This window comes from Mastigoproctus giganteus, chromosome 6, assembly GCF_048544385.1.
Source record: "Mastigoproctus giganteus isolate SK-2022 chromosome 6, ASM4854438v1, whole genome shotgun sequence".
Classification (NCBI taxonomy): domain Eukaryota; kingdom Metazoa; phylum Arthropoda; class Arachnida; order Uropygi; family Thelyphonidae; genus Mastigoproctus; species Mastigoproctus giganteus.
The window spans coordinates 42885256-43461971 of NC_143580.1; the positions used below are offsets into that span (position 1 = coordinate 42885256).

Here is a 576716-nt window from a genome sequence, read left to right on the forward strand (position 1 = left end):
CTTCGTGGACTAATGTTATTAGTGGTGTCCCACAGGGTTCGGTGTTAGGTCCACTGTTGTTTTGTATATTTATCAATGATATTGATGAAGGTATATCAGGCTTAATGTCGAAGTTTGCAGATGATACAAAGGTTGGCAGGGTTGTTAATGACAGTAATGGCAGTGTGCTACTGCAACAGGATCTAGAAAATTTGGGCAGATGGGCTAAGAAGTGGCAACTGAAGTTTAACCTTGACAAATGCAAAGTACTGCATTTGGCTAGAAGTAACCCCAGAGAAACGTACCAACTGTGTGGTACTACACTTAAGGTGGAAGAAAATGAAAAAGACCTGGGAGTAATTGTGCAGTCAGATATGAAGTTTTCTGAGCAATGCAGACAGGCAGCCAGGGCAGGTCATGGGGTTTTGTCAATGATATATAGGAATTTTGCTAGCAGGGAAAAGGAGGTGATTGTCACTCTGTATAAGGCAATGGTCAGGCCACGCCTTGAGTACTGCGTACAGGTCTGGAGGCCTCATTTTAGGAAGGATGTAGATTTACTTGAGCGTGTACAGAGAGGGCAACAAGATTGGTGAGGTGGAATGAAGGGATCCTCTTACCAAGAGAGGCTTAAGTTCTGCAAATTGCAGTGGCTGGAGACTAGGCACCTGCACGGTGATCTGATTGAGGTATATAAGGCCTTGAATGGGTTGAGCACGCTGAATTCTGATGGGATCCTTCCACATGTTCAGATTACGAACCCCAGGGGGCATAAATTCAAATTAAGAAAAGACAGATGTAGAATAGATATGCGGAAATTTGCCTTTAGCCAGCGGGTGGTTAATTGCTGGAACAAACTTCCATCTATCATTGTGGAAGTTGATAGGTTGAATAAATTTAAGGAGGAACTGGACAAGCATTTGGATGGAATGGTGTGATTTTTTTTTTTTTAGCTGGTGCTGCATAAGCTCATGCACTTGCTTTCTTGCATCACATGCCACTACTACTACAAATAATCTTTCTGTACCATAAATTAATTCATATCATGGAAAATAAAAACTTCCATGACATGACTTGCTTTGAGAAGTTAAGCATATTATTGACTACATCTCAAAGCAGTTTTTCCACTAGCATGATAAAATATTGATAAGTTTAATAGCAAAATGGTTCTCAGGTATCCATGAAAGCCAGGCAACTTTACTGATTGGGCGCTAGCAGTAGCACGTGTAATTATAGCTGAGCTAATTAGGTTTTCTCTGAATCCTGTTTTAAAACTAGGAAATTTTTTACAGGCCGGACTGGTATAAAATTGGGTTAGCAATTATATTGTTCGTATTAGAAATGAACAGGATGTACAAAATGAAAAATATATGAGTGATTAAAAAAAAAAAAAAGTTAAAAACTTTTATTCACACAATAATACAACATATGTCAATCTGTAATCATTGAGAGAAAAAATATTTCAGCTGTTCTTGGTGCAATTAAGAACATTGAAAGGTGAGAAGTGGTGCCCCCCCAAAGTACAAAGTACCTCTTCCGGTTGCTGGAAAATCTGAAAATTACTTGGCACTCTCTGATGAACATGGAAGGTTTCTTCAATTGAGTTGGGTTGGGTTTTTTTTTTTTTAGGAGCATTAGCAACTAAGGCCATATTGCTCCGGTGCGGTGGTCATTCCCTGACCTTTCCGCATGCTTCGTATTTGGTGGTGACGGGCTCGAACCCCGGTCTAATCAAGAAGCATGTACTACGCACTGCTGCTCCTTCCCACCTGGCTACGGAGGCGCCCCTTTTCAATTGAGAAGAGTCAATGTAGTCTGACTGTGTACTTCTGCACCTGCTTTCTGCTGTGATATAATGCACCAGGATTCATCATAAATCAGCACATCTTACAAATGGGCTTCTCTTTCCTGCTCGCATCATTCTAGAACAGAATGTGCTCTGCTTGTTATTGCTTCAGTTCTGGTGTTAACATTGAGGAACCTTCCAGGTTCCTCAATGTCTCTCGTAAATTTTTCAATAATTTCACAGCGTGGAATAAACAACTTATTATCCCCCCCCCCACACACACACACAATATCCATAATCTTAAAAGAAAAATGCAGTTGTAAAATCAAATTTCCTTAATTTATAAACAAGTAATAAGTAATAGCATTATGGTTAATCTTCAAACAGCTGTGAATTCTTTCATCATTAATCAGAATTCATATTGTATGAAAAAGTGTTACAACAGGCCAGAAATTTTCAGAAGGAGCATTCACTGTGTGCCTTTGCTTTTTTTTTATATATGCATATTTACACTGAGTGGACAGAAATCATGGGATACCTACCTAGTAACGGGTAGGCCCACCTTTCACCCGTATAAGGGCAGTCACAGGCGAGGTATTGAGTCCACCAGTTCATGAAAATGTTCCACAGGTATTTCCATCCATGCCTGCTGCACCACTGTCCATAATTCTGTCGCATTCCTGGGTGGAGGATCCAAAGCTTGAACAGACCTTTCACAGCATCTCAAAGATGCTCCAGAGAGTTCATTTCCGGTGAATGAGGAGGCCATTCCATGGTGGTAAAATCTGCAGAATGCTCTTAGAACCATATTCTAGTCACCATGGGGGGTGCATTGCCCTGTGGGTGCATGATGACCATGAAGGGATGCGATGGTCTGAAGGGATGGACATGTAACCTGGACCATTTAGAGATGCATCTAGACATACCAGAGGTCCCAACATGTGCCAGTTGAACATGCCCCAGACCAATACTGACCATCCACCTGCCTGAACAGTTCCTTGTTGATATGTCAGATGCATCGTGTTGCAACAGGGTGACAGTGTCGCATTGCCCCAGAACCGAGTATCCCTTAAATTCTGTCCTTTAAGTGTATATAAACACATATATATAAAAAAAACAAACTATTTTTGAAAATCATCTGTAATGCACCAGTTCCTTCCCCTTCTTTAAGCCTTTTTTTTAAGGAAACTTAATCTTATATGAACAGCAAAACCAAGTTGGCTCATGTGGCATATGTGCCAAATATGAATAATTATTCTGCCTAAGTTTTATTGGATTATCTCCATAATAATGAAGTTCCCACACATGATTCATCAACCAGAAGTCTTCATCTAAATTTCTAAAATAAAATAAAATAAAATATTAGGAGAAAGCAAAATATTAGAAATAAAGCCTAAAATTTTACTGTCCAGAAAAATTCTTTGTGGAATACAAAACAGAAAGTAAGGCAATACAGATAAAAAAAAAAAAAGTATGCAGAATTAACTTATATTATTCTGAACTTACTTATAGTTTATGTCACTAGTGTCAAAGAAACAACTGCCTTTACTTTGGGACAAGACGTCTGTTTTACAAAATCTTCAACTCCTAATTACTTAAGATGGAAAAAAAATTTTTTGGGGTCGACTCCCACTACCTGAAAGCATCTTCTACTCCTCCATTTTCTTAAGATGAAACTTTTTCTTGAGAAGTTCCTCTCCTGTTATAATCTTCAATTTCCACATTTCATGAGATGAAAATAATACTTTTTAGGACAGAGTTCTTCTGTATGATGGATTTTCCATAAAAAATTTTAAGCTGCAAACTACTTGAGAAAAAGATCCTCTCACTTGAACGGGATCTTTTACTCTTCCCATTTCTTAAGAAAGAACTTGTTCTCTATGGTGGACTCTTCCAATACTCAGTTTCATAATATAGAAAAAATTAGGTCTCATTGACAGGATGCCATTTCTTGAAAAATCTTCCACTCCTTTCTTCTGTTTCCTTTTTCCTTCACAGGACAGTATTTCTTGTAGAGTAGTTTCACCCTTTAAAGGCATCTTCCTCTTCCCCTTTATCAGGTAAGAATTCATTTTCTTGGTGGAATCTTCCACTCCTCCATGTATTTTAATAAATGAGGGAGTGGAAGAAATTAATTATTAACTCCTCTGACCACATGTTCGTCCCAGAGTATAAACAGAAAATTTATTTATTTATTTAATTCCCCTTTTCTTAAAATGCAAACTTTTACTTCTGGGAAGAATCTGTCTTTGATGGGATCTTCCATTCCTTGTGCTTATTAAGATGGGAACGGATTTTCTTGGGTAGGAGTCTCCCTATTTGAAAATGTCTTCCACTTCAGGTATTCTTAGATGCAAATTCTTTTTCCCCACAGCTCCCCATTTCTTGAGATGAAAATGTTTTTGAGAATCTCATTGTCTGAAAGTGTCTTCCACGAACTCTTCTCTTTGAGGCAAAATTTTTCTTGGGGGAAAGTCTCTCTGTTACAAGGGTCTTGCTGTTGGAAGATGTCTTTTCACCTTTTTGTACCTGCACACTTTTTCTCAGATATCTACCAATTTCTTAGTTGGGAAAAACTGCTTGGGGAGGTGTCTTCCACTTCCCATCCTTGATTCAATCTCTTTTTCTTGCATTCTTCCGCTTTTCCTAAGAGGGGAACAATATTTATTGGGGAAGAACCTCTCCTTTAAAGTGTCTTTCACATTACCTCCTTCCTTGGTACACACTTTTTCTTCCACTTCCTATTTCTTATAATGGAAACTGTTTCTTGGAGAGGAACTCACTGTTTGAGAGTTCCTTCTGCTTCTTTTCTAAGGTGCAAACTCCTTTCTACCATTCCCTATTTTCTTAAGATGACACAGTATTTTAGGTGACAAGTATCTCTTTAGAGGTTTCTTCCATTTCTATGTTTCTTAGACTGTTTTTCTGCATTCCCCATTTCTTAAGATGGGAATATTCTTTCATGGGAAATAGTCTGCCTGCAGCAACCTACCACTTTCTTTCTTATATGAATCTTGTTTTCTTTCATCCCTCACTGTTTCTTAGGAAGGGAACAATATTTCTTTTGGAGGAGATTTCCTCTTTTCTTAGATACAAGCTGTTCTTCCAGTCCTCTCTTTTGCTTAAGATCAGAATTTTATCTTTGGGGAGAAAAAGTCAAAAATCTGCATCTAAAATTTTACTCTTTCGCTCTTGGCATTTCTTTTCAGTTTATCGTTTCATGAACTTAGGCTCTTTTCGCAATGTGTATGCAGGAACAGCAACAATATCCACTCCCTACTGCAAGGGCCAGGATCCTCTTAAAACACCATTTTTACGAATGAGGAAAATAAATTATATTTTCTCTTGGAGAGCCAACAGATGAATGATCACAGGAAGCTAGAATGATACATCCAGGTGTTATTGTGCCTCATTGTGAATATTTCAAAATTGCACTCTTTAAAGTTTTTTCTTTCTCTGGACCACTAATACCAGATTCAATTTGACTATTTTCCTATAACTACTCTTTTGTTTTAAGGTAACTGCTTACTCTGAGTGTTTTTTTTTTTTTTTAATTTCATGTTGAAAAAACTAGTTAAATAAAAATATTTTGAAGCTACACATTAAAAAGTAAAAAAAAATAAGATCTCTGTGTATGCATTATCAAACAGACTCATAGTATTATATTTATTGTGTTGTGATGATAACATTGATTATTTATGTTGCTACCTTCCAGAAAGTATCCAGACACCCCTGTTGTTTTTAGTCCACTGAACCTGTCCACATACACAGGCTAGTTCTTATCGTACCACTGTTTAGTCAAGCTGACTGATGTCGGGGGGATATTGTTGATGTGCAACTCATGCAACTGCTGACAATCTACATCATCCATGGTCGACCATCGGTGGTGATATCATGAAATAGAAGCGTAGCAATACCACGATGGTTCAGCAATGCACTGAAAAAGTAATCAGTGCAAAATGTGTTGGCATTGAAATAATCAGTACTAACCCGAAACTCATGTACCCAGAGAGCACTTGGAAGTATAGCACTGCACTCTCATCAGACGTCCTTGCAAACATCAACCAGTAGTTTAAGAGCTCTTGGTTGATGGAAGAATGGCAGTGCACAAGCTGAACATCACCACCCACAATCAGCATTCTCACCTATACTGTATTGTCTTGTCTTGTCGTGAATATGCATGCACGACAAGACAATATAATTGGTGCATAGAGCAGTGAAAATCGGTTTTTTGGAGTGACAAATATTTCTACATCCTATTCTGATACTAGGTGTGTATAGAACGTCTGCTGCTTGAGTGTATTGCGCTAACAATGAAATTTGGATGAGCTGGAAATATAGTGTTGGCTGCTTCTCATGATATTAACTGGGTCGATCTTTGGTGGGTGTGCAGGCAATCATGAATGCTGATGCCATTTTGTACAGTTCCATGCAATGTGGCAGCTTGGTATAGATCCATGTTTGCTTTAACAGGATAGTGTTTCAAGCCACACTGCACCAGCAGTATGACATGAGACATCTGAGATGTATGGGACGACATTATCCGAAATGTTCAATGATGGTTTGTGGACATGAATATGCAAAAATTGGAATGGCCAGCATACAGTCTGTGAACCCTATAGAACACCAGTGGGATGAAATGGAATGTCGGATGATGGCCAGAACAATATGTCCCACTTCAGTAACCCGGTTTATCACTGTTCTGCTGCAGTATATCATTCATTGGAAAGCCTACTCAGGATGATAGAGCATGTTGTAGGGAACAAAGTGCAAAACTGACACGTTACAAAAGTCAGTGGCAGTGGTGTTAATGTGGGTGTGTTTGGATACTTTTTTTGAGGTTAGTGTGTGTCTGTTTATTTCCTTGTTTATAACTAGATGTTATTTCATATCATGTCACAATACATGTTGGAGGACAGCTTAAATAAACCCGTTTGGTATTTCACTTGAAATTGACTGCAGTTCTCATAACTGCATATTCTGGTTTCTCAAAAGAAGAGTAGCATCTGTAAAAGAAATATTGATTATGGTCTCTTTGCTATTTTATTAGTTCAATATTTAGTAATAGAAATTTGCCTAAATCCTTTTCTTTCTTTTTTTTGGCTGATGCTGTATAAGCTTGGTTTCTTGCATTTGCCGCTACCAGTACTAATAACAGTTTTTTAAAAAATATATTGAAAGGGCAATTTTTGGTATCACTTTTTCAGCAAATAAATATAAAGAAATGTGATTAAGAAATAAGACACGTGTTCACATATCGCGTTTGCAAATCTATTTTAATTCACTGTAAGATTTCGGTTTAGAAAGTACACATATATATATATTTTTTTTTTTTTCTAGTAAAAAAAATAGTGGTTACACTGATACAACCAGCTACAGTAAAAGCATATTACAGTTGCATTATTAACTGTTGAAACTCACTGTTCACACATATTTCAAACGATTTAAGTCGTTACTCCTTTTTACTAGGTTTGCAGGGTTTATAATGTTTAATATAGTATTGGCTGTCACCAACTCTCTCTTGCACCGCCTTTTCCACGCTCTTTCGGTACCTCTCATAACCTTTCTCACCATTACATGCTACCAAAGCTCCATGACCTAAAGCAAACAAACAAAAAATTATATACTGTATAAATAAAAAATTAGTACAACTTCAGTAAGCATTGAGCAAATCCATATTGTATTTTATCGCCAAAGCTAAGCCGATAAAACACTTGGATGTAACAGCAACCAAAAATTATAAATCATTTAGTTAATGTACGCAGTGCATTACATTTCAAGCAAATTTGATGATATATATAGATTTTTTTTTCTGTGATTAGTAGAAGAAAGTCTTTGCTCTGTATATATACAGGATGTCTCAAATTGTAGGTAAAACTTTAGGAGTAAATAGAGCTCATCAAAACAAGCAAAAAAAGTCTTAAGAAACATAAGTAATAGAGGAATGTGATGCAAGAAAGCAAGCGTTTGAGCTTATGCAGCATCAGCCAAAAAAAAATTTACACAACCATTCCCTCTAAAAGTTTCTCCAGTTCCTCCTTGAATTTATTTAAGCTATTAAATTCCACAACGACAGATGGAAGTTTGTTCCAGCAATTAACCAACCGCTGGCTAAAGGCAAATTTCCGCACAACTATTGTACAACTGTCTTTCCTCAATTTCAATTTATACCGCCTTAGCTTCGTAATCTGAGCAAGTGGACAAATCCTATCAGAATTCAGCATGCTCAACCCATTCAAGGCCTAATACACCTCAATCAGAAAACCTCGCAGGTGCCTAGCTAGTCTCCAGCCACAGCAATTTGCAGAACTAAAGCCTCTATTGGTAAGAGGATTCCTTCATTCCCCTCACCAATCTTGTTGCCCTTCTCTGTACACCCTCAAGCAAATCTACATCCTTCCTAAAATGAGGCCTCCAGACCTGTTCGCAGTACTCAAGGTATGGCCTGACCATTGCCTTATACAAAGAGATAATCACCTCCTTTTCCCTGCTAGCAAAATTCATGTATATCATTGACAAAACCCCATGACCCGCCCTAGCAGCCTGTCTGCACTGCTCAGAAAACTTCATATCTGACTGCACAATTACCTTAAGTGTAGTACCACACAGTTAGTACGTTTCTCTGGGGTTACTTCTACCCATATGCAGTACTTTGCATTTGTCAAGGTTGAACTTCAATTGCCACTTCTTAGCCCATCTGCCCAAATTATCTAGATCCTGTTGCATTAGCACACTGCCATTACTGTCATTAACAACCCTGCCAACCTTTGTGTCATCTGCAAACTTCGACATTAAGCCTGATAAACCTTCATCAATATCATTGATAAATACACAAAACAACAGTGGACCCAACACCGAACCCTGTGGGACTCCACTAATAACATTAGTCCACGAAGAGCAGCACCCATTGATTACCACCCTCTGTCTTCTCCCACTTAACCATCCTTTTATCCATTGTAGCAACTTACCCTTAATACCATTCTGCTCCAATTTGTACAGTAGTCTTCCATGCGCAACAGTGTCAAAAGCTTTCCTGAAATCCAAGTATATGATATCAAAATTATTTTTTGCATCCAGTTCCTTTGTGACCACATCATAATAACCAATCAAATTTGTCAGACAACACTTTCCCTTAACAAACCCATGCTGTGTTTGAATTATTGCTGCAGTCTTGTCTAGATGATCCTGCAATGTATCTTTAACCAGCGACTCCATTATTTTACCCGGAACAGAAGTTAAACTAACTGGTCTGTAATTACTCGTGTCACCCTTCGATCCATCTTTGTGAATTGGGGACACATTTGCACATCTCCAGTCCGTGGGAACCTCCCCTGAGTCCAAGGATGCTCTCATAATTATGGCTAAGGGTTTGCTTAGTTGCTTTGGCGCCTCCTTTAAAATAACTGGATAGATCCCATCCACCCCAGGTGCCTTTCTTGTGTTTAACTTCAACAATTTCTACTCCACTTTGCTCTCAGTATTACACAATCATTAAGCACACTGCTACAATTTGATAACCTTCCATTTTCAAATTGTAATAATTCCTCACGTGTGAATGTAGATGCAAAATACTCATTCAGTTTGTTTGCTATCTGAGCAGGATCATCAACAGTCGAACCATCGATGTCAAGTGGACCAATCATATTCATCCCCTTCCTTTTAGAGTTTATATAAGTAAAGAAATCCTTGCTGTTTTTCTTAGCATCTTTTGCCAAAGATTTCTCGTAATCCGCCTTCGCCTGCCGAACCTCCTTTGTGACCTGATTACAGACTAGCTTATATCTGCCACAGGCTTCTGCGTCACCTGATAATTTATATGCATCCCATGCATTTTTCTTCTCTGTCACGAGTCTCATTAGTTCATTTGATAACCATTTAGGCCTAAACCTTGAACGATATTTCTTAATCGGTATATAAAGTCTAGTAGCTTCCACGATTAATTCTTTGAATGCTTCCCACTTAGAATTTACTGTTTGTAACATCGTCAGTTGATCCCACTATACAGAACTTAAAAACTGTCTGAGACCACTGTACTCCCCTTTAAGGAAGCAAAAACCCTTTCCTTTACCCCTGACGGTAGTTACCTCTTTGAGTAAATCCCACTTCAGCACACTGTGATCACTGCCACCTAGTGGTTCCTTTATCTGCAAATTCTTAATACACGAATGATCACTGCTGATAACCAGATCAAGAGTGTTACTTTCTCTGGTTGCCTCTCGAACATGCTGCTGCAGAAAACAATCATCCAATAAATCCACAAAAGTCTGACTAGTGTGTGAGTGACCAACCCACAAGTTCCAGTCAATATCTGGGAAGTTAAAATCCCCCATTATAAGACATTCTGATTTACTGGCCCACTCTATTTCTCTGTACAATTGTTCATTGTACTCATTCAAGTCATTAGGCCTATAACACACTTCTACTCTTATTTTTCCTTTCGCAGTGCTTATCTCACACCAAATTGACTCAACAGAGCACTGTTCATCTATATTAACTGGGTGCACTTCCTTTGATTTTATGTTTTTCTTAATTAACAGCATAACACCCCCTCCCTTTCTGTCCTGTCTATCCTTTCTGTACACATTGTACTCCCCAAATTCCAGTTCTGCATTCCTTATATCTTTGTGACACCACGTCTCTGCTATCCCAACAATATCCGCCTTTGATGTCTTGACCAACACTTCAAATTCATCAAATTTATTTACTATACTTCTAGCATTGGTATACATGCTCCTATGCCTGTTCCTTGTTACCCTAACACATCCCATATACCCAACTATTCCATGATGACTGCCATCCGTCCCTGAAACCCCCAACACCCCTCGCTCCAGGTCGCTTCTTATTCTAATAGAAATTGTGCAAGAATCACCTTCACCTCTGCCTGCAGTTACTGTTAAACTATTAGTCTTTGTATCCCCCCCCCAAACTAGCAGTTTTCCGACCCACCTAACACTGCCTCGATAGCATCAGCAAATATTCTTGCACCCTTTCTATTTAAGTGTATCCCATACCTGTAGAAGCAATCTCTCCTGTTAACAAGTACAGTCCAGGCTGAAAAAAATTCTACCCCTTGAGCCTTGCACAATCTTTCCAGGTCCGAATTGATCGACAAGGCTCTCATCATGTACTCCCTCCTATCGTGTCTGGGCAGAATTGCAGACACTTTCAAATTCAACCCTATTTCACGGCTTTTTTTCAACAGTGACCTGTACTTGTTGAGTAATTCCGCCGGTCTCCTACTCTTAATATCACCTTTTGTGCCCTTGAAAGATGATATCCGCTCTACAACGTCATCAACCTTTGCCCCTGGCAGACATACCCTGGTCCTGTTCCACCTATCCTTTTCACAAAGCATGTTCCCCGTTTGATTGGATTAGAAATATCACGTGAGTCTCATCAGACATCATCACTTAACCGACGTATTACTGTGCACTACGACAACAAACTGTGCTGGTACATCATCGAAACATTCGCGAACATTTTGCTCAGCTTTATGCTTGATCATGATTTATTATCGATTTTCTTGATTTTTTTTTTTTTTTTTTTTGTAATGTACTAACTCAACCTTTTCTCAAATTCTGTGTTCCTGTGTAGCTTCATCTTAATGACTTCTTTCATGGCTCCTCACACTTTCTTAAATGAAAAGATGACTGATATTCACTTTATGTACGGATGTGCAAAGTTCGCGATATAATTGCTGTGCAATTATATCGCGAACCTTTCCCAACAGAAGGCATCCAGATAGTCTATTCTTGAAAATTCATTAATGTTTAAGAGAAATTGGTGTATTTTCAACATTTATGCGACCCACTGGGAGGCCTAAAACACCTACTCCATAATTGGAAGGGTCGTAAGAAGGATTGCAAAGAATCCAGGCACGACTACCAGAAGAATCTCGTTAATTTCTATTAGGAGAAAACATTAATCATAAATAAAAAAATAACAGTTTTGACGGATTATACGTGAAAAAGTTTTAAATACCTATCGTGCAAAACGTGTGCAATCTCTGACCACTGATGACTTTGCATCATGAGTTGTTTAATCAATGGATCCTGCAGAAGTATTCCGAAAATCCACAGATCTTCAGTTAGTTTTCATTCACCGATGAAGCGAGCTTCATTCCAGATGGCATTATGAACTGAAATAACCCTCATGTTTGGGCCCCAGAAAATCCTTATGCCAGCATTGAATCAACACGTCAGGGAAAATTCTCCATCAATGTGTGGGCAGGTATCCTATGAGATTGATTGTTTTCATGTTTTCTCTGGCAGACTGATCAGTCTCATGTATTTCCATTTTTTGCATCGTGAGCAATCAGATGAATGGACATCCTTTTGGAGGATGTACCTCTTCTTGAAATTCAGCGTATGTGGTTCATGCACAATGGACACTGCCTTGGTTTCTTCGGAATGTTAGGCAATTCTTGAATGAACGATTCAATGACAGGTGGATGGGAAAGATTCAACAAGAGGTGGTGCACCCATAGCGTGACCTTCTAGTTCACCATACTTTAACCCTATGGATTTCTTTCTTTGAGGTTGCTTAAATATTTTGGTGTATTTAACTCCTGTTGATAATATCAAACAACTCAGGGAACATGTTGAAAATGGTTGTTAAGGAATCCGAGAAATCCGAAGTACGAATCGTGCTTTAAGAATTTTCAGATAAAGGAACCACTAGATGACAATGACCATAGTGAACTGATGTGGGATTTACTTAAGATGTAACTACCATAAATGGTAAAGGGAAGGATTTTTGTTTTTGTAAAGGTGATCTTAGAATACAGTGATCTCAGAAAGTTATTTTATATACTACACAGCAAGATCAACTGATGACGTTTACAATAGCGAATTCTAAATGGGAAGCATTCAAGGAATTATCTTGGAAGCTACTAGGCTTTTCATACCAACTAAGAAATACTGTTCAAGACTTAGACCTAAATGGATGTCACATGAACTAATGAGGCTCCGGGCAGAGGAGAAAAATGTGAGATGCATATAAATTATCAGTGACACAGAAGCCTATGGCAGATATAAGCTAGTCTGTAATCAAGTCACAAAAGAGGTTAGGCAAACAAAGGCTGATTACATTACAAGAAATCCTTGGCAAAGGATGCAAAGAAAAACAGCAAAGACTTCTTTGTTTATGTAAACTCTAGAAGGAAGGGGATGAATCAGATTGGTCCCCATGATGTTGGTTCGACTGTTGATAATGCTCAGATAGTTGACAAACTGAATGAGTATTTTGCATCCACATTCACACAAGAATTTCTGTATGGAAGGGGAGGACAGAAGTTACTAAACTCTAACAGGGAGCTAAATGATTTTGTAATAACTGAGACCAAAGTGGAGGAGAAACTATTGAAATTAAACATAAAAAAGGCACCCTTACATCGATAGAATCTACCCAGTTATATCGAAGGAGACAGCGAGGGAAGTTATCAAACCCTTAGCCATAATTATGAGAGCATCTTTAGATTCAGGGGAGGTCCTCATGCACTGGAGATGTGCAAGTGTATCCCCAATTCACAAATGGGGTTCAAGGATGACAAATGATTATAGTCCTGTTAGTTTAACTTCTGTTCGGAGAAAAATAATGGAATCAATGGATAAAGAAGTGATGCAGGATCACCTAGACAAGACTGCAGTAATAGTTCAGACCCAGCATGGGTTTCTTAAAGGGAAGTCTTGTCTGGCCAATTTGAATGGATACTACGATGTGGTCACAAAGGAACTGTATGCAAAAAAAATAATTTTTATATCATATATAGGATTTCAGGAAAGCTTTTGATACTGTTGCACATGGAAGACTGTTTTACAAATTGGAGCAGTATGGCATTAAGGGCAAGTTGCTGCAATGGATAAGGTGATGGTTGTATGGAAGACGGCAGAATGCTAATAAATGGACACTGCTCTATGTGGACTAATGTTATTAGTGGAGTCCCCCAGGATTCGGTGCCTGGCCCATTGTTGTTTGTGTATTTATCAATGATACAAAGGGTTTGTTAATGACAGTATGCTACTGCAACAGGATATAGAAAAGTTAGGCAGATGGGCTGAGAAAGGAAACTAAAGTTTATCATTGACAAATGCAAAGTACTGCATATGGGTAGCAGTAACCGAAGAGAAACATACCAAATGTGTGGTACTACACTCAAGGAAGTATAGAATGAAAAAGAACCCGGGGATAATTGTGCAGACAGGCTGTCAGAGCAGGTTATGGAGTCATCAATGATATATAGGAATTTTGCTACCAGAGACAAGGATGTGATTGTCCCCTTGTATAAGGCAATGGTCAGGCCACACCTTGAGTACTGCGTACAGGTCTGGAAGCCTCATTTTAGGAATGATGTTGCTACTACGAGTACAGAGAAGGACAACAAGATTGGTGAGAGGAACAAAGGGGTGCTCTTACCAAGAGCGGCTTAAGTTCTGCAAGTTGCAGCATCTGCGAGGTGATCTGATTGAGGTGTATAAGGCCTTGAATGGTTTGAAGGGGCACAGATTCAAATTGAGGAAAGTTGTTTTGTTATTTGGTTTTTAGGAGCATTAGCAACTAAGGCCATAATGCTCCGTGAATATGCGGTGATCATTCCTGACCTTTCCGCATCCTCCGTATTTGGTGGTGACGGGCTCGAACCCCAAATTAAGAAAAGACAGTTGTAGAATAGATGTGCAGAAGTTAGCCTTTAGCGAGCGGGTAGTTGATTGCCGGAACAGACTTTCATCTGTTGTTGTGGAAATTGATAGCTTAAATAAATTTAAGACAGAACTAGACAAACATATGGAATGAACAGATCAGTGAAATGGGAAGGTTTTTTTTTTTTTTGGCTGATGCTATATAATCTTGCTTTCTTGCATCATATGCCTCAACTAATGCTAATCTCGTTGAGAAAACGTATCATCATTTTGAACACCTGTTATAAAAATCCGACTACGTGATGTAAATGTGACTCATACATCAGAGAACTTGAGGCTTACCGGCTACTAAAATATATATATATATATATTTTTTTTTTTTTTTTTTTTTATGAAGTTTGTTCTCCTGAAGTGTGTGTACCAATAGTTTGGGACATCCTATATGTGTATTTCTTTCCAAGTGACACCACGTTCATGAGTTACATAACAATACACACGAAGCGTGCATGGACTGTTTAAAGCTAACAATGCTTTAAAACTACATTTAATCTATGAATTTCTTCTTTCCATACAATTTGTAGAAAAATAATAATAATAATTGCCGGATTTCTTCTTGTCGAATTTAGCCAAATTTGAAATGGCCTGACAAACATGTCTAAAAGTACTAAATATAAAATTTCATCAAAATCCGTTTACCGGGAATCGAGTTATTACATGTGATTGGGTGGAATTTGGGTGGATTTGGGTGCGAACACGCTTAACAAAACCATCAAAGCCTTAGAAATATCAGGAGAAACTGCTTGAGTTTTTCCGAACTTTTCCATGGAATTTGTCCACAGGCAAGTAACATAAGCCAAGACGTCAAAAGTGAATCGATATTGGCGGAATCCACATAAGAAATTAATCGGAAGTTCCAAAAGAGTAAGAGTTAGCGGTTGAAGGATTTTCTTTGACCTTGGCAGTTCCCTGCGTTTCCTACATACTACTCGGAGTACCTCGGGTCATGGTTGATAGAGCAGAAGCGGCAAGATTATATATTAGATGATCTAAATTCCTTAAAAAATGCTAATAATTTCTGTTTGGTGGACTTTCTAACGGCTGGCCTACAAAAACTTTTAAAGCTGTGCTTTCGAAATGTAAGGAATATTGGATCTTATGAAATCCGACATAATTTCAAAAGCGTAATCCATACTGCATGAGAGAAGAGATGCTAGAGCTATTCACGCGAGACAAGGTATGGTTTATGTTACTTCAAACTTCCATTGATGAAAGTCACTACCATCCACTTGTTACTGTCTTGTGATACATAGTGAGCTATTCCTCTGTGTGTAGGTGCCATACCTTGACCTCTGCTTGCTTTGGTTCACACCTGGGTAGTCATCTCTAGGAATGGTATTCTTAGACCTGGCTTATGAGAGATTTATCTAGGATTACTAACAGTTCTTCCACAAACCTGAAGGTGTAAGCAATGGATTTGATTGTCGCAAAACTACTGCACTCTGCCGAAGTTCGATGCACTTGACCCACAAGTGGGATGTGAATGTAAGCCCAAAACAGTGTTTAACGTTCTCTCGTGTGACAGCTATTATCATTGAAAGAACATTTACAATAAACATTCAAAATATAAATCTATGTAATAATACGATACTAAATATTTATAAGAGGCTTCAATATGATACTTAATTATATATACACAAGCCTACTTGGAATACAGCAAAGTCATATTAAATAAGAATAAAAGATGAAGATCGCCTTACCCCAGTATGTAGACCCTAACTGATGGCAGTACCACAACAAGTATATATTCTCGCTATAGGCTTCCACTACTGACAAGTATACATCTTGCGATTCATCTGCAAATATATTAAAAAAAAAAAAAGTAAATTGCTTAGATGAGTAATTTCAAAATCTTTGTGTTTGTTGCTGAATGTAATTTCTGTCTCTATTAGACCTAGCAGCGGGATATGTTTCAATTAACTTATTGACTGTTTACGTTATATAATAAACTTTCCCTAACCAGTAGTAATTTATTTTTGAATTTATATAAATTTCAGTAAATATATTAAATCCTTAACATTTTAACCAAAACATTTTGAATATTAAGAATTTTTGATGTGTATACAACGTTTAATATATACCACATACATATTAATTATTTAATGTTCCACCCTTTAAGAGGAATATTATTTCACTTAGAGACAGCACTTCAAAATGAATAGGTGAAGTACAAATAAAATTTTAGTGTATTTTTGGAGACTTCCCTTGGACTCTGCCTTTTTTTCCCTTATGTAGGGACAAGCCTCCCGTAGTCTAAAGTGCCTCTCTCTGACTTATATTTAAACAATAACTTTTATTAGTTTTTTTCCTACTATTTTTTGCATTAAATTTACTTAAGTGTAGAAAATATGAACGCAAGAAAACATATTGAGAAAGTATTGTATACATTTCTTCTTCTTCTTCTTTGGTCCTTAGCTGGCAGCTGGGGGAGGCGGTTGGCCACGCAACCAGTATGCTGCTGTAGGTGCCGCAGGGTTTCGGACTTGCTCTGTGATGTTCTTCCATACCTTACGATCCATGGCGTCAGTCCTGGCCTGGTTAAGGTCGAGACGTCGGCTCTTCAAGTCATTTTCCACTTGCTTGGCCCACGTTTTCCTAGGCGCGGTCCGTTGGATGCTCCATTGGGTGGGTCGTTGTCTCCAAAGGAGTCTGGATGGTATTCTGTTCGTGCCCATTCTACATACGTGGCCAAACCATCTAAGCCTTCGCTTCTGGATTTGGTCGGCAATGGTTGGTTGCTGTTGGCATCTGGCGCGGATGGTATCATTAGTGATGCGGTCGCGAAGAGAGATGCCCAAGATCTGCCGCAGGCATCGCATTTGGAATACCTCAAGTTTGTTCAAATCTAACTTGAGACAAATCCATGTTTCCGATCCGTAAAGAAGAATGGGCAGGATCAAAGTCCGGAAGAGTCGCATTTTAGTCTTTGTGGAAATGTTGGTCCTCTTCCACAGACACCATTTGAGCGAGGCGAACGCAGTGGCCGCCTATCCAATTCTGCTGTGGATTTCCATGGTGGATGCAACTTTCTTCTCCTGAACCAGCGACCCAAGGTATTTAAAGTCCTGCACTTGCTCGATCTGGACGCCTTCGAGATAGATGGTGGCTTGCGACCCATCTGTTATCAGGGCCTTTGTCTTACCAGCATTGATCTTCAAATCATATGGCCGGGCAATGCGGGCAATGTCGTAGAGGATGTCCGTGGCTTCAGCGTCGTTACCGGCAAGGATAGCACTATCATCAGCAAACATCAGGTCAGTCACGTAGTGATCCTTGTCATATTGTATGCCCTGTCTGTTTCTGAATGTTTGCCTCATAATGGCGTCGACCACGATGTTGAAAAGCAACGGGGAGGCTACATCCCCTTGGCGGACTCCAGTTTGGATGGTAAATTCCTCAGATAAATCGTTCTGGATGCGCACCTGGCTGGTTAAACCGTTGTATGCAGTTTGGAGGAGTGTGATGACTTTTCGAGGGACATGTTCAACCTCTAGTAGTTTCCATAAGGTAGGCCGGTGGACACAGTCGAAAGCAGACTTAAAGTCAATGAAAACAATGACGGTTCGCTGTCCACACCGGATCCTCTCCTCCATCAGCTGACGAATGGCAAAGATTTGATCACAGCATCCTCGCCATACAACACTTTATGTATACATTTATGTTTAAATGTATACATAAAGTGTTATGTATACATTTAAACATAACACTTTAAAATAATAGACTTAAAGCTGCATGGAAACTAATTAAATTAAAAAAAAGGGAAATTATAAACATTTAAAACTTACAATAGCCCATTCTTAACAAAAAAATAATTCAAGGTGTTCATAAATTCTCTGGCAACTTAATCCAATGATCCTTCACAAGAAATATCACCTTTCAGGGAATAAACCTTAAGCTTACATGGTAACTGAAATATGTTGGCTAGTTGAGCCAATTGAAATTTATTATAGGCCTTGCATACCCTACCACTATTATTTCATGGTTTTATACTGACTTGAAAATACACGGTGTAAAGGTTCACCAAAATAAACCTTTTCTTACACTAATGTTCCTATATTGGTTTAGAGAATTTTAATTTTATTTTGCCATGCCCCACTTACAAATGTTATTGTAAAGACGTATCATCAGATAACAACAAAAAGAGTACTTACATGAAGAACAGATGTAGTATTTGGTAGGATCACAATGTAGCTGGAAGGCTTTACCGCTATTAACCTCACCACTGCAAAGGAAGTACGTATAAATTATATTAATTATTATTATACACAAATAGACGTACCTTCTTTCATGGACAGAATTTAAAATTATATTATCGAGCAACCGAATGAATATTATCGGGTAATCTTAAACGCTCAGTATGGACCAGAACATTTAGAACTTGATACTATGATAATATTAATTATAAAAATAGGAGTTAGGAAGTATTCAAAGGGGTTTTTTTGTGTGTGTGTGTGTGTGTGTGTGTGTGCGCGCGCGCGCGCGCAGGAGATATGTACTTTCCATTTATAAGGTCGGTCCACATAGATGTTCAGCACCCACCATCGCCATTTGAAATCTAATTTGTAGTACTTGGTTTTTTGAATGAGTTAAGAAATTAAGAGATTCCTGCAAATCGTAGCTTAATTAGAGAATTGTGTATCCCATATAAAATAAAAATGTATAACAAAGCTTTATTCTTCAAATTATTGAACCTTTTTTTTTGCCGCATATGAAAAAAGAATTTAAAAGTTTAATTAAAATATATTAAGAAACTCCATTAATCCTTGAACGTGGAAAGATTCCGGATGCGGGGTTTATAGTGATAATCACAAAGCTGGTTATTTATATAAGCTGGATAATCATCAATGGCTGATTATCACGAATGGTCGGTAGCATTCATTTTTAATATGTGATTTCGCACGAAATGTGAAGTTCTGAAATGTTTAATTTGCTTTCAAATACTTTAATTTGAATATGTTGCTGTTTTAGGGATTTATGCCGTATATGTCATGTCTGTAAATTGTCTATCTTTGGTCTGCTTGTTGGGCGAAAAGGTCACTGAATAAACGGTGGCCCAGCAAGCTACTAGCCTCTGGTCTTCACAGAGACCAGGTTTATAACGACCTATACATATCAGCATATTCAGTTTTCCAGACTGAGATGATCCTTTGATGTGCCAATGCTTTTGATACCAATTCTGAATTTGCGCAAACTGCTTGATTCATAGTAACCAAGGAAGTAGGAAAACTTATGTACATTTGCCAACCAAAACTCATGGATACAGGTCCGGTTGCAGGAAATTATGAGCTCAAAATATATGCAAATATTTTGACCTATTAAGGTAATAAACAAATTTGTCCAGAATTAATTTCGAACAGCAAAAGCGAACAGAGTTACAGAGGAGAATGAAGCACATGGCTTATACAACTGGCATGGCAGTGGTGGAGTAGTAGTAGAGGCATGTGATGCAAGAGAGCCAGACGAAAGAAATGGAAAAAAGCTCTGAAATCCAAGTACTGTATATGATATCAAAATTATTTTTTTCATCCAGTTCCTTTGTGACCACATCATAGTATCCAGTCAAATTGGTCGTACAAGACGTTCCCTTAACAAACCCATATTGTGTCTGAATTATTACTGCAGCCTTGTCTAGATGATCCTGCAATGCATCTTTAACCAGTTACCCCATTATTTTCCCCGCAGCAGAAGTTAAACTAACTGGTCTGTAATTACTCGTGTCACTCTTTCACCTTTCTTAACTAACAGCATAACCCCTCCTCCCTTCCTGTACACAGTGTACTCAAATTCCAATTCTCCCCAAATTGCAATTCTGCACTGCTTATATCTGTGTGACACCACGTCTCTGATATCCCAACAACATCCGCCTTTGATGTCTTGACCAACACTTCTAATTCATCAAATTTATTCACTATAATCCTAGCATTGGTGTACATGCAAATATACATGCACCTGTTCTTGATCTTAGTTACCCTAACACAGCCCGTGTATTTATTTGTTCCGCGATGACTCCCACCATTCCTGAAAACCCCAGGACTCCGCCCTCCATTCTAATAGAAACAGTGCACGAATCACTTTCACCTCTGCCTGCGGCTACAGTTAATCTTTTAGTCTGTGAATCCCCCCCCCTCCAAAAAATTAGCAGTTTTCCGACACACTTAAACTCTGCCACGATAGCAACAAATATTCTTGCACCCCTTCTATTTAAGTGTGTCCCATCCCTGTAGAAGCAGTCTCTCCTGTTAACATGGTATTAAGCTTGAACTGTGAATCAATTGAAATTTGACCCATGAAGCAACGAGTCACACTACATTCACTTGCAGTCTGGTGGACGTAAATGAGATTGGAAAATTCTTGGAGTATATTGTCCCACCTATGAAACTGGAAGGTAGAGTTGTCGTGAACTGAAGATATCTCTAGTAGCATGGAGACTAGATCCACTGCTCATGGTGCAGGAAACTGAATAAGACAAGCTTTCTAGCACTTGATAGGTACACACATTGGCCAGAAAAATACGAACCTTCATTCGATATCCAATCGGGCTGCCTTTGTTTAGAATAACAGCAAGCGTGCAGCGCGGCATCGATTCTATAAGGTATTTTACAATTAGACAAAAATTGTAACCATTCCGGAAAAATATCGCAGCTGCGCGATATTTCTTTTGCACAAATGGTAAGCAGAGTGTGTCGACACTCTGCTCACCATTCCAAATGGAAACAACGCACTTTGTTTTGCACCAATGGTGGGCAGATTCTGTTGACAACCTCACGAAGTGTTTTGTGATTCATCTGACCACATGACTCTTCCATTGTTCCACTATCCAATCATGGCGTTCTCGGCATCACTGCAAGCGGAATTTTCTTATTTTACCTGAAACAAGTGGCTTCCGAATAGACAAGTGACTGCCAATGCCAAATTTATTGAATTCCCTGCTCATGGTACTGGTTAAAATAGGGCAGTTCTGGGCTAGGTTGAATTCAGACATTAATTACTGCACACTGAATGTCTTATTTTTCTGTACAGTATGGCGGCTTCGCTCTCGAACTATTGTCCTTCCATTTTTTCGCCTTTGAAATCTGAAGAGCCGCTTACTATACATTAATGAAAAACCTTTGAGGTATATGCTTTTGAGAAAATAGTTATGTCTTTCTTTTCTTGAATCTGGGTTTCTCTCAAACGTGTACCCGCGATAAAACCTTTTTCAAAGTCTGATGTATCACGCGTTTTCACCCATTCTGGCTTCAAATTGCTGCAGTCTGTATTCAACGAGTCAACCCACGTCATGGCTTGCATTGCATTTATTCACATTCATTTTCATTTCTTCTATCTGTGACTGTCTTAATACAGTGGTTCGTTTTTTTTTTTTTTTTTTTCCGAGTATGTGTGTATTTTAATAATCATATGGACAGTATATCACAATTATAATAGGTATATTTATCTTCGGAGTAAATATTTTGGGATGAGTGTGCTCTCTACATGAGAATTAATGCATACATTTTATGAGAATAAGATATATTTCAGTTCAGAGAAAGACAATCTCATAATTCTCATAATCGTTTTACTTACTTTACATTCAGCGAAACATCGATGTAATCTTCGGCATGATTGAAAGTGAGTTGTATGCACAATTTTTCATCAGTAATCGGCTCTCCAGAAATAAGTTCAACGACATTACAGGTCCCATTCAGCTGAAAGAAAACAAACTGTCTATTTAAGGTTATATAATTAATACAGATAATAAATATTATTATTTTATATCCTACCTTACTTATGTGCTGTAGGCCTCGTGGGTAGCACATTGGGCAGAATCACTATCCTCTATACACCGGGTGGAAAAGACCTAAGTTGGAATGCCACCCTGAGAGAGAGAGAGAGAAGGTGATTCCCTTCTACTTCTCTCTCTCTCTCTCTCTCTCTCTCTCTCTCTCTCTCTCTCTCTCTCTCTCTCTCTCTCTCTCAGGGTAACTCAGAATTTTTTTTAGCTAGTGCAGCAGAAGCCTCAGGCTTCCTTGCATCACATAGCTAATAATATGGTGAAACATGGGGTAAATTGCTGAGGCGCCTAAAACCCTACAACAGCAAGTGAGATTCCTTTTCATTGGTGAAGGGAACGAAAGGTTAAGACTATCCTGTCATTCCCTTCACCGATCTCTTTGCCTTTCTCTGCACCCGTGCCAGCAAATCTATACCCTTCCTAAAAGGCCTTCCAGACCTGTGTGCAGAACCAAAGGACAATTTCTGGCGTAGGAATAAGCTTTGAAACGTTGGGTGAATGGAATTCATCCAATGTTTCACCTCACGCCAAACTGACTAAAACCTACTTACATCACAGATTTTACTCCTAATTAAATACGTTTGCTCTGTCTGGATAATCAATTCACATAGTTTAACATATAAATCAGAAAAGTACAGGTTCGAATAGTAAAATATTATCTGAATCAAGATCACGTTCAGCACAGCACAATGTACCAAACATAATTGTCAAAGTACAAAATGAAACCTGTATACATCAGAAGACAACCTCAAGGATTAAAATGAATATATAAATGATGCAAGAAAACAAGCTTATACAGCACAGCCAAAGAAATCCCTATCATGTGTTTATGCCATCTAATAGTTTGTTTAGTTCTTCCTTGAATTTATTCACAAAACTTACTGCAAAAACACCAGATGGAAGTTTATACCAACAACCCACTGGGAGAAGACAAATTTTCGTAAATCTCTCATACAACCATTCCTCCTCAGTTTGAATTTATGCTCGCTAATTTAAATTCTATTATTCTATCTGACATAAGTTTGAACGTTCCCATGAGAATCACCTTCAGACTAACTAGGGAAAAAATAACCGCTCAGCCCTCATCTGGTGAGTATGGGCTTGCCACACCCAGGGTCCTGAGCTGGATATCATCATTCTTCTCTTTCTTGGTGATTCCCTTCTCTCTCTCTCTCTCTCTCTCTGGTAATTCAGAATTTTTATTTTATTTTATTTTTTTTTTTGGCCTGGTGTAGCATAAGCCTCAGGCTTCCTTGCACCATATGGCTAATAATAATAATAATTACTAGATCGATAGAAACTCGATTCATGTACATATCCTTTGTTTTTATATTAGTTAAAAAATATTTATTTAATCATAGAGTAACTTCTCAACATGTTTTTATGGCTAATCTCGAATTGTGCTTCGACATTGAGTGTTCTAATTCTATTCATTTATTGTATTTAATGATCATATATTTTTTAAATACTTTAAATTTATACGTTAGGCTGCTGACAGTTATTATGAATTTTATATTTGACACTATTTTTTAATTAATTAATGCTTTATTAATTTATGCTTTAATTATCTTATTTCGTAAAAATTGTTTGCACTTGGTAAGGTTTTCAACATGAAGAAGAAACGTATTCTCAAAGTCACTAATTCCTATCAGTGATTTTACTTTTGTAAAATGTGTACATTGGCGATTCACAGCTTTTTCTTTTAAACGTATCGTTTCTCAAGGCATGAGTAGTCCACAAGGTTTTAAACATATTTAAGTAAAAGAAAAATGTTTATAAATAAATTAGTTAAATAAATAAAAAATAAATTAGTTAAAAATACATTTATCATTTATATTACATTTCATTTCCATTTTATTTTAGATTTTGTTGGTTATTCATTCCCTTACCGCCAACCGGGCTAGCCAGGTGGGTAAAGTGCCCGCCTGGCAACCCAAAGGTCGCGGGCTCGGATCCCGCCTCGGGCTTGGATCAGATAAAATGCAAAAACTTTGGGAGGTGCATAATGGCCACAGAAGCCGATGTGCCAACAACTAAAAAAAATAAATTCCCTTACCTGAGATGGATCTGTAAACGTGCCAGTAGTCTCTACATCTGTACATCGTCCTTCTCCACTAAATTGTCCAAGAGCTGAATTCACAAGCAAACAGGCTAGCAGCAATGGAAACATGGCTGAAGTTAGGCACTGACAATGCGAATGTTTGGCTTCAGGTATGAACGCTACCGACACCTTCTCAGGAAGTACCTTTTGGAAGAATGCTTTAAGTACAATTTTTAGAAGTGCAAAAATGCTTATTTCTACAAAACAAAAGAATAAAATCGGATGACATAGTCATGAAAATATAGATTCCTGATCTTGCATACATTTAATGACAATGAATGAATGACGATGCTGGATTTAAAATCCAGCATAGTCATTCATTTTTCATTAATGCATATTTGAGTCGTGACAGAGAAATCCAATGAACCGATTTATTTTGATTCTGTCACCTTGCAATTTTTAAGCAGTTTTTTGTTTTAATTCACTTACGTAGGCATGACCCAAATTGAAGCTTTCAAGCAACTCATTAAAAACTACTTTCTTCAGATTTATTTTATTAACACCGAATTTTAAAAAAAAGCAGTAATAGTTACCCAACACAAGCCATAGTTCATGCTTAACACACACGGGAAGTCGCCCACTGCTGTACTATCACCCAATAGCAATGGTGGCAGTAGGGTACAGTATGGGGTTCTTTCAAGGCACACTTTGAAATTGGAGCACTTCGAAATAACACAATTTAAAATAAATTTCTTGGTGGCTTAATTGTCACGATCTTGCACAAATCTGTGATGATCAGCAAATAACACCTTCGCGGGTAGCAGAGTTGGTAGGATCGCCATCCTCCCCATGTCCGGGTGGGAAAGACCTGAATTCAACTCCCATCGATAACGTGAGGAATTTTTATGGACATTTTTCACAACGTGTTAATCGGTCTCAGGTGAGGGTAGCATGGTTTTTTCTCTGGGAAACTCGGGTTTTTCTTCTAACAAAACAGAAAATCGACCTAAGAACACGCAATGTGCAGATAATATACACAGAACACTATGGCTTTAGTCGTTTATGCTCCTAAAACCCACCACAACAGCAAATAACATCGTCCTGTCAAATTTCACAGAAAAATCTTTGTCATTGTGCAAGATGCGCAAATAGGAAGATTGAGTGTAGGCCCTTTTGGGTAGCACAGTTGGTATAATCATCTTCCTACCCACACCTGATGGAAAAGACCTGAGTTAGAATCCCGTCAATGATGCAAGCAATTTTATGGGTCTTTTTCACAACATGGCTGAGTTAGCCCGTCTCAGGCGATGTGGCACGGTCTTTATAAGGTAAGGTGTAAGGTATATTGTTGTCATGCGGCCCCAGGGGTTTCCCCAATCTCTGCGTTGCTTTCTTTGTGGGTGTACCAGTTTCCTGGGAATGCCAGAGGTTTAAAAGTGTGTGGGTATTGTACCTGTGTAATGTTGTGTACCGTTGTTCATCTGGTCATTTAGCCGCTGTACCCCTGCTGGAGCCCAGCGTTGCCCCACCTTCGCCCCGTGGAGGCAGACCAGGAAACACCAGTAGACTAAGATTTACTCTGGCAGGTCCTGCCGCTTAATTTCCTGAGATTTCGGCAGCTAGGACCTAAAAAAAAAAAAAAAAACTTATGTACACATACACATATATGCACATATACACAACAGTGATACATAATATATACGCATCCATGCAATCGTAATTACTTTGGATGTTTGCATACAGCACGTGTGCATGCATTCATATGGCAGGAGTAGGGCATTGCGTAGGATAATTAGGCCGAGACTGGGCGAAGATTATTTTTCGGCTAGATTAAATTTAGTGTGTAGGGCGCTCGCGTTGTGTATAGATAGAGTGGGGGAGGGGAGGAAGAAGGTTGGGGGGAAGGCAGAAGTATGGGGGACACAGAAGAGATTCCCCCAGGTGGTCAGTGAGGCATGCCTATGCCTCACCAGAAGGAAAGGTGGGGTAGCAGGGGGCGAGGCGACTGGTCATCTCGTCCTCCTGCCAGGAAAGGGTATTAAAGGAGAGCCAGGCTAGTGCTTGGCTCAGGCCGCCAGAACAGCTGCTATTCGTCCTTCATTCAGATTTTTTGTCTATCTTCATGGTTGCTTAGTAGTCCATCTTTGGTGTTATGCACATTTTGGCTTCTAGCCATTATGTGGCTAATGTGCATTCAGGTCCCGTCTTCTTCTGTACAGAGCTTCAGCGAACTTTGAGAAGGCAATATATTCCTGTCTCCCGTCCAGGAGGTGTTGTTCTCTATCTCTGGGCAAAAAAGTGATCCGAGTGATGAGTTGGCAGCGGAGGTCATCATAAAGCTGGCATTCATGCATGAGGTGGTGCCAGCTCTCCAGCTCTCCACAGCAGCAAGTAGGATCATCTGTAATGCCCAGGGCTGTAAGTTTAGCCTTAAAGGCACCATGTCCTGTTAGCAGGAAGGTCGCGTGGAGTCCCGGCGTGAACCATGCTGGAGCCATTGGATAGAGTTTTCCAACGTTGGGGAAGAATCGTTTGGTAACTTCTCCCTTTGGGGAATTCTCCCATCTGGTTTGCCAGGTTTGCATGAGATGATTTGCAAGTCTCTTTTTCTCAGTCAAACGATTTGTGGTAGGATCTGCGTCGAAGCCGGCGAAGGTGCAGGCTCTTCCCTTGGAGAGTTCATATAATACTCCACATTTAGCTACTTCGAGGTCTAAAGGTAGGGTTCCCGCCAGCACCTGCAGCGCGTGGGTGCTAACTGTTCTGCAGGCCCGGGTTATAGCGAGCAGCAAACCAGAAACTCGGATTTTTCAAACAACAAATCACCTTGGAACACTGAATTTGCAGAACATATACATGGCGCAAATGGCCTAAGTCGCTGAGCTAAACTATTTAGCGATGATTTTGCATTATTGGGTCATAATTTACCGTATGATAACAGTTACATTACGTTTGTTGACTTGTATTTTACAGTGAATCAGGATTTACCTGACACACACTAATTTGGATAAATGATGAAGATGATCATTTAAGCGATATCTCAAACTACTGCTAGTGAATCAAGAATGTGCAAGGATTTTAGATGAGAAATCAGATCTGTCTGAACAAAATCTCTGTCAGATTTTATACAGCATTGAGGAATAATCTCAGTCATCTGAAACTCCCAAATATGTCAATGAAAAAACAAGAATTGAAATGGTGCAATGCGCAATCCTAGAACTGTAAAAATGAGTTTTAATTATGCATCTTAGTGAGGTAGAATAGATTACAAAAGAGGCGAAGTTAATACTGAACTAGGAAGAAGTTCAATTGTTTCGATCTTGCATTGCGATATTGAACATTTATTGCGGAAGTTTTGTGCTTTCATTGCAAGAACAAAATGAGCCTGTGTAGGTTATTTTTAGGAGCGGCTTAATATTGTCAATATGGGGTATAGCACCATCCCGTCCTGCATAAAACTTACATCGTTTTATGCATGATCTTATGCAAGGCGGGTTTATTGATCTCTGGTTTACTTTTGCTCTGCCATAGGCTAAGATATCGCATGGCGGTAATTGTTCAAGTTCAAAATTGCCGATAATTCAGCCATATTGAAACCTTCAATAGAATGATTCTTCAACGTGCTCATGTGGGTTTGTTTGTCCCAAATTCGACAATTTAGCTTGACTTGTTCTACGGAAAATAATGGGCTCACTGGTTAAAAAAGTAATGCTTTTTTAAGAAAAATAATAATCGCTTGTTAAAAAAGTAAAGGTTTCCCTGTAGGTACGACTTCTCTACCGGGAAAGCTTTACTTATTCGAGGTATAATGAGATAGGCAACTCGTTGTGAAGGAATTCACGCTACGAGATGTTATGTAATGATGTCACGGCACCACTTCGGTTGGTTTACTGTGTATAGAAATGATGCGATTGCACTAATTTGTGAGATTAAACTCTTCTCGCAGTGCGAGGCTTTTGAGCCCTAAATCCCATATGTATTGAACTAACGCAATGCTTGACTCAGTCCTAGTTGGTGCAGTTTGGCCTTTATGCTACCATGTCCCATCATAAGGAATGTTGCATGTAGGCCTGGTGCCATCCATAGCTTTCTTTCTTAGTCAATTCTCTTGCTTCCAGGATGTAGCACCTAGTCATACTCCCACTTCAGCCGTGGACCAGATTTCCTGCCATCTCTCCTTCAGTTTATTTCTTATCCTTGTTAGTTCCCCTTTCTTTTCTGCTTGTAGGTTGATGTTGATGACATGCAAGGTGGTGGGTATATTCTTTCTTAGCCTGTATTTAAGATACCGATATTGTATTTCCAGACGGGCTGGCACCTTCCGAAACAGTGCCTGTAGGGCCATAGTAGAAGTTGTCCGGGAAGCTCTGGACATGGTTAGTAGAGCTAGCCGTTGCGCTTGATTCAGCAGCTTAGTCAGAGCCACCTTGTTCACTCTAAAACCCCAAGCCCGGCACTGTAGGAGATAGTTGTGAGAAAAATGCATTTGTAATAGAGCCTTAGTGTGTGAGCTTTAAGTCCCCACTCTGGTTATCTGTTTTATAGCGAACAAGAAAGTTTTGGTTTTTTCTTTTATATATTTCACGCGATGGAGGAAGCTGAGTATCTCATCTACTATTATTCCCAAGTATCTGTTTGTTTGGGTATACTTGATCCTTTGATCCATATATTTAATTGCTGGCAGTCGCTCCCTGTCAAGCTTTCCTTTGACGAGCATTTGTGCTGTCTTCTTTGTCGACACCTTTAGTTTGTTGTTTTCTGTCCATGAAAAATTAAGTTTTTTCTGAGGAGTTGCCGGTAGACTTCACCAATGAAATGTTCATCCATGCACATCAGGAATTCTAGTTCTTGCTTGCAAAACATGCTTCATATTAAGCAACCACCGCCACCTGCCTGGACAGTGGACACCATGCATGATGGATCTGTGGACTCGTGTTGCTTGTGCCACACATGAAAGCGTCCGTCGAGATGTTGCAAAAAAAAAAAAAAAAAAAAAAACTAAACCAAACTATTATTTTTAGGCCACCCGAATAATTAAATTCATCTGCCGTGCTGTGTACCATATGTCTGTTAATTGCGTGTGTTTTTTTATGGTCGATTTGTCTGTTTTGCTGGACGAAAAACCCCAGATTCTCGGGGGAAAACCTTGCTATCTACGCCTGAGACCAACTAAATCAGCCACGGAGTGAAAAAAGCCCATTAAAGCTCCTCGCGTCACGGACGGGATTCGAACCCAGGCCTTTTTCACCCGGTGTGGGAAGGCGGCATATTGCACCAAGTATTCGGACTCATCGGACTATCACACTCATTTACAGACCTCCAGTGTCCAGCCAGTATGTTGTTGACAAGTAACAAAAAGATTTCTACCAGACCTCCAGAAAATATACCCAAAGCAGCCACCGTGGTACTTCCCAGGGTACCATATGACAACACTATTAACCGGACACGGACCCTACAAGGAGAAGCTGTTTGGCTTCCGACTCGTTGAGGACCCCAACTGCATATGTGGAGAAAGTGAAAGCTGGAGCCACATAGTCTATGATTGTCAACACTATGAAGACCTCAGAGGGCTACTAATAACAAGGTTAAGATACTTCCCAAAAGGACTGGAGCACCACTTCCTGGACACTGAGGATGAATATAGGGCACTCTCCCAGTATGCGCAAGACTTATTCACCAGGAGAAAAACACTAATAGCTATCTACAGCAACGTACACAGAGATTGACAAAAATCGGCGCCAAATGTGACAAAAAACTGAAACCTTGCAGAGGACCAGTACTTGGAAAAGAAGAGTGCTGATCACACGGAAGAGAAAAGCAAGGACGGGGGAATGCAGCACAGACAGTAGAGAACAGACTAAACGCAGCACAGTTGCAAACAGCTTGATGGCGATCTGAAGAGGACACCCTCGCCCTCTTCACCTATTATTCCCACTTCCTTGGGGGGAGGGGACATTTTTTGTTCCTTCTCCTCCACCCCCAAACTTCTACTCTGGTGGGGCATGGGCATGCCCCACTGAAAACTGGGGCTATCTACTCTATTGGCCCCATATTTCTGTCTTTTCCCCCCAATCTTCGGTCTCCCTCCCCTCTCTACCTTCATCATAGCGAAAGCCCCACACGTCAAAAACTAAATATGATAAAATTACCTTACGCCCAAAACTCGGCCTAGCAAACCAAAGCGACATTACCCCAGCGCAGATTTTTTATTTACTTATATATTTATTTTTATTATTATTTTTTTTTTTTTTTTATTTATTTTTATTTTATTTTTTTTTATTTTATTTATTTTTTTTTTTTTTTTTTTTAAGGTCCTAGCCGCCGAAATCCCAGGAAATTAAGCGGCAGGACCTGCCAGAGTGAATCTACAGCTACTGGGTTCCTGGTCTGCCTCCACGGGGCGTAAGTGGGACAACGTTGGGCCTCAATAGGGGTCCAACGGCTAAATGACCAGATGAACAACGGTACAGAACACAACACATGAACAATTCCCACACACTTTTAAATCTCTGGCATTTCCCAGTGAACTGGTTCACCACAATGAAAGCAACGCGGAGATGGGGGAAACCCCTGGTGCCGTAAGACAACAACACACACTTACACTTACACTTACCATAGCATTCGCTGTTGATGATGATCAGCGATGAGGAGAGATCTCTTTGGTCGTCTGCTGTGAAATGCTTTACACCTGCGTGTGCGGCGCATCGTCGTATGGAATATTGTTCTTGCATTCCCCATATCGTAATGCGATATCAACTGTCGCATTACGGTCGTACAACGACCGTAATGCGACAGTTGAGGTCGTACAACGCATTACTACCTTCTCTCATCACGAATAGCCATCTTGCGTAATCCTTTGCAGTTCTGTCAGCAGGAGGTGGACCCTTTCGACAGCATTCTTTGTACACCTTAACCACAGTGGACAACAGACAAAGCATGCCGTTTTCGATATGGAAGCATCCTACCCACGAGCTCCCACAATACTTCCCCCTTTAAAACTCCATGATATCTTTACTATGTCTCAAAACTGCTACTTCATTATTTTGACTTGCACGACCAGATGCAAATTACCACTTCTTTATCATACGAAGCTACGCTAAAGAAGTGTAATTTGCATCTGGTGCAACATGTCGACGGACGTCTTCATGTGTGGCACAAGCAACACGAGTCCGTAGACCCATCATGCATGGAAGCTGTTTGGCTTATTATTATTAAATCCGTTTATTATTGTAGCAAGTGTTTGCATTCACCCCTTTTACACAGCCGATCGTCTAGAAGGGTGTGAAAAAAATGCAAGAGTTGTAATTATTTAAAACTTTTACACAAATGCATATACAGTATTTACAAAATGCAATTATTGACAAAATTAAAAGGGGAAATAGACTGTAAATAATAGTCTCATACAAAAGTGGATGTTGGTCATTCCATCTTTTTTATCCGAGTAGTTTCCTCACGGGGGGCGTTTTTCCGTTCTAGTAAGCTCCCGTTGAAGTAAGCTGTGAACTTCAGAGAGGCTCTTTACTCTGTATTTCTTGCTCTCGGAGTATTTAACAGGTTCTATTGCCACTGAATTGAAAAAGTTGACTGCGTTATTTGGGAATAAATTCGTCAGACAGCACAGGTTGAACAGTGTAGAATGTAACGGTAGGTAGGGGTTGCCATTACTGGGTCCAGCACGTGGAACAGAGATTAGCTCTGGAAGACTGGGGGCGTCAATCACACCGGTAAACTGCGAGCCACAAGGCGTAGTTCTTTACAAATAGGGTGGTCAATGAGTGTATGTATGAATGGCGATGTTTATGCGATATGAATAGGGATGACTACCTTTGCAGTAGTGACTTTTTCGAACATCAATTTATAACTTCAAATTAAAAGCTCAGATTACCTATATGCAGTGTGATTACATTTATTGCAACCTATCAGTGCAATTTTTTTTTAAAACATAAGCATTTTGTATTTGCTTTTACGTTCCTTTTTCCAGATCCCTATTATTGAGAAAAAGGAAGGAAAATACCAATAATTTAATTTTACTAAGAGAAATTGAAATATTCTGTCTAAACATATTTTAATCGATTTACAAATTGAGTTGTTATTCCTGTACGGATAAACTCGTATTGTAAACTTTACTGCTTCTAGCTGAGATCGCAAATCACAGTCTCGACTGAAGAGGACGTTAAAAATTCTTTCGGGTTGTAAGGGAACTGGAGCCCAGAGTGATAAATGCCAAAACCATTATTCTCTCTCGGAGGATCATTGGTATTTTTAAATAATATGTTAACGTATCAAAGCAGCTGGTATTTTAACTGAAAGTTTGTATTAGTAACATTCAATCGTCTAGTACATTGAAATGCGCTTTTTTTTTTTTCTTTTTTTTTTACGAAATATCGATGCTAGTGCTGAGAAAGTAATGTTTTATTAATATGTTCTCAGTAAGTATTACATTTTATTCATTCTGGTAATACTAGATGTGCATTGAATACATAAATGTTTTAAATCTCAGAAAAAAAAAATAATTCATGGACAGCTGGGTCAAAAAATTGCTGTAATTCACAATTTTAATTTTGAAAGTTAAAAAAAAAACCTATTAAATACATTTTTGGTAATATCAGATTCTACCTCCTCTTGGAATACTTTCGTTTCCCTAAACAGCATAAACATTTCTCATAAACATACAGCTTCATACATTATAGTTATAGTTGGTTTTCATAAAAACTAAAATAACAACGACTTGGCATATTTCCTGTCAAGTATTTTTCGAAATGCTTCAGTATCATGAATAGAAGAATGAAAAACCACATGTACACTAATTAGAACCATTGGATTTTTGTATTTTAAATTATCTACCACAGCGAAGACATTGGCATCGGTTTCAGTACCGATCCAGGGTCTGCCTTTTCGCGAACTATTGCATATTCTACTCATTACCTTAAAGTTGTTTGTTAAATTTTATTTATAAATTTGCAATTTTACTCTTTCTAAGGTATTCCATAAACCTGTTTAAAAATGAAGTTAAATGCTTCAGTTGATATCTTGTTGACCGGTGTTTAATAATGTTTTCCCTTGTGATAAACTTTTCTTTGTAAATATGGGTTTTTCATCCAGTGAACAAGTACATTGACTTTTTTTTTTTTTTTGCGATAACGCTATGAGATACCAATGTATTGGTTCAGAAAAATAAACTGACTAGTGTCGTTCAGAAAAATAAACTGACTAGAATTCACACGATTGTCAGTTGACATATATGGGTGCTAATTTTGGGCTATTATTAATTTAATATTTAAACAAGTAATGTTAGAAATTAGAACAGCTTTTATTTGTTTTGTTGTGTTTCAATTTTCAAAATTCGTACTGTACTTGTTAGTTGGGGGAAAGTGAGTTCTAGTTATTTTATATCTAATTTTAAGAATTATAAATAATTTTTGTGCTTATTTATAGTAACTCCGCTGACAACATTTCTAAACTGTATTCTCTCATAATAATTATTTCTTCAACCGTAAATAGCTGGTTGAATAAATTTACTCGTTGGTAAATCTTTAGAACTGAACCACGATATACAAGGGTCAACGTGAAATAATATAATTTACAAGCATTAATTCGAAAAATTGATGCCATTTGGCAGTAATTTTATATCAGTTAAAAATGATGTAATAGTGTTTACTTTCAGCGAATAAGTTACAAAATTAATTAGCGCTGTGCCATTTCATACAAATTACGAATAAGTGGAAGCGATATATTCAAGTAATGGACTGGGCAAGCTCAATGCTGATGGGATTTTTTTTTTGTTTTTATATTATTATATTTAGCCATATGTTGCGAGGAAGCTTGAGGGTTTTGCTGCACCAGCCAAAAAAAAAGAGAAAAAAATTCTGAGTTACCCTGAGAGAGAAACAAGAGTAAAAGGGAATCGTCAAGGATGGTGATATCCAGCTCAGGATCCTAGGTGCACCAAGCCCATACTCACATCTGGTGAATTCAAACTTGTTCAAACTACATGCATGAGGGGAAATAAATTCAAATGGAGGAATTATGGAAGCAGAATAGATGGGCAGTGCTTGTAGCCATCTTGTGGTTGATTGCTGGAACAAACTTTCACCCGTTGTGGAAGTGTATAGCTTGAATAAATTCAAAGAACTAGGGAAACTGTTGGAAAGGATGGACAGGTGAAATAGAAAGTTGTTTTTTTTTTTTTTTTCCATTTTGTAGGAGGCGGAAATTGGTTACATCGACAATATTTTGTCGATGTAACCTTTGAATATTTAAAAATTAAAACATTTTTATAAATAACATTAACAAAAGTTTCTGAATAATATTCTTTTATGATGTTCAGTCTTTTATTTTTATAAATATTAGTTTATTTTTTGCACTTGAACCATTCAGGGTATGTTGCAAGGTCTGTGTATCTTTGTAAATTTTGTATAAACCTTCATTGCTATATCTTTGCTCATGATATTGTTTTCTCAGTTTTATTCTTTATGTGTTTGTACAATTTCAGTTTTATTAGGTGTAACATAGTAATTTTTCTGGTTTATTCCAATCTCATATTTTATGTTGGTGCATGATCCACTAACAGGCTGTTCAACTTGGTTGTTTCTCCATATTTTATCTCTCCGTTCTCCATATATGTTGCACAGTTTTTTGCCTTGCTGCTTGATCTTTTTTATCTTTTATTTTTCATCATATTCAAAAATATTGCTGATGGTTCCTTCTTTCAAAATAATATTGTTTCATTTTATTTATTACATTTAACCAAAGCAAGCAATAAATAATTTTGTTTTGGTTAATTTAATATAAATTACTCACTTGACAAACTATCTTTTATATTTGAGGTTTGAAATAAAATTATTAGATGTTCTATTCCTGCTGAGGCACTGCCGTCCATGGATATATATATTCGTATTCATTCATTTTTAGTTCAATTTTACATCTTTGCTTGCCTTGCCCTTTTACATCTTTGCTTAACCTTTAGTATAAATTTATGTCCCCCCCCCCTTTCTTACTGCAGTAGTGCAGGGGCTACAGCTGCTTATCTTAGAAATTTCTGAGTTGAGGATTGTCAAAACACTAAGTTCTTCCTTTGCTTACTGGAGTGCCTTATAGCTTTCCTCAAAGAGATGGGGCATTGGCAGCCAAATCTTTCCTTCATTTTTTCCAAAGTGTGTTTTTGCCATCCTTTCTCCATATACGTTGCACAACCTCTTTTTCCGCTCTATTAGTTTATTTCTTTTCTAAATTCATTTCAATTTGTGAGAGCTTTAATCCAGTAAGGCAGACATATCATCTTACTGTTTTTCCCAGAGTTTTTCATTTCTGGAAGTTCTTTTCTGGTATGTTATATAATTTCTTTAGAATAAATTTATGTCTGAAAGGAAACTTACCTTCTCGCTGACATTTTGTAATTTTCATTATTTTTTTCCGATTCATTCACTTTATGTAAGTTGGACTTTATCTCTTTAAAATTTTATTAAAATTGTCAGGTCCCCACCCCATTTGGTCGGTGGCTATAAGAATATTATATATACAAAATGGGATATGTTATGCTCAGTATTGGTTCTTTGTTGATATTGAATGTCTGGCTTCCAAGCACTGCAATTTTCAGAGCTGAAGTCTTTTGTGGTAAGAATGCTCCTTTGTATTTTGACTAATCTTTTTGCTCTTCTCTGTACCCATTCCAAGAGATCCGTATATTTTTTAAAATGAGGCTTCAAGTCTTGTATGCAGCACTCAAGGTGTGGTCTAACTGTTGCCTTATGCAATGGGATAATCACTGCCTTGTCCCTGTTGACAGAATTCCTATATATCATTGATAGAACTCTGAGCTGTGCTAGTAGCCAGTCTGCTCTTCTCAGAGAACTTTGTTCTATGAGATTACAATTACCCTTAGGTCTCTTTCTTTACTGCCACCTTGAATGTTATACCACCTAACTGGTACATTATTCTGGAATTATGCTGCAACAATCTGCACATCTGCCCTGCAACCATCTTTGTAGGCCGCCGTAGCCTAGTGGTCAGGTGTGCGGGTGCATAAGAACACGTGCCTTGAGTGACTGGGGTTCAAGCCCATGACTGCTGAATACGGTGCTGTTTCTTGTAATCTGTCTATCTTGTGAACTCCTCTGACCGTTTGGTCGTCCCGGAGTATAAACAGAAAATTTATTTATTTATCTTTCCTCAATTTGAATTTATGCCCACTCATGTATGTAGTCTGAGCAACAGGAAGAATACCATCAGCACCGAGCTTGCTCAATCCATTCAAAACCTTAAAAACCTCGATCAGATTACCTTGCAGGTGCCTAGCCAAGAGACCAATTTTCAGAACTTAAGCCTTTCTTGGTCAGCACAACCCTTTGTTCCCCTTACTTACCAGTCTCGTTGCCCTTCTCTGTACTTGTTCCAGCAGCTCTACATCCTTCCTAAAATGAGGCTGTCCAGACCTGTATGCAGTACTGAAGGTGTGGCCTGACCATTGCCTTATACAAGAGGACAATCACCTCCTTATCCCTGCTAGCAAAATTCCTGTATATCATTGAGAAGACCCCCATGAGCCATCCTGGCAGCCTATCTGCACTGCTCAGAGAACATCATATCTGACTATCCCAGTTCTTTTTCATTTTCCACTACTTTGAGTAGTAGTAGCACACAGTTGGTACGTTAATCTGGGATTACTGTTACCCGTATACAGTACCTTGCATTTGTCAATGTTAAACTTCAACGACCATTTCTCAGCCCATCTACTTAATTTTTCTAGATCTTATTGCAGTAGCTTATCTTGATTACTCTTATTAACTGTTCTGCCAACCTTTGTATCATCTGCACTTTGGTATTCAGCCCTGATATACCTTCATCAATATCGTTAATAAATAGAAAGAAACAACGATGGGTCCAGTACTGAACACCCAAAACTCCACTAATAACATTAGTCTGCAAAGAGCAGTGTCCATTAATAACCACTCTGTCTTCTCCCACTCAACCATCCCTTTATCCTTAGCAGAACTTGCCCTTAATGCCATACTTCCAAATTTATGCAGCAGTCTTATGTTCAACAGTATAAAAAGCTTTCCTGAAATCCAAGTACTGTTTATGATATAAAAATTATTTTTTGCATTCATTTCCTTGGAACAACCATCTGTTGTTGTGAAAGTGGATAATTTGAATAAATTTAAGGAAGAACTGAACAAATTATTAGAGGGAAGAGATGAACAGGTGATATGGGAAGATTTTTTTTTTTTTTTTTTTTTTTTTGCTGATGCTTTATAAGCCTGCTTTCTTGCATCATTTGCTAATACTAACATGCAGTACTTTGCATGTTAGTATTAGCAAATTAAATCTCAATTGCCACTTCTCACCCCATCTACCTAATTTTTCTAGGTCTTGTTGCATTATATGTCTTGATTCCTGTCATTAACCAACTATCATATCATCTATAAACTTAGACAATAAGCTTAATATATGCCTTCATCAATATCGTTACTAAACATTGTAAACAGTAAGGGGTCCATCACCAAAAACCCTGAGGGGCTCCATTAATAATGTTAGTCCAAGGAGAGTAGTGCTCATTGATAACTTCCTTCTTGTTTCTTATCCCATTATCAATAAAAGTAAATTGCCCTTAATGCTACACTTCTCCAGTGTGCACAGCAGTCTTTCATTTCAAACAGTGTTAAAGCTTTACTGAAATCTAAATATATGATGTCAAAATTATTGTTTAGACAACGAGATTCGTCAGACAGGCATCCCCTCCTCCTTTAACAAACCCATGCTTTTATATTCACATATGGTCTTGTTAAAGGGTATTGCAAGACCATATTCACATATGGTCTTGCAATACCCTTTAACCACTGGTTCCATTATTTTCCCTGGAACAGAAGTCAAGCTTACAGCTCTATAATTCATTCCCCTTTGTGAATAGTAGACATTTGCAACCTGTAATCTATAGGAATATCTTCCCCAAATCCAAGAGTGCTCTCATAATTATAGCCAAGGCTTACATCTTTTGCTACTGCTTTTTAATATAACTTGATAGATCCCATCAACCTTAGATGCCTTATTTACTTTTAGCTTCAGCATTTATAAGACATTATGCTCTACTGGCCCACTCTGACCTGTCTATATAGTTGTTCATTATACTTGTGACAGTCATTTTGGCCTATAGTAGACTCCTACTCTCATTTTAGTTTTCCCAATGCTTATGTCATGCCAAACTGACTTGCCTTGCACTAGTCACCCAGACACACTGCCCTAGATTCTGTGTGCTTCTGAACAGAGTATTATTTATTCCCTCCCATGTCTTTTCTGTTCACTGTATTGAAATTGCACAACCCTTGTCTGTATGGCACTGTTTCCATTATCCATACTATGCCAGTACTCAAAATCATCAGATTTGTTTACTGTCCTCCTAGCATTAGCAAGTGTATGTGTACCTGTTTTTACTTTTAGTAACCCTAACACAATCTTGTGAAGATCCCCAACAAGCCTAATAATTTCTGACACCTTGCTTTACAGGCTGATGTATGTCCCAATATAATAAGCAGTGCAAGAATCACTTTCCCCTCTATTGGTGACTGTTTTTAATCTATTATTCATGCAGTCATTTGGCATTTAAACACAGTATTTTATTTAAAGAAGAAAAAACAACACAGTGGTTGTAGTATGTTGTTTTATGCAACACAAACTGTCATGTGGCCCTGAACTGAAAAGAGAGCATCACATATGACTACTGTGTTTTGTTTTCCTTTTTCTTCAATAAAATTGGTGCATGTTAATTTCAGAAGTATAGTGATGACATTTTTAGATTAAACTGGGAATGGAGACCAACATTCCCATTTGAGAAAAAAAATAGTTGATCAGGCAAAATTTGAATTTAGAAATTGTAACTTCTTAAGAAGTAATACTTAATCCAACCTTTACAACAAATTCAAAAATTTCAGAACAAATGTGACAAAAAAGGTCCAGGAGACAAATTGCCTAAACTTAATAATAAGGTAGATGGATATTGCCTTTTAATCGAAACACTATATTATACATGATTTTGTATGACTACAGGTAGAGTACGTGAGCTTTGTATATGCTATTTAAGCCAACTAGGTTATTGACCTGTTAAAAGAAAAGTTAAAATATATATGTTATAATGTTTAAAAATTGATTGCATACCATGCATCCAAAATATTAATGCTATTTAATCTGATTCCTTTGGGTAGTCATTCTTGAGGCACTTAATTTCAACTTCTCAGTTTGAGTAAACAGTGAGAAAGTATTTGAATGCAGTAATATGTTGGGTTGTTTTCATTTGTTGAGCTAGTGAATTGATAGTATTTTGTGGCTGCCTCATCTAATTCTTTTAATTTCTCGACTAATTTAAAAAGATATTAACAACTTAGGTAGAACTGTGGATGATAGTATTTGTTTTTAAGTTGGACATAAGACTAAGCTTAAAACCAAGTGCTTGGAATTTTGAGAGAGTAGATGAAGTATTGGGCTTCAAATTTAATTCCTTTGGTTCTGGGATTTTAAAGAAATTTATATGAACTCATGGATGAGTGCACCATTGTTTTGAACACTTATCATTGGTTTAATGTTATCACCTTTATGGAAGTCCCGATCAAATATATATTAATACATAGAAAAAACATTGTTTGTTGTAATCACCGCTTCGGGTTTATGTTATCACTTTTGCATTATCATGGCAATGGAAGCGATTACATAACTTTCTAATTATTTCTTTAACTCCGACATGTTGCTTGGCTGGTTACTGATGTTGCTTCATACATTTTATATCGCATGTTGGACAGACTACTTGTGTGATTGAAACTTGCTAATGTTATCTGGTCTCAATCACACAAGTTGTCTGTCCAACATGTCTATTAAAGTTTCAAGACAACAGGATACCCATAATGTTTTATTCATACACATTTTATATGGTTGTCACTGTCGTTACTTTGTGAAAGAAAGTGCTGTCTATATTTCTACCAATATGACTTTTACAATAGAGCATTAACTCTTTTCTAATTGTTGGTTTTAATATTTTCTTTATTTGTTTTTAATGGTTTTTATGGATTTCCAGAAATATTATAACAGTTGGATTTTTATTGATGACTGTTTTGAAGAAATAGTGTAGTCAAATTTAAATTGCTTATTTTAAAGTTTTTCTTTTTTTCTGTCCTCTTCCCCCTTTTTATGTACACATTTCTGTTCTGCTTTAATAAACAGCATTGAACACCTGCATTCTTGTTTCTTCGGTTATTGTTATCTAGCTGAGTACCAAAGTGATCACAATAAGTGACTTCTGCTATATATATATATATGTGAATATGAGTTAAGTTTATAGTGGTAAGAGTTTTTAAAGCTAAAATATGATATACTAGCTTATCAGGTAAACCAAAAACCATGGCGGGTACCCAAAGTGACCTGGAAAAAATCAATATATGCCATGACATAAGCAATAAATTATAAACATATATAAAAATACCATTAAAATGTTAATTATGGCAATAAGATACTTTGAAAGGGACTTTTTCGAGGGCTAACCCTTTCAATGTATCAACCATAATTAACGAGCTATCCGTTTCTGTAGTCATCGTCCAGCATAACTATGTCCAAATATATGTAAAATAGTAGTAAGCTAGAGCCAAAAGGTAGTGACGAGAATAAAATTTTGTTAATTAATCCCAAATTTAGCAGTAAGCTGGCAAGATGACTGTTAGCCCGACGGATAGCCAAAATTTAAAATATATATATATATATATATTAGAATGATATCAATGTCAGTTGTATTATTCCTCAATGTTTTTAATTTTAATCTACATTGTTAATTGTGCTGGAATTGAAGTGGTTTTGCTTGTGAACATATTGATAAAACAGCAGAAATGGGTTAGCAAAGGTTGCATAGTGATCACATCCACCACTTCATGCAGCGAAACTAGGACCGTTATGAGAATGTTGATGTGCCATTGTATAAAGTATGCTAGTTGGCATCTACATTTTAAAAAAATTTAAATATACATTTTTAATATTAAAAAATGCCTTATTCACTGTAGTGTTGAAATAAAGGATGGCATAAAAAAGTCAACAATTTTGAATTATTTCTCGTTTGTTTTTAGGTTATAAAATGACACAATTTATATTGGGGTGTGCACGAGAAGGAAATTGGCATCAAAGGGTTAAGAGTTAAAACATTAGAAGTTGCATTAGAGATTACAAACCACTCTGGAATATTGCTACCATACTGCTGTATGGTAGCAGAATTCCAGAGGGTTTGTGATCTCCATTTTTCAAAACATATTTTAATCAGATTTATATGGCTTTCATAGAGTAGAAATGCTAATAATTTATATTCTTAACACAATTTTTAAATTTGTGTAACTCAGCAAGACCCCCCCCCCCCCCCCCCGCAGTGGAGTTTGTTTGCTAAACTTAAAAAATTTGAAAGAAATTTTCTCCGTAAATAAAACATTCCTAAAAATAGTGTATACATGTTATGAATTGTGTACAATTCCCTAAAATTTCTCCTCAAATATGTTACTGCTAATAAGTGACTCCATCCAATTCATGTCTCTTAAGTTGATAGTTACACCTTATCAGTTAGTTCCTTTGTGAAAATTTTTTTTTATAAGTTAATTTCTTATGCTGCTAACTAAAATTACTTGGAATTTCAATTATATGGATGTGGTAATCAGAAATTATTTTCTTAAGAGAAAGTTATTGTTACTACAAGATAGACAGAATGTCTGTTATCCTTTGTAGAAATGGTAACCTTATTAATTATAATACTCCTTTTACACACAATATAACTTGACACAACATAGACATAAACCTTAATTTTCCAGAGAATCTATTTGTGCTCTGTCATTCTCATGACAGAGAAAAATTGCGCATCATGTTCTGTGTGTATTTTCCAATGTATGTGTGGAGTGACATGATTAAAAACAAGCCTCACTGCTTGTTTAAGGTTAACAGTGGTTTTAGTGTTGCTGTATAACAATCTCCGTTATGAAGCCAGAAGAAATTATCACATGTTGACAGGCCCGGGTTTCAGTGAAGCACCCATTATTCCATGATGTAATTGCTTGTATTACTCATTGTTATGTTTACCTAATCTACAAAAGGAAAATGAGATTAGATGCTGCACACACTCATTTCAAGAGCTGACAGGACATTGTGGGTAACAAGGCTCTTTTTTGTCATGTCATATCTACAAGGGGTACTGTAACGTAACCTGCCCACTCTGTAGATAATTTTAAAAATGGTTGCATTGAGGAAGCCTTATAACAGTAATATATGTTGATGTACATTTAATGCATTAGTGATAGTGTAGTTAGAATATTATTCTGATCATAAACTGATCACATGGGCAATTAACATTTTTTTTTTTTGTTATTGACTCTTAATGATAATATTTAGTTTTTTGAATAAACCTGAATTGGATGTTGGTATTAATTAGGCTTAAAAACACAGTTATACATTAAACATAACTCATTTTAATTTTGTACTTACAGTGGACCGCAGTTTGATCCGGACACTTGCAGCCAGTGAAATTCTACACAGAAAAGTAGCACTACAGAAATCTAAATTAGCTTTGCCTAGGGCTGCTATTAACCTAGTCCTTTCATTAGTTCTGTATGCAGATATGTAAGTAACACTTGGTTTTTTTTTTTTTTTTTTTTTATTTGTGATTTATATTATTAAAAAAAAAGGATACCTTAACCATGTTAATTTTTTTTTTTAAGTATAATTCCATACCTGATTAAAAAGTACAGTTTTTAAAATGGAAAAGTATAGCTATACAAAAAATTCTTTAAAGCTCTGTTTATGCAAAAAGTTAATTTTAATTGTTATAATTTTCTTAAGTGTACGAGTAATTATGGTCCACCCACCCAAGATAGTCCCCTCCTCTGAAACTTTTCAGGAATAGTCTATTTGTCTAGCATGTGGAATCCATTATGGCACAAGACCCAACTTGCAGTATACAGTGTGCACGCAGTTTATAAAAATATACAAATAGATGGACTCGCATTGGCATTACAGAGAAAAAATATTTGTGTAAATTTTTCTATACTATTTATTTTATCTAGCTGTTATTTTATGCCATGAAATAATAAAAATATATAAAATTATAAGGGTCACTTTATTTTTGAAATTAACTATACAAAGTCAGAACTTCAAAATTATAAAATAGATGATGCTATTTGATCTTGTTGAAATTTATTAATAATAATAATCCTTTATTTGCAAATGTGATGTTAGTTACATAAATATGAATATATAGTATATAACAAGAATATTTGCATGTTGAGGCAAGAATGGTTTATAAAGACCAAAAGCTCCAGCTAAAAATTATTTCATATGTTGCAATTTTTGGTTTACACTTTAAAGTGTATACCATAAGCATAGAAAAATAAGCCAACGGGAATTAAATTGCATAGTTAATGCAGTCATTTTAGCTCCCATCAGAATACACTTACCTTCACAATAAGTTGCTGTGGTATTGTACTGCTTTCATGCATAGCATTGCCAAAAGATTAATCTGACATTTATTTAAAAGATGAAATACTGTTATCATAGCTTGTTTCAGGAGTGGCAGGTCCATCATCATTAGTAGGTTTGTTTTGCCAAAACATATGATAGTCCTCACAGCTTCACATAAATGGATTTGTAATTAAAGCATAATAATTAAGCCAAAAAAAAAAAAAAAACATATTCACTTTATTTGTTCAGCCCTTATAATTTGTCTAATCCTTGTTTAAATTTATTCAAACTATTCACTTACACAACACCAGATGGAAGTTTTGTAAGGGAGCAATTTGAACAAATTGAAAGGAATAGACAGATTATTAGAGGTGATGGATAAATGAAGTGAGTAGTTTTTTGGCTGATGCTGTAAGCTTGTTTCTTTTCTTGCATCACTTTACCCTTACTAATGCTAATATTAATACTAATTATTACACCTTAATTGCGAGTTTTAAGAAACATAAATATCTTTTATTTTTAGGTTCATTTATATGCTTAAGTGCTTCTCTTCACCATGTCTGTCTGTCCATCCATTTACATGTAACAACTTGAATTCCAATGGATGGATTTTCATGGAATTTTATATTTAGCTCTTTTAGAAAGATTTGTCAGGCCAACCCAAATTTCATATGATAAATAGAAATCTGGCGATTATTTCTTTTTTTTATATATACAGTAAACCCCCGCTATTCGCGGGAGTTACATTCCTGAGAAATGTCGCGAATACTGAGTTATGGCTACCATAGTAATAAAGGGGTTCCGTTCCAAAGTATGAAATATATAAGAAAAACTAGTCTAAAATTTTGTCTATGTATGTATTATATGTACCTTCATAATATGACTATGTACATAGACAGTATATAGTGAAATGCAAGCATATGGCATCGAAATGAAAATAAGAAACAATTTAATATTAAATGTAATATTTATTAGAAATTTCAAACCAGCGCCTTTGCTAGCAAAAAAACTTATCCCGCCAGTGCTATCACCAGTTTCGCTAAAGTGTTGATAAAGGAGTTTTGCTTTTTCACGAATGATGAGTGAACTTAATGGAATTTTATTTTGAGTTCAGTCTTCTATCCACAGATTTAAAGCCTTTTCCATTTTTTTCTAATTTAACATCACGAGTTAGAGTAAATTTTTGAAGCAATTAGCGCGTTTTCACGGACACTACGGCGAATTTTTTCTTCCGATTTTTTGATTGATCGTACCGTTGACTCATTGATTTTATAATGCTTTGCCACTGAGGAGACACTTTCACCATTAGAAATTTTGTCTAATAACTCAATTTTATTCGCCAATGTCATCACCTTTGATCTTTTCACATTTCCCTTGTTATTCTTAGCAATATTTTTGTACGAGTAAAAAAGAACTTGTCCACAATAAAGTCACTTTCTTCCGTTAACACACTCGAAAAAGTCTGTTTTAAACTGCAAAACAGTAGATTTATCACTTTTGTAAGCATATCAATTTATAAATTGATAAATTTATTCAATTTATAAGCATATAAATTAAAAGCAAACGACGAAACCTTCCATGACAAGCGCATAACACATACTGAACAAGGATTAGCGAGAAACATCCAAGCTCGCGATTTTGTTGCCCCCCACCCCCACCCACTGAGCGCTGTTTTGACTGGGAAAGATAATTTTAGCCACACCCATGCTTTTTTATGGCAGAAAATATTCACGGCACTTTAAAATTCACATTTTTTTTAGGTTTCACTTTATATTAAATCAGCGATCGCGAAACCGCGAATAGCGGGGTTTACTGTATATATATATATGTATATATAAAAAAACAAACAAAAAACATGCATTGAACTTCTGTTTCATATAGTGGATACATCTAATTTGGTCATGTGCAGAGAGGACCAGTTCACTCAAGTTTGTCTTACTTGGGTGGGCTATAATGATACTGTATTTTAGTAAATATTTGCATCAAAAAGAAAACCAAAGCATTAAAATGCTAATGCACATGATACGTATGAGAAAATTGATTTCCAATCAATAAATCTTATACATACAAATCAGGAAAGTGAATGAGGAACATAACAAATATCTCTATGTTATAATTTTTTTAATATGTGAGCGACTAATGCATGGGCATGGCTTCAGCAATACAAGCCAAAAATATCTTAAGTTTATTTGTTGACAAGCAATCGGGGATGAGACAGACAATAATGGAATCATATTGCACTATCAACCCAAACACATGGCCTCATTTACATTTTGGCTTACAGCTACAAAGACTGATATTGAAGATAGGAGTTATTGTGACATTGATACAAAATATCAGTATTAACATAAGCTTTTATAATGGAACCTAGTTGATTATGAGAAGTCAACAGATCAATGGTTTATTGTTCAATCTTAACTGGTGAGAAATGGAGTAACACATTACTATTCCTTGTGGCCACATTTTTACCTTTTGTTTTCAATAGATAAGTTCCCCCCCCCACATGGTTGACTTTTGCTGTGATGAGCAGTGTCACGGACAACTATTCAGTTGTGTTGTTCTTCACACAGATCAGAATAAGCTAATCTTTGGGTGTGGCATCTGTACATAGCTCCACCCTATTTACTGGTATGATTTTTATTTAAGCTAGAGATACACTTAAAAAAAATTGATAGTTTAATCTCAAGATCTTCTATATTTTTAAAATGTGATTGCCATCCTCCAATTGATTGTGGCACTTCACAAATAAGTAATACTAGCTCTTCTCAGCAGGGAAATGTTTATTGTTGCTATACAGGCAACTTATTGATGGTGTTGCATATATGAGATATGTTCCAATATAGCAAATTTGTGATGTGTAATCATGGTAAACCTTGTGCCATCCACTAGTTGGCATTGACTTTTGATCTTATGCAGATACAAAGAGCAGGATATAACATTAGGATTTTGTTCAGCCTAGTGATTGTTATACTGATGTTCATATTTTTATTTATTTTTTTATTTTTTCAGAGGGCAAGGATCATGTTCCCGATTTTTTGATGATTCCTATTCTTCTTTTGTGTTTTATTCAGGTATGAATATTTTTACTCATTCATCTTTATTTTCAATAATTCTTTAAAATATGAGATTTTCTTTTAATGTGAAGCTGCTATATGCTATATAATAAATATTTATTATAAATAGTATAATGTTTATATATGATTTCATGTGCACTTTGTCAATCTGTTTAAAATCTTCAGCCCTGGGTTGAACTTTGAGTGGTTTATAATTATGAGAAGTTTAAATCAGAGCAATTATTGAGATTGACCAAGTACTTTGTCCCCGTCTTCAGTGGTAATGAAATAATCCCCATGAAAAAAAAAATCAAACACTGTAATAGTACTATAGAATTATATGGGACTATTTCAAAGCAGAAGTTGAAATCAAATAAAATTTATACATTTTACTGCATATGATTCTCAATCATGGGGATCATTTTGCCCTTCATCATCATCAGCCATTTTCAATCCACTGCAGGATGAAGGCCTCTCCAGCAACTTTCCAGTTCCTTTTGTTTTGTGCAATGGCCATCCATTTACTACCCACAAACTCATGAATTTCATCTGTCCATCTCCGTTGTTCTCTTCCAGGTTTTCTCTTAGCTTCTCTTGGGTACCATTCTGTTATTTTCTTAGTCCATCATGTCTTCAAGCTATGTGTCCTGCCCAAGACCATTTTAGTTCTTTAGTTTTGATAAGAATGTCCTTTACTTGAGTTTGCTGCCTAATCCATGTGTTTCTGTTATCTAACAGTGATTCCCAATATAGTTCATTCCATTCTTCACTATGTAGTTCTCAGCTTCTCTTCCATTCTTTTGGTGAGTGCCCAAGTTTCACTTCCATAAGTAATGGTCGAGAGTATACATTGGTTCATTATTTTACGTTTCAGACAAACTGGGATATTGCTCCTCAGTATGTGACTATATTTCCTGAATGCTATCTATCCAAAATTTATTCTTCTCTTGACTCCCAGCCATTTATCATTAATACAGCTAATGACTTGTCCCAGATAAGTATGACTCCACCTTTTCAATTACTGCTCCTTCAATCATTATATCCCTTTCTGTGGCATACTTGTTCATCATTACTTTTGTTTTAGCCATATTCATCTTTAGTCCAAAATTCTTACTAACTGTGCATAACTGATTAAGATTTTCCTCCAATTCTTTGGGATCTTGGCTTATGACTACAATATCATCTGCAAATCGTAAATGGTTTAGGTACTCTCCATTCACATTAACTCCTTTCTGCGACCAGTGTAATCTTCTGAAAGCTTCCTCAAGGGCAGCAGTAAACAACTTCGGAGATATTGTGTCTCCTTGTTGAACTCCTTTCTCTCTCAATTTTAAATTCATTACTGTCTTTGTCTAGTCTAATAAAAGAGGTAGCATTCTCATATATTTTCTTCAAAATCATAATTAGATAGTATGAATCAGAGCTGTAATACTCAATATGTTCTACGTTGATAATAATATTAGTAAATTAATAAGAGGAGTTTACCTCAATATAGTACGTGGAACACTTCCGTATGATACCCTCCAGAAATTAAAACGGAAAAAACGAAAAAATCGACAACTTACCGGTACATTAAAGTAAAATATAAATAATTAAATAATCAATTTAACACAATTCAAAATCAATTCAAAACAATTAAAATTCAAATTAACGCAATTAAGGAAGGAAAATCGTTTTGAATATTTTTGTTAGATTCTTTTAATTGCGTTAATTTGAATTTTAATTGTTTTGAATTGATTTTGAATTGTGTTAAATTGATTATTTAATTATTTATATTTTACTTTAATGTACCGGTAAGTTGTCGATTTTTTCGTTTTTTCCGTTTTAATTTCTGGAGGGTATCATACGGAAGTGTTCCATGTACTATATTGAGGTAAACGCCTCTTATTAATTTACTAATCAAAATCATAATATATGGGGTATCTATGCCTTGTCTTTCCAGTGCCCGAAACATTGCCTTAAGCTATATGGAGTCAAATGCCTTTTCATAATGGTGTTTTGTATTAATTTGCCTTCTCCATTAGCTGTGACATTACATGAAGGTGGTCCATAGTTGAGAATCCTGTCCTAAGGCTAGTGTGCTCTTTTGGTTGATTCTCATCAAGTATTCTTTCTAATCTGTTAGTAATGACCCTTGTGAACAACTTGTAGATGTTGGATAACAAGCTAATTGGTCTATAATTTCCAATTTCTGATTTATCTCCTTTCTTATGCAGCAAAACTATGATTGCATTATTCCACTCCTTAGGTGCCACACCTTTTCTAATGTATTTTGTGAAGAGACTTGCCAGTTTTTGTGTTATGTCTCTTCCTCCCAATTTTAACAACTCTACAGTAACTTCATCTTCCCCTGGAACTTTCTGATTTTTCATTTTCTTCAATGCATGTTCTACTTCATCAGGAAGGATATCGGGTATGTTGTATGTGTTACTAATTTGCGATTCATCTTCTCCACTGCTGGCATCATTCCCTAGCTCCTTGTATAACTCTTTATAGTAGTCTTCTGCTATTTGAATTATGCCTTCTCTGCTGTTCATAAGTACACCATCGCTATTCTTCAGTTTCAGTATCATTTGTCTTTCTGTATTACTGCTAATGACTGCTGATTTAAATCCTTTGTTTTCCCTTAATGCTTGTTCTACTTTTCTTGTGTTAAATTTTCTTATGTTCTCTCTGAGTCTCTTTCTAATGGCTTTGCATAACTCAGTATACTCAATTTTCTCCCTGTCAGTGTTTTTCTTGCTCTTCATTTGTCGTCTTTGATTCGTCATGACAAGAGTTTCATGACTGATTTTTTTCTTCTTTGGATTTCTTTTTACCTATAGGTGTCTTGGGCTTTATCACTTTCAGAAAGTTGTAATATTCCTCGTCGATATCTTGGTCCTGAACAGTCTGCAGAAGCTCAAACTTGTTCTTAAGTTCTAGTACATACTGCTTTTTCTCCTCTTCTGTTATCCCAAAGACCTTTGTATTATTTACTCCATTCATTAATTTTTTTCCTTTCTTTTCTTACATCTATATCAAGTGTGTATCTTACTATTCTGTGATCACTTCCAACATTTACCTTGTTCAGGACAGTAACATCATTCACGATATATCTTCTGTTAGTGAGGATGAAGTCGATTTCATTAGTTGTTAATCCATTTGGGCTCTTCCATGTCCACTTTCTGTTCACCCTTTTCTTGAAAAAGGTGTTCATTACTGACATTCCTCTAGATTCTGTAAATTCCACAAGTCTTTCACCTCTTTTAATTTCTTTCACCAATTCCAAAATTTCCTATAGTTCCCCTTTCTTCGCTGTTTTGTCTCTTTCCACCCTTAGCATTGAAGTCCCCCATAATGATAGTGTAGTGAGTTTTCTGTTATCTAGAAGACTCAATTTCGGTGTACATTTCTTCAACCTCTTCATCATCATGGCTCGATGTTGGTGCATAAATCATTATAACCTTTAGCTTATACCTCTTAGAAATCCTGAGTAGTAGTCTTGACACCCTTGGTGATGTACTTTTGAATTCCAAAATGTTGTTTTTTTATATCTTTATGCCCTTTGTCCTTACTAAAGGCAAATACTTGGCACTAAATCTTGTGCTATGTTCAACTTAGAAACCAGTACCATTATGCACATTTTCTGCCTAAATTGCTAATATCTTTTTAAAGCGCACAGCATCACCTAAACAAGCAAATCCCCTATCCATTTAAAAATGAGACCACACAGCCAGGCACCAGTTTCTAATCTGTGGGCTTCTCGTCAGCTGGTAGATAGCTTCTATTGGTGAATGTACATTGAACTATAAATAAGCATTCTAAGCGAACAGCCAAGTTACATTATGGTAGTAATAAAATACATAATTACAATGGTATAGGACTATATGGAGAATATTTCAATGTAGTGGTTGAAATCAAATATATTCATACACTTTACTCATTTGAATGAGTTTAAATTCATATTAGAATTATTAGTAGCAAATGATGTAATGAAGCAAGCTTATACATCACCAAAAAAAAAAAAAAAACCAACACTTTCCATGTCACCTGTCTATCCCCTCTAATTACACTAACCAACAAAAAATATTTTTTGTCATACCTCTGCAATGAAAATATATGATTTTGGAGGAAATAAATGCACTGATTCCGAAAATCACCATAAAAATCTCTATCACGTCTACATCAAAAGATGTACCAACATTTTAATATTAAAATAAAGGGATATATACATATAATTCAAGTTTGTAATACATGTGTAAAAAAAATATTATACGTTCTCTAACTCATTTAACTTCGGAAAAAATATCATAAATTATAATGAAATAGTTATATTTCAATAATATATAGTCAGCATACCTGTAATTGTCCTTAAAAAATGTTTGCTACTAAGGGATTTTCTCTTGTATTCTTGCTTACTCTCCCTCACAAAGAACCAGCAGTAATCCCCCATCATTACAGGATCCCAGCGACCTTGGTACCACTTTTGGTTTCATCAAAATATTTCCTTCGTGGAAATATCTTGATGAAACCACTCCCCTTGTTCATCACTCGCATCTCCCAGACTTTCGGAGAAAAATTCGAGATGGGAATGAAGGAAATTAATTTTCAATGACATTCGACAGCCCATGTTTTTGTAGTGCTCGAGTAAATTAGACACCAACATTTCATAATTTTCTTCTTTCCTATTGCCCAAAAAACCATGTACTACTGCCCTAAATGATTGCCAAGCTGCCAATTCAGCCTCCTTTAACTGGTTCCAAACACATCATCTTTCAGGAGTTTCCTAATTTGGGGTCCTACGAAAATTCCTTCCTTAAGTTTGGCATATGTTAAATTAGAAAACACACTTCTCAAGTATGCAAATCCATTACCTTCTTTATCTCTAGTCCCTTCACAAAATTTTTCATCAATCCAAGTTTGATGTGCAGGGGTGGAAGAAGAACCTTGTTTGATTGCACTAAAGGAATATATTTTTCATTACATTGTCCTGGTATGAACTTGTCCCAGTGTTGCACAACATAATGTTCTTTGGTTGCACGGCTGTTCCACAAGCACAAAAAAACAATATTTATGAAAGCATACCAACAAGCAAACCAATAACCTTAAGATCACTGCATATGTTCCTACCATAATTCTGATATTTTATAGCATGTAGAATCTTAGACGTGCTTTCATGACTTTTTTTAAGTCCAACTGAATGAAACACAGGAACTGATGAAAATTTGCCATTATGAAGCAAAACTGCGTTTAAACTTAATGAGGCATCTACAAATAACACCATTCATCTGACTTATGCATGACACCTAGTTCTTTCAGAAGTCCAATAATGTCTCTGCAAAAACACATACAGGAATACCTCGCATAGCGCGGTTAATTCGTGCCAAAAAAATACTGCACTATGCGAAACCACGCTGATCGAGGTATTATTAGTATGTATTTTAATGTAATGCATTCCGACAATTTGATTATATGGGTCGAGTTGCAAAAATATATCGGTGTTTGTTTACTATAAATTTAAGTACAGTTGAAATGATTTTTATTGCAGTATGTACATACCAAAAAAATATAAGTGAAGTATGTACTGTATTTTTATTTTGAAAAATAACTGATCAGCTTAGTTTGCACAGTTTTTTTTTTTTCTTCTTTTTATCTGCATACATCTCTTTATAACATCGAATGTCAGTTTGCAACGCCTACCTTACTTTCATACCTCATTCGATGTTTGGATCTAGAACAACTCTCAGCGCCATTACATTTCTTCTTTCCACTCATATTTGTGTATAAAGGTGTAACGTTTTTAAAAAATAATCTTTAATAAAAATACACAGCGAAAAATATTTGTACAGCTTACACACAATCAATGACCTCACCGCTCGGAATCTAGAGTGTTTACTAATGTATGAATGCTAGCAGAGTCCGTGTATAATGGGAGTTTCGACAACAGTCAGAATGGCCTTGAATCCATAATGCATTGGCCTACGTACTGGCATTATAATACATACATACATATCAAATGTAGTTGTGCGTAACGCGATTAATTTTTTTTTTCAATTTGTAAACCGCGCTATAGCGAAACCCGCACTGTTCGAAACCGCGCTATGCAAGGTATTCCTGTACTGTCCTCCATAGCAAAATATTTCAAACTTTTCGTGTATTTTTCAAAACACTGAAATCTTTGTTCCTGCTGTTAGTATATTCCACTGCTGTAACCTAGAACCTACAGTTCAGCTTGTTCTTTTGGCAAATGTAAGGCTCGAACCAAATCATTCAACTCATCTTGTTTGATTGAATGTACCTCACTTCCTGAACTTACTGACTGATAGTTGACTTGTGAAATGGATGCTTCTGGGAAATTCCCAACTTGAACTTGATCACTATCATCTTCCTCACTACTGTTAAGTTTATGTTTGGAGGATAGATTTACAACCCTGAGAACATGTTGTGATCAGTTAATACTTGGAAAACGTTTGCACAGCCTACAAAAACCCTCACCAAAAATTCTAACTGTGCTCTCTTCAAATTGTAAATTGTTGCGGAATTTGAACCTAAGAACCATAGGTAGAAAACCGAAAAATGAAAAACAAGAAAACAGAGGCCAGAATCGGGATTGCTAAAATTAAGAGAATTAGCTTATATATTAAAATAAATCATTATATACACCTAATTCTGTTTTTGCACGAACTTTTTTTACACGAATTTGATTTAACACGAATTCAAAATAAATATTTCATTCTCTTTTTACACGAGTCATTTTGATTTAACACGATTTCTATGAATTTTTTTTGCCTAAATTGTAAGAATTTTTTTTTATTTGTGGCATATTAGTATCATTTCTATATTACACGCGCCAATAGATTGGATAACAGCTAGTGTGTGCGTTTTGAAACGCGTGCTTTTGCTTACCAATGTGTACGTCTAGGTATCTATGAATCATCAACGTTTTTATTGAATTTGGTGCACATTTACGGTATTCGTGCATTGTACCTTCGGAAGACATGTAGTAGTAAGCTCTATTTCAAAGTGAAAGAATCTTTAGTGAAATTTGTGCACATATAAATTTATTAATTTTGCCAATAGTCAATAAATTGTAAGTTTACAAATTTTTCATACCTTTTTTTATTAATTATAACTGAGATATTTTTCGGTAGCCCTTATATAATGTCGAATAATTCGCCTATTACCAAAATGAAAAGGAAAGCGATTTCTTTGGAACTTAAAATTCAAATTTTAGATCGTCTTGCAACTGGACAAGGGGCTACGTCTGTAGGAAAGCATTTTGGTGTACATGAAGCTACCGTAAGAACTATTAAGAAAAATGAAGCTGCAATTAGGAAGTCGGTATGTTCTGGAACAAAAGTAAGTGTTAATTCATCATCATATACAAGAGATATTGTCAAGGAAAAAATGGAAAGGGCTCTGGTAATATGGATAGAAGATCAGTCACAAAAAAGAGTACCAGTAGATGGAAATACCATCAAGCAAACAGCACTAAGAATTTACAGACAGATTAAAGAAAAGGAGCCAAGCATTTCATCTCAGTTAAACAGAAAGTATGAATTTTCTGCGAGTACAGGTTGGATGACAGGGTTTCTTAAAAGGAATGCTCTTCATAATATAAAAATTAAAGGTGAAACTGCATCTGCAGATGAATCGGCTGCTAAAGTATTCCCGCAGGAACTTGCAAAAATTATTGAAGATGGAGGATACACTCCTGATCAAGTGTGGAATGCAGATGAAACTGGTTTCTTCTGGAAACGAATGCAATAGAACGTATGTAGCCAAATCGCAGAAAACTGCTTTTTTAAGGTAGCTAAGGATCGCGTGACCTTATTATTTTCCTCCAACGCTTCAGGAGATCGTATGTTGAAACCACTGCTGGTAAATCGAGCCCTAAACCCACGTTCAATGAAAGGTGTAGATATCAATAAACTGCCTGTTCACTGGATGGCAAACAAGAAGGCCTGGGTGACCACTACTATTTTTACAGAATGGTTCAACAAATGTTTCGTCCCAGAAGTCAGACGTTATATGAATTTGAAAGGTCTCGAATTTAAAGTTCTTCTGATTCTTGACAATGCACCCGGCCATCCTGTCTTGGAACACCCAAACGTAAAAATTTTATTTCTGCCACCTAATACTACATCTTTGATACAACCGCTAGACCAAGGTATAATTGCGACAATTAAAACATACTACGTAAAACGAACATTCCAACAAGTTTTGGACAAACTGAATGATGAAACACTAACAGTCATTGATGTGTGGAAGAAATTCTCAATTATGGATTGTATCAATCAAGTTGGATTAGCGTTAATTGAATTAAAACCAGCAACTTTAAATGAGTGTTGGAAAGCGGTTTGGCGACAATGTGCAAAAAGCAAAGATCCCATCATCCCTAATACGACCGAATTTCCCAACATTATTACAATGGCACACAAAATTGGTGGAGAAGGATTCGATGATCTATCGTTTGAAGATATTGATGAATTGTTAACCGACAAAGCCCTAAGCGAAGATGAAATATTAGAGGTTGTCCTTGGGACTCCTTATCCCACAGAACGTAGTGATAATGAAGAAAATGATCCTGTTCTAAATGCAGATTTAATAAAAGATGGTCTGGAACTGGCCAGAAAATTAGGTAATCATTTTGTCAAAAATGACCCTAATGAGGAACGCGCTGGGAAGTTTAAAAGTGAACTGAAGTTGTTGACAGCCTCTTACAGAGAATTATATAACGGCCTAACCAAAACACGAACACAACGATTAATAACTGAATTCGTTCGTAAAACCGGTGAAACATCAGCACCAGAGGAGACTCGTGCTGATTTTGCTCAAGAGATCACAGAAAGAATTTCATTAATAGAGGAAGAAGACGATGTCCACAACATTTCTAGTGATGGCAGTGATATTCCAGTCGTACGCAAACATATGTGCCGTTTATTATCAGAAAGTGAAAATGAATAAAATCTTGTTATGTGTAAAACAGATTTTTTTTGTTCATGAAGAATTTTTTTTCATTTCATATGCATACAAATTTATTTTAATACATTTTAATTACATATTATTACATGTGTATTTTGTTTAAATAAAATAATAAGCTTAAAACGAATATTTTTATGTGTTTTTTTTTAATTATTTTTACTGATTTTTTTAGATCCGGAACCAATCTTCTTTTCTTCCATAAATACAATGTCTTTTTTTACACGAATTTTTTTTACACGTATTTTTCAGGAACGTATCTATCGTGTAAAAACAGAATTAGGTGTACATACATTACTGGCTAGATTATGTGAAATTGGCATATTTTGGTAAAATGTAACTCCCTATATATATATAATAACTGTGACATGATGTGAAACTATCATGGTAATTTTTGAAATCTATGCATAAAAATTGGTTAAAAACAGTGTTTACATTTTTGGCTAATGTTATTTGCCTGGCTGTTCCTTAAATTTATTCAAACTGCTATTTCCCCAACAACAGAGGGGAGTTTATTTTAATAATCAACTATCTGCTGTGAATGAATGTATGAATGTGATTTTCCACATCTATCTTGCAACCATCTTTCTTCAATTTAAATTTATGCCCTTTGTGTGCATTGACTGAGAAAGAGTAAGGATGCCATCAGCATTTAGCTTAGTTAATCCATTCATAACCTTAAACACCTCAATCACATCTCTTTGCAGAGCATAGTTTTTAGATGCTACCTTTGCAGAACTAGTTTTTCTTGGCAAGAGTAGCCTTTTGTATCTCTCACTAATCTCATTGCCCTTCTCTGCACCCATTCCAGCAGATCCACATCTTTCCTAAAATTGGGCATAGGCATCTGCAGTACTCAAGATGTAGCCTAACCAAACGCTTTATACAATGGAATAATCACTTTCTTATCCCTGCTGGAAAAATTCCTGGATATCATTGATAAAATCCCATGAGCTATCCAGCAGTCCATCTGCACTGTTCAGAGAATTTCATGTCTGACTGCACGATTTTCCCCGTGTTTTTCTTCTTCTTCATTCAGAGTAGTGAAGAACGAAATGGTATATTATTCTGGGATTACTGCTGCCTGTGCAGTACCTTGCATTTGTCAATGTTAAACTTCATTTGCCATTTCTCAGCCCATCTGCATAATTATTCTAGGCCTTGCTGTGCTTTCATTAACTACCCTGCCATCTTAGACATTAAGCTCCTCTGTACCATTAGTAAGGCACCTCCGTAGCCAGGTGGGAAGGAGCAGCAGTGCGTAGTACACGCTTCTTGATTAGACTGGGGTTCGAGCCCGTCACCACCAAATACGGAGGATGCGGAAAGGTCAGGGAATGACCACCGCATATCCCGGAGCAATATGGCCTTAGTTGCTAATGCTCCTAAAAATCAAATAACAACAAACACAACCATTAGTAAATATTGAAAACAACAATGGGCCCAGCACTGAACACTGGGGGGGGGGACTCCGTTAATAATATTAGTACAAGAAGAGCAGTTCCCATTGATAATCATTCTCCATCTTCTATTCAGCTGCCCTTTTATCTGTAGCAGTAACTTGCTCCTAATGCCACACTGTTCCAATTTGTACAGTAGCTTTTGATGTACAACAGTATCAAAAGAAAGCTTTTCTGAAATCTAAGTATATAATATCAAAATAATTTTTTGCATGCATTGCTATGTATATAGCAATATAGAATATTGAACGTAGCTTTACTATGTTCAATATTCAATCATGGGATCATTCTGCTCTCACTGACTGAAGACTGAGACAAAGTACCCTGCACTAAGGCTTAGGCTTATGTTCAGCTTAGAGACCAATACCATTATCCTCAGATATGCCTAAGTTGCTATATCTTTTTGAATTTTATATCGTCACCTAAACAGATGAATCTGCTATGCATTTACAAATCTGAGACACGGCCAGTGAAATTGTTTCAAAGCTACTGGCTTCTCATCAGCTGGCAGATGGCTTCTGTTAGCAAACATATGTTGAACTGTGAATAATGTATTTTGTCTAAGTGAATTTGAAGAAAGGAAATTTGCTTATGTGTACCAGGTTGTATCGATAACAATTAAGATTACACAGGAGTTGCATATTTGCAAAAAACATATTCATGAAATGTTTTATATTTACATGTACTTCCCTAATTGACAGTACATTAATAACACTTATTATGATATTCTTGTTATTGCACTCCTGGAATAATGGAATTTCACTGGTTTAAAAACTTTGTTATAGCTTTACCTTATAACTTTGTAATTTCAAATCCTAATAAGTGCACCCTCATTTACTTTATTCGGTGAGTTGTATTCTCTTAATAATTGTATACTTTTGTACTGGTGTGCCAGTTGTGTATCATACTCATTTTAATTTTGTGGGATCAGCCTGGGAAATTTGCCTCTTTTCTTTTCCCTTGATAAAGTCAAGATAGCCTTTTTTCATCTTAAAAAAACATGTTAAAAATTTGGCAATTTATGAATATATTTTTGCAGTAAATTTGAAACAATTAGATAATTAGCACCTGATATTTGCTAATATTTATGATTTTATTTACAGTTGATTGTCATCATTGTTGTTGCTTTAATATTTGAATAAATGTTGGTATTTAAATAATAACAACCACTAAAAGTTTGAAAATAATTATTGTGATGATATACTATAGCAGTTTGTCAGAATTGTGTTTTTGACTATGCAACATATACAGAATAGGCATTGAAGTTTTGATTTTCATTATTTTTATAGAATTCATTGTTGCTGTGATATTTACCTTAAATGCACTTGTGAATATCTGGACTTACTTGTATCCATTTTTTGGAGTATCTCCATTAGAAGTTACACCCACACAGAAAAGGTTATTTGGTCTTGCAGATAACGGTGAGTAGGTATTTATCATAACCGAATATGTTATAACCGTAAATTAAAAAAGAAAGTTTGTATCTTAACAACTTTGTTATTACCTTACCTTATAATTTTGATAAGGAGGTTGCTGTTTCACATTTGAATAACATTGTTGAGTGGTAATGGAATGACTATTACCGCTCATCAATGGCTTTTTAAAAAAATTGAAGATAATTAATGGATCATTTTGTGCAGTGATTCTCAAAATCTTTGTTACAACAAAATACTATTTTAAATGTAATTTCATCATAGTGTTTTAGTTTTTTTTTTTTTTTTTTTATGAAAACCCCAAACACGAAAGGTATCAAAACCTATAGTACTTAGTACCGTGCATGGGTTGAAGGAGAAGTATGGGGGGGGGGATGCCAGAAACTTTGCTCTAGAGACTAAACGTGGGTTTCACCACTTCTAGCCTCCAATAAGCAAAGTGGTGGTATTTCACCAGTCGATGAAAGTCATCTACCACCGGAAAGTAATTATATTTTGAATAAATGAGCTTTATCTTAGATGTTATCTTAAAAATTACCTTTGATGGAATATTATCAAACATTGTGCTTTTCTAAGGTACACAGTTCACTCCTCAGCAAACATATCCACAGTTACTCATTGGTGGGCAAGTAACTGTGGATGTTTTAAATCCCACAAAACACCATCTATTTAATGAAGATCTTATGTAAAAGTTAATTTTCATAATTTAATTGATTATTTTGCATGAAGCATGGGACTATGCTTAAGATTCACTATTGAACAGGTCAGTGCCTTTGCTCCATGTTTTGTTCATAGTAAACTGTCCAAGTCAATAATTAGCATCATTTTAATTGTATCTCATATTGTGAATACTTTCACAACAAGTGGCCGAGGTATTGCACGCTTTGAATAAATAACGCTTCACCAGTGAAGAAGACTAATGTTGCTTATTATCAGCAGATACCACCACCAGATGGCACTGGTTCAAAGCTGACTGGCTTCTCATTGGTGTTGCAATAGTGACAACCCAGTTATGAAGTTAAGTCCAAAATATGAGAGATGCTTGATGGTATGTAATAGTATAAACTAGGGCAATTATTTTGCTCATATCCACTGGTGAAGCGTTACTTATTCAAAGTAGTGCAATACCTTAGCCTCTCGTTGTGAAGATATTCACAATATGAGATACAATTAAAAATGTTGCCAAGACTTGGACAGTTCACTACAAACAAAACATGGTGCAAAGGCACTGACCCCTTCAATAGTGAATCTTAAGATGGTTCCATGCTTCAGTCAAAATAATCGCCTTAGTTTATACTATTACACACCATCAGGCATCTCTCGTATTGTGGACTTATACTTCACAACTGGGTTGTCACTATTGCAACACCAGGGTACCTGCCCACCCACCCACTGAGGACAAGCCAATCAGCTTTGAAACGGTGCCGTCTGGGTGGTGGTATCTGCCAAGAATAAGTAACGTTAGTCTTCTCTACTGGTGAAGCATTGCTTATTCAAATCAGTGCAATACCTTGGCCACTCGTTGTGAAGGTATTCACAATATGAGATACAATTAAAATGATGTCAATTATTGACTTGGACAGTTCACTACGTAACTCGTTTTCTTAACCTTAAATATTTGTATGGACTGTGGTGTAGCCCCAAGCATAAGTGCTTTAAGTATAGCATATCATTTTCATGTTTGTGATTAATTAAAAAAAAAATATATATATATATATATATAAATTGTTAATCTAAGTTGGCTGTTTTGGTGCACTTTTTGGTGTACATTTTTAAGTGCCATAGCACAGCTGGAAGTAGTCCTCCACCCCTTTCTGGTAAATAATACGATGAAATAACATATTCATAACAATAATAGATTTTTTTTTTTTACAAAATAAGTTTAAATGTTGATAATGTAGCTACATTTTTCTAAAATTATTCCAAGAATTATTTCATGTTTGTAGTTACTATTCTTTTTTTTTTTTTAAACAATATTTTGTGAAATCATCCCATTTTAGTTTTTAGAAAAAATTTATCATAATTCTACAGAACTGACTCTGAAGGCTGGGATGTTAATGTAAACAATGACTTCTCTTGCTTGTTTTTGTTAATATTCTGTCTCAGTCTCAGTGGGAAACAGGGTGCAGAAGATTCAAGTTTGTGTAAACAATCGGTCAGCATATGCCAGTTGGTATATGTACATCACAACAAACAGTTTTTGTGATGTTTCTTGCATCACTGCTTACATATTAGTTCCAGGAATTATTGCAATAATTCATGACTGAAAAGTGAAAGGTGGTGAGCCTGAAAAAAAAAAAAACAGTGTAATTTTTATTTTGATTGTTTTTAACTCTCCAATGTGACAGTAGGAAAAAATATTGTGTAGTGGGAAAAAAAAAAACAGTATGTTTACTTTAAGGTATATACTAGGGTGGACTGTTATTTCTATATGCAAAATGCTTGATGACAAATGGCACTATGATGTTGTCCCATACTTTTCAAAAGTGTTAAGGGCACTCAGCTAAATTTCAAGTTCAAGATACCGTGCTATGTTTGTTTCAGTAAATGGGTTTGAAGTATTCAAACAAGATAAGTATATGTTAGTATTAATCAACGGAAATTTTCAATTATTCTTATTATACTGGATAGAATTTTTGCAGTTCTTTAATTTAAAAAATGTTAGCAATCATTTTTTATTGTGGTGGATATTTGTAAATCATAATCAGTTAACACAATAATTTAGTCACTATGAGAAACATTTGTACTGGCAAAATTCTGTCATTTTCTTGCACATAATAAAGATTGCCAAGTTTCGTTTTTGCCTCCGTAATAGTCATGCAGCTTGATCTATAATGAGCTGTACATTAAAAGAATGCTATTTTGTTTAATATGTATAATTATACATACTTGCTAACATGTTTTGGGATATGATTTTCTGTTTAATATTTGATATCCTTCCAAAAACGTGTTACATTTCTCCCTTTTAGTGTGTCCTATTCTTGAAAATTACAGCTATTCAAGCTGGTCATAAGGTTGCTTGTGTGAACTGGTGAACAAATTTGGCATTAGTTTAAAACTCTTGAGAATAAACAGTTTTAAGAATAAAGAGGAAAAATGCCCACAACTGGAGGGGGGGGGATGTACATTTGATGATATTTCACACTGGTTGTGTGGAATTAAATCTTTTTTTTTTTTTTTTTATGTATGTATAAATAATTTTCTATATAAAGAAAAGATTAACCATTGAAGCAAGCTTCTTGAAAGGAAAAAGGAAAAGATTATATGCAACTGTACATTATATAAATAAAGCATATAAAAAAATATATATATGTACACCAATTTGCAGGATGTTAGAATTTTTCAATTCGAACATGGAAGTATGGGATGAAAATTATATACCTTTCATCTTTTAACTTGGCTTGGGAGAGTAGAAAATGAGAGGAAAACTCCTGAAGCAGCCTCCATGGTTAGTCTCTTCCATAAATAGTGACTTAATTTAACTGCCTAAAAAATGGATTCAGATCCAGTAAAATGTACATTTTTTTTTTTTTTTTTTTTTTTCAGTTTTACCCACACACTGAACATTTTCTATCTCTCTTCACTCACAGCTATTCTATAGTAATGCCAAATTTGTTATCACAGTTCATTCAAGTATCATGTGATCACCATACCTTGTATTTTTCAAGAGCAGTTTGCCCTAAGTTATGAAGTTTAGTGATTAAAAATCATAGTGTTAAAAGAAGAAATATCACCTTTTTGCATGGGTTATAAGTAAAAAATGGCAAATAATATCACAAAATATGGATATTCTTTCTTCAGCAGGTATGGGTAGCTCATATAGATAGTGCTGCATGACTGTTGTGGAAAACTGAGAGACTATACATGTCTCATTATGAATTCCTTAAGAAGAATAGTTATTTATTATGTGTTTTTTTTTTTTTTTTAATTTACTAATTTGAAAGTATTTTTTTCTCTAAATCACATTTATTCTCTCTCATATTGAGCACATGTTCTGTATTGTTGGCAATTGCACTATATTTCACTTTTAGTAGTGTGAACAAATTGAATTACACGTGCACTCTTAGTGTGAGAGGTATGTTAATTCTCTGTGATTCTGCATAGTTTTAAGGAAAGTGAGTAGAAATATAAAATTTAAAGGCTGTACAGTATCATATTTTCATTATAATTGTACAGTAGCATAATTTCATTATAATGATGATTGTGGTTGGTTTTGGTAGTCTTTTTGAATTAGACAAAGTATTCACAAGTTGCAGGATCAAATTCTGCTTTGGATTTTGTTGTAGACATTTCAGATTATCCATATTAAAATACACAAAAAACCCTATATTGTTAATTGAGAATAAAACTCTATATGTGTTAATTGAGAAATAGAGCAACTTTGAAATATGTCATATTTTGAATAATCTCATTGAGTTAGTATTTTTGTATTAGTAGTGGCATATGATGCAAGAAAGCAAGTCAGCCAAAAAATAAAATAAAAAATTTCCCACATCACTTGTCCAACCCCTTCAATAATTAGTCTATTTCTTCGTTGAAGTTATTCAAACTATCCACTTCCACAATAACAGATAGAAGTTCGTTCTAACAATCAACCACCCACTGGCTGAAAATAAGTCTCTACACATCTATCCCACAACCATCCTTCTTCAATTTGAATTTATGCCCCCTCATGCGTAGTCTGAGCAAGGAGTAGGATGCCATCAGCATTGAACTTGCTCAATCCATTCAAAACCTTAAACATCTCAGTCAGAACTCGTCACAGGTGCTTAGTCTCTCCATGCTACAATTTGCAGAACTGAAGCCTCTCTTAGTAAGACCACCCTTTCGTTCCGTTTACTAATCTCATTGCCCTTGTCCGAACCCGTTCCAGCAGATCTACGTCCTTCCTAAAATGAGGTCTCCAGACCTGTATGCAGCACTCAAGATGCAGCCTAACCATTGCCTTATACAGTGAGCTAGATAGTCACCTCCCTTAGCCCTGCTAGCAAAGTTCTTGTATTTAATAGACAAAACCCCATGAGCTGTCCTGGCAACCTTTGCCATTGCTCAGAGAATTTCATATCTGACTGTACAGTTGCCCCAGGTCTTTCCATTTTCCACTACCCTGAGTGTAGTACCATGCGGTTGGTACATTAATCTGGGATTAATGCTACCTTGCATGCAGCACCAAATATGCAGTACCTTGCATTTGTCAATGTTAAACGTCAACTGCCATTTTTCGTCCATCTTCCTAATTTTTCTAGATTTTTTTGCAATAGCATACCTTGATCACTGCCATTAACCACCCCTGCCTACCTTTATATCATCTGAAAACTTAGACATTAAACCTGATATACCTTCATAAATATCATTAATAAATATAGAAAACAACAATGGACCCACCACCGAACCCTGAAAGACTCCACTAATGACATTAATCCATGAAGTGCGGTGAGCTGCAGCATTATCGTGATGGAGGTACCAGGTGTCCATTCTTGACTTTGGCCGCAGGTTCTTCATAGATCCAATGACTTTAGGCAGGCATTGTTCAGTAGACCACTTAGCTGTGACTGTCTTCTGCGTGTCCAAAACGACACGTTCCACAATTCCACTCGATTTGAAAAATACAGCTATCATTTTCTTCTTTACAGATCGGGATTTTCTGACAATTACGGGTGTGTCGTCATCATCAAAGACCCAAACTTTGTTTTGAGCCTTGGTCGGCAGATCGTAATAGTACAGCCAAGTCTCGTCACCTGTCACGATGTTGTTCACATACCGAGATTGTCCCTTATCAAACTTTTTTAACATCTCCCGGCACCAAGTCACACGTCGTGTCATCTGCTCTTCAGTCAGTTGATGCGGCACCCAGAGAGAACAAAGTTTCTTCACGTGCAAATGATCTTGCAGAATCGAACGAATTGCTGGTGCATTTAGGCCCAAAGTATCCTCTATCTGTTGGTAGGTCACTCGCCTGTTTTCGTCAAGCATTTTCCTCACAGCAGTAAAGTTTTCCTCCGTAACTGACGTTCGTGGCCTTCCCGGCCTCTCAGAATCCTCCAGAGTGAAATTTCCCCTTTGGAATTCTCTATACCACCTGAATATCGTTGTACGATGTGGACAATCATCATCTAGTGCAAGAGTCATTTCTTCTAAGCACTGGTCTATGGTTAAACCACGCACGAAATTATACCGCAAAACTGTCCTTATCTCATTTCGTGACCACGATGCCATCGCACGCACTTTACACTCTCACTACTAATGAATAACTGAGCCCATCGACTTGGCGCGGCGGCTACTATGCACGTATGAACATGTCTCAACATGCAGCAACAAGCAGCTTCCTGTGATTCATTGTTGCGTCATATTGCAAAACTTTCCTAGTGCCCTTTGTACTTGCATAAAATTATTGCCAATACATTTGATACTGTGTTATTGGCAGTTTTATTGCACGTATGTATGTATGTAAAGATTCACATTAAATTTGCACCTTCCATTTTATCCAGTCTTTATAAACGTTCTGAAACATCCTGAGTGATTGGTATAAATCTAACAAGGTTGAATAAATCAGATCCTATCTGGGATATTTTATTGTCCTGTTCTATTCTATTGTCAAGTATTCTAACTAAATTAATGTACTTATTCTGATTAAAGGATGCACCGTACATTAAATGTATCGCAGACATCTGTGATTTAAATAATGGGTGATAATAATAACGATAATAATTGCCAATGTATCTCTAATACATAAGGGCAGTTCTAAAAGTGAAGTGGAAAATTACTGGCTGGTTAGTCTAACTTCAGTAGTTAGAGAAAATTATGGAGACAATGATCAAAGTTGGAATTCAGGATCATTTAGATAGAAATGGAATTCTGAAGGATACTCAGCATGGTTTTGTAAAGGGAAAATCATGTTTAACTAATCCGGTTAGCTATTTTGACATTGTTTATTTGGATTTCAGCAAAGCATTTGACTCAGTCCCACATGAGTGGTTACTTTATAAGCTGGAACAGGTTGGAATCACAGGGAAAATCCTTAGATGGATGGCTTCAGGGCAGGAGGCAGAGGGTTGTGATAAATGGTTATTCCTCAGATTGGGTTGATGTAAGAAGTGGGGTTCCTCAAGGATCAGTATTAGGACCACTGTTTTTGATTTTCATGAATGACATCAATGAAGGGATAGAGGGTGTGATGTCTAAATTTGCAGATGATGTAAAGATTGGTAGAGTAGTTAATGATCGCCTCCAAGCAGAGCTTCTTCAGAATGACCTAGATAGACTTCAGGGATGGTCAGAAAAGTGGCAACTATGCTTTAATTCAGCAAAATGCAAGGTCTTACACCTTGGGAACAGTAACCCTACAACAACTTATACACATGGTGGAGTTGAACTAAAGTCAGTAGTGGAAAAAAGGAACTTGGGAGTTACGATACAGTCAGACTTTAAGTTCTCTGAGCATTGTAGACAGGTTGCAAGGAAGGCCCATGGTGTCCTATTGATGATGTATTGAACAATTGCTAGTAGAGATAAGGACATCATAATCCCATTGTATAAGACTATTGTCAGACCACACTTGGAATACTATGTTCAGGTAGACCGCACCTAACGAAAGACATTGGTCTTCTTGAAAAGGTCCAGAGATGGGTAACTCATCTGGTGAAATCGGCAAAAGGGTGTCCATATGAGGAAAGACTTCAAATATGTGGGTTGCAGAGCTTGGAAATTAGGCACCTTAGAGGAGACTTGATTGAGGTGTTTAAGGTTCTGAGGCATAAGCAAAATGAATGAGGATGAAATTTTCACGATTATAAATGATTCTAGAACTAGGGGCCATAATTTCAAGTTATGGAGGGAGATGTTTAGACTGGATTGCAGGAAGTTTTATTTGAGCCAGCGAGTTATAAATTACTGAAATAAGTTACCTACATGGATGGTAGAGGCTGACAGTTTGGGGAAATTCAAAGGACAGCTGGATAATTACCTACTGGAGGAGGGAAATGCTTAGGTTGTCCATTTCCGTTTCTCTTATTTATTAATTATTTATTTTTTTTTTTATTTTTTTTCTTATTATTATTTTATTTATTTATTTTTATTATTTTTATTTTTTATTTATTTATTTTTTGGCTGGTGCAGCATAAGCCATAGGCGTCCTTGCACTATGTGGCCATTGTTAATACTAATACTAATAATGGTATAAGGTATAATTTTTATACCTTATGCTACCTTATATTCATTTATACCTTAGCTTGCTGTCCTACCTTTGTACATTACTTTGTACATTGGGATTCTTCCTCTAGCTCAGAAAAATCACCTGAGAGGGCATAAATTCAAATTGAGGAAAGACAGATGTAGGATAGACGTGCGGAAATTTGCCTTTAGCCAGCGGGTGGTTGGTTGGTGGAACAGACTGCCATCCCTTGTGGTGGAGGTTGATAGCCTAAATAAGTTTAAGGCTCAGCTGGACAGGTATTTTGAACGAACAGAGGGGTGAAGTGGAAGTGGGTTTTTTTTTTTTTTTTTTTTTTTGGCTGATGCTGCATAAGCTTGCTTTCTTGCATCAAATGCCTCTACTAATGCTAATGCTAAAAGTTACAGATCTTGCTACTTTCATGCATTTTTGTAATATAAGCTCAAGATATTTTCAGATTCTTATAATTTTTGTTGAAATATTTTATTTGTTTTACAGGTTAATTTTTATTTGTTCACTAATTTTAGATACAGGTTTTACAGTGTTAACTCCTTCACCATCACTTAGTCCACTTTCCCCAGCACCAGCCAGTCCTTTCATGATACCATCTCTACATTCTAGTCTTAGTGTTTCCACGCTGCCATCATCATCATCATATCCATTCACATCATTAGATTCATCTGGTCTAAGTTGGTCACCAAAGTAAGATAATTTTATAATTGATATTATTAGCTTTTATATGAACAATATGCAGATTACAAAAGCACTTTAGTTAACTATTATTTACTTTGACTTTCATATTTTCAAATTTTGCATGACTACTTTAGAAAAAGAAAAAAGAGAAAAGATCTTTTCGCAGATAAGCTTTCTCTATTAGTTTGACAATTCATGGTGTATTCAATAGTAAGAAAAAGTGGGTGGGACATGCTGTATGAAGTAATGAAAATTTTGATATGGCATACACATGGTAAGAATATACCCAGATCCTTGACATAACATTGCCTCGACAATGCTCCACACATACACACTACTCGGACTCCCTCCAGTCACTATCTGGCAGAGTAGAGGTAGCAAGATTATACACTAGCTGATCCGGAAGCCTCCTAGAGAGTTACCAATAGGTTTGGTCCGGTGTACTAACTAGCGGCCGGCCTGCGAACACAGTTTTAGAGCTGTACCCTCAAAATGTAAGGAATATTGGATCTTACCATGATGTTCATCATAATCTCAAAAGTCATCAATCATACTGCATGAATGAAGAGATAGGGAAGGGTTGACCAGAACTTAGCTCTAGAGACTAAACATAGGTTCCACCACTTCAAGCCTCCAATAAGCAAAGTAAGTGGTGGTGTTGCACCACCGGTTGATGAGATAGCTTCAAGTTACCCTACAGCTTTGGTTTTTATAAATTTTAACCAATGAGATATGCACTCTTCTGTCTAATGGGTAAATTTTCAAGCACTGACTGACTGAAGTAATACCCATAAAAAAAAAATGGACTTCTGTTGAATAACATACAACTTTTATCAGTTCCATAAAAAGTTTGTTTATGATTTTATAACAAGCTTTCTATGTTAATGAATTTCGTTCAAATTAATGCTTCATTTTTCAAATACACACATCTATAGTTTTTTCAATACAGATCTCGTGAATACTAAAGTTAACGGTGTAATTGTTCTTATACGAGGAGGTATTCAAAAAGTTCGTACCCTGACCTTGATAAAACATCAGTAGGAAGATGCCATTTTTAATATACGTTGTATACATATTCAGTAACTAACGTGTGAAATTTCATTCCCGTAGGTGATTGTACACCAGAGGTGGAGTCCGGAATCTGAGTAAGTATTGATCAGTGATCATGTTCCTGCATTTGCAGGGCAAGAAATCTCAGGAAATTGACAAAGAAATGAAAGCTGTGTATGGGCAGAATTGTCCATCCTATGACACTGTAAAAAAAGTAGAAATGGGAGTTTGGTTGTACAAATGTATTTGATGAGCCAAGAGAAGGAAGGCCATCAACATCCATAGACATCATAGTTAAAACATTTCACTGTTAAAATATTCAAATTTTAAATGTTTTCTTAGTGTTCTGTATTCATTTTTAAAACAGACTAAGTCAATGGGTACATTAATTTCATCAAAACTATGATGAACCATATAGCACATTGAGTAATATGAAATAAAACATGAGCTTTGTGATTGCATGTGCTTAGTAAATTATTGAACATATTGTTATATAGATGTTTCGAATGAATTGAGACAGTTGCAAAGGTTGAGCAGCTGGTGCTGAGTGACAATTCATTTCATCGCAGATGCAGTGGGAATTAGTTATGGGTCTGCCCACAGCCTTTTACTTGACCATCTGCACATGTCTAAGGTCTCCGCACAGTGGGTTCCAAGATTGCTGATGCCTTTGCAGAAGCAATGGCAATGTTCTCGCCAACTGTTGGATTTGTGTAATGTGGATGTTGAGAACTTTTTTTGATCAGTTGGTGACAAATGACGAATGCTGGGTGTACCAGTATGATCCGGAGACTAAAGACATGTCAAAACAGTGGAAGCACACCTCCTCCCCAACTCCGAAAAAGGCAAAGACCACTCCATCTGTGAAGGTGATTTTGTCCATGTTTTTTGACAGAAAAGGGGTTATCTTGACGGATTACCTATCTCATGGTTCCACAGTTACCATAGAATACTACAGAAATCCTTTGAAAAAGTTAACGCGATGCTTTGAAGGTGAAAAGGCGTGGAATGTTAACCAATGGTGTCTGCCTTCTGTCAGACAGTGCACCGGCTCACACAGCCGTAGCCACCACCTACTTTGTTGCCCAGTGCAGCTTCGAACTTCTGCGGCAATTCTCACCCTATTCTTCCGATCTAGCACCGTCAGACTTCTTGTTTTGAGAAATGAAGAAACCATTGTGTGGATGCCGCTTTGATTCGTCTCAGGAAGTCATCGATGAAGTGGAATCGTGGTTTCAGTCAAAAAGTGCGGACTTCTATGATCAAGGCATTAAACAACTGATCCATAGATGGGAGAAATGTGTTACTATACATGGAGAGTACATATAAAAGGATTGAAGTTTCTCTGAAGTTTCACCTTTCTAGGACTATTATTTCTAGGTAAGGGTACAACCTTTTGATACCCCCCCCCCCTCATAAGTAACATCCATAAAATAAATAAATCTGCATATTAACTTACACATATTGATGTCTTTCCTGGTATTTTTTCTGCAATGAAGAGTTGAAGGAAACTTAAAATATGAGAAACATTAATGTGAACAGAAATGTTAAAACTTTGCTTTTTAGATGTGAAATTTTTGTTTAAGAAAACTAAAATTGAAACCAGCAGCAATCTCATTTGCTCTGCACATGTGATTGCTTGTCTTCCTGTATAGACACATGGAGAAAATGTGTATTCTGACTCTTCTGTTTCAAGTATAGAAAAGTTTCAAAGCAATTCTGATGGATGATATTTCTGCCATTATCATACCTTCCAACTCTGTGGATTTATGACAGAGAAGCGGATTTTTTTTTTTCTCAATTTAATTCTCCCTCTCATCATCGTAATATAAAATATAATTGGTGACAAAGAATTTGTCTTTTTTGCAAAATCTCATTTTGCAAATTTTGTTTATTTTTATTAATGAATTGGCTGCCCGGTATACTAGTCTGAATTGCAAAATAGGAATGCAGAATAATAGCATTTTCTCTAATGTGCGATATTGTATTGAACTTGTGTGATGCAAAACTAATTAACATCTTTCAGTAAGATGCCAAAAAATTAAGATGTAAAATTTCAGAAGACATGTAATCCAAATTTTCTATGTATTGTAAAATCTGAAAAAGGTAACACGGTTGCCTTATGTACTGTATGTAGATGTGATTTTTCAGTTTCAAGTGGTGGGATCTTTTGTTGTAGAATGTAATCTTCTTCTGAGTTGTGCTGAACATGCTGGTGCATTGTTCAGAAATATGTTATCTGATAGTGAAATAGCAAAAAAAATAGGGTTGTAGAAGAAACAAAAAAACAACAGCCATTTAGTGAAGTTACATGAATAGGGAAAGAAGAGGCAAATGTCTCTACTGAGTGGGCCATTTTTGATTGCTACAGATGACAGTAATCAGAGCTATTCCAAGCTTATATCCTATTGTGGTGACCTTTTGTAATTTAAAATTTTTTTTATTCGTGTGTGTTCTTTTGCAAAGAACACACTTACACTCTTCATCATTCTTCAATATGGTTAGCCCTACTCTTTAGTTTATCAAGTTAATTTCTTTTTTTTTTTTTTTTTTTTTTTGTTTGTTTTAGTTATTTTTCTAATTTGGTAATTTAATTTTTCTCTTTTTAAATTTGGTTTTATTATGTTGCATGTTTGCATTTCTATTAGGCCCGTTCATTAGTATTAAAATTTCATTGCATCATATCTCGTTTCTATTTGTTTGAGTTGTTTCGTGATTATTTGTTAACCGTGTTTAAAATGTTTTCTGCCAAACCTACCGTTTTTGCTCGCAGCGAGGCATCCATGGTCTTTTTTTACTGAAACCATGACAGAAATGCATGTTTGGGCCACACTGGAAGAAGACAAGTTGTTTTGGGCCACACATAAAATACACTAACACTAACGATAGCTGATGAGCAAAAAACATAAATATATAGTTAACATATATAAGTAATTTAAACTTCATTAGTTCATGAATTTTTTATTATAAAAGTAAAAGACAAGACAACATGAAATTAGTGAGATGTTTGACATTGTTTTTGAGACACTAATGCTTCGATATTTGGTTCGATGGAAGTAGTTGTAATTCTCAATGAGTTCTCAAGGTGCTAATCAGATATTTTGGTTCTAGTTTTATTCTTCGTGTGCTTCATCCTTGAAAATAGCTGCTTACAAATGTAGGTGCTTCCAAATAGTGATGACATGAATAAAGCATGATTGTGAAGCAAGGGATATTTTTCTCTGGGTAGATATATCTTATAGAAGTCCAGTAAAGAGACATGATCAAATTTTTCTTTAAGTTGAATGTCAGATTGTAGCTCTATGCATTCCATTTGAAAATTGTAATGATATTTCATCATATGCGTGGTGAAAATGGAGTCGCAAATATACCAAAAGATTGATAATTTTTCCGGAAATCTTGAAACTTGTTCTCAAATTCCTGTATCAAATCGAAAAGCAAGGCTGCATATTTTTCGTTGTTCACAGGACCGTGTTTAGCCAACGTGTCGAAATGCATAAAATTGTTTGCCTTAATTTGAGATTGCCATAGTTTCAGTTTCATTTCGAACACTGTTATAGTTTGAAACATTGTATTGATCAGTTGGTTTTCACCTTGAAGACGCATGTTTAATTCATTTAAATGAGCAGTCAAGTCTACTAAAAATGCCAAATCTGTGAGCCAGTTTTCATCATCAAGTTCTGGCACAAATTTTGTTTTTGATTCCATAAACGACTTGATTTCATTTCTCAAATAATGAAATCTTTTCAACATTTTACCTTGACTTAACCATTTTACTTCTGAAAAGTAAATGATGTCTCCATAGTCAGCATCCATAAATTTAAGGAATTCCTGAAATTGGCGATGATTCAATCCCTTGGCCCTTATGAAATTTACAGCCCTGATGACAATGCACGACGTTATCCATCTTTAAAGCTTTTGCACATAAATTTTCTTGGTGTGCTATGCAATGATATTTCATCATATGTAAATTTTGGGAGTCAATTGCATAGTCTTCTATTAATTTTACAAGTCTATCTCTTTTAACTATCATCGCCGGGGCACCATCAGTAGCTATACCAGATATGTTCACAATGCACAAAGAAAATTGCTTTAACGTATTTTTCACTGCTTCGTATAAATCTCTTGATTTAGTGGGGGTCTTTTAATGGCACTAAAGAAGCCATTTCTTCAGTGATATTATATTCGTCATCAATACCTCTAATAAAAATTGCCAGTTGAGCTGTAACATCAGTACTTTCTTCTATTGCCAAAGCATAAAATTTAAAATTAGCGGCTCTACTCTCCAAACCTTTTTCGATAGATTTTCCTATTTCATCAGTTCGCCTGGCTATAGTCTGGTGAGACAAACTGATTTTAGAAAAATCCCCTTTTTTATCAGGGCAAATTATATCTGCCACGCTTTCCATACATTGCTTAATAAACTTACCATCGGCATACAGTTTTGATTTTTTTGCTATCAGGTTTCAACCACATAACTAGCTTTTACAATAGAATCCGTTTGAGTTGTTATTTTTTTAAAAAAAACTTTGTTGAGATGATAGACTTTTTTTTCAGTTCCGCTATTTTGTCTTTATGACACGTTCCTTGATATGCACTAAATTTTGCAGCATGTTTTTGCGTGTAATACCTTTTCAAATTGTAGTCTTTGAAAACTGGCACAAATTCCCTACAAATTAAGCAGATTGCCTTAGTATTTGCCTCGACAAAAATGTAGTCATCTGTCCACTTTTCATTGAACAATCTTCCTTTTATAATTTTTTTTTTTGGTTCAGTTTTCTTTTGAGACACTGTGGAAGCCATGCTGGAATTTAAAAAAAAAATAGATTGAAAATTAGAAAGCAAGGTTTAATAATCAAATAAAAATACTTACATGTCTTCTAAATAACCAAAAATGTCTGTTGTTTACAAAGGTAGGTAGGAAGAAATATTATCAATAATCACTGCGATTTACTCGCCAAATCGCCACAAATACATGTAACATCTGCACCTTTCAACTCGACTGTTTCCAGTTGCACATTGAAAGCCGTACCAGTGTACCCATGGCGCACATAGAGAGACATCTATTGCGTGGTAAAAGTAGGAAGCAAGAGCGCTAGCGCATTATTTATTATGTCGAGAAGTAACTACTCGCATGGGCAGCAATTTTGAATAAATACAATTATTTGAGAATGATTTTATCAATCTCTCATTGCTAAAAAACGTGTTAAATTCAAAAATTCATCGCTTATAAATTAATAGCATGTTAAAATTGTATTTGTAATATTATTAATGGTATTTTTAGTCGCAATCTCATAAAGTTTGTAAGTTTACAATTTTTTGTTGGGCTGTATTCATAGCCGTCCTGGGCTGCACGCGGACCGCGGGTTGGACAAGCCTATAGTAGATAATAATTGCACAATTTGCTGCAATTATTATCTACTAAGAGATGTTTTGGGAAACAATATGATATTGCAAATGATTTTTACAGATCCTTAAAGTCAACTTCAGGTATTCAGAGAAACTTACCTCAGGGGTGGGGGGATGACTGCTTAGTTAATACCTCATGTTTATATTGGTTATATTGGTGGTTTTTATTTTGTTTGGTTATGTTGATGGTTTTTATTTCTCTCCTTTGAGAGAGGACAGTGATGGTGGTTTTAAGGCATTACAAATCAGTTCTATTGGTGGGAGTTTGGTCAAAGTTAATAAATATATCACATTATATAATTTCTAAAAGCACAAATAAAATTGCTGTAGTGAAACCTATAATTAAGAATAATAAAATTGTCCTGTTTACCATCTAATAAGCACCCTGGTCTCCTGGCTACACCAAAAAAGTAATAAATAAAAATTTAAATATCTATTAGAATTACATTAGTGAGAATTTAGTATTTCTCTAGTAAAATTATTTTTTAATTGGAAAAGTATAGTTATAAAAAAAATTTTGTGGTACCATGTTTGTTTGCAAAGTGTACTGTATGGCACTGTTAATTTCCTGTGGAACTTTGATTGCGGCTTTGTTTTTGCTCATCTAATGCCACCAAGCATTAGAAAACAGTTGCTAGCATGCAATTTGCAGAGGTAGTTGGGAAATAATTTTTTTTTGGATAATAAGACTGTTACTAAAGATATTATTTGTTCTTGTCATCAGAGAGTATACTGCTAAATTGGAGTACAACTTTTAAATTTTAACTCTTTTGGATTTATATAAGATAAATTTGACTTCAAGAATATCTGCAGGCTGCTAACAAAAAAGGTTGTTAATCATATGCTTGGAGCCAGTTATATTCCACATTTAGAATTTAAGGTTTTGTGAGTTACAGCTGGAAAGTAATGTGGTTGAAGAGTGGGCAAGTGTTACTACAAGCCTATCTGACCTTTTCGCAACTGGTGGGTTACTATTTTCATTTCCATAACATTTATTATGGGTTTATCATTTACTGCTATGCAGCTGTATTAGTATTAATATCAATCAAATAATTATGTTGCATGATAGAATTATTGTAGCCACTCATTTTTGTTTAGATAATGAACAAATTTAGATCATAAAGTCAGATTTGTTGTATTTAACTGTTAAATTATACTAATGTGTATTCTGTATAATTTTACTGTTAAAATATTCAAATTTTAAATGTTTTACTTTGTATTCTGTATTCATTTTTGAAACAGACTAAGCCAATGGATACCTTAACCATATAGCACATTGAGTAATATGAAATAAAACATCTTATGAGCTTTGTGATTGCATGTGCTTAGTAAATTATTGAACATATAATATTATAATGTTATATAGATGTTATATAATGTTATATAGATGTTTCGAATGAATTGCGTATTGTCCTAGTTTATAGAAACCCTTTATGACATTATACAATAGTTATGGTTATTATGTTTGTAATATGGATTTTTCCTACAGCTTCTCCTCCAGTTTTTCATCTGGTTTTTCATCTAGTCCCAATCATAGCCTCTCAAGCCCATCTTGGATTTATATGCCAGGAACTTCGGTATGTACATCATGTATTGTAATATAATGATTTTTTTTTTTTTTTAAAGCTGTTTCAGTCAGGACTGTAGTTAGCGACTCTCAGGTGAAGTGAATAAGGTTTATTCACTTCTATGAGTTATTCCAGGCCACAGAATTTGCAAATTGGCCTGTGAATATGAACATGATACCCATATGGTTGCCAGTGTCCAGTTTTGACCCATTAGGACATTTGAGCTTGCTATCCAGTAAACAGATTGATCTGTTGAGAAAACACTGGACACATAAATCTTGCAGTATTTTATAATTAAAATAGTATAACTTAATTAGAATAAAACTTATGAAATGTAATAAAGTCTGTCAGTTTAATTTTATATTAAGTTTTTTTGAGTTTTAATGAAGTTTGCATCCATTGTTGCTGTTTAGGTTGAACTGTACTCTTAAATCTTTATTATTTGCACATAGCCAGAATAATAAAATTTCACGTTGAGTTGCAGTTTAATATTTCTTATTATAATTTACACCCTTTCCATGAGAACCTCTCTTCTCTCATGCGTCCCCCTCCCAACTTTTTCTTCTGTCTCTTCAGTATTTTTTTATAGTAACCATTCAGCTACCCTATTCATGAAACTGGAAGTTGTGGATGTGTGAAACATGAAAAATTGGATGGTAGCCATCCAGTTTTTCCTGAAAAGGTCACCTGCCAACATAAGATACATGATGGTGCAATATGATCTAAGTCACTGATGCACCCAAAACTCAACAACAGTTTAAAAAAAGTATCACATTTATTCTAATCCCCCTCCATCATAATCAGATTTCATGGGTTGGTAAGAATTTTGATAACCTCAAAGAATCATAAGCAATTTTAAAAAATTGCTATGAATTCTCAGTTCAGATGGTAAGTACAGTTGCAGATTCACATTAACTCTAAATATGTTACATTATATATAGGCTTTTTATGCATTAAGACACATAAGGTAAAAACGAATATTTTTTAATTATGTTATTCTAGCAGAGCTTGATGTCATATGCTGTATCAATTATCTCATTACAGTGAAATTGTGCAACCTGGTTGTATAAGAAGCACCATTTTTTAAATGTATATACAATGGATTCCGGTTATTTGGGCCACCGGTTAATCAGGGCAGCCATTTATTTGCGGCAAATCTTAAAAAACAGAACCCAATCGAGAAAATAGCCAGGATTTACTTTGCTTAATTGGGGCAGGAGACTGCAGCACTGAAGATTACCCTACGATTGTCTCCGACCGTACCATGTAGTTCGGTCAGATTTCTGGAGGTCACAACCATAAAACAATAAAAACAATTAGCAGTCACCTATTTATTGGGCTTTTCTGTTAGTGGAATCTATCATAAACTGATAGTAAACTCGATCTTATTGAATTTGCGATAATACTGACAGCTGGAATTCTGTGGATTATTATGGTGAAATGTGTTTACACTTCCATGGAATATTCAATCATATAAAAAAAATAATTTTCAGAATCTTCTCTTCATTCCTATTTTTCAAGCTTCATAACTAGTTACTCCATTCTCACTTGCACGTATCATGTTACTTGCAATTTGTGTGTGCCGTGTTTTTTGTTATTGATTGCTTATCTTTTTACTGTTTTAAATTTTAACCCCCACCCACAAACGCAGAGTGAACAGAAATGTCAACTAGTTAGTATGTACGTATTACAGTACGTATTAATTATTCCGATTTTCACGTATCATTTAATTTTTTAATTGGTAAGGTAATAAAGGGTAAATTTGTGCTTAATATATCTTTAGTTTTATAGCCTGTGAATAATATTCCTCCTATTTTCGCTAATTAGAATCGCTGTTTAATAGAATTAAAATTCAATTCACAAACGTGATCACAATGACCGGCGCTTACTACACATCATATAGTGAATGGTACTTTACTATGGTTAGTCCATCGTAACGTGATTTGATTGTACAGTGAACCAATTGTAAAGCGGGGGTCCACTGTATTTTTAACTATTTACGTGAAACTTCGGATAATTGGGACAGTCGCTTAATCGGGCCAAAATGCACTAGTCCCGATGTGTCCCAAATAACCAGAATCGCCTGTGTATATATATATGTGTGTGTGTATATATATATATATGTATATATCATCAAAATGTAGCAGTATATCAAACATTTTGGCAGAGGTAGGAAAATCCTTTTTTGTAAGTACTAGAAATATTTGATCTCCATTGAGAAATAGTGTTGTAGGGATTGGATAAGATGCTGTGTGAAGATACAGTAGAGCCTCTATCAACACTGGTGCCTAGCACCTTTGCTAAGCATAACATTTAAGCCCAAGTTTGAAAAATCAGTAAAAATGTGGAAGGGGACAATTGCTTCAATCTCAGTTGTAAATTAAATATGACCACAGGATGCTGTAGAGTCTCGAACTCATGCAGTGACATGATTAGACAGCTTTTTGATAATCATAGTTCGTGTTGTATGCCTTATTTGTTGCTTCCAATCATGATTTACATTGAGTTACTGTTATTCATGCTGTACTTTTTTTTTTTTTTTTTAATTTAAGTAGTATTCTACTATTACCACGCTTTAAATCGAGAATTGTATGCACAGTAAAGTTAGCAGAGTGATTTCCAGCACCATATTCTAATCCTTAAGGTAAAAAAATAAATAAACAATTTAAAAAACAAAAAAAATACCAGCTTGCTTTTCAAGTTTGTGACATACAGTTTGAATAACAGTAGTTTTACCATATATTACAGAATTTAATTGATGTCAGAAAACACATGCTTTTCAAAGCAGCATTTCTTGATGCCATTTTTAATTCACATTTACATATAGATTATGAATTACAAAAGTTACTCCTGAAGTCCTGTTTCTTTATGGCACCGTAACGAAACACAAGACTTGAGTAACTTTTAGATTATCAGGATTTTTTTTTTTTTTTTTTTGCAAAATTTTAAAAATGTGTTAGATTTATGAGGTTTTACTTGTACTGCCTTTTAAGTTATAGTTAGTTAGCAGTACAAGATCAGTGAAATCATTGATGGGGAATGAGCTTCATCAGGATGGGATTAGCTAGACAGTATAGTGACCAGCTGATATGGCTGAAGTTGACAGTTTTGTGATTGCTGAAAAGGATCTGGAAAAGAACTTTTCCTGATTAAAAGTTTATCCATCCAAAGGAAGCAATAAAAAAAATAATAATAATAAAAAAAAACAAAAAACATAGCCTTTAGGTATAATAATAATGAGAGCATCCTTGAATTCAGGTGAAGTACCTGTGGATGTACAAACATTGCTCCAATTTACAAAGATGCCTTGAAGGACAAAATATATAACTTCAGACCTTTAGGTTTGACTATTTGTGATGTGAATAATTATGAGTCTATAGTTAAAGTTGCATTGTGGGATCTGAACAGGAACAGAATTGTAAGAGAGTCACATTGATGCTTTGTAAAGTGGTCATTGTGTGAACAGTCTGATATGCTACTATGAAGTTGTTATAAAAGATATATATGCAAAGAATAATTTGACATTTTATTTAGACTTTAGTAAAATGTTTGATGTGGACCCATGTAAATGACTGGAAAAAGAATAGGGGGAGTTATGTTTAAGGAAAAAGTTCTGTAAATTTGACTGTTTGGAAATGAGGTATCTGTGTGATGACCTGACTGAGATATATAAGGCTTTAAACAGTTAAGTAAACTGAATACTGGATGGAGATATTTACTTTGAAATGTGTAAGAGGACAGGTTTAAATAATAAGGAAAGATGATTGTAGACTAGACATCTTGAGCTTGTTTGATTGTTGTTTAGCAGGTTATTATATATTATGCAATTAAATTTTATTAAATGCAATTCTCTCAAAGAACAGTAACTTTTTTTATATACTAATACTGATGTTTCTGAAAATAGTATAGAGAAAGCTCTTCTGTAGTAATCAAGTGTTAGCTCTTTTCTATATAGGCTTTGTATAGTAGTTGAAATTTAACATCTAATTTGTCATTCATACTTTAAATACCCAAATCATGCATGAGATAAGAATTCCGCAACTAATTATTACATTTTTAAAATTTCACATATTTCTGGCTTATGTTTTAGCCCTTTCATTTTAATTGAGTTCTTGTATGATTTTTATTTCAGCGATATCTTCCAAGGACTCCATTATCATCTAGTTTTCTAGAAGGCAGTGAAACAAGTGGGCTTAAGAGGAGATCATTGACTCCAGCCTTTAAAACTAGTCCTACAAGTGAGTCTAATTTCTCTTTATTTGTGTATATATACATACATATGTGCACACATACTTGTGAGTAATAATTTTCGGAATTTTATTTTAAAAATTTTTAATTTTTTCAGTGTTTGTAGTAGCAGTATGTTTTAGTATGTTATTCCATTCTTCTTCAGTTAACATTTAATTGTTGAGCTGTGGAAAGTTCGATGATCTAGGTTTTCAGGCTAGGATTTTTATCATGTAACTGAAATATTTTTGTCAAAATGAAGGTTTCTCATCCACAATTTTCATGTTAATCACTTTAAGCTTTAATATTTCAAAATCCACCCTGAAAAATTGCAGTTATTTTACTACTTACTGACTTGATTAATAATATTATTTTTGAAAATATACTATTAAACAGGGGCCTGCTTTCTAAATTTGCCTTCTCTGATGCAGATACTTCCATAAGTGATTTATATATGAGCTGTAAGTCATGATTTGATAAATATAGATAGGTAACATGTTAATTGAGAGCGATTAAAGTATTATTTAAAAACATTTAATGCAGAATCTAATAAAGTAAAACCACTCTAAATTTGAACTTCATGAACAATACAGTTTTTGAAAAATATTTTTGTGGGAAAATATGGCATAGTTTCTAAATTGAAAGTAATCTAAGCAGATAAGTTAGTTAACGTACTCAGTGTGTTACATTTCAGGCACAATAGCAAATAGTAATAATCCATAATTTCTACCTGTGAATGCCTTCAAATCGTGAATAATAAAAACTATGCCATTTCACCTACTTCAATGATTCACTACCTACTCACATGATGCTAAGTACTAACTTGTTTGATTAGTGAATTTTCCATAGTTTGAGGCTTTAGCCTAAAAAATTTTTTTAGTCTGTACTGTTGCACAACGTCTGGCGTCTCATATTGTGAAGTTATACTTCATAATTGGGTTGTCACTTATTGTAACGCCAGGAAAGGCCAGAAAGCCTTGAAATGGCCATCTGAGTTGTGGTATCCACCAAGAATAAGTAACAATAGTCTTCTTCTCCACTGATGAAGCGTTACTTATTCGAGGTCGTGCAATATCAGTGCAACTTGTTGTGAAGGCATTCACAATATGAGATATAACAGAAGCGATGCCATTTCACCTACTTCAGGTGATTCATCATCATCATCAGCCATTTTCAATCCACTGCAGAATGACGGCCTCTCCAGCAACTTTCCAGTTCCTTCTGTTTTGTGCAATGGCCATCCATTTACTACCCACAAACTTGTGAATTTCATCTGTCCATCTCTGTTGTTGTCTTCCAGGTTTTCTTCTAGCTCCTCTTGGGTACCATTCTGTTATTTTCTTAGTCCATCTGTCATGTCTTCGAGCTGTGTGTTCTGCCCAAGACCATTTTAGTTCTTCAGGTGATTCACTACATACTAAGATGATGCTAAGAACTAACTTGTTCAGTTGGTGAATTTTCCGTAGTTTGAGGCTTTAGCCCAAAAAACCTTTTTAATTCGTGATTTGTAACAAAATAAGCTGACCCATTGACATGAAAAATTTTACAAAGATTTTTAAGTTATTCTAAGTAAGCAATGATATTTTGAATAGATCAGAGCTCTTGTTCCAAATTATAGTAATATTTCTGTAGATGAAATTGGAGAGCTAATACTATGAAATCATAATTGAATTTAGAACCATCCCAGAGACCAACAGGAAAATTTGGTAGCAATCCACCTTTTTTCTTGTTCAATTAATGCAAAAACATTTTCATTTATGCTGATTTTTCTGTGGGAGGGGTTGAAATTTTAACTGGACCTGAAATTTTCCAAAGGACCAGCAGAACATGGGTTGAATTGGCCTTGATCCAACTTTTCATTCAAGAGTAATACATAAAAATTTTCCGGACATCTATTCTACAACTGTCTTTGTGCCTCAATTTGTGGCGCCTCCATAACCAGATGGGCAGGAGCAGCAGTGTGTAGCACATGCTTCTTGATTAGACCAGGGTTCGAGCCTGTGCGCACCAAATGTGGAGGATGCTGAAAGATCAGGGAATGACCACCGCATATCCCCGGAGCAATATGGCCTTAGTTGCTAATGCTCTTAAAAACCAAATAACAAACAAACAAACAAGCCTCAATTTGAATCTGTGCTGCCTCAGGTTCTTAATCTGAGCAAGAGGAAGAATCCCATCAGCATTCAGCTTGCTCAACCCATTCAAGGCCTTATACGCCTCAATCAGATCACCTCACAGGTGCCTACTCTCCAGGCGCTACAATATGCTGAACTTAAGCCTTTCTTAGAAAGAGCACCCCTTAGTTCCCCTCACCAACCTTGTTGCCCTTCTTTTGTACTCGTTCTAGCAACTCTACATCCTTCCTAAAATGAGTCCTCCAGACTTGCACACAGTACTCTAGGTGTGGCCTGACCATTGCCTTGTATAACAGGATAATCACCTCCCTGTCCTTGCTAGCAAAATTCCTATCTATCATTGACAAGACTCCATAACCTGCCTTGGCAACCCGTCTGCACTGCTCAGCGAACTTCATATTTGACTGCACAATTACCCCTAGGTCTTTTTCACTTTCTACTTCCCTGAGTGTAGTAGATATTCTTGCTTGCTTGCTACAAAGAAATCTACAATGAAAAGAAAAAAGCCACCGTCCACTCATCCATTAGTATGTTCTTTCGTAAGGTTGAGGGGCCGACCCCTTCTAAATGTCCACAGCCCTCAACTTCTGCAGCGGGGTACTGATTAGCTGAAGACGTAGATTCTGACAACAATGCTCGAGAGGTAAAACTTACTGACGTTATACCTATCTCCTCTTCTTTTTTTGTAATTTTCTAATTTTGAAATTTTTTAAATTGCAAGCTTTTATAATTTTCTTGCACATGAGATAAAAAATTGAATAAATACAATAAATAATTCTGTTTACATGTTCGTTGAACATTTATTTTTTGATTCAATCAATTCAGCGAGCACAGTTGCAAGTGCTGCTCAAGCATGGGGGAAATTCCCCAACTTACTTAGTGTTCCGCAGAACGTAACCCTTACGTAAGTCGAGGAGTTACTGTGTGTGTGTGTGTATATATATATATATATATATATATATATATATATGGTGCAGAATGGTCTAAGTTGCTGATATGCCTAAAATCCTACCGCATATCAGCAATAACTATTCCAAAAGTTTTGTACAGAAGAATAGTTTAATCGTTGGTTATACTGTCATTATCTCACTCCATTTCCAATCACGTTTTTAACATATGCATTATTTTCTAAAAAATATTTCTTTTGGCATTGTTACTATTGCAATATTATAGGATCAAAGGGTAATTTAAACACAGTAGTTGAAGTGAAATCAAAATTCGTGTGCTTTACATGCACTCGATTTTGATCTTGAAAAGATGAACTGCTCTCACAACTGGTGTCACATTTTTAAATGTGTATTGGATTCATCTATTCTGGTAATGCTATGCATTTTAAAGTGATATTAGCAACTTTGGCAGAATTGTGGATAAAATATTTGTCTCCAGGTTGAATTGTAAACCCAAACCTTAGCACCAATTTTCAGTTCTAGGTCTTCGTTAGGAGCTGAAAGTCTGTCAGTGGTCAAAATCTGATGTAGGTAAAGCATGTGAATTTTAATTTGATTGTTTTTATATTTTTGACATCTCTAATTCTGTTACTTTTTTCTAATTCATTAAATAGAATGCTTCAGGTAGCTAACCCTGCATTAATTATAATTCAACTTTAAAGTGGCCAGACTAGTGTTTTTTTTTTTTTTTTTTTTTGAGGTGTCAACAACTTAACCATTTTGGATCACCATTTTTAAAAAAAAGTGCACGTTACAACTTCTCAATCCTCTTGATTTTTTTGAAGACTCTGCATTGACTATAGTATAACTGTAAAGTATTTTAAATTAAAATATAATTTAAATTATTTTAATTTAATAAAGATATAATTTAAAGCACAGGACTTCTCCTATCTGTATATATTCAATTATAGTGAAAATTTGATTCTACGATACTTAATTTTAAATTTTTTATAATTTATGCACATGTTTTTATGAGTAGATGAAAATCTAAAACAATGTTAGATTTTCCTTGTGCTTGCATTTTTGGTTACTTTCTGGGTCCTTAGTTTTGCATTCATTTGCCATTTATCCTCGCTGATGTAAAAATAAGCGGCAGTTAAGCACTTTTGATTTTTTTCCACCATACATTAAGTACAAGGTTCTGATTATTTATTAACATCAATATTTTATTGAAAATGTAGCCAAATGGTTGTGGTATCAATGTGTTACATTCAGATCCAGTAATCTTCAACTGCCCAGAATTTTTCTCATCTGTAGTGATTAAAGTCCATTTCATTGTGTTTGCTTTCTTCACACATGCCAGTAACTTGGAGTTCCACAAAGTTAAATGTATTCCTCTCTTTTTCATTAAAACAAAGCACAATGGTTATTTCTGTATCATATTTATTTTGAATTACATAGATACTAAAGGACATACTGCAAAATTTTAAAATAATGCTTCTTATTGCATTTTAGTTTGGTTTATTTTTCTTTTTAGAACAGAATTGTTATTTTCTCAATTTTACATTACTATCAAAAATGTAAATTTTAAGTTTTAATGTGCAATATGAACATTTACAAACTAAAACTAATTGTTATTTTAGTAGTACCATATGAAGATAATATACGAAATGAGAAACAGCTTGATTCTTATCTGAAGGATTATGAAGAGAAGGAGCATTGGCTGCAAATGAGTAAGTTTTCTGTATAATGTCTGAATGGCATGTTGCACAGTCTTGATCAAAATGCTTGAAATGAAAGCACTTAATGTATGTAAAGTTTAGAATTTGTTTATTACTAATGAAATCTAACAATTGTACATTTCACGGACGTTTTTTCTTCCCCTTCTTCAGCGACTGCAAAATTAAAAATAAGATGGCTTAACTTATTAATTATCTTAATCTTTAATTCTTAATTTAATATAATCCAAACAGGTGTCATAAAATATCTGATATTTTAATAGACTTAATACTAAGGTAAACTTGTGATCAGCCTTCCACAAAAATGCCAAAAGGCAAAATAGTAATAAAGAAATTCTGAAACACACAGAATGCACATTTCAAGTTTTTTGGAGTGTGTATTTTATGGACAGGTTTCAAAAGAATTATGCCCATCAAAAAGTTCAGACCTTAGGCCCTACCTGAGTTCTCTTTATGTGAGTTTTTAAAGGCTACTATGTGTTGTTCAAATTGCTATTGATCACTGGAAGAGCTAAAGATCACAATTCAGAAAGAAGTTAATGCCATAGTGACCCCAACAGTCATTTTGGTAGATATAAGCTAGTCTGTAATCAAGTCACAAAGGAGGTTAGGCAAGCAAAGGCAGAATATGAGAAATCTTTGGCAAAGGATTCAAAGAAAAACAGCAAAGACTTCTTTACTAATATAAACTCTAGAAGGAAAGAGATGAATCAGATTGGTCTGCTTGATATTGATGGTCCTGCTGAGGTAGCTGACAAACTGAATGAGCATTTTGCATCTACATTCGCACATGAGGAAGTCTGTATGGAAGTGGAGGCCAGAAGCTTATCAAACTCTAGCGGGGAGCTAAATGATTTTGTAGTAACTGAGAGCAAAGTGGAGGAGAAATTGTTGAAGTTGAACGTAAGAAAGGCACTTGGGGTGGAAGGGATCTATTATCCATTTATATTAAAGGAGGCAGCAAAGGAAGTAAGCAAACCCTTGGCCATAATTATGAAAGCTTCCTTGGGCTCAGGGGAGGTCCCCACTGACTAGAGATGTACAAATGTGTCCCCAATTCACAAAGGTGATCAAAGGGTAACACGAGTAATTACAGACCTGTTGGTTTAACTTCTGTTCCAGGAAAAATAATAGAGTCACTGGTTAAAGAAGTACTGCAGAGTCATCTAGACAAAACAGCAGTTATAGTTCAGACACAGCATGGGTTCGTTAAGGGGAAGTCTCATCTGACAAATTTGATTGGATACTATGATGTGTTCAGAAAGGAACTGGAAGCAAAAAATAATTTTGATACCGTATACTTGGATTTTAAGAAAGCTTTTGATACCATTGCACATGGAAGACTATTGTACAAATTGGAGCAGTATGGCATTAAAGGCAAGTTGCTGCTGTGGATAAAGAGTTAGTTGAGTGGGAAAAGACAGAGTGGTAATCATCGGACACTGCTCTTCGTGGAATAATGTTATTAGTGGAGTCCCCCATGGTTTGGTGTTGAGCCCATTGTTGTTTTCTCTGTTTATCAGGGTTAATCACACTTCTTGATTAGACTGTGGTTCTAGCCCGTGCCCACCAAATTTGAGGATGCGGAAAGGTCAGGGAATGACCACCACATATCCCCGGAGCAATATGGCCTTAGTTGCTAATGCTCCTAAAAACCAAATAACAAATAAACATAGCATCAGGGTTAATGTCCAAGTTTGCAGATAATACAAAGGTTGACAGGATTGTTAACGACAGTAATGACAATACACTACTGCAAAAGCATCTGTAAAAGTTGAGCAGATGGGCTGAGAGGTGGCAACTGAAGTTTAACATTGAAAAATGTAAAGTAATGCATATGGGTAGCAGTAACTCCAGAGTAACATACCAACTGTGTGGTACTACACTCAGGGTAGTGGAGAATGAAAAGAACCTGGGGGAATTGTGCAGTGAGATATGAAGTTTTCCAAGCAGTGCAGATAAAGAGTAGCTCATTGTATATTGTTAATGATATACAGGAATTTTGCTAGCAGGGATAAAGGAGGTGATTATCCCTTTGTATAAGGCAATGGTCAGGCCACACTTTTGAGTACTGCATACAAGTCTCGGGGCCTCATTTTAGGAAGGATGTAGAGCTGCTGGAATGAGTACAGAGAAGGGAAAGAGACTGGTGAATGAACAAAGAGAACACAATAGAACAAAGATGGTAAAGAAAAGAAACTACACAGAAGTTTTTTTTTTATTTATTTATTTTTTATTTCAATATATAGTATGCTGTGTTTGAATTGCTGGAATGAGTAGAGAAGGACAGTGAGATTGGTGAGTGGAACAAAGGGTTGCTGTTATCAGGAAAGACTTAAGTTCTGCAAATTTCAGCATCTGTAGAACAGGCACTTGCAAGGTGATCTGATTGAGGTGTATAAGGTCTTGAATGATTTGAGCAAGCTTAATGCTGATGAGATTCTTCCTCTTGTTTGGATTACTCACCTGAGGGAATATAAATTCAAATTGAGGAAATTTACCTTTAGCCAGCAGGTGGTTGATAGTTGGAACAAATTTCCATCTGTCATAGTGGAGATCGACAACTTAAATAAGTTCAAGGCAGAACTAGACAAGCATTTGCAGTGAATGGATGGGTGAAATGTGAATGGTGTTTTTTTTTTTTTTTTTTTTATTTGGTTGATGCTAACTTGCTTTCTTGCATCATATGCCTCTACTAATGCTAATACTTTGTAAGAACGTTTTTGGTCTTTTATGTACTTCATCTGATTTTTTGTACTTAAGAATATAGTATTAACTAATTATAAGCCATGCATGTCTATTTAAGTATTATTAGGCATAATGCTCTTAATCCTTGTTTTTGTGTTTTCTTATATTGTTCTGACTAGAACTAAAAGTTTTGATTACAGAATAGATACTGTGCACTAGTTGTAGCGAAATCATCAGTTGGACATCTCTGCTATAACACGTTGGTTGTTTAATTGCTTTCTAATCTTGCCCCCGAAACTGTGTGTGTGTGTGTGTGTGTGTGTGTGTGTGTGTGTGTGTGTGTGTGTGTGTGTGTGTGTGTGTGTGTGTGTTATGAAAATCAGTATTTCCTCCCTTCTGAATACAGAAAGAACTGATAATTTAAACTGTTGTTTTGCAGCTATAATTCTAAACCACATCCTCAGAGTGAAACTGCTATTCCAAATTTCCACAAAACTACAACACTTGCAACACTTGCTGTAGGTTTGTGAAAAGTCAGCTGAACAGCAGTTTCCACTTATGGAGAATTATGCCTTTGAAATATCATAATTTATCAGTTTCTCCTTTTTTCTTTTTGTACTGAGAAGAGATACTGATTTTCCTAATGCACAGGGTAGAGTAGTAGTAGTGTGATTAGAGCCTGATTTATAAGTTTTTAGTTTGGAACCTGATAATCAAAATAACAATATTCTTATTGTCAATAATAGTGACTTCTGAAAACCAAGGTGCAGGAGGTTCCAGTTTATGGAACTATCATCAGAGAACGGCTGCCAGTCTTTCACCTTTATTAAAGAAGCAGCAGTACCTTCCTTCTACTCGATCTTCACAATCTGTTACCGCTCTTAGTGATGATTCTCCAGCTACCCATTCTGGAGATGGGGTAAGGATGCTTAAATCTATTGCATCTTTTTTTTTTTTTTTTTTTTTTTTTTGTTAGGATGAAAGATTAATTTTGTTAAATACTAATTTAAACATATCAGATGGGCAAAATTAAACAACTGAGCCAAATTAAGGCCTCCTTCATCCATGCAAAACAAAGCAGTGTGCAAAAAAGCTTTGCATAACTGCTGCTGATATCAGTATACCAATATTTTTCTCTCGCACCCACCCACCCACCTACCCATCCCGTTTGCTAAATTACTGAAGTGAGTATTAAAGAATTTGCTCATTCAGTACAGAAACACAAATATATACTGCATATGATAGAAGCTGTACTGTATCTTATTGCTACACAACACATTATCACACCCAACAATTGCTACCAGCAAATCTGGATATGTGCATCATTTTGCACTATAATGTGCTGAATACGTGAAATTATTATTATTATTATTAATATCCATAATATGCAAGGAAGCCTGAGGCTTATGCTGCACCAGGAAAAAAAAAAAAAAAAAAAGTTCCCCAGTAACCTAGAGAGAGAGAGAGAGAGAGAGAGTCAAAAGTAGAAGGGAATGGAATCACCAAGAAAGAGAAGAATGATGATATCCAGCTAATATTGTGGGATGCATGCTCACCAGAGAATGTGAAACAAAATATTTTTGCGTGTCCTTTGCACTTTACTAAAGGAACTGTAGTTAGGCTTCAAGACAGTCATCAAAAGCTTGTGTTTTTAAGAAACATTGCCAATATGCCAATGAAGTTGATATTCAGTCGAACAATGATATTGTGTTTTTTTTTTTTTTTTTATGAAAACCCCAAATACGAGAGGTATTAGAACCTATAGTACTTAGTACCATGCTTGGATTGGAGGTTGAGAAGACGAGAGAAGATATTTGTTGACATTAGACTTGAATTTCTGTAGACTGTAATTTTCAGGAAATACATATGAAGAAAGGTTGTTTCAGAAAGTGGCAGTTGAATGAATAAACGAGGAAGATGAAAAGTTGGTTCTGTGAGTTTGAAGTTGGACAGTAAATGGATGTTGAATGGTGGAGGCATGTGTTTGGACTGTTTTGAAAGAGAGAGCAGAAATTATAGAAGCCAAATCAGAAGAACAGTGCCCATGGAAGCATCTATGGAAGAGGCATGCAGCAGAAACAGTGTCTATGAGAGCGAGTGGAGAGACTCTGTTAGAGATGAGTCATTAATTAACCTACTTGCCCTCTTCTGAATAGAATCTAGAAGCCTGAGAGAGGTTTTGGGGGCACTGCCCCAGATGTGGGAACAATATTCCATGGTAGGGTGGATTTGAGATTTGTACAGAGTGAACGGCTGTTTGGAAGAAAAGTAATGCCTAGAGCGAAAGAGAAAACCAAGTTTTTTAGATGCAAAGAAAGCAATATTTGACTTGTGCTTGTGCCAAGAGAGATTAGAAGTCAGGGTAATCCCCAAAAGAGAGATACATCAACTTGCCTAGAAATCGGAGCATCACCAAAGATAAGCATGGGAGCAGAAGAACCCTTTTTGCGAGATATAAGACAAGACCGAGTTTTAGAAGGATTGAAATCAACTAAGTTGTCTTTGCCCCACTGGAGAATTACCTGGAGATCGGCATTTAAGGAATTGGTAGCGGATATTCAAGAAGTTGAAGCTGATTGAGCAGGGCAAGGTTTCTCAAAATGGAAAGTGGGATGCAATGTGCTATCATCGGCAAAACTATGGATAAGATTTCCAGTCATGGAAGAAGGTCATTAATATACAAGAGGAAAAGAGTGGGGAAAAGAACTGAACTTTAGCGAAGAAGTTAGAAGACACAGAGCCATCTACCATCACATTCAGTGAGTGATCAAAGAGAAAACTGGATAACCGATTACAAAAAACAGTTGGCAAACCATAAGATGGAAGCTTGTTTAGAAGACCTTTATGCCAAACACAATCGAAAGCCTTTGAGATGTCAAGACCAACTGCTTGTGTTTCACCGAACTTTTCCATTGAATTTGTCCATAAATGGGTAACATAAGCCAGAATATCACCAGTGGATCGACACTGTCAGAATCCATGCTGGCGATCATTGATCAGACAAAAGGTTTCTAGGTAGTTTTAAGAGTTGGCGGTTAATTGATTTCTCCATTACTTTAGAAAGAGTAGAAGTAATTGCAATGGGATGGGAGGGATTTGTCACCCTTTTTAGGAACTGGCTGGATATGAGCAAATGTCCCAGCTGTAATTTCAGGGGCACAGATTTTGAGAACAAATGGAGAAATACCATTAGGATCTGGAGCTTTCTGAGCATCAAGATTCATCAAAATCCTTCTGACATCCTTTTGATGGAAGACCACAGGAGCCATTGAATGGAGCATGTTGGGAATGGTGGGAGGTGTTTTACCAAGATCATTAATACATGAGTTGGAAAAAAAATGGGATGCTAGCAGAACAGCTTTATTCTTGGCTGAAGGACAACAGAACCATCTAGTTTTGACAGAGGTGGGAGCAGAGATGGACAAAAGTTGCGGCCAATAGCTTTGGCAAGAGACCAGAATGCTCAGCTACCATTAGGGAAAGAAGCAAGTTTTCTACTCTTAGCCTGTTCAAAATCTAGTTTGGGCTGATTAATAAATGTTGCAAGTTTTGGTGTAGGCAGAAAATGAAACTGAAGAATTGGAAACAAACCAATTACGATATGCAACATTCTTCTCTTGAACAGCCTTAGCTTAATGGACAAGAGTAGAGTGTGGAATAAAGGATTCCATTCCTACAAGAATAATTTGACTGACACAATCTGAGCAAACGTTGACATTAGAAGTTTTGAAACAGTAATCCGACCAAGGAAAAGAAGAAAAGAAATCTCACAGGTCATCCCATTTTGCATTCTTGTAATGCCAAACAACACGAGGTTGGGAATAGCCATGAGATAAAGGCTCCATTGGAGAAGAGACATTCACCATGTTGTGATCCGAGGTTCCTAAGGGACCATTCACTTCGACCGTGTACTTAGAAGGGTTGTTTGTGGAAAAAGATCAAGTGTGTTGGCCGTATGGTTAGGATTGTCTGATATTCTGGTAGGTAAATGAACAATCTGTGCGAGGTCATTAGTAATTGCAAAAGCCTCAGCACCTCGACCAGCTGAAATAGTGTGACTAGAAAACGCTTAGCTTAGCATTTAGGCATCTAAATAATCTACATTATCTTGCCTTCTAAGTGCTCTCTCAGCAACAGAAAGACCTGGCAGCCTCTTAGAGCTGATATCAGGGATTTTTTTCCATAGGAGATCACAGTGGCAACAGGCATTAATTTTACTGTCTTGTCTAGTAAATTAATATGAATAACACCTTTGGCATTCCAGAAACACTGAATGTCATTTTGTTTTCTAAAGACAAGACCAGTTTTTTTCAGTAGGGCTGAATTTGTGTGTCTCTACTCAGTACCAACACCTTGCTTTGTGGTATAAAGCAATGGACCCATGTCTCAACACTCGTTACACTGCAATTCAAAAAGATCTCCTTACCCATAAAAATTGTTCATTCAGATCCGGTGAAGTGTAAAAAAAAAATCAGTTCATTCACCTTTCGTTCTAGCTGTTTTAAAACACAGTGTGCACTGATTTTATGAAATCCCAGGTCATTACCAATTAGGTAGGCTTTGATCAGTATGTGCAGCCACAAGCAAGAAAGTTGCAACTCCTGCTTGTACACTACCACCAAAAATGCATGGCTCATTATGAACTGTGGAGGTGAAAATTCATCTGCCTTTGATTCAGTATTTATATAGTTACAATAAATGTGTAAACTCTTCAGGCCTTGTCCATCTCAAGAATAAATAGAATTTTATTTATTTACTATTGTGGTACTAATGCTTCCAACACTGATATTAAGCTTTAATGCTAGTCAGCTCACTTTTATTCTTTTTTATACTGCACAGCTTTATCAACCTACACAAGATTGATTGTTGTTGTTGGCTTCGCTTTGTGTTTTTATTCTCCATGCATTCACAACTTCTCATTGAATAATTTGCACTATTCAAATGTTGAAGGCTGTTACAGGCAAAATTCCATATACTAGTGAATTTTAAAGTCCTTTATACGTTTCTTGCAGAAATCTGTGGCACACTATAGCCTCAGTTGCTTTTGCACCAGAAAAACAGAAACCAACCAACAAAATCCTTGCAGAGGAATTGAATAATAATTTTCTTTTCCACTGAGCTAGAAATGCAGATGTCATCTTATTTTATTCTATGAGTGGCCATGACAACTAAACAGGTTGCTTTTCATAGAGCTACATATTAGTGATAATTATACGTGCAGTTTGTTAAAACTGTGTCAACTATATGATTTAAAAAAAAAAAAATTGTATGTCCTGGTATATTCGAACCCTCCCTTATAAAATTTTTTTATGTTTTTACTACTTGGTTTGTAATTTTTTTCCTGATCATTAAGTCAACTCCATTACTTAGTATTAAAATTATATACTGATATCTGTTAACTATTATGAAATTCCTGAAAATTACTTGTAATTGTCCTTAACATTTTAATTAGATGATAATTGCAACTGCATTCTCTCTCTCTCTCTCACACACACATGCACACACACACACACATGCACACACACACACACACATGCACACACACACACACACATGCACACACACACACATGCACACACACACACACATGCGCACACACACACACACATGCACACACACACACACATGCACACATGCACACACACACACATGCACACACACACATGCACACACACACATGCACACACACACATGCACACACACACACACACACACACACACACACACACACACACACACACACACACACACACACACACACACACACACACACCTCGATCCACTTTGATTTGTATACCACGAGATGGTGAAATATTACCTGAGGTAATGGTTGTTATGCCATTTTCACAACATCCAGTAGCTATAGTATGGTGGGTAGCAGTGAATGCATGTCATGAATGGTCCTTTTGACTTCAGTTCATTAATGTTTGATTGAATTGAGATTCAAAGAATAGGGCAAATTTTATTCTTCTTTTATACTGCACAACTTTATCAACCTACATGATTGCCACAGAATTGATTGTTGTTACTGACCTCGCTTTGTGTTTTTATTCTCCATGCATTCACAAAATTGGGCAAATTCTTCTAGACATATCTTGAATCATGTTTGCATATTTCAGACCTGGTACATTACTTTACTGTGAAACAGTAGGAGTTTCACAGTAAATAATGCACCAGGTGATCCACAGCCAACATGTATATGCATATTAAGATCCCATGCACTTCAACAAAACATCCCTCAGTTTATGACATTACTGCAGCTGACCTGTGTTATCTACACTACACACAAAGGGTCTTCTGACTTGGTTGGTTTTTGCTATGTGCATACTACCCTACTTCTGTTAATTAATCAAAAGTGGTTCGTTCATGGTGTTCCTGACATTGTCATTATTTCCTGTGATATTGAATTAAGTGGAAATTCTTTGTAATTATCTATTATTGTACCTCAAACAATGGGGAATTTGATCCTTTGTTTCTAGAATGGGCACCAGCAGTGCCACTATATATTGCATGATGAACTGTTCCACTGTGACCCTTTCTGGTCCAAATAATATGCTCCCCCTTTCTCCCTTTAGACCAATCAGTATCTCTTATACTGCAGATTTAAATAATCTGTTTTGCCACATGCTGTACTGTAGTGTTGGTCTACCTCTGAAGAGATGGCAATGCTGCAGAAATACTGTAAGGGAGATGATTACAGTTAACTCTTTCACTGCTGCCTTTTCCAGTGATGGTTTCAATCCAGGGTTGAAAACCACAGGAATGAGTCAATCTGATTGGAAAGCGCAGGAGCATTTGTGGGCTTTCTTCACAATATGACTGAATTAATCAGCTCCTGGTTGAAGATTGCTTGACAAAAGTATCTGGTTTTCCTTTTGTCAAATTGGAAGAAAAAAGTTCTAAAGGTAGGATGGTTTCCCTCCAAGTGGATTGAAATCCAAAGCTGCATATTTGTGTTCAAGAAGCAGTGCCAAGACAACTCTTAAAATTTGATGAGAATGGCAGGAGTTGGCAGCCACCTTTTTTGAATGAAGAACCATTTTTGAACTCTCCCCCCCCTAAAATGTGAAGAGCCATTTTTGAACCCCCTCTCCCAGCTTTCCATTTCTTAAAAAACTTCCCGGGTTTTTTAAGAAATGGAATAGGGTGGGAAGGTTTTTTTTATTAAAATATATATATATATATATATATATATATATTAATAAATATTTTGAAATATTATTTATTAATGCTTGCGATGCTCAGGCAAACTAAACTGAGAAGTGTTTTCGGCTTGCACTGAAACTAATGCTATATTCATGTCGCAGCCCACTGCCACTCCCACTGTGCGCCGCGCTTGTCGTACATGTTGGCTACAAGTTAAAGGGCTGTAGTTACATGTTCAAAGATCCGCAGGTTGCCAACCCCTGCAGTATGGCAATAATGCTCTGTTTTTCTTATGCTAAGTTTGGTTTAAAAATTCATTTTTAGTAAATGGATAAAATTCCTGCTATTTATATAGTAATAGTAGTAATAGTTTTCACCATAGTGCAAGGAAGCCACAGGCTTTTGCTGCCCTGGCAAAAAAAAAAAAAAAAAACACCAAGTAGATAAGAAAATATAAATTATATGCTTCCCTCCTCATACAGGTAACTATTCAGTTGATCTTTAAATTTATTCAAACTGCTAGCCTCAACTACCTGCAAGGGCAATTTGTTCCAGCAATCAACAACCTACTGGCTAAAAGAAAACTTCTTGCAATGTAATGTAAACCTCAACCCCTGTAATTCGAATTTATGACCCCTAGTTCTAGAATAACAGTGAAAATTTCACCTTCATTCATTTTACTAATCCATCTCAGTGCCTTATAAACCCCATTCGGTTCACCTCTGAGATGCCTGGTTGCCAAGCTGTGTAGACCACATAATCGGAGTCTTTCCTCATACGGCCATCATTTTTTCAATCTCAGTGGCTACTGTATGGCTAGTAATCTCTTATGGGTATGTAAAACTGTTCATAATTGTCAACAGCTTTTATATGAGAATACAGCAAACCCCCGCTATTCGCGGTATCTGTATTCGCGGTTTCGCGTATTCGCGATCGCCGATTTAATATAAAATGAAACCTGAAAAAATGTGAATTTTAAAGCGCCGTGAATATTTTCCGCCATAAAAAACATGGGCGTGGCTAAAATTATCTTTCCTGGTCAAAACAGCGCTCAGTGGGTGGGGGGAGAGGGGTGAAAAAATCGCGAGCGTGGATGTTTCTCGGTAATCTTTGTTCAGTATGTGTTAGTCATGGAAGGTTTCGTCGTTTGCTTTTAATTTATATGCTTATAAACTGAATAAATTTATCAATTTATAAATTGATATGCTTACAAAAATGATAAATCTACCGTTTTGCAGTGTAAAACAGACTTTTTCGAGTGTGTTAATGGAAGAAAGTGACTTTATTGTGGACAAGTTCTTTCTAACCCCTACAAAAATATGGCTACGAATAAAAAGAGAAATGTGAAAATATCAAAGAAGGTGATAACATTAGCGAATAAAATTGAGTTATTAGACAAAATTTCTAATGGTGAAAGTGTCTCCTCAGTGGCAAAATATTATAAAATCAATGAGTCAACAGTACGATCAATCAAGAAATCGGAAGAAAAAATCCGCCGTAGTGTCCGTGAAAACGCGCTAATTGCTTCAAAAATTTGCTCTGTAACTCGTGATGTTAAATTAGAAAAAATGGAAAAGGCTTTAAATCTGTGGATAGAAGACCGAACTCGAAATAAAATTCCGTTAAGTTCACTCATCATTCGCGAAAAGGCAAAGCTCCTCTATCAACACTTTAGCGAAACTGGTGATAGCACTGGCGGGATGTTTTTTTTTTGCTAGCAAAGGCGCTGGTTTGAAATTTCTAATAAATATTACATTTAATATTAAATTGTTTGTTATTTTCATTTCGATGCCATATGCTTGCATTTCACTATGTACTGTCTATGTACATGTCATATTATGACGGTACATATAATACATACATAGACAAAATTTTAGACTAGTTTTTCTTATATATTTCATACTTTGGAACGGAACCCCTTTATTACCATGGGAGCCATAACTCAGTATTCGCGTTTTCGGTATTCGCGAATTTGTCAGGAATGTAACCCCCGCGAATAGCGGGGGTTTACTGTAATACAATTTAAGGCAGTAATTCTTATTCTGAAACTTTTGGCATTTGGTTAGTTATACCTTCCTTTAATTTATTGAAAAAATTTCAGACCTCAAGGAGGAGAACTGTTAACCATAGTAACTATTTTGTCAACCATCTTCCTGATATAAGTATTGTAGTATAAAAAAAAAAAAAAAGACTATCACTGCATTTTCAGATTTAGCACTAGGAATTTATTGTAGATTGGAAAATTTCACATTCGCTCTTCTTTAAAATGTTGATCATACATTTTGGATGGAGCCCAAAAAAACTCCATACTAAAGAAAGCAATTGATTATTCAATTTCCCCCTTTTGCTTTTCATCACACAGACCATTAATTTTATTGCACTGTATAATTGATTAAAATAAATTTTCTGTCTATTATTAAACATGTTTTTCTATCAGCCAGCATTCTTTCATTATTCCTAATAAATTCAAACTGAATTCTGCCTCTTCTGTCTTCATTCCTACTTCTGTTCTGTGTCTGTAGGTGCCTCCTTAGCCAGGTGGGAAGGAGCAGCAGTGCGTAGCACACGCTTCTTGAATTGACTGGGGTTTGAGCCTGTCACCACCAAATACAGAATGTGGAAAGGTCAGGGAATGACCACCACATATCCCGGAGCAATATGGCCTTAGTTGCTAATGCTCCTAAAAAACCAAATAACAAAACAAAACAAAAAAACTTCTGTTCTGTGGAAAGTGTAATGCTCAAATTTTAAATGTAACACTAATGAGTTCCTTCTTTCTTGACATTGAGCTCTGATGACTTCATCAGTTCTGTACTTATATTCATTCTATCTCTGCTTTTAACTCACTGGTATCGTTTTATTTTGGGTAGACCTTTTACTTTAAATCTTGAGGGTGGTAGAGTAAGTTCCTTAAAAAAAGCAATGAAGTAATAAGAAAATGTAATTGCACTATTTCTTGATTGCAAATAATAATAAAAAATCAAACGAATTTCAGAAACCTGGCAAATTTACATTATTCTGCATAAAGTTTCAAAATAAAAATGTTTTAAATTTGTTTATTTTTGAACAGTCACTTACCTTATTTCAGTTGTTTTTATGTAAATATTTATTTTTCCCTTGTAACCAATTAATATTATAATTGTAATTCTGTAAATATCATTTAATGGTAATTTTTTTCCAGATCTGGAGCAAACTGAAATTAAAAGATGAAATTTTGAATCTTTGGTTAGAAAATCTTCGAAAGGTAAATATTAAAAAATAAAACAAGTTAGTAATGTATGCAGTGCATTACATTTTAGATGTGTGTGATTTTTTTCCTCTTAGATTAATTGAATTTTTTTTTTCTTTTACTGTGATTTATTTAGAACTGAAAATTAAATATAGTTATCTCCTTATCAATTAATTAAATTTAAATGAAGATTATAACTTTATAGAATACTTAATAAAAACTATTTTGTTTTAAGTTTCTTTACTCTACATATACATGTATAGAGTAAGCTCCATATATATGTATATAATATTGTAAGTAGAATGTGTAAAGTAGATTTAATTGGTTTAAGTCTAATGAAAATACGGTATACACTGGGAGTGATATATGGAATGCAAAAGGGGAAGAAATGGACTGGAGATTAAAATAAAGATAAGAAGTGAAAAAGCGACCAAAATGAAATAACACTGCGGTGTCTTTCACAATTTCAGTGTCATCATCAGAGGTCATCCACCGAAATTATGAAAAAGACAGCAATGTTCTTGCTTCTGTTTCCGACATGATCTGTATGCTTGGGTGCACGTGTGTAGTTGCCTTCACAACTGCAGGGTACTTTTTGCTAATGCAGTGTCCCTGATCCATAAGCTATATTACTATTATTATTATTATCCTTTTCATACAGGCACTTTCCCCCCTATATTAATTAGCTTCTTAGTACCATTATTTTTTACTATATATATATATATTAAATGTTACAGTGGATAAAAAAAGGTTTTCAGTTGAAATAATTTCAGTTAGTGAAAGGTTAATAAGTCGGGTATGACAGATGCATCTAAAAGTGCAAAGCAGCATTAAAGAATGCAAGAGTATATATAAGTTTGTATTAATATATTGAATAAAGTATGTATAAATGGATGTGAAAATTACACAGACTGCCAGAAACTAGAAGGGTGAGGATAGTAGAAAAGGAAGTGTAGTAGATATGTTAAAGGTGAAAGAATGTTAATATCCTAAAATTTATGATGAATTAATTAAGAAAATTATGGGCTGAATTACATAGCCAGTAGAAGGTGGGTGAACTGTAAAGTAAAATTAGTACAGTAAAATACAAATAAAATAAAAATAAAAAGTGGTACAGCTGTCATCAGATGTGGGGAGGAAACATATTTGGATAATGGTCGAATATAGGTAAGGCAAATGTGCAGAATCTGATGTCAGCTGAAGCAAATATTGATACATGATCAGGTAATTTCATCAGGGGACTACACCTGACCATGATCAGGAAACACTATGGGCAGGAAACGCAGTTCCTGATACATGACAATTCATGGTCATATGTAGTCCCCGGATGAAATTATGGCACTGTAATTTGCATCCATTTATGCATACTTTATTCAATATACTAATACAAACTTATATATATATATATATATGTGTGTGTGTTTGCGTGTGGTTTGTAGAATAAATAAAGTGTCTGTGAAAATGGAAATGAAAAGTATACAAGGTGCTAGGACTAAGAAGTTTAAGAGATAGTAGAAAGTGGAAGTGAAGTAGTGGTTAAACAGGTGAAAGAATTTGAAAAACTTAGTCTAAAAACGAACTGGGGGGGAAGGAATATACAAGTAAATAAATAAAGTTATTTATAATTTATTTATTTATATATAATGTTACTTATTTATTTATTTACTTGTATATTCTCTTTTTCACATATATTCTTCCGAATTTCACGTATCATTTAATTTTTTAATTGGTAAGGTAATAAAGGGTAAATTTGTGGTTAATATATCTTTACTTTTATAGCCTGTGGATAATATTCCTCCTATTTTCACTAATTAGAATCGCTATTTAATAGAATTAAAATTCAATTCACAAACATGATCACAATGACTGGCGCTCACTGCACATCGTATAGTGAACAGTACTTTACTGTGGTGAGTTCGTCGTAACGTAATTTGATTGTACAGTGAACTAATTGTAAAGGGGGGGGGTACATTGTATTTTTAACTATTTACATGAAACTTCGGATAATTGGAGCAACCGCTTAATCGGGCCAAAACGCACTACTCCCGATGTGTCCCAAATAACCGGAATCGACTGTATATACATATATAGAGTAAGTTGCTCTTCACAAGCAACACTACATTTACAACTCTTATATAACTATACAAGCAAAGTGTGGATATACTGTCTAAAGCTAATAATACTGAATTAAAAATATTTTTACTCTATGAATTTGCTTAGAAACTGGGGAAATTCGGACACTCCATCATGTGTCTACCTGCAGCTTCATTCAGCACACCGAACTGAATATTCCGACTTCGCGCCAGTCTACACAGACGGTTCGAAGTCAGAATCATATGTGGGATCTGCTGCTGTCTTTACAGACAGCACTATATCAGAGCAGATTCCCTCTGAATGCAGCATATTTACTGCAGATCTGCACACTTTAGAATTAGCCTTGGATCACATTAGTAAATGCCAATACCAACGGTTCATTTTATATTCCGACTCTCTTAGCATGTTACAGGCTTTAATATCTGTGAGATATAATCCTCATCCAGTTCTATCTAGTATTCAGCAGAAGATTCACTTCCTCCGTGGACGTGAATATGATATCCGCTTCTGCTGGATTCCCAGCCACATTGGGATTAGGGGAAATGATTTGGCTGACGCCGCAGCCAAATCAGCAATTCCCAATAATAACCGCTGCCTGTCAGTCCCCTATACAGACTACAGGCAAATAATACACGAGAAGATACACTCCCAATGGCAGGATTCGTGGAATAGACAGACTGTGAATAAATTATATCATATAAAGCCTGTAATTGAACCGTGGCAGTCTAGTCTGCGCAGGAATCTTAAGGAAGAAGTTGTTCTTGCCCGGACCCGCATAGGACACAGTAATTTAACTCATTCGTTTCTGCTGAGGGCTGATGACCCTCCTATGTGTGAGTCCTGTGGCACAATTTTAACAATAAGACACATTTTAGTTGAATATCCAGATTTTAGCAATATCCGTTTTACCGCTTTTAATCATCTGACTGAGCCGTATACACTCAGTCAGATTTTATCTGACAGTGACCATGTGTCTGCTATTTTTAGCTTTTTGAAATCAGTAAACCATTTTACCCTTATTTAAAATATCTACTTTGTTATTGTTACTCGTTTACTGATATTTGTCTTTTACTGTTTATATTTGTTTTTTTATACTTTGACTTGGTGACCTAATTCTTTAGGCCACTGAAAAAAAAAAAAAAATTTATTTTTTTTAATGACCAGATTTTGGCGCATTATAGCCTTAGTTGCTAATGCGCCAATAAAACCCAACAACAAACAAACAAACTCTATGAATTTCTTTTTTACATACAAATTATATGGAAAAAAAAGAAATAATAATTGCCCGATTTCTGTTTTTCTAATTTTAACAAAACTTGGAATGGCTTGACAAATCCTAAAAGAATTAAATATAAAATTTCATGAAAATCCATCCACTGAGAGTGGGACATTACACATGGATGGATGGACATGGTGAAGACAATAGGTGCTTTTGCATATATATGCAAATATGCCTGAAGAGTGTGATCTGTTAGTCTGAAACACGATAATTATAAATAAAGCGACATTAATACTTATTGTAAGGAACTAATACAAATTTACACTGTGCCTCTGAAAAGTGAGACAAATTTAAAAAAGTGGGGGGGGGGATAAATGATCAAAAGGAAAAATTGTTCAAAGATCATTCAAAAGCTTAAAAATGATAGCATGTTTTTTATTTTTTCAAAAATTTATTTCAAAGGGAAAATGGTCTCCATGGGGACTCTGTACACTTGTTACGTGTCCTTTTAATCATCTGAAAGTATTTCTTGAAATTCCTCCAAAGTTCTCCCTAAAATGATCAGTCATATTCTTTTGGATGTTTTGACAGTGTGAAATTGTTTTCCTTTCATGTCATTTTTAACATCAGAAAGAGAAAAAAAAGTCAGCGGAAGCTGAATGGAGGTTGATCTCCATAACCCCTCTTTGCAAAAGAAATATTCAAATAGTTCTTTCTTTGCTGCAAATTACATCATTATAAGAATAAATTTTTGTCCCTTTTCAGCAGTTACATTGTATATCTATCTGTGGGCTTTAGCATTAGTAGAGGCACATGAAGCAAGAAAGCAAGCATATACAGCATCAGCCAAAAAAAAAAAAAAAAAGTACCCATTTCACTGATCTGTTCATTCCATATGGTTGTTTAGTTCTGCCTTAAATTTATTTAAGCTATCAACTTCCACAATAACAGATGGAAGTTTGTGCCAGAAATCTACTACCCGCTGGCTAAAGGCAAACTTCCGCACATCTATTCTACAACTATCTTTCCTCAGTTTGAATCTATACCCCCTCAGGTTCTTACTATGAGCAAGGGAAAGTATCCTGTCAGCATTGAGCCTGCTCAAACCATTCAAGGCCTTATACACTTCAATCAGATCACCTTGCAGGTGCCTAGTCTCGAGAAGCTGCAATTTTCCACAACTTAAGCCTTTCTTCATAAGAGCACCCCCTTTGTTCCCTTCACCAGTATTGTTGCCCTTCTCTGTACTCGTTCTAGCAACTCTACATCCTTCCTAAAATGAGGCTTCCAGACCTGTACGCAGTACTAGGTGTGGTCTGACCATTGCCTTATACAAGGGGATAATCACTTCCTTATCCCTATTCACAAAATTCCTGTGTATCATTGACAAGACCTCAAGACCTACTCTGGCAGCCTATCTGCACTGCTCAGAAAAATTCATATCTGACTGCACAGTTATCCCAGGTCTCTTTCATTCTCCACTACCCTGAGTGTAACGCCACATAAAAAAAACTGCAGCCATTATCAACCCAACTGCGGGATGGAAGCCTCCTCAACAATTCATGTTGATGGAAATGGACCATAATCTGCCACGCTGGTCCAGTGCAGGTTGGCAGATCAACCATATTTAGCAGTCAGGGGCTTGAACCCTGGTCTACTCAATACTCAAGGAGCGTGTGCTACTGCACTCCCGCTCCTGACCACTCGGCTACGGAGGCCACTCATATAGTTTGTATATTTCTCTGGGGTTACTGCTACCCATAAGCAGTACTTTGCATTTGTTAATGTTAAACTTCAGTTGCCACTTCTCAGCCCATCTACCCAACTTTCCAGATCCTGTTGCAGCAACATACTGTCATTACTATGATGCTCATCGATCAATACTCATCGATCACTACTTTATCTTCTCCCACTCAACCATCCTTTTATTCATTGTAGCAATTTATTCATTGTCATTACTGTTTTTAAGAACCCTGCCAACCTTTGTATCATCTGCATACTTTGACATTAAGCTTGATATACCTTCATCAATATCATTGATAAATATACAAAACAACAGTGAGCCCAACACCAAACCCTGAGGGACACCACTAATAACATTAGTCCGTGCAGAGCAGTACTCATCGATCACTACTCTATCTTCTCCCACTCAACCATCCTTTTATTTTCATTGTAGCAACTTGCCCTTAATGCCATACTGCTCCAATTTGTATAGTAGTCTTCCATGTGCAACAGTATCAAAAGCTTTCCTGAAATCCAAGTATATGATATCAAAATTATTTTTTGCATCCAGTTCCTTTTTGACCACATCATAGTATCCAGTCAAATTGGTCAGACAAGACTTTCCTTGACAAATCCATGCTGTGTCTGAATTATTACAGCTGCCTTGTCTAAATGATCCTGCAATGCTTCTTTAACCAGTAACTCCATTATTTTCCCTGGAACAGAAGTCGAACTAACAGATCTGTAATTACTCGTTTCGCCCTTTGATTCCCCCTTTGTGAATTGGAGATACATTTGCACATCTCTAGTCAGTGGAGACTTCCCCTGAGTCCAAGGATGCTCTCATAATTATAGCTAAGGGTTTTCTTACTTCCCTTGCTGCCTCCGTTTATATAACTGGATAGATCCCATCCACCCCAAGTGCCTTTCTTATGTTTAAGTTCAACAATTGCTTCTCCACTTTGCTCTGAGTTATTACAAAATCATTTAACTCCGTGTTAGAGTTTGATAAACATCTGGCCCTCTCCTCCTTGAATAACTCCTCGTGTGTGCATGTAGATGCAAAATACTCATTTAGTTCGGCAGCAATCTGAGAATGATCATCTACAGTCAAATCGTTGATATCAAGTGGACCAATCTGATTCATCTTTGACAAGAGACCTTCTTTGACTAGAGACTGGTTCAGTATTACTGTTCAGTCTTGTAACCTTACTGGTTACTGTATGTATCTAACTTATTCTGTTTTTACTGTTTATCGTATGTATTTAACATTAAACCTAGTTTAACTACATCACGTCATTTTATTTTACTTTCCATTCCACTCTGTGCTACATAATTGAGAATATAGAACTTTATTTTGGTTGTTACTATCTGTCATATTTTGTGTCAAAACTTGCTATCGTCAGGATCATCTCTTCCATGAATTTTAGGACCATTAACAGTGCTGCAGAATCTTTATCCATGGTGATACCAGCCTGTATATGAGTTAAAGTAATTTCTCTCTCTTTCTCAATTGATGGAGTTAATCTTAGTAGTTCAAAAAGCTTTCCATTAGAAATGGAGAACAATTTTTTCCTTTCCCAAGGAACTTTCTGAGATTGTCAACATTAGCTACTTGAAACTTATAAAGATTTTTGATCTGAGTAATTCTGAAGTTTATCTCTGTTGATTTGTCAGTTATAGTGAATGGTTCTCTAGCAATGACATGCAATTTCTCTGCTAGTCTTCTCCTTAAAGTATTCTTCAGTAGAACCAAATGACCTACCATGATGGATTTATACTGTTGAAAGTTCAATCAAAAATGCAGATTATAATGAAAGCAATTTTAATATACATGTCTAAATGCACCCTTTGTGTTTACAATTGACAAGTGGCCATTTCTTTGACCAGCCTGATTTTCCACTTGGGAGTTCAGTTGCCAGTTTGACCATTAACTCTTGCTTCCTTCGTGTATCGTGGCTGGGATATCCAACCAACCGGTTGGTTCGGCACCATCGTGATATCCAGCCCGAGGCGGGAATCGAACCAGCGACCTTTGGGTTGCCAGGCAGGCACTTTACCTACCCGGCTAGCCCGGTCGGCATTTCTAATTAAAATGGTTGTTGCTCTGCTGTTGGCATGTACACAATGATACTGCCATCTGTGATCAAAGCTTGAGTTTTCTCTGCACTACTTGTTCCTTATCTCACAGCATAGAATACTTACTTACATTCAGTTATGCAGATATGAAAATTGTAAGTTAAATATAACTTGTCTTTTAATTTTTTGGAGGGTTCCCTGTTATTTATTGTTATTTGTTTTAAAGCATTAATTGTAACGCATTCATGAATCCACACTCCACTTCCTCAACTAGATATGTAAATATTTTTATCCCCTGTCCAGACTTTGTAGTATAATATTAATTCGAGAGAGAGAGAGAGAGAGAGAGAGAGAGAGAGAGAGAGAGAGAGAGAGAGAGAGAGAGGATATCATATCATTGGACCAGTAGACATCCAGTTATTTAATTTATTGGCTAATTAATTCTCTCACTTAAACATCTGCAATTATGATATACTCTATGCATAGAGTTTTGTATGAAATTAAATACTGGCACTTTCATGCATATGTCAAAACATGAAGACAATTTACATTGAGTAGGCACTCTCCTGTAAACAAATGTCATAAGTCACATATTTAAAGTTAACTTCACATATTTTGAAATAATTAAGAGTGACTATTTTATTGACTAGTTATTCTTGGTTAGCAGAGAATGGGAAGATGATAAAATCAAGATGGTTCAAAAGATGAATGCAGATTATAACAAATAATTGGCTTCTCTTTTGAATTTTGCTATAACAACTTATCTATGTATTTTATTAAATCTGAATAAATTTTTTAAAAAAATTATCCATATTTCATTTTCAGTGGATATGTCAAACCATCTTGGGAAAACTAGTTTCAGAAATTGACACCATTAATGAAACTTTACGTAGGCTGGGTTCTGCTGATCTTCAGATTGGAGGTAAACATTTATTTTAGTCTATGTATGTATGTACAGACAGCTATTCCCAGTTATTATGCACTTCACCTTAGTGCTGTTTCTTTATACAGTAAAAACATATACACAGTAAAAATAAATGTATACTGGCATGGACAGGTTATTGCTGCCCCATATGACACTGATAATATTCTTGGCAAAATTTTTCAGGCCCTATCAGCAACATTGTCATATAAGTCTTACTTTCAAAACTACAAAGAACAAACTGAAAATTATAAAATAAACTTTAGTACCACAAACTAATCGTTGTACAATCAACTACGAACTATGGTTGAACTACCAAATAGCCTTACACAATCAAAATTTGTGTGGGTCTATTGAGCAGTCAGTTCTGCAGCAGGTGGAATAGAATTTGGTATGTAATAATCAGGCATCTAAACAAAGAATCCTTTCAAGTTCTTCTACACCTTTACAACAGAATATACAAAACTGACAGACTTCACCGAAATTTGGTTCATTTGTTATTTGAGTATTTTAGACTCCAAGCTAGTAAGTCCTAGCTTGCCATAACTGAGATGTCTGTCACAAGCCTCCAGAACCAATACAGGGTGTTTCAGTTAAATATGAAGGTACCAGGGTCTGTTTTGCTTATTTTTAGTTTTAGGCTATTAGCCATCTGGACACTTTCAGTCATGGGCTAAGTATTACCTTTATGTTTTGAAATTTCTAAATTAAAATTTTGCATAATTAACTGCTCTTTTTCTCAGTGAAAAAAAAGTTGGTTCCTTTCTTCAATTTAAGTTTAAATACCATCTCTGTACTTCAGAAACAATTGTAAACAGATTTTATTTAAAACAAATACAGTGCTTGTAGTGTGAGGTAATGTTGCACGATCACACTCATAAACAGCCTTTTGCAGCAAACATCACATAACATTGTTTTGTGTTTTCATCAAATCTTCATTTCAGAAGTATAGACATGACATTTTTAGATTAAACCAAGACAGGGAACAACTTTCCCATTTAGAAAAACAGTAAATTAGGCAAATTTTTAATTTAGAAAAAATTGTAAAATCTAAGCAGTAATACTTAGTCTGTTTTTAACATCGGATTCAAAAATTTTAGCAAAGAATTAAAGCCTAAACTTAAAAATAAGTAGACCACAGTGCATTTTAATTTGAACATCCTCTGTGCACACGCACACACACACACACACACACTTGTTTTTGTATGCATACTGTAAATGTGAATATTGTTTTGTTCCTCCCGACTATAACTAAAAATATAAGTAAACTCTATTAACAGAATTATTGGGATTATAAGAAGTACAGGATAGCACTGATTTGTTGTTTCTAATGGGTTTTTTAGTTAACTTTTGCAGCAGTAATAGCACAAATCGTATCAAGCCTTTGGACAAAAATTATTAGTTTTGTCCAAATTAATTAATGAAGTTAACCTGTAATTAATTTCCTCTAATAAGAATTAATTACAAGTGATTAATTTCTTCATTAGAAGTGGATTTCCACTATAATCAAAAAAAAAATTAAGGCTCTTGTGCACAGAATCTCCTCAGCCTAAAATGCCAAACAAATCAGACCTGCTGGGAAAATTATGTTAATTTTTTTCTTTGATGCAAAGGAAATTATGAGGAATGCATGTCCTGGTGATATTCTCAACACTTGAAATTTCAAGAAAACTTTTTAAGAACACATTTATAAAAAAACACTGTACAATCTGCAAAATCTGCAGATTTTGCATCATGACACTGACAGAGTTTACTTCACATATGCTTTCAGTAATAGTTTTATGACAGATTAACAGTTTTGACTACTCTCTTTCCTGAAAGTTTCAGGGAGGGGGAAACTTTGATTTGGTATGGAGTTGATTAAAGCCTTGGAAACAGTGCCACAAGACTACAGAAGATCTTTAGACTACAGAAAGCATTTAAAGAAACAGTACAATAAGTATTTTAGAGTAAATGCACTGTAAAACATCTAGATCTGATTTGAACTGGTACATATTTTATCTTATTAAATTCACTTTTAATTATTCTGGGGTAGCCCTTTCATTATTACTGATGAAAATTGATATGTCTTTTTATGAATACTCTGCAAATAGTTATAATATATTTTATTATGTGTGTGTGTGTCTCTTCTCTGCAGAAGTTAGCCAGTCCACCCTAAGGCAGATAGCACTTACCAAAGGACAGCACATCCCTACCTTAAGTGCTCTTCTTCCATACTTGGACATCACTTTAAATCAAGAATATTTGGTTCAAAGGCTGAGAGGTAAGATTTTCACATTTTAAATTATGTCAAATGTGTTATTGAAACAAAGCACTTTGTTGTCTTGAACCTGTTTAATTTAAAATTTACTTTACAATTAAAATAAAATTTTACAGATAGCTGTACCATTTCAGAAGTGGAGAAGAAGAAAAACAACACTATGATACCACAAAACTAATGCAGAATTCGGGGTTTTACTTGGCAAGTTGCAATTTTGCTACCTGATCACCAAGGTACCCTGACAATGAAATTAAAATAGAAGCAGACTATAGGTGAAACACCTCTAGCAGTACACATGCACAGCTCCTCACTCAAGGAGATACACTCCCTTGTGAATGTGGCATCCCCACAAAAGGAAATTCCACATCTACAATAAATTGAATAAAATAAAATTAGAGAATTGACAAGCATCACTTCTTTTGGGAACATCAGTTCTTATGAATTCCAAATGGTTACATTTCAGTTGTAGCCTGCTTTCCTACAAAACATCAACAGACATCCCTAATATAATCTAGATACAGAATGGAACGTAGAAAATAAAAACTCAGGGATAGAGAGGGGAAGAAGCTCTCAGTATCTCTTTCAATCTCCTGTTATCTGAATAGTACATTTGGACAATGGTTCTTCTCTCTCTCACTTTCAGTGAGAGAGAGAGAGAGAGAGGAGAGAAGAACCACGCGCACATTCTGGCTATTTCCTCTTTGGTTATGATGGTAAGTGAATGCAGAGGAAAATATTCAGGTGGCCCTCCCTACCCTACCCTGTTCAGGATGGAAGGAGTGCAGAATTCAGCACTCCTTCCACCCCAAACACAACATAATCCCTTCAAAAATAATTTTGAGGAGTAACTGTTCTTACTTAAAACATGTTTGTGGTAGATAATTTGCTTCTAGTAGGTAATTGATGTAAATCCAAAGGGCTTTTTGAAGAACAAATGTTTTACTGTTCTGACTTTTGCAGTGTTAGGACAATTGGAATTGAAATGCAAGATTGCAGGTATCATTTATACTTTGTAGATTTGATAGTGCTGTTGCATTGAAATTGGTTGTTTAGACTTACACAAGGAGATGGAACAGCAGGCTTCCTATGCTTTGATGTGGTCTTTAGAAACTTGTCAGTAATAATGTGTATAGTGATTGAGGTTGTGAAAATAGTTATTTTTTAAAAATTACTTTGTACTTGACTTGTTTATTTTAAAGAATTGTTATTATCACTTGACTTACATTTTTACAAAATCTTATTAAGGTTTTGTTTGATTAAATTCAGTTTTTTTATTGAATTCACTTTTCTGAATTTTTTTTAAATTCAGAAAGGTGAATTCAGATTATTTTATTATTTTTTCTTACTTTCTGTTTTCTGATACTGGATTTTTCATTCTTTCTTTCTCTTTCTCCCTTTTATTTTATTTTTTACTTAATAAGATCTGGCTAAAGGAGGATGCATGAGCGAGTTTAAATGGGATGGTGGAGGTAGCTATAAATCAAAACCATGGGGTGATGATCTGCCCACGGACTGCACGGTAAGTTCCATGATAAAAATATTTAGTTTAGTTCTACCATGGTAAGGTCACTTTCTGTCCACTTGAAATAATAAAAACAACTAGAATGAATAATCTTTTAAGATAACAGATTAATAATCAAAAATTATGATTTTTTATTACTAGTATTAAAATAGGAAGTGAAGCAAGGAAGCTTAGACATTCATTGCACGACGCCTCCGTAGCCAGGTGGGCGGGAGCAGCAGTGTGTAGCACACGCTTCTTGATTAGACCTGGGTTCGAGCCCGTGACCACCAAATACGGAGGATGCAGAAAGGTCAGGGAATGACCACCACATATCCCCGGAGCAATATGGCCTTAGTTGCTAATGCTCCTAAAAACCAAATAACAAACATTCATTGCATCTGGAGAAATTCTCCTTTCTGTTCATTCTCTATCCAGTTTCAATAAATAGCCATCCAATTCCTCCTTGGTTTTTTTTTTTTTTTTGATTTGGTAGTTGTTGGCGCATCGGCTTCTGTGGCCATATTGCACCTCCCAAGGTTTTGGCAGTACTTTTATCCAAGCCCGAGGCGGGAATCGAACCCGCGACCTTTGGGTTGCCAGGCAAGTGCTTCACCCACCTGGCTAGCCCGGTCGGCATTCCTCCTTGAATTTCTACAAGCCTTAACCTCAGTGATTCTGGCAGTTAATTTATTCAAGTGGTCACCCATTCATTGGCTGATCAGGCTGCTAGTTTAGTATTTCCCCTTTCTCCCTTAACAGAGAATATGTTACTCATCCATTTTACTTGTTCACAGGATCTCAAATACCTCGATCTAGTCTTTCCTGTCAGTTGTGCAGTTTCCAGTCTCTGCATAACAAGCCTTTCCTCATACGGATATCCTTTTGCACTACTAACCACTCCAGTTGCCCTTCTTCGAATTCATTCAAGAAGTTTATTTTATTTTTTCAGATGCAACTTCTAGACCACATTGAAATAACAATTGGAATACAATGTTCCAATTGTTATCTCACACTCAATTTATATAATGGAACTATAATCTCCTTTTCTCTATCATAAGTCATTATTGTTGATAAGATACAACAATACTGACTTGTGTTTGGCATAATTCTTGTAAGATAAGCATTTTTCTCATTTGAGGTATTCAAACTCTATTATGGTTCTTTGGTTTATGCTTCTGCTAGAGGTAGTGTACTTCAGTGGTTAGATCAAGTCCACTGCCACTGGAGCATTTCAGACATCTGTCCAGGGGAGAAGAACATCTGTTCATCATAGAAGAGGAAAACTATAAATACAACCTTCACATAGAAAGCATTTGAAATGTGCAGAATTATCAAAAGGACAATTCAGCACCCTAACATTAAGTCATCATCTGTCACATTGTGACATGATGATGACTTAAAAACTGTCAGGATAGCAGTATTCTGCACCCTAACAGAAACCTGATTGACACGGGTACTCCCCCAGTACTACCCTGCCACATGTAGGAACGTGGGGCACACCAAATAAGCAACCATATAGGGGAGGGAGATGTACAGGTAGCCAGGGAACAGATTAGCTGAAAAATATTAGTAAGCTAGTAGCAAGGGGGTGCAATGTAGAATGAATGAGAATGAAAGACAGAATGAATAGGCTGGGCACTGAGTGAATTGGGAATTATGATAAAAGGGAATAAATGTCAGTTTTGGTGAAAGAAAGAGTGACCCAGCACGAGGGAAAGAGAGAGAGTGAATGAGTGTTGTGGTGAGTGGAAGAGCAAATGTAATTGGCCGAAAGAATACAAAGTTAATAATAACTTACATTACTTTAACAGCCTCCGTAGCCAAGTAGGAAGGAGCGGGAATGCAGTAGCACACGCTCTTTGAGTAGACCGGGGTTCAAGCCCCTGACTGCTGAATACGGTCAATCTGCCAACCCGCACTGGACCAGCGTGGCAGGTTAAGGTCCATTTCCCTCAGCATGAATTGTTGAGGAGGCTTCCATCCTGCAGTGGGTTGATAATGGCTGCACTACATTACTTTATCTATACTAACAGCACAAATAATATCACTGCATTCTCCCCTGGCCTGCAAAAAACTTGCGGCTAAGCCTGCATCACACAGTAAGCTAGGGTGCGCAGAGAGTGCAGTACAGAAAGCAAGAGTCAAACAAAAAGTGAAATGAAAGCCAGAACGAATGAGAGTGTGTGCGAAAAAGAACACAAACCATAAATGTTACACTTAAGTAGACACTAACCCTAGTTTTAATTTTTTATATTCTTGCTTATTTAGCTTAACTATTATGCATTAGTATTTAAATTTACATTATACACCATTGCATCCCCCCCTGTGTGTGAGAAAAAGATGAATGAGTGAGGGGATGAAATAATATATATATATATATATATATATACAGTGGAACTTCTCTATTACGAACTTCTGTTTAACGAATTTCTCTATATTACGAATTTTTTTTGCGAAACATTGCACCTTCAAACGAAATTAAATGTAAAATTAATCCCATATAACAGTGTTAGTCTCTCTATAACGAATTTTTAAAAAAATTTGTAAAAGCATTTTTGAAGCTTTTCAAGCATTTACTGCTAAACAGCTGCTCAAATATACTGCCTCCTTCCCTCCGAAATTTCGCATTAGCATCTGGAATTAATCATCCTTTTAGTGAACACTTGTGGCTGTTGTTGCCCGTAAGAGGGTCTTTGTTTCATTTTTGTTACAGTTATTAAACCAAATGGGTTTTCTTAAAAGTGGTCATAAACTTTACAATAAATAGGGTAGATTTTTCAATTCGAAAATTGTAGATCTCTTAAAGTACCATTTATAACTGACACAATATAATAGCGTAGCTTAATTTAATTTATTATGATACTCACCTTTTTATAATCTGCATTGATGTTGGAATAAATTGGATGATAATTTTAAATTTAAGTTAGCATGAATGAGTTAGGATTTAAAAACAGAATTAAAATGTGCGCAAGGAAGTAGAAGTGCACGTCTTCGTCCTTGGTTGTCAATGTTGAAACGATTTAAGTTATACAGTTGGAAACAGAAGGCCAATAGCCATTACAAGTGGCTTTCGTGTTACACATCTTCAGTTAGCAATGGTAGAATGAGAGTAAACGCGTGTATTTAAGAAGACTAAGTTCCCGTGATGCTCCTGGATACACGTGGGAATCTCAGGTGCATGAGATTCCAGACCGGTGCTATGTTATAGGGTAGTTTGGAATTTAATACTTCAAGAGTGGAATGGCGGCAAAATAGGGTAGATTTGTAAATTGATGTTGGCTCAGAGGAAAGCGGAATTTGCTGTGGTAAACCTTTAGCATGCTGCAGCGGCAATACATAGAATGCTACCACAGTCGGTTTTTAGTAACGCCTACTGAGTGACATTAACTTCTCACCTCAACTGTACCACCGTGACCTTTGTGTCAATCATTATATGATATGTCCATTCTCGTCTAACTGGACCCCCAGTAGATGGTTTTCATGAAATTTTTTTTTTTTTTTTGTTCGTCATCAATCACATAGGCTATATGCTCTTGTGTTTTTTTTTTTTTTTTTTCTGAAAAGTAACAAACATCATACATTAATCATAAATTTTCTTTCGTGTATATATGAATGAAAGTGGAATAAAAGAAATTCACAAAGTTGTATATTTCTTCAAAGTGAGTGATACTGTTGAATTGGCAAGCGTTGAGTAGGCGGTACCTGTACTAACAATTCACTATATGGCCAGCGCAGTGAAGTTTCCGGTGTATCGGCAAGAGCTGCAGTCCAGTAATTTTTACAATTGCGAAAACAATGTCAAAGAGAAAGTGATTAAGTATTAATGATAAAGCAAAGATTGTTATGATATTGACCAGGGTTTTAAGAAAAAAGATGTTGCGGAGAAATATGGTATATCTGCAAGCAGTCTATCTACAATTTTAAAAAAATCGAGAATCAATTTTAAATGCAATTGAAGGAGGAGCAGACAAGAAGCGAATTAAGTTGTGTATATACGAAGATGTTGATTCTTATAAAATGGGTGCAAATGATACATGAAAAGAATATCCCAATATCAGGTCTAATAATTAAGCAACAAGCTCTGAAATTTTCACAGTCTCTTGGACATACAGAATTTAATGCGAGCACTGGATATCTAGATAAATTTAAGAAGCGCCACAGAATTGTGGAAAAGGTTATTTGTGGAGAAAGTGTTAATGTAAGTGAAGAAGATTGCAACAGTTGGAGGAACAATACCTTAAAGAAGATTTTGGAAGAATATGAGCATAAGGATGTTTCTAATGCTGATGAAATGGGTTTATTCTTTAAATGTTTACCGAATAGAACACTTGCTTTTAAGGATGATAAATGTTTTGGCGGAAAACAAAGCAAAGAAAGAATCACTGTGCTAGTTGGAGCAAATATGACAGGAAGTGAAAAATTAAGACTTTTGTCGTCGAAATATCAAAAAACCCAAGATGTTTTAGAGGCACAAAATCTTTGGAAGTTGACTACACCTTTTAATAAAAAAAGCATGGATGACAAGTGATATTTTTGAAGAATGGATATTAAAACTAGACAAGCGTATAACAAAAGAAAAAAAGGAAAATCGTGTTGGTAACTGACAACTGTCCAGCACATCTTGCCCGTATTTCTGCCAAACTTAAAAGTGCGAAGTTGTTTTTACCACCAAACGTAACGTCAAAACTCCAGCCAATGGACCAAGGCATTATTAAAAATTTTAAATTTCATTATCAAAAGAGAATAATAATGAAGATTGTCAATGCGTTATCAGAAAATAGAAACCTGGAGGTTACAATTAACCTTAGAGATTGCATCTCTGAACTGGCAAAAGTTTGGCCAAACGATGTCATTGAATACAGAAGTCGAACAACGACTGGACAAACAAAATGAACTGCCCCTTTCACAACTGAAAAACTTTTGGACATTATTAGAATCGTCTGGAAACATCGAAAATGAAATAACAATGGATAGTTATGTTTATGTAGATCACAGCAGAACATCCAAATGAAGATGAAGTACTGCTGAACAGTGTTAGACACGACCGTGATCACGAAGAAATTAACGATGACGCTAAAGACGCTTTTAAAACGATTCGTATGGGTCTACAGTTTTGTGAAAATGTTCCTGATAATGTTTTTAATGCTCTGAACAAATGTGAGGTTTTCTTTGAGAATCAGACAATTTTTTAATTGTACTGTGCAAATGAAAATTACAGATTTTTTTAATTTATGATATTTGCAGGCGAAAATTGTGTAAACGTAATTTAAATAAGTATGTTTTTGAAATAAAATACATTAAAAATAAATGTATATTCATTTTCATTTTCTAATTAGATAACAATTTCTAATATAAAAAAATATATATTCTCTGTATAACGAAATTTCTCTATGACGAATTTTTTCGCCGGATTTATTGAATTCGTTATAGGGAAGTTCGACTGTATATATAACCCAGTGTTTCTCAACCCGTGTGCCGCTAGTATGCTTTAGGTGTGCTGCAGAAAATGAAAATAAAAAAAAATAATAATAAATCTAAGAACACTTGCTTTTAAGTTTTATAATAAAAATTGTTTATTTATGCTGCACCAATCCCAGCCCCTTCCAGCTGTCAATGTGACGTCACGTTTTGATTCCTAGTGCTAGAAAGTTTATTCACCTTTATTCAGCCATTCTTATCATTTGAGAAACTTCTAAGCACCCTGCAGTTGTACAAGTGCAACTTGTAAGCAGCATAATAAGAAATTTCCTTTGTGTTTTAAAAGTACTTTTTGTGTTTTTATATCTCTAAAATGTCATATTCAGTTAATTCTTATAGAACAGCTATTTTCAATTAACTGTATTAGTACATTCTAGAAGTAACTTTAATTTTTTTAGAAAGTATTAGCAATGGATAAATTTTTAGTGGAAGTAAATCAGAAGATGCAACTTGATAACAGCGAGCTTGGAGAAGATGACAAAAACAAAAGCGAGCAACCATCAACATCAAAAAAGAAAACATGTTGTTGTAAATATGATGATTATTTGACGATGGGATTTTCATATGCTGGTATCAAAGATTGTCCTCTACTTTGTGTGTATGTGGTTTAAAATTGTGGAATGGATCAATGGTGCCGATTAAATTGCAGCGTCTTTTTTCTACGAAGCACAAGAATTTATTGTCCTAAACTATGGAATATTAAGACTGCTGGCCTCTACTAGAAAAAAAGGTATAGAATTTTATAGTATGGCTAAAATATCTGATAAAGCTCAAGAAGCCTGCTATTTAGTAGTCCAACTGGTGGCAAAAAAAAAACAAAGAAAAGAAAAGAAAAAAAGAAATCTCACCTGATTGCAGAAAGTTTGATTTTACCAGCATGTCAGGTAATCCTGAAAAGTATTTTGGGAGAGGAAGCTGGAAAAAAAAAAATGACAGTACCACTTTCGAACAGCACAATTGGCAGGTGCATAAAAGAAATGTCTGATGATATTGAAGAACAAGTTGTTCAATATGTTAATAAATTTGGGTGACTGTTTGCATTGCAGGTAGATGATTCTACAGATATTGGGGAAAGAGCCCAATTAATAGCATTTGTCAGGTTTATCAAAAATGGCACAATTATTAATCTTTTTTTGTTGTTGTAAAGAACTTACCGAAAGAACAACCGGCCAAGATTTTTTCGAAGTAATGAATAATTATTTACAAAAGTGCGGTATTTTGTGGAAGTCATGCGTTGGCATTTGTACTCCCCCAATGACAGGAGCACTAAAAGGATTTGTAAACTTAGTAAAATGATGCAATTCAAATATTATTCAACACACTGTTTTATACACAGAAGTTCTAGTAGCGAAAACAGTTGTACCCAGTTTAAAACTTGTACTTAATCAAGTGGTTAAAATGGCCACTTATATCAAAACTAGACCACAAAAAATACGTATTTTCGGAAAATTATGCGAGGAACTGGAGTCTGAACATTTCTATTTAAAATAATGCATACTGAGGACATGCTCATATTTTTTTTTTTTCACTGGAGCAATCAGAATTTTGTGATTATTTAAGTGATGAAATTTGGAGCTGTAAATTAGCTTTTCTAGCAGGTTTATTTGTGCAGCTTAATTAATTAAATATCAGTATGCAAAGTCCATAGGAAAATTTATTCACTTCTACTGACAAGTTGTTCACCTTTAAAGAAAAGTTGAGTATATGGAAAAAATGTGTAAATGAAAAAAAATTAGAAATATTTCTCTTGCTGCCAAAACGAATTTATACTAAAATAATGAATGTAATAAGTGAAACCTTAGAGCTGTTAAAGACAAAAATTGAGCATTACTTTCCATCCCTTGATACCAAAAAATATTTGTGGGTAGAAAACTATTTGCAACAAGAAACATTCCGACTTAATCTGCAAGAGGAAGAAGAATTGGCTGAGATCTGTGGTGACCAGTCAATGGAAATTCACTTTGATAACACTAATATTAGCAAATTTTGAATCAAAATGAATATCCACCAATTTCCGAAACGGCAATTAGAATTTTATTGCCATTTTCCACTTCCTACTTTTGCGAAACAGGGTTTTCCGCTTTAAATGAGATTAAACAAAAAAAAAGAGAGAGACTAAAGTTGGTAGAAGAGGAGCTGAGAGTAATCCTATCCACAATAAATCCTCGTATCAAAAAACTGTGCCTCCCATCAAACCCGACCGTCTCACTGATTAAAATGTTATAATTATATATTTTTTTTAAAAATTATGTTAATTTTTTAAATAATTTCTTTTAAATTTCATGCAATTCATATATGTTCAAAAAAGAACATTAAAGCATTTAAAACAAATAATAAATCTATTATTAAATATACCCAACAGAAATAACTTCCAGTTTGTGAATATATATAATTTTTATTTATAGATATTTATAATAGATGTTTTAAATATATATTATATACAGCAATACCCCGCATAGCACTGATAATTGGTACCGAAACTATTCCGTGTTATGCGAAACCGTGCTGATTGAGGTATAATTATAATTGGGTTTTAATTGACTGCATATCAGAGAAAGTCTATAAACAAATTATAATAAATCTATAAACAACTTTCACTTGATAGCCAATTAAAGAGATTTGAAATAAAAAAATATATTGCAAAAATTTTTTTAATGAAAAGGTAACATGAGAAGGTAACATGAGAGATGAGAAAAAAAACTTTAAAAAAGCGGTTGTTTATTTAGGTATTTCAATAATGAAAGCTGGTGAAGTCATCTCTTCTTTTTCTCAGCGTTCAAGTCTTTGTAGCATCAAATCCCATCTTGTAAAATTTTCTGTATCTTGATGCCATGTTCAACATTCGGATCTCCATTCATAATCGCCTCACAGGCCATGTCAACCTCCTGAAAAACTTTCTCCAGTTCTTCTGTTGAAAATACTTTTGGTGCCACTTCAGGTCCTCTTCTTCATATGCGGTTTGCTTATCTAAGTCACTTGCATGTGAGTCAGTGCAGTTACATACACTGACAGTGTCCAAATTTCCAAATCTCGGGTCTTTTCTGACCTTCACAATGTCTTCAGCAGTTGTCTGAACTTGACTCAAAACCAGTGAAATCATTTACCAAATGGGGCAAAACATGCTGCCAAACAAGAATGCAGGTTGTTGGCAGTGATTTCTAACCAAGATACGGATATATTTTTGATCATATTTAAAAGGGTAAAAAATAAATTGTGAAATGAAAAGTTTGAAAAGCTGTCACGTCTTCTCGTTAAGATGAAATTGAGAATACTGAACACTGTTGCATGTTGCAGCTGACTGCGTGAAGGGAGCTATCGTCACATGTGCATGTGAGACAATAGAGTTGGCACTGCAGCATATATGTACTGTACCTAGGCTACAACAATGCAGAATATATGTAGAGTACGTATCTAGGCTATTGAATGAGTTTTAATATGTGAAGTAAATTTTCGACTTAAACTTAATTGAAAACAGTGTTATAGTGAAACCCATGCTGTTTGAAGCTGTGCTAAATGAGGTATTACTGTATACGTATATATTATATGAGTATAATAGTGATTTTAGTGTGCTGCAAAATTTTAGCTTCTTTAAAAGTGTGCTGCAACAACGAAAAGGTTGAGAAAGACATATAACCTAACAGGAAAAAAAAAAAAAAAATATATATATATATATATATATATTATAAAATATAAGAAAAAAGTATAAAAATAGAATGCAAGTAGAGTGAGAATGCAGATTATGAATGAAGTAAATTTGTCTCTCCCACTGCCAGCTAACAATGCTACACCCGGAGCAGGGTGGGCAGATTGACCAACCTACCGGAATCGACACAACACAGCATTTGGCAATCTGAATTTGCTACTCAAACCCGGTTCCCTTTAAAACCCCATCCCCAGGCAGGGGAGGGAGGAGATGGGTTTCTGTCTCTTCCCCTCCCTGCCTCCCTCATACTTTGCCTGGTGGGGCTCATCCCCACTGACCTCTTTTGGGATGCCTACTGTATCGTCCCCCATCCTTCTACCTCCCCCCCATCTTCAGTCTAACTAACCCAACCAGATATGCCCCTAACAATGCACCAAATTCTAATCAACGTCTAAATCCTACCGCTTTCTATAAATATCTTTTGACCTTTCCAAATTCTAGTGTTCGCCCCTATTTTTTTTATATACATATATATATATAGGCCTTGCCACTGAAATCCTCGGAAATTAGGTGGCCAGGCCTGCCAGAGTACTTAAATAATTGCTGGGTGCTTGACCTGCCTCCTCATGGCAAAGTGTGGGCAACAGTGGATCCCAATAGGGGCCCAACAGCTAAATGATCAGAGAAACAACAGAACATAACACTACACAACAAATCACTCCCCACACACACACTTTTTAAATCTCTGGCCTCCACAGAGTTCTGTGTCATATGCACAAAGAATATAACGTGGAGATGGGGAGAAACCCCTGGTGCTGTCAGACAACTAACACACTTTACATCTGTCCAAAGCTTTTACATTGATGCAAACAAACCATTTCTGTCTCTTCAACAGCAGTTATCCTTACAGTATGCTTTTAAATTGAAATCTTTGCCTGACAACCCCTACATCGGCATCAATTTTTGAGCCGTGATGGGAAAATCTGTATATCACCCATCAGACTGCCAACTGATCTTTTGGTATTTGAATCTAAGGGCTGTTAAATGAACTAAACATTACAGTAGGCAGTGTTGCCCCCCCTCCATCACCAAGGTAATTCCTTCCGCCCTGCCATGTCTAACAACTTCCAACTTGTGACCTCTACCAGCAACTCTCTGCGTCACATTGAGTGTAGTATTCTGATTTCCTGCCAGTCTACACAGATGGCTTGAATTAAAAATTGTGTGGGATCAGCTGTTGTCCTCCCAAACCAAACAGCTTCCAACAAGATTCCACAAGAAACTAGAATATATATAATATACTACAGCATTGCATGCAATATAAATAGCCCTTGCTCACATTAAAGATGGCAATTACCAAAGGTATATGATAAATACTGATTTGTCAAGTGTGTTACAGGTTTTATTATCAGTGAGGTATAACCCCCACCCTGTCCTGTCCTGGATTTGGCAGACGTTTTATGTTCTTACTGAGTTAGAATTTGACATCTGCTTCTGCTGGATTCCAAGCCACATTGGGACCAGGGGAAGTGAATTAGCTGATACTGCCGCCAAATCAGCCATTCCCCTGCCTGTCAGTCCCACTAATACACACCAAATTACATTGACTTTCAAGAACTACATCAGATTAAGCCTGTAATCCCACAAATAAACTACATCAAATTAAGCCTGTAATCAAGAGGTGGCAGTCCAGCTTATGCAAGGTTCAAAGAGAGGAAGTTGTTCTTTTGCTGGGCTCCATATACACTGGTGTTCAAAGAAAGTGCATCACCCATTAAAATTGTAATTTTCATCCAAATAATGTAAGTATATGGCAATATTTCTTACAGAATGCATCAGATAAGATTTACACGCATAGGTGATGACGTAATATTGCATCAGCTGTTACTTTCAGCTATATAAGCACACTCTGCAAGAGTTGCAGTTATTCCTTGCTTGTGTCAGGATGGAGAGTTACATGCAGTTCATGCCATGAAGAAAGAGTGCTATTGTTGCTTCAAAAATGGACTTGTAGCCCTTTGTCCTAAGAAGAAGCTCCGCCTCACACAAAAAATGAAAAAGGCCCGATTAATTTGGTGTAAGGAGTATGTCAAATGGACCCCCAAACAATGGACGTCAGTTATTTTCTCGGATGAGAAGAAATTCAACCTACATGGCTCTGGTGGGAGACAAACGATTCACTGTAGACGTGTTGAAGAATACCATTCAGACTATGTCTACATTGAAATTCCCTACCAGCCAAATGATATGGGCGCGCATTTCATATCACGGAGTAGGTCACCTGCAGTTTATAAAAGGTTCCGTAAATGCCAATGGATACCTGGCTATATTGGAAGGCAAATTACTGCCAACTATTAGAGACCATTTCAACCTGCCAAGTAACTGCATCTTTCAGGACGACTCTGTTCCTTATTGGGCAAAAAGTGTAAGTAGGCACTTCTGTAGTTACTTTAGCTTCATTTCTGCATTGGAAGTTCGACAATAATGTGTTTACATTTGCTACAGGTGAAAAAATGGTTGGAAGAACTGTGCATTACAACTCCTAGCTGGCGAGGAAACAGCATAGACCTGAATCTTATAGAGAACTGTTGGCATTGTGTGGAATCTGCAGTTGCCAGAAAGAAACCAAAGACCCTTTGTGAACTTCAGGAAGCCATAATTCGTGTTTGTAACCACAAACTATCAGTTGATTATCTTCAGAAATTGATCTTGTCAATGCCTCGATGGCGTGCTGCTGTCATCAGGGCCAGAGGCAGTTCAACTAAATATTAGTTTGCACCTGGTGACCTTTTCATTTTGTTTTCCATTTAAAAAATAAAATTTAGCAAATTGAGGACTAATGACAACATTTCAGCCATAATTGTTGTGTTTACCAAAACTGTTGTTAAAATTACTTTTTTCATGTACCTTACTACTCGAAGTCTAAGATACAAATGAACCGTACTGCCACTCTTTATTTTGTTACGGTGATGTTCTATATCATTGTCCGTGTCGTGAATACGCCTTAATTTGCTGTCTGGCTGTGAACACATAACAGAAAGCAGCTGATTAGTACAACTTCTTGGTATGTATAAATACTTTTCAGTACAGTTGCAGAATGGTAATCCCTTTAGCTCTTAATTCGTGTTTCCTACAGCACAAATTCTCAAATTCCTTATATTGCCTAAAGGCCAGAGGTGCGAATATGCTGTGGCAGTAAATATTTTATATAGCAAGTCTGTTGCACTTTAAATAACATTAGTGTCCAAAATTTGGACACTAATGTTATTTAAAGTGTAGTGCAATCACTGGTTTCTGGTAGAGAGCTATCATATTCAAAATCAAAAGGAATGAAAAAGAATAGAAAATATCAAAAGGAATTTATGAACTATAGCTTCACTTCCAGTGTTGTTGATGATGAGCGTCCTGTGTACGTAATATGTTACGAAAAACTGCCTAACTAAAGCATGAAACCTATTAAATTAAGAAAACACATACAAAACATCCAGAGCTAATGGAAAAAACTGAATCGTTTTTTCAAAAGACACTCTGATGCCATACAAGGTTTAAAAACTTTCATGAAGAAACATACTGCAGTTCTTCTTAAAGCTTTAAGAGCATTGTTGGATTTTCATATTTAATAGGAAAAAATTTGTAATCACACACTATTGCTGAATCTCTTGTTCTCCTTGCGAAGTTTGAAAGATGCAGTAAATGTGATCAGCTTTATTAAAAGTAGAAGCTTAAATAGCAGACTTTTCACTATATTTCGCAACGAAATGCAATCCACTTATGAAATGCTTCTTTTATATACAAAAGAGGTGGTTGTCTGGTGGTAAAGTGTTGCAACATCTTTTTGAGCTCAAACATGAAGTTTTATTGTTTTTATTGGATAAAATTAGAATCTTGCTCAATTGTTTATAAATCAAAAATGGCTAGGAAAACTTAGTTACCTTGTTGATATTTGAAAAACTTAATGATTTAAATTTAAGTCTTCAAGGACAGGGAACAAATATATTAATACTCAGTGATAAAATAGAAGCCTTCAAAAAGAAGCTTAATCTTTGGAAAACTGAATATGAGCATAATAATACTGAAATGTTTCAGTGTTTTTCCGATTTTGCTAATAATATTGACATTTTACAATTTAAGGATATCATTGCCACCAACCTAACACTCCTAATTAAGAATTTTTCCAAATGATTTAATGTATCTCCAAAAAAAAAAAAAGTTGAATTGGATTCTTGTGATCCCTTTGCTTTTAATATTTCTTCATGCCCCAAAATTAACATTCAGCAAAAGGAAGCTCTTTATCGACTTGTTGTCTGGCGAAGCATTACGTGCTCGTTTGAAGACTACAACTTATGAAAAATTTTGGCTTTCTCTTTGAGACGCGTATCCAGAATTATTGAAAATGGCGGTACTGACATTGCTACCTTTCGGGTCTACATATTTATGAGAGGTTGGCTTCTCAAAATTAGCAGCTATAAAAACAAAACAGCATTCCAGAAGATGAGATGAGATTAGCAATATCAAATATTATCAGTTATCCAGGCTCATCCTCATTGTTTTGTAATCGTTCATTTTTTTAATTGTTTTGTAATCGTTCATTTTTTTAATTGTTTTGTAATCTTAATTGAAGGATAAGAATATGATTTGTTGGTTTTGCTGTATTCAATTAAAATATTAAACATTATTTTAATGTGTAAATTAAAATGGAAACAATTTTTTTTATTCCTTTCTCAGTAGTCGAATAAAATTTTCTACTACATATTTTATAAAATGCTATTTTTCCTTGCTAAAAATCTGGTAATCCTATCTCGGGTTTTACATTGAGGTTTTGCGTCAGTGTTATTTAATAAAGGGGGTCGCAAGCGAAATGAGTTTGTGCGCCACTGCCTTAGTACATCATATTGATACTTGGTAGCCTCTTTATAAGCTACCAAACATATTTAGAACTATTTTTATTTTGACTTTATGCATTATGGTCCAAGCTGCCAATGTGCCATTAAACATCATCCAAATCATTTTAAGTGTTTTATTTGTCAATAGCAATATCAAGGTTTTCATATAATTTGTGAAGGAAAGTGTTGGTGTCTAAGAGCTGTGTAATGTATAACATTTAATTATGGCCATATGCAAAAATAGAGTTGCTTTACAAAATCATTCAGCTCTCTCTCTACAGATAAACAATACCTCTTATAAAAGAAATATGATACATCTAGCAGTCCTGACAATTTAAGTTGCAAGATGAACAATGCTGCATGATGCTCTTATAACTTCTTTCATTGGTTTGGTCTTCCAAGAAAAGCATAGAAAGCAATTCATTTATTTTCTAAAGACCCTCCTTAGGTGGGGAGAGGGAGAGGGAGGGTTATCATGCAAGGATGACTAATGTCACCTGGTCACTTCACTTCACTCCACTACTTAGACAAACTCAACTTCCCATTTTTACATTTCAGTTGTTTTATGGTTTAAGGTGTTTATTTAATATTATACGTCATTTCATTGGAAGGTAAGATACTTTGGTAATGAATTCAGCAGCATCTAGATGAAAATTATTTTTAATTTGCACAGGATGACATTCAGGTTGGGGGGGGGGGGTAAAGAACCCACATCTACTTCATTAATTGGTTGGATCAAGAAGCACTACCACTTCTTTCCCCCCCCAGAAGAGTGTGTGTGTGTGTGTGTGTGTGTGTGTGTGTGTGTGTGTGTGTGTGTGTGTGTGTGTGTGTGTGTGTGTGTGTGTGTGTGTGTGTGTGTTTTCTAATGCAAAAATCAGTGAAGAAACTCAGTACCACATGAAACAAACTAAGTAAGCCCCAAGTGAAAAATCTGCTAGGAGTTGCTCTGATGAGAGGGAACTTCTAACTGCCCAAGCCTTGCTTTGGATTAACATGCTTTATGGTTGCATTGTTAATTTCATATATTAAACAAACATCATTAAAAATAGTACATAAGATTGCTCATCTTTGTCCAAATTTAATTTCTTTATCTGTTTATTTTCTTATAGGAATTTATCTAATGTCAACTGCATTAGATTAAATGTCAGGTATTATGAAACATAAGTGATCCTATTGTTTTGGTTCTTTGTAGGTATGAGTCATGATATCATTTGAATATCTATAGCAGTTTACACTGAATATTTTAAAGTTTAATTCATATAAGAAATTATGTAAGACAGCAGCAAACTAAAATTTTTTGACACCCGTGGATCATTATTTATTGAAAGCTAATTACTGTCATATACCTTCATTTCTTATACCTTCTGTGCCAGTTTAACTAATCCTTTTACATCACCCAAATTGTTTTTATTTTTTACTATTTATCATTAGTTTATTGACAATTGCAGTACTTTCCATTTTAAATTGTTAGTTTTTTCTTTCTTTTAGCCATATTTTAGTATGATGCCTGTAAATAATTAACATTGTGATTATTTACAGGCACTTCTAACTATATATATATCATTATTATTATAGATTGTGATGCATGTTTTCTGTTCCTATATGGATTCACGCTTACCTCCTGATCCTCATTATCCTGACGGAAAAACATTTACTTCTCAGTATTTCAGAAAAACTCCTGACAAACCAAGTAAGCCACATTTTATTTGGTAGTAAATAAATAAGTTTTATTCTTACTGATCATTCTTTATAAGAATGGTTAGGCTGAAATGGAGTTCCTTTTTTAAGTCCTATTAAAAGAGTAATCAGATTTGATTTTGATTTTTTCTTAATTGTTTTGAAAACATTGAAGAATTTAACATTTAACAAATAAGGATAAAAAACTGTACAGAGAACATTTTGTTGCAGATATTGAATTTATTCCGATCAAATAAAGATTTTCAAGTAATTTAAAAGCAAAATGAAATAATGAAATCTGTTCTCCACAAGAATCCACTTTTAGCTGATTAGAAAAGGAGTCTTCAGCATGAATTTAAGTTTGTATCATTTTAAGCAGAAGATTTCTCAAAATTGAAATCAATAGTTAAATGGATTCTCTCTCAGAGATCCTTTAAATTTGGAATTCAAAAACCTAAAACATGCCAGTACAAGTGAAAAGACCATAATTTGTTTGAGCGAATGGTTTCCAAACTGACATAAAAAAATTGCATTTCATAATAACCATCAAAACAGGCAAAACAAAGATAGATTATATTAAAGGACTGAATAATGGATGCATTTATTGTACTAAAACTTTGATGCTGAAATCAGGTTGGCTTTGAAACTTCAAGGTAAGCCAAAATTTTTATCTGGTAATCAGAAGGAAAGATAAACTCCTATCATCAGTTTTGGTTGCATGGCTGAACAAAAACTCTTTATCTAACATATAGCTAAAACACCAGAAGATTTAACTTAGAAATTGCTGACATGTGGGCTGTACTTTCAGGATCGATTCAGACCCTTAAAACAATGAAAAAGGTAAGAATAAGTAAACATGTACCTGATATGAATAAATGTTTTGTTATATACGTGTCTGCATATTCTTATTTATTATTTTTGGTCATGGTTTGTGATTACGAGGGTATTATTGCAACAGATCATGTGGCACTTGGAAGATCAGTTACTGGAACTACTATGCAACATTTCTTCATTAGAAATTACGCCCAAAAATTCATCAGAAGTGGCCACGGATATTGGAGGCTGGTGTGCTCGTACTCCACGACAACACTAGGCCTTATATTACACAGTCTGTACAGCTTGTTTTCACCGATTGACCCCCTTCCCCATGAGTCCCTGCAGTTATGATCTATTCCCCAAGCTCAAGGAACAGTTGCATGGAAAAAGGTTTCTGTCTTAGAAGTGTTGAGTGCAGCTGTAACCCAATGCATCAGACAGCTTAACTTCAGCAAACAGTTAAATGGCATTCAGAAATTACCCGAACATTGGAAAGCAGGCATAAGACATGGAGACTACATTGAAAGTTTTTAATGCAGATTATGTTAATTTTTAATTAACTGGAGCATTCTGGCTAGTTATCCTCAGTAATGTGGTTGCAGTGGATAAGAAAAATCTTTCTGCTATTGATACCAAGAAATAAATAAGCCAATGATTGTAGTAGCCAAGCATTTACACCACTCAGCTGATTTTAATTGGTTAAGCATGACATTAGCACCACTACCTTTGGGTAGAAAATAAAGGGTTTTTTTTTTTTTTTTTTCCCTGAATAATTTGTGCAATACATTTTCTGATGCAAACATGCTGATAATAAGTGACATCTTTTTTACAATCATGAAAATTCCTGTTAGAGAATATTATGTGTGAATGGCAGCTCTTTATCCTTAGTAATCAGTTGAAATCATTCTAAATTAATGCTTAAACTTAATTTATTATGTTTTATTTTGTTCATGACTATACGCACTGAGTGGCCACTTATTGGGTACATCTACCCTTTTCGTGAAATACAACATACACATCACTTGTTGGTACTATGTGATATAAAGCAAGTGGGCAGATATGTAGGGATACCCTGTGGGCAAGACAGACAATTGAAATTATCTTGAACATGGCACAATGGTGTCTCAGGTAAGATTAGTCCAGTAACTAAATAACATCTGGCCAGTGGTGATCCTGTGGCTGGCAACAGCTCTTTGATGCAAGAGACCAACAGAAGCTGACAAGACTTGTGCAGGGTAACAGGAAATTTAGTCAGTCAGTCAGAATAACTGACTGACTGTAATCAGAATAACATTACAACAGTGGTAACCAAAGAGCATTTCAGCAGTCAATCATACAGCTTTCTGCTCCTAAGTCCATGGACCCATCCTGCCAGGTGTCAATAATGTATCCTGGTGATGGCAGTGTAATGGTGTAGTGGGGGGAAGCGCTCATGGTGTATATTGGACCCCTTGATATCAGTGGAGCAACATTTGGATGCCACAAGTTATCCAGAAATTGATTCCAACCATGTGCATCCCTCATGGTTGGAATGTCTCCATGTGTGAATGGGTTCTTACAACAGAATAATGTACCATGTCACAAGGCCAGAATTATACAGAATTGATTCCAGAAACACGAGAGTGAATTTCTCTCTAGTCACCAGATCTCAGTCCAGTTTGAGCACCTATGGGATGGATCAAGCTCTTCAGGGTAAAGTTCCTCGACCATCCAGTTGGAAACAGATATGGGAAGCATTTGAGGCAACATGGACTGGCATTCCTGTGGTGTACTTTCAACACTTCATCCATGCCACAATGAATCCAGCCTGTTCTGAGAGCTAAAGGGAGACACACTTGACATTAGGTAGGTCTTCCTAAGGAAATGGTTCCTTAGTGTTAAAAATATGTGCATTTTATGCAAATATTGTGGCATTGAATTCATTGATTACGAACATGGAGAGGTAGTGGGATCCTATAGGGCAGGTTCCCACTACCTATCCTTAGTGTATGATGAAATTTGAAGCTTCTTAGAATTGCTAAAAACTTCATCTGGAACAATATATGCAAGTGGAAGTCAGTCAGCCATACCACATTTAAACAGCCACCAGGGAGGGAGACCATATGTTTTGAAAATAAAAGATTTCTAGACAACATGGCCAAAAATCTCCTACGTCCAGAAAAGTTGCATGAAAATTAGAAAAAAAAGACTGTCAGGACTCATATCATTATAATAAAATATTGTTAATAAAATTTTTGCATTTTGCTGTTCAGTCACTTGGTACTGTAATAAATTGTTCCAATAATTTACCACATTGAAAAGTAGCAGTGTATGTACTATACACTGATGAATCAAAACATTATGACCAGCTAGTCATTATGCAAATTGAAGCAACTGCAGGTGAATTACGGCACGGGTTGGAACACAGTATAAAAAAACACCTGATATTGAGCTCCGTTCATCAGTGTTGCTCTTGTTCTTTGGATGGGAAAGGCAGCGGACTTAAGCAAGTTTGACAAAAGCCAAATTGTAATGGCCAGACTGGGTCAGAGCATATCCGAAACGGCATGGCTGGTAGGATACTCGTGGTCAGCCGTGGTTAGTCTTGGCGTTCCTTTATGAGGGCAGCAGTATCCAAAATGCAAGCGACCAATTCATCTCTTGTATTCACCTTTTCTTTGTATACTGTGCTTTTTGTCCATCACCACAAACAAAAATCTAACGGAATGAGGTCTGTAGTCCTTGGTGGCCAATGGGGCCACCCCCGCCTATCCATTGTCCAGGGAAAGTTCAATTTAGCTATTGTACCACAGACGGGTATAATGTGTAGGAGCTCCGTCATGCTGAAAGTACATACCAATCCTTGTAGCAAAGGGAACATCCTCCAATACTAGTGGAAGTTTGCTTTTCAGAAATCCTAGGTAAATGGGCCCTGTAAGATGATTTTGTAACACAACAGTGTTGAAAATTTGTTTCTACAGTGGCATGTGGATTTTAATCTGACCACCTATTAGAGTTACGGGTATTGTTGATATCACCACGATGAAAGCTTCATTGCTGAACAGTATTAATGGAATTAATCGGCGATTAGCATTTACCAACCAACAACATTCCAATCACTGGGTCTCCTGGTTTAAGGGCTGCACCTGCTGTATGTGAAATGGATACAAGCTGTAATGTTCTCCATACTCTCTTGTCTGTGGAACACCGATACGCATAGAAATTCTTTGTGTGCTAATAGTAGGACTATGTTCTACCGACTGAAGAATGTGTTCTATTTCATCCACATTTTGTTCATTTGCTCATTCAAAAGAAATATGAGTGCCGGGAACTGTGCCAGTCTCATGCAGTTTGGTATAAATGCTCTTGAATCCAGTATGCTGTGGTTAGGAAACTGATGACAGTATTCAATAAAAACAGCAGTAGCACTTCCACCACAAAAACAGTAGACAAACACCATATCGGCATATTCAGCATGTGTGAAAATGTGCGGTATTCTTAACAACACTTCTAACACCAAACAACATCAGGTTATAACTGCTTCTTGGTCACGTCTGATTCAGGGAGCTGTGCACACCAGTTTCAAACAGCTGTATCTCTATATCCATTGAGAATTGGACACATTTATATGAACTTTTTTGCTCAGAATAATCTATACTATAACCTCCCAAAATATTTACTATTCCTCCTGACTCACCCTGTTATATATATATATATATATATATATATATATATATATATATATATATATATATATAGATAGATAGATTTTTTTTTTTTTTTTTTTTATTATTATTATTTTTTCTTTAAATATGGTGCTAGTGTGATTTTTCATTCAGATAAGAAATACTTAATTTTGGAATGATATATAAATTGCTAAACCTAACTGAATTTGTTTTTTATTTCATAACAGTAATAGTTGTATTTTTTCATTCCCTTACAAACATGAAAAAAAAATTAATCTTTGAGTCTAAAAAAAATTAATCTTTTTTCTGAAAAACAATTTTTCTTAACTCAAATAAAAACAGCAATCTAAAGCTGCAGTTCCTGTAATGTTCTATTTGCACACCAGTGGTATGAATGAACACCAACTGTCATTAGGTTGCACCTCCTACATAGCTGACTTGCATTTGGATCTTCTTTTTCCACTTTTCTTAACAGCAGCTGTTTCATTGCATGTATATGCACTTATAAGCACATATGCCAGTACAAGTGGTTTCAGCACAACAGCAAATTACATGTCTTTTTCCCATAGTGCTGGATAAAGCAAAATAAACCAATGAGATGGCCTGTCATATTTATTTAGCAGTCTATACAGTTGAGAAAAGACGTTAAAACCATTAGAAACACTAGCGTATTGCTTTTAAGGTTTAATTTATATTAAAATGAAATTGGACTGCCTTTTTATATTCTACTTAGAAGTTTTCTTGAAACAAAATTCAAAACTCAATGATGTTTGCAGTCTTAAACTTTGTATGGCGGACAAAATCTCTAGTGCTGCCCTTTTAACTTAAAAGCTTGAAAAAAGGTTTTTCTTTTAAATATCTGTGTCAAGCTATAACTGGTTTCCATCTTGTATTAAACAGAGGTTCAGTCACCTAAATGAGCTGTGATTGAATTTCTTGTATAATTAATTATAATATTTTGTATTTTCTTGTATAGTTTAAAAAAAAAAAAAAAAACTCAGTAGGAGTATATTTTTTCATAGACAATTTGTATATGTTTGGAATACATAAAAGATCTTTACAAAGGTACTTGGAATCTAAAGTCATTAATATGGCAAGACAGTGTATTTTTAAAACTTTACTATAAAAGATTTGGTAACCACCTATTTAATTCTAAAAAACTAGGCATTATTTTTAATGTTTCAAAACTGATAAATAATGATATTTACTGACATGAAACATTCCTTTGATGTGCAGTTTCCTTAAAAGCAGTGATGTTAATGCCATGAATCGTATTTACAACCTTTATGAGAATAATTGTCTTTATGGCCTTTTTAGATATTAAAATCTTTGATCCTTGAAAGATAGGACAGATTTTATTATAATTTTCCAACACAATCCTTGTAGGAATATTAGAATAAAGTCTGTCCTACCTTATTCTTGACTAATCAGCAAACCTTCATATTTGAAAAAAAAAAAAAAAAAAAATTCAAAAATTTATTAAACAGCTGCAAAACTTTGAAACCAGAACTTTCAACTTGAAATTCTGTCTTTCTCATAATGTTGTTTAATCCTGCATTCAAAAAATGGCTGCTTATCCTATTAATTACAATAAACATCAATTTGGAAATTCCTTTCACACCCAGGATAATGGAGAATGAAAAAGACATGGGAATAACTGAGCAGTGCAGATGGGCTGCTAGGACATTCTTGTGGTTTTGTCAATGATGTGCTGAAATTTGCCAGTGGGATAAGGAAGTGATTATCGCAGTGGATAAAGTGATGGTCAAGTCACATCTTGAGTTCTGCATACAGGTCTGGAAGCCTCATTCTAAGAAGATGTGGATCTGTTGTAACAGATGCAGAGAAAAGCAATGAAATTAGTGAGAGGAACAAAAGGGTACTCTTACCAAGAAAGACTAGGTCTGTAAATTCCACCTCTTGGAAATTAAGCACCTGTAAGGAGATGTGATTAAAGTGTTTAAGGCAATCTGAATGGATTGAGTAAACTAAATGCAGATAGAATCCTTACTCTTCTTGGAAACATAAGGAAGATATAAAAACTTAATTGTGAAAGGGTGATTGTAGGGCAGATATGAAAAAATTTGCTTTCAGAGTAAACATCAATTGTAGGAACAAACTTCAATTGTTTGTTCCTTCAATTGTAGGAACAAACTTCATCTAGCATTTGTGTAAAATGGTAGTTTGGAATAAACAAATTATTACGGGGAGGTACAGAAGAGGCATATAGGGTTTTTTTTTTTTTTTTCCTTCTTCTTGGCTGATACTGTATAGACTTGCTTTCTTGCATCATTTGCCACTACTAAATTGGTAAAATAAAGAATATAGAATTAAGAACATATAAGCACATCTATATGTACAATTATTTTAATACACTAAATGCAGAAAAAATGCATTACAGAGCTTTTGAGTGTTGCCTGCTTGCAGCACTCAAAAGCTCTGTCTTTCAGTGTATTCGTAAATTAAAACAGTTGTATGATAAGTCTTACAACTTATCATACAACTGTTGTAGTATGATAAGTCTTAATCATATGTTCTTTAAACTGTTTCTTTTGAAACTGAGCTGCAGAAATAGACTGAAAACTATTAAGTATAAAACCACATATAATTCTTAAATAATTATAGAATTTGCAGTTGTGTTATTTCAGTTTTTAAATGGGGGATTACTCTTCAGCAACACTGCTCATTGTTATTTGTTTATTTTTATTATTATTATTATATATATATATATATATATTTTTTTTTTTTTTTTTTTTTTTCAGATATTACTAAACAGACCCCATGTATATATCAATCCAGAATATCACCTCCTCATTACAGGCTTGTTATTGGAGAGGATGTTTGGGATCTACCAAAGGTTTGTACATTTTTTGTTGCTGTTGTAGTCTTCCCCCCCCCTCCCCCCAAAAACACATGATATTTAGAGAAGTCAAAAATAACTTTCAGGGAAATTCATGAATAAATGTTTTTTGCTTAAATGACAAGCAAATTATGTAATAAAAATAAGATTTGTTGCATATTTTTAAATTATTTTTATGATTTATATTTTGAATTCCACTGCATGCTCTGATGCTTCATCTTTGGATTGTACTGAAACACCTAACTCTCATATCCAGTGACAATACAGTTGAGGAAATTAGGATTGTCTCGACGAGTATGTATGAAATCTTCGCATAATGATACCCTTCATTGCTTCTGCTCCTCTGTGAGGCTGTGCAGCTAAATTTTGCACAGACCTTCCTTTTCTCTAAATCTTCATGTAGAATTTGATGATTTGTCTCATCAGCCATCATTCTAAGGGTCAAACGACAATCTCTTGCCACAATTTCCCAAACCTTTGCAACTCTATCTTCCTCATTTTAAGAGGTTGACAGACACCCACTTCTTGGGTCATTGCAAACGTTCTCACATCAGTCTTTGAACACACTGGTATGACTCCACATTTCATTACCATAAACAGTTTTTAACATTTCATATGTTTCTGTTGCAGATTTTCCCAGTTAAAAGCAAAATTTGATATACATTTGTTACTCCACTGCAAAATCATGACATGGAATGTTAAAGCTACTAACAAACTGATTATTTGAAACCTGTCAGCCTACTGGAAAATCTCTGTACCATCATCTGTTAGAAGAAGTTTGAACAACAACAACAACAACATAGCACTTCAGTTTATTTTGAAACTCACTGAGCATGACTGCAATAGCACCACTCTGGGAACTTTATTGCTACACCTCTTAAATTCTGAAAAAGCATATCCCCAGGGGCTCGCATCTGGTGAGTATGGACTTGGCACACCTAGGGTCCTGAGCTGGATATCCTCATTCTTCTCTTTCTTGGTGATTCCCTTCTACTTCCAAGTCTCTCTCTCTCTCTCTCTCTCTCTCTCTCTCTCTCTCTCTCTCTCTCTCTCTCTCTCTCTCTGGGTAACTCGGGAATTTTTTGGCTGGTGCAGCAAAAGCCTCAGGCTTTCTTGCACCTTATAGCTAATGATGATGATAATAATAATGGAATAATATCACATTCACCTCCTCAAAACTAAATGGAAATTTTAATTTTTCTCTGCCATTTCACAACCTGCAAACATCTTTTAAATAGCACAAAAAAAAAAAAAAAAACACTGCATGGTTTATATCTGGATTTAACTCTCCATAGATTTTAAACTTTCAGTTTTGAATTTAAATTGCTGTCACGGTTCCTAAACTCCTTGTTCTTTTTCACATTACAAAATCTTGTAGTCCATGAGAATTATGTGATGTATGATCCTGTAGGTGTGGACAAGTGATGAGTATTCTTAGTTGGCAGCAGTTCAGATGAAACAGACATTTAGAATAAACAATTGAGATAGATATGCATAGAACAAACTATTGATTTAGTTGCAAAACAGATAATAATGGCCTCTAGAAAAGCTATATAAGAATAGGTGTTGGATACTAAGTACAAGGCAGGAATGGGTGCTGTAAGCACAGAGGATGAAACCAGTGAGCATTTATAGCTGTGTGATAATGGTGTATTGGGTGAACTGTATGAAATTTACTCAGGGATAGCAGTCTATCCAAGACTTCTCATGCACACAGGTGATGAGTCAGCAATAGAAGCTCTCTGCTCATCCATAAAAACACACAACAAAGAAAATATTTTCTTCATACCCAACACACGAAGGTGTTGTTACCATTCTATTTTTGGCCACCAGCATATTACTGATAGCCTGCTGCCTCATGGTATCATAGTTAAATAAACACTTATGGTGGACCCTATAGTTCTCTTCACAACACTCCAAATTTCTATTCGAACATGCAGCAGCCCGGAAAACAAGGTGCTGGGGATTTCAAAACCTGCAGCGAGTCGTAATGAAACAGGTAAATATATGGGCTGTGTTAGGGCAACTAAGATAATAACAGGATATACTTGCATGTACACCAATGCTAAAATTTATTTACAATGCTAGGAGCATAGTAAATAAATTTGTTGAATTTGAAGTGTAGAAGTTGTCAATCAAATGCAGACATTGTGGGGATATCAAAGATGTGGTGTCACTCAAATATAACGTATGGTGAGTACAAATGTACAAAGTATTCAAAGTATTTTATTATTTTCTGCGGACTCCAGGGTTTCCCCTATCCGCCGCTGAAGAGTAACTGTAGAATATTTACAATTTGTGGTTTTACAAAACATCTTGATCCACCAACTTTACAGGAATTATTACAAACAATAAGTCTCTTGCCTGAGACCAATGTAGTATAGCCGCACATTTGACCATACTGTATATCCATAACACTTGCAACTCAGTTATTACAATTTGTTGAAGGCACCAATTTCTACATTAACCTTCACAACTTATACAACTATACAGATAGTTAGAACCTTCCAGTTTGGTTACAGTGAGGTCCAATATCTTACAATTTATACAATTTAAAATTTACAATTTATGCACCTTATTAGAGGCCGAAGTCCCGGGACACTGCCTACCCAACAGTGAACATGGCACATCGACTTATATATTCTAAACGCTAATATTGCCTTCCAGCAATAAACACAAATAAATTTCCTCGTCAGAGGTCCTGTAACAATTCGATTAATATCAAGGCAATATATACAGTGGTAGTACACTTATTACATAATTATTCTCAATCGGCCAGCCCTTTCCTTCTGTGGAAAGCCCTGTCTGCAAAGTTAGCCAGTGCTTGATAATTTTCTTTACATTCTAAAAACTTGGTGAAGTTATTTACATCATAAACTTCAGTCAATGCCTGAAGTTCAAATCGAATGTCTACATAATAACAACATTCTAAGATTATATGTTGGACTGTCTCCTCTGAGCCACATTTACAAAGAGGAGACACAGCCAAACCCAGAGTAAATAACTTTGAGTTTAGGCTGTCATGCCCAGATAGAAGGAAAGAACAAAAAACATTGGCCCTATGTTAAACCAGGACCAATGTTTTTTGTCAAATTCGGCAACTTGAGGTATAAAAAGGGTAGTAATTCATCCAGTGTTGTCATTAATCCATTCATTTTGCCATTCCTGGAGGAACTGGTTTCGTAATTTAGTGTTGTCTTCTTTCACTGGCACGTCCAGGTTAACAAAAAACTGGTTGAACTGTGCTGCAATACCCTTCTTTCTACAATACTGAAAGTAATTGTACAGCACTTCGTATTAAATGGTAATTTACCGTTGATTACCTGTAGTGCCGACGTTGAAATTGTGCGACAAGCTCTTGAAGTTGCAATCAGGAAGAAGCGCTGGGCTTGAGTCGATTTTTTTCCACCACGACTCTGTGTATACTGGGGCCCCAAGTGCCCACAGCATAACAGACAATAGGAATAAATATACATTTGTAGTACAGCTTGAGAGTGGAGGGTTTCAGACCCCAAGAACCTTTGGTAATTCTGATTATTTTGCCTGTCAAAGTCTTGATTTTGCTTAGTACATATTTAGCATGGGTAATGAATTGAAGGTTGTTATCTAACATAATTCCTAGGTATTTGTACGAGTTAACTAATTTTATTGATTGTTCTTTAATCTTAATACTTGGAGGTTTTTTTGGATCTAATTTTCCTTTGAGAAGAATTTGTTTTGTTTGGGGAACAGTAATAGTTAATTTATGTGTAGTACACCACTCATCTAGGTCTGATAGGACTTCATTAGCACGAATTTCAAGTTGCACTCTGGAGTTTCCAGAAACAAGGATTAATTAAATCGTCTGCATAAGTGATCTTAGTAGTGCAATTATGTTCGGTAGACAGCCACCCATCAAGGACCACTTTCCAGCATACTGGTCTGAGAACTGATCCCTGAGGGCAACCGCGAGTCACAGGTCTCGCAACAGAGCAGGATCCACTGGAGACCACAAGTGAGCAATTCTGGAAATAATCTGTGATGAGACGATATTTTTTTTTTTTTTTTTTTAGTTGTTGGCACATCGACTTCTGTGGCCATAATGCACCTCCCAAGGTTTTTGCAGTACTTTGATCCAAGCCCGAGGTGGGATTCGAACCCGTGACCTTTGGGTTGCTAGGCAGGCACTTTACCTGCCCGGCTAGCCCGGTCGGCGATGAGACGATAAATAGGCACGGAGATCCCGGCCTCTTGGAACCTCTCCAGGATACTTTGCCACAAAGGTGTCAAAAGCCCCTTTGAAGTCCACAAGGAGGCCGAGGACATACTTTTCATTTGAGGCTGAAACGGTATTAATAACTAGGTTAATGGCATCCACTGTAGACATCCCAGCAGTGAAGTCAAACTGATATCTGTAGTTTAGTTTTCTTTCTTTATAGTGCTTTTGGAATCTTGCTACAATCAGCGTCTCTATTATTTTTCCGAAGACTGGAAGTAGAGCGATTGGTCGGTATGAATTTGCCTGATTTGCTGTTTTGTTGGAATTCTTAATGAGTAATTTAAGATTTGCTTTTTTCCAAGGAGAGGGGGAAGGGGACAGGTGCTCCAGATTCTTTTAACTATAGTAACTTCTAATAGGTCCAGTCCAGGGCATTTGCCATCACGCAAAGTTGCAAAAACAGCAAGACCTACATTGTGTCTGTCAGAATCATCTTTGTGACTTTGGCCTACGTAGGAAAGATGTTCTAAACGAATGCCTGTTTGTACCGGACTTTCTGGTACAGTTTCATCCAAAATTGTTTCCAGTCTCGGCCCATGTCAGAGTTTCAGAGTAATCAGGTCTAAGTACAGAGGAGAATATTTCCCCCGGATGAATTTTGTCTAGAGTCAGCTTGTAGATCAAACCCCAGGGCTCCTGGTCCATAGTTTGTTTAACCAAGCGTTCCCAAACGGAGAGTTTTTCTTTGTAAATATTGTTGACATATGTCCTCGCATTTTTGTATATTTCATTCACTCGGCTTGTCTCATCTTCAGGTCTACTAGCTCTCTGAACATTTTGTCTTGTGCTCTTTGTATGATTCCTTAGAGTAGAAAGGTTCTGGGACCACCAAGGAACCGAATTTTGTCTTCTCTGTTTCTTCTTAATTGTCTCGTCGCATATTTTGGTGATGATTGCCATCAATTCTTTTAGATGTTGGTCCAAAGTAAAATTTGTCAGTTTTTCATCCGTAAATTTTTCCTTAAGTAGTTTCTCAAAAGGATTCCAATTGATTTGTCGAGTTTTGTATCTGGGGGAGTCATGAGTGCCTCTCAAAGCTACTGCGTTTTCATTAGATATGTCAAAGGTTATTACATTGTGGTCGCTTACCAACCAAGAGGAGTGAACAGTCCAGTTTTCTATGCATCTCCCGAATGTTGCATTCGACAGAGTGACATCTATGTAAGACTGACCAGAAGGGGATGAATAAGTGGGCAAATGCCCAGGGAAGTTCCAGACAATCAATTCATTAGTTATTATGAATTCCTCCAGTAATTCACTTTTATTATTCGTTATGGGGCTGTTCCCCATGGTGGAAGAAGCATTTGCGTTGGTCATAATAACTATCTTTTTGCATTCTTATCAAAACTAAAGAACTAAAATGATCTTGGGCAGGACACAGCTCGAAGACATGATGACAGATGGACTAAGAAAATAACAGAATGGTACCCAAGAGGAGCTAGAAGAAAACCTGGAAGACAACGGTGGAGATGGATAGATGAAATTCATGAGTTTGTTGGTAGTAAATGGATGCCCATTGTACAAAACAGAAGGAACTGGAAAGTTACTGGAGAGGCCTCCATCCTGCAGTGCATTGAAAATGGCTGATGATGATGATGACAAAGGTTGAAGGGTGGGTAATGACTGTTGAAATATAGCTTGTATGCTACTGCAACAGGATCTAGATAAATTAGGCAGCTGGGGTTTAACACTGATATGGGTAACGTTAATCTGGGATTACCATACCGACTGTGTGGCACACTACACTCAGAGTATTGGAAAATGAAAAAGACCTGGGGTTAATTGTAACAGTCAGATACAAGGCTCTCTGAGCAGTATAGACAGGCTGCCAGGACAGCTAATTGGGTTTTCTCAATGATATACAGGAATTTTGCTATCATGCCCCTCGACGTGGGCACCTGTACGTGGTGAGGGGACCTCCCAGTGACGCTGCTGGACTTCCAGACTAGCATCACTGGGATCCAACGCCCACAGCCCAGGTTCCAGGCTTACATCAATGGAATCCGGTGTGTTTGTCATGCGCTGCGACCCGTGGAAATTCGGAAAGGGGGAATCCTGGTGGTTGAGGGGCCCAGCTTCAATACACCGGTCCTGGAAGGCCCGGCTAGGATCAATCGGCTAGTAGGCTCACCTGCGAGGGTCAACCGTGTCAATGCCACGCCCCTACCCTCATGGTCCGAGGGACAGGATTCAGGCTGGCGGCGGTGCGGGTATAGTGTCTGGGTAGCCCTGGCATTCCACTCCCGAGCGCATTTATTGCATGCCGGATAGTGGGCGTCCCTTTGGGCTCCGTGGTGGGTGGGGAGCCCGGGCACTGAACCACTTCAAAACTTCATGAATCCTGATAAACATATTCCTTCAGGGGCCCCAACCCGGTCCCTATCTGAAAATATTGACGGAGAGGCAGATAGCATTATTGCCACAAAGAGGCAGCGAACCGAACTACCATCAGGGCCTGTCCCAAGGTTCTTAATAATGCATTCCACCAACGAAACACCGAGTGGTAAAATGTCACCCTTTTTTATACAAAAAGGGTTGGATGGGTTAGCAGGTACACCCAAGTCAGTTAAGAGGCTCCGTTCTGGGGACCTCTTGATTGAAACAAAAAATGACAGGCAGTCTGAACATCTACTCTGATAACATCAATCGGAGGAATACCCATAACAGTGACACCACACATAACACTAAATTCATCGAGAGGTGTCATTTCGGAGTGGGACCTTCTCGACGTCACCGAGGAGGAAATCTGCTCCGAATTAAAACCACAGGGAGTTACTGCCGTCAAGAGAATTACTGCGCGAAGGGATGGAAAAATTGTTAAAACCAGGAGTGTTATCCTGACTTTTAACTCTCCCAAACCTCCTGATGAGATTAAAGCTGGCTACATCAACTGTCCAGTGCGTCCATATGTTCCAAACCCTTTACGGTGTTTTAAATGCCAGAAATATGGACATTCTCAAATGGCCTGCCATGGAGTCCTTGCATGCGCTCGATGTGGTGCAAAGGACCACGAAACAACAGCATGTTCCGCCACGAAACCCACCTGCATTAACTGTGAGGGAGAACATCCAGCCTATTCACGAGCATGTCAGAGGTGGAAAGAAGAAAAAGAAATTCAACGGCTGAAGGCAGAGCTAAACATATCGTACCAGGAGGCAAGGAAAGCGGTGAAACCTCTCAACATCAAAAAACCTACCTGCGCCCAGAAGGTAGCAGGGAGGTGTTCAATTGGGACTCGGACATGTCCGTCCCTCCAAAAGAAACATTTACTCCCATCGCACGTTATCTTTTAAGCTCCCAAAAACCTGCACAGAAGGACCAATCAGCTGCACTCCTATATCGGTACCTCCTAATGCTCCACAAATAACAAAAGCAAATGCAAAAGAAAAGAATAAGAAAGGTGAAATACCACCTAGTACCCAAGAAAACATGGATGTCGAGCAGAAGGAGGTACAAGAAGACTCAGTTTTGGAGCTCTTTGCTGAGGAGGAAATGGACACTGGACAGCGTCCATACTTCCCCAGGAAGGAGAAAGCCAGAACTGAAAAAGGTAAGCCCTCAGCACCTCGGAAGCCGCCTGATGGACACACCAAGCCAAAATAATGGCTAAATTCCTAAGTGGAACTGTCGTGGATTCCGGCAAAATACTGATGATATCAAGGCACTCCTGCAAAAGCACAAACCAGCTTGCTTTTGCATACAGGAGACGTATTTAAAGGCAAATGACGACCCCTCTATGCATAACATTACCATCATTCGTAAGGATAGAATTGTGGATGGTCCTGCTCACGGAGGAGTCGCAATCCTCATCGGCAACCAGATCCCATTTCAGCCTTTGCAGCTTACAACTAGCATTGAGGCTGTAGCAATTCGCCTTTCAGTGGGGTTCTTATTAACTGTCTGCTCCGTTTATTTGCCACCTGGGATTGACATCTCCTAGAAAGGCCTTGATGATCTTATCATGCAATTGCCTTCCCCTTGTTTAATTCTTGGGGATTTCAATGGACATAATTCTCTGTGGGGTGGTGCTAACATCAATCGAAGGGGGCAAGTCATAGAGCGTATGCTCACTGACAATGACCTCTCCCTCTTAAATGTGGGAACAAACACCTTCTTCCACATGCCTACCCGTACATTCTCTGCCATTGATCTTTCTATCTGCTCCCCTTCTCTCCTTCCTTCACTTACTTGGGAGGTAGAAGAAAATCCATATGGAAGCGATCACTTCCCAGTGATAACAACCCTAACTAGTGATAGACCCTGTCTGCCATTTAATTTACTGCAGTGGAAGATTGATCAGGCTGACTGGAATGCCTTTCAATATCTGGCAAACTTTGACATTGCTACAGTCAGTCAGGAGCCAATCAATGAAGCAGTCATGTATGTCACAGAAACGATTGTCCAAGCAGCTGCAATTGCAATCCAAAATCATCCAGCCGGTTCCCACTATTTCCCAAACCTTGGTGGAATTCAGAATGCACGGCAGCAAAAAAAAGCACAAAACAAAGCGTGGGGGATATTCCGCCGATATCCCACGACTGAAAATTTAATATCATTCAAACGTGCACGTGCGAAAGCGCGTTCTGTACGACGTCAGAGCCAAAGGAAATCTTGGATTCGTTTTACATCTTCCATAACTCAGGCTGCTAGCTCAAAAGTAGTCTGGGATAAGATCTGGAAAATGAAGGGAAAATATTCACCATGCCCTTCAGCGATCCTCAAGCACAACGGATATCCAATTGCAGATCGAACTGCAGTTGCAAATACTTTAGGGGAAACATTTGCAAAAATCTCTGCAGCAACATCTTTTCCCGTAGAGTTTTTGGCCCTGAAAAAGAAAATTGAGAAAAACCCACCGAACTTCTCTTCAAAAGGGCTTGAATCGTATAACAAGCCCTTTTTACAGGAAGAGTTAAATACAGCACTCTCTCTCACGCATGCAAGTGCTGTGGGGCCCAATGACATCCACTACAAAATGCTAAAACACCTCTCACCACAATCTAAGGATCGCCTTTTAATTCTGTTTAACAGAATTTTTATTCACAAACAATTTCCGGATTCCTGGCAAAGGGCTATCGTCCTTGCTTTCCCAAAACCAGGAAAAGACCCTAGCAATCCAAGTAACTATCGTCCTATTGCTCTGACAAGCTGTTTGTGCAAAGTCCTGGAAAGAATGGTTAATGCACGCCTCGTATAGTATTTAGAAACAAATGGTCTGCTTTCCAGGACACATTGCGGCTTCCGAAGAAATCGATCCACTCTGGATCATTTAATCCGATTGGAAACGTCCATTCGTGATGCTTTTATTAAATCCGAGCATTTGGTAGCAGTTTTCTTTGATATTGAAAAAGCGTACGACACAGCCTGGCAATTTGGGATTTTAAAAGACCTCTATAACTTTGGTCTTAGAGGTAACCTTCCTCTTTTTATTAAAAACTTTCTTTCGAAGGAAGAGGGAGTCACACAAGGATCCGTTCTAAGTGTCACGCTTTTCGCAATCAAAATAAACTCTATCGCAGAACAACTTCCACTCACTGTAAACAATGCCCTCTATGTTGATGACTTTGCTTTTTTTTTTTTTTTTTGTCATTCGTGCAATATGAGGGTCATTGAAAGGCAACTGCAGAAAACCATTGACCATCTTACAGCTTGGTCTTTGGCTAATGGGTTCAGATTTTCATCACAGAAGACTGTGTACACTTCTGTCGCAAACGTAATCTTCATCCTGACCCAGAATTAAGGCTTGGGCAAAATAACATCCCAGTTGTAGCAGAATTCAAATTCCTTGGACTTATTTTCGACAAAAAAGCTGACATTTTTACAACATATTCGTCAGCTGAGGACAAGATTTGTCAAAGGGCTTAACATCCCTCGTGCCCTTTCGTCAACTTCACGGGGCGCAGATCGTTCTACCCTTCTTCGTCTCTACCGAGCACTTGTCCGCTCCAAACTCGACTATGGGTCTCAGGTTTATGGTTCTGCTAGAGATAGTGCACTTCAGTGGTTATATCCAATCCACCATCAAGCCATCCGGACAGCCACTGGAGCATTTCGCACATCTCCTGTCCAAAGCCTTTACGTTGAAGCAAATGAACCATCTCTGTCTCTTCGACGTAAGCAGTTGTCCTTACAGTACGCCTTCAAATTAAAATCCCTGCCCGATCATCCCACGTGGCCATTCGTTTTTGAGCAGCGCTGGGAAAGCCTCTACAACACCCGTCGGACTGCCAACAAACCTTTTGGTATTCGCATTCAAGGGCTGCTGAATGAGCTGAACTTGACGGTAGACAACGTTGCCCGGTCACCAAGGCAGTTCTTTCCACCCTGGCATGCTTATTTTCCAACTTGCGACTTCTCCCTTAAGATCTGGGAGAAGGCTACTACACCGCCATCTGTCTACCAGCAACTCTTTGCATCACATAGACAGCAGTATTCTGACTTTCTGCCAATCTATACAGATGGCTCAAGGTTAGAATGTCATGTTGGATCTGCTGTTGTGTTCCCTCACAAAACATTATCCTATAAGATCACACAAGAAACTAATATATATACTGCAGAGTTGCATGCAATACAAACAGCCCTAGATCACATTAAAAATCGCGACTACCAGAGGTATATGATTTATTGCGATTCATCGAGCGTGTTACAGGCTCTGGTATCGGTGAGTTTTAACCCTCATCCGATCCTGTCCAGGATCCTGCAGATTCTTTTTTCTCTCATAGAATTGGAATATGATATTCGCTTTTGCTGGATCCCAAGCCACATTGGGATCCGGGGAAATGAATCAGCTGATGCCGCTGCCAAATCAGCCATTTCCCTGGATAATCATTGTCTGTCAGTCCCCTATACAGACTACAGGCAAATAATACGTTCTAAATTACTCTCCCAATGGCAAGATTCTTGGCACGGACAGGCCACAAATAAATTACATCGCATTAAGCCTGTAATTGCGCAATGGCAGTCCAGTCTACGCAGGGTCCGAAGAGAGGAAGTTGTTCTTGCTCGGCTCTGCATAGGTCATAGTCATCTAACACATTCCTATTTGCTGAGGCCGGATGACCCACCTGTGTGCGAGTTGTGTAATATTATTTTAACTGTCAGTCATCTTTTTGTAGAATGTCCTGTTTTTATTGAAGCACGACGCTTGTGTTTTACTGATTTTAATAATTTGACTGAGCCATTTACACTCAGTCAGATAATAGGTGACAGAGACAATATGTCTGACGTTTTTAACTTTTTACAATTTATTAATATTTATACAAAGATCTAAGTTTTATGCTTTTACTTTTATACCTTTTTAACATAATAATTAATTGTTTGACGTGGTAGCCTTTGCTACCAAAATGTTTAATAACATTTTAAATTTGTCTTGGTGCATTATGGCCTTAGCTGCCAATGCGCCATTAAAAAACCAAACCAACCAACCAACATTTGCTATCATGGATAAGGAGGTGATTGACTCTTTGTATAAAACAATGGTCAGGCCACAGCTTGAATACTTCATATGGGCCTGGAGGTCTCATTTTAGTTAAGATGTAGTGCTATCTGGTGGGGGGGGGTACTCTTACCAAGAAAGGCTTGTTCTGCAATTTGCAACATTGGAAGACTAGACTCCTGCAATGTGATCTGATTGAGGTGTTTAAGGCTTTGAATGGATTGAACAACGGCAATGCTGTGAGGACGTTTGCCTTCGTCCAGCAGGTGGTTGATTGCTGAAACAAACTTCCGTCTGGTGTTGTTGAAATATAGCTTGAATAAATTCAAGGAAGAACTAGACTAACTGTTGGGGAAAATATATAGGTAAAATGGGAAGGTTTTTTTGGCTGATGCTATATAAGCTTGCTTTCTTGCATCATTTGCTGCTACTAATACTAAAGGTAGAGAAGTTAGGCATCAGTGCAGGACAAAACATTGCTACTCAAAAATTCAAAACTTCACATAGCCCTTGACATCAAGGCTCAGGAAACCATAATATATGGTTTCCTGATTATGGTTTCCATAATCAGGTTTCACTAGCAGCCAATGGAATTCTGTACCAAGGGTGTCTTGTGTGATGACGTGATAGAACTAATATTTCAATGTCAAAGGTACTTATATATAATTTCCATTTGTATTCATAGCAGCTGTCCACTTCTAGTAGCAGCCTATGGGCTGTCTTATGTGCAAATTTCATACATTAAAAAATTTTTCATGCGTGCATTACCTCAGGACCAGTTAAACAGGTGTCTCCCTAAACTTTCATTTGAATGATATTCATATTACCACTTTGGACAAAAGTTTGTGTGTGTGTGCATGCGCATTCCTTCCTAATGTTTTAGCACTCATTGTCTTGAGCATCACTCTTTTGTTAAACTGTCAAGGATAATTTCTTATTTTACTTTATTTTCAGGGTAGAAATAACTTATTCTTTACTGTCTTGCTGTTTCTTTACCACATCAAAACAAGAAATTATGGAATGTTGGGGTAAGTAATAACTGAGTTATGTTAATAGCAGCAGTACATAATTTTGCTTTACCTATTTATCTCTTTGTGAACCCCTTTTAAGATTAATAATTTTTTAAAAATAAAATAACATTTTGAATTTATTAAAAACACAACATAACACAAAATTTAAATTTTGATATTGTCACTGGTTGTAGTTAAGTACACGTTATCCTAATTAATTTTATAACAGATTATTCAAAATACAATACACTAGTTGCACCTGTGGCATAACATATGCCATCTTTTGATTATGGTGTAAATAGTTTAATCTAGATCCTTCAATCTTCACCGTTCTTGTTTAGCGGTGATATAATTCTACAGCAGTCACCTGTGGGATATATGCATATGTCTCTATTTGCAGGTGGTTCCCAATCTTCTCCAACAAATATTGCAGCATCCTCCGTTTTGGATGTAGGTGCATTATATCGTCTCTTAACCATCTCATACAATTGTTGCATTACTTCGGCCATACACCTTTGGTTTGATTGTTTTATAAGCTGTTTTGTTGTTGCTTCAGCAGAATCGAAAATATAAAGTTGTTCATATCCTGGCTTATTTGCCTCGTTTGGATATAGTGGTGAGACCAAATGGTAAATCTGGCTGAGTATTCTAAAACAGTATGGACCATATCCAGGTGGTGATTTAAATACTGCACCCATTAATGCAAATGCCATTGATGAGCTGTACTCTCATATATGTTCTCTGTAGTTATTTGCTTCATGTGTATCCCCTGTAAACAGCTCTTGTAATAGAGTAGGTGTCTCAGATAGTGGGTCAAATAAAACCTTTCCATCATGACAGCATTTAGTGTATTCATTCCATGTGTTTAACTCATGTCCCCAATATCTTGCATTGCAATACTCACAGTTGTAACACATTTCTTATGTCATGCTCTTCCACATTAATTACAGCTTTTTGATTATTCACATCCGTTACTTCTATTTAATTAGTCCTATGGTGTTTCGCCTGTCTTATTTCCAATCTTGCTTCTCTTTCTTCAATGTTTTTTCTCAGTCTTCAGAGAGTCTCATTTTGGTCTGTTAGATCTCTACTCTGTTTCATTAGCATTTCTTCTACAATTTTTCAAAGTTCTTACACACACTGTTCAGCCATTTTTACACTTCTTAAAACTTAGAACGGTTTATTAAAATTTAAGACAGTTAAAATAAACTTACGTCAATAGCTTTCAGGCATAGGTTGCCTTTCTTCGGTCGAAAAATGTTAGTACAAAAATTAATAAAGAATGCCCAGTGTGGTGGTCAAGCAAGGTGAACGGGCGCTGGCAACAATTAGCAGTTGGAAAATTTGGGCAGCATACTTGGGCATTTTATATATATATATATATAGATAAATATATAGATTACAAAACTACTACCATTTCCTGATCAGCAAATATAGGCTTTTATATATATTTCAATATGGATTATTTGAAAAGACTTCCAAAACCACCACAGAAAAACACTGTTTTAATGATTTGCTAGTGTACTGCATATAGTATCATTATACAATATGTGGCAATTTTAAATTTTGCAATTCTAACTCGCTTGCCTAAGAATTGTAGAATCAGAGAATTCACATGAACTGTAACTCGCATTTTGTATGCGTATGTAGTTCATTTTTCTTACACCAATGAAAAAAAAAACTTTTAAAAATACACTGAACACTAATGAAACAAACATTTCCCAATGCAACTGCTCTGTTGCATTGGGAAATAAATACAAAAATATTTTATCACTGAACGTGATAAAATATTTTTGAATTGGAGGAGTTAAAATCAGTTATTCTTCTTGAGGAATTCATGAGATAATGATTATCTCATGAATTAAAAAGATTATCTTTTTAAATTTTGGACATGTAATAACAAAGAACACTGGGTTTTTTTTTTTTTTTTTTCTTTTTTTTTTCATGTGGCTACGAGCTGTGCATTAAAATAAGCAGTGTTTTAATGTCCCTTTCAGTGAATTTTAATGCTTAAGAATAGGCATATAAATCTGTGATGTATTTACACAATTCATACCTTACCTACAATACCTTTTTCCTTCCCTCACATTCTTCAGTACTCTATGTTAATTGGAGGTATGAATTCTAAGTGCACACTTTTTTGTTAGTGAAACTAGGAAGGATAGCTTCCTAGTTTCACTAACAAAAAAGAATGTCCAGTATTGTTCAATGAGAATTTGCCATCCACCATTTTCTTTGCCTTTTCATCCTAAAATATCCACATTTCAGCCCCTTTCCATGTTATCCAGAAAATTTGGTTCTGACCAAAATATTAATGCATATCAGTCATGATTTCTTCAAATAGGCCTCTGGGGTTGGGTATATTCATACTATAATTTTTAGTGTTTCTCACCAACCATTGAAGTAAAAATGAAAACCAAAATCTTAAAAGGTTTGTTTAAATTTACAATAAATTTACAGTACATCAAACAAAATACGATTATACAAAATGTTACTGATAATAAAATACTGAATTAGGATAGAATAAAACAAATGTAATTTACAGTGAATGTACAAATAAAATGATAATAAAATATTGAATTAAAATGCAATAAAATATACTAGATTAAAAGCGATAAAATAACTGAAGCTTTCAAAGGCTTCTGCCTTCTTCCTCAACAGTGTACATTCATTATTTTGAATGTACACTGTTGAGGAAGAAGGTACAAATAACAATTGTACATTCAGTACAATTGTTATTTGTACATTCACTGTAAATTACATTTGTTTTATTCTGTCCTAATTCAGTATTTTACTATCAGTAACATTTTGTATAATCATATTTTGTTTGATCTACTGTAAATTTATTGTAAATTTAAACATAAACTTTTTAAGATTTTGGTTTTCGTTTTTATTTCAATGATTGGTGAGAAACACTAAAAATTATAGTATCAGTCATGAATAAGTTTTTTTTTTTTTTTTTTGGCATCAACTTTGTCTTCTTTGTGTCAAGATTAATGGATGAAATATGACAAACATGTTCAACTTTTCATGTATTTTTGCTCTTGCTGAACCAAGAATTATCATCATGGATGCTTACCTCTGTGCCACAAAAAGACTTGTTCCTTTGACATAGCAGACTCTCTGTAACCACATTTGCAACTCTCAGTGGGAGTTTTCCTCGGTTTAACCTGAAGTTTTGGGTTTCCATGTTGTTCCATAAATTTTTCAGACTTTTTGCCAAATATCACTAATTTAATATTGTGAGAGACAACTTATGACCACTGTAATAATAGATAAAGAAACATGATCTGGTATGCACTGACAGTTATGTTATTGGTTGTAACAGCAGTATGCTAGCATGGCTTTTCTAGAACATTTCTAACACACCTCACAGAAATTAAATGGTCATGGTTGGCTTAATCAAAATTTGTTTTCTTTTACAGTCGTGTCAACCTGGGACCCTCTGGAGTAAATATCATGTGGGTAATCAGAAATGATCTTGAACCTGAACCTGAGCTTGTTACACCACCACCTCCAAGAATTAGATATGAACTTGATATGGCTTAATGTGTAATGCTTGTATGTTGCCATTTTTGCATACAAATAAAAACAGCTGCAAGTAACTGCACAGGAAATAGATTTGTATGTACAATTTTTCCTGGTGTAAGATGGATCCTTTTTGACAGAAAACTGTTTTTAAACAAAAAGAACTTTTTGACAAACTGTCGTAATATGATCAGTGCCACATTCTTGAATTTAATAATTTTGCAATATGCTTATATTCAGAAGAGTTTTTTAAACAAAAGTTATATTTGGTATATATTGATTTTTTATTTCCATATTTATACAACATACCACAGACAATTTCTATTACCAGACTGTTGTAATGAACTACCAGCCCCTGGATTTTGTATATTAGATATACACTGATGAGCCAAAACATTATGATCACCTACCTAATATAATATTGGTCCTCCACATGCAGTTAAAAGAGCTCGTGCCCGGCGAGGCATGGACGGTACAAGATTTCTAAATGTGTCTTGTGGTATCAGGTACCAATACGTAACCAGCAGATCCTTTAACTCCTGTAAGGTCCATGGTTGAGACGCTGCAGATCGGAGTTACTGTTCCAACACAAACCACACTTGCTCGATGGGATTGATGTTTGGGGAATTTGGAGGCCAGGGGAGACCTGTATGTCTTCCTCATGTTCCGCAAACCAGTTTTGAACAATCCAGGCAGTGTGGCATGGCACATTATCCTGCTGAAAGACGGCACCGTCAGAGGTGAAGACCATTTCCATGAAAGAGTGTACCTGGCCAGCAGTGTTTAGGTAGGTGGTAGACATCAGAGTGCCCGGCCCATGGATGACTGGACCCAGGGTACCCCGGCAGAACATCACCCAAAGCAAGCAAACTGGTGGTGCCATCACTTCCCCGGGTAAACAACACACATGTACCCAGCCATCCACATGGTGCAACAGGAAACTTGATTCGTCCGATCAGACGACCTTCTTCCAATCACCCAAGGTTAAGTTTTGTGCCGTTGTAGGGCTGTTGCTGATGAACCGTGGTTAGCACGGGCACTATGAGTGGCCTGCGGCTACACAGCCCCATTTTCAGTAGGGTTCGATGTACTGTGTGTTGTGACACATTACTCCTGTCACCAACATTCCAATTACCATCAAGTTGCACCACAGTCACCCTTCTGTCTCCATGTACCATCCGGGAGAGTCTTCGCTCACCTCAAGCATCGATGAGCTGTGGTCGTCCAATACCTCACCAGCGGTTCATGAGTTTTCCCTCCTCAGACCAGTTTTGGTAGGTACTAACCACGGCTGACCGTGTGCATCCCACCAGGCGTGCTGTTTTGGATATACTCTGACCATGTCATCTGACCATTACAGTTTGGCCTTTGTCAAACTCACTTAACTCTGCTGCCTTTTCCATCGGAAGAACAAGAGTAACACTGATTAACAGAGCTCACTATCAGGTGTTTTTATACCATGTCCCGACCTGCGCATGCACTGTAGTTCACCTGCAGTTGCTTCGATTTGCATAACAACTCGCTAGTCATAATGTTTTGGCTCATCGGTGTATTACTGTTTAAAGCTGGAAACCCCATTGTAATAAAGTATCACAACAACAATATATATCTCAACTTATTTTGATATTAGATCAGAGAATTGCAGTGATATATATAAAAAAAATTAACTGTCACTCCAATCCTGCTTTCGTTAAAACGATTCAGTCAAAACATTTACACAGGCCATAAATCAATTAGAACAAGATATATATCAAGGCAGTGTTAAGTGGGTTGGAAAACTGCTAGCTTGGGTGATACACAGAGTGATAGATTAACAGTAGCGGCTTCAAGAGGTGAAAGTGATTCTTGCACTGCTTCTATTGGAATCAGCAGCAGCCTGCGGATTTCAATCTTGTTGCTGGGGATTTCAGGGACTGCTAAGAATCATCGCTGAACAAGTAAATACATGGACTGTGGCAGATGCACATACTCCAATGCCAAGAGTTTAGTAAATAAATAAATTTGAAGTGGTCAAGAAAGGCAGATATTGTTGGGATATCAGAGACATGTCACACAGATATAAGCAGTGCAGAATTGTAATTTGGGAGTATAGTGTGTACAGAAAGAGGATAGGAAGGAAGGAAGGAGAGATTATGCTGTTAGTTAAGAAACAAAATCTACGGAAGTGCATCCAGTGGACATGGGTGGAGAGTGCAACGTTGAGTTAGTTTGGTGTGACATAAACAATGGGAAAGCAAAGTTGAGAGTAGGAGCGTGTTATAGGGCTAATAACCCAGATGACTACAACGAACAATTGTGCAGAGAAATAGAGTGGGCCAGTAAATCAGATTGTCTTATAACAGGGAATTTTAACTTCCCAGATATTGACTGGGACTTGTTGGTTGATCACTCATGCACTTACAAGACTTTTGTGGATGATTGTTTTCAACAGCAGCATGTTCAAGATGCAACCAGAGGGAGTAATACTCTTGATCTGATTATCAGTAGTGATTCTTATTGCATTAATTGTAATAAGTGATTCTTATTTGGTCCTTGAGGTTGTCACAGACATTCTCTCAGATATGCCAGACAAGCTGTTCTTGCTACCTGGGAGTCTAAAACGCTGATGGAACTGATATTCGGGTGACACTCAAGTCAAAGGGGACCCAATTTCGGTGAAGTCCGGACGGTCTATGACAGCCAAATCCTCTGCTTGCACCTTCACGATGGTGGGACTGTTAGTAATCCTGTGTATAACCTTCATGCACAAGTACATGGTGGGTGACCACCCAGGTGTGAACCAACGTAAGCAGGGGTCGAGGTGTGGCGCCCACACCACATGGAGGAACGCCGCCCATCTATGTTACCAGGCAGTACTAGGTGGTAGATGACTCCCATCAACCGGTGAAATACCACCACTTTGCTTATTGGAGGCTTGAAGTGGTGGAACCCATGTTTAGTCTCTAGAGCTAAGTTCCGGCCAACCCTTCCCTATCTCTTCCATCATGCAGTATGATTGATGATTTTTGAGGTTATGATGAATGTCGTGGTGAGATCCAATATTCCTTACATTTCGAGGGTACAGCTCTAAAACGGTGTTCGCAGGCCGGCCGCTAGTTAGTACACCGGACTGAACCTATTAACTCTCTAGGAAGCTTCCGGATCAGCTAGTGTATAATCTTAGTGTGTATGCGGGGAGCATTGTCAAGGCCACGTTATGTCAAGGATCTGGGTATATTCTTACCACATGTACGCTATATCCAAAAATTTCATTACTTCATACAGCATGTCCCACCCACTTTTTCTTAATATTGAATACACCATGAATTGTCAATATAATAGAGCAAGCTTATCTGCGAAAACGGCCTCCGTAGCCGAGTGGGCAAGAGCGGGAGTGCAGTAGCACACGCCCTTTGAGTAGACCGGGGTTCAAGCCCCTGACTGCTGAATACGGTCGATCTGCCAACCCGCACTGGACCAGCGTGGCAGATTATGGTCCATTTCCCTCAGCATGAATTGTTGAGGAGGCTTCCATCCTGCAGTGGGTTGATAATGGCTGCACTTTACTTTTTACTTTTTTTTATCTGCGAAAAGATCTAAACCTCCCAAGGACTTCCTAATTCATTTCACAAATATACGTGGTCTCAATTCTAATCTCAACGATGTCCATTTCCACTTGCAGTCTTCCAAACCCCATGTACTTTTTCTGACTGAATCTCAGTTATCAGTTGATTCAACTACTGCTCATCTCAGATGTCCAAATTATTTGCTGTATGATTCCTTTCGTCTCAAAGGTGGTACTTGTGCATATGTCCGTTCTGATATTCCCTGTCAGAGACTTGGCAATTTGGAATCTCCTCTCTTTGATCTTCTCTGGCTTAAAATCTCTCTACCTCATTGTGTAAAATTCATCTGTTGTCTCTACCCCGTTCTCCCAACTCCACTAATCACTTGGAGCTCTTTGACTTCCTCTCTTTGCAACTTGACTTTCTCCAGTCCAACTTTCCTAACAGTGAGGTAATTTTCCTTGGTGATTTTAACGTTCACAACTCCATTCATTTCACAAATATACGTGGTCTCAATTGTAATCGCAACGATGTCCATTTCCACTTGCAGTCTTCCAAACCCCATGTACTTTTTCTGACTGAATCTCAGTTATCAGTTGATTCAACTACTGCTCATCTCAGATGTCCAAATTATTTGCTGTATGATTCCTTTCGTCTCAAAGGTTGTACTTGTGCATATGTCCGTTCTGATATTCCCTGTCAGAGACTTGGCAATTTGGAATCTCCTCTCTTTGATCTTCTCTGGCTTAAAATCTCTCTACCTCATTGTGTAAAATTCATCTGTTGTCTCTACCGTTCTCCCAACTCCACTAATCACTTGGAGCTCTTTGACTTCCTCTCTTTGCAACTTGACTTTCTCCAGTCCAACTTTCCTAACAGTGAGGTAATTTTCCTTGGTGATTTTAACGTTCACAACTCCAGCTGGCTTCCGTTTTCTAGTCACACCGACCCAGCAGGTCGAGATGCTGAGGCTTTTGCAATTACTAATGACCTAGCACAGATTGTTCATTTACCTACAAGAATACCGGACAATCCTAATCATACAGCCAATACGCTTGATCTTTTTCTCACAAACAACCCTTCTAAGTACAAGGTTGAAGTGAGAGGTCCTTTAGGCACTTCAGATCACAACTTGGTGATTGTCTCTTCTCCAATGGAACCTTTATCTCATGCCTATTCCCAACCTCGTATTGTTTGGCATTACAAGAATGCAAAATGGGATGACCTGCGAGACTTCTTTTCTTCTTTTCCTTGGTCTGATTACTGTTCAAAACTTCTGATGTCAAAGTTTGCTCAGATCGTGTCAGTGAAATTATTCTTGCAGGAATGGAATCCTTTATCCCACACTCCACTTTAAAATCTCGTCCTTTATCTAAACCTTGGTTTTCCAATAAATGTGCTAAGGCTGTCCAAGAGAAGAACGTTGCATATCGTAATTGGCTTGTTTCTAATTCTTCAGTTTCATTTTCTGCCTACACCAAAGCTCGCAACAATTGTAAAGCAGTTATTAATCAGTCCAAACTAGAGTTTGAACAGGCTAAGAGTAGAAAACTTGCTTCTTGCCCTAATGGTAGCCGAGCATTCTGGTCTCTTGCCAAAGCTATTGGCCGCAACTTTTGCCCATCTCTGCTCCCACCTCTGTCCAAACCAGATGGTTCTGTTGTCACTTCAGCCAAGGATAAAGCTGACCTGCTAGCATCCTATTTTTCTTCGAGCTCATGTATTAATGATCTTGGTAAAACACCTCCCACCATTCCTAACACGCTCCATTCAATGCCTCCTGTGGTCTTCCGTCAAAAGGATATCAGAAGGATTTTGATGAATCTTGATGCTAAGAAAGCCCCAGGTCCTGATGGTATTTCTCCACTTGTTCCCAAAACCTGTGCTCCTGAACTTACTCCTATTCTTTGCCACCTTTTTTCACTTTCTTATTCCAAAGGTGTTTTTCCTTCTGCTTGGAAATTTGCTCATATCCAGCCAGTTCCTAAAAAGGGTGACAAATCCCTCCCATCCAATTATCATCCCATTGCAATTACTTCTACTCTTTCTAAAGTAATGGAGAAATCAATTAACCGCCAACTCTTAAACTACCTAGAAACCTTCCGTCTGATCAACGATCGCCAGTATGGATTCCGTCAGTGTCGATCCACTGGTGATATTCTGGCTTATGTTACCCATTTATGGACTAATTCAATGGAAAGGTTCGGTGAAACACAAGTAGTTGCTCTTGACATCTCAAAGGCTTTTGATCGTGTTTGGCATAAAGGTCTTCTAAACAAGCTTCCATCTTATGGAGCCGACCGGGCTAGCCGAGTGGGTAAAGTACCTGCCCGGGCAACCCAAAGGTCGCGGGTTCGATTCCCGCCTCGGGCTTGGATCAAAGTACTGCAAAAACCTTGGGAGGTGCAATATATGGCCACAGAAGCCGATGCACCAACAACTACCAAATCAAAAAAAAAAAAAAAAAAAAAACCATCTTATGGTTTGCCAACTGTTTTTAGTAATTGGTTATCCAGTTTTCTCTCTGATCGCTCACTGAGGGTGATGGTAGATGGCTCTCTGTCTTCTAACTTCTCCACTAATGCCGGTGTCCCCCAAGGTTCAGTTCTTTCCCCCACTCTTTTCCTCTTGTATATCAATGACCTTCTTCCATTGACTGGAAATCCTATCCATAGTTTTGCCGATGATAGCACATTGCATTCAACTTTCCATTTTGAGAAACCTTGTCCAGCTCAATCAGCTTCAAGTTCTCGAAAATCTGCTGCCAATTCCTTAAATGCCGATCTTCAGGTAATTGTCCAGTGGGACAAAGACAACTTAGTTGATTTCAACCCTTCTAAAACTCAATCTTGTCTTATATCTCGCAAAAAGGATTCTTCTGCTCCTATGCTTATCTTTAGTGACACTCCGATTTCTAGGCAAAATGATATATCTCTTTTGGGGATTACCCTGACTTCTAATCTCTCTTGGCACAAGCACATTACAAATATTGCTTCCTCTGCATCTAAAAAACTTGGTTTTCTCTTTCGCTCTCGGCGTTACTTTTCTCCCAAACAGCTGCTCACTCTGTATAAATCGCAAATCCGCCCTGCCATGGAATATTGTTCCCACATCTGGGGTGGTGCCCCCAAAACCTCTCTCAGGCTTCTTGATTCCATTCAGAAGAGGGCAGTTAGGTTAATTAATGATTCATCTCTAACAGAGTCTCTCCACTCGCTTTCTCATAGACGCACTGTTTCTGCTGCATGCCTCTTCTACAGATACTTCCATGGGCACTGTTCTTCTGAATTGGCTTCTATAATTCCCGCTCTCTCTTTCAAAACAGTCCGAACACGTGCCGCCACCAGCCAACATCCATTTACTGTCCAACTTCAAACCCACAGAACCAACTTTTCATCTTCCTCATTTATTCATTCAACTGCCGTTTTCTGGAACAACCTTCCTTCATACGTATTTCCTGAAAATTACAATCTACAGAAGTTCAAGTCCAGTATCAACAAATATCTTCTTTCGTCTTCTCAACCTCCAACCCAAGCACGGTACTAATTGACTATAGATTATAATACCTCTCGTGTTTGGGGTTCTCATAAAAAAAAAAAAAAAATTAAGAATCTGCAGATAAAAGAACTACTAGGTAGCAATGATCACAGTGTGCTGATGTGGGATTTACTCGAAGATGTAACTACCATCAGGAGTAAAGGGAAGGGTATTTGCTTTCGAACAGGTGATTATTTATTTTGTATGATATGATCAAGACACGAAGGAACCAGTTTTTTTCTTGCTTCCTTCGTGTATCATGGCCGGGGATACCCAACCAACTGGTTGGTTCGGCACCATTGTGATATCCAGCCCGAGGCGGGAATCGAACCCGCAACCTTTGGGTTGCCAGGCAGGCACTTTACCTACCCGGCTAGCTCAGTCGGCAAGGTGATTATGATGGTCTGAGACAGTTTTTAGTCTATACAGTGGGACCAACTGACGATGTTATCAATAGCAAATTCTAAATGAGAAGCATTCAAAGAAGTAATCTTGGAAGCTACTAGAATTTTTGTCCCAACTAAAAAATACTGTTCAAGGTTTAGACCTAAATGGATGTCAGATGAAATAAGACTCGTGGCAGAGAAGAAAAATGCATTGGATGCATATAAATTATCAGGTGATACAAGAGCCTATGCTATGTAGATGTAAGCTGATGTTTAATCAAGTCACAACAGAGGTTAGGTAAGTGAAGACAGATTACAAGAAATCTTTGGCAAAGGATGCAAAGAAGAACAGCAAAGAGTTCTTTACTTATGTAAACTTTAGAAGGAAGGGGACGAATAAGATTGGTCCATTTGATATCGATGGTTCAACTGTTGAGGACTCTGCTGATTTAGCTGACAAACTGAATCAGTATTTTGCATCTACATTGACACAAGGAGTTATTCAGGGAGGGAAATTCCAGAAATTAATCAAACTGATGTGTAATCAAGTCACAAAAGAGGTTAGGTAAGTGAAGGCAGATTACAAGGAATCTTTGGCAGGGAGCTAAATGATTTTTTAATAACAGAGCAAAGTGGAGGAGAAATTGTTGAAGTTAAACCTAAGAAAGGCACCTGGGGTTGGTGGGATCTATCCTGTTATATTAAAGGAGGCAGCAAATGTTAAGCAAACCCTTAGCCATAATTATGACAGCTTCCTTGGATTCATCCCCACGGACTGAAGATGGGAAAAAGTGCCCCGAGTTCACAAAGGGCGACATGAGTAATTACAGACCTGTTAGTTTAACTTCTGTTTCAGAGAAATTAATGGAGGCACTGGTTAAAGAAGCACTGCAAGATCGTCTAAAAAAGACTGCAGTAATACCTCAGACACAGCATGGGTTTGTCAAGGAGAAGTCTTGTCTGACCAATTTGATTGGATACTATGTGGTCACAAAGGAACTGGATGCAAAAAATAATTTTGATATCATATACTTGGATGTTAGGAAAGTTTTTGATACTGTTGCACATGGAAACTACCGTACAAGTTGGAGCAGTATGGCATTAAGGGCAAGTTGCTGCAATGGATAAAGGGATTATGCTATTAAAGATGGCAGAGAGTGATAATAAACAGACATTGCTCTATATGGACTAATGTTATTAGTGGAGTCCTCCAGGGTTCGGTGCTGGCCCACATTGTTGTTTTGTGTATTTATCAATGAAAGTATATCAGGCTTAATGCCAAAGTTTACAGATGATACAAAGGTTGGTAAGGATTGTTAATGACAGTATGCTATTGCAGGATCTAGAAAAGTTGAGCAGAGGGGTTGAGAGGTGGCAATTGAAGTTTAACTTTGACAAATGCAAAGTCGTGTATTGGTAAGAAGTAACCCCAGAGTAACATATCAACTGTGTGGTACTACACTCAGGGTGTAGAGAATGAAAAGACCTGAGGGTAATTGTGCAGTCAGATATGAAGTTTTCTGACCAGTGCAGATAGTTCACAAGAGTAGCTCATGGTGTCTTAGGGATAAGGAGATAATTATCCTCTTGTATAAGGCAGTGGTCAGGCCACACCTTGAGTACTGGGTGGAGGCCTCATTTACGGAAGGATGTAAAGCTGCTTGAACAAGTACAGAGAAGGGCAATGAGATTGTTTAATGGAACAAAGGGTTTCTCTTACAAAGAAAGACTTAAGTTCTTCAAATTGCAGCGTCTGGAGACTGGGCACCTGCAAAGTGATATGATTGAGGTGTATAATGCCTTGAATGGTTTGAGCAAGCTCAATAGTGATGGGATTCCTCCTATTGCCCAGATTGCCCGAGGGGACATTCAAATTGAGGAAAGATGGTTGTAGAACAGATTGTGCGGAAATTTGGACTTTATCCAGCAGGTGGTTAATTAGTGGAACAATCTTCGATCTGTTGTTGTAGAAATTGACAGCTTGAGGTTGTTGCAGACATTCTTTCAGATATGCTATATAAGCTTTGTCTAAAATGCTGATGGAACTGATATTTGGATAACGCTCAAATCAAGTGAATCCAATTTTGGCAAAGTCCGAATGGTCTGCGACAGCCAAATCCTCTGCTTGCACCTTCACAGTGGTGACTGTTAGTAATCCTGTGGGTGACCACGCAGGTGTGAACCAATGTAAGCAGGGGTCGAGGTGTGGCTGCCACATTACCAGGTAACACAGAGGAATGCCACCCCTTTGTGTTACCCAGTAATACTAGGTGGTAGATGACTCATCAACCAGTGCAGTATCACTACTTTGCCTTGAAGTGTTTAATCTCCAGAACTAAGTTCCGGTTATGATGATATAAAATGGCGTGATCCAAACTTCCTTACATTTCAAGAGTACAGCTCTAAAACAGTGTTCTCAGACCTTCCGCTAGTTGGTACACCAGACCGAACCTATCGGTAACTTTCTAGGAGGCCTCCGGATCAGCTAGTTTATAATCTTGCTACCTCTACTCTACCAGATAGTGACTGGAGGGAGTCAGAGTACTGTGCATGCAGAGGACACTGTCGAGGCCACGTTATGTCAAGGATCTGGGTATATTCTTACCATGTGTACGCCATCTCCAAAAATTTCATTGCTTCATACAGCATGTCCTCCTCCCCGACTTTTTCTTACTATAGAGTACACCATGAATTCTCAAACTAGTAGAGCAAACTTATCTGGAAAAAAAATCTAAACTTCCCAAGCACTTCCTAGTTAATTTCATAAATATACGCGGTCTCATTTCTAATCTCATTGATGTACATTTCCACTTAGTCTGCCAAACCCCATGTACCTTTTCTGACAGAATCTCGGTTATTGGTTGACTCAACTACTGCTCATCTTAGTTTCCCAAATTATTCGCTTTGATTCCTTTCACCTCAAAGGTAGTACTTGTGAATATGTCCATTCCGATATTCCCTGTCAGAGACTTGGTGATTTGGAATCTCCTCTTTTCAATCTTCTCTGGCTTAAAATCTCTCTGCCTCATTCTGTAAAATTCACATGGTGTCTCTATCGTTCTCCCAACTCCACTAATCACTTGGAACTTTTGACTTTCTCCAGTCAAACTTTCCTAACAGTGAGGTAATTTTCCTTGGTGATTTTAATGTTCACAACTCCAGCTGGCTTCCATTTTCTATTCACACAGACCCAGCTGGTAGAGATGCTGTTGCAATTACTAATGACCTTGCACAGATTTACCTACCAGAATACCGGACAATCCTAAACATACAGCCAACACACTTGATCTTTTTCTCACAAAAAAACCTAAGTTTTTTTTTTTTATGAAAATCCCAAACACGAAAGGTATCAAAACCTATAGTACTTAGTACCGTGCATGGGTTGAAGGAAAAGTATGGGGGGAGGGGGGATGCCGGAAACTTTGCTCTAGAGACTAAACATGGGTTTCACCACTTCAAGCCTCCAATAAGCAAAGTGGTGGTATTTCACCGGTTGATGAAAGTACACTTTCAAAGCGAATAGTCCTTTAGGCACCTTAGATCACAACTTGGTGATTGCCTCTTCTCCAAAGGAGCCGTTATCTCGTGGCTATTCCCAACCGTGTGTTGTTTAGCATTACAAGAATTCCAAATGGGATGACCTGCCAGATTTCTTTTCCTTGGTTGGATTACTGTTTCAAAACTTCTGTTGTCAACGTTTGCTCAGATCGTGTCAGTGAAATCATTCTTGTAGGAATGGAATCCTTTATTCCACACTCCACTTTAAAATCTCAACCTTTATCTAAACCTTGGTTTTCCAATAAATGTGCTAAGGCTGTTCAAGAGAGGAATGTTGCATATTGAAATTGACTTGTTTCCAATTCTTCAGTCTAATTTTCTGCCTACACCAAAGCTTGCAACAATTGTAAAGCAGTTATTAATCAGTCCAACTAGATTTAATGGTAACCAAGCATTCTGGTCTCTCCGCCAAAGCTATTGGCTGCAACTTTTGCCCATCTCTGCTTCCACCTCGGTCAAAACCAGATGGTTCTAGTTTCACTTCAGCCAAGGATAAAGCTGACCTCCTGGCATCCCTTTTTCTTGCAACTTATGTATTAATGATCTTGGTAAAACACCTCCCACCATGCTCCATTCCTGTGGTCTTCTGTCAAAAGGATGTCAGAAGGATTTTGATGAATCTTGATGCTAAGAAAGCTCCCGATCCTGATGGTATTTCTTTGCTTGTTCTCAAAACCTGTGCTCCAGAACTTACTCCTGTTCTTTTCTGCCTTTTTTTCACCTTCTTATTCAAAGGTGTTTTTCCTCCTTCTTGGAAATTTGCTCAGATCCACCCAGTTCCTAAAAAGAGTGACAAATCCCTCCCGTCCAATTATCAACCCTTTGCAATTTCGTCGTAACAGAGAAGAAAAATGCATGGGATGAATATAAATTATCAAGCGACTCAGAAGCCTAAGGCAGATATAAGCTAGTCTGTAATCAGGTCACAAAGGAGGTTAGGCAGGCAAAGGCCTGCCTAAAAAGATTATGAGAAAATCTCATAATTTCAGGATTTCTCATAATCTCAGGATTTCTCATAATCTCAAAGATTATGAGAAATCCTTGGCAAAAGATGCTAAGAAAAACAGCAAGGATTTCTTTACTTATATAAACTCTAAAAGGAAGGGGATGAATCTGATTGGTCCACTTGACATCGATGGTTCGACTGTTGATCCTGCTCAGAAAGCAAACAAACTGAATGAGTATTTTGCATCTACATTCACACATGAGGAATTGTTAAGGTCTGAAAATGGCAGAAGGTTGTCAAATTGTAGCAGGATACTTAATGATTTTGTAATAACTGAGAGCAAAGTGGAGGAGAAATTGTTGAAGTTAAACATAAGAAAAGCACCTGGGGTGGATGGGATCTATCCAGTTATATTAGAGGCGGCGGGAAAGCAACTAAGCAAACCCTTAGCCATAATTATGAGAGCATCCTTGGACTCAGGGAAGGTTCCCATGGACTGGAGATGTGCAAATGTATCCCCAATTCACAATGAGGGATCGAAGGGTGACACGAGTAATTACAGACTAGTTAAACTTCTGTTCCGGGTAAAATAATGGAGTCACTGGTTAAAGATGCATTGCATGATCATCTAGACAAGATTGCAGCAATAATTCAGACACAGCATGGGTTTGTTAAGGGAAAGTCTTGTCTGACAAATTTGATAGGATATTATGATGTGGTTACAAAGGAACTGGATGCAAAAAAAGCTTTTGACACTGTTGCACATGGATGACTATTGTACAAATTGGAGCAGAATGGTATTAAGGGTAAGTTGCTACAATGGATAAAAGGATGGTTAAGTGGGAGAAGACAGGGTGGTAATCAATGGGTGCTGCTCTTCGTGGACTAATGTTATTAGTGGAGTCCCACAGGGTTCGGTCCACTGTTTTGTATATTTATCAGTGGTATTGATGAAGGTATATCGGGTTTAATGTCGAAGTTTGCAGATGATACAAAGGTTTGCAGGGTTGTTAATGACAGCAATGGCAGTGTGCTACTGCAATAGGATCTAGAAAATTTGGGTAGATGGGCTACGAAGTGGCAACTGAAGTTTAACCTTGACAAATGCAAAGTACTGCATATGGGTAGAAGTAACCCCAGAGAAACGTACCGTGTGGTACAAAATGAAAAAGACCCGGGAGTAATTGTGCAGTCAGATATGAAGTTTTCTGAGCAATGCAGACAGGCTGCCAAGGGCAGGTCATGGGGTTTTGTCAATGATATATAGGAATTTTGCTAGCAGGGAAAAGGAGGTGATTGTCCCTCTGTATAAGGCAATGGTCAGGCCACGCCTTGAGTACTGCATACAGGTCTGGAGGCCTCATTTTAGGAAGGATGTAGATTTGCTTGAGTGTGTACAGAGAAGGGCAACAAGACTGGTGAGGGGAATGAAGGGATCCTCTTAACGAGAGAGGCTTAAGTTCTGCAAATTGCAGTGGCTGGAGTAGACACTTGCGGTGATCTGATTGAGGTGTATAAAGGTTTTAATGGGTTGAGCACGCTGAATTCTGATGGGATCCTTCCACTTGTTCAGATTACGAACCTAAGGGGGCATAAATTCAAATTAAGAAAGGACAGATGTAGAATAGATGTGCGGAAATTTGCCTTTAGCCAGCGGGTGGTTAATTGCTGGAACAAACTTCCATCTGTCGTGAAAGTTGATAGGTTGAATAAATTTGAGGAGGAACTGGACAGGCATTTGGAGGGAATGGTGCGATTTTTTTTTTGGCTGGTGCTGCATAAGCTCATACACTTGCTTTGTTGCATCACATGCCACTACTACTCTTTCTAAAGTAATGGAGAAATCAATTAACCGCCAACTCTTATAAACTACCTGGAAACCTTCTGTCTGATCAATGATCGCCAGCATGGATTCCGACAGTGTCGATCCACTGGTGATATTCTGGCTTATCACCAGTGGATCGACTTATTTACTCATTTATGGACAAATTCAATGGAAAAGTTCGGTGAAACATAAGCAGTTGCTCATGACATCTCAAAAGCTTTCGATCGTGTTTGGCATAAAGGTCTTCTAAACAAGCTTCCATCTTATCGTTTGTCAACTGTCTTTTGTAATTGGTTATCCAGTTTTCTCTCTTACTGCTCACTGAGGGTATTCGTATATTGCTCTGCCTTCTAACTTCTCCACTAATGCTGGTGTCCCCCAAGGTTCAGTTCTTTCCCTCTTGTATATTAATGACCTTCGATTGACCAGAAATCCTATCCATGGTTTTGCTGATGATAGTGCATTTGAGTTCCACTTTGAGAAATGTCGCCCTGCTCAATCAGCTTCAACTTCTCAAATATCTGCTACCAATTCCTTAAATGCCTATCTCTGGGTAATTTTCCAGTGCGGCAAAGACAACTTAGTTGATTTCGATCCTTCTAAAACTGTCTTGTCTTACATCTCGCAAAAAGGAATCTTTGTGCTTATCTTTGGTGACACTGATTTCTAGGCAAGATGATACATCTCTTTTGGGGATTACCCTGACTTCTAATCTCTCTTGACACAAGCATATTACAAATATTGCTTCCTCTGCATCTAAAAAACTTGGTTTTCTCTTTCACTCTGAGTTACTTCTTCCAAATAGCTGTTCACTCTGTATAAATTGCAAATCCTCCCTACCATGGAATATTGTTCCCATATCTGGGGCATTGCCCCCAAAAACTCTCTTAGGCTTCTAGATTCCATTCAGACATGAGCAGTTAGGTTAATCAATGACTCATCACTAACAGAATCTCTCCACTCACTGTCTTAGACATACTGTTTCTGCTGCATGCCTTTTCTACAGATACTTCCATGGACACTGTTCTTCTGAATTGGCTTCTATTATTCCCACTCTCTTTCAAAACGGTCCTAACATGTGCCGCCACCAGCCAACATTCGTTTACTGTCCAACTTCAAACTCACAGAACCAACTTTTCATCTTTTTCGTTTATTCATTCAACTGCCATTTTCTGGAACAACCTTCCTTCATACGTATTTCCTGAAAATTACAGTCTACAAAAGTTCAAGTCTAATGTGAACAACTATATTCTTTCACCTTCTCAGTACCTGTGTGTTTGGAGTTTTCATAAAAAAAAAAAAACAAAACAAGCCTGAATTAGACAAGCATTTGGAGTGAATGAAGGGATTTTTTTTTTTTTTTTGTTGTTGACTCTATATAAGCTTGCTTTCTTGCATCATATGTCTCTACTAACTCCCAAAAAATTCACTATGTCGAATTGTATTCCTGTATTTGAGAGTCAATAAGCAGAAGAATCCCTATTCTAATGAATTAGACTGTGTGTCAGTTTAAATATCCTTTATAATGCCAAATTGTTTAGTTCACAAATGTTATAAATAAAAAGCCAATAATGGAGCTTCCCACAGATGCATTTGATATTAAGTGAAAACTAAACCTTGTTTTTTTTTTCTTTACTGCAAGTTTTAAAATATAATTATTATTCATTATAAGCCCCAGCAATAATTATATTGAAATTAATAGTATTTCATTTTCCCCAGATAAAAATCTAAATCTGGGATCTTAAGGAATTTGTTTAATAGGATTTTAATAGAGCATTGTGAAAATAGCATTGAAAATCAGATGAGGACATGGACATTGCAACTGTCACTCGTTGTGGCTTACAAAAGCTGAAATTTTATGGAATTATATCCAGAAGCTGATAAAATCAAGTTAAATGATACAAACTGATTTAGAAGATATTTCTTAAGAGATAAATTGTTTTGTTTTTAATTGTGGTTTAATTTTTGAAAATTATGTTAATGATAGTTTTAATGTTAATTTAGACAATCAAGTAAAATAAGAAAATTTAAAAGCATTTATGTACAAAGTTTTATTTTTACAAAACCATCAAAATTTTAAACTTGTTACACAAAGCACCCTTATCGGAAACTCCCTTTCATAAGGGAGTTTCCGATAAGGGGTGGGCTTTTTCATGTTACTCACAAATGCTGAAAGTTATCTTGCATAGTTTTTTTTTTTTTAGTAATTATTGCTTTCTTCATGGGTGAAAACTAAAATTAGGTCATATTGTAGAGGATACTGGTAGAAGGATACACAGGTGTTTCCTACAGCCTTCATACTACATTTAAGTTCATTATGACTGAAATCTTCACTGACATGCAAATCTATGAGGGTCCAAGAGGTGAGCTCTCCTTACATGTACCACAAGTGAGTTAGAGCAAAATGGATACGAACTAATTCTGAGAGGCAAGGTCTTGACTTTTTTTTTGCTAAAATTTCTGGATGCCAAGGTATAAGTAATTATGCATCAAGCAGACAGATTTTTAATTTTACTTTTTAAATGTGGAAGACCAAATTCTGAAGGCAAGGTTTTGTTTGTCAATTACAGCTTTATTACAAATAATAAAATAAAATATTTTATTTTGGGGATAAGACTAGTAAGGGATCTGTGGGCTACAAAGTTTGCATAACACTAAGGATATTTATTTCAGCACTATTTAAGTAACAGAGTTTGAGCAAGTGTTACGAGGGCTTTTTAATAAAGAATAATTTTTTTATTAACAACCGTACTGCTCACTTGTTCTAGCTGAGCTACAGAATTTAAGACCAAATCAAACTGCGGCACATAGCAACTGCACAGCTGACTCATGCACACAGTGTGACTTTGGTGGTCAGTCAAGTTTACACCTGTTCAGTTTGGCCTAAGGAACAATGGACATGACATGCAAGAAACAGTGCTGCTCTCAAATTGTTTTTCCATCAAGAAAACATCAGCTGAAATGTTAAAGAGGCTTATGGTGAATCTATGCTTCCATATAGTACAGCTTACAGATGATTCAATCACAAAAAAAAATTGGCTGTCCTGGAGTTCCAACTACTGCTGTGACCAGAAATCATAAACACTGTTTCTGTAATCATGAGAAAAGATTGTCGTATTGGGAATATCAGTAGGAAGTATGCAAGGTATTATGCATGACCATTTGCATATGACATGTTTGTGCATGCTTGGTTCCAAGACTACTTGCACCTGAGCAACAGCAAGTCTGAAGGGTAGATGAAACAGTTTCATCATTTTGACTAGAGCACAAGAGACAAAGCTTTGTTTGGAAGTCTACGTCATTGCCAACACACAAAAGAAAAAAAAACCAAAGATCGTGGCTTCTGCAGGAAAGGTTATGGTCATCACTTTTTTTTTTTTTTTTTTACATTTCATTTGTTGTGTCAAGTCATAACTGTTACAAGACCTTACTATAGAATTGTGCTGCATACTTTGTGTGCAGTACAGTTCTGTAGTGCTTTCAGTGCAAATAACCACATGGATGCTGCATCACAATAATGCAAGACCTCACGTTTCTCATATAAAGTACTGATCCAGCAATAATGTTGAATGTATTCTTCATCTACCCTATAGCTCTGACCTTTTACCCAGAGTGTTTTTTTTTTTTTTTTTTAATTTCCAAAGTTAAAAGGGGCTGCAAGGAAAGAAAGTTTCCAGTTGTCAGAAGCTGTAAAGACATTGCAGGTGTTTCAAACCCATGTCAAAAAATGGCTTTCACCATGTTTTTGACGAATTGCAGAAACAAAGTGCATTTCATCAAATGAGGACTACTTTGAAAAGGACCATAAAAACATGGATGAAAGGTGTATTGTGAAAAAAAAAAAAAAAAAAAAAAAAAAGATCATTCTTTATTTAACAACCCTTGTTTATTTAAAGGTGTATAATATAGGACTAAATCAGTTTTTTTTTTTTATATATGTGAATAACTTATGGAAAATAATGGACAATTGAAAGCCCTGAAATCAATATTTATTGTGTACATTAAAATATATATTTAAAGCTTCAATATATATATATACTTCTAAAATATATTTTACACTGTTATCGAACAATAACTAGAACTGTCTCGCAAAAAATATTAAAAATCAATTTTCTTTGTACTAATATAGTTCACATGCACAGAAAATACTTGATGCTCCTATGTCTGCTTAAATCCCAGAAGTTATTGAATTGAAATACATTCATATTTCATTTTATACACAAACACCTTCTACAAAAGTAGACATTGATTAGGTTAAAAACTGCCAAATGTCAGTTTCAGAAATATAATTACGAACAATACTGCTGCAAACAGACACTTGTAATGATCAACAAGCTACACTACTTTGCTTCTATTAAAAAATGGAAGTACACAAACAACCAGCAACACGAAACCCAGTTTTTAAAGTTTAATAATAAAATTGTAGATATCAAAAAGAGCAAGTTTAGTTTCATAAACTAACATACAAATATGTAAGGCATTGATTTATTGCAGTTTTGCAAATAAAAGTAAAAATACTAAAAACAAACTGCTTTATTATGCTACTTAACTAAAACAGTAATGAAAATTCTAAGTGGTTTGGGTAAGATTCAAATTCATATCACAACATAATTTAAAAATGGGGTAATTTCAATGCAGGTTTACTGCAAAAATTAAAATAGCTTCTTAAATACAGTGAGGCATCATTTTAATAATGCTGTTTCAATTAAGGGCTTTCATATATTTAAAATAAATAGGTGTCTCACATATCTCAAAACAGTTACAGCAAGGGAAAAATATCAATATCATATATGATTGCAAAAACAAAAGTACAAATGAAAGTTTTAAAAAGTGTTTAATGTTTCCTTATTACATAATTTTATCTTGGCTTATTAAGGTGATTTGATTGCTGAAATTATATCTCACTATTTATACTTCATATTTAAAAACTATCAGATAATTGCAACAACCATACTGGAGGTAGCATTTGAACCCATAACTTTTAATTCTTAGGAAAATATATTATCCAGAAGCATGGGTTAATATTTTTGCCTAATTCTGCATGCACACACAGAAAACAAAAGCCAACCTAACCCACTTATAATTTTTCAGATTAACAAAAGTTTCTTGTAGCTCATCTTCTGTACTATCAGTCCAGAGGGGGGAAAAAAGAGAAAGAGAGTGACAATCTGTTCAGTGAAGCTACTCAATTAAGGAAATTCATCTGTATTTCTATGTAATTATAAATCTGGAGGGGGAAAAATTCACCATTCAAAATAAGAATGGTCAGCACCAAGACTTGCAGCATCCTTTAAAGGACACTAAAGGTAGATTTAGAAGGAATAAAATATTTTTACAACTAATGACAACAATCAGAAGGTCTCAGGCTACTATCCCCAGCACTCACTCTTGCAACTTTGCTTGTTAGACCCAGTGATACTTCCATGACATTTCTGTGGATTCTAGCACTTAAAACAATTGTTTTCATATAAAATTATAAAGCTAAACTAAGTGGTGAACCAAGCTAAAACATGGAAGAAAGCATTCAGGGGAAAATCTGTTATGGCTTTCTATTTACCTAGGGAGTGAATAGGGAACCATAACTTTATTTACTTTCTAATATTTAGACCTTATTAAATAAGGTTTGGATAAAGACAAATTTAATGAATGAAATTTTATAAAGACATTTAATGTTTATATTTCAGATACAGAAAAATTAAGAAATAGTGATTATTCTGGAATTTGCAGATGGTAAAGATTGTATTGTTTTATGATACAATGAAATCTGATAAACATATAATTTAGTAGCTGCTTCATTTTCTAGTTTGCTAATTAGTTTCTAAATCTAAAGAAACCTGGACATTCATTTAAGTTACAGTTCAATTAAATATTCAAAAAAAAAAAAAAGACACTTCATTACAGATTGTGTGAGGAAAATTCATAAAGTAGGTACACACTAATGTAATTTCATGTTTAAAGTGTTTTTCAAAATTGTTAGGAAATAGCAAAATGACAAACTAATGATAAAAAATGTATTAGAGGGAAAATTTTTAAAATCAAATTCTGAACAAGCTAACAGTCACAATAATTATTTGTACACATCTTTTAGATTTGAAAGTTTGTGTAAAACAAGGAAACACTTTTTTTTTTTTTATTGCAAACATGACTAAATAAGAAATCAGCTATTATAGAAATGTTGAGAGACTTGGAAAAAAAAAAAAGTGGCTAAAGAACAGCAACTCAAGTGCTATGCTCCTTTTAAACTGAAAAAGTACTGTTAAATATGCATTTATGGTTACCCTGCCTTTAAAAGGCAATTATCCTTATCTAATTTTAGCCATTCTTTAATTAATCCATTAAGTTTACATGTGCTAGTACTCCACCAGTAGTACTGATGTAAAACAGCATAAGCATGAAAAAATACAAAATGTAAACAAATGCAATAAATATGAGCACTATAGTAATTGTTAAAATTACATATACGTGAAGAAGAGAGACCGGATGTTGTTTGTCCTAGATAAAGGAGCATTTTGCAAGTTTCTGAGACAGTTCTGTCACAGGTGGAAATGAGTTAGAGATAAGGGATTTTTCTATCAAGAATGCTGCCAAACATTTCCTACTGAAGTAACAAATAACTTGTCATCCCTTAAAATATAGAGATTTTAACATCTTGTTCTCACTAAATTACCTCTGAATAACCTAAAAAAAAGTCAAGGCTGGCAAAAGACAGCAGCTCTAATGGAAAATATATAATGAACAAGTTAGGATAGAGAAGGATATACAGATATCCTTTACCATTTCTGGTTTTGCTAATTTGAGAGAGAATTATATTTTTGCACTTAGTTGAACAGGATGAAATGCAAACAGATAACTGCTAATAAAAATGAAAGGAGAAAGTAAAATCAAGTATAGTAGATGAAAATTATATATACACACAATTTTTCATAGAACCAATAAAGGAAACAAGAGAATTGTTGTTGGCATAAAATATTTGATAAGAATTACTGAATATCAAATCAAAATACTTTAGTCATATGTGCAATAAAAGAATAAGAAAGCAGCAAAGAGTAAATCCACACACCTATCTAATTTTGCACCTAATAATTACTAGTTATATAGCAATCCAAAGCATTTTTCAAAGATAGCCAACCAATGGGAAACAGTAAGAAAGTCTATTACAATGTTTATAGTAACAAGCATAGTTCTTCAAATAAAATTTAACACATGGAAGACTGCTAGTGTCTCACCAAAAGGGAAAAAATTAGTAAAATTTTAATTGTGTATTCAAACTGAGTGATAAGATAAACAAAATCAAAAATAGTGGTCGGTTCAACTCTCACCTTCAGCCATGAACTACTTCCCAATAATGTGAACTGATTTGATTTCAGATATATCTCACATACAACACTGTCAAACACATGGAAGAAGCTTCTAATTTTGGTATTAAGTAAAAAAAGAAAATTAGAAAGATTTTTTTCAACAACATGACTAAAACACAATAGTGCAAAAGTGTTATAAGTGCCCATGTTAGTAGTAGAATAAAGTATATAAATCATTTATAGATCAAAGCACTTCTTATACAAGTTTGTTTATTAAAAGATAAGTGTATATATAAAAAATATCAAATATTTGAATGAAAAACAATTTTTTTGTTTTATCAAATAGGAAAAAATTTTCTTGATAAAAATGAAAAGCAATTATTTAAATTTTAAAAAAAAGGATGCTGCCTTATTCAGACAATTCTAGCTGTCACCAATTAAAGCAGAATAATTAACTTATATCACAACACACAAAATTTACACAATCTTAAATTATGCTGTCTCTAATGGTAAATAGAATTTTCTAAGATATATCAGTACAGAAATTCTATTGTAACATTTAATAATTTAGATCAAATAAATTTTGAGGAAACACATTACTGAAAAATACTTGATGACAGGTATCACGGAAGGTAAAATGGAACTTAATTAAGACAAAAGACCATGAGGAAGGAAAGATGATCTTAAGAATCATGTATCAGTGATTGCCTGTGGTCATACCACAGGAAATCACTGATAACATCTCGGATATCAACTTCCAGAGACAAATTTACACAAAACTAATGTACAAGACCAAAGCAAGCAGAAGGTAGCAGTAATTATCTAACAATTCACACCTTGATGACTGCAATTACAGTTCAGCACCTTAGTTAAATTACCCAGCTGTCCACTCAGTGAAGCTTGCCTTTACTGTGCCGACTAATTAACTATAATTTAAACAAATATTCAATATTTAAGGAGTCAGGAAGTTAAAGTGAATGCCTACTCCACCTTTCTGACCTATTGCCCTAAATGTTTGTAGTCATTCTTTCTCAACAGTATTTACACTAAGCATGTTCTTTTGTACATTAATGCAATTAGAGTTACAAAACTTTATAATTAAAACTAGTACTTCCAAAAGAATTAACCAAATTTCCCCAACCTAGTGTAAGAAATCTGTCTACTCTTCTGTAATAGGAAATCCATCAAGTGAAATAAACCTAATCTATTTTAAATATTTCCCATAAAACATTAATGTGACCTGCAATTTCTAAACAAATATGTAAATTGCAGAAATGACTGGGGAAGGGAATAAACTGACTGAAATGGAATGGCAAATCCAAACTATATACAGAAAATGTAATTCAATACTGTTTTAGCAGTTTTTCACACATAATTATCCCACAAAAATTTGGAGTGAAATAACTTGCTACACTGAAGTTCCACTTTTGGTCCCGGTCCCATTAATGGCTTCATCGAGTTTACGTTGAATATTTTCAAATGCATCTATACCTAGATAGTCCACCTGACCACATTCCCATGCAAACTGTCTTGCAAGTCCCCCTGTTAATCCTTTGTCATTTGAAGCTTCAGGTGTAAAAGGAACTGAACTAATATTCATTTCAGCTATTTCTTCAGTCACACTTTCCTGCAATTAAAAATCAATAACTATTACTTCACTAACAGACTGATAATTCTTCAGAGAATAAATGAATTAATTTTCTCTTAACTTTCTTTCAATTAATAATAAAAAATTCACTGCCAAAATAATCTAGTTTTGTCATAATCCAATGTTTCTAGTATCCAAAAAAAAAAAAAAAAAAAAATTAAGTTTACCCTCAAATTTACTACAATTGTAATTTAAGCCATGTTGGATTTTTGAAACAATGCTGTTATGGCTCTGTAGTAAAGTGTATAAGTCAACTACTATAGAAAAATTATGCAACATTCTGCTGGAATAGAGAAGTCATGTTACTACAGTAACTATTTAAGAAAAAAAAACTTGGTGGAACTGTCTTAACTGCGTAGACATTACCACTGAAAACTGCCTATCAAACTTGTGCTATGATGGTTCTTTTCTTTTGCATGCCAGGACTAATAACATCACAGTAATATTCAAAGATTAATATTTCATAGTCTTGCTCCCACCAGCACCTATGGAAGCACTAATTCATGAGTATTTACTAAACTTCATTAAATTATTCAACATATCCAGAGTTAGTCAAGATCCAGATATATTCATTATAAATAAAAGGGAAAAAAATTTTTTTTTACAAAATGAAAGTGAAATTTTTCACAGAAATTAGGAATTCTTGAACACTTTCAAGGTTAGTTCTAAATTAAACCAAAACTGTTATTAAAATATAAGCAGGAGTAATTGCAAAGGAAGTAAATACTGCTATAAATATATGGAGAAATACATTTCAGAAAGGAAATGCAGTGTACTATTATAATTAACAATGGTCTAAAATATTTAAAGTAATAATGAGCTGCATATTATTTCATTTACAAAACAGTGATGCTATAAGATTAGGGATTTGACTATACGCAAAGTAAGCCACTGAAGGACAAACAAATTAAAAGTGAGTAATAAATATAAAACAAGTTTTATATCTAAATTCATATGGTATAAAACCTCTCATCAAAAAAATAAAACTTTGCTTGATAAATCCAAATGATTAAAATGTAAGAAATTATAATACTTTAAATAGTAGAGAAGAAAGTATATTTTTGAGAATTTTGTGCCACTTCACTAATAATTTATTCAATTCCTACTATTGTTGTTGTTGTTATTTGGTTTTTAGGAGCATTAGCAACTAAGGCCATATTGCTCCGGTGCGGTGGTCATTCCCTGACCTTTCCGCATGCTCCGTATTTGGTGGTGACGGGCTCGAACCCCAGTCTAATCAAGAAGTGTGTGCTACGCACTGCTGCTCCTTCCCACCTGGCTACGGAGGCGCCCAATTCCTACTATTAGTTCACACTCTCCCTATATATATTTATATATCTTGTTCAAATTTTCAATCGTTAATAAAATACTTTTTATTCATCCACTCACGTTCAAATAAATTTTTTTAAACTTGTAGTGGATGACACTTGATGTTAATACAATTTTTTCAAATATTAATTCATTAATTAAATTTAATTAATTTTAGTTTTATATGGGAGGAAAAAATTTCTCTTATATAAGATATTTAGCAGGATATAAATTTAGGAATAAAATTGAAATCAACAGGCAGTAGCTCAATCAGCAAAATGCAAGGATTTCGGTATTTTTCACGTGAAGGTGAAGAATGTGAGTTCAATTCTTGCGAAAATCAATAATTTTTTGATAAATTTTTGTTATTCATCCACTCAAGTTCAAATACATTTTTTTAAACTTGTAGTGGATGACACTTGATGTTAATACAGTTTTTTGAAATATTAATTCATTAATTAAATTTAATTTTAGTTTTATATGGGAGAAAAAAATTTCTCATATATAAGATATTTAGCAGGATATAAATTTAGGAATAAATACCGTCAGTGGCAAAGCGTGTAGATCGCTGGAAAAAAAATTTCTTTTTCGGATTCTTTTTTCATTCTGGGTTCTAGTCTGAGTCAAGGAGGGAACAAAATGGAAAATGAAACATGTGAATAAAAATAATAGTCCAACACCATATATAGAAAGGAAAATGGAAAATTGCAAGGAAATTCGCTTTCTATTTTGCCACTTAATATTGTGATTCTGTCATATGTATATACATATTTATATTAATTGTAATTATTTAATAAAAAGTAATTAAAATAAAATTTTTCTTTGTTGACCTAAGTAGGAATTGACTTTAAATTTTTTTTTATATTACTTGTTTTATTTTTAACAGTTGAAGTTGTTTAAGAAACATTGTGCTTATATTTTATAGTCATAATTGAAGTGTTAGCCCTTTCAAGTTTATATGCTGTTTAAAGTTTCAGAGGATATTACAACCAAACCCAATGCAGGCAGGCAGGAGTCGGTCGTAGACTGCCTTGATATTAACTAACACATGCATGCAGGCCGTAATTCATATGATATGAGCATTCACAGAATAAAACATATGTTCATTTTTGAAGATGCCAGAAATGCTTAATAGGATTTAGATATTCTTGTGTTATTCAAACATCTTTTACACATTTGTTGTGGAGGGGTAAATATGCAACATTACCAGGTATACCTTATCTGCAAAAATGTTCAGATAAGTTGTGGAGTTCAGGAATGCTCTGCAGTGGATCGGGGGACCAAAAGTATAAGGTGAAAATATACCCCACAAATGTTCAGATAAGTTGTGGAGTACATTTCTGCAAAAATGTTCAGATAAGTTGTGGAGTTCAGGAATGCTCTGCAGTGGATCGGGGGACCAAAAGTATAAGGTGAAAATATACCCCACACTGCACTGTTACACCATCCCCACAGCCTGTACACAACAGGAGAGCATCAGTGCTTTTTGTAGTTTCCCTCCATGCATGTATTCTTCCATCAGTGCTAAAAACAAAGGACTTTCCTCCAGTCTTCCTGCAACTGGTCTTTGCATTCCTGACACCAGTCCAGCCATATTTTTTGGTTGGCATCTAAGATCCTCCATGAGGAGCTACCTCCTGTGGTGCATTGCTTGTAGTTCTTTGCATGGCACAGGTGCTGATGCTTTGTAAATGTTCCAACATTACATGCAGAGATTGGTTGTTTGGTGATGACCATACTTGATAATCTGCTCCTGACATCCAGTATCATGCTCCATCACCATGAATTTTCAGCTGCAATTGCAACTGTTCACAGGATTTTTTCCTAGAGGCTTTTCCACTCATTAAAGAATCAAATGACAGTAGCTAGGTCACGCAGCTTTATAGTGTTTTCCTGCATATGCCACATGACAAATTTATGCATTCAATTTACAATTTTAGCACAGTTTCTGTATATGGTCCAAACCTTTGTGGTCCTAATAAAGTGGACAGGTAGTGTGCACTCATTATTTTTTTATGCTTAAATAATGAGGTAATGGTATATTAAATTGAGAAGTATCAGCTTATTAAGATTTTATTTTTCTTATTTGTTCAAAAACTATACACATAATAGGTCAGTAATATCTTTCCAGGTATGAGACTAGTTTGTGAGATATTACAATCATGCCCTCTAGCTTTGTTACAACAAAACCCATCCCAGCTAGCTATGGTAAAAGGAACATGGATTACAATCAGATGATCTAAGCCAATTTAAATGCAATGAGATACTTATTTTAAATATGTTTTATTCATACAGGAAACTATGAAACTGACCTCAAAAGATCAACCTGAGTTGGGGGGGGGAAATTGCTTGTGTTGGCAGGAAACAAGCTATACTAGTTTTCCTTCCCTCCTTTTGTGTCCTCTTTGAAGAAGGGAAAACAGTGCATCGTGGATACTGTAGAAAAAGAACTATGCTTGCATAACAGATTTTGTTGCTTTAGCATCTATTACAACTAAACCTTATTATTTCCATACACTGTTACTCAAGTCACACATGCACATTTACTTGGAGATACAATTTTTGGGTGATCAATAATATGCCAAATGTACAAACACACACACACACACACACACACACACACACACACACACACACACACACACACACACACACACACACACACACACACACACACACACACACACACACACACACACCAGAAATAGAATCACTGTTGTTTCTGAATGACTGTCACTGATCACTGCTAAAGAAAGTATGAAGTAAGTGAAAATTTTCTAACAAATGACATGGAAAATAATCTGTCCAAACTGCCAAAGACACAAAAAGCCTTTTGGAGTGTTGGCATTCTAGAACGTAGTATATCCTTGTTGATTGATATCATATTATTCAAAATGATGCAATTTGATGTTGCTATCATTCCCCAAACAATATGGGATTATATATGCATTTCAGGATGCATTAATTGAAATCATCTTACAGTGAAATTCAGTCTGAACTGGGTCTTAAAAATTTGTGATTTGAAAAGACTACCAAAAACTGATAGGAAAACTGTTATGATGAATGTAATGATACTGTATTGCATACAGTATCATTATGCAGTATATTTCTATTTACTTCACTAAGAAGCGTGTGTAAATCATCAAGAATTCATGTATTATTTAACTTGTATTATGAATGCACAATGTAATCCATTTTGTTTTTGGGTGGGGGAGATGCACACAGAGAGATCACTAAAAAATACAAAACACATGATTTCCCGAAACAGGTGCAAAGCACTTTCAAGTGTTTGAATACTTGCATTCAAATTTGAGAGACCATTAATAAATGTACTTCATGGAAGGGAAGAAGAGAGAAAGAAAAAAAAAAAAAAAAAACTTTCCATTAGAGTATTTAAAAAAAATTTACCATTTCTCAAGGAATTCACAATGAAGTATATATGTATTAGTAGTGGTAATTATGCAAGGAAGCAAGCTTATATACAGCATTAGCAGGAAAAGAATTAATATACCAGTTGGTATATTATTCTGAGATTACTCCTACCTATATGCAGTACTGTAAATTTATCAAAGTTAAATGACAACTGCCACTCTCAGCCCTTCTACCTAATTTTTCTAGGTTTGTTGCAGTAGTATGCTTTGATTTCTGTCAAACTATCTTGACAATATCCATATTGTCTGAAAATTTAAAGAATAAGCTTGATATGCCTTCATTAATAAATACTGAAAACAGTTAGCGGTCCAGGTGCTGAATCTCTAACAGTCCAAGAAGAACAATGACAATTAATAACCACCTTGTCTTCTGCCACTTGCCCACCTTTTTATCCATAGCAGTAACTTTCCTTAAATGCAACATTACTCCAATTTGTACAACAGTATTTTTATGCACAACAGTATCAAAATCTTTCATAAAATTCAAGTATATGATATCAAAATTATTTTATTATTATATAATATATTTATTAATATATAAAATTATTATATGCCTGCTATAACAGAATGGATGAATGGGCAATGTGCCCATACTTAATGGGAAAATTTTAAAACTGAATTACGAGTGGTTAATTTAAATGGAATTCTTGTGCTCTACCTATATATCTATAATTACAACCATATTGACATTCCATCATATAAACAAATGTTATTTAATGCCTTCATGTATATGCTTTCTTAAAAATTCCTCCCTAAGTGGATAAAGTCAGCTTTATGTATGTTTTATGAAATACCTATTTTAAATTCTTCAAACAGGCCTCTGGGGTTGGGTAAATTCATATTGTGATTTTAAATGTTTCTCACCAACCAAGTATTAAAATAAGACACGGAAACTAGAATTTTAAAAAACTAGTTTTTTAAAATTCCAGTTTCCGTGTCTTATTTTAATACGTGGTTGGTGAGAAACATTTAAAATAACAATACATATTTTAAAACTCTTATTTGCATAAGGTTGAGACCGTCCCATATATACACTTCACACACAGGAAATTATAATTCTAGTGCAAGGAGATACTGGTTATCTTCAAGAAAAAAAATCATCATGTTTTAATAAAAATGTAATATTGCTACAATGGAGAAAGACTAAAATGTTAGTATAATTTTTCATAGATACCATTATTTCATAAAAACCAGTCCCTGAAGAAGCCATACATTAAAAGAAATCCCATTATTTGCCTGCACCCTAAAATTCAAGTATATGATATCAAAATTATTTTATTATTGTATAATATATTTATTAATATATAAAATTTTATTATATGCCTGCTATAACAGCATGGATGAATGTTTCCTTAAATGCAACATTACTCCAATCCCTGACAACCCAGTTGTGAAATTAAGTCCACAATATGAGAGATACCAAATGGTGTTTAGTTTAATACTATAAAATTTACTATTAAATTACACACACACACCACAGTTTATAAGCTGGCATATATGTATAACTAGTGCTAGTATGCATGTTACATGAAGGTAAGATGGCAGGAGATGTCTTTAGGGCAGGTCCTTGAAAGTATTATGGTTTTGGCACTTGCCATTCATTTTGTATTAGTCTGGATTCAAAACCCCTCTGACAGAGTTCTTAAAGGACTCTTCAATCAGAGCTACAGTAAGCCAATCTCAAGAGTAGGAACAACACATCTACCCACCAAGGCATCTGCCTGAACTACCCATGTCGGCAACTTAAACCAATGATTAACAACTTACTGTCTAAAGGAAAACTTACTCTATGGCCTGAATCCAGTCTAACTATTCCCCTATAATTTGAATTTATGGTCTATTTTCAGCATTGTTTATAACTGTGAAGATTTAACCATAATTCATTTTACTGCCCTCTCTTAGAGCCTTATACACCCCAATCAGATCCACTTTAAAATATCTAGTTATCAAATGCTGTAGCCCATTAATATAACATTGTTCCTCATATGTGTGCCCCTTTTTTCTCCCAGTTTCATCTTATTTCAGTTTTTGATTATTCAGTCTGCATTCTAAATTTTTCCATGTCTCTCCCAGCTTTATAACTTTTGTTTTTATGTAATTAATTCTCATAGCAAGTTCTATACAGCCTTTATCCAGAGATTCTTGAAGATCTTGTAAGCTACCATTTAACAACAATATAATCTGCATATAAATGATCCAATTTTAACATTTCCCATACTAAACTTTGTCAGTAACTTTCATTCTTTTATTAAGTGGTTCACAAAAATCTTAAGTAGGAATAAGTGCAACCGATTCTCAATCTAAAATTAAATTAACTTTAAACTATTTCCCAATGCCCCATCAATTGTCATTGAATTTTCAATTTTTACAAAAACTTTATTCCCCTTAAAAGGTTATCCTTGATTCTGTATTATTCTAAAATTTTAAATAGCAGATTTATGGGTACTTTGTTGTGAGCTTTTCCAAGATTAACATTTGTTAGGGTCCCATGACTTTTCTATAAATTGTTATAGTACCAATACTTGTTCCTGGAATCCTGTTTTACCTACAGCTTTGACTACTCTTCCCCAACTTTACATTCAAAAATACAAATCTTCTTCTTTGAAATACTTAATCACTAAGGAATACACAAAAGTTTAAAACTTTCTATTTTCCTTACAACTGTAATTTCCACATTCAGCTTTCCCACATCACATATTGACACAAATAATACTGTGCTTCAACCATCTGGAACTTCCTTTGAAAAATGACCTCCAGATAATGATGTACCTACCTACATCGTATCCAGGGGGTGCATGACGACCAGGTTTTTGAGTGTTTTTTTAGATAGACCTGGGAACACATATGCATGGTTAAGGGGGGAATATTCCCCTTCATGAAATAAAATCCTATCATTGTTTTATTTTATATACAGATTAAAATTTAATTAAAAGTAAGTAATTTTTATTTCTTGCCCACCTAAACCAAAGGAAATCATTAGTTTCATTCATGTGGGGGGGCAAGAATGTTCTATACTTAACAGCTGTCAGCAAATCTGGGAACTTTGATTTTTAGTTGTTTTAATATCTCCTATATTTGTCACTAAATATTCCATTTAATTTGCTCAATACAAATTGATGATCATTTCCCATTTCGAATTCTTTATACAAGAAAATAGAAAATGGGAAGTGACCATCTCATACTCTATATATGCTTGTATATTTAAGTATGAGATGGTTGTTTAAGTTCCTTTTAAGATAGTCTATGGCAGTGGTTTTCAACTGAGCTGCAGCAACAACATTCCAGGGGTGCCACGTAATTTGGGTTTAAGTTAAAGTTATTTATTTATTTTTAATTTATATATTTATTTCATTATAAAAAAGGTAAAACCTTATTATTGTGTTCCATAAACAGCAATGACAGTATTTTTACACATGTCAACTGATCATTCTATTTACAATTCCAAAATTCAAAACCTCAAATTATAAAAGATAACAGTTTCATTACATACAATATTATGTTATGGTTAACCTTTTCTGCTCCCTTGCTGAGTGGGACTTGGCATGATACAAATGTGTGCCCCAGGACTTACATTTTTGATTCTTTATATAGAGGTACTAAATTTTAATGACTCATATAATAATTTTATTCTTTATATAAAGTATATATAATTTGTATTATGAATTATAATTTTGTTTATAATTATATTATAATAATAACAACTATCATATAATATCTTTTTTGATATTACACACACACTATACAGAGAGATAATCTGATCTAACAAACAGGGGTGCCACAAAATAAAATAAATGACTTAAGTGTGCCATTATTAAAAAAAAGGATCAAAAACCACTGGGACTTTCTTGTTTCTATTATGCTCCCTCCATGTAAACCTGTGGCTATCTTGATGTGGAAATACTGTGTTTGTAATTAGAATGCATAAAGCCTTTTACTGTCACCGTTAGGTTAGGTTTACCTTTCCTTCCAAAATATCTCTGTATGTGTAATTGTCATTTTCTACCCTGCTATTTAAATTTCCCACCAATACTAATTTTTTTTTTTTTTTTTTTAATTAGCTTCTACTCTTTCTAAAATATTAAAGAACTCTTATATTTAATCTTTTTCAAGTCTTCAACTTGGCAATATGCACTGTAATGAATACATGAAGAGTTCCTGGTGATCTTTTAGTTTGCTTTTAATGTAGATGAACCAAAAATGTATACATTTAGGGGAAACTGGATTTAGCTGTTTAAATTTCAGTTATATTAATCTTTAAATTTTCAAAAACTTAACTAGTATGTGTAATGTTGTCCCACATAAGTTATGATATCAAAATAAGATTAACTACATAATAGTTATTTCAGAACTATGAAACTGTTTTTATTCTTATATATACAGGGTGTCTCAAAAATATTGGTAAAAACGTTTAGGGGAGGTAGGTAACTAGAAGTAGAGGGGAGGTAGGTAATTAGAAGGAATGTGAATAGGAACCCATAACCGGAATCGTCACCGTAAGTCGGTACACGGTGCTGTTCATCAGTTCACGAGAGGGAAAATTTCTGGTTTACTCATTCAAGCAGTAGTCGCTGCACGAAGAGCATGCATCGATATACGAACTGTGAACTGGCAGACATGCACCTAGTGTATGGATTAGCAGAGGCAATGGACGAGCCGCCTCAACGAATTTATGGAGAACGCTTCCCAGACAGACATGTACCGGACCACCGTTTGTTTGCACGTGTGCATCAAAATTTGTGCAATTATGGGTCATTTAGAGGCAATAGGAGTAGTGTGGGCACACCACGTTTGACACGAACTCCCGCCATGGTAGAAAGTGTGTTGAATGCCGTCCGGAATAATCCTACTAGCAGCACACATGCCATTGCCTCTGCTTTAGGAGTGTCTCGTTGCAGTGTACAGCGTGTCTGGCATGCCTTACGCGACGATGCCTTACACCCCTTTCATCTCCAAAGGGTTCAATTACTGCTCCCCCAAGATCATCCTGCACGTATGGCTTTTGCGCAATGGTTTCTCCAAGAAAGTGTTCAAGACTTGAATTTTCCAGCCTATGTTTTGTTCACGGACAAGGCTTATTTCACTCAGGAAGGCTTATTCAATCAGCACAATGTTCATGTGTGGGCTCACGACAACCTACAGTGTGCGCCCCCATGCGGCACAACGTCGCTTCGCAATATGTGTGGGCAGGTATGGTTGGTGACTGCTTAGTCGACCGATACCTGTTACCATCCCGCATGAACTCCGCTAAATATCGGATCTTTCTTGAACAAGTTCTACCAGGGTTACTTGACGATGTTCCAGCAAATGTGAGACGCAACACTTGGTTTCAACATAACGGGGCGCCTGCCCATTATGGAAGGTATGTTCGTGACCATTTGAACAGGTGTTTTGGGCATCAATGGATTGGCCATGGTGGACCCGTTGCCTGGCCCCCACACTCACCTGATTTATCGAGCCTTGATTTCTTTCTGTGGGGAGCCTCAAATCTATCTTGTATGAATCGACTGTGGAGACGGAAATGGATCTCGTGGCGAGACTCGTCTGCGCTGCTGCTACTATCAAAGAAACTCCAGGTGTGTTCGACCGTGTCCGCCAATCCATGCTGCGTCGGTGTCACGCATGCATCGTGCCTCATGGTGGAACCTTTGAGCATCTGTTGTAACATCATGAAATGCATCCATCTCTTACTCCATTGTTAATATTATGTCAAATAAATGTTTGCCACTAATTACTGTCTTGTGTCATTTCTGCTTCTTGTGCCTCTGCTACTACTTTCCCGTGACGTTTCCGGTTATGGGTTCCTATGCAATTCACATTCCTTTAGATGTTATCTACCTCCCCTAAACATTTGTACCAATATTTTTGAGACACCCTGTATATGGATCACTAATTAGAAGTTGGTCTTTGCATAAACAAAATCATTAACAGCATTTTTTTTTTTTCTTTAATTATTTAATTTTTTTTTCTAATGAAAATCTTGAACATATATTAAACAATGTAACACATGAAAATTAATACTTGAAGGATGGCAATCAAATGTACTCCAAAATTCACTGAACAGTGACAGACTTTACTAACTTAGAGAAAATCTCAATATTTCATAAAGTTCTAATAAATATACTTACTTGCACTGTCTTCAGTTTAGGTTTCACATTCTTGATATATATATTCCACCAGAGCTGCAAGTGTTCCATAAGATGATGGCAGTCATCACGTGATTCCACTTGGCCTGTTGTTTCATTATATTTTAACATCCATGGTTTTACTGCTCCAAGGAAATGAACTATCTTTATCCCTGATCCAAACCTAGCAATGAAAAGTACAGAAACAAGGTGGGAGAGAAAGAAAGTAAAGGAAACAATTTTGTCAATGAAAACCAAATATTATATCGCACTAGAGAAGAAAGAGAATCTTTATTGCAACAACATTTGATTGTAACTGGTTACAAAGTTAAATAGTGTTGCACTTTCCCTTCATAGCCAAAAGGCCAGGGGATTACAGATATGAGATAAAGAACTCAACTGAGAATGTCAACTGCTAAAAAAAAAGTAGCAGCAAATAATTAACTTACTACTTTAGTAATGTTTTGCTAGCAATCTCCTTATTGTGCCATCAGACCTGATGGCACAGTAAGGAGAATTTGCAGACAATGCTTTTAAGCTTGAGGAATACTGTTTTGGAGTCTACATGGATTAAAAATAACATTTAATTCATAATCCACAGGAATAACTCTATTTGGGAAATCAGAAATGTTAAGTAGTATATAACATTACAAGTTTAAATAATAAAATTGTAGTCCTTGACATTGTGCTGCATATATAATAATATCAAGGACTCGTAAAGTGAGAACTTGCTCCAATTATGCCAGATACTACTGTGATATATAAATGGAATATTTACAACCATTAAAAATGTGTAGGAAGAAATAAATCCAATGTTTAGCCTTTTGTAAAGACAACCCCTTCAGAATCACATACTGATGCAGACTACCACTTTTTTATTTCATATTCACTGTCATATTTTTGTATATCAAGTTTTCACTGTTGTTTAAAATATATTATCTTCAGATTTCTATTTCTTTTTTTTATGATCACCTGATCATTTTTTCTAACAGTGGTGAATTTGGCTGACATTCTGTAAGCAAGAGAGTACTCTACTGAGCAGTTGTTTTTTTGAGCAAAAAGATTTATAAAACTGGCAATATTGTTACAGCATAGTGTGAGTTTATGTAACTGATAACAAGAAGTACTTTGTTAGCAGAGGATGCCTAAAAAAAAAAAAAAAAAAAAAAAAAAAAAATTATGTATACAGGAAGTGATTATTTGCAGACTTAGCAAACCTGTTAAATAACTGTCAACATCTGTGTTTAAAACAAACATCCACTTTTAACCCAGCAGCACCTCACTCTAATTTATAACAAACACAGTCACATGGAACATGATAGCTGCCCAACTTTGTTTTTTTTTTTTTTATTTCTGGATAATTTTTTTAATTTTCCTGTCATTTTTTTCTTAATGGATGTCAGAGTACTTATTGTATCCGATTTTGAATTTTTAATAAAAAATTTAAATGCTTAATTTTTTTTACAATGTTTTTTTTTTTTTTTTTTTTTTTTTTAATAATATTAATTCTACTGAACATGAAGAGAAAGTTCCAATCATAAAATAGGTCATTTCCATTTTCCAGTTCAGCAAACATTAAGAGCATGAAATTCAAGCTAACATTTACACACACTTTTTTTTTTTTTTATCAAAAAATAAATAATAATCAAAGCAAGGAACCATTTTACAACAATCATAATATTTAAGGCAAAAAAAAAAAGCCATTTTGTACAACAATTAAACATAAATCAATGGACTACTTTCCCTAGCATATGCCTCTGCCACACATTAACCAATTCACCAATTTCAAACTACAGATGTGAGCAACACGCGTACAAGATGCTGAAAAGTGAAACTAGCACAATGAAAGGAGAGGCAAAAACAGTAAATATCTGTATGGGACCTGGATAAGTTCTATGCATTTTAATTCCAAGTAAACAACAATAAAATTTGAGTGTATTTAGGAAAGTATATGAAAAAAAAAAATTCAGATTAATCATTAACAATTAATGCACAACAGATATTTGCAAAAGGTAAGGTCCTAACATGAATGCTGATGGATTAAGCATTGTACTACCAGAAATAAAACATTTTCTTAAAAAATGGAAAAGCAACAATCCCTTGCCAACAGGCAAGTCACCTTTAGTGTTTCATTTTGTTAATATCTAGAAAACTGCAATAGTTATTCAGCACATATGAGCCATTAATCAAACGTATCTTTACCTTAGCTATGTCAATAAACAGAATTGTGTGTGTGTGTGTGTGTGTGTGTGTGTGTGTGTGTGTGTGTGTGTGTGTGTGTGTGTGTGTGTGTGTGTGTGTGTGTGTGTGTGTGTGCGCGCGCACATGCATGGAGGAAGGGAACAAGAAAAAATGCAGTCAAACTACCTTTGCATCCTGGAAAAAAAAATACACAATTTCTGATAAAATTATGTGCAATATATGCATGCAAAATGTCTTTCTGGATGACAGAGTTAACATGAAACAGTACCCATAACCCTTTCAAGACTACTTGGTTCTAACTCTAAAGCACGAGAGTGAAGATGAAAGAAATATTTATCAAAGATGAGGCAAGACCACACACAATGCAGTTCATTTCCTAGAGGAAGATTTGAATGACAGGTTCACCTCTAACCAATATCCTGAATGATATTGGATTGGAAGACCTCGTCAGTGTACTTGCCAAATCTGAATCCATATATTCATCTCCCTGTGGGAATTCCCAAAAGACAATGGCTACAGGAATAAACCACTTATCACCAAAGGAATGTTAGGAGAAATCCCAGATGTGTGGAAGTTATTTCTGAAGAAACACTGGTTGCAGTTATGGTAAACTTTAATCGACATCTGCAAACAGGCCTTGAATGCATAGAAATCAATACCTTGAATAATAAATTCTGTGACCATTACATATTTAATAACACCAAACTCACCTAATGCCAGGACAACGTGCCAAAAAAATATCAGTACTCAAAACCACTAAGTCTTTTCTTAATGACAAAACTGAGTTAAACATCTCTGAAGGCAATTAAAATGTCAAACATCCTCCACTATTGATGAGGCTCATTCTGAATTGAATGTCAAAAACTGCCAAGTTGAAGAATATTGAATTCGTCTTTGCTTAACAAAGTGGAGGATCTTACTAGCTGTCCAATTATAATACTTCTTAAGTATTTTGTATTTTCTAGTGATGATTTATTTATTTAAATTTAAAAATAATTAACACCTTTGAGACCCTCGATTTAGAGCAGCTATCTGTAGGTCATTTGCCATATAATGTATAATAACTATTTAATTTCCCAGTGTTATCTATTTCTAGTATTTAAAATGTCATTTGCATACACCTAATATTAACAATTTTGTTTTCTTTGCTTGTTCTTATTACAGAGTAACAAGTTCGAGTACTGATATTTACTTGATACAGAGTAACGCATCAACTCTGTGGTACTACACTGATAGTGGTAAAGAATAAAAAGGACCTGGGGTAATTATGCAGGCAGATATGAAGTTTTGTGAGCAGTGCAGACGGGCTCATGGTGTCTTGTCAATGATATACAGGAATTTTTCTAGCAGGGATAAGGAGATGATTATCCTCTTGTATAAGGCAATGGTCAGGCCACACCTTGAGTACTATATACAGGTCTGGAGGCCTCATTTTAAGAAGGATGTAGAGCTGTTGGAACAAGTACAGAAAAGGGCAACAAGAATAGTGAATGGAACAAAGGGTTGCTCTTACGAAGAAAGTTTTGCAAATTACAGTGTCTGGAGACTAGGCACCTGCGAGGTGATCTGATTCAGATGTATAAACCCTTGAATGGTTTGAGCATGCTCAATGCTGATGAGATTCTTCCTCTTGCTCAGAATAATCACCTGAGAGGGCATAAATTCAAATTGAAGAAAGACAGTTGTAGGATAGATGTGTGGAAGTTTACCTTTAGCCAGCGGGTAGTTGGTTGGTGGAACAGCCTATCCTTTGTTGTGGAAGTTGATAGCCTAAATAAATTTAAGGCTGAGCCAGACAGGTATTTGGAATGAACAGAGGGGTGAAATGGGAGCATTTTTTTTGGCTGATGCTGCATAAGCTTGCTTTGTTGCATCATAAGCCTCTACTAATGCTAACAATTAACTTCCATTAGTTTCCTGATCATTTTGGTAGTGCTTGCTTTTGCCTCTCCTCAAGAATGGAGGAACTTCCAGAAATGCTAAGCCTGTGTGTGTGTTTGTTTGTGCATGCCTTGAAGAATACAGGAATCTCATTTGTTTTTCTGATGACTCATATAACAAAGTTTTCTGTGTGCAGATGAAATGAGTGAAAATTCACTGAAGCCTTATGAAAACTTGTGTAGGTAAAGTTCTTCACCTTAATGCTAAATGCTACAGAAAAACCTTTTCCTGAAACCAGTTTTTGAAATTTAATTTTTGCATATTATATGAGAATGGTTCAAAGTTTAACCCCCCCCCCCGGCCCGACTTTTTTTTTTTTTTTTTAACACACGCATATCAATCGCCAAACTTACTCTTTTTCAAGAATACAGTCTCTCTATGTTGACACTTGCTACTATTATAGCAAGGTATAGATGCCAACAGCATAAAAAGAAGTGGGCTAACTTTTTTTTTTTTTTTTTTTTTTGTAGTTGTTGGCGCATAGGCTTCTGTGGCCATAATGCACCTCCCAAGGTTTTTGCAGTACTCTGATCCAAGCCCGAGGCGGGAATCGAACCTGCGATCTTTGGGTTGCCAGGCAGGCACTTTACCCACCCGGCTAGCCCGGTCGGCGTGGGCTAACTACACAACCAATTCAAGACCCACAATTGAGTACACCATGTTTTGAATTTCTGTCCTCCCAGGTGCTCCTTCACTGGCTCAAAACATAAAATAACTGGAGGCTAAATCCAAACTTTGAGGGTGGGCCATGATATCCCAGCCTAAGGTGGCTAATGTAGTCACTAAATTTACTGTGTACAGTTATACATAGTCAGTCAGCAGAATGATTCCCTTTGAGAGTTAAGTCTTTTCTTGAAACTACAAGTAGTTCGACTTTACGAGTTAATTCGTTCCTAGCGTGCGCTCGTAGCGGGAATTTATTTCCCATATACATAAGGTTAAAAATAGGGGTTAAGTTCTCAACAATGAAATTAGTTAGCTAATTAGTTTATGTTTAAACAATGATTGATTTATGGAAAGAAATGAAAACGTAGCCTGTAAATTCAAGCAAATTATAATAATAGAGAAATTATTTAAGACTTACGATTTACTTATGTTAAAGACTTTATTCTTCATCATCGACTAAATGCACACTCGTTGATCCCTCATTATTGGCTCAGCACTTGTTGGTTTGTTGAACAAGGAGTCGTTGTCTTCAGAAATGTTTCAAGAGGTGTTTGTTTCCTAGATAATCTTCTCTTTTAATTATAAATTTCATGATTGTATGCATAAGCATTTTTTAACGGCACACACAAATTGCAACTAACACGAGATTCGCATGGAGTAACAAGTTTACGAAGCTTAAAAAAAAAAAAAAAGGAATGAAGAGAAGATTCTGAAAATTTATTTGTTTTTTATACGATTGAAGATTTCAGTAAAGGGGAAACACATTTCACCAGAATAACTTAAAAACACAATTCCAGCAATCAGTATTTTTGCAAATGCAAAAAGATAGAGTTTACTACCCGTTTATAATTGCTCACAGTAACAGAAAAAGCTCAATAAACCGAAAAGTGCAAATTGTTTTTGTTTTATGGTCGTGACTTCCAGAAATGTTCTTTAGAAAAATATCACAAAGGCATTTAAAATTGATTCTTATAAGGGAACATATGATAATGATGAAAGTGTAGTACATTTTAATGATTTGAATTGGTAACTAATACAATTTACAAACCACGCTCACGACCTTTTATATGGCCTTAAGGTCACGCTCGTGACCTGAAGAATGACATTTTAGAGAGATAAATAGCTTAGTTATGCAGCGGAAATTTGAACTTCTGAGATCTTGAAACGAATTACCAAAAAAAAAAAAAAAAAAGTGTTATTGGGTTCACATTACGATATTTTAACGATACGATGGTGTCTCTGGAACTGATTAATATCATAAAGTGGGATGCACTGTATTGTATAGCTACACACGTGGTTTGGAATGTGGTATTTATGAATGTTTAACATACATTTTTTTGCAGTTAATGTTCATATTTTCGTTTTTGTTGATACTTGGGGGGGGGGGGGACTCGTAAACTTGGGAACTCTTAAAGCGAGAACTGCCTGTATTGTATGTACTTCACAAAGAAGAAAATTGCCGTGATACTGAACATCAACTGCTGCATAAGATGGCAGAAAATTGCCAAGAATAAACGCTTCTGAATCCTAAAAGACAACTGCCATGATCTTGCCTGCTAAAAGCTGTCTTGAATTTCTTGGGTGATGAGAATCCTTTGTGATGACATTCCATACTGGGTCACTTTGATCCTTTAGGTAAAATAGTGAACTCACGTCTCCTCACAATTCACTATTTTCATTGCAGAAATAAATTCTCCTTCCACAACAAACCAGTTCAGATATTTGGTGGTAACAAGAACATGTTGTTCTTGTCTGGTTGAATATCATGCATCCTTGTGATTGACTGTGCACACAACTTCTCAAACAATATATCCATGAATAACTGCTCTATACTTATGACTAATTTCACACACTGCAATTAGTCTGCTTTACAACATCAGATCCCAAACATGAACATTCACATTTATGACAGCTGTTGGCCAAAAAACTTCACCTAGTTTCACTTTTTCTTTTAACAGAAATTTGATGATACAGCATTGGTCTACCCTTTGAATGATAGTCTGACAACGTCTTATACTGCTTCAAATTCATATTCTGCACAGCCAAATGCCAGGGAGTGGGAGAGCATTCCCACCATCTACCACAGTGTTTTGTGATTTCAGGGAAACCAGTGTAATAGTCCAGCTCAACATAACCAAAAAACTTATTTCATGAGTGAGAGAGAGAGAGAGAGACCTTGGTAATATAAAAATTCTATTTATATAAAATTTACTATGTAAAAGTGAATGAATCATGCAAATGAATCATGTCTATACATAGTAAATTAACTGAAGTTTATGACATTGTTTATATCTCATTGTGAATGCCTGCACAAGTTGCCTACTCCATTGTACTTCAAACAAGTAACACACCCCCAATAGAGATTCCATTGTTACTTATTTTCAGTGGATACTACCATCCAGAGATATTTGCCTCTTCGTCTGTGTGTGGGTACCCTGATAGTATTAAGGGAACAAAAAAAAAAAAAAGTAAACTACAACCATTATCAACCCACTTCAGGATGGAAGCCTCCCCAACAATTCATGTTGAGGGAATACCAGCTGACAACCCAGTTGTGAAATTAAGTCCACAATATGAGAGATGCCAAATGGTCTTTAGTTTAATACTATAAAAATTTACTATTAAGTTTCACATACATAATATATATATATACACACACACTTACTGTTTATAAGCTGGCATATATGTATAACTGGTGCTAGTATTCATGTTGTACATGAAGGAAAGATGGCGGGAGATGTCTTTAGTGGACCAGTCATTGAAAAATGAATTTAACAAACCTTGATCACCTCCTATATCAATGATAATTTCAGAAAATAAATACATATTAAAAATAATACACTTTAAGATAATTAATTACAACTGGTTTCTTTATACATATGCTTATATTTTATAAGTAAGACTGAATGCAACTAGGAATAATATTTTTAAAAGTTATAATTATCTATATAATATCAGTGTAAAAACACCATAGACAACTCTTAAAAAGGAAAAAACTACGATAGTAGTGTAAAGGGCATCATTTCAACTGTATCTCATATTGTGCTCATCCACGAGTTACCATGTGTTGCACTACCTCGAATAAGTTGTTGTTATTGTTATTCGGTTTTTTTTAGGAGCATTAGCAACTAAGGCCATATTGCTCCGGGATTTTGCGGTGGTCATTCTCTGACCTTTCCGCATCCTCCGTATTTGGTGGTGATGGGCTCTAACCCCGGTCTAATCAAGAAGCGTGTGTTATGCACTGCTGCTCCTTCCCACCTGGCTCCAGAGGCACCTCGAATAAGTAATGCTTCACTAATAGAGAAGACTATTGTTACTTATTCTCAGTGGGCACCACCACCCAGACAGCACCATTTTCAAATCATGTCTTTTATCCATAAATACGTCACCAGTACATATTATAGCATCACCTATGAAATTAGCAAGTAGTTGTACTTATTTTAACTATATCATTATGGAAAAAAAATCTTAAACAACTAGATGATGATACAAAGATACACACAGGATTTGGGACTGGAAATTATGAATTTGTATTGAGCAAATTAAGAATGATAATTAGCAATAAAAAGATGAGAGAGATAAAAAGAAGTGTTAAAATGAATATAAAGCACTCAGATTATTATTACTGTTAATAATAATAAACAGAAAGTGGCAGGATGATTTGTAAGTTGCTTAAATAAACTCTAGGCCCATGAAGTGCATACAAAATCGTATGGAAAATAGAAATTAAGGATTTTATAGATATAATAGACCTGGACATAAGATTTGAGATATAGCTTTGATTTAAGTTTTCACTTAATGATTTTTTATCAATTTCCATGCTTTAAGCAGAACTTATTCCTTATAGGTCTAAATTAAATCCTTTTATATGACACTGATTATAGGTATATGCAGTGCTGTATTCGTAAAATTAGCAGAAGGTATACTCCGTGAATGTTATGAAAAGCAGTAAGTATAATGTGCGATATGCATATCGGGCTTATTAATCGAATTCCAGAGAGTATACCTAATATATACACATATAGATGTAGTCAGTTTTATCCATTGGCACTAACATTTCTAAAGAAGTACAGGCTAATATAATACTTTCCCAATGCATCAGAATTGCAACAATATACAGTAACAGCAGTCTCTTTTCTGACAATATAAAACTGCTCCATAATAAATTGCTATGCAATAATTTCCCTGCAGCTTTTCTCTACCATTTCAAAAAAGCAATAAATATTATAAAATTCAAAAATGAGGCATGTTGCCTCATTTGTTTAATTGCTTACTTCCCCATTGCATGGGTACAGTTCACTTCGACCAATTCACACCTCTTCCCCTCTCACTCAGGATCACTTCAACTAATATAAATATACTGTACAGAGTACTATCTTGATTGATTGAGTTTTATTGGCGCATCAGCAACTATGGCTATAATGCGCGAGTACTATCTGCTTTCATCTTTGGTCTCTGATGTAGCTCTGTATTCGCCACAATCAGCTAATTTCAATGATTCCGGTCTAAGCATTAATAACTTAATATATTCTTGTTGTACACAACAAGAATATATTAAGTTATTAATTGCTGAAACGCTGGAAATGAGGTTAAATGCAAATTCCATTAATGTTCGTAGGCATAAAACTATTTCGGACTCATGGACTTTTATGCACATGTGTGAACAGTATTCACACATTGGTTAGTATAAATAATCTCGTATCAGGGATTCGATAGGTTTATGTATACAAAAGGGTGGACATCGTTCGCAAAAAACACTTCACTTCTTGTGAGCATGGAATCTACCCGAATAAGTTTGGTCCCTTATAAGAAGTTTAGACAATTTTATGTTTTTATATATTTTAATTCGACGTACGATGTTTCTTAAAGATTAAATCGAGAATTGTTTTCAGTTCTCATTTAGGACTGTGGCATTGGTTGGGTTTTTGGGGGTGTTGATGGCTGTTGGCTTTTCTTGATATGTTATGGTGGGGATGAGAATTGAATACATGACAATCTTTTAAAAAGCATCTATTTATATCATTTTGATGTAGTTTTTAATTAAACATGAGACATTTATTTGTATAATCATATAATCACATAATCCTTTGACTGTGAGGGTTGAAAGAATTCCGGTCCTACATAAAAGGTATGAGGTTTCCTCTTATAATTTTTAATAAAAGGACATATTTACTTACTTACATATAGGGCATACATATTAAAAATAATAAAACTAAGTATTGCCTAAGAATCAAAATTCTAATAAATTTATTTTTTTAATTTTCAGTAAATATTTTTAATTTGTTTTTTTTCAATTCTTTCAAAAACCAGAAGGCATACGCTATTCACCTAAAAAAATCCAAAGGGTATACCCTCCACTACAGCCCTGGGTATGTATACCTCATTTCTTCAGTTATACGTATTCAAGGGTAAACTTTGGATGGTTCAGGGATTTTTCATACCAAATCCCTATTGCTTCCTTATACAGCAAGTTCCCAAATGCAGATTGTTCAGATTGTCATGATAAGTTTTTTCATGTTATGATCAACTTGTTCTTTCTGTTTAAGTTTAACTTAGTTACTATCATTCTAACTGCAAAAGTCAAAGCAGATTTTCTCACATTTTTGTCCATTTTGAAATATGATGGGCATCCCAGCAATGCATTATTAATTCTGAAAACCACTTGGCCCATTCAAAAAAAAATTAAAAAAAAAAAAAAAACGTTATCTTGACTGTGTCAGCCATACAAACCTACTTCAACTTAACAAAAATGTCTACAGCTCAATTGCAACAAAAAAAACTTCAGGATGATTTTGTTTCAGATTTTTTTGTTTTCAAATATATTTTTCACAAATCTCATGGTCCACCTATAAAATGCAACCAATCAATAATACGTGTTTGCTTAATATTGAGAGCATTAGCATTAGTAGAGGCATATGATGCAAGAAAGCAAGCTTATTCAGCATCAGCCAAAAAAAAAAAAAAAAACCCACTCCCATTTCACCCCTCCGTTCGTTCGAAATACCTGTCCAGTTGAGCTTTAAATTTGTTTAGGCTATCAACTTCAACAACAAGTGATGGAAGTCGGTTCCACCAACCAACCACCCGCTGGCCAAAGGCAAATTTCCGCACATCTATCCGACATCCGTCCTTCCTCAATTTGAATTTATGCCCTCTGAGGTGATTATTCTGAGCAAGATGGAGGAGGTTAGAAGAAATGTCTAAAAGTAAAACCAAAGCCAATGGCACCATCTAGTGAGGTGGGCAGGGGTCTGGAACTTTGTCAAGCCTTGTATCTTAAGAGTACTTACTGCAGTAATGATAAATCACTTACCATCAAAACTTCCTTTTTCCAAAGCAAAATTCATTAACTGCTCATATATTTCTTCTGAAGGTTTGAATACAAATACTCCTGAATTAAAACAATCTGGCCAACCTACATCAGCTACAGCAGATAACTCTTCCTTTTCAAATAGTTCATCACAATTCTGAAGAACCTATTATGTAAAATAAGTGGGAAAGTATATAATCTCTATGTATTATTTTTCTTAAAAAATGAATATTAAAAAAAAAAAAAAATGATATATAGCTTAATATATACGAGTTGGCAGAAGCCTTGTATGTACAATGTGCACAAAAATAAATTTGATACAAAAAATGCATCATCTATCTCGTATTGTGAGGCAACTCACCATGATTTCCTTGGTCTTGCACTTAATTAAAAATTAAGTGAACATTGCTATTCCCTAGGGCAGTGTTTCCCAAACTATGTTCCATGAAAAATCTTGATAATTTTAAAAAAATAAAATAAATTTTGCAAATTTGTAGTGTACACCACTTTTATATCATTATAATTTTTAACATTTTTTTTTTTTTTTGGTTATTAATATACTGGCATAGACTAATAATCAAATAGACTGCAGAACGTTTTACTTTGGTGGGCTTTTGCATAGAGAAGTATGCGTAGAAGTAATGACATCTATGAAAAAGTAGCAATGTAGCGATCTAATATGCCATTCATATGCGATTTGCCTTGAGTACACGGGCTGAAGGAGGAGGAAGTGAACCAATATCATAACTAAACTCACTTCCCTGTATAATTTTTTTTTATAATTATTAGTATTTTCGAAATATTATTATTAAAATATGTGACCATGGATTTGTGGTTGCAAAAAGGAACTTTAAAACAAGAAGCAAGTACTTCTAGTATTGCAACTGTGGTCGATGAAAACGAACACAATATTGTCACACTTCAAAGTGAGGATGAACAATCGCAGCCTTCTGTTCCCCAAAAATCCGAAGTGAAAAAACAGGAACCAACTAATAAGAGACCAAAACGAAAGTAAAGTATGATAACAGTTATTTGAATTTCGGCTTTACATGTGTTGGAAAGAAAGATGCTACTGATGCACAGTGCATATGTAATGAAATATTAGCAAACAGTTCTTTGGCTCCCGCTAAACTTGTTTTATAAATATTCCGTGAATATGTTGTGTGATTAAAAAAGTGTTCCGTGACTAAAAAAGTTTAGGAAACGCTGCCCTAGAGAATAATATATTGTATTTATTTTTAATGTGTCATTACCCAGATAGCCCCTTGACATGTTGCTTCCTTGCTAGTTGGCAACTAGGCACCATCAATGCGTCTGACTACCCAGTGATGAAATATTTCTACAATACGAGAACCAAAAGATCCCAAATTTCCTTGAGATATCTAGTAAACTTAAAGCAAAATCTTCAGGCAAATGAGATTTAAAACATTATTATACATGAGTTGGCAAAAGCCTTAGTTATTTACACAACTAAGAGCAAACCAAATTTATTACAAAATGAGTCAATGAAAAAATACAAATATATGCATCGGAGTTCCCACGTGGCTGAAACCTTTGCTCTAAAATTTACTTGAGTATTAACCATCACATTTTAATGAAATCTATTCAACTATTTTCTATACAATGTAAATACAGTGAAACTTCTCCTAACGGACATCTCTCTACAACGGACATTTTCAAATTCCCCACCTCACCTCCATTGGTTTTAACGTGTTTGCAGCTTCTGTCTAGCGGACATTCTCTGTAATGGACACGGACAGGCAATCTGCACTGTTTCGTTTAGATTAGCACTTAATTTGATCTCCCCATAACGGACAGCGGGCGAGCTCACGGCCCTTTTTCTAGGAACGTTTCTTCCACGTATTGCCTCAATCGTGTGTTTATTTTCTATTTCCGATTCTCTGAATTTTATCAAGGTTTACGTCGCGATTCTAAACTCTTTTTCAAGAATTTTAAGGCACGTGTAAAACTTCTGATGAATTCGGTGTGTGCAAGGAGGGGGGGAATATGGTCGGCCTTTCGTCTTTTCAGTTTCAGTTTTCATTTTTCTTCAGTGTCGTGTGAAGTGCACAATGTCTTCTCGTAAATTTAAAAGATAGTCGAACTCATTAATGCGTATGATCGGCAAAAAAATAGTGTTCACAATCTCGCTGTAAAATTCAAAATCGGGAAGACGCAGGTAAGCGACATCCTAAAGAAAAAAAATGAACTGCTCAAACAATTTTGGCAACACGTAAATGATCAGGGTCAAAAATCATTCCCGAAAACTGTTGGACTTCAAATTTGTCGCGCACGTGCTAAAAAAATTCCCATTAATGGGCCTATTATTAGGAAAAAGGCTTTGGAGGTTGCAAAATCTATGGGAGTAAATGGGTTCAAAGCTTCTGTGGAATGGCTAGACAAGTTCAAAACTCGGCATAAAATTTCTTGGAAAACCGTAAGTGGTGAAGGTGGATCTGTTGATACTGGGGTTGTAACAGAGTGGACCATCAAATTGGAAGATTTATGTCGTGATTTTGAAGCTAAGGATATTTACAACTGTGACGAAACAGGGTTGTTTTTTTAAAGCTCTTCCTGAAAACACGAGTCTAAAAAACGAAAAGTGCCAGGGCGGAAAAATTTCTAAGGAACGCTTGACTGTACTATTGTGCACAAATATGCTGGGAGACTTTGAGCAACCTCTTGTTATAGGAAACCCACAAAATCCTCGTTGTTTCAAGGGCATAAAGTTGACTCTTTTGGATGTTGACTGGAAGTCTAATAAAAAAGCGTGGATGACACGAGATATCATGAGCGAATGGATAAGTCACCTTAACCAAAACATGATTCGTCAAAACAGAAAAATTATTCTTTTCATGGATAATGTTGCATCTCACCCGCACATTGAATTGTCCAACATTCAAATCATTTTTCTGCCACCAAACACATCTGCAGAGTGTCAGCCCTTGGATCAAGGGATAATAAAAAAATTTAAACTTCACTACAGAAAACGTGTTTTAAGACATCTCATTGCAAACATGAACGGCGCCTCCGTAGCCAGGTGGGAAGGAGCAGCAGTGCGTAGCATACGCTTCTTGATTAGACCGGGGTTCGAGCCAGTCACCACCAAATACGGAGGATGCGGAAAGGTCAGTGAATGACCACCGCATATCCCGGAGCAATATGGCCTTAGTTGCTAATGCTCCTATAAACCAAAAACAACAACAGCAAACATGAACGATGTAACATGTGCGAGTGACCTTGCAAAGAAAATCGGCATCCTAGATGCGATTCAATGGATTTCCTCTTCAGTAAACGCAATTAGAAAACAAACTGTCGTGAACTGTTTTGTAAAGTCTGGCTTCTCAAACGCAAAAATTGAAGTTGTGAACAGCAATGTGGAGCACCAAGAAGAACAAGAACTTCAACATCTATTGATAATGTACGATACTTCCGCTACAAGTGACCCTGCCTGGCTACAAAGACTCAAACCTCACTACAGAAGATGGTGCTCTAGATATCAACGACATTATCATCGATATTTTTCAAGAAGTTCCTCATGAGGATGAAGAAATGGAAGGAGGGCATTCTGTCGAAGAACATATTAACGACGAACCACCGATGAAAATAGAAGAAGCGCTCATACAAATCAATCGTTTAAAAATGTTTTTCGCCGCTGAAGAATATACTGAAGGCCTTTCGATGGTTTCTTCACCCCAAACAAATGTTGAAAACAAAATTATCAGCCGGAAGAAGGTGCAGAAGAAAATAAGTGATTACTGTATGCATTTTTCTTAAGATAAAGTCATAATATGCATAGCACAATTGTATGTATATTATTTACAAAAATATTGTGCAAAATCTGTATATAATTTAATTTAATTTTACATTAAACGTTTAACGATTTTTCTTTCTTTTTTTTTTTTTTTTTTTTTTTTCTCCCTCAGACTTCTTGTTAGCGGACACTTCTCTCTAACAGACACATTTTCGTTCCCCATGGCTGTCCGTTAAAGGGAAGTTTCACTGTATAATATGCCAAATGGCATTATCTGTAATAGAATCTGCTCTGAAATTCTACATGCTTTAAAAGCATGTAGATTTTACAGGCTACTGTGAAATAACTAAATGAACCTCCTGAGAAATTATAGAGCCTTTAGGCAGTAAATTAACATTCATGTGTAAACTCAATGCTGAACTTGGAGAGAAAAATATACACAATATGATTATAGAAAAAAATTGCATGAATCTGCATTGTAGCAAGAGTAAGGAAGGATCTTTTTGAAAAGCATGAAGAACTCTGACCAATGGCAAGACTTAAGGTTACTGAAATGCCAATCCTTTCTTTTTGTTCATAGAGATAAATGTAGTTCCTGATGAAAGCTTCCAAATTTGAGAAGCTATGGTTGGCAAGCATTAACTTTTTTTTTTGTTAAGTTTGGCACTGAGCTTCAAATTATGCACTAATTAAGTGCTCCTTAAATAACTGGCAAAAGTTTTCTTGGCCAGTTCATAGAATATTTTTTATCTTTTTATTTATTTATTTTTTTGCAAATTCTTCCACTCCTTGAATGCATTTAGCTAGCTGGAAGCAGTCTCAGCAAAGATGTAATGCAATCAAATTAATCATTGATAATCTCAATTTTTCAAACTACGAGGGGGGGGGGTAAAAAAAAAAGATTTGTATTCACCCAAAAGTAGTTTTGATAGAAAGATTATTTTTTTTTGTTTGTTTGATACCTTAATTTATAGCAACCATACAAATTTTAGTTTTGATCTAACAAATCTCCCCCCCACTTGCAGCATTGGATGAAGTGAAGTTTCACAATAGATAAAGTGTAACACAGATTACTGATTCGGTTCACTCTCTACAAGGGAAAAGACTCAAAACAATCCATGAAAAAAATGATGCTGTTTATAGAGAAGGCTACTCAGGTTAGTGTTATTGTACATTGGTATAGAGAATTCAAATGTGGAAGAACCTCAGTGCATGATGAAGAAATCTCAGGATTTCTTCATCATGCACTGAGGCTGCTGTTAGCAACTGCTGTAATAGAGGAGTGTTGAAAATATTGAGGCATTAATTCTGGAAGATCACCACCATATTAGTGTCTAAAGAACTAACTGCGGAGCTCCAAATTAGTGTAGGGTCCAGCAACAGTTGCATATGACTAAAGTATGTTTAGTCATATCATTCAACTTTTAGATGGGTTCCCAGACTTCTGATCCCTTACCATAAGAAGGAAAGGGTGCAATGCGCACATGAAATATTGTTGAAGTGCCAGGGAGGGAAAAAAGTTTGTTTTTTTTTCCTGGGATGAAATTTGGGTCTATCACCATAATCCTGAAACTAAACAAATGTCAAAACAATGGAAGCATACAGAATCACCACTCCCCAAAAAGGCAAAACCAAGTGCTGGCAAGGTGATACTATCGATTTTTTTGGGATCAGCATGGTGTAATACTAACAGGTTACCTTCAAAAGCACTGTACTCTGATGGTGAAGTATTATTCCAACCTTCTCATAAAGCTATATGCTACTGTAAAATTAATTAGATAGTATGAATCAGAGCTGTACTACTCAATATGTTCTACGTTGATAATAATATTAGTAAAATAATACGAGGAATTTACCTCAATATAGAACACTTCCGATTGATAACCTCCAGAAATTAAAACGGAAAAAACGAAAAAAATCTACAACTTACCAGTACATAGAGTAAAATATAAATAATTAAATAATCAATTTAACACAATTCAAATCAATTTAAAACAATTAAAAATCAAATTAACGCAATTAAAAGAATCTAACGAAATATTCAAAACAATTTTCCTTCCTGAAGCTGACAACGCTTTTCGACCGTATGTCGTGATCACAGGAATGAAAATTACCGAATCAGGTTAAACCTGGTACTTAAATAGAGATTATTTGTCTTCGCGCATGCAGGTCCATGCATCGGAGATCAAATATGGCCGCCGAACATTAACAGAATTCTCGTGTAATTTAATTTCAACGGTTTCTGCAATTAATAGTCGCATATAATTATGTTGAACGTTAAGTATTTTGGCTTCGTTAAATAAAAAAGTATGTTTTTCGTTAATGGCATGAAAGGCTAATTCTGACACTGCTGAACGAGAAGCATGAACTGAGGCTTCATGTTGATTTACACGAATATTAAGAGAAAATCGGGTCGAACCCTGATAAGACGAGTTGCAATCACCGCAAGAAATGTTGTATACCAGATCATTAATTTGTGTTGTGAATGCTGAAAGAACCGAGCGATTGTTCAGTATAGTGTGTAACTTCCGTATTGGCCTAGCTACAATTTTAAATTCGGTATCTTTAAAGAATCTGTTAAGCTGTTTGTGCCACTGTTCAACATATGGGACAGAAATAAAGTATTTTTTGATATTACTATTGTTGATTGGTGTAGTATTTTGTATCCTATCCTTAGCTTGTACCCTAATTCGGTTTATTGTGGTAATGGAATAACCCCTGTTTAAGAATCTGCTAGTTAATATTTGTATTTCTGAGTCCAAAGCAGATTCCGTCGTTGAATATTTATAGGCATTAAGAAATTGATTAAAGATAATCGATCTTTTGTAGGTGAACGGGTGATAGCTATTATAATGCAGAAGCATACCGGTGTTTGTAGGTTTTCGATAGATGCTAAATTGTATTTTATTCGAGTCCCGGGTAAGCGTGAAATTTAGAAAGTTTAATGACTTAGTATCCGTATCCTCCCTTTCCAATGTAAATTTGAGTCTAGAATGAATATTATTAAACAAATGTAAAATGTCTTGGATAGTATTACCATCGGTAATAACTAGAACATCATCTAAATACCTCCCATAGTATGTAATATGGGTTCGAAAAGGTGTCAAATGTATCTGCTCAATCATTGAGAGATAGATCTCTGACATTAAGCCACTCAGGCTCAAACCCATTGGTAATCCAAAAATTTGTTTGTATACCTTGTCTCAAAAGGTGACGTAGTTAGCCTCAACTAACAGTTTAATTAAGTGAAATTTCCTTAATAGGTAGCTTCATATAATTAATCGGTATCGAGTTTTTATTTAACATATCCCAAATAATATCTAATGTGTATTCAACATTTACATTCGTATATAATGAGGTAACATCTAGTGAGAATAAATTGTCATTGTCGCCGTGTCTACAGTCTTTAAGTTTATTAAATGTATCGTAGTTCTTAATCCCAAATTGTATTACCTGTCTAAAGGGTTTTATAATGTTATATACATGTGTGGCTAAGGATGAAAATGCCGAGTTCCTGTAGGAATCAATAGGTTGAATAGGAAACCCAGTCTTGTGTAATTTTACTTGACCGAAAAGTGCATGAATATTGTATGTTCTGGACTTCAATTCCTTTAACTGAACCATAGTAATGTAGTCATTTTTTCGATACGTGGTTAACGTTTTATTGTATTTATTGACCAAATTGGTAAACAGTGCCGGGTCTACTTCACGATAAGTGGAGGTATCTGACACAACTGAATCTAACTTATTAATATAATCATGTTTATCTAGTACCGGTAAGTTGTAGATTTTTCGTTTTTTCCATTTTAATTTCTGGAGGTTATCAATCGGAAATGTTCTACGCACTATATTGAGGTAAGCTACCGTAAAATAAAAATAAAAAAAAAAAGATGGGGAAAGCTGTCAAAAGGTGTGCCCCTTACCACAATAATGCCCCTGTGCATTCCTTGCATGGTGCAGTAATGTATGCCCACAAATGTGAGTTTGAAATATTGCCGCATCCTGCTTATTCCCTCAAATTTGTTCCTCTTTCCTTCTCCGAAGTCCTTTCTTCATGGAAAACACTTTGCTGATGATAATGAGGTGATTCCTGCTGCTGAGTCATGGTTTGAAGGATAGTCAGAAGACTTCTACAAAACTAGCCTCAGGAAGTGTTCAGAGGTGGGAAGAATGTCATTTCATTTTGATTGGTGACTATGTCAAAAAAGTGTAATACAGGGTGTTTGTTTCAACCTTCTATCACAATTATTTCTGGATGAATAAAAATCTTTTTTGAACCCCCTCACAAGAATATGGTAGTAACGGGCATAGTTGAATGATAAATATAATAATCAATTATGCAAATCGTTCAAATTATGAAATATAAAACAGCAAATGGGAAAAGGGAAAGAGAGACGGGTGACAATAGAGGGATTTAAAACTAATGCTGAAGTCCTGCAATCTCTTATATCTAACAACACACTTTACCTCAAAATAATTTTTTAATCCTTAGACTATATGAGGCATACACGTTACTGAGTTTTTACATTAGCTGACAACTTCCTGTTAATCAAACTATATGCTATTTGAAGGTGGCTAGAGGAAACCTTTACAAACTACAAGATGGGAAACAAGTGCAGAAACAATGATAAACATCACACTAAATTCTTAGTTCTGGCACCAACATCACACTAAATTCTTAGTCTTGTAATAAATTTTGATGCATTTAGTACTAAAACAAAACAGAACAGAACAAATTAGTCTGTGAAGCTTGCAGCAGCAATATACAAAATTCTGTTCAAAACCCAAGGGATCAAGTTTGCATTTGTAATTTGAAGGCTTTTAGATAAACCAAAATCACAACTTTTAGCCCAACCACAATTTTAAATTAACTATGATTAAGTAATCTGAATACTCCTTTAATTAACAATATGGAGTGTCAATGTGTGTGAGAAGTTATGTATAAGAATGAGGAATAGAAAATAGGTTACCTAATTACTTGGCCCTTCGACCTAATGGGTATAGTTTACACCCCCTAATACTTATATTCTAAATTCTCCAATCCATGAAAATCTAATATCCAGTTGGTAATATATTTAAAAAATTAAGGTTTTATATATATATATATATATATATATATATATAATATGCAATTAGAACTTACTAATGTGTCAGCATCTAAAAAAACACATTTTGTAAATTGTGTTAGTCTCCAACAATGCAATTTAGTAAATGTTACTCCAAGTTCTGGTCTTGTGATCAGACGCAACTTTGCTTCATCTTTACTGTCCATAAGATTTACTTCTTGAACTACATCATAAACAGAGGCCAGCTGAGACCTGAAAATAATCAAAGACTTATTCTCATTCCAAATTAATATACAGAATTATTCATATGAAATAAACATTAAGTAAGAGAAAGCTGATTAAACAAAACAGTCATTCTGTGCATGCGAAAAAAAACATGCAGATAAGAAAATACAAATTATATGCTTCCCTCCACACACAGGAGAGGAGACCTTTGAATTTATTCAAACTGTCAGTCTCAATTACCTGAGAGGCAATTTGTTCAGAAAATCAACAACTCTGCCTAAAAGGAAACTTCCTACAATCTAATCTAAACCTCAACCACTGAAATTTGAATTTATTTATTTATAATTGTTTTTTTATGAAAATCCCAAACATGAGAGGTATTAGAACCTATAGTACTTAGTACCATGCTTGGGTTGGAGGTTCAGAAGACAAAAGAAGATATTTCTTGACATTAGACTGGAACTTCTGTAGATAATTTTCAGGAAATACGTATTGACAGAAAGTTTTGCCATAAAAACAGCAGTTGAACGAATAAACGAGGAAGATTAAAAGTTGGTTATGCGAGTTTGAAGTTGAACAGTAAATGGATGTTGGCTGGTAGCAGCACATGTTCGGACTGTTTTTAAAAAGAGAGCGGAAATTATAGAAGCCAATTCAGAAGAACAGTGCCCATGGAAGTATCTGTAGAAAAGGCATGCAGCAGAAACAGTGTGTCTATGAGACAGCGAGAGGAGAGACTGTTAGAGATGAGTCATTAATTAACCTAACTGCCCTCTTCTGAATGGAATCTAGAAGCCTGAGAGAGATTTTGAGTGCACTGCCCCAGATGTGGAAACAATATTCCATGGTAGGGCAGATTTGCAATTTGTACAGAATGAACAGCTGTTTGGAACAGAAGTAATACAGAGAGCGAAAGAGAAAACCAAGTTTTTTAGATGCAGAGAAAGCAATATTTGTAATGTGGTTGTGCCAAGAGAGAGAGATTAGAAGTCAGGGTAATCACCAAAAGAGATATATCATCTTGCCTAGAAATCTGAGTGTGACCAAAGCATAGAAGCAGAAGAATCCTTTTTGTGAGACATAAGACAAGACAGTTTTAGAAGAATTGAAATCAACTAAGTTGTCTTCGCCCCACTGGAGAATTACCTGGAGATTGGCATTTAGGGAATTGATAGCGGATATTCGATAAGTTGAAGTTCATTGAGCAGGGCAAAGTTTCTCAAAATGGAAAGTGGAATGCAATGTGCTATCATCGGCAAAACTATGAATATCCAGTCAGTAGAATAAGGTCATTAATATACGAGAGGAAAAGAGTGGGGAAAAGAACTGAGCTTTGGGGGACACCAGCATTAGTACAGAGGTTAGAAGATAGCCATCTACCATCACCCTCAGTGAGCGATCAGAGAGAAAACTGGATAAACAATTACAAAAAACAGTTGGCAAACCATAAGATGGAAGCTTGTTTAGAAGACCTTTATGCCAAACAAGATCGAAAGCCTTTGAGGTGTCAAGAGCAACTGCTTCTTTTTCACCAAACTTTTCCATTGAATTTGTCCATAAATGGGTAACATAAGCCAGAATATCACCAGTGGATTGACACTGACGGAATCCATACTGGTGATCATTGATCAGATGGAAGGTATCTAGGTAGTTTAAGAGTTCACAGTTAATTGATTTCTCCATTACTTTAGAAAGAATAGAAGTAATTGCAATGGGACGATAATTGGATGGGAGGGATTTGTCATTTTTTTTTTAGGAACTGGCTAGATATGAGCAAATTTCCAAGCAGAAGGGAAAAATCCCTTTGGAATAAAAAAGTGAAAAAAGGCGGCAAAGAACAGGAGTAAGTTCAGGAGCACAAGTTTTGAGAACAAGTGGAGAAATACCATCAGGACCTGGAGCTTTCTTAGCATTGAGATTCATCAAAATCCGTCTGACATCCTTTTGACGGAAGACCACAGGAGGCATTGAATGGAGCATGTTGGGAATGGTAGGAAGTGTTTTACCATGATCATTAATACACGAGTTGGAAGAAAAATTGGATGCTAGCAGGTCAGCTTTATCCTTGGTTAAGTGAAAACAGAACCATCTGGTTTTGACAGAGGTGGGAGCATAGATGGGCAAAAGTTACGGTCAATAGCTTTGGCAAGAGACCAGAATTCTCGGCTACCATTAGGGCAAGAAGCAAGTTTTCTACTCGTAGCCTGTTAAAAATCTAGTTTAGAAGGTTAATAACTGCTTTACAATTGTTGCAAGCTTTGGTGTAGGCAGAAAATAAAACTGAAGAATTGGAATCAAGCCAATTACCACATGCAACATTCTTCTCTTGAGCCTTATCACATTTATCAGAAAACCAAGGTTTAGATAAAGGACACGATTTGAAAGTGGAGTGTGGAATAAAGGATTTTATTCCTAAAAGAATAATTTCACTGACATGATCTGAGCAAACATTGACATCAGAAGTTTTGAAATAGTAATCCGACTAAGGAAAACAAATCTTGCAGGTCATCCCACTTTGCATTCTTGTAATGCCAAACACTAGGTTGGGAATAGCCATGAGATAAAGTCTCCATTGGAGAAGAGACAATCACCAAGTTGTGATCTGAAGTGCCTAAAGGACCTCTCACTTCGACCATGTACTTAGAAGGGATATTTGTGAGAAAAAGATCAAGCGTGTTGGCTGTATGGTTAGGATTGTCTGGTATTCTTGTAGGTAAATGAACAATCTGCTCAAGGTCATTAGTAATTGCAAAAGCCTCAGCATCTTGACTAGCTGGGTCGGTGTGACGAGAAAACAGAAAATAGCTGGAGTTGTGAACATTAAAATCACCAAGGAAAATTGGACTGGAGAAAGTCAAGTTGCAAAGAGAAGTTAAAGAGCTCCAAGTGATTAGCGGAGTTGGGAGAACAATAGAGACCACAGATGAATTTTACACAATGAGGTAGAGAGATTTTAAGCCAGAGAAGATCAAAGAGAGGAGATTCCAAATTGCCAAGTCTCTGACAGGGAATATCAGAATGGACATATGCACAAGTACCACCTTTGAGGCGAAAGGAATCATACCGCGAATAATTTGGGCATCTGAGATGAGCAGTAGTTGAATCAATCGATAACTGAGATTCTGTCAGAAAAAAGTACATGGGGTTTGGAAGACTGCAAGTGGAAATGGACATTGTTGAGATTAGAAATGAGACCATGTATATTTGTAAAATGAACTAGGAAGTGTTTGGGAGGGTTAGATCTTTTCACAGATAAGCTTACTCTATTAGTTTGACAATTCATGGTGTTTTCCAATATAATAAAAAATATGTTATATGATAGTTATTACAATAATATAAATATAAAAATTACATTTCATAATACAAACTACATATACAGAGTATATAATAATTTTATTCTTTATATAGAGGTACTAAGTAAACATCAATTATAGATCACCACAAAATTAAAAAGATACTGTATGCCTTTTTATAATGAAATAAACATATAAATTTTAAAAGATAATAAGTTTAAGTAACTTAAACCCAAATTAAGTGGCACCCCTAGAATGTTGTTGCGGCACCCCCGATTGAAAACCACTGGTGTATTCAATAGTAAGAAAAAGTGGGGGGAACATGCTGTATGATAGTGTACACATGGTAAGAATATACCCAGATCCTTGACATAACATGGGATCGACAATGCCTCCTGCATACACACTACTCAGACTCCTTCCATCACTATCTGGCAGAGTAGAGGTAGCAAGATTATACACTAGCTGATCTGGAAGTCTCCTAAAGAGTTACCAATAGGTTCGGTCCAGTGTACTAATTAGCAGACTGCGAACACTGTTTTAGAGCTCTACACTTGAAATGTAAGGAAGATTAGTTCTCGCCATGATGTCCATCATAACCTCAAAAGTCATCCTGCATGATGGAAGAGATGGGGAAGGGTTGACCGGAACTTAGCTCTGGAGAATAAATATGGGTTCCACCACTTCAAGCCTCCAATAAGCAAAATGGTATTATTGCACCAGTTGATGAGAGAGAGTAATCATTTGGGTTTTTTTTTTTTTTTTTTTGATTCTTTAATGTTCTTTCTTTTGGTTTTTAAAACAGGGGCTCACATCTGGTGAGTATGGGCTTGGCATGCGCAGAGTCCTGAGCTGGATATCATCATTCTTCTCTTTCTTGGCGATTCCTTTCTACTTCTGAATATCTCTCTCTCTCATAATAATAATAATAACAACATTCGATAAATCATCAATAGGACACCATGGGCTTTTCTGGCTGTCTGTTTACACCCTTCAGAAAACATCTAACTGCCCATATTATAACTCCCAGATCCCTTTATTCCTCCACTATTTTTAATTCAACCCCACCAAGTGAGTAATTTATTTGTGGGTTGCTATTCTCCAAGTGCAAGACCTTGCATTTAGCAGCATTAAAACATAGCTGCAGCTTCTCTGACCATCACTGAAGGAGTGCTGCTTGGCACTTATTATTAACGACTCGGCCAATCTTTATGTCATCTGAAAATTGACATCATGCCTTCTATCCCTTCAATGTGATTTATGAAAATGAAAAACAGTAGTGGTCCAAACCAATCCTTGAGGGACCCCACTCCTGACATTATACCAATCTGAAAAAAATATCCATTAATCACAACCCTCTGCCCTTGTTGATTGACATGTCATTTTCAAGTTGTGCTTACTGCCACCACACACTTTCCTCCAATTAATAATTCTCTCTAGCTTTATAACATTGAAGCAACATCTGGAATAAATCAAACCTCTGACACACACACTGGGCACTCCTGTTAGTGATAGGCTGTGGTCCAATTGCAAGAGTCTGTTGAAGTGAGTTTTAATTTTGCATTTTGCTTGCCGACAGGTCTACAGGGAATTTTAATTTCAAAAATTAAAAATATACTTAATTTTAAAAAATAAAATTTTCAGGTTTTTTTCAGATGCAAAGATTGAAAATAAAGGTGACATCAAAAAAGTGAACAATTTTTAATTATTTTCTGCTGATATTTCAAATGTTGGCACATAGGAATCTAAGTGATTCAGAGCAATCAGAGGAATAACAAACCTTTTCATGTCTGCATATGGGTTTAAACATATTTTACAATTTCTTTAATTATTTTTTTAAATTATAGTTTGACTTCTGACAACAATTTTACTCTAACACTGTGCAAACAACTCAAAAAAAGAAGAAAGTAATACTTAATCATTTATATACAAATATGTTTTTTATTTTTATAAATGCTTCAAAATTGCATAGGAATGGACTCTACAGAGCCCACTCCCATCAAAAAGTGACACACAGCAAAAGTGAAAGTGACATACACATTCAAACAAACTCACTTGTTAACGGTTAAAAAAAAAAAAAAAAAAAGTCTTGTTTAACAGTCAAGAACTTGATGATCAACAACAAGGTTGACTAATTTCAAGAAGTGACTGGTCAAGTATGTGAAAAAAATTTGTTCTGATTGGCAAATTAAACATCTGAGAAATCAATAAACTGGAAATCTCTTTTGTATCATACTGAATGATTTGGACTAAAAAGCTTGCCATGCATCAAGTCTCAGCAAAAATTTGCTCCAAAATTGTTGAATGGTTACCAAAAGGGCTCATCACTGAGAACTGTGTAAAGAGCTGAACACAAGGGTGGAAATGGACCTCAGTTTCACTCGCAATGATGCATGGGTGTACAGTTATGACCCCAAAACATCCCAATGAAATCACCACACTCACCCTATTAAAAAAAAAAAAACAGGTTCATTCAAATGTAAAAATAATGTTGCTTGCTTTGTTTTCTTTTTTTTTTTTTTTTTGCAACGTTCAGGATATCATTTATTATGAATTTGTTCAAAATATTCAGACAGCAAACTGAGAGAACCATGACTCAAGTCTGCATGACTGCAAGTCTGTTTGCTGCAAATACAGTGAACAATTGTATTCATTATTAGAGTGATTAACTGAAACTCCTGACCTGGTAGTCATACTAGAATATAAGCAATAGTTTAAAAATGAAACCAAAGTGCTGAAGATTTATTGACAATCCAGCCATCTAACAGGACTCAACTGGCTCACAGCTGAAAACTTCCAGCAATGCTCCAGAATGTCAAGAATTGTGACACCTGCATATCAGAAGGAAACCAATGTTTCTTCCTAAAATATTATTATTTTTTATTATTTGGCTGGTGTAGCAAAAGCATTATAGGGCTAATGTTAATATGAGCTACTTTGAAGAGAACCACTTCTGAAAATACTGTATATACCCAAATTCATTTTTTTTAGAAAAATGGTGTTTAGAATTATTTGATCAGACCTCACATATACACTATACCTATTGTCTGATGATTGGTCACTTATACGCATGCGTGAAGAACAAACACTACAACATAAGACAAAAGTTTCAGATTAATTGTGAGTTGCTCTATTCCTGTGAACATGACGCCCCGAAAAGTTCTAGTCCGACTTAAGGAATGTAGAGAATAATTCCCCCCCCCCCATATCCAATTTTTAGACCCCTAAATTTAAACTCTAAAGTCCAGCTACAGGACTAAAAGAAATAATCAGTCCATATTTATTTATTAAGCAGTTTAGAGCTTCAAAAATCTAATTTTATGCCAATCCACGTAATGGTTTCCTTGCTGCCAGAAGTATGGTGTTTGAAGACAAAAAGTCTTGAGCGCTCATTGTTGAGACTGCACGGTCTGAACACTACGGTTCTGATAGTGAAGAAGATATCCCACGTGTTTTGCAAAATTGATATCGCCTTCCACAAGAAATATTAGCGACTTGACTAGGAGTTAGAAAAGAAGCTTCCTATATCTAAAATAAAGGTAATACCTGTTGTTTCATAATATAATAGAAATATAGGAATTATCGAGCTCTTAATAGCTCTCTATTATCAACACTATACCTATATATGTAATACCATGCAAAGCAACGTATGCGAGTGTCTTACAAAATATGTAGTATCTTGCAGAGGAGTACTTCAAAATTTGTCACCATATGCAAGCTGCTTTCAGGAAATTTGGTACAAAACAATTAGAAAGCGGTGCACACAAAAATTTAATCAGTTATGCAGAGTTAGTAAGGATTTTGGACTAAAGATGAATATGGTTAAAACAAAAGTATGCCACAGAAAGGGATATAATGATTGAAGGAGCAGTAATTGAAAAGGTGGAGTCATACTTATCTGAGACAAGTCATTAGCTGTAATAATGATAAATGGCTGGAAGTCAAGAGAAGAATAAATTTTGGATGGATAGCATTCAGGAAATATAGTCATACTGAGGAGCAATATCCCAATTTGTCTGAAATTTAAAATAATGAACCAATGTATGCTCCCCACCATGACTCATGGAAGTAAAACATGGGTACTCACCAAAAGAATGGAAGAGAAGCTGAGAACTACACAGCGAAGAATGAAATGAATTATATTGGGAATCAGACTGTTAGATAAGAAGAGAAACACGTAGATTAGGCAGCAAACTCAAGTAAAGCACATTCTTATCAAAACTAAAGAACTAAAATGGTCTTGGGCAGGATACATAGCTCAAAGACATGATGACAGATGGACTAAGAAAATAACAGAATGGTACCCAAGAGGAGCTAGAAGAAAACCTGGAAGACAACAACGGATATGGACAGATGAAATTCATGAGTTTGTGGGTAGTAAATGGATGGCCATTACACAAAACAAAAGGAACTGGAAAGTTGCTGGAGAGGCCTTCATCCTGCAGTGGATTGAAAGTGGCTGATGATGATGATGATGCACACAAAAAAAAAGAAATGCCAAGCTCTGAACAAGCCCTTATGATGCAATAATGGGCAATCTAAATAACCTGATGTAAACAGATCAACGTGTGATGCTTTGTATGGCAGTGAATGTGGAAAATGCCAGTGTCATCTCTAATTATGAAGGTTGACCACCACACAGCACTACTTTACAATTACAGAAGAGCTATTAATTGTATTACATCGGCAAATCTCACATGACAACTATTTCTTCTTCAAAATCTGAAAATGCATCACATCTGTTAGCACACCATTTGAACACTTCAAACACTAATTAAGTGGAACACTACTTCACTAGCAGAAATGTGATTGGTAATTAGTTTCACAATCACTAGAAATAATTCACAATTTAAAATCAATCCAATCCCAATGACCAAAATAAGTTGTGTATAGATTAATCAAAGGGAAAGAAAGTTTTCTTCACCAGCCAGGGTTTCATCTGTAATCTGCATTATGCTCTCTAGCAAAGATTCTCTGCAATGCAAAGCACTGTGTGCTCAAACATTTGTACCACAGTACATTCACTTCTTTCAAAGATTCTTTTAAAAAAAATACCTGTGCTTCAACCTTTTTATAAAGACAGCAAGTGTCCAGTGACAGAGGCACATCAGAGGTTTGATGTGCTGGAAATAACTAAACAAAATTATTTAGTTATTTCCAGCAACATTATAAACCAGTGGCAAAAGTAGGAAAGTAGCATTTGAAAAAGTTAACATTATATAAAAATGTCTTTGTGAAAAGATGGCTAAAATTGTTTTAGTAACCTATATCTAAACACTATTCTGCATTTAAAAAAAAAAATTACTGATGTTTTTTCAGAAAAACTGTTTCTGAATCATTTACTAATGATGATTTCAAAATTAACTTCAGTTTGTTTCCATCACTTCAGGGTTTTTCAAAAATCACAAAAGAAAATAACCTTTTCACTAATTTTTATTAATTTTGGCAGAATTTTGCAATGAAATTACAGGCAACCCATGTATAACACTACTTCTACAACACGGTTTTGCTTTAACACAGAGAATTGCGACAACCCTCGCATAACATTGTATTTTTGAGCTTTTGTGAGGAGGAAACCCTGCTATTATGCAGGATTTAAATTTTTCAACATTTCCATTATTTCTTGGGAATCCCCGCTGTTGAGTTGCTAGTCATTATGCAAAAAAAAATTATTGGGAAATTCCATGTCAAGTTCTGTGCTTTTGAAACTCATGCTTATTTGAGACCATAAAAAATTGACTTTGAAGTGTGCAGTTGGTGACTTTTAAAGTTTTTGTAAACTTATTTTGGTTTTTATTTGATCATTTATAAATTTTTCCGGGTATGTATTACTAAACTTTTTTCTTAAGGACCGTATTGGAATAATTTTTGTTGCCAATTAAATTCCAGCCATGAATTATGCTTAAGGAAAGTAAAAAAGCATCACTCAAAAGAGACTATTTTTCTAGAATCAAAAATATAAATTTTTGATAGTCTCAATACATTGCAAAAAGTTTAAATTTAAATGAAGCAACAATCCGGACCATAAAGAAAAATGAACAGAAAATTAGAACTGCTGTTGCTGCAGGACCTTTTATTTCAGCAAATATGAGAGCTCGTCCCCGCACAGCAATAATTGAAAAAAATGGAAAAGCATTCAGTATTTGGATGGACGATAGCAATAAAAAACTGATCCCTAATATTAGATGGCAATGTAATTAAACAAAAAGGCACTAAAAATTTATAACCATTTAAAAGAAAATTGAGAATCTTCTGTGAACCCCAAGTTTTTTGCCAGTAAAGTTGGTTTGAGCAATTTAAAAACCGTTTCTCATTACATAACAATAATTCAAGGGGAAAGTGCATCAGCTGATAAGTATGCAGAGAAGTTATAATAATATTTTTGAAGGGCATGGATACATACCACATCAAGTTTTCAACGCCGATGAGGCAGGTCTTTAGTAGAGAAAAATGTCCAACAGAATGTTTATTTCAAAAAAAAAAAAAAAAGAAAAGAAACCTGCACCAGGTTTTAAGGCATCATAAGATCATGTAATGTTACTTATGTACAGTAATGCATCAGAAGATTACATGATAAAACCCAGGCTAGTTTATAGATCCTCTAATCTTCGTGCAATGAAAAGTGTAAATTGAAAAGAAAATAAAAAAGCTTGGGTAACTGCCAATTTATAAAAGAGTGGTTTCTAAGAGGGTATTTAAAGTGGAAAAATCTAGATTTCAAAGTTTTATTACTACTGGATAACAGATTAGGCCATCCAAACATTGAAGTAGTTCCTAACACAACTTCTTTAATTCAGCCATTAAATCAAGGCATTATATCTATAGTTATAAAAATATATATATAGTTATAAAAAAAAAACAGTATATTTTTGTTAGCTTTTGGGATGTAACCCCACTTTTTGAATTGGTTCTTAGTTCCATATAACACGGTTTCTCACTACACTAGATTTTATAGGAACCTAATTACCGTGTTATGAGGGTTACCTGTATAACAAAATGCCACTTTTACCAGAGACTTTTATATTTAAATACATTCTGAACCAGGGCAGAATGCGCTGGTCCCACAGGAACTAGTAGTTGTTGGTGACTATTGTCAGGGAAACTGGGAACATGCTTTGTAAAAAGGATAGGTGGAACAGGACCAGGGTATGTCTGCCAGGGGCAAAGGTTGATGACATAGAGCAGATATCATCTTTTAAGGGCAAAAAGGTGATATAGTTGTACACATTGGCACTAATGATATTAAGAGTAGGAGGACCGGCAGAATTACTTAACAAGTACAGGTCACTGTTGAAAAAAAGCTGTGAATTAGGGTTCAATTTGAAAGTGTCTGCAATTCTGCCCAGAGACGATAGGAGGGAGTATATGATGAGAGCCTTGTCGATCAATTCGGCCCTGGAAAGATTGTGCAAGGCTCAAGGGGTAGAATTTTTTTTCAGCCTGGACTATACTTGTTAAAAGAAAGGACTGCTTCTACAGGGTTGGTTGGTTGGTTGGTTGGTTATTGGAAGTTTAATGGCGCATCAGCATCTAAGGCTATCATGCGCCAACTGCTTCTACAGGGATGGGATACACTTAAATAGAAAGGGTGCAAGAATATTTGCTGATGCTATCGAGGCAGTGTTAGGTGGGTCGTAAAACTGCTAGCTTGGGGGGGATACAAGGATTAATAGATTAACAGTAGCCACTGGAAGAGGTGAAAGTGATTCTTGCACTGCTTCTATTAGAATGAGCAGAAGCCTGGAAAACAAGATGCAGGATATTTCAGAGACTACTGCGAGTCATTGCGGTACAAGTTAAACACATGGGTTGTCTTAGGGTAGCTAAGAAAAAGAACAGGTGTGTGTACACCAATGCTAGGAGTTTGGTAAATAAATTTGATGAATTTGAGGTATTGCTCAAAGCATCAAAGGCAGATATTGTTGGGATATCAGAGACGTGGTGTCACACAGATATAAGGAATGGAGAACTGTAAATTGGGGAGTACAATGTCTACAGAAAGGATAGACAGGATAGGAAGGGAGGAGAGGTTATGCTATTAGTTAAGAAACACATAAAATCCAAGGAAGTGAAGCCAGTTGATATCGCTGGACAGTGCAGTGTCGAGTCAGTTTGGTGTGACAAAAGCACTGGGAGATCAAAATTGAGAGCAGGAGTGTGCTATAGGCCTAATGACTCTGATGAGTATAATAAGAAACTGTACAGGGAAATAGAGTGAGCCAGTAAATCAGAGAGTCTTATAATGGGGGATTTTAATTTCCCAGATATTGACTGGAATTTGTGGGTTGGTCACTCACACACTAGCAAGGCTTTTGTGGATTTATTGGATGATTGTTTTCTACATCAGCATGTTCAGGAGGCAACTAGAGGCAGGAATACTCTTGATTTGATTATCAGTAGTGATTCTTCATGCATTAAGAATCTGCAGATAAATGAACCACTAGGTGGCAGTGATCACAGTGTGCTGAAGTGGGATTTACTCAAAGAGGTAACTACCATCAGGGATAAAGGGAAGGGTTATTGCTTTTGTAAAGGAGACTACGATGGTCTGAGACAGTATTTAAATTCTATACAGTGGGACCAACTGATGATGTTACCAACAGCAAATTCAAACTGGGAAGCATTCAAAGAACTTATCTTGGAAGCTACTAGGCTTTACATACCAACTAAGAAATATTGTTCAAGGTTTAGGCCTAGATGTCAGATGAACTAATGAGACATATGACAGAGGAAAAGTGCTTGGAATACATATAAATTAACACGTGACACAGAAGCCTATAATAGATATAAGTTGATCTGTAACCAAGTCACAAAGGAGGTTAGGCAGGCGAAGGCAGATTACGAGAAATCTTTGGCAAAGGATGCAAAGAAAAACAATAAAGAGTTCTTTTCTTATGTAAACTCTAGAAGGAAGGGGATGAATCAGATTGGTCCACTTGATATCGATGGTGCAACTGTTGATGATCCTGCTCAGGTAGCTAACAAACTAAATGAATATTTTGCATCGACATTCACACAAGAGGAGTTATTCAGCGAGGGGGAATGCCAGAGGTGTATTCAACTCTGGCAGTAAGCTAGATAATCTTGTAATACCTGAGAGTAAAGTGGAGGAGAAATTGTTGAAGATAAACACAAGAAAGGCACCTGGGGTGGATGGGATCTATCCAGTTATATTAAAGGAGGCAGCAAAGGAAGTAAGCAACCCTTTAGCCATAATTATGAGAGCTTCCTTAGACTCAGGGGAGGTAACCATAGACTGGAGATGTGCAAATGTGACCCCAATTCACAAAGGAGGATCAAAGGCTGACAAGTAATTATAGACCTGTAAGTTTAACTTCTGTTCCAGGAAAATTAATGGAGGCACTGGTTAAAGAAGCACAGCAGTATTATCTAGACAAGACTTCAGTTATAGCTCGGACACAGCATGGTTTTGTTAAGGGGAAGTCTTGCCTGACCAATTTGATTGGATACTATGATGCAGTCACAAAAGAACTGGATGCAGGGAATAACTTTAATATTATATACTTGGATCTTAGAAAGGCTTTTGATACTGTTGCACATGGAAGACTGCTGCACAAATTGGAGCAGTGTGGCATTGGAGGCAAATTGCTGCTATGGATAAAGGGGTGGTTGAGGGGGAGAAGACAGAATGGTAATCAATGGACACTGCTCATCTTGAACTCATGTTATTAGTGGAGTCCCTCAGGGTTCAGTGTTGGGTCTATTATTGTTTTCTGTATTTATAAATAATATTGATGATGGTATATCAAGCTTAATGTCCAAGTTTGCAGATGATACAAAAGTTGACAGGGTTGTTAAGGACACTACTGACGCTATGCTGCTGCAACAGGATCTGGAAAGGTTGAGCAGATGGGCTGAGAGGTGGCAAATGAAATTTAACATTGACAAATGTAAAGTACTACATATGGGAAACAGCAACCCCAGAGCAACGTATCAACTCTGTGGTACTGCACTGACAGTGGTAGAGAATGAAAAGGACCTGGGGGTAATTGTGCAGGCAGATATGAAGTTCTCTGAGCAGTGCAGACAGGCTGCAAGAGTAGCTCATGGTGTCTTATCAATGATATACAGAAATTTTTCTAGCAGGAATAAGGAGGTGATTATTCCCTTGTATAAGGCAATGGTCAGGCCACACCTTGAATACTGTATACACGTCTGGAGGCCTCATTTCAAGAAGGATGTAGAGCTGCTGGAATGAGTACAGAGAAGGGCAACAAGGTTACTGAATGGAACAAAGGGTTGCTCTTACGAAGAAAGTTTTGCAAATTACAGTGTCTGGAGACTAGGCCCCGGTGAGGTGATCTGATAGAGGTGTATAAAGCGTTGAATGGTTTGAGCATGCTCAATGCTGATGGGATTCTGCCTCTTGCTCAGAATAATCACCTGAGAGGGCATAAATTCAAATTGAGGAAAGACAGATATAGGATAGATGTCTGGAAATTTGTCTTTAGCCAGCAGGTAGTTGGTTGGTGGAACAGACTTCCATCCCTTGTTATGGAAGTTGATAGCTTAAATAAATTTAAGGCTCAGCTGGACAGGTATTTCAAACGAACAAAGGGGTGAAGTGGAATTTTTTCGTTTTTTTCTCTAGCTGATGCTGCATAAGCTTGCTTTCTTGCATCATATGCCTCTACTAATACTAATTACCTAATGCTAATATGTTGAAAACAATATTAAAAAGGGCAGTGTGGCAGAAAGTCCACTAAACACTCACTTCTCATTTTAAAAATCGATCTACAATGGATCAAATTTTTGTTTCTTTGATTTTCTTAAGATCCTTCTACTTTATAGTCCCTCTTCAGCATTCAACAGTAGTCAGCCATCATATTGACATTTCACCTCCCCAGGTACCTCATCCCCATGTCTTTAATGTCCTCATGAAACCTCTCACCCTGTTCTTCACTAACACTTCCTAGATTTTTTGGAAAGTTGTCAATGTGGAAGTGTAAAAAATGTACCTTGACACTCATGTTGCAGCCCAGATGCTTGAAGTTTGCCAACATATTTTCAACTATATTCTTGTAGCCTGAATCCTCATTGTTCCCTAAGAAGTTCTCAACAACAGCCCTGAATGTCTGTTTTGCTCTTTTATTCATAGCATTGTTGAGTAACTTACTCACAATGGTGAGTAAGTCACAAAAATGCTGATGGGATTCTTCCTCTTGCTCAAATTATTCATCCGAGGAGGCATAAATTCAAATTGAAGAAAGACAGTTGTAAGATAGATGTGCGGAAATTTGTCTTCATCTGCGGGTGGTTGATTGTTGGAACAAACTTCAGTCTGTCACTGTGGAAGTTGACAGCTTAAATAAATTCAAGGCAGAACTAGACAAACCTTTGGAGTGAAAGAATGGGTGAAATGGGAATGGGTTTTTTTTTTTTTTTTGGCTGATGTTGCATAAGCTTCTTTCTTGCAACAAATGCCTCTATTAATGCTAATACTAACTTGAATGACGTCTGCTTTTCTGTTAGCAAATAATTTTGCAAAATATCATTGAGCAAAATATTTAAAAAATTAGTTTGTAGAATTTTACTGTTGGAATAAAAAAAATTGAATTCTATTTGAATTATACTTTTTTCAGGGACCCCTATTGTTTTCAAAGATCCAAGATGCCTAATGGAATCTTGAGCTATACATTATCTATCTAGAACACTAATTTCCTGATTTTCTTTAAATTTTTTAATCTGGTTATTAATATATAATTAAAAACCTCACACTCCATTTCCAATTAAGTCCTCTTTTTAATCAATTTGCTATTCCCAAAAATAAACTCTCGTAAGGACCTTGGAATCTGGTACAACTTAATTTATTTGCCCCACACAATAACTTTCTAATTATTTATGGGATCTAAAGCTAGCACTACCACACATCATATATGAGTATCACTTCTCACCGATTAAATATTTTGATAAATAAAACCTAATATTCTGTTTCTTTATTATGGTAAGGCGTATTCTTTTTATACTTGGAGGGGGGGATGGTAACTGGTTCCTTCAACAAACCTTTGTTAAAGTGAATTTTGAGCAAATAATTTCCAAATCTTTCACAACATTGTCAAGTATAATATCAGTAAATACTTTCAAAGATTTAAATCTCTCGTCCCTTATCTGCTCATTATGAACATAAATTCATAATGAGCAGAAATTCCAATTTTTTTAATATTATTAAAAAAAATTAAATATATTCAATACTATTAGTTATATCTTTTTTCAGGTTCACATATCAAAATTTATTTCAAATTTGGTGCTCTTTGTGCTGAGCAAAATTTGAAACTACATACGATGCTCCCTGCAGAGAGGAGCAGCTCATTTTAAGAAAATCAGATTTTGTGCCATTGTCTTTACTCTGAAAACAATAATAAATCTTTCAAAAACAACTAGGGTAAGACAGTAAGTGTTCATTAAATGAGAGCAGGAGAGCATAAGTAACCTGAAATTTTAAAACAGCATAGGTACTTGTTATACTATGCCATATACCGTGTTATACAGAAGTGACATGCCACACATTAAACAAAACCCAAATAGCTGATGGGAGGGGGGAATCCTTGGATGCAATTATAATTTTTTTTTTATAAAAACTAAAATACATGCATAAAATATATATTCCAATCTATTATGAAATGGCAAAATATTGGTATACACCAAGCAGAATTTAAAAAATATATATATTTCTGAAATTAAAAACAAAGTTTAGACCTGTCAAGGTTGTGTGCTTACCATTTTTGTTACGATAGCACATGACCATTATGTGACATCCCAATTTAGCCCAGTAGTGGAAGAGTATTAAATTGGGATGTCACTGTGAGTTATGACTTGTTGCAGTGTTTGCCAATTCATCTAGACACAGCAATGCATGAATCATTTAGTTATCTTCAGTTACTCATTTTAAAATGAGTAATACTGAGCAGCAACTTTGCATCAAATTTTGTTCAAGTTTATTGAAAAGTACAACACCCAAACTGTTAAAAATAGCTTTTGGTTGTTGTTAGTGGAGGTTTAAGGCACAAGGCCAAATTGCACATAACAGCTTTTGGAGAATGTGCTACATTTCATTTGAAAACTTTTCAGTGGTTTGCAAAGTTTAAAGGGGGGCTGCTTGTCCATTGAAGATTATCCATGCTCTGACTGCCCTTTGACATCAAAAGTCCATAATCCAACAACTCATGATCTGATCAGAAGTGACTGCTATTTAATCATCCATAAGAGAAACAAAAAAAATAATAAATAAATAAAAAATTGGTATTTGTTATAGAACATATCTTGGACTCAGGGGAGGTACCCATAGACTGGAAATGTGCAAATGTGACCCCAATTCACAAAGGAGGATCAAAGGCTGACACAAGTAATTATAGACCTGTGAGCTTAACTTCTGTTCCAGGAAAATTAATGGAGGCACTGGTTAAAGAAGCACTGCAGGATCATTTAGACAAGACTTCAGTTATAGCTCAGACACAGCATGGTTTTGTTAAGGGGAAGTCTTGCCTGACCAACTTGATTGGATACTATGATGCAGTCACAAAAGAACTGGATGCAGGGAATAACTTTGATATTATATACTTGGATCTTAGAAAGGCTTTTGATACTGTTGCACATGGAAGACTGCTACACAAATTGGAGCAGTGTGACATTGGAGGCAAATTGCTGCTATGGATAAAGGGGTGGTTGAGGGGGAGAAGACAGAGAGTGGTAATCAATGGACACTGCTCATCGTGGACTAACGTTATTAGTGGAGTCCCTCAGGGTTCAGTGTTGGGTCCATTATTGTTTTCTGTATTTATAAATGATATTGATGAGGGTATATCAAGCTTAATGTCCAAGTTTGCAGATGATACAAAGGTTGGCAGGGTTGTCAAGGACACTATGCTGCTGCAACAGGATCTGGAAAGGTTGAGCAGATGGGCTGAGAGGTGGCAAATGAAGTTTAACATTGACAAATGTAAAGTACTACACATGGGAAACAGCAACCCCAGAGCAACGTATCAACTCTGTGGTACTACACTGACAGTGGTAGAGAATGAAAGGGACTTGGGGGTGGTTGTGCAGGCAGATATGAAGTTCTCTGAGCAGTGCAGATGGGCTGCAAGAGTAGCTCATGGAGTATTGTCAATGATATACAGGAATTTTTCCAGCAGGGATAAGGAGGTGATTATTCCATTGTATAAGGCAATGGTCAGGCCACACCTAGAGTACTGTATACAGGTCTGGAGGCCTCATTTCAAGAAGGATGTAGAGCTGCTGGAACGAGTACAGAGAAGGGCAACAAGATTAGTGAATGGAACAAAGGGGTGCTCTTACGAAGAAAGGCTTAAGTTTTGCAAATTACAGTGTCTGGAGACTAGGCACCAGCGAGGTGATCTGATAGAGGTGTATAAAGCCTTGAATGGTTTAAGCATGCTCAATGCTGATGGGATTCTTCCTCTAGCTCAGAAAAATCACCTGAGAGGGCATAAATTCAAATTGAGGAAAGACAGATGTAGGATAGACGTGCGGAAATTTGCCTTTAGCCAGCGGGTGGTTGGTTGGTGGAACAGACTGCCATCCCTTGTGGTGGAGGTTGATAGCCTAAATAAGTTTAAGGCTCAGCTGGACAGGTATTTTGAACGAACAGAGGGGTGAAGTGGAAGTGGGTTTTTTTTTTTTTTTTTTTTTTTGGCTGATGCTGCATAAGCTTGCTTTCTTGCATCAAATGCCTCTACTAATGCTAATGCTAATGCTAATATCAATTTTAATACAAAATTTGGGAATGCAATTAATTTCAGCCATGTTTGTGCCTCACATTCTCACTGATGATCACAGAGAGCTTTCACGCCAGAATTTTCATTAATCTGATCTATGTTATTAAAATGATTCATCACCAATAATAGATACAATTTGGCCTCAGTAGCCCTTGTGTCGTTAAACCCAATAACAACATCACCAGTAATGATAAAAGATGAATCATGGGTGCATGGCTATGGCCCCAGAAAGAAAGGCCCAGTCCTGTTAACAGAAAATTTTCTTCTCACAGAAGTGGGTCACAAGAACTGTTCCTTGCATCTAATTACTTTTTTTGAAATAGAATTAAATTTTTATTATGAACATTTATTAAACAATTATTAACCAGAGAAATCAGCAATAATTACATAATCCTGTAACATTTTTATTATATGGTTGTAAATGGAGGCCCTAGTAGCCACGTTAATAAGAGCGCAACGCTGTACTGAGTGGAGTGTGCAGAGTTTGAGACCAGCTGTCGGTAGTCATGGATTTCCTCCTTAGTATCTTGAGTTAATCTCAAGGTTGGGTGCTATTAGCAAGTCAAATCCAAGGATCCTTGATTAGGAATGCATTCTAAATAAATAAATACAGTAAATCATGCAGTTCATTTGCTTCTTAGCAATCATTCCTGGCACAAGTGATATTTATCTCCTATTTAACCTCTGAAGGTAGATAGGCTACTCATTGCAACTCAATGTCTAGCTATTCATTGTTGCATTCGCACACTGCAGATTTTAAAAAAATCTAAACAGAGCACTTTCCATTCCTTATGCATAACAAAACTTGATACTTATAACTAAATAGAAGATATACGTTGTCTACACAAATTGTAGTAGTCATGTGACAGAGAAGAGGTGAATTTGACTTTATTTGGCTGCATTCTGGTAAGGGAACCTTTACTATTGAGAAAGTAAAGATTAAATAGTTTTTAACTACAGTATTTAAAGCTGTAACAGTTTTATGTATATTTATACTTATTTATTAGTATTGTCAACATTATGCAAGTAACGAAAGATTATACAGCATTTTTATTGAGTTTATCATATATTGTATTATATACCATCAGTATATGTATTCTTTTATTTTAATTTATACAGTGAGTTTTATAAAGTTTTCATCAAAACTTTGTTTTTAGCCTTATTACTTTGCAATAATACAGCCAGTTCTATTTTAAAAAAATAGAGTGGGAAAAATTTAATACAGTAACTGCATTATAAACTTATACACATAAAATGCATACACTGGATACGTTATCACATACACCAAGCAACAAGTTTAAATCAATGAGGATCTGAGTGATCTTTCTAATGCTCACCCTGAAAGTTTGGGGGAGGGGGAGAGGAATAGAAAAATCCGGTTAAACTAAAAATTAGTAGTCCAGCAACTGATATCAAGCAATGTCCTCATTGGATTGATTGCCGCATTTATCTTTAAAAACATTAAAAAATCCACCAATTAAGGGCTTCCACCCATGTTTATCAATATAAAAAAGCATGCATATATTTACAAGATAACTAATCTACCATAATTAAATATTTGCAAGTTCAAATTCAGAATCAAAGAAACTGGAGAGAAACTGACAAGATCTACGTGAAGTACTGATAATATGCATAATGCTTAAAGAATATAAAAGTACAACATTAAGTAGTTATCTGCTTGAACAAGAGTGCCATTATTAATATTATTCTGAATACACAGAGAATTTACTTGGCTACTTTATTAATATCACTAACTTACCTAATATTTTCTGATACACCTGATGTTACAAGAATTGCAAGATTACGTAAGGTCTGCACTTCTCGCAGTGAATAACCCAGAACCAATGCTCCCAGACCATACTTGTCATCTGTGGCTAATGTCACGAATGCTTCTTCTACAGGAAGAGGAAAAAGTTAATGAAAATAGTTGCTAAGGCAAATATATATGTTACTTGTATTATGGGATCTTTTACTGTATAATAAAGCTCTAAGTAATTTTTAGATTATATTAAATTTTTTACCAGATATTCTTACTTTTATTTTTCAAATTGTTTGATCTGTTGTGGGGGTCAGCCCACAACACTCAGTTAAGTCCAACACTCAGATGGACAGGGGCTGTTTATATTGTGTCTCGCCACAGGCCAGTTTGCATGTTTTCAGGATGAAAAACCCAGCTTATATTTCAGAGGGAGGGTGCACATGAAAGACTTTTACTTCCACCTATGTCTAGATAACTGCAACCCCAAGCAAAAACCTTTTTACAGTCAACAATGGGAATTGAACCAGACCATTCAGGTAAAGAAAGTAAATCACTACAGGTAGTTTTTTTTTCTTTTATATTTCAACATACAGTATGCTGTGTTTGGACCACTATGTGCATTAATCATTTTTTTCATTTTCACTGTTAATTAAAACTACAGTATTATCACAAATACCAGGAATATTATTTTTTAAAATCTCAGAGGGATGTCTGCTTTATCATTTGTGTCTGTTGAATTAAGTGCAACTCTCCCTTAGTTGAACAAGTCAAACAGGTTGCAATCAAATTTTAATGAATACAAATTTTCATATATATTCATTAAAATGCAAAAGACTTTTTTCTACATTCTGCATCATTTCATCTCTTTTGTAAGATTTTTTTTTTTTTTTTCCCCTTTGCTAGTGTTGAAATGCTATCATCACACTATACTACTTTTCCCATTAAGTATGCTGCTTGTTGGGCATAGATCATCCATCTTATTCTTGGCCTTCCTCTACTTTGCTTGGTGGCAGGTCTCCAGTTGTTTACTATTTCTGCTCACCTGTCATTCATCCTATTTATGTTTTACCCATTCTTGTATTTTCTATTATATATCCATTCATTAATAGGTTGTATTGACATTATTTCCTGATTTCCTCACTTTTAACTTTATCTCTTAGTGTTTTATTAGTTATTTTCCTTAGTGTTTTTATTTATTTGTTTTACTTTTGCTGTTAGCATTAGCATTAGCAGAGGCATTTGATGCAAGAAAGCAAGCTTATGCAGCATCAGCCAAAAAAAAAACAAAAAAAAACCCACTTCCACTTCACCCCTCTGTTCATTCAAAATACCTGTCCAGCTGAGCCTTAAACTTATTTAGGCTATCAACCTCCACTACAAGGGATGGAAGTCTGTTCCACCAACCAACCACCCGCTGGCTAAAGGCAAATTTCCGCACATCTATCCTACATCTGTCTTTCCTCAATTTGAATTTATGCCCTCTCAGGTGATTATTCTGAGCTAGAGGAAGAATCCCATCAGCATTGAGCATGCTCAAACCATTCAAGGCTTTATACACCTCTATCAGATCACCTCGCTGGTGCCTAGTCTCCAGACACTGTAATTTGCAAAACTTAAGCCTTTCTTCGTAAGAGCACCCCTTTGTTCCATTCACTAATCTTGTTGCCCTTCTTTGCACTCGTTCCAGCAGCTCTACATCCTTCTTGAAATGAGGTCTCCAGACCTGTATACAGTACTCTAGGTGTGGCCTGACCATTGCCTTATACAAGGGAATAATCACCTCCTTATCCCTGCTGGAAAAATTCCTGTATATCATTGACAATACTCCATGAGCTACTCTTGCAGCCCGTCTGCACTGCTCAGAGAACTTCATATCTGCCTGCACAACCATCCCCAAGTCCCTTTCATTCTCTACCACTGTCAGTGTAGTACCACAGAGTTGATACGTTGCTCTGGGGTTGCTGTTTCCCATGTGTAGTACTTTACATTTGTCAATGTTAAACTTCATTTGCCACCTCTCAGCCCATCTGCTCAACCTTTCCAGATCCTGTTGTAGCAGCATAGTGTCAGTAGTGTCCTTGACAACCCTGCCAACCTTTGTATCGTCTGCAAACTTGGACATTAAGCTTGATATACCATCATCAATATCATTTATAAATACAGAAAACAATAATGGACCCAACACTGAGCCCTGAGGGACTCCACTAATAACATTAGTCCACGATGAGCAGTGTCCATTGATTACCACTCTCTGTCTTCTCCCCCTCAACCACCCCTTTATCCATAGCAGCAATTTGCCTCCAATGTCACACTGCTCCAATTTGTGTAGCAGTCTTCCATGTGCAACAGTATTAAAAGCCTTTCTAAGATCCAAGTATATAATATCAAAGCTATTCCCTGCATCCAGTTCTTTTGTGACAAAAGCAATAACCCTTTCCTTTACCCCTGATGGTAGTTACCTCTGAGTAAATCCCACTTCAGCACACTGTGATCACTGCCACCTAGTGGTTCCTCTATCCACATTTAAATCTGTCTTCTTCACATTAATTATTTGCTGCCTTTCACTTGTAAAAATATTTTTAAATAATTTACCCATGTAACACGAAATCTACTTTCATTATTTTAACATATTCATTTAACTCTTTGATTTTGTGTTATTTGTCAAAAATTTTTCTTTGTGCTCCATAGAAATCATGTTCGAACCCTTTTGAAAACCTATCCCAATACTATTGTTTTATTTTTCTTATATCCTCATTGATTCTATTTTGAATCTCCTTATATTCTTGGTATATCTGTGCACCTGTTTTATTTGATAAGTGTCTGAAATGCTATTGTTCTGACCTTAACCAAGCCTAAAAAGAAAAAAATGGACACCATAGTATCAATTTTTTAAATTCTTTTTTATATTTCGTTCTCCTAATGTTTCATATGCTGCTTTATTTATAAATGTTCAAAGTGAGTAGTCCTCCAAGCACCTCAGATCACAACTTGGCGATGGCCTCTTCTCCAGTGGAACTTCTCTTGACCATTCTCAGCATTGTGTTGTATATAAGTGAAGAGGCCTACGTGCTCTGGATTCATTATATATATAATATTACTACATGACACAGAGCAAAATGGAAAGGAAAGAAAATAACAAGTTGCAGCTATAATATGTTTAATGCTAAAATATGTACAGGAAAGTAATACAAAGTACTTATTTTAGCATTAAACATATTATAGCTGCAACTTGTTATTTTCTTTTCTTTCCGTTTTGCTCTGTGTCACGTAGTAATAATATATATTGTGTTGTATAGCATATGATCAACAAAATTGGATGGGATGATCAACAAAATTGATATTCTTTTTCCTTGGTTGGATTAATGTTTTAAATCTTCTGATGTCAATGTTTGCTCAGATCGCCTCAGTGAAATTATTCTTGTAGAGAAGAAATTCTTTATTCTATACTTCATAACCTTAAAATCTCTTCCTTTATTTAAACCTTTGTTTTCCAATAAATGTGCTAAGGGAATTCAAGATGTTGCATATCACAACTGGCATGTATCCAAATCTCTATGTTCATTTTCTGCCTACACCAAAGCTCACAATTGTAAAGCAGTTATTCATCAGTACAAACTAGATTTTGAAAAGACTAAGAATAGAAAAAAATTTTCTCTCTTGTCCAAACAGTAGTCAAGGATTCTGGTCTCTTGATGAAGGCTATTGGCCACAACTTTTGCCCATCTGTACTCCCACCTCTCTTAAAACCTGATGTGTCTATTGCCACCTCAGTTAAATATAAAGCTCACCTGCTTGCATCCCACTTTTCTTCTAACTCAGGTATTGTCAGATTTTATAGCCACCTCACCATTTCAAGTGATAAATCAACCTAATAACTTACCAACTTTTAGCAGTACCATGTGGGAGAGTGACATTGATGTCACTCTTGCCACCAATTCAATAGCCTATAAAATTACAGACTTGTGTCCAGCCAGCTTGGACCACATCAGATCATGGAGCTATCACCTTCAAACTAAACTGGCAATTACAAATAACCCAACACTCTTTGTTGGATATCAAAAGGGCAAATTGGCAGATTTTTGCAGAACATACAGCAGCTGAGCTGCAAAAACAGGAAAATGAGTGGTCTAGATCGGGCAACTGTTGCCCGGACGAGCAAGCACTGAATATGGCAAACATTTTAACAAAAACAGCAAACCTGTCTATCCCACAGGAAAAAAAGAGGAAGCAGGCAGTCCTCTGGTCATGCCCTGAACTGACTCAGGAGAAGGGTGCACCAGGCAAGGAGAAATTTTCAGAGCCAGAACATCTTGGCCACAAAATGAGGCGGATGCACTGAGAGATTCTTATAGAATCTCTCAGTGCATCCGCCTCATAGAGATTCTTATAGAATCTCTCAGGAATTAGTATACAGACCGCAAAAGAAACAAGGAATGCTGGAGGAACTTGGTGGGAACTGCTGGAAACAATAACCCTTAGGGAGCTGTTTACAGAATAGTGACCAACAAGCTGCCAAGAGATGTCTTGGAAACTACTGTCAAACCAGTTGGAACTCCAACCTTGTGTTGGGCAGATTCTGTAAATAACATCCTAATCAGACTGAAACGAGGAGAACTTTCCCCCACCCAGCTAGACATAAAAGAAAACACTGAATATGACAAAGCCAATATTGAACCTCTGTTTACTATACAAGACTTAAAAATAGCACTATCTAAAACCAAAAAATGCCCAGGCTTTGACTTCTTAAAGGTTGAGATTATCAAAAAATTAGCAGAAATAGCACCAGAAAAGTTAATAGCACTATATAATAACTGTATGATAGAAGGTATATTGTTCCCAAAAATATGGAAAAAAGCTGTGTTAAGATTAATTCTCAAAAACCCCGAGAAACCGCCTACTGATCCCAAATCATATAGACCAATAGCCCCACTCCCTGTACTAGGGAAAATATATTAAAGACTAATATATAGTAGATTAGCTCAATACTACACAGAAGCAGGTTTACATTGCAACAATCAGTATGGTTTTAAGCAGGGCAACTCTACAGAGGATGCCATACACCACCTACTGACAACAGTTAAAAACTCAAGAGGAGAAATATATGCTGGCAATTTCCATTGACTTTTCTGGGGCATTTGACTCGCTCTGGTGGCCTAGTGTCCTAAGGAGACTCCACCAGGACAATGCCCCACAAAACCTCTATAAGGTAATAAACAACTACCTTACAGACAGAAGTGTCTCAGTATGCACAAGGTTCCAGGAATTGACACACCCTGTGAATAAAGGCTGCTTGCAGGGTTCAATCCTTGACCCTTTCTTCTGGAACAATGTTCTGGACGAATTTCTGGCCTTGGATCTGGGCCCCGTAGAAAGCCTGGCCTTTACATGATTTTCCTTATAAAAGGTAACATGCGAGTGGTTGTAGAGCAAAGATCAAATGCTGTCCTCTTGCAGTTGCAGGAGGGGGCACAAATGCACATGCTCAAAATATCGCCTGAAAAAAAACCAAACAAATACTTCTAAAAGGCAATTTGGACATAAGTCCACAAATCAAAATTAAAACAACCACTATAAAATGGTAAAAGAACTAAAATATCTCGGAGTGGTTTTTGATTCAAAATTAACTTTTTATCCCCATTTGATCCACTTGGTGAAGAAAGTGAGAAATTATGCAAGTATGACTGCCAGGATGAGTCGAGCAAACTGGGGGCTAAAAAGAAAGACCCTGGCAATCATATACCAAGCAATGTTCCTACCTGTTATCACCTATGGAGCCAGAGCCAGTGCATGGTTCACCCACTCAGCCATAGTAAGAAATAGGAATAAATTAGAATCAACACAAAGGACAATACTTCTCACTATTACCAGAGCATGTCGCACAGTAAGCACACCCGCACTACGGTTGCTGGCCGCAGCTCTCCCACAGTAAGTAGCCAAAAGAGGCTTATATTATAGATTTAAAATGGGCATACCCACACAATTTCTAGGGATAGCCATTGGTACAACCAACACTTCAATGCTGAAAGAAAAAGAATAGCCACAAAGCTCCATGAGCTATGGCAAACAAAGTGGGAGCAGGAAACCAGAGGTCTGGTTAACAAAAGGTTTCTGCCATGGATGGAAATTGTTAGCCCAAAGCCACCTAAGTGGTATGCCCCCTGAACTTTTTGCAACATTTATATTGACAGGTCACAGCTCCCAAAAACCGAAACTAACCTCCTCCTTAGGGATGACTGATGACCCAAACTGCACATGTGGCAAGAGTGAAGACTCTTGCCACATGTGCACATTCTATATGATTGTATAATTTATGATATCCCCAGAACAGGGCTAATAGCACAGATTGGACCCCTTCCCAGGGGAGAAGAACATTTGTTCATCATAGAAGGAGGAAAATTATAAAGCCTTTACATCTTTCACACAAAGTATTTGAAATGTGTAGAACTATCCGAAGAATGGCAATTCATCCCACCAGAAACTGAACAATAATCAATAGTTAAAATTACCCCAAGTTCCCCACAACGCCCAGACGATGACTTAAAAAAAAAAAAAAACTGTCAGCATAGCAGAATTCTGCACCCTGACAGAAACCTGACATGACAAAACTCCCCACGACTACCGTGCCATGTGTAGGAACTTAGGGCCCCACACCAAATAAGTAACCATGTAGGGGAGGGAGATGTACAGGCAGCCAGGGAAGCAGATTAGCTGAAAAATATCAGTAAACTAGTAGCAAGTGGATGCAATGTAGAATGAAAGACAGAATGAATAAGCTGGGCACTTGGTGAACTAGGAATTATGATAAAAGGGAATAAATGGCAGTTTTGATGAAAGGAAGAGTGACCTAGCATGAGGGAAAGAGAGTGAATGGGAATGAGTGGAAGAGCAAATGTAATTGGCCAAAAGAATACAAAGTTAAAAATAACTTGCATTACTTTATATATACTAACAAACATTTACTAACACAACACTATCACTGCATTCTCCTCTGGCCTGCAAAAACTTGCGACTTGGCCTGCACCATAACTAAATAATTAGTATTTAAATTTACACTACACATCAATGCATCCCCCCCCCTGATGTGTGAGAAAAAGATGAATGAGTGAGAAAAAAATAAATAAATAATAAAAAATATATAAGTTAGTAATCGTGAAGGGTAGTAGTGGCATGTGATGCAAGAAAGCAAGTATGAGCTTATGCAGCATCACCCAAAAAAAAAAAAAAACACACCATTCCCAGCAAATGCCTGTCCAATTCCTCCTTAAATTTATTCAACCTATCAACTTCCACAACAGATGGAAGTTTGTTCCAGCAATTAACCACCCCGCTGGCTGTTGTTTGTATGTTATTTGGATTTTAGGAGCATTAGCAACTAATGCCATATTGCTCCGGGATATGCGGTGGTCATTCCCTGACCTTTCCGAATCCTCCGTATTTGGTGGAGACGGGCTCGAACCCCGGTCTAATCAAGAAGCATGTGCTACGCACTGCTGCTCCTTCCCACCTGGCTACGGAGGCACCTCACCCGCTGGCTAAAGGCAAATTTCCACACATCTATTCTACCTTTTCTTAATTTGAAAATATGCCCCCTTAGGTTCATAATCTGAACAAGTGGAAAGATCCCATCAGTATTCAGCGTGCTCAACCCATTCAAGGCCTTATACACCTCAATCAGATCACCACGCAGGTGCATAGTCTCCAGCCACTGCAATTTGCAGAACTTAAGCCTCTCTTGGTAAGAGGATCCCTTCATTCCCCTCACCAATCTTGTTGCCCTTCTCTGTACACGCTCCAGCAAATCGACATCCTTCCTAAAATGAGGCCTCCAGACGTGTATGCAGTACTCAAGGCGTGGCCTGACCATTGCCTTATACAGAGGGACAATCACCTCCTTTTCCTTGCTAGCAAAATTCCTATATATAATTGACAAAACCCCATGACCTGCCCTGGCAGCCTGTCTGCATTGCTCAGAAAACTTCATATTTGACTGCACAATTACTCCCAGGTCTTTTTCATTTTCTACCACCTTAAGTGTAGTACCACACAGTTGGTACGTTTCTCTGGGGTTACTTCTACCCATATGCAATACTTTGCATTTGTCAAGGTTAAACTTCAGTTGCCACTTCTTAGCCCATCTGCCCAAATTATCTAGATCCTGTTGCAGTAGCAACCCTGCCAACCTTTGTATCATCTGCAAATTTTGACACTAAGCCTGATATACCTTCATCAATATCATTGATAAATATACAAAACTACAGTGGACCCAACACCTAACCCTGTGGGACTCCACTAATAACATTAGTCCACGAAGAGCAGCACCCATTGATTACCACCTTCTGTCTTCTACCACTCAACCATCCTTTTATCCATTGTAGCAACTTAGCCTTAATACCATTCTGCTCCAATTTGTACAATAGTCTTCCATGCGTAAGTCTTCAAAAGCTTTCCTGAAATCCAAATATATAATATCAAAATTATTTTTTGCATCCAGTTCCTTTGCAACCACATCATAATAGCAATCAAATTTGTCAGACAAGACTTTCCCTTAACAAACCCATGCTGTGTCTGAATTATTGCTACAGTCTTGTCTAGATGATCCTGCAATGCATCTTTAACCAGTGACTCCATTATTTTACCCGGAACAGAAGTTAAACTAACTGATCTGTAATTACTCTTGTCACCCTTCGATCCCCTTTGTGAATTGGGGATACATTTGCACATCTCCAGTCCGTGGGAACCTCCCCTGAGGTTCCCACGGACTAAGGCTAAGGGTTTGCTTAGTTGCGTTGCCACCTCCTTTACTATAACTGGATAGATCCCATCCACCTCAGGTACTTTTCTTATGTTTAACTTTAACCCACAATGTAAACAACGCGGAGATGGGGGAAACCCCTGGTGCCGCTTGACCCTAAACACACTTTACACTTTAACAATTTCTGCAACACTTTGCTCTCAGTTATTACAAAATCATTAAGTATTCTGCTACAATTTGATAACCTTCTGCCATTTTCAAACCTTAATAATTCCTCACGTGTGAATGTAGATGCAAAATACTCATTGTTTGTTTGCTGTCTGAGCAGGATCATCAACAGTCGAACCATCAATGTCAAGTGGACCAATCAGATTCAACCCCTTCCTTTTAGAGTTTATATAAGTAAAGAAATCCTTGCTGTTTTATTTAGCATCTTTGGCCAAAGATTTCTCATAATCTGCCTTCGCCTGCCTAACCTCCTTTGTGACCTGATTACAGACTAGCTTATATCTGCCATAGGCTTCTGAGTCGCTTGATAATTTATATGCATCCCATGCATTTTTCTTCTCTGTTACAAGTCTCATTAGTTCATTTGAATACCATTTAGGCCTAAAACTTGAACAATATTTCTTAATAGGTATGAAACTTTTAGTAGCATCCACGATTAATTCCTTGAATGCTTCCCACTTAGAATTTACTGTTGGTAACATCGTCAGTTGATCCCACTGTACAGAATTTAGAAACTGTCTGAGACCTTTACGGAACCTGTACTCACCTTTACGGAAGCAAAAACCCTTTCCTTTAACCCCTGATGGTAATTAAATCTTTAAGTAAATCCCACATCAGTACACTAATCACTGCCACCTAGTGGTTCCTTTATCTGAAAATTCTTAATACACGAATGATCACTGCTGATAACCACATCAAGAGTATTACTCTCTCTGGTTGCCTCTCAAACATGCTGCTGGAGAAAACAATCATCCAATAAATCCACAAAAGTCTGACTAGTCTGTGAGTGCCCAACCCACAAGTTCCAGTCAATATCTGGGAAGTTAAAATCCCCCATTATAAGACATTCTGATTTACTAGCCCACTATTTCTCTGTACAATTGTTCATTGTACTCATTCGAGTCATTAGGCCTATAACACACACTCCTACTCTTATTTTTGCTTTCGCAGTGCTTATGTCACACCAAACTGACTCAACAGTGCACTGTTCATCTATATCAACTGGGTACACTTCTTTTGATTTTATGGTTTTCTTAATTAACAGCATAACATTTCCTCCCTTCCTATCCTATCTGTACACATTGTACTCCCCAAATTCCAGTTCTGCATTCCTTATGTCTGGGTGACACCACATCTCTGCTATCCCAACAATATCGGCCTTTGATGTCTTGACCAACACTTCAAATTCATCAAATTTATTTACTATAATTCTAGCATTGGTATACATGCAAGCATACATGCACCTATTCCTATTTACCCTAACTCATCTCATATACCCACCTATTTCACGATGACTGCCATCCATCCCTGAAACCCCCAACACCCTTCGCTCCAGGTCACTACTTATTCTAATAGAAGTTGTGCAAGAATCACCTTCACCTCTGCCTACGGCTACTGTTAAACTATTAGTCCTTGTATTCCCCCCCAAGCTAGCAGTTTTCCGACCCACCTAATACTGCCTTGATAGCATCAGCAAATATTCTTGCACCCTTTCTATTTAAGTCTATCCCATCCCTGCAGAAGCAGTCTCTCCTCTTAACAAGTACAGACAAGGCTGAAAAAAATTCTATCCCTTGAGCCTTGCACAATCTTTCCAGGGCCGAATTGATCAATAAGGCTCTCATCATATACTCCCAGCTATCATATCTGGGCAGAATTGCAGACACTTTCAAATTCAACCCTAGTTCACGGCTTTTGTTCAACAGTGACCTGTACTTGTTAAGTAATTCTTCCGGTCTCCTACTCTTAATATCATTAGTGCCAACGTGTACAACTATATCACCTTTTGTGCCCTTAAAAGATGATATCCCCGCTCTAAGTCATCAACCTTTACCCCTGGCAGACATACCCTGGTCCTGTTCCACCTATCCTTTTTACATAGCATGTTGCCCATTTCCTTGACAGAGTTACCAACAACTACTAGTTCCTGTGGGACCAGCGTATTCTGCCGTGGGGGTTGCCGCTGTGTCGCGCGATGACCAACTGCAAGCTCTGGTGTTGATGTGGGCAGCTGAGAGCTTGATGGGCCCCACAATTTAGATGCTTCGAGGGCATCCACCCCTTTCATTCAAGCTCTCATATAGGCCCATAACAATGCTGAGTTGTCACCTGATTTCCTTACACTCCTTACATCGTGCACACACACAAAAAGACATCCCCCATGGCAATATCATGTTCTGTTCCAGAGAGTCAAGCAAACATTTCCCAAGTTGCACATTTTTTTAGGCTGTGATGCGTTGGAGAATCGCCCCCCCCACCTCAGTTCTCCCCCCGAGTCACCGCACTCCTACCACTTTATGCCCGTTGCTTTGCTGCTCTAGTCTGGGGAATGATATTTTAAATTAATAAGATCAATAAATTTAATATATTAAATGTCAATACTAAGCTATCTAATAGAAACAGTGATGCTTATTACACTATTTAATTATACATTAGAGCTACCTAGTTAACACAATTAAAAATTTGAATTCCCTACCACTTTATACAAAAACAATGGCTGCAAGATTTGAACGAAATAACGGTTTTACGTATATTAAGTAGTAATCTACAAACACTATCTAAGTTAAAAATATCATGGGAAGATCAATGACAACGGCTTACGTTTGTTGTCCTTTGCCGCATCTAACAACCTGATCATTGGAAACAGCCATTTCCAGCACCCTCAAAAACATCAACTTACATGGCGAAATCCATCTGGCAAGGACTCAGCAATCCTGGACTACATTTTGATCAATGCCAGATTTCGCTCATCACTCATGGACGTTCGTGCCATGAGGGGACCTGATTGCGGATCTGATCACTACCTCATCCGGGCTAAGGTGCAGCTCAAATTACGGCATGCAAAAAGATCATCTCGGTCAGCCAAGCTGGACTGGAGGCAGCTAATGAATGCTGCCAACAAACAGGCATATCAGATCGCCCTATCCAACCGCTTCGAGATGCTGGCTGTGCGCGAGGATATAAATGAAGAAGAAAAGCAGATCTCTGATGCCATCCTGGAATGTGCCAAGCCCCTATGTCCACCTGCCCGACGTCGAACGCAACCATGGATATCAGACGAGTGCCTCGACCTCGTGGACAAACGGAAACAGGCAAAGTTGGTCGACTTTGAACGGTACCGGCAGCTAAACCGAGAAGTCCGACAAAGAATGACAGCAGAAAGAGAAGCATACTGGAACCAAGTGGCAGACGATCTTGAAGTGGCGGCATCCAAAAACGAGTACCGCACTCTCTACCGCACCCTCAGATGTCTGAGTGGAAAGACCAAATTGACTAGTGACAACATCAAGAATGCTGATGGGACCTTCGTGCGATCACCATCCGAATGCCTGCAACGGTGGAGTGAATTCTTCAAAGCTTTGTATAATCACAACCCACCTCAGGGACCGCCAGCAACAGCACTCTCGATCGACCCCCCTGAGGTCTCCATGGTCGATGTTGAGCCTACAGTAGAAGAAGTGAAAGCAGCCATACAATCCCTGAAGAATGGCAGGGCACCAGGAGTGGACCAAGTCACCACAGAAGCGATCAAAGCCGGGGGAGATGTACTGCTTCGCCGACTACACTCACTCCTCAAAACCATCTGGTGCACTGAACAAATTCCGTTAACATGGAGGAAAGCCATTATCGTACCGATCCACAAGAAAGGTGATAACCGGGACTGCAAGAACTACCGTGGCATCAGCCTCCTTTCCATCATCGGAAAGGTCTTTATGAAGATCATCCAGTCAAGACTGCAAAAACATCGCGAGCAAACCAGTCGAGAAGAACAGGCAGGATTTAGACCCGGGCGAGGATGCTGTGATCAAATCTTTGCCATTCGTCAGCTGATGGAGGAGAGGATCCGGTGTGGACAGCGAACCGTCATTGTTTTCATTGACTTTAAGTCTGCTTTCGACTGTGTCCACCGGCCTGCCTTATGGAAACTACTAGAGGTTGAACATGTACCTCGAAAAGTCATCACACTCCTCCAAACTGCATACAACGGTTTAACCAGCCAGGTGCGCATCCAGAATGATTTATCTGAGGAATTTACCATCCAAACTGGAGTCCGCCAAGGGGATGTAGCCTCCCCGTTGCTTTTCAACATCATGGTCGACGCCATTATGAGGCAAGCATTCAGAAACAGACAGGGCATACAATATGACAAGGATCACTATGTGACTGACCTGATGTTTGCTGATGATAGTGCTATCCTTGCCGGTGACGACGCTGAAGCCACGGACATCCTCTACGACATTGCCCGCATTTCCCGGCCATACGGTTTGAAGATCAATGCTGGTAAGACAAAGGCCCTGACAACAGATGGGTCGCAAGCCACCATCTATCTCGAAGGCGTCCAGATCGAGCAAGTGCAGGACTTTAAATACCTTGGGTCGCTGGTCCAGGAAAGAAAGTTGCATCCACCATGGAAATCCACAGCAGAATTGGACAGGCGGCCACTGCGTTCGCCTCGCTCAAATGGTGTCTGTGGAAGAGGACCAACATTTCCACAAAGACTAAAATGCGACTCTTCCAGACTTTGATCCTGCCCATTCTTCTTTACGGATCGGAAACATGGATTTGTCTCAAGTTAGATTTGAACAAACTTGAGGTATTCCAAATGCGATGCCTGCGGCAGATCTTGGGCATCTCTCTTCGCGACGGCATCACTAATGATACCATCCGCGCCAGATGCCAACAGCAACCAACCATTGCCGACCAAATCCAGAAGCGAAGGCTCAGATGGTTTGGCCACGTATGTAGAATGGGCACAAACAGAATACCATCCACACTCCTTTGGAGACAACGACCCACCCAATGGAGCATCCAACGGACCGCGCCTAGGAAAACGTGGGCCAAGCAAGTGGAAGATGACTTGAAGAGCAGACGTCTCGACCTTAACCAGGCCAGGACTGAAGCCATGGATCGTAAGGTATGGAAGAACATCACAGAGCAAGTCCGAAACCCTGCGGCACCTACAGCAGCATACTGGTTGCGTGGCCAACCGCCTCCCCCAGCTGCCAGCTAAGGACCGAAGAAGAAGAAGAAGTTAAAAATAACCAGCGTAACTAGAACTATAAGACTCCGTATAAAGTACAACATAAAATTTTTTTTTTTTATTTTTGGTCCTTGCTTTTTCCCATTATATATGGGGTCATCATCAGCCATTTTCAATCCACTGCAGGATGACAGCCTCTCCAGCAACTTTCCAGTTCCTTCTGTTTTGTGCAATGGCCATCCATTTACTACCCACAAACTCATGAATTTCATCTGTCCATCTCCGTTGTTCTCTTCCAGGTTTTCTCTTAGCTTCTCTTGGGTACCATTCTGTTATTTTCTTAGTCCATCATGTCTTCGAGCTATGTGTCCTGCCCAAGACCATTTTAGTTCTTTAGTTTTGTCTTGTGTTTAGAATGTCCTTTACTTGAGTTTGCTGCCTAATTCATGTGTTTCTCTTCTTATCTAACACTCTGATTCCCAATATAATTCGTTCCATTCTTCGCTGTGTAGTTCTCAGCTTCTCTTCCATTCTTTTGGTGAGTGCCCAAGTTTCACTTCCATAAGTCATGGTGGGGAGTATACATTGGTTCATTATTTTACGTTTCAAACAAACTGGGATATTGCTCTTCAGTATGTGACTATATTTCCTGAATGCTATCCATCCAAAATTTATTCTTCTCTTGACTTCCAGCCATTTATCATTATTACAGCTAATAACTTGTCCCAGATAAGTATATGACTCCACCTTTTCAATTACTGCTCCTTCAATCATTATTTCCCTTTCTGTGGCATACTTGTTCATCATTACTTTTGTTTTAGCCATATTCATCTTTAGTCCAAAATCCTTACTAACTGTGCATAACTGATTAAGATTTTCCTCTAATTCTTTGGGATCGTGGCTTATAATCACAATGTCATCTGTAAATCGTAAATGGTTTAGGTACTCTCCGTTCACATTGACTCCTTTCTGCGACCAGTCTAATCTTCTGAAAGCTTCCTCAAGGGTAGAAGTAAACAGCTTCGGAGATATTGTCTCCTTGTCGAACTCCTTTCTCGATTTTAAATTTGCTACTGTCTTTGTTTAGTCTAATAAAGGAGGTAGCACTCTCATATATTTTCTTCAAAATCATAATATATGGGGTATCTATGCCTTGTCTTTCCAGTGCCCGAAACATTGCCTTATGCTGTATGGAGTCAAATGCCTTTTCATAATCCACAAATGCCAGGCATAATGGTGTTTTATATTCATTTGCTTTCTCCATTAGCTATGATATTACGTGAAGGTGATCCATAGTTGAGAATCCTGTCCTAAAGCCAGCTTGCTCTTTCGGTTGATTCTCATCAAGTATTCTTTCTAATCTGTTAGTAATGACTCTTGTGAACAACTTGTAGATGTTGGATAACAAGCTAATTGGTCTATAATTTCCAATTTTTGATTTATCTCCTTTCTTATGCAGCAAAACTATGATTGCATTATTCCACTCCTTAGGCGTCACACCTTTTCTAATGCACTTTGTGAAGAGCCTTGCCAGTTTTTGTGTTGTCTCCTCCTCCCAATTTTAACAACTCTACAGTAATTTCATCTTCCGCCGGGGCTTTCTGATTCTTCAATGCATGTTCTACCTCATCAGGAAGAATATCGGGTATGTCGTATGTGTTGCTACATTGCAATCCATCTTCCCCACTGCTGGCATCATACCCTCGTTCCTTGTATAATTCTCTATAGTGGTCTTCTGCTATTTGAATTATGCCTTCTCTGCTGTTTATAAGTACACCATCGCTATTCTTCAGTTTCATTTGTCTTTCTGTATTACTGCTCATGGCTGCTGATTTAAATCCTCTGTTTTCCCTTAATTTTTGTTCTACTTTTCTTGTGTTAAATCTTCTTATGTCCTCTGAGTCTCTTTCTAATGGCTTTGCATAACTCAGTATACTCAATTTTCTCCCTGTCAGTGTTTTTCTTGCTCTTCATTTGTCGTCTTCGGTTCATCATGACAAGTGTTTCTTAACTAATTTTTTCTTCTTTGGATTTCTTTTTCCCTATAGGTTTCTTGGGCTTTATCACTTTCAGAAAGTTATAGTATTCCTCATCGATATCTTGGTCCTGAGCAGTCTGCAAAAGCTCAAACTTGTTCTTAAGTTCCAGTACATACTGCTTTTTCTCCTCCTCTGTTATCTCAAAGACCTTTGTATTATTTACTCTAGTCATTTTTTTCCTTTCCTACATCTATATCAAGTGTACATCTTACCATTCTGTGATCACTTCCAACATTTACCTTATTCAGGACGGTAACATCATTCACAATATATCTTCTGTTAGTGAGGATGAAGTCGATTTCATTAGTTGTTAATCCATTTGGACTCTTATATGGGGTCAGCGTTTTTTTATTGTTTTGGCATGCAATTTTTACGGCTGGATGCCCTTCCTGACGCCAACCCTCGCCCTTTATCCGGGCTTGGGGATATGCGGTAGTCATTCCCTGACCTTCTGCATCCTCCGTATTTGATAGTTACAGGCTCGAATTCCGGTCTAATTAAGAAGCGTGTGCTACACACTACTGCTCCTGCCCACCTGGCTACGGAGGCGCCAAAGTACAATATAAAATAACAATTACGTAAATAAAAAGGCAAACACATCGCTTTTTCGGAGCCTGTAATTCACAGCTGTAATTTTTAAAGAGTCAGCGCCCTCTTTAAATGTGCTAACGTTACTTGACTGGTAACGCTGGTTACGGAGAACAAAGGGTGAACAGAACTGTGATCGCAATCACGGTGAACAAAGCAGGGAGCTAAGATAATGGGAAGTAATAATTGATAAGAAATAATAAGCATAACTTAGTTGTTGTTGTTGTTTGGTTTTTAGGAGCATTAGCATCTAAGGCCATATTGATCCGAGGATGTGCGGTGGTCATTCTCTAACCTTTCCGCATCCTCCGTATTTGGTGGTCATGGGCTCGAACCCGGTCTAATCAAGAAGGCATAACTTAGTGCTGTTCGTCCTATGATTTCAGCACCTTTTTCGAGGGCCAGTTGCCGAAATCAAAGGAGGAAATGGCAATAAGTGGGTATAGCCTCTGTTTCTGGCATGAAATACAGCCCCCACGTGGTTTTTTTTTTGATTTGGTAGTTGTTGGCGCATTGGCTTCTGTGGCCATATTGCACCTCCCAAGGTTTTTGCAGTACTTTGATCCAAGCCCGAGGCGGGAATCGAACCCGCGACCTTTGGGTTGCCGGGCAGGTACTTTACCCACTTGGCTAGCCCGGTCGGCTAGCCCCACGTGGTATACTAGGAAGTAGGTAAGGTTTGTTTAAATCAGTTAAAATAATTTGTATAAATAAATGGTTTAGGTCAGTTAAAATAATTTGTTTAACTTTAATATTAATAATGCAGTGTTGTATTTCATGGCTGACCCGACAGAGGCTGGAAGTAAAGAATACAAAAATAAAAAGCAAGGAAGGGATAACTTACATCCAGTAAGAGAATAACAAGATTAAAAAGCAAGAAAGTGATAACTTACATGTGGTCATAGCGATCTGAACTGTTATCCCTTTCTTGCTTTTTAATCTTGTTATTCTCTTACTGGATGTAAGTTATCCCTTCCTTGCTTTTTATTTTTGTTATTCTTTACTTCCAGCCTCTGTCGGGTCAGCCATGAAATACAACACTGCATTATCAATATTAAAGTTAAACAAACCTTACCTACTTCCTAGTATACCATGTGGGGCTATATTTCATGTCAGAAACAGAGGCTATACCTGCTTATTGCCGTTTTCTCCTTTGATTTCGGTGACTGGCCCTCGAAAAAGGCACTGAAATCACAGGATGAACAGCACTAAGTTATGCTTATTATTTCTTATTAATCATTATTACTTCCTATTTCTCTTAGCTCACGGCTTTGTTACCATGATTGCGATCACAGTTCTGTTCTCCCTTTGTTCTCCATAACCAGCGTTACCAGTCAAGTAACGTTAGCACATTACCCTTCACGACTACTAACTTATGTAGAAATTGTCATTGGGTACTTTCTGCATATAGTAGTGTCCCAGGTCCATAATTATTATTTCTATTATTAGTAATATTTTAAACTGTTGCTACCTTTAAAATATAAACACACACACACACACACGTTATTATTTGTGTATTTGGTAGGGGAGTTGAGATATCAGGTGTAATAACCATGGAATAATTAAGAGATCCTGTATGCAAAAAACAAATTACCTGAAATAAAATTAACATAGGTATGATTATGGTAAATACCTAAAGCTGTTGGTCCTAGGGCTTTAACTACTTCATCAAAGGGGTTGGCAGCAAAAATCGTAGGAGCCACCACACTAGGCCAGGTCTCTGTTATGATGTACACGTAAAAAGTATATGTATACATCATAGCCGATGCAACAGAGACCAAAAGGAAGAATAAAAGAATAAATAAACTTTAAAAATAAATAAATAAATACAATGAAAAATAAAATCAATAAGAGAGGGGCAAAAACAAGAAAATTTACTGTCTGTATGGACTGGAAGACGATGGGGACCAAAGGAGAGCCAGTGTTCGCATACGGTGTATACAGGGTGTCTCAAAAATATTGGTACAAACATTTAGGGGAGGTAGGTAACATCTAAAGGAATGTGAATCGCATAGGAATCCATAACCGGGAATGTCACCGTAAGTCAGTAGACGGCCCTGTTCATCAGTTCACGAGAGGGAAAATTTCTGGCTCACTAATTCAAGCAGTAGTCACCGCACGAAGAGCATGCATCGATATACGAACTATGAGCTGGCAGACATGCACCTAGTGTATGGATTAGCATAGGGCAATGGACGAGCTGCTCAACGAATTTATGGAGAACGCTTCCCAGACAGACATATACCGGACCACCGTTTGTTTGGGCGTGTGCAAACAAAATCTGTGCAATTATGGGTCATTTAGAGGTAACAGGAGTAGTGCGGGCAGACCACGTTCAATGTGAACTCCCGCCATGGAAGAAAGTGTGTTGAATGCCATCCAGAATAATCCTACTACCAGCACACATGCTGTTGCCTCAGGATTGCAGTGTACAGCGTGTCTGGCATGACAATTCCTTACACCCCTTTCATCTCCAAAAGGTTCAGTTACTGCTCCCTCAAAATCATCCTGCATGTGTAGCTTTTGCGTAGTGGTTTCTCCAAGAAAGTGTTCAAGACTTGAATTTTCCAGCCTATGTTTTGTTCATGGATGAGGCTTATTTCACTCGGGAAGGCTTATTCAATCAGCACAATGCTCATGTGTGGGCTCACAACAACCCACACGGTGTGCGCCCCCATGCGGCACAACATCGCTTCGCAATAAATGTGTGGGCAGGTACTGCTTAGTCGGCCCATACCTGTTACCATCCCACATGAACTCCGCTAAATATTGGATCTTTCTTGAACAAGTTCTATCACGGTTACTTGACGATGTTTCAGCAAATGTGGGACACATTTGGTTTCAACATGACGGGACGCCGGCCCATTATGGAAGGTGTGTTTGTGACCATTTGAACAGGCGTTTTGGGCGTCAATGGATTGGCCGTTGCCTGGCTCCCACACTCACCTGATTTATCGAGCCTTGATTTCTTTCTGTGTGTGTGTGTGGGGGGGGGTGGCTCAAATCTATCGTGTATGAATTGCCTGTGGAAATGGATCTCGTGGCAAGACTCGTCTGCACTGCTGCTACTGTCAAAGAAACTCCAGGTGTGTTTGACTGTGTCCGCCAATCCATGCTGCGTCGGTGTCACGCATGCATCGTGTCTCATAGTGGAACCTTTGAGCATCTGTTATAACATCATGAAATGCATCCATCTCATACACCATTGTTAATATTATGTCAAATAAATGTTTGCCACTAATTACTGTCTTGTGTCATTTCTGCTTCTTGTGCCTCTGCTACTACTTTCCCCGTGACGATTCCAGTTATGGGTTCCTATGCGATTCACATTCCTTTAGATGTTACCTACCTCCCCTAAACGTTTGTACCTATATTTTTGAGACACCCTGTATACATGTCATTTTATCCTTCAATCCATTAAGTGTGAAAACTGAAAGCACTTTAAAATAGATGAATGAAATAAAAAAATAAAAAAAAACCTCCAAAACCTCATGTACCAAATTTTCATTACAAAACTAAAGGACATCAGAAACTGTCATTACAAATTTAAACAATTATTGGCAAAACTAGCAGTAGAAGGCAATGCAAGTATGTTTATACCCAGGGGCAGCTCTTTGGTAGTCACTGTAGAACTGCAGCACCCCCAGCTTTTTAAATCTAAATATACAGTCAACAGAGTTATATGAAATTTTGTGAAGAACAATGAAACACAATGAATATTTTTATTAGCAGGTCCCGCATATAGTATACTCATCCTCTATTTCCAATAATCATTTCAATAATAAACGAATAAAAACAGAGATCGTTGTCAACTTTGAAGTTTAACCATAGGTGGAACTGTGCGCTACACAGTTCACATTTAGGTCCCAGTGGTTGAGTCAATGCTTAGTTGGCAAGTTTCCAATACGCAATTTAGAGGTGATAAAAAGAGTCAAAAGGAACTATGGAGCGAGTAGTGCCGATTTGAACAGTGTGCACCAAACTTGAATGAAAAAGTTAATTTTTAACAAATAAAAAGCGAAGAATGGATTTTATTTTTAAATAAAATAAAAAGATTACCCAAGTCTATTAATGGTAAGTGTCCAGTTAATGTTTTGTAGCATTTTTAACCTGCTTACTATTATTACCATCTATGTCTACATGTCTTATAAACAAGGCAATTTAATGTAACTTTAAGAAGCAGCACCCCCATACATCAGAGTCATGAGCCACCACTGTTTATATAATAAAAGTATCTAATATGTATATACAGTAGATCAACTATTTGCATTTAGCATTAGCAGAGGCATTTTATGCAAGAAAGCAAGCTTATGCAGCATCAGCCAAAAAAAAAAAAAAAAAACCACTTCCACTTCACCCCTCTGTTCGTTCAAAATACCTGTCCAGCTGAGCCTTAAACTTATTTAGGCTATCAACTTCCACGACAAGGGATGGAAGTCTGTTCCACCAACCAACCACTCGCTGGCTAAAGGCAAATTTCCGCACGTCTATCCTACATCTGTCTTTCCTCAATTTGAATTTATGCCCTCTCAGGTGATTATTCTGAGCAAGAGGAAGAATCCCATCAGCATTGAGCATGCTCAAACCATTCAATGCTTTATACACCTCTATCAGATCACCTCGCTGGTGCCTAGTCTCCAGACAGTGTAACTTGCAAAACTTAAGCCTTTCTTCGTAAGAGCACCCCTTTGTTCCATTCACTAATCTTGTTGCCCTTCTCTGTACTCTCTCCAGCAGCTCTACATCCTTCTTGAAATGAGGCCTCCAGACCTGTATACAGTACTCTAGGTGTGGCCTGACCATCGCCTTATACAATGGAATAATCACCTCCTTATCCCTGCTGGAAAAATTCCTGTATATCATTGACAATACTCCATGAGCTACTCTTGCAGCCCGTCTGCACTGCTCAGAGAACTTCATATCTGCCTGCACAACCACCCCCAAGTCCCTTTCATTCTCTACCACTGTCAGTGTTGTACCACAGAGTTGATACGTTGCTCTGGGGTTGCTGTTTCCCATGTGTAGTACTTTACATTTGTCAATGTTAAACTTCATTTGCCACCTCTCAGCCCATCTGCTCAACCTTTCCAGATCCTGTTGCAGCAGCATAGTGTCAGTAGTGTCCTTAATAACCCTGCGAATCTTTGTATCGTCTGCAAACTTGGACATTAAGCTTGATATACCATCATCAATATCATATATAAATACAGAAAACAACAATGGACCCAACACTGAACCCTGAGGGGCTCCACTAATAACATTAGTCCACGATGAGCAGTGTCCATTGATTACCACTCTATCTTCTCCCCCTCAACCATCCCTTTATCTATAGCACCAATTTGCCTCCAATGCCACACTGCTCCAATTTGTGCAGTAGTCTTCCATGTGCAACAGTATCAAAAGCCTTTCTAAGATCCAAATATATAATATCAAAGTTATTCCCTGCATCCAGTTCTTTTGTGACTGCATCATAGTATCCAATCAGGTTGGTCAGGCAAGACTTCCCCTTAACAAAACCATGCTGTGTCTGAGCTATAACTGAAGTCTTGTCTAAATGATCCTGCAGTGCTTCTTTAACCACTGCCTCCATTAATTTTCCTGGAACAGAAGTTAAGCTCACAGGTCTATAATTACTTGTGTCAGCCTTTGATCGTCCTTTGTGAATTGGGGTCACATTTGCACATTTCCAGTCTATGGGTACCTCCCCTGAGTCCAAGGAAGCTCTCATAATTATGGCTAAGGGTTTGCTTACTTCCTTTGCTGCCTCCTTTAATATAACTGGATAGATCCCATCCACCCCGGGTGCCTTTCTTGTGTTTATCTTCAACAGTTTCTCCTCCACTTTACTCCCAGTTATTTCAAGGTTCTGTAGCTTACTGCTAGAGTTGAATACACCTCTGGCATTTCCCTCGCTGAATAACTCCTCATGTGTGAATGTCGATGCAAAATATTCATTTAGTTTGTTAGCTACCTGAGCAGGATCATCAACACTTGACCCATCAATATCAAGTGGACCAATCTGATTCATCCCTTTCCTTCTAGAGTTTACATAAGTAAAGAACTCTTTGCTGTTACATAAGTTACATAAGTAAAAGTTACATATGTTCTTTACATAAGTAAAGAACTCTTTGCATTTACAGGAAGCAGGGAGAGATCAGCAAATAATTTTGATGGATATTCAGTCTCTCGCAATATGGTCATAGACTAACTGTGCAAGTATCAACAAATGAAGAGAATTACAAAAAATTGAAATGCAACACTGGTGAACTTGTACCATCAATGAATTATAGAACTTTTTTTCTGAACCCACTCCCTATTATTACATAATGAGAATGCTCTAATTCAAACCAAGTTGCATTACTTATATGAAAATATACATACTTACATAATATTCACATGACCCCACCCACAACACATTTTATCCAGCCCTCTAACTTTGCATTACAAATTATGTGACGCAAGGTAATATGACAGCGAAATACTTGTAACAGAGCACCAGAACACGTAAAATTCTATTGACTCAATAGGATTTTAGGTGCTATGTTACATGTACAGCTATATAACTGAACTGTACATCACGTAGGACTTTCAGTCAATCAAATGAGTAACAAGAGTTGCACAGTCCTCACACAAAAGCTGTTGTGGTAAAAAAAAAAAAAAAAAAAAAAAAAGAATGATTTAAAATATAATACAATAATAAAATTTAAATATAGTGTAATTTAAAATTTCATTATTATGTATACAGATATTTTTTGTTTTTGCAATAACAAATAAAAATATAATTGTGCTAAAGCCAGCTGTGCTTTACTAATAAGCACTATAGCTTGGGCGTCTTACAATCAACCAGCAGAAAACCTAGATACTTGATTGTTAATTACCAAATAATATATAATCTATTAGAACACACGATTTGGTGAAAGAAGTGCAGGGATTTTTATTCTGCCATTTTTTCTAAAATATTATTTTTTTAATTTAAATTTATTATTACATTAATTATGAAAATTGACTGATAAATGTGCACCTTGACTCATCACAACTTTGTGTTCACTGATTATCATTTCCATGGGATGACAGATTTATGTCCTTCAAATAACTTGACAGAAAGAAATCTAGTGCCACTAAAAATGGAGATTGTGGCAGCTAGTTTGTTTCTATTAATAGAGGGAATGCAGAACTGGAATTTGGGGAGTACAATGTGTACAGAAAGGATAGACAGATAGGAAGGGAGGAGAGGTTATGCTATTAGTTAAGAAACACAAAATCCAAGGAAGTGAAGCCAGTTGACATCGCTGGACAGTGCAGTGTTGAGTCAGTTTGGTGTGACATAAGCATTGGGAGATCAAAATTGAGAGTAGGAGTGTGCTATAGGCATAATGACTCTGATGAGTATAATAAGAAACTGTACAGGGAAATAGTGGGCCAGTAAATCAGAAAGTCTTATGTGGGATTTTAATTTCCCAGATATTGACTGGAATTTGTGGGTTGGTCACTCACACACTAGCAAGGCTTTTGTGGATTTATTGGATGATTGTTTTCTACATCAGCATGTTCGGGAGGCAACTAGAGGAAGTAATACTCTTGATCTGATTATTAGTAGTGATTCTTCATGCATTAAGAATCTGCAGATAAAAGAACCACTAGGTGGCAGTGATCAGAGTGTGCTGAAGTGGGATTTACTCAAAGAGGTAACTACCATCAGAGGTAAAGGGAAAGGTTTTTGCTTTTGTAAAGGCAACTACAATGGTCTGAGACAGTATTTAAATTCTATACAGTGGGACCAACTGAAGATTTTACCAACAGCAAATTCAAAATGGAAGCATTCAAAGAACTTATCTTGGAAGCTACTAGGCTTTACATACCAACTAAGAAATATTGTTCAAGGTTTAGGCCTAAATGGATGTCAGATGAACTAATGAGACATATGGTAGAGGGAAAAAATGCATGGGATACATATAAATTAATGGGTGACATGGAAGCCTATGACGGATATAAGCTGGTCTGTAACCAAGTCACAAAGGACATTAGGAAGGCAAAGGCAGATTATGAGAAATCCTTGGCAAAGGATGCAAAGAAAAACAGAAAAGAGTTCTTTACCTATGTAAACTCTAGAAGGAAAGGGATGAATCAGATTGGTCCACTGGATATTGATGGTTCAACAGTTGAGGATCCTGCTCAGGTGGCTAACAAACTAAATGAGTATTTTGGATCTACAATCACACATGAGGAGTTATTCAGGAAGGGGAATTCCAGAGGTGAAGTAAACTCTGGCAGTGAGCTAGATGATTTTGTAATAACTGAGAGGAAAGTGGAGGAAAAATTGTTGAGGATAAACATAAAAAATGCACCCGGGGTGGGTGAGATCTATCCAGTTATATTAAAGGAGGCAGCAAAGGAAGTAAGCAATGGATAATAAGATTGGATAATATGATGCACTCACAAAAGAACTGGATGCAGGGAATAACTTTGATATTATATATTTGGATCTTAGAAAGGCTTTTGATACTGTTGCACATGGAAGACTGCTGCACAAATTGGAGCAGTGTGGCATTGGAGGCAAATTGGTGCTATAGATAAAGGGATGGTTGAGGGGGAGAAGATAGAGTGGTAATCAATGGACACTGCTCATCGTGGACTAATGTTATTAGTGGAGTCCCTCAGGGTTCAGTGTTGGGTCCATTGTTGTTTTCTGTATTTATATATGATATTGATGATGGTATATCAAGCTTAATGTCCAAGTTTGCAGACGATACAAAGATTCGCAGGGTTATTAAGGACACTACTGACACTATGCTGCTGCAACAGGATCTGGAAGGGTTGAGCAGATAGGCTGAGAGGTGGCAAATGAAGTTTAATATTGACAAATGTAAAGTACTACATATGGGAAACAGTAACCCCAGAGCAACATATCAACTCTGTGGTACTACACTGACAGTGGTAGAGAATGAAAAGGACCTGGGAGTAATTGTGCAGGCAGATATGAAGTTTTCTGAGCAGTGCAGATGGGCTGCAAGAGTAGCTCATGGTGTCTTGTTAATGATATACAGGAATTTTTCTAGCAGGGATAAGGAGGTGATTATTCCCTTGTATAAGGCAATGGTCAGGCCACACCTTGAGTACTGTATACAGGTCTTGAGGCCTCATTTCAAGAAGGATGTAGAACTGCTGGAACGAGTACAGAGAAGGGCAACAAGATTAGTGAATAGAACAAGGGGTTGCTCTTACGAAGAAAGGCTTAAGTTTTGCAAATTACAGTGTCTGGAGACTAGGCACCGGTGAGGTGATCTGATAGAGGTGTATAAAGCCTTGAATGGTTTGAGTATGCTCAATGCCGATGGGATTCTTCCTCTTGCTCAGAATAATCACCTGAGAGGGCATAAATTCAAATTGAGAAAAGACAGATGTAGGACAGATGTGCAGAAATTTGTCTTTAGCCAGCGGGTAGTTGGTTGGTGGAAGAGACTTCCATCCCTTGTTGTGGAAGTTGATAGCCTAAATAAATTTAAGGCTCAGTTGGACAGGTATTTCGAACGGAGGGGTGAAATAGGAGTGGGGTGTTTTTTTTTTTTTTTTTTTTTTTGGCTGATGCTGCATAAGCTTGCTTTCTTGCATCAAATGCCTCTACTAATGCTATTAGGCAAGCTAATCTGTTTTGGAACTTCTCATACAAAATGTCCATGGTTTCACTTGCTATATGACACATGGCTCCATCTTGTTGATACCAAGAACTTAAGTAGATTAATTTTATGCAGCTGTAGTATCAGAGAAATTTTGGATCATGTACCACTATCTTCCATCAATCAAGTGATTTGCCAATTAATTGGTATATTCTTTTTTTTTTTTTTTTTTTTTTTTGTTATTTTGGGTTTTTTTTTTTTTTTAGGAGCATTAGCAACTAAGGCCATATTGCTCTGGGGATATGCAGTGGTCATTCCCTGACCTTTCCACATCCTCCGTATTTGGTGGTCACAGGCTCAAACCCTGGTCTAATCAAGAAGCGTATGCTGCCCACCTGGCTATGGACGCACCAATTAGTATATTCACTGACACTTCATGAATTGATATATTTAACCCATTCAATTACACACATGTACACTGAGTAATGATGCAACCAGTCAGTGCCATGCCCAGCTATACTCATTTTGATAGCAGTATGTTTTTGGACCAAAGTATGACAAAAGCTGTTCTAATTGTAGAGCGAAAAAAAAAACTTATTTTGAAAAATGGGATTTAATCTTAAAACAGGCCTCACAGAAAAACTGAAGCATGCATTTTTGCTTAAAATTCATAAGCAAGTTGGGGAATAGACATCTCACTAAGGAGTGAGAAGAGCCAGCACAGGCCTTGAGGCAAACAGCCTCACTGGGCAGGCCTGCCTTTCCTCATTTGGGCCAGGCACCAATTATAGTCTCCATTTGCACATATGCCCAAGCTTGATTGTAGTTACAAGTAGCAAACAAACTGTTTACGATTCATTAGTACATCTTGCCTACAGTCCCAACAGGAATATACAAAATCAGACATTACTGAAATAGACTGATAATTCAGTAGAAGAGGTATGGCATATTTTGAATAGCTCATCAAGTAGCATTACATGAAATAAAAAAAAAAAAAACACCTCTCAGAATTCCATTGTTTCATCTGTTTTTATTTATTTCAGTAACACACTTTTCTCTCTCTTTATTTATATATATATATATATATATATATATATATATATATATATAAAGAGAGAGAGATACAAAACTAATACAGAATTATTATTTAAAATTACAGTTAGCTGTGTTGATTTTTTTTTTTTTTAATCTTAGTTGCTTTTATCAACAAGATTGTGCATTAGAAAAGATGCACACTATTGTCTAACATGTTCAACTGGAACAGATAATACCAAATTTAACACCATCCTTCACTGCAAGCTGTGTTTCAAGAAACTTAAAATATTTCTTGGCATCATCCAGGTAATTTAGCCGATCATGAAGAGTATGATAGGAGCAGGTATTCTTGAGATAGAAATTGATACATGTTCTAGCAGCTTGAATGTGATCCATTGCAACCTACAAATAGAAGTAGCCTTATTTCTTCATGAATGCACCTGGGGGTAATTAAAAAGTAGATATGAAGTTTTCTGAGCAGTGCAGTCTACAACAGTAGCTCGGTGTCTTGTCAATGATATACAGGAATTTTTTCTAGCAGCGATAAGGAGGTGATTTTCCCCTTGTATAAGGCAATTGTCAGGCTACACCTTGATGTGGCCAAATATGTTAATAACATATTTGTGCAACATATGTATATTTTATTTAGAACTCAATGACAGTTCATAACTGATGGCAACACAGACATTCACATTCCTGCAAACCCAAATCATGTTCAGTTCCCACTCCAACCAACAAAAAATTCATAATCAAACTTCATCCAGATGATGTGATACCTTTACATGTATAGAGGTCTGGAGGCCTCATTTTAAGAAGGATGTAGAGCTGTTGGAACGAGTACAGAGAAGGGCAACAAGATTAGTGAATGAAACAAAGGGTTGCTCTAAGAAGAAAGGCTTAAATTTTGAAAATTTATGTCTGGAGACTAGGACCTGCAAGGTGATCTGATTGAGGTGTATAAAGCCTTGAATGGTTTGATCATGCTCAATGCTGATGGGATTCTTCCTCTAGCTCAGAATAATCGCCTGCGAGGGCATAAATTCAAATTGAGGAAAGACAGTTGTAGGATAAATGTGCAGAAGTTTGCCTTTAGCCAGCGGGTAGTTGGTTGGTGAAACAGACCATCCTTTGTTGTGGAAGTTGATAGCCTAAATAAATTTAAGGCTAAGCTGGACAGGTATTTTCAACGCACGGAGAGGTGAAATGGGAGAGGGGTTTTTTTTTTTTTTTTTTTTGGCTGATGCTACATAAGCTTGCTTTCTTGCATTATATGCCTCTACTAATGCTAACTTGACCAGCTGGGTTGGTGTGACTAGAAAACAGAAGACAGCTGGAGTTGTGAACATTAAAATCACCAAGGAAAATTACATCACTGTTAGGAAAGTTGGACTGGAGAAAGTCAAGTTGCAAAGAGAGGAAGTCAAAGAGCTCCAAGTGATTAGTGGAGTTGGGAGAACGGTAGAGACAACAGATGAATTTTACAGAATGAGGTAGAGAGATTTTAAGCCACAGAAGATCGAAGAGAGAAGATTCCAAATTGCCAAGTCTCTGACAGGGAATATCGGAACAGACATATGCACAAGTACCACCTTTGAAGCAGAAGGAATCATACAGCAAATAATTTGGGCAACTGAGATGAGGAGTAGTTAAATCAACTGATAACTGAGATTCTATAAGAAAAAGTACATGAGATTTGGCAGACTGCAAGTGGAAATGGACATCGTTGAGATTAGAATTGAGACCACATACATTTGTGAAATGAACTAGAAAGTGTTTTGTAATATTATGTTAACATTTTATGGAAAAAGGTTTCATTTCATATGAATTTTAAAAATGCATTTATTAACTAATGCACTATTACACAAATATGTTAATAACATATTTGTGCAACATATGTATATTTTATTTAGAACTCAATGACAGTTCATAACTGATGGCAACACAGACATTCACATTCCTGCAAACCCAAATCATGTTCAGTTCCCACTCCAACCAACAAAAAATTCATAATCAAACTTCATCCAGATGATGTGATACCTTTACATGTATAAAATAGAAATTGATTTGCAAACCGCTTTCTGGAAATAAAAATATCATTTATAGTTTATGAATAAAAGCTCAATTTCTGGCTGTCATGTTTAGAACAATTCAGTGTGCAATGCCCATAAAAGGCAATCAAATTTTAGGGCATCTGTTTACAGAAGATCTACACATTCCATTCAAATAAATTTTGAAAACTTCTTCTCCCCATCCTATGTTATTCATCTCTCAAGCAAATTAAAGAAAACTACTTTCTGAAGATTACAACTGGAATGACAGATTTCAATGTTATCTATTAAAATGAAAATTGTCACATCGCACTTGTGTAATGGTTATCATTCAGCATATTATTCATCAAATTGAAATAATAAAAAAAAAAAAAAAAAAATTCAGCTTGGTTTAGCCTGTAAAAATTTATTTTTAAGAACTGCTCATTAACAGCATTGGCAAGAGAAGGATAATGGTTAATTGCTTTCTAATAAAAACTATAAGAAATTCAAGATTTCTTGTGAACCTTTTTTCTTCTACTGCATTCACAAATTAGCAATATTAATATCAGGATTCAAACACCTAACATATTATAACTATATTAAATCAATTTTAAATTGTGCCCTGTAATTAATTCAAAGACACTTAAAACATGAAATCCTTTATTATTGTAAAAAAAAAAAAAAAAATTTACCTGATGGACAAATTTCAAATAAACAGATTAAAAGTCAAAAGTTACACACCAAATTTCTTTATGCAATAGTAGCAATTACAAATTTGCACTGAAAACTCGAGGAATAAGGATGCTTCAGAAGTTAACTCATTCATCTGAAAGCATCCGGTTGGTTTATGGGTTTTCCACTTTATTAAGTCTGGAAAACCTTATTTGCGCTTCGTATTGTTAGTTCGGTTGAATGTTTGTAGAATCCACGAGTCCGCTGATATATATGACGTACTGTTCACTTATTAAATACTAACTGCACAATCATCGAGTATAACGTTTGAAGATATGAAAAGTGGGCGCTTAAAAGATAGACGATATGTGCATTTTCTAATTAACTTACTATGGTCCAGCAAACAGGCTTGTCGGCTAGTTCTACAGGTAAGGTATTTCCACACCGAACAGAAGACTTTCTCTAACACGTAAGTTCCCAAAGTTAATAACATGATTACCATTTACTCGCAATATACGAAAAAATTCTGAAAACATTAACTTGTCTATCCATTGCAATGAATAACAGAACAGCGAATATACCAATGTGACTTGAACTATGGCCGATGAACATTTATAAATTGCACGAGCGCGCAAGCTCTACAGACTACGACATTCACTTGACTCGAAATCATAACTGAAATACCAAACGTCGTTTGGTATTTCAGATTAAAAAAAAGTATATCGGTCAATGTGCGGATATTTCTGTTTACATGAATAAACGAAAATTTGTTGTTTATACATTGTTTACGTACTTTTTTTTTTTTTTTTTTTTTCCCCTATTTATAAGGATTTTCTGTTGGCATCTTCTGCAATCATTCTTTTAAAATCTGACGTTATAGGGTAACGTGAACTAAGTTTCAGGCTTCCAAGAGACTACAAATTACGGAACGCTTTTTTTTTTTAAAACTGGTCCCTGAGGGCTCATCAATTTAACCAGTATAACTATACAGTACTTTGGTCTATTTGTAACATCAGGCAACGCATGACACAATAAGTGAACATTAAGTTTAGTATTTTAACGGTCTCGCAAAATCTTCAGTCTGTTCTCTCCTACAAAGCTTCGTAAACAACAGCTTGCTTTGATTCCCATTTTTCCAACGAAACATTACATTTTTTTATGAAATATATTCGCGCAAAAATGGATCTTGCTTTGTTTTCACTCAAACGTTAGGGTTGTCATTTATTACGCAACTCCCTGCCACAGTTACCATAGTTACCTCGTGTATACAGAGGTAACTATGGTAGCAGAGCAAGTCTTAGGTGGCAGCAGGCAGTTTCATTATGACAGCAGTGGTAAGAGCAGTGCAGCATTTATGACGTATTATATTATATTGAATAGAATAAGGTTTATGCAAACCTACCTACTTCAGATGAACTAAGGTAAAACATTGAGAATTGCAATTAGTCCAATTAACGTTCTTTATAGAGCTGCATCAAACACACCAAAAAAAAAGCACGTCTATACGAGAAAGGCAGATGCTTCTAGTACCTTCTGAAACGGTTGTTTTTTTTTTCGTACCGAGGTAACTATGGTAGCGGAGCAAGTATTAGGTAAAAGCAGACAGTTTCATTATGACAGCAGTGGTACAAGCAGTACAGCACTTATTAATGCTATGTTATATGCTCTCTTTCTCCTGCCTTTTCCAGATGAACTAAGGCAAAATATTGAGAATTGTATTTAGTACAATTGATGTTCTTTATAGAGCTGCATCAAATACACCAAAAAAAAGCATGTCTACACGAGGACGGCAGATGCTTCCAATTCCTCCTGAAACATTATTTTATTTATTTTTTTTTTTTTTGCATGCGCTTTCAATAAAACGTTTACTTTATTGCAAACTGAGTTGCATTTTAATATTGCATAATCCAGTATTATCAGCACTATGCCTGCGCAATGGAAAGAATGTTAACTGATTTTTGAAAGCTATAACTACACAGAAAAGAAATTACTGTATTCTGATAAAAAAAAAAAAAAAATACAAATTTGACAGCGATTTTTCGGCGCAAGCAAAACCTTCGAAGCTAAGCAGCCTGAAACAGTGCCACCGAGCACTATTTTCAGTTTGATTATTTTATTATTATTAGCCATATGGTGCAAAGAAGCCTGAGGCTTATGCTGCACCAGCCAAAAAAAAAAAAAAAAAAATTAGTTACCCTGAGAGAGCGAGAGAGAGACAGACAGAAAGGAATCACCAAGAAAGAGAAGAATGATGATGATATCAGGACCCTGGGTGTACTCACCAGATGGTGAGCCCCTGGTTTTAAAAACCAAAAGAACATTTAAGAATTATTTTTTTTTTTATCATATTCCAGTACGATGACGAATACCAAAATGTCATAATTTTCCCGTAATTCTCTTTGGGGTACACCAACTATACAATATAATAGTGGTTGGAATATACAAAAGGATGGTCAAACCTGCAAGCTACTGTGCATAAACACTGAACATTTATTTTTCAATGGAAATATAATGGATGCGTATTTTTAAACGATGATTTCGATGTGCAGCAAGTCCCCCCCCCTCTACTACGACATTCAATTTCACAGGATTTTAGTTTTCACAGCTTTTGTGAAACGCTTTCGATCGCGAACCATGACACTTCTCTAGAAATTTGGTTCACAAATATCACGTGAAACCAAGATTATACTAGACAGTAAAGCACAGTATTTTCTCCAACGAATTCAGGTCAAAACCACCTGCTAGCCTTAATCGAATCCAAACACGTTTGAAGAAAATTCCTATTCAGCAAGCACAAGCTACTCTGAAAGTGTTAATGTTCAAAGTAGGCTATGTGGAGAAAACACCTGCTCATACTTAATTCTTTCAAGAACAAAGTAGACATTTCATGTTAATATTAGCAGGTTACTCTCAAGACCTTTGAGTTCTTTGTAGACAACAGACTTTGCGCCTCCAAGGCGCATTGGCTTAGCCATCTGAATGGTGGGAGGGAAGTGTGAGGGTCAATTCCTAATACAGTACATACGAACTTATCTTCACTTCTTGCGGTTGTAGTTAGCTAGACTATGTATATCGTTTCCCACACGATTCACTCGTTAATGCAGAGTTGTTTTTTTTTTTTTTTTTTTAATCGCAAACTTCGCCATTCTGGTCAAAGGAAGAATTTCAATGACCGTTGTAGTAGTACGACGCCGTACAGATGAGAGATAAGATGAGTCAAAGAAGCTACGAATAGACAGTCAAAAATCTGAAAATAAAATAAAATTTTGAAAATACGTGTGCTGTATTTAAGTAACAAGCATTTCTAAAATAATTATTACATCACGCAGTTAAATACAGGATTAAGGTTACGTAAAAGCTAGGTCACACTAAGAAATTTAAAACCCATACAAAGTTTTACTTGAATGAAACATGGAAAGAATTTACTCACGAAGTTGAATGGGGGAAAAAAAAAAACCCAGCTGTATCTTTTGGCATGCTGTGTTTGAACTTATTTTTGGGTTCATGCCAAAAGTTGGGTTATTGTACATCTTTAATGATATAGAACCTACAAAGGCTACAACAGAGACCGTTATTAACTAAACTGCAAATGATTATCAGGATAGGCAAAAGATGTTTACCACATAATTAATATAATCGTTTTGTATTACAGTAGAACCTGGATAAGAAGTTTTCCAAGGGACTGGAGGTTTAAAAAACTTTTAGAAGGGAAAGCGACCTAAGGGTATTGAAACTACACAAATAAAAATGAAAAGATACATAAGTTAATGATTTTTAAGTACAATTTCCGAACTATTTAAATATTTTACATTGCCTGTGTCAAACATACATTTTTAAAGTGAGGATCAGGATTTCTAATTGCTTAATATTCTGTTCATTAAACTCATTATCAAGTTGAAAGAATGAGCACCTTTTGGAGTTTCAACACATCTTAAAAAGGTCACAATTACAATAAGACAGAACAACAGTTCACTAAGTAATTCAGAATTTAATTCTTAACGTGGTCGACGTATCTAATGATAGATATCGATGAAAACAATTGCAATGTGTCACTTCCATTATATCAAAATTATTATTATTAATTATTATCACCAGCTAAAAAAAAAAGTTATCTCATATTGTGAATGCCTTCGCAACAAGTTGCCCTTATATTGAACTACATCGAATAAGCAACGCTTCGACAATGGATTCTTGAAAATCGAACGCTTCGCCAATGGATTCTCGGCAGATACTACCACCCCTGGGTGGTAATATCCGCAGAGAATAAGCAACATTAGTCTTCTCCATTGGCGAAGCGTTGCTTATTGGAGGTAGTGCAATATCAGGGCAACTCGTTGTGAAGGCATTCACAATGAGAAAAAAAAAAAAGCCATTTCACCTACTTCAGTGGTTTACTACGAACTAAAATGATGCTTGGCAATAACTTGTTCGATTACCGAATGTTTATATTGTTTAATATTAAAAATAAATATTTTCTATATTTAAAAAACGTATTAAGTGGGAAAACGGCATTATTCTTTAGTAGGAACTTTTTTTGAATCTATTAAATACTAAATACATTACAACAATATATTTGGTATTTAATAGATTTGATAATTGAGAGCTGTTAAGTGCTCGATAATTCCTATATTCTATTATATATCAACAGGTATTACCTTTATTTTAGATATAGGAAGCTTCTTTTTCAACTCTCCTAGTCCAACTCGCTAATAATTCTCGAGGATGGCGATATCTATTTTGTAAACCAGGTGGGACATCTTATTTCTTTGGTCCTTATTTCTTGAGAAGTCCAGCTATAGGACCAAAAGAAATAAGATGTCCCACCTGGTTTACAAAATAGATATCGCCATCCTCGAGAATTATTAGCGAGTTGGACTAGGAGAGTTGGAAAAGAAGCTTCCTATATCTAAAATAAAGGTAATCCCTGTTGATTTATAATAATTACAATATATAGAGTTGAAATTGGGATTAAAAAACCAAAGCCAGCACAGGGGAAAACTTCTTATACGAGAATTTCTTATTCTGTTTCTATTGTATATAATAAAATTTTCTGTTCATATTCGGACGGGCACGCATTCTGTACCCGTAAGTGTATTCACTATATACAGTAATACCCCGACTTACGCGAACTCGGAGTTACGCGGTTCTTGATTTTTTCCGTTTGGCAACACTGCCGCCCACTATCTTCAAGGTCGTTTTTCATATGCTATCGATATACGGTGCGACGGCGGAGAGTGAGAGCAAAAGATGAACAAAATTCAACTTTGCTGCCGCATGATCTGCACACATATAAAAGAATTTGCATTCCAACTGTCATATTTATGTGTGCGCGTTCGAATTCGTGCTCAACTTTTGTCGGAAATTACATCGTTTTCACGAATAAAAAAAAACTTTCCAGGCTTTAAGGTTTCCAAAGACCGATTGACAATGATGGTCGGCGGGAATGCAGCTGGTGACTGCAAGTTAAAACCTCTCTTAATTTATCTCTCCAAAAACCCAAGAGTTTTAAAAAATATATCTAAAATTAGCTTACCAGTGATTTGGAAGTCAAATCATAAAGCTTGGGTGACAGCTTCCGTTTTCGAGGACTGGTTTGGTCACCACTTCATACCCGAAGTCGAACGTTATTGCAAGTCTAAACAGATTCCATTTAAATTGATCCTTCTTATTAACGATGCATCCGGTCACCCTCCTGCCACCCTAATTAATTTCGACCGACGTGTGAAAGTTGTGTTTTTGCCTCCAAACACAACCAGCTTGCTTCAACCGATGGACCAGGGAATCATCAAAAGATTCAAGGCCTACTACACGAGGCGTTCGTTTGTACGTTTGAATGAAGCTATGAGACAAAATAGTGAGATATCTGTTAAAGACTTTTGGAAACAATTCAATGTTTTAGATGCCGTAAGAATCATTGAAGAATCTTGGGATGAAATTCACAAAAAACATTGAATGGTGTCTGGAAGAAATTTTGTCCATTTTTTTTTCAAAAACGAGACGAAAACAACGCCAGAAACTGATCATGTCGCTCATATGATAGAAGAAGTTGTTAATCTTGCCAGGCAATTAGATTTGGAAGTCAATGGTGATGATTTACCCCGGGGGCTCACATCTGGTGAGTATGGGCTTGGCAAACCCAGGGTCCTGAGCTGGATATCATCATTCTTCTCTTTCTTGGTGATGCCTTCTCTCTCTCTCTCACACACACACACACACACGGTAACTCGGGAATTTTTTTTTTTTTTTTTTTTTTTTTTGGCTGGTGCAACATAAGGCTCAGGCTTCCTGGTACCATATGGCTAATATTAATAATAATGTCAACGAGCTGTTGGATTCACATAGTGAGCAGCTGAAAATGAATGAGCTCGTAGAGATGCGTGAACAAAACGTCACTGAATTATCCGACACTTCAGACCCAGTTCTACCAGAAAAGCACACGACAATTGCAAGCTTGACAGAAGGTCTCAGCTCAATTGAAAAGGGCTTAAAAATTTTAGAAAACAGACGCCAACGAAGAACGCGTTATAGCTACAAAGCAAGGAATAAAAAATGATAGTTTGCTACGAAGAAATTCTGCGTGAAAAAAAAAGACGCTGTCGTCAGACGGATTTGTTAGATTTTATGAAGCCATCGACATAACTTTTTTTAAGTAACTCATTTATTTTTTAATACATAATTTGTATTAATATGTATAAATAACTGCAATTTTATTAAATATTTTTCTTTTAAACTAGTGTTTTTGTTAGTCCTTGGTCCCAATTAAACAAAATTTATATGTATTTATATGCAAAGTTGTACCCCGACTTACGCGAATTCGACTTAAGCGATTTTCGTCGGACCCACCTATCGCGTAACTTCGGGGTATTACTGTACTCATGAAAGGATCGAATGACGCTGATTGATGAGAATTCGCTTAAATGTCTAAAAACATTTGTGTGCAAAAATACAGAACCAATATCCAGGAAGCAAAACTAAACGCATTTATTTTTTCATTCTTATTTCAGATTTGTTGCTAACATATGAAGTTTGAATACGGTGGGGGTGCAGTGTCAGATACAATCTGACTAGTGTTGCGGTCGACATTTATGTCAACCGCAACACTAGTCAGATTGTTACATCGGAAGAAGAATTAATTGTTCATTATCCACAAATTATCAAATTCAAAAGGGTAAATGTCAATTAGGTTTGTTTTTCTTGATTAGATGACGTAATACAACAAACCGCCAATTTCCGTACACAAATTTCAAATCGTTTGGATACATATAAATAGGATTAAAACATGACATTCCAACGGTAAGGTATGTAAGGGGTTAACAACGTACGACACAAGTGCCAAAGGCGGGATACAAGAGAACCCCCAAGAGGTATAGCCAACGGCATCCTGCTTGGATGAGCGTGGCTTTGGCGCAGCGTACGTTATTTTTTACAGAGCAAATCGAAAGCAAGGAATTCGTTACATTTTATAGTGTAATTTATAAAATTTTATAAACTTTGTAGTGTAAATATAAACTTTATAGGACACTTTATAGTGTAATTAATTTAATTACACTATAAAGTGTCCAAAACACTTATTGCTAAGAAATAAAACAAACATACAGATTATCACATCTTAATTTACATTAATAGGTCTTTTAAGTTATATCAAGTTCGGAGGAATATCATGTCCTTTCATATGTTTCTAACAGGACTTAAACTGCATAAGTTAATCAATGGTCTTAATGCTCACAGCAGAACAAACCTTGCCTTCACAACGAGTTGCCTTAACATTGCATTGATTTCAATCAAATAGCATCGCCAAAAGGTTTCTGCTATTTATTTAAAAGAAACCACCTGTTATGTGAGAGAAACCAAAAGTCCTGAAACAGGCTGTCACAATCTCATTTTCCAAATAAATTTCAGATTAACCTATTAGCTATCCAATTTTGTTTGAATTAATGGACACTGCTCTTTTTGGACTAATGTTATTAGTGGAGTCCACCAGGGTTCTGTGCTGAGGCCATTGTTGTTTTCTGTATTTATTAATGATACTGATGAAGGTATATCAGGCTTAATGTCTAAGTTTCCAGATGATACAGAGATTATCAGGGTGGTTAATGATAGTAATCAAGGTAAGCTACTGTAACAAGAACTATAAAAATTAAGCCGATGTTCTGAGAAATGGCAGATGAAGTTTAACATTCATAAATGCAAGGTACTGCCTATGGACAGCAGTAATCCCAAATTAATGTACTAACTGTTTGGTACCTCACCCAGCGTAGTGGAAAATAAAAAAAACTTGGTGATTGTGCAGCCAGATATGAAGTTTTCTGAGCAGTGAAGACAAGCTGCCAGAACAGCTCATGGAGTTTTGTCAATGATGTACGGGAACTTGTTAGCAAGGGTGATTATTCCATCACACAATGCAATAGTTAGGCCGTATCCTGTGTGCTGATAGAGGTTTGAAGAACTAATTTTAGGAAAGGATCAGGATCTGTCGGTACGGGCGAGCGGGGGAAAAGAGGGTGTTATTACCAAGAAAAAGCTTCAGTTCTGCAAATTGCAGAATCTGGAGATTAGGTACCTGCGAGGAGATCTGACTGAGGTGCTTATGGCGTTGAATGGATTGAGTAAGCTCAACGCTGAAAGCATTCTTCGTCTTGCTCAGACTACACACGTGAAGGCAATAAACTGAAATTTAAGAATGATTGTAAGATAGATGTGCGGAAGTTTTCCTTGTCAGTAGGTGGGCGATTGCTGAAAGAAAACTTTCATATGTTGTTGTAGAAGCGAGTAGATTCAAGGAAGGAAGAATTAGACAAATTATCAGAGGAGATAAACAGATGATGGAATTTTTTTTAGTTGATTTATATAAACTTGCATCATTTGCCATTACTAATACTGAAAGGGATTCATCTAATGAGAGCAAAAGGGCTTCAACACAGCGCAAATTCGTACATGTGAAATTAAAAAAAAAAGTCGAGCCACAAGTTTTTGATTAACGAAACTCGCGAGTAACATTATCATTTGTTATTAACACTGTACTAAAAATAGCGTTCTGAATGTTCAAAATACATATTTTGCTAATAAACAGAACATTTATATTTTTGCATTGTGTGCAAAAAAAAAAAAAAAAAAAATGAAAAGCAAAATCAAATACATACAGTATTTGGATTCAGCATCTAAAATTTTGCCTATTTCCATTTAAAAAAAAAAATTTCTTTAAAAAATTTGTGTACCAGTTTTATTAGGTAACAATATGTATATGCAACTTCAAGCCATGCTTTCCACACCTATCTGTGAAACAGTAGAACCTTAACAGATTATTCAACCTTGCAAATGAAACTGACGTACTCAAGGGCAAATTCCTGAACTTCCTTTTACGCTCGAAAGAAAAGTCAACTATTTCCAACTAACAAGTCGAAACTTTACAGTTTCTGAGCGTGAACTTTACCATTATTATACTATTATGTTACTCCCTCTTGACTTTGTTATGAAAAGTCATTTAAATTCTATTAAAAGTCATGCACCGTTATCAATAAACTGAATTATCTATGAGGACATTCACGAATCACGTAACGCGATTTAAATTCTTCAACAGCTCCAATTCCCCATTATTATTACATAACTCTGAAAAGACAGTTACATAACGTCCATGGGACCACTCCCCTTCCCCCCCCCCCCAACACATGCACACCTGTAACGTTTTACCTGAATTTCGACTTTGCAAATAAGTTACCATGCAAAGTAAGTTCAGTGCGTGAACGATTCACGCTAGAATATAAACAATATTTTTTCCTCTAACCTAAAACCCGTTAAGAAACAACACATACTGCATTTAATTGATTATTCTGACCAAAAGTAGATCACTAAAAAACTAATTTTCGGACTACGGTGAATGCAGGGACAGCAACTCATTAATGTGCAGGAACATTCCACCGGCTGAAAATAACTAGTGTTTACTTAGTAATACTGTATGTCACAGAGGTCTGGACATCTACAGCTCTGTCCCACCTTAAGTGCATTCACACAGGAGAACACTGACTGTTGAAATGGACATTGAGGAAATTTCTGCAACCACCTGCACTTACAACAACCCAAATGACAAAGGCCCTTAGTAAAAAAAAAAACGCCTTCCCGAGGAGACTGATTTTCTCTGTAAAGACATTTCCGAATCCAACTTCTGGACTACTATAACAAAAGGATCCCTGACTAGTCTCAGATCTAACTCAGTCATGGTACCCATCACTAACAGGTTGAGACCGTGGGATCGGTATCCACCACACAAATGTTGGAATACATGCAGTCGTTCCGTGGAGACCTCCATAAGATTTCTGTGAATGGTAAGTATTGGAAAAAAATACTCAGGAGCAAGTTTTTCAACCACATATGAACGTCAGTGTTCAACCTGCATAGTCTTCCTGATATGTTAGCCCTAAATTTCTCTATTCATGACTGCCTGTGCACTGTCATTCTTCCACTGAGCGAGTCGCCTGAGATAGGCGCATAATTCTGTTTCTCGACGAAGTTGGCTCCCATAACTAGAATGATGCGATAATGAATAACTGGAAACATGGTTTGTTAGTACTGTATTATAGTAGTAGCAAAATGATGATGATGCAAGCTTGTAGAGAATCAGCAAAAACGAAGCTTCTTGAAAGGGTCCAAAATACAGGCAACCACATGGTGTGATCGGCAAAGGGGTGACCGTACGAGGAAAGACTGATTACGTGGACTACAGAAATGATACGGTTGAGATTTAAGGCACTGAGAGGGATTAGAAAAATGAATGGAAGCGGAATTTTCACTATTATAAAGAATTCCAGAACTAGGGGCCGTGCACAATTATGTTTTAAACTGCACATTTTACGCAGGACTTTTTCACATATGCTCTCTTCGAGTTTTATGGACAAGAACAGATTTCTCAACTTGAAATAACCTGAACAACTTTCTGCAGACAAAAACAATTCAACTCAAGCTTCCATCACAATATGTACTCAGTGATCACTGAATTATGACCACCTACCTAATACCACATTGGGTCACCAATCGCACGAATAACAGCGACTATTCGCCTGGGCATTCACTCCACTAGGTGAGTGAAAACGTCCGTAAGGATAGATGACGATTGCGTGTTCATACACCTCACTTCCATTCCAAAACATCCCACAGGTGTTCAAATTGCATTGAAGCCAGGCGAATTTAGAGATGTCAAGATGAGTGATATATTCACGGTGTTTCTCAAACCACTCGCACAGTGCGGACCCGATGACACTGTGCTTTATAGTCTTGGAACATCCCGTTTGTCTGTGGGGGAAAAAAATGCAACATAGCAAGGTACACAAGGCCTTCTAAAGAAGTGCCGGTATACCTCATTAGTGAAACGTTGGTCCATACGCTCCAAGGGTCTTAGTTCTTACCAGCAAAACATGCCCCATATTAAGCAATCACTACCACCTGCCTGGAAGTGGTTACTGTGCACGATGGGTCCATGAACTCTTGTTGCTTGCGTCGCACACAAAGGCGGCGTCAGTTGGCTTGTCGCAACAGATAATTGGACTCATCTGACCAGCACACTTGTTTCCAGTGCCTAACCAGTATATTGATACCACAACATTCGCCATCGACGATGATCATCGGTAAAGAGAGTTTGCGGCGCATTGTCATTTGGGATATTATTCTTGCATTCCCCATATTGTACTGCGATGTCAACTGTTGCACTGTGACCTGCTGTTGAGCTTGTACAACGAGCTGCACCCTTCGCTCACCACAAACATCTGCTTTGAATAATCCTTTACAGTTCTGCCGGAGGGAGGAAGTTTGACCCGTTCGATACCGTTCTTTGTACATCTTAACCACAGTGGACAGTGAGCAACCGATAAGACGTGCTATTTCCGACATGAAATGACCAGACACACTAGCTCTCACAATCATGCCCTCTTGAAACTCCGTGATATCTTTACTGTGCCCCATAACTATTGCTTTATCACTTTGACTTGCACGACCAGATGCAAATGACCACTGCTCTAGCGTACGAAGCTGTTTTAGATTTTTATACTGCAAACTATGCAGCATACTTCATTACAGATGGGGTGGTCATAATTCAGTTATCACTGAATGTAAATAAGATTCTCTTTTGGTCCAGAGATTTTGCTTCTGAATTACTATTGTCTTTATAAATCATCGAATTCGCTCCAGCAAATTCCCATCTCTTAGCAAAGTAAGTATGTGGGAATTTGAAGACAAGCAATCACCACATAGTCTAGTGATCATGCCACTTGATTGGAAGAAATCCAGGTTAAAATTATGTTGAGAATAGGAAGAATTTCTTAAAACGTATTTCACTCACTGGTGTAGTTCGACAGGCAGAGGTTAACTCCCTCTCCTTGAAGCGAGACATCAACGGTTTTTCATCCCATAAAATGGTCCGCGTACTCAGAAACTCATACTCCTATAAAGTCGGCCATTCATTCTCGAATAAGATAGTTACGTCAGGTTGATGATTAACATAGTAGTGGCAGTTGTCTCATGCTCAAGGAAGTATATGACCTTGTCGGTCAGTCAAGGATTCTCATACATGCCAGAGTAAATTCTCTCCCGCCGCTACTAAATTTCGTGCCTATTGAAGTCTTCTGCAAGGCAATATTAAGACAACAGGCTGCTTGCTATATGACATAACAGAGTAGTGCAGGTACAAAAGTACACGACCTTGAGTGACCGTGGTTCTATCCCGTATGACTACTAATTACAGTGATATTTTTGTATTCTCTATCCCATGACCGTATGTGGCCGCCCCGGGGTAAATGACGGTTACCATGCGAGTGTGGTCCAAAATACGGGTTATTCGTGAAGTTATTCGCTTTTTGCAAGCAAAAAGATCTTCACCACGTGACATTAACCGTGAACTGGTTGCTGTGTATGGCAAAAAGGTGACAAAGAAGCAGGTGTGTTTTTGGTGCAATAAATTTAAATCGGGCCGTATTGACATTGAAGATCGACATCGGGTGGGCAGGCCTTCATCGAACAAGACAACATTTAGCGCATTAAGGGCATCGTTCTTTAAAAAAAAAAAAAAAAAAAAAGCAAGCGAAACTCCGTGAATTGCAGAAATAGTGAACCGTGAGGAAGTCGACTGTTCACGATGTCCTTGGCTTTCAAAAGGTGTGCTGCCGCTGGGTGCCCCGACAATTGTCAGAGGGAGGAGGACAAAGCAAAATGCATGGGGATGTGTCTGGGGAACCTGTTGCGATACAGCGACGAAGGAGGGCGTTTTCTCGCTCGCACAGTCACAGCAGACGAAACGTGGGTTCATCACTTTACCCCGGAGAGCAAACAAGACTCCATGACCTGGAAACATCCACAATCTCCTGTGCGCCACAGTGTTCTGGGGCATCGCCAAGGCATGTTGATAGATTTCTTGCCGAAGAGAGGAACAATCAATGCACGGCTTTACTGTGCAACGTTGGAAAAACTGAAAGCCAACATTAGACGCAAACGACCAGAACTCCTGACAAGCGGCGTGATTTTATTGCAGACAACGCAACTCCACACACTGCCCACACCACTCTTGAGTGGTTGTGCCGTAATCGTTGGGAAATTCTGTCACATCCCCCCCCCTCGTACAGCCCAGACTTAGGGCCTTCAGACTTCCATTTGTTCGGCCCTCTGAAAAAACACCTTTCAGGAAAGCATTTCAACACTGATGGGGAAGTTCATCGGCGGCGTGATGTTGGTTATTGCGTGTGGGCAAGGACTTCTTCAGTACTAGCATTGATAAACTGATCTATCGTTGGGTGCATCAATAAAACTGGAGACTTTGTGGAGAAGTAGTGCATGTTCACTTATTTCATGTTCAAAAAGAGAAAAAGTGCGTTACCTTACTTTTCGGAAACCCCTCGTACAATTTATCTTTCTATACATTAAAATAACTTTCCTCCTAATGATATTTATTCAGCCAATGGAAGAAGAGAGATGCGGGTTACGTGATAATACGTAACAAATACAGTACTAAAATACTGTAACAGTATGTTTTACTGTGGTAAAACAAGCTTGTTTTACCACAGTAAAACAAGCTTGTTTTACCACACGCGGTATCATGCTTGATTTCCATATGTACCGTATTTATGTATTCATAGCAAAGGAAGAGACACACAGTGTCGAAAGCTTCTGTAAGTATTTTATTTTACTTTATCAAAAGAATAATTTTTCAAGACAATTTATTGTATATCCTGTGGAACTGATACAGTTCAATTCCTATACGTCTCTCACAACAGTAAACAAGAATGACAACCAAATCAGAATCCATTCACTGATTCAACTAAACAAAATGATCCCTTCTGATATCAGAAACTACAATCCACACAAATGCAAGACCAACGTTAAACCTTAATTCTGCTTTGTTAACCTATCCATAATACTTGATTACTAAAACTTTCAACAAATTCTCGTGTTTAGGATGAGAATAAATCAATGGATTAGATAGTATGAACCAGAGCTGTAATCCTCAATACGTTGATATCAATATATGTAAAATAATCAGAGAAGTTTACCTCAATATAGTACGTAGAACACTTCCGTATGATAACACTCCAGAAATTAAAACGAAACACTTACATTACAGTAACAAATAATTAAAAATCAATTTAGCGCAATTAAAATAATTTTAACGAAAAAATTGCAAAACGATTTTCCTTCCTGAAGCTGACAACGCTTTTCGACCGTATGTCGTGATCACAGGAATGAAAATCGTTTTGCAATTTTTTCGTTAAAAATTCTTTTAATTAATTTTCCTATTTTTAATTGCGTTAAATTGATTTTTAATTATTTGTTACTCTAACAAGTTTTTCGTTTTAATTTCTGGAGAGTATCATACGGAAGTGTTCTACGTACTATATTGAGGTAAACTTCTGATTATTTTACATAAATCAATGGAGACTCATGGTATAAGAAAATGGTTACAACTTATTTTTATTTTTGAAAACTTACTGGTTTCAAAAATCGTTACCTAGAATTGCTATTAGAAGTAAAGTTTTTAAATATAAAAGTAAACTATAGTCATAAAACAGCTATAATCACATAATTCATACAATGTGAGAACATACATACATAATAACTGAAATGCACGAAAACCGATCAGAAAACGCTTTAGGCCATCCAGCACAATCGCTGTTAGCCATCTCGTAGAGCAGATGGTTCTGAAACTTTGATACAGAAATCCCCTTAAATGAATTTTTGCGATCCTCTCCGCCCCCTCCCCCTTCCTTCTAGTGAATAAAACTAAATTTCATTTGGGTCATAGTTGGACACTAAATAAATATACTGTACCACTTATTTAAAAATAAATACATAAACAAAATAATCCATATATCAAATAAAACAATGGTAGAACCTTACAAATTTATTAAATGTTTCATTTGAAATTAAAAAAAAAAAAAAAAAAAACCTGAGCCAAAGTTTAGAAAAAAAAAATGATATTCCTCCACAAGTTGCTTGCGACCTACAGTTTGGGAATCCTTGCCTTAGCAAATAATTTCCAATAGTGCAGAAAAACTTTCAAACTTAAGCATTTTATAAACATATATTTAGTGGCGTATGCTTACAAAGTGGATCACTAACATTAACTGGGGTGACCTAGTGAATGATAACAAGTGACAATTTCAACGTTAATGGTATGTTTATAATTATTCCATATACTGTATCTATGAAACGATGCTCCATATTCTGTACTAAATATTCAAGTTAAATAAACATCATTTTAGGTCATCAAATTAAGTCAGAAACATCATTCTGACTTAATTTGAAACTGGTTATTTACAATACATTCTGCTTGGTAATATGTAATTTTTTTTTTTTTTTTTTTTCTTGAAAAAAGGTTTGTTTCTCCGAGATCTGCGATTCTAGAAAAGTTGCAACACCCAAACATCCAAATTCAATTCAGACAGAATCGACCTCAGATACCGATGACCCAGGTTGCTACTCGGTGTGTCAATCTTAAGAAAGATCAAAGTACAATCGCTTTGCATACATTTAGTAAGCTGTTAAACCAAAATTTTTCCCCCCATTTGTAATATAATTCCAACCATATTTCAAAGTTCGCGCGCGCGTGTGTTTTAAATCACCCGCACTGTTTTATATTATGTTTAATTATTTTTCCCTCGCTTATTATAAATAATGTTTTCTATACACTTTAACACGATGAGCCCTACCTAGGGTTCATTCACATGAGAATTAAGAATAAGCACCGACGCCATGAAAAAAGTCTATGTAACATAACATGTTTATGAACTTTCTTTTATACAGAAAAACTTTAAAGATCAACTCAAAACATCCTCTTACTGAATCATTTCTCAGAGAAACTCAAAAATATTAACGACAATATTTTTAAAAATTCTACATTAGGTGGTGTTGGGGCATACGCAAAAATCAGATTCAGGGAGATAAAACTATTCAAATAAAATATATCCCCCCCCCAAAAAAAAAAATTGTGTTGGAAAGGAATTACTACGCTGATTCTCCCTCTATGTATGCCCCTAAGGTGGGACACCTGTTGTTCCCAATAAAACAACTTCTCTAAAACAAACTTCTGCCGATATCTTTTTAAATGAATGCAATCATATCCATATACAGTTCTCCTTAAGGACTGTATATGGATAATTTTCATGGCATGTATTGGGGGGGGGGAATTGTATAATTGCCCGATTTTAAATGAAAGTTGGAACGGCTCCAGAAGTTTCTAAAAAAGCCAAATAACATTTTATGAAATTTCGTTCATTGGTAGTAGAGTTACTGCATGTGGATCCGTACATGTTGAAACTTAATAGGAATCTGCTACTTTTCAGGGATCGCATGTCAAATTCACTGTAGAAGGAACAAGGATGCAAGCGATAATCTGCTGAAATCAGGATGTTATTTTGCAAGAAAAAGAGTACACATACGACTATCCCCCCCCCCCCCATCCTCCTGAAATGCATTTAGGTAGTTTCACTTTAAAATCAGTAGCTATAAACGACAAACAGGAGTGTACTCTGTCGTTTATAGCGACTTTGTGGATGGTTTTGAAATTATATTATGAATAGGTTTGCGTAAATTCACCACCTTGTTTTATTAACCGCTTCACGAAACAATATATTGTATATGAAAATATGTTGTACGCAAAATTCCCTACAATACATTGTTTATAACTGATATTCGAAATACCTACTTAGATTCTAAATTACAGGAAAAGAACAAGCAGCACGGAAACGGAGTGATAAGCTTGGTCATGAACAGGAAACCCAGAATGAGCACAATTCACTGACCGCATGTGGCGAATAAAATTTAACTGGATGTAGCAAATCAAATGTATAACATATATACACAATAAAATCCAAAAACAACAAATGTCAACTTTCCCATCTAAAATAGACCAATACAATTGTATCATGGTTCCGAGGTGTATGTGTGTGTGTTGGAAACTTTACAGAGCTAGCCTGGAAAAAAAATTAAGAAAAACGTGCAAGTCTGAGTATGTATGTGTTCTGTTGTTTGTGTCAGGCTACTTTTCCACCAGGGAGCAGCTATCACCTGGGTAGCTGCTTTCCTAGTGCTCGTCCCTACGCACGATGAGCCGGACCTGGATCTACTATCACTGCAGCGCAATTTACGCATCCACCGGAGGTAGGGCAGAACAACCGCCAATGTTAACTTTCCCATCTGAAACAGGCCCATACAATGGTACCATGGTTCCGGGGAAGACAACCGCCAGCTTTTGGATATATGTACATTATAATTATTCATAAAGTGAAAACACTTAAATTTTATTGCGAAAATTAACATTCCAACTATGAATGCAGTTCAATTACAGTACTAAAATACAGATTATTATTTATTATTATTAATACTAGCCATATAGTGCAAGGAAGCCTGAGGCTTATGCTGCACCAGCTAAAAAACAAATTTCCAAGCTACTCTCTCTGTGTGTGTGTGTGAGAGAGGGGGGGGGGAATCATCAAGAAAGATGATATCCAAGCTCAGGACCCTAGATGTGCCAAGCCCATACTCACCAGATGTCAGCCCCTTGGGGTTAAATGAGTTACATCAATGGATTGTTTTAAATCATTTTTTCATCAAGCCAAAAAGGAGGATATAATGCAAATAAAATTTTAAAATGGCGAAAATCGTTGCTGTCATCAACTAGAGGTAACGACCAAATAAATACAGTACTGTTCATTTTAGTAACCAGATTGTTTCGATAGTTGAAATACAGTCGAACCTCATAAAAAGGCATTCTCGTGAACATATCTCTTTCTGGTTTTCTGAAGGTTATGCATAGCCCAATTATTCAAGCCCGATTAATTCGTTGTTTGTATTAGATAATACGATAGCCCTGATGATCAAGCCAAAATGTTAACCGTACCTACCGAATTGACCAAATGGGTAACTCTCTTGCTTAAGAAATAAAGATGGTGGGTTCGATTGCTGTCTCCGGACAAAATCCCCATTGGACAAAATAATAATACGAAGTATTTAAACCATAATTTTTATTCTTATTATTTGAAGTTCTTTAAGAATGAACACTTCTCTGAGATGAAAAATATTACATTCATTATATCATAAGCCTGCAAATAAGGAAGGCATAAGTATTGTACTGTAGCATACATTAACACTTGCATTATAAATTTATAATTCACTGTTTTACAGGAAAACAAAATTATTTATACAATCATAAAAATGAACATAACTGTATCTATGAAAAATCAAACAAATAAAGCACAATATTGAAAATCTCATTAAGCATAAGGTTTATTTTACGTTCATTAAGGTTAATTAAAGTTTCATATTATAATAAGGTAAAGTTCATTTTACTTCCACCTGATGACAAGTGCCGTACGCTTAAGTGCTACTGAAATAGTCCATTAGGCCTTCTAGTCCTTCAACAAACTTGGGGCAATTTCTGAATGCCGTAGGTCATAGCATCAGGTGGAAATAAAACGAATTTTACCTTATTATAATATGAAACGTATTAATTAACCATAATGAACGTAAAATGAACCTTACGCTTAATGAGATTTTCAAGATTGTGCTTTATTTGTTTGATTTTTCATAGATAAGATGTGATGTTCTTTTTATTATCCTCATTTTTATGATTGTGTAAATAATTTAGTTCTCCTGTAAAACAGTAAACTCTAAATTTATAATGCATAATAAATGTATATTAAAGTACAATTCTTATAATACCATCCTTATTGCAGGCTTATGATATAATGAATGTAATATTTTTCATCTCAGAGAAGTGTTCATTCTTAAAGAAACAAATACAGTAATAAGAATAAAAATCATGGTTTAAACATTTCGTATTATTATTTGTCGTACTTTGCACTTTGAGGGGATTTTGTCCTACACCCGTCTCCGGTACGGTTGTTGAGATTATGCAGTGAGGTATAAATAGTGCGACGTGACGTCATAAATCAAATCGCCTTAAAATGTACAGTAATAATATGCATTTAAAAACAAAATATATATTTTTTGAGATTCTATTGCACTTGTATAGTGCTCGCTATAGGATGTCAAACAAAAAAAAAAAAAAAAAAAAAATTCAAGTGGACAAGTGTTTTTCCCTTTATTAATTAATAGTAATAAAGGCATGTAGGCAAGAAAGCAAGCGTGTGAGCTTATGTAGCATCAGCCAAAAAAAATAATAAATTCACACAACCATCCCCTCTAAATGTTGTCCAGTTCCACCTTGAATTTATTTAAGCTCTCAACTTCCACAACGACAGATGGAAGTTTGTTCCAGCAATTAACCACCCGTTGGCTAAAGGCAAATTTCCGTACATCTATTCTACAACTGTTTTTCCTCAATTTGAATTTATGCCCCCTTAGGTTCGTAATCTGAGCAAGTGGAAGAATCCCATGAGAATTCATCGTGCTCAACCCATTCAAGGCCTTATACACTCAATCAGATCACCTCGCAGATCACCTCTAGTCTTCAGCCGCTGCAATTTTCAAAATTTAAGCCTCTCTTGGTAAGAGGATCCCTTCATTCCCCCCCACCAACCTTGTTACCCTTCTCTGTACACGTTCAAGCAAATCTACATCCTTTCTAAAATGAGGCCTCCAGCCTTGTACGCAGTACTCAAGGCGTGGCCTGACCATTGCCTTATGCAAAGGGATAATCCTCTTCCCTGCTAGCAAAATTCCTGTATATTATTGACAAAACCCATGACCTGCCCTGGCAGCCTGTCTGCATTGCTCAGAACACTTCATATCTAACTGCACAATTACTCCCAGGTCTTTTTCATTTTCTACCACCCTAAGTGTAGTAACAGTTGGTACGTTCCTCTGGGGGTTACTTCTACCCATATGCAGTACTTTGCATTTGTCAATGTTAAACTTCAGTTGCCACTTCTCAACCCATCTGTCCAAATTTTCTAGATCCTGTTGCAGTAGCACACTGCCATTACTGTCATTAACAACCCTGCCAACCTTTGTATCATCTGCAAACTTCGGCACTAAGCCTGATATACCTTCATCAATATCATTGATAAATATACAAAACAATAGTGGGCTCAACACCGGACCCTGTGGAACTTCGCTAATAACATTAGTCCACGAAGAGCAGCGCCCATTGTCTACCACCCTCTGTCTTCTTCCACTCAACCACCCTTTTATCCATTGTAGCAACTTACCCTTAATACCATTCTGCTCCAATTTGTACAGTAGTCTTCCACGCGCAAGTGTCAAAAGCATTCCTGAAATCCAAGTATATGATATCAAAATTATTTTTTGCATCCAGTATAAGTATTATACTGGATGCAAAAAATTTTTTGCATCCAGTATTTTTTGCATCCAGTATATCAAAATTATTTTTTGCATCCAGTATTACAAAGGAACTGTCCTTTGTAACCACATCATAGTATCCAATTAAATTTGTCAGACAAGGCTTTCCCTTAAAGATGTAGGTAGCAATCATTTATAGTAATGTGGTATTTTTGATAAATATTACACATGAGGCAAGTATTCAAAGTGTGTCCATCTAACCAAATACTTAAATGAAATGTAATCGGAATTTAATGGTATTAAATGCCAAAAGGTCATCAAATTGTAGCAGGGTGCTTAATGATTTTGTAATAACTGAGAGCAAAGTGGAGGAGAAATTGTTGAAGTTAAAACATAAGAAAGGCACCTGGGTGGATGGGATCTATCCAGTTATTAAAGGAGGCGGAAAAGGAACTAAGCAAGCCCGTAGCCATAATTATGAGAGCATCCTTGGACTCGGGGGAGGTCCCCACTGACTGGAGTGGGCCAATTTATTCACAAAGGGGATCGAAGGGTAACATGAGTGATTACAGAGCAGTTAATTTAACTTCTGTTACGGGTAAAATAATGGAGTCACCGGTTAAAAATGCATTGCAGGATCATATAGACAAGACTGCAGTTAACAGTTAAGACAGCATAGGTTTGTTAAATACAGTTTTTTCAATTCAATTAAAAATTTATTTTCAACTCAGAGCTAGTAAGGATCACTGAAACTGCTTGTTTTTGATTGATAAGAGCGGAACTTGACAGACGGTACGTAATCAAAAACAAACTTCAACAGGTAAGAGTTCGAGATGCGATTTCGTATATTGGTGATTTCTTTTGAATAGTAATTACTGGACTACCGTTATTAGTCCAGGTACAAATAGTGCCTTGCTACTATTTTGGTTCTGAATGCATAAGCCAGAAACGAAAGACGGTAGTTAGTATCGATAACGCGTACCGTTATAAAATATTTCGGGATGTCTTCAATAAAATCTCTCCAGGGATTCGCATCTGATGAGTATGGGCTTGGCACACACCCAAGGTCCTGAGCTGGATATCATCATTCTTCTCTTTCTACATCTGAATCTCTCTCATTCAGATTTTTTTTTTTTTTTTTTTTTTGGCTGGTGCAGCATAAGCCAGGCTTCCTTGCACCATATAGCTAATAATAATAAAACGTCCAGCAGTTGAAACAACTTAAACGTAGTTATTATTATAGGAACCCTAACTTGTTTATTATTATTTTTTTTTATATTGCAATCCAAAAAAACTGGTAGCGAGGTAAGAATACAAATCTGCTTTTTTTGCACTGATGTGAATCTGCACAAGTTGATGTATAGTATAAAAAAACAAAAAAAAAACAAAAAAAAAAACAGTATTTGTACCAACGTTTTATTATCTGCCATGCCTAAACACCAAAACTAAGTAGCTATTTCGACAAGTAGTTTGTTTTAAATATAATCCCTAGTTCAAAACCGAATGCCCGAAAGAGTTTTACCAAAATATATCAGATAAGCTAAAACAGTTTTAACTGCAGTAAGATATTTTACGAACAGCTTTAAAACTGATTGGCTGCGGTAAACAGTATACAACTTTTTTTTATAATAAAATATGCAACTAATCATTTTCTCGAACGTCCATAATACCCATACAGCGAGCCTACGTGCTACAAGGCCACTCATATTTAAAAATGAGACCTTGTAAGTCATATTACACAGATAATTAGCATAAAGTTGCCCGGATGGAAGATGTTTCCCGTAAGGCAATTACAGTATATACAACGGCGATATCAGAATAGAACCTTCACTAAAGATATTTTGATGTTATTGTACTGAATTTTCGCTTTGACGATTAAAAATATTGGGTGTAAATAAATACTTTTGCATCTCTATAATGCAAAATGTAATACCAATGTGTGGACTTTTGTAGAACACCAACATTTACAGTTGTTCAAAATGATGCGCTGGGCGAAAGTAATTTTAGGGGCCCTTAAAATATTCCTATTATTTATTATTAATTTTTGGGCCATTGTCAGTGTAAATATTAAAAATATACCGAATGTTTAGGCATCAGCACGTGTTTGCATATTAGCGAAAATACGAGTCAAGTCACTCTGAGTAGTATTTGTGATGACCTATTTCTTGAAGTGGTATGAGGATATGTTTGCAAATAGTATATATATTTTTTATTTCTCCACAGAAAGTGGAGGGGGGGGGGAGGAAGACAGTCCGCATGCCGCTGTTGTCTCAAACAACAGCCAGATGAACAATAAAATTGTCCTAATGGAAATATGCACTATTAACTTATCTTAATTCTCAATTTTTCAATAAAGGGAAAAGGAACAGAACCATGGTTGCGTTACTCTAGGAAGGGATGTGGTCCACTGGCTGGGAACTACTGCTCTAAAACCAACTGTTCCTTCCATTTTGCCTCTTGTTTTCCCCCTTTTGTAGCTGATCCCTCTATTTTACCGGATATTTTCTGTAATATTAAGACTAATGGTATCTATTAACCTATCTTCATTCTCAATTTCTCAAACAAGGAGTACAGAACAGAATCATAGCTGCATTACTCGTTTTCAGTGAACACACAACCATTGTGTATCTGTCCATGAATTTCCCACATATATCGCTGTAGTGTCATTGTGAAGAAGCTTTATTTAACCAAGCCAGTCATGTATGTTGTGGCAGTACTGTATATTAATGGAATGTTTTATTGCTGGCAACCAGGAAAGAAGCCATCATTTGGAAGGTTCCCTCTTTGTCGTCCCCATTTATGGGGAGGCGATACAGATTCTGTCTATATCGGGCCTGCTCATGATTTAGCATGAGCGGACGGTTGGCTGGCCTTGGAAAAATTTTAAGTGGGGTAATAGCACAAGATTGTGGTGGTTATAAAAATGATATTACAGAGGGAGAAGAAAGTAGGCAGACCTCTAGGAAGTAGAAAAGGCATAAATTAGGGGACAGGTCTATATTCTCATTCAATTTAAATCCTGAAAGGAACAGGACTTAAGGGAAATCTCACACTTAGTTCGAGACTATGAACCGGTGTCTACAAAGGCAGTTCCCTATTGGCAAGGAGTTCCGTCGAATGGTAAGTCGAAGCCCTGATGATCCGATTCCTATGAATATAGGAGTCGGCAGTGCAGCATCCCACGATTGGAGATCCTCAAATCGTCAGCAGTAAGAATCTCGCACCGAGAGGAGGACTTGTCAGGGCTTCCTAAGTAAAAAGATGTAGGAATTCTGGGATAATACGCTCTTTCAAGACAGAAGTGGGATATCCAGGTGTTGCCACAGTGTGGAAGGAATCTTGACACCATCAGCTATGAAGATCCGATTAGCAATTGAGCCTTTACTGGTGTCAACAGTAAAGTCCCTGTGGAAAAATTGTTGGGAATGCCGCCCCTACGACTGGAGAGAGAGATAGGCCCAGAAAAAAAATACCGGCATCGCTGAGCCACACCAAAGGTCGTAGAGATTTCTACTCGTAGGAAATGGCAATCCGAGAATTAAATTTGTCGAATTTCGGCATCCCCAGAAATTCGACAAATGGACTACCGTATTTGGGAGGTTCTGTAATCTATACCATCACACCGAGGAAGTTATACAGAATCTCGTATGGACAAAAAAGCCTGGTTCAGCATTACAGGAGCTCCCGTACGGGATCCCCTGTAACTTAACTTAAATTAAATTAAATTTTCTGATACCCTTGGATGGCGACATAGGATCAGAAGAGTTTATAAGAGAGAATAAAAGAACAGCACCATATTTAGCAGTGCAGTGAAGTGAGGTAGAACCATGGTCAACTCAAATGCATGTACTACTGAACACTCACGTTCGACCATTCTGCTGTCTTCAAAATCATACAGTAGATGTTTGCCTACATTACAGCAGCAATGCCAACAACGTTGCAGGAAAAGGAGCTATTAGTGAAGCTGTACTATCAGAACAGCAACAATGCAGCTGCGGCTATCAGAGAATTCCGGCGTCAGAAGCGCATACGGTCCACATGGACCTATAACTGTTTGTGCTATCCGCAAAATGATTGCGAAATTTGAAAAGACAGGACATCTTGGTGTTCAACCAGGTAGAGGTCGAAAACGAGTAGACTCCTCTCGTGTTGAAGATGTGGCTATGGCTATCGTGGATTTATCAAGTCAATCTCCATGTGGTAGCGCAAGTGTGCCAGCTGTTTCTCGTGATGTGGACATGCCGTATTCCACTGTAAGGCTAGTAATGCGTAAGGTGTTGCGGTACTATCCTTACAAGATGCACATGCTACAGCAGCTAAAGTATGGTGATACAGATATTCGTTTCACATACGCACTTCAGTTTCTGGCACAAATGACAGTGGATATCACTTGCTCATGGAACATCCTTTGGAGTAATGAAGCCCACTTCTGTTTAAATGGGCAAATGAATACGCATAACTGTCGCATTTAGGCAACAGAAAACCATCGGGTTATCCAAGAGGTCCAGTTGCATTCTCCAAAAAGTGACAGTGTGGTGTCGATTTACGGTCACATTCATGATTGGGCCATATTTTTTTGAACAGGTAACACCGACTGGACCCCGCACCTGTTCCGTCACTGGACAGCGATATTATAAAATGTTGGCAAATTTCGCAATACCAGAGCTGCAACAACGTGGGTGCCTTCAGGATACCATATTCATGTGCCATCCCCACATTCACCATTGTGTCCAAAGATTGCTAAGGCAACACTTTACAGACGAACGGGTCATCAGCCGTTGTTTCCCGACATCTTAGCCATCCCGATCACCGAACCTCAAACCCCATGCGACTTCTGGTTGTGAGTTTTTTTTTTTTTTTTTTTTTGAAGAACCAGGTGTATCAGGATGTCAAACTCAGATCTGAAGAACAGCATTAGACGTCATGTGCTGGCTATTACAGTTGACGTTACGTTCTGCTGTAGAAAATGCTGTTCTTCGAATGGAAACTGTTGTTGACCAAAGTGGAGGACACATTGAACAATTGTAGCGCTGTTCAAGTGATTTGTATTGCCACGGTGCCATATAGTGACAAATTTTGTGATTAATTTTTTTTTTCCAATAAATGGCGAGCGCATTCGTTACTGTACCTGTTGTCCAAATTTCTCTTCAGTACGAGCCTTAGAACTAGCTCCAGAGCTCTCTACATAGGGATACTTCAATTTTAACAACCCTGTATACTGTATTATCTCATGGGCTTGGCACACCCTGAGCGCGCGCGCGCGCTCTCTCTCTCTCTCTAATTCAGATTTTTTTTTTTTTTTTGGCTGGTGCAGCATAAGCCTTAGGCTTCCTTGCACCATATGGCTAATAATAATTATTATTCCCGACAATAATTAATCGTAGACTTCAAATGCGATAAAAACTTGGCGGCAATCTTTGATATATCAAAGATAACGCGATCACCTTAATAAAAAAAAAAAAAAACCTTACTCTATACTTAAAGGATAATAGCTAAAAATTTGTGTCGCTTCGTGGTATATCATATCCGTTTATCTTTTATCACACTATGCACTGTTCAAAGATGCGCTCTGACGTCATTAGGCACACGATGTTACTGGGTACGGAAAGGAATTTTTTTTTTTTTTTAAATAAAAGTAGCAGAAGACAATGTCATGTGTGAGTAGTAATATTTGGTGGGAAGTACAGCATTTATTATGGTATGTGTAACAAGTTCTTTTAACAGCGATCCAAAGAAAGCCATGAAGCGTTGGTATATAATGTCTGAATTAAACGTTTTCTAAACCGGTTTGTAAGTACTGTACATAAAATAAAAATACAAGCAGGGACATACTAACTACAATTGGGGAAGGATGGGGGGGAAATCTTTTAATTTGCAATGAGATGAAACCTCAGACGGTTTCCATCCAAACGTTCATCATTCTAGCGGTGGAAGATGTTACTGACTCGGGGCAGGGAAACCAGCTGTGCTGACACATAGTAATTCAACTCAGGCAAAGGATCTTCTTCCTTGGAAGAAGAGAAATGCACAAAAATCTGTTACAAGGACACTTCGTTTATAATATAAGAATTAGTTTCTCTCTCGATGAATAATATTAGCATAAGTGTGATTTTTCTCTTGTATCCTACTCTAAGAATAAATAGTCGCTTGACTATACTTATAGCCTCCTTTTTGTAGCAATGTAAATCTTTATATTTTGTTTATTTATAATTGCTTTATAATTAGTTAAGGTTAATATATTTTAAAAATCTCAAGATCGGGACACAGTATAATTATATAGGGTACTGTACTTGCCGGAAGTGATGCCCTATGCAACGAGTTATCATATGCACATCACATATACGAAGGGTTACCAGATCGAGAATTTTTACTTTTAAAAACGAGACCATTTTAAAAATTATATTTATTACTAAAAATTACAATACATATTTATCGTTACTGCCAATCATTTTCAGTAACAAGTAATTATAAAATGTTTTACAATCCATTTTCAAATTATAACCAACAAAATACTATTCACAGTATTTGTTTCCAATTTATTTCTAATGTTGATCATTGATTGTTAATTAATGAAAATACACGCCCTACATTCCCATTGTGGGACAAAAATAGAAAATGTATATAGAGTAATTTTTAAAAGCTCGGAACTCTTGCATCGATTAAAATATTCAACCCCATTTATATGGGCTAACAAGTTCCCCAATTATCATCTTTGTTTTTCTCAGAAAAAAAATTCCGTAAAATTCATAAATTGGTCAAATGATCCACTATCATCGATTTTCAATTAGATAAATGATTATGATACAGTCCACTTGCGTAACTTTGTAATACAGTCCACTTAATGCAACCAACGCATTTTTAAAAAAATAATTATTCTGTTATATTGGACCGAAGGTGCAATGCACAGAATATTTAATAAAAATTCATTTTATCATGAGATGATTTTTTTAAATTACAAAAAAACTAGGACGCAAGTGCAAAATCCGCGAGGACGTCCTAAAAACTAGGACAAGTCTTCGGAAACGAAGACGTCTAGTAACCCTATGCTAGGGTTATCAGATCTAGAATTCAAAAGCTAGGACAAAATAGGAAAAAACAAGATATTTTTAGTTTTAAAAATGAGGACGAAGCGAGGACATTAAAAATTATATTTATTACTAAGAAATTACAATACATATTTTATCGTTACTGCCAATCATTTTCAGTAAGAATCAATTTTCAAATTATAACCAACAAAATACTATTCACAGTATCTGTTTCCAACTTATTTGTAATGTTGCTCATTGATTGCTAATTAATGAAAATAACACTACGTTCCCAATGTGGATAAAATAGAACTCTTGCATTGATTAAAATATATTCAGCTCACTCTCTACGGGCTAATAAGTTTTCCCAATTATCATCTTTCTTTTTATCAGAAAAAAAAAATTCCGTAAAATTCATAAAATTGGTCCACTATCATCGATGATACAGACCAATTGTGTAATTTTGGGATAATACAGGCCACTTAATGCAACCAGCGCATTATTATTTTTATTTATTTTTTTGTCTTGACCGAGGGTGCAATGCACAGAATATTTAATGTAAATTCATTTTATGATGAGATTTTTTTTTTTTTTTTTTTTAATTACAAAAATCTAGGACGCACGCGCAAAATCTGCGAGGACGCCCTAAAAACTAGGACATGTCCTCGTTTCCGAGGACGTCTGATAACCCTACCGTAGCGTAGGGTGATCAGGTTTTCTAGAATGAAAATAGGGACAAAAGGAATTCTGGAGGTGAAAAAAAAAAAAAAAAAAAAAAAAAAAAAACCCACGAATAAAAAAAAATTTGAACCATTTCCGTAATTATTTTTTTATAACAGCCAGAGTTGTGTAATTTTTACTACCCTGGCTTTTCTAGGGATCCTACTATCAACAGTAAATTTATTTCATAACATTGCCCAAAAAGACCTATTTGTATTTTCCATCCAAATATATTATTATTAATCAATTAATTGTGGGAACACAAACATCCTAATTCCGATACAATTATCATGTTTTGAATAAGAAAACAATTCGAAATAAGTTTTTTAGGAAAGTTTTCTTCGAAAATTCCAGTTATGGCCAAAATTTAGGCGACGCAAAATACAGAATTATGAATTTATTGGGATTGATATTAAATAATTATATACTATATAATTCGTTGATACGATTTATATTATAATAAGTAACATTATTATATATTGCAAAATGTGGTTAATTTATTTCCTAAATACTATATTTGATTTTATCCTTCAGGGCTTCTCGTACATCGTTTCTTTTTTTAAATAAAAATTTCTGTTAACAGTAAAAATATAATGCATAAACTTAATAGGAAGTTGGAGAGAGCACACCAAAAAATCTCGCACAGGGCGCTGATAGATCTGGGATCGGTTCTGATTCCAGTGTAGAAACAAGAACGATTGAACGATATTAAGATAATTTGGGCCTTATTCATACAGAATATAGTGAATATGTTACCCTGACACTTGGCTGGATAGCAATGTCCCCTACCCTATGCAATTGTTTAAAAATCAGAAAAGTGAATGAAGCAGAAAATTATCGTTGTTTCTCTTTCGCACTGTTCGATTTATTTTCCGATTATTATTATTACTAGCCATATAGTGCAAGGAAGCCTGAGGCTTATGCTGCACCAGCTAAAAAAAAAAAAAAAAATTCCGAGTTACCCCGAGAGAGAGGGAGAGAGATTAAACAAGGTCATAGCAGGATATATCTGCTATCCTTGAAAGGTTGTCTGGGTGGTTAATTACTGGAACAAAACTTCCATCTGTCGTGGAAGTTGATAGGTTAAATAAACTTAAGTAGGAACCGGACAAACATTTAGAGGAAATTGTTGTGTAAATTTTATTTTATTTTATTAATTATTTATTTTTTTTTTTTTCATACACTTGCTTTCTTGCATCACATGCCACTACTACTACTATATTCAGAAAATAATGAATATCCAACATGCACTTGTTTAAAAATCGGCAACTGCCTCCCTTCACGGCTCTTTGCTATTTTTTTTTCTTTCGGGGAAAAGAAAAAAAATAGCAAAGAGCGTGAAGGGAGGCAGTGATTTCCTGCTTCATTCACTTTTCCAATTTTTAAACAGTGGCATAGGAGAGATACAATCTATCCCCGTAATGCTGCCCAGATAACATATTCACCATGTTCTGAGCCCAACATATGGAAGGTTGAGATCCATAGTGGTGTAATAAGTCAGTATATTCTCATTTTTGAGAACAAGGTTTTTTGTGTTTGCATTCATAAAAAACTCAAATTTAATTTAATGAATTTAATACACATGGAGGTAAAAAAAAAAAATTAAATTTAAATAAGCTTGCCAATTTCGGTTAATATTCAATTTTTTGGTCAGCAACATTTATATAATTGACTTACACCATTATGTTTCTAAATAATTTACCTATTTTAAAATGATAAATTACTGTAAGGATATGACTGCGTAATCAAAGCTATGATTTCATACAGAAGAGATTTTTTACCTGTAAAAAGTGCACTATAACAAAATTTAAAAAAACCTAAGCAATAGGCACATTGGGAATTTTTTGTCAAAATAGTTAATATTGTCTTAGTTGTTGCAGAATGATTATAAAAAAAGCTAAGATGAACATAAATTTAATTATAATGTAAAAGATGGTTGCAAAATTAAAAAAAAAATATATATATATATAGTTGCTTTTTGTTGATGTTCTCATTTTTTTAAAAAAAGGAATTAAAGTCATCATCACTAATTCTATAATCATAAAACACTGTCACCACAATCTATTGTTTATGCTTCATCTTCTTCTTCCTCTTATTCAGATAAGTGACCTAGATCATGAACTTTTTGAGTTTCTAATACCTTTAAAGAAGGCATGGTGAACTGGGGGGGTGTATTTGAGAAGGTACAACATGTCTCTTTTCTTTAGAAAGTTCAGCACTCTAGGACCATCATACAACTTTTCTTGTTCAGTACTTTTCAAGCTCTTAGGTCGACCCTCCTTATTGGGTTTGACATTCAGTTCCCTGAAAGGGATGTCTTCATCCAATGTACACTTGTAGAAAATTGTGAATGGGGTTTCCTTTTTCATAATGGAGCCATTGTATTTTCAATCAGTTTACATTTACCTTCAACATTCTTCCGCTTTGTTATGCCTTTTACAAGAGCTTCTGTTTTTAAAAAAGTAATATTGTTGCATCTTTACAACCATAAACTTGTTGTGTCTTCTGGCAGATTTCATAGTATTATGCTATCCATCTGGAACACATACAGGGGCTCACATCTGGATATCATCATTCTTCTCTTTCTTGATGATTTCCTTCCACTTCTGACTCTTGTGCTCTCTCTCTCTCAGGGTAACTCAATTTTTTTTTTTTTTTATCTGGTGCAGCAAAAGCCTTAGGCTTCCTTGCACCATTGCTAATTATAATAATAATGTTTTTTCCAGCTTGCTCAATTAGCCCAAACTGAGTCATTTGGAGGGCAAGAGCAGCCAGAAACCAAGAATTCTATGACTTCAATTGAGTTCCTTGAATCAGTTTCATTAATGATAAGGATACCTTGATGTACTGATTTTGGCCAGTGCATGTGTCACTGTATATCATCACATGCTTTTTTTTTTTTTTTGTTCAACTTAATATGCTTAGTCAGGTAAGAAGCAATCTCTTGTGAACCTCTGGATGCAATGGTCTCAACCCAAACATACATGTAGCCAAGGTTATTTGTGACATCATGCAAACCTAAATTATAGCAGTACATATTGCACCTATAGTAGGCCTCAGAAACAGTTAATTTTGGGAATGGCAGGGTTTTTTGTAAATCTGTCATGATTGTATAGCTGTCAGAATTTCCTCAGGCCTTTTTCCACCAGCCCTTTAGTTGATTTCTTGCATTCTCTGCTTTTGCCAAATGCAAAACATGTTGCCCCTCCAAATCACGTGTCCTTTTGAGGAAAGTGAAAATGTAAATTAAATTCTGTGTTGAAGACATGTCTAAAGTAATAATCTTTAAGAGGTTCAGTCTCTTTGCTCACATCACAATAAAACACATAAATTTTTTTTTACGTTCAAGTCAGGGCTAAGGAACTTCCTGTTTGGATTATCTTTTTGAGTGTAATGACTTTGAAATGCTGGGAAAATATAAATATGATCCTTAAGTAACTTTTTGTTTGTCAGTTATGTTTTGTGCCGCTACATGTTTACCCCTTAAATCTTCCCCTTCCTTACATTTTCTAAAGCTCTTGTCACCCTTCCCCTAGATACAACAAAAGTGTCAAGAAAATTTTTTTACAAACACATACTGTGGTATTTTCTTTTTTGAATATAAGACAGATTTGTACATTGCTTTCCTCCCTAACTGCCATTGCAAGGCCACCTTTGCTTTATAGGTTCATGATGTATAAGATTGCATAAATATGCATTCTGTTGAGAAAAAAATTGGTCATGAATATAAAATGATCATAATACTTTCTCCTTTCCTCTTCTGTTAAGGACTCTATGCATATTTTTTTTTTGTAACCACAATCTAAGTTTTCAAACTGCTTACACTCAACTTGTGTTCCTTTTGAGTTCACATACACCTGACCTGGATTGCAAACTCTTCAGGCTAATCTTTTTGACTCTTTCCTTTTATGTTTTCTAAGTCTGAAGGAAGTTTCCTGGCATGTTTCTTCTATTTGGTTGGCCTCTTGACATGCTCCATTTCTCAAGATTTCAACTTAAAAGACAACTTAAAATATCCCATTTATTGAGATTAACTTAAGAGATCTTGCTACGTGAAATACGAAATGACATCTTGCTACAACAATACAAACTTGAAACATAGCCTCCATCATACAAGCTGTTTAGAAACAGAATGGCATAAGTCAGACTTACTTCACTATGATTCTAAACCTTTTGCTCATATTGTTAACTATACAAAATAAGTGCTAACGTACCTTGGTTAGAACTGCAACTTTGACTTACTTTGCTATGAAACTAAACAGTGGACACCTAGAGAATGCAGGAAATATGAACAGCTCATATATATATATATATATATATATATATATATATATATATATATATAAATAAAAGTGTCATCGATGAAAGTAAAATAAAATAAAATAAATATAGATGGAGAAGTTATTAAACACAAAATGCCAAGCCTAGTTGAAGAAAAAAAGAAAAAAGAATGTTAAGAACCTAAATAAAATTAAGTAGAATTAAATCTGAATTAATGCCGAATTAACAGGCCAATCATATGTACAAAAGCTGAAAGAAAAAGAGGGGAGGGTAATAGAGATAAAAATTATAAAATAAAAATTAAAATTATAAAATAAAAATTAAAGAATTAAAAATTAAAAATTGGTACATAGATCAGGTATTTCATCAGGGGGCTACACCTGATCATGTACCAAACACTGTTTCTATGCAAACTCATGCTGATGGAGAAGCTGTAGAAATGAAATGGATATAAAAAAAAAAAAAATTAAATTAATTTTTTAAGACTCCACAAACATGAGTGAGGTAGCCCCAACGCAGTGTATTTAGATTAATAAATTATGTAACGTAGTGTATTTAGAAATAAATTGAGTCGATAGTATGTAAGAACGTAAGTTTAAATCAAAAGTATGTAAGTTAAATAATAATGAATAACAAGATAACAAGATAGCAGTATAGAAAAAGGAAGCAATGCAAGGTAGGGGAGGGAAAAGAAGTTAAAAATATAGAGGCGAAGATAGTGAGAATAAGAAAAGTGAGAATGTCCGAATCACCCTCGTATTACACTAATAGTTCAACGGACGGAAAAACGAAGATCAGAAAGTAGAAAGATGTAAAGAGAAGGAAAAGAGTTTAAAGGATACTAGGCAAGCTGGGTGTGTAAGTACCCACCTCATAGAGAGGGCCTTGGCTATGAGAGTGTTAGTAGAAGTGGAAATTAATACCGCTAGCTTGTAGTGTATGTTTTGAGTGATAGACATGAAATATAATAAAAATATGAAGAGGAGAAAAATTAAATACCTATGATATTTGGCAGAAATAAGTTGAGTGAGATATAATCAAGAAATGAAGATACAAATTTGCAATCATGATTAATAAGATACAATTATGCGAATATGATTAATAAGAATGGAATGTACACAGAGGGAAAACTATGACAACGATGGTGGAGTTGCTCAGAAGAGAAGAACTGTGGGAGCCCTCTGTGGTTAAAATAGAGAAGATAAGATTGGACATAAATACTGATATTAAATTACGAAAAATGAAAAGAAAAACTTAGGAAGTGAAAGGACACGAACATCGTTCTAATAGAAGTCATAATGTGTGATCGCTTTCCAAGCAGTGGAAATACCACCATTCAAATGTACAACTATACAGGTATCGAATTAACCCTAATCAAGGTGGAGCAAGGTGAAACCAAATTTTTCTTTAATGAAATCAGAGAGATTTTTTATAATAAAATTTAAAAAATTAATGGGAATGTCATTATTGCAAAGTTTGGTATAAAGATCATTTAAAGCACCAGCAAAAAGTGATTGATTGCTACTAATATTAGCCAAACGGATAATTTTATGAACCTTAATCGAAATGTTCGAGTTCCAATTTGTTAAATAGATAATATTAAATTCGCTTCTTTTGTCGAATAATTCCAAATTGTGACGAAGAGGAGGACTATTTAGAGTAATACTTAAATCTAGAAAATTTGCATGTCGGTTGCCAAGGTTTTCTTTATTGAGAGTGAGTTCAGTTGGATATATGGATTTAGCAATATTTTCAAAATGAATGTTGAGAATAAGAATGTCATCAACATAGCGGAATGCATAAAAATTAAGGTTCGGATTGTTATGCATATATAGATGTTCGTAATAATGAAGAAATAGATTAGCTACTATGCTGGAAATTTGTGAACCCATGGGAACTCCTATGGATTGTTTATAAGCATATTTACCATCGTAGATAAAATTGTTTAGAATACAGAGGTTGATATAGTTATTCCAAGTAACCTCATCTGTTGGTATAACGTTTTTGTATTTGAGGAACAATTGATGAAGTACATTAACAATCAAGTGATGCGGTAAGGAGGTAAATAAGTTGGTGAAGTCATATGTTTCAATACTAAATATGCTGGAATATGTATTGGAATTGGAATTAAAAATTTTTATGATACTGTGGTTATTGTTAAGTAGAAAGTAGCTCCACCTTTTTACGCTGTAATCTCGGCATCAATACAATCATCAAAAAAATTATAGCCTTGCATAAAAAATTGCATACCAAAATTCGCAATTCTACTTTGCCTTTCTTGTATATGATAGCCAAATTCCATAAACATCCAGTTGGCTTCAGATTCATCACTAGTGCCAAAAGAAGTGGCTGTTATCATCCAGGTAAACAATTTTTCAAATTGTTAACTACCATTCTTATCAATATCCCTTCCACTTGGATCATTAACAATAACCACAGTATCATCAAAATTTTTAATTCCAATTCCAATACATATTCCAGCATATTTAGTATTGAAACATATGACTTCACCAACTTATTTACCTCCTTACCGCATCACTTGATTGTTAATGTACTTCATCAATTGTTCCTCAAATACAAAAACGTTATACCAACAGATGAGGTTACTTGGAATAACTATATCAACCTCTGTATTCTAAACAATTTTATCTACGATGGTAAATATGCTTATAAACAATCCATAGGAGTTCCCATGGGTTCACAAATTTCCAGCATAGTAGCTAATCTATTTCTTCATTATTACGAACATCTATATATGCATAACAATCCGAACCTTAATTTTTATGCATTCCGCTATGTTGATGACATTCTTATTCTCAACATTCATTTTGAAAATATTGCTAAATCCATATATCCAACTGAACTCACTCTCAATAAAGAAAACCTTGGCAACCGACATGCAAATTTTCTAGATTTAAGTATTACTCTAAATAGTCCTCCTCTTCGTCACAATTTGGAACTATTCGACAAAAGAAGCGAATTTAATATTATCTATTTAACAAATTGGAACTCGAACATTTCGATTAAGGTTCATAAAATTATCCATTTGGCTAATATTAGTAGCAATCAATCACTTTTCGCTGGTGCTTTAAATGATCTTTATACCAAACTTCGCAATAATGATATTCCCATTAATTTTTTAAATTTTATTATAAAAAATCTCTGATTTCATTAAAGAAAAATTCGGTTTCACCTTGCTCCACCTTGATTAGGGTTAATTCGATACCTGTATAGTTGTACATTTGAATGGTGGTATTTCCACTGCTTGGAAAGCGATCACACATTATGACTTCTATTAGAACGATGTTCGTGTCCTTTCACTTCCTAAGTTTTTCTTTTCATTTTTCGTAATTTAATATCAGTATTTATGTCCAATCTTATCTTCTCTATTTTAACCACAGAGGGCTCCCACAGTTCTTCTCTTCTGAGCAACTCCACCATCGTTGTCATAGTTTTCCCTCTGTGTACATTCCATTCTTATTAATCATATTCGCATAATTGTATCTTATTAATCATGATTGCAAATTTGTATCTTCATTTCTTGATTATATCTCACTCAACTTATTTCTGCCAAATATCATAGGTATTTAATTTTTCTCCTCTTCATATTTTTATTATATTTCATGTCTATCACTCAAAACATACACTACAAGCTAGCGGTATTAATTTCCACTTCTACTAACACTCTCATAGCCAAGGCCCTCTCTATGAGGTGGGTACTTACACACCCAGCTTGCCTAGTATCCTTTAAACTCTTTTCCTTCTCTTTACATCTTTCTACTTTCTGATCTTCGTTTTTCCGTCCGTTGAACTATTAGTGTAATACGAGGGTGATTCGGACATTCTCACTTTTCTTATTCTCACTATCTTCGCCTCTATATTTTTAACTTCTTTTCCCTCCCCTACCTTGCATTGCTTCCTTTTTCTATACCGCTATCTTGTTATCTTGTTATTCATTATTATTTAACTTACATACTTTTGATTTAAACTTACGTTCTTACACACTTAATTTACTAAACACACTGCGTTTGCGTTCTTACATACTATCGACTCAATTTATTTCTAAATACACTACGTTACATAATTTATTAATCTAAATACACTGCGTTGGGGCTACCTCACTCATGTTTGTGGAGTCTTAAAAAATTTTAAAAAATTTAAAAAATTAATTTAATTTTTTTTTTTTTTTTCTTTTTTATATCCATTTCATTTCTACAGCTTCTCCATCAGCATGAGTTTGCATAGAAACACAGTGTTTGGTACATGATCAGGTGTAGCCCCCTGATGAAATACCTGATCTATGTACCAATTTTTAATTTTTAATTCTTTAATTTTTATTTTATAATTTTAATCTCTATTACCCTCCCCTCTTTTTCTTTCAGCTTTTGTATATATGATTGGCCTGTTAATTTGGCATTAATTCAGATTTAATTCTACTTAATTTTATTTAGGTTCTTAACATTCTTTTTTCTTTTTTTCTTCAACTAGGCTTGGCATTTTGTGTTTAATAACTTCTCCATCTATATTTATTTTTATCGATGACACTTATTTATATACATGTATCCTGTTTTGCTGCTTTGCGCATTCAGGTACACGTACTGTTTTTCCACTTCTTCGTTTTCATATTTCATATATATATATATATATATATAAAATTACTGACACCACTATGATTCTCAACACCCCATATAGTACTTCAGTCATAATGGAAGAATTCACTAATGCAATTATCAAACGGGCTTTACAAACAAACTTAAATGATAGGATTTAGTGTATCAGAAATAAAGTGAAATGTGTTCATATTTAGGACTTTTACCAAGGCAAATCCTAAAATTTACCAAAAATTCGACCTTTTATGGAAACACGTGTTTGTTACAGTAACAATAGTGTTCTTCACCCGATCCCACTTTGTTTAGATTTTCTGTTTTTGCTGCAAAATTAGAAATTAAATCAGCACAATGAAATTTTTCGGCACATAACTGAAATACTTTCAGTACAATACTGAAATTAGAAAGAACAAAAACTTCAGGATTGCATTCATCTCAAGAAATTGAAATTCAAGATTACTGTACAATTTAAGTAGTTTAAGTAGTTTATGCAGATGACTTTGTATACATACAAAGTCATCTGCATTTTCATTTTTTACTGTTTATTAAAATTATATTTACAAAGTTTATTTATGTCCAGACACCTTGGAGGTAATTATCATTAGTAGAGATGTATGATGCAAGAAAGCGAGCTTATACAGAATCAGCAAAAAAAAAAACCACCTTTCAAATTTCACCATCCATTCACTCCAAATGTTTGTCTAGTTCTCCTGTCTTGAATTTATTTAAGCTGTCAACTTCCACAACAACATATGATGCAAGAAAGCAAGGCAAGCTAATACAGCATCAGGCAAAAAAAAAAAAAAACCCTTCCCATTTTGCCCATCCAGTCACTCCAAATGTTAATCTAGTTCAGCCTTAAATTTATTTAAGCTATCAACTTCCACAACAACAGATGGAAGTCTGTTCCAGTAATCAATCTGTCTTTCCTCAATTTGAACCTATGCCCCCTCACGTTCTTAGTCTAGAGCAGGTTGAAGTATCTGTCAGCATTGAGCCTGCTCAAACCATTCAAGGCCTTATACACCTAAATCAGATCACCTCACAGGTGCCTAGTCTCCAGATGCTGCAACTTGCAGAACTTAGCCTTTCTTCGTAAGCGCACCCCTTTGTTCCTCTCACCAGTCTTGTTGCCCTCCTCTGTACTCTTTCTAGCAACTCTACATCCTTAGTAAAATGAGGCCTCCAGATCTGTATGCAGTACTCAAGGTGTGGCCTGACCATTGCCTCATACAAAGGGATAATCACCTTGTCTCCGCTAGCAAAATTCTTATACAGTGAAACTTCCCTTTAACGGACAGCCATGGGGAACGAGAATGTGTCCGTTAGAGAGAAGTGTCCGCTAACAAGAAGTCTGAGGGAGAAAAAAAAAAAAGAAAGAAAAATTGTTAAACGTTTAATGTAAAATTAAATTAAAATATATACAGATTTTGAACAATATTTTTGTAAATAATATACAATTACATACACAAGAAATAAAGAAAAATCATTAAACGTTTAATGTAAAATTAAATTAAATTATATACAGATTTTGCACAATATTTTTGTAAATAATATACATGCAATTGTGCTATGCATATTATGACTTTACCTTACAGTAATTGATTACAATAAGTGATTATATACAGTAATCACTTATTTTCTTCTGCACCTTCTTCCGGCTGATAATTTTGTTTTCGACATTTGTTTGGAGTGAAGAAACCATCGAAAATCCTTCAGTATCTTCTTCAGCGGCGAAAAACATTTTTAAACGATTGATTTGTATGAACGCTTCTTCTATTTTCATCGGTGGTTCGTCGTTAATATGTTCTTTGACAGAATGACCTCCTTCCATTTCTTCATCCTCATGAGGAACTTCTTGAAAAATATCGATGATAATGTCGTTGATATCTAGAGCACCATCTTCTGTAGTGAGGTTCGAGTCTATATCTTTGTAGCCAGGGTCACTTGTAGCGGAAGTATCGTACATTATCAATAGATGTCGAAGTTCTTGTTCTTCTTGGTGCTCCACATTTCTGTTCACAACTTCAATTTTTACATTTGAGAAGCCAGACTTTGCAAAACAGTTCGTTTTCTAATTGCGTTTACTGAAGAGGAAATCCATTGAATCGCATCTAAGATGCTGAGTTTCTTTGCAAGGTCACTTGCACGTTACATCGTTCATGTTTGCAATGAGACGTCTTAAAACACGTTTTCTGTAGTGAAGTTTAAAATTTTTTATCCCTTGATCCAAGGGCTGACACTCTGCAGATGTGTTTGGTGGCAGAAAAACGATTTGAATGTTGGACAATTCACTGTGCGGGTGAGATGCAGCATTATCCATGAAAAGAATAATTTTTCTGTTTTGACGAATCATGTTTTGGTTAAAGTGACTTATCCATTCGCTCATGATATCTCGTGTCATCCACGCTTTTTTTATTAGACTTCCAGTCAACATTCAAAAGATTCAACTTTATGCCCTTGAAACAACGAGGGTTTTGTGGTTTTCCTACAACAAGAGGTTGTTCAAAGTCACACCTGGATATTTGTACACAATAGTATAGTCAAGCGTTCCTTATAAATTTTTCCGCCCTGGCACTTTTCGTTTAGATTCATTGTTTTTTCAGGAAGAGCTTTAAAAAACAACCCTGTTTTGTCACAGTTGTAAATATCCTTAGCTTCAAAATCACGAAATAAATCTTCCAATTTGACGGTCCACTCTGTTACAACCCCAGGTATCAACAGATCCACCTTCACCACTTACGGTTTTCCAAGAAATTTTATGCCGAGTTTTGAACTTGTCTAGCCATCCCACAGAAGCATTGAACTCATTTACTCCCATAGATTTCGCAACCTCCAAAGCCTTTTCCCTAATAATAAGCCCATTAATGGGAATTTTTTTTAGCATGTGCGTGACAAAACCACTCATACGTAGCATTGTCAATTTGAAGTCCAACAGTTTTCGGGAATGATTTTTGAACCTGATCGTGTTGCCAAAATTGTTTGAGTAGTTCATTTTTTTTCTTTAGGATGTCGCTTACCTGCGTCTTCCCGATTTCGAATTTTGCAGCGAGATTGTGAACCCTATTTTTTTGCCGATCATACGCATTAATGAGTTAGACTTTATCTTTTAAAGTTAAATGTTTACGAGAAGACATTGTGCACTTCACACAACACTGAACAAAACTGAAAACAAACTCAAAACACGAAAGGCCGACAAAATCCCCCCCCCCCCTGCACACCGAATTCATCAGAAGTTTTACACGTGCCTTAAAATTCTTGAAAAAGGGTTTAGAACCGCGACGTAAACCTTGATAAAATTCAGAGAATCAGAAACAGAAAATAAACACACGATTGAGGCAATACGTGGAAGAAACGTTCCTAGAAAAAGGGCCGTGAGCTCACCCGCTGTCCATTATTGGGAGATCAAATTAAGTGCTAATCTAAACGAAACAGTGCAGATTGCCTGTCCGCGTCCATTACAGAGAATGTCTGCTAGACAGAAGCTGAAAACACATTAAAACCAATTGAGGAGAGTTGAGGAATTTGAAAATGTCCGTTGTAGAGAGATGTCCGTTAGAAGTTTCGCTGTATATCATAGACAAAACTCCATGACCTGTTCTGTCAGCCCATCTGCACGGCTCAGAGAATTTCATATGACTGAACAATTACACCCAGGTCTTTTTCACTCATATGGGAGTCTGTTCCAGCAATCAACCACCTGCTGGCTAAAGGCAAATTTCTGCACATCAATTCTACAACTGTCTTTCTTCAATTTGAATTTATGTCCTCTCAGGAGATTAATCTGGGCAAGAGGAAGAATCATGTCAGCATTGAGCTTACTCAAACCATTCAAGGCCTTATATTGGGTCCTTGAGGTTGCCACAGACATTCTCTCAGATATGCCAGACAAGCTGTACTTGCTACCTGGGTTCGGCAAAGTCCAGACGGTCTACGACAGCTAAATCTTCTGCTTGCACCTTCACGATGGTGGGACTGTTAATAATCCTGGGTATAACCTCCATGCACAAGTACATGGTGGGTGACAACCCAGGTGTGAACCATTGTAAGCAGGGATCGAGGTGTAGCGTCCACACCACACCACATGGAGGAATGTCGCCCCTCTATGTTACCAGGCAGTACTAGGTGATAGATGACTCATCAACCGGTGCAATACCACTACTTTGCTTATTGGAGGCTTGAAGTGGTGGAACCCATGTTAGTCTCTAGAACTAAGTTCCGGTCAACCTTTCCCTATCTCTTCCATCATGCAGCATGATTGAAGACTTTTGAGGTTATAATGAACATCGTTGCGAGATCCAATATTCCTTACATTTCAAGGGTACAGCTGTAAAACTGTGTTCACAGGCCAGCTGCTAGTTAGTACACCGGACTGAACCTATTGGTAACTCTCTAGGAGGCTTCTGGATCAGCTAATGTATAATCTTGCTACCTCTACTCTGCCAGTGACTGGAGGGAGTCCGAGTAGTGTGTATGCGGGGAGCATTGTCGAGGCCACGATATGTCAAGGATCTGGATATATTCTTACCATGTGTACGCCATATCCAAAAATTACATTACTTCCTAAAGCATGTCCCACCCACTTTTTCTTACTATTGAATACATTTCTGTATTTATAAATGATATTGATGATGGTATATCGGGCTTAATGTCCAAGTTTGCAGACGATACAAAGGTTGGCAGGGTTGTCAAGGACACTACTGACACTATGCTGCTGCAACAGGATCTGGAAAGGTTGAGCAGATGGGCTGAGAGGTGGCAAATGAAGTTTAACATTGACAAATGTAAAGTACTACACATGGGAAACAGCAACCCCAGAGCAACGTATCAACTCTGTGGTACTACACTGACAGTGGTAGAGAATGAAAGGGACTTGGGGGTGGTTGTGCAGGCAGATATGAAGTTCTCTGAGCAGTGCAGATGGGCTGCAAGAGTAGCTCGTGGAGTATTGTCAATGATATACAGGAATTTTTCCAGCAGGGATAAGGAGGTGATTATTCCATTGTATAAGGCGATGGTCAGGCCACACCTAGAGTACTGTATACAGGTCTGGAGGCCTCATTTCAAGAAGGATGTAGAGCTGCTGGAACGAGTACAGAGAAGGGCAACAAGATTAGTGAATGGAACAAAGGGGTGCTCTTACGAAGAAAGGCTTAAGTTTTGCAAATTACAGTGTCTGGAGACTAGGCACCAGCGAGGTGATCTGATAGAGGTGTATAAAGCCTTGAATGGTTTAAGCATGCTCAATGCTGATGGGATTCTTCCTCTAGCTCAGAAAAATCACCTGAGAGGGCATAAATTCAAATTGAGGAAAGACAGATGTAGGATACACGTGCGGAAATTTGCCTTTAGCCAGCGGGTGGTTGGTTGGTGGAACAGACTTCCATCCCTTGTGGTGGAGGTTGATAGCCTAAATAAGTTTAAGGCTCAGCTGGACAGGTATTTTGAATGAACAGAGGGGTGAAGTGGAAGTGGTTTTTTTTTTTTTTTTTTTTTGGCTGATGCTGCATAAGCTTGCTTTCTTGCATCAAATGCCTCTACTAATGCTAATCTCAACGATGTCCATTTCCACTTGCAGTCTGCCAAACTCCATGTACTTTTTCTGACAGAATATCAGTTATCGGTTGATTCAACTACTGCTCATCTCAGATGCCCAAATTATTCACTATATGATTCCTTTCACCTCAAAGGTGGTACTTGTGCTTATGTCCATTCTGATATTCCCTGTCAGAGACTTGGCAATTTGGAATCTACTCTCTTTGATCTTCTCTGGCTTAAAATCTCTCTACCTCATTGTGTCAAATTCATCTGTTGTCTCTACCATTCTCCCAACTCCACTAATCACTTGGAGCTCTTTGACTTCCTCTCTTTGCAACTTGACTTTCTCCAGTCCAACTTTCCAAACAGTGAGGTAATTTTCCTTGGCGATTTTAATGTTCAGAACTCCAGATGGCTTCCATTTTCTAGTCACACCCATCCATCTGGTCGAGATGCTGAGGCTTCTGCAATTACTAATGATCCTGCACAGATTTTTCATTTGCCTACAACAATACCAGACAATCCTAATCATACAGCCAACATGCTTGATCTTTTTCTCACAAACAACCCTTCCAAGTATATAGTCAAAGTGAGAGGTCCTTTAGGCACTTCAGATCACAACTTGGTGATTGTCTCTTCTCCAATGGAGCCTTTATCTCATGGCTATTCCCAAACTAGTGTTGTTTTGCATTACAAGAATGCAAAATGGGATGATCTGCGAGATTTCTTTTCTTCTTTTCCTTGGTCAGATTACTGTTTCAAAACTTCTGATGTCAATGTTTGCTCCGATCATGTCAGTGAAATTATTCTTGCGGGAATGGAATCCTTTATCCCACATTCCATTTTAAAATCTCATCCTTTATCTAAATCTTGGTTTTCCAATAAATGTGCTAAGGCAGTTCAAGAGAAGAATGTTGCATATCATAATTGGCTTGTTTCTAATTCTTCAGTTTCATTTTCTGCCTACACCAAAGCTTGAAAAAATTGAAAAGCAGTTATTAATCAGTCCAAACTAGAGTTTGAACAGGCTAAGAGTAGAAAACTTATTTTTTGCCCTAATGGTAGCCGAGCATTCTGGTCTCTTGCCAAAGCTATTGGCCGCAACTTTTGCCCATCTCTGCTCCCATTTCTGTCCAAACCAGATGGTTCTGTTGTCACTTCAGCCAAGAATAAAGTTGACCTGCTAGCATCCCATTTTTCTTCCAACTCATGTATTAATGATCTTGGAAAAACACCTCCCACCATTCCCAACACGCTCCATTCAATGCCTCCTGTGGTCTTCCATCAAAAGAATGTCAGAAGAATTTTGACGAATCTTGATGCTAAGAAAGCTCCAGGTCCCGATGGTATTTCTCCACTTATTCTCAAAACCTGTGCTCCTGAACTTACTCCTATTCTTTGCCGCTTTTCACTTTCTTATTCCAAAGGTGTTTTTCCTTCTGCTAGGAAATTTGCTCATATCCAGCCAGTTCCTAAAATGGGTGACAAATCCCTCTCATCCAATTATCATCCCATTGCAATTACTTCTAATCTTTCTAAAGCTATAGAGAAATCAATTAACCACCAACTGTTAAACTACCTAGAAACCTTACGTCTAATCAATGATCGTCAGTATGATTCTGTCAGTGTCGATCCACTGGTGATATTGTGGCTTATGTTACCCATTTATGGACTAATTCAATGGAAAGGTTTAGTGAAACAATTAGTTGCTCTTGACATCTCAAAGGCTTTCGATCGTGTTTGGCATAGGGGGTCTTCTAAACAAGCTTCCATCTTATGGTTTGCCAACTGTTTTTAGTAATTGGTTATCCAGTTTTCTCTCTGATCGCTCACTGAGGGTGACTGTAGATGGCTCTCTGTCTTCTAACTTCTCCACTAATGCTGGTGTTCCCCAAGGTTCAGTTCTTTCTCCCACTCTTTTCCTTTTGTATATAAATGATATAAATGACCACCTTCCATTGACTGGAAATCCTATCCATAGTTTTGCCGATGATAGCACATTGCATTCCACTTTCCATTTTGAGAAACCTTGCCCTGTTCAATCAGCTTCAACTTCTCAAAAATCTGCTACCAATTCCTTAAATACCGATCTTCAGGTAATTCTCCAGTGGGGCAAAGACAATTAGTTGATTTAAACCCTTCTAAAACTCAGTCTTGTCTTATATCTCGCAAAAAGGATTCTTCTGCTTCTATGCTTATCTTTAGTGACACTCAGATTTCTAGGCAAAATGATATATCTCTTTTGGGGATTACCCTGACTTCTAATCTCTCTTGGCACAAGCATATTACAAATATTGCTTCCTCTGCATCTAAAAAAACTTGGTTTTCTCTTTCGCTCTCGGTGTTACTTTTCTTCCAAACAACTGCTCACTCTGTATAAATCTCAAATCCACCCTGCCATGGAATATTGTTCCCACATCTGGGGTGGTGCCTCCAAAACCTCTCTCTCAGGCTTCTACATTCCATTCCATTCAGAAGAGGGCAGTTAGGTTAATTAATGATTTCTCTCTAACAGAGTCTCTCTGCTCACTGTCTCATAGACGGTACTGTTTCTGCTGCATGGCTTTTCTACAGATACTTCCATGGGCACTGTTCTTCTGAATTGGCTTCTATAATTCCCACTCTCCTTCAAAACAGTCCGAACAAGTACCGCCACCAGCCAACATCCATTTACTGTCCAACTTCAAACTCACAGAACCAACTTTTCATTTTCCTCATTTATTCATTCAACTGCCGTTTTCTGGAATAACCTTTCTTCATACGTATTTCCTAAAAATTGCAGTCTACAGAAGTTCAATGTCAACAAATATCTTCTTTCGTCTTCTCAACCTCCAACCAAAGTACTATAGGTTCTAATACCTCTTGTTTGGAGTTTGCAAAAAAAAAAAAAAAAAACTCAGGTACCTAGTCTCCGGACACTGCAATTTGCATAACTTAAGCCTTTCTTCATAAGAGCAACCCTTGTTCCATTTACTAATCTTGTTGCCCTACTCTGTTCTCGTTTCAGCAGCTCTACATCCTTTCTAAACGCCTTACATATACAGCACTAAATGCCTTACATATACAGCAAATTCCTGCTGTATTTTAAAGCTATAGTCGATTCTGTTCCTATGCACCAAACCAACCTAAAAATAAAATGAAATAAAATTAAGACAAAACAAAATAATTACTTCCAGCAGTGTAATTGCATGACTCCTGGACCAATAGAGATTTGGTAAAAGAAAAGACACCCACAACCACACAAAAAAAAAAAAAAAAAAAAATTTTAGCACCACCTTTTCATAAATAAAAATAGAAAGAATGGGAAACTCACAAGCACTACATCTTCAATGGGACTCAGCACTTGTAAACTCCAAAAAGATCCCATTTCAGTCATTGATAGCCACCCAGCAAAGTGCTAATAGATGTTCCTATATGATCCAACTAGATCTTAAATAATGAACAGAACTCAAACTTATGAAATATATCATAATCACTAATTTCTATAGGTCAAATAGGTTTATAATAAGTTTGTGTTTATTTCATACTATTTTAAGTTGGCTTAGTATACTGGAATCACACCAAAGAATCCTTAAAAGACAGCAGGAATTTGCTATATTTGTAAAGTGCTGTTTAGCAGTTTTTTTTTTTTTTCATTAAATTTTAGGAAAATAAAAAATTTGCTGCACTATTTCATCAATAATTATAAAAAAGGCTTCTGCTTCTTGATTATTTAAAGCAGCATTTCCCAAACTATGTTCCATGAGATGTGAACAAGTGTTCCATGAAAAATCATAATTAAAAAAATAAAATAAATTTTGCATATTTGTAGCATACACCAGTTTTATATCATTATAATTAATATTATATATATATATATATATATATATATATTTTTTTTTTTTTTTTTCTCCAGTTATTAATATACTGGCATAATCAAATAGACCACAGACCACTATTTTGGCAGGCTTTTGCATAGAGACGTACATGTAGAAGTAATGACATCTACGAAAAAAGTAGCAATATAGTGATGTAATATGCCATTCAAAAGCAATTTAGCCTGGGTACATGGGTTACATACCTGGGGTACGTAATAAATACAAGCATGTTTTACTGTGGTACTGTAGTAAAAAAAAACAAAAAAAAACTTCTCTTTAAGTGTGTTCACACTGTTTATCTAACACAACCACGCGGTACCATTCTTGATTTCCATATGTATTTATTTAAATAAACTAAATGCAACAAGGCATAATATTTTAAGAAAAACTATGATCAAGTGGGTGTGAAAGGCACCCACTGATTAAAGCCAACTAGCTTTGAAATGGTCTGTCTGGGTGGTGGCGGTCACCAAGAATAAATAACAGTTGTCTTTTCTATTAGTGAAGTTACTTATTCGGGGTAGTGCAATACTTGGTAACTTGTTGTGAAGGATGAGCACAATATGAGATACAGATGAAATGATGCCTTTCACACTATGATCATAGTTTTTCTTTAAGAGTTGTTTATGGTGTATCTACACCAATATTATATAGATATAGTAACGTATATGTGTAGTCATAGCTGAGGAAGAGGAGGGTGCCTCCGTAGCAAGGTGGGAAGGAGCAGCAGTGCATAGCACACACACTTCTTGATTAGACCGGGGTTCGAGCCCGTCACCACCAAATACGGAGGATGCGAGAAGGTTAGGGAATGACCACCACATATCCTGGAGCAATATGGCCTTAGTTGCTAATGCTCCTAAAAACCAAATAACAAATAAACAGCTGAGGAAGAGACATGAAGAGACAAAAGCTTCTGTAAATATTTTATTTATTTTATCAAAAGAAGCAAGCACAGCGAGCAGGAGGCAAAGCCCCCTAGTTATTATTAAAAATAAATGACCATGGATTTGTGGTTGAAAAAAAGGAACTTTAAAACAAGAAGCAAGCACTTCTAGTATTGTAACTGTGATCAATGAAAACGAACACAATATTGTCACGCTTCAAAGTGAAAATGAACAATCGCAGCCTTTTGTTTCCCAAAAATCCGAAGTGAAAAAACAGAAACCAACTAATAAAAGAGTAAAACGAAAGTATAATGACAGTTATTTGAATTTCGGATTTACATATGTTGGAAATAAAGATGCTTGTGATGCACGGTGCATCATACGTAATAAAATATTAGCAAACAGTTCTCTGGCTCCCACTAAACTTGTATTTCGTAAGTGTTCCACAAATATATTGTGAGATGAAAGGTGTTCCGTGACTAAAAAAGTTTGGGAAACACTGATTTAAGGCATGAAAACGGTATAACAATGTCAGCAGTGCACATGCAAGAAGAACCTATAGTTATTACTGATGGTTAATAAAATTATATTATTTTTGAATAATATACTTAGTTTAGGAAACTAGTTTAGCTTTACATGAAAATCAGGATTTCTGGTCACAGTCATTATGTATAATGCAACACAACAAACCTTTTAATCTAATTTCACCCCTCAACAGAGAAAAAAAAAATTATCAATAACTGATTTTATAAATATGTTCAATATTATTATAACGTTATCAACAAATTTAACAAATATTCAAGCAAAAAACAAAGAAAAACTATGGTAACAAAAGGAAATTTTTATATTGTAATGCACTCGATGCCAACTACTTATTAAAATTTTTATTGTTCATTATACTTGTCCTGAAATTTTATTTATTTATTATTTAATTTTTTTTTTAAGCAGTTTTTCTCCCCATCTCAGGTGTGTTGAGATACTTCCTGATCCCAGGCCAAGTGGGCCTGGGTTAAGGAAGTTGTGTTAACTGGAAATTTTTGTATGTATTTCAAACATTTCTTTCTGTGATAATTACAGGTTAGACAAATACTCATAGCACTGCTGAAAAATGTTTAGCCAATGTGTGTATGTTTGGTGTAGGGGGAGAGGGAGAGGGTGATGCAGTTCTTATATCTGTTGACATTCTACTAGGGTTTCATCTGTACAGCAAATTCCACAAGCATGGCAGAACCTGTTTTTTTGAAGGCATGGCCTCCAGTAACAGCACTTGTGGTTTTTTGCTAATTTTGGGTTGTAAAAAAAGGCCAAAAATATAAGAAGTGTCATTGAGGGCTCAAGGGTTCAGAGAAACTGCTAATACATGGGCCAAAGTCACACTTGCACTCTTCCTGTGAGTACTTATATGAAACCAGTAATTATCTTATGAACAGAAAAACACTGCAATTGATGCAAAAACCCACAAGCAGTCACATACCACTGGAGATTCATCAGGGTTGTAAAAAGTCCAAAAATAAATTTTTCTATAATTTATTATAAAAAATTAGACAAAATTTGGGATTTTGATTAAAGTTAAATGATGGTGATAAAATAGATCTAACAGGCACAGTGCCAACCGGAGATCAGGGATAAAGACTTTCATTATGGCTAGTATGGCCAGGGTTGTTGGTTTAGGGATTTATTAGGCACATCGGCAACTATGGCTAGGGGTGGGCTGTCCCAAGGATGCAAACATTCAAGAAGCACCTGAAACTTATATACAAGAGGAAAATTTTAAAGGGGGTGCCAAATTTCAATTGGCACCCAGGCACCACATACCTAGGAATGCCCCTGAATATGGCATTTTTAGGAGAGACAGCAAGGGTCAAAGGAAAATGGAATTAAATGAATGTACCCAGTCAGATCAAATTCAGATGGATTGTGGAAAAAGGAAGATGACAGTCAAGGCAACTTGAATGGGGTTGGTTCAAGTGAGTAATAGCTTCACTTTAATCAAGTGCGATTATATTATTATAGGAAACTTAAAACCTGCCTCTTATATAAAGTGAAAATCATGGAAGACAAATACACTATGGGGAAACAAATTTTTTGAGCCACGTAGATGATTTTTTTTATTTATTCCAACATGCCAAAGAAAGTGCAAGGGCTCTAATATCCTAGACTTGGTTCTCACCAGTGATCCAAACTGCATACAAAATTTTGCAGGGTAAGAACCAATAGCAAGGCACTGGCCACAAAAATGGGTAGTGTTCAAAGAGTTTCCGTAGTCAAAGGAAAAGGTGAAGGCTTCAATCTAAAAAGAGGATACCATTGTGTATTTAAGTATTTTTTAGACTAACTGGAGAGAACTGTATACTGTTGAATGTAAGTTCATTATAAGAAATTTATTTATCTTGGAAGCTACAAATGCATTTGTTCCATTGGCACAAAAGAAGGATGCCCAAGTGGGCAACAAGGTTAAGGGTATAATTAAGCAAAATAAAAAAAAGCAGAGGATAGTTAAGGATATTGAAAGATATTGATTTATATAAATGTTACAAGTGTATATATATAACGAAACACCAAGTAAAAGCTGAATAGGAGAAATCCCTAACAGAGATAAAAATGGACAGTTCTTTTCATACATGAATACAAAATCAGTAGGAAAGACTGATCAAAAGTAGAGGAGCCCTTAGAAAGCTCAGCAGAAATGGCAGACGAGTTTAATAGGTATTTTGCAACAATCTTTATAATTGATGAACATTTGAATCGTGATGAAATGGTGACAAGGAGTCAGACTACTATAAATTAAATGATATATCAAAGAAATGTCTATTGGGGAAAACGGCTGAAGCTAAGCGAAGGTAAGGCTCCAGGAGTGGACAGAATACATCCTGTTATTGCGATCATTGCTAGACTCTGCAATGACCCCATTCAACAAATAATGGTGTAAAAGACAGGATGGATAACTATAGTTTACTGATTAAAACAAGTTGCGCAAACCGGAAAAATATTCTGTCTGAACAGCTCACGTGGGATAATTGATGAAGGATTCCCGAATGAGGAAGTTGTTTCCAAAATAACTGGACAAACACACCACTGTTTATTGCTCTGTTTCGTTATATCCTTATAAGAATCAGGTTTGAACACCTTTGTGATATTTCTCTAAAGCTATTTCTGGAGGTCACGACCATAAAACAATTTGCACTTTTCTGTTAGTGCAATCTAATCATAAATGGGTAATAAACTAAATCTTATTGCATTTGCAATAAGATCTACAGCTGGAATTCTGTGTTATTTTACGTTATAATGGTGAAATGTGTTTCTCCTTCATTGAAATCTTCAATCATGGGAAAAAAAAAAAAAAAAAAAATTTTCAAAATCTGCTCTTCATTCCTATTTTTGAAGCTTTGTTAAAAAAAAAAAAAAAAATATATATATATATATATATATATAAATGACGCACATGTAGCGAAACCCTCTGCGCAATATAAAATTTTGGTAGTATACCTGACCGCACAAATCGAAGGATGACTGTATATTTAAAATTCGTCGTGATCGACCAAAATTAAAGCCGTGATTGACTGGTAAATCGCGATCAACTAGTTAGCCACCCCTGCTTTGGTGGATCAAGGGTTAGCTAAAAGACAGGAGACAGTAGTCATAAATGAATATTCCCCAGGGCAGACCAACGTAGCAAGAAGAATCCCTCAATATACTGGAGCCACTTCTGTTTCTTATTTTCCTTAATCACATTTAAAAGAGCCAACTGGGCTAGCCAGGTGGGTAAAGTGCCTGCCCGGCAACCCAAAGGTCGCGGGTTCGAATCCCGCCTCAGGCTTGGATCAAAGTACTGCAAAAACCTTGGGAGGTGCATTATGGCCACAGAAGCCGATGTGCCAACAACTACCAAAAAAAAAAAAAAAAAAAAAAATTTAGAAGAGTTTAGAGGAAATTCTCAGTTTTCCAATTATTTAAAAAAAAGGTAGGAAAGATAGTTTTAAAGTTAGGAAGAATCATTTTGCTCAGTGTGTGCAAGTGAGGCACTTAAAATATGCGCTGCTAGATGCATGTAGCATATATATATATGCGTATTTAGATACAATATGAATTAGGCACAGTGACAAGGATTTTTCCCCCCTCAGGTGCCACAAACTCTAGTGTCATTTCTGATTTTGCTTTAAAATGAGATTAGTTTCAGAAACAGTCTGAAAAAATGGCAACTGAAGTTTAATGTTTCTAAATGTAAAGTTTTGCAGCTGGGGAACAAAAATCCAAGAGTTGCTTATAAACTAGGTGGAGTACAGTTAAACTGGTTCAGGCAAATAAAGACTTGCAGGTTTAAGATCCAGACAGACATGAAACTTTCCATGTAGTGTAAGCAAGAAACCATGAAGACACACAGTGCCCAATCCAATATACAAGATCTTTGCAAGCAGAAAAAAACAATGTTAATTGATCCTTCATATAAGAATGGTGAGACTACATTTGGAATATTGTGTTCAGGTCTGAAGGAAACTGCCTGCCACGGTGAATTTTAGGCAAGTTCAAAGAAGAATTGGATGACTATTTTCAGGTAATGAGAAAGGTACGAGCGATTAAGAATTTCCTTTTTTTTTTATGGAAGATGCAGATAAAATCCACTTCCCTTCTCCATTTAACCATTATAACACTCATACTAACCTGGAATTGGCATAGTCCCCAATCCTATATTTGAGCTTTTTGCACATTTACCCAAAATTACATCGTCCGGAACTCAACTAAATGTCTAGATACTGTCTCTAATGATTTCAGAATCTATAGGACTGCAAGAGGACATTTGAACATTGTAATTGAAATCAAATCAGAATTTGTACACCTTACTTGCATTTGATTTCTATCACTGAGGAATTTTCTGTTCTCGCACAACTGCAAGCCAAGTATTTGATCATGCAGCTTGGGTTTATGTTCTACTTAAACACCATTATCCCAAGTTCTGCTTAAGTTGCAAATATATCTTTTTAAAAAATTTTACAGCACCACCTGAAGAGATGAATTTGCTATACATTTAAAAATCTGAGACACTACCAGGACAACACTTTTCAAAGCTTACTGGCTTCTCATCAGCTGGCAGGTAGTCTCTAACAAATATTGTGACTGTGAATAATATATTCTGCTTAGGTGAACAACCATATGACTGTTCACTTAGACAGAATTACTTCCAAAACAAACACTTCTGTAAAAGACTAAAAAGGAAACTATTTCCCATAGAATAATATCCTTTCCAGAAGCCACAGAACTGGGCTATGTATATGCTTAATGCAGTACATCATAATCTGCAGGATATTTCAATGCAGTAGTTGGAATCAAAATATTTAATTTTGACTACAGGGACTTTTTGCTCTTGCAGAATGCAGAGCTGAGTGTTCAACCATATGTTCAACTTAAATGTATTTTTCAAATTGTATAGCATCACCTGAAAAGGCAAATTTGCTATATGTTTAAAATTCCAAAACATATAAGACAACCATTCCAAAAGCTTCAGGTGGTCCTTATTAGCAAAAGTACGCTGAACTGTGAAAGCAAGATATGGAATTTAAAAGGATATTAGCAACCTAGACAGAACCATGAATAATAATATTTTTCTCTAAGTTAAACATAAGCTGAAGCCACAAGGTTTATATACTCAGCCATCAATTTAGTGGTGCAAAAATGACAAGGGTTATAATGCCTTTACAGAATACTCTCTCTCTCTCTCTCTCTCTCTCTCATGCTTGGACAGTAGGGTAGGAAAAACTAACTTTTGGTTGTTTGAGTATGGTGGAGAATTAATGTGAACCCCTTCTAGATATAGAACATCCAAGTGCAGTTAGTATAATTTGTGTAAAAAAATATATATATTAATCTCATGAAGACAAAGAGAAACAGTAGTTTGTGTCTTCTACACTCTAATGACAAAACCCAAACCACATACACAAGTTGCCACATGCACCACACGTGACACAAGCGACCCTATCAGTTCAGGTGATAACTTCAACTGAAATCCCAGATTGTTCTTATGTGGTTGTTCTTATGTAGATAGAAAAAATTTGAATTTAACCAGTGATATAGAACAATAAACCCACCCAGGAACAGAGATGATTTAATGTAGTATTTCTAAAAATAAAACAATAAATAAATGAATAACGATGAGAACAAAAGCATAGGTAAAAAAAAAACTATTTAACTTCAGTATACAGGTAATCCTCATATAACACGAGTTAGGTTCCTATAAAATCTCATGTAGTATAAAACTGTGTTGTATGGGACTAAAAACCAGTACAAAATCAGGGGGGGGGGGATTATGTTCTAAGAGCTAACAAAAATACACTATTTCGTTAACAAAATGTAACAAAACTGACAAAAATACACCATTTTGATTTTGTGTATCTTCTGCTCTTTTTAAAAAATAATTAATCTGGGTTTGTTTGCTTCTGCTTGATAGGTCTTTGTAATTTAAAAGTATGGAACTAAGCGTTTTTGAAGCTCCCTTTTGAACTTTGGGCTCCTTTCAGTTGAAGAATCTGAATTAAAAAAATAAGATTCTAATTTCTCAGCTAACTTTATGCCATTCCTTATACTTTTTAGTGTAAAAAGTATATGTAAAGTTCAAAATTTTCATCTGCGCTATCATCCTCTAAATTGATTTGATTTGCCTCCAATGCCATTTCCATCAAATCCACTTCATCAGCCTCTTTTTCTACCAGTAATTCTTGAACCTCTTCAGTAATCATATCTTTTTTTTTTTTTAGGAGTATCAGCGACAAAGGCTATGTTGCTCTGAGGTTGATTTTCTATGTTTCCAGGAGAAAAAACCATACAATCCTTGCCTGAGACCAACTAACTCGGCCAAACTGTGAAAAAGACCCATAAAAATTCCTCTCATCCTTGACTGATTCGAATTTAGATCGTTTCCACCCGGTGTGGAGGATGACAAGATGATTCTATCAACTGTACTACTCACGAGGGCTTCAGTACTGCAGTCCATCAAAACCTTCCCCTCCTAGTGACTTAGCAAGTTCTACTATTGCACAGATTCCGTTTTCTGTTGGTGCAACCATATTTCCTGAATGAACCGACTCTGACCATAGATTTTCCAACACGCATTTAATGTTGACAGTTTTACTTCTTTGAGCAATAAAGCTACGATTCTGATACAGTCCACAATTGAAAAATATTCCCATGCCTCCATCAATTCAATTCAGAATCAATTTTTTTCTAAAATCTATTCTAACGATTTTCTGATGTAATGAGTTTCAAAAGGTAGATATGATGCCTTGATCTAATTAAAGAAGTTGTACTAAGTGGTAGGAACATCACTTCAACATTTGGATGGCCTGGCACATCATCCAATAGTACTAAAACTTTGAAATCTAGATTTTTCTAGAAGTTCAACGAGCCTAAGTTCAGTAGCACAGAACTTAACATGAGGATTTCCCAATATTTTTTTTTTGTCTTGCATAATGATTACGCAAGCCAAAAGCGGGGATTCACAAAAAAGAATGGAAATGTTGAAATTATCCAACATAATAGTAGGGTTCCCCGCACAAAAATACCATGTTATGCAAGGTTTGCCACAATTTTCTAACCATGTTATATAAGTACCGTGTTGTGCAAGGATTGCCGCACTTTATCAACCATGTTAGAGCAAAATCGTGTTGTAGAAGTACCGTTTTCGGGGGTTGCCTGTATATACACATAACATTGTTCTTTTTATCAGTGAATTTAAGTTACTGCAATGCATGTATGTATTTATAATAAATGAAACATAATATATCCATATGATTTTATTTTCAATTTTCCTACTTGTACTTGCTTGTGCAGTTCTAAATTTTTCTTAAAATAACCAGAGCACCGATCATTCCCTGGACATGAATGTTCATGGAGATAAATATATAAGCCTTCCTAAATTAAAGGAATGCTTTTATAAGCAAGGCCAAAACTTTTATACAGCATACTGTAGTCATGTTAATCTAGCGAAAAGGATCGATTTCGCTTGCCAAATGTCAACCTTCGTTTTGAAGATGACACTTGATAAATCCACGCTATACGGAACCATATTGCAATTAGTTGTCAACTGATTCTAGGTTCATGATTTCACTGTTTATTTGACTATTTGTTACAAATAGTATCCGAATACAATTTTTAGAAAATATACTGAACCAAGATTTCAAGAATAGAAAAATTAAGTTAGCGACAGAAATCGTACTAAGCCTCTTAACCTGTCAGAGTGGTAGTTTCTACAAGTTTATAACCCTTCCTAACTACGTTCATTTCGAAAAATTAATAACAGAACATTCAGCTCACTCTACCACATTTATGTATTTCCTTTAAGTTTCAATATTTAGTGAAAAAGAGTGGTATAGCATTGTCAAACTTTCAATAATCCAAGTTTGTTTTCACGCCCTTCTTATCCCAGTTACAAAAAAGCAATGTTTACATGTGTCCCTCTTGCGGATAAGTGACTTAGTCTTACGAACATAGTTTTCTTTTCTTCTTCTTCTTTTTTTTTTTTTTTTTTTTCCTTAAATAAAACTTAACAAACTAGTAACACGTAACTTACCACAACCCATTCTAATCGGATTAACCATCCATAAGTTAGTTTGCCTTTTATACCTACTCCAAGCACGTTGAACCACGTGACAAAATTGGAGGACATGAAGTTACTTAACTCTTACCCCGCACATTTACAACAAAAGTTTTGACACCTAGCGGATAAAACTAACACTAACACAGCAGGGCTGTACTAATAGATGTACATAATAGGTTGCGGAATAGATGAGCAAAAGTTTGCCTTCAGCCAGCGGGTGGTTGATTGCTGGAACAATCTATTGTTATGGAAGCTGACAGCTTATATAAATTCAAAGAAGAAGCAGACAAATATTAGAGTGAATGAATAGGTGAAATGAGAAATGTTTTATTTTTTGGCTGATGCTATATAAGTTTGCTTTCTTCTTGCATCGTTTGTCTCTACTAATGCTAATGATAATTAAAGTAGCATAATGAATTATTCATTATATGAAACAGCTGCACATAATTAATCTTCGAAAACTATAAAACAAATCAAATACGCTAATACAGACCAAATGATTTTTTTTTTTTTTTGTCACCTTGTCATTTATGTTTCGACCAAAACTTTTTGCTTTTTCTAACATGCTGAAATTTTTTCTTTACCTGGGAAACAATCGGTGGCATGACAGAAAACTGGAGTTGCCGGCAAACTTATTATCACAAAACTGATGATATTTAGGAAACTATTTGGAGTTCCTGCAATGCAGAGGTTATGGACCTTCCACAAAGGTCTTACAAACTGTGCTACTGGTAAGTTGCTGATACAGTAGGGGATGTTCGCTTCCCCTGAAACATGAATAAATTCGAACGAATATTATATGTTTTATGATATTAATTCAATTATCAGTTACGCATATCATCATCGTTATATCCAAGAAAACAGTTGGGATCGACCTTGCTGCGAGTGATATACAAAGAAGCAAAATTTCATCGGCTAATAGCAAAACTACAAATTCTTAACTTCCCCCCACGAAATCCTTGAACGGATCCTCTTATGATTTCTAGCAACCATACCAAAACATCCGTCATCCTCCCACCGACTCTTCAAGCCACTTGAGGTGGGGTGGGGGGTGCCCCTGACAGTATGATAGTTTCTTCAGTGTTATCAGCTTAAATATTAGTTATTGATGGAATGTGTCGCTCGGACATTTTATACACTTAAAATGTATCCCAAATATTCGAACGACACTTTATTACGTCTAAGAAGGCAGAGCAAACTGGTGTCGTTCTTAATTTAAATCCAAATGATCTATAGCACCGGTTTTTTTTTTTTTTTTTATCCGCGATCCCTTTTCATAAGACGAAATTATTAGCGACCCCTGGCGGCACTGGTTAAGTTAAGTTAGGTTTTTTATACTCTAGTGCAGTGGTTTCAACCTTTTTTAATAACAGCACCCCTAAGTAATTTATTTTATATTGCGGCACCCCTACTCAATTTTCTGCCTGTTAGATCTGATTCTGTGTGTGTGTGTGTGTGTGTGTGTGTGTGTGTGTGTGTGTGTGTGTGTGTGTGTGTGTGTGTGTGTGTGTGTGTGTGTACAATTTTAAGATTACCTGTGTGTGTGTGTACAAACACACACACACACGTAATCTTAAAATTGCCTGTATTTATTTCTGCAACAATCTAACCAAATATAGAATGAAAGGTTATAGTGCATAATAATTGCAGTAGTTCTATAATACATATTTAATTTACGTTTATCAATGTTTCCTGCGATCCCCAGAACATTTGACCCACAGTTTAGGAACCGCTGAGTTGGAGACAGAGGGGATTGATCCACTAAGCCTTAGTTATATTATTATATCCTTATTCTTATTCAGTGTCGTCTCTTGACTCTGATGTACGGTGGTGCTGCTTCTTAAAGTTACATTAAATTGCCTTGGTTATAAGACATGTAGACATAGATAGTAATAATAATAATACGCAAGTTATAAATACTACAAAACATTAACTGGACACTTACCATTAACGAATTGGGTAATATTGAAATTTCATTTAAAAATAAAATCCATTCTTCGATTTTTATTTGTTAAAAAATAGATGTAGGTGGAACTGTGCGCTACACAGTTCCACCTACGGTTAAACTTCAAAGATGAAAACGATTTCGTGTTTTTATTCGTTTATTATTGAAATGATCATTGGAAATAGAGGATGAGCATACTATATGCGGGACCTGTTAATAAAAATATTCATTGCGTTGAATTGCTCTTTACAAAATTTCATATAACTCCATCGATTGTATATTTAGATTTAAAAGCTGGAGGTGCTGCAGTTCAGCAGTGCCTACCAACGAACCGCCCCTGTCTTTATTATATGCTTAGTGTAAGGAGCTGCTTATTTACACTTACAATGCTGGCCTCGTCTTAAGGTCAATCACTGTCACTTTTAAAGTTAGTGTCAGTGTAGGAACAAGGGTATATTGTGCCCCTATGCCACATTGATTGTGCCCATAGGCCACATTGGCGCCCATTATCCCACCGATGCAAAGATTTTCATTTTTTTAGAATATAAGAGTGCAGCAATAAACACATGAGTAAGCAAAGAAAACAAAGATCCGCAAATAAATTTCTTTGAGCCTATTCAGTCTTATAAATAAAATTAGCAGTCGCAAATTAAGATGGCAGAAAGCCGTTTTGAAATATTGATTAAAAACATGCAAAATTAATTCCTAAAAGTTTTAAGTTTGAATTTAATATTATTTTGTTTTTGACATGTTAACACATGAAATACACAAATTTTTCTTGCGGGCTTTATTTTTGGAGAAGGGGGTGACGTTGGCGCCACCTAAACCTTAGGGCTTCTAGGTCAGTTCCTAATCGACCTTACCACAAAGCCGGCCCTGGTGAGAGCTATCAATATTAATGACATTTTAGAGGTTTGTCAAGATTTTTAAATGAGGTTTAAATCGACAGCATTTTGTTATTATTATTAGCCATATAGTGCAAGGAAGCCTGGGGCTTATGCTGCACCAGCCAAAAAAAAAATTGAGTTACCCTGAGAGAGAGAGAGAGAGCGTGTCAGAAGTAGAAGGGAATCACCAAGAAAGAGAAGAATGATAATATCCAGCTCAGGACCCTTCTCTGGGATTTGCTTTGCTATTTATTTATTAGCAACTGTCTTTGCTACTTAAATATTAGCAACTGTCATCTACTGAGATGGGGTACTTTCAAGACGATTTCTGAAAATCGAATGCCTTGTAGCACAAAAGATTTCAGCAAAGCTATAAGAATTTTCACACACACACACACACACACACACACACGCAACAGCTTTTAAGTAAAAATCTGATTCCCTTTCATGACTATAATAGGAGTCCAGGACATCAGACCTGCCTGTTTCCCTCCCTCCCTTTTAGTTCTCGTTTGGGGTTCTGGGCAGAAAAATGAAACTTTTGTTTGACGATGTTGTCACACTGAATGACTACTGTCTGTGTAGCATGATATGGTGTGTTGTCATCAGGAGCAGCTGTAGAATACCTGCCAGCAACTAATGCTCTGTGCGAATGAAATTGACATTTCTCTTTTTTCTTAACGCCAAGGACAGATGTATTCTGAGGTTTTTAGCCCTATACATGAGCTCCTAGTCAGCTTATATGGACAGGCCGCCCCTGGTTACCATTCTGATACAGATAACGATCCTCTCCATACTGCTGCTGAACTGTGAGTATGAGGATATGCAGAGATTTGCCTTGCGGGTGGAACGGGCTGGGCTACCGTGATGGGAAAAACCCCTGGTACCGTTTGACCCTCAACACACTGAACACTGTTTAATACTACTATTAATATTACAGTGGCTAAGTGTTGCAAGGAAGCAGACTTTTTTTGCATCTTCCAAAAAAAAGGAAAATATTTCCTCAACTATTGATATTTTTCGTAACTCTAAGCAGTGGCTGTGGAATTCCGCTTTGAACTTAATGAAACTTTAGGTAATTTATTCTAGTGAACTATAACATGCTATCCGAAGATAAACCTCATGCGCTGGAGCTGCTAGTTACTCTGCAAGATTTCATTTTTGTACCTCCTACTTCTTGCTTCTCTTACAGGTGAAAATATACAACTCTCATTCATTTCATTAAAAATGTTTATAAAGAGAATTAAGAACAGTGAGCGACTTGACCGAACTATAATAAAATAAATCTTTAAATAATTCGGTTACCAGAAACTGCTGAGTTGAAGAACACGGATTAAAAAGAAATACATAGTCCGTGATTAGCTAAATAACACACGACAACGTTTAATGTTAAAAATACGCTGCTCGACAAAATTAACAGAATAAAATGTTTTTCATTAATATTTTATTGTGAACACTGTCGCTGGAGACATTATACAAATTATTCATGCTTCTAAAAACACGGATAGCAACAACATCACTTCATTCCCATTTTTGGTTTCCTCAGTGGAATAGCCTCCAGCACTCAGGATGGCAGGCCATTGTCGTTTAGATGATCCTTTGAGATGACTTGAAGTCGGACATTCGCAGGTGGAAGTGGCACTTTGGCTTAATATGGGATGCATTGTCATCTCAGAAATATGAAAGCAGTTTCAGGAGACAGGAACCATTACAAGAAGAGTGGGCCAAGGTCGCCCGAGGCTACATCAACCACAACTTACGTATTTTATAACGATTAAAATACGTAATAAGAAATATTATAATATAATATAATTTATTATAATATAATAAATAATAAAAAATATTTTTTATTATTTATTATATTATAATATAATACTGTGATACACTATCGGAAGACTAAAATATTACAATAAATTACGATAAAACGTTAAAAATATAGTTAAAAAATAAAAATAATTTTATTGCTTCTGTATTTTTAACGTTTTATCGTAGTTTATTTTATCGTAATTTATTGTAATATTTTAGTCTTCCGATAGTGTATCACAGTATTTCATTATATTCTGTATGTTTTATTTTTATAGTAAAAATTTTTAATTCCTTGGCTGGTATTGGTCTTTAATTATTGCAGTATGGAATTTCCCAGCCCCATAGGCCTGTTTGAAGATCTGTTAATTTTGTCGAACAGTGTATCAGAGCTACTTTTTTCAGTAATTCATCTCTCTTACTAATCTAATATTAAAAATAGACATAGCAACTAGCATCTATTTTTACAATAAGTAATGTCATTTTAATCATGACGTTTAAAACGATTGCCTGGGATACGTGTATCCGTTTTATTGATTTTGGTGGTGTAATAAGGGGAGTCTGGACTTTTTCCATCATCGTGGCTGGAGGGATGCTCAGCCTTCTCCGGCATTCGCTGACTACGATCTTGGCTGTCACAGACTCAATACAAGATGCACAACTACTCCTCTTTTGCGGGCGCGCGCGCGTGTGTGTGTTAGATTTGGGGAAAAAAACTCATAAAAATTCCTCTTGTCTTGCTGATTCAAACCCAATATTTTCCATCCATTGAGGAAGGGCAACGATGGTAGAGCTCTCCTCGAGGACAGTACTTTTAGGGCTTGCACTGGTTCCGACGCCATATATTTGAATTGAATTCATTTTCGGCTAAAATTTAAAAACACGTATAAATTATGTTCAGAAAGCAGTATTAGCATTAGTAGAGGCATATGATGCAAGAAAGCAAGCTTATGCAGCATCAGCCAAAAAAAAAAAAAAAAGTATAACCATTTTATAGCATGTTTTTTAGTTCCTTCTTATCTGAAAACAGAACAATTTGCCAATGCTGTTAGCTCCCCTAAACTTTAACAGATTTAAAATACAAAGACTGTATCCACTTGAGGCCTGACGTAGCTGAGTGGTCAGGGGTGCGAATGCGGTAGCACACTCTCTTTGAGTGGACCTAGGTTCGAGCCCGTGACTGCTAAATACGATTAGCAATTTGTATTGATTGATTTATTGTAAACTCTACTGACCTGGTGGTCGTGCTGGAGTATAAACAAAGAACACTTTTGTAATTGGATAAATAAAGAAGTCAACAACAGTTAAAAGTTGGGAGTGGCCACGTACATGAAGCGTTCATCCAGGCAGAACAGCCGCTTCATGGAGTGGCGCTGTGTGAAGTAGATTAAGGTTAGAAAAATATGAGGCTTCGCTATGGGTTCCATGTGAATCTATTTACTCCATGACTGGGGCGTTAAGTGTAGTGATTAAGGCGTAAAGTTGATAAGCAAATTTAGTATGTTTGAGGTCACATTTTTTCCAGATGATATCGTGTGTACATCAGTTATGCATAGTACAAAATACAGAGTCTTTCTATCGATATAAAAGGAGGGAAAATGTTTAGTTACATTAAGTTATGAGAAAAGATTAGGCTTAGCTGATTTTGACAATTTACTCGTACTTCGACAAGTAGAGACGTCTAACATCCTTTAGTCGTAAAAAAACTGCTCTTGTGAAATGGCAGCTGAGATAAAACCTGTGGCTGGTTCTAGTGCCCAGTTTGTAAATTCGCGTAAACCCCAGTTAATAAATAAGTTAGAAGGACATCAAGATGTTGTAAATATGGCAGTCCTTATTCCTTTGGTAAATGGAGTGATTAGTATCAGTGATGACAGGTAAGTTTGTACATAATGAATTTGACATAATGAATGAATGTGAATTAATAAAATTATTTGGCATCTGCAGCCAGCTAAGGGAAATTATTTTATAATCAGCATAATGTTCTTTGGAACAGTCTTGTAATAACTGTTAATTTTAACTTATACAAATTTAGTTCTAAGGCAATTTTCCCCCCTCTTACCTTACAAATTCTCATTTCGGCCACGTTAATTAGTAAAATACCACAGTCGAACAATGTTTCTTGGTTTTTATTACCATTTAAAATACCTTAGTGATGATAACTTTCGTTTTATTCATGGAGAAAGTATGTGAAAACTTTCACATATTCCCTTCGTTACGTGAAAGTACAGGAAGCATATGAAAACTGCAATATATTTTCACATTTATCAGGGAAATTAAAAGCTCATAAATCGTTATGGTAAGAACGCTTTGAAAATGACTGTATCCTGAAATGCACATTGAAAAGTTCGAGTTATTAAAAGCCACTTATTACATAGTGTCATATATGTTCCGTGCATGTTCACTTTCTCTAATGTAAAAGTTTCAGAAATTCCTTAGAACTTTGCATGAGTATAATGAATAATGTCATAATTTTGACCATTTGTCATTTCTGTGTTAATTATATGTGAGGCAAGTGATTTGTGGACTGTGGACTTGCTGCTTGTAAAGTTATATTGTTGTCTAGCAGCCCAAGAACGTAGGGTGAAAGTAAAATAAAATGTGTGCCAGTAGCATGGCAAACCAGTAGAGTGAAGAGGAATTTAACATATAAAACAGCACTAAACACAAGAATTGAGAGGGGGTGGGAGGGGGGATGAAATATAATGAAGAATAGGGTACTGTTGAAGAAACTTTTTGCTGTCTATTCTTTGATTCGTTTGGATATAATTTGAATTATATATAAATAATAGGATATAATAACACTACTGAATGTCTAAGGAAATCAAGAAAAAGTATTAAATTATTAAACTGGATTATGTACCTGGGGCACTACTAGTTATAGCAGAAATACCCAGCAACTATAATGAAATATAGATAAATGTATTTTATCAGTGTATTAGGTAAGGGTGCTGACCTGTCAAGTGTAAATACAATTGGAAAAATTGAGAAAGCCTGCAAGGTAAAAGCAGATTACCTGAAATAAAATGAAATAATGGTAACAAAAATGGTACCTAATGCAGTAGGGCCTAGGACTTTAACTACTTCTTCAAAGGGCCGGCAGCCAAAACCATAGGAACCACTTCAATGAGAGGGTCTGTTTCTGTTATGAAATATACATATGAAACATACATTCTAGCCGACCCAACAGAGACCAGAAAGAAGGAATAAAATTCAAACAAAGTTAAAAAGCTAAAATAATGCTGATTAAATCCTGTTAAATGAAAATTGAATGAAAGTTTGAATTGTAAAATGAAGTCAAAAAGCCCAGTATGAAATTTAAACAAAGTAACTTAAGGTGAAATTAGCCGAGTGTGGTGAATTCACCACACTCGGCTAATTTCATCGATTTCGGTCTAAGCATACAGTAAGTTGTCAAAAAACCTGACTTTATTCCTTTACCTTAAGTTACTTTGTTTAAATTTCATACTGGGCTTTTTGCCATAATTTTTTTATTCAAACTTTCATTCCATTTTCCTTTAACAGGATTTAATTGGCATTATTTTAGCTTTTTAAATTTATTTTTATTTATGTTTGAATTTTATTCCTTCCTTTTGGTCTCTGTCAGGTTGGCTGTGATGTAAGGTTGGTGAAAAACATTTAAAACTACAATATGTGATGTTACATTTCGTACGTATACATCATAACAGAGACCTCTTGCTTATTGCGGTGGCTCCTACGGTTTTAGCTGCCGACCTTTTGAAGTAGTAGTTAAGGTTCTAGGATCCACTGCATTAGGTACCATTTTTGTTTTCATTATTATTTTTGTGTTAATCTTAATTTCAGATAATTGCTTTTACCTTGCAGGCTTTCTCAATTTTTCCATTGTATTTACACTTGACAGGTCAGCATCCTTACCGAACACATTCATAAAATACACTTGTCTATATATTATATATATATTATAAAACATTAGAAATAATGACCAAATTAATCCTTAGAATGTAATTCAGCAAGGTTAGTTTCATCTTCAGAACCCATTCCATGAGTTTGAGGATAACTAGGCTAAGTCTAGTGTTATATTAAATTTTACAAATAGATGTATACTTCCTAATAGGCCAGCAACATTAGGTAACGAAACAGCATTAACTGAAATGATGACTGGCAGCAAAAACAGAACAGAATTAGAACACATTCTGATGAGCATCTGAAAAATATACTTGGAACTACTATATATATGCACATAAACACATATACATGCTAGCACACTTCCAGAAAAAGAAGTTATAGTCGAGTAGTGACTTTTCTCTCATATAAAATGTTTTTCTGTATTCCAGTTTAGTATACTATGCATTGTGTTTAGACTTTGTTTTATGAGGGAGGAAGAGAGATTCTATTTAGGATGAAGCTGCATATACTGTATATATTTATTATTATTATATATATTTTTTTCTCCATTAAACACATGAACCTATTGTACTTAGTACTGTGAGTATGAACCTATGGTACTTAGTACTGTGATTGGGTTGGAAGTTGAGAATACAGAAGATACTTGTTGACATTAGATTTGAATTTCTGGAGATTGTAATTTTCAGGAAAGGCATGTGAAGGAGAGTTGTTCCAGAAAGCAGAAATTGAAGGGATGAATGTGGAAGAAGAAAAGTTGGTTTTGTGAGTTTGAAACTTCAAACTCACAAAACCAACTTTTGTTGGTTTTGTGAGTAAATGGACAGTAAATGGATGTTGACTGTATGTAGCACATGTTCAGACTGGTTTAGAAGAGAGGTAGGTGGAATTATAGATGCACAGTTCAGAAGAACAGTGCCCATGGAGGTATGAATAGAAAAGACATGCAACAGAAACAGAACACCTGTGAGGCAGAGTGGAGAGACTTTGTAAGAGATGGGTCATTAATTAACCTGACCCTTTTGAATAGTCTATAAACCTGAGAGATTTTGGGTGTACCACCCCAGATATGGGAACAAACAATATTCCATGGTCAGGAGGATTTGAGATTTGTATAGAGTGAGAAGTTGTTTAGAAGAAAAGTAATGCTGAGGGCAAAAGTGAAAATTAGTTTTTTTAGATGCAGAGAAAGCAATATTTGTGATGTGCTTATGCTAAGTGAGATTAGAACTCAAGGTTAATCCCTAATAGGGATAAAAAAAAAGTAAAGTGCAGCCATTATCAACCCACTGCAGGATGGAAGCCTCCTCAACAATTATGTGATCTTTACTAGAGATCTTGAGTGTCTTCAAAGATAAGCATAGAAGCAGTAAACTTCTTTTTGCAATATATAAGATATTATAAAAGATATTTTATCATCCAAGTAATGCTCATTCATTACTTAGACAACTTACTTTGGTTTTGGATAAACAAATGTAACATGATTGGCAGCTGGTGGCATCATTGGTCAGTACCATAATGTTTAATAATTCTGGCAGTACTGAGTGGATGATTCTCATCGACCATACATTACTGCTATTTTGTCTATTGGAGGCATGACATGGCAAAAAATGTTTGGTCTCCAGAGCAAAAGTCTGCCATCTTCCCACCACTTCTCTTGTGCAGTATGAATCATGTCTTTTGAGGTTTTAATGGACATCATCGTGAGATCCTGTATTACTTATGTTGAGAGTACAGCTTTAAAACAAGTTTTGCAGTTCAGCTGCTAGTAGTTTGCCAGACCAAATATGTTAGTTGCACCCAAGGTATCCACATCAGGTTGTGTATAATCTTGCTACCTTTACACTCTCCAGCTTTGACTGGAGAAAGTCTGAATAGTGTATATATGGGTGAGGGGGGGGGTGCACTGCCAAAGCCACATTATGTTAAGGAGCTGGGCATGTTCTTGATGCATGTATGGCACATCTGAATATTCCATCAGATCCTAACAAATTAGGTCAGCCCTACATTTTCTGCAGGGATACAGCAGTAAAATATGTAACAGTGCTTATTTCTAGCAGTTTTAAGAGGAGTAAAGATCCATTCAGTTATAATTCCTGCTGACAGAATGTTGAAATCAAGCACATCTATTAATCTCTTTATATGACACTGGCCAAGACAAGATTTCTGCCACCAATTTTTCCTTTTCCAAGTCAATTTTATAGTACTGTGAACTACAGTTTTTCAATCTGAGAAATCACTGCATCACAACCACCAAGAAAAAATTTGTTTATGAAAATAAAAAGAACCTCACTAATGGAAAGAGAAAAAAATCTGAAGGGACAGACAATGACTTGCTATTCACAGCAGCATGTGAATTGTGTGTGGGAGCATTGTTGATTGTTGTTGATTAACAGCACACCTTTGGAAAGTATTCCTTATATTTTTCATTGACAGCTGCATGCAAACAGGGTAGAGGATTTTAGAGTTGATGTATCTTGATGGTAGTGCTTTTTTCAAGCTAATTGGTGATCATGCTATGCTAGTACTCTAAAATTGACAGTGTCACTTTTTGAATAGATGTTTGCAAACGATTTGACTGAATGTTCAATGATTTGGAATATTGCTTAATTTGAGGGTAAAAACAGTGATTCCAGGTCTCATCCATAGTTCACTAATTGAGGGAAAAGAACTCTGGTAATTGTTATGCATGGTGACAAGTTGTTCCCACACAATTTAGGCTTTCCATCTTCTGCAGTGGTGACAATAGTCCAGGGACCCATCAGGCAGAAACTTCATGCAAGTGATTTTGCATAATGTTTTCCACAATTTGCAAATTGTTACATGGTGGTCTTCTACAACCAGTTAAGGGCCCCATGTACAGTGGGCCCTTAACTGGTTAATGACATCAATTAATCAATTAATGACATCCATCATTAATTGATTCCATAAAAGTGCAACAGTTAAGGAAATGAGAAATAAGAAGTAATATATATGCATGTTATAATGATAATCAGTACCAGAGAAGCAATAAACTTGTATACTCAACTTATTTTTTAAGTAAATAAAAACTAATAAACACTAGATTAACAATACTTTAATTTCAACATAAAGTGTGTACATCAGTTTACTGTACGGTACCCCTTGAAGGATGAATCACTCCATATAATATCAACAACTTGTCAACAAATCTAGAAGTCTTGAGGAAGTCACAACAAATCTTGAGGGCTGTCGATCCTTAGTGGCATCATCTTTCTTCTTGCAAAATAGATCTAGAGTTGATTGCGTATAACCTTTTTTATCCTCTCATTCAGAACTTCCTTGTAACATTGAAGACATTTAGATATGCATAAAGAACTTTGTAGATCTTTCTAAAATGGGGTCCCCATCTTCATTGCCTCCCAGTGCTGTAAGAAATCCATCAGCATCAAAGTCATATGTTCCTTCATGTGTTTATCAGGTAACTTGTCTGAGACCTTTAATTCATTAAGTTAAACAAATCTTGAATGCTGAACTCTTCAGCATATGCTTCCAACAGTATTTCAACATTAGAGGGCACTAATTCCAAGCCCAATTGGTTATCTAACTCCAAAATCTTTTCTTGCATTTTTTTCGGGTATTAACCTTGGAATTCTGTGAAATCAGCATCATAATCAGGCCATAACTTCCTCCATGCAGTGGGAACTGACTTTATTCCAGGCATTTGCAATGTTGTTATTTGCATTCTGGACATTGGAACTTTTCCTTTAAAGTAGACTTGTCTTTGCCGTTATAGGCCTCCCAGACTTTAACAAATGTGATTGTATGGTAGTAAATCTTGAAATTAGCAATTGCATTCTGACTGACACGTCTTCTTGGAGGCAGTGCCACTGTGGGCTGTAACATCATTGTTGTATTGAGAAGCAAGAAGATTATCTTTGCCGTCCCATCAGTTGACTCGTCGAGTTTATCTGGATGAACTGGAGCATTGTCAGTGATCAGCATGGTCTTGTCTGCCAAGTTCTTACTGAGGTCAACCTTGATTGCAGTGCAGAAACGATGCCACAATACCACTCCTGGATCAAATCCTGTTAACCTAAGCTTTCTTGCTTTACTTCCAAACCATAGGAATTTTAGCTTTCACAAAGCCTTTCAAAGAAGCTCTTGGGTTCTTGGAGCAGTAAATAAGTTTCAGTTTGAAATCCAAAGTGACAGTCTCCCAGAAGAAGAGTCACACGATCTTGAGATGGCTCATATCTGACAAGCTCTTTTCCTCCTTTGTAATGAAAGTTCTGTTGGGCATCTTCTTCCAGTACAGTCCTGTGTTTTTGACATTGAAAACTTAGGACTATCTGTGTTTGCTCAATAATTTGAGCAAACTCTCTTATTTTAATACTCTGTTGGTATATTGGCACTGCCTGACTGACTGACCAGGTCTCACAGACAGATGAATTCCAGTCCTCAATTTAAATTTATTGAACCAGTCTTTACTTGCAGAAAATTCAATGTGGCAATTTGTTTTGTCTACCTTGAGATTTGCTGAAAATCCTCTTAGACTTCTGACTTATCAAAATGGAATTCACATTTTCTCCCTTAATTTACTGATCAGAAATCCAAATAACTTATGCATTTTTAGCAAAATATTTTCTCTGGTTCTTATGCATTTCATTCTGCCAAGGCAGATAATTTTGCAAAATTTTTATATTTTTGTTAATTTTCTACAATTTTTCTTACCATTATGTCAGTAGTAAAATGAGTAGGGGGGGGGGGCATAAAGCTCTCAACTGCCCAACTCAATGCCAGAGCTCACACCTGTGCATCAGGCAATACAGCAACAATTTCCCAAGGCAGAATGCAGTGGTCCCACAGGAGTAGGGTTGCCAGACGTCCTTTATTTCAAAGGACAATCCTTTATTTTAGCCAAACTGTCCTTGTCCTTTATTGAAATGAGAAAGGAAGCAATTTGTCCTTTATTTTCAATTTTCAATTCCTGTGCCTCATAATGGCAGTGGTAGATTTCTGCACAGGTGTACGCTTCGGCCCCCCTCATGTGTAGGGCCCCCAAAACTGACAAAAAAATACCCCCTTTTTTTAAACTCAGCAAATTATCTTTAAAAATGGTTGTCCTAATAACTGTGACTCATTTGTTGAAGTCGCAGAATATTTTAAATTACTAAAGTTGGATATGAATGATTTATTTGATGAGGTTTCAGTACTGAAAACAAATAATGAAACTATCAACCTCTGAAAAATTTAAAACTTGAGTACTTTGAGTCAGTGACATTTAATTTTGAAAAGTGTTGATTTTAAGCTATTTTCAAGGTCATTTCGTATGTTTTTTCAGTTCCAGGGACTTCGGAAAATTCAGAAAGGATCTTTAGTGTAATGAACTCGAAGTGGAGGGACGGGCAAAATAGATGTTCAGTTTTACTCATAAAAAGTGAACTAATGATCTACTTCAATTTTAAAGATAATTGTTTTGAATTTTCTGAGAAAATTAAAAATGATGCCGAAGAAAAAGGCTGCTCGAAGTAATACAAAATATGTTTCAGTGTGAATGATTTCTAGCTATTAAACCAGTGTGGTTTTTTTTTGCTTTTTTTTTTTTTCACCTAGCTAAAATTACTTTAGCTTAATGTTAATTAATGCACTAAACTTGCAAAAAAAATTTGGATCAGTTCGTGCTTTTTATATCATCCATATCATTCATTATCCTTATACTGTATATCAATCCATATCCTTCCCCATAGAAAGCAATGGTTTGCCATTAAATATTTTAAATTCTAAATTAAACTAAAATATGCAAATATTTATAGTCAATATGAAAACTAATTTTTAAACCAAAATCTAAAAAATATAGACAAAATGTTTAATTATTAACTAAAAAATTATTCATTTTTCCTTTTTTTGGGGTGGGAGTGGGTGGAGTGAGTGGTAGCGTTAATTATTTTTGAGTGACCTTTAATCCAGTCATAGAAATCTGGTAACCCTACACAGGACATATTTATTGTTGATAACTCTGTTGTCAGGAAAACAGGAAATATACTATGCAAGAAGGATAGACAGAATAGACTAGGGTATGTCTATGTCTGTCAGGAACAAAAATAGATGACGTTGAGCAGATATAATCTTTTAAGGGCATAAAAGATTATATTGTTGTATATATTGACACTAATGATATTAACAGTAGGAAATCTGAGGGCTTACTTAACAAGTGCAGGGCCATTTTATCCTTTTTTTTTTTTTTTTTTTTTTGTCCATTTCATCTGGAAACTGTTATCATCTGAAAGATATTAGGTCTGATATACCTTCATCAGTATCAATAATAATAAAATAATATTAAAATATTAATATTATGAAAAATATTAAAAACAAGTCCAAAACATTAATAATATAAAAAATATTAAAAACAAGTCTAGCATTGAAGCATAGGTACTCCACTAATAACACTTGTCTAAGTAGAGCAGTGCCTATTAAGAACATCTTGTTTTCTCACTCAGCCATACCTTTATCTATAGCAGTAACTTTCCCTTAATGCTATACTGCTCCAGTTCCTAGAGTAGTGCTTTATTATTATTAGTAGTAGTGGCATATGATGTAAGGAAGCAAACTTATCAGGAAGGAAAAAAAAAAAAAAAAAAAAACACTTCTACATCACTTATCCGCCCCTCCAATAATTTGACTAGCTCTTCCTTGAATTTATTCAAACTGCCCACCTCCACAACACCTGGTGGAGGTTTGTTCCAACAGTCAACCACCTGCTGGTTGAAGGCAAACCTCACATCTGTTCTGCAACCATCCTTCCTCGATTTGAATTTTTGCCCCCCCCCCCTACTGTGTAGTCTGAACAAGAGGAAGAATGAGATCATCACCAAGCTTACTCAATCCATTTAAAGCCTTAAAAATCTTGAACAGATCACCTTGCTAGTCCTAGTTTCAAGACACTTCAGTTTGCAGAACCGAAGCCTGCCTTGGCGAGACCACCCTTTCTTCCTTCACCAATCTCGGTTGCCCTTCTCTGCACTCATTCCATCAGATCTATATCCTTCCTAAAATGATCCCTCCAGATCTGTATGTAGTACTCTAGATTCAGTCTAGTCATTACCTTATATAAGAGGATAATCATTTCCTTTCCCTGCTAGCAAAATTCCTGTATATCATAGACAAAACTGTGTGAGCTGCCCTGGAAGCTTGTCTGCATTGCTTAGAGAACTTCATATCTGACTGCACAATTACCCCAGGTCTTTTTCATTATCCACTTCCCTGAGTGTAGTACCACACAGTTGGTACGTTAATCTGGGATTACTGCTACCCATGTGCAGTACCTTATATTTGTCGATGTTAAACTTCAACTGCCATTTCTCAACCCATTGGCCTGATTTTTCTAGATGTTGTTGCAGTAGCTTACTTTGATTACTGTCATTAACCACCCTGCCACCTTTTATGTGCAAACTTAGACTTTAAGCCTAATATACCTTCATCGATATCATTAATAAATATTGAAAGCAACAACGGACCCAACTCTGAATCTTGGTAGACCCCACTGATAACATTGGTCCCTGAAGAGCAGTGCTCATTGATATCCGCTCCTTTATTAATAGCAGTAACTTTACTTAAATGCCATATTGCTCTAATTTGTACAACAATATTTTTATGTGCAACTATATCAAATGCTTTCCTGAAATTCAAGTATATGATATCAAAATTATTTTTTGCATCCAGTTCCTTTGTTGCTGCATTATAATATCCAATCAGGTTGGTCAGACAAGATTGCCCCTTAACAAATTCATGCTGTGACTGCATAATAAGTGTATTCCTGTCTAGATGATCCTGCATTACTTCTTTAATCAGAGACTGATTTATTTTCCCCAGAACAGAAGTTAAGCTACAGGTCTGTAATTACTCATGTTACCCTTTGATTTCCCCATGTGAATTAGGGATACATTTGCACATTTCCAATCTATAGGGACCCTCCCTGAATTCAGAGATGCTTTCATAATTATGGCTGTTGAGAGTTTGCTTACCTCTTTTTCTGCTTCTTTAGTATCACTGGATAGATCCCATCTGCCCTCAGGTGCCTTTTTATATTTAGATTCAACAATTCCTCTTCCACTTTCATCTGAGTTATCACAAAATCATTTAGTTGCCTGTTAGAGTTTGATAAACTTCTGTGTAAACTACATGTGTAAATGTAGTTACAAAATGCTTATTCAGTTTGTCAGCAACCTGGATAGGATCATCAGTAGATAAACCAACATCATCAAGTGGGCCAGTATGATTAAACCCCCTTCCTTCTACTGTTATTATAAGTAAAGAAGTCTTTATTGTATTTCTTGGCATTCTTTCCCAGAGTCTTTCATGATCTTCCTTAGCCAACCTGACCTCCTTTTTAACTTGATTATAGACTACTTTATATCTACCATAGGTTTCTGTATCACAGGATAATTTGTGTCCCATGCATTTTTCTTCTCAATCAGTTCATCTGACATCCATTTAGTTTTAAGTCTGGAATGGTATCTCTTAGTTGGTATGAAATGTGGAACAGTGTCAAAAGCTTTTCTGAAATTAAAATATACAATCAAAATTATTTTTTGCATCCAGTTCCTTCTTTACTGCATAATAATATCTAATCAGACTGATCAGACAAGATCACTTCTTAACAAATACGTGCTGTGACTTCAGTATAAATGCAGTCCTCTCTAGATAGTTTTGCATTACTTCTTTAACCAGTGAATCCATTATTTTTCCTGGAATGGAAGTCAAACTAACAGCTCTGTAATTACTCATATCACCCCTTGATCACCCCCCTGTAAATTGTGAACGTATTTGCACATTCAGTCAATAGGGACTTTCCCTGAATTCAAGAATGCTCTCATAATCATGGCTAAAGTTTTTCTTACCTCCTTTGCTGCTTACTTTAATATAATTGGATAGATCCCATCCTCACCAGGTTCCCTTTATATATTTACATTCAAAAATTCTCTTCCACTTTCCTTTCAGTTATCACAAAATCATTCAGCTCTCTGTTAAAATTTTTCTTTTCTGCCACTAGTCTCATGGCAGTATGCCATTTGCCCATGATGTTTCTGGGATGGACTTGAGGAGAAAGTGCTCTAGGAGGGGATTGGTGCCAGATCTGAGAGGTTTAATTACTGCTGGGATGGGCTGCAGATGACAATGTGATCATAAGCTATGATCCCAAAGAATTAGAGGAAAACCTTAATCAGTTATGCAGAGTTAGTAAGGATTTCGGACTAAAGATGAATATGCCTAAAAAACAAAAATAATGATGAAGAACAAGTATGTCACAGAAAGGGATATAATCATTGAAGGAGCAGTAATTGAAAAGGTGGATTCATATACTTACCTGGGACAAGTCATTAGCTGTAATAATGATAAATGGTAATGAAAAGTTTAACATTGACAAATGCAAAGTACTGCATATGGGTAGAAGTAACCCCAGAGGAATGTACCAACTGTGTGGTACTATACTTAGGGTGGTAGAAAATGAAAAAGACCTGGGAGGAATTTTGCAGTCAGATATGAAGTTTTCTGAGCAATGCAGACAAGCTGCAAGAGCAGGTCATGGGGTTTTATCAATGATATACAGGAATTTTGCTAGCAGGGAAAAGGAGGTGATTATCCCTTTGTATAAGGCAATGGTCAGGCCACGCCTTGAGTACTGCGTACATGTTTGGATGCCTCATTTTAGGAAGGATGTAGATTTGCTTGAGCATGTACCGAGAAGGGCAACAAGATTGGGGAGGGGAATGAAGGGATCTTCTTACCAAGAGAGGCTTAAGTTCTGCAAATTGCAGCAGCTGGAGACTAGAGGTGATCTGCGAGGTGATTTGATTGAGGTGTATAAGGCCTTGAATGGGTTGAGCACATTGACTTCTGATGAGATTCTTCCACTTGTTCAGATTACAAACCAGAGGGCATAAATTCAAATTGAGGAAAGACAGTTGTAGAATAGATGTGCGGAAATTTACCTTTAGCCAGCATGTGGTTAATTGCTGGAACAAACTTCCATCTGTCATTCTGGAAGTTGATAGCTTAAATAAATTCAAGGAGGGACTGGACAAACATTGAGGGAATGGTTGTGTGAATTTTTTTTTTTTTTGGCTGATGCTATATAAGCTCATACGCTTGCTTTCTTGCATCGCATGCCTTTATTACTATGGCTGGAAGTCAAGAGAAGAATAAATTTTGGATGGATAGCATTGAGGAAATATAGTCGCATACTGAGGAGCAATATCCCAATTTGTCTGAAACGTAAAATAATGAACCAATGTATACTCCCCACCATGACTTATGGAAGTGAAACTTGGGCACTCACCAAAAGAATAGAAGAGAAGCTGAAAACTATGCAACAAAGAATGGAACGAATTATATTAGGAATGAGACTGTTAGATAAGAAGAGAAACAAATGGATTAGGCAGCAAACTCAAGTAAAGAACATTCTTATCAAGACTAAAGAACTAAAATAGACTTGGGCGGGACACATATCTCGAAGACATGATGACAGATGGACTAAGAAAATAATAGAATGGTACCCAAGAGTTGTTAGAAGACAACAAAGAAGATGGACAATGAAATTCACAAGTTCATGAGTAGTAAATGGATGTCCATTGCCCAAAACAGAAGGAACTGGAAAGTTGCTGGAGAGGCCTTCATCCTGCTGTGGATTGAAAATGACTGATGATGGGATGGGCTGTGTGAATAGGTAAAGTAAAACTGACGTGGTGACTCTGAAATGATATGCATTTTCCTTTTAAGTTTTCATTTAAGCTTTTTATCAGTTAAAGGAATGGAAACAGATAAGGCCAGTTCCCTAAACCGTTTCATTGTATGATGACAGTAAGTATAAATCTATTGATATCATTGGATTTTTATTAGAATAACATGATTTTGTAATGTGTCAAGGCCAGCAATTTGATACAAGATCCTAGCAACAGCCAGTGAATATATCAAGCATACTGCCATCTGAAATATGTGAATCCCCCCCTTCCCCAAAAAATTTCCTCAGGCATAACAATATTCAATCTCTATGAGAAAATTAGTCGTCATGTTTGGATTGACCATGGCATTTTAGAAAGTAATAGGTAACAAAAGGGCATTCTAGAAATGTTTTATCTATTCAGAGATTTCAAAATTTATGAAATAGCATTTTTTTTCACCATTAAAAATATATATCCCATTACTCAATATATATGAAATTTTTTAATTAACTTTTTTCTGAATATAGTTATTGCTGAAATCATGTAACTTTGCTGACCAAACTATCATTTGAAAAGCAACTCACATTCATAAATATGGATCAACCTTTTTTTTTTTTTTGTTTCCTGTACTAAATCCATTTGGCACTTGAAAAGACCTGAGTGAGAAGCAACATCTTTGCAGTCAGTTTCACTTTTTGTATGAAATTGATTTTCATTATCTAAATTATCCTGCAGCAACATTAATTCTAAATATAAAGTTAATAGGTAGTTAATTTTACATTATATCTAAATGCAAAGTTAACTATTTGTCCAAATGAATTTAATCGCCTACCGTTTGATTATTATTTTATCTCTGTCTTTGTGAGCTGTTAAACATCCATTTTGTGCATTGTCATTGACATCTCACTTGCAGGTTCTCCCTACTTCATACAAAATTTGTTATTAATTCTTTGTTTTAAAAAATGATTTATGAAGTATTTTTATATTCTTCTTAGGATTTATTCCATTATTACAATGGTTCTCCTCAACCTAACATCGAAAAGTCATTCCTTTATTCTTTTTTTCCATTTTCTTCTATCTTCCCAATCCATCCACTAATCCTCTTCTATTCTTAGCTGCTCTCATGCCTTCTATCCTGGTGCATTATAGCCTAGGTTGCTGTTGCACCAGTAAACCCAAAATCAAATTAAAACCCTCTATCAATGTTCCCATCTTGGTCTTCCTCTCTTTTTCCTTCTCCATGGCTCCTCTGGGCAATCTGTCATCCTCTTCTGCATTCTCTTCACATGGGCAAACCACTCCGATTTTTTCTCCTCTATTTTATCAATGATGGTTTTTTTTGCAAGTTCATTGTATTCCTTATCATGTCATTTCTAACTTTTTCAGTCCTAGACTTTCTTGCCTATCTTTGCTAAAAACCCATCTCAACAGCCAACAGTTTATTTTTTTGGCTTTCATTTAAGGACCAAGTCTCACATCCATATAATAAAACACTGTAATATTGCATTATATATTTGATGTTTAGTTTTGTTAATAATATTTTTATTCCATAGCACAGAATTGAGTATTCCTATGAACTTTCTACCTTCACCCAGTCTCCTCAATTTCCTGCACAGATGATCCATCAGCCTGAATAATTGCACTCAAGTATTTAAATTGCTGTACAGTTTTCACCTGTATTCCATCTAAATCCAGAACATCCTCACTTTAATTCATATGCTCTGTCTTATTAAAATTTACTGTCAGTCTCCACATTTTATATTCTTCTAGTAACTTCTGCCCGTGTAATTTGCATCATCGTCCTGTGCTACCACAACTTGGTCGTCTGCAAACAGTAGATTGTAATGGTACTTATTTTGACCAAGGGGAATACCCATTGAACTGCACTTCTGTGAGCATAGTCTTAGAACAACTTCCAGGTATAGCTTAAACAAAGTAGGTGACAAACAGCATCCTTGAAGTAGTCCTTTTGAAGTCTTAAATTTCCTTGATAATTTTGAACCAATTTTAATACAGCATGTATTGTTGTAGATTCTTCTAATTATATCAATGAATGGCTAGCTTATTGACATTTTTTTCCATAGCCTTCCACAGAAGATTTCTTCGCACATTGTCATATGCTTTCTCTAAGTTTACAAACAGCATACCTACATCTTGGTTTGTAGCCTGACTAGGTTCCAGAATTTGGTTAACAGTGTATAAATGGTCTATGCATCAGCATTCAGTTGAAAAGCCGCATTGTTCTTCAGAAATTATAATTTCTTGTTCGTTTTGATTTTTATCACTTTCCCAAATAGTTTAGCAATAGAGTTCATAATGCAAATTCCTCTATAGTCAGAGCATCTTCATCTGTCACCTTTCTTAAAAATTGATGTAATGTATCCGATTGTCATCTCATCTGGTATTTCGTTGCCATCATATATAGTTGAGTTAGTAGATTTATAACTTTTTTTTTACCTCCATGTTAATTCCACCTGGACCTGGTGCTTTTCCATTTTTTGCCATTTTTATTTCTAGTTCCACTTCTTTAATTTGGATGTTCAGTCCTCTTTTCATGATAACTGTCTGTTTCAGTTTCTCTAAATTCCTCTCTTCCTTCATTAATAGCTGTTCATAATAATTGACCCATTTCCAGTCTAGCATTTTGCTTATGAGGTTTCCTTAAACCCTTCAATACTTTCCATGCCTCTACAGATCTTGTATATCACAGTTTTCTGTTCACCTTGGCACATGCTCTATCCCAGGACTCGTTCTTTGCCTTGATGACTTCTGCTTTCACTTTATTTTTTCTTTATATATTTTTCTGTGAACTTTGCTTTTTGAGCTCAGCCATCTTTGTATGCTTCCTTTTTTTTCCTTTATTAATTCCTTAATTTCCACATTCAGCTGATCATTTTGTTTCATATTTGGAGATTTTCCTATTGCCTCTCCAGCAATTTTCTTCACTGTTTTTTTTCTTTAGGTATTTGTATATGTCTTTTTCAGCCTCCCGTAGGCTTCATCTAATTCTTGGTCTAATCTTCGTTGATACAAACCCCTAGTGCTCTCATCTTTTAGTGAGTCCACATTGAATATTTTTGTGTCAAGTTGTTCATTCCTCTCAAAGTCTTCCTTTTTTGTGAATGAAGATGTAGTCTTTACCAAAAAGTGATCAGAACCACAATTTGCTCCTCTCTGGGTCCTAACATCACAGACAAAAATTGTGTTGTGTTTAGTGATCACATAATCAATTATTGATTTTAGTCTCTTTGTTTCTTGGAACCATGTGAACTTATGAATATCTATATGTTGGAAGATGGTGTTACTAATCCTCAGATTATATTGAGAACAAAGTTCTATCAATCTCCTCTCTCCATTATCATTCTTTACATTTTCTCCATGTCTTCCCACCACTTCATTGTCTGCAGCTTGTTCCACTCTGGAGTTCATATCCCCCATTATGACTATCTCTCTGTAACATGGAATTGCTTCTGTTACTCTCAGGTTTTCCTAGAAATTTTCTTTAATATCTACAGGAGACTCATTATTAAGTGCATATATCCCAATAATAGTAATTTCTCTTCCATATATTTTAATTTCAAGTGTCATGATTTGTTCAACAAAGCTCCATTTTTCAATAAACTTTCTGAGATTCTTGTGAATAAGAACAGCCACCCCTGCCTTAGCTCTGACATGTCAGTTGACACCAGACTAAAGGAAAATATATTCTCCAGTGATTTCTTCACCTCTCCCTTTCTTTGTTTCAGTTAAGACTGCCACATCCAATTTATATTTTCCCAATTCCAATAAAATTTCATCTTGTTTTGTACTAACTCCTTGTACATTCCAGCAGCCAAAATTGATAAACCTTTTCTGTTTGCCAGTTTGATTCTCATTTGTCCATCAAATTTTTCTGTTAGATCATTTAGCATTGAAAGGATGTTTTATGATAAATGGGGAGCTGGCCCATTGCATCAACTCCAAACCTGGAGGACCAGAGTATCTTTTTTTCATCTGGTCTCTAGCTACAAACCTTTCTGGCTTGGCAGGCCCTGCAAGTATCAAGCTATCACCAGCTCTGTAGATCATTGAGACATGCCCCCACCACCACATCAGCTAAATCAAACTAAAAGCAGTAGTTATGCATAAATACCTTTCCAAATTGATCTAATTCTGTAGTGAATGACCTCATTTATACTCCAATCTGAGTAGAACTGAAGGGGGCAATTCTCCTATGAGTCACATCCTTACAAAATTTGCTACATGTGCGATGTTTGCAGACCTGTATCATATCCTGCTCCCTTTGGAACAGGACACGATACAGCCAAGGAGGATGTCTTTGTTTTCACTGTGAAGAAATTAGGTGCAAACTTAGCATTCTGATGGGAATTTATGAGAGCTTGAAGAATAGGGTGAGTGCTCTCAAAGGAATTAAATTAGGTGCAAACTTAGCATTCTGATGGGAATTTATGAGAGCTTGAAGAATAGGGTGAGTGCTCTCAAAGGAATTAAATTGTGGGGAGGGCCCAACAAGCTGTCATCTGTCTGACTCAGTGCCACAGCTTACACTTGTGCATCAGGCAACACAGCGGCAATCCCTAAGGCAGAATTCGCTGGTTCAGCAGGAGGTGGTTATCATCAGCGACTGTGTTGTGAGGGAAACAGAAAATATATTGTCCAAAAAGGATAGGGGGAATAGGACCGGGGTATGTTTGAGGGGAAAAAGTAGACATTTTAGAGCAGCTACCATCTTTTTAAGGGCATAAAAGGTGATATTGTTGTCAGTGTTCTCCCCGAAAATTTTGCCAGCCCAGGTGGAGAAGTGTAATACTTTGCAATATTATAAAATTTTCTGTTATTTATAAATGTGACTTAAGCAATCCAGAGCAAAAATTAATTGGATAATTTAACATTGTATGCTCCTGTTTAAAACATTGTATCTTGTGGTACTGTATGGTACTGCTCACGATCAGTGAGCAAGTATCATGCGGTACCGCGAGAATCGCTTAAATTTTACCTAGCGGTCAGTTAAATTCACCAGGTGGTGTGCCCATTCAATAGGTCCTGGGGAGAACATTGATTGTATATGTTGGCATGATATTAACAGTAGGAGATCTGAGGACTTAGCAAATACAGGGTAATATTGAAAAAAAGGGTGAGAAAGTTTGGAAACTGCACATAAGACTGCTGTACAAAGTGGAGCAGTGTTGCAGTAAGGGAAAGTTACTGCTATGGATAAAGAAATGGTTGAGTGGGAGAAGAAAGTGGATATCAATGGACACTGTTCTTCATGGACTAATGTTATTAGTGGAGTCCCACAGGGTTCAGTGCTAGGCCCAATGTTGTTTACTATATTTATTAATGATATTCTTAAAGGCATATCAGGCTTAATGTCTATAAGTTTGCAGATGATACAAAGGTTGACATGGTAGTTAATGACAGTAATGAAGGTATGCTGCTGCCACAAGACCTAGAAAAATTAGGCGGATGGGCTAAGAAATGGCAATTGAAGTTTAACATTGCAGAGTAATGTATCAACCATTTAGTACTACACTCAGGATAATGGAAAATGAAAAGGACCTGGGGTAAATATGCAGAGTGGTATGAAGTTCTCTGAGCAGTGATAAGGAAGTGATAATGTAGCATGACTATTGCCTTGTATAAGGCAATAGTCATGCTACATTTTGAGTACTGCATACAGGTCTGGAAGTCTCATTTTAGGAAAAATGTAGAGCTGCTGGAATGGGTCCAGAGAAGGACAACGAGATTGGTAAGTGGAACAAAGGGGTGCTCTTACTAAGAAAAGTGTCAGTTCTGCAAATTGCAGTGTCTGGAGAGTAGGCACCTGCGAGATGATCTGACTGGGGTTGTTTAAAGCATTAGCATTAGTAGAGGCATACGATGCAAGAAAGGAAGCTTATGCAGCATCAGCCAAAAAACTGCAGCATGCTAAAGAGACAAGAGGAAGCAATATTCTTTATCTGGTTATCATTAGCGATTTGTCATGCATTAAGAATCTGCAAGTAAAATACCCACTGGGAGGCAGTGATCAGTGTATTGATGTGAGATATTGTTATTAGCCGTATGGTGCAAGGAAGCCTGAAGCTTATGCTGCACCAGCCTAAAAATAGAGAGAGAGAGAGAGAGAGAGAGAGAGAGAGAGAGAAGTAGAAAAGAATCACCAAGAAGGGAAGAATGACGATATTCAGCTCAGGACACTGGGTGAGGCGCCTCCGTAGCCAGGTGGGAAGGAGCAGCAGTGTGTATCACATGCTTCTTGATTAGACCGGGGTTCGAGCCCGTCACCACCAAATACGGAGGATGTGGAAAGGTTGGAATGACCACCACATATCCCGGAGCAATATGGCCTTAGTTGCTAATGCTCCTAAAAACCAAATAAAAACAAAAAACAGGACACTGGGTGTGCCAAGCCCATGCTCACCAGGTTGAGCCCCTGGTGTGTTAAAGGCATAACTGCTGTCAAGGGTAAAGGGAAGTGCTTTCGTAAGGGGGACTACAGCGATCTCTGACAGTTTTTAAATTCAATGCAATGGGACCTGATGGTGTTTCCAATAGCAAATTCTAAATGGGAAGCATTAAGTATTTGTAGAGGTACTAAGCTTTTCATACCAACAAAGAAATGCTGTTCAAGGATTATACCTAAATGGTCTAAGCCTTTAACAGTATCCAAAATGGTTGCACAATGAACTGATGACACTTGTAGCAGAGAAAAGAAATGCATGGGATGCATATAAATTAGTCTGTAATCAAATCACAAAGGAGTTTAGGCAAGCTAAGGCAGATTATAAGAAGTCCCTCACAAAGAATGCAAAGAAAGGCAGCAAAGATTTCTCTACTTATGTAACAACAGAAGAAAGGGATTGAATAACATTAGTCTGCTTGATGTCAATGGTTTAAATGTTGGAGATCCTGCTCAGTTTGCTGACAAACCGAATAGGTATTTTGCATCTATATTCACACATGAGGAATTCTTTAGTAAAGTGGAGGCAGAAGTTTATCACTTTATCGGGGAGCTAAATGATTTTTTTGTAAACTGAGAGGAAGTGGAAGAGGAATTGTTGAAACTAAACAAAAAATGCACCTAAGGTGGGTGGAATCTATCCAGTTATATTAAGGGAAGCAACTAAGGAGGTAAGCAAACCCTTAGCCATACTTATGAGAGCATCTTTGGATTCAGGGGAGATCCCTATGTGTGAAAATATCCCAAACTCACAAAGGGGATCAAAAGGTGATGCAACAAATTACAGACCTGTTAGCTTAACTTCTGTTCCAGGGAAAATGGAGTCACTGGTTAATGAAGTAATGCAGGATTATCTAGAGGGGAATGCAATTTATTTTGCACTTGTGACATTTATTTGTTCAGGGCTGATCTTGTCTGACCAATGTGATTGGATACTATGATGCAGTAACAAAGGAACTGGACGCAAAAAATATTTTTGATGTATTTGGATTTCAGGAAAGCGTTTGCTACTGTTGCACATAAAAAATTTGGATGTACACATTGGAGCAATGTGGCATTTAAGGAAATTCACTGCTATGGATAAAGGGGTGGTTGAGTTGGAGAAGACAGTAGTTATCAATGAGCACTGCTGTTCATGGACTAATGTTATTAGTGGAGTCCCCCAGGATTTTGTGCTGCACCAATGTTTTCTGTATTTGTTAATGATATTGATGAAGGTATATCAGGCTTAATGTCAAAGTTTTCAGATGAGACAAAGATTGACAGTGTGGTTAACAATAATAACCAACTGCAACAAGATCTAGGAAAATCAGGTCAATTGGCTTAGAAATGGCAGATAAAGTTTAACATTGACAAATGCTAAGTACTGCATATGGCTAGCAGTAATCCCAGAGTAACATACCAAATATGTGTACTATACTTGAGTGTAGTGGAAAATGACCTAGGGGTAATTGTGCAGTCAGATATGAAGTTCTCTGAGCAGTGCAGGCAGGTTGCCAATACAGTTCATAGTGTTTTGTCGATTATATACAGTAACTTTTCCTGCAGGGATAATGAGGTGATTGTTCTGTTGTACAGGGCTATGGTGTACTCAAGCTGCATCTTGAGTACTGCATACAAGTCTGGAGGCCTCCTTTTAGGAAGGACATAGATCTGTGCTGGAATGGATGCAGGGAAGGGCAATGAGATTAGTGAGATGAACAAAAGTGTGCTCTTACTAAGAAAGGCTTCAAATTGCAGCATCTGGAGACTAGACACATGTAAGGAAATCTGAGTTGTTTAACACCTTGAATGGTTTGATTTAAATAAATTCAAGGAAGGAGACAAAATATTGGAGGGCACAGACAGGCAAATGTGGGAAGATTTTTTTTTTCCCTTCTTCGCTGATGCTCTGCAATCTTGCTTTCTTACATCATTTGCATCTATTAATATTAAAAACCATCAATACAATCAGTATACTTTCACTCTAGGTCTGTGGTTCAAAAGTAAGAAATTAATCTGAGATCAAAATTATTGTACTTGCAGAGTAACTTTATCTTTACGGGTAAATGGTGTAATTCTTGCTGTTCTATTAAATAGTTCGTCATTACTCAAATGCTCTTAGATAAATTTGTAGATCCAAAAAATTATTCTTTAAAAAAATTTTTTTAAAGAGTTTAGCCGAACTGTATGACCAGTTATTTTTCTCTTTTTTGTTTAAGGTTTTTTATTTACTTTTTCTTTTAGGTACATTTGTATGTGTGTCTATTGTCTTCACCATGTCTGTCTGTGTGTCCATCAATCCATCCCCATATAACAACACAGCTCCCAGTGGATGGATTTTCGTGAAATTTTATATTTGCTTTTTTTAAAAATATTTGTTGAGCCATTCCGAATTTCATTAAAATGAAACCAAATAGAAATGTGGCAATTATTATTTAATTTTTTCCATAGTAAACAAACAAACAAACAACACACACACACACACACACACACACACACACACACACACACACACACACACACACACACACACACACACACACACACACACACACACACACACATTTAAAAAGAACGCAAAAGAGTAATAAATATGCAGTTTTAATTCAACTTGTTCTGTTAAGTTATAAACTTAGTAATTAATTGATAAGGAGATCACTACGTTTACTTTTTTCAATTTTATTACTGACAGAAAAAGAAGAAAAATTGATTTAATTTTAGTTTAAAAAAAAGTCCATGCTCCTGAAATGTAAAACACTGTGTACATATTGTTTGAAATGGGTTTAAATCTATCATAATTTTTTTTTTTTTTTTTTTTTTTTGGCTTTTAATCTAAGTCAGATGGTCAAAAAAAATTATATACCTATGGTGTAACATAAAAGTATAGGCTAAACAAGCCTTCTAATGTTTTGTTTTGGCAAAACTTTGAGTATTGTAGGTTTGGGGTCTTTGTATTAACTATTGAGGTTTGGGGTCCTTGTTTACAGAAGGATGTGAATCTGCTGGAGAAGTTGCAGTAAAAAGGAATGGGATAAATTATTGTTATAAAGATTTATTCCTAGAAAGAGAGACAAGCAACCTCCGTATAACACAGTACTTCTACAACACAGTTTTTCTCTAACATGATTGATAAATTGCAGCAATCCTTGCACAACACAGTACTCAGTTTCACTCTAACATGGTTAGAGAATTGCAGAAAACCTTGCATAACACTGTATTTTTGAGTGGGGAAAACCTGCTATTATTATGTTGGATATAATCTTTCAACATTTCCGTTTTTTTTTTGTGAATCCCCACTATTGGCGTGCTAGTCATTATGCAAAAAAAAAAATTATTGGGAAATCCATGTATTTGACTTTGAAGTGTGCAGTGCGTGACTCTTAAGGTTTTTGTAAGCTTATTTTGGTTTTTATTTGATTGTTTATAAATTTTTCTGGGTATGTATTACTAAACTTTGTTCTTAAGAACTGTACTGGAATAATTTATTTGTTGTCAATTAAATTCCAGCTCTAAATTATGCCTAAGGAAAGTAAAAAAAGCACAACTCAAAAGAAACTTTATTTCTCTAGAATCAAAGATACAAATTTTAGATTGGCCTAAAAAGGGTGAAAGGTATCATACATTTCAAAAAGTTTAAATGAAACAACAATCTGGACCATAAAGAAAAATGAACAGAAAATTAGAACTGCTGTTGCTGCAGGATCTTTCATTTCCGCAAATATGACCTCTTGTCTTTGCATGCCAATAATTGAGAAAATGAAAGAAGCATTTAAACAAAAGGCACTAAAAATTTATAACCGTTTAAAAGAAAATTTGAGAATCTTCTGTGAACCCAAAGTTTGTTGCCAGTAAAGTTGGTTTGTGCAATTTAAAAACTGCTTCTCATTACATAACATAAAAATTCAAGGGGAAAGTGTATCAGCTGATAATGCAGCTGCCAAGAAGTATGGAGGAATTTCAAAAAATTATTGAAGAGCACAGATACACACCACATCAAATTTTCAATGCCAGTGAGACAGGTCTTTGGTGAGAAAAAATGCCCAACAGAATGTTTATTTCAAAAAAAAGAGAAAACTGTGCAAGATTTTTAGGCATAAAAAGATCGTGTAACATTACTTATGTGCAGTAATGTAACAGGCGATTACATGATAAAACCTATGCAAGTTTATAGATCCTCTGATCCTTGTGCAATGAAAGGTGTAAATAAAAATGTGTTATATTGGAAAGCAAATAAAAAAGCTTGGGCAACTGCCTATTTATTAAAGAATGGTTTCTAAATTGTTTTGTGCCAGCTATGGAAAACTATTTAAAGTGGAAAAATCTAGAGTTAAAATTTTTATTACTATTGGATGATGTGCCAAGTCATCCAAACTTCCAAGTAATGTTCCTATCACCTAATACAATTTCTTTAATTCAGCCATTAGATCAAGGCATTATATCTACCTTTTAAAACTCATCAGAAAATTGTTATAATAGATTTTGGAAAATATTTATTCCGAATCTATTGAGGTGATCGAGGCACGGAAACATTTTTCAATTGTGGACTGTATTTGAATCATAGCATTATTGCTCAAAGAAGTAAACTGTCAACATTAAATGAGTGTTGAAAAAATGTATGGCCAGAGTCAGTACATTTATGAAATATGGTGGAACTGGCAGAAAACGGAATCAGTGCGATAGTAGAACTTGCTAAGTCGGTTAGAGGGGAAGTTTTGATGATATAACTACTGAAGATGTTCAAGAATTTCTGGTAGAAATAGAGGCTGGCAAAGCAGATTTGGTTGAAATGGCATCAGAGGTAAACCAAATCAATTCAGAAGATGACAGTGCAGATGAAAATTCTATAGTTCCAAATTTTACACTAAAAAGCATACGGGAAGGCATAACCTTAGCCGAGCAATTAGAATCTTATTTTTTGAATGCAGATCCTTCAACTGAAAGTATTGCATTCATATATGATATGAAAGGAGCACAAAGTTCAAAAGGGAGCTTCAAACGTGCTTAGTTCCATACCATGAAATTTACAAAGATCTATCAAGCAAAAGCAAACAAACCCAGTTTACTGATATTTTTAAAGATGCAGAAGATACGTGAAATCTAGATGCTGCAGAAGAAGGTTCAGAAGGGGAAGATATTCTACAACAGAGAAAACATTCTCATTTGATTGTGCTTAGCAGTGATGAAGAGGAAGAAAATTAAATGAATGTACATTATCTGACATATATGTATCACAGTTTGTAAGATGTTTGCTCAGTTATTACTATTTTTAATAAAAATTGTTTCCAATAGTTATAATAAAAAAATATGGTGTATTTTTGTTAGCTTTTGGAACGTAACCCCCCCCCCCCCTTTGTATTGGTTCTTAGTCCCATATAACATGGTTTCTCACTACACAATATTTTATAGGAACCTAACTACCATGTTATACAAAGGTTTCCTGTACTCCAGTTTTGTGAATTGCAAAGTCTAGAGCAGTTTTTTTCTCTCATTGTTTGTGTGCTACAAATGAGTTAAGTTTCAAAAAAGATGAAAGCTTATCTGTCACATTAAGTTTGAAAGGCAAATTATGAAAGACTTGTATACTGGATCAAATTTAAAATAAAATAAAAATGTTATCAAATTTAAAATATTTTAATAAAAAAATTTGGCCAAACTTGCACTAAACTATTTATTTATATATTGTCTTTTCTATGCCATTAGTTGTAATTCATTTAGCCTCATATTTTTACATTAGTTTTTACTTAACTCACTGCTCATTATATATATATATATATATATATATATATATATATATATATATAAATAAAAAAGCCATTATTCATTAAAAATTGTTTACTTAGCTTACTATTCTCTAACAGTGTAATTTATATATATTTAAAAAATATTCCCTTCATGGCAGATGGTCAGGGGATTCACAGATATCTATTCTGGAAGCTGAGATATAACTGCTTGTGTATCAAGTAGATTGTGTACAGATTTTTATTTTATTTTTTAAATCTGCATATTTTGAAATATGGACAAGCACAGTTTCAGATAGGGTTACTTTTGTGTGCTGATCTCACTGTTTTATTATTGAGCACAATAAAAGAAAATGTTTAATTTTGAATGTCTTCTGGTTAATCCCACTTTTCTCTTTATACACTGTATAGAAATGCATGAAGACTGCCATACCTAATAATGTAATACTGTATTCCCTTGTTGTCCATTTAGCTACATCAATTACTGCAGACAACCAGATCAGGAATATCACTTTCTTTTGTTGCCTTTCTAACATGCTAGTGTAGAAAGCAGTAATCTAGCAAATAGAGAAATGCCTGTTTCTGAGTGTTCTGCCAACCCATGAGTTGTAATCGATATCCAGAAAATTAAAATCCTCTATAAGACATTCTAATTTGCTGTCTCACTCTCTTTATATGCATAGTTAATTATACTCATCAGTTTCATTATTCAAAATCTTATGTGATACTGAAATTCCATACCAAAACCATCTAAAAGTGCCCAGATGCTTGGGAAAATAATAACAGATACAAGTTAATAACTACAGTATAGTATAGTGCATATTTTATGTTGCATATATTTTAATTCTGTTACGGTGTATAATCAGCAGGAAATTGCTGTACAGGTACTGTATGTATATTATATGTCTGTACACATGTACAGCGAATTTTGCAAACAAATGCATTCAAAATTAATATAAAGTAAAACTGTGTAACTCATTTTTCCATTTAAAAAAAAAAAAAAAATATGATGAGATTGCTGCTTTCATTGATTACATTTTTATTTACAAATCTGACACCAGCAACCCGAGACTTATTCATACCTCTTGACCACTCTGGAGCTGTGTAACTGATAAGGATCATCTTTGAAAATTGCCAAGGCCTTTTCTCTTAATAGAAAATGCTTTCAATGTTTTTTTGAAAGTTAATACATATGGGGTTGAATCTGTTGGGTTTTCTTCAGTAGAATTTGCCTCTCTTCTCATAGCTCATCTAATTTGTTCATTGCTTAATGCATGGTAAGAACAAATTAATGACATCGTTCTCATCCACATCTTCAAAGCCTGTCTTTTGACAAAGTGATGATTTAATATTTCAAAATGGAAACCTCATCCACATGGTGATCTTCATAGTCATGTACGAGCTGGCTTTTTTTTTTCTTTTTTTTTTTTCCAGATAAGATTCATGTACTTGATACATCAGTCCAGGCCTCACAGTTAATACCAATCAATCTTTGATGTTAAATTCTTGTCAGAATTCCTCTATTGATAGTTTGTCTCTGTCTGTTTTAAAAGTTGCTATAATTCCTTAGTCCATGGTTGAATGAGGTTGTGCTAGAAAGTATGAACTCAACTTTAATATCTTGTGAAAGATCTGCAGTGTTTGATGGATGATTTTGAAGCATTATCAAGATTTAACATAATTTTGAAGTTTTGATTATTTCTTGCACAATATTCCTTTCTGTATTGATGTAACTGCTGTTGTCATATACTAGGTGATTGCCTGACATTCATTATGTCATCTATATTAATCCTTTCAAGTGTTTTAGCCACAGTCAGCACGAGGGTGGGAATCCAAAAACACTTCATGCAAGCTCCTGAATTTTTTATTTTGATATTTAGATTGGATTTAAGTGGAATGGCAGTCCACTATGCAAAGGTGCATCTTCCTTGGGAGAATCAGATTTCTAGTTTTTTGTTTAATTCTTTACATTTTTTGATTCATACCAAATGGATTTGGAGGTAAATTTTATAAATTATATCAATTATTGGTTGTATCATAAGATTTAATGTTGTTACAAACTTTTTAAGTTATAACTAAAATATTTACATAGTAGCATCACTAATATTAGCATTAGTTGAGGTATATGATGCAAGAAAGCAAGCTTATATAGCACCAGCAAAAAAAAAAAAAATCCCCATTTCACTCACCCTGTTTAAGCTATCAACTTCCCCAACAACAGATGGAAGTCTGTTCCAGCAATCAACTACCTGCTGGCTAAAGGCTAACTTCTGTACATCTATTCTACGACTGTCTTTCCTTTTTGAATCTGTGCATCCTCAGGTTCTTAATCTGAGCAAATGGAAGAATCCTGTCAGCATTGGGCCCGCTCAAACCAATCAAGGCCTTGTACACATCATTCGGATCACCTCGCAGGTGCCTAGTCCCCAGATGCTGCAACTTGCAGAACTTAAGCCTCTCTTCTTCCTTTCTGCCTTTCTTTCTCTCACGAAGTTTGTTGCCCTTCTCAGTACTCGTTCTAGCAACTCTATATCCTTCCTAAAATGAGGCCTCCAGACCTCATTTCAAAATGTACAGTATTTCTTACTGCAGTCACCCCTTGAGTACTGCATACAGTACTCAAGGGGTGACTTAACCATTGCCTTATACAAAGGGATAATTATCTCCTTGTCTCTGCTAGCAAAATTCATATATATCATTGATAAGACTCCATGACCTGCTCTGCCAGCCCATCTGCACTGCTCAGAGAACTTCATATCTGAACTGCACAATTACCCCCCAGGTCTTTTTCATTCTCCACTTCCCTGAATGTAGTACCACACAGTTGGTACGTTTTTTCTTGCGTTACTGCTAACCCTTTGCATTTGTCAGTGTTAAAACTTCAGTTTCCACTTCTCAGCCCATCTGCCTAACTTTTCTAGATCCTGCTGCAGTAGTGTACTGTCTTTACTGCCATTAACAACCCGGCCAACCTTTGTATCATCTGCAAACTTGGACAATTAGCCTGATATACCTTCATCGATATCATTGGTAAATACACAAAACAACTATGGGCCTGGCATTGAACCCTGTGGGGACTCCACTAATAACATTAGTCCACATAGAGCAGTGTCCATTTATTACCATTCTATGCCATCTCACACCCAACCATCACTTTATCCATTGTAGCAACTTGCCCATAATGCCATACCACTCCAATTTGTACAGTATGTCTTCCATGTGCAATAGCATCAAAAGCTTTCCTGAAATCAAAGTATATGATATCAAAATTATTTTTTGCATCCAGTTCCTTTGTGACCACATCGTAGTATCCAATCAAATTGGTCAGACAAGATCTCCCTTTAACAAACCCATGCTGTGTCTGAACTATTACTGTGAGTCTTGTCTAGGTGATCCTGCAACACTTCTTTAACCAGTGACTCCATTAAATATCCCTGGAACAGAAGTTAAACTAAGCGGTCTATAATTATTTCTGTCACCGTTTAAACCCTTTGTGAATTGGGGATACATTTGCACATCTCCAGTCAATGGGGACCTCCCCCGAATCTATGGATGCTCTCATAATTATGGCTAAGTGTTTGCTTACTTCCCTCACTGGCTCCTTTAATATTACTGGATAGATTCCATCCACCCCAGGTGCCTTTTTTATGTTTAACTTCAACAATTTCTCCTCCACTTTGCTTTCCGTTATTATAAAATCATTTAGTTCCCTGTTAAAGTTTAGTAAACTTCTGTCCTCCCCTTCCTTACAGAATTCCTCACGTGTAAATGTAGATGCAAAGTTCTCATTCAGTTTGTCAGCTATCTGAGTAGGATCATCAACAGTCCAACCAACAATATCAGGTGGACCAATCTTGATCTATACTCTTCCTTCTACAGTTTACAAAGTAAAGATGTCTTTGTTGTTTTTCCTTGCATCTTTTGCCAAGGATTTCTAGTAATCAGCTTTTGCTTGCGTAACCTCCTTTGTGACTTGATTACAGACTAGCTTATATCTGCCATAGGCTTCTGTGTCACCTGATAATTCATATGCATCCCATTCATTTTTTCTTCTCTGCCACGAGCCTCATTACTTCGTCTGACATCCATTTAGGTCTAAATCTTGTACAGTATTTCTTAGTTGGTATGAAAAGCCTAGCAGCTTCTGAGATTAATTCCTTGAAGGCTTCCCATTTAGAATTTGCTGTTTTTGACATCTTCAGTTGATTCCACTGTATAGAATTTAAAAACTGTCTGAGATCACTGTAGTCACCTTTGTGAAAGCAAAAACCATTCCCTTTACCCCTGATGTAGTTACATCTTTAAGTAAATCCCACATCATAAAGGAAATAGTGGTTCCTTTATCTGAAAATTCTTAATGCATGAATAATTATTACTGATAATCAGATCAAGAGTATTACTCCCTCTGGTTGCACCGTGAACATGTTGCTGTAGAAAACAATCCTCCAATAAATTCACAAAATCTTGCCAGTGTGCAAGTGACCAATCCACAAGTTCCAGTCAATGTCTGGGAAGTTAAAATTCCCTCCTCCACACAAGATTTTCTGATTTACTGGCCCACTATTTCTCTGCACAATTGTTCATTGTACTCATCAGACTCATTAGGCCTACAACACACTCCTACTCATTTTCCCTTTTCCAGTGTTTGTCACACCAAACTGACTCAACATTGCAGTGTCCACCATCTCAACTGGATTGCACTTCCTTAGATTTTAACTAAAGTTTCTTAACTAACTTTTAGTTTCCTAACTAACAGCATAACCCCTCTTCCCTTCCTGCCTTGTCTATCCTTTCTGTACACATTGTACTCCCCAAATTCCAATTCTGCACTGCTTATATCAGTGTGATGCCATTGTCTCTGCATTTCCTCTACATTTCCTATTAACTATTAGAAAGACACGATATAACCCTAGCAGCCTATGTATTGTTAAATCCGAACACAACAACAACCATGTCTCTGATATCCCAACAATATTTGCCTTTGATGTGTTGACCAGCACTTCAAATTCATTAAATTTATTTACTATACTTCTAGCATTGGGGTTCATGCAAGTATACATGCACCTGTTCTTACTCTTAGTTACCCTAACACAGCCAATGTATTTACTTGTTCCATAATGACTCCCAGCAACTTGCTCTCTAGGCTGCTGCTCATTACAATTGAAGCAGTACAAGAATCACTTTAGTCTCTGTCTGTGGCTACTGTCAATCTTTTAATCTGTGAATTAGTAGTTCTCTGATCCACCTAACACTGCCTCAATAGCATCAGCAAATATTCTAGCACCCTTTCTATTTAAGTATATCCCATTCCTGTAGAAGCACTCTCTCTCTTGCTAGTAAGCACAGACCACGCTGGAAAAATTCTATCCCATGAGCCTTGCACAATCTTTCCAGGGCCGGATTGATTGACAAGGCTCTCATCATATGCTCCCTCCTATCGTGTCTGGGCAGAATTGAAGACACTTTTAAATTTAACCATAACTTGCAACTTTTTTTGAATATTGAGCTGTACTTGTTAAATAAATCTGCAGATCTCTTACGGTCATTAGTTCCAACGTGTACAACAATATCAGCTTTTGTGCCCCTAAAAGATGATATCTTGTTGTTCTACAACATCATCAACTTTTGCCTCTGGCAGTCATACCCTGGTCCTGTTCCACTTATCCTTTTTGCATAATATATTCCCCTTTTCCCTGACAATAGTCACCAACAATAACTAGCTCCTGTGGGACCAGCGCATTCTGCCTTGGATATCGTTGCTGTGTTGCCTGATGCACAGGAGTGAGCTTCTGACATTTAGTCAGGCAACCGAAAGCTTGATGGGCCCGTTATATTAATTTCTTCGAGGGCATATACCCTACTCCTCAAACTCTCATAAGTACCCATCAGAATGCTGAGTTGGCGCAAGTTTTATTCACACTCTCTGCACCTATAATTAATTAATAATTTATGTAATTAAATTAAATACAGTAAACCCTCGCTAATCCAGATTAATTTGGGGGAGAGGTCATAAGTGATAATCTGAATTATTGAAGCAAAAGATAAGTCTTAAAAGAACAAAAACTTAGAACACAAATAAATGGAAAATTTAATAAATAAAATATAGGTAGTGCTGATGAAAGTAAATAAAAAAGTATCACTGTAGATCCTTTATTTAAAAACTATAAAAAGATAATACATTTATCCTTCTATCGATGGATAAATGTATTGTCCTTTTATACATTTATCAGGTAGCGCTTGATTCGCATGCCAACGCTACTTGATCATTGTTGTGAATACCACTTAAATACAGCTTCTTCCAGCAACACTTCTTTTGGCTTTTTTAATGGCTGTCTATTTGATACACTGCTTTTATCACTCCCACATCGAATTTTAAAACAAATATCTTTATAGATTCTTTTTGTTTTTTGATATCTGACACAATCTGTTGGCCCATACAAAATTCTTCAGCAATTTTTTTTTCCCAGGCACGCCATTTTCAAGTTGTTGTTCTATCACTTGTGCTGGTTAATGATAGTTAAAGTAATTTTTCTTTGTATTCCACTTTTCAATTCTTTAGAACTCATAATTGTACAAAATATGTTAACTTATATACATATAGATGTATAAAAAAGTACCCAAATGAAGCGATATAAGCAATAACATCTGTCCGACTCGAAAACCATACTGAAAACCATGCAAGTCAATGTAATGTGTGTTTTGTCTCTCTCTGCGCAGTCAATCAGCAAGCAATGAGAATTACTCATCTGCCTTCCTAAATCTCATGTGTCTTTAAAAGTACTTAACTGTGAACAGAATTTTTCATATTTCGATCCAGATTAACGGTAACCAGATTAGCGAGGTTTTACTGTATAATTAAATTAATAAGCAAAGTAAACAAATACCGACAGTGTGAGCTACAAGTCCACATCAGTGCAAGTAACAAGAACATTATGCCACAAGATGTAAAATCTCCGTACTGTCACTGCAAATATAAATTACAAAAAAATTATTATTGTAAGTACAAGTTCAACATTTTTGATAAAGTATACTGATGCACCTGCTTGCAAATGGTCTTTTTATGAAAGAGTAATGTTATTTTAGCCTTTTCAAAATGATGAAAAGTACGAGAATATTTTTGTTTTCTCTTGTAATAATTAATCAAATGAAATTAATGCTTCAATTTGTAGTAGTAGTAGTGGAAAATGATACAAGAAAGCAAGCATATATAACAGTGAGAGGCGCCTCCGTAGCCAGGTGGGAAGGAGCAGCAGTGCGTAGCACACGCTTCTTGATTAGACCAGGGTTCGAGCCCGTCACCACCAAATTCGGAGGATGCGGAAAGGTCAGGGAATGACCACCGCATATCATGGAGCAATATGACCTTAGTTGCTAATGCTCCTAAAAACCAAATAACAACAACATAACAGTGAGTTGCTAGCACTGTACAACCAAGCCACAAGTGGATGAGCAAACTAAATGATACAAAAAAAGATGAAATTAAATTAACCAGCAGAAGCCAGTACTCATCCAGAGAAGTACAGCAGTGTAGAATCCTACAAAGATTAAGATGCAACAACCTAGAATAATGCAACTCAACACTCATTCACAAATCCAAAAAGCAAATATAAAGATAAACAAAAACACAAAAGGAAAATTTAAGGTAGTATTGGCAAACCTTCATGCCAAAAATAGCTGAAACAAAAATATAAAAAATTTTGCACACCATAGAAAAAAATATATAACAATTTGTGGATGAAAAAAAAGACACTTAAATTAGTAAGTACTACGGTCCTTATTGTTATTATAAAAATGTAACAGTACTTGAAACTTTTAATGAAAACATTGTGGTACTGTATAATTCTGCATATAATTACATATAGGAAAATACACAGGTAGCTTCCTACATGTGCCCATATTTTCTTATGAATACCATTAGTTCACCATCCTTAGTTTAGGGGAACCACAGTAACCACTTTGTATAGTGGCATTCATGGTCGGTTTGATTTCTGTAAGCAGGCCGTGACAAACAACCATTTGTGAATTTAAAGTAGCATGCATCCTGATGAGTTGTGGTTTTTACCAATCTTCCTTCTGCATCATTATTTATCTTGGAGTGGGTGTCAGTATTTGCTGTTGGGATCTGTGCATAGGTATAGAGTCTACATTATTCCCAGTTTCAGTTGTTTCTCTGTTTTTGCCAAATTTTATACTATTGTACATCTTTGGGTTAATATTAGCTCTTAGGGTTAATGTAATTTTTCCTCCCCTTTTTTTGTATTGTATTGTTTAGTTTATTTTAGTCTTAGTTATAGTTAGTGGCAGCACCCCACAGCCATAACTTGTTGCAGTTAGCAGCATTTTATGCAAATGGCACAAGTGTTAATTTAATCTGGTTCATCGTTAGCTGATCAGGCAATGTACAATCTTATACTGTTAATTAGTCCTTATGTTTATGTGCCCAGTAGACATTGAACTGACTACTAATGCACTGGTCTTAATGCTCACAACAAAATAAACATAGCATTAGTAGTAGCAAATGATGCAAGAAAACAAGCCTATGCAGCATCAGCCAAAAAATAAATAAAAATTTAAGAAAATTAAAAAAAAAAAACTGATACTTCCCATATCACCTGTTCATCCTCACCAACAGTTTGTCTAGTTCTTCCTTGAATCTATTCAAACTACCCACCTCTACAATATCAAATGGAAGTTTGTTCCAATAATCCACTATCTGCTGAATGAAGGCAAATTTCCACATATCTATCCTGCATTCATCCTTCCTCAATTTGAATTTTTGCCCTCTCGTGTGTAGTATGAGCAAAGGGAAGGATGCCATCAACATTCGGCTTACTCACTCCATTCAGAGTCTTAAAAAACACCTCAGTCTGATATCCTTGCAGGTGTCTAGTCTCAAGATTCTGCAGTTTGCAGAATTGAAGCCTTTTCTGGTGAGATCACCCTTTTGTTCCCCTCACTAATCTTGTTGCTCCTCTCTGCATCTGCTCCAACAGATCCAAATCATTCTGCAAATAAGGCTTCCAGACCTGTAACCAGTAATCAACATGTGGCCTAATCATTGCCTTATACAATGGTGTAATCACTCCTTATCTCTACTGGCAAAATTCCTGTATATCAGACAAAAACCAAATGGGCTGCCCTGGCAGCCTGTCTGCATTTCTCAGAGAACTTCATATCTGACTGCACAATTACCTGCAAATCTTTTTTCATTCTCCACTACCTTGAGTGTAGTACTAGATACCATGTAGTTTATGTATAGGAAAATACATATACCTTTTGTATTGCACTACTTTCAAAATGGAATTACAAAAAAAGTTAAAATGCCATTTATTTTAGAGATGAGATGCTGCTGTAACACTTTTTTTTGGGACTTCAAAACATCTTATGAGATGATCACTAGTGACAATTCCCTTAGACAACAGCAGTGAGCATTATGACCATTGCATTAGCTAGGCAATTAAAATCCTTCCGACTACAAAAATAGTGAGTAGTATGAGAACATCCTATTTTTAACATTTTAAAAATGCCAAATAGTGTTAGCTACTTATAATTTCAAACTTCTTACTTAATATACTCATGAGGCCTAACACTGAAGAAATTCTTTACCACTTTTATAAGAGAATTTCACTACTTATCTGATGGGAGACCAGAAAGTCTTGAAGCAGGGTATGTCATCATTCAAATAAATAGCATATTAACCATTTAGCAATGTAATTGTTTGAAAGTAGTATGCAATACCAAGACAATCCATGGTTAAGGCAAAGTTTGTTTTGTTGTGGGAATTGCTCCACTTTTTTTTTTTTTATGAAAACCTCAAGCACAAGAGCTATTAGAACCTATAGTACTTAGTACTGTGCATGGATTGAAGAATGTGAAAGAAGATACTTATTGACAATAAACTTGAATTTCTGTAGATTGTAATTTTCAGGAAAAATGTATCGAGAGAGGTTGTTCCAGAAAATGGAAGTTGGAGGAATAAATGAGGAAGAAGGGAAGTTAATTCGGTGAGTTCAAAATTGGGCAGTAAAAGGATGCTGATTGATTGTGGTATGTGATTGGACTGGTTTGGAAGAGAGAGTGGGAACTCTCTTTCAGGACAGTGCCCATTGACGTATCTATATAAAAGACATGCAGCAGAAACAGAATGTCTATGAGACAGAGAGTGAAGAGACTTTGTTAGAGATGAGGCATTAATTAACCTTACTGCCCTCTTTTGAATGGAATCTAGAAGCCTGAGAGAGCCATTGGGGTTACTGCCCGAGATGTGTGAATAATATTTTGTAGTAGAGCAGATTCTGTATTTGTACAGAGTGAGCAGCCGTTTAAAAAAAAAAGTAACGCTGACAGTGGAAAAGAACCCAGTTTTTTAGATGCAGAGGAAGCAATATTTGTGATATGCTTCTGCTGAGAGAGAGAGAGAGAGAGAGAGAGAGAGAGAGAGAGAGAGAGAGAGAGAGAGAGAGAGAGAGAGAGAGAGAGAGAGAGAGAGAGAGAGAGAGAGAGAGAGAGAGAGAGAGAAATTATAAGTCAGGGTAATTCCTAATAGAGATATGTGGTCTTGTCTAGAGATCTGTGTTGTCGAACATAAACATAGCAGCAGGAGAATCCTTTTTGAGAGATATAAGAAAGATTGAAATCAACTCAAATCAATTATTAACTTATAATATACAAGAGGAAAAGAGTAGAATAAAGAATTGACCCTTGGGGAACACCAGCATTAGTGGGGAAGTCAGAAGACAGTGCCAACTACTATTCACTCACAGTAAATGGTAAGAGGGAAAACTGGATACCTATTTACAAAAAACAGATGGAATATTTTTTAATGATCAAAAGCCTTCGAAATCAAGAGCAAATGCTTGAGTTTTACCAAACTTTTCCATTGAATTTGTCCATAGATGGGTAACATAAGCCAGTATATCACGAGTGGATTAACACTGATGGAATCCATATTGGCAATCGTTGTCAAGGTGGAAGGTTTCTAGATAGTTTAGAAATTAGAGGTGAATACAGTTCTCCATTACTTTAGAAAGAGTAGAAATAAGTGCAGTGGGATGATAATTGGATGGGAGGGATTTGTCACCCTTTTTTAGGAACTGGCTGGATATGAGCAAATTTCTAATCAGAAGAGAGAATAAGAAAGTGTAAAAAGGGCAACTCAGAACAGGAGTAAGCTTAGGAGCACAGGTTTTGAGAAAAACTGGAGCAAATACCATAAGGACCTAGCACTTTCTTGGCATCAAAACTATTCAAAGTTCTATTAAAGAAGGCCACAGGAAGCATTGAATGGAGTGTACTGGGAATGGTAAGAGGTGATTTACCAAGATCATCAATACGTGATGCTAGCAGGTCAGCTTTATCTTTAACTGAGGTGGGACTAGAGATGGGCAAAAGTCATAACTAATAGCTTTGGTAAGGGATCAGAATGCTCCACTACCATTTGGACAAAAAGCAAGTTTTCTCTTAGCCTGTTCAAAATTTAGTTTGGACTGATTATTAACTGCTTTTCAGTTATTGCAAGCCAAATGTGATATGCAACATTCTTATCTTGATCAGCTTTAGTATATTTATTGGAAAACTAAAGTTGGAAAACGTGATTTTAAGGTGGAGTGTGGAATACGGGACTTCATCCCTACAAGAATAATTTCACTGACACAATATGAAAAAATTTGACAATTGAAGATTCACAAGGAGGTGAAAGAAGATATGCACAATATTCACGATATTCATGGCCATTCTCAATCTCAAAGATATTCAGGAGATTGAGAATGGCAATGAGAGAAAGGCTCCATTGGAGAAGAGTCCATCACCAAGTTGTGATCTGAGGTGCCTAGAGAATAATCGCCAATCGCCTTGACCATGTACTTTGAAAGTTTGTGAGGAAAATCTCAAGTGCTGGCTGTGTGGTGGGGATTATTCAGTATTCAGTAAATAAATGAACAGTCTGTGCAGCGTCATTAGTAATTGCAAAAGCCTCAGCATCTTGACCAGCTGGGTCTGTTGACTAGAAACAGAAGACAGATGGAGTTGTGAACTTTAAAATCACCAAGGAAAATTACCTACCTAACGTTTAGGAAAGTTGGACTGGAGAAAGTCAAGTTTAAAGAGAGGAAGTCTGAGTTCCAAGTGATTAGTGGAGTTGGGAGAATGATAGAGGCAACAGATGAATTTTATAGAATAGGGCAGAGGGATTTTAAGCCAGAGAAGATTGAAAAGAGGAGATTCCAAATTACTAAGTCTCTCACAGGGAATATCAGAGTGGACATATGTACAAATACCACCTTTAGAGTGAAAGGAATTGGACAGCGGACAATTGAAATGAGTAGCGGTTGAATCAACCGACTGTTGGGATTCTGTTAGAAAAAATAATATAAAAAACAAGTTTTTCGAAAATATACCTTAATTACAATAAAATATAAGGTGCAGCCTTTACCGTTTTTTAAAATGAGGCATTTTATGTTGCGGGGGTAAAAACCACACCTTATACTTTATTGGAATTAAGGTATATTTTTGAAAAACTTGCTTTTTATATTATTTTTATTTTCTTATGTTGAGGATTAGCTGGACCGAGCGACGATCCAACGAATCTGTCTTGAACGAGATTCAAGAAAAGCGGCAGCTACTCATGACGGCGGCAAAAAGACAATCTAAAATTTTAGGATACACCTTAAGACATAACAAACTTTTAGTGAATATCTCAGAAGGAAAAAAAAGAAGGGGACGACCAAGGAAGAAAATTTTGGAAAACCTAATGAGGAAAATTAACTTTAGGGGATATGAGGAAATGAAACATTCAGCAGTAGACAGATGTATGGTTGCAGCGACAAGGCAAAGCCCTTAGAATTCGATGATGATGTTTTTTTTATTATTATTATTATTATTTATTTTTTTTTTATGAATAGAAATTTTCATACATTTTTTATAAATAAAGTATGATTACGTCAAAAGAGATTGTTTACAAAATTACACCCTTCTAATATAAGAAGTGGGGAAAAAAGTCCAAAATCCAGGTAGCCACTATATGACATGCAATGGCTGCATGGTGCACCACTTGATAGATTTAGCTCAAATTTTGATAGAATGCATTGTCACACGAATTAGGAATATGTACAAAATTTCAGCCTTCTATCTCTATTAGAAGTGACTGAAAAAGCAATTGGCAGATTTGATGACAGAGCCAGTAACTTAATATAAGGTATATAAAAAGTACTTAGGGCTTGACATACTCTAAGTGGAAATGGACTTCGTTGAGATTGGAAGTGAGATCATATATATTCGTGAAATGAAAATAAGGAAGTGATTGAAAGGTTTAGATCTTTTCTTAGATAAGTTTGTTCTATTAGTTTTACTATTCATGATGTATTCAATAGTAAGCAAAGGTGGGGAGGAAGTGTTGTACGAAGTAATGAAATTTTTGGATATGGCATACGCAAGGCACGAATATACACTGCTCCTTGACATTACATGGCTTTGACAATTCCCCCCCCCCCCCTGCATACACGCTACTTGGACTCCCTTCAGTCACTAGTCACTATCTGGTAGAGTAGATGTAGTGAGGTTATATACTAGTTGATTCCAAAGTCTCCTAGCCAGTTACCAATAGGTTCAGTCTGGTAGCCGGCCTGCAAACACCATTTTAGAACTATTCCCTTAATGTAAAGGAGACCCAATTGTTTGACCTCAAAAGACATCAATCATACTGCATGTTGGAAGAGATTTTGGGGGGGGGGTTGTGGGAGCTCTGTTCTGGAGAAAAAATGGATTTCACCATTTCAATCCTCCAATTAGCAAAGTGGTGGTAATGCCTGTGTAACACAGTGGCAGCATTCTTCTGTGTGGCATGGATGTGACTTTGACCCCCTGCCTATGTTGTTTTGCACCTGGGGTGGTCACCTCTGGTGTAGGTGTCATATTTCAGGACTTGAGAGTTCGAGACTTATTAACTCTGGGTTATACTCGGTTACTAACAGTCCCACTATTACGAAGGTACAAGCAGAGAATATGGTTATCTATGTTTTGTTAGCTGTAAAATCAAGAGAACAAGAATGGCCTGATTTTTCCATCATTCTCTTGTGTATTCTTGACCTTAGGGGGAAACTGGTCCTACAGAACTGGTCTTACTATTTTAGCAGATTTCTAATACTTCTGAAAAGGTATGTAAAATGATAAATGTCAGTATTAATAGAATGTCAAATTTTAAAAAAAAAAATGAAATTTACTTTTTTTTTAAATTTACATAAATACTAATATGCTTTATTTTTTGCAACTTTTCCTTCTAGGACTGTAAGAGTTTGGCTAAAAAGAGACACCGGACAATATTGGCCAAGTATTTGTCATTACATGCCTTGTAAGTTTCTTATAGTTTATTATTATTATTATTTTAAATAATAATTAAAATAATTATAGTTATAATAATTATAGTTATTCCAATATTATTATTTTTAACAGAGTAGAAAATCTAGCTTGTTCCTCAGGCAATATGTTTATATGCAACTTAATTTTTCCCTAGCCACTTTGAAATGATATGCCACTCAGTTAATTGCTTTGATGCATGATTTTATTAGGGTTATCCCCAAGATTTCATGTGAATATCTTAACCTAATTTGATGATCATTGTCTTGATCTTTTTTAGGTTAGATTAGGGAAACTTGATTAATGAATTCACGGCAAACAAAACATTAATAGTTCAGTAACTTCCCTGTGAATTTGTTTTGCAAATTTCTCTAACCCAATATAAAAATTATACACTATTTTAGGTTAGAAAAACATTCCAAAATGGTTATTGAATTGCCAAATTTAGAATAAAACTGCTTGTTCTTTCCTTTGAATTAATTTGGCAGATTTCCTTAGCCAGTCCTCTAAAATCTACCAAAGAACCATTTGGATAGGTTTGGTAGTTATTCCAATATGATTATACTATTTGTGTTATAATTTCCACCCTAATTGCTCACTGATATCAGGACCACAACCTGATATAGTAAACATTTCCCAAATAATTATGGTGGGGAATAGAGCTGGACAAACTCAAGGCATGAAATTAGATATCCCTGAGCAGCCATGGAAGTGGAAGAACTTGCAGCATAAACTTTTTATATTGGATGATTAATTGAGAGGCAAATCATTTCAAAGTAGCTAGTGAGTGGATATTGGAAAAGATATCTGCTCAGTGAAAAACCCAACCTAGTAATAATAATGAACCTACTTTTTTACTATCCAGTACTAGTAATAATAAACCTACTTTTTTACTAGCACATTACTTGTAAATTGTGAATGAACTTGGAGAATTTGCATACTCTGCACTAAAACTGACAAACATTTGGAGAGATTCATTTGTCCGTCCTTTCTGATAACTATTCTGATTATTTAAATTTATTCAAACCGTTCACATCATGAACAATTCAAAGTTAATATTGTTTTTTTTTTTCTTTTCTTTTCTTTTTTTTTGTTTGTTTTTTTTAGTATTGATCTCATTTTAAATCTACTAATTTTACATGTTTTTGCATGTAGATAACTTTGTTAATATCCTCATTAAGTTTTAAATTTAAAAAAATTAAATTAGTATATATCTGTTACTTTTTTTTACTTTTTCATAGTACATTTACCGTATATTCCAGTGTTACCATATTTCAGTATACAAAGATACTGAAACTGAGCGGGTGGTTGATTGCTGGAACAAACTTCCATCTGTTGTAGAAAGTTGATAACTTAAATAGATTCAAGGCAGAACTTGACAAACATTTGGAGTGAGTGGATGGGTGAAATAAGGGATTTTTTTTTTTTTTTTTTTTTTTTTTTGGCTGATGCTATATAAGCTTACTTTCTTGCATCATGTGCCTATGTTAATGCCAGCAGTGGGGAAGATGGATCGCAAATTAGTAACACATACGACATACCCGATATCCTTCCTGATGAGGTAGAACATGGGTTGAAGAAAATGAAGAATCAGAAAGCTCTGGGGGAAGATGAAGTTACTGTAGAGTTGTTAAAATTGGGAGGACGAGACATGACACAAAAACTGGCAAGACTCTTCACAAAATGCATTAGAAAAGGTGTGACACCTAAGGAGTGGAATAATGCAATCATAGTTTTGCTGCATAAGAAAGGAGATAAATCAGAAATTGGAAATTATAGACCAATTATCTTGTTATCCCACATCTACAAGTTGTTCACAAGGGTCATTACTAACAGATTAGAAAGAATACTTGATGAGAATCAACCGAAAGAGCAAGCTGGCTTTAGGACAGTATTCTCAACTATGGATCACCTTCACGTAATATCACAGCTAATGGAGAAAGCAAATGAATATAAAACACCATTATGCCTGGCATTTGTGGATTATGAAAAGGCATTTGACTCCATACAGCATAAGGCAGTGTTTCGGGGACTGGAAAGACAAGGCATAGATACCCCATATATTATGATTTTGAAGAAAATATATGAGAATGCTGCCTCCTTTATTAGACTAGACAAAGACAGTAATAAATTTAAAATTTGAGAAAGGAGTTCGACAAGGAGACACAATATCTCCGAAGTTGTTTACTGCTGCCCTTGAAGCTTTCAGAAGATTAGACTGGTCGCAGAAAGGAGTCAATGTGAATGGAGAGTACCTAAACCATTTATGATTTGCATGTGACATTGTGGTCATAAGCCAAGATCCCAAAGAATTAGAGGAAAATCTTAATCAGTTATGCAGAGTTAGTAAGAATTTTGGACTAATGGTTGAATTATGGCTAAAACAAAAGTAATGATGAACAAGTATGCACAGAAAGGGATATAATGATTGAAGGAGCAGTAATTGAAAAGGTGGAGTCATATACTTATCTGAGACAAGCCATTAACCATAATAATAATGATAAATGGCTGAAAGTCAAGAGAAGAATAAATTTTGGATGGATAGCATTCAGGAAATAGTCACATACTGAGGAGCAATATCCCAGTTTGTCTGAAACATAAAATAATGAACCAGTGTATACCATCATGATGTATGGAAGCGAAACTTGGACACTCACCAAAAGAATGGAAGAGAAGCTGAGAACTACACAGCCAAGAATGGAATGAATTATATGAGGAGTCAGACTCTTAGATAAGAAGAGAAACACATGGATGAGGTTGCAAACTCAAGTAAAGGACATTCTTATCAAAGCTAAAGAACTAAAATGGTCTTGGGCAGGACACATAGCTCGAAGACATGATGACAGATGGACTAAGAAAATAACAGAATGGTACCCAAGAGGAATTAGAAGAAAACCTGGAAGATAACAACGGAGATGGACAGATGAAATTCATGAGTTTGTGTGTTGTAAATGGATGGCCATTGCACAAAACAGAAGGAGCTCGAAAGTTGCTGGAGAGGCCTTCATCCTGCAGTGGATTGAAAATGGCTGATGATGATATTCCAGTATATAAGTTGCTATGTGAAATACTAAAAGGTTGTCTAAAATTATTGGTTGATTTATACAGAGTATAAAATCCTAAGCTTGAGCTCAATGTTAGACAGACATAAATTAATACCACTCATGCACACACACTTTTTTTTTTTTAAATCCAAGAATTTGTTCACCAGCTGATTATATTTCATGGAACTTGTCATGTGTTTTGTTTTTGGGTTTACTTTTCGAGTCCTTGAAAAATAAACTGAGATTTTAAATGTTATTGTGGTACTTAACAGGGAATGGCTCGGTTACATAAAGAAGCCTTCCATCCATATACATATACACAGCATCAAGGGCAATGTCATCACTTAAGTGTGTAAGTTTTGGTGACCTTCTGCATAGGGGGTATATTGTTTATGCTTGGCAATTTAATTACAGTTTGCTGTGGAATGTAATAAACTCTTTTTACTTAAAAGAAAGGACAGAAATAATTGGATTAAAGTAAAAACAGTGATTCTTAACCATCAGCAGGTGCACAAAAATTGAAATTCCTTCGTGGCATCAAAATCGAAGTTAAAAAATTAATTTGAAGTTACATTTTTTTGATGCCACTTTTATTTTCAATCTTTTCTGAACACAACTGTAAAAAATCCATTTTTTATATTAAAAATATATATCTTTAATTTTCGAAATTAAAACTTTCTTTTGACCTGTCAGTGAGTCCTGTTATTGCCATACTGGCATACATGCAGTTGTATGCCAGTATGGTAATAACAGGAGTGACCACTGCATGAAATGTGGTTCTACACTTCAACAGTTTGATTCCAGATGACACTTCCACATCACAAAGCCAGAATGCATTACCAATTGGAGAAAAGCCAGCTTGCTATCAATCACTGTGTGACAGATGCCACTCATGCATATAATTAGGTTTAAATTAATTCATGAATTTTACCTAATTGTGTGTGAATTAACAGATTTCTAGACTTTTCAGTGGAGAAATCAAAGAAAACATTTTCAAAAACAGCTATGAAGAGCTTCAGCTCTATGGACAGAATAGGTGAAGCATGAATTTCTGAAATATTGTCTAGGATCTCATGAGCCTTTCACACCTGACTAAGGTTAATGGAGATTTTGCTGTAATATGCCTCCACTATACAAGATGCAAAAGATGCTTGTAAAAAAGACTGTAAAAAATATGATTTTATTTGACCTACACAACAAATTTGTGATTAAGCATGAATTTTCAAGGCAGAAAATTGAATTTGACTTGTTAGAATATACAGTACTTTATCATCATATGACTGGTAAAATAGTGTAGTATTTTGGGTATGTAGACATACCTGTGTATGTATCTGTGTGTATTACTGCTAAAATATTTTCTTAAATAACTGTAAAATTATTTTATCTTAAAGATGTAATAATGCAGAATTCATCCCTAGTTTGCCTGTAGTACAAATGAAATGGGACACCAAAACCATAATTGCAATACCCTCTGCAGCATCATGTAAATAATTTAAAATTGAAACACTTTGGTTCTTTCTTATTTTTGTTGCTCCTTCCTTTAATTTACACAGTAAGCAACTTTTTAATTATTTTTTATTTTAACTTCACATTTGTTTTTCTTTAAAAATATAAAAACTGCTGAATCCATATATGGTAAGATTCTATTACAGTGAATAACATATTTCACTATAGCAAAAGTGGCTGACATCTGGTGAGTATGGGCTTGGCACACCCATGGTCTTGAACTGGATATCATCATTCTTCTCTTTCTTAGTGATTCCCTTCTACTTCTGACTCTTGTTTTCTCTCTCTCTCTCAGGGTAATTCAGAAAATTTTGGTTGGTGCAGCATAAACCTCAGGCCTCCTTGCACCATATGGCTAATAATACAGTAGACCCTTGCTAATCTGGATTAATTGGATGGGGGAAGTCATCCAAATTAAGCAATAATCTGGATTAGTGAAGCAAAAGATTGCTCTAAAGACAAAAAAAACTTGGAACACAAATAAATAGAAAATATAAAATAAATGAAAAAAATATCACTGTAGAACCTTTATTTAAAAACTACAAGAAGACAATACATTTATCTATCGATAGAAGACTCAGAAGTTGTACAGCAGACTCAATTTACCGGGACACTTCAGGACTACAAAGTTTAAAAAAAAAAAAAAAAACGGAAATCAAAATTCAAGTAATAAATATAAAAGTATAAACAGATGTTTTGCTAGTCGTAAATAAGCAACAAGAAGCGGCATTATAAGTCATGATTGGGAAATGAATGTACCTATTACCCCTGCTGTCCTCATACCTGCTGCACAAAAAAAACAATGGAAAGAGAATAAATGTTTAGTTTGTTTTAGTGAATTGCATGGATTGTTGTGTTCCACCACCACCACAAAAAGATCAGTCTTTTTTTTTTGCCAATTTTTTTATAGTAAATGTTTTTTTTTTTTTGTTTAGAAATCGCAAAAATGATGGGTAAATGCAAAAGAGTTGTGCTCTCAATTAAACAAAAACTTGAAACTATTCAAAAGTTTGAAAATGGTGTATCCGTTAAATCTTTTTTGAAACATTGTAATGTTGGTAACCAAACCATACGCAACATCATAAAAAAAATAAAAGGAAGCTATTAGATTTTGCGGGCACATCTGATAGCATTAAAGGCACGACTATCAGAAAACAATGACACCGTCTGCATACAAAGACCTCGACAAGGCAATGGCATTGTGGTTTAGCCAACAATTCATAAACGCATAATGTACATATAAACTTATGTACGTATAAAGAAGTATGCAAATGAGGTGATATAAGCAGTTACACCTGGCTGACTCAGTCAACAACAATACTGAACAACACGCAGAATAATGTGATGTATGTTCCGTTTCTCTCTCTCTTTCTGTGCAGTCAGAGTGACTCATCTGCCTTCCTAAATCCCATGTGTCTTTCAAAGTACAGTACTCAACTGTGAACGGAATTTTTCATATTTCGATCCGGATTATCTGACATCCAGATTAAGTGTAACTGGATTAGCGAGGGTTTACTGTAATAATAATAATATTTTCTAAGCCCCAGATGACTTTCCCAATTATTAATACTTGTTGGAAATGAAATAGTTTTGAAAAATTCAGTATAACAAATTATTTTCAAAGTCCTATGCTTAAAATGTATTGGTTTATAATGAAAGAAAAACTATTCAAAAATTATAAATGACAATGGCCCATGTTGTAAATAGGCTATGAGATTATTCACTTAAAGAAAAAAATGGAGTTTTCAGAAGATGCAGCAAAAGAATTTATTATCACACCCTTGATTTACTGTGCTTTCCACCTTTTTGATGATTATGCTTCTTTTTTTTTTTTTCCCCTTTTTAATTTTTTTTTTTAACTCCTGCACTGAAGTTGAATTTTTGTGTTAATTCAGGGGAAAAAAGTTAAACATTAAAAACAAAACTGATGTATTAATATGAAAAAAGTAACAATAAGTTGTATTTACTGCACCATATTTCTAAATGCATGGTATTTCTTATAAATGATATGTGATGACACCGAACAAGATATTTTCATAAATATCTTGTTCAATTGATGACCTTAAATGTGATGACACTGTACAAGATATTTTTACTTTTGGTAATATACGCAATTCATCATTTTAATTATTTATTATTGATTTTAAATTTCATATAGTAAAATAAAGCATAAATTACTACTCGTGTGTATTAGAAAAGCACAGCAGAATTTATTTATACAGAATTCTTTTGAAATAATTTTCAGTGTTATTTATTATAATGAAAATCAGGCAATAAAATTTGTGCATCCCCAAATCTTGAACTACATAAATAATTACTGTAGCAATGCATAATGGTATAAATAGCTCATAATCAACAGCTATTGGCTATTTTTGTTTGGTTTTAATGCAGTGAAAAAAGGGGTACAAATTTTAGATTTTTTTTTTTTACCTTAAAAAAAAAATCTTTTTTTATATAAAAAGACTTTTTTCTTAAAAAAAAGTCTTTTTATATAAAAGACATCTATGACACGACTGGCAGGAAATTGGTATACAAAGTTCAAGTTTATTCCTAGGATATTTTTTGTATTTTCTGATGGTAAAAATATACATAAGGCTGCTTGAAGTTAAGGAACTTTTCTTTGAAGCCCTTGGGAGGAAGCATTCTTGAAGAGGATTTGGTGGATTGGGCATATGGCTTAATAATGACAAGGGTTACTGCTTTTACAAGTGAAAAGGCTGTTTATGCATGAGCTAAATAATTGTAATATTCAGTTTCTTTTCAGTGGGAGATATTTTGGCAAAAATAAGTAATGAATAATAAATTAATGATGATAGCAGTTTGTAGTATAAACATCACCTTGCAATTCAGAAAGAATTTAATCAGTAAAGTGGGGTCTTGTTCATATTTTTGTAAGTTTTGAGCAGCATGTGGTACGAGGAAATTTGGTTCGCTCGTGGTTCCTTTTGATAGTTAACCATCTTTTCCCAGGAGTGATACTGATTACAAACTGTTTTACTAATTTTTTCTGCTTTATGGAGTTAAGTAATATCGTAGAAAAATATTACTTCTTTGCATATAATGCCATTCATTTTGCAATCAAAGCTTGCAATTTAACAGTTTGGTTTAAACAAACTATTTGTTGACAATATCATTATGCAGCAGTAGCCTGCTTTGGTTGCAGTAAGTTCATATAAAACCCAAATGCCAAACTGAGAGAGAGAGAGAGAGAGAGAGAGAGAGAGAGAGAGAGAATCTAATCAATATCAATTCACAGTTAAGTTCTGAATTTGCCAAAGCGACTTTTTTTTTTTTTTTACTTTGTTTATTGGAACAACCTTCCTTACATTTCCTGAAAGTTACAATTTACAGAAATTCAAGTCCAGTGTCAACAAATGTCTTCCATCTTGCAAACCCTTACACTGTACTAAAGTACTAATGGGTCCAATAACTTTTTATATATATGTGACTGGCACTCAGTTATAGAGTGCTGAGAGTAGCATTTATTAAAAGATAAGTTAACCAATTCCTTATTAAACATTTTTCTTTTATTCAATATGCATTAGGAGCAAAATATGTCTAAGTGCTGTGTAAAAGAGAAAATTATTTATCTTTATGAACTTACAATTTATGATTATGATAATATCAGTATCTCATATCCATTTTATAGCTCCAGCTACAGCTATGGAATATAATTCAGAAACTAAAAAGCTTTTTGTTGGAATGGAAAATGGATCTATATCAGTACGTATACTTTTTTTTTTTTACTTTAATATGCTTTTTTTAATATAAAATTAGCAGTAGATTAAGTCTTCAGCTGTAACAGTGCAAGTTTAGTTAGTTAATCATTAATTATATATTAGTCAGAAAACTTTTATCTGAATTAGTTTTCAAACCCAGTGAAAAAATTTTAATCTGACAAATGGCATTGCAGCAGCAGTAATTGCGAAAAATAGCCACCAGCCTCAGCACATGTAAAAAGCACCCTGACATGGAGTTGAAATTTGAGCAATGCACTCATTAAATTTTGCTTTTATTCGGAAAAACATGCACTGAAACTACAAGGTAGTATGATACTGGCTATATACAGTCAGTTCTGCTATAACGCACATTTTGGCAATGCGAATTTCCCCAACGTGACTGATATATTAGGGAAAAATGCAAGTATAATGTGATTTTCACATTGGCTCATGCACAATTTCATCTGCGAGTAACACTAGATGAACACAAAACCCGGCACCAAGCTGAATGTAGTGACCTCTGCAGCAATACATACAAGTTTACGAAGCTTAAAAAATGTCAAATGTGTGAGAGCTATATTTCCCATTTACTGTACATAGTTGTATTGGTCAGAGACAATGTTGTCATTTGCTGTATTCACAAGATATTGTAGGCTGACTCATGTTTTCGGGAGCTCACATTTTTCAGTTTGAACAGAAATTTCATGAGACGTGATAGCATGAGCAGAGGAGTACATTTCTGAAGGTCACTACCATAAAACAATAAAAACAATTTTCAGTTCCCAGTTTTTTGGGCTTTTCTGTTAATGCAGTCTTATTATAAATGGGTAGTAAACTCGATGTTATTGCATTTGTAGATAATACCGATAGCTGGAATTGTGTTTTTATGTTATTATGATGAAATGTGTTTCCCATTTCATGAAATCTTCAATTGTATAAAAAAACTTAAATACATATTTAGAACCTTCTGTTCATTCCTATTTTTTAATCTTCCTATTTTTAATGTGCAAGATTGTTACTGCTTATCTCAGTTGTGCAATTTGTGTGTGCCTTGTTTGTCGTTATTGATTGCTTATCTTTTTTACTGTTTTAAATTTTACAATAAAAAAAAAAAAAAGTGAGTGAACAGAAATATCAATTGATATGTATATATTACAGTGCTATATTTACTGTAATATTTATTTATTTATTAGAAATTTAAGATGTTTAAACCTGTGCTAGCAATTTTATTGGGTTTCTAACTTTTTTAGTGCTTTAATTACCACACCGAACATTTTTTGAGTGCTCTGCCCCATCCCTATTTTTCTCATAAGCCCTGTTGTTTTTAATGCGCAAAATGCCATAATGTGGAGATTTTTAGGGACACGTACCGCATTATAGCAGAACTGACTGTACTGAGATAAAGGTATATCACAGTACAGTCGTACAATAAGGAAAATATTCTGCCATTGGTGCAAGTCATTTTGTAAGGAAAGGAAAGTCTACAGAGCATCTAATGCTCTTAGAAACTTTAATACAATACAGAAGAAAAACCAATAGAAAATAGACCAAGTTTCACTAGACAGTATTATGCTGATATTCTAAGAAGAAATCTTAAACAGAAAATCCAAGGAAAAGGCTATATTACTGAAATAGGTGGGTTCTGCATCACAGCATTGCCACTGCCCATTGCTTGTAGATTATAGTTGAATGAATAACTTAGTTTGATTGGCTGTTCATACTCCTTTTTTCAGATATATATCTGATTTATTTCTGTGAGATTAAAAACAAATTCAATAGGTATTACTTTGAGCCACATACTGAGGTTTATAACATAGTCTGGGTATTCTAAAGTGGTTACTTAAAGCAGGGTTTTTTTTTTTTTTTTTTTTTGTTAGTCATTGGCGCATTGGCTTCTGTGGCCATAATGCACCTCCCAAAGTTTTTGCATTTTACTTTGATCCAAGCCCGAGGAAGGATTCGAACCCGCAACCTTTGAGTTGCCAGGCAGGCACTTTACCCATCTGGCTAGCCCGCTCGGCATTTCAGAAGTGGATTCAGCTTTGTATATACATATCTTTCTTACCCTTAGGTTCACAATATTCTATCTAATTGAGATCTTAAATTTCCTTCTACACAGGTTGCACTCAGTTTGGATTGGCTAATTTATCTTTGAAGTTTATATTGTATATATTTCTACTAAGTGCATTTCCATCACATTTATTAATACTGGTAAAAAAAAAAAAAAATTATCACAGAAATAAATATATATTGTATTTAGAAGTTTATTTATGCATGGGTTAATGCACACACATTGTTTATACTCCCAGGTAGTTTTAATGCATCATTTTAATTAAATCTCATTGTGAATACCTTCACAATGAGTTTCTGTGGTATTGCACTACCTCGAATAAATAACTCTTCACCTGCGGAGAAGATTCTAAAGTGGTTACTTAAAGCAGCCTTTGAAATGGTATTTCAAAAGTGGACTCAGCTTTGTATATTATGTACCTTTCTTACTCTTAGGTCTATTGTTCTCGGCAGATACCACCACCCAGATGGCACCATTTCAAAGCTTATTGGCTTCTCATCAGTGGGTGGGCAGGTATCTGTTGTTTCAATAGTGATAAACCAGTTATGAAGTATAACTCCATGATGTGGGAGATGCCTAATGGTGTGCAATGGTGTCTAAAAGACATTTGTTGGCTAAAGCCTCAGAGTATGAAGAACATTTATGCATGGGTAAATGCACAAGGTATTCACAATATGAGATATAATTAAAGCAATGCATTAAAATTACCTGGGTAGTATAAATGATGTGTCTGCATTACCCCATATATAAATAAACTTCTCCATAATCTGAGGTTTTAGCCAACAAATGTCTTAGTCTAATATTGTATTTGATCATGAACACTTATTTTCAGTATTTATCATGCAAATCAAGGATTTAGCTTCAGAAGTAATTTTTAGAAAAGAGTTACAAGCATAAGGAATTTTGTCTTCCTTTTTAAAGAGATTTATAGACAGGAAACTTTTGAGGAGTTAAATTTTTTCTGAGACAAATTAGAAAATTCTGATCTTTCTACTACCCAGGCAAGCTTGGGTAGTAGAAAGATCAGAATTTTTCTGATCAAAAGCTTGTACCTAGAAATATAGTAGCATTCCAGTACTTTATGCATGCTCTTATATATAAATATATTTAAAAAATAAATGTTGATCTTCATGTTTTGCAATTCCTGGTTTTCTTCCTTTTTTTTTTTCAAAATATTGAGACATTACAAAGTTCACCGCTACACTGGTCTGTTCCTTTATTGTGTTATAACTCTTTTATTCTGATTAACAGTCAGCTGTTTCCATAGAGCAATAAATGCTAACTAGGTTCATGTACATGTGCATATAATGAAACCTGAACTGTTTTAATTTTTGCACAAAAAGTAATTGATGTGCTTGAGGTAATAATTAACAACTTTCATTCGTAAATTCTAAAACAAGGTGATTGACTTTGACACTTACAAATAAACAGAATTTAAGTAAAATTAAATGCAACAAGGCATCATATCTTTAAGAGTATAATAATCTATATAATATTGGTGTACACACACCATGGACAGCTCTTAAACAAAAAACTACGTTAGTAGTGTGAAGGGCATCATTTTATCTGTATCTCATATTGTGCTCTTCCTTCCCAACGAGTTGCCATGTGTTGCAATACCTCGAATAAGTAATGCTTCACTAAAAGAGAAGACTATTGTTACTTATTCTCAGTGGGCAGGTACCCAGGTATTGCAGACATGACAGTCCAGTTGTGAAGATAATCCCACAATATGAGAGATGCCAGAAGGTGTACATGGTAATATCTAAGTAAAATTAGATGCAACAAGGCATATCTTTAAGAGTATAATAAACAGTGCTGTCTGGGTAGTGGTGCCCACTGAGAATAAGTAACAATAGTCTTCTCTTTTAGTGAAGCGTTACTTATTCGAGGTATTGCAATACATGGCAACTTGTGAAGTATTAACTATTAACGTAGTTTTTTTGTTTAAGACTTGTCTATGGTGTGTTTACACCAATATGATATAAATGAAGAGAATGGACACAGGTTATAATGTTTTTTTTTTTTTTTAACTTAATATTTTTGACAATAAGTATGCACTGAAATTATGTCTGTATGTAAGAGAATAGTGAATTTGGGAATAATATAAATTGTAATTAACTTAATTTGATTTAGCAAACCCAAACTTGCTAAAAGTTTATGAAGGTTAACCCTTAATGTGCTGATGTGAAAAAAAAAATGCTACTCTCATGGAAGTAGGGTCTCTCAGCCCCCAGATAGTATGCTACCTAAGAATTGCAGTTTTATGAATGTTTGTGGCATAAAGGTAGGAGGGCATGGAATACATACTTTATGCCAAGTTTATAAAAATCATCTCAAGAAATATTTCGATAAAACTTAACATTAGAAAAATGTTTTGAAACTTCTGTGTGAATTTTATTTTATGATTAATTATTTGCAATGTTTAGAATGATGTAAAATCTTTTGAAAAAGAAAAAAAAATAATAATAAATAGAGTTGAACAAATTACTTGATTGTTATGAGACTTAAATTCTGACTTAGTGTTAATCCTTTGAGGATAGCGGTAAAAAATTATAATGCCGGGTACCGTAAGAACCAACAAACCACAGATCCTCTGGGATCTGTGGTTGATTCTTACGGTACCCGGCATTGTAACTTTTTCTTTGAATTTCTGGACTAGTTCAGTTGTTTTACTTATTAGGCTAATAAGCCAGAGAACTAACTGCATAGGGATTGAAAGGTTGCCTTGTATTTTTCTTCCAACATAAAAACACTGAACAGGTCAAAAAATCTCTAAAATTCATTTGATGCAACTTGTACCATATTTATTTAGTTTCCTTGGAAGGTACATTTTTAAAAACTACATTGCCCATGAAACAGCACTAGTATTTTATCTATTATGATGAAACTCCCGTTAATAAAGTAAGTTGCACATGTAATATTCTCGTTGTCAATCAAAAAGAAGTTGTCAATAGTTATCAATCAAAAAGAAGGGGGAAGAAGTGGAAATGAGAAAAATTTTACCAAAATTTTAAGGACAAAGATCCATTCTTATATAAAGTAAATGAAGCAATTGGAAAAAACACCTACAAAATGTTAGTGAGGTGGTAAGTCTCTTTTTTTTTTTTTTTTTTTTCCCCCAAACAAATTTATCATTAAATAAATTATAAGTGACTGGAAGAGAATTTTTAGGAGCAAAAAACACTTAAAAAAAAAAAAAAAAAAGCCACCAAGACATCCTTTATGACTCAAGCTCTCACAAACTGAAATGAGTTTAGAAAAGAAACAACCTGATGGAGCAGAAACAAGAGTTTGTGAAATGTATATAGACAAAGGATAGCAAAAAATGTACCTGGGAAACATATAGGAGAGATTCGACTGCCAACACCCCACCTCTTCAGAGAAAAATGTAGCACTCCAGTGGCCAATGAGAATGTAGTGTATCTTAAACTCCTCTACTCAGAAATGTCTGAGATAAGCAGCTGTAGATCCTGCAAACACCTTCCCGACCAGCAGATCAATCAAAGCTGTAAAAATGAACTAGAATGTGTGAATATTAATATAAATATTTGCAAATTTTTAATTTTAATTCAAAGCCCAATAAAAGATTGTCTATGACAATTAAAATATAAATTACTCGACGATATTATAATTTTGAGAAAAAGGAACCAATAGTGAGCATTTTTTAATGTGATAAAATTGCAGATAAAATGAAAAACAGGCGACAAGACAAAAAAATATGGGGAACGGTCACATTTCACATATTTTTTTTTTTTTTTATGTGAACCCCAAACACGAGAGGTATTAGAACCTATAGTACTTAGTACCGTGCTTGGTTTGGAGGTTGAGAAGACGAAAGAAGATATTTGTTGACATTGGGCTTGAACTTCTGTAGATTGTAATTTTCCGGAAATACGTATGAAGGAAGGTTGTTCCAGAAAACGGCAGTTGAATGAATAAATGAGGAAGATGAAAAGTTGGTTCTGTGGGTTTGAAGTTGGACAGTAAATGGATGTAGGTTGGTGGCGGCATGTGTTCGGACTGTTTTGAAAGAGAGAGCGGGAATTATAGAAGCCAATTCAGAAGAACAGTGCCCATGGAAGTATCTGTAGAAGAGTCATGCAGCAGAAACAGTACGTCTATGAGAAAGCGAGTGGAGAGACTCTGTTAGAGATGAATCATTAATTAACCTAACTACCCTCTTCTGAATGGAATCAAGAAGCCTGAGAGAGGTTTTGGGGGCACCACCCCAGTTGTGGGAACAATATTCCATGGCAGGGCGGATTTGCGATTTATACAGAGTGAGCAGTTGTTTGGAAGAAAAGTAACACCGAGAGCGAAAGAGAAAACCAAGTTTTTTAGATGCAGAGGAAGCAATATTTGCAATGTGCTTGTGCCAAGAGAGATTAGAAGTCAGGGTAATCCCCAAAAGAGATATATCATTTTGCCTAGAAATCAGAGTGTCACTAAAGATAAGCATAGGAGCAGAAGAATCCTTTTTGCGAGATATAAGACAAGACTGAGTTTTAGAAGGGTTGAAATCAACTAAGTTGTCTTTGCCCCACTGGAAAATTACCTGAAGATCGGCATTTAAGGAATTGGTAGCAGATTTTCGAGAAGTTGAAGCTGATTGAGCAGGACAAGGTTTCTGAAAATGCAAAGTGGAATGCAATGTGCTATCATCGGCAAAACTATGGATAGGATTTCCAGTCAATGGAAGAAGGTCATTAATATACAAGAGGAAAAGAGTGGGGGAAAGAACTGAACCTTGGGGCACACCGGCATTAGTGGAGAAGTTAGAAGACAGAGAGCCATCTACCATCACCCTCAGTGAGCAATCAGAGAGAAAACTGGATAACCAATTACTAAAAACAGTTGGCAAACCATAAGATGGAAGCTTGTTTAGAAGACCTTTATGCCAAACATGATCAAAAGCCTTTGAGATGTCAAGAGCAACTACTTGTGTTTCACCGAACCTTTCCATTGAATTAGTCCATAAATGGGTAACATAAGCCAGAATATCACCAGTGGATCGACACACAGAATCCATACTGGCGATCGTTGATCAAACGTAAGGTTTCTAGGTAGTTTAAGAGTTGGCAGTTAATTGATTTCTCCATTACTTTAGAAAGAGTAGAAGTAATTGCAATGGGACGATAATTGGATGGGAGGGATTTGTCACCCTTTTTAGGAACTGGCTGGATATGAGCAAATTTCCAAGCAGAAGGAAAAACACCTTTGGAATAAGAAAGTGAAAAAAGGTGGCAAAGAATAGGAGTAAGTTCAGGAGCACAGGTTTTGAGAACAAGTGGAGAAATACCATCAGGACCTGGAGCTTTCTTAGCATCAAGATTCATCAAAATCCTTCTGATATCCTTTTGACGGAAGACCACAGGAGGCATTGAATGGAGCGTGTTAGGAATGGTGGGAGGTGTTTTACCAAGATCATTAATACATGAGCTGGAAGAAAAATGGGATGCTAGCAGGTCAGCTTTATCCTTGTCTGAAGTGACAACAGAACCATCTGGTTTGGACAGAGGTGGGAGCAGAGATGGGCAAAAGTTGCTGCCAATAGCTTTGGCAAGAGACCAGAATGCTCAGCTACCATTAGGGCAAGAAGCAAGTTTTCTACTCTTAGCCTGTTCAAACTCTAGTTTGGACTGATTAATAACTGCTTTACAATTGTTGCGAGCTTTGGTATAGGCAGAAAATGAAACTGAAGAATTAGAAACAAGCCAATTACGATATGCAACATTCTTCTCTTGAACAGCCTTAGCACATTTATTGGAAAACCAAGGTTTAGATAAAGGACGAGATTTTAAAGTGGAGTGTGGGATAAAGGATTCCATTCCTGCAAGAATAATTTCACTGACACGATCTGAGCAAACGTTGACATCAGAAGTTTTTAAACAGTAATCCGACCATGGAAAAGAAGAAAAGAAGTCTCGCAGGTCATCCCATTTTGCATTCTTGTAATGCCAAGCAACACGAGGTTGGGAATAGCCATAAGATAAAGGTTCCATAGGAGAAGAGAAAATCACCAAGTTGTGATCTGAAGTGCCTAAAGGACCTCTCACTTCGGCCCGCTACAGTCCGCAGCTCCATACGCGAGGTGCATGTCGGCCAGTTCAACGTTTGAATACCCGTCCATCCTACTACCTCGGGAACCGGTTCGCAAATGCTGACTTCCAGCGGGATCACTGTTCACGCGACCTCCCGTTCAACATCCTCTACCGCATGACGAAGGCATTTTGGACCCTGCAATGCTATGTGATTCCAATTCGTCTTTGTGTCCCCTACACCTCCTGCAAGTTTGTCGCACTGGTAGTGAATTACCCTGTATATATACATAAGGGATTATTTTTGGTTTATTTTTGTTTTGTTTTATTGTAGTGGTTTACATCTCTGTTGGTGATATTTCACGTAAATTTGGACCTGGTGCCCGTCGGAGGGGGCACCGTTAAATTTCTATTTAATTGGCTTTTAAAAACTCAATGAATTATTATTCGTACATTTAGATTTTTCTAAATTATTTTAGAGAGTTTCTGCTGCAATATTTGTACTCTTGTTATCCCTCTCTTCCCTCCCTGTTTGGTTTGATTTAATTTAGGTTTAATTTTGACTTTTCGCTCTTGTCTTGCTGGCAATATTTTTATTTTAATCCTTATTCCAATTTATTTGTATGGTTATACATAGATACTGTACATACGTGCCATTGTATTTTGCACTGTGTAATTTTTAAATTAATCTTACTACCAATGCACGCAATGCAAAATATACAATCTTCATTTTCTTGTTTAATACTGTAGTACACATTCTCACTAACATTTTATAGCTTTCCCTTCTCTTTTCCAGTCATTTCATTCACTTTATTTAAGGGAAGATTTTGTTCTTAAAATTTTTCAGGCTTTCATGTCCCTTCTCCATTTAGTTAGTAACTACAGGAATGTATGTATCTTACTCCCAAACTCACAAAGTGCTCATATGGTTTAAAATAAATTGCACAGTTTTGAATAAAATAATCCTGTATGTGATCAGTGAATCAGTGTGCTTGACTATTTCTCTGCACTTTAAGAGAAGCACAATCAAATCTCAGCCCCAAAAGAATGAACAAAAAAAAAACTTCCTTTGCCCTCTGAAGTAAACAGACTAGTGGCATTACTGGATACCATGATAGTCTGAGAATATAAAATTGTTTTCAGTTCTTTCTGTGTAAGAAGAATAAGGTACCTTGTGTCTCTTTTTCATTTCCCCCCCCCCTTTTTTTTTTACTCAAAATATTTTGAGTGAAATGCAGTTTCCATACATCTTACTTATTATTTTCAAGAGTCCTTCTCCATAAGCATCTTCATCAGTAGAACTTTCATCTTCAGAAGATAATTTATCACCGTTTCACCTGGAAGGGTTTCTTCTTCCAGGCCATAAATTTCATCCTCATTACTAGTCATGATTACTAAGAATAAAAAAAAATCAATACAAACTTTATTTTTCAAAGATGTTTATGGGTTAAATGCTGTCAGGATGTAGTGGACCCTGCACTGCTTCTGATAAGAACAAAATAAACTCTTTGAAATAAACTGTAAAGCACAGTGGCAGCTCTAGCTGTAATACTAAGAATACTTATACATTCAACACTATCTTTTTTTTTAAAATAAATTTACACTTATATTTGCAGTATATATTTGGAATTAACTCAGTCCTGAAGACATTGTGTGAGCTTCATGGGGTAAAATTTTCCTCAGTGGTAAAAAAAAAAAAAAAAAAAAAAACTGAAAGTGCAGCCATTATCAGCCCACTGCAGGATAGAAGCCTCCTCAACAATTCATACTGAAAGAAATGGACCATAATCTGCCATGCTGGCCCAGTGCGGGTTGGCAGATCGACCGTATTCAGCAGTCAGGGGCTTGAACCCCGGTCTACTCAAAGAGCGTGTGCTACTGCACTCCCGCTCCTGACTACTCAGCTACGGAGGTTGTCCTCAGTGGTATGCACTTGTTAACAAGAGAGATTGCTTTTACAGGGATAGGAGACACTTAAATAGAAGGGGGTGAAAGTATATTTGCTTCTTTGATTGGACAGTATTGGTGGCTTGGAAAAAGTGCTAGTTGGGAAAGGAGGGAAGAAATGTAGACTGAAAGTTTAATGGCAGCTATAAGCAGAAATGAAATTGATTCTTGCAGTGTTTCTATTTGGACATACAGTAATCCAGAAGGCAGCATTGGGATGAGGGAATGGGGATCATCATAAGATCAGCAATTATTTGGACTATGTTAAAGTTACTAAGAACAGGCACACATGTATACACTAATCTTGGAAGCTCAGTAAATAAATTTAAGTTTATCATATTGATTAAGCCAACAAATTTGGACATTATAGGAATATCAAAAAAAATAGCACCACTCTGACATGGGGGATGCAGAAGTTGAATTTGGTGAGTAAAATGTATAGGAACAATTTGAAATTTAAATTATTTTTAATAGCACCAGAGCCCAGGTGTCTTCAAATTACTGACTACTGTCAGTGTATCATGATAACTAAGCTACCAAGGAGGACTCCACGGAAAGGACAGATGGGATGGGGGGGGGGATGTTTTCTGATTAAAAAGTACCTAGATTCTAAAACAGTACACCCAGTTGACAAGAGTTACCAGTGTAATGTTGAGTCAGTTTGGTGACATAAACATTGAGAAAACAAAAATGAGAGGAGTATGTTATTGCCAAATGACTGATATGACAAATGAATAACTATACACACAAATAAAGGCAGCCAGTATATAAGATGTCTGACATTAGGTATAACTGCATAGCTTTCAAGAATACCATAGTCAGTTTGACTATTTTGCTAGGTAGGTAGGGGTGTGTGTGTGCACACGCGCATGTTAACTCATAGCAAGGTACAGCCAGGCCTTGCATAATGCGAGTTCGATTAACGCATTTTTCAATTACCGTTATTTTTAAAAATTATATCACTTTACACGATTCAAATTTCCAGTTAACGCGATCTTTTTTTTATGCCATAGTTGAAAAGGATTTGAATCGCATATTGGACGGGCAATAAACAAACGTTTTCCTGCTGCCCGCATCAGAAGAAGACGTGTTACTTGTTTGTTTCCCGCTAATAAAGTCAATGCAGACTTTCATTTAAAAATTCAAATTTTTAAAATTGCACAAAAAAATTCAAATCTCATTTTAAAATGCAAATTTTTAAATGAGCTCATTTAAAAATTTGAATTTCATCTGGTTCCTCTCACAGAGAACCTAAAACAAAAGGTTTTTTAGGTTCTCTGCAATATTTATTTCACCAGGGCCCCAGAGAAGATTGTTGTCGGCTATCGGATATTGATTGACGAAAAGAGAAAGTCAACACTGTTCAAATATTTCCACAACAGTCATTTCTTCATTGTGTATTTTATGTCAGGGGTTTCCAAACTTTCTCGGTTCACGGCGCCCTTAGTGTGTCAGTAACTTTTTCACGGTGCACCCAGACCAAAAGAAATACCTAACAGTTCTGTTTATTAAGTTGTTAGGTCCAAACAACTTAATAAATGTTGAAACTGTGAACTATCTCGAGCTAATAGTTTGCGTGGTGTCCGACAAATGTCGAGTATCGCTGTTTTTCCCTCTAAAATATGAAAAAAATTCTGCAGTGCCCAGTTTGGGAACCGATGGTTCCCAAACTGGGCACTGCAGAATTTTTTTCATATTTTCATTATCTTTTACATTGTATACAGTTAAAAAGTTATTTTAAAGGTATTTTTAAAGTTTTTTTATGGACATTCCAGAAGGTCAAGGACCAATTATAATTTTTCCTATTGATTATTATATTCGATTAACGCGTTTCCATTTTGCCGATGCACTCGCGGGACAAATTAATTGTGTTAATCAAGGCCAGCCTGTATTTTTCTTTTTATAAGTTAGTTTGCATTTCGTAATGTTATTTTATTTGACTCTCTGTTGAGGGGGGGGAGGCTGTGCAGCACTTAACTAAGACCACCGATTTGGCCACTGTGTGAAAATTGCCATCAAATTTTCTCCCATCTCAATGGGATTTGATGCACTGTTGCAGACATTAGTGGTAGGCATATTGAAGAAATGCTGTAAAGTATCTTTTTGTCAGTTATTTTATTTATTTTTTTTTGTGTCAGTTTATCTGTCCTATTATTAGTTTGTGCCACCATCCTTCATTTGGTGGCACAAAATCAAACTATGCAAATCTAATATCAGATATCTCTAGTACATGCCTAATATAGGAATATTTCAAAATTTCAATTCTTTCAAACAATTACTTTGAGAGAGAGAGAGAGAGAGAGAGAGAGAGAGAGAGAGAGAGACCCAAAAACTGGGAAGTTTTATAATACCTAGTTTTATAATAACCCTGTGTATTATGAGTAATTTTGAATTTTAAGTTTTTGTGGTTGGCAGGTATGCATTACTGATCAGAAGGCAAGTGAACACATTGCTTATTTTCTTAAGTTATCAAAAATTAAGTATTGTTTATTTGATTTTTTTCACATTCTTCATAAATATTATGTCTACTCTATAATACTAGAACAGCCTTATACCAATGAAATAAGGTTGCTCTGGTATAATTTTTTGTAATTAATATTAATATGAATTGATTTAATACGTGTAAATACTGATAAGATAATTATTTGAATATTTTACTTTTGGAACTTCATTTGATGCCATCTTTCTTATATCTTTCTTTGTTTTTATAGGAATTTGTTTTAGCTGATGATTATAATAGGATGTCTCATCTAAGAAACTATTTAGGTAAGTTTTAAATAATTTCAAGTTGCTTATTGTTAGTTTTAATGTTGCATTTATAATGATTTTCATTTTTAAAATTTTTTCCAATTTAAAATATAATTTTAACTGTAATATGCCTCCAGATATACCTTGTTGACTGGACAATTTGTGAATATTAAGTTATATGAACTAGCCATGAAACACAAACTAAAAATTGTTATAATTGTAGTTTAGAAAAATAAATACCAGAATGCAAACTAAAATCAGATAAATTGATACATCTTAAGATTGTTACATAATTTATATAAGGTATGATGCACAATCCCTAGAGTTTTGAGAACAGGTGTGCCCTTAACTTTATTGACAAATACTCTTAATTCAGTATCTGATCCTTTTATAATTGTTCATTTATATGTAGTTTTCATCATACAATGACATCTCCATTTTTTTCTCTTTTGGGATTGTCAGGAGGATGGTTTTGTTCGTCCTATCAACTGCTCATGTTACAACATATGGCTTGAGATATCAGATATATATGAAACTTTTGTCATGATTTATGATGTTTCCTTTAGTATGTTTGTAAATGTGGTTCCAAACCATTTTCTACAATCCCGTCTTATGCACCTTATGTAGTAGTAGTAGCATGTGATGCAAGAAAGCAAGTGTATGAGCTTATGCAGCATCAGCCAAAAAAAAAAAACACGCCATTCCCTCCAAATACCTGTCCAGTTCCTCCTTAAAATTATTTAACCTATCAACTTCCACAACGACAGATGGAAGTTTGTTCCAGCAATTAACCACCCGCTGGCTAAAGGCAAATTTCTGCATATCTATTCTACAACTGTTTCCTCGGTTTCCCCAGCCTGGATATTGTGGAAAGAGAGTAAGGAATGGGAGTCCAAGCCCTCTGTTGGAAAAGCTGGGCTTGCATGGTGAGGCTGTTTTACCCCAGGGCTTGTGCTGGGGCTCAGTATCCCAACAGTAACTTCATTACACTTACTATTTACTCTCATGTGTGAAGGGTTCTAACTTTATGCAACAGCGAGTTGTTTACACTTAATAGCGAATGCAAATGAAGCTTAATTAAAATAAAATGTATTAACATTCAGTACAGTTCAATGTAGTTTTTTAGAAAAATGAAAATGTAATTGTTATGAGTTTCTTTTAACAAATGTATTGAATGGCGTATTAACACTAAGCAGAATTGCATGATGGTGGTGCCTTCTGAAATCCCTTTCAGAACACAGTGTTTTAGACTGTGTTTTAGAAACAGTGCTGTGAAAAATTTATCCAACAATCATAATGTAAAGTTTTAACTATAAAAGAAAGTAGTGCACTTTCCCATGCCATTACAGGAAAAAAATTCATATTTTTTTCTAATAGGTACTTCTTGAATATGCAATTAATGCATTCCTAATATTTGCAAAGGCAAAAACCAACACCTTGTAAATAATTTCCATTAAATACAGCATAATATGGATATTATGCCTTATTCAGTGGATCAGACTATTGCTTACTCGAGAGGTACCCGTAAAACCCAAAGAACTACATCCTTCGGCTATGAACAAAACCAAGTGAATTTTGCAGTACTGTAGTACGGTTACAAATATTAAAACCAATAACAAACTGTAAAATGATGCAAATATGATAACTGATTTCCCTCTTAGAGGAAAATGTTTACTAGATTCCTGTGTGCAATTAATGTTACATTGATGTATTTTTTTATTTCATATCTAATTGAGGTGAGAAAGGAGAGAAACTAAACAACTATAGTAATTTATCCCAGATAACCTCTGTTGTTTATAAAAATTTTATTGTCTGATTGAGGGAATATATCACAGGAAAGAATTCAGAAGTTCAGTGGTCTGCACTTGGGAAACAAATGCAGTAACTAGTCCAGAGGAGGGGGGGACAAGTTGTGTTTTTTTCCCATAAGTTTCATTTTTTAAAATATTCTTCTTTTGGGAGATGTGATCACACTTGCATTATATCCAAAATGCAGCATAATGAGACACAATATATTGAAGTTGCACTATATTTTAATAATTCTCATAATTGGCATGCATGTTTTTAATCCATTTAACTTGTTAATTTTTTCTTGTTTTACTGCTCTTCCATGGCAGTTTGGTCAGTACAATACATCATTGCTTGCCACTTGTTTGAGGTCTGGATTCGGTTTCCATTTTCCACCGAAGGAATTCTTTAGGGCTCTTGAATCATAGCTGTATTTAACCAATCTCAGATGGAGGAATAGGTTTTTTCCCCATGAGTTATTCCATTTGACACCACTGAAAATTCTGCTGCTGCAGAACTTGGAAATTGGCCTGTGAATACACATACATACAGTCATCTTCAGTCATTCAATTGGAGATGACTACCAAAGGAAGCAGTATTGCTTTGCTAGTCAGAGCTACAGTTGCATAGTAATCATGTCACTGCTTGTTCCATAAACAATAGAAAAGTAAGGGATGACAAAATTTTAATTTTCTTCTTTGGAAGTCCTTTCAACCAAGACCTAGTTTGTTTGCAGAGTGACTCATTGAAATTTGAATTTCACCGACTACTACATCCGTAGCCAAGTGGTCAGGAGTGGGAGTGCAGTAGTACACGCTCTTTGAGTAGACTGGGTTCAAGCCCCTGACTGCTAAATACACTTGATCTGCCAATCCGCACTGGACCAGTGTGGCAGATTATCGTCCATTTCCCTCAGTATGAATTGTTGAGTAGGCTTCAATCCTGCAGTGGGTTGATAATGGCTGCAGTTTACCTTTTTTTTTTTTTTTTTTTTTTACTACATCCCGACCACCTGGCATGGGCTTTTGTAGCATTGCTACTTCCAAAATATTGGTGATAAATGTTTAAATTTTCTTAGGACACCATTAAAAAAAGAAAATTGGAGGCATTAGTTTTGGAGTATTCCTCATACTTTCAGATTGTTTAATTTCAACCCATGTATGCCCTGTAAAACACAAATTTTAAATTTAATAGGAAGGATCCTCCCACCTAGGGTTGCCAGATTTCTATGACTGGATTAAAGGACATTCAAAAATAATTAATGCAAAAATAAAAATACATTCAAAAATAAATAATTCAAAAATTAATAACCAATTCTCACTTCACCCCCTCCCACCCCAAAAAAAAGGAAAATTGATTGATTTTTTTTTTTAGTTAATAATTAAACATTTTGTTTATATTTTTTAGATTTTGGTTTAAAAATTAGTTTTTATATTGAATTTGTAAATATTTACAAATTTTAGTTTAATTTAGAATTTAAAATATTTAATGGTAAACCATGGTTTTCTATAGGGAAGGATATGGGTTGATATCTAAGAATAATGAACGATATGGGTGATATAAAAAGCATGAATTGATCAAAAAACTATACTTCAAGTTTAGTGCATTAATTGACATCAAGCTAAAGTAATTTTAGGTAGGTGAAAAAAACCAAAAAAAAAAAAAAACCATACTGGTTTAATAGCTAGAAATCATTCACATCGCATATTTTGTACAACTTTGAGCAGCCTTAAGAACTTTGGCATCATTTCTAATTTTCTCAGAAAAATCTCAACAATTATCTTTAAAATTGAAGTAGATCATTAGTTAGCTTTTTATGAGTGAAACTGAACATCTGTTTCACCCATCCCTCCACTTAGAGTTCCTTACGCTAAAAAGCCTTTCTGAATTTGCCAAAGTTCCTGGCACTGAAAAAAACATACAAAATGAATTTGAAAATATTTTAAAGCTTAAAATCAACACTGTTCAAAATTAAATGCCATTGACTCAAAGTACTCGAACAAGTTTTACATTTTTCAGAGGTTGACATAGTTTCATAATTTGTTTTCAGTGTCGAAACCTCATCAAATAAACCATTCATATCCAACTTTAGTTTTTTCTATTAATTTAAAATATTCTGCTACTTCAACAAGTGAGTCATAGTTAGGACAACCATTTTTAAAGCTTAATTTGCTGAGTTTCAAAAAAGGGGTATTTTCATTAAAATTAAATTTCTTTCCTAAATATTTCAATGCAGCATTATAAAATTCTTTGAAATCATTTATTTTCTAATTTCTGAAAATGCTGATGAACTTGACACCCAAAAAATTCTTGATCAAGACGATTCTTCAGTGAATTTTTTAGATCATTCATTATATAAAAAATATCACTGACACAAGTTTTGTTCTTTTCAAGCTCTTTTATTGCTTTCAAAATTATTTCGATCCCATACATTGAGAAAAGAAAATATAATTCTATAATTATAGGGACCTCTATTGAATTTTCATTAATATGAAGGATTTTAAAAAGCTGTTTGGAACGGTCTTTTGGTTTGCTTATGAAATAAAGGCTCAAAGCCTTCCATGTAAGCAAAATTCGTTCTATACATGGGTTGTAAAGAAAGCCATCTAGGTGGTATGTGCCTTAAAATTTCCTTAAAGTCTATTTTGGCAAACTCATGAAATTCTTTAAGGTTATCCCTTCTTTTAGCTGAAACAGAAAAATGACCATATATTTTCAAGGCAATATTTTCTATATCAATATCTAAATTACCGAAAGCATATTTAGTTAAATTATGAATAATGTGAGCATGGCAGTTTGCTTTAATTACGTCTTCATTTAATTTCTTAATATTTTGGAATACGGATTTATTACTCCCAAAATTACAATTTGCATTTTCTGCACTGAAACTACTCATTGAATTTTTTAGGCACTCAAATATTCCATCTGCACTTTCATCAGCATTTTCAAAAAAATCAACTAAATTGTTTGTAACACCATATTCTTTGTTGAAGTACTGAATTGACAAAGGAAACATTTTCGTAATCTTTCTATTAGAAGCATCAATCTGTAAACAAAAAAATAATGGTGGATCATGATGTTTTAAATCATCGAAAACAATTTGCAATGCTTTTTTACCTACAACATTACAAACAATGGCAGCAGCAGCAGATTTAGTTCTTCCACATTTTTGGTGCAATTTTTGAATCATTATAAAGTTTACAGTTCAATTTCATGCTATAATCTAATGAGTTATAAGAATGGTAATGCTTAATTGAATGAAAAATATGAGTTATATCAGTTGCAGTAACTAAATCCTCTTCTTTCGTATTCTTTTTCACAAGAAATCTATCAAGATTTGAAGAATTTGCTGATTTATGAGCTTGAGTCTTTATGCTGAGTAACTGCTAAGATACCCATATAACCAACATCAATTACATTTCTGCATAGGAGACATCTCTTTTCACAAGGAACATTTATTGAAGCTAGCCATTTGTATTCTTGCTCCCAAGTTTTGTTATAAGAATAAACCCTCTTCTTTTTTGGGGGAAATTCTATTTTTGATGGCTAAAAAATAAAAAATGTTTTCAAAATATGTTTGTATGTAACATGACATATATAGGTGCTTAACCGTATAAATGAAATAGATAAATGTTTCTTTGTAAAGTTATAGGAAAAACAATTTAAACAAAGCCATTGAACTCCATATTATAAAAAATGATTTTTAAGCTACCTACGATTTTATTAATTATCTACCAGTCGCACGATTTTCATGAAAATTAAATCATGTTTTTATGCTTTGTCAAAAAAATATAATTTCATCGAGAAGTATGAAGTTAAGTACACGATGTTCGTGAAACTACTTATGAGCCGGAGAGACTAGAATAGGTTGATTGTCTCTTTATAATTCATTTCTCAGTTGCAGATTTTGCATTTGAGGGGAGTTTTAACATATCCCCTGTTAAATCTTTGAGCTAAAGCTTTGAAATGAAATTGTAATTTTTTGTTGGGTTTCTGGGGCCCTGTGCATGTGGGGGTCCGAAGCGTATGCCTGTGTGGAAATCCACTACTGCCATTACGAGGCACAGGCATTGAAAAATGAAAATCAAGGACAAATTGCATCCTTTCTTGTTTCAACAAAGGACAAGGACAGTTTGGTTAAAATAAAGGATTGTCCTTGGAAATAAAGGACATCTGGCAACCCTACTCCTGCCCCATGTCACTCTGATATAAACATGTAGGTTTTCATTAGTTTATGGTTCAAAGAACCAAACAGTGACTGACTTTTTGAATAGCACATTCACATTAAATCTGTTGTCAATCATACAAAAATGTATCCTTACTGCTGGAGAGTGATGAAAGCTTGGAATGCTAATTGTGATTGATGTGTCTTCCTGTTTTTATAGTTAGATAAACATAAATGTAGATTAAATTCTTTCCTCCATTATGCTAAATGTATAAGATCAGCTAAAAATATTAACATTCTACAGTTTCATTGACTTAAATTATTATTTATCTATTATTATATTTATTATTGTTATTATTATTAGTATTTTTTTTTTTTTTTGTAGCACACCAAGGTCGTGTGTCAGGAGTATTTTTTGCTTTACTGACAGAATGGGTTCTTAGTGTGGGCCGGGATAAATATTTTCAGTGGCATTGCTCTGTAACTGGTCAAAGGCTTGGAGGTTTTCAGTGTAATGCCTGGTGCACAGCTCTGCAGTATCCTTTGGTCATTGATGTTAAAAATTTTTATATATAATAGTTTTTGAATTAATATGTTGTGATTTAACAGTTTAATTTTAGAAATTAATTTAAATACTTATACTGATGACTTAACCAGCTTTTTTTTTTTTTTTATCCTCTTCTTATATTTGAATTCAATGAATTAAGCACATTTTATAATTGTTATGCATATGTGTTTACAAACTGCTATATAGATAATTGTATATCCTATTGACATTTATGTCAATATTGGCAGTAGTTATGGACATATCCATTTTACAAGTGGATGTAGATTGGGTAGCATAGCTAGCATGCAAGAAAGAAGGAAGCCTCCATCTACAACTTCATTTACACCATAAACTTAAAAGTTTTGCCATTTCTGCTGTAGTTTTTTTTTTATGCAATTTTTAGATCCATTATTTAAAAATGATAAACTGCAGAGGAACCTGCATCCAAGCAAACTTAAGGTCAAGCATTAATACTGTTGTTGAATGTTTAACTATTTCTTGACGCCTCACTCCTTTTCAATAGTTATCATTTTTAAACATAAAAAACAGCATTCCTGTTAACACCAGGAGGTTGTTATTTTTAAAGTTAAAAAACTTCTAGTAGTTGTGGAATGGCATGTTTTGAATGCAGGTAAGCAGAAACTGGTAAAAAGGACACTTCTGCAGTAATTGATTTGGTTTATTTTAGAAAACTTGATATTAGTGGTAAATGAAAATATGTATTGCCCTAACAAAGGGGAGGGGACTACATAAAGAAATGAAATTTCTTATGTGCATTCATCCTGATGACCAGAAAACAAAAAAAAAAAAAAAAAAATTCAGGACAAATGAATGTAAAGTTTCCTTTTATATAGTTCCCTTTGTTTTGTAAATCTGTGATTTTATCACAGGTTGGATTCTTGCTGCATCTTCAGTTGTTAACCCTTAAATACAGCCTACTCATTTAAGAGGTTTTTTTTTTTTTTTTTTTGCTTTCAACCTTTATTACTAAGCTTTTGTGTTAAATCCTTGTTTCCTTTGAATGACAATAATCATAATTAAGGTGGTGTTGAGTATCATCCATAAAGGATTCTTCTTCTTCTTCTTCTTGGTCCTTAGCTGGGGGAGGCGGTTGGCCACGCAACCAGTATGCTGCTGTAGGTGCCGCAGGGTTTCGGACTTGCTCTGTGTTGTTCTTCCATACTTTACGATCCATGGCGTCAGTCCTGGCCTGGTTAAGGTCGAGACGTCGGCTCTTCAAGTCATTTTCCACTTGCTTGGCCCACGTTTTCCTAGGCGCGGTCCGTTGGATACTCCATTGGGTTGGTCGTCTCCAAAGGAGTGTGAATGGTATTCTGTTCGTGCCCATTCTACATACGTAGCCAAACCATCTAAGCCTTCGCTTCTGGATTTGGTCGGCAATGGTTGGTTGCTGTTGGCATCTGGTGCGGATGGTATCATTAGTGATGCGGTCACGAAGTGAGATGCCCAAAATCTGCCGCAGGCATCGCATTTGGAATACCTCAAGTTTGTTTAAATCTAGCTTGAGACAAATCCATGTTTCTGATCCGTAAAGGAGAATGGGCAGGATCAAAGTCCGGAAGAGTCGGATTTTAGTCTTTGAGGAAATGTTGGTCCTCTTCCACAGACACCATTTGAGCGAGGCAAACGCAGTGGCCGCCGGTCCAATTCTGCTGTGGATTTCCATGGTGGATGCAACTTTCTTCTCCTGGACCAGCGACCCAAGGTATTTAAAGTCCTGCACTTGCTCGATCTGGACGCCTTCGAGATAGATGGTGGCTTGCGACCCATCTGTTGTCAGGGCCTTTGTCTTATCAGCATTGATCTTCAAACCGTATGGCCGGGCAATGTCGTAGAGGATGTCCGTGGCTTCAGAGTCATTACCAGCAAAGATAGCACTATCATCGGCAAACATCAGGTCAGTCACATGGTGATCCTTGTCATATTGTATGCCCCGTCTGTTTCTGAATGCTTGCCTCATAATGGCGTCGACCACGATGTTGAAAAGCAACGGGGAGGCTACATCCCCTTGGCGGACTCCAGTTTGGATGGTAAATTCCTCAGATAAATCGTTCTGGATGCGCACCTGGCTGGTTAAACCGTTGTATGCAGTTTGGAGGAGTGTGATGACTTTTCGAGGTACATGTTCGACCTCTAGTAGTTTCCATAAGGCAGGCCGATGGACACAGTCGAAAGCAGATTTAAAGTCAATAAAAACAATGACGGTTCGCTGTCCACACCGGATCCTCTCCTCCATCAGCTGACGGATGGCAAAGATTTGATCACAGCATCCTCGCCCGGGTCTAAATCCCGCCTGTTCTTCTCGACTGGTTTATCAGACAAGTATTCTGTGTTTGCAAAAGTTTTATTTTTTTATGATCTTTTTACTATTTTGACCAGAAGCATAAAATTGGAATAGTGAGCCTAGACAATCTTAACAGGATAATCTCAACTTCAGCCAAAAAGTCTACAGGAACTGTCCCTTAGTCCCATAAATTCCATGTGATTTTATCCAATTTGTTTTTTCTAAAAATATAATTTTTAAGTGTAATAATAATTGCCTTACTATTTTCAATAATAACATGATTTTTAATTGGTATTTTGATTTTATACTGAATAAAAAATGATATTAAAAAAATTAAAGTTCTTGGCTTTCCAACTTTTTTTTTTTTTTTTGTGTGTTGATGAATTTGCGAGCAGTGCTAAATTATCTACTTAGTAAGTTTCTTTTCCCAAACAAGTTATGTTGATTCAGTAGCTATTAAGCACAATTCATTAGTTTCAGCCTTAAAGCTGCAAGAAGCCACAAAGGTTTAAAGCTGCAGTTTTGATTGAGGCCATATAGTATCTTATACTGTTATAATTCCCTTCCTTGAAATTGAAATCCCTGCCCTTAGCTTTAACAGCGAAGACCTTGCTTATCATCATCCATCTTAACGTGCCATTACACTCCACTAAGTATTCCTGTACTATCACCCGTATGATGCCATCTGGATTTTGTTAGTGAACCGGAATATTCTTGTCCCTGGTACCTTTCCTAATGCTGATATAAGTAAATATCATCTAGTTGACTTAAATTTTGTCCCCATGGTTGAGTTTCTCTCCTAATTGCTCCAATCAATAAGGGTCTTATTTAAATTTTCTTTTGCTTCCTGCTACCTCACACTATGCAGACTCAGTGCTAGCGTGCAGTTAGTTTTGAATGTGGAATTGATCTTTTCTGTATATATATATATATATATATATATATAAGTTCACATATGGGAGATGTGTAATTATCTTTGAAATAGCAGTATAATCAAAAAATTTTTTTTCAACTTCAGTAAAATCCAATTACAATAAATACCATTTTAATGAAAATTTGACTATAACAAAAATATTTCTAGGTCCTGGCTGACTTCCATTATTATTAATGCTTTCTAAGTCTGATTTGAGCAAATAATTTTAATGAAAAATTTAGTATAACACATTATTTTCAAAGGCCACTTATGCCTAAAATGTACTGGTTTATAATGAAAGAAAAACTTTAATTGGAAAATTACGAATAACACTGATGATGCTATATGTGATATTGTTAGTTAACTATTTTATGGTAGTCCAAAATTTTTCAAAGGATGAAGTTTTAAAGATGTAGTAAAAGAATTCATTATTACACCCTTATGAGATTTTGGCTTATTGAGGGAATTAGATAATTAACAAAGTTGTTTCCAGTGTGACCACACGCGTCAGAGGAGTCAAAGTAATCATTCTGACAAATGGAATATTACCATTAATTATATTCAATGATCACATGGGCTGGAACCACAGTCAACTTAAATGTGTGTGCTGCTCCTGTTGTATTCATGTGTTGATTACCCAGCTACATCATGGTTCTGCAACTCAGTTACTAGGCACACTATTTTAAAAGCTTAATTATAGTGCATCTATTAAAATCTGAGAGGGCCAGGTGTGTGACAATCTTGAAACTTACACGATTAAAAGAAGACTATAGAAATTCAAATTCTTATGTATTTGAAATAATCTCTTTCATAAAAGTGTAGATCACTTTGATACTGTTTGAAAATCATTCTCTCTCTTTACTGTAGATGACAACCCCACAGGTCACTTTTGGTTACAATATTATAAACTTTATTATTGATTCTCCATCTCTTCTTGAACAAAAAAAACACTTTTTGCATCATTCTTGTCATCAAACTTATTTCTCATTACCTGTCTCTCTCGTACTCCTTTACTTGCTAGTCCTCTCATTTCATTCAGGTAATAAATAAACATGATTTATTACATAAGCATAAGAAATTAATCTTCACTTAGCTTCATTAAGCCTGTCAAGTTTATATAAATTTTGGTGTATTATTTCAACATTCACCTGATTTTACTTATCTGGGCCTTGCAAATTCTGCCAGTGAGAAATGTGTATATAAGTTAATGAATAAATAAATTTTAAAAAAGTACTAATAAAGAAGTATTAGTGCTGCAGTTGATGAAATTAGTAATGCTACAGTTTTTCAAAATGGTACTCTGAGCTGAAAACTGGAGCACCATTGATAAATGTGATATTTAAATCTAAGAAGTTCTTAATAAGACTATAGGATATTAGTTTTTCAATAATGAGAATTCCAGTTGATAAATATATATTATTGATATCTTGGAAGTGAATTTGTATTCGTTATTGGCCATACGATGCAATCAAGCCAGACACTTTTGCTACACTAACAAAAAAAAAAAAAAAAAACCTGCCCTGTTTTTTTTTCCATAATTCCTATAGGAAGAGGGAAATACATAGGGCACTGACCTAGCAGACCTTCAAATTACTACCCATGGAAATAACTTATTCCAATGATTAACAACCCTTGTTCTAGTGCTACTTAATACATAGAATGAAAATTTCATTTTATCTTCATTCATTTTGCTGCCTCCTCTTAAAGCTTTAGTAAATCTTGGGCAGCCCCTTCCCCTGATACCTAGTTACCAAGCTATGTATATTACATATTTGAACTCTCTCCTCATATGAGTTCCCTTTGCCAATCCCACCAGACTCATTCCCATCTTTCAAGAAGTTCAACATCTTGTTAGGTGTGACCTCCATACTGGATACAGCCATTCCAAGTGCAATCTCAATTTCCTTATTCAGTGGAATTATGATCCTCCTTGTCCCTACAAATGATTGCCCATATCGCTGACAATATAGCCTAATAAGACTAAGTCCTTTTGAACTAGAGTAATAATGCACTGAGCATTCTATACTGATGCATGAATTGAGGATGTATCACCTATAAGCTCACTAGATACTTGAGCTTCTGATGAGTCCTAATTTTATTTCTCTCTTGTGCATACTCATTTCTTCAGTGACTTAAATTTATCCAGTAATGCACCAAGTTTTAATTTTAGATTAGTACATATGCTTGTCATGAAATCCTGTGGTATAGGCATTCTGGCTTTATCTTATGTTAACCATCATGAAAGTTAGTAGTAGTGGAAAATGATGCACAGAAGCAAACTTACACAGCATCAGCAAAAAAAAAAACTACCCACCGCACTGTCCATCCGCTCTAATAATATGTCTAATTCTTTCATAATTTATTCAAATTATCCGCTTCCACAGCACCCCTTAATTTATTCAAACTATCCGCTTCCACAACACCTGATGGTAATTTGTAGCAACAGTCAGTTACTCTCTGACTGAAAGCAAATTTGTATAAATCTGTCCTGTAGCCATCCTTTTTCCAATTTATATCCTCTTTTGTGAGGACTTAAATTGAAAAAGAGGAGTAAGAATACCATCATCATCATTAAGTTTACTCAATCCATTTAAAGCCTCAAACACTTCAATCAGGTCTCCATGCAAGTGCGTAGTTTCCAAATGCTTCAATTTGCAGAACTGAAGTCTTCTGTGGTAAAAGTACTCTTTAGTGTTCTTGACTATTCTGGTTGCTCCTCTCTATGTCCATTTGATGGGAGTCACATCTTTTATTAAAATGAGACTTCTGGACCCATAATTTTTCAGAACAAAATTTTCCTTGTTCTTGTTCCATCAGCCTGCCCAGCGTGTCAAACATTATTAAGAAGTCATCTGAACCTCCAATGAGAGTATTTGAGAGCTTTTCACACTGAATAAGCTCTAGTAGGAGTTTCTACTGCAACTCTATGACTTGGAAAAAATTTAAAGCTCTTCTATTCCACGCAATAAGTGCAATAAAATACATTACTAAAACATTTAAGATTTTTTTACTTCATAGAAAAAGCACAGCACTTTTTCATAATGTTCTAGTAATGTTGGTGACTATATGCATTTCTTTGAGTTTAGCATACAATTGAATTTAGCAGACAGGCATTACTCTCATATAGTCTGTTAAAGTGAGATTTTCCTGTATCAGTATTTATGGGATAATTCTTAACATATTAGTCTTTAAACAGTTGTCTTTCTCCCATCTTAACTAATCGCTCAGATTTGATGTTCAATCAAGACATGCCTTTATTGGAGATTACTCAGGGCAGATTACAATGTTAAAAGTAGAAGATTCATGTTATAAACCAGTTACAACTCTGAAAGGACATTCAGGTATTAATCTAGCCATTCTGTAATATTTTAGACTAAATACCAAAATTGAAGTTTTGAATACATTATTTGATATATGCTCTTTCAAAAGCATGACACCTGCTCAAGTTCTAGGGCTGTTTTTTTTTTTTTTTTTTTTGTAATAAAGTATTTCCTAAAATTTAAGTAGTATAAATTATTTTTATACATTTTCATTTGACAAACATTAGAAAATATATACCGATTTACTCATTGGTATGGTACCACTTTTTCTGTGATAGGATAAGAGAAATAAATGTGAATTGATGTAAAATGATGATGGCCAATAGAATTAATCAAGATGGAGTTGGAGTAAAAGACAGTTTGTGAAAATTGAAACATGTGAAATTTTGTTTGCGTATATACTTCTTTATAAAACTACAGTCTCTCACTAAAGACATTTCCTCTTGAATGAATCCAATGTGTAACGGCTAGAAATGCCAAAACTGAATGCTTTAAATTCTTCTATGACATTTAATTATGGCACAGAGCTATTTCATTGTATTTATAGTGAAATAATTAGTTTTGATAAAAGCCACAAAAATATGATTCATCATGGAAAAAAATATTTTTAAATATTGTAGACAAACAGGTATCTTCAACATGAATAAAAAATATATATATATATACACACACATATATCATGCTTTGACTTTTTGCACAATAGAACACTAACTTTAAAATGTGTAAAATGGCATGGGTAGGATATGAGGAAAAAGCTGAGTTATAATGCCTGAGTATAACAAGACCTGATCTGTGCATGCCAGTTTTCTGTAAACTGAGGGCTGGTGCTATGATTACAAATTTCCAATTCCTAAGAAATTATATTTGAAATTGAAGTACAAAAAGAAATCTTTCTTCCTGGATGTGCTGCTTACTGCTACCAGCCAAAAAGTTGTTCTGCTCAAAAGCTGCATTTCTAGTGAAACCTTGACTTCATTTGATACATGATACTTACCCAGCACAAAGATCTCAGAAAATTAAAAATATAAAAAGATTACAAAATGAAAAAAAAGCATGGCCCTGCAGGAGGTATTTTTTTCCACAATTATTGTTTCCAAAAATTGGGTATTTATTATTTTGTTTGTAGAATTTTTTCTTATTTATTTTCTTTTCCTTTTTTTTTTTTTGACAGTCAGTCAACCATTTTATTGATATAGATGCATTATTTCCAAGCTATATCAAAATTATTTGGTAAGTATAAATGGAAAAATCACAGCACTCAAAATACAAAGCAATTGACCAACTGAAACACATACAAATTGCAGGATACTCATCAGTATTTTATTTAAAAATACTATTTGTAAAATAATAAGAGAAGTTTATCTCAATATAATACGTCAAACACTTCCGTATGATACTCTCCAGCAATTAAAAGGAAAAAATCAAAAATCTTGTATAACAGTAAAAAATAATTAAAAATCAAACGAACACAATTAAAATCAATCTAATGCAATTAAAAATTTAATAGATTAATTAAAAGAAATATAGTGAAAAAAATGCAAAACGATTTTCCTTCCTTTTACATGAACTTCGGGAAAATAAAGACATTATTATACAGAGGGCAGATAAAGGAGATACATTTGTAATACTCGATAAACATGATTATATTAATAAGTTAGATTCGGTTGTTTCAGTTACCTCCACTTATCTTGAAATAGACCCGGCACTATTTACTAATTTGGTCAGTCAATACAATAAACGTTAACCATGTGTCAAAAAAATGATTACATTACTATGGCTCAGTTAAAGGGGAAGGCCAGAACATACAATATTCCTGCACTTTCTGGTCAGGTAAAATTACACAAGACCGGATTTCCTATTCAGCCTATTGTTTCCTACAGAAACTCGGCATTTTCATCCTTGGCCACACATGTATATAGCATTATAAAACCCTTTAGACAAAAAAAAAAGGAAAGAAAATTGTTTTGCATTTTTTCCGTTATATTTCTTTTAATTAATCTATTTAATTTTTAATTGCATTAGATTGATTTTTAATTTTGTTCAATTTATTTTTAATTATTTTTTACTGTTATGTAAGATTTTCGATTTTTTTCATTTTAATTGCTGGAGAGTATCATACGGAAGTGTTCTACGTAATATATTGAGGTAAACTTCTCTTATTATTTTACAAATATTGATATCAACATAGAATGTATTGAGCATTACAGCTCTGGTTCATGCTATTAAAAATACTATATACAGAAATCACAGGATAGATAACTGGAAGGGTTAATACACGCAGAAATCACAGGATAGATGAAGAAATCTTCATTATGTCATATTCAAGCAGCAGGTCATATGAAAACCCCACCCCCCTCTTTAACCATAGTGACATATTGATAACTTTTGTTGAACAATTAGCAATTATATATCAGCCATACCAAGACAGTCTTTGGCCCAACAGAATTTTGGCAACATGAATGGGACTGTTCCATATAGTCATTTCATAAGAATGAATGTAACTAGCTCCTTTTTACTAAACCTGTGTCCTTCAGTCATTCTTTGTTCGCACTGAGAGGCACTAGCACGTTGCTCAGTGTTTGCTTAAGTACCATCATATAGAATAAAAGTAGTTCTTTGCATCTTAATTGTAGAGTAGAGTTAGTGTAATTATTTCATATTTAGGAAATATGAAATAAAATATTTTAGCCATTAAACATTAACTGGTTGTTTGCAGATGCCATGGTTTATAAATCATGACATCAGCAAACAACCAGTTAATGTGATTCATTCCAGGTAATGTTCTCAGAATTGTTATTTTTTTTAATAACATCTCTGAGTGGCTCACCTTGAATAATGTCTTGAATCCAAACAAGGTCAAGCACTATCAGTTCTGTCCCAATCAGTGTAGCAATCACATAGTTACATATTGGATTGCCACATTATCTTGTGACTACTGATCCCATGACACAGTCATGAGTTCAGTTATTTTCCCATTAATGCAGTGTCTTCCAAACTCTGCACACATTAATGCAGTTGTTTCTAAATTGCCACTGAAAACTGTGAAGTGTACCCCCCCACCCCAAGGAGGACGTTCCTGTTGTTTAGGGAAATGAATGTTTTAAGTAATTTTGCTATTTATTGATATAATATAAATGTTAATTTAACAGATTTCATTTCATAAATTTTGTAAACCACTGTCTTGAAAGATTAATATGAAATCAATCAAATGGTCAGAACAACTTTGATATGAATTGTTTAGGGGAATGAATGAATGATCTTTTAACAAATTCATATATTCATTGTAAACAATTGCATTATGTTGTAATGCCCATGTCTTATACATTTAAATTGTTAGGCAAAATTAAATGTTCATCTTCCTCTAGCAATACTTTAATTTTAATGCTGGTTAAAAGGTTGATTCTTAAAGTTTTAATTATTGTGATATTATTATACATTTTAGAAAGGATGTAGATTTGCTTGAGCATGTACAGAGAAGGGCAACAAGATTGGCAAGGGGAATGAAGAGATCCTCTTACCAGGAGAGGCTTAAGTTCTGCAAATTGCAGTGGCTGGAGACTAGGCACCTGCACGGTGATCTGATTGAGGTGTATAAGGCCTTGAATGGGGTGAGCACGCTGAATTCTGATGGGATCCTTCCACTTGTTCAGATTACAAACCTAAGGGGGCATAAATTCAAATTAACGAAATACAGATGTAGAATAGATGTGCGGAAATTTGCCTTTAACCAGCGGGTGGTTAATTGCTGGAACAAACTTCCATCTCTCGTTGTGGAAGTTGATAGGTTAAATATATTTAAGGAGGAACTGGACAGGAATTTGTAGGGAATGGTGAGTTTTTTTTTTTTTTTTTTTTTTGGCTGATGCTGCATAAGCTCATACACTAGCTTTCTTGCATCACATGCCACTACTACTACTATTTAGTTGTTCCTCAACATTCTTTCTGATTATGTAGATATGTACATGTTAAATTAATATTAGTAATAGCCATATGATGCAAGGAAGCCTAAGGCTTATGCTGTACCAGCCAAAAAAAAAAAAAAAAACGAGTAAAATAGTAATAATAATAAAATTAAATAAAAGAAAGGGAATTAGACAATCTATGCATTTCCCTCCTCCTGTAGGTAACTATCCAGCTGACCTTTATAAATTTCCCAAAACTATCAGCTTCAACCATCCATGTAGGTAACTTATTCCAGTAATTTATAACTCTCTGCCTAAAATAAAACTTCCTGCAATCCACTCTAAATTGCTCCCCCACTCCGTAACTTGAATTTATGGCCCCTAGTTCTAGAATCATTTATAACCGTGAAAATTTCATCCTCATTCATTTTCCTTTTGCCTCTCAGAGCCTTAAATACCTCAATCAAGTTCTAAAGTGCCTGGTTTCCAAGCTGCAACTCACATATTCGAAGTCTTTCCTTCTATTGGACCCTTTCAAGAAGCTTGTCTTTTTAGGTGCAGTCCCCATACTTAAACACCATATTCCAAGCGTGGTCTAACAATAGCCTTATATAATGGGGTTATGACTTCCTTATCTCTACTAGCAAATGTTCGACAAATTAGCAATAGGACACCACGAGCCTTGCAACCTGTCTACAATGCTCGGAGAACTTCGTCTGACTGTATCATCACTCCCAAGTTCCTTTTTTCCACTACTGACTTTAGTTCAACTCCACGACGTGTGTAAGTTATTTTAGGGTTACTGTTCCCCGGGTGTAAGATCTTGCATTTTGCTGAATTAAAGCAAAATGCAAGGTCTTACACCTTGCCACTTTTCTGGCCATCCCTGAAGTCTATCTAGGTCACTCTGAAGAAGCTCTGCTTGGCACTGATCATTAACTACTCTACTGATCTTTACATCATCTTTTTTTTTTTTTTTTTTTTTTTATGAAAACCCCAAACACAAAAGGTATCAAAATCTATAGTACTTAGTACCGTGCATGGGTTGAAGGAGAAGTATGGGGGGAGGGGGGTGCCGAAAACTTTGCTCTAGAGACTAAACATGGGTTTCACCACTTCAAGCCTCCAATAAGCAAAGTGGTGGTATTTCACCGGTTGATGAAAGTCATCTACTACCTGCTACTGCAAATTTAGACATTGTGCCATCAATCCCTTCATGAATGTAATTTAGGAAAATCAAAAAACAGTGGTCCCAATACTGATCCTTGGGGAACACCATTTCTTACATTAAACCAATCTTAGGAATAACCATTTATTACAACCCTTTGCCTCCTTCCCTAAAGCCATCCTGCTGTCCATCTAAGGATTTTCCCTGTGATTCCAACCTGTTCCAGCTTATAAAGTAACCACTCATGTGGTGAGTCAAATGCTTTGCTGAAATCTAAATAATGTTGAAATTATCCCCTAAATCCAGATCATGAGTGAACCCTGTCAAAATAGCTAACCTGATTTGTTAAACATGATTTTCCCTTTACAAAACCATGCTGTGTATCTTTCAGAATTCCATTTCTATCTAAATAATCCTGAATTTAGATAGATCCACCCTGGATCATTGCCTCCATGATTTTCCCTACTAGTGAAGTTAGGCTGACTGGTTGGTAGTTTCCCACTACACTTTTAGAATCACTTTTATGCATTGGTGATACATTGGCACTTTTTCAATCCAGCAGAATCTCTCCTGACTCCTGCGATCCTCTCATAATTAGCCTTAATGGTTCAATGCACTCACTTTCTGTCTCCCTTACTTTCCTGTAGGTGCGAAAGTTTCTTTTTTTATTTAATAATCATGTGAAATTTCAGTATTGTTAATTTCATATTTTTCAACTTCACTCCCATAATTTCTCATTGATGTAAAGGGTTTTTCTTCTTTAAATATCAGTGCAAAGTAACTGTTCAGTTCATCTGCACCATCAGCTGGGGGTATCTAATACTAACCCATGTCCATTACATAATGGTCCAATCTGATTTGTCCTTCTCTTCTTTGCATTTATATATGTGAAAAATTCCTTATCCTTATCCCCTCTCTTTGCCAGCAATTTCTCATAATTTGTCTTTGCCAGCCTAACCTTTTCTGTGGCACTATTACAGATCAATTTGTAGCTGTTATAGGCTTCAGTACTTTATTGCTCTAACTTTTCCATGTCATCTTTTTCTGCTCAAGTAATCTGGCAACTTCATTATTCATCAAATTCACTCATTACCTCTGCTTTTGGAATCACATTAACTTTATCATTTTGATTGTGATGCTCTGTGCTGCCATGTGGACTATTTCTTCATTGTGTTCATTGCAGCAAAAGCTTCTCCCCTACCCTATTTATAAACTCTCATAAGTATGAAACTTTATAAATGGTCAGACTCTACAAAGTTCAAAGTATGAGAGTCTGTATAAGTATACAAATTCCTACACTTTGCTGCTGCCCTTTGTCCTTTTTAATTCCGCACTGCAATTCTCATTTTTTTTGGCACAATTTTTCACTTAGTATTAGTAATGGCAAAAATAATGTATACTTATATAACAATCAGCAAAAAAAAAACTTCATTTTTTTTAAATGCTTTATTTTTCTACTGTTTTATTTGGCGCCTCTCTAGCCAGGTGGGCAGGAGCAGTAGTGTGTAGCACATGCTTCTTGATTAGACCGGTGTTCGAGCCCATGCCCACCAAATACGGAGGATGCGGAAAGGTCAGGGAATCCCCGGAGCAATATGGCCTTAGTTGCTAATGCTCCTAAAAACCAAATAACAAACAATAATAACAACTGTTTTATTTTATGCAACTTATTAATGAATACCTAATATATAGGTAACCTCTGTATAACACAGTACTTCTACAACACGGTTTCGCTCTAACATGATTGATAAATTGTGGAAGTCCTTGCACAACACATTACTTATACAGGAATACCTTGCATAGAACGGTTAATTCGTGCCAAAAAAAAAAATACCACGCTGATCGAGGTATTATTAGTATGTATTTTAATGTAATGCGTTCCGAAAATTTGATTATATGGGTCGAGTTTCAAAAATATATAGGTGTTTGTTTACTATAAATTGATGCACACAAAGTTCTTGCAAAAAGAGAAACTAAAATGATAAAAATGAAAAATACTAGTAAGTACAGTACAAATGATTTTTATTGCAGTATGCAATAAAATTTTTATTGCTTATATTATACCAAAATAATATAAGTGAAGTATGTACTCTTATTTTGAAAAATAACTGATCAGCTTAGTTTGCACGTTTTTTCTTCTTTTTATCTGCATACATCTCTTTATAACATCGAATGTCATTTTGCAACGCCTGCCTTACTTTCATACCTCGTTCAACGTTTGGATCTAGAAGAACACTTAGCACCATTACATTTCTTCTTTCGACTCATATTTGCATATAAAGGTGTAACGTTTTTAAAAAATAATCTTTAATAAAAATACACAGCGAAAAATATTTGTACAGCTTATGCACAGTCAACGACCTCACCGCTTGGAATCTAGTATGTTTACTAATGTAGGAATGCTAGCAGAGTCCGTATATAAAGGGAGTTGTGACAACAGTCAGTGTGGCCTTGAATCCATAATGCATTGGCTTATGTGCTGGCATTATAATACATACATACATACATATCAAATGTATTGGTGCGTAATGCAGTTAATTTTTTTTTTCAATTTGTAAACCTCGCTGTTTGAAACCGTGCTATGCAAGGTATTCCTGTATAACATGGTTTCGCTCTAACACAGTTAGAGAATTGCGGCAAACCTCGCATAACACGTTATTTTTGAGCTTTTGTATGGGGGGAAACCCTGCTATTATGTTGTATATAATTTTTAAACATTTCCATTCTCTCTTGTGAACCCCCACTTTTTACTCGCTCGTCGTTATTTAAAAAAAAAAAAATGGAAAATCCCTGTATTTTGTTGGGAAATTCCCGTGTGGTTCTATGCTATTGAACTTGTGGAAAAAATCTACATTTCAAAGTTTTATTACTATTGGATAATGCTCCAGGCCATCCAAAAGATTTAAGTCATCCAAACATTGAAGTAAAATTCCTACCACCTAATACAACTTCTTTAATTTACCTTTAAAACTCATTACATCAGAAAATCATTACAATTGATTTTGGAAAAAAGTTATTCCGAATCTATTTGAAGTGATGGAGAGCATGGAAACATTTTTCAGTTGTGGACTGTATTGGAATTGTAGTTTTATTGCTCAAAGTAAAACTGTCAACATTAACTGAGTGTTGGAAAAATGTATGACCAGAATCAGTTCATTCAGAAATATGGTTGAACCGGCAGAAATTGGAATCAGTGCAAGAGTACAACTTGATAAGTCGGTAGGAGGGGATGGTTTTGATGATATGACTACTGAAGACGTTTAAGAATTACTGGTAGAAAAAGAGGCTGGCAAAGCGGATTTGGTGGAAATGGCATTGGAGGTAAACCAAATCAATTCAGAGGATGATTGTGCAGAAGAAAATTCTGAAGTTCCAAATTTTACACTAAAAAGCATACGGGAGGGCATAAACTTAGCCAAGCAATTAGAATCTTTGGATGCAGATCCTTTGACTGAAAGGAGCACAAAGTTCAAAAGTGAGCTTCAGAAATACTTAACTCCATACCATGAAATTTACAAAGATCTATCAAGCAAAAGCAAACAAACCAGATTACTGATTTCTTAGAGAGAGCAGAAGATACACAAAATTTAGATGATGCTGCAGAAGAAAGTTCAGAAGGTGAAGATATTCTGCAACAGAGAAAACATTCTCATTTGGTTGTGCTTAGCAGCAATGAAGAGGAAGAAGATTAAATGAACGGACATTATCTGACATATATGTATCACAGTTTGTAAGGCTTTTGTTCAGTTATTACTATTTTTAATAAAAATTAAGTTTCTGATAGTTATAAAAAAAATGGTATATTTTTTATTAGCATTTGGAACTTAACCCCCTTTTTTTATACTGGTTCTTAGTCCCGTATAACACAGTTTTGCACTACATGAGATTTTATAGGAATCTAACTACCATGTTTTAAGAGGGTTACATGTAATGTTAATATATTTCTTTTTAAAAATGAGTTGAAAACCTTAATTCATATCCTGTTTCCTTAATTATTCTATTTAGCTTTAATTTTATACTGTGTGCAGTTCTTATTTAATTTTTTTCAATATGTAATTTTATTGCTTTTAATATGCAGGAATGTTATTGCTCTTTGTACAATGTGTATTAACTTTGATTTATTGTAAGATTTTGATTTTCAATCAGTAAAAGTGGGGTTTGTATTTCAATCCTTGCATTGAAAAGTCAACAAACTTTTTTCTTGACAAAATTTTCTTTCTTGAAAATTTGGAGAGAAAGGCAAACCTAAGAGTAATTGTTCTCTGAAGAAAAGTTCTCTAATGTTTTACTCTTAATACAAACACAAAGCATACTAGAAACAAAAAAAAAGTATAATTGACTATATCATTATAGAAAAGGATCTTATACAACTACTTGAAGATACAAAGGTCTGTACAGAGGATCTGAGATTTTAAGTGACCAGCTTATTTGACCAAATTAAAAATGGGAGTTAGTGCCAAAAATAAAAGGTATAAAATAATGTGAAAATGGGAAAAATTAGAAAGGTCTCAGATATGTTAGATATGTCAGCCATCAAATATAAAAATCTTGCTAAAAAAAATTAAATAACATTACTGATGCCACGCCCGTATGACTTTAGTATTAGTATTGGCAACATTTTGCAAGCAAAGCTTTACAAAAAAAAAAAAAAAAAAAACAAAGACTTCAATTGGCTGTTCCTACCAGTAATGCTGGTCTGCATTTTAAGAAAAGTTCTCTGATGTTTTTTTTACTGCTGATAAATAATTTGAGCTACATTTTTAATGGAAAATTTTAAAAAATACTTGAAATTTGCTATATCAATTTTTACTTTTTTTTATTTTTATATAAATAAAAAGAAAATGAAACTGGTGGAGGTGCTTCTGGTTTATTTAGTATTTTTACAGATTTTACGAGTGTTATTTTTATGTAAAAAATACATAAAAAAAAAAAAAAAAAATATATCAAAAGCTGTGTCCTCCTGTCAAGAAATAGATGGGCAAAAACCAAATTTCTTATACACTAGACCAGTGGTTCTCTTCAGAGTTTCAGGGGGACCCCAAAGAGCTTTTGTTTATGTGGGTTGTATCTATTGATATTTACCACATTACAAATTAAAACTGAAATTTTAAAAATATTTATTAAGTCATTTAAAAATTACAATAATAAACCCATTACATGTTAACATAAATAACTATTTTCCAAAACAAAAATGTAGTGAGAAGAGTGGCATTCTTTTATATTTTTGCAAATCTCTTTAATGTCTGGCTTAATAGAAGACAGCTGGATTCTCATATCTGCTTCTGCATTCAATCTGTTACGATGTGTTGTTTTGGTTGAAGTATATGAAGGAATTACAGCCTCACACAGATATGTAGTTGGAAAAGGGAGGAGTTTTTTGATAGCCTTTTCAGATAATTGTGGATATTCTTCTTTGATACTACACCAAAACTCGAAAAGTGGTAGTTTCTTAAAGGTTAGTTGCAATGTGGAACCTGAAACCATATCAGTGAACTTTTCATAGTCTGTTACATTACAATCCATTGGTCTATCTTGCACTTTGAATGGATCTTTTACCAATGCATGATTTTGTAACATCGTGCATTGGTCATTTGGAAAATATTGGTTCATTGAGTTAGCAGATCTTTCAAATGTTGACACATTTCATTATACAGTATCAAAAAATCACATTCGTTAAAATCACTGATCTCAACAGAAAAATCTTTTAAGTATTGGGAAGCTGTCAAGCTCACAGTGGCAGGTACAAGTTTTCCAAAATTCTAATTTTCTCTTGAAAGCTTGAATTTTATTATTGGCAACAAATACTGTCAGTTGTTTTCCTTCAAGTTGACAAGCTCACTTCATTCATTTTTGAGAAAATGTCGGCCAAATACCCAAGTCTGAATAACCATAGTTTATCTGTCAGTCGCTCTTCCAAGTAAAAATGGTGTTCCATGAAAAAAGCAGCTAGTTCAGCTCACAACTCAAACAATCACACAAGTGCCTTTACTTGAGATAACATCCTACTTCAGTATGCAGCAGAAGTGCTTTATGCATACTTCCCATTTCATCACATAGAATATTACAAAGACAAGATTGTACTCAAGGGTCAAGATTTAATAAAAATTAATTTTTACTGCTTCATCAAAGACATTCTTAAGTGAAATGGGCATTTTTTTTACTCTGAGTGTGTGGTGGTGAAGAATAAGACTACTAGTACAGTTTTGTGCCACTGCCTTGATTTGTGCTGAGGCACCAGAAATTTTGCCCATCATTGCTTTTGCACTATCAGTGCAAATGTCAACACAGTTTTTCAAGATAAACTACTAGATGCAAAAAAGTTATTCAACACTTTGAATATTTCAGCACCACTTGTGTTTGTTGCCAAGCATTCACATAAACGATCTTCGATGATTAGTTGGTGCTGATACTGGACAAATACAAGCAAAACAACAAGTCCAGCCACATCTGTAGATTCGTCCATTTGTAAGACAAAAGTACAATTCTACAGATGAGATATTAATTCAGTCCATGTTTGCAGCTAATGCAGTTTGTAGCTTCATGTGGCACTAGGGCTTACAATACCGGTCAAAATCTTAATACCAGTATTTCGGTATCTTTAATTTATGAAACCAGGATACCAGTATTAATATCAGTATTCCAAAAACAAACGTTTTTCTCAATAAATTGATGACAGTTAGGTGCAATAAAATAAGGAAAAAACAAGTACTGTAATTACTTGAATTCATGTTTTAAATAAGCTGTTATTTCAATAATAAATATTCTGAAAAAATCATTAAAATACAGTTATTCTAAAAACAAAAAAAATACATATTGTTACTGCTAAATTTAGTTATGTTTAAGCATCCACACTACCTGTCCGAATAAAGTGAGCTCTTAAGAAACATAAGCAATCAATAGTATGATCATTTAAAATGGATCTAATTTTGTTACATAAAGTATTTGATTAGCGGCAGAAAACGCCCTTTCGGATTCTATTCCGGTACCGAGATAATTGAAGACGATCTCAGTCCGTATTTTCTAGGCTTTGAACTTTTTTTAGCAGAAATAGTTAAGTCTTTCATTAATTTCCGACTCAAGTTCCTCTTTTAAAATCTCATTGGAGTCGGACAATTTCTTATTTTGGAAAGAATTTGCTTGAACACTGATGTTCTGTTCCATGTTGGTCTTCCATGGTTGAATTATGTTCATCATTTTCTGAAGGGGAAAGATGCTTTAAAGTGTAATTTTTGTTATAGTATCTTTACTGAGTCTGGCAGAGAGCAAAGAGGAATTCTTCACATATATAAATACAAAGAAGGGAACGACAAATCAGATCGGACGCATATGTAATTGCGTGGGAGAGTATTAGATACCCCAACTGATGTTGTAGATGAACTTGACAGTTACTTTGCATTGCTATTTACAGAAGAAAAACCCTTCATGTCAATGAGAAATTATGGGAGTGAAGTTGAAAAAAATGTAATTAATGATGTTGAAATTTCACATGTTGATTTAATGAGAACTTTCGTGCCCACAGGCAAGTAAGGCTCCAGTGGTTGATGGCATATGCCCTATAATTTTAAAGGAGGTGGCAAGTGAGTTCATTAAACCATTTAAGGCTAGTTATGAGAGCATCACTGGACTCAGGAGAGATTCCATTGGATTGGTGTAAATTGGAACATAAAGGCAGTTCTAGGAGTGTAATGGAAAATTACCGACCGGCCAGTCTAACTTCAGTAGTAAGGAAAATCATGGAGGCAATGATCAAGGGTGGAATTCAGGATCATGGTTTTGTAAAGGGAAAATGTTTAACAAATCTGGTTAGCCATTTTGGCAGGTCATTCATGAGCTGGATTTAGAGAATAATTTCGACATTGTTTATTTCTGCAAAGCATTTGACTCAGTCCCACATGAGCGGTTACTTTAAGTTGGATCAGGCTGGAATCATAAGGAAAATCCTTAGATGGATAGCACGATGGCTTGAGGGCACCAGGCAGGGGGTTGTGATAAATGATTATTTATCAGATTGGATCAGTATTGGGACCACTGTTGTTTTTGATTATCTTAAATGACATCTATGAAGGGATATAGGGTGTGATGTCTAAACTTGCAGATGAAGTAAAGATCAGTAGAGTAGTTAATGATCACTGCCAAGCAGTGCTTCTTCAGAGTGACCTAGATAGACTTCCGGGATGGTCAGAAAAGTGGCAGCTATATGCTTTAATTCAGCAAAATGCAAGGTCTTACACCTGGGGAACAGCAACCCCAAAATAACATACATTTGATGGAGTTGAACTAAAGTCAGTAGTGGAGGAACGGGACTTGGGAGTTACGATATGGTCAGAAATGAAGTTGTCCGAGAATTGTGGACAGGTTGCAATGTTTAATGGTGTCCTATCGATGATTTATAGAACACTTGCTAGCAGAGATAAGGACATCATAATCACATAAAGGTGATTTTATAACTTTTATGTGATTAGATTATAAACTTTTTTCTTTTTTTAAATTATTACCAAAAAAACTATTTTTGTATCAATACCAGTATTTGAATACCGAAAAAAAAAAGTACCGGTATCCCGGTATTTGTGATCCCAGTATTGTAAGCCCTATGTGGCACTGCCATGATTTCTTTTACTGACTTTTCATCCAGCAGGCATTCAGCAATGTCAACTGTTGTACAAAGCTTTATTACTCTCTCAGCTATTGTGTGTGCTTCTTCAGCCAGTGCATTACGATAACTTACCTTCAGTGGTTTTTTCATTTCTAGTTTGAAAAGCTGTAACAAACAGTTTTTGTTTTTAAAGAGTCTACATTTAAAATATTCAATTCCTTTTTCTTTAGAACTCTGAATGATTGCTTAACTGCCACCATAATACTACTTGAAAATGTTCTGTTGCATAAGACACAATAAAGTAAATTATTAACATCTATAAAGCCTGAGGGAAAGATGGTTCTTGTCATATTTTTGTTTCTTATATACAGCTCAGTTTCTTTGGAGTAAATTCCTCCCTTCCACAAGTTGGACTCTGATATCTCAGTTTCATCTTTTTCAACATCTTTAGACATATATGGTGCAGACATATATGGTGGATTGAGAAAGCGAGTCTTCTAATCTCCTTTTTTTAAGTTAATAATCCATCCTGAAATATAAGAAAAATATGTTATAAATAAGTTTTATTTTATTTTAGAATAAAATATTAAATTCTAAAATAAACAGTTTTAGATAAAATTTAGAAAAGTTTTTGAAAAAAATTTTTAAAATATTATTGCAAAATAAGACAACATTGTACTTCTTGTTGTGTTTCTGCATAGGTGCAAGGAAAACTTTGGGATTTCAAAATAATGATTCATTGGACGATAATGAGATTACAGAGATTATAGCTAGAAAGAACACAGTAGAAGTACTGAGAACAAACTGAGTTAATCTCTGAGAACGCACATATTTATATCCTAAACTTTAGGATATAATTCTAGAAAACAAGAATACATTTCATTAGCTGTCAGAGCGATGGCGTCATATGTCCACTGTACGGTCGTGAGAGAATGAGAGTAAAAAGGGCAAATAATGTTATGAAAATTATTATGTATTATGTATGTGTATTAGTATTATTATGAAAATAGTTTTGACCTAGTGGATCCAGTGAAAGGGTCTTGGGGACCTACAGGAGTCTGCAGACCACACTTTGAGAACTGGTGCACTAGACCGTGTTGAACTTGTGCATTTTTGACTTCCTCAGGCAGCTAGTTTCAGTGGCAGTTCCTCTTTTTAGCAGCCAGCAGTAGTTGGCCATCGTATTGACATTCCATTCCCCTTGATGCCTTTTTCCCCTGCACATGCAGCTCACCACAGGTTCATAGGCACTGCCTAATACAATAAAAAATAATAATAAATAAAAAAAATCCTGATGGAATCTTTCCTCTTGCTGTTCACTTAAGTTACTTGAATTTTCTGGGAAATAGTTGATGAGAATGCTAGATATGTAACTTAAACGTTCATATTGCAACCTAGTTTTCTGGACTTCTTCCAGCATATCACCCAAAATCTGGGTGTGTGTTTGTTTCCCAAAAAATTGTGTACTAAATTTTTATAGCCAGTCCAAGCATCTTTCAGTTTGATTCATGGAGTCTAGAAGCAACAGCTTGCTGATTTTGAGGTTTAACAAAAATTTCTGCTGTAAGCGATAAAAATTTAGTACAAACATATTTGAAATAATTTCCTTCTTTATTTAGGATGGGAACAAACTGTTTTATTAAACCTAACTTTATATGCAGAGGAGGTAACAGTACTTTATTTCAATGTATTAATGGCTCATCTTTAATGATATTTAAACCTGGTCAGAGATTGTCTTGGTGGCTACATTTTCCTTTCCCAACTTTCACTCCTCGTTTGATTATCCCACTTGCACATAAAGCAAATTCTTTGTTTTCTACGCAAGTCAGATAGTTGTGGTTGCTGACCAAGTAACAATTATTTTAAAATCCGTGCACCCTAGCTAACCCTTATACTGAAATTTTTTCCAAAAGAAGCTTAACATTAACCTTTTTGTAGTTTTAAATGTGCTGAATGGACTACAGGAATGGATGCATACTTGTTTCCATTATGAAGAACTCCTTTGAGGCTTTGCTTCAATGAGTCAATAAATAGCCTCCACTCTGTTGGTTGGTAGAAAATTCCGAAAAAGTTCATTACTGCTGGAACGTCGTTGTATTATGAGGGCTGTTCAATAAAGAATGATCGTATTTTTTTTATTATTATTATTATTTATTTTATTTTTTTTCAGTATACTTTTTTAATCATCCATATTTTTATGGTCCTTTTCAAAGTAGTCCACATTTGATGAAATGCACTTACTGTTTCAGCCATTCTTCAAAAACACAGTGGAAGCCATTTTTTGGAATCTCCTTCAATGTCTTTACAACTTAATTTGATGACTGAAAACATTTTCTTCACATGGTGCGAAGTTGGCTGTAGGGAAGATAAGGAACACATTTGACATTAATGCTGGTTAAGTATTCAATGACAGTATGAGCATTATGAGGTCTCACAATGTCGTGATGCAGCATCCACCCACATGCCATGCAGTTGTGGTCGTTTGTGACGAATATGATCCCCAAAGTTTGCACGTCTTTGTGTGTGCAGTACCCGTCTGTAGTAAGGTCCCATAACAGTCATATGACATGGCACAACATGCTGGTAAACCATTGCTTGAATGTAAAAAAAAAAAGAGATGATCATAACCTTTCCTGCAAAAGCCACAACTTTGCTTTTATTTATAGTGTTGGCAATGACGCAGACTTCCAAACAGAGCTTTGTTGCTTACTGTCTGGGTTGAAATAATGAAGCCATGTTTCATTCGCCATTATCACCTTGTGCAGAACCTCACCATCTTCCGTAACCATCCATTGTGGCTCCTTAGAAACCTCCATGCGAACTTACTGTTGCTCAGGTGTGAGCCTGAGCAACACACCTGAGCTCAGGTGTGTGTTGCCCAGCCTATTCTTGGATTTGTCTTGACCCTAAAAGCTCCAAGATCATTAGATTCATCTTATATAAATAACTGTGATTCAAACTTGTGAATTCTTTGTCACAGTAGTTTAGGTCATCCTCTAGATCACATTTGTAATATTTATGATCTTATGACATATGTTCAAGAACTGGTGGATGTGGCATTGTCTTATGTAGTGAATATATGAGTCTTTGAACCAAGTATGCACAAACGTGTCACATCCAAATGGTCATGGAGAATACTGTATGTGCATCCTACTGATATTCTCAACATCTCTGCCAGTTGCATTACTGTTATGTGACAATCTTCTCTCACAGTTACAGAAGCAGTGTTTATGGTTTCTGTGGTGACAGCAGTGGTTAGAGCTTAAGGACTGCCAATTTTTGTGATTGAATTATGTCCATCTTGAAACATCCATAAATCTCCTGTGAGTGATGCTGTATGGAAGCATAGATTCATCATAAGCCTCTTTTAACATTTCATAAGCTTCAGCTGATGTTTTCTTGAGATTGAAACAAAATTTGAGAGCAGCATACTGTTCATCACATGTCATGTCTGTTAGTATGTAGGCAAAACTGAAGAGGCATAAACTTGACCTATTCCAAGGTCACATCATATGCATGAGTCAACTGCGCAATTGCTATGTGATGCAGCTTGATTTGGTCTTAAATTCTGCAGCTCAGCTAGAAATAGCAAGTAGTATGGTTTCATGAAAAATTATGGTCATTCTTTATTGAACAGTCCTTGTATAATGAGCCGTTATTTTCAAAAATGAACCAATTCTTTTTCACAATGCCCATACCATGAAAAGACTGCTCATGTGACCAGCCTATTCTTGGATTTGTCTTGACCCTAAAAGCTCCAAGATCATTAGATTCATCTTATATAAATAACTGTGATTCAAACTTGTGAATTCTTTACCACAGTAGTTTAGGTCATCCTCTAGATCACAATTGTAATATTTATGATCTTGTGGCATATGTTCAAGAACTGGTGGATGTGGCATTGTCTTATGTGGTGAATATATGATTATGACTAAGCATGAATTTTTGAGGCAAGAACTAGAGGTTTATTTATATGCCAGAATATACTGTAAATTCTACTTTTAAAGTGTATAATTAAAATCAAAATATTTTCAAAAAGATTTTGAATACCCATATAAGGACCTGCCTGTTTCTACAAGGACTCCAATTAAACATTCTCGTGTTAGTTTATTTTATCTGCTAGAAATTCTGCATAATCCTGATCTTAATGTTTCTCTTCATATTGTGATAGTTCATTATAGTGAAAATTATCATGTATGTCAAAGCTGTTATTAAATTATTCTAAAGTCTTCTTTTAAGAAGTTTAATAACAGCTTTTTCTTCTTAATTAAAAATTAGATTTTTAACAAATTATTCTTTAATAAAGACTTAATTATTTTTATAGGAAGTATACGCTGTCTTTCTTGGGACCCTGAACGTAAACTCTTATTTTCAGGAAGTTTTGATCAATCTATTATTGTTTGGGATATTGGGGGACAACAGGGAACAGCATATGAACTTCAAGGTCATCAGTAAGTAGTGATTTTCATAATGGATGACAGTATTACTAAATAAGTAAGAAGAAAAACAGCAGTAATCAGAAAACTATATGAATACCATATGCTCAAATAAATACATTGCCTTCGTAACACTAGTAAAAAAAAATTACATTTTGCTAAGCAAACATCGTATATTAATTTTATTACAGATTAATGCTGCATGTTTTCTCTGTAATCTTCACTGTTAAACAAAAAAAAAATCAATTTTACTGATGTGGTACATAGATACATATAGCTTATGATATAGTGAATGTTCCAGCTTAAATTAATATTGTGAATGCTTTGTCCTTCAAAGTAAGAAAATTCTGTAACTGTGTACTTTGGTTTACCTGAGAATGCATTTAGAACTAGAATTACGTTAGCATATTTCAGGAAACAGCATTTGAAAATTTAAACCACCTCTTCACAGTACTTAATTTGAGATCTTCCACATGTGCACTCACCCTAATAAATGTGAATCTTCATGCATGATTTAATTGCACAATATATGCTACATATAGACGCGTTGTTGTGCACTAAGTTATATGAAATTCACATAGCATGATGCCTTTGCTGCTAAAACTATGTAACATTGTTAAGATCTTGTATATTTATCACACTTCTTTTGTTAAGATTTTACAATTAAGGTACTAGATTTGAAAAAAAAAAAAAAAAAAATCAAGGTGTGTGCTGCCGTGGGCTCATGCAGGTGTGTTAGATTTTGAATGGTTTTTCAAGCTTGTGTTTAAGACTAATTAATTTAACACACTATATTAAGTGTGACAAGCAAGATGATCTTTGTTAGTAAGCTGATTTTTAACTGATTTTAACTGGCTACACAGCACTGTGCATACATGTATGGGTTGTAATTTTCAGAATTAAGTACTTCTTTTATTTCTTTTTATTTTTCTTGTACCTTCCAGGTTTTTCTGTAGTTTCAATTCCCATTTTGTTAGCTCTTTACCCATTCTCTTTCCCACTTTCTACTAACTTATATTCCATTATGGTTGTTGGGTTCATTCTGCTAAAAATTGCAGTGTCCCTAGTCCCTAAGCCATTTAAATAAATTTATTGTAACTTTCCTCTACAACCTCTTATTAATGGTGTGTGTGTGTGTGTGTGTGTGTGTGTGTGTGTGTGTGTGTGTGTGTGTGTGTGTGTGTGTGTGTGTGTGTGTGTGAGATAAAAGATATTGACTTAAAATCATTTTTACTTTACAGGTCACTCCTCTCTAATTGGCTTTATATTTCAGCCTATAATTTTACCTAATTCATCATAACTTATATGATGAATTAGGTAAAAAAAGAATTCACATTCTTTTTCCCTTTTCACACCTACATTTTTTTCATATTTCTGCTATCCTCTTCCTTTTGTCATTGTGTAATTTACACTTTCATCCCTACACCTAATTATTTTATTTATTAAAACATATACACACACACACACATATATATAGGCAACCCCCCCCATATAGCATGGTACTAATATAACACTGTTTCGCTCTAATACGGTTAAAGAATTTTGTAAACCTTGCATAACAGGGTATTTTTGAGCTTTTGTGCGTGGAAAACCCTGTTATTATGTTGGATGTAATTTTTCAACATTTCCACTCTTTTTGAATCCCCGCTGTTGACTCGCTAGGGAAAAAAATAAAAATTTATTGAGAAATCCCTATATTTTATTTTGTTGAGAAATTCCCGTGTTACATTCTGTACTATTGAACTTGTGGAAAAATATATATTTCAAAGTTTTATTACTATTGGATAGCACACCAGGCCATCCAAAAGTTGAAGTTATGTGCCTACTGCCACAGTTGTACTGGGTTAATACAACTTCTTTCATTTAGCCGTTAGATCAAGGCATTATATCCATCAGAAAATCGTTACAATGGATTTTGGAAAAAATTGATTCCGAATCTATTGAAATAATGGAGGCGTGGAAACATTTCTCAATTGTGGACTGTATCAGAATCATAGCTTTATTGCTGAAAGAAGTAAAACCGTCAACGTTAAATGAATGTGGGAAAATGTATGGCCAGAGTCAGTTCATTCAGGAAATATGATCGATAGGGCAGAAAATGGAATTGGTGCGATAGTAGAACTTGCTACATTGATAGGAGGGGAAGGTTTTGATGATATGACTACTGAAGCCCTCGTGGTTAGCGCAGTTCATAGAATTGCCCTCCTCCCCACACTGGGTGGAAAAGACCCGAGTTCGAATCCCATCGATGAAGGGAAGAATTTTTATGGGTCTTTTTACAACGTGGCTGAGTTAATCGGGCGAGGTTGGCATGGCCTTTCCTCCTGGAAATTTGGATTTTTCGTCCAGCAAAACAGAAACTCAACCTCAGGACACATGCAATTTGTAGACAATATACACAGAGTAACATGGCCTTAGTCACTGATGCTCCTAAAAAAATAAAAAATATATATGATTATTGAAGACGTTCAAAAATTACTAGTAGAAAAAGAAGTTGGCGTAGCGAATTTGGTGCAAATGACATCAGAGGTAAAATCAAATCAATTCAAATGATGATATCGCAGATGAAAATTCTAAACTTCCAAATTTTACACTAAAGCATAGGGAAAGGCATAAAGTTAGCCAGGCAATCAGAATCTTATTTTTTGAATACCGATTCTTGAATGAAAGGAGCCCAAAGTTCAAAAGGGAAATGCTTAGTTCCATACGATGAAATTCACAAAGATTTATCAAGCAAAAGTAAACAAACCCAGTTTACTGATTTTTTAAAGAAAGCAGAAGATACACGAAGTCTAGAATGGTTATTTTTGTTAGTTTTGTTAACTTTTTTTAACGAAATAGTGCATTTTTTAGCTTTTGGAACGTAACCCCCTTTCTGTACTTTTTCTTAGTCCCGTGTAACATTGTTTCGCACAACATGACATTTTACAGGAACCTAATAATCATGTTATACAAGGATTACCTGTATAAATATATATATATATATATATATATATATATATATATATATCTGATAGCTACATAGCCATATTTATTTATTTTTATTACTTTTACCTAACTTTTACCTCACATAATATATATATATATATATATATATATTTTTTTTTTTTTTTTCAGAAAACCATGGGAAATTTTTTATTTTTTTCATTTTAATAACTTGGCTTTTATTGACTTCCATTAAAATTGTTACCATAATTAATACCACTCACATACCATGTGAAATTAATAATATAGTTTATTAAGCTAATCATCTAATCACTATACAATTTAAGGTGATGTTTCAAGCATCTTACCGATACCCATCATCAGACCATGCTGCTGTCTCTAACTATATTTTATTGACTTCATTATTTGACAAAACATTGACTCAGCATTGGCAAGAAAATCTTATTAAGATATAATTAAACTACATCACTTTTGAGGCCTCTAGATGGAAAACATTTAATCTGCACTGAGCTGAAATTTATAATAGATAGTAGTCAAGCAATACAGAAAAGAATCATATGAAATGCCATAATAGGGATGAAGGAAATGGCACTTGTGTATCATACAGGATTGAAAATATGTGCAGTAGGTTTATTCAGATCTTAATGTTCATCAAAACATTTAATATAATATCCAATGATGGCAGCATATGTTGGAAGTATAGAATCATGTTTTCAGTTGTTCCATTTCCTTTGGAAGGTTTCAGCATTGTCTTAACATTAGCAAGGGCACATGATGCAAGAAAGAAAGCTTATATAGCATCAGCCAAAAAAAAAACACCCCCTTCTTGATTCACTCATCCACCCGCTCCAAATGTTTGTCTAGTTCTGCTTTGAATCTGTTTAAGCTATCAACTTCTACAACAACAGATGGAAGTTTTTGCTCCAACAATCAACCACCCACTGGCTAAAGGCAAACTTCCGCACATCTGTCCTACAACTGTCTTCCCTCAATTTGAATTTATGCCCTCAGGCGATTATTCCGAACAAGAGGAAGGATCCCATCAGCATTGAGCATGCTCAAACCATTCAAGGCTTTATACCCATCAGTCAGATCACCTCTCAGGTGCCTAGTCTCCAGACACTAATTTGCAAAACTTAAACATTTCTATGTAAGAGCAACCCTTCACTAATCTTGTTGCCCTTCTCTGTACTCGTTCCAACAGTTCCTCATCCTTCTTAAAATGAGGCCTCCAGACCTCTATACAGTACTCAAGGTGCACCCTGACCATTGCCTTATACAAGGGAATAATCACATCCTTATCCCTGCTAGTAAAATTACTGTATATCATTGACAAGACACCATGAGCTACTCTTGCAGCCCGTCTGCACTGCTCAGAAAACTTCATATCTGCCTGCACAATTACCCCCAGGTAATTGTGCAGGCAGATACTTTTCACTGTATACCTCTGTCAGTGTATTACCACACAGTTGATACATTACTCTGGGGTTACTGCTTCCCCTATGCAGTACTTTACATTTGTCAGTGTTAAACTTCACTACTCAACTTTTCCCATCTACTCAACTTTTCTAGATCCTGTTGCAACAGTGTACTGTCATTAGTGTCATTAACAACCCTGCTGACTTTCATATCGTCTGCAGACTTGGACATTAAGCCTGACATACCATCATCAATATCATTAATGAATACAGAAAACAACAATGGACCCAACACTGATCCCTGGGGGACTCCACTAATAACATTAGTCCACAAAGAGCAGTGTCCATTGGTTACCACTTGGTCTTCTCCCACTCAACCATCCCTTTATCCATAGCAGCAATTTGCCGCCAATGCCACACTGCTCCAATTTGTGCAGCAGTCTTCCATGTGCAACAGTATCAAAAGCCTTTCTAAAATGCAAATATATGATATCAAAATTATTCTTTGCATCCAGTTCCTTTTTGACTACATCATGGTATCCAATCAAATTGGTCAGACAAGACTTGCCCTTGTCTGAGCTATAACTAAAGTCTTGTCTAGATGATCCTGAATGCTTCTTTAACCAATGCCTCCATTAATTTCCCTGGAATAGGTGTTAAACCAATAGGTCTGTAATTATGTCTCCCTTTGATCCTCCTTTGTGGATTGGAGTCATATTTGCACATTTCCAGTCCATAGGTACCTCCCCTGAGTCCAAGGAAGCTGTCATAATATAATATTTAATATAACGATAGATTCCATTCACCCCAGGTGCCTTTCTTATGTTTATCTTCAACAATTTCTCCTCCACTTTACTCTCAGTTATTATAAGATTATCTAGCTTACTGCCAGAATTTAATACACCTCTGGCATTCCCCTCCCTGAATAACTCATGTGTGAATGTAGATGCAAAATATTCATTTAGTTCGTTAGTTACCTGAGCAGAATCATCAACAGTTGAACCATCGATATCAATTGGACCAATCTGATTCATCCCCTTCCTTCTAGAGTTTACATAAGTAAAGAACTCTTTGCTGTTTTTCTTTGCATCCTTTACCAAAGATTTCTCGTAATCTGCCTTTGCCTGCCTAACCTCCATTGTGACTTGGTTACAGACCAGTTTATATCTATCATAGACTTCTGTGTCACCTGTTAATTTATATGTATTCCATGCATTTTTCTTCTCTGCCACATGTCTAATTAGTTCATCTGACATCCATTTAGGCCTAAATGTTGAACAATATTTCTTTGAATGGTTCCCATTTTGAATTTCTGTTGGTAACATCATCAGTTGGTCCCACCGTATAGAATTTAAATACTGTCTCAGATCACAGTAGTTGCCTTTACAAAAGCAGAAACCCTTCCCTTTACCCCTGTTGGTAGTTACCTCTTTGAGTAAATCCCATTTCAGCACACTGTGATCATGGCCACCTAGTAGTTCTTTTATCTGCAGATTCTTAATGCATGAAGGATCACTACTGATAATCAGATCAAGAGTATTACACCCTCTAGTTGCATCCCAAACATGCTGCTGTAGAAAACAATCATCCACTATATCCACAAAAGCAGTGTGTGTGTGTGTGTGTGTGTGTGTGTGTGTGTGTGTGTGTGTGTGTGTGTGACCAACCCACAAATTCCAGTCAATATCTGGGAAATTAAAATCCCCCATTATAAGACACTCTGATTTACTGGCCCACTCTATTTCTCTGCAGGATTGCTCATTATAATCATCAGATTCATTAGGCCTATAGCACAGACCTACTCATTTTTCACATGATACAAGAAAGCAAGCTTATAGCATCACCCAAAAAAAAAAAAAAAAAAAAAACGCACACACACCCCCTTCTCATTTCACCCATCCACTCGCTCCAAATGTTTGTATAGTTCTGCCTTGAATCTGTTTAAGCTATCAACTTCTACGACGGATGGAAGTTTGTTCCAGCAATCAACCACCTGCTGGCTAAAGGAAAACTTCCGCACATGTATTTTGTAACTGTCTTTCCTCAGTTTGAATTTATGCCCTCTCAAGCGATTATTCTGAGCAAAAGGAAGAATCCCATTAGGATTGAGCATGCTCAAACCATTCAAGGCTTTATACACCTCAATCAGATCACCTCGCAATTATCCAATCACCTCGCAGGTGCCTAGTCACCAGACACTGTAATTTGCAAAACCTAAACCTTTCTTCGTAAGAGCAACCCTTTGTTCCATTCACTAATCTTGTTGCCCTTCTCTGTACTCGTTCCAACAGCTCTATATCCTTCTTAAAATGAGACCTTCAGACCTGTATACAGTACTCTAGGTGTGGCCTGACCATTGCCTTATACAAGGGGGTAATCACCTTCTTTTCCCTGCTAGAAAAATTCCTGTATATCATTGACATGACACCACGAGCTACTCTTGTTCACCATCTGCACTGCTCAGAAAACTTCATATCTGACTTTTTACTCTACCACTTTCGGTGTAGTACTATACAGTTGATATTTTACTCTGGGGTTACTGCTTCCCTTATGCAGTATTTTACATTTGTTAATGTTAAACTTCAGTTGCCACCTCTCAGCCCACCTGCTCAACTTTTCTAGATCCTGTTGCAGCAGCGTACTGTCATTATCAATCCTGCCGACCTTCGTATCGTCTGCAAACTTGGACATTAAGCCTGATATACCATCATCAGTATCATTAATAAATACAGAAAATAACAATGGACCCAGCACTGAACCCCGGGGATTCCACTAATAACATTAGTCTGCAAAGAGCAGTGTCCATTAATTACCACTCTGTCTACTCCCACTCAACCATCCCTTTATCCATAGCAGCAATTTGCCTCCAGTGCCACACTGCTCCAATTTGTGCAGCGGTCTTCCATGTGCAACAGTATCAAAAGTCTTTCTAAGATCCAAATATATGATATCAAAATTATTATTTGCATCCAGTTCCTTTGTGACCACATCATAGTATCCAATCATATTGGTCAGACAAGACTTCCTCTTAACAAACCTATGCTGTGTCTGAACTATGACTGAAGTCTTGTCTAGATGATCCTGCAATGCTTCTTTAACCAGTGCCTCCATTAATTTCCCTTGAACAGAAGTTAAACTAACTGGTCTGTAATTACCTGTCTCCCCCTTTGTGGATTGGGATCACATTTGCACATCTCCAGTCCATGGGTACCTCCCCTGAGTCCTAGGAAGCTCTCATAGTCATGGCTAAGGGTTTGCTTTCTTTCTTTGCTGCCTCCTTTAATATAACTGGATAGATCCCATGCACCCCAGGTGCCTTTTTTTATGTTTAATCTCAACAATTTCTCCTCTATTTTGCTCTCAGTTATTACAAAATCACTTAGCTCCCTGTTAGAGTTTGATAAACTTCTGGCACTGCCCTCATTGAATAACTCCTCTTGTGTGAATGTAGATGCAAAATACTCATTCAGTTTATCAGCTACCGGAGCATGATCATCAATAGTCAACCCATCTATGTTAAGTGGTCCAATGTGATTCATTCCTTTCCTTCTAGAGTTTACATAAGTAAAGAACTCTTTGCTGTTTTTCTTTATATCTTTTGCCAAGGATTTCTCATAATCTGCCTTTGCCTGCCTAACCTCCTTTGACTTGATTACAGACTAGCTTATATCTGCCATAGTCTTCTGTGTCACCTGATACTTTATATGCATCCTGTACATTTTTCTTCTCTGCCACAAGCCTCATAATTCACCTGACATTCATTTAGGCCTAAAGCTTGAACAGTATTTCTTAGTTGGAATGAATAGCCTAATAGCCTCCAAAATTAAGTCCCTGAAGGCTTACCATTTAGAATTCAACCTTGGTAACATCATCAGTTGATCTCACTGTACAGAATTTGAAAACTGTCTGAGACCCCTGTAGTCACCTTTACGAAAGCAAAATCCCTTCCCTTCAGCCTTGATGGTAGTTCATCTTTAAGTAATTCCCACATCAGTATATTGTGATCAATGTCACCCATTGGTTCCTTTATCTACAATTTCTTAATGCATGAATAATCACTGCTGATAATCAGATCAAGAGTATTACTCCCTCTGGTTTCCTCTCGAACATGCTGCTGTAGAAAACAGTCATCCAATAAATCCAAAAAGTCTCTCTAGTATGCCAGTGACCAACCCACAAGTTCCAGTCAATATCTGTAAAGTAAAAATCCCCTATTATAAGACATTCTGATTTACTGGCCCGCTCTATTTACTTGTTTCACTTTGACTCCCAACAGTCCTGAAAATCTCCATTGCCTTGCTTTCTAGGCTGCTGCTCATTCTAATAGAAGCAGTGCGAGAATCACTTTTGCCTCTTTTCACTTTTTATCACTTTTTAATTGTTATTTATTTTTTACCGGGTCATCAAAGAATCATAGTATAGATTCTACATACATACTATTTTTAATATTTTGATTTACATTGGTCTAGTAATGTCATAAAAAATTTAAAAGAAAACATATTACATAATTAAATTTCTTTTCTAAAAAGTCAGTCAATTTCTTTTGTTTCATTACCCATTACCCCTCGAGCCTTTTGGAGGCAATGTTATGAATTTTACACAAAAGTAACACGTGTAGCATTTGCTTCTTCCTGTACCTCGAACCACTCAATACACTTTGACAACATAGTTTCAGCTTCACAGCGGCTAATTATATTTGTTATTCCATTAGCAGCAGTTTTTTTCTCCTTTAGTTTCAGAATCATCTGAAATTGTCATTACTCTTTGCACGATTTCATCGTCGTCTAAAATTTCGCACCTGACATCCATTTTGTACATATCCAGCCAATCATTTACTTCCTTCATCGAAATATTTTTAAAACCAGGAACATAACTGCAAAATTTCAGTTTCTTTTTGAATGGTTTCTGTATCAGTTGAATATATTTCTGGCTACAACTTATTCCAGCTTCCTTGTATTGTTTGAACTGGAACATCATTCCAGGAATCAGCAACATTGAAAATTGCATCTTTCATAGTGTAGCTTTTCCAGAACTCTATCAAATCTAATTTATTTTCTGACCGAAACAAGTTTTTGAATGAACATTTTGCGATAACAACATTTCATACTCTCGATCATGCCCTGGTCCATCGGTTGAATGAGAGATGTTGTTTTTGCTGGAAGAAAGTGGCATGTTATTTTGCCATCATCACTTTTTAAATTGCATATGTGTATGGAATGAGTAGGCGCATTGTCCATCAGTATCATTGCATATTGTGGTAAACCTTTTGATGCCAAATGTGAACTTATACATGGTACAAATATTTTATGAAACCAATCATGAAATATATCTTGACTCATCCACATGTTGTTTTGTGAGAAATATTTAACTGACAAAGCATTTAAATGAATATTTTAAAATGATCTGGGCCTTTTTTGTTTTCCTATAACAACCAAAAGTAATTTATGACTACTGCTGGCATTAGCACATACCATTATAGTGATGTGATATACGTTCAGTCATTGAGGCCAGTGTCTTTTGAGATAGTGCCTTCCAATTAAGGCCAGTCTCATTGCAGTTGTATATTTGGTCTTTAATCAGATTTCGATCAGCCGTTTCCTTCTGTAGTTTTTCACAATAAACAGAAATTTCTGTGCCATCTGCACTTATCTGGATCGACCAGATAAGTGCAGATGGCACAGTCAAATACCATGGCGAAACTTAAATTTGTCCAACCATCCAATGCTAGCCTTGAATGAAGGATCTCTGCCTAGGTTTTTATTGATTTCAGCGGCTTTTTAGATTATCATTATAGGTCCCGACAATGGAATTATTTTTGAACAAACCATCGAAACATTACCATATCCAATTGTTCATTTTTTTAGCAAGCTTCATTGTTTTACGACTTTCATCGTTACCGTCAGTGATTTCCATTTTCAACACGTGATTTTCAATTTTGTCTGCATCACACTTTATATCATTTACTGTTGTTCTTCCTATTCCATAAACCGATGCTATACATGTAACACTTTCACCTTTTCTTAGACGATTGATTTATTTCAATTTTTTTTAATAATCCCAACACTACTCGTTTACGTTTCTCTGTCATTTCAGTTAAATAAAAATTATTAAAATGTGAAAGAAGTGGTTAAAGTACAACTGTATACAGTGAGTTGTATACAAAGACTGAGTGATACATGGCACCAATATCACAGTGCATTACGGCATTGTGGGGGTTAAGTGACTGTTAACAGAGACTGATGGTAAACAGGGTGACAGATAATTGAAGTTTTGCTGTACTTGTGAATAGCACGGTACTTTAATTTAATCATTCTTTTAAAGGAACTGCTTAATCATTTTCTTTGTGGGAGGTTATCTGTCTGCAAATTAAACTTATACATGCTAACACATGAAAATTGCATTTATTTACAGCATAACATTACAGTGCCCTGGTCACATGCAAACTAGCTAAACTGTAACATTATGCTATATTTAAATATATTTGTCATGGTCTGTTAATGCATGGAAGTTTAGGTTTGGTCAAAAAGTTTGTTGAATGATCTTATAATTATTAGATACATAGCAGTAGCTAAAAGATTAAGAGTGGGGTTTACATCTTTTGAACCTGTGCACACCAATTTTTAATTTGTTGTCATATACTGGTCTAGGGAAAAATTGCTTTGAGTGAACACTTGGTTTTCCTCATTTGTCATGTGTACTGATAATGATGAAATTTGAGCAGTGTTCATTAAATTCTTATCATTAAATTTTGTTGTAAACTTGGAAAGTCAGCCACAGAAACGTATGAAATTTGGTTTCAACAATGAGCCCATTTGGTTCAGTTCAGGCCTTTTTGACTGGGAATTCTAGCATGGAGAGTGAGTGGCGAGTTTATTCCATACATGCTGATTCGATCAATGACAGCATTGAATCTTCATTTCATATGAGTTTTTCAAGGAAACTGTGTTGGATCCTGCATTGTAACATATGAGTCTTGGTTGTATTGATTATGATCCAGGGGCCAAGTTTCAAAGCTCCAGTGGAAAACATCACCAAAGCCAAAAAAAGAGATGCAGCAGTCAAAATTATATTGCTGATTGCATATTTTGACTATGAGGGGATGGTGTTATCAGAATTTATTCTATGAAATGACACTGTTAATGCAGCCTACCACCAAGAAGTTTTAAAACAGTTGGGAGGTGCATTCCACCATAATCCACCTGAAAAATGTTAGAATGGTTGGCTCCTTTACCACAACAATGCAATCTGTTAAATTTCACTGTGTGGCACTTTTTTGACTGACAAAAACATTCCTGTCTGCTGCACCCACCTTTTCATCTGATTTGGCACCATGTAACGTTTGGCTATTCCCAAAATTAAAATAAGACATTAAAAGAAAACAATTTGTCAGTTCAAGAAATCCACTGAAACATAATGGATCACATAAGCATTCACAAGAGAAGACTTCCACATATGTTTTAATCAGTGGCAGACATGATGGAACAAATGTATGGTTACTGAAGGAGATTATACTGAAGAATATGAAAAATGTAAAATTTATAATTGAATAAAATTAATTTTTTTGCAGTGTTCACCAGACATTTGAATCAAACCTTGTGATTTCTAGAAGTGTAGTATTGTTGTACTTAAAAATGTCTTGTTAGTTTCCTCCAGCTATTATATTGAGGAACACAGATATTAAAATGAACATACCAGAAATAATAGTATATTATAACATAACCAATCTGATCTCAATACACTATGCCAATTATTTGGCCAGTTTATGAACAAAAAATTGGCCTCTTGTTATGGGTTGTCAGTATTAGTAGCACGAATAGTTTTGTCTTATATTTTTGTTTTCTGTAACAGCCAGTGAAACAATTAGAACTTATTCATTCCAAATTTGTAAAATCCCTAGCAGTGGAACTAGGAATGCCACCTAGAAAAGATGGCTACAAATTCCAAATTTGCTTATAGATGTAATTATTCATAAAAACATTAGGAGTGAATGTCTATAAAAATGCCTTAAATGATATATTGGAAAATAGAAAAATCTGATAGATCTTCATCTGCAAAGAAAAGAAAATTGCCTATAAATGCATTGAGTGTAGAACACAATTGCCTTAGAGTTCGTGGGAAAAAATGTTACATGTACAAAAAAAAGTGGTAGGTGGGAAAAATCTGATTTGTGTATAATTTCTTACTGTAATCAGTATGTAATTAATTGTATAATTTGTTATTCTTACATATCCTTTACATTTTTTTTGCTGTGCGTAAATTGTACTTGATTGTACAAAAAATTTTTTTGTATAATGTTAAATTCATTTAATTTAATTTAAAATTTAATAATTCCAAATTTAGTGCATTATAATTTATAGCTTTTAAATTGCCAGCAGAATTTACAGATAATTGCAATTTCATTTACAGTGCATGTTCAATTAATTGAATGCTAAATAATATTAGTAGTCTGACAGACTTATTCAAGATTGCATCTATATTTTTTGGGCCCTAGGCAAAATGTTTGTACACAGGGCATAGACAAAAATATCCGTACGTAGGCCCATTATACTAGAAACACTTATTTGAGGTACTGTTTTTTTTTTGTTGTTTTTTTTTAATTAAAAAAAAATTATATAATGGCTGTAGCATTTATTCTTGTCTAAAAAATTACACTTGCATCACATGTCCACTGGCCCTAGGCAACATGTAATTTATTTGGGTAGCTCATTGTTGTTGGCAACAATAGTGCTGTCAAAAAAAAAAAGGCAGGACCAAGGCACTTTCTTAGTTTACCTATTATGTACAGCTCTGAAATTGTGTTCCTAATTATGCCTATAAAAGTTGTCACTTTAAGGGTTAAAAACCTTAATTGTATTCAGGAAGGGGATAATAATCATATACCATATTCATAATATGCATCATAACTATCTTTACTTTTGTTAATGTTTTCTACTTGTTCTGATTCCAGTAATAAAGTTACAGCTCTCTGCTTTGCAAATACTACCAAACATTTAATATCTGGAAGTGAAGATAGTACTATAGTTATCTGGAATATGCAAATTAACCGTCGAGAAGTAAGTTACCAGTATGTCCAAGAAAATATTTTCTTCTTTAAGATTTTATAAATATTTTATTAAGGTAGTTATTACTTTCCCTCTTGTAATTATTGTATTATATTTTATTAAAAGACACTGTTAATCTGTGATCATAAGATAAAGGACAAAAGGAACTTATTTTTTTATTAAATCATAACTCTTAATTTTCTTGCTGGTTGAAATTAATATAATACATGCCACAATCTCAGAACTTCATTCTGAATAATGCTATATTTCGGGAAAAAACTTGTTACAACGTTTTTTTATGAGCATCTTGTACAAACTTATAGTTATATTAACATGATAACTAGTTTGCATATAACTGCATTGGGAATTCCTGAATTAGCTGGCTAAATGTTATCTTTATTCTGCTTTGAGTGTTTTCTGCATAAGATTTTTAATCCCTTAATCTTTATTCATTAAAGGTGCCCTGCATTTGATTTGCCTTTGATGTAATTTTTTAAGATAATAGCATATGTGATCTATTTATGAAGTATCCCTCTTAAATAATTTTGCACCTAAAAAAATTTTGTTCCCTCTCCAAAAATTTTACATTGTGGAAATCCATGTTGTGATGATCCCCCTTAGTTATATTTTAAATAAGTATCAGTTTATTTGTAAGATACGCACATTTTACATACCCAGAACTTCACTCAGGACAGAGGGGCTTACATTACATAAAATGTAACAATATATTTAATGTTAATAAAAATGCAGACTAGAACATTATATTCAGCTATCACAAGGGATGAAGTAGAAGCACTTTTAATGTATACAAGTGGGTACCACTATAAATGTGTCACTTGTGTCAGAACACAATGCTGGACATTCTATAGCTGTTTCCTGCAGGACAATGTGAATGCCATCTGCTGGTTAGGATATTATTTTTTAAGTATTTATTTACTTGCATAACTTATTACAGGTTTCCCCAGAAAAGTATGTAATAAAAGATAGTTTCACTGATAATGGAGATGAACATACAACTGTCAAAATACCAGGCATACAGTTTTAATCTTCCCCTCCACAAACTTTAAGGTAATAATATACCTATTTTGATCAAGGAAAGCTATACATAATGTGTTGAGTAAAGGGAAGGCAGAAGGTTGTACAGATGATACCTTATAGGTTACCTTTGATGAAAAATGATTAAGAAGTACTTCACTACATGTTCTTTTTTTAAAAAAAAGTTAGTGATAAAGATATCAGTGTCATAATTGTTGATTAGGCATATATTGTAGAGGATGAAAATCTGTAGATGACTGTGTATAACATGGTCATCTTATACATTCTCTGTTGAGGACTGATGATCCCCTACATTTGCAAACAATGTAACAAATTTTTAACAATCAAACATGTTTACCGATTATCCAATTGTATACAATTGATGGTTTAATTTGTTAAGATATGCTGTTTGCGTTTTAGTGCTTTTGATCATCTGTCTGAGTCTTAGTAAAATTATATCTGACAAAGACATCAGGTCTAAAGTTTTTTAATTTTTTAAATTAAATTAAGAATTAAATTAAAATACATTTTAAAAATTAGATTAAATTAAAATTAAAATTATTTCAAATTTATCTGCATTATAATTTATAGCTCTTAAATTCTGCTGCCAATTTGTCAGCAGATAATTGCAGTTTCATTTATAGTGCATACTTGATAAATGGAATGTTAAATAGTAATATGAATAGTCTGATAGACTTATTCAGCATTGCATATATAAATTTTTGGATCCTAGGCAAAATATACAGAGCATAGACAAAAATGTCCATATGCAGGCTCATGATATTAGAAACACTAATTTGAGGTTTTTTTTTTTTTTTTTTAAATTAAAAAATTATATAATGGCTGTAGCAGTTACTCTTGTCTAAAAAATACCACTTGCATCACATGTCCTCTGGCCTGAATTTAATACTCCTTGTGATCCTTATACATTCTTCTCTGTTGAGGGATGATGACCCCCCCCCATGTGCAAGCAGTGTAACACCATTTTTAACAATCAAACATGTTTATGGATTGTCCAAGAGTTGTTAACGTGTGCTGCTTATGTTTTATTGCTTTTGATCCTACGTCAGAGTCTTAGTCAAATTATATCTAACAGACAGCATGTCTGAAGTGTTTCAATTTTTTTTATTAATCGTAAAACTTTTTTTTAAAAGTATATATGTGTTTTTAATAGTTATCATAGACAATCTTGTTTATTTGCTCGTTTTTATTAATTGTTACTGCATTTTTATTTTTGTACCTTTTTACATGATAGTGTATTTTAAGTTACCACTGACTTTTGATGTATTTTACTTTTGGATTTGCCACATCATGGCCTAAGTTGCCCATACATCCTAAAAATTAATTATTCAGTCCCCCAGTCTGTATCTCACTTTTGGATTTCTTTTTCCCAAATGCAAAAACTTGCATTTAGCAGGATTAAACCTTAGTTGCATTTTTCTGCTGATCTAAGTCATTCTGAAACAACGTAACCTGGTCCTGATTGTTAATCATCCTACCTGCTTTTAAATCATCAGAAAACTTTGACATCTTTCCTTGTATACTTTCATTGATATCATGAAGGAAAATCAGAAACAAGAGGGGATCCCCAACACTGAACTCTGAAGAACACTGCTTGCTACATGGATCCACTCTTAAAAATGCTTATTAATTCTTCTTCTTCGATGTACCATTTCTTTGTAGAGGTTGGCTGTCATATTTGCAGGAGATCACATGGATATACATGAGGTAGAAGCTCTAAACAAACCCTCGTTACTCTGATCAAACTGCTTTCTGAAGTTTGCTTGCCGATTTCCTTCTTTTCCCTCTACTTATTTTTCCATTGATCTTGCCCTGGATTATCATTTGCAACATCTTATATTTGTCATTCCTCATCATATGTCCTAAATATTTTAGTTTCCTCTCCTTATTTCTGTCTTTTTCTTCATTTGTCTCATGATCTCATCATGCTTTATCTTATCAGTCCATGACATTCTTAACATTCACCTGTAGCACTGCATCTCAAAAGCATCTTAACTTATTTTGGATTTTCTGAGGTCTTCCAGGCCTCATCTCCATGAAGAAGGACAGAAAAGACATAACATTTCAGTATTCTTGTTCTTAAAAGAAGTGTAAGATCACTGCGGCATAGAAGGTCCTTCATTTTAAGGACGGAAGCATGTACTTGTTCAATTCTTGAGCGAACCTCAATAGAATGGGCCCATTCCTTGCTCAGCATACATCCAAGATAACAATAACTTTTAACCCTTTTGATTTCTTCATTATTGATTGTAATTTTTGTTCATATTTCTTTCTTACCATGAATTTTGGTAAGATCACCATGAATTTTGTTTTCTTGATGTTTAATTTCAGACCAAAATTTTCACTTGTTCTATTTACTGTATCCACTCATGATTGTAAATCAATATCAGAACTGGCTAGCAAAATAGTGTCATCTGCATATCTGATCATGCATACAGTATTGCCATTAATTTTTTTCTGTTCTGTACATTCCTCTGTAGCTTCTTTAAAAATTTCTTCAGCATGCATGTTGAACAACGTAGGTGATAGAATACAACATTGATTAACTCCTTTTAATTTCTATCTCTTCTGACTTTTCTCCTATGTATACTTTTGCTGATTGTCCTCAATACAAATTCACAAGTATTCTGATGTCCTTGACATCAATTCCAATCTTCTCTAGAATTTTGAACATTTTTTCATGTCTTACATGATCAAAGGCTTTCTCATAATCCAAGGAGCAGATGTATACCTGTTAGTTCACATCTTGACATCTTTCTACTAGAGTTAAAACTGCGAAAAAAAGCTTCCCTGGTACCCATTCCTTGCTTGAAGACAAATTGAGAATCACTAAGTATATCCTCACAATCTTTTAAAAATTTGATTGTGTATAATGCTTAAAAGTATCTTCAATGCATGGCTCATCAAACTATTTGTTCTAAATTGAGAACATATATTTACATTTGCACATTTTGGAATAGGTATAAACAATGAATACAGCCATTCTCTGGGAATTATCTGTAAAAGTGCTATCAGAATTTCATCAGGACCACTTGTCTTTTTGGTTTTAGCATATTTAATCGCTAAGATCACTTCTTCCTCCATGATACTTGGTCTTTCCACTCTACTCTGTCAAGATTTTCATTTCTGTTGTCATCAAACAATTCTCTGATATATTCTTGCCAGCATTCAAGTCTTTCTTCAACTCAAACTGCAGTCAATCCATTCTTCTTTTTTAGAATTCCATTACCAGTTCTGTAGTGTAGTCCTAACAGCTCCTTCAAGACTTTGTTATTGTTAAATCAGTCATGTAGGGATTCCAGTTTCTCAATTTCTTCACATTTGGACCTCATCCAGTTTTCCTTTGCTGCTTTTATTTCTTATTGATTTCTGTTCTTATTTTTTTGTATTCTGCTGGGTTGTTTTTTTGTTCTGTCTTCTCTTTTCGATTAGCTCTAGTATATCACTCATCATCCACTTCTGTTTTGCTTTTAAAGGTTCACTTTTCAGATGATTATCTGCCACTTTAAGTAGAGCCTCTTTAATTGATCTCCATCTATCATTTATATCTTCTGGGGGGGGGATATAATTCAGTTCATTCTCCCAAGTGTTTGACTTGGCTCATTATAGCCTTAGATGCTCATCATCATCATCAGCCATTTTCAATCCACTGCAGGATGAAGGCCTCTCCAGCAACTTTCCAGTTCCTTCTGTTTTGAGCACTGGCCATCCATTTACTACTCAAAAACTCATGAATTTCATCTATCCATCTCCACCTTTGTCTTCCAGGTTTTCTTCTAGCTTAGATGCTAATGCACCATAAAATCCTAAAACAACCAACCAATCTCCAAAGTGTCCTTGATCTTCTTTTTAATATCTTTGGTTTCTAACTTTTGGAGTTCAATCTGTTGCTTACCTTCTTTCTTTTTTTATAAGTTTCAGCTTCACTTTCAGTTCACCAATTATTGGATTATGGTCAGAACCATATCACGCCTGGATATGTTCTTAAATGCTTCATGCAATTTTTGGAGTGATGGTTGATCAAAACATAATTTGATTTCTCATAATATTACTTTCTCCATCACCTGCAGATTTCTATGGATGTAGTCTGTGCAGGGGCAGTTAAAAAAAAGTATTCATTATTACTCATTCATATCTTTTTGTGCAAACTCTACCAGCTTGTCTCCACGGTTATTCCTCCTGCCTAGTTCAAACTTGCTTACAATCCCTCTGCATTCCCCAGCACCAACTTTGGCATTACAATCACCCATAATTAATGTATGTAATGTCTTATTTCTTGGATAGTTGCAGCATCGACTCAATTTGTTCATAAAATGCCTCAGTCTCCTCTTCACATTTGTCGACTGTTGGTGCATATATCTGAATTATATTTAAGTAGTAAGGTTTAGTTGCTATTTGAATCATCATCACTCTGAGTAAGGTAATATTTTTTTTACTGCCTTACAAACTTTAGTATTAACTAAAAATCAAACTCCTCTATGATTTTGGTCATCAGTACCCATGTAATAAAACATACCATTGTCTGTAGCACATTTACCATTACCTTAACATATGACCTCACTAACACCAAGAATATCTATTTTCAGTCATATAGGCTTCTCACATTCCAGGTCCCAATTCAGCGATTCTTAGCACCCTTTTCCCATTCAAAGGTTACCGGTGACTGAGGGCCGAAACTGTTTTTGTCCATCATTGCTAGACAATGTCCTGGGAAAATAGTGTGATAGCTTCCCGTTCCTTTTCATCCCGCAGTAATACAGTCAGTAGTCAGTGACCATGCTTATATTCATACAATGCTGCCAAACAGATTTTAACCGATCCTTGCCACCAATGGTTACTGATGATGATGATGATGCTGCTCATCATCAGAAACCTATTAATTATTATTCCACTTGCCTGTTAATTACTCTGAATGCAGTCTGTCTCCTTAACAAGTTCCAGATCTACTAAGGATATTCCAGCATCCTCCACTTTGTGCAGTAGCCTCTCATGAGAATCTGGAAGCAATTTAGATATATAACATCAAAATTGTTTCCAGCATCTAAATGCTTTGACCTCGCCATAATAATTAAAGGTTTGTTAGGCTAGGGTTCTCCCTAATAAAGCCATGCTGATTTCTTTAGGACTTCATTCTTATCAAGTTGTTTCTGTACTGCATCCTTAATCATAGATTTCATTATCTTACCCAATACAGAAATTGAATTCACCAGTCTAGTTACTTGTTTCCAGCTTAGCTCCTACCTTAGAATTATTACACTAAACAAACTTGGATTTGTGTGTGCATGCATGCACATACACTGCAAACATGTTTAATTAAATCTAATTAGTACTCGGGTACCATTTTAACTTATTATTTATCACAATTGCATCTAGTAGATAACATTGTATTTTTCATTAGGATTAACCTAATATATAATATAATGTATATATAATATATAAATTGCCTGCTATTGGAACCAACCAATGCCTATTCAGTTCTATAAGGTTATTTTCTGAGAACAATTTCTGAAAGACGAGCATTTATTACACCAATATATAAAAAGGGAAATAAAGCCAAATGTAGTAATTACAGCAGAATGTCACTCATTGATACAGCAGATAAAAACAGTTGAAGCATCCTGGAGAGGAGGAGAAGGATTAGAAGTATTTACTGAATGCAGTCTTGGAGAAGAGCAGTCAGGTTTTAGGCTTGGTGGGTATTTCAGGATCAAATATTTGCTCCAAAATTAAATTATAGAAAAGTCATGGAAACAATAAAAATATGTATTTAGGATTTGTTGATCTTGGTAAAGCATATGCTCTTTCAAATTTTAAAATAATATAGCATGTTGGATAATCTTCTAAGGGAATAAGTTAACATATGCAGTGCATAACATTTGCATAACATTTCAGGTTTGTTAGCAAATAGTAATTAAAAAAAAGCAAAAAAGCAACAACTTATGTTTGTTTGTTTGTTATTTGGTTTTTAGGAGCATTAGCAACTAAGGCCATATTGCTCCAGGAGATATGTGGTGGTCATTCCCTCACCTTTCTACATCCTTCGTATTTGGACAACTTTTATGTATGCACTCAAAAATTAGAAACTTAGAAATCAGAATTTTAAGGTAAATAATTGGAAATAACAGATGGAACAGTGGTATTTTGGTTATGACCATATTACAAACGATGAAGAAATTTTAAAAGGGAGGGTATTATATTATTATATATCCAGTTAAAGGTAAGCAAAGTATATTTCAGATGTTATAGGCATGCAGAAGGGATAGAAGAGAGATTAGCTAAACAGATATTCAAAGCAAAAATAAAATGTAATAAGCTTAGAGGTAGACTAAGAAGAAAGTGAGAATGCAAAGGTGAGGATGATGATGCAAACAAGCATAAAAAAAAAAGAAAGGATGGAATTACTTTGGCTATGGCTGAAATCTAACAGGAAACATTATCAGAGAAAAATAGTGAAAATCTTGTTCAGGACCAATTTGTTTTATCATAATGCCCTTTTACACCCACTGGGTATAACAGGTTTCTGTTTATACTCCAGCATGATCACATGAATCAGAGAAGTTTATAATTTGACAAAACAAGAATATTATTATCATTAACCATATTTTGCAGTCACCTGTGTTTGAACAACAGTCAGCTGAAATGTATGTACCACCATACATCTGTATCCAGTGTTGACAGAAGTATTACTATTCTTCTGTGTGAAACTTGGCTCTAAACGTGGCACCTTGTATAATGAGGTGTTCTGGCTGACTACTAGTCTAGAAAAAATTTAATTTTTCACATCAGAAATATTCTTTCTGATATTGTGAAAAATTAGCTCTCTGGTAATATTGCAGCCATATAGTAGCAAAGGGTTTGACTGGAGGCCATTGGCTTGGTGAGGTTTATTTTGTTTAATCCAAGTTACTTATATATATATATAGTATTTTTATAATATTATGGAGAAGATTATAGTAAGATAATCATATTAAGATAAATACCTCGATGGATCTTTAGAAAACGTATAGGATAATATAATCTACAAAATTTAGTATACAAAAGGATAATATATATACAGTAAGGTAATATACAAAACTTATCATTGCTTACCCACAGAGAGAAAGAGATGCAAATTCAGCTCAGGGTCCTACTATAGAAGCCGGCTTGCAATCCTATGCTTATCCGAGCCACACATTATATCTTGCATTAGACTTTTAGCTGTGCTATACGCTTTGTTCTTATTTCACCAAAATTATTAGGGCAATCTGAGGATGTAGGAGAAACTACTTCTAAACATACTACTATAATTTTGCCTTTGTGGAATTCAGGTACTTTTACTCCTATTCCATTAGCCATTCATCCCACCTCGCTATCAGCATGTTTCTTTTTGCATTAACTTAATAAAAACTAATTGGATACTTTTAGTTCTACACACATTTTACTGCGTCCAACACACAGGGGTCATCACATGGTAATTCTCACTAGAGGGCCATACATTACACATAATAACATTTCTTTTTTGACCACAGTTTGTGCTACACATGGTTTGTCGGCTTGGACACTGTAAATATGCCTTATACATCCTTCATTCTCTGTCGGATCAACAATGATCAATAAGCACTTCATAATATTATTAAAAAATCTTTCATATTGTATTATGGTTCAGATTCAAATTATTTATGCAATCTCTCAATTTATTACTTGTTATATTACACCAAATTATATTTTTGGTATTCAACCTCAAAATTGATTTTGCCTTAGTGCATATTGATCATCACAGAAACAGAGAACACCTTATTGCTGTTTTACTTTCAGTTTTGGTGGTTGACCCCAGACGAAGTCACCTAGATTATGGGTAAGCAACAATAAATTTTGTGTATTATCCTTTTGTATACTAACTTTTGTACATTATATTATCATATATGTTTTCTGTAGATCATATCAGGCTATATCTTAATATGATATTATTAATATGATTATCTTACTATAATCTTCTCCATAATATTATAAAAATAATGAAATTATAGTAATCTTATAATACCGTGATAAATCTGACTAAAAATGAATAGTTTTGGTTGGCATTTTATGAGAAAATGCCAACCAAACTGCGAAACCTGTTATATCGGCAGCAATACCACCAAATTCGGTTCCTCCACAACTTCCAATACCTGCGCATACTACCATTTCAACAGTTTCAGGACAAATCAATCCTGCACTGAGTTAACAATCCATGCTCAAACCCATAACCCATAACCCCCCCCCGTTGACTCTGCCATCACCATCATTAAACTTAGATCGAGCTACAGAATTCTTCAATATGAAGCCCTCACCATCGAATGGTACCGACACCATTCCGATCTCAACACTAAACTTCCCTTCAACCTCTCACCAGCTTGGAACCTCTCGCGGCTAAAGTTCCCACGTGTCAAAAAGAGCATCACGAGAGTATAGATAAACTTTAAATACAACACACACTCACTTCTCTCCCATTTGCCAACTGATGACGTTTTATTCAACGAAAGTCCCTCGTAACGACTGTTGGTATCACCGGTCTTCTTTTTCATTTTTTCATTTGCGTCCTTTAACCTCTTTATGACAACCAAGGATTGGAGATCTGCACTTCTACTTCCTTGTGCTCATTTTAAAATCTGTTTAAAATATTTTCATCCCATTCCCCACCTTAGTTCTTTTTAATGCACCTTCCAACCTAAATTTAGCCATCATCTACCAATAAATTTATTGCATATTTATACAAGGTGAGTACCGTTTTTTAAGTACTTGCTATTCATTTTTAGTTATTATAAAAATACTGTATACAACACATTATGGATGTAATGCATTCATTGCCACGCAATTGCATTAGCCTATAAATAATAGTTTATTAATGTCAATATATTAATAATTACCACTCATTAAATATATATATAAGCATACAGTAACTTTTTTCTGATTGTATTTGACTTGAATCATGCATATTCATGTATGACAGACTTTGAGTCCCTAAATCACTCTGCATTACTTACTTTACAAATTGAACAAAAAAAGAGAAAGAGACTGAATTTTAAATGTTTTATTTTTATGATGCTTCTTTTTTGACTTGGGGGAAGGGGAATGAAGAGAAATATTACAAATGGCCAAGTTAATGCTAAAGAATTGAGAATAGTAGCACATCCCACTTGTTAGCTCAAAATTCATTGTGCTTGCAGCTGGATTAAAGCTTAATACATTTTAGTGTGATGAAATATGAGTTCATATTTGTTTATATTCCAAGTGTATGCCGTCCAAAATAAATATGGAGGATAATATAAATATCATTGTGAGAAATATTTCATGTAGTTTAATTACATTGAGAATTACCATCTTTTCATAGACTCCTGAATGGGCAGACAGTGACTGTTGCCAGCGTTGCTCTAAACCTTTCTTCTGGAACTTGAAAGCTATGGTTGATCAAAAGACAATTGGTATTCGTCAGGTAAGAAATTAAGACTTAAGACAATAAAAAAAAATAATTAAATTTTATTTTAGTTTAATCAAGAGCATGGTTGTCTATCAAACAATGTGGTTAGATTTCTCCTTCATGTGATTTTGTAAGTGTAAACAAAACAGTACTTTCCTTTTCGTCGAAGAATACTTCAATGTGTCCCAGAGTTGATTGAAACTTTGTATATAAAAGGTAATAAACTGGTTGTTAAGCCCAACAAAAAAAAAAAAAAAAAAAAAACACCCTTCCCATTTCACCCATCTATTCACTCTAAATGCTTGTCTACTTGTGCCTTGAATTATTTAAGTTTTCGACCATCACTATGACAGATGGAAGTATCTTCTAGCTATCAACCACCCGCTGGCTAAAGACAAATTTCCACATATCTATTTTTACAATTGTCTTTCCTCAATTTGAATTCATGTCCCCCTCAGGTGAGTAATCTCAGCAAAAGGAAAAATCCCATCAGTATTGAGCTTGCTCAAACCATTCAAGGCCTTATACACTTCAATTAGGTCACCTTGCAGGTGCTTAGTCTCCAGATGCTTCAATTTGTAGAACTGAAGTCTTTCTTGGTAAGAGCAACCTTTTGTTCCAGTCACCAAGCTTGTTGCCCTTCTCTGTATTCGTTCCAGCAACTCTACAACCTTCCTAAAATGAGGCCTCTAGACCTATATGCAGTACTCAAGGTGTGGCCTGACCATTGCCTTATACAAGGGGACAACCACCTCCTTATCCCTGCTAGAAAAATTTCTGTATATCATTGACAAGACATTATGAGCTACTCTTGCAGCCAGTCTGTACTGCTCAAAAAACTTCATTCTGAGGTTACTGTTACCCATATGCAGTACTTTACATTTGTCAATGTTAAACTTCAGTTGCCACCTCTCACACCATCTGCTCAACTTTTCTTGATCCTGTTGCAGTAATATACTGTCATTAACAACCCTGCTAACCTTCGTATCATCTGCACACTTAGGCATTAACCATGATATACCCTCATCGATATCATTGATAAATACAGAAAACAATACGGGGCACAATATCGAACCCTGGGGGACTCCACTAATAACATTAGTCCACGATGAGCAGTGTCCATTGATTACTACTCTGTCTTCTCCCACTCAACCATGCTTTTATCCATTGCAGCAACTTGCCTTAATGCTATAATGCTCCAATTTGTACAGTAGTTTTCCATGTGCAACAGTATCAAAAGCTTTCCTAAAATTCAAGTATATGATATCAAAATTAATTTTTGCATCCAGTTCCTTTTGTGACCATATCATGATATGCAATCAAATTTTTCAGACAAGATTTACTCTTATCAAATCCATACTATCTGAACTATAATTGCAGTCTTGTCTAGATGATCCTGCAGTGCTTCTTTAACCAGGGACTCCATTATTTTTCCTGGAACAAGTTAAACTAACAGATTTGTAATCAAAGAGATCACTGCTACCCTTTGTGAACTGGGGACACATTTGCACATCTCCAGTCCGTTGGAACCTCCCCCCCAGTCTAAGGAAGCTTTCATAATTATGGGTAAGGTTTGCTTACTTCCTTTGCTGCCTCCTTTAATATAACTGGATAGATCCCATCCACCCCAGGTTCCTTTTTTATGTTAAATTTCAACAATTTCTCATCTACTTTGCTCTCAGTTATTACAAAATTATTTAGCTCTCTGCTAGAGTTTGATAAGCTTCTGGCCTTCACTTCCCTACAGACATTCCTCGTATCTGAATGTAGATACAAAATACTCATTCAGTTTGTCATCTACCTCGGCAGGTCCATCACCAATCGAACCATCGATATCAAGTGGACCAATGAGATTCATCCCCTTCCTTCTCGAGTTTATATAAGTAAAGAAGTCTTTGTATCCTTTGCCAGAGATTTCTCATAATCTGCCTTCGCTTGCCTAACCTGCTTTGTGACTTCATTACAGACTAGCTTATCTACCATTGGCTTCTGTGTCGCATGATAATTTATATGCATCCCATGCATTTTTCTTCTCTGCCACAAGTCTCATTAGTTCATCTGACATCCATTTGGGCCTAAACCTAGAACAGTGTTTCTTAGTTGGAACAAAAAGCCTAGTGGCTTCCAAGATTACTTCCTGTAATGCTTCCCATTTAGAATTTGCTGTTGGTAATGTCATCAGTTGAGGCCACTGTAGTCACCTTTATGAAAGCAAAAACCCTTCCCTTTACCTCTGCTGATAGTTCATCTTTAAGTAAATCCTACATCAGTACAACACTGTGATCACTGCCACCTAGTGGTTCCTTGATCTGTAAATTCTTAATGCATGAATAATGACTACTGATAATCAGATCAAGAGTGTTACTTCCTCTTGTTGCCTCTCTAACATGCTGCTGTAGAAAGCAATCATCCAGCCGACCGGGCTAGCCGGGTGGGTAAAGTGCCTGCCTGGCAACCCAAAGGTCGCGGGTTCGAATCCTGCCTCAGGCTTGGATCAAAGTACTGCAAAAACCTTGGGAGGTGCATTATGGCCCCAGAAGCCGATGCGCCAACAACTACCAAAAAAAACCAATCATCCAATAAATCCACAAAGGCCTTGCTACTAAAAAAAAAAAAAAAAAAAAGCAATCATCCAATAAATCCACAAAAGCCTTGCTACTAAAAAATCCACAAAAGCCTTGTGTGAGTGACCAACCCACAAATTCCAGTCAATATCTGGGAAATTAAAATCCCCCATTATAAGACACTCTGATTTGCTGGTCCACTCTATTTTTCTGTACAGTTGTTTATTATACTCATCAGAGTCATTGGGCCTACAACACACTCCTCCTGTCAATTTTGCTTTCCCAGTGCTAATGTTACACCAAATATTGCACTGTCCATCCATGTCAACTGGATGCACTTGCTTAGATTTTGTTTCTTAACTAACAGCATTACTCCTCCTCCTCCTCCCTTTTTATCCTGTCTATCCTTTCTTTACACATTGTACTCACCAAATTCCAATTCTGCATTCCTTATCTCTGTGTGACACCACGTCTCTGATATCCCAACAATATCTGAGTTCAATGTCTTCACCAGCACCTCAAATTCATCTAATTTATTTATCATACTCCTAGCACCAGCGTACATGAAAGTACACCAATACCAAGAGTCATATACTCCCTCCTATCATATCATATCTCATTATATACTTCCTCCTATCATGTCTGGGCAGAATTGCAGACACTCAAATTTAACCCTAACTCTTGACTTTTTTCAAAATTGACCTGTACTTGCTAAGTAAGTCTGCAGATCTTCTACTCTTAATGTGATTATTACCAACATTTATAACAATGTCACCCTTTGTGTCCTTATAAAATGACATCTGCTCTAGAACATCATCTACTTTTGCCTGTAGCTGATATAGCCTGGTCCTGATCCACCTATCCTTTTTGCACAATATATTTCCTGTCTCCCTAACAATAGAGTCACCAACAATAACTTGCTCCTGTGGGACCGGCTCATTCTGCCGTGAAGATTGCCACTGTGTTTCCTGATGCACCTGGCATTGAGTTGGATAGCTGAGAGTTTGATGGGTCCCCATTTTAATTCCTTTGAGGGCATCTTCCCTACTTTTCAAACTCTCATAGATGCCTATCAGAACACTGAGTTGCCGCCTAATTTCTTGACATTCTCTGCACCTAGCGTGCGCGCGCGCGCACACACACACACACACACACACACACACACACACACACACAACATATCCTCCTTGGCTAGATCACGTCCTGTTCCAGAAAGTTCTGCAAGAATTTCACAAGTTGCAAATTTTTTTTAGGTTGTGATACATTGGAGAATCGTCCCCTTTGGTTCTCCCCAAGCCACAGCACTCCCGCTGCTTTGTGCACATTTTTTGCTGCTCTAGTGTGGGGCATGATTTCCATTTAAATAAGATTTTAATTAATTAACAATTGAAAATTAATAAGGTTAATAAATTTTATTTGATTAATAGACTATAGTATACTACACTTGACTATACAATACTATACTATACTATACTATGCTAATGCAGTGATACGTACTGCACTATCTAGTTTTATGTTATACCCTACACTGTCAAGTTCGAGTTATACACTATCAAAGTTACAGTATACCATAATGATCACAATGTTAAATTAGTTATCTCCATAGCTAAATACAAAAGATATATGCCAAAAAGTGATTGAAACCTTCAAACTACTGTTTTATTACAGTTAAAACCCTATTATTCTTCTGCACTATTGCGTACGTGCTACGACATTCGCACCCAAAACTTCAATACAATAGCGGTATGAGTAGCGAGTCTTAACTTACAAAATTACTAGCTAAATTTAAAAAATAAGCTAAAGAACGCTACTAAGCCTATTTAATCTATTTGTAAAACACAAATTACTATGTTGATTAATCAAAAATTTGATAAAATGCGTAAGAAAAACTTCTTGTTTACAGGAGCTCAAGAAGTCTATTTCTTCACACTTATAAGCTTGTTCCCAGACTCCCCCTCTATAACATTGACATTGCACTTTATAAAACTTGTATTATACAAGATTTGGCAGATTGCTTCAAGCAGTTTTCCCAATGTTATAATGTTTTTTGTTGATTCCCTATAATCACATTTTCAGAAATTCATTGTGACCTTTACCTGAATTACAAAGTTGAAAAGATACCCTTCATTGAGATTGGCCCAGAGGGATGAAATAAAGTTATCTTTATTGCCTCCCCTCTAGACCACATGACAGTTTATGCTACTGGAATATACCACCAGATTGTGGGACATGGCATCTTCTAGGAACACTATCTCTATTTACAGTTATTTCAATGGAAAAATAAGCTTCAGTGTTTTCAATTTAAGTCAGACATCTGAAAGATGCATCCCTGTTACAAATACTTTACTTTAGAATACTTTAAGTATTCTTTTAGGCCCTCACTACCTGTATAAGCTTGTAACTTAGATTATTATACTCTGATTGATCATTGAATTATGACCACCTACTTAATACTGAGTTGGACTACTGTTCACATGTATAACAGCCGCTATTTTCCTAGTCATTGACTCCTCAGACGTCTGGAGACATCCATAGAGATCTTCAGCTGTGCTGCATACAAGGCTTTCCACTTGGTTGGAATAGGTGATGGTTGCATATCCATACACCTCACTTGCCATTCTAAAACATCCCACAGGTGTTCAATTGGATTGAGGTCAGGTAAATTTGGAGGCCAATCAAGATGGGTGATATCTTCACTGTGTTCTTTGAATCACTTGTGCACAATGTGGGCCTGATGACATGGCACATTATCATCGTGGAAGACGATGTTACCCGTTTCTGTCCAAGAAAAAAAAATGTAACATGGCAGGATGTACATAGTTTCCTAAGAGCTGCCGGTAGATCTCACCAGTGAAACATTGGTTCATATGCACCACTGGGTCCTCGTTCTTGCCAGCAAAATATGCTCATAATAAGCAACTCTCACTTGCTTGGAAGTGGGTACCATGCATGATGAGTCTAAGGACTCATGTTGCTTGCACCACACATGAAAGCATCTGTCAACATGTTGCACCAGGTATTTGGACTCAATCAACCACACACTCATTTCCAGTCCCCCAGTGTCCAACAAGCATGTTGACACCACAGCATTTGTGGTCGACGATGATCAGCGGCGAGGAGAGGAGTATATTGAGTCATCTGCTGTGGAACCCCATATGTCTGAGTCTGTGGCACATCATTATTTGAGATATTGTTCATACATTCCCCATATTGTATTTCAATGTTAACTGTCACAAAGTGACCTGCCGTTATGTCCATACAACTTGCTGCACCCTTTGCTTACCACAAACATCCACCTTGCATAATCCTTTACAGTTCTGTAGACATGAGGTGGTTTGACTTGTTCGACACAATTCTTTATACACCTTAACCATAGTGCTGTGAGCGGCCTACAAGACGTGCCATTTCCAATATGGAAGCACTCAATGCACAAGTCCCACAGTCATATACTTTCGAAACTCCATGGTGTCTTTACTGTGTTGCATTACTTGCCTGGCCGGATACAGATTACCACTGCTCTAGTGTACAAAGCTGTTTGGCTTTTTATACTGCAAGCTTTTTGGCATAGTCCATTATGGATGGGGGTGGTCATAATTCAGTGATCACTGAGTGTAAATGGGATTGTGGGGGATATTTAACACAGAAATTAACATAAAAATATAATAATTTAAAAAGATGTTGCCAACTTAGACTGAACCACATATAACAATATTTGTTATCTATAGTTCAACCTAAGTTGCCAGTCTAATGTGGACATAAGATCAAGCTTAATCAATCTTTGCTGGAAACAGAATGTTTCTCTTGATTGGACTAATGCAGTAATATGATTTGAGTTCAAATCGGTATGAGCCAGGTTGGATTCTATCTAAATTATAAATAAATTAATTTTAGTACTAAAGTACTTAAAGTTACAAGCAGATGTTAAGTACTTTTAGTATTTAACATCTGCTTGTTTGTATTTATTTATAAGATTATATTAATGTGGATAATATTTTACTTTTGCATATTTTCAGCATCACTGTAGAAAGTGTGGTAAGGCAGTTTGTGATAAATGTAGTAGCAATCGAAGTAGCATTCCCATTATGGGTTATGAATTTGATGTCCGAGTCTGTGATGAGTGCCATAGTATAATTACTGATGTGGAGTAAGTATTGATGCAAATATATTGTAATATCTTTATTCAGTAAAAGTAAAGTAATTATAAAAATTAAAATTATTGCTTCCAAATGGATTATAAAAATATTTCATTTTTTCCCCAAAATATTTCCATTTGAGTGTCTCTAAACTTTGCAAGTCTCTTCTTCTCGTAGTTTTCAAAGTGTTTTTATCTTTACCAAGTGCATCAACAATTATAATGAACAAAAATTGTCTTTTTATAATCTCAGCTATCAGGATCTGCTTAAAGGCAGATCCTGATAGCAAAGTATTTCATCCATTATATACATTGCTTTATTGAACCCATTATCTTTTTAATTTTTCATTACCCTGCTTTTTCACTGTACACTCGATAATATCTCCAATTTACTATCATATACCTTTCAAAGTTTACAAATCTATGATATATTCTTTTTCTTGTCTCTTGGATATTTTTCAAAATATAGAGCATTATACTATTCCATTTTGTTCACAATCAATTATAAATATGACATTTCACAGTATACACTATTTAAATAAGTATTCTTTTAGCACACTTAAGTTTTCTAGTGACCAAGTGATTGATTTTTCATCTGCAACATATAGCAGTCTTCCCCTATACAATAGCTTTCACCTGAACAAAGATACTTTAAAAACATCTGTCTGTCTGTCTTGATGTTCCATTGTAACATTTTTTGTATATAAATGAACATTGTATATTTCTAAATGGTTTAATATTTTGTAAATATTTTAGTCCTGCTCTTTTGGATGCAACAATATTCCTCATGCATTATGGAACCTGAAGCAAAAGGCCTTTGGCTGAAATCTATATTTGAGTACTACTTGTCTCTGTGCAGTGGGCATGGTTGTAGAATGGAGTGATTGTACAGTTAAGTTCTGTGATTGGGTGATTATTGTGAATGTGTTTTGTTTCTGATTGTTTTGTGTCGTCGAGGTGGGGAGTACTTAGGTTAGGTAGGGTGTTTAAACCCCCTTCCCACTGTTTTAAAATTGGAAAAAAAGTTCCCGATTTTAAAACAGGGGCAAGTTGGGGAATAAACACCCTAGGCATGTCAACCTAGGAGGAAAGGGGTGCGGAGTTAAACAGTGAGTGGCACTTGCCAATCACTGCCATCTTCCTGACTTTTAGTCAATGGACTGGTACCCAAGATCTGAATTTTTACCAGACCTTTTCCTAAGTGACCTGTGTAAATGCAGGTAAATAATTACATAGGTCATTTCCTGATTAGATATCAATCAGTGCGTTTTGACAGGTGTGCCTTTTGTGTAGAAAAGATTTGACTTACTCCATCGTACCTCTACATATTACATAGAAAAGCATGCTTGCAGATTGGCGAGCAAAGCAAGCAGGGGGCAGAGCCCCTTTGTGTGTGGGGGAGGACTGGTGCAATAAAAGAACACAAAGTGAAGGAACCCAAAATTGGTTTTATTTTTATTCAAAATAATCACCAATTGACTGAGTCACTTATTACACCATACTAAAAGTTTTTCTAAAAAGTGTCAACAAAGGCGTCCGAAGAGATGATGTTCATTTCATCAGTTACATTTTTCTTTGTCCTCATCATCCTGAAATCGCTTTCTTTTGAGGGCAGTTTTCACCTTGGGACAAAGTCCACTGGTGCTAGATTGAGAGAGTAGGGTGGATGATTAATCCGTACAATGCCATGTTTCGTCAAAGATGTCTTCGCAACAAGGGCGGGTGGGCATTGCATTCAACAAGAACCAGCTGCCTTTCTCCTGAAATTGCAGCCTCACCCAGGAAATGTGCTTCGATAATCGGTCAGAAGCACCCGTACATAGAATGCAGCATTGACCCTCTCCCCTGCAGGTCTTGATCCCAGATTTCTGTAAACAAAACTTTTTGTGTTGTTTACAGAAATGGTAATGATTTTGAAGTCCGTTTCATGGTCTGGGTCATACTGAAACACCCAACACTCATCTCCAGTGACAATACAGTCAAGAAGTTGGGATTGACTTGACAAGTCTGGATCAAGGCTTTGTCTGATGTGACACTCTTTGTTGCTTCTGTTTATTCACAGGGCTGTGCTGCACGAAGTTTCCACAGAGCTCCTTATTCATATCCAACTCTTCGACCATCATTCTTAGGGTCAAACAACAACAACAGAAACCTCTTGCCACAATTTCCTGAAATTTCGCAACTCTATTCTCATTTCGAGAGGTTGACAGGTGCCCACTTTTTGGATCATCGCGAATATCTTCACATCCACCTTTGAACCGTTTATACCATTCAAACACACAGGTACAACTTAATATTTCATTACCATAAACAGCTTTTAACATTTCATACGTTTCTGTTTCAATTTTCCCAGTTTAATGCAAAATTTGATATTGGTTCGCAAAATAGTGACACGAAAAGTTAACCCTACTAACGAAAGGTTGTTAATTGTAACCTGTCAGCCTACTGGACAATGTACCACCATCTGTGCACATCAGAAATATGTGCACGTACATAAATATGAATTTTTGTATGCTGAATGAGTTTATCAACTCTAAAATCAAAGTACCTAATAATTTCATGTTTATATTATGACTGTGACACTTTTTCCTTGATTTTAAACAGAATTAATAAAACTTGCTGCATATTTCTGCATCAATATGTAATATACAAGTAGAAATATATGTGCAAAATTGAAATGTCTGAAGCTCTTAAACATGCTCTTAACTATTGCCTGTAGTAGAAAATGGAAGAGATAATTGAATGTTTATATTTTATGGCTGTGACTTTTTTTTTTTTTTTTTTTCAATCATTATGAAATTTTAAATATAATTAAGTATGGAAATTGATTAAGAAAAGGTGACATATTAATAAGCATAATTCACAAAATCCAAAATGGGGCATGACTACTGCTGGGTTAATCTTTCATTATTCTTGAATTGTTAGGCATCACTTCATGCATCATCATTAATATCTTTTCTACCTTCTTTAAACCAGTCACTCTTGCTTCAGAATCTTATCTGCATCGACTTAGGTGATTATTCTGAATTGATAACATCTGAATTGTCTTGCTGATTTTGTCACTTTTGTGCAAAGTTTGATATTAATTTTTCTTCTATAAAATTATCTATTTTTACAACCCAAAAAAGCCATTTGTCATAAAACATGCCAGATCATGTCTAGACATGTTTTCTCATTACTTTACGATTGCATCCGTGTGTAGTTACCTTCGATGTTAGTGTAGCAGGTTTGTCATTGCATATCACTTTTTTTTTTTTTTTTTTATCACTCATTTTGAGAGGTGTCAGTTGGAGAAATTTTTAGAGGCCTCTTTAATGTTGGATACAGTTAGTTGGTCTTAGGCAGAGAATATAGAGATTTTCCGGGTTTTATAGCCCACACAACATGCAAATAGGCATGTTAATGTGCATAATAATGACCATATGAGAGGAACTAGTATTTTTTTCTGTTAATGTATCTGCTAATATTGTCTTCACCTTGTTCAGAGGAAATTCAATAAACCAGTAAAATTTAAAAGCCTAAAATTCAGTTATGGTTATTAGACACTTATCTTGTAATTAATACTCAGTGCCTTATCTTAACAAAAATATAAAAAAAACTACATTCAAAAAGTTCCTCCCAGACAAATATATCATAATAAATCTCCCAGAGATAAGAGTGCAAAACATCATTGTTATGCTTATCTAGAAATAGTAAGGGAGTTTTAATGTACAAATTGATGGGTTGCTGGCAGTCAGTCATTTAAAACACATTGTTACAGCAAGAATATGGTACATATTCAATGAAATACATCCAAGTATATGAGTGACTTCAGAAATTTCTGATGGATAGGAGCCAAGTAAAAGTGACGTTGGGAGTTATATTTTTACTATAAAGGCATTAATAATGCAAAATTACAAGAAGGTTAAACTGTGACTAAAATGTTTATATCAAAGTGTTTATCATTTGATAAAACACTTTGAAACAAACATGTAGAAACACTTTGTAACCAGGGAAACTAGATTTTGATGCATGAAATGTATCTGTACACAGGTGTATGATAAAATAATATCCCATTCAGATTGAATAACAGTAAGTTTTTTTTAGTTTAAGGGCTGTAGACACTCTCAGTAAGAGACATTTGTGTGTGATAAATTATATGTACATGAGTTTTTCCTTCCATGTATATATAATTTATAGATACCTTCACAGCTTTAATTGCACCAATACTGAAATAATTTCATCCCTTGTATTAACTATTATAAGATTAATCAGGTTTTTCCGAATTAAGTTTATTTAACTGGAAAATTTTATTTTTATTGTAAAGATTCATTAAAATTTCAATCTTTTGTATTTTTTTACTAATAGCCGTAAAGCCATGGCTACTTTCCATGATGCTAGGCATTGTATTTTACATATGGACCTTGATGAAATTCGTGGACACTTGCTAACAGTAGGTACAGACAGAGTGATTAAGGTAAGCAGCTTAAATGTTTTTAATTTTGTATTGGATTTTTTTTTTTTTTTAAACAATTTATTCATTTTTGAGATAACAGAGCACTGAATATATGTAGCTAACAACGTTTAATAAACAGATGTTCCATTAGCCAAACTGCCTTTGTATTTTGGCATAAAGTAGACATATTTCAAAGCTGAATTGTAAGTTCCAAAACAGCTGTTCTGTCTGTCTCAGATTTTTTAAACATATGGGGGCTTCACATATTCTGGTGATGTTATACAGTTTACAAAGATATTAGCAACTTAAGCAGAACTGTGGATAACAGTATTTGTCACTAAGTTGAACATAATTCCAAGCCTTAGCACCAAATACTCTGTGCCCAGTCTTCAGTGAGAGCAGAAAGTCTCTCCATAATCAAAATCAAATACTGGTGGTAAAGTATACAAAATTCAGTTTGATTTCAATTACTGCATTGAAATATCCCTGTAATCCTATCAATCACTAATTGTTAATGCAATTATACAGTATAATATAATCTTACACCTCAAATACATAGGACTTCCCCTATAAGGAGAAGGATGCATTGATGCATCATTTATTCACAGTAGTTATCAACTGATGAGGAAATGGTGCCTTCTGTGGTAATGGTTTCTATGTTTGTTTCAATTTATATTGCATACTATGCATACTCAAATGATGTTATTGCAGTATCAGCACAATTGTTGGAACAGCATATACTACCTAATCTTTATAAAGTTAGCCAGCTTATGTAAATTTAAAGGATAGGTCTTGGATCAGTTCCCACTGGAGATGGAGGGATTTTTAAAGATTTCTTCAGGTTGTAGATAGCCTAACTTGGTGTTTCTTGTGAATTATACCAGGTTTTTCATCCTACACAACATACAAACTGGCCCATAAATAGCCACTTGTACTGATATAACATATGATAAACCATATGAATTGATTTGTTATGACCCCAAGTAGTTGATGTGCCATAAAAATCAAAAACAACCATGTAAATTTAAGGAAAGGTTCAACAGATATACCTGGATGAAACTGAGTGATATGTTTTGTTAAAACCTAGTGTCAATTAATCCAAACTTTCTTGCATGATTTCATCATTTTTAATTATAATATTTGAACATTGATTGGATTTTTCTCTGCGTGTGAAATAATGGTTCAGCCTCTCTGAAACTGTCTTCATTTTTTTGCCATTTGTGCAGTGCTGCATACAAAATGTAATTGTGTCAGGTAAAAATTTAAACTTATCACAATAATTTGTGAGTTTTAAACACCACATAATTTGATATGAATGAACTAGTCTGAAAATGGAGGATGACAAGGTCAGGCTGTCCTTGCACTCAAGTGGTGGTGGAAAATAAGAGGTGAATGGATAAAGTGATTCATAATGATGGACACATTAAAACCTGGGAAATTTGTGTGATAGTGGGAATAGGTTCACTGAAAACAATTTGGAAGACAGGAAATTGTGTGCCAGGTGGGTTCCACGAATGCCAGATCACAAGGAGCAGAGAATGCTGGCTTGTGCCAATCTTTTGGAATGATATAAGACCATGGGCAAAGGTTTCCCATGATAGCATCCATGATGATACATCATCATGGATGCTATCAAGGCTCAGCCATCTGCTGGAAAAATTTATCTCTTTATCTCATCTATTTTGGAATGAGAGAAAAAAAGAGAGGTTATCCTTATGAATTTCCTGGAACAGGAACATGCAGTTGATTTTGTTACTGTGTGGATTGCAAATCTGCAGAAACTGAAGACACAAATTTCAAGAGTGGGGAAGAGAAGAAAGGAAAATTTCTTCTTCAGCAGTGTGAGACCTCCTGCCCCATACTAATATTCTAACAAAGAAGACTATGAAATTTAGGTGGACTGTTCTGCCACAGCTGTACAGTCCTGAGCTTATGTAAGACTTTCGCCTGTTCATAGGTAACACTTTATTGACATTTTTGTCACTACTACTCTCGCGCCTCCATAGCCAGGTGGGAAGGAGCAGCAGTGCGTAGCACACGCTTCTAGATTAAACCGGGGTTCGAGCCCGTCACCACCAAATATGGAGGATGCGGAAAGGTTAGGGAATAACCACTGCATATCCCCGGAGCAATATGGCCTTAGTTGCTAATGCTCCTAAAAAAAAAAAAAAAACCAAATAATAAAATAACTACTACTCTCAAGAAGTGGCTCTTGGAAGTTGACAATAACTTTTATGAGAGGGATATACAGGCTCTCCCTCAGCAGTGGAGAAAATTTATACAAAGTGATAGCAAATATGTGGAAAAATGTACTTGAAGTACCTAAATATATAGTTTAAATTGGCATGCTTCCAGTGGTATCCAAGAAAAATATTTGGTAGCGTTAGTTTCAGTGACTACTCAAAAATCGCATTTTTACATTAATCATATATAGTAAACTCCCATTTTAATGCTCCTTATAGCTTTCTCCTGCTTTTAATCCTCTTTTCTTCATGGTCAGTTTTATAAAATGCCATGCATTTTTTGTCTGTAGTGTCCTGTTTTAAATGCTTTTCCACTTATTGTGGGTTTTTTAAGATAGCAAGAAGGAATAAGCCTGGATATAACCCTCCTTCCTATAATTTTTTATTTTGGTAAAGTGTTAATAGAGTTAAATTTGCAGAAATTGTTCCCAGGTATGGCGTCATTTTTTTAATTTCATATTTAACTTGAAGCTTTAAAGGTAGAAAGGCCATTCTTTACAACTTAGTGCCAAGCCATTTATAGTTGCCTTTGAAAGTTCTCATCCCCCCACTGCACCCCTCCAGTATTGTTTATCCACTTACTGGTGTAGTAATTAGTATCTTTTGGGTGTGTGTTCAACGTGGCGTCATCAACAATAAATCTCATTAATGAGAGTACTTGTATATATAGCATGTTTTTGTAATACTCAAGATATTTTTAGTTTAATAAAATCTTTTTAAAAATTCATTCTTTTCAAAAGCATGCAACAAAAATAAGCAAGTGTAATACATTAAGCAAGCAAGTTTTTGAACTTCCTTAACCATTGCTTCATAAACACTGTAAAATATCCCCCAAAGAGGCAGTCTCTCACTTTGAGCCAGTCCCCTTGAAAGTGCTATAATAGGAGTTTATTGTATAACCAGGCATTGTCATGTTGAGGCTTTTTTTTTTTTTTTTTTATTTCTTTTTTTAAACTTCAGCAGGATCTTAGAGCTAACCTAAAATATTTGTATTAGTTAAGCATTCAATTATCTGAAGTATAACTGGTTCCACTTAAATCAGAGTTGTGACTTCTCTGTATGAGTTAAATATTCAATTAGCTGGCTAAATAACAGTTTATCTATTACATCTGAATTGAGTTTAAAATTAAAACTACCATAAAGTAATTTTTCATGGTTAATTGAGGTAGTTGAAGTAAAAGTTAAGTACAGCATATAATATGGAGTAACAAAGTTCATGGGTGTACTCTTTGTAGCAAGGTATACCCAACCCTTTTGATTAGTATTAGTAGAGGCACAAGATGCAAGAAAGCAAGTTTATACAGCATCAGCCAAAAAAAAAAAAAAACCCTTCCCACTTCACTGATCCATTCGTTTAAATGTTTGGCTAGTTCTGCCATGAATTTATTTAAGCTATCGACTTCCACAACAAAAGATGAAAGTTTATTCTAGCAATCAACTACCCGCTGGCTAAAGGCAAATTACTGCATATCTTTTCTACAACTGTCTTTTTCAGTTTGAATCTATGCCCCCTCAGGTTTGTAATCTGAGCAAGAGGAAGAATCCCATCAGCATTGAGCCAGCTCAATCAATTCAAGGCCTTTTTTAAATTCAATCAGATTACCTACCAGGTGCTTAGTCTCCAGACACTGCAATTTGCAGAACTTAAGTCTTTCTTCGTAAGGGCACCCCCTTTTGTTCCATTCACTAATCTTGTTGCCCTTCTCTGTACTTGTTCTAGAAACTCTACATCCTTCCTAAAATGAGGCTTCCAGACCTATACGCAGTAGTCAAGGTGTGGCCTGGCCATTGCCTTATACAAGGGGATAATAACCTCCTTATCCCTGCTCGCAAAATTCCTGTATATCATTGACGAGACCCGATGACCTACTCTGGCAGCCTGTCTGCATCGCTCAGAAAACTTCATATCTGACTACAGAGTTACTCCCAGATCTCTTTCATTCTCCACTACCCTCAGTACCCAATTGGCACATTTCTCTGGGGTTCTGCTACCCATATGCAATACTTTGCATTTGTCAATGTTAAACTTCAGTTGCAACTTCTCAGCCCATCTGCCCAACTTTTCCAGATCCTGTTGCAGCAGCATACTGTTATTAACAACCCTGCCAACCTTTGTATCATCTACAAACTTTGACATTAAGCTTGATATACCTTCATCAATATCATTGATAAATATACAAAACAACAATGGGTCCAACACTGAAACTTGAGGGACACCACTAATAACATTAATCTACGAAGAGCATATCCATTAATTACCACTCTGTCTTCTCCCACACAACTGTCCTTTTATCCATTGACTTGCTCTTAATGCCATACTGCTCCAATTTGTACAGTAGACTTCCACGTGCAGCAGTATCAAAAGCTTTCCTGAAATCGAAGTATATGATATCAAAATTATTTTTTGCATCCAGTTCCTTTGTGACCATGTCATAGTATCCAATCAAATTGATCAGACAAGACTTCCCTTTAACAAACCCATGCTGTTCTGATTTATTACTGCTGTCTTGTCTAGAATGTAGATGATCCTGCAATGCTTCTTTAACCAGTGACTCATTTATTTTCCCTCCAACAGAAGTCAAGCTAACAGGTCTGTAATTACTCGTGTTATCCTTTGATCCCCCCTTTGTGAATTGGAGATACATTTGCACATCTCCAGTCTGTGGGAACTTCCCCTGAGTCCAAGGATGCTCTCATAATTATGGCTAAGGGTTTGCTTACTTCCTTTGCCCACCTCCTTTAATATAACTGCATAGATTCCATCCACCCCAGGTGCCTTTCTTACGTTTAATTTCAACAATTTCTCCTCCACTTTGCTCTCGGTTATTACAAAATCATTTAACTCCCTGTTAGTTTGATAAACATCTGGCCCTCTCCTCCTTGAATAACTCCTCATGTGTGAATGTAGATGCAAAATACTCATTTAGTTTGGCAGCTCTCTGAGAATGATCATTTACAGTCAAAACATTGATATCAAATGGACCAATCTGATTCATCTCCTTCCTTTTAGAGTTTATATAAGTAAAGAACTCTTTGCTGTTTTTCTTTGCATCCTTTGCCAAAGATTTCTCATAATCTTTCTTTGCTTGCCTAACCTCCTTTGTGACTTGATACAGACTAACTTATATCTACCATAGGCTTCTGTATCTCCTGATAATTTATATGCATCCCATGCATTTTTCTTCTCTGCCACAAGTCTCATTAGTTCATCTGACATCCATTTGTGCCTGAACTTAGAACAGTATTTCTTAGTTGGAACAAAATGCCTAGTAGCTTCCAAGATTACTTCCTTGAATGCTTGCCATTTAGAATTAATCTGTTGGTAACATCAGTTGATCCCACTGTATAAAACTTAAAAAATCCCTGGGGCCACTGTAGTCACCTTTATGAAAGCAAAAACCCTTCCCTTTACCCTTGATGGTAGTTACATCTTTAAGTAAATCCTACATCAGTACACTGTGATCACTGCCACCTAGTGGTTCCTTTATCTGTAAATTCTTAATGCATGAATAATTACTACCGATAATCAAATCAAGAGTGTTAGTCCTTGTTGCCTCTTTAACATGCTGCTGTAGAAAGCAATCATCCAAGTATTTATCCACTGCTGTTAAAGTGAGTGATGTTTGCTTCTTCACTTTGCACACTTGCCATGTATGAATATTTATATTTACTGCAATTATTTTGACTTATTAATATATAATTATTGTAGGAAAATCTCTTCTGTCTGCCCATATACAGTTACTCAATTTAGCTTATGGTTTTCTTGGACTGACAGCTTAAAACAACCATTTCCACATGTAGCAAAATTTATTATTGCAATACTTACCAAATACTAGCTGATACTTCTGTTTACTATAATAAAAACAAAACCTTTCAAACATTTTTCCACAGGTAAACATTCTTAATTAGAACTAATATGTTTTTTAATAATATAGTTACTTCTCTTTGACTTATTTTGCAGGTATGGGATATCAGTTCTTTAATCCATTCCTTATCACCACAACAGGCATGACACTCAGCTAAAGGAAATATTCATCATTTTTCATCAGGTATGGTGCCAGAGAGACCAGTGGCATCACTTTAATCCTCTCTTTTGTGTTCTAGGGATGCACTTATGAGTGCTTGCACCAAATGCCAGCATCTGTAACACTTGTTAAAGTGAGAGGAATGCTTGCTCCTTCACTTTGTGCACCTGTTGTGTATTAATGTTTGCCGCAATTATTTTGACTTATTAATATATTTTTTCTTTTTTTAATTTTTTTTTAAGAGTTAGATGTTTTATATAAAATAATTTAGAAGCTTTTGAATGCTGATGAGATTCAAGATTAAAGGAACAATTTTTTATATAAAAATAAAGTTGGGGAGCTTCTTTGCTTGTATTGTATATGCTGCCTTAAATTTAAGTACAGATTTCTCTTTATAGTTGATCTGAAGTCATCTGTGCTCAATATGGTTGTAATTTGATTCCTTGATTATATGTAGAAATCCAATATACTAGTTCTTTTTCTTATATATAATCATAAAGCTTGTGTTCTGAGATAGTGCAAAGATGCCATTGCTTTATTAAGTGCATATATTTTGTATAAAGTCTTTGATAGAAAACTTGTGTAAAATCAATGATATGGCAGACATTAAGTTAAATGCATGCAAGTGTTATGATAGTTCTTAGACTACTGACTGTATAAATGATCTAATCTTATAAATCATGTAGAAGCAATTATGTAATGTGATTATTTTGTATTTCTTTTCTTTTTTCTTTTTCTTTTTTTTTCCCCCTCTTCTCCCCAAAGAACATTGTACGAATGGATATCGTGGATTCCAAACAATGCCAGTGTTCTGTTACATTTGTGATTGTATTATTGCTATGTTTAAATGTTCAGAAGTGGCCAGTCCCACGAACATATCAAGCAGAATTTGTCTGAGTGTGTGTGTGTGTGTGTGTGTGTGTGTGTATATATATGTGTGTGTATATGTATGTATGTGTCTGTGCGTGTACGGATGTATGTGTGAAAAACACTTGGTTTGCCTAAACTGGGTAGTGAGAGACAGTTTAGAACTTATTTGAGTAATCAGTGGCTGCTTGAAAAAAAAAAAAAAAAAAAAACTTTTAAAGTCTCATTTATGACAAGGGTGATCCCACCAAAATTTCCCTTGTACATTTGAGAAAATCTAGTTCCTTGGTAATTGAGCCAAGTGGCTTAATTGTAATAATGTGAAAATATTATGGAAACCAAATAAATTGACCTCGATAAATATTTGGCTGTTGATCATTTTTACATTTTATCTAGGTACAGTAATCATCCACAGTATACAGTTAGTGTATTGATAATTATCTAAAGCACTGCTTTTATATATATATATATATATATATATATATATATATATATTTTTTTTATTTTTATACAATAACATGATTTGCCAATTCACTGAATATGATTAGACCAAAATAATAAAGCAGCAGAAATAATCTTTTATTATGCATTTTAAAGTAAGATTAGCAATGTTTATTAAATTTATTTCCATCACAGTGCTTAGTCCTTTCCTTAGTATCTGTCACATTTTCCCAAAATTTTCTGGACTTGGACTTTCTTTTGGTTTCTTGCAAGTTAATTGTACAAGGTGTGATCAAAAAAGATGGAGACTAATTTTACTATCAAAATGTTAACATAAGTGGTTCAAAGGTGGAATAATGAGCACAGAACATGACCCCTATCTCAGGGTCAGAAAACTTTTAGAGGCTGTAGTTATGTGAGCTTACAAAGCATTTTGAAAGAACATTTAGGCATGACATGTTTGTTTGGTTCCCTCAACTCCTTACTCCTAAACAAAGATAGGTTGGCATTGACATCTGAATTTGCTTTAAAAGCACCTACCATCTCAAAAATAATTTAAGCATAATAAACCATAGAAACATAACGCATCTCTGCCCCCTTCAGGGGGGCAGTCCATGAAACCTGTTGGCATGTTTATGATCATAACCTTTTTTGTTATGAAAAACGTTATTTACACTGATGCTGTAGAAAAATGTTGTACTAATCTGAAAAATATTACAGTGATAGTTCTAAAGAAATTGAATCAAAAGTGGGCCTAGTGAAAAGATCTGAATCTGAAAACATCTGGATGGCATAACAAATGTGTGTATCTTTGCATCATCACAATGCAGTTTACCATTAGCATTAGCAGAGGCATATGATGTAAGAAAGTAAGCTCATACAGCATCAGCCAAAAGAAGAAGAAAAAAAATCATCCCATTTTACTCATCCATTCACTCCAAACATTTGTCCAGTTTTTCATTGAATTTAAGCTATCAATTTCCACGACAAACGAAGTTGTGGAAGTTTGTTCCAGCAATCAACCACCCACTGGCTAAAGGCAAATTTCTGCACATCTATTCTACGAGGGACATTCAATAAATTATCTATATAAGGTACTTCCTGTAGTTAAATTTTGATGATTCTTGATTTATCGCATTTCTACATATCTCTACTTGAATCATACTAATTTTGATCCCACTATGATTTTAGGTTGTGCTGCTGTAACAGAAAGAAGGAAGACACCTATATCAAATTATGGATTTGCTGAAATTGGAGCATTGTTCAGTCATCTAGTTTCTCACCAAAGAAGGAATGGGCCAAAGGCAATTCATTAAAGTTTGTTGGCTGTGTATGGCAACAATCCGTCTTCACAGTACCAGATGAAACTCTGGTCAAAACAGTTCAAGTGGGGTAGACTGTCGAAGACGATCCACTTCCAGGAAGGCCTGTGAGAGCAACCACTCCAGAAATGTGCCAAGTTGTGGAAACCCTTGTGCTGCATGACAGATGTTTAAAGATGTCCCAAATTTCTAGGGAATGTGACATATCTGAGGGAACAGTTATAACCATCCATCTAACATAACAGTTATGGAAGGGATCCTGAAACTTTTATCTCCAGAATTGTTATGGGTGATGAAACATGGATTCATCACTGGGATCCTGAGACCAAACAAGAATAAATGCTGTAGAAGCACAAGGGTTCTCCCCCACACAAAAAAATTACGGACACAACCTTCAGCTCACAAGATTATGACCACTATATTTTGGGATGCGCAGAGAATTTTGTACATTCACCACTTGGAACACAAGCAAACAGTCACTGAAAATTCATATGCATCCCTACTGTACATCCTAAGGGAATGTGCAGTAGGGAATATGCTGCACATAAAGGAAATATGTGCAGCATATAAGGAAATATGCTGTAGAAAATTTTCCAGAGGTGTGTTGCTCTTCAGGTCAACACACCAGTTCACTGGTCAGGCACCTCCGTAGCCAGGTGGGAAGGAGCAGCAGTGCGTAGCACACACTTCTTGATTAGACTGGGGTTCGAGCCCATCACCACCAAATACGGAGGATGCAGAAAGGTCAGGGAATGACCACCGCATATCCCGGAGCAATATGGCCTTAGTTTCTAATGCTCCTAAAAACCAAACAACAAACAGTTCACTGGTCACATGATGCTGTTGCTGCTTTGAGAGACTGAATTTACAGAACTTACAGGTCCAGATCTGGCCCCCAGTGGCTATTTCCTCTTTTGAAACCTCAAGAAAAACATACTTGGGTGTCGCTTTGCTGATTATAATGAACTGAAATCTGCTGTTTTTACATTCTATGATGGACAGGACAAAGAATTTTATTTGTCTGGTATTTCTTCATTGCCAACAAAGGTGGAACAAGTGTATTGAAAAATAAAAGTAGATTTTTGCCACTATCTCATTTCTTTCATATAATTTAGTGAATGCTCCTCGTACAACTATCTTTCTTCGATTCAAATTTATACCCCCCAGGTGCATAATCTAAGCACAAGGAAGAATCCCATTAGCATTGAGCTTGTTTAAACCATTCAAGGCCTTATATGCCTCAATCAGATCACCTTGCAGATGCCTAGTTTCCAGAAGCTGCAATTTGCAGAATTTAAGCCTTTCTTGGTAAGAGCAATCCTTTGTTTCCCCTCACCAATCTTGTTACCCTTCTCTGTACTCGTTCCAGCAGCTCTAAAATTGAGGCCTCCAGACCTGTGTGCAGTACTCAAGGTATATCCTGACCAAAGAGATAATCATTTCCTTATCCTTGCTAGCAAAATTCCTGTATATCATTGACAAGAACCCATAAGCTGCTCTGGCAGCCTGTCTGCACTGCTCAGAATTATGAGATCTTCCTTGGACTGAGGGGAGGTCCCCATGGACTGGAGGTGTGCAAATGTATCACCAATTCCCAAAAGGGTTCAAAAGGTGACACAAGTAACTATAGGCCAGTTAGTTTAACTTGTGTTACTGGGAAAATAATGGAATCACTGGTTAAAGAATTCTTGCATTGCAGGATCATCTAGACAAGACTGCAGTAATAGTTAAGACAGCATGGGTTTGTTAAAGGGAGGTCTTGTCTGACCAATTTGATTGGATACTATGATGTGGTCACAAAGAAACTGGATGCAAAAAATAATTTTGATATCATATACTTGGATTTCAGGAAAGCTTTTGATACTGTTGCACCTGCTGGACTGCTGTACAAATTGGAGCAATGTGGCATTAAGGGTAAGTTGCTACAATGAATAAAGGGATGGTTGAGTGGGAGACGACAGAGGGTAGTAATCAGTGGACACTGCTCTTCATGGACGAATGTTATTAGTGGAGTTCCTCAGGGTTTGGTGCTGGGCCCATTGTTGTTTTCTGTATTCATCAGTGATATTGATGAAGGTATATCAGGCTTAATGTCCAAGTTTGCAGATGACAAAGGTCTGCAAGGTTGTTAATGACAGTAAAGATAGTATGCTACTCTAACTGGATCTAGATAAGTTGGTTAAATTGGCTGAGAAGTGGCAACTGAAGTTTAACATTGACAAATGCAAAGTACATCATATGGGTAGCAATACCCCAAGAGAAACATACCAACTGTGTGGTACTGCACTCAGGGAAGTGGAATGTGAAAAAGACTGGGGGGGGGATAATTGTGTAGTCAGATATGAATTTCACTGAGCAGTGCAGACAGGCTGCCAGGGCAGGACAGGAAAGTGATCATCCCTTTGTACAAGGCAATGGTGAGGCCACGCCTTGAGTACTGTATACAGGTCTGGATGCCTCATTTTAAGAAGGATGTAGAGCTGTTGGAACAAGTACAGAGAAGGACAACAAGATTAGTGAATGGAACAAAGGGAATGGAATTAAGTTCTGCAAATCTGATTGAGGTATATAAGGCCTTGAATCGGTTGAGCAAGCAGAATGCTGATGGGATTCTTCCTCAGATTAAGAACCTGAAGGGGCATAGATTCAAATTGAGGAAAGACAGTTGTAGAATGATGTGTGGAAATTTGCCTTCACCCAGTGGGTACAGTCAGTCCTCGTATAACACGTGTTTACATTACACGAATTCGATCATACACAATTTATAAATAGGGGAATGATATCTTATATAACACGAACCGAATTTGCTTATGCACGATTTGCCTTTGTGTTTACAAGAAATGGCAGTCGAACGCAGAATCATCCCAACCGAGCGCAACACGATAGGAATAAAGAGAAGATTCTGAAAATGTATTTATGTTTCTTATATCAATGAAGGGGAAACACATTTCACCATAATAACGTAAAAACCCACACGATTCCAGCTATCGGTATTATCGCAAATGCAATTGGATCGAGTTTACTTCCAGTTTATAACAGATTCCACTAGCAGAAACGCAACTGGAAATTGTTTTTATTGTTTTATGGTAGTAACCCCTAGAAATGTGCTTTAGTAAAATGTGAGGTGTTAATAGTGTATCTCTGCCTTTACGGTGTTGTTTATTCAGTTGCTACACACATGCAGCTTTGTTTATGTGTATCAAGCGTGCCTCCTCGTTTTGTAATTTTGCTTTATTCCCTAAAAATGAGTAAAATACTTAAAAGGTGTGAAAAGGAAGCATCCTGGTGAAGACACTACAGATGCAGAGAGAAAAATAAAAGCAATATCGATAAACAGAGGCGGATTGGGTCAAAATTTCTTACCCGGGAAAATTTATAGTGGCCTCATACTAGCGTTTATGGCCAAAATCACACCGGCCTCCGGCCCACCGGGGTTTCCCCGGTAAGGCTTATGGCCAGTCTGCCTCTGTCGATAGAGAAAAAATATGAAATTGTGAAACGCTTTGAGCGAAATGAAAGACCATGTGATATTGCACGTGCTACAGACCTAAATGAGGCAACCCCGAGAATTACAAAGAATGCAGAGAAAATAAAAACAACTTTCATAGCAGGAACAACTCAAAGTGTAATTAAAATCCATTAGATTAAGACACAAAGAATTGGAAGAGATGGAACGGCTGTCATCTGTTTGGATAGAAAATCAAACAAAAAAACAAGTTTGCTTACGATAGAAGCAAAAGAATTAGCAATATTTTATTACGTAATAGTCGTAATGAAATACGTATTTTATTACGATTATTTATTGTGTTTGGTAATGTTTTGGTTACAAATGTGTGGTTCAATCTTGGGTGGTTGGCACCTAACCCTATTTTTCCCATAGGGCCTGTTGTTCGTATTGCACGATTTTGCATTGCACGAGGGTTTCTAGGAACACAACTATCGTGCTATACGAGGACTGACTGTACTTGATTGGTGGAACAGACTTCCATCTCTTGTTGTGGAGGTTGATAGCCTAAATAAATTTAAGGCTGAGCTGGACGGACATTAGCATTAGCATTAGTAGAGGCATTTGATGCAAGAAAGCAAGCTTATGCAGCATCAGCCAAAAAAAAAAAAAAAAAAAACCCACTTCACCCCTCTGTTCGTTCCAAATACCTGTCCAGCTGAGCCTTAAACTTATTTAGGCTATCAACCTCCACCACAAGGGATGGAAGTCTGTTCCACCAACCAACCACCCGCTGGCTAAAGGCAAATTTCCTCACGTCTGTCCTACATCTGTCTTTCCTCAATTTGAATTTATGCCTTCTCAGGTGATTTTTCTGAGCTAGAGGAAGAATCCCATCAGCATTGATCATGCTTAAACCATTCAAGGCTTTATACACCTCTATCAGATCACCTCGCTGGTGCCTAGTCTCCAGACACTGTAATTTGCAAAACTTAAGCCTTTCTTCGTAAGAGCACCCCTTTGTTCCATTCACTAATCTTGTTGCCCTTCTCTGTACTCGTTCCAGCAGCTCTACATCCTTCTTGAAATGAGGCCTCCAGACATGTATACAGTACTCTAGGTGTGGCCTGACCATTGCCTTATACAATGGAATAATCACCTCCTTATCCCTGCTGGAAAAATTCCTGTATATCATTGACAATACTCCATGAGCTACTCTTGCAGCCCGTCTGCACTGGTCAGAGAACTTCATATCTGCCTGCACAACCACCCCCAAGTCCCTTTCATTCTCTACCACTGTCAGTGTAGTACCACAGATTTGATACGTTGCTCTGGGGTTGCTGTTTCCCATGTGTAGTACTTTACATTTGTCAATGTTAAACTTCATTTGCCACCTCTCAGCCCATCTGCTCAACCTTTCCAGATCCTGTTGCAGCAGCATAGTGTCAGTAGTGTCCTTGACAACCCTGCCAACCTTTGTATCATCTGCAAACTTGGACATTAAGCTTGATATACCATCATCAATATCATTTATAAATACAGAAAACAATAATGGACCCAACACTGAGCCCTGAGGGACTCCACTAATAACATTAGTCCACAATGAGCAGTGTCCATTGATTACCACTCTGTCTTCTCCCCCTCAACCACCCCTTTATCCATAGCAGCAATTTGCCTCCAATGTCACACTGCTCCAATTTGTGTAGCAGTCTTCCATGTGCAACAGTATCAAAAGCCTTTCTAAGATCCAAGTATATAATATCAAAGTTATTCCCTGCATCCAGTTCTTTTGTGACTGCATCATAATATCCAATCAAGTTGGTCAGGCAAGACTTCCCCTTAACAAAACCATGCTGTGTCTGAGCTATAACTGAAGTCTTGTCTAAATGATCCTGCAGTGCTTCTTTAACCAGTGCCTCCATTAATTTTCCTGGAACAGAAGTTAAGCTCACAGGTCTATAATTACTTGTGTCAGCCTTTGATCCTCCTTTGTATATTGGGGTCACATTTGCACATTTCCAGTCTATGGGTACCTCCCCTGAGTCCAAGGAAGCTCTCATAATTATGGCTAAGGGTTTGCTTACTTCCTTTGCTGCCTCCTTTAATATAACTGGATAGATCCCATCCAACCCGGGTGCCTTTCTTGTGTTTATCTTCAACAGTTTCTCCTCCACTTTACTCCCAGTTATTTCAAGATTCTGTAGCTTACTGCTAGAGTTGAATACACCTCTGGCATTCCCCTTGCTGAATAACTCCTCATGTGTGAATGTCGATGCAAAATATTCATTTAGTTTGTTAGCTACCTGAGCAGGATCATCAACAGTTGACCCATCAATATCAAGTGGACCAATCTGATTCATCCCCTTCCTTCTAGAGTTAACATAAGTAAAGAACTCTTTGCTGTTTTTCTTTGCATCCCTTGCCAAGGATTTCTCGTAATCTGCCTTTGCCTGCCTAACCTCCTTTGTAACTTGGTTGCATATCAACTTGTATCTATCATAGGCTTCTGTGTCATGTGTTAATTTGTAAGTATCCCATGCATTTTTCTTCTCTGCCATATGCCTCATTAGTTCATCTGACATCCATTTTGGCCTAAACCTTGAACAATATTTCTTAGTTGGTATGTAAAGCCTAGTAGCTTCCAAGATAAGTTCTTTGAATGCTTCCCATTTTGAATTTGCTGTTGGTAACATCATCAGTTGGTCCCACTGTATGGAATTTAAATACTGTCTCAGTCCGTCGTAGTCGCCTTTACGGAAGCAATAACCCTTCCCTTTACCCCTAATGGTAGTTACCTCTTTGAGTAAATCCCACTTCAGCACACTGTGATCACTGCCACCTAGTGGTTCGTTTATCTGCAGACATTTGGAATGAATGTAGGGATGAAATGGGAGGGTTTGTTTGTGGCTGATGCTGCATAAGCTTGCTTTCTTGCATCGTATGCCTCTACTAATGCTAATGTACAGTAATGCTAGGAGCATTGGAAAAGAAATTTGATGAATTTGAAGTACTGATTAAGGCATCAAATGCAGACATTGTAGGAATAGTGGAAACATAGTGTCACTCAGACATACGTGATACTGAATTTGAATATGTGGAGTACAATATATACAGAACAGGAGAGGTGGAGGGGGTTGTGCTCTTAGTTAAGAAGCATGTTAAATCTAGGGCAGTACATCCAGTTTACATGGGTAACGAGTGCAATGTTGAGTTAGTTTGGTGTGATATAAGCACTGGGAAAACAAAATGGAGGGTAGGAGTGTGTTATAGGCCTAATGACCTTGATGAGTATATCAAACAGGTATACACAGAAGTAGAGTTGGCCAGAAAATCAGAATGTCTCATAATAGGGGATTTTAACTTTCCAGATGTTGACTGGAATTTGTGGGTTGGTCACTTTCACATTAGCAAGACTTTTGTGGAGACTGTTTTCTACAGCAGCATGTTAGAGAGGCAATAAGAGGAATACTCTTGATCTGGTATCAGTGGCGATTCTTCATGCATTAGGAATCTGCAGGTAAAAGATCCACTGGGTGGCAGCAATCACAGTGTACTAATGTGGAATTTAATTAATGACATAACTGCTGTGAAGGGTAAAGGGAAAGGCTTTTACTTTTGTAAGGCTGTCTCAGAAAGTTTTTAAATTCTGTGTAGTGACACCAACTGCTGTGTTACCAACAGAAATTTCTAAATTGGTAGTAGTCAGAGAATTAATCAAAATTACTAGGCTTTTCATACCAACGAAGAAATACTGTTCAAGGCTTCAACCTAAATGGATGTCAGATGAACTATTGAGACACTTCACAGAGAAAAAAAGTGCATTGGATGCATATAAATTATCAGGTGATACAGAAGCCTATGGTAGATATCAATTAGTCTATAATCAAGGCACAAAGAAGGTTAGACAAGCTAAGGCAGATTATGAGAAGTCTCTGGCAAAGAAAAGCAGCAAACAAGTCTATGCTTATGTTAACAGTAGAAGGAAGGGATTGAGTCACATTAGCATTAGAAGAGGCACACGATGCAAGAAAGCAAACTTGTGCAGCACCAGCCAAATAAAAATAAAAAAAACGCTCTGATTTCACTCCTCCGTTCATTCCAAATACCTGTCCAGCTCGGCCTTAAATTTATTTAGGCTATCAACTTCCACAACAAAAAATAAGTCTCTTCCACCAATCAACTACCCGCTGGCTAAAGGCAAACTTCCGCACATCTATCCTACAACTGTCTTTACTCAATTTGAATTTATGTGCTCTCAGGTGATTATTCTGAGCAAGAGGAAGAATCCCATCAGCATGCTCAAACCATTCAAGGCTTTATACACCTCAATCAGATTACCCCGCAGGTGCCTAGTCTCCAAACATGTAATCTGCAAAACTTAAGCCTTTCTTCATAAGAGCAATCCTTTGTTCCATTCACTAATCTTGTTGCCTCTCTCTGTACTCGTTCCAACAGCTCTACATCCTTCTTAAAATGAGACCTCCAGAACTGTATACAGTACTCAAGGTGTGGCCTGACCATTGCCATATATAGAAGGGGATATTCACCTCCTTATCCATGCTAGAAAAATTCCAGTATATCATTGACAAAACACCATGAGCTACTCTTGCAGACCATCTGCACTGCTCAGAAAACTTCCTATCTGCCTGAACCTTTTCACTCTACCACTGTCAGTGTAGTACCACAGAGTTGATACGTTATTCTGGGATTACTGCTTCCCATATGTAGTACTTTATATTTGTCAATGTTAAACTTCATTTGCCACCCCTCAGCCTGCTCATCTAGATCCCGTTGCAGCAGCATACTGTCATTAGTGTCATTAACAACCCTGCCAACCTTTGTATCGTCTGCAGACTTGGACATTAAGCCTGATATACCATCATCAATATCATTTATAAATACAGAAAACAACAATGGACCCAACACTGAACCATGGGGGACTCCACTAATAACATTAGTCCATGAAAAGGAGTGTCCATTGATTACCAATCTCTGTCTTCTCCCACTCAACCATCCCTTTATCCATAGCAGCAATTTGCCTCCACTGTCACACTGCTCCAATTTGTGCAGCGGTCTTCCATGTGCAATAGTATCAAAGGCCTTTAGATCCAAATATATGATATCAAAGTTATTTACATCCAGTTCCTTTGACTACATCATAGTATCCAATCAAATTAGTCAGACAAGACTTCCCCTTAACAAACCCATGCTGTGTCCAAGCTATAACTGAAGTCTTGTCTAGATGATCCTGCAGTGCTTCTTTAACCAGTGCCTCCATTAATTTTTCTGGAACAGAAGTTAAACTCACAGGTCTATAATTACTTGTCAGCCTTTGATCCTCCTTTGTGAATTGGGGTCACATTTGCACATCTCCAGTCTATGGGTACCTCCCCTGAGTCCAAGGAAGCTCTCATAATTATGGCTAATGGTTTGCTTACTTCTTTTGCTGCCTCCTTTAATATAACGGGATAGATCTCATCCACCCCAGGTGCCTTTCTTGTGTTTATCTTCAACAATTTCTCCTCCACTTTACTCTCAGTTATTACAAGATTATCTAGCTTACAGCCAGAGTTGAATACACCTCTGCATTCCCCTCGCTGAATAACTCCTCATGTGTGAATGTCGATGCAAAATATTCATTTAGTTTGTTAGCTACCTGAGCAGGATCATCAACAGTTGAACCATCGATATCAAGTGGCCCAATCTGATTCATCCCCTTCCTTCTAGAGTTTACGTAAGTAAAGAACTCTTTGCTGTTTTTCATTGCATCCCTTGTCAAAGATTTCTCACAATCTGCCTTCGCCTGCCTAACCTCCTTTGTAACTTGGTACAGATCAACTTATATCTATCATAGGCTTTTGTGTCACATGTTAATTTATATGTATCCCATGCATTTTTCTTCTCTGCCATATATCTCATTAGTTCATCTGACATCCATTAAGCCTAAACCTTGAACAATATTTCTTAGTTGGAATGTAAAGCCTAGTAGCTTCCAAGATTAGTTCTTTGAATGCTTCCCAGTTTGAATTTGCTGTTGGTAACATCATCAGTTGGTCCCACTGTATAGAATTTAAATAGTCTCAGACTATCATAGTCGCCTTTACGAAAGTAGTAACCCTTTCCTTTACCCCTGATGGTAGTTACCTCTTTGAGTAAATCCCACTTCAGCACACTGTGATCACTGCCACCTAGTGGTTCCTTTATCTGCAGATTCTTAATGCATGAAGAATCACTACTGATAATCAAATCAAGAATATTACTCCCTCTAGTTGCCTCCCAAACATGCTGATGTAGAAAACAATCATCCAATAAATCCACAAAAGCCTTGCTAGTATGTCAGTGACCAACCCACAGATTCCAGTCAATATCTGGGAAATTAAAATTTCCCCATTATAAGACTCTGATTTACTGGCCCACTCTATTTCCCTGTACATTTTCTTATTATACTCATCAGTGTCATTAGGTTTATAGCACACTCCTACTCTCAATTTTGATCTCCCAATGCTTACGTCACACCAAACTGACTCGACACTGCACTGTCCAGTGTTGTCGACTGCCTTCACTTCCTTCGATTTTATGTGTTTCTTAACTAATAGTATAACCCCTCCTCCCTTCCTTTCCTGTGTAACCTTTCTGTAGACGTTGTACTCCCCAAATTCCAGTTCTGCATTCCTTATATCTGTGTGACACCATGTCTCTGATATCCCAACAATATCCGCCTTTGATGCTTTGAGCAATACCTCAAATTCATCAAATTTATTTACCAAACTCCTAGCATTGGTGTACACGCAAGTATACATGCACCTGTTCTTTTTCTTAGCTACCCTAACACAACCCATGTGTTTACTTGTACTGCAATGACTCCCAGCAGTCTCTGAAATATCCTGCATCTTGTTTTCCAGGCTTCTGCTCATTCCAATAGAAGCAGTGCAAGAATCACTTCCAGCTCTGCCAGTGGCTACTGTTAATCTATAATTTTTGTATTCCCCCAAAGCTAGCAGTTTTCCGACCCACCTAACACTGCCTCGATAGCATCAGCAAATATTCTTGCACCCTTTCTATTTATGTGTATCCCATCCCTGTAGAAGCAGTTTCTCCTGTTAACAAGTAGCAACCATGCTGAAAAAAATTCTACTCCTTGAGCCTTGCACAATCTTTCCAGGGCCGAATTGATCGACAAGGCTCTCATCATAATTCTTTAAGGTTATCCCTTCTTTTAGCTGAAACAGAAAAATGACCATATATTTTCAAGGCAATATTTTCTATATCAATATCTAAATTACCGAAAGCATATTTAGCTAAATTATGAATAATGTGAGCATAGTAGTTTGCTTTAATTATGTCTTCATTTAATTTCTTAATATTTTGGAATAAGGATTTATTACTCCCAAAATTACAATTTGCAGTGTCTGCACTGAAACTAGATACCTTTTGCCAATCCAATCCTATCCTAAATTACTCATTGAATTTTTTAGGCACTCAAATATTCCATCTGCACTTTCATCAGCATTTTCAAAAAAATCAACTAAATTGTTTGTAACACCATATTCTTTGTTGAAGTACTGAATTGACAAAGGAAACATTTTCGTAACTTTCTATTAGAAGCATCAGTCTGTAAACAAAAAAATAATGGTGGATCATGATGTTTTAAATCATCCAAAACAATTTTCTGTGCTTTTTTATCTAAAACATTATAAACAATGGCTGCAGATTTAGTTCTTCCACGTGATATTTTTGGCGCAATTTTTGAATCATTGTAAAATTTAGAGTTCAGTTTCATGCTACAATCTAATGAGTTATAAGAATGGTGATGCATAATTGAATGATAAATATGAGTTATTTCAGCTGCAGTAACTAAATCCTCTTCTTTCGTATTCTTTTTCACAAGAAAGCTATCAAGAAATTTTGAAGAATTTGCCAATTTATGAGCTTGTCTTTATGCTGAGTAACTGCTAAGATACCCATATAAACAACTTTAAATACATTTCTTGCCTCATGAGGATCGTTTGTTAACGCCAGCCATTCGTATTCTTTCTCCCAATTTTTGTTATAAGAACAAAGCCTCTTTCTGGAGGAAATTTTATTTTTGATGGCTAAGAAATGTTTTCAAAATATGTTTGTATATAACTGTATGTTTGCCTATAACCGTATAAATGAAATAGATAAATGTTTCTTTGTAAAGTTATAGGAAAAGCAGTTTAAACAAAGCCATTGAACTCCACATTATAAAAAGTGGTTTTTCTGATACCTATGATTTTATTAATTATCTGTCGGTCACACAATTTTCGTGAAAATTAGATCATGGCCACACAGGTGCAAGTTTTTATGCTTTGTCAAAAAAAAAATAAAATTTCATCGAAAAGTACGAAGTTAAGTGCATAATGTTCGTGAAACTACGTTTATGAGCCAGAGAGGATAGAATAGGTTAAGATTATCTCTTTACAATTCATTTCTCAGTGGTGGATTTTGCATTTGAGGGGGTTTTTAACATATCACCTGTTAAAGCTTTGAAATGAAATTGTAATTTTTTGTCGGTAATTTTCGGATTGTAATTTTGTAATTTTTTGTCGGGCGCTGTGCATGTGGGGTCCGAAGCGTACGCCTGTGTGAAAATCCGCCACTGCCTTTATGAGGCACAGGCATTGAAAAATGAAAATAGAGGACAAATTGCATCCTTTCTTGTTTCAGTAAAGGACAAGGACAATTTGGCTAAAATAAAGGATTGTCCTTTGAAATAAAGGACATCTGTCAACCCTAGGTAGCACCCTGTTAGCCCTTTGGAGTACATCAGGGAGAGCTGATTATTGGAATAAACTTCCTAGTGTAGTGTCATGGAGATAGGAAATTTGTATAAACTTAGGTGGATTGTGAAGGGTGAACAGATGAAGTTGGTAATACATCATTTTGCTAATACCATTATATCAGCACTCCATCCTACAGTGAACTACCAAACTTCAAAAAAAAAAAAAAAAGTACACTTTAAAATGTATTCAGTGTTTATCCTCTAATACAGCATTTCCCAAATTTGTGTCTGCAAACCCCTGGGTGTTCGTAGACCAGTTCCAGAGGAGCTGCAAAATGGATTGGCTGGAACTGGTCAAATTATTCATTGTGTGTATAGCAAATTGATGATAAATAAAAGTTAGTATATATATTTATGTAAAAATAAGAATAAAGTTGAGTTGTTTTAAACATAAAAACTTTGATAATAAAAGAGAAAACATACAGCACCATCTAGTGAGCAAAATAATATTTTTTTTTCCATTCAACTCAACAGCCAATCACAGAGAGGGGGTGGAGCTATAGCAGCTCCCTGAATCAACAGTTTTGTGATACTGCTGTGCAAATTGGAGCAACATGGCATTAAGGGTAAGTTGCTACAATGAATAAAGGGATGGTTGAGTAGGAGATGACAGGGTGGTAATCAATGGACACTGCTCTTCATGGATGAATGTTATTAGTGGAGTTCCCCAGGGTTTGGTGCTGGGCCCATTGTTGTTTTCTGTATTCATCAGTGATATTGATGAAGGTATATCAGGCTTAATGTCCAAGTTTGCAGATGATACAAAGGTGGGTCTCTTCTGAAAAGAACACCGTGTCTCAAAAATACACGGCATAACTTCAGGAATGAGTTCCTCACATGTAGACAATAAAAATATTTTATATCAACATAGTTCCGGAATTGTTTCCCGAGTTATTAACTGGAATGTCTTATCTCCCGCAGGTGATTTCCTTCATCACAAGGTACTGACAGAATCTGGTGGTTTTCCATTCCGACCATGTACTCAAATCAGGAGCAAGCGGATATGCACTTTATGTATGGTTTGGTGGACGGCAATGCTCCGGAGGCTTGTCATTTGTACCATGAAAGGTTCCCAGAACGAAGATGTCCAGACAGGAAAACATTTGAAGGTATCCATCGCTGCCTTTGTGAACATGGAACCTTTACACCTCGTGGTGTAAAGAGGTGGAACAACTGCCTGGCCTCCACAATCAACTGATTTAAACCCACTAGATTTCTTCTTGTGGAGCCATTTAAAGTCATTGGTGTATTCGACTCCAGTAGCTGATGTGGAAACTCTCCGCAATCGAATTGTGGCAGGTTGTGAGACAACACGAAACATGCCAGGAATTTGGCATCGTCTTTGCGAGTCCATGAGACATCGATGTGAGGCCTGTATTCAGGCAGAAGGTGGACATTTTGAACAATTATTATAAGGTGATGTGAACGGGTAAGTGTCATAGACAAACCTTCAAAACTCAGAAACCAAGCATTTCTGGAACTATGTTGATATAAAATATTTTTATTGTCTACATATGAGGAACTCATTCCTGAAGTTATGCCATGTATTTTTGAGACACCCTGTTCTCCTCGGATCGCAACTAACTACCACACAGGCTAAGGACAGACTTCCCTCAGATAAGATTCCCTTGTCAGGTTCTTTGTTTAGGTTTTCACTGATTGTATCACCATTATAATTAATTATCTTACGTTTATAACTGTTAACTATTTGCCATATCCACTATATATATATATATATATATATATGGGTTCACAAACTTTTTTTGATTTTTGAAGGGGTCCATGGATCTCAGTAGTTTGGGAACCATTGTTCTAATATAATGATTGAAAATTTGTAGGAATTGTCAAACCTCACAGAAAAATGGGCTTATATAGAAAACTCAAGTTACACCAGAACTGTTAATCTATAGTAAACAAATTAAGTCCTTCCATTCTATAATAATGGAATACACTTGTCTGATATCATCTACAGGGCTGACATCATCACAAAAGGGCTGTTTTTCATTTTAATCATTTCACTGGCTATTTTAGTTGTTTTCAACAGTTCACAGTAATAATTTTTATTAATTGTGACTATCGTGTTCTCATAGGCTCATTTCTTTTGATTGCTTTTTCATGGGCTACCAAAAAATCATCTGTAAACCATTGAGGATCTGAAAATTGAAACATTCACTGTCACAGAGATTATTGCTACTGTGTTTGAATAGACACTACATTTTCGCTTGCATAGACAGAGTATATATTGAATTTTTGAATGAAATATCTCTATTATAAAAAAATCTATTTTTCTTTATACACTGAAATTAGTTTTTGTAATTTGTGTATTCCAATAAAAGTTACTCTTGAAAGAACTGTTAAATCATTAACAGTTCTGAGATATATTAAAGTTGACTGATTCTGATGCAGATACAAGTTTAGTAAATTTTCCACTAAACTTCATCCATTGGCTGTGCTAGAAGTATTAAAAAAATTGCACTTTTTAGATGAATTTTCTACAGTTTAAGGCAATAAATCACCTTGAACTGTCAGCTCTGATGGATTGTTAGTAATATAGCATACAGGAAGCCCTCAGTGACAGTACAGGGAATCCTCAGTGTATTTCACTGGCAAATTTCCACCCATATTATGACAATGTGACCTGAACTTAGAACAGTGAGTGCAAATTAAGATTAAATAATAGAATTTAATATTTATTGTTATATAACAAAACATAGGTCTTTTAAGTGATTATACAAGGAATGCAAACTCGCCGACTTATGTAAGGGTTGTGTTCCATGGAACGCTACGTAAGTCAGGGAATTTCCTCCATGCTTGTGCAGCACCTGTGCTCGCTGAATTGATTGAATCAATAAAGAAATGTTCGACGAACATGTAAATAGAATTATTTATTGTATTTATTCAATTTTTTATCTCATGTGCAGGAAAATTACAAAAAAGAGAAAAGACAGGCATAACGTCAGTAAGTTTTACCTCTTGAGCATCTTTGCCAGAATTGACGTCGTCAGCTGATAAATATGCCGCTGTGGAGATTTAGAAGTGGCCGGCCACAACCTTACGAAAGAACATATTAATGGACGACTGGATGTGGCTTGTTTCTTTTCATCGTAGATTTCTTTGTAGCAAGTAAGCTTATCATTCACCCCTCTTAACTCTGTTAACTTTTAAGAATCGTTCGCTGTCAGGATTCATCTTCTCAAACCTCACCATTGCCAATACTATTTCACGAAATGCCATTGCCATCTCTCTGGTGGTGAAGTGTCTTGGCCTCCTCATTTGGTTCATCTTCTTAAGCTTCGTCAGCATTTTCTTCTTTCTCACTATCGCTGCCTGCAAGTCAATAAGTTCTTCATTAGATAATTCCTTCTCTTCTTCCTCTAACTCCTCCACGTCTTTGGCATCAACCGCCAACTGAAGTAGCTCTGCAATCTTTACATATTTTCTGTGGGCATATTTTCTTCCATACGCCATTTACAACTTTTAGTAATTTCTGCCAAGGCCTTATTAATGTTTAAGATGGAGTGGTAAATATTGTAAGATTTCCAAAAGTCTCTCAACGTAAATTTTTTCTCACCATCTACTGCAGACAATGCCTGAGCAAATGTTGTGCATAAATAGTATGCTTTTAAATTCAAAATAACACCATATTCATAGGTTGGATGAGTGAAGTTGTGTTTGGCAGTAGAAATATGACTCTCACGTTCAAATTGAAATCATCTAGATGCGTAGAATGTCCAGGACATTCTACGCATATCTAATAGAATCGCATATCTACGATTATCTAATAGAAGCAAAATCTTGAAAGGAATGTCGTTGTCTTTACAATATTTTTCAACCTCGGGAATGAAGCAGCATTTAAACCAATCCTCAAAGAGAGATATTATTATCCATGCTCTCTGGTTTGATCAGAAATGCATGGGTAAGGTGGCTTTATTGATGCCCTTAAATGCACGAGGATTTCCAGAATGGTACACAAGCAGTGGTTTTAATCTGTAATCTCATGCTGCATTAGCCCCAAGCAAGAGCGTGGCCTATCTTTTGACGCCTTGAAACCTGGCATTGTATTTTCCTCTTTGGCAATGTATGTTCGATCCAGCATTTTTGTCCAATACAGAGCAGTCTCGTCAATGTTAAAAATTTGCTGCGTCGAATAGCCATCTTCATCAATAATATTTTCTAACACATCACAAGATTTCTCTGCAGTTGCAGAATCGGTCTCCAGTGCCGATTCTGCAGTTGCAGAATCGGCACTGGAGACCTCACCGCATACTTTAACGTGGAAACCAGCACGATGCCTGAACCAATTAAACCACCTGTTGCTTGCCATGAACTTGGGTTGGGGTACACCATACTTATCCTTAATATCTTTATAAATACTTGTTGCTTTTTCTTGAATGGTCATTATACTCAGAGGCACTCACTTCTGAATCTGATTTTCCATCCATATTATTAACAGCTGTTCCATCTTTGATATAGCACCTGAACGCTGTTTTGTGATCACTGTTGATCTTAGGTGCATTGATCCTTTGACATGTTCTTTTATACGTGCACTTAAACGTAAGAAAAGCACCTGGGGTGGATGGGATCTATCCAGTTATATTAAAGGAGGCACAAAGCAACTAAGCAAACCCTTAGCCATAATTATGAGAGCATCCTTGGACTCGGGAGGTTCCCACGGACTGGAGATGTGCAAATGTATCCCCAATTCACAAAGGGGGATCGAAGGGTGACACGAGTAATTACAGACCAGTTAGTTTAATTTCTGTTCCGGGTAAAATAATGGAGTCGCTGGTTAAAGATGCATTGCAGGATCATCTAGACAAGACTGCAGCAATAATTCAGACACAGCATGGGTTTGTTAAGGGAAAGTCTTGTCTGACAAATTTGATAGGATATTATGATGTGGTTACAAAGGAACTGAATTTAGAAAAGACAAAAAAGAAAGTCTAAATTTTATTGATCAGTATTATGAAAGCAAGGTATGAGAAGCACATAATTATGCATTACAGCTTGTGTTTGTTCAAAAGTTTAATTGAAATGCTTCATGATATTATTTTAGCTGAGCAGTGTACAAAGAGAGGTTTGGTCTGTCTTTTTCTTTTTTTTTTTTTTTTTTGTGCAAACAGATACGAAAAGTAAGAATTTATGAATTTTTATTATCTCGGTTCTACAAGCAACGTGACATGACATTTTATTTACAATCATGGGTGTAACAGTGTGCAAGCAAGGAAAGCAGCCACACCTGGGTACAGTTAACTTTGAACCCTGCCATATGGAGGGCTCAGAACCTTCTAGCATCAAATATCTGCTGGAAAAATAAGGGGGATAGAAATCAAACCTTGCTCCCAGGCACTGTGGTTCTCTTATTAAGCCACTGTTTACACTGTACATCAATGTGAATTTTACTCTGGAGTAGTTTGAAATAGTACATTTAGCACAATTCCCTGAAACAGATTTTTCACAATAAAGTAATTGAGATGCTATTGAAAAGATGTAGACTGCAGTGGAGATGGATGGAATGTTTACTGATGTGTTTGTCTATCCCAGATTTTTTACAACTCCTGTCTTTGCATTCTGTACAAATTTTTTGATCAGTTTATGCTGAATTTTAAAATCAAAATTATATTTTATTTCATAAAGTATAATGCCATTCAAAAGTTTTTAAATAAAACATTAAGACATTTAAATGGAAATCTGATATAATATGTTCATTTTAAATCCTTCCTTAAAACCTTGTGTATATCTTCTTTTTCAAAAAATTATTACGGCACTTAGTTTTTCTGTGACACATCTATGTAAGATTAGTGAGTATAATTAACAAAACATTTCTTCTTTTAAAACATTTGCACTGGAGCAGGCATCTCTAGTGAGCTCTCAAAAAGTAATACTAATTGGAATATTATCTCTCTCTCTCTCTCTCTCTCTCTGCTTTTTTTTTTTTTTTTTTTTTTTTTTAATAGAAATACTGAAGTAATGTTGCTTTTCTTCCCAGACCTTAGGATAATGTCTGTAGAATTACATTGCTGATTTCACTGAGAACTTGATGGTCACTTGGCCATTATTGCTTAACATGTAAGAATTACTTGCACGTAGCTGGGGGAAAAAAGGAGGAAATATAAAACCAGTACTAAAAAATATATATATAAATGTAACAATAAGAATATAGCATTAAACAATCAAAGAAGCTGCTTTGTACGTTATAAATAATTCCTTTTTTCTCATATAACAAATACACTCAAAACTTATAGGTGATAGGTCAATTGTGACCACAAGTGCACTGCACTTGTGGTCAACAATTGCAATCAAGCTGCCACTGCTACAAAATTTTTCAGAAAAGAACGGTGTGCACTATGTGGCTGTATACCAAACTTCCCACCCATACCACATGAACCATTGTGTGTGAGTCACAGTGTTTTCATGGAGCAAGATCACATTTATGCAGCATTTCTTCACTATTTATTTGATGTGAGGCAGCAACAGATGCATTGCCTCTTCTTTCAGAAGGAAAACATCAAGCCATGTGCCTATATCCCAAAACACTGTGGTCATAATGTTTTTGGCTAAATTCAGGGTCTTTAATTATTTCACTAGTGACAGTGTGCAATGGGTCATGGAGGCTGCTCTTGCTTGAGGAATGACAGTGTATCCATATCTCACTGTCAGTGATGATAATGTTATTCAGGAAACCACCTTTGGTTGCTTCATATTATAAATTGCTCTAATGCATGCATCCGGTATACTTGGTTGTGTTAGTGATCTGATTTGATCAGATCACTAACACAACCAAGTATACGATCCTAAAGTGACAATGTCTTTCAGTATTCAACTTATTGTAGACTATTTCTGTTTTTTTTTTTTTTTTTTAAGGAAGGAATATCAAGTATGGCTGTACTTTCATCCTCGTAGACAATAGTTTCAGTGTGCATATATCTCCAAATTTTTTCTGGTTTTGCCAAGTTTTTGGTATTCATGCCTTTGCTGTTTTCCAGCAAAATTTACTTTTCTTCTAGATTTCAATCAAATTTGTGTTTATTTTTTTAGATTTTTCAAATATATATGTTATTTTTTCTGTTTTATTATTGTTGTATGCATTATTTTGTTTATCAGTATGGACATTAAAACCAACATTAGGTAGCTTTGCTTATGTTTAGAGTGCAAATATCATTCAATGTGCTTAATTATATACTTTCAGTTTCTCTGTCTTGGATATTAGCAGAGTCAGAAGGTTTTACATGATTAATTCTCTTAATTATTTGCTTTAGAAACACCTTGACTAGTGCTGGCCCTTAAACATTTGTAGGTCCAGATGCATGCAGGGTTTTTTTTTTTTTTTTTTAGGTCTTTACACACATTTTATGAACTTTAATAGGTAAATAAATAAGTATAGTACACTAGGCTCTCAATTATCCAGGGGTGGATCATGCAGGCTGATTGGGATATCTGTGGCCCCTCAGAAATCTAATCAGATAAAAAAAAAAAAATATATATATATATATATATATCATAATATTCCTTTATTACGGTATGGTTAAATTTAACATTCTTCTTAGAGTATTTTTTTTTTTTTTTTGTATCCATGGATGGGCATCCATCATGTTAAAACAAAAAGTTGTTCTTTCTATTAAACAAAAACTTCAGCTCATAAATAAACATGAGAAAAGTATCAACTTTAATAATGAGCCTTTACTCAACTACACCGAAGTACAAGAGACACTGCTTTCACTGCCAAGATGATGCTTTGAAGTTTATGTAGCACCATTTACAGGAAGGTAAATCTAAAGCAAAATTGCTTTGGATTTTACCTTTGGTTTTACTTTTTAAAGAAATTGTTTGTATTAAATTTCATGTCGAAACGTCCCACACTGTAGTATATAAATATGAATATTATAAATTGTGATTTATGAATTTGTATTTCAGATCTTCTCATTCTTTAGTATACTACAATGTGGGAAGATCTGACAAAACAAAATTTAAGATATACATCGTTTTTGAAAAAGGAAAACTGTTTTTCCTCTTGGCTTTCCTGCAGATGGTACTACATTAGAATAATCCTTCTCCATTTAATATGACGGATGCAAATTTAAACAACTAGAAGAAGAATGTTAAAATTAATGGTACAGTAGTAACCATTCTGAAGATTATTGAAATATGACTAGACTGAACTAGCAGGCAGAAAGAAAAAAGCACTGGTAGAGGTTTCTGAGAAATTGAAGATAACCTATCCATCTCCTCTATTCCTTATTATTCTAAAACAAAAAGGGTCTTGTCAAGGAACACTCTTAAAATTTAAACAAACAACACGTGTAATGGATTCTAGTATTTGTTCTTATCTAATTCATCTAGACTAATTCAGATTGTAATGAAGTCAATCCACACCTGGAAAATTACAAGTCTACTACTGTATATTACTTTACTTGTCCATAAAACTAACATAGGCAATTCATTTATTTATTACTTTGTAAACTGATCAGTTTTAAAACTGCATATATGTTCTTACTTTTGAAGACAATAATTTATATTACATATCATTTGTTTACTTGTACAAGGTGTGGAAATAAAATTCACACACTGATGCTGTTGCAGTCATGTTTGATAAGTTTGAAAATAAATGGAAGTTGTAGGTTGTAGTTCAAAATCCTCACCCAGATGATGGTACAGAGATTGTCCAGTAGGCTGACAGATTGCAAGTAACAACCAGTTTCGTTAGTAGCATTAACATTCCATGTCATGATTTTGCAATGGAGCAGCGATGAATATCAAATTTTGCTTTAAACTGGAGAAATCTGCAACAGAAATGTATGAAATGTTAAAAACTGTTTATGGTGATGAAACATTGTCACACTAGTGTGTTTGAATGGTATAAGTGGTTCAGAGATAAACATGAGGATGTTCTTGGTGACTCAAGATGTGGGCAATTCCGATTAATCTCTCACAACGAGGACAAAGATGGTGAGTTGGATTCGTCCAATAAGGAGATTCGTCAAATTCTGCACGAAGATTTAAGGAAAGGAGGGTCTGTGCAAAATTTGTGCTGCACAGGTTGTCAAGTTCAGTCTGCAAGCAAGGATAATTTGGTGGGATATAAATGGATGCAAGGGTTAATGATATTCCCATTGCTATCCGAACCGCTACAACTTCTAAAGAGGTTTGTAGTTGGAGATGTCTTGACGGTATGTTAGTTCTGATAAGAATAGCCACCCCACCACGAGCAGGAGTGTCAGAATCCCTGTCTCGTCTAAACATAGAATAATTTTTAATTTTCAGAGAAACTTGTGGTGATAAAAAGGTTTCCTGTAAACATACACCTATTGCTTTCGTTTGTATTAGTAAATCATTCAAGTCATCTATATTACTGCGTAATCCTCTACAGTTCCATTGAAGGAATTTATTCATTTGCTGGATTTATTGGAGGAAGATTGATCTGACTGTTTTTTCTGGGAAGGTTTCTGTCTGCTTAGTTTCGATTTTTCATTTCTGGGAAATGTTGGGCGTCCTGTGTCCATGGTATCATTCGCATGTAACTCAAGTACTGTCTCTTCATCCTCTGACTGAACCTCCATTTCCATGTTGCTAATCCTTGGTTTCGATTTCTTCTGGTTTTCAATAGTAGCTGATTTCGTTGTTTCTGGCAAGGTTGAGATAGCATCAGTTGGGATGCTGATTGGGGTGTTGCTGGTCTCACTGACTGTAGTTTTCTTATTATAAGTTAGCGCAGTTTTGGCCCAGGTGGCAAAGGAAATATTCGGTTCGATGGAGACATCTGTTTGGGTTGCAGCTGAATGGCTATTTTTTGTGACCGATGCATATGATCGGCTAGGCATGGTTAGCATTATTTGCTTTCTTGCTTCAGGGTATGTGACTTTATGTTCCACTTTATACTTTTGGATTTTTTTCCCTGTTTTCCAAAGGTCACACGCTTTAGAAAATGCAGGATGGCTTCCTTTACAGTTTGGGCAAGTGGGAGTGGAAGCTGTACAGTCTCCTTGGGAATGCTCCTTGGAGCCGCAAATAGGGCACACAGCATCGCCTCGGCATGCTGTCTGAGAATGGCCGTACTTCTGGCACTTAAAGCAGCGAATGGGATTCGGGATGTAGGGTCGAATCTTGCAGTTTAAGTAACCTGCTTTTACAGAAGATGGGAGATTCGGAGTACTGAATGTCAAAATAATGGACCTGGTTGGTAATAGGTTGCCATCTTTTTTCGTCATAATTCTCCGTGCATGAGTCACTTTTTGTTCGCTAAGCTCTTGAATGATTTCTTCCTCAGACACATTTAGTAAGTCCCATTCACTGATAACTCCTTTAGAGGTGTTCAGAGTGTTATGGGCTGTTACTGACACAGGAATATTGTTAAAAGTTGTTAATTTTAACAATTTTTCTGAGTGATTTGGCTTAGAAGCTTCAATTAGAAGGTCTCCGGATTGGAGACGTTTAACCATTTTAGGAGATCCAACAACCGATTCTAAACATTTCTGTATTAGGAAAGGTGATAGCTTGCCAATAGGTTGTGTGGATAGAGAATGCATTATCAGAAATGCTGGCATGTCTGTTTGTTTTTCTGTCCGTAGTCTCTTCGGACGACTCAAGTCATGCTCTGAATCAGAGTTGACGGGTCTGGAGCCCGCGGGCTCTAGCGATGGATATGCATCGCAATCCATCGCTGCTCCTTTTAGCCCCGGAAGAGGGAATTCCTTCTCCCAGGTTACCGGCCCCGCCACGTGGAGGCAGGAGCGGTGCCAACCAGTGACCAAGCGATCAGCAGAAGAGGAGAGCAGTAACGTTGCAAGCGGGATTAGCAGTAACGTTGCTAGCGGTGAAGCAGTGACACAGGAATATTGTTAAAAGTTGTTAATTTTAACAATTTTTCTGAGTGATTTGGCTTAGAAGCTTCAATTAGAAGGTCTCCGGATTGGAGACGTTTAACCATTTTAGGAGATCCAACAACCGATTCTAAACATTTCTGTATTAGGAAAGGTGATAGCTTGCCAATAGGTTGTGTGGATAGAGAATGCATTATCAGAAATGCTGGCATGTCTGTTTGTTTTTCTGTCCGTAGTCTCTTCGGACGACTCAAGTCATGCTCTGAATCAGAGTTGACGGGTCTGGAGCCCGCGGGCTCTAGCGATGGATATGCATCGCAATCCATCGCTGCTCCTTTTAGCCCCGGAAGAGGGAATTCCTTCTCCCAGGTTACCGGCCCCGCCACGTGGAGGCAGGAGCGGTGCCAACCAGTGACCAAGCGATCAGCAGAAGAGGAGAGCAGTAACGTTGCAAGCGGGATTAGCAGTAACGTTGCTAGCGGTGAAGCAGTGACACAGGAATATTGTTAAAAGTTGTTAATTTTAACAATTTTTCTGAGTGATTTGGCTTAGAAGCTTCAATTAGAAGGTCTCCGGATTGGAGACGTTTAACCATTTTAGGAGATCCAACAACCGATTCTAAACATTTCTGTATTAGGAAAGGTGATAGCTTGCCAATAGGTTGTGTGGATAGAGAATGCATTATCAGAAATGCTGGCATGTCTGTTTGTTTTTCTGTCCGTAGTCTCTTCGGACGACTCAAGTCATGCTCTGAATCAGAGTTGACGGGTCTGGAGCCCGCGGGCTCTAGCGATGGATATGCATCGCAATCCATCGCTGCTCCTTTTAGCCCCGGAAGAGGGAATTCCTTCTCCCAGGTTACCGGCCCCGCCACGTGGAGGCAGGAGCGGTGCCAACCAGTGACCAAGCGATCAGCAGAAGAGGAGAGCAGTAACGTTGCAAGCGGGATTAGCAGTAACGTTGCTAGCGGTGAAGCAGTGACACAGGAATATTGTTAAAAGTTGTTAATTTTAACAATTTTTCTGAGTGATTTGGCTTAGAAGCTTCAATTAGAAGGTCTCCGGATTGGAGACGTTTAACCATTTTAGGAGATCCAACAACCGATTCTAAACATTTCTGTATTAGGAAAGGTGATAGCTTGCCAATAGGTTGTGTGGATAGAGAATGCATTATAAGGGATTAGCAGTAACGTTGCTAGCGGTGAAGCAGTGACGTTGCTCAGCGAGGGAAGCAGTAACGTTGCGAGCGGTCAGCAGTAACGATGCGAGCGGTGGAGGGATTATTAAAGCACTAGTACTCGCCCTAGGAAAAATCGCTAGAAAATCGCACTAGAAAGATCGCTTGGGAACTATCGCTTGGCACTCGGGGCCTGATTTTGTGCTTTGAGCAGCTGTATTAACAGTAATGATATTTGATAGCAGTGGATTTTTAAATTAAAATGCAAAAAATGCTTCACTTATGAGTGTCACTTTTCAAGTGTGCCTGTATTAAACTGAAGTAGTGTTGTGTGTCTGTTCACTATCAATGTTCAAAATAAGCTATAATTAGTAATCAGCTTCCTGGTATAGATTTAATTTTATCAACTTTAGATACTAAAAGCAAGTATCAGCAATTAAATTATCTATGGTTTAGTATTGGCAAATGATGCAAGGAAGTAAGCTTATACATAAACAAAAAAAACTTCCACATCACCTGCCCATCCCCTCTACTATAATCCCTGTATTGGCATATTAACACAACCCGAAGATTAGCCTGATCTTAGACCAAAGAATATTCATTATTTAAAAATGCTCATTTCACAACACTTTTTTTGCTTTCCAGTTTCTTCCAGATGAAAGTTAATCCACATTAATTTTATAATCTCTAATTTGTAAAAGTTGGCAGCTATGATCGTGAATAATATTATTACCTGGTATAGATGAACATGGTCTTTCTTGTTTGTGGCTAACCTTGATCAACGTGTGGTATTTTGAATGCACTGCACTGATACTAGTTTTTTTGGCTCATGTTATGTGTTAATTGGGTGTACTCACTTTGGCATGTAAAACCAGGATGATGCCTATATTTCTGCCATCATCATATTTGTACTGGTTATAAAAATTAATATATGTACAGTGCTTTGCTTGTTGTTATTGCACATAGCTATTCCTCACTACACAAGAAAATTATGCTTTTTCATCCATTATATCAATGAACATAGTAAGCTGCTATAACCAGTTGTACATTAATTTTCAGATGTACCTTTGTATCAGTCTGCTTTAGTACTCATGATTGTATCTAGTTATCTAATGTGTAATTTACTAAACATTACTAAGTTCCATTTGATAGCAGCAACAACTTACCAGTAAAATTCAACAGCTTGTGTTGATTTTTTTTTGGAAAAGAAATAAATCAAAATAAAATCAAAAAAGCTTACCCAGCAGTGAATAGCTACAGAAGCTCCAATTTTAAGTCCCATAACCTGGACCATCACTAGTGGAGATCGATAATTCATTTTGAACTTGATCTGAGGAAAAAAGAGGCGGGAAAAACCTTTTCTTGGATATATTCTGATGTCATCAATTTCATGCTGATCATTAGTATGCTATGCAAAAAAAAATTATATATTTCTGAAAGGTTCAATGTAGATAGACATTTTAAAATATATCTCATTTATGTATTTTGTGTCTATGCATAAGGTGCTTATATGTTCATATTTTAGAATACAGATTTAATTTTAACAATTTATGCGAAGAAAAGGATTACTCAAGCAAAGAATATCTGGATTTTTTCACGGTAAAAATATATATACAATTAGTAACTCGGTAATTGCAAATGCCTTTCCTTGAATAGTGATCATGACCTTTGTTTTCTAAAAGAGCTGGACAACAAACCAATACTAAAAGTAGATTTTTTTTTTTTTTTTATGATTAACAGAGGTATTATGTTGTACCTCTAACCTCAGTAATAAAGCACCTTGATTTTTCTGCTAATCTGTTAAGGCTGGGAAAATGCCCTCTAAAGTAAGGAATAGTCCTTACTTTAGATTCAGTATCAAAGGCACTCTGAAACTGAACCCTTTTCTGTTAAAAATAAATACATTTTATTCTGCTTCATCTGAATTATGCAAAAAATAATGTGTTTCATATTCCCAGTAATGTTACAACTGCTTATTATATTGCTTGATGTACTCCACAGCTTTACTTTTAAATGTGTGTAGTAGATAATTATTAGGAAAACCATTCCTCACATACAATAGAATGATAATGGGTACCTAGAGGATGGATGCCAGTATCACAATGGTGCATTGGAAGTGTATACATGCACACAACAAAGGGCATATCAGGAATGGTTCATAGCTAAAAAAAATAGCTATGAAGTAATGCCATTTCCTCATTAACTGCATATTAATAATTTATTTTTCTTATAAAACTTTGCATACTTAGAGTAAACCAATTTTCTTATAATATGTATTTTTATTTGTAAGTTCTGAATACATTAGCCATAGATATTAAGCTAGAGCTAAGCTGTTATTGAAATACTGTCCAAGAAGAGATATGACCATTATCAACATTCATGATAGGTTTGCCAGAAGAGAACTGATTAATGATGAATGAAGGAATTGTAGCATGGAAAGATGAGCACTGAGAACAAAGAATAACACTGAAGGCTTTCTACTGCAGCAAGAAAAATTATACATGAGTATCATTCTGTTATATTATTTGTGACAGTGCCAGTCATGTTTTTTCTTATGTAATTCACTTTGGTTTCAAAATTTTTTTTTTTTTTGTTTGTTCTCCGAAGTCTGAGGTCTGCCTGAATAGTTCTGAGACTTATTATTATTTGGAACTGGAACTGGAACTGTCCGGAGCATTAGATACAGTTTCCTTTACAAAATAGTAACCTCCACATGTGGTGCATTCCTTGCAATGTTCTATCCACATTTCAAATGTGCAATCTTTCACTCTTCAGCATAGTGGCTTTGGCTTTATTCACCTCCATGTTATCAATTTGTATCCTCTTAGCTTATGTCAGCATTACCAAAAAAATTATTTGAGTGAGAGCTGAACTATACAACCAATGTTTCAGTGTTGTACCTCTAATGTATGCTGCATATACCACTTATAGGATAATATCAGTAGGATAGGCTGGTATTATCCTACAGCAGAAACCATAGCTTATTCAACATTTTAGCCCTTTTTTTCTAATAAAAATCCTTTGTGTTGTTTGTAAATAATAACAATCACCAGTGACTATTTACAGTGGTGGACAAAAAACTGCATCACCTTAAAAAAAGTAACATTTGTAGTGAAACGTATAAGATATTGTTTGATTACAGTCATTTTGTTTGTCGTAAAGCAAAGGTATTGCATCAGATAATGCTTCTATTGCATCAGCCATTTCTATAAATAGATTTTGGAAGGGTATACACATTCATTAGTATCCTGCTTTGCGGCGGTGTAAGCGTGACTCCATATGTTCAGTTGACACCAAGAAAAAAAATTGTAACTGTTGCTCTGTCCCAGGAAGGGCTTTCTACGCGTGCTATCTCTGATAAAATAGGTTGCCATCAGTCAACAGTATCCCAGGTGCTGAAATTAATAAAGTGTGAAACTAGTGATGTGAAGAGAAGACCTGGATCAGGCCGTAAGAGAGTGACTATGCCTTCCCAAGATTGATATTTGAAACAGCTATGCCTTCGTAATCGACATTCTAGTGCTCCTGATCTTTGACTTTGAGATGGCCTCTGGTGTTGAAACAAGTGCACCAACTATCCAAAGATGGCTTTCGGAATGTGGTCTGCATGCCTATCGGCCCAAGAAGAAGCCTTTGTTGACCCAACAAATGAGGAAGAAGCGACTTGCTTGGGCTAAAACACATGTTTCATGGACAAAAGAGCAATGGGACACAGGCATCTTTTCTGATGAATCGAAATTCAACCTGCATGGCTCGGATGAGAAGTGATATGTCAGAAGACGAAAATCGGAGGCATACCATCCTGACTGCATAACACCAACTGTAAAGTTCCCCACCGGTCATATGATCTGAGGATGCATAACAAACAAAGGGGTGGGGCGAATTAAGTTTTAATGGAATGGTGAATGCAGAAACCTACACTGCTATCTTGGAGGAGCGCCTGAAACCCGTTATTAGTGATCACCACACAGACATCCAAAACTGCATTTTTCAACAGGACTCAGCACCTTGCCACACAGCAAAATTGTTAAGTTTTATGCTATTTAGATTTAATGATGAATTTGTCTTCTTGTCTCACATGGCTCACACCAATGTTTTCCCTCATTTTTCTCCCTCAAGGTGCAGTCATACCTCAGAAATGCTGGCATTACAGTGTTGGACTGGCCTGGCAACAGTCAGATTTGAACCCTACTGAAAATTGCTGGTATAAAATAATGTCATCTAAAATTGCTCGGAAGAAGCCAACAAGTAAGATTCAGCTGCAGGAGAGCATTCTAAGCGTGCCATGAAATTGGGCAACTGTATATCCAGAAGGTAACTCTATGCCAGATCATTGCAAGGCTGTAATTGCAGCTCGAGGAGGAACAACAAAATATACAAAATATCGAGGACTTATTTTGCTGATTTACAGTACATAATACTATTATGTTAACTTGTAATTTCAGTTTGAACACATAAATGCAATAAAATGTGTTTGGTTGTCATTGATTGCCATTTGCATGATTTCTCATATTTCCATTAATTACGCATTTTTACCCTTTGGGAAGATATGATTTATGGCAATTAGGTATATCAGGTGGAGTCTTTTTATTGGATTTCATTCACAGAGATATATATATCCCATCTAACAAATGCATTTCGAACATTTCTGCAACCCACAATGCAGCTCAAAACACATTATTTGCAAAATTCACAAGTGATGCAGTTTTTTTGTCTGCCACTAGCTATAGGATAGGATGCAAAACCTCTAGAAGGAGCATCACAAAATTTTTGGAGTGGTAGGAAATTTTAAATAACAATGCTCTGCTTAATGCATCCAGTCATTAATCCCAGCATCTCCTGGCCAATTGTTTCCAATTTCAAATAAAACAATCATATATCTTTGCCTTAAGTGTACAACATTGTTTGCATTTAAATGTTATGGAAGTATACTTTATTTTAATATTAGTATTGGCAAGGTGATGATGCTAGGAAGCAAAAACATACACCTTATCCTCACTTCATTTGCCAATACCTTCTAAGAATTTATCCAATTTTTTCAAATTAAACTACTTGCTTCCACAATACTTGGTGGCAGTTTATTCCAACAATCAGTTACTGTTTGACTGAAGACAAATTTCAACACTCCAATTCTGCAATTGCTTTTTTCAATATAAATCCTTTTTCAATTTATGCCTCTTCTATTTGCTGCCTCAGAAAGAGTAAAAGGCATATAATTTACTCCAACCCTTTTTTTTTTTTTTTTTTTTAAGTCCCAAGCCTGATTTTAGAAAGTGTGTAGATCTGTTGGAATGGGTGCAGAGAAGAGCTCCAAAAATTAGGTAGGGGCACAGAAACGTATCCTTATCTGAAAATCCGTATTGAAAAAGTTTTATCACGAGTGTCCTGCAATCCTGCATGGACAGAATTCCAAAACTTTCAAATTTAGTCCTGACACCCTGGATCAACACCTTATGTTGATCCAGGGTGTCAGGACTAAATAAACTACAAAGTAAAGCCTTGAACTGCATATACTTAATATATACTCTCGAACTGCATATACTTAATATATACTCTCGAACTGCATATACTCAATTAGGTCACCATGCAAATGGATAGTCAGCACACAGTTTCCAGATGCTCTGCAATTTTCAGATAAGGATACGTTTCTGTATCCCTAACTAATTTTTGGAGCTCTTCTCTGCGCTCATTCCAACAGATCTACACACTATCTAAAATCAGGCTTGGGAACCTAATTTTAGAAAGGACTTATTCCTCCTCTATTTATGGCTGCCATTAGATTATTAGTCTATCTTCTAAAAAAGTTTCGTGAGCCACCTAACATTGCCTGAATAACATCCGCAATTATTATAATCTTTCTCTTTAAGTGTATGTTATTAATATAAAAGCAGGCTCTTCTTGCTAAGAAGTATAGGCCATATTGTAAAAAACTCTACCCCATGAGCCTTGAACAATCTCTCCAGACCTGAATTTGATTGAAAAAGTTTTATCAAGAGCGTCCTGCAATCCTGCATGGACAAAATTCTAAAACTTTCAAATTCAGTCCTGACACCCTGGATCAACACCTTATAACTACAAAGTAAAGCCTTGAACTGTATATACTTAATATAATTAGATTTATATAACAGTAACATCTTTTGTGTCCTTAATATATATATATAATTGTTCTATGGTATTATGTATTATGTCTGCAGTGGCCAAAAACATTGGCCACTGCAGACATAATACTGATCAAGTCATCAAATGCAGACATCGTGGGATTATCAGAGATATAGTATCATTCAGAATTTGAATTATGGGAGTACAATATGTACTGAAAGGACAAACATGATAGAAATGGGGAGGGGTTATGTTCTTAGTTAAGAAGCATATTATATCTAAGGCAGTGTATCTAGTCAACATGGGTGGTCAGTACAATGTTGAGTTAATCAGTTGTGACAAATACTAGGGAAAAAAAAATGAGAGTAAGAGTAGACCTGATGATTGTGATAAGTATTACAAACAACTATACAGAGAAATAGAGTGGGCCAATAAATCAGAATGTCTTCAAATCAATATTCTAGCAAAGGTTTATTTTTTGGTACTTACCTCATTTATCCATATGTTAATTACATTGAAGTTTTGAAAGGTAAAGACATTAAAAGCACAAATTAATTAAAAATTAAAAGGTTGAGATACATTAGTCATTTAATTAAGATTAAGCCTGGAGGAAGAAGTGCACTGCCTATTCTCTGCCTGATATAAAGATACACACATATATCAAACACAGGACATCTTATCGGTCAATCAGGTTGTGAGGCTTGCTATACAGGCAGCACCACTACAAAATATGGTTCAACAAAAACAGTGAATACATGAGCATATTACCACTTCAAGCACTAAGCTTACACAGCATGTACAGGCTCATAAACATAATTCTTCTATTGATTCCACAATTACCCTAATCAAATTAAAGACTAATTATAAATTACTGCTATATGAAACACTAGCAATAGAATGGTTCCTCCATAACACTTCGCTTGAAATAGTGAATGCAAAATTGCTGGCTAGCTTTTCTCCAATATGGAGTCTTATGCACATCAAATTCCCACATGTCTGAGCACAGCATCATGGGAAATCTTGAACTCTTTTTAAACTCTGTTTCTACTCACATCTTCAGCCAACTGACGACGAATGTTTTTGAAAGTCTACCATTTGGACTCTTGGCTTTTTACATTTCAACATTCAAGATTTTAGTTTCCATTTACATAGTAATTTTTTTTTTAGATGACAACTGGGGGATTAGGCAGTACACTTCTTCTTCTTCTTCCTCTGGGCTTAATCTTAATTAAATAACTAATATATCTCAACCTTTTTATTTTTAATTAATTTGTGCTTTTCATGTCTTTATCTTTCAAAACTTCAATGTAATAGAAACACTAGCAATAAAAAGCTAAGCTATACCTACGATCTAGTCATTACATCACAGCACATAAGGACTCCTTAAAATATCAAGAGTCAACTTCAATGTAATTAACATACAGATAAATGAGGTAAGTACCAAAAAATAAGCCTTTGCCAGAATATTGATTTGAGCAATTAACAAATGGTGCTTTAAGATTTACTATAAATTCTTATCAGAATGTCTTATAATGGAGGACTTTAATTTCAAAATATTGGGACCCTTGAGTTAGTCACTCACACACTAGCAAGGCTTGTAGATTTCTTGGATGATTGTTCTCTACACTAGCATGTTAGAGAGGCAACAAAAGAAAGAAGCAATACTCTTGATATGATTATCAGAAGTGACCTTTTATGCTTAACATCTGTAAAGGGCTTTTGCCTTGCCCTTATAAAGGTGCTACAATGGTCTGAGAGATTTTAAATTCTATAAAGTGGATCAACTAAGTAACTAACAGAAAATTTTAATGGTAAGCAGTCAGGAATGCAGTCATAGAAGCTACTAGGCTTTTTATACCAACTAAGAGATACTGTTCAAGGGTTAGACATAAATGGATGAGACTTGTGGCAGAGAAGAAAAATGCATGGGATGCATATAAATTATCAGGTGGTATAAAAAGCCTAGTAGCTTCAGAAATGAATGGTTTAACTCTTAATCATCCTATTCAGGTTGCTGATAAGCTGAATAGGTATTTTACATCTATATTCACATGAGAAATTCTTTAGGGAATGGGAGTTGCTACAAGTTTATCAAATTCTAACTGAGAGCTGAATGATTTTGTGATAACTGAGAGGAAACTGGAGAAGTTGTTGAAGCTAAATGTAAAGCAAGCATCTGGAGTGGGTGGGATCTATCCCAATTATATTAAAGGAGGCAGCAAAATAAGTAAGAAAACCTTCAGCCCTGATTATGAAAGCATTCTTGAATTTATGGATGGGGGTTCCTGTGGAGTGGAGATTTTGCAAATATCAGTAGAACAGTGCCACAGTATACATTCAGGGGGAACAAAGGGTGACATGAATAATTACAGATCTGTTAACTTGACTTCTGTTCCAGGGAAAATAGTGCAGTCACTAGTTAAAGAAGAAGTAATGCAGGACAATCTAGACAGGAATTCAGTTATACTGCAGGCTTACTGTCCAAGTTTGCAGATGCTTTACCCAGTATGTTGCATCCTCTAATAGATATCTGATTTGCTGACTTGAAGGTGGCAAGTACAAATCAAGAGCTTCATCATGTTGATCTGTTATCAGAATCTGCTTCATCAGGTGAAATTTAATTTAATTCCCCTTTAAATTCGAGTAGAAAAACAAAGCAATTCTAATGCATCATGAGCACTAGGTCCATTTTTATATGTACAGTAGTTCCTAACATAGGGTAGCCCATATAAGAAAAGTAAATGAAATGGAACCGAGCCTATTTTCTGTTGCAAATATCAGTAGAACAGTGCCACAGTATACATACACTGAGTGATCACTGAATTATGGCCACCCCTATGAAAACTGATTGTGACCCGTTGACTATGTGAGGTACAAGAGTGCCGAGTTAGTCGACCTACATAGCATAGATAGGTGTCAGTGGTTCAGAAGGTAGTAAAATTCCGAGCGTGATGGGTAAAAGGAAGGATTTATCCAACTTTGATAAAGGACAGATTGTAGGAGCTTGATGAGCTGGTGCCTCGATTTCCCAAATGGCTGAACTGGTGGGGTGTTCGAGAGCTGCTGCAGTTAAAGTGTACCAGGACTGGCATCAATATGGTCAGACAATGACCGAACGGCCAAACTGCAAAGGTCAGCGAAAGGTTGATGTTAGAGGTGAGCGCTGGGTCTGACAACTCGAACAGGCGCAGTACTGTTGAAGGGTTGACTATCCAATACAATATGGGCCAACTCGGAACAATATCTGGCATGATGATCATGCATCGCACACATTATTATTATTAGCTATATGGTGTAAGGAAGCCTGAGGCTTATGCTGCACCAGCCAAAAAAAAAATTCCCAAGTTACCCTCAGAGAGAGAAAGAGAGAGAGAGAGAAGTAGAAGGGAATCACCAAGAAAGAGAAAAATGATGACATCCAGCTCAGGACCCTGGGTGGGCTATACCAGCAGATGACCCCTACGGCATCCTCTCCTAACCAAGGTTCATAGGCGTAAAAGACTCACATGATGCAAAGAGCATGCAGGTTGGACATTAGAAGACTGGAAGAAAGTGTGCTAGTCGGATGAGTCACGTTATTTACTCCACACCGTGGATGGTCGTGTACGGATTTGGTGTCAACAACATGAGGCTCTTGATCCATCATGCATGGTATCAAAAGTGCAGGCCTGTGGAGGTAGTTGTATGGTGTGGGGCATGTTTCACTGGCAGAAACTTGGACCCCTGGTGCATGTGGAGCAATGTATCAGTGGTCTCCGCTATCGTCAACTGCTTGCTGACTGTGTACACCCCACTATATTACACTTTTTCCCGAATGGTGATGGTGTCTTCCAAGATGACAATGCACCAAGCCATCAGGCACTTGTTGTGCAGGAATGGTTTGAGGAACACAGTTCCGACTTCCAGCATATCACTTGACCTTTAAACTCCCCCCCCATATTAATCCCATAGAGCACTTGTGGAACTCTATGGAAAAGCATATCAGGCATCTGGATACACCAATCACCTCCATACCTGCATTGCTGACCGCATTACACACAGCTTGGTTGGCCATACCTCCCGAACGTTTCCGACATCTTGAATCAATGCTACGTTGGATAGCTGATGTACTGAGGGCAAAAGGAGGATCTATGAAGTATTATGTAGGTGGTCATAACTCCGTGATCACTCACTGTATATATATAGTGGATTCCGGTTATTTGGGGCAAATCTTAAAAAACAGAATCCAATCGAGAAAATAGCCAGGGTTTACTTCGCTTAATTAGGACAAAATGCCATTTAATCGGGGCAGAAGACTGCAGCACTGGAGATTACCCTACGATTGTCTCCGACCTTACCACGTGGTTCAGTCGGATTTCTAAGGTCACAACCATTAAACAATAAAAACAATTAGCAGTCACCTGTTTATTGGGCTTTTCTGTTAGTGCAATCTATCATAAACGGATAGTAAACTCGATCTTACTGAATTTGCGATAATACCGACAGCTGGAATTCTGTGGGTTATTTCCATGAACTCTTCAATCATATAAAAAAATTAATTTTCAGAATCTTCTCTTCATTCCTATTTTTAAAGCTTCTTAACGTGTTACTCTGTTCTCACTTGCGCATATCGTGTTACTTGCAATTTGTTTGTGCCGAGTTCTTTGTTATTGATACTTATTTTTTTACATTTTAACCCCACCCACAAATGTCAGTCAACTAGTTAGTATGTAGATATTACAGTACGTATTAATTATTCCGATTATCACGTATATTCTTCCGATTTTCGGGTATCATTTAATTTTTTAATTGGTAAGGTAATAAAGGGTAAATTTGTGCTTAATATATTTTTACTTTTATAGCCTTTGGATAATATTCCTCCTATTTTTGCTCATTAGAATCGCTGCTTGATAGAATTAAAATTCAATTCACAAACGTGATCACAATGACTGGCGCTTACTACACATTGTATAGTGAACGGTACTTTACTGTGGTGAGTCCATCATAACGTGATTTGATTGCACAGTGAATCAATTGTAAAGTGGGGGTCCATTGTATTTTTAACTTCTTTTACGTGAAACTTCGGATAATTGGGGCAGCTGCTTAATCGGGCCAAAATGTACTAGTCCTGATGTGTCCCAAATAACCGCAATCGACTGTATTAGAAGAATAAATTTGGATAATTGAGAATCCTTTTTTTGAAGGTTTGGAAACAAGAAATAGTGGACTATCATTCAAAATAGAGCTTGAGGAAGTTTCAAATCATCATCAACCCCCCCCCCCCCACCACCACCAGATGGAATACTGCTGCGACTTGTAACATACAGAATTTCCTTGACAAAATCAAGCAAAAGGTGAAATGTGAACCAATGTAAATACGGGTATTGTTTTTGAAAAAGGCACACAGTCCCAAAAAATGAAAGTTTGATGCTATATCTCAAAGAAAGCTGGGATTTCTTGTAAAAATTGTGATCAGAGAATGATCAAGGGCATTTGAGCATTTTCATACTGAATTCAAATCCGGTAGACATTAACCAGTGCTGGCTTGTGCAGTTATATGGTGTATTGTTTTAAGTAGTCTGTATGAGGACTTTTAAAGAACAAAAGTAGAGGAAGCAAAATGGTAGCTAGTTGTCACAAACAACTGCCAATTGGTTTACAAAAAAGCAGGAAAATAACAGATGGCAGGTTTGATATATGGAGCTGCAAAAATTTAATAAGAATCTGAAAATTATAATGCCAAATAAATCTTTGCACAAAGTCTCGAATGACAGTTATCACAAATGCTTTTCAGAATACAAACAAATGCTAAATAACTGGATCATGAGACTTTTTTATCCTGTGATAAAAATGTGATAAAACATTTTTTATCCTGTGATAAGAATAAAAAAAGATTTTCCCCCCTGCTTGGACTGTGATCTAACTTTTACAATAACAGCTAATGAAGAACTATGAAACCTTACAACACATTATTTTAAAGAAACACTTATATGTAAGTTACAAATTTCTTGCAGTGCTCATTTTTATTGGTTCAGTGTAATTTAGTTATTTTAAATCAGAAGCTAAGCATATTCTAGTGATAACATGATATTAAAAAAAAAACATATTACCAGAGGATGGCATCCTACAGAAAAAAATCCAGAATCATAATCACTCAACCAGCTCTCATCTACACTGTCTTCTGGGTAAATGGATGGTCTCCAACCTTCAGACTAAGAAAAAAATAATTAAGAGCTGGCAAATACATATTAGTACTAACTTTTAATGGGGGAGGAAGGAATATGGCAGTTTGTAGCCTTATTATCAATACAGTGAAGTCTCAATTTTACACTCACTGATTTATATATTTTACAATTTTATATGTTTTTATTGGTACCAGTGAAAATTCAAGGATCATATGCAAACTTACATTACCACAAAAACAATGTTACATTTTCTTTTAATTACATTTTTAGTTAGTTAATTTCAAAATTTGAAATCTTATATTTATCTGCCATGTTTTAACATTATCAGACTAAAAATGGTAAAAATAATGCTCTTCAATTTTAAACATTCACCAGCAATGGTATGACAGCTGCACTGGAGCTGACACAAGCAAAATTCATACTAACTGATGCTGATCAATGCACATATTATTTACTGATAGGTCCATTTTTACTCCCTATCTGAACAGCAAAAGGTGATGAAATAGGGGAGGGTGCAGTATTAGAATTGCTACAAACAGCAGCACAAAAAATCAGGGGAATAATGAATCAATTAAAAACAAATGTTATGTTAGGCTGAACCTTTACCTTTAAGCTGACTACCTGGGTGGCTTCAATAGTGACTGACCAGTTTGATGTGAAAATTTAATCCATAATTTAAAAAAAAATCCATAGTTTAAAAATATATATACAAATAAATGAATCGGATCAAAGAGGTAAAAAAAAAAATATATATATATATAATGCATACTTTTCTGTATGCTTTTTACATTTCATATACTTATTTCATGCAATACTAAAAGATACAGAGTCATTTCATTTTTTAAATTAACTATACAAAATTAAAGCTTCAAAATTATAAAACAGATAATACTATTTGACCTTAATGAAATACACAATAATAATATTGTATATATAAATGTAATTAATTACATAAAATATATACAGCATAAATATATACTTTTGTATGAAGTGTTTACAAGTATGAAACTTGTAAACACTTGTAAAAACAGTAGAGAGACATTGTTAGAGTGGTCATTAATTAACCTTAATTACCCTAAACTGCCCTCTTTTGAATAGAGCCTAGATGCCTGAGAGAGGTTTTGGGGACACTGCCCCCGAATATTTGGACAATATTCAAAGGTAGAGTGGATTTGAGATTTGTACAGAGCGAGCAACTATTTGGAAGAAAAGTAATGCCGAAAGGGAAAGAAAATAGTCCACTTTTTTAGGTGCAATCAACATCAGAGAAATTAACAAGAACAAACTGGAATGTGCAAAAAACAATTCTCATATTTTTTAATCTTGGATGTAGTTAAGAAGACTATCTTCACCTTTCATGCGGCATTAGTAGTGGTGTATGATGCACGAAAGCAAGCCTATACAGCATCAGCCAAAAAAAAACAACTCAAACAATTCCCATTTTATCCATCTCTTCACTCTAAAAAGTCTGTCTAGTTCTTCCTTGAATTTATTTAAACTATGAACTTCCACAATGACAGAATGGAAGTTTCTTCCAGCACTCAACCACTTGCTGGCCAAAGGCAAATTTTCGAACATCTATTCTGCAACCATCTTTCCTCAATCTTTCCTCATCATGAAGATGTGTATGTATGCACATCTTCATTGAAGATGTGCATACATACACCCTATGTATGCACATCTTCCTTTTTATATAATGATTTCAGTTTCTTCCCCTCGAGTATGTATTCTGAGCAAGAGGAAGAATCCCATTGGCATTGAGCTTGCTCAAACCTTTCAAAGCCTTAAACATCTCAATCAGATCACCTCACAGGTGCCACCTCTAGTCTCCAGACACTGAAAATTGCAGAACTGAAGCCTTTTTTGGTAAGAGCACCCTTTGTTCCCTTCATTAATCTTGTTGCTCTTCTCTGTACTCATTCCAGCAGCTCTACATCCTCCCTAAAATAAGCCTTCAAAACCTGTATTTACTGCAGTCCTCAAGGTGTGGCCTGACCATTGCCTTATACAAAGGAATAATCATCACTTATCCCTACTAGCAAAATTTGTGTATAATATTGACAAAACCCCATGAGGTGTCCTGGCAGCGTGTATGCACTGCTCAGAGAACTTCATATTTGACTGCACAGTTATCCCCACGTCTTTTTTTATTCCCCACTACCCTGAGTGTAGTACCACACAGTTGTTATGTTACTCTGGGGTTACTGCTACCTATATGCAGTATTTGCATTTGTCAGTGTTAAATTTCAGCTTCTCAGCCCATCTGCCTAACTTTTCTAGATCCTGTTGAAGTAGCATACTGTCATTAACAACCCTGCCAACCTTTGGATCATCTGCAAACTTGAGCATTAAGCCTGATATACACCTTCATCCACATCATCGATAAATATAGAAAACAACAATGGGCCAAACATCAAACTCTGGGGGGCTCCACTACTAACATTAGTCCACAAAGAGCAGTTTCCATTGATTAACACTCTCTGTCTTCTTCCACTCAACCATCACTTTATCCATAGCAGCAACTTGCCCTTAATGCCAAACTGCTCCAATTTGTACAGCAGTCTTCCATGTGCAACAGTATCAAAACCTTTCCTGAAATCCAAGTACATGATTATTTTTTGCATTCAGTTATTTTATTATTTTTGGCATCCAGTTCCTTTGTGACGATATCATAGTATCCAATGAAACTGGTCAAACAAGATTTCTCCTTAAACCCATGCTGTGTCTGATGAACTATAACTGCAGTCTTGTCTAGATGATCCTGCATTACTTCTTTAACCAGTGACTCCATTATTTTCCCTAGAACAAAAGTTAAAATATAAGTCTGCAATTACTCATGTCACCCTTTGATCCCCTCTTTGTGAATTGGGGATACATTCGCACTTCTCAAGTCTGTGGCTACCTCGCCTGAATTCAAGGATGCTCATAATTATGGCTAAGGGTTTGCTTACTTCCATTGCTGCCTCCCTTAATATAATTGGATAGATCCCATCCACCCCAGATTTTTGCAACCAATAGTATTTAAGCTGCCTAATCAATTCAGCAGTCTTATCACTCACAGTGGAATACACTTTGCCTTCATAATGAGTTTCTCTGGTATTGCACTACTTTCAAAGAAATGACATCGCTAAAAGGTTAATCTGTCATTTGCTTAAACAATGAGGCAATACTAGAAACAGCCTGTTTCAGGACTTAAGGTCTATCATCAAATAGCAATAATCTCTTTTAAATAATTGTCAGATTAAACTTTTTGCTACGTTGTTTGAAGGTAGTGCAATACCAGGGCAGCTTGTTCTGAAGGCAATACTTGTTCTGCTAAAACACATGAAAGAACAAGACAGTAGTCTGCCCCCAACTTCACATAACTGAATGAAATTTCCTACATTGATTTGATATATTTTTTTTATAAGCATGGTAATCTGCCGTAAAAGTTTTAAAACTTAAAATATGGGGTTTTTTTGTGAAATTTTTGGAAATTATTGCCCACCTCGCAGGACCATCTTTTGGTGTTTTAGTGAGAGTCTTCATTCTGAGGCTTCACTTGCATTACATGCTGTATTAAAATACTCTTGTGTTAAATCTAATTTTTATGTTTTTAAAGAAATTTGAAAGCATTTCTATAAATTTGGTGTTTAAGTTATTTATGCAGCACTAATTCCAGTACTTGCTAATGATTTTGCTAACAGAAAATATTTATCTTAGAAATATGTGTTTACAAATTAGTTTGGTGAATTTTATTATTGGTATAAAATTGTTGAATTATATTTTTAGGCCCCATTTTCTGGAAGGCTCTAGTGCCTAATAGAAAAAATGGCCTGCCACTTCACCAGACAGAATCTCAATGCATTCGTAAACATTTAAAACTGTGGAGAACAGAATCGTTACTTTTTTAAATCAAAATTGTATTATGTTCACTTCAATGAATGCAAATGTAAAGCTTCTTGGTAAAATACATGTTGATTCCACTTTCAGTATACGTACTGTATTTTAATTTTTGCATGAATTACAATTTTCTGTATTTAAACTTTTTCTCTTAAAACCTAACATGTATTAACTAGGAAGCAGGAAATTCTTTAATGGATTAAATTTTCACATTACACCAGCCAATCACCATTTAAGCTACTCAGATGGTTAGCTTAAGGTTCAAGATTTGGCCTAGCATAACCTATTTTGTCATTAGTGAGCTGACTATTCACAGTTATTCACTGAGTTGGCCTTCATACCATTTGTAATATCTCCCACCTAGCCAGCTCTCTTCATTTTCGTCTCCTTTTGCTAGTCACGGTGGGCAATAAAAATTGATCTATTTGCAAACAGTGTGTATGTGCATTGATCAGACAGAATCAATTAGTGTGAATTTTGCTTGTTTTGGGTCAAATGCAGCTATCTTACTATTCCCATTCGTCTAGCCATGTGAACAATGAATCTTAGTTAACAGGCTTTTGTTAGTGTGGTGCTAACATCAATAATAATCCTGACACTGAAGTGTATCAATCTTATTAAAGCACTTTAAAATAATTTTTCATTATATACATTTATCTTTTTTGTGCTAGGATTGTCCGTGTGTGTGTGGGGGGGGAATTGGCCAGCCTCATTTCTTGAGGTTGTTAACTAATTTGTACTGATTAATGATTCAATATTAATGTAAATCCAACCTACATATTTAGTAATGCATCCTCCTTTCTCCTAATAGTTTAGAATGCTGAGCAGTTTTTGAACCCATAGAAGCATAAGGGCTTCCATACCACACTGTGTACATATATTTTGGAAACTTAACATTACTAAACTGTAGTCAAATTTTATGTATGTACTCCATGAATATAATTTTAAATTGTCATATATTACTATCATCTATTATATATTCCCCCAGTACTGGTAGAGGCATACAGTAATAGGCAATTTTGCACATACTGTATTACCAAGCAAGACAGATGGGAAATTCCAGTTTAGAAGTTGCTGAAACCATTAAGAAGAGTTCTGAAATTAGAAGATATACCAGGAATCGTGGATTCATTACACTGAATGCTACACTGTTAATAAAATGGGGATCACTGCAAACAGCTGCTTTAGATGTTTTCCTTTCAGGGGTTTATTTCAGTTTATTTTTATATTTTGTAATGTTGAAATACTTTTGAGACATATGTTTACAGGAACTGTTTTCTGTAGAAAATGCTCCTACATTTGTTCCATGAAATTTTGAAACACCCTATGTATGCACATCTTCCTATTTATATAATGATTGGATCAAATCTGATGAGCTTTGGAACACACCTCAAGATGAACGTGATTTTTTTTTTTTTAAAGTAGTTTATATTTTGTTACATAAACCTATAGCATAAACATGCATTGTTCCTTTATTCACAGTTCAAGCACATGCTGAGGTAATCATTGCCCATTCAGAACATATTGACACATTTACATGTGTCAATATGTTCTAAATACGCCACAAATTGTCAAACTAATAGAGTAAGCTTCTCTGCGAAAAGATCTAAACCTACCAAACACTTCCTAGTCCATTTCGCAAATATATATGGTCTCGGTTCTAATCTCAACGATATCCATTTCCACTTGCAGTCTCCCAAACATCATGTAATTTTTCTGACAGAATCTCAGTTATTGGATGATTCAACTACTGCTCATCTCAGTTGCCCAAATTATTTGCTGTATGATTTCTTTCACCTCAAAGGTGGTACTTGTGCATATGTCTGTTCCGATATTCCCTGTCAGAGACTTGGTAATTTGGAATCTCTGGCTTAAAATCTCTCTACTTCATTCTGTCAAATTCATCTGTTGTCTCTACAGTTCTCCCAACTCCACTAATCACTTGGAGCTCTTTGGCTTCCTCTCTTTGCAACTTGACTTCCTCCAGTCCAACTTTCCTAACAGTGAGGTAATTTTTCTTGTGATTTTAATGTTCACAATTCCAGCTGGCTTCCATTTTCTAGTCACACCGACCCAGCTGATCGAGGTGCTGAGGCTTTTGCAATTACTAATGACCTCGCACAGATTGTTCATTTACCTACCAGAATACTGGACGATCCTAACATACAGCCAACACGCTTGATCTTTTTCTCACAAACAATCCTTCTAAGTACATGGTCGAAGTGAGCGGTCCTTTAGTCACCTCAGATCACAACTTGGTGATTGTCTCTTCTCCAATGGAGCATTTATCTCATGGCTATTCCCAACCTTGTGTTGTTTGGCATTACAAGAATGCAAAATGGGATGACCTGGGAGATTTCTTTTCCTTGGTCGGATTACTATTTCAAAACTTCTGATGTCAAAGTTTGTTCAGATTGTGTCAGTGAAATTATTCTTGTAGGAATGGAATCCTTTATTCCACACTCCACTTTAAAATCTCACCCTTTATCTAAACCTTGGTTTTCCAATAAATGAGCTAAGGCTGTTCAAGAGAAGAATGTTGCATATCATAATTGGCTTGTTTCCAATTCTTCAATTTCATTTTTTGCATACATCAAAGCTTGCAACAATTGTAAAGCAGTTATTAATCAGTCCAAACTAGATTTTGAACAGGATAAGTGTAGAAAACTTGCTTCTTGTCCTAATGGTAGCCGAGCATTCTGGTCACTTGCCAAAGCTATTGGCTGCAACTTTTGCCCATCTCTGCTCCCGCCTCTGTCAAAACCAGATGGTTCTGTTGTCACTTCAGTCAAGGATAAAGCTAGCCTGCTAGCATCCTATTTTTCTTTCAACTCATGTATTGATGATCTTGGTAAAACACCTCCCGCCATTCCCAACACGCTCCATTCAATGACTCCTGTAGTCTTCTGTCAAAATAATGTCAAAACAATTTTCACAAACCTTGATGCAAAGAAAGCTCCAGGTCCTGATGGTAGTTCTCCACTTGTTCTCAAAACCTGTGCTCCTGAACTTACTCCTGTTTGAAGCCTTTTTTTCACTTTCTTATTCCAAAGGTGCTTCTGCTTGGAAATTTGCTCATATCCAGTCAGTTCCTAAAAAGGGTGACAAATCCCTCCCATCCAATTATTGTCCAATTGCAGTTACTTCTACTCTTTCTAAAGTAATGGAGAAATCAATTAACTGCCAACTCTTAAACTACCTAAAAACCTTCTGTCTGATCAATGATCGCCAATATGAATTTCATCAGTGTCAATCGACTGGTGATATTTTGACTTGTGTTACCCATTTATGGACAAATTCAATGAAAACGTTCGGTGAAACACAAGCAGTTACTCTTGACATCTGAAACGCTTTTGATCGCGTTTGGCATAAAGGTCTTCTAAACAAGCTTCCATCTTATGAACTAATGAGAGTCATGGCAGAGAAGAAAAATGCATGGGATGCATATAAACTATCAGGCAACACAAAAGCCTATGGCAGATATAATCTAGTCTGTAATCAAGTCACAAAGGAGGTTAGGCAGGTGAAGGCAGATTATGAGAAATCTTTGGCAAAGGATGCTAAGAAAAATATCAAGGATTTCTTTACTTATATAAACTCTAAAAGGAAAGGGATGAATCAGATTGGTCCACTTGATATCGATGGTTCGGCTGTTGATGATCCTGCTTATATAGCAAACAAACTGAATGAGTATTCTGAATCTACATTCACACATGAGCAGTTATTAGGAAGGAAGATGCCAGAAGGTTATCAAATTATAGCAGGGTGCTTAATGATTTTGTAATAAAGGGAGAGAAAAGTGAAGGAGAAATTTTTGAAGTTATAATTATGAGAGCATCCTTAGCCATAATTATGAGAGTATCCTTGGACTCAGGGGAGGTCTCCACGGGCTGAAGACGTGCAAATGTATCTCCAATTCACAAAGGGGGATTGAAGGGTGACACGAGTAATTACAGACCAGTTAGTTTAACTTCTGTTCCCGGTAAAATAATGGAGTCACTGGTTAAAGATGCATTGCAGGATCATCTAGACAAGACTGCAGCAATAATTCAGACAAAGCATGGGTTTGTTAGGGGAAAGTCTTGTCTGATAAATTTAATTGGATACTATGATGTGATTACAAAGGAACTGGAGGTAAAAAAATAATTTTTATATCATATACTTTGATTTCAGGAAAACTTTTGACACTGTTGCGCATGGAAGACTACTGTACAAATTGGAGCAGAATGGTATTAAGGGTAAGTTGCTACAATGGATAAAAGGATGGTTGAGTGGGAGAAGACAGAGGATGGTAATCAGTGGGTGCTGCTCTTCATGGACTAATATTATTAGTGGAGTTCCACGGGGTTCGGTGTTTGGCCCACTGTTGTTTTGTATATTTATCAATGATATTGATGAAGGTATATCAAGCTTAGTGTCGAAGTTTGCAGATGATAGAAAGGTTGGCAGGGTTGTTAATGACAGTAATGGTAGTGTGTTACTGCAACAGGATCTAGAAAATTTGGGCAGATGGGCTGAGAAGTGGCAACTGAAGTTTAACACTGACAAATGCAAAGTACTGCATATGGGTAGAAGTAATCCCAGAGGAATGTACCAACTGTGTGGTACTACACTTAGGGTGGTAGAAAATGACAAAGACCTGGGAATAATTGTGCAGTCAGATATGAAGTTTTCTGAGCAATGCAAACAAGCTGCAAGAGCAGGTCATGGGGTTATGTCAGTGATATACAGGAATTTTGCTAGCAGGGAAAAGAAGGTGATTATCCCTTTGTATAAGGCAATGGTCAGGCCACGCCTTGAGTACTGCGTACAGGTCTGGAGGCCTCATTTTAGGAAGAATGTAGATTTGCTTGAGTGTGTACCGAGAAGGGCAACAAGATTGATGAGGGAAATGAAGGGATCCTCTTGCCAAGAGAGGCTTAAGTTCTGCAAATTGCAGCAGCTGGAAACTACGCACCTGCGAGGTGATCTGTTTGAGGTGTATAAGGCCTTAAATGGGTTGAGCATGCTGAATTCTGATGGGATTCTTCCACTTGCTCAGATTATGAACCTAAGGGGGTATAAATTCAAATTGAGGAAAGACAGTTGTACAATAGACGTGCGGAAATTTGCCTTTAGCCAGTGGGTAGTGGATTGCTGGAACAAACTTCTATCTGTCATTGTGGAAGTTGATAGCTTAAATAAATTTAAGGAAGAACTGGACAAACATTTAGAGGGAATGGTTGTCTTTTTTTTTTCTTTTTCTTTTGTTTTTTTTTTTTTTTTTTTTGGCTGATGCTACATAAGCTGACGAGGCTTGTGGGAGCCAGACATGTTCAAAGCCACTAAGTGGATTTTCTTATTTATTGATTCGAAATTATTGTTTTTCTAAAACTTTTGATTTAAATTTAGGAATATAGCATTATTTTCTGATTTTCTGATTAATCTGGTGTATTTATTCTTTACTTGGCCTTGTAATTGCATAAAAGTATCAGTAAGGATATCAAATCCACGTGTTACAAGTTGCAGCTCCGCTGAATGAGAAGTTTTTTAGCCATATTTAACTGCTTTATTGACCAATTGTTACATCAAATTATTTTCTATAAGTAGCTTATAGACCTGGTCAGGATCGTTAGTTTATTCTGAATTGAGACAGTGAGATTTGGAACTTAATTAATACTTAAGTGTCCGTAGATTTACTGCTCGTAACTTGCAGCCATTGTGTCCGTAGATTTACTGCTCGTAACTTGCAGCCATTGTTATACGATACAATGTTATATCCCGAACTAGATAGTGTTAGTATAGTATATAATATAATATTGTCAATTAATCAGTAAAATCTATTAATTTTGTTAAACTTTGTTGTCAATTAAATTGTACTTTTAACTAAATACATATAACGACTTAGATTACAAATGTAACATAATTAATTAATACATAACTTGATACGGAAGTTATATAAACGGAACTCGTAGATAATACTTGATACTGAAAAATATATATAGTGTTATAACTGTGTTGGGATACAAGTTTAAGGTTATTATTTTGTACTGAAATTAAATCGAAATCATGACTCAGACCAGAGCAGCAAAGCAAAAGGCTCAAGCTAATGGGAGTGCTGTGGCTCAGAGGAGAACTGAGGGTGGGCAGTTGCCCTCTGAATCACAGCCTTTTAAAATGCACTATTTGCATGATGTTTATGGAGCAATCGGGAACAGGACATGATATTGCCATGGGGGATGTCTTTGTATGTGCGCGAAGCAAGGAATGTAACGAAATCAGGCGACAACTCAGCGTTGTGGGTCTATATGAGAGCTTGAAGGACAGGGTGGATGCCCTCGAAGGATCTAAATTGAGGGGCCCATCAAGCTCTCAGCTGCCCACACCAATGCCAGAGCTTGCACTTGGTCATCACGCAAAACGGCGGCAACCCCCAAGGCAGAATGCACTGGTCCCACAGGAAGTAGTAGTTGTTGGTGACTCTATTGTCAGGGAAATGGAGAACATGCTTTGTAAAAAGGATAGGTCGAACAGGACCAGAGTATGTCTGCCAGGGGCAAAGGTTGATGACGTTCTAGAGCTGATATCAACTTTTAAGGGCACAAAAGGTGATATAGTTGTACACGTTGGCACTAATGATATTAAGAGTGGGAGACCGGCAGAATTACTTACAAAGTACAGGTCACTGTTGAAAAAAAAGCTGTGGATTAGGGTTGAATTTGAAAGTGTGCAATTCTGCCCAGACACAATAGGAGGGAGAATATGATGAGATCCTTGTTGATCAATTTGGCCCTGAAAAGATTATGCAAGGCTCAAGGAGTAGAAATCTTTTTCAGCCTAGTCTGTACTTGTTAACAGGAGAGACTGCTTCTACAGGGATGGGATACACTTAAATAGAAAGGGTGCAAGAATATTTGCTGATGCTATCGAGGCAGTGTTAGGTGGGTCGGAAAACTGCCAACTTGGGAGGATACAAGGACTAACAGATTAACAGTAGCCACTGGCAGAGACGAAAGTGATTCTTGCACTGCTTCTATTGGAATGAGCAGAAGCCTGAAAAACAAGATGCAGATAATTTCAGAGACTGCTGGAAGTCATTGCGGTACAAGTAAACACATGGGTTGTGTTAGGCTAGCTAAGAATAACAACAGGTACATGTATACTTGAGTGTACACCAATGCTAGGAGTTTGGTAAATAAATTTGATGAATTTGAGGTATTGCTCAAAGCATCAAAGGCAGTTATTGTTGGGATATCAGAGACATGGTGTCACACAGATATAAGGAATGCAGAACTTGAATTTGGGGAGTACAACGTCTACAGAAAGGATAGACAGGATAGGAAGGGAGGAGGGGTTATGCTATTAGTTAAGAAACACATAAAATCCAAGGAAGTGAAGCCAGTCGACAACACTGGACAGTGCAGTGTCGAGTCAGTTTGGTGTGACATAAGCATTGGGAGTAGGAGTGTGCTATAGGCCTAATGACTCTGATGAGTATAATAAGAAACTGTACAGGGAAATAGAGTGGGCCAGTAAATCAGAGAGTCTTATAATGGGGGATTTGAATTTCCCAGATATTGACTGGAATTTGTGGGTTGGTCACTGACATACTAGCAAGGCTTTTGTGGATTTATTGGATGATTGTTTTCTACATCAGCATGTTCGGGAGGCAATTAAAGGGAGTAATACTCTTGATTTGATTATCAGTAGTGATTCTTCATGCATTAAGAATCTGCAGATAAAGGAAACACTAGGTGGCAGTGATCACAGTGTGCTGAAGTGGGATTTACTCAAAGAGGTAACTACCATTAGGGGTAAAGGGAAGGGTTATTGCTTTCGTAAAGTTGACTACGATGGTCTGAGACAGTATTTAAATTCTATACAGTGGGACCAACTGATGATGTTACCAACAGCAAATTCAAAATGGGAAGCATTCAAAGAACTTATCTTGGAAGCTACTAGGCTTTACATACCAAATAAGAAATGTTCAGGGTTTAGGCCTAAATGGATGTCAGATGAACTAATGAGATATATGGCAGAGAAGAAAAATGCATGGGATACATATAAATTAACATGTGACACAAAAGCCTATGATAGATATAAGTTGATCTGTAACCAAGTTACAAAGGAGGTTAGGCAGGCGAAGGCAGATTGTGAGAAATCTTTGACAAGGGATGCAATGAAAAACAGCAAAGAGTTCTTTACTTACGTAAACTCTAGAAGGAAGGGGATGAATCAGATTGGGCCACTTGATATCGATGGTTCAACTGTTGATGATCCTGCTCAGGTAGCTAACAAACTAAATGAATATTTTGCATCCACATTCACACATGAGGAGTTATTCAGCGAGGGGAATGCAGAGGTGTATTCAACTCTGGCTGTAAGCTAGATAATCTTGTAATAACTGAGAGTACAGTGGAGGAGAAATTGTTGAAGATAAACACAAGAAAAGCGCCTGGGATGGATGGGATCTATCCAGTTATATTAAAGGAGGCAGCAAAGGAAGTAAGCAAACCCTTAACCATAATTATGAGAGCTTCCTTGGACTCAGAGGAGGTATCTGTAGACTGGAGATGTGCAAATGTGACCCCAATTCACAAAGGAGGATCAAAGGCTGACACAAGTAATTATAGACCTGTGAGTGTAACTTCTGTTCCTGGAAAATTAATGGAGGCACTGGTTAAAGAAGCACTGCAGGATCATCTACACAAGACTTCAGTTATAGCTCGGACACAGCATGGTTTTGTTAAGGGGCAAGTCTTGCCTGACCAATTTGATTGTATACTATGATGCAGTCACAAAAAGAACTGGATGTGGAGAATAACTTTGATATTATATACTTGGATCTTAGAAAGGCTTTTGATACTGTTGAAAGGCTTAGAAAGGCTTGATACTGTTGCACATGGAAGACTGCTGCAAAAATTGGAGCAGTGTGGCATTGGAGGCAAATTGCTGCTATGGATAAAGGGGTGGTTTTCTGTATTTATAAATAATATTGATGATAGTATATCAAGCTTAATGTCCAAGTTTGCAGACGATACAAAGGTTGGCAGGGTTGTTAAGGACACTACTGACGCTACGCTTGTGCAAGAGGATCTGGAAATGTTGAGCAGATGGGCTGAGAGGTGGCAAATGAAGTTTAACATTGACAAATGTAAAGTACTACATATGGGAAACAGCAACTCCAGAGCAACGTATCAACTCTGTGGTACTGCACTGACAGTGGTAGAGAATGAAAAGGACCTGGGGTTAATTGTGCAGGCAGACATGAAGTTCTCTGTGCAGTGCAGACTGGCTGCAAGAGTAGCTCATCTCATGGTGTCTTGTCAATGATATACAGGAAGGTTTCTAGCAGGGATAAGGAGGTGATTATTTCCTTGTATAAGGCAATGGTCAGGCCACACCTTAAGTGCTGTATACAGGTCTGGAGGCCTCATTTCAAGGATGTAGAGCTGCTGGAACGAGTACAGAAGGGTAACAAGATTAGTGAATGAAACAAAGGGTTGCTCTTACAAAGAAAGGCTTAAGTTTTGCAAATTACAGTGTCTGGAGACTAGGCACCGGCTAGATGATCTGATAGAGGTGTATAAAGCCTTGAATGGTTTGAGCATGCTCAATGCTGATGGGATTCTTCCTCTTGCTCAGAATAATCACCCGAGAGGGCACAAATTCAAATTGAGGAAAGACAGATGTAGGATAGATGTGCGGAAATTTGCCTTTAGCCAGCGGGTAGTTGGTTGGTGGAACAGACTTCCATCCCTTGTTGTGGAGGTTGATAGCCTAAATAAATTTAAGGCTCAGCTGGACAGGTATTTCGAACGAACAGAGGGGTGAAGTGGAAGGGTTTTTTTTTTTTTTTTTTTCTTTTGGCTGATGCTGCATAAGCTTGCTTTCTTGCATCATATACCTCTACTAATGCTAATACTTGCTTTCTTGCATCACATGCCTCTATTACCATTATGGTTTGCCTACTGGTTTTTGTAATTGGTTATCGAGTTTTCTCTCTGATAGCTCACTGAGGGTGATGGTAGATGACTCTCTGTCTTCTAACTTCTCCACTAATGCCGGTGTCCCCCTAGGTTCATTTCCTTCCCCCACTATTTTCCTCTTGTATATTAATAACCTACTTCCATTGACTGGAAATCCTATCCCTAGTTTTGCCGATGATAGCACATTGCATACCACTTTCCAGTTTGAGAAACCTTGCCCTACTCAATCATCTTCAACTTCTCGAATATCCGCTACCAATTCCTTAAATGCCAATCTAAGTTGATTTCAATCCTTTTAAAACTCAGTCTTGTCTTATATATCGCAAAAAGGATTCTTCTGCTCATATGCAGAAGAATGCTTTGGTGACACTTTGATTTCTAGGCAAGATGATAAATCTCTTTTGGGGACTACCCTGACTTCTAATCTCTCTTGGCACAAGCACATTACAAATATTGCTTCCTCTGCATCTAAAAAACTTGGTTTTCTCTTTCGCTCTCAGGGTTACTTTTCTTCCAAACAGCTGTTCACTCTGTACAAATTGCAAATCCGCCCTAGTATTGAATATTGTTCCCATATCTGGGGAGGTGCCCCCAAAACCTCTCTCAGGCTTCTAGATTCCATTCAGAAGAGGGCAGTTAGGTTAATTAATGACTCATCTCTAACAGAGTCTCTCCACCTGCTGTCTCATAGACATACTGTTTCTGCTGCATGCCTTTTCTACAGATACTTCCATGGGCACTGTTCTTCTGAATTGGCTTCTATAATTCCCACTCTCTCTTTTCAAACAGTCCAAAAACGTGCTGCCAACATCCGTTTACTGTCCAACTTCAAACTCACAGAACCAACTTTTCATCTTCCTCGTTTATTCATTCAACTGCCGTTTTCTGGAACAGCTTTCCTTCATACATATTTCCTGAAAATTAGTCTACAGAAGTTCAAGTCTAATGTCAACAAATATCTTTCGTCTTCTCAACATCCAACCCAAGCACAGTACTATAGGTTCTAACACCTCTCGTGTTTGAGGTTTTCATAAAAAAAAAAAAACTGAAAATACTGTAGTTTTTAAAATCTGATTTATAAGGAAAGTGAAATTTATGAGATTCCACAATTTATTTGTCAACTTCTGCTAATGCTTTAAGTAATAGTGATTTTCCACTTGGTGGATAAAATCAGAAATAAGTACTTTTGTAGGTCTTACACTATTTATTCTTTTAATTTGTGTTATAAAACCATACTATGGAGTCAAAACTTATCTTACCTTTTCTATCCTCAAAAGAACACAGGGGTTGAAGGTATTATTTTTGGACACATATCCAAAGTTGTTAGCTGCAGTACATTCTTCTCCTAACCATGTGAGATCAAAATAACAGGGTTTATCTTTTGTTGGGTTTTCTAACCAGCAGTGAACGTAGGATTTTCTTATTACTTCTGGACTTAGAACTGAATAATCTGCAATAGAAGAAACTTGGTAAGAGTGATAAGCTAATACAGCGTTTCCCATGTGTGGTACGTGAGACGATTTTAGGTGATACACAGGCAGACATTTACCAAATAACTTGACACATTCAGAACAGATTCTGGAGATTGCTTCAAATGGCTTCTTGAAACAAAGTCACATCATTTTGGTTAGGAATTAATCTCAGTATCCAAACATATCAGAGAAGGCAGCTAAATATCTTTTGTCCTTTCTGACTACATTCACATATGACTTGAGATTCTCAGTAGTTAACACCAAAACTAAAAAACGGAATCGTCTTATTGATGTAGATCTTCATCTTAAACTAAGCACATCTAAACTAAGCAGATCTTCATCTTAAACTGATCCAAATATCCCTTTATTACTGACTTATCATAAACAGCCCCATTCTTTTCATTGAAGAATTTATTTTAGGTATGCATTTTTGTAAATCAATTAGATTTATTTATTTAAAGAGATAAATACTGTATAATATGTGAAAAACTTTTAATAACAAATGGTGTGAAGCTTTCAGGGTCAAATGGGCCCCTTCATCAGCAAATTCTAATGGGATAGACATTACAGACAAAATTTAACAGATACAGAGTTGTGCGCACAGTGATGTGTGCATGGTCATGAGATTAAACATTCAACTACTAGATTGTTACTCCTTGTTGTTGCACGGACGTGTGTGGATTTGTTGCCAGCGTTTATCCAGTTTCAAGATAGTTGCCTCCAAGATAGGGTGTAGCCTCGTGCCCTTGCAGCGATTCATAGTTCTTGAATTGCATGATATGTTAAGCAACTAACCAGGGCAGTGGCGAAAGTTTTGGGATTGGTCAATCACTTTGTAATTGCACTTGGGGTTAAGGTTGTGGTGGGTCGACCAGAAGTGTTCCGCAATTGCAGATTGGTCAGTCTCACCAAGGCGAATTAACCTGTCATGCTCTGCAAGGCAGTCTTGAAGGCATCTCGAGCTCTCTCCTATGTAGCAGCTGCCACAATCTTTGCAAGTTACGTGGTATACCACACTGCTGCACAAAAGAGGGGCAACCAGAGTCTTCACGTTAGAAACCAGAGAACACAAGCTCCTACTGGGTAGTTGCACGCATTTTATGCGGCATTCCCAGAGGATTTTCGAAATTTGGGCCGACATGCCCGGATAGTAGGGAATGTAGGCGGTGGGTATATTATCATGCATTGATGACAGTCTCGGGTGGATCGTGAGCTCTTGCGCTTGCAATAAGCACTTGTCTAATATGTCGGTTGGATAGCCACAATTGACCAGGTCCATTCTCACTCTAGAAATCTCGGTGCACCTAGCTTCATCTGAGCTGGAATGGCTCCAAGCACGGGAGAATAGGGTGCGCGCGGTGCTGTTGAGATGGCTAGGGGCGTGGCCCAGTCTGTAGTCGGTAAACTACAGATCAGGCCATTATTTTCATTTATTTATTTGTTTGTTTGTTTATTTTTTATTCTTTTAATTTAATAACATTGTTCTGCTTTCATTGATTTATTCATGAATTTTGGTTTTATTTTATTAAAAGTATGTATTAAAGTGAGTCAATTAAAAGAAAAATATTAAGTAAATAATAGTACAGGTGGTAATGCAGTATGGCAAAAATTGTGAAGGTGGTAGGCAAATAACTGAAGTTTGGGAAACACTGAGCTAATGGATTTTGAGTCCTGCTGTTAATTTATTCTGTAGTATTCCTAGTTTTTATTATTCCTGGTTTTTGGCAGTGATAGAACTTAGCTGAAGCCTTCCCACATCCTACCCTACTCCAGCCAAATTGGGGGGGCAAAGGTTAGTATGGATTACTTAATCCATGGTTAAGTTCATATACAAATTTGGTTAGCATGGATTAACTGTGCACAGTTAATCCATGCTAACCAAATTATACCAACTGACTTATATTTGATTTATGATCTAAAATGGATAGGTAAAAAACAAAAAAAAAACCGCTTGGGAAAAAGGCACTGATTAAAATCATAAATAATTTCAATTTCCAGGATTTACTAGTATAAAAGTGGATATGAAGACCACATAATGAACAAGAAGACACAGGAAACAGAAAATCAAAAAATTTCAAGTTGTGAAAAAGGTGATGAATTTTGTATATTATAATTAATAAATATAGCATTATTCAAACACTGCTGTTTTGTCAGCACTTTTAATGTGGTTAATTTTAAATGTGAACTATACCAGTTCATAAATTTATAAAGAAGTGTGTTTCTTGAAAGGTTTCCATGTATTTTATACTTGTTTAAAGACATTTGGATGATTCATGCCTATTTAATGTACCATTTTCTTGTATTCTGTTAGTGTTCCCAAACTCACTTGAGGCACACTTTTCGATTAACAGTTCTGAAAGTGGTAGCATGCTTCCATATACAAATATAAGGTGAACAGATCTGGAAAATTCACTGTGGGCCCCCTCATTGTCACTGCTGTTTTATGTGGAGGTTGAAATCATAAAAGGCATCTTGTCTGTGATATATAGGACTTGCACAAGTAGGGAAAAGGATGTGAAAAGGAAGTCATCACTCTGTATAATGGTGAGATGCATTCAGAATATTGTGTTCAAGTCTGGAGGTCGCACTAAAAGAAAGACATAGAACTACTAGAAAGAACAACTTAGAAAGTGCAAAAAGGCCACTGTAGCCGAGTGGTCGGGCATGCGAGTGCATAAGTACATGTGCCTTGAGTGACCGGGGTTCAAGCCCGTGACTGCTGAATATGGTGCTGTTTCTTGCATTCTGTCTATCTTGTGTCATCCCAGAGTATAAACAGAAAATTTATTTATTTATGTATACTCACATCTGGTGAGTATGGGCTTGGCACACCCAGGGTCCTGAGCTGGATATCATCATTCTTCTCTTTCTTGGTGATTCCCTTCTACTTTTTACTCTCTCTCTCTCTCTCAGGGTTACTCGGGAACTTTTTTTTTTTTCCTGGTGCAGCATAAGCCTCAGGCTTCCTTGCATCATATGGATATTAATAATAATAATAATAATCTAATTGCAAAAGCCTCAGCATCTCAACCAGCTGGGTCCATGTGACTAGAAAATGGAAGCCAACTGGAGTTGTGAACGTTAAAATCACCAAGGAAAAATACCTATCTGTTAGGAAAGTTGGACTAGAGAAAGTCAAGTTTCAAAGAAAGGAAATTAAAGAGTTCCAAGTGATTAGCAGAGATGGGAGAACGATAGGAGGCAACAGATGAATTTCACGTATGTGATAGAGAGATTTTAAGTGTTAGAAGATCAAAAAGAGGAAATTCCAAATTACCAAGTCTCTGATAAGGAATATCAGAGTGGACATATGTACAAGTGCCACTCTAGCAACAAAAGGAATCATACAGCAAACAATTAGGACAACTGAGATGATCAGTGGTTGAATCAACCAATAATTGAGATTCTGTGAGAGAAGGTAAGTGGGGCTTGGCAGACTCTAAGTGGAAATGGACATTCATTGAGATTGGAACCAAGACCGTGTATATTTGTGAAATGAATGAGGAAGTGATTGGGAGGTTTAGAGCTTTTCAAAGAAAAGTTTGTTCTATTAGTTCAGAGTAGAGGCAGTGAGATTGCACACTAGCTAATCCAGATGCCTCCTAGAGAGTTATCAATAGGTTCACACTGGTGGACTATTCAGCAACTGGCCTGCAAACATTTTTGAGCTCTACCCTTAAAATGTAAGGAAGATTGGATCTTACCACGATGCCCATCGTAACCTGAAAAGATAAATATCATACTGCATGACAGAAGAGATGGGAGAAGTGTTACTGGAGCTTTGCTCTGGAGACTAAACAAGGTTTCACCACTTCAAGCCTGTAATAAGCAAAGTGGTGGTATTGCACTGGTTGATGAGAGTCATCCATACTTACGTGGCACCTGTGCGATGCCAGTGAAACCTGTCTAACCTTGTTATAGAGCTTTGGCTTGGCTAACTTTACAGAAAGAAACTAAATGCAAAAAGCTGACAAAAATAAATTTGCGTCGTATCTACCAGATACGATGTGAGCATCTGTGTTTCAATTCAAGGGAATATGATAAAACATTCTATACTATTATTGTTACTGTTTTCTCTTGTATATTTTTGTAATTGTTTTTAACAATTACAAAATGCAGAAACAAATTTATATCTGTATTTATTTGATGATATGGGTCAAAGTAATGCTTACACTCGCCTCATGAATTCTTGCTTGTTGCCACAACAGCCGATGTTGATGAGGGTAGGTGTTCTGGGATAGCAGTATTTCGAATGAGAGGGAAGATAAAGCTTGCGATAAAAACTTAAATAACTTCAAGGGGTGTGTCAGGTAGTAAACTACAGAAGATTATTTAGTCTCAACTGTGTCTACAGTAATGTCAGGAGTGTTGTCAATGAAGTGGTTGAATTTGAACTTCTGGTTAGGACATATAATAGGGCTAACAGAAATGTGGTACCACCTGGAAATAGGTGATGACGAGTTCCACTACAATATGTATAATGTATTTAGGAAAGATAGAAGGGGTGGTAGTGTCTTACTTCTTCTTATCAAAAACAGCCTTAGTGCAAAAAGAGCTTTTGCTCAGTCTGAAGTTATGTCTGCCAGCATGGAATCTGTGTGGTGTGAGTTAGTTGGAAGCAAAGGAACAATGAGAGTGAGAGCAATCTACAGACCAGAAGATTGTGAAGAATATAAAGAGAATCTTTACGTGCAGATGGAATGGGCAAGCAAGTGTGAATGTCTTATTATGGGTGACTTTAATCTGCCCCAGATTGATTGGAATAAGTGAGAGGGGAAACTCATGATGGGGAAAAACTTTTTAAAATAAACTAGATGATTATTATTTGTACTAGCATGTTAGAGAAGGTACTAGGGGTGAGAATATTCTTGACCTCATCATTATGAACAAATCAGATGACATCACAGAGCTTAAAGTAGATGAACCATTGTCAGGAAGTGATCATTCAGTCGTCATTGGAAGATGAAAAAAGATGTTGCAGTAGTTAAAGGTAAAGGCATGGGTTTTAACTTGAAAAGAGGAGTTTGATAGCAAAAGGTGAAATCAAGAAAGCATACATACCTTTAAGAAAATATTGCAGGAGGATGCCAAAATGGATAACTGCAGAGCTGGCTAGTCAAATAGAGCAGAAAAAGATACCAACCATGGGACAGTTACAAAGCAATATAGAGTACTGAAGCCTACAACAGTTACAACTTGAACTGTAATGGTACCAAAAATAAGGTCAGCGAGGCCAAGGCTGCATATGAGAAAGCACTGGCTAACAGAGAAAAGAATGGGGACAAGGAATTTTTCATGTATGTGAATACAATGAAGAAGAAAGCTAATCAGATCAGTCCCTTGCACACTGGGTGTGGGGAAAGTCTTAGATAACCCAGCTGATGTTGCAGATGAATTGAATAGGTACTTTGCATCGGTCTTTACTAATAAAAGACCTTTCATGCTGAGAAGAGGCTGAGCTATATGAAATTAGTGATGTCATAATTACAGATGATTGTTTATTAGGAAAATCTTTTGAGCATAAAGGCAAGTAAGGCTCCCAGAGTTCATGACATGTATCCTGTAGTTCTGAGTGAGAGCACTAAAGTGTGTACTGAACCATTGAGCTTAATTATGAGGGTATCTTGAGAGTGGAGAAAGGGACACACAACATGGCTTTGTTAAAGGAAAATCATGTTTAACCAATTTAGTAGGCTATTTTGACACAGTTACTCATGAGCTAGATATAGAGAACAATTTTGACATAGTTTATTTTGATTTTAGCAAAGCATTTATCTCTGTCCCTCATTAGAGGTTACTGTACAAGCTGGAACAGGTTGGGATTACTGGTAAGATTCTAAGATGGATTGCTGGGTGCCTGCAGGGCAGAATGCAGAGGGTTGTGATTAGTGGATATTGTTCAGGTTAGTGTAACATCAGGTGTGAGGTCCCTGGAGGATTGGTTCTTGGACCACTGTTGTTTTTCATTTTCATAAATGACATCGATGAAGGGATAGAAGGTGTGATGTCAAAATTTGCAGATGACATAAAGATTGGCAGAGTCGTTAATGATCAGCGCCAAGCAGCACTGCTTCAGGATGACTTGAACAGACTTCAAAGATGGTAGAGAAGTAGCAGTTATGTTTTAATGCTGCTAAATGCAAGGTCTTACACTTGGGAAATAGCAATCCCCAAATTAATTACACACTTGTTGGGATTGAATTAAAAACAGTGAAGGAGGAAAGGGATCTGGGAGTTACAATATGGGCAGATATGAAGTTTTCTGAAAAGTGTAAACACAGCCAGGAAAGCCCATAATGTCCTATCAATGATTTATCGAACATTATCCTATATAGATAAGGAGGTAATAATCCCACTATATGAAGCATTTGGAACACTATGTACAAGTATAGAAACCTCATCTAAAAAAGGCATTGAGCTTCTTGAAAGGGTCCAAAGACAGGCAACTTAAATGGTGAGATCAGCAAAGGATGACCATATGAGGAAAGACTCCGATTATGTGGGTTACAGACCTTGGCAATCAGGCACCTCAGAGGTAACCTGATTGAGGTTTATAAAGCTCTGAGAGGGATTAGTAAAATGAATAAAGGTGGAACTTCACCGTTATAAAGAATTCCAGAACTAGAGACCATAAATTCAAATTACAGTTGAAGAGGTTTAGACTAGATTGTAGGAAGTTTTCTTTTAGCCAGCAAGTCATTGATTGTTGGAACAAGTTCCCCTCGCACGTAGTAGTTGAGGTTGACAGTTTGAATAAATTCAGAGGGCAACTGGATAGTTACCTGCATGAGGAGTGATGCATGCTATTTGTATTTCCTTAACTACTTGGGTGTTGTTTTTTTTTTTTTTTTCAGTGCAACAAAAGCCTGTGGCTTCCTTGCACTATATGGTAAAATTAATACTATTACTATTAGAAATCATAATTAGAACACCATTTTCAATTCATTAAAAAAATGCTTTTTATAATTAAAACAAAAAAGGTCTCACAGAGGCCATGCATGTGTATTTGTTTCATTTAGGATGCAAGCAATGGAGGGTTAAAAAAGGAGGGCACAGTAAAAGGAGAACAGATCAAAAAACAGAATAAAGAGAATCGCTCGAGTACTCGTACTCGGATTGCCTTCTGCAAGACGTAGGACATTCTCCTCATTGTCTGGCATCCTCGTCGTTCGCTCTCGATTCATGGTACCTCTCATGAAACAACCAGTCACACGTAACCTTCTGTGCACACGTGCGAAAATTGCATGATGAGGAGCATACCTGTGTGGGAAACGTTCCTGGTACAAGTGCAGAGCGTGCCCATTACAGTCTGCAGCTGCATATGCGAGGTGCATGTCGGCTAGTTCAAGTTTGAATATTCGTCTATCCTACTGCCTCGGGAACCGGTTCGCAAATGCTGACTTCCAGCTGGATCGCTGTTCACGTGACCTCCCATTCAACGTCCTCTACTGCGTGACAAAGGCATTTCGGACCCTGCAATGCTATGTGATTCCGATTCGTCTTTGTACCCCCTACACCTCCTGCAAGTTTGTCGCACTGGTAGTGAATCACCCTGTATATAAATTGTTTAGCTTAAGTGAAGGTGCTTGCAAGTACCCATTTTAGGATTGGTCACGAGCAAAATTTATTTTTTAAAGAGCACAATAGTGCTCCCGAGCACTAGGTTAAGAATCCCTGCTATATAAGCTTACATCATTTTGCCACTTCTAATACTAAAACAACTTCAATTTCAAAATCAAAAATGTGAAAAAATACAGCTTATAATATACAGTATCTATATAGTGCTTCAATCTAATAGATGACTGGGAACAAATACTGGAAGCAACATGAACTTACCACTGAGCACTCTTTGAAGCTCTGCAGTGACTGTTTCAGCATTCTCCAGTGGAATATTGTAAATATTCATTATTCTGAAGGATTCTAAAGCTTTTTCATCATACAGTTTAGGATATACTTGCAAATCACCTGTAAAATCACAGATTAGACATAGTTACTGAATGGTAAAAAGGAATGTAGAAAATAACTGGAACTATGTTGCCAACCTTTTAGTCTTTAGCACAAAGAAATTTTCAAAATGTCTAAGCCATACTGCAAATTACAATATCAATAACATAGCTATATAAAGAAGCTTGCTTAAAGTGCAGGGTAACTGTGGACATCCACAGTTCACTCTGCACTTCAGTAGACATTCCACTATATTAAGCATTGTAGTATTAACATTTCTTTGATATATTTTCTGGTGAAGGACACAAATGCCAGTTTTAATAACTGTTTTATTTAATTTAATTTTATTTTTTATTAATATTATTATTTTTTTGCAAGTATAACAAATGCATTGTAAATTCAATTATAGTTTGTTTATCTTTTAAGGTTTCTTACCTTTCTTTGGCAAGTAAGTATTATTTGAATGCAACTGTACTGGCTCTAGAAATGTTCCAGGTGGTGGATAGAGAGCCATCCATAGCACAAATGCTAAAGAAATCCCACCACAAACACCATAGGAAAACCCTAACAGTAAAAAGTATAACAGAATTAGCTAGTATCTTTGAAATAAATATCATCATTACCTCAATACAGCAATAAAAATTTTTTTAGATAAAAATAAATATAAATAAAAATTGATTTGCTGATTCACACAGTCATATTTCAACATATTATGAAATATGAACTACTGTAATTCACATATCCTAGTTCTATACTGCAGTAAAAATGAGCTGCAAAGATAGTGCAGAAAAAAAGGAAGTTTCCCAGCTTGCACGGCACAGCTATTGTGCATACATGGAAAAAAGCACCATCTTCTTCACATCAAGTGGGTGTGATAAATAATATATATAGACTGCTTAAGAAAACCCTTACTGTTGCTGGCATGGGGTAGATCAGTGATCAACTTTTTACATACAGCTATATTGGCTGTATACAAAAAGCAAGCGCCTTGAAACATACATATGTGATGAGAGCTGCACTTTGTAATAGAAATGTAAATATTCTAAGTTAACTATAAAATTAGTAATAGTAACAGTATTTGCCACAGTGCACAGAAGCCACAGGCTTTTGCTACACTGGTGTAAAAAAAAAAAAAAAAAAAAAAAAAAAAACACCATCCACATAAGAAAATACAAATTATATTCTTCCCTCCTCATACAAGTAACTACTGCATTCAGTTGACCTTTGAATTTATTCAAACTGTCAGCCTCAACTACCTGCGAGGGCAACTTGTTCAGGCAATCAATGACTCGCTGGCTAAAATAAAATTTTCTGCAATGCAATCTAAACCTCAACCCATGTAATTTGAATTTATGCTCCCTAGTTCTGGAATTCTTTACAACAGTGAAAATTCCACCTTCATTCATTTTACTAATCCCTCTCAGTGCTTTATAAACCTCAATCAGGTCACCTCTCAGGTGCCTGGTTGCCAAACTGTAGCCCAAATAACCAGAGTCTTTCCATGTACAGTCATTCTTTTGCCGATCTCACCATGTTTGTTTCCTGCTTTGGACCCTTTCAAGAAGCTCAATGTCTTTTTTCAGATGAGGTCTCCATACTTGAACACAGTACTGTATTCCAAATGTGGTCTTACAATTGCCTTACAAAATGGGACTATAACCTCCCTAAATCTACAGGATAACAGTTGATAAATCATCAATAGGACACCATGGGCTTTCCTGTTTACTGTTCAGAAAACTTCATATCTGCCCATATCATAATGCCCAGATCCATTTCTTCCTCTACTGTTTTTAATTAAACTCCGACAAGTGTATAATTTATTTTGGGGTTGCTCTTCTCCAAATGTAAGACCTTGCATTTTACTGCATTATAACTTAGCTGCCACTTTTCTGACCATTCCTGAAGGAGGTGGCAGGAGAGTGCACTGAGCCATTAAGCATATTTATGATGGCATCACTGGACTTGAAAGATTCCTTTGGATTGGAGAAGTACCAATGTATTAACAATAAACAAAAGTGGGTTTAAGAATGAAGTGGGTAACTACAGGCTCAACAGTAATATGGGGGAAAAATCTTGAAAGCAATGATCAAGGTCAATGATACAGGTCATTTAGAAAGAAAAGAAACAATACAGTTTTGTAAAGGGGAAAATCATGTTTAACCAATCAGATTAACAATTTTCAGAGAGTTACTCATGAGTTGGATGTAGAAATAATTTCAACATTGTTTATTTGCATTTTAGCAAAGCATTTCACTTAGTCCTGCATGAGAGGTTACTGTATAAGCTAGAACATGTTGAGATCACATGTGAAGATCCTTCAATGGATTGCAAGGTGGCCACACTACAAAAAACAGAGGGTTGTGATTAATGGTTACTCTTCAGATTGGACTAAAATAAGAAGTGGGAGTATGCCAAGGATTGGCACTGGACTACTGTTGTTTCTGAATTTCTTATCGACAAAGGGTATGGGGCATGAAGTTGAAATTAGCAGATGATGTCGAGATCAGGGGAGTAAGTAGTGACAGGTACCAAGCAGTGCTGCTTCAGGATGAGTTAGATAATCTTTGGGAATGGTCAGAGAAGGGACAGCCGTGTTTTAATGCAACAAAATGCATGGTCTTACACTTGGAGAATAGTAACCCCAAAATAACTTATACATTTGTTGTGGTTGAATTAACAAAAATAGATGAAGAAAGGAATTTGACAGTTACAATACAAGCAGACACGAAGTTCTCCAAGCAGCAGAAAGTGGGCATGGTGTTCTATCAATTATTTATCAAACATTTGCTTGTAGAAATAGGGAGATCATAATCCAAGTGTACAAGGCAATTGCATGACTGCACTTGGAATATTGTGTGCAGTATTCCACAGCATGGAGACCACACCTAAAAAAATACATCAAGCTTGTTGAAAGGTTCCAAAGTTGAGAAGTACCAAGTGAGATTGGCAAAAGGGTGCCCATACGAAGAGAGAGAGAGACTTCAAATATGTGGACTACAGAGCTTGGGAAATAGGCCTTCATCATCAGCCATTTTCAATCAACTGCAGAATGAAGGCCTCTCCAGCAACTTTCCATTTCCTTCTGTTTTGTGCAATTGCCATTCATTTACTACCCATGAACTCGTGAATTTCATCTGTCCATCTTCATCATTGTCTTCCAGGTTTTCTTCTAGCTCCTCTTGGGTACCATTCTGAAGGAGGTGGCAGGAGAGTGCACTGAGCCATTAAGCATATTTATGATGGCATCACTGGACTTGAAAGATTCCATCTGTCATCATGTCTTCGAGCTATGTGTCCTGCCGAAAACCATTTTAGTTCTTTAGCTTTGATAAGAATGTCCTTTACTTGAGTTTGCAACCTCATCCGTGTGTTTCTCTTCCTATCTAAGAGTCTGATTCCTCATATAATTCATTCCATTCTTGGCTGTGTAGTTCTCAGCTTCTCTTCCATTCTTTTGGTGAGTGCCCAAGTTTCGCTTCCATAAGTCATGATGGTATACACTGGTTCATTATTTTATGTTTCAGACAAATTGGGATATTGCTCCTCAGTATGTGACTATTTCCTGAATGCTATCCATCCAAAATTTATTCTTCTCTTGACTTCCAGCTATTTATCATTATTACAGCTAATGACTTGTCCCAGATAAGTATATGAATCCATCTTTTCAATTACTGTTCCTTCAATGATTATATCCCTTTCTATGGCATACTTGTTCATTATTACTTTTGTTTTAGCCATATTCATCTTTAGTCCAAAATCTTTACTAACTCTGCATAACTGATTAAGATTTTCCTCTAATTCTTTGGGATCATGGCTTATGGTCACATTGTTATCTGCAAATCGTAAATGGTTTAGGTACTCTCCATTCACATTGACTCCTTTCTGCGACCAGTCTAATCTTCTGAAAGCTTCCTCAAGGGCAGCAGTAAGATAGTGTCTCCCTGTCGAACTCCTTTCTCAATTTTAAATTTGCTTTGTCTTTATCTAGTCTAATAAAGGAGGTAGCGTTCTCATATATTTTCTTCAAAATCATAATATATGGGGTATATACGACTTGTCTTTCCAGTGCCCGAAACATTGCCTTATGTTGTATGGAATCAAATGCCTTTTCGTAATCCACAAATGCCAGGCATAATGGTGTTTTATATTCATTTGCTTTCTCCCTTAGCTGTGATATAACGTGACGGTGATCCATAGTTGAGAATCCTGTCCTAAAGCCAGCTTGCTCTTTCATTTGATTCTCATCAAGTATTTTTTCTAATCTGTAAGTAATGACCCTTGTGAAAAACTTGTAGATGTGGGATAACAAGCAAATTGGTATATATTTTTCCCATTTCTGATTTACCTCCTTTCTTATGCAGCAAAACTATGATTGCATTATTTCACTCCTTAGGCATCATGCCTTTTCTAATGCATTTTTGTGAAGAGGCTTGGCAGTTTCTGTGTCATGTCTCTTCTTCCCAATTTTAACAACTCTAGAGTAACTTCATCTTCCCACAAGTATTTCTGATTCTTCATTTTCTTCAACACATGTTCGATCTCATCAGGAAGGATATCAGGTATGCCATATGTATTACTAATTTGTGATCCATCTTCCCCACTGCTGGCATCATTCCCTCGCTCCTTGTATAATTCTCTATAGTAGTCTGCTGCTATTTGAATTATGCCTCCTCTGCTATTTATAAATACACCATTGCTTTTCTTCTGTTTCAGTATTGTCTGTCTCTCTGCATTACTGCTCATGGCTGCTGATTTAAGTTCTTTGTTTTCCCTTAATGCTTGTTCTACTTTTCTTGTGTTAAATCTTCTTATGTCCTCTCTGAGTCTCTTTCTACTGGCTTTGCATAACTCAGTATACTCAATTTTATCCTTGTCAGTGTTTATCTGAAGTCTGTGAGATTCTAACATAAATAATTCTAGAATTAGTTCTGGAATTATTCCAGAATAGTTCTAGAATTATAATTCCAGAACTAGGAACAACAAATTCAATGAATGTGAATTACTAAAAGTAGGATGGTTCTCCCTCTGAATGAATCAAAATCTAAAGCTGCATATTTGAATTCAAGAAGCAATAAACATGTTAATGTTTTGTTTTATATTTAACAGATGTCAGGTGAGCAAGCATGTCTACCTTTCTTTATACTCAAGTCCCATACTTGGTGTCTCAGAGATGTTAGAAACAGCTGTCTAATCTTGCTATAGAGGTTTGGTTTCACTAGCTTTGCAAAAATTAAACATAAAACAGCTAATAAAAATGCAGATGTCCATGTTGCATTTGTCAGACCAAATAAGCATCTGTATTTCAATTTGGGGAATGGATGACCTTGAAAATTCTAAAATATATAATAAAAACACTATTATTATTACTAGTTTTCCTTGTTTATTTTTGTTTGATAATTTATAAACAAGTTTAGCGAATCATCATTAACAGAACATTTTCAATTCAGTAAAAAAAGCTAAATTTTTTTTTTAATTAAAAAAAAAATGCAGCATCTCAGACACCACATGAGCATATTTGTTCCATTTAGGATGTGAGAAATGGAGGATTAAACTCTTTCTTATATAGTCATTCAAAATATACTCTAATACTGTATATTATTTATTATGATGATCTGTATGCTAGTTCTAATTTGAAGTATAGGCAACTGAAAGACAAATTACGTAGAATAGTGAAACTGTTCCATTCCATTTTACTAAAACTTTTGAAAAATATGTTTTTTTATATGGTTTTAGTTTCTTCATAAATAGCCAGCTTTCACCTTTCACAGTGAGATTTGCCATACCCCATATTGAGCTACCTTAAGAATAACCTAAATTTTTCAAAAAACAGAAGTTTCATTCAGCAATTTGCCAATCCATCTCAGATTATCAGATATTCCAGATTACTGGACATTTATCTAAAAATGTTTTGAGAAATCTTCAAGTAACACAAAATATTTGGTGTATGCTATTTATTTTATATATTTTATCTAGCTATTATTTTATATAATAAAATAAAAAAATACATAAAACTTTAGGTTAAGTATAATGAAAGAAACCTTTGGCTGCTTCATTTTACTTGTGAATTTTTTTTTTTTTAATGTCATACATAGTAAAAGAGCCAACATTAAACTCAACTATAACACTGACTTTCAACAATTATATAAGTACTTTTGTCCTGTTGGAAAACTTTGCTGTAGATTCCAAAGCACCTGTATGCCAAACTTGCATTATGATATGATTCAAAAACCATAACTTTTTTTTTCTGGTAGAGTAGGACCTTTTCTTAACACTCTTTTTCTTCCTGATATAAAAATGACTCCAAAATGTTTCTATCATGTCTGATTATTTTACATTAAAAGCTACTTATATGATAGTAGAAAATAAATTTCAACTACATTTGAAAATTTCATTTTCCTGAAAACTGGTGGCACCTGTTGGTCTAAAATCATTAAGTTATTAATGGCTCTTGGTGGCATTCATTACTGTGTAACGGACTGTGACACTCTGTAACATGTCTGACTGGTTGGATTACATTAAAATATAAATAACCCTAAGTTACAAGGTGGCACAGTACTACATTAGATTCTACATGTGAAAGTAATGCTTTTTATTTAATATCCAAGTTAGTTGTTTCTGTGTGTATCTATAATTCATCACATATAAATAAAACATTTATTATGTGAGAAATGAAATGCCATATTAGTGTATTAATAAACCTGAGAGTTTTTGTTGTGTTTGTGGTGAGCGAACAGTAACGCAGAGTAACAGAACAGCACAAAAGAATAATTTTTTATATGATGAAGAAATCTTTCCAAGTTTTCTTGACCACAGACCATAAAATAATATTTTAGTACGATCAAGTATATTTGTATGAAAAATAGGAGAACAAGATAAACTTTGTGCATGTTGTGCAATGACACTTGGAAGTTGGCTGAGTGGAAAAATCAAATATGTGCCATTTGCAGTGCTGATGACATGGTGGAAACAAAAAGACCATTTTGAAGACTATTACATTGTTTAACCAAGGCTTTCCATATACAAGTAAGGAGACTCACTACACCAGTTCACCTTCCACAATGCAACTAGTAATTCACTCTGATAAAATGTCAATTCCATAGATTCTTTGAACATGACCTTTAGATGACGTATCTGAAAAGGTTTAAGAACATATCAATGCAAGAAAGTCAACCTCATTTGATTATTCAAGTAAACCAATATGATCTGATTTCAGGTTTAATCTATCTAAGAGTCACTAAACTCTTGCATTTTCCACAACTTACACAGATGAAACTTGCTTGAAAAACACTATGCTGTTGCTTAATGGAAATACCCATCCATGTATACCAATTAGGCAAGCTATCCTTTTGAAAAAGAATTCATATTCCCATAAACTTTGAGAATACATATAAATTAATGGGTGACATGGAAGCCTATGATAGATCTAAGCTGGTCTGTAACCAAGTCACAAAGGAGATTAGGCAGGCAAAGGCAGATTATGAGAAATCTTTGGCAAAGGATGCAAAGAAAAACATCAAAGATTTCTTTACCTATGTAAACTCTAGAAGGAAAACGATGAATCAGATTGGTCCACTGGATATTGATGGTTCAACTGTTGATAATCCTGCTCAGATGGCTAACAAACTAAATGAGATTTTGCATCTACATTCACACATGAGGAGTTATTCAGGGAGGGCAATGCCAGAGGTAAATTAAACTCTGGCACAGAGATAGATGATTTTGTAATAACTGAGAGGAAAGTGGAGGAGAAATTGTTGAAGACAAACACAAAAAAGGCAACTGGTGTGGATGGGATCTATCCAGTTATATTAAAGGAGGCAGCAAAGGAAGTAAGCAAACCCTTAGCCATAATCATGACAGCTTCCTTGGACTCAGGGGAGGTAACTATGGCCTGGAGATGTGCAAATGTGCCCCAATTCAAAAAGGAGTATCAAAGAGCAACACAAGTAGACCCATTAGTTTAACTTCTTTTCCAGGGAAATTAATGGAGCCACTGGTTAAAGAAGCACTGCAGGATCATCTAGACAAGACTTCAGTTATAGCTCGTACACAGCATGGTCTTGTTAAGGGGAAGTCTTGTCTGACCAATTTGATTCGATACTATGATATGGTAACAAAGGAACTGGATGCAGGGAATAACTTTGATATCATATATTTGGATCTTAGAAAGGCTTTTGATACTGTTGCACATGGAAGACTGCTGCACAAATTGGAGCAGTGTGGCATTGGAGGCAAAGTGCTGCTATGGATAAAGGGATGGTTGAGTGGGAGAAGACAGAGAGTGGTAATCAATGGACACTGCTCTTCGTGGACTAATGTTATTAGTGGAGTCCCTCGGGGTTCAGTGTTGGGTCCGTTGTTTTCTGTATTTATAAATGATATTGATGATGGTATATCAGGCTTAATGCCCAAGTTTGCAGACAATATGAAGGTTGGCAGGGTTGTTAAGGAATGATAGTACGCTGCTGCAACAGGATCTAGAAAAGTTGCGCAGATGGGCTGAGAGGTGGCAAATGAAGTTTAATATTAACAAATGTAAAGTACTACATATGGGAAGCAGTAATCCCAGAGTAACATATCAACTCTGCGGTACTACACTGACAGTGGTAGAGAATGAAAAGGACCTGGGGGTAATTGTGCAGGCAGGTATGAAGTTTTCTGAGCAGTGCAGATGGTCTGCAAGAGTAGCTCATGGTGTCTTGTCAATAATATACAGGAATTTTTCCAGCAGGGATAAGGAAGTGATTATCCCCTTGTATAAGGCAATGGTCAGGCCACACCTTGAGTACTGTATACAGGTCGGGAAGCCTCATTTTAAGAAGGATGTAGAGCTGTTGGAACGAGTACAGAGAAGGGCAACAAAATTAGTGAATGGAACGAAGGGTTGCTCTTATGAAGAAAGGCTTAAGTTTTGAAGATTACAGTGTCTGGAGACTTGGCACCTGTGAGGTGATCTGATTGAGGTGTATAAATAATGGGGGCAAGGAATTTTTCATGTAAATGGATACAACAAAGAAGAAAGCTAATCAGGTTGGACCCTTGTGCAATGGGTGTGGGAAAATCTTAGATAACCCAGCTGATGTTGTAGATGAATTAAACAGATACTCTGCATCAGTCATTACTGACGAAAGGCTGTTCATGCTGAGAAGAGGCTACCCGAGTGAGGCTGAGCCATATGAAATTAGTGATTTCATAATTACAGATGACTGTTTATCAGAAAAACTTTTTAGCATAAAGGCAAGAAAGGCTCCTGGAATTGATAGCATATATATGGTAGTTATGGGGGAGACCAACAGAGAGTGTATTGAACCATTGAGGCTAGTTATGAGGGCATCTTTGAACTTGGGAAATTCCTTTGGATTGGAGAAGTGCCAACGTATCACCCAGATAAAAGCGGTTCTAAGAGTGAAGTTGCAATTACACACCGACTAGTGTGACTTCAGTGATAGGGAAAATCTTAGAAGCAATGAATAAGAGTGCAGTCCAGGGACATTTAGATAGATATGGTATTCTGAAGGATACACAGTGTGGTTTTGTTAAGGGAAAATTATGTTTAATAACTTAGTAGGCTGTTTTGACACAGTTACTCATGAGCCGGATGGAGGGAACAATTTTGACATAGTTTGTTTTTGGCACAGCATTTGACTCAGTTCCTCATGAGAAGTTACTGTGTAAGCTAGAGCATGTTGTTGTTGTTTTGGTTTTTAGGAGCATTAGCAACTAAGGCCATATTGCTCTGGGATATGCGGTGGTTATTCCCTGACCTTTCCGCATCCTCCGTATTTGGTGGTGACGGGCTTGAACTCCGGTCTAATCAAGAAGCGTGTGCTATGCACTGCTGCTCCTTCCCACCTGGCTACGGAGGCGCCTGCTAGAACATGTTGGGATTACTGGAAAGATTCTAAGATGGATTGCTGGGTGGCTGCAGGGAAGAAGGTAAGGGATTATGATTAATGGATATTCTTCAGATTGGTATAACATTAGGAGTGGGATCCCCAAGGATTGGTTCTTGGACCACTGTTGTTTCTCATTTTCATAAATGATATGAAGGAGTAGAGGGCATGATGTCAAAATTTGCAGATGACACAAAGATTGGTAGAGTTGTTAATGATCAGTGCTAAGCAGCACTCCTCCAAGATGACTCAAACAAACTTCAAAGACGGTCAGAGAGGTGGCAACTAAATGCAAGGTCTTACACTTGTGGAATAGCAACCCCCAAATAAAGTATACACTTGGTGGGGTTGAATTAAAAATAGTGTAGGAAGAAAAGGATCTGGGAGTTATGACACGGGCAAATATGAAATTTTCTGAGCAGTGTAAACAGGCAGCCAGGAAAGCCCATGGTGTCCTATTGATGATTTATCGAACTTATTCTGTAGAGATAGGGAGGTCATAATCCCACTATATAAGGCAATTGTAAGACCACCACATTTGGAATACTGTGTTCAAGTAAGGAAAAAGGATGTTGAGCTTCGTGAAAGGGTCCAAAAACAGGCAACTTGAATGGTGAGATCAGCAAAAGGATGACCATACGAGAAAAGACTTGATTATGTGGGCTACAGAATTTGGCTCTGTGGTAAGGTTTATAAGGCTCTGAGAGGGATCAGTAAAATGAATGAGGGTGAAATTCCCACTGTTATAAAGAATTCTAGAACTAGGGGCCATAAATTCAAATTACAGGGATTGAGGTTTAGATTAGATTGTAGAAAGTTTCTTTTGGCCAGCAAGTTGTTGATTGCTGGAAGAAGTTGTCCTCACAAATATTTGAGACTGACAGTTTGGATAAATTCAAAGGTCAATTGAGTAGTTACCTATATGAGGAGGGAAGCACGTAATTTCTATTTTCTTAACTATATGGCAAATACTACTATTCTTTTAACGTGGTTATTATTTTTACCAGTAGTAATAGAAAATTTTATTTTCCTTCAACATTCTGTAGCTTACTTACTTACTTTCCTTTAATGCTTAAAAGGAAGGTAAGCAAAGTAGCACATTATACCTTCATGGGGCCCAAGGCAAAATGGAATTTGGGGGCCCCCATCTAAAGAAAAAGGGGGCCCCATCAACATTAAATATTGAGTGACAGAAGAACATGGAGAGCTGAACTTAGTTCAGCTCTCCGTGTTCTTCTGTCACTCAATATTTAATGTTCTTAAACTTATTTTTTATGTTTCTTATACTTAAAATCAAAAACTTCTGAATTATTCTGCTGCACTTCAGTTCTGCTTGGACTCAAGACTGGTTGATAAAATTGTGGCTACCTTCTCCCTGGTACTGTACTGCCTTAAGCATAAGGATGCCAGCAGCACCGGTTACATACAAGGCAGTCATTATTTTTTTAATTAACTCAACTATTTAAGGAAGAACTAAATATAAAATTTCATCAAAATTGGTAAACCATTTTTTTAAAAAAACATAATTTTCAAATTAATCTTCAAGTAAAGTTCATTGACCTTGGCAAGTAGAAAGTTCAGTTTCTGATAAAAATCACTTAAAAATATTAGTGAAAAACAGCAATGAGTTTTTGAAACAAATGATTTTGGGGCTCCCCTCTGATTGGGGCCATAGGCAGCTGCCTTTTTTGCTTATAGGATAATGCACCACTGGGTAAGCAAACTCCTGTTGCTTCATTTGTAGCTTCGATATAATTGTGATGTCAAAATCTGACTTTCTTGAATGTAAATACTTAACAACATTGTATAGTTTCCAGAGCCTGACTTCTTAGCAGTTTCCCGCACTATATTTGAGTATTTTCAAGCTTTCACTTTATAGTTTACACAAACACTTCCAGGAAAATGGCTAATTATACCTGATACAATTCACTCAGCACCCCTAAAACTGGAGAGTGAATTTGATGATGTGTGCAAGAGATTGCATTCTGCATAGGTTGCTGTCTAAATTTCTGGACTCGAAAAAAGTGCAGCTACTTTAGATCACTATAGATATTCCATTTATATCTTATGTAATTACTTTTTTGAGAAGATTAAAAAGTGCAGCTACTTTTAGATCACTATAGATGTTCCATTTATATCTTATGTAATTACTTTTTTGAGAAGATTAAAAAGTGCGGCTACTTTTAGATCACTATAGATGTTCCATTTATATCTTATGTAATTACTTTTTTGAGAAGAAATTCCATATTGTCATAGACAATATGGGAGAGGTAAAATGATGTAAATGAAAAGAGGTGAGGGTAATTTCTAAGAACCATGTGAGTAAGATTTAGGCTTGCTACCAATCTAGGGTTAATGATATTATAAGTAAGCTGACTTTAATTTTCAATAAAATTTTTTAGCATATGATCCAATAATGATTATAATGCAAAATCCTATATAGTTTATCCTGTATATTATGTAATGCACCACTTCTCTAGTCAGTTACAAAAAATTAAAATAACCCATTTGTACAGTACTGTATATGCTACCCAATCATCCTTGTTGATTAGCATAACACACCCCCACTGTATATGCTACCCAGTCATCCTTGTTGATTAGCATAACACACCCTCACTGTATATGCTACCCAATCATCCTTGTGGATTAGCATAACACACCCCATAGAAGAGTTTATTTTCAAGGTTGCTGAGCCAGGGTCACCATCTAAACTGCAGACTGATGGGTTTACAACAGTGGTTTTCAACCTTTTTTTTAATAATGGCACATCTAAGTAATTTATTTTATTTTACGGCACCCCTACTCTGCCTGTTGGATCTGATTCTGTGTGTGTGTGTGTGTGTGTGTATAGATATAATATTAAAAAATATATATGTTATATGATATTTATTACAATAATATAATTATAAAAATTACATTTCATAATACAAATTATATATATATACAGTATATAATTTTATTCTTTATATAGAGGTACTAAGTAAAGATCAATTATAGATCACCACAAAATTAAAAAGATACCGTACACCTTTTTATAATGAAATAAACATAAATTTTAAAAAATAATAATAAGTTTAAGTAACTTAAACCCAAATTATGTGGCACCCCTGGAATGTTGTTGTAGCACCCTAAGGTGCCGTGACACCCCGGTTGAAAACTACTGGTTTTACAACTTGGTTTCACAAAATTTTATTGTTTCTTATTGAATGGGACAGCAGATCAAGGGGTTCACATTATATTGTCAAAAACTGGTAATCTCAATCATAATATATTTCTGGACAGAAGAACCTTTACCACCCACCATGGGCTGATAGGGAAAACATTCTTTTGCACCTCTTCTTATCAAATTAAGCTTAATTTGATGAGAACTTTGAGAACTTAATGAAAGTGCACAACAAAGAATGCAGTTTCGATACTCAAAATAAAAACTTCATGGACCTAGTGTTGCAAAAACAACAGACGGAATATTCATTGGCTCACAAATCAAGATGTTAACAAAAGAAAGCTCTTTTGACAATACCCTGCCAAACAATAACTCTGCCAAAAATTTTTGGAAATCAAAGATTCGCCAAACTATGAGGAGCTTGGCTGGTACTTAAAAATTAATTTTATACATTTGTCCCTTTATTCCACCCCCTAAACTTGGATGAAATCGGCAAAAAGCAAAAACTTAAGTATAAGCTATAGTTATAACTATACTTATAACAGGTGGTGATACTTTTAAACAACAACAGACAATCCTACAACCTTCAAATGAACTTTCCCATACCAAAAATTAATTACAGAAAGAAATGTGCCTTAATTCTAAAACAACTTCACACATTTTATGTTACTTGTTTACTTCAAAGTTTAAATGCAGTAATAATTTTTATTGCTCTAAATCTCCATCCTGCATGTCAGCATTTAATGTAAGAAAAACAAAATGTAATTCTGCTAGCTGGCCCATACATAATTTATTTAAGTTTTCGCTTCAATTCTGTTTGCTCTGCAACATTGTATATTGAAAGGAAATAATTTTTTTGGGGGGGGGGGGTAAAAAGAAACTGCTGTTTCTAAAGGTATTATTTTTTCTAATTATCCATTATTATAAAAGAATAATACAATATTTAAGTACACCATTTTAAACTATTTCTTGCTTTTTTCCCAACTATTGAGTGCTGCATGCAATACTCAGTGTTTTTCTTTTGCTGCAAGTGCTTCAGCATTAACCTTTGATGGCTACTTGAGCAGTCTATCACCTCAACAGAGAGCAAGTGGTTATTGTTAGTTCAACACTGGCAAAAGAGTTCAGCTAAATATATATAATAATGAAATTAGTGCCTTCAATTGCTCATATTTTTTTATATTTTCATAAGACATTTTTTTTATATTTTCAGGAACCACATTTCTCTCATAAAGTGGCAGTATCACTGAAAGAGCAGTGACACTTAAAAACAGTTCAATATTCAAAAGTTGGCCACTTATGAGAAAAAAAATCTGTGTAATAAAACTTCTCATTAGCAGAAAACATTTTTTCCATTAACAGGCTTTGAACAGTAAAAAATAAAAAAAAAAGGCACATAACATTTCCACATGTAGAATATTAGTTTTCACATTAACATGAATTTAGTTAAAAATTAATTTACATATCCTAAAGAAAAAAAGTTTTCTTTTTGAAAAAAAAAAAAAAAATATATATATATATATATATATATAGACAAAATAACCAAGTTCACAAACTTACAAGCACAGGAGAAATACTTTTTACATTTACTTTCCTTTTGATGATGGATGTCGTGGTGTGGTGTTGAATGATTTTGAATGGAAAAAGCAGTCTGAATAGTGGGTGGCAGTTCTGTCACTTTATAGCTATTACTGTAGGGCATTCCTTCTGGACAGCTGAAATCAAATATGAATGGTTTGCAATCATTGCTAAATGAAATAAATACATGCCAACAATCAATAAAAACCATAATGTCCTGATGTTGCTTTGCAAAGTGGCAAACATCTTTCATAACATTACACACTGCTCTCCAAAGTGTTTATGATATTTATAAATAGGTAAACACTGGCCAGGGATACTGGGCACTGAAGCTGTTATTTCTGCATTTCTTTGGATTTGGTAAAATTTCCCCAAATTTTTGAGCATCAGTTTAGATGTTGGTCTTAATGATTTTAAATACGGTTAATGAGAAGAAGCATAATTTAGAATTGTGATTAATTATCATTTTTATCATAATCCCATCCTTTATGAGGTGTTCTTAAAAAAAGTTTCCAGTCCACTCCTGTTTGTAAGTCAAAAGTAATTCTGTAATTCGTCAACTTTTGTGGTTTTTCTTTCAATTTTTGTTGCGTGATTCGATATCTGGGAATAATTAATTTATCATTTATAATATACCATAAATAATGTGAAGAAACTTAAATGCCCTAATTTTCAGAGTTTAACTGTCAAATCTTATCTTGGTGTGAGTTCCATGTCAGCAAAGACTGCTTCGGGAGGCTAAATCAAGGTTTTGAACTGGGCTAAAGTTCTGTATAAAATTTCCAAAAATCAATTTTATCATGAATCGATTTAATATCAACTCTTCCATTATGTATGACATTAAAGAGCACAAAAATAATTGAAAGAGCTGAAGGCAATTTTATTGTTCATTTTCTCTGTACTTTACAATTATATATCTTCCTTATTTTATTAGTTAGTGTGGTGCACAAAGGCTAAAACCAATGTTTTTTTTTTGTAAAAATATAGGTGCCAGTACTCATTCTTTCTTTGCTATCAGCAAAAATTTAAAATTAAAAGGATATGAAAAGTACTCTAAAAATTTTTTTCCTGATATTGTTACGTTAGTAGTAATGTTTATGGAATAACAACAACAAATTAAGTATATTAACACACAGTTTATTAAGCATAAATTTATTATTCAAGTATAAATAAATACTGGTGTTCAAAGAAAGTGCATTACCCCTTTAAATTGTAATTTTCGTCAGAATAACGTAAGCATATAGCAATATTTCTTACAGATTGCATCGGATAAGATTGACACATGTAGGTGATGACGTAATATTGCATCAGCTCTTACTTTCAGCTATATAGGCACACTCTGCAAGAGTTGCAGTCATTCCTTGCTTGTGTCAGGATGGCGAGTTACATGCAGTTGACGCCATGAAGAAAGAGTCCTATTGTTGCTTTACGTGAGGAAGGATATTCTTCCCGTCACATTGCTTATAGAGTGTCTTGTAATCAGTCAACAGTAAGTAGATTCCTTTCCAAACTCAAGAATACTGGTTCTGCTAATAGGAAAAAAGGAACTGGACACAAACAAGTCTCTACATCAAAACAGGACCACGTTTTGAACACTTATGCCTTAAAAACCATAAAGCTTCTTTGTCTGAGCTGAAAAGAGAATGGGAAGAACATACAGGGGTGGTAGCAAGTACAGTAACAGTCAGTAGATGGCTCTTCAAAAATGGACTTGTAGCACGTCATCCTAAGAAGAAGCCCCTCCTCACAAAAAATGAAAAAGGCCCAATTAATTTGGTGTAAGGAGTATGTCAAATGGACCCCTGAGCAATGGAAGTCAGTTATTTTCTCGGATGAGAGCAAATTTAACCTGCATGGCTCTGATGGGAGACAAACGATTCGCCATAAAGGTGGTGAAGAATACCATCCAGACTGTATGGTGTCTACAGTGAAATTCCCTACCAGCAAAATGATATGGGAGTGCATTTCTTATCACAGAGTAGGTCACCTGCAGTTTATAAAAGGTTCCGTAAATGCAAATGGATACCTGGCTATATTGGAAGGCAAATTGCTGCCAAGCATTAGAGACCATTTCGACCTGCCAAGTAACTACATCTTTCTGGACTCTGCTCCTTGGCATTAGGCGAAAAGTGTAAGTAGGCACTTCTGTAGTTACTTTAGCTTCATTTCTGCATTAGAGGTTTGACAGTAATGTGTTTACATTTGTTACAGGTGAAAAAATGGTTGGAAGAACAGTCCATTACAACTCTTAGCTGGCCAGGAAACAGCCCGGACCTGAATCCTATAGAGAACTGTTGGCATTGTGTGGAATCTGCAGTTGCCAGAAAGAAACCAAAGATCCTTCGTGAATTTCAGAAAGCCATAATTCATGTTTGGAACCACGAACTATCAGTTAATTATCTTCAGAAATTAATCTTGTCAATACCTCGATGGTGTGCTGCTGTCATCAGGGCCAGAGGCGGTTCAACTAAATTGTCGTGTTTACAAAAAGTGTTGTATAAAGGTTGCAAATGCTCATTTTGGAATATTTGGAGAGCACCTGCCAAATATCACTTAGCTTTGCCTTAACTATTAATAAATATCTTTTGTTTATAATTCTATTTGTGATGCTAGTCATTAAAGTAACATACCATTGTGAAAAAGGGTTAGAAATGTGAAATTCCTAGGTGATGCACTTTCTTTGAACACCAGTGTATAAAAAAATAAGCATAATGTGAGTAAAATAAGTAATAATAATTTTATAATAAAGTTTTTGTAAATCCAAATTTTTATTAAATTCTCATCTGACACACTATGCCGACTTCTTTTCTTCTGTTTGTGTCTGTTGCTGAATGATGTTTCCAAAGCAGCCACGGATCGACATAGCTGGATCGAAGTGTGTCACCGGTGAGTTTACAATTTTAAGAAATAGTAGTGAAGAAATTGTTTTTGTCATCAACGAAGCTGGTGATCAGATTCATTTGTGAAAATCCTCATTCACATTCACTCAATGAAATTGGTATCATACTCAGAGCATTCATCAAATGCTTCAATTCTTCCGAAACCGTCTTTTCAATTAAGTATCCCCGAAATCCACAAATTGCATCTCTATCATTTAACTGTAACCTAATTGACAATTTTCTAATTTCATTTCCACCAAATGCCAACATTTCATGTTTAGAAAGTTTAATACCTTCGTTGTCCTCATTTTCCTTCTCTCCTCATCAATATTTTCACTAGTTCTTAAATTTGAATTTTTTTTCTTTTATTTATTTATTTTTTTTTTTGAAACTGTTCAAAATGTCGATGTCATTCAGATATTCAGGTACTGTGAGCATGTAAACAGAGATGGAGAAAATTTACAGAAAAATGTGGATAATGCACTTCCGTGAAACAACAGATAATTATTTGTTGGGGTAAAAGAAAATCACTCTCCTAGTTCTTGAACGGGGTGCTTACAGTCAATTCACAGTGGTGTCCAACCTACAGCCTGCATGGAAAGTGAACTAAAACACCATTTTAAATTTTGTTAATTATCAAAAAAATTTTCTCATTAAATGTTTTGTTCAATAAATGCAATTGTGTATTGTACTTAATAAAATTTTCAATTTTACTTTTACATGAAACAAGATATGGAAATGTAACACACTAATGTTTCTCGAATCACTCAGCGCGGCCTGCAAAAGAAATCTAACTTGGAATTTTTTTGAATATCGCCCCTGTACTGGTAAAAGTTGGACACCACGGCAGTAGAAGGTTGACCAAAGCCCATTGTCGGCATCAGGACTACCCCTTGATTTGCTCACTGTTGACCAGCGTGACTTCTCCATATGTGGAACAGGTGGTCGGATAGGTTTTATGAGTGCCACTAAGTTGTAGAATGGTAATCCTCTTAATTCATGCAGCAATACTGAAGGCCAGAAATGTGAACAGTGTGTAACAGTTTAAGTCTGTCCTAAATCCGTTCGTTATATGAATTTTCTTTCCTCAATGGAAACTACTGTATTTTAAATGTTTCCAAGGGGAATTTTTAAAAAAATAACTATAAAAGGAGTTCGTTAAACAGAGGTCTGACTGAGTAATTTAGAATTCTAAAAATGGTTATAAAGTTTTATATAGAAAATATCTTAACAATAGCCAACGAAAAATGCAAATTTCGTTAAATAACTTTAAACTTATTTGAACAGCAAGTAAACGTGAAAACAAATTTACAGAATATTACAAATTTCAAAAGTGTACTGCATCCAAGTGTCACACATCACTGTTAATAAAGGTGCCAGTATGCCATACCATCCCAAAAAAAGCACTGGCCACAACAATATAATAAAGGCACCAATACATAACAGCATGCACCCCTCAATAAGTTTGTACACATGCTAAGCAAAAAACTCCAAGTTTCAGGAAAATAAACTATGCAATGTCTGTCTGACACTGACTAACTCAGCCATGTTAATAATAATGAATAAATAAATATATAATAAAGTTCCTCCCTATGATGGGATTTGAACCCAGGCATTTTCCACACAACATGGAAGGCCAGTGATTTCTGTTTTCCAGCTATTATTTTATACAAAGCATGGCAGACTGACACATTTGCTAAAGCTTTATTATAATTCCATAATGAGAAATATTTAATAAAGATTATTTAAGTAAAGTCAAAAGCCATTTTTGCTAGCTACTTGGTTTTAAAAATAACATCACTTAATGTCCATTCTTGAATTCTTTTGACATTCTGCACTGCACAAACTCTCATGGCATTATCAATTGCTTGAATCTCTTCCATCATTCTCTTTTTTAGGGTTGAATTTTAGGGTTCAATTTGAAAGTGTCTGCAATTCTGCCCAGACACGATAGGAGGGAGTATATGATGAGAGCCTTGTCGATCAATTCGGCCCTGGAAAGATTGTGCAAGGCTCAAGGGGTAGAATTTTTTTCAGCCTGGACTGTACTTGTTAACAGGAGAGATTGCTTCTACAGGGATGGGATACACTTAAATAGAAAGGGTGCAAGAATATTTGCTGATGCTATCGAGGCAGTGTTAGGTGGGTCGGAAAACTGCTAGCTTGGGGGGAGACAAAGACCAATAGATTGACAGTAGCCACTGGCAGAGGTGAAAGAGATTCTTGCACTGCTTCTATTAGAATGAGCAGAAGCCTGAAAAACAAGATGCATGGTATTTCAGAGACTGCTGGGAGCCATTGCGGTACAAGTAAACACATGGGTTGTGTTAGGGTAGCTAAGAATAGAAACAGGTGCAGGTATAGTTGCGTGTACACCAATGCTTGGAGTTTAGTAAATAAATTTGATGAATTTGAGGTATTGCTCAAAACGTCGAAGGCAGATATTGTTGGGATATCAGAGACGTGGTGTCACACAGATATAAGGGATGCGGAACTGCAATTTGGGGAGTACAACGTCTACAGAAAGGATAGACAGGATAGGAAGGGGGGAGGTGTTATGCTATTAGTTAAGAAACACATAAAAACCAAGGAAGTGAAGCCAGTCGACATCGCTGGACAGTGCAGTGTGGAGTCAGTTTGGTGTGACATAAACATTGGGAGATCAAAATTGAGAGTAGGAGTGTGCTATAGGCCTAATGACTCTGATGAGTATAATAAGGAACTGTACAGGGAAATAGAGTGGGCCAGTAAATCAGAGTGTCTTATAATGGGAGATTTTAATTTCCCAGATATTGACTGGAATTTGGGGGCTGGTTACTCACACACTAGCAGGGCTTTTGTGGATTTATTGGATGATTGTTTTCTACATCAGCATGTTCGGGAGGCAACTAGAGGGAGTAATACTCTTGATTTGATTATCAGCAGTGATTCTTCATGCATTAAGAATCTGCAGATAAATGAACCACTAGGTGGCAGTGATCACAGTGTGCTGAAGTGGGATTTACTCAAAGAGGTAACTACCATTAGGGGTAAAGGGAAGGGTTATTGCTTCCGTAAAGGCGACTACGATGGACTGAGACAGTATTTAAATTCTATACAGTGGGACAAACTGATGATGTTACCAACAGCAAATTCAAAATGGGAAGCATTCAAAGAACTTATCTTGGAAGCTACTAGGCTTTACATACCAACTAAGAAATATTGTTCAAGGTTTAGGCCAAAATGGATGTCAGATGAACTAATGAGGCATATGGCAGAGAAGAAAAATGCATGGGATACATACAAATTAACACATGACACAGAAGCCTATGACAGATACAAGTTGATATGCAACCAAGTTACAAAGGAGGTTAGGCAGGCGAAGGCAGATTACGAGAAATCCTTGGCAAGGGATGCAAAGAAAAACAGCAAAGAGTTCTTTACTTATGTAAACTCTAGAAGGAAGGGGATGAATCAGATTGGTCCACTTGATATTGATGGGTCAAGTGTTGATGATCCTGCTCAGGTAGCTAACAAACTAAATGAATATTTTGCATCGACATTCACACATGAGGAGTTATTCAGCGAGGGGAATGCCAGAGGTGTATTCAACTCTAGCAGTAAGCTACAGAATCTTGAAATAACTGGGAGTAAAGAGGAGAAACTGTTGAAGATAAACACAAGAAAGGCACCCGGGGTGGATGGGATCTATCCAGTTATATTAAAGGAGGCAGCAAAGGAAGTAAGCAAACCCTTAGCCATAATTATGAGAGCTTCCTTGGACTCAGGGGAGGTACCCATAGACTGGAAATGTGCAAATGTGACCCCAATTCACAAAGGAGGATCAAAGGCTGACACAAGTAATTATAGACCTGTGAGCTTAACTTCTGTTCCAGGAAAATTAATGGAGGCACTGGTTAAAGAAGCACTGCAGGATCATTTAGACAAGACTTCAGTTATAGCTCAGACACAGCATGGTTTTGTTAAGGGGAAGTCTTGCCTGACCAACTTGATGGGATACTATGATGCAGTCACAAAAGAACTGGATGCAGGGAATAACTTTGATATTATATACTTGGATCTTAGAAAGGCTTTTGATACTGTTGCACATGGAAGACTGCTACACAAATTGGTGCAGTGTGACATTGGAGGCAAATTGCTGCTATGGATAAAGGGGTGGTTGAGGGGGAGAAGACAGAGTGGTAATCAATGGACACTGCTCATCGTGGACTGATGTTATTAGTGGAGTCCCTCAGGGCTCAGTGTTGGGTCCATTATTGTTTTCTGTATTTATAAATGATATTGATGATGGTATATCGGGCTTAATGTCCAAGTTTGCAGACGATACAAAGGTTGGCAGGGTTGTCAAGGACACTACTGACACTATGCTGCTGCAACAGGATCTGGAAAGGTTGAGCAGATGGGCTGAGAGGTGGCAAATGAAGTTTAACATTGATAAATGTAAAGTACTACACATGGGAAACAGCAACCCCAGAGCAACGTATCAACTCTGTGGTACTACACTGACAGTGGTAGAGAATGAAAGGGACTTGGGGGTGGTTGTGCAGGCAGTGCAGATGGGCTGCAAGAGTAGCTCATGGAGTATTGTCAATGATATACAGGAATTTTTCCAGCAGGGATAAGGAGGTGATTATTCCATTGTATAAGGTGATGGTCAGGCCACACCTAGAGTACTGTATACAGGTCTGGAGGCCTCATTTCAAGAAGGATGTAGAGCTGCTGGAACGAGTACAGAGAAGGGCAACAAGATTAGTGAATGGAACAAAGGGGTGCTCTTACGAAGAAAGGCTTAAGTTTTGCAAATTACAGTGTCTGGAGACTAGGCACCAGCGAGGTGATCTGATAGAGGTGTATAAAGCCTTGAATGGTTTAAGCATGCTCAATGCTGATCGGATTCTTCTTCTAGCTCAGAAAAATCACCTGAGAGGGCATAAATTCAAATTGAGGAAAGACAGATGTAGGATAGACGTGCGGAAATTTGCCTTTAGCCAGTGGGTGGTTGGTTGGTTGAACAGACTTCCATCCCTTGTGGTGGAGGTTGATAGCCTAAATAAGTTTAAGGCTCAGCTGGACAGGTATTTTGAACAAACAGAGGGGTGAAATGGAAGTGGTTTTTTTTTTTTTTTTTTTTTGGCTGATGCTGCATAAGCTTGCTTTCTTGCATCAAATGCCTCTACTAATGCTAATGCTAATGCTAATAATAAAGTTCCTCCCTATGATGGGATTTGAACCCAGGCATTTTCCACACAACATGGAAGGCCAGTGATTTCTGTTTTCCAGCTATTATTTTATACAAAGCATGGCAGACTGACACATTTGCTAAATCTTTATTATAATTCCATAATGAGAAATATTTAATAAAGATTATTTAAGTAAAGTCAAAAGCCATTTTTGCTAGCTACTTGGTTTTAAAAATAACATCACTTAAGTCCAGGGGCTCACATCTGGTGAGTATGGGCTTGGCAAACCCAGGGTCCTGAGCTGGATATCACCATTCTTCTCTTTCTTGGTGATTCCTTTCTACTCTCTCTTTCTCTCTCAGGGTAACTCGGGAATTTTTTTTTTTTTTTGGCTGGTGCAGCATAAGCCTCAGGCTTCCTTGTACCATATGGCTATTAATAATAATAATAATAATAATAAGTGTCCATTCTTGATTTCTTTTGACATTCTGCACTGCACAAACTCTCGTGGCATTATCAATTGCTTGAATCTCTTCCATCATTCTCTTTTTCAATTCAGCAACTGTTTGGGATTTGTTGGGGTAAAGTTTTTCTCTTGAGATGGCCCCACAAAAGAAGTCAAGAACAGAAAGATCAGGTGAGCTGGGCAGCCACTGCAGCCAAGCGTAACAAAAAATTATGTGGTTGCCAAACAGCTGGAACAACAAATTCATGTTTACACATGCTGTGTGGGCAGTTGTCCCTTCCTGCTAGAACCACACTAACTCTTAATTCTGAAGCTGTGGGGCTATAAAAAAAAATTAAAAAAAAAAAATTCGCATGGATTCATAACGCTCAGAATTTACAATGACAGAATTACCAGCATCGTCCTCAAAGAAATAATGGGCATAAATACCAAATAACGTGTAATTCCATGACTTGTGCAGCAGTTTTTGTCGATCTGTTGCAGATTTCTTTTGGACCGATATCAAAAGTATCTTTATTTACAGCACCACGGAAGTGGAAGTTTGCTTCACCTATCATTCAAAGGTTAATTAAATTTGATGTTACAATCATTGTAAATCTCGGGGAAACTAAAGACACACAGCTTTATCATGTACACTCAATTCCATGAGAGTGCTATCTTGTAGCGACGAAAGTGAAAGTCCAAATGTAAAATTCGGCAGCGTGATCATCAGATTTCTAATGATTGAATCTCCGTGTGGAGCGAAAAGAATTTTGGTGAAACGTGTCTCTCACAGCTGCAACGTTTTCAGGCTTTCTTGCGGTTTTTTCTGGTCCTTTGGTTAGTTAATCTTTATGATTATTATTAACTAACCAAAGGACCAGCAAACTAAACTTCATACTAATCTTTATGATTAACTAACCTTTAAGATTAACTAACCAAAACCTGGCAATTATCGTAAAGATACAATAATTGCCAGGCCGAGAATATGACCATGGTGCATTCAGTCGCACTATGATCATAGTGCATTCAGTCATATCCAGCATCCCCTAGTAAACACCAATCTTCTTCATCTCCTGCATGCATGCCACCTCCGAACCAAATGGACATGACTGTCCCAACCAGGATCACAAATCACTCTACCATAAGCCACTGATAAATAAATATTATAGGCCAGCAACCTTGGTAAGAATTCCTATGACTGCTACGCTTCAGCTACTTTACCAAAACGTGCACAGCATCAGAAATAAAATCAACGCCTTAGAGCAGTTACTCCTATCTGCAAACTTTGATCTTCTCTGCATCACAGAAACGTGACTAGAACCCCGTCGAGAATGTATTGCGATCACCGTCCCAGCTGCATGCGGGTCTGCCTTTACATCGAGAGATAACAGGAGGGGAGGGGGTACCGCCATCTTTTATAGACAGAGCCTCTTCATACTGATCTCTACCATTTCAAGTGAATCGCAAGATTTTGAAGCTACCTCTGTCAAACTCAAGTACCAATCTACCGTACTTCAAGTGACTGTAGTCTATGTGCCCCCATCACCATCTCAAGACCTTATCCTTGAAGTAGCAAACTGGATCCTGCACCAGCTGCAACCGGCCACTGTAAGCATCATATGTGGTGACTTCAATCTTCCCCCTCAACTGAATAACCTAAAGCAACTGTTCCTCTCTCACCTTCTTACTGCAGATCTCTGCCTTGTCAGCGAACTCCCAACTTGTGTGCCTAACCAACTTGATCTAATACTAGCCTCCATACCATGCATCATCGATAAAACCCTACAGACGGTGCTCAACTCTGACCATGACGCACTTTTAACGCTTTTTCAATTACCAACTAATCGCCATCTTCCAAATCGGCAGAACAAAACCATGTCACATGCCAGCCCTACATTTCTAAACATACCGAGATGCATCGAGGCAGCGTCGTTTATACCTCGGTCAATCCTCGATTCATGTGATGTCCAGATAGCCGTCACCCTCCTTACAAATTAACAAGCTATGCGGCCACAAGAAAGATCATAATTTCCCCTTACTCTAAAGCCTGGTGCCCCACGACCTGAAGAAGCGATTCGACCTTAAACAACATCTACATAAATTATGGAAGCAGTCTCACAATGTTACGGACAGAATTGCCTATTCTAGAGCTCGAGCTGAGTTTAACTGCCAGAAATCCACAGCGATCAAATCGTACCTTGACAGAACTATACGCATAGGGAAAGTTCCATATAAGGACAGTCCCTTCAGGTTTTCCCCCTCAAATTGATCCCCAAAGCTGGCTTGACTACATCACTACGTTTACCACCACTGGCAACCCAGAAGACCAGCCCTCGCTACCAACATCTGACACCAGTTTTGACCCATTGACAGCCATAATAATATCGAGACAAGAATTAATTAATGCCATCAACTCACTGCCAGCAGCTTCTACTACTGGACCTGACGGGATTCCGCAATTTATGCTTAAGGGCCTGAGTCCTTACATCCTGCAACCTCTGTTACATATCTTTAACTCAGTGCTCTCAAAGCACTGTTTCCCACACCAATGGAAGGAATACCTCTTCAAACCAAGGCCAAAAATTAGAGTTCCATCACTTGTGAAACACTACAGACCGATCTCAAATTCATCCTGTCTATTGAAACTGCTAGAAAAAATACTGCTCCCGATCCTCCACAAATCCTGCCAGACAATCCTCCACAAATCCACTATGCACTTTCACACAGATCAACTGTGACCAACCTTCTAGCAACAACTAACAGAATCCTCACAGCCTTTGAGAACAGAGACGAGCTGGCAGCCACCTACGTAGACATTGAATCTGCATTTGATGCCGTGCACATCCCATCTCTCCTAAAATTACTAGAAAAGCACGATCAGATAGGAGGCAACATCTTAGCTTTCCTCACATCTCTGCCGAATAACCAAATAGTCAAATTATCTGTAGATAACTCACGATACAGCAAAGTAATCTCAGTTGGAATCCCGCAAGGGGCAGTGCTTTCTGGCCTCCTCTTCACCGCCTTTATTACTCCGCTGGTAATCCAAAAGTTAAATATCCTGGTATATGCTGACGATCTAAAGGTACTCACGCCAATAAAAGCAAGCCAAAATCCTCACTAAGTCTCAGAAGAGCTAACCTCCACTCTCTCCTCAATATGTATCTACCTCAAACAATTTGGTCTGCGTATCAATCCCAAGAAGTCAGAAATCATGGTCTTCTCATTAAAGAAACAGCCAACAAAAATCTGTCCAACCCTCAATGGAGCCCCCATCCCTCTTGTCCAACATCACATTGACCTAGGAATAAGTTTCGATCCGAAGCTTCTTTTCGGCCAGCATGTAAATGTAATCCTTACAAAAGCTACCAGACTGAGATGATCAGATGGATATGTAAGAACATCTGCACCATGTAACAGACATGGTGAGATACATCTCAACAATAGTGTATCCGCCACTTCTCTATGCTGCAGAGATTTGGGCATCTGCATCTCCTTCTACCATCAAACCAGTTTTCTCATCAAAGTACTGGCTTCTCAAGTGGGCGTGCCACAAACTTAACCTGCCTCCACAGCTCCGGACCACCGATATGGCCAATGCACTTAACATCCCAAGGCTCAAGTCGCTCATTAATGAAAGAAGGCTTGTCACAACAGTCAAACTCATGACCGGTCTCATCTCCTCACCCTTCTGGGAAAACTGTATGGAGGATCCCACCGGCACGTCTACGAGCAATCCCCCAGCTATGTCCTCTGCAAAGACGCTTTCATCTGTTGGACCGGTTTCTTCTTCATCAGCAGATGCTATCTCGAGTCCAGGACCTAGATGTTGACTTCAATAACTTCTGTCGTGATAGACAATATAGGAAAGGAATACTCAGTGGGGTAGCCAAGGCTACTACTATTATAATTTGATTCAGCATGTCTGGGAAAAGTAGAGATAGCAACTTAGAACTGTGTCCCAGTCAAAGCCGTAGTTGCTTTAAGAAAACAGTAAACTCTGTCTTGGAGGGTTGTTCCTCAAGAGGAAATCCAACCGCTAGCTATGTGACGCAATGCCAAGATTTCCTGCATCACTGTCATACTAACGATGTATGCTGGTTTCCAACAGAAGGGAAGGAACAAGTGCGATTTCGGCCAATTTCATTAACCTGCATGATTACAATGGCTCTCGAAATTATCAGTTTCGCTGAACTGAACTCTTAAAGCTTCCTCAGTGACACTAGAAACTCTTGTACCTCTTCTGTTCAAATGTGTTCTATCTTCACAAAATCAATTTCTTATATTAATAGAGACCACGCTAGGAAAAATTTCCTCTCATAACAGCGCACAGGTCTAGTGTTAATCCACAAGGCTTTCATCGTATGTTCCTGTCTATCATGTCGAGGCAGAAATGTAAACATAAGAACATTTTTCCCTTTTTTTTTTTTTTCACATCTTCCCAAAATGACCTTATTTACTTGATCAAGTCATTAATTCTTTCATATTTTAGGCTATTAGTATTATTAGTACCTACTTGGACATATACCTTTTATTAACCTTAAAAACTGATATCTGGTTAATCATGGCATTTATTATCGCATTTGGCAAACATGCTCTGGTTCTGTTGTCTTTTTTTACAGAATACACTTCTGGTTTTTCTTACAGTTGACTCTCCAGCTAAGACTACGTCCAGTACAAGAAAAAAAGCAGTAACTCAGAGGTGAATTCTCAGTAACAATTTCCCCGGTCACTCGTGACATGCATGCATACCTTTTACCAGTTTAAACTATAATTTAAGTAAAAGTAAAGTATATAATAAAAAATATAAAAATTAGCACTTTTTATGCCCCCACTTAAAAATTAAACCCCCACACTTAAAAATTAAACTAAAATTACAAAAATTATCACAATATATTGCTTATATACTGAATATGGCTTAATTCTAGTTCTGGTAACTTCTATAAAACTGGTTCTATCAATTTAAAAGAATTTTATAATCACTTTTATAATGAAACTTTAAGTTTGTTTGCTCTTTTGGGAGAGCATTAGTAGAGGCATATGATGCAAGAAAGCAAGCTTATTCAGCATCAGCCAAAAAAAAAAAAAAAAACAACCACTACTCCCATTTCACCCCTCAATTCGTTCGAAATACCTGTCCAGCTGAGCCTTAAATTTGTTTAGGCTATCAACTTCAACAACAAGCGATGGAAGTCTATTCCACAAACCAACTGCCCGCTGGCTAAAGGCGAATTTCCGCACATCTATCCGACATCCGTCCTTCCTCAATTTGAATTTATGCCCTCTCAGGTGATTATTCTGAGCAAGAGGAAGAATTCCATCGGCATTGAGCATGCTCAAGCCATTCAAAGCCTTGTACACCTCTATCAGATCACCTCGGCGATGCCTAGTCTCCAGGCTCTGTAATTTGCAAAACTTAAGCCTTTCTTCGTAAGAGCAACCCTTTGTTCCATTCACTAATCTTGTTGCCCTTCTCTGTACTCGTTCCAGCAGCTCTACATCCTTCTTGAAATGAGGCCTCCAGACCTGTATACAGTACTCAAGGTGTGGCCTGACCAATGCCTTATACAAGGGAATAATCACATCCCTGTCCCTGCTAGAAAAATTCCTGTATATCATTGACAAGACACCATGAGCTACTCTTGCAGCTCGTCTGCACTGCTCAGAGAACTTCATATCTGCCTGCACAATTACCCCCAGGTCCTTTTCATTCTCTACCACTGTCAGCGTAGTACCACAGAGTTGATACGTTGATCTGGGGTTACTGTTTCCCATATGTAGTACTTTACATTTGTCAATGTTAAACTTCATTTGCCACCTCTCAGCCCATCTGCTCAACCTTTCCAGATCCTGTTGCAGCAGCATAGTATCAGTAGTGTCCTTAACAACCCTGCCAACCTTTGTATCGTCTGCAAACTTGGACATTAAGCCTGATACACCATCATCAATATCATTTATAAATACAGAAAACAACAATGGACCCAACACTGAACCCTGAGGAACTCCACTAATAACATTAGTCCACGTTGAGCAGTGTCCATTGATTACCACTCTCTGTCTTCTGCCACTCAACCATCCCTTTATCCATAGCAGCAATTTGCCTCGAATGCCACACTTCTCCAATTTGTGCAGCAGTCTTCCATGCGCAACAGTATCAAAAGCCTTTCTAAGATCCAAATATATAATATCAAAGTTATTCTCTGCATCCAGTTCTTTTGTGACTACATCATAGTATCCAATCAAATTGGTCAGACAAGACCTGCCCTTAACAAACCCATGCTGTGTCTGAGCTATAACTGAATTCTTGTCCAGATGATCCTGCAGTGCTTCTTTAACCAGTGCCTCCATTAATTTTCCTGGAACCGAAGTTAAACTAACAGGTCTATAATTACTTGTGTCAGCCTTTGATCCTCCTTTGTGAATTGGGGTTACATTTGCACATCTCCAGTCCATGGGTACCTCCCCTGAGTACAAAGAAGCTCTCATAATTATGGCTAGGGGTTTGCTTACTTCCTTTGCTGCCTCCTTTAATATAACTGGATAGATCCCATCCACCCCGGGTGCCTTTTTTATGTTTATCCTCAACAATTTCTCCTCCACTTTCCTCTCAGTTATTAGAAAATCATCTAGCTCACTGCCAATGTTTACTTCACCTACGACATTCCCCTTCCTGAATAACTCCTCATGTGTGAATGTAGATGCAAAATACTCGTTTAGATTGTTAGCCACCTGAGCTGGATCCTCAACTGTTGAACCATCAACATCCAGTGGACCAAGCTGATTCATCCCTTTCCTTCTTGAGTTTAAATAGGTAAAGAACTCTTTTCTGTTTTTCTTTGCATCCTTTGCCAAGGATTTCTCATAATCTGCCTTCGCCTGCCTAATCTCCTTTGTGACTTGGTTACAGACCAACTTATATCTATCATAGGCTTCCACGTCACCCATTAATTTGTATGTATCCCATGCATTTTTCTTCTCTGCCATATGTCTCATTAGTTCATCTGACAACCATTTAGGCCTGAACCTTGAACAATATTTCTTGGTTGGTATGTAAAGCCTGGTAGCTTCCAAGATTAGTTCCTTGAATGCTTCCCATTTTGAATTTGCTGTTGGTAACATCATCAGTTGGTCCCACTGTATAGAATTTAAATACTGTCTCAGACCAGCATAGTCGCCTTTACGAAAGCAAAAACCCTTCCCTTTACCTCTGATGGTAGTTACCTCCTTGAGTAAATCCCACTTCAGCACACTGTGATCACTGCCACCCAGTGGTTCATTTATCTGCAGATTCCTAATGCATGAAGAATCACTACTGATAATCAGATCAAGAGTATTACTCCCTCTAGTTGCCTCCCGAACATGCTGGTGTAGAAAACAATCATCCAATAAATCCACAAAAGCCTTGCTAGTGTGTGAGTGACCAACCCACAAATTCCAGTCAATATCTGGGAAATTAAAATCCCCCATTATAAGACTCTCTGATTTACTGGCCCATTCTATTTCCCTGTACAGTATCTTATTATACTCATCAGAGTCATTAGGCCTATAGCACACTCCTACTCTCAATTTTGATTTACCTATGCTTATGTCACACCAAACTGACTCAACACTGCACTGTCCAGCGATGCCCCTCAGAGGGGCAACTCAGACTTGGGACAGCCCACAGCGCTCATCCTTCTGGCTAGCTAGTTTGCGCCTGATTGACGAATCGAACGGGTTCCAGTTTTCTCTGGTTCATTGGTCAATTCCGATCCTTCCTAGGCTCGAATCCTGCCAAAAATGAGAGGAATTTTCATGGGCTTTTTTTTTTTTTTTTTTTTCGCACTCTGGCCAAGTTAGTTGAGCTCAGGCAAGGACAGCACATCCCCTTCCCTATTCCCATAAACTCGGGTTTTTCGTCCAGCAAAATAGCAAACCAACCATAGAACACCCATAATACACTACGAGCATGCGAACATCGACTCAGGGAACCCGTAAACGCAAATGAATCAAAACTTCTTATTTGATTAACACAAAAAGTTAGCGAGACAATCTTTCAATGCAACCCAATAAAGCACACAGATGTGCAAAATTTTATCTGAAATTACAGTTATGCAAATCAGTTCATGAATGGTCAAAAATGTCCCATCCATTATATGAAAATATACCCTCTTAAAACATGTGACCTTCGTGGGTAGCAACACAGGTGTACTGTGGACTCATGCTGAGAATGAGACTAATAATTAGTGCTGTAGTTATCAATTTTCATAGCCTCACATAACAACGATTATTACTGCTGGATTTGCACTACATCATGAGCAGGAGGAATTTTTCTGAGTTTTATCATACCGTGGCGAAGTCGATTGTTCTGGGTCGAGGATTGCGCGATCCACTATGGTTTTTCATCCACAAAAATAGGTAAACCAGTGATACAATACATGTAATTTACAGACAAAATATAATTACACCTCACTGTCTTAGTTTCTTTGGCATCGCTCGGCACAGAATCAGATTAAAAAACAAAAACAATCAGCTTACACTTGCATAAAGACTTACAAAAATTCAGTGAAGTTTCCGCAAAAGGCACTTGACTGACAGTCCAGCTTTACAGACATATTCTACTGGATTGAGATCTGGGGAGACTTTGCTAGCAGTTCCACACAACTATAAATTTATTTTCCCTCTGACAGCATTGGTTCAGTAGGAAAGTTCTGTGAGAATAAGCATTATTAAAAGTCTGAGCCAATTGCTCCTGCAAAATGGCGAATATAAGGCTCAAGGATCTCACCTCGATACTTTACAGCCATGAAAGTTCCTTGCAGGAATATAATAAATAAATAAATAAATTTTCTGTTTATACTCCGGGACGACCAAACGGTCAGAGGAGTTCACAAGATAGATAGAATACAAGAAACAGCACCGTATTCAGTAGTCACGGGCTTGAACCCCGGTCACTCAAGGCACGTGTACTTACGCACCCGCGCGCCTGGCCACTAGGCTACGGCAGCCTTCATGTGTAAGGCTACTGACAGTTATTTCTGCTCACTCTATGAAACTACCTCTGCCAAATGTGTCTCTTCTTGCAAAGTTAGTGGTGAACTCTGGTTCTCTATTCTCTACAGAATAAAGCGTATTGAGAATTCCACTAAATATAAATTTTCTGTTTATATTCCGGCACGACAACCAAGTCGGTAGAGTTTACAATAAATCGTCAATACAAATATTTATCGTATTTAGTAGTCACGGGCTTGAACTCCGGTCCACTCAAGGAACGCGTGCTATGCACTGTCGCTCCTGACCACTGGGCTACGTCAGGCCTCCTGATTAAATTACCATGGCCTATTGCTCAAGGATCCAGTTAATTAACTCAAAATAGCTCGTTTCTGTACTTTATTAATTAGATCACAGGCATCTTGTGCACAAAACCACGAAGCCATATAGACTGCATGCCTGGATACAAGCGCTTCTGTATATCCAGAAGGCACTGAAGTAAGTTGCCTTGCTGTGAAATCTCTATTAGTCATAAGAACATATCGCTGTAGGGCTGGAATTAGATAACTTGCGCCCGAAACAAACAATATTTATAAACGTGCCCCTGAATAAATTCAATATAACGGGGACGATATTTGGAGAGGCAGGACTCGGGTGTAGTTGTTTTGAGCTTCAGATGTCTGGTAAATTCTTATGAAATTTTTATCATTTAATTTTATTCTAAATTTTATATTTTAACTTTTTTTTCCGGCGCAGATCACGTAGCATGCCTTAGTTTTAAAATTAAGTAATTCAGAAGTTACGCTTGTTAGATGCTCGTTTTTTTGTTTTTTTTTTATATATATTTTTTGACTGTATAAAAAATCTTTTTATACAAACTAAAAAAGTCATAAAAATTATAATATCAAAACCCAGAGTCGTTAGCGTTTCTTCACAGAAGAAACGCTTACCTAAGAATTAGAAACACGTCTGATGCGAAGAAGAATTATGGATATCTAACGGAAATATAAATAAATGCAGTACACTCTCGATTATCCAAGCTAATGAAGGAGAAAAGGACCAGTAATTAACAATACATGTACACGGATAATTTGAAATTTATATTTTATTTCATTCTTACTTATATTAGAAATTATTCTAGCGCAGGAATGCCGTTCGTTTGTCTTATTTATCAGTAATGTTCATCATGTCATATTCATCGGTTCTAAAATGCAATAACGCACTTGTGACATGCGTGCTGCAAGAGGGTAGGTACACAAAGGAAAATATACAGGCACGTGCCCACTCAAACAGTTTATACTATAAAAAGTATTTTGCGTACAGTTACACTGTACGCAAAAAAGGCAACAATACTTAACAGGCTATTATCACTATTTTACAACAATACTTAATAGGCTAATTAACGTGCCTGAAATGTAACGCGGTGCGTTACATTTCAGGCACGTTAGGGGCATGTTCTCTAAACTTCAGGCATGTTCTCTAAACGAGTAAAATATAAATTTTCAAGAAAATCCATTCAGCGAGAGTCGAGTTATTGCATGCAAATGAACGAACAAAGAAATAATTTTAGTGTAAATTCATCCATTAAAAGCCAAGTTCTTACTTAGTGAAGACAACAGTCTGCGTGTGTAGCACAGTGGTATCATCACCATCCTCCCACACCAAGTGGAAAAGGCTCAGGTTCGATCCTTTCGCTGACGCGAGGAACTTTTATGGGCTTTTTTTCACTCTGTGGATGAGTTCGTCCGTCTCAGCGTAGATGGAAAAGTTTTGTGTTTTTTTTTTCCCCAGAAAATGGGGGTTTTCGCCCAGCAAAACAGGTAAATTGACTAGCGAATACACGCGATTTACAGACGCAATACACATGAGTATATGTAATAACTTACCGGGTGGCCATAATATATATATATATATTTTTTTGGTGAAGACAGCAGACGCACATATGCTAAGTGCCTAATATATATTTACTAATTTTAACAGTTTTAAGATGTGTTATATAAGGTTTGGGAATAAAGTTTCCCTCGCTGGTGCAATAAAAAAGAACACAAAGTGAAGGAGCTCAAAAATGGTTTTATTTTTATTCAAAGTAATCGACACCTGATTACTCAGTTCTAAAAGTTCTGAAAAGAGTCAGAAAAGGCGTCTAAAAAGATGATTTCGTTCGGCGGTTACGTTTTTCTTCATATTCCTGAAATCTCTTTCCTTGGAGGGCAGTTTTCACTTTTGGAAAGGGGAAGAAGTCCGCTGACACTAGATCCGGGAGAGATGAACGAACCTCGAAGGCAATCGTCCCACAGAAGATGCCCGGAACCCAATGGCCTCCGATGATCAAGGCACTAACCCCTGAAGTGGATCTAAAGTCGAATCAATGAGAAATGACTTTATAAACAACAGTGACGCAAATACCACATGGATGGGAAATGACATAAGAAAGACCCCACAAACGCCGACAAGCAAACCTGGACCTTTTGACTGTAAAGACTAAAAAAAAACTATTACATTTAGGCCACCCGAATAATTAAATTCATCTGTGTCTTATGTCTGTTAATTACGTGTGTTCTATGGTCGATTTGTCTGTTTGCTGGACGAAAAACCCCAGTTTTCTGAAAAAAGCCTTTTAAAGTTCCTCGCGTCATCGACGGGATTCGAACCCGGGCCTTTTCCACCCGGTGTGGGGGAGGATAGTGACGATATCACTGTACTACCCGCGCAGACTGACTGTAAAGACTAGAACGGACGGGAACCATCCCATGAACGATCACGCTTCGGTCCGATCTCTGCTGGGAACGGACTAGGTCCACCAGCAGCTCCGCTGCCAAATCCTATATGGCGATCTAAATGGACTACCCTAACTCTATTCATCTTTAATTCCCTACCCCCGGCAGGAGAGAGAGGAGACATGCTCTGTTTCCTCTCTCCCCTGACCCTCCTATGTGCGAGCAATGCGACAACATTTTATCCGTTCAACATATTTTATGCGATTGTACCAGTTTTAGAAATGCTCGTTTTACTGCTTTAACCCATCTGACTGAGCCATATACACTCAGTAAGATTTTAAATGACAATGACAACGTGTCAGCAGTTTTTAAATTTTTAAAATCGATTAATAAATGTGCACTCATATGAAATATACAATTTGCTTTTATCATTGTACTGATTTTATTTATTGATATGTCTGTATATACAGGGTGATTCACTACCAGTGCGACAAACTTGCAGGAGGTGTAGGGGCCACAAAGACGAATCGGAATCACATAGCATTGTAGGGTCCGAAATGCCTTCGTCATGCGGTAGAGGACGTTAAACGGGAGGTCGAGTGAACAGCGATCCCGCTGGAAGTCAGCATTTGCGAACCGTTTCTGTTGAAGAAACCAAGTAGGCAAAAGTCCTCTGGAGTGGATAATCCGCAGGCTCCATTGATTGGACGCGTTGCAGAGGGTATGAACTCATTTGGTTTGTTGACAATATCCTCCATACAGTGGATTGGGAAATACCCAATCGTTGGCCTATCGCTCGAGTACTCGTACTGCCTTCTGCAAGACGTAGGACATTCTCCTCAAAATTGTCTGGCTTCCTCGTCGTTCGCTCTCGATTCATGGTACCTCTCGTGAAACAACCAGTCTCACTTAACCTTCTGTGCACACGTGCGAAAATCGTATGATGAGGAGCACGCCTGTGCGGGAAGCGTTCCTGGTACAAGCGCAGAGCGGCGCGCCCGTTACAGTCCGCAGCTCCATACGCGAGGTGAATGTCGGCCAGTTCAACGTTTGAATACTCGTCCATCCTACTGCCTCGTGAAGCGGTTCGCAAATGCTGACTTCCAGCGGGATCGCTGTTCACGCGACCTCCCGTTCAACGTCCTCTACCGCATGACGAAGGCATTTCGCACCCTGCAATGCTATGTGATTCCGATTCGTCTTTGTGCCCCCTACACTTCCTGCAAGTTTGTTGCACTGGTAGTGAATCACCCTGTATATGTACTTTTCGACGAAGTAACCTTTTTAAAAGTTACTAGTCTTATCTTTCTTGAATTTTAACCTTTACATGGTGCACTATAACCTTGTTTTTGCGCCACAAAAATCAAAATCAAATCAAATCAAACCTCTCTTCCCTGCCGACCCATCTCTTCGCCTGGTGAGGCATGGGCCTGCCTCATTGACTAGCTGGGGTCGCCTTCTCTATCGTCCCCATACTTCTGCCTTTCACCCCCCAATCTTCAGCCTCCCCCAATGTACCTGTATACCCTATCCATGGCAAGGGGAGATAACTTTTCTTCGTCTTCCCCACCTGCCATCCAAACTTCCCTCTGGTGTGGCATAGGCATGCCACACTTCCTAGCAGGGATCATCTCCTCTATCGACCCCTTACTTCTACTCTCCAGTCTTCAGCTTCCCCTCCCTCCCACTATTATCTTTCATCTAGTGTATAGCCCACATGTCTAAATTTAATAACAAAATTTTGCCCGAGCTATTAGGCCTTTTAACACATCTCTCTAGCGTTCAACCCCAACCAGCGATTTCCTAACAGCAATCTCATTAAGAATTAACGTCAAACGCGTAGATTTTTTTTTTTTTTTTTTTAAGGTTCTAGCCACTGAAATCCCAGGAAACTAGGTGGCAGAACCTGCCAGAGCAACTTGTGATTCTGGACACACCCGGCTAGCCTCCACGTGGCGAGGTATGGGCAACGGCGGGGCCCACCAGGGGCCAGGCGGCCAATAAGTCGGACAACCAATGGGCACAACACATCACATTGCACAGACACAGCCCACACACTTTCAAGTATCTGGCTTGACAGTGTACTGTCCTCGATACAGCGAATACACGCGGAGATGGGAGAAATCCCACGGGCCGTCTGACACGACCATACCTTATACTTTATAGATCAGAGAGAGAGAGAGAGAGAGAGTATGTGGATGATTTATTTGTACAAGCCATATTTCGAAGTGAAACTTGGGCATTCACCAAAAGAATGGAAGGGAAGCTGAAAACTACACAGTGAAGAATGGAACGAATTATATTAGGTATCAGACTGTTGGATAAGAAGAGAAACGCATGGATTAGGCAGCAAACTCAAGTAAAGGACATTCTTATCAAAACTAAAGAACTGATATGGACTTGGGCAGAACACATAGCTTGAAGACGCACGATGACAGCTGGACTAAAAAAATAACAGATGGTACCCGAGTGGAGCTAAAACAAAACCTGGAAGACAACAGCGGAGATGGACAGATGAAAGTTAAGAGTTCGTGGGCGATAAATGGATGGCTATTGCACAAAACAGGAGGAACTGGAAAGTTGCTGGAGAGGCCTTCATCCTGCAGTGAAAATGGCTGATGATGAGAACGAATCAGTGGAACAAGGGCATGCCACGAAAACAGTCCCCAAATCATAACACCACTGTCTCCAGCCTGCCGAACACCAACAGAGCATCTAGGCGGTACGGACTCATGTTGCTTTCTCCAAATTCAGCTCATCAGAGTCGGAAATGGGATTCATCAGACCAGGAGACAGATTTCCAAATGTCGGTGGTCCAGTGTAAGTGCTGATGTGCCCATGCAAGGTGTAGTTTTTTGTCTCACAGTGAGCATGGATAGCTTGACAGCCGTAGAGTGCCATCGAGTATACGAGCTATTGTTCCGCACATAGTCCATATGGATTTCTCTGGTGGATGCCTCTTCCTCTCGTCCACTGCTTTCTTCTTCACCTATTCCCCAACTACTATCTCTCTGCTCTACTTCAATAAAACCTTTTTTCTTTTTACTTGGGTCCTCCCAGAAAGCCCAAAGAACCACAAGCTTAACTTACCCAGTTCGCCGTGACGATGGACAGTAACAAGGGTGGTCACTGATATTCTATGGGCCCCTAGGCTAAATGCCCAGATGAACAACACACCCCAACGTTATACTAACCACACATTACATACACACCTGATCTTTATAGTGCTGTATTCGTCACAGGGTGAAGCATACAGCACTATAAAGGTCAGATTGCGAAGTTGGGGGGGGGCCCTTAGGGGCTGCTAGTCAATATACACTATTCCATGTGGATATTAACCTTGCTGTTCCTACGTTGTACGAAGTGGTTAACTGAGTCACTGTGCTGCGTTACGAGGCGAGACATAGTAGTAGTAGTGGCATGTGATGCAAGAAAGCAAGTGTATGAGCTTATGCAGCATCAGCCAAAAAAAAAAAAATAATAATAATAAAAATCACACCATTCCCTCCAAATGCCTGTCCAGTTCCTCCTTAAATTTATTCAACCTATCAACTTCCACAACGACAGATGGAAGTTTATTCCAGCAATTAACCACCCGCTGGCTAAAGGCAAATTTCCGCACATCTATTCTACGTCTGTCCTTTCTTAATTTGAATTTATGCCGCCTTAGGTTCGTAATCTGAACAAGTGGAAGGATCCCATCAGAATTCAGCGTGCTCAACCCATTCAAGGCCTTATACACCTCAATCAGATCACCGCGCAGGTGCCTAGTCTCCAGCCACTGCAATTTGCAGAACTTAAGCCTCTCTTGATAAGAGGATCCCTTCATTCCCCTCACCAATCTTGTTGCCCTTCTCTGTACACGCTCAAGTAAATCTACATCCTTCCTAAAATGAGGCCTCCAGACCTGTACGCAGTACTCAAGGCGGTCGTACGTGGTTGTGCCACGTACGACCTTTGGCTGGTTGTTGGACCGCTGTTGAGCCAGCCACGGTAAACCTGTGATAATACCACAGGACGGGAGCATTTAACCACGTTGCCCGATGTCTCGCCCCCACAATCATTCCGCGTACAAATTCAGAAAGATTTCGACACTGACCCATTCTTCCTCGTAAATACTCAAAAACTGATCGCCACGTGTGCGAACTACAACCTTCTATCAGACTTTCCCGACTTTGAGCCTTCACCAGCTTCACAGACCAGTCCATTACTATACAAGGGGATGTTGCTAATGCAAAGCCAACTCAGTTTATATAGAGACTTGTTTGTTTGTTATTTGGATTTTAGGAGCATTAGCAACTAAGGCCATATTGCTCCGGGATATGCGATGGCCATTCCCTGACCTTCCCGCATCCTCCGTATTTGGTGGTGACGGGCTCGAACCCCGGTCTAATCAAGAAGCGTGTGCTGGGCACTGCTGCTCCTTCCCACCTGGCTACGGAGGCGCCTATAGAGACTTAATATATATATATATATATTAGTTTAGAGAATGTAAAACTGTAGTTTTATCAATAGTGCTACAAAGTTATAATCAGAGTAATTAATTTATAAGAAGAGAACTATATTTACTTTTCACTTCTATCAATCACAAAAAAAGAAAAAAAAAGTAAATAAATTTAAAGAAAGAAAAAAAAATAATCGAACGCGCCTGAAAGGTAAAGCACTGCGTACATTTCTTAACTTGTTTCCATCTTAATTTTGGCGCGCAGGCCGAGAAAAAGGTATGTCATTGTTGGCTTGTACTGATACAAATACACTGTACTTATAATTTAAAAAAAAAAAAAATAAACATACATAACATGTACATACTATTAATATAGTATATAAAATGTTATTCAGATATTTATTACAAGTAGAAAATTATAAAAGAAGGCATGCGTAGTTTCTTTTGTAACTAAAAGCGATTCACCTCTTTGCTGCATTTCCAGGATAAGTTTATGTTAAGTGTGTTAAGCACCAAAGCAACTAAGGCTATGAGTGGAAAGTATATTTCCCCTCATAGCCTTAGTTGCTTTGGTGATTTGCCTGCTGGGCGAAAAACTGGAATTTCTGATTGAAGAAAACATGAACCCTCACCTGGTACCGATCAACTGAACCATTGTGAAAAGCTCCATAAAAATTCCTGGCGTTGACGGATCCTTTTCATCCTGTGTTGGAAGGGCAGTGATTATATCCACTGTACTACAGCGTGGGCTGCCTTTTAACAAATTATGATTTTGGCCCACAGAGCTGAGCCAAAACCCCATCCCGGGGTAAAAGATTCCATTTGTCCCATCCTAGTTCTGCCTCTATGATTGTCATGTATGAGGGTAACGTCAGAATAGCCCCACTCATAGAGAAAATCAAAGTCAAATGACTTTGATTTTCTCTATGTATGTTTTGCAACTAGTTCCAAATAATGTTCTAAACAAGCTAAAGAGAAACTGAACTGTTCTAGACGATATTTGATGGAATTATATTATAATTCTATCAGATATCGTCTAGAACAGTTCATTCACGAGATGAGATGGAATTATAATATAATTCCATCTCATCAATCTGAACCCTTCACCCAAACGTCACTTACGTAGTACAATATGCTATGAACAAATATAAATATGTATCAGTTTACAGGCCTGGCTCTAGGGGTACGCAAGCGAGGCACTTGCCACAGGCGCTGCTAGATGCGCTACTCCACTTTACACACACACATATATATATTTGTGTGTGTAAAGACACGATATGAATTAGGCGCCATGACAAGGTTTTGCCTCAGGCGCAACAAACGCTAGAGCCGTTTCTGAGTTTGGATTAACTTATACCAATCTTAATTTTATTAATTCTTATCCTCCAGTTTTTTTGGCGGGAGAGGACTAAGTCCTATGTCTATGAAATCAATCTACATACACTGGTAGGTACTCTGGATTCAGTGGGCCAGATGTACCGTATCCGCTGAATATTCGGATGATATGCCCATGCATAAACATTGCATTACTTCTAATTGTGAACAGCAGCAAAAATATAATAAAAACACTTACGGGCAATGAAAGTTTAGTAAATCCCCCGAATTATTTCCTCACTGTGGCGTGAGATGTAATGATGCACTTCTCTGCTCAAACAAACTCTGACATGCTGGAAGAATCCTATGGCGATAAAGGGAATATCAGTGATACAAAAATCCGTCAGAACTAAAGCACAGTATTTAAAATTTTCTCTACGTCATTCCTATGAGCTGCAGAGGATTATGACAAAGGTTACATCAGAGTTGTCCCAAACCTATGGACCCAACCCAAAGCCATGAGTTTTATCGTTAGAAGCAGTAGTCCAGAAATCCTTGTATGTTATCTGTCATTTCCCCATGGCCCCTTTCGTCACCGCAAATAATATCTAATTTACCTTTGATCACCCGATGACTGCTTAACGCTAGAAGATATACAACTTGGGCTATAAATAAATTCTTGTCCTTCTCTGGCAACGACAAAACATTTTGATGATAATCTTGCAAATACCACACACCTGGCTTTTCCTGCCTGTCTTTCTCGTGACATACATTGCTGAAAAATTTCACAAGACACGTTTACCTCGTACTTGTCTTGTGGTTACCAGCGTGTAATAGCTTCTAATAATAATGTTATGCGTAGATAAAGTGTTCCAATTTTTGCTAAAATGACAGTTTTTACAATATTTAAATATCTGAAATGGGGTTTCGTAAATAGTTGTATGCAGTTTTATTTCTATAGGCATTAAATTACTAGTAAATTTTAGAGTTTAAAATTGGTCAAACTAAGAAATAAAAACTGATATATAATACCGACACACCATTTCCGGATTACATACCAACGATAGGCCTACTTCACTTTGCATAACAATTCAAATCCCGGAAGGAGTTAGTTAATTTTTTTATTGATAATATGCTTGATCAACGTTTAAATTCCAGCGTGCTTAGAGGGTGGGAAGGAAGAAACGGAGTGAGCGAGTGTCACCCGAAGTCATACATATTTCCCCTCTTCCGACCCAGGTTTCACTAGGGAAAAAATATTAAAGGGAAAGTGCTTTTAAAATACTACACAAGGATTTCTTAATTATTTTTATTAGTTATTATTATTGGTTTATTAGCATGACTTTATTTTGTTTTGCATTATTTATTGTGTTATTTTATTTTATATATATTTTAAGTAATAACATACCACCAACAGGCGTAAATTGAAACTAAACCAGCAGGGTTTAGTTTCAGTTACTCCTGTCAATTACCGGAAATATCGCAAATAGATACAACTTCACAAATAAATGCTTACCAGTCTATCTGTAACGTTATCGTAATTGATTACACAGTGGTTTTCAACTGGGGTGACGCAACAACATTCCAGGGGTGTCACGTAATTTGGGTTTAAATTACTTAAACTTATAAATATATATATTTATTTCATTATAAAAAGGTGTACGGTATCTTTTTAATTTTGTGGTGATCTATAACTGATGTTTATTTAGTACCTCTATATAAATAATAAAATTATATATATAAGTGTGTAATTTGTATTCTAATTTTGTTTGTAGTTATATTATTTTAATAACTATCATATAACATATTCTTTTAATATTAGATATATAATATACAGAGAGAGAATCGGATCTAACCGGCAGTAGGGATACTACAAAATAAAATAAATTACTTAGGGGTGCCGTTATTAAAAAAAGGTCAAAAACCACTGGATTAACGTTTACCATGAATACGGGAAGCTAGAAAACAGTGAAAGAACAGAATATCGAACAAGGAGCTGCGAAATACTAGTGACAAAAAAGACCACCGCTCAATTAGAAAAAAAAAACAAAATAGTGATCTATGTGGAATAAGAACACTATTATACCCACGTTTTATTTTCGACCTTTAAATAAACAATAGTCAGCATCAATTGAGCAGATTAATTGATAATATATATACTATACTATACTAAGCTAACTATCATTTAAATTGTATCTCATATTGTGAATACTTTCGCAACGAGTTGCCATGATATTGCACTACTTCGAATAGGTAAAGCTTCATCAAGTTGTGAAGCGTTATTTATTCAAAGTAGTGTGTGAAGGTATTCACAATATGAGATACAACTTAAATGATGCCGCCTTTGCATAAATTTGCTAATTCAGAGTTTAGCTGTGTACTTATATGATGCATTTGCACTAACTTGTACGTAGTCTATAATTCTCTTGAAGCCTAAGGCATAAGCCCTTAATGCATTTTATTCACTTCTAATATAAGTTGAGGATTCTATTTTACCCTTTAAATGAAATTTTCATTAATACAAAATGTTTTTGTTACATAAGTTATCAGTAACTAAAAATGTCGAATAAATTTTTTCTAAAATACGAGATCAGAGTAATTTTTAAATAATGTACATCGTACACGGAGCTACTTACGTTTGGACGAAAATTGTAAATTTTATACAGTAATACCGTATATATCACCAGGTGTCTCTGCTGTACTCCTCAGTGTTTTCAATTAACAACATCGAAAAGGCATATTCTGTACATATGTATCACTGTTTCACATAGCACTGTAGTTTAGACGTCTGCACGCTTCAGCGCATCAGTTCACGCGCGCGCGCTTGGTGAAAATGGTGTCAGACGTCAATCAGCTTGTAACCGCAGCTGCCTTCAAGTTTCGAGGAAGTGAAACAGTTTGTTGAGAGATTCGGAATATAACATTACAATAACAGAAAGCTTTAATGATTGAAGCTAACTTCATAGCTGACATTCCAGGAGGATAATTTGTCACTCATATGGGTGTTACGTGTCTACTAATAAGCTGCTACCGGTCTAGCTTTTTAGGTTTTTTTTTTTTTGGCAACGAAACTGTTTAATAAGCGTTCATGACCGCGAAACTAAATCCATCATTTACAGGTAATTTAATAATAGAGAAATACTGGAGGGTTGGTGGGACTGAAATGAAAAGATAACGTCATAAGTGGTTTATGATGCAAACGAAGTATGGAAACAATTCTCCCCCCCATCATTTCTTCTCCCCTCTTAGACATTCCAATCGTGTTTAGGTTGGTTATTTAACGGTCTGTCAGCTCTGTAGAACGGCACAAAGGGATTGCTAAAGTTGGGAAACCAAGCTGAAGTGTTTATACGTAGTTTGCACGATAAATACCGGCGAGCATTCGGAGGTTTGGAAATAAATTTGCATTTTATACAGGAAATGGTGGCTCTTTAAATATCGAAATATGTAGCTTTTCAAAGAACTTCGGTATTTTAGCCATTAGTTGGGTAACGAAGCTTATCGAAAGCACATCCTATTGACTAATTCGAATGTCTCCTCTCCTTTTTTTAATTTTTTTGGAAGAATATTTTATATTAACATCAAATTTTACCATTATATATGACTTCAGTGCCACACTAAACCATTACAGAAGTTACTTACTACCTTGACAGGCATTAACGGATTTTGTGGGATTACACAAAACGGGATTTAGTGATTATTTATACTTGTCTCAAATCCTACTCAGAAATTTCAAAACATCGTGTTTTTTTTTTTTTTTTTTTCAGTAAAATATTATCACTACTACAAATATCTCATACGTCACTGACGCAATAGGAATAAATTCTTGCCATTGGCAACTACACTGGTCTCGTGTCATCATGGGAAGATTATTTACGTCATAAATGTTTCCCCTCCCCCCAAAGAAAATTATAAAACTATTAGACCTAGTTGAAATAATGAAAAGCAAGATTTCTTGTATTTTTGTTTCTTTCGGCCTGCAAAGCTTAAACTATTAGGAAACGCTGTTTTTCCAAAAGTTACGTGGTATTGCACTACTTTTAAATCAATTATTTCCAAAACGTATTCTGCCGGTTTTCAGGCGCGTTCGTACATGCACGTGAGCCTACTGTCTTCGCCATGTCCGCCCGTCCGTCCGTCTGCATGTAAAAACTCGACTCCCAGAGGCCAGATTTTGATGAAATTTTATAGTTAGTTCTTTTAGAAAGATTTGTCAAGCCACTCCAAATATTTCATTAAAATGGGACAAAGAGAAATCCATCACTTATTATTTCTTTTTTTCCATACAATTTCATATAAAAAAGAAATTCATAGATTGAATGTAGTTTTAATGTAGTATTGTTAGCTTTATCCAGTCCGTGCATGCTTCGCATGTATTGTTATTTAAAACTCATGAACGTGGTGTCGATAGGAAGATAACTATACAGTATTTACTTTTCACTTCTAATCGAACAAATCTAAAGGTCTGAGGCTTTTAGCCCTAAAACCCTTTTAGTCTTTTCACTTCTATCAATCACAAAAAAGAAGAAAAAAAAAAATCGAACGTGCCTGAAATGCGACACACTACGTACATTAACTAACTTAGCCTTAAATATATAGAAGCCAACAAATAAGACACTGGATATATAAGAATTAAGAGAACTTTCAGTTAAATCTCAGAATTCAACATCATAGCAGTGATATAACTGGGCTCATATCATTCCATTTATTGATAAGTCTAGCAATAACTCTTTTAAGCTTTTTATAAAGAACGCAGGACGAAACTTTTTTCTTTATCAAATTGCCAGGGAGGTCCCCTAAAAAAAAACAGAAGTTTTTGTTGGAAAGGAGTACGGGAGAAACAGTGCAAGTTGTGGAAAGAAGGTGGAGGATAAAAAGACTGCCACAGGAATCAGGAAGTTAAAGGGGGAGGGGCACCCCTGTAGAGCAACTCACCCTCCACAGGGGAGACGTCTTAGGGCAAGGGTGCCGTAGATAGGGGAGGGGTGCAGTTGCCATCTAGGCCGTTCGGCAAGAATGTGATATCCCATAATGGCCAAACCAGTTTCAGCGTTCCACGCCATGCTGCCTAAGGAAAACAACATGGAGTCAGCAGGAGCGGGAAAGTTTCCCAGGCGAGCTACCCGAACCTAGAAAAGTCAAGTTGGGAGGGGTAAGCGCCTGTCAGACAAAAGTGACAACACATACACTACGACCACTCACGCTCCTGTCAGCCTACTTGTACGAAACACATGTCCAGTGCACCTGGATATAGTCTTTATATCAGTTTTTTTTTAAAATTATTATTATTATTGTTGTCGTTGTTATATTATTTCCCCTAATAATAATAATTACTAGGGGGCGTCGCCCCCTGCTCTCTGCGTTCGCTTCTTTTGATAAAATAAAACAAAATACTTACAGAAGCTTTCGACTCTGTGTGTGTCTCTTCCTCAGCTATAAATACACAAATACGTTACTATATCTATATAATATAGTAACGCAATAATCGTAGAAAAACTACGATCGCAGTGTGAAAGACATCATTTCATCTGTATCTCATATTGTGCTCGTCCTTCACAACGAGTTACCATGTATTGCACTACCACGAATAAATAACACTTCACTAATAGAGAAGACTATTGTCACTTATTCTCAGTGGGCACCACCACCTAGCTGGCACCGTTTGTTTCAAAGCTAGTTGGCTTTTCATCAGTGGGTGCTTTTCACACTACGATCGTAGTTTTTCTTTAAGAGTTGTCTATGGTGTATCTACACCGATATTATATTGATATAGAATCGTAAACTCTTAAAATATAATGCTTTGTTGTATTTAGTTTATTTAAATAAATACGTTACATATGGAAATCAAGAATGGTACCGCGTGGTCATGTTAGATAAACATCATGTTAGATGACCACGAATAAACAGAAGTTTGTTTTACCACAGTAAAACAAGCTTCTGTTACGTATTTTTGTATTTGTTACGTATTACCACGTAACCACGTCAAACTATTGAATACACCATGAATTGTCAAACGAATAGAGCAAGCTTATCTTCCAACAGATCTAAACCTCCCAAGCACTTCCTAATTCATTTCACAAATATACCTGGTCTCAATTCTAATCTCACGATGTCCATTTCCACTTGCAGTCTGCCAAACCCCATGTATTTTTCTGACAGAATCTCAGTTATCGGTTGATTCAACCACTGCTCATCTCAGATGCCCAAATTATTCGCTGTATGATTCCTTTCGCCTCAAAGGTGGTACTTGTGCATATGTCTTTTCTGATATTCCCTGTAAGAGACTTGGCAATTTGGAATCTCCTCTCTTTGATCTTCTCTGGCTTAAAATCTCTCTCTCTACCTCATTGTGTCAAATTCATCTGTTCTCTACCGTTCTCCCAACTCCACTAATCACTTGGAGCTCTTTGACTTCCTCTCTTTGCAACTTGACTTTCTCCAGTCCAACTTTCCTAACAGTGAGGTAATTTTCCTTGTTGATTTTAATGTTCACAACTCCAACTGGCTTCCGTTTTCTAGTCACACCGACCCAGCAGGTCGAGATGCTGAGGCTTTTGCAATTACTAATGACCTAGCACAGATTGTTCATTTACCTACAAGAATACCGGACAATTCTAATCATACAGCCAATACGCTTGATCTTTTTCTCACAAACAACCCTTCTAAGTACACGGTCGAAGTGAGAGGTCCTTTAGGCACTTCAGATCACAACTTGGTGATTGTCTCTTCTCCAATGGAACCTTTATCTCATGGCTATTCCCAACCTCGTATTGTTTGGCATTACAAGAATGCAAAATGGGATGACCTGCGAGGCTTCTTTTCTTCTTTTCCTTGGTCGGATTACTGTTTCAAAACTTCTGATGTCAAAGTTTGCTCAGATCGTATCAGTGAAATTATTCTTGTAGGAATGGAATCCTTTATCCCACACTCCACTTTAAAACCTCGTCCTTTATCTAAACCTTGGTTTTCCAACAAATATGCTAAGGCTGTTCAAGAGAAGAATGTTGCATATCGTAATTGGCTTGTTTCTAATTCTTCAGTTTCATTTTCTGCTTACACCAAAGCTCGCAACAATTGTAAAGCAGTTATTAACCAGTCCAAACTAGAGTTTGAACAGGCTAAGAGTAGAAAACTTGCTTTTTTCCCTAATGGTAGCCGAGCATTCTGGTGTCTTGCCAAAGCTATTGGCCGCAACTTTTGCCCATCTCTGCTCCCACCTCTGTCCAAACCAAATTCTGTTGTCACTTCAGCCAAGGATAAAGCTGACCTTCTAGCATCCCATTTTTCTTCCAGCTCATGTATTAATGATCTTGGTAAAACACCTCCCACTATTCCCAACACGCTCCATTCAATGTTTCCTGTGGTCTTCTGTCAAAAGGATATCAGAAGGATTTTGATGAATTTTGATGCTAAGAAAGCTCCAGGTCCTGATGGTATTTCTCCACTTGTTCTCAAAACCTGTGCTCCTGAACTTACTCCTATTTTTTGCCGCCTTTTTTCACTTTCTTATTCCAAAGGGGTTTTTCCTTCTGCTTGGAAATTTGCTCATATCCAGCCAGTTCCTAAAAAGGTTGACAAATCCCTCCCATCCAATTATCGTCTCATTGCAATTACTTCTACTCTTTCTAAAGTAATGGAGAAATCAATTAACCGTCAACTCTTAAACTACCTAGAAACCTTCCGTCTGATCAACGATCGCCAGTATGGATTCCGTCAGTGTCGATCCTCTGGTGATATTCTGGCTTATGTTACCCATTTATGGACTAATTCAATCTTGACATCTCAAAGGCTTTCGATCGTGTTTGGCATAAAGGTCTTCTAAACAAGCTTCCATCTTATAGTTTGTCAACTGTTTTTAGTAATTGGTTATCCAGTTTTCTCTCTGATCGCTCCCTGCGGGTGAAGGTAGATGGCCCTCTGTCTTCTAACTTCTCCACTAATGCCGGTGTCCCCCAAGGTTCAGTTCTTTCCCCCACTCTTTTCCTCTTGTATATTAATGACCTTCTTCCATTGACTGGAAATCCTATCCATAGTTTTGCCGATGATAGCACATTGCATTCCACTTTCCATTTTGAGAAACCTTGTCCTGCTCAATCAGCTTCAACTTCTCGAAAATCTGCTACCAATTCCTTAAATGCCGATCTTCCGGTAATTCTCCAGTGGGGCAAAGACAACTTAGTTGATTTCAACCCTTCTAAAACTCAGTCTTGTCTTATATCTCGCAAGAAAGGATGATTCTTCTGCTCCTATGCTTATCTTTAGTGATACTCCGATTTCTAGGCAAAATGATATATCTCTTTTGGGGATTACCCTGACTTCTAATCTCTCTTGGCACAAGCACATTACAAATATTGCTTCCTCTGCATCTAAAAAACTTGGTTTTCTCTTTCGCTCTCTGCGTTACTTTTCTTCCAAACAGCTGCTCACTCTGTATAAATCGCAAATCCGCCCTGCCATGGAATATTGTTCCCACATCTGGGGTGGTGCCCCCAAAACCTCTCTCAGGCTTCTTGATTCCATTCAGAAGAGGGCAGTTAGGTTAATTAATGATTCATCTCTAACAGAGTCTCTCCACTCGCTTTCTCATAGACGCACTGTTTCTGCTGCATGCCTCTTCTACAGATACTTCCATGGGCACTGTTCTTCTGAATTGGCTTCTATAATTCCTGCTCTCTCTTTCAAAACAGTCCAAACACGTGCTGCCACCAGCCAACATCCATTTACTGTCCAACTTCAAACCCACAGAACCAACTTTTCATCTTCCTCATTTATTCATTCAACTGCCGTTTTCTGGAACAACCTTCCTTCATACGTATTTCCTGAAAATTACAATCTACAGAAGTTCAAGTCCAATATCAACAAATATCTTCTTTCGTCTTCTCATCCTCCAACCCAAGCACGGTACTAAGTACTATAGGTTCTAATACCTCTCGTGTTTGGGGTTCTCATAAAAAAAAAAAAAAAAAAAAAAATCTTGTTGTTCATACAATGAACAGTTTCCTAGCTGACTGGGCGGCAAGCTTAAAGATCCACATTGTAGCGTGTGGTGATCCCAATTCATATTCAGGACAGCAACCAGAGGAAGACATCGAATTGATGATCCTCTTGTAGCACTTCACTAATGCGGAACTTGTAGAGCATTCATAACCCCCCCCCCCCAGCTCTTAGACAGAGCTGGGGGATCCTTCAGGAGCAGGAGTCCCAATTGGGAGATGATATCTCGTTGGTGAGTAGTTTGGCCATAAAACATAGCCTCCTTTCAATGATCAAGGACTTCATTCTTCCGATCCATAACGCTTGTGCCATGGCGGTTGTTGCAGTGACAGTAGGAAGATGAAGCTTGGCATTAGTCCATTTCAACAATCAGTAACAATCAGTACACGTACTTAAGGTTGGTAAGTGCGGCTGAGGCCCATATTTCTGTTCCGTAGAGAATGGCGGGGTGGACTGTGGTAATGAAGAATCTCTTAAAAATGGCGGATCTCGAACATATAGCAACTGTTGCTTTGAAATCCACCTGACACAAGCAAATTTAGCACTGATTCTACCAATCTGGCTGTTGAATAACATCCTACGGTCAAATATAACTCCCAAATCAGTGTAGAGGAGCACATTTCATACTGCGACCCTTCCGAGCGAAATATTCAGTCGTGTAAACACAGGTTTTAGGGAATATATTACTTGTGCGGACTACTCTGGATTTATTTGAGGGTCGAATCCTGCTGAGTGCAATTCTAGGACTCCGGGTTATGAATTGGTCTTATTTGAAAACTGTACTGTGTTGTCACCTGGATTGATTTGTGTCAGCAGTTTGAGAACATCGCCATAGCACAATAGGCCGTCCCTGGAAGAAATATAAGTCACGATGATAGCGATGAACAGGACACCAAACAAGACGCTCCTCTGCGGCACTCCAGTAGGACTGTTGCAAGGAAGGGCTCGATGATGCCGATGCAAAAGGTGTTCTTTTTCAGAGCAGAGATTCAATAAAGCAGAGCATATCACCTCGGATGTGAAGTTGGTTTTTGAGTAGAAGGAGGAAGGCGGAAATCGACACGGCGTCAAAGGCTGCACTAATATCCAGTACGTGATCGCAATCTTGGCTCTTTATTCTTATGCCGACAACATCAGTTCGGTAGCAGCTGCCAAGTTAGTGAATGATGATTTTCCAGGAATGAGGTAGTGCATCTAGGGCGATTTCTTCAGAAAGATTTGGTGAGTAATTATACGTAGCAAGGACTTTTCAAGTATTTTTAAAAGATTGGAGGCAACGAAGACCGAGCTAAACTGATTGAAATGCGTGGACTTTTGCTGGTGTTATTTGGTTTTTAGGAGCATTAACAACTAAGGCCATATTGCTCCGGGAATATGCGGTGGTCATTCCCTGACTTTTCCACATCCTTCGTATTTGGTGGGAACGGGCTCGAACCCCGGTCTAATCAAGAAGCGTGTGCTACCCACTGCTACTCCTTCCCACCTGGCTACGGAGGCGCCGAAATGCGTGGAAAATCGGTTCTTTGAGGTAAGATGAATTCCATACATGTTCCATAGGAGTGGAAAATAACGATGGGTGAGACATCTATTATACATCGAGAGAAGCGGATTGATGATATATAGGTGCTCAAACATTTAATCATAAATTGTGGAACACAATTCATGATTAAATCCTGTAGTCGCATACAGATCGTTAATGCGAGAGGCGAATTGGGGTTGAAAAGACTGAAGAGTAATAGAAAGCCTACAGGCAATCAAATAACAACCCAGTACAATAGCGGTAACCAAAGAGGCATTTCAGAATGCATGACTCCTAGTACCTTGTCATGGATAGGGTATCACAGCCGACCACCGAACCATGTTCAAATCCTGTCAGCAGAAAACAAGATGGCTGCCGTAGCCGAGTGGTCAACGCGCGAGTGCATAAGTACACGTGCCTTGATTGACCGGGATTCAAGTCCGTGACTGCTAAATACGATGCTGTTTCTTGTATTCTGTCTATTTTGGTCGTTCCGGAGTATAAACAGAAAATTTATTTATGATTACAGTGAGATCAGGATCACTAATACTACTGCTCTTGAGCGCAGGAACAAAAACACTAATATTGAACTGTGGAGGATTAGAAAAATGTTGCCTGGTCTGACGAATCTCGGTGCCTGCTGTTTCACAGTGATAGCAGGACTAGAATACGAAAATTTACCAAACTCCACCTTTCGGATACCCCTTGCAGACAACTCATTCCAACGTTCCACAACACACTGCCCTAAGATCTGCCTCTGAACAAACCTGTTTATGATAACAAAACGTGAAAAATCCCAGATGGGATTTTTTATGTTTCACTGCGCAGTCCAATAGCGACTATTTAAACGTCTGTACGCAAAGAAGAAACTGTCCCTCCCTCACAAACATGGGAAAAGTCGCAGTGTTAATTTTGTCTCTTTCCTCAAAAACAGGTTTCTGTTGATTAGGATGCCACTGAGAGCATGGAAACTGGATTCAGCCTCTTTCTGGATTTCATGTATACCCTGTCAGTACACTGCCAACTGACGGAACTTGGTTAACAGTGTATATACTTTCGCTGTATATACACACTGCACAAACATAATATTACACACATTTCTAGCCTACAGTGCTCTGTAATCGTTACAAAGGCGGAATTGAACTGACGTTCAGGTGCCGTCCCACATAAGATACTATACATGTCTACTTTAATTCTTCGTCTTTCGTATAAATGAAAAAACGAAAAAAAAAAAAAATGTTCTATACAGAACGAAATCAAAAATTTGTTTTACAAAAATGGCTCTACTCAGGTGAAGCGAGCATGCATGAGATCCGTACTACTTTGGAACTACATTTTCTAGACCATACTGTAATTTCAGAATTTTGTTTGGCGAGCCTACGTTGTTTTACAATTAAGAAACAATCAATAAATAGAGTATATATTATTTAGTACGTCAAAGAGTTTAACTATCATATTTATTTAAATAAAAATAATTCTGCTTATACTCCATTGTGGCCACGAGGGACCAGAAGAGTTTCCAAAACGGCCCATCCTCTGTCCTGGCAAGGAGGAGTAGATGGACCAAACTTTAATTACTTCATTCGGGTTCCCTGAACTTTAGGACCGGCCCTGCAATGGGCCGTGCATTTTTTTGTTGTGCGCGCGTATTCGCATCCACTTACGTTACCCATAACATCTGCCAGCCCATCTTCGCTGTGGTAACATAGCAGTTATGATTGCTGTTCTACCGGCTCGTGTTCAAATCCTGTCAGGGCGAGAAGTTTTTATGTTTTTTTTTTTTTTTTTCACATAGTAGTCGAGTTAGTCAGCCTCATGCGAGGGTTGTACGGTTTATTCTTCTGGAAATTCTGTCTTGCCATCCAGAAAAATATTACAGAATACGGGACGCCTCCGTAGCCAGGTGGGAAGGAGGAGCAGTGCGTAACACACGCTTCTTGATTAGACCTGGGTTCGAGCCCGCCACCACCAAATACGGAGGATTCATATTCCCGGAGCAATATGACCTTAGTTGCTAATGCTCCTAAAAACCAAATAACAACAACAACATACAGAATACGCTGACGCCTCATAACCTAAGTGGTCTGGTACAAAAACAGAAACAACAAGAGTCAGCCTCTACAGGATTGTAATTAAAGAGTCTTTTCTATCCACATTTATGAATTGAGTATAAAGTTGAGTAGAATATAAAGTGAAGTGCAGATACAAACCAAATAGCTTTCCCAAAATATTTTGCAATTGACAGATTAGTTTTATAGACTATCAGAGGAGATCCATCTGGGCTGGAGTAATAATTATTATGTCTTTCTGATAGCATTTTTAAGATCAAGATGAGTCACGGTAAAATAACCATGTGTGTCATCCTTGATAAGATATAAATTCCAGACTACAACTTCACCGTTCCCGGATAAGGTACATAATATCACAAAAAAGATTGACGCAAATAACTTGACCTGTTTATAGGGCCTTCAATTAGCATATAGAAACAATTACTTAGAGCTGTCTTTAAATAACCTTTTCTTTTACCTTTTTTTTAAACATTTTCTATGTACTGTTTTAGGAGGATGTTGGTCCGTTTCTAAGTAACTGTTTACCCTCAGTATTCCAAAAGATTTTAACAAATTCAAAAATATTCACTGTGCCTCTTAATACACAAAACATCTAATCTTATACATCGCGTACAAAGTATTAAAACAAAATAAAAATATCATACATGATATAATAATAACTAGGAGCCTTCGCCCCCCCCCTGCTCGCCAACCCCCGCACACACTTTTCTACGTAAAATGTAGAGGTATGACGGAGTAAGTCAAATCTTTTCTACGTAAAAGACACACCTGTCGAAAAGCACTGATCGATATCTAATAAGGAAATTACCTACAATTAACTTACAGCAAAGGCTTAATTTGTTCAGCACTCGCCTCTGAACCTTTGCTATAAATTAATTATGAGTAAATAGCACTTTAAGTTTTAACTATAAAATTTTTTAACTGTCAATTGGCAGAAATGACATATGTAATTATTTACCAGTGCATTTGTGATGTAATTGCAACGCCCACTCATACCATGTGACCTGCATCCTTCTTCTCCCATTGGCTACCCTACCCCCACCATTCTCAAGTTGGAATAAATATCACTATGAAATTATTTACCTGCGTTTACATAGGTCACTTAGAAAAAGGGCTGTTGCTTCGAGTTCCATAATGCATGAGGAATATTGTTGCATCCGAAAGAGCAGGACTAAAATATTTACAAACTATACAAATATTTTAAATATTTACAAACTGTACAAATATTTTAAATATTTACAAACTTTACAAATATTTAAAATATTTACAAAATACTAAACTATATACAAATATACAAACTATATCGAGTTCCTTCATCAGCTGACATTACAACGGAACATCAAATGATGCTAGGCGTGGTCATGTATTAGACAGTGAAGCACGTGCACTAGGCTGGTGAATGTTATAGAGGCAGTTGTCTTTCAATGGAAGACAACAATATAATTATTTACCTGCACATTTGTAGTGACGTAAATGCCCCGCCCTCTTCTCCCACTGGCTCGGATAAATATCACTAGGAGGAAAACTTTTTTAATGTGTAGATAGATAATTAGTCACATAAAATAGTATCTATAAGAGTATAAAATAATATGTATACACATATACAGTATTTTTCTAATTTTGCATAACATTACATTGGGTCACCAAACTATAATCGGCCGCCGTAGCCGAGTGGTCAGTCCCGCGGGTGCATAAGTACACGTGCCTTGATTGACCGGGATTCAAGTCCGTGACTGCTAAATACGGTGCTATTTCTTGTATTCTGTCTATATTGTGAACTCCTCTGACCGTTTGGTTGTCCCGGGGTATAAACAGAAAATTTATTTTATTATATACATATATGTTGAATAGAATAACAAGAAAGTGGAAACAAGAAGGCAAAAAAATGGAAGAAAGACGAGACAAAAATGGGAAAGTAGTCTAGTGCAGAAAAAGGTAAACCTATGCAGATAATAAAGTGAGAAAAAGAAAAAGTAAAAATTTACATCAGAAATGAAGATACATGTTGTCATTTCCTAAACATTCTGGAAAACATTACTGATGCTGCAACTACCTGAGATCAGAAATACTTTCTGGTCATAGCAATAAACTTTGCCGGGGGATTTGACACTTTATGGTGTCCAAGCGTCCTGGCCCAACTACGGAGGGACAACCTACCGTCAAATCTGTACCAAGTCATAAAATCCTTCCTGTCGAATAGGTTCGTGACAGTCAGAGCACTGTATTCTTCAGTAACAAGAGAAGTATTCAGAGGATGCTCACAGCACTCAGTTCTGGGTCCTCTCCTATGGAACCTGGTTTTAGACGGCTTTTTGACCCTGAACTCGGAGATGTTGTCCCCCTAGCCTATGCGGATGATTTGGTCCTGATGCTGCCTGGTGGGCGGTGTTCTAGGGTGCAACTGGAGAACACCGCCACAAGAGCAATAGAAAAACGAGATCAAAAACTCTTGCTACCATATGGGCTGTAAGACAGGAAATAACTGGAATTCGAAACAAGCAACTAGTGACCCAATATATCCAAAGATGTATTATTCCTGCATCCTTATATGCTTCGACAATTTGGTCCTCTACCCCAAATACTTATATTAGGAAATTTCTCAGCATGGAATACTGAGTGCTCCGGTGGCTTCAAAAAATTGCCGGGAAGCCCGTTACAATTTGGTCCTCTACCCCAAATACTTATATTAGTAAATTTCTCAGCCTGGAATACTGGATGACCGGTTGGTTGCATAAGATTGCCGGGAAACCCGTTACAATTTCAAAATCCATACTGTATGCAAACTTGAATACAGCTCTGTGGATTCAGATGGTCACATTACGTAACATCTGCACTCTAGTACAACTTCTGACTGGGAGTTTAGATGCCTCTCAAATTGAAAATCTTGTGGTCAGGCCCCGCCGTGGAGCCCGCCTCCACTACCCTCATTGTCTCCGTAGTGCTCTCCGTAACACGGACGGATGTTTCCTGCCAATACTCTGGACCTCTTTAGAGTCCTCACAATAGACCCGGACAGGTACTGCCATGAGAAAACTTACAGGAATTTCATTGCAGCGGATCTGTATACGAAACTACAAATATAATGAAGAACGCTCATGAACTTATAAAAATCTGAAATGAACGATTTATAGTGTCTTCAAAAGGCTCTTATAGGACTGAGGATATTCCTTTTTGTTCAACAGAATGACAATCACAATCAATTCATAGTGTAAATGACTACCTCATTTTTCTACACTGGTGTTCAAAGAAAGTGCATCACCCATTAAAATTGTAACTGTCGTCCGAATAACGCAAGTATATGGCAATATTTCTTACAGATTGCATCAGATAAGATTGACACGCGTAGGTAATGACGTAATATTGCATCAGCTGAGCTGTTACTTTCAGCTATATAAGCACGCTCTGCTAGAGTTGCAGTCATTCCTTGCTTGTGTCAGGATGGCGAGTTACGTGCAGTTGACGCCATGAAGAAAGAGTGCTATTGTTGTTTTACGTAAGAAAGGATGATCTTCCCGTCACATTGCTTATAGAGTGTCTTGAAATTAGTCGACAGTGAGTAGATTTCTTTCCAAACTCAAGAATACTGATTCTGCTGATAGGAAAAAAGGAACCGGACGCAAACGAGGCTCTACGCCAAAACAGGACCGCGTTTTGAAGCGCTTGTCTTAAAAACCGTAAAGCCTTTTCGTCTAAGCTGAAAAGAGAATGGGAAGAACATACAGGGGTGATAGCAAATGCAGTAACAGTCAGAAGACGCCTCTTCAAAAATGGACTTTTAGTCAGTAGTCCTAAGAAGAAGCCTCTTCTCACACAAAAAATGAAAAAGGCCCGATTAATTTGGTGTAAGGAGCATGTCAAATGGACACCGGAGCAGTGGAAGTCAGTTATTTTCTCGGATGAGAAGAAATTAAACCTGCATGGCTCTGATGGGAGACAAACGATTCGCCATAAAGGGGGCGAAGAATACCATCCAGACTGTATGTTATCTACAGTGAAATTCCTACCAGCCAAATGATATGGGCGTGCATTTCATATCACGGAGTAGGTCACCTGCAGTTTATAAAAGGTTCCGTAAATGCCAATGGATACCTGGCTATATTGGAAGGCAAATTGCTGCCAACCATTAGAGACCATTTCGACCTGCCAAGTACAAAGGGTACTAGGAAAGTTTTGCAATACAGCTTTGTTTATTTAATTTTTTCAAAGTAATTTCCTCTACATTCAATACACCTCTCCATCCTCCGAAACCAATCTTTAAACCAGTTCTGCCAAGTTTCACTAGGGAGTAAAGCACACTCGTTGTCCCAAGCCCGTATAAGGTCCTCATCACTGGAAAACCGCCTCCCTTTTAGCTTCATTTTCACATGCGGGAACAGTGCAAAGTCGCAGGGAGCAAGGTCTAGACTGTAGGGAGGGTGCTCGAGAAGTTTCAGTCCTGTCGTGGTCAAATATTCGGTGCAGGCTTTGGCGCGGTGAGCTGGAGCATTATCGCGATGGAGGTACCAGGTGTCCATTCTTGACTTTGGCCGCAGGTTCTTCATAGATCCAATGACTTTAGGCAGGCATTGTTCAGTATACCACTTAGCTGTGACTGTCTTCTGCGTGTCCAAAACGACACGTTCCACAATTCCACTCGATTTGAAAAATACAGCTATCATTTTCTTCTTTACAGATCGGGATTTTCTGACAATTACGGGTGTGTCGTCATCATCAAAGACCCAAACTTTGTTTTGAGCCTTGGTCGGCAGATCGTAATAGTACAGCCAAGTCTTGTCACCTGTCACGATGTTGTTCACATACCGAGATTGTTCCTTATCAAACTTTTTTAACATCTCCCGGCACCAAGTCACACGTCGTGTCATCTGCTCTTCAGTCAGTTGATGCGGCACCCAGAGAGAACAAAGTTTCTTCACATGCAAATGATCTTGCAGAATCGAACGAATTGCTGGTGCATTTAGGCCCAAAGTATCCTCTATCTGTTGGTAGGTCACTCGCCTGTTTTCGTCAAGCATTTTCCTCACAGCAGTAACGTTTTCCTCCGTAACTGACGTTCGTGGCCTTCCCGGCCTCTCAGAATCCTCCAGAGTGAAATTTACCCTTTGGAATTCTCTATACCACCTGAATATCGTTGTACGATGTGGACAATCATCATCTAGTGCAAGGGTCATTTCTTCTAAGCACTGGTCTATGGTTAAACCACGCACGAAATTATACCGCAAAACTGTCCTTATCTCATTTCGTGACCACGATGCCATCGCAAGCACTTTACACTCTCACTACTAATGAATAACTGAGCCCATCGACTTGGCGCGGCGGCTACTATGCACGTATGAACATGTCTCAACATGCAGCAACAAGCAGCTTCCTGTGATTCATTGTTGCGTCATATTGCAAAACTTTCCTAGTACCCTTTGTAACTACATCTTTCTGGACTCTGCTCCTTGTCATCAGGCGAAAAGTGTAAGTAGGCACTTCTGTAGTTACTTTAGCTTCATTTCTGCATTAGAGGTTCGACAGTAATGTGTTTACATTTGTTACAGGTAAAAAAATGGTTGGAAGAATGGTCCATTACAACTCTTAGCTGGCCAGGAAACAGCCCGGACCTGAATCCTCTAGAGAACTGTTATCATCGTGTGGAATCTGCAGTTGCCAGAAAGAAACCAAAGACCCTTCGTTGAACTTCAGGAAGCCATAATTCGTGTTTGGAACCACGAACTATCAGTTGATTATCTTCAGAAATTGATCTTGTTCAATGCCTCGACGGTGTGCTGCTGTCATCAGGGCCAGAGGCAATTCAACTAAATATTAGTTTGCACCTGGTGAACTTTTCATTTTGTTTTCCATTTAAAATGATAAACTGAAGTAAATTGAAGGGCTTCTGATAACATTTCAGCCATAATTGTCGTGTTTACCAAAACTGTTGTATAAAGATTGCAAATGCTCATTTTGGAATATTTTGAGTGCACCTGTCAAATAGTACTTAGAGTTGCCTTAACTATTAATAAATATCTTTTGTTATATAGCATTAGCATTAGTATTTGTGATGCTAGCCATTAATGTAACATACCATTGCGAAAAAGGGTTAGAAATATGAAATTCCTAGGTGATGCACTTTCTTTGAACACCAGTGTATGTATAATTTTTTGTAATTTTTCTATTAATGTATGATTTCTGTATCTATGTAATTTTTCCTCTATATTTATTTTTTGTATTTTCTGATATTTTATTCTATGTTACACTCTAATAAGTTTAGTTGGATGTATGTATGAGCCACCCTCCGAGATAATTTCTGTACAGGAGTTTGTTAAATAAACTGATAATAATAATAATAATAATAATAATAAAATAATCATAAATACATATTATTTATCAAAATCATGAATTATTACTATTTGCATATGTTAATTACAGCAGAAACGCTACACACATCTTATATTTCAGTTGTTAAAATTCAGGAAGAAATATTGTAAATATTGTAAGTAAAGTATATTACGAACACATTGACAGTATGGTACAATTGTTCAATCAACAGAGCCCGAAAATACGTCTTGAATTTCACGCGCTGTTGATCAAAAAGTATTACAAAACTTGGAGTGAATATTACGTTGATAGAGGTGTGCAGTGAAGTGAAAATAATTACTCTTAATGGTTTATTAATTAATAAACCATTAAGTAATTAATTATTGGTAATTATGAGTAAACCAAAGTTAATAACTCAAAGATTATTATCATTCTCTTTATGAAATACTAAACTTTTATGAATATTACGACGTTGTAACGTTCTGAAACCAGAATGGACAATACAAGGTATCACTATATTCCTAAAAAGGAACCTAATACGTACACTAATGGCCACTTTATTTTTTAATCAATTGGGTTTTATAGTGTTTCCATAAAACCCAATTGATTAAAAATTCAATTCCTTATAATATTTATTGGGGTTAACCTAACCTAAACTTTATTACCGACTTACTTGTGAGTAGCATCACTTTTCACCCCTCAAAACAGCCTCAAGTCTTAAGGGTTAGGACGAGGAGCCGAAAATCTTCCACATGGATACTTGACCAATGCAGACTCGATCGCATCCCACAATCAGAGCATAAATGGGTGTACTTGGTGAGCAAAAATGTTCAACTGGGCTGTGGTATTCAGGCATCGGCCCATTGGCATATCAGGGGCGTAACGTGTACCAAGAAAATACTCCTGGCACGATAGGTCCATTGATTCATGCTGTTGTCGCCATATGTTGGTCCTGCAATGGCACAACTAAAATCGGGATTCAGAGGACTTTTTTCCACTCATAAAATGTCCGTGTCGATGTTTCTGTACCTGCTGTACCCGTACGTGCTCTGTTCTTCGTTGACAGAGAGAGAGAGAGAGAGAGGGGGGGGGGCAAAATATTGGAAGGCACAGACTAAGGAATTTACGCAAAAATCCTATTATGCCTTTAAAAGACAAAAAATGACATTCTTTTTATAGACAATCTGAAGCAAAAATTAAAAGTTTTTCCATGTTTTATCGCCTTCTCTTTTCTTACCTCCACCTGGAAAGTAAATATGCGATTACACCAAGATCATACTCGTAATAATAACACAATCACCATCATTTGTTCAAACCGCTAGGCCCATAAGGAATTAATATTTCAACCAAATATGCCCATCCCCATGGCTAGTGCAATAGTTACCAACCCATATTCTACCACATCATGTGCAAAAATGTCGAAGGTTCGAATCCCAGTCAATAACCAAAATTAAGATTCGTTTCCCGTTGCTTGGGAAGAAAGTTTTTTTTTTTTAATCCTATTCCACTATTCCTTAGTCACCTGCATAGGTTCGGGCTTTTCATCCCAAAAATGGGAATCCGTCCAACCACACATGCACCATGAGCTGAAAAACCACAATAATTCAAGAGGAACCCAAAGCCTTTCGCCTGAGATCGACACTGGGGATTTTGGCGTATATTATACTTTGGTCAGTTTGTGCAGGCGGCGACGTGCCACGATACGGACGAACAGAGGGCTCACCCTAACCACATTTTTGCTAGTGGCACAAAAATAAAATAAATAGAATAAACTTCGAATTGCAAGGTATGCAGTAAGAACTGTTTTCATCGGGCGTCTGATCAGCTAGGCACGGTCCTGTGTGCGTTACTATGGTAGGCCACTTCATGAGATTTATTGTATACAGTATTATGTTTGCAAATGTGCGTGTCAAAGGCCTATTTGTATATTCTACTGCTTAAAACGAGGAATAACAGGTTGAAGACTACTTTCTCTCAACCATGAACAAAAGACCTTTAAGAATTCCTCCAACCTCAGATGAGATTTCAATCCAGGCCTCTCCACGTGACAAGTGGTTAGCCTACTTTACTGTCACGAAGGACGAAGGGTGGTCTTTCCCCGTGCTGCAACTTCATCCAATATAATTAGCTTATTTAGTTTTCATATTAATGCCAAGATGAAATTATGGACATGACTTTAATTTGATTTAACAAATATTTTATCATTTTTACAGTAAATTCAAAGAACTGATCTAATACTATATTTGGAGTATGTCTCGAGCTTACCTATGCTTCAAGTACGAAATTTTCGAACTTCCTTCGTTCTCACACTTGAACAAGAAAAAGATAATAATACTCCTTTTGAAGCACAAATTTCAATAGTTAGGAAATAAGTTCGAAGATTTTACACCAAAAAAAGTGAATAATAAATTACGAGATCAACAAGACTGCAAAAGATCTGAAAAGCTGTAAGACTAACTTCAACAGAACAATAATTAAAAGTGCAATGCGCATGCTCCCCAACAAAATAACCAGTCACCTTTGACGGAAATGTACGAGAATCAGTTTCAAACTGCTCCTTAGCCATATCTTCAATTGCTCTTCAAATAATCATGCATTTTCCTTATGCTGCTACTGTGCTGATATTCTCCTAAGTTGTTTATACTTTTTTTTGTGCGTGATATAAAGAGAACATGGTGTGAGGGAAAGACAAATGGGACGTCTATTATTTAACGTAAATGCGTATTGAAATGATAGAAGGAATGTGCATTTAGCATCAAGGACACTGATGCTGAAAGCAAAAAATGCAGTCGAACAGGTAGAGAGAAATGACTGATGCTACGTGGAAATAATGGGACTAATTGGTGTCATGCATCTTCTGAAAGATGAGATTTGTTGGACGTTTCTTTGTTTTCAATGGAGCATTAATGAATGAGGAAATTTTATCGCTTCAAGTCATTCCAGCTTCCTTATGTTGTAAGAATCCGGAAAATTAAACCGAAGCGATGTCTCATTGGTGGCTCTGAGAATGAAGAAAGATTCAGTTAGGCAAATACTGCACTCCAAGTAGGTACGAGGCTCCTATATACTGTACAACATGGGGACAAGGGATATCAGCCTGGACAAAGTAAAAAGCTCTATTAAGTCCTGATGGTTCTATTACAGCTTCATTTAAAGATAAAGTTAATCTCAACCCATACGAATGTCATAAATATAAATGACTGAAATTTCTTATAAATTCGCGATAATTTTTCATTTGCTTAGATAAAATCTCCATTACCATCTAGTAAAATATCTAATAGTTGTACTTCCTTCTGAAACCTTAAATAAATAGAGTTTGATAAATGTTAGTAGTCTTGGGTCGGAAGATCATTCATTCTTCCTCTCTCTAACAAAATCATTAAATTTATTTTATATTGAACTACATGAACTTTAATAATAGGAAATATTTCCTGCACATACCCTTACACCATCTTAACCTCATGATGGCAGGGGGATAGAAATCAAGGAGCAGAGGGGAGCGATCGCACCTGGACAAAGTAATACCTCTGTTACATCCTGATAGTTCTATTGCATTTTCATTTAAAAATAAATCTGACTTACTACCGTCTTACTTTTCCTATAACGCTTGGATTGATGGTATTGGTAAAATTTCCACAATACTGAAACACATCCCACTCAATACATCCCGTGGCTTAAAAGAATTAGAATAATTCTGAACAATCTCAATGCCAAGAAGTAATCAGATCCCCATGGCACTGCTTCACTTGTTCTTCAAACCAGTGCTCCAGAGAAACTCGTTTTGTGTTGCCTTTTTACATTCTCTTATTCCACTGGTGTTTTTCCTTCTGCATGAAAATTTGCTCATATTTAATCAATTCCCAAAAAAGGGTGGGATAAGTTCCTTCCTTACAATTATCATTTTATCGCACTTACTTAACTCTTTCCAAGCGAATGGTTCGTCAACTACCAAATCTGACACCATCACGAAACCTGCCATGTGGTGAATGATCTCGTGTTGATATCTTGACATTTATTATTCATCTGTGTACAAAATATGTCCACAGATGAATATGGAAAATATGTACGAGTTTCTCCATATTTTTCCATGTAAAAATATGGAGAAACCCCAGCAGTTACTCTCAGTATCTCGAAGAGGCGGAATAAAATCCTTCTCAAGAATTTTCATCTTGTGGTCTCCCTTCTGGCTTTTCTAAATTAGAAAGTCAGTTCTTCTCTAACTCCTCAATCATATATATAACAATGTCTGTTATGTATATGACTTTCTATCTTCTAATTTCTTATCTCTGACCTTTTATCACTAATTGGAAATCTTATCCATAGCTTTCCTTGATGACAGTACACTAAATTCCAATTTCCAATCCCACAAACTCTTCTCAGCACAGACAGCTTGAACTTCTCAAATATCCTCTACCAGTTCCTTAAATGCTGATCTCTAGGTAATTCTCCAGTGAAGGAGAGAAAACCTAGCTAGCTTCAATCCTCTAAAACCCAATCTTGTCTTATTCCTCAAATTCTAGACAACCTCAATAGAATACAACTAATTATAGTAGTTCCACCATACCATGTGTAAAAAGGCCCGAGTTCGAACCCGTAAGGCGAGGTGAATTTTTACGGGCTTTTTTTTACAATGGCCAAGTTAGTCAGCCGAGGGTTTCGAAAACAAAGGTTTTTAAACAGCGAAACAATGATAGAAACGGACCACAGGATATATGCAGTTTACTGACAGAATATACTGAAGACTCATAGTCTTAGTTGTTTTGGCTAACAACAACATACCAAGTACCCTCTGCATAAAAATAAATAAATGACTAAGCTAATCTTTCAATCTCGGCGTTACTCTTCTAAATAGCTGCTGGCTTAGTAACATAATAAATCCACCCTACCATGAGGTACTGTTTCCTTATTTTAAGATGCCCCATCCTGACCCCGAAACTCTTTAAAACTCCTTGACTCTATCCACAAGAGAACAATTAGGTTATAATTAAAGATCCTTCTCTTTACTAAATTCATTTACTAAACTGATGTACGCTACTTATACAGATGTTTCCATGAGCACTGTTCTTACAAATTAATATTCTGTAACTGCTCTTCTTTATTTTAAACACATCAGCTAGCTAACATGTACCGAGTTCAACTTTAAAATCATTGACCTAATTATTCTGCTCCTTCATTTATTCCTTCTACTTCTGTTCATTGAAACAACCATTTTTCACGTATTTCCCGAAGATTACAATTTACAGAAATCCAGGTCCAATGTCAATAAGTATGTTGTGTTTTCTCAACTTATATATACACTGGTGTGCAAAACTTAAGGACCAACACTATTTCTAAAGATTACAACCACAAAATCTTTACTTAAGATACTCTTTACTGATGAGAGTAGATTCAGTCTCAATAGCGATTCTGGACGTCAGCTAATCTGGCGAGAGGTTGGCACACGTACACAACTACAGATACTGGAAGGAGGTACTGTAACCGGCGCACGCTACTGCAGTGAGGTAATCCTTCCCCATGTGCGTCTGTTCCGAGGTGCCATTGGCGCCGAGTTCGTGTTTATGGATGATAACGGCACACCCCATCGCACTGCAGCTGTTGATATGCTTTTGGAAAGTGAGGACATTGTTCGTATGGATTGGCCCACCCGTTCCATCGAACACATATAGGATGCTCTGGGGAGATGCCTAGCGGCACGTCCACACCCACCAGAAAATGTTCACCAGTTGAAGAGGGCGCTGACAGAGGAATGGACGATGTTACCGCAAGAACTTATCAACAATATTGTTCTAAGTATGGACAGGCAGTGCAAAGCCTGCATCGACATTAGGGGTGGCCATATCTCCTACTGAGGACCACCTCTTCCCTTTGTTCAATCTTTGGCAGTGATGCATCTGTATCATGGCAGCCAGTGCTACGTTGCCATTTTTGAATAAAGTCCCTCTATACCGTTTTTTTTCCGTTGTTGTGTCGGTGTTTCCTTCATTATTTCTGTACCTCACGAGGTTCCTTTGGTATGCTTTTCCCACATCCAGGCCACTCCTATGAGAAGCTACACGTGAAAACCTTACTGGTCCTTAAGTTTTGCACACCAGTGTAGTTCCAGTATACTGCATTCGTGGTTATAATCACCGTCTTTCCACAGTATGTGGTAAAGGCTTACATTCGAAATCGAAAACAACTAATATGGTAAAGGCTTACATTCGAAATCGAAAACAACAACTAATGTACTATAGGCTGCAAAAACCTTTAGTGTTTGTGATTACAACAGTATACAATACACTTGTATATTACGATGTTAAAATTTTTCGCAAAAAATTAAAAATCGATAGGCAGAATTACTGGTCGAAGAGGAATGCGGTGTTTACAAGTTATGGGAATTTTTACTCTGACAGTTAATTTCTAAAAATAAACGGGGGAAAAAAATTAAATTATTTCCTAAATATCAACGGAAACATGCAGCAAACATTCCAATGAACCGTAGTGTATACCCAATGCAATTACCTACACTTATTGAAGTGAGCTAATATGCATTACTCAACGAGGTCAAATAGTTTCGCTGACAGACATCACTTTGAAAAAACCTATCAGTATGCGCATACTGCGCGTTTCATTTTACAGTAGCAGTAATTGTAATAACGACCGCTATGTTCACAAGGTTGTGTAACTTTGAACGCAGATTCGTATGCCTTTATTTGAAGATCGATGATGTCAGCAACAGCAGGTAAAATACTATAGGACTAGTATATTCTCGATCATGAAACGACAGAAAAAATACTGTAAAAAACTTGGCTGAAAATTTTTACTACTTCTCATTTTACTCCATTTATTATTCAGAATACTTCTCGACATATATATTAAATAAGTTAGGTAATGTTTGCATTGCATTCGACAGGGGGGGCTGGCTATAAGGGTCCCGAGCGAAGCCCGGTGTATATTGGGGCCGCTTTATGGGCGAACATACGGGAGAATTCCACAAATGCATGTGGCAGATTGTACCAGAGCCTAGTAGAAAAAAGTTCCCAGTCCGCCCCTGGCGTTAGAAATGACACTGAAATTTGCAGATATCAAGCGTTTCTTTGTAAGACCACCTTCTGTCCCCTTCAACAATCTCGTTGCCTTTCTGTGCACCCGTTCCAGCAGATCTACATCCTTCCTAAAATGAGGTCCCTAGACACCTCTATGCGGTACTCAGGTTGCAGCAGATCTACATCCTTCCTAAAATGA

At 36.3% G+C, this 576716-nt stretch overlaps 5 protein-coding genes across 10 annotated transcripts; 2 read left to right on the forward strand and 3 right to left on the reverse strand.

Moving 5' to 3' along the window:
• Positions 1–7198: 7198 nt before the first annotated feature.
• On the reverse strand, positions 7199–24456 carry LOC150084199 (uncharacterized). Its single transcript, XM_090375089.1, has 5 exons — positions 24288–24456; positions 22024–22145; positions 18612–18682; positions 16161–16256; positions 7199–7363 (listed from the first exon to the last, which is right to left on the reverse strand). The coding sequence occupies exons 1-5, from the start codon at positions 24399–24401 to the stop codon at positions 7218–7220; spliced, it is 549 nt and encodes a 182-aa protein (XP_090231215.1). The 5' UTR covers positions 24402–24456; the 3' UTR covers positions 7199–7217.
• A 9151-nt stretch (positions 24457–33607) lies between these two features.
• LOC150084200 (transmembrane protein 209) lies at positions 33608–148726 on the forward strand. The gene is made up of 17 exons (XM_090375090.1): positions 33608–33643; positions 42761–42893; positions 46740–46801; positions 58497–58628; positions 67338–67512; positions 75452–75539; positions 79663–79768; positions 84423–84512; positions 87953–88125; positions 97534–97596; positions 105521–105617; positions 107755–107880; positions 109299–109396; positions 124964–125078; positions 132309–132403; positions 145054–145127; positions 148535–148726. Coding segments are annotated over exons 1-17 (1752 nt in total). The 5' UTR covers positions 33608–33642; the 3' UTR covers positions 148659–148726.
• A 21599-nt stretch (positions 148727–170325) lies between these two features.
• Positions 170326–308474, reverse strand: LOC150084201 (glycogenin-1-like). Of its 3 annotated transcripts, none has more exons than XM_090375092.1 (7): positions 308361–308474; positions 222217–222352; positions 202261–202435; positions 193367–193529; positions 189716–189842; positions 182245–182425; positions 170326–171359 (listed from the first exon to the last, which is right to left on the reverse strand). In XM_090375092.1, the coding sequence occupies exons 1-7, from the start codon at positions 308386–308388 to the stop codon at positions 171141–171143; spliced, it is 1029 nt and encodes a 342-aa protein (XP_090231218.1). In that variant the 5' UTR covers positions 308389–308474; the 3' UTR covers positions 170326–171140. The 3 variants fall into 3 exon arrangements, with proteins under 3 accessions (XP_090231218.1, XP_090231219.1, XP_090231217.1); XM_090375093.1 differs by lacking the exon at positions 308361–308474 and adding an exon at positions 253558–253616; XM_090375091.1 differs by lacking the exon at positions 308361–308474 and adding an exon at positions 252546–252746.
• A 5936-nt stretch (positions 308475–314410) lies between these two features.
• On the forward strand, positions 314411–448686 carry Wdfy2 (WD repeat and FYVE domain containing 2). Its single transcript, XM_090375094.1, has 12 exons — positions 314411–314899; positions 354043–354110; positions 362315–362388; positions 375155–375209; positions 381530–381680; positions 388138–388250; positions 406217–406343; positions 419640–419745; positions 430139–430240; positions 436803–436933; positions 441269–441377; positions 447561–448686. Exons 1-12 carry the CDS (start codon positions 314742–314744, stop codon positions 447609–447611), a joined length of 1245 nt encoding a protein of 414 aa, XP_090231220.1. The 5' UTR covers positions 314411–314741; the 3' UTR covers positions 447612–448686.
• Positions 448687–468448: 19762 nt separating this feature from the next.
• Positions 468449–571857, reverse strand: LOC150084203 (sodium/potassium-transporting ATPase subunit beta-like). Of its 4 annotated transcripts, none has more exons than XM_090375097.1 (8): positions 571758–571857; positions 524641–524795; positions 510460–510588; positions 509917–510045; positions 501868–502058; positions 486684–486785; positions 475736–475903; positions 468449–468592 (listed from the first exon to the last, which is right to left on the reverse strand). In XM_090375097.1, the coding sequence occupies exons 2-8, from the start codon at positions 524780–524782 to the stop codon at positions 468515–468517; spliced, it is 939 nt and encodes a 312-aa protein (XP_090231223.1). In that variant the 5' UTR covers positions 524783–524795; positions 571758–571857; the 3' UTR covers positions 468449–468514. The 4 variants fall into 4 exon arrangements, with proteins under 4 accessions (XP_090231223.1, XP_090231221.1, XP_090231222.1 ...); XM_090375095.1 differs by lacking the exon at positions 571758–571857 and adding an exon at positions 553247–553416; XM_090375096.1 differs by lacking the exon at positions 571758–571857 and adding an exon at positions 550870–550987.
• Positions 571858–576716: the final 4859 nt, after the last annotated feature.

Coding starts and splice junctions, on each gene's coding strand:
- LOC150084199 (XM_090375089.1), bottom strand. CDS start 24,401: ATGTTTCCATTGCTGCTAGCCTGTTTGCTTGTGAATTCAGCTCTTGGA. Junction 22,146..24,287: donor CGTTTACAGATCCATCTCAG/GTAAGGGAATTT, acceptor GTTTTCTTTCAG/CTGAATGGGACCTGTAATGT. Junction 18,683..22,023: donor GATGTTTCGCTGAATGTAAA/GTAAGTAAAACG, acceptor CTTCCTTTGCAG/TGGTGAGGTTAATAGCGGTA.
- LOC150084200 (XM_090375090.1), top strand. Junction 105,618..107,754: donor TGCTGATCTTCAGATTGGAG/GTAAACATTTAT, acceptor TCTTCTCTGCAG/AAGTTAGCCAGTCCACCCTA. Junction 109,397..124,963: donor ATCTGCCCACGGACTGCACG/GTAAGTTCCATG, acceptor TTATTATTATAG/ATTGTGATGCATGTTTTCTG.
- LOC150084201 (XM_090375091.1), bottom strand. CDS start 252,657: ATGGTAATCATGTTATTAACTTTGGGAACTTACGTGTTAGAGAAAGTC. Junction 222,353..252,545: donor AGCCTGTTTGCTGGACCATA/GTAAGTTAATTA, acceptor CTCTTCCTGTAG/AAGAAGCATTCGTGACATTA. Junction 182,426..189,715: donor TATATGCCAGCTTATAAACA/GTAAGTGTGTGT, acceptor TTTCATTGCTAG/GTTTGGATCAGGGATAAAGA.
- Wdfy2 (XM_090375094.1), top strand. CDS start 314,742: ATGGCAGCTGAGATAAAACCTGTGGCTGGTTCTAGTGCCCAGTTTGTA. Junction 419,746..430,138: donor TGCAAATTAACCGTCGAGAA/GTAAGTTACCAG, acceptor ATCTTTTCATAG/ACTCCTGAATGGGCAGACAG. Junction 441,378..447,560: donor GTACAGACAGAGTGATTAAG/GTAAGCAGCTTA, acceptor CTTATTTTGCAG/GTATGGGATATCAGTTCTTT.
- LOC150084203 (XM_090375097.1), bottom strand. CDS start 524,782: ATGCCCTACAGTAATAGCTATAAAGTGACAGAACTGCCACCCACTATT. Junction 510,589..524,640: donor AAAGTATTTCTCCTGTGCTT/GTAAGTTTGTGA, acceptor TTTTACTGTTAG/GGTTTTCCTATGGTGTTTGT. Junction 486,786..501,867: donor TTCTTTTGAGGATAGAAAAG/GTAAGATAAGTT, acceptor TTTTTTTCTTAG/TCTGAAGGTTGGAGACCATC.